Source organism: Tursiops truncatus, chromosome 15, assembly GCF_011762595.2.
Source record: "Tursiops truncatus isolate mTurTru1 chromosome 15, mTurTru1.mat.Y, whole genome shotgun sequence".
NCBI lineage: Eukaryota > Metazoa > Chordata > Mammalia > Artiodactyla > Delphinidae > Tursiops > Tursiops truncatus.
This window is the reverse complement of record NC_047048.1, coordinates 5,551,587-6,101,427: the sequence shown is the minus strand read 5'-3', so window position 1 is coordinate 6,101,427 and position 549,841 is coordinate 5,551,587. Positions and strand designations below refer to the sequence as shown.

Genomic DNA, 549,841 nt, shown 5'->3' with positions numbered 1-549,841 from the left:
TATAACTTATTTCTAGGTCTTTTCACAGGGAACCAAGAGGCATTTGACATGCTTTTTTGTAAAAGCCCCAAACTGGAAACATCCTGAAAACTGATCAGCCAAAGAGTTTCATAAATTGTGCTATATTCCTGCAGTGGGATACTCAGTGTCAGTGAATATGACTGAACCACAGCTATACAGAGATGCATGATTCTCAACACACATGTAGTGAAAGAACAAGAGTATGATTCCATGTACACTAAGTTCCAGAAAAAGCAAAACTAGGTAATATATTGTCCAGACAGAGATAAGTGGTATATCTACATAACGCAAGAGAATGATTAACCTTTATTGAAGAGGAAGGGAGATGAGACTGGAGAGAATATAAGGGACTTTTGTGATTCTGAAGGTGATTTATTCCTTAACTAGGATGAGGAGGCATGGGTGTTACTGTTTACTGTCATATATATTCATATACTTTTGAACTGTGATATCTCACAAAAAACATGAAAAGTTTATTGTGAAGTATTGCTAACATACACATGAGTGTAGACTAGAGAGAACAATTTTAAAGAACATTCACATATGCACCACACCGATTAACCAATTCTTAATATGTCATATTTGTTTCATATCATTTTTTTTTTGGCTGTGCCACACAGCTTGTGGGATCTTAGTTCCCTGACCAGAAATCAAACCTGGGCCCCCTGTAGTGAAAGCGTGGAGTCCTAACCACTGGACCACCAGGGAATTCCCTTCATATCATTTTTAAGGAAATAAAACAATATAGGACTTCCCTGGTGACGCAATGGTTAAGAATCCACCTGCCAATGCAGGGGACACAGGTTCGAGCCCTGGTCCGGGAAGATCCCAGAAGCCACAGAGCAACTAAGCCCGTGCAACACAACTACTGAGCCCGCGCTCTACAGCCCGTGAGCCACAACTACTGAGCCCACACACCACAACTACTGAAGCCTCCACACTTAGAGCCCGTGCTCCACAACAAGAGAAGCCACTGCAATGAGAAGCCCGCGGAGCGCAATGAAGAGTAGCCCCCGCTCGCCGCAACTCGAGAAAGCCCGCGCACAGCAATGAAGACCCAACGCAGCCAAAAATAAAATATAAATACATTAATTTAAAAAACAACAACAATGTATACTGTAAGGCAGTGGTGCCCAACCTTTCCAGCACCAAGGACCAGTTTCGTGGAAGACAATTTTTCCATGGATGGGGGTTGGTGGGGTGGGGAGATGGTTCAGGCAGTAAGGCACGCGACAGGGAGCAGCATATGAAGCTTCACTCGCTCGCTCGCCTGCCACTCACCTCCTGCTGTGTGGCCCAGTTCCGGTACTGGTCCTCAGCCCAGGGGTTGGGGACCCCACTGTAAGGGACACTCATGTGCCCTCCCTAATCCCATTCCCCTCACCTTCAAGCCAACTCATTACCCAAGGAGAGCACGCTTCTGTAGTTGTCCAGCATCACGTCTCTGTAGAGGTCCTTCTGAGCCCAGTCCAGTGTGTCCCACTCTTCCCTGGTGAAGTACAGAGCCACGTCCTCAAAGGACAGCAACCCCTGGAAACACAGCGACTAACTGCAGCTGCAATTCTTACAATAACTTTGTGAGCTACAGTTTTATTATTACAGATGGTCAATATTTAAGGATTCTCTGGCCGTTTGATCTCTGCTGCAGTCACTCATCTCTGCTCTGGTAGCACAGACACAGCACAGACAACAGGAGAGCAAACGGGTGTGACTGTGACCCAATAGAACTACTCCCGGCTCCAGGTGAGTTTGCCGACCCTGCTCTGTACAACCCTACCTTCCACATCCTGTATTTCTTCTGCCCGGATCTCTCAGGAAAGAGATGGCTCATTCCCATGAGGTCACAGAGGATGGGGCAGCGTGCGGGCCATTCACACAGGGATGGACAGGCTAATGGGACACAGGGACGGACAGACTAATGGGACAGGGACGGACAGACTAATGGGAAACAGGGACGGACAGGCTAATGGGACACAGGGATGGACAGGCTAATGGGACACAGGGATGGACAGGCTAATGGGAACCACCCAGGCGGGCTGGAGCTCGTGGGGCTGGCTGTCGTGGGCACCGCTACCCACTAGGTGTGAAGGGGGAGGACGGGAGGGGACACTGGGATCCAGAAAGCTGCTGGAGAAGCAAGACCGGAGCGGGGGGCAGCCCAGCAGGGAGGGACTGAGGGATAAACCCCCAACAGCGATCCCCTCCAGGCCTCTGGTCCCCACCCCATCCCCCTGCCAGAAGCCAACCCGAAGCAAGAGCAAGGGAGCCCGTGGATGGAGAATATAAAGGCCAGCCTCCCAGGGCGCAGACAAAGTGGGGAACGGTGGAGAGTGTCTCCACGGGCCAAACACAGACCGCTGAGCACCGTGCCCACGGCAGAAGTTTCCATCTGCAACTGTGTATCCAGCTCCCGGGGGCCGAGAGGCCTGGTCTGCCCCCCACACTCGCCGTGGTTCAGGGGGTGTTCATGCGGAAGGGCTTCAGCAATAGGAACACCAGCCCCACCCGAGATGCTTCACGCTGCTCCCCTCTGCAGACAGACCCTGAGTCTCGCAAACGACAGGCCTTTCTTTCCTCCTGCCCACACCTGGCCCAATGCTTCATCTTACTTGACTTAGCAGCAGCATTTAACACAGCTGATTACCCCCTGCTCCTTGAAACTCTTTCTTCAACTGGTTACCAGGATGCCAGACTTTTGGCTTCCCCTTGCCTCACTGGCCACATCATCTCAGTCTCCTTTGCTGGTTCCACTTCCCCTGACCTGGAAGTGTTGGAAGCTATAGGCCTCAGTAATAAGATCTCACCTCTTTTCCATCCATACTTATTCCCTTAGTGATCACAGTTTCATAGTTTAAAATACCATTCACACAGATTACTCCCAAATTTAAAGTTCCAACTGGAGTTCTTCCCAGAGCTTTGAGTTTCCAAGGAAAATTCACTTTCATTCAGTCCTCCAGATGGGATTTCCATGAACCTCTGAAGCAAGATGAAAGAAAGAAATGAGGACACACTATGAACACCAAGCTGAGATTTCACGGGAGGGAGATTAAACTCAAACTTGCCTGGAACTCAACAGGAAGGGGCTCTACGGTAGGCTCCACTTCTTCTGTGCTCTGTTTTTGGGGCAGAGAAGCATCCTCAGTAGTCATAGCTGGAAGGAGTTGCAAAAAAACCATGAAGGAGATAAACTATACCTTCCCACTTCCAAATTCACTAGGACAAAAGCTATCACAAGACAGATGAATTATATACATAAGGCCTACTCCACTTCACTCAAAAAGCTCAGATAAAGACAATAACATGAAAGTGCTTTGACCAAAAAGTTAAACTCATGGACCCATAATATCTCAACCTTTTGGAATAATCTAATGGGGGTGGAAGAGTATGACCTGTTCTTTGTCACAAAAGCAAGCACTGTGGAATATTCTCCCTTCCACGGATTCAGAGGGAAGGGAATGTGGATGAGAACAGAAATGTGGAAAGAGGAAGATGAGACAGGGGGATGCTATACAAGGAGCCTACTTATGGATTTCCAAACATGGTACCTTACTGAGTTTCTCTACTTTGGGGCCTTCTCCTGACATGTGTCTGCTTCCCTTTTCTTTCATGCAGAGGCAACTAACCTTTTCATTCTCATCAAGGGTATTTCCTCCACTTGTCCCCACCTTCAACTCCACGTTTATTTCTGTAATTCTTAACTTTTTCTTCAACTCCAATGGTCAGATAATCCATGATCAACTTCTCTTTGTTGGCCTGTTATTGCTATGACTCCCTCCTTATTCACTGTTTTAGATGAGATAAACATAGACTTTCCAGCAATATATAGTCTGCTTCTTTGTATATCATTCAGCTCTACTCGAAAGCTCTGGAGAGAGATTTTGGGGTAGGCCTTCCCCTCTCTGGAATTGATTCCTACTCCCTGGGGCATCTCCCTCTACCTCTACTCCTAGGAGGCTTATTATTTTGCTTAGAACCCTTATAATTTAGCCTAAATCAACCTTCACAGCTGGAAGACCCTCCTCTGGAGTACTAAGGTCAGTCACTGGATTCCACACGGAAGCAAAATCAGGAGAGCACCGGGGCAGTGAACTGTGAGCTTCAGTCACACACCTGGTTCCAGACGGTGCACAAACTCTCATGAGACCCTCAAGCACAGAAGTGGCCATTAGCTGGCCTGTGAATAATGTAGCAGTAACTGCAAGCAGGGCTCCCACAGTTGCCTTATCTTTTCCTATTCATAAACACCAGGCAATTGATAGATGGGGCCCTTCCTTACGCATTAAGATCCTGAAAATATACAGGCCGGGATTCCCTTCCACGTTGAGTCGAACCCCAAATACAGGCAGGCCCCAAAACTCTGATAGAGCAAAGCACAGAAGGGGAATGAGTAAGACACGGACCCCATTCTTTTCTTTCTGTCCCCAAAGTTCAGAACCTTAAGAATCTAGGTGGAGCGACAAGAGCTAAAGCTAATACCAACGAGAAGCACTCGCGCTCTCCACACCTCGGAAGCCGAGCCCTCGGTCCTCCGCACTCCCCTTCCCAGAATCCCTCGGTGTGCCACGCCCCCTTCAGGCTACCGGACTCCATTTCCCAGAGCGCTTAGCGGCAACCTCGCTTCCGGGACTCCCCTTCGCTCAGAGCAAGGCTCCCGAAGCCGGCTAGCTACCCAGCCGGAAATACTCCAAAGAAGTTCGCGGAGCTCCCGCGGTTGGGACGGGGACGCGGGCAGGGACTAGCCCTGACCCTGCCGAGGCCTGGACCTGAGAGCCCGGCCCGCGCTGTGGTGGGAGGCATTAGAGCCGCGCGCCCAACGGGCGGGTCGCGGAGGTCCGCGCCTCTAACCCGGTCTTCTCTTACCGCCGGACGCGCTGCGGACCCGGCTCCCGCCCCAGGGCTAGACTCCCGGCCGGGCTGCGCTCTGGGAGGGGCGGGAGGGGCGGACACAGTCGCCTTCCGGACCCACGGAGCTGCGGGCAGACAAAAGGCTCGAGCCCGAGGCTCCGTCTGGAGTCGCATCTGCGCACTTGGAGGCCACCGCGCCGGGTCGGGGGTCCCGGCGGAAGGACTCCACTTCCCAGAGGACTCGGGGACACCGGTGCCTGTCCTGAGAGCGCCTGCAGAGCGAGGGGAGGGAACTGCGGGCCTTTCCTGTCGGCCTCGAAATGGAGATCATTCCCCACCTGATAGGTCTCTTTTCTGAATAAACTGAGAAGCTGTTGTTTAAAAGCTCAGAGTGATTTGAGTGTCTGATTATTCGTTGGGAGTGGGCGATGGGGACCTGTGACACATAGTCTTTTTCCTAGTATTTCTCATTCTTTCTTATAATAAAGCCTCAAATCTGGACACCGAGCGCTAGTACTGATTTTGTTGAAAGCATTTTGGCTGATTTAGAAAGCATCGTCACGGGTGAGCAGCCGTTGTCCTAATAGGAGAGATATAAAAGAAGAAGCATGGTTAGGAATGAGTTCACAAGGAAAGTTAGATGTGAGAAAGAAGCAAGTAGGGAGGTTGGCTCTGAAGTGAAGGATTGTGCGGACCTAGGAACGTTAGTACTATACTGGGAGGGCCACTCCCTGGAGCCAAAGATCAACCAAGATAAAAGATACTTCTCCCCACAGTGTCAGAAACAGTCGGGGCTTTAGCTTCTAGTTCTTCACAGAAATCCAGGGAAACCCGTCTCATTTCTTTCTTTTTTTAAAAAAATAAATTTATTTTTATTTTTGGCTGCGTTGGGTCTTTGTTGCTGCGCGCGGGCTAAGCAGCAAGCGGGAGCTACTCCTTGCGGTGCCCGGGCTTCTCGTTGGGTGGCTTCTCTTGTTGCAGAGCACGGGCTCTAGGCGCGGGCTTCAGTAGTTGTGGCGCACGGGCTTAGTTGCTCTGTGGCATGTGGGATCTTACCGGACCAGGGCTGGAACCCGTGTCCCCTGCATTGGCAGGCGGATTCGTAACCACTGCACCACCAGGGGAGCCTAAACCCATTGTATTTCAATTGCCGTTCCAGTCCAAATTACCATAGTCACCTGAACAGTCTCCACATCTAATCTCCCTTTTCTTCAATCTGTGCTATTCAAAGCAGCCTAGATGAAGATTTAAAAATTAAATCTGTTTATGTCACTCTTCCTAGAACGCTTCAGTGGCTCCCTCTGCCCTGGAGTAAGGTGTAAACCCCTTAACACAGTTTACAAAACCCTGCATAATCTGGCTCTGCCAATCCTGAATTATCTGTGGCTACTTTCCTACCTTTCTCTATACTCAGATCACGTGGGCTTTTTAGTATCTCACATCCCAAACTTTTGCTCTCCCTTAGTCTGCACATTCTGTTTAGAACATCTTCCTCTAGTTACGCTTCAGATTTCAGTTCAAGTGTCACTTCTTCAGAGAAGCCTTCCCTTCCCCTTCCTTCCCTTTAATTCAAATTAATTCTCTTGCAGAACTCTGTTCTTTCTCTCCACAGAATTGCCACAATTTATAATCATACATTTTTCTTCTATTATTTAATGTACACAGACACACCAGAATGGGTGTCAACAGCTTGGAAGAAAATCCCAGAGACAATAGTGGAACATACTTAAGAATTGCTTTATTACAATATTCTTGGTGACAAGGAAAGTGATACTGGGTGAAAAAAACATGGGCGCAGACAACACTGAGCGGAAAAATGATTCAGAATAGGATTCAGAGTGTGAAGAGTTTAGCAAGGCCTTAACCATTTTATTTTCCTCTTTATGTGAGTACAAGAGTCATATCATTTTAAATGTTTGATTAAAACTATGTCTAAGTAAGTCTAAAAGGGATCTATTAATAACATGAAATAAAAGGTCAGAGTGATAATAAAATATTATGTCATAATTTAGTTGGCAGTGTTTTTTCTTTATTGGTGGCACAAAAAATAATGGTGCATCTTATAATTCCACGGTGTCTTAGAATCCATGGAATACTCCAGGTTCTTTACTACTGACTTTGTGAACTGTAAAATGAAAAATTCTGAAATAAATCATCTCTAGGACCTCTTCTTGTTCTGTTGTTCGGTGCTTCTCTGTGTTAAGGCCTGGATCTCAATGCTGATGGTGGGCAGACTCAGGGGACTTGGCTCTGCTTGTTAAATGCCATTATTCCTTTTTTTAAAAAAAATTGTGATCTTTTAAAAATTGAAGTATAGTTAATTTACAATGTTGTGTTAGTTTCAGGTGTACAGCAAAGTGATTCAGTTATATATATATATATATTTAACACTTAAGTAAATTTTAATGGCATGGTAAATTGGCAAAGATAATTTTTATACCAGTTGGATGAAATACAGTGTAACCATTAATAATATGCAGTATCCACTCCTAGGTATTTTTCCCAGAGAAATAAAAAATATGCCCACATAACATCTTATAGTATGTGAATGTCCATAGCAGCATTGTTCACAGTAGCCAAAAACTGGAAACAACCCAAATGTCCATCAACTGATGAATATATGTATATAAAATGAGGTCCAAAAAATAAATAAATAATAAAAAAATAAAATGCGGTCCATCCATACAATGGAATATTATTAAGCAATGAGAAGGAATGAAGTAGTGACACAGGGTACAACATGGGTGAACCTTGAAAACATTAAGTGAAAACATCTAAGTAAGAGAAACCAGACCCAGAAGGTCACATATTGTGTAACTTCATTTATAGAAACATCCAGAATAGGCATATCTATGGAGACAGAAAGTAGATACATGAATGATTGCATAGGGCTGGACGGGACAGTGGGTGAGAGGAAATGGGTGGTGACTGCTAAAGGGTAAAGGGTTGCTCTTGGTGGTTATAAAAATGTTCTAAAATCGATTGTGGTGATGATCGTACAAGTCCGTGAATATACCCAAAGCTGTTAATTGTACACTTTAAAAAGGTGAATTATATTGTATGTGAATTAGATCTCAATAGAGATGTTTCAAAAGACACATTAAATTTATAGGTAATATCTGTTAGTGTAGTATCACAGGAGAAATTGTTTTATATGAAGATTTTTACAAGAGAATGATGTGTAAGGACATATAGACAGAAAAATCCCAGTGAAGTTACACATTATGGCAAGAGTCTTGGTTTTCTCTGAGATGTTTGAATTTGGGTCATTTTAAGTTTTCTCATCACCATGTCCTGTATCGACAAATTTTCTATTAAAGAGCATATTTTACTGTTTAAAAGAAAAATATAGTAATTGCCTTCTTTTCAAAATAGGGCAAAATAAAACACTCTTCCTCATAGGTGTGACTCAAGTACATTCTTGTGGGAAGGGCTGGAGGAAGAGGGTCCCCACATCGTCTCTTCAGTCTCTGCTTTGTGTTTTGCTGGTCACGTGTCAGAATCTCTTCAGATAAATTATGAGACTGGGGCCTCCCTGAGAACCTGATCTATTTTATCCTCTGACCCGTCCCCAGCTCCTAGAAGGGTGCTTGGACATCCTAGAACATCATGTGTGTGTTATCCTGTCATGATTATGCAAATGTTTGGGAAATAAATTATTATGACCGCTCTTAGGGTCACTCTACAGAGGAGAAAACCTTCAGAGGAGAAGCATCCCGCACAGACAGCGGATTCCCCAAGCAGCGCCCCTGTTTCTGTTTACAGAAGACCCGCACGGCCATTGCTGCAGGTCAGTAAGTTTCAGACATTTGGACGTACGGAAGGGAGGGAGAGAGGGTCAAGCACGACCGTCGCCAGGCAGGTGACATGGGGAGAGTCGGTCCTGCAGGTCACATCCAGGAATGTGAAGGAGGAGAGAGCACAGGTCTGGTCCCCAGGCCACTTTTGTGTCCTCGCAGTAGGACCAGCTCCAGCTATGGATCCAGGACGTTCCCAAAAGCGCACTCACCCCAAGTGAAGACGATTGACCTCAGCGTTGCCTTCCATGCGCTCCCCTCCCGCTTTCCCTGGGTAGGTAGAACTTCCCCCTGGCACCTACTGATCCTTAGGGAGCTCCTGTGACAAAGGGAACTCTCGCGGTCCCACCTCACGTTCCTCTGGCTTAGTGGCTGCAGGAACCTCGGTCTCGGAGAAGGCGCTGGACCACCAGCGCAGTTTGGAGGATGGCCAGAGCCTTAAAATCGCCAGGGATCGCGAGCTGCTTAAACAGGCGAAGGCAAGTGTTCTCCGAGCCCCTTCCCCTAACCCTGTCTACCTTTACTTTTTCCACCTTTCCACCTTGCTTTCTGCACGCCCATGATGTAAAGACAAGAAGTGCAGAGAGAACCCCAAACCCTCTGGACGCATGGAGAGCAAACATTGAATTCTGCAAGGGAGAAGTGAGGAAGTTAGCATGTGATAAATATCTGAAACAGACCAGCATTTGTGGCTTCGTGGCACAAAGGTAGCGCATGTGTCTCTAGATCAGAAGGTTGAGGGTTCAAATCACTTTGGTATCCAAGTAGATATTACCCCTCAATTCTGAGATTTCACCAATCATCAATCTTTTAAAAAGGAGGCTTTTTTTTTTTTTTTTGTCTCGCTTCTTGTGGGATTTTAGCTCCCCGACCAGGGATTGAACCCAGGCCCTCCACAGTGAGAGCGCGGAGTCCTCACCACTGGACCTCCAGGGAACTCCCTAAAAGAGAATTATTTACCTATCTATTTATTTATTGAACTCAGCAAAGGACAGACTTTTAAATGGAAGGGGGTTGAGGCTGGCTTAATTAATTAAGTGAAAGCTTAATCCTGATAAGTCTGCAATCGTCCCCATTTCTGCCAGCCTGGGTTTTTCCTTTTTGAGGTCGTGACCACTGGTTTGTATGTGGAACTTGATTGTTTCATATCCCTCTAGGAGAGATGCATTTAAATGAATCCTAAGTGACAACGTGGTAAATGCCAGGGTAGCTTTCCACTCCCATAGAATTCAGGAACTCGGTCATCAACATAATAAACTTAGAATCAACTTCTTTAACCACAAAGCTCAGGGGCTTTTAACAGAGGAAGCTCAAATCATGAAGTCTGTTTGGTGGTGGCAGTTGAGGTGGGGAGGGGGACAGGGAAACTGACTTCATCTAGATGACTCAAATATCAACCCAGAGAGACTGTGCCATACCCTTCTGGGGACCCAGTAAAACTACGTCCACATCAGAGTGAATTCGTTAACAAAGTCTCCTCATGACGTTTTAATGTCTTATCTGAAGTCGTCTGATGTCCTACCTGAAGCTTAGTTCTGATAAGGAAAAGGATGGAACGACCTACATTTCGGCTCACCTGGGGTTTTCTTCCCTTTCAGATCATCCTTATCTTTCTGTTAAGTGCCTGTCCATTGCTGAGTTGTTCACAAGAAGTTTCTCTGGACTAAAGAAAAGGAGAAAATCCACGCCTGGGAGCCCGCAGACAGACGCTTGTTTACTTTTGTTCACTACTGAATCTACCCCTTGGGGCAAGAGGAAAAGACACAACCTTGACCCCGACGTGATTTGAACACGCAACCTTCTGATCTGGAGTCAGACGCGCTACCGTTGCGCCACGAGGTCTTGGGAATGGCCCTATTTTTTATGCCTTAGAGGGACAATTTCTGTGGTTGTCAGGTGCAGCGTCCAGTATTTTTTTCTTTTACTGCTCTCACTACGGCTTGGGATTGACTGTGAGTTCTTTGTCCCTTTTATAACGAGGCTATTCAAAGCGAGACGTAAATGTAAATGAAGCAGGTGGGAAGCTGAGGGCTCAGGAGATACTCGCTCTGGTAATTCGGGAACCCCACTTCCCCTACGGAGGTTTAAAGGAACGATGCCGGGGAGGCAGGGTGAGGTGATCAGCTCTCCGGGTTCTCTTGTCCCAGGGCTTCTGCATGTGGAGCGCGGGGAGGATTTGCACGTGGATCACACCTGCGGAGGAACACTATTTCCCTTTACCAAAAGGGCGCTTAGGAGGTTTTTTTTTTTTTTTTTTTTTTTTTTTTAAATAACATATTCAGGGGAGAGGGATAAATTAGGAGTTTGAGATTAACATATCCACACTACTATACATAAAATAAACAAGTACCTACTGTATAGCACAGGAAGCTATACTCAATATCTTGTCATAACCTATAATGGAAAAGAATCTAAAAAAGAATATATGTATTTATATATTTGTGTATATATATATATTATATAACTGAATCACTTTGCTGTACACCTGAAACTAACACATTGTAAAACAACTGTATTTCCATAAAAATTTTAAAAAAACAAAAAAATTTTAAAGTAACATATTCATTGTAGAAATCTCATCAGACACAAAACAAAACAAAAACCACTACAATAAGGAGTGCTGAGCGCCTGCAGGCACCCGGCTCTGTACATCTTGCCGCCCCACGTGATCTTTCAGGTTAAAAAACAGAGGGGTGGGGGAGGGGAGATCAATGCTTTGTGGTTGCGCTGTTGAGGTGCCCAGGGATAACAGATTTCGCGCTTTGTTCGCTGGGCAGAGTAGAGTGGGGAGGAGCCGGCATCCGGGAGGTTCTGGACACAGGGAGTCGTGTGACAGCCAGAGTCCCCGACCTGGGCATCACAAAGGCCTCCTGGATGAAGTAGAAGGCTGATCTCTCCATTTCCTTGCTGGCGTAACCTGGAACCTTCCATTTCCGAGTTTTCAGAACAGAATGATGACTTTGAGTTGGGAACAAAGAATAGTTTAGATATTCCCTCGTTTGTGTGTCACATCCTTAGGCAGTCAGACTAGCCTGGTTGAGGATGCTTTACACTGAAGACTCGAGGGCCTCTGGTTCTATACTGGGCTCCAGAAGGGCATCACTCTCCCCTCTCCACCCCCCCCCCCCATATCCAGGCCTCCTCGAAGACGTTTAGAAGGGCCCATGTCATTTATAAAAGAACACCCACGGCAAGGCTTGCACTGTACGCCCCGCAGTGAATTTGCTGCAGTGGCTGAAGAACAGGCCGTCAGACTCCTCGGTATTTCTCAGAGGTTGGACGGACCCAGTTAAAGTTGCAACACGAAGAAAAATACTTGTTGTTTCAAGAATGTATTTTTTTTCAAATTATAGCAAGTGGTACTGGTGTCCCCTTATATTAGAGATATAGAGTTACTGGTTGTAAAGGATCTCTAGATATATCTCCTACTAAGATATATAGAAAGGTAATATATATTATACATATATGTATTTTTTCTTTTTAATGAGGATCGATTTAAAGATAACAGAACAGGGAATTCCCTGGTGTTCAGTGGTTGAGACTCCGGGCTTCTACTGCAGGGGCCCCGGGTTCGATCCCTGGTCGGGGAACTAAGATCCCGTAAAGCCTCACGGTGCGGCCAGAAATAAAAATAAAATAAAACGTCCACCCTGCCCCCAAATTTCGCTGAAGCCGAAACTTCCAGATACATAGCCTAATCCTTGCCCACCCCAACTGGTTAATGGGATAGTCCAGGGGAGAAAGAAGGTTAAAGCTACTAGGGTAGCAGTAAAACTTAAAGAAATGCACTGTTTGGAGTTTTATTTTGGAGGAACAATGCACAAGACTTATATTGGATTGTTCATGATGCAAGGAGATGAATGGTGAGGAAATGCCTCTGGAGTTTGGAATAGAGTAACTAGGTGAACAGTGGTACAATTTATTTAAAATTATGGGAAATCTTAGAATAAAGATAGAATGAGAGGAAAGAACAAGATTTTAATGTTGGATTTTTTTTTTTTTTTTTTTTTTTTGCCGTACGCGGACCTCTCACTGCAGAGAGGTGGCTCCGGACGCACAGGCCCAGCGGCCATGGCTCACGGGCCCAGCCGCCCCGCGGCACGCGGGATCCTCCCGGACCGGGGCACGAACCCGCGTCCCCCGCATCGGCAGGCGGACTCTCAACCATTGCGCCACCAGGGAAGCCCTTGGATTATTTTTTAATATGCGATGTCTAGGAGGCATCCAAGTCAGAAAGTCAACTAGGCAGTTGTATACCTAATTCTGGCAGGAGGTAGAAATTTGAGGCTTATTACCAGAGTTGATATGCAAAGCCTTAGAAAAAGATGAGGTGACTCAATGTAAAGAAAAGACCCAGGATTGAACTATGACACACTTCAAACTTTAAAATTCAGGTAGGGGAATATTTGCTGGTGAAAATTTCTGCGAAGGAACATTAAGAGAGAGAGGAGGGACTTCCCTGGTGACGCAGTGGTTAAGAATCCACCTGCCAATGCAGGGGACACGGGCTCAAGCCCTGGTCCATGAAGATCCCATATGCTGTGGAGCAACTAAGCTCGTGTGCCACAACTACTGAGCCTGTTCTCTAGAGCCCGCGAGCCACAACTACTGAAGCCCACGCGCCTACAGCCCGTGCTCCGCAACAAGAGGTACCACCACAATGAGAAGCCCGCGCACCACAACAAAGAGTAGCCCCCGCTTGCCGCAACTAGAGAAAGCCTGTGCACAGCAACAAAGACCCGATGCAGCCAAAATATATATATATTTTTTTTAAATAAAATTACTTAAAAAAAAAGAGAGAAAGGCTTCCCTGGTGGCGCAGTGGTTGAGAGTCCGCCTGCCGATGCAGGGGACACGGGTTCGTGCCCCGGTCCGGGAAGATCCCACGTGCCGCGGAGCAGCTGGGCCCACGAGCCATGGCCGCTGAGCCTGCGCGTCCGGAGCCTGTGCTCCGCAACGGGAGAGGCCACAGCACTGAGAGGCCCGCGTACCGCAAAAAAAAAAAAAAAAAAAGAGAGAAGTAGGAATAAAAGGAGCTCAGCCAGGCATATTCTAAGGAGCCAAGAGGAGCATTTACTTGGACAGCTGCTAGAACGTCCAGTAAGATGGTAACTAGACTGTCCAGTGGATTTTCACTCTGGACGTCAATGGTGACCATGGCAAGACCAATGTTTTGGAGTGATTTCGTGGGAGAAGTAAAAGTGTAGTGGAATAAAAAGTGACTGTTAGGTGAGAATTCTGAGTGTATGTTGACTAGCACTTTTTGAAATTTAGTTCCATTTGGAGTTTGGAATTAACAGATACAGACTACTATACATAAAACAGATAAACAACAAGGAACCGCTGTATAGCACAGGGAACCATATTCAATATCTTGTAATACCCTATAATGGAAAAGAATCTGAAAACGAATAGATGTATGTTTGTATAACTGAATCACTTGCTGCACACCTGAAACATTGTAAATCAACTATACTTCGATTTAAAAAATTAGAAGTTTAACTCCAAAGTAACCCAGAGAAATAGGAGTCTTGAAGAGGGCAATGTGGCAAAATAGAACGTTTAAGATAGAAAAGCCTATGTTAGCATGCTGAAGAGAGGCTTAATTGAAAAGGTAGAATTTGAAGAGGCCGAAAAAAAGATGTAATTAACAGAGCAAATCCCTTTCACAGTGAGACTGGATGCAATCTAAATCTTTTATTTCGGGTTTGGCTTTTCTAGCGAGAGAGGGGGACAGATGTCCTTCTATAATGCAGCAAAGAAGGAAACCTATGCATATTATTTTATCGGGTGACGGGAGGACGATCCCTCTCTCGCCTAATGAGATCTATTTCTCAATGAATTATTAGGCAAGAGTATCAGGTGAAAGGAGGAATAGAAGCTAGAAGAACATAGAGGAGGTTGGTTATAGATGTCGGGGTTTTAGGGAAAATAAGTTTATTAGAGAAACATTCATTTATTGATTTTCAGTACCCAAGTATCCACTCCGGCTCTCATCCCAGCCGCCGGCGCCGGAAGTCGGGGGGGGGGGTGTCCCTCCCGCTGCCCTCTTTCCTATCCCCATCCCGGGGCGCCTGGTGGGGCGGGGAGGAGACTGTCCCCTGTGGGCCCGAGTGGCCGGTGTTGAGAGTAGGGAGTAGGTTTGGTGGCGATGTGTCCTCCGCACCTGGCTGGGCTTGAAACGTTGACAGGTGCACAAAAGCCGCGCAGGGGCCGCCAAGGTGAAGGGCAGAGCGCTGGCGGGCGGAGGTGGGATCCCGGCCTCCCCGCCCTAATCCAGGCTGTCCAGGGCGCGCCGCTGCAGCATCGCCCACCACGCCCTGGAGGTGGAGAAGCGCCTGGTGTTAGGACCAGAAAGGTGATCAATCAATTCCGTGGAGGTCACGAGCGCCCCTGAAGTGCAAATCGGCGGTCATGCCTTGATGCAGGGCCTAGGGAGTGATAGAACCGTCTAGCAACTGTCTCTCTAGCAGGAAATACGCGGGTGACTCCGATAAAGTGAATGATCAGAGGTCTCGGGGCCCAAAGGATCTCAACTAAGTCTCAGACTTCAAATGGGTAAAAAGCCCGGAGGATGCGAGTGAGGTGGGGGCCACTTTGACCAAGCCAGAACTGCGCTGGGGAGTGAACCCCAGGCAGGGTGAATGCACGAGATGCCGATGACTTCAGTCTCCAGAAACCGTGTTTGTGTACACCCATCACAGTGACCCTAGAAGTCAAATCGCTAAGGGGGTGGGTGAGTAAGGAGTTCTGCAAATGGATGGTGCGAGACCCTCGGTCTAATATGCTGCCCGTGGTTGCCCGAGAGAGACCGGAGTGGGCGGGGGAGTCACCGGGCGGGGCCTCTAGACACCAGCGCCGCCCAGGTGGCTTCTCAGCTGCAGTGCAGGGGAAACCACGGTGTGCGGCCAAACCACAGCCAATGCATAGGGCAGAATCAGTGAGAAAGATGACCGAATTGAGCTTGACTCTGGCCTAGCCAGGTGAAGAGACGTGAGGTGTCCCCTATGGCTGTCCTTTGTTTACTGACTCAGTTAAGAGCAGGCGAGGCTGGAGGGACTTTCCCTTCTGCCCATCACCCTGGCTGCGGTGGTCCGGCTCCACCCGCTGGGGACAGAGTGCCAGGCGTGGAGTTCGGATGTGGAGGGACACCTGTCAAGGGGCACCGCAGGTTCCCAAGACCTCTCAGGGAGGATGGAAACTTCCCCTGAAGCAGAAAGGGACCAGCTTGCTTGACCTTGATTTTCAGACTGAATAACGATGGTGAACTCCCAGCCTCATGATCCTTCTGACTGTAGGGTTTTAAGCAGGGCTTGGAAAAGTTACCAGGGGGATGATTGGCTGGTCACCACTTTTGTGATCCTGGACCATAACTCGCCCTGTCATCATGAGGCACAATTCACCAACCCTTGCATCATTCACCCAGTAGGAATAGAAAACTTCAATCCAGAGACATAAAGTCCAAGTTCACGGGTGATGGCAGAATGGACAACTGGAGTCCAGCTCTCCTGGCCCGCAGTACAGCCCCATCTATTAATAATCCCAGGACAGCATTCCCAGTTTTTCAAAATGAAGTGAACTTTGCAGTCAGCAAACAACTGTGGAATCAAAGACTCCGCCTGGTGTTAGCAACTCCGAAAATTTAGGACTGTGGTTATCAGCTTCCAGTGAATCCTTGAACTTTCCTCAGAGACAATCAGCTCAAGTGCAAAGACCTATTAGTAGCCGTGGATGGGAAGGCATAAATCTCATTCCCCAATAACCACTAGGACCAATGTGCCTGAAATGCCAACTGAATTTCAGTCCAGAAAAGTCTTCAGCTTTTGACAGGTCTTTTTTTAAAAAATGATTTTTAATGGGTCTTTATAAGCACATTCAGGGTGGAGGCCCCTGTGCTTTACCACTTAGTAGGAGTGAATGAGCCCCTCTCATCCCCCTCCCAGCGATGAGATGGAGCTGGAGGCTGGTGTCCACATCTACCCACGCCCACCCAGTAAAAGGAACCCACATGTGGAGGTAGGTGCAGCTGTAGCCATTCAATGGATGTCGTGGGATTAGCAAGTTGTATGTGATATTCTGTAGGAAGCTTTGAGCCAGGATGGAAGGTTGTCAGGCGGTTTAGTGTGGGTTCCTAGAATATCCCTGTTCTGATAGTTTTCTGTGGATGTTTTATGGTGGCCTAGGGGCTGTCTCTGGCTTAGTGTCACTTGACCTCATTTAGCTTGTGTTCCCAAATCCACTAGTTGACTTTAATCACTTAATTCAAATGCAGAAATTCTGAAAGCTGGAAGCTCTGATATAACCTCAGCCTTCTCTCCATCAAAGGACTTTCTTCAACTACCCCACCCCTCAGCTGTAAGTTTAACACGGCAGTTTCTGAGAAAAGTCTGCCAGTCTGGGGCCAATCCAGTCCCTGACTTTTCCTAACACAGAAAACATTTCTAAGTGGAAACAATTTGGGAATCATTGATGTGGAGGCAGACATTTTACTTGGGGGGGGCAGTGTGTGCTAAACAGATTATTCTGGTATCTTAGAGTTCATAGTTCAAACACTGGGGTGGAAAGGTAAGGGCCAAGGCCTAGTAGGGAATGTTTTTGACCCCATCAAATTCTGAATTAAGGGCCCTGAAGACCACTAGTACACTGCTGTACCATACATGCAGATTTTTATAGTAAGTCTTCATGTTAAATGAGGCACTCACTCTCCCAGCTGTTTCCCATTGGGATGCTCAACATAGGATCACACACCTTATGACATCTTATGATCAAATGATTTCATCACCACTCATCACCACTAAGAAGGGAACAAACGTGAAGGAACACTGCAAGTGGCACCTCTGAATTAAGAAACGTGGCACTGCCTTTACATCTGGGAGGGGAAGAAGCTGGGTGTGTCTTAGATGGGTTGGCTTTGAGGAGGGGCTTGCAGAAATAAAAAGGTAAACATTTTTGTTAACACTTTTCAATTGACTCGACCTCTTGCCTACCCACGCAGATTTCTTGATGGAGAGCCCTTTGGGAACGAAGAGAGGGTTCAGAGGTCCAGGGTAAAACCTGGCTTTCAATTCTCATGAACTTATTAATCATTCACTCCACGGGGGCTGTATGATTGCAGTGGTCGCTAACGTTAGTCATTTTCAAGAGCAAACCCCACAACATTCCGTACTATCTCAGGGAGTAAGAGTCAATCCCTGAGTTTTCATGCTTCATTTCCTGCTGTCTTAGATCTCCTTCTTAGCAGTTATTCCTAAATCAGATCATCCCCAACATCATGGGCAATAAACATTCAAGGGCATTTTTCAAGGAAATGTTCTCCCCATCAATCTTTATTCTTGACACAGCACACCCAGCTGAAACTTCTGTCGCCTTCTATTTTTCGTTACCAAACACCACTCCAAGCTTAACTAAATAACTGTATTGCCTGTTGCCAAAAATAGAAGTCAAATACAAAGTACAGAAACACCAACAAACCAGAAAAAAGAAAAAAGTTGTGTAATGAAGGCCGACGAATGACAAACGGGGAAAAATATACACTTATGAAAACAAAGCCTAATGAACAAGTTAAGAAACTAAGAAGGGGCTTGTTGAGGCTTGTTTACCGTCACCGGAGATACCACGCGCGCGGGGCGGGGCTTTCCGGGGGCGGGGCGTCCGGGGGTCCCGCCCAACGACTACCAGAACCTAAGCAGCCTTCCTGCTGGGTTTGTACGACCCCCGCTGCCGCCTGCCCCCTGGTGCTGGGGGATCCTGGGTTCGATGCGCTGTCCGCTTCCAGCTAGGGGTGTGATCCCGGAAAAAGCCACCGTCTCTGAGCTCCAATAAATTCACCAATAAACTCTGGGATGTATCCTGACTCTCCTGGGCAGAGAATAGGTAGGATGAAGGAGGGGAAGGACCCTCCGCCGCAGGGGTCCTGGAGGCACTGCTCCGGGATGACTTCCCCAAGGGAGTCAGGTGGGAGTGGGGACACCACGTCCCATTGCGACGCGCCCCGAGCTTCAGTGGGGATTGGCCGGGCGGACGTGGGGTGGACATAAAAGCCTGGTTGCCAGGGCCACAGACAGAGTCTTGGAGCCCAGAGGAGGCTCCCTCGCTCCCACCGCTTCCTTACAGCAGCTCTTTAAAGATGACTCTACCGAGGTGACCACTCAGACCCGCAGGTCTTCTTCTGAGTCTCAGGCATAGACTCTGGTCTCCCATTTCTCACCCATGGCTACCTTCTCTCCCCTTGAGGAAACTGAAGAAAAAAGCAGAGAAACTCGGAGCTGAGCCCCGCTGGGTTCGGAAAGAAATACCCATATTTCAGTGCTTGTGGAGTTGTGGCAACAGTAAGCCACCACCAGAGTGAACACCGTGAGTTCAGTGATTCTCGCGTGACGGGAAATCTTCGAAAGCTTCAGCAACTCAGGCTGACAAGAGAAAGAGAAGTGAGTGTGGGAAGGTGCCGTGGGCAGTAAAATCTGTTTACAGAACACCAGAGGGCAAAAGAGAACCTCAGAAGGGAAGGATGCCAGGTATTTCTCAGAGCAGGTAGTTTTCAGTGTTGAAAAAGCTGCAGACCTCTTTCCAACCCAGAGGAGATGAGAGAGGTCAGGATGAACCTGGAGGAGGCTGAATCACGACAGGTGCTCACTGAATGGGGCACCAGCCAGAGAGGAAGATGTAGGTAGAACCTTGCAACAAACCAGAGCCCGAGCGAGCACTGTCATCGGGTTCTGGGTCTGCAGGAGGAGAAAAAGAACAGCTGCTGTGCAGTTAGCCTTGTTTGGTGCTGTTTTCTTCTCCATCAGAGCAGACAAACGAACACGTGAGTCCCCTCTAATGACTTCTCCACGGGGGAGTTGCCAGCACAAAGCTTGTCCCACCTGTGACATTAACACGTACCCCAGCCAGACGCTCAGGGAGCAGTGTGTCTTCCATGGGGTGAGATCCACACTCCTTGTGCTCCGTGGCTCCCCTCTGAGCTGTGGGAGGCATCCTTCCATCTGTCCAGGTCCTGAGGGTGACAGGTTTCTGGCAATCTCTCAAATAATCTGGGTAATGGTTCATTACAGTCTTCTTGCTTTGAATAGACGCCTCCCCCCATTGCCTTGGCATCCCACCAGATCCAGCTACCCTGAAACTTCACATCTCGTTGCATGGGGACCTCCACAAAACATGAAAGGAGGAAGGACCTCATAAAGTTTTCCCCAGTGTTTATTTATTTATTTTTAAAAATAAATTTATTTATTTATTTTTAGCTGCATTGGGTCTTTGCTGCGCGCGGGCTTTCTCTACTTGCGGTGAGCTGGGGCTACTCTTCGTTGCAGCAGGCAGGCTTTTCATTGCGGTGGCTTCTCTTGTTGCACAGCACGGGCTCTAGGAGCGCGGGCTTTGGTAGTTGTGGCACGTGGGCTCAGTAGTTGTGGCTCGCGGGCTCTAGACCGTAGGCTCAGTAGTTGTGGTGCATGGGCTTAGTTGCTCTGCGGCATGTGGGATCTTCCTGAACCAGGGCTCGAACCCATCTCCTCTGCATTGGCAGGCGGATTCTTAGCCACTGCGCCACCCGGGAAGTCCCTCCCCAGTGTTTAATAATGAAGATTTTGAAATCTAATGGATGGCTGAAAGAATTTTACAGTTGATACCTGTATCCCCCGAACATTCTATCATTAATATTTTAAGGTACTTTATCACATATCTATCTATCCATCCCCCATCCATCAACCCATCTTATTTTTATCGACTTCAAAGAAAATTGCAGACATCAGTAAACTGGTACATCAGTATGCCGGTACCTGTGTCTGCTTAGACCCAGGGAGTCCCTTCCGTCCTGGCTGCCTCCACCCTGTTCCTGACCTGCGTGGAGAAGCTGCAGGAAGCTCCCAGGTGAGGGAGACCCAGAGCAGCCAACGGCAGGCAGGTCGTGTTGCTGGACAGCAAGAAAAAAATTCTTTTAACTTTTTCCCACAGGAATGGGATCAGAGAGCTGGGGACAGATTGAGCTAACCAATTAGCCACTCGTCAGGGCTTGCTTTAGACCCTCATCTCTCCTATCCCCTCCCAGGACTTCACTTCCAATTACAAAACCCAATGAGTTTTTTCCCCCAATTTTTAAAATTGAAGTATAGTTGATTTCTAATATTGTGTTAGTTTCAGGTGTACTATATATATTCTTTTTCAGATTCTTTTCCATTATTGGTTATTACAACTATTGAATATAGTTCTCTGTGCTATACAGTAGGTCACTGTTGTTGATTTCATATATAGAGTGTGTATCTGTTAATCCCAAACTCCTAATTTATCCCTCTTCCCTGCTTTCTCCTTTGGTAACCATAAGATGATTTTCTATGTCTGTACAAAACTCAGTGGTTTTGAGAGAGGATCTACAGAGACCAGTGTGAACTGTTTGCAACTTTCTAGTAATCAATCACTTGATGAGACTGCTTTGGGGGGCGGGGATGGGGGTTAGAGTGGCTTGAGAACACGACAATGACATGTTTCTGCCCAGAGCCATTTCTCAGCGTCTCAGTCCTTGAAAACAAAAGCTGCCCTCCTGAGTGGATTAGTCTCTGAACTGCTCCTCTAAGGCTGAGATGCTTTGGCTGTGAATGATGCCCCTGGCACCTTCCTCAGCTCTGCCCTATGGGGCCACAGGTACATCTAGGCTCCGTCTGCACTTCTCCTTGGACACTGATTCCTGCTTCTCCCAGGAGCTGCTGCCCATTCCTGGTGTCTGCAGTCCCTCCCAGCAGAGCCTCAGGTCTCTGTGCCCACAACCCCAGGCCACCCATCCAAGGGCCTTGCCCCCACGTGGGCTTCCTTTCTTGAGGCTCCAGTGTCTCTGTCCATTTGAGCATCTACGTTGTCATTCTGGGTCACCTCATTTGCGCAGGTGAAGGTAGGGGGACAGGGCTGCGCTGAGGCTTGTTTACTGTCACCATGGAAACTGCCTGTGGAGTTGGGAAGGGGTGGGGTCAGGGTCCTAGGAAGAGGAGGTCTCCCAGACTCGAAGGGTAATGCCAGGTAGTGCTTCTGCTGGCTTCCCTACTCAGGCTCGACCATGCGCCCTGGCCTCTCTGGAAATCTTCCAGCCCCAGGAGGAAGCGTGGCCCCGGGGAACACTGGATCTTCTCCCTTCCTCCGGACATCGTGATCACTGCTAGTCGCTGTCACTGAGCTGCTGCAATTTCTCTGGGAAATGAGGGATACCTCCCAGTTCTGCACAGGGGAGAGAGCAGGCAGGACCAGGAGACTAAGGCAGAAGCTGCAAGGGGCAGGATGTGGCGGGATAGGGCGCTGAGGGGCAGGGACAAGGACGGGGCAGTTCTAGAGGGCTTTCAACCGATGGAGTCAAGATGGGAGGCGGGGAACAGAGGGTCCCATGGTGATATGGCGGAAGGCTTGACCTCCGATTGGTCAGGTTTGGGAAGGGCAGCGATAAAAGCACAGGTGTAGGCCAGATGATACTGGACAGAGAGGGTCTGGGCGCAGAGAGACTGCTCTCTGGCTCTGGGCCTTCTGCTGATCCCTTCCTTCCAGAAGCTCTGTAAAGCTGACCCTGCTAAGGAATCTGTTCTTACCTCAATCCCATATCCCGTTTTACAGGCCCAGACTCAGCTCTTGGCTTTCCTGCGCCCACTGTCCCCTCCTTCGCCTTGTCCCCCATTTCTGTCCAGGGCTGGGGCTGCTGCATCCCGCACTCGCATCTCCAGGGTCCAGCCTGACTCAGAAACAGGCTTTCTGTCGGGGTAACACCTGCAGCTCCCGGCCTCCTGTGCATATCCGTCTGGGGCCACCAGGGGGAGCTGCTGCGTCCTGGAAACGGGGCTGGGAATGGGGCGTTCAGGGAGATGATCCATTGTAGGGTTGAGACACTGGGTGTGTCGGTGCCTTGATGTGAAGCCCCGCAAGAAAGGGACAATCCCCTCTTCAGGAGAGGAAGGTGTCCCAATGGTGACTTCTGAGTCGCTGGAGAATACTTAATGTTTGAGATTAAATGAACAAAAAACAGCTCAAAAGTCACCCAGTCTGTGACAGTCATTCTCTTTGCTTTTATAGAATTTGCAAATGTGTATTGTTTCATGCAATCATTTTATATTAAGTGATATTGTAACACGTTAAAAAAAATCCAGTATTGTAGATAACTGTAAGTGAAGGAAATGAGGGTCACAGAGAGAGAGTAGAATAGAGAATGAGAAACTAGGTCTTAGAATAGTTTTGACAGGTGCAGAGAGGAAGCCTCTTGGATCCAGTGTTGGCTAAGAATCATCAGAACGTCAGGGCATGGCTTAGAAGAGAGTCCCAGGCATCAGAGGTGTGGAAAGTGCAGACATTTCTGTTAAGGAAACCTGGTAAGATGGACTCAAGCTAATGGCTATGCTAGGGTGAGGGATGACTCCATCCTGTGCCAGAATTTCTTCAAGTTTTCCAGGAGTCTATTTTATTCTTAGGGACTTTACTCTCCTTAAAAAGAAGATATCAACTGGCTGAACGTTGGAACCGCAGTTTGTTCAAAATACCTCCATAAAGGTAAGAAGTTTTTACAACATTGTCAGAATATTAACGGAAGTCAAAGAAGAAAAAATCTTTTGGGGAAAAAAACATGCAAAAGGCTCTCCAAAGGAAGTCATTCCATATAATGAAGAATGGGACGAAAATGAGTAAAGACAAGGAGGTGAAGTTATATAAAGAAATAATTCAAGAACCAGGAAAAAATACAGAGAACAGAGCCTTCCTACAAAACCCAGGCAGGTAACTCAGTAAGAAAACCATGGCTTCTATGTTGCAGCTCAACTTCTAGAGAGATGATACCGGCTACAGCCTGTGGCTGGTACTTGATGCATCTTTTTAAAGCCATTTTTAGAGCAGTTTTAGGTTTACAACAAAATTGAGAGGGAAGTACAGAGATTTGCAGTATAACTCCTCCCTCCACACGCATAGCCTCCCCCGTTATCAACATCACTCACCAGAATGGTACAGTTTTTACGAAGAATGAACCTACACTGAAACATCATAAGCACCTAAAGTACATAGTTTATCTTCGAGTTCACTCGGTGTATATTCTATGGGTTGGGACAAATGTATAATGACATATATCCATCATTATAATATCATACAGAATACTTTCACTGCCCCTAAAATCCTCTGTGCTCTGCCTATTCATCTCTCCCCTCTCCCACCCATGGCAACCACTGATCTTTTTGTCTCCATAGTTTTGCCTTTTCCAGAATGCCATATGGTTGGAGTCACAGTATGTAGCCTTTTCAGATTGGCTTCTTTCCAATCTGCAAGAATATGCATTTAAGTTTCAGCCACGCACTTAAGTGTCTGCCATGTCTTTTCATAAGTCGTATACATTTAATATGCATTTAAGTTTCCTCCATGTCTTTTTTTTTAACATCTTTATTAGAGTATAAGTCCTTCATGTCTCTTCATAGCTTGATAGGTCATTTCTTCTTTTTTTAAAGTTGAAGTATAGTTGATTTACAATGTTGTGTTAGTTTCTGGTATACAGCAAAATGATGCAGTTATACGTATATACACATATTCTTTTTCACATTCTTTTCCATTATGGTTAATTACAGGATATTGAATATAGCTCCCTGTGCTATACGTAGGACCTTGTTGTTTATCTATTTTATATATAGTCGTTTGTATCTACTAATCCAAAACTCCTAATTTATCCCTCCCCTACCCCTTTTGCCCTTTGGTAACCATAAGTTTATTTTCTATGTCTGTGTGTCTGTTTCTGTTTTGTAAATAAGTTCATTTATGGGAATTCCGTGGTGGTCCAGTGGTTAGGACTCTGCACTTTCACTGCCAAGGGCCTGGGTTCCATCCCTGGTCAGGGAACCAAGATTCCAGAAGCCCCTTGGCATGGCCAAAAAAAAAAAGTTCATTTGTGTCATATTTTAGATTCCACATATAAGTGATATCATATGGTATTTGTCTTTCTCTTTCTGACTTACTTCACTTAGTATGATAATCTCTAGGTCCATCCATGTTGCTGCAAAAGGCATTTCATTCTTTCTTATGCTTGAGTAGTATTGCATTGTGTATACATATACCACATCTTCTTTATCCATTCACCTGTCAGTGGACATTTACATTGCTTCTATGTCTTGGATATTGTAAATTGTGTTGCAGTGAACATTGGGGTGCATGTATCTTTTTCTTTTTTAAAAAATATTTATTTATTTGGCTTCGTCGGGTCTTAGCTGCGGCACACAGGATCCTCCTTGCGGCATGTGGGATCCTCTGTTGTGGCACACAGGCTTAGTTGCCCCGTTGCATGTGGGATCTTAGCTCCCCAACCAGGGATGGAACCTGTGTCCCCCACACTGGAAGGCAGATTCTCAACCACTGAACCACCAGGGAAGTCCCTGCATGTATCTTTTTCATGAGCTGTCTTTTCAATGGCAATCATCCCCTGATCATACCTGAATAATAATAAAACCTACATTTTAAAACATGGTCTAGCTTAATAGGTAGTCACTGGCCACATTAATAATTGAAATTAAATAACTTGGACTCAAAAGCCAGATGTTGCTGGTGGGTATTCAATTGTACACTGCAGACACAGACCATTTCCACCACCACAGAACGCTGTATGGACAACGCTGGTCTAGTTGCTCCCATCTCAGAGATGGTCCTACCCTACCCACCCATCTTCTCCCAGGCCAGAAAACTGAGTGTCCTTGACCCCTTCCCACGACCACCTATCAAAACCGGTCCGTGCCCAAGCCCCAAGGATCCGCCTCCTGAATGCGTTTGTCCACTGCTCTCCACCACTTCCCTTCTGTAAACAAGCCTATCTGCTCCCTCTGCCTGCCACCTCACCCACACCCACGGGGCTCACTCCACACCCCCACCAGCCTTTGCCACCCTATTTACAACCACTGCCTTTCTTCCGCTGGCTCTCCCTATCCTTCTCAGCTTTCTTTTTCTCCACTCATCACCATCAGACCTAACGGAGAGGTCACGGCCATTTCCCAAATAGCTCTCACTTTCTCTTCTTTGGAGCCCTAGGTGGATTTTTACTTCCGAGCTCCTTGGGCGGGTGAGCCACATGACAATTCCGGCCTATGAGTGTGCACGGAAGTACCGGTGAGCCCCCAGGCCTGGGTGTTGACAGGTCGGCTGAGTCTCTACCCTTGAGCCAGGTGATTGAGATGGGGGCTGCTCACCAGCCTGAATCCCTGAGTGAGTACAACGAATAGAGTCCCTTGACTACCTGTGATGGGCAGTTAGGGTAAAAAATAACCTGCAAAACAATTTTTTTTAAGTCCCTGGGATTTGGAGGGACTATTCTAAACCTGGCAGCCTGCTTATCATTCTAGTAAATGTAAAGCTGATCATGCCACTGTCTTTCGTAAACCCTCACTGCCTCCTTGTTTCCCTCAGTAAAAACTCCACTCTTCACATAGCATGCACAGCATTTTGTGTTCTGACCCTTGCTTGCCTCTCCATTTCTCATCTCAACCATCACTTTGTATTATTTTTATTTATTTTATTGTGATACAATATACCTACCCCTCATTAAGGAGTCCATGGCCCCCTGCTGTGCATACATCGATCTACTGCTGTGCTCTCACCTGTCTACACACCTGTCTCCTGCACAATACCAGGGATCCTAGAATGCAGAGACCATGTCTGATTGATTTCTGTGTCTCTAGTGCCCAGTACACAGCAATGTGTATTTAGTGAATAAGTAAGTGACTGATAAAAAGTGAGTTTGATAATTAACTCCCCACCAAGTCACTTTCCTGAGGAAGCCATCAGTTCACTGGTCCAATTCCTACTATCCACTCAGATCTTATTTATTTATTTATTTATCTTTGGCTACGTTGGGTCTTCGTTGCTGTGTGGGGGCTTTCTCTAGTTGCAGAGATCGGGGGCTACTCTTCGTTGTGGTGCCTGGGCTTCTCATCACGGTGGGTCGGAGCATGGGCTCTAGGCACATGGGCTTCATTAGTTGTGGCACACAGGCTCAGTAGTTGTGGCTCGCGGGCTTAGTTGCTCCATGGCATGTGGGATCTTCCCGAACCAGGGATTGAACCCGTGTCCCCTGCATCGGCAGGTGGACTCTCAACCACTGCGCAACCAGGGAAGTCCCCTCTCCTCAGTTCTTATTCCTTTATTTTGACATACATTGTTTCATTTAACTCCTACAGCAAGGTAAGCATTACATTCCTATTTTACAGAGGAGAAAACTGAGATTCAGGGTATCAAAGCATCTTGCCCAACTCAGAATTGCTTAACCAAGAATGTTTATTGTGGCCTTTCCAGAAAAAACACAAAATGGTGTTGAGGCATCATTGTGCCCGGAAAAGAAGTGGCAGAAAGAAGAGCTGGAGCTATGTACCCTAGGGTCTTGCTTATTTCTGTCCTTAAAGCGTAGCGCCAGAGCCTGGACACGTTAGATACTCCTGAATCAAACCTATTTGGAGCCTAAGCCTGGACACCGGCTTTTCCTGCTGATTGGGGATTCCTTTAATCTCCCATCAAGCACAGTTGGGAGGAAGGGTCTTAAGATGCTCCTGTCCTCTTTCACAACAAATTTAACACGACAAAATAAGAAAGCTAGGATGCTCTTTCCTCACCTCCCTTTTATTATTATTTTTTGGGGGGGGTGTCCTTTCCAGTCTCTTTCCTCCCAGAACTGGGAGCCCAGGTTGAGTCCTACCACTTCCACTCCCACTCCTTCACCACCCCCAGGTTCCCAACTGCGGAGTCGCGGCGCTTTGCCCTCCAGTTTCTTCGCCCTTCACCCCACGGCGCACCTGAAGTCCCAGCCTCGTACCAGTCGCGACCTGCTTCCCGTGAGCCTCTGCTCCCGGCCCCCAGGGCGCATGCTCCCTACCCAGCAGTCCTCGCGCGGCCCGGAGGACCGGACAGCCAGGACTTCAAGATGGCGTCAATCGGTAAGTTTCCGGATCGGTTTAGGGCTACCAGGTTAAAGGCAGGAGTCGGGGTTCGGGGTTCAGTGCTCAGAGCCGCACTTGGAGGGGAGGGACCGAGTGCCGGAGCCGCCTGCCCTTCGCTCAGGACCTTCGCCGCGCCGGGCCCTTTGCCCAGGGCCCCACGCCGTCCAACCCTTCTTAGCTCGCCCCGCCGCGCCTCCCGCCTGCCCAGGGTCCGCGCCACTCGGCTGTGGCGGGGAGGGCGACGGCAGCTCGGCGAGGCGCCTCGGGTCTTGAGAATGCGCTGTCTCGGGCCACCCCTCCTCTCCCCGCTGAGGAATAGCTGCTCAGCCCTGCCGCAACCTAGGCGCTTGTTTTGCACCTGAGCCCTCCGCTCAAATTCGAAGCTCAGATTAAGTTCCAAGAGGAGCTAATGCCTAGGATGGTGCCTGACACCACGTCGAGTTTGACGCATGTATATATATGTTGAATAGCGTTAGAGAGGTGAAGTGACCTATTCAAGGTCACTAGTAGTGAGTGGGCTGAGCTGGGATTCAAACCTAGGTTTCTGGGGCCTCGTGGTAACCTGAGCTTTAATCACAAGGGTGACCTTATGACCAGCAAGCTTTACGATGACATGCATGTATAAATCGGACCGTCCACACTGGTTTTTTTTTTTTTAAATACGGAAGCCACCATGTTTTAGCCCTGCATCCTCACCGTAGCCTTGTCAGGATCAGTGCTGGGAACGTTGATCCCATTTTAAAGATGAGGAAAATAACGGTTAGAGATGTGGTGTGGCTTGCCTGCTGTCACACAGCGTGACAGTGGCAGAATTTTGACTAATCTATGTGTGTCTTACCCCAGTTTCTATATTCTTATTTTCAGCCCGGAGAAATGAAAAGGGGATCAAAAAATATGAGAGTGATGCTTTTTTCCCATCTGTTAAAACGGGCATGAGAATATTTATCCAGGGTGGTTATGTTGTTTAAACAGAAAACATGTGAAAAGGAAGCATTGAGACTTGGTATCTTATTTAAGCAGAGGGTTGTAGTGGAGATGGAGAGTGCTATGAACTAAGGGTTAAACAACTTAGTATATGTAAGGTGCTTGTAACACTGCCTGACCCACAGTTGAATGCTAGTCGTCCAGCTTTCCCTGCGTGACCTTTGGGTAAGGTCATGTCACACCTGGCCCATTCAGCATCACGCAGGTGAAGGAACTGGAGTCCAAGTACTGATGATCTTTCAGATGGTGTCTGTTGCCAGAGCATAACGCCACTAGTCCATTAGCAAATAAAGCGATGGAAATACCAATTAACAGTGATAGATGAGATCAGGGTTGACAAAGTATGGCCAATGGGCTGGATTTCATGTGGCCTGTTTTTGTATGCTGTGAGCTAAGAATAGTTTCTGTTTTTTAAAAAATTGTTAAGGGACTTCCTTGGCGGTCCAGTGGTTAAGACTCCACCGCAGAGGGCACGGGTTCGATCCCTGGTCGGGGAACTAAGATCCCGTATGCTGCACGGCGCAGCCCAAAAACATAAAAATAAAAAAAATAAAAAATAAAAATTTGTTAAAAAAAGACTATGTTAGAGACCTTGTGTGGCCTGCAAAACCTAAAACTCTTTGCTCTGGCCAACCCCAGAGTTGGATTTAGCACCCAGAAGACACTTGGCATTTCCATGTCTCTCCATATAGGTGGACAGTATGCTTCTTGAAGTCATAAAATCAAGCCAAGTAGTCACTTGCCCTCCCAAGAACCTGTGGTCCTTTCTCAGCCTTCACTGAAAATCTGTCATAAACAGGAACTGTGTGTGGGGAACTCCCTCCCACCTTTAGATAGCTCATAAGCAGAAAGACAGATAATAATTCCTATTTACATAGTACCTAGAGCTAAGGTGGGTACTATTCTTACCCTTATTTTACAAAGGAGGAAACAGAGCAGTATCTTGCCCAAGGGCACACAGCTTCAAAGTGGCAGTAAATCCAGAATACTCCATGGTAGAGTCTGCTCTGTTCATCAGCATCCTCTACTGGTGTGAACCAGCCGCTGCAGAGGAGTGTTGGGGGAGGGTTTCAGTATGGCTGCCAAGGACTAAGGCCTTTGCCTTCCACTAAAAGAGAAACTTCGGAATAAGTGTAGATGCATCTCTGATGAATCTGATGGTCTCTTGGAATTTTGTGATGGTGCTGTACTTGGCTCTCCTTAAGGCTAATGTGATTTTTTTTTCTGTGCTTATAAATTTCTTAGTTTTGGTTATGGAAATGCTGTTTTCTTCATAGTACAGAGATATAAATATGAAGAAAAATAAATTGTTGGCTTTTTTCTCCTGTGATGTGCCAAGGCACTGTGTCAGCCCCTGAATATGAGAATGAGAATATGTTTTCATAGTTTGTGTGAATGTGAAAAAATAGCTTCACTGGGCCTAGCAGTGACCTAAATACTTTTTTTTTTGAGTCACCAGCCTTATACCAGTTGAAAATATTTTTAAAATTCTATGTTTCTCTTGCACATTTCCCCAACATAGTTCTATTTTCAAAATTATTTATTTATTTTTGGCTGCATTGGGTCTTTGTTGCTGCTTGCGGGCTTTCTCTAGTTGTGGCGAGCGGGGGCTACTCTTCGTTGTGGTGCGCGGGCTTCTCATTACGGTGGCCTCTCCCATTGTGGAGCACGGGCTCTAGGCATGCGGGCTTCAGCGGTTGTGGCACATGGGCTTCAGCAGTTGTGGCTCGTGGGTTCCAGCAGTTGTGGCACGCAGGCTCAGTAGTTGTGGCTCACGGGCTTTGTTGCTGCACGGCATGTGGGATCTTCCCTGACCAGGGCTTGAACCCGTGTCCCCTGCATTGGCAGGCGGATTCTCAACCACTGGGCCACCAGGGAAGTCCCAACATAGTTCTATTTTTAAAAGCATTTTCAACCTTTTTATTATGGAAGACTTCAAATACAAAGAAAACAGAATAATGTAATGAATGCTTTGTATTCGTTACAGAGCATCAACAGTTAGCAGCATTCTGCCATTCTAGTTCCATCTGTCCCTTCATCGTCCCCTCCCTACCACATTGCCATATTTAAAGCCAGTTGGTATTAGAATGACATGTTTGTACTCCTCCCTGCATGCAAGAAGACTTTGAGAGTGTAGCAAAGGTAGCCACCATGTTCTTACTCAAGAGACGTGGTATAGTAATTCTTGGACTAAAAGCCTACTAATGCAAGTGATGACAAAACTGGGATGTAAGATGTGTACTTGTTAAACTTTTCTTGAAATAACACAGGCAAGGTGACAGAGTAGGGTATAGGTCATTCTCAGATGACATTATTGTTTGATGTTGAGCTCAATATCATTGACACTCAATATTCCTGATTTGGAACATTCCTGAAATTCATTTGAGACTATTTCACATTTCAAAAGTATTACCAAACTAATCACAGTTTCTGTTCATAAAAGAACTAAAGGGTGCAGTTAATCCCTGAAGCCCTATAAATGTCCTAAAGTTCAGTTATTTGCCATTTCTTTCTCTGCCACCTCCCTTTTTTTTTCTTGGATGTTTCACATGGACCTTAAAGAGATTTCAACAGTAATAATAATAGCTTACAGTTCTGAGCATGTTCCAAATGCTTTTACATAGATTCTCCTTCAAACCTTGGAATAAGCCATTTCACAGAGGAGGAAACTGGAGCTCAGAGGTTACATAGGAAGGAAGTGCTGGTGCTTGAGATAAGGCGGGCAAGGCAGGAGGCCTTCTAGGAGATGACGGTTAAGTTGAGATAGCCCTGTGATGATCCAGGGGCACTGCAGATACAAAGGCCCTCAGGTGAAAATAATCCTGTTGCATCTGAGAAACAGAAAAGGGTTTGGCTGAAGTGTGGTGAACCCAGGAGGATGAGTGGATTTGAGATGGCTGCCTTTCTCGATGGAATGCTGGCTTCTGAGCACAAGGCTGTCATCTGCAGTCAGTGCTGTACCCACAGTGCTTAGCAGGCTGCCTAGCACACAGTAGGTGCTCCATGTGTTTGGATAAGTCTAGATGGAAGGTTGGGACCAGTTTGTTGGGGACAGGCCACCTGAACCATGACCCTAAAACCAGGTGTGCCTCCACCTGTCACTTGTGACCTCTTGACAAGCAGTCATTCTGGTCCATCAAGGCCATGTGTCTCATTCTCCAGACAGCCTGTAGCAGAGTAGAAGCTGCCATTAAGCCTGAAGGCCCTTGTCCTTGATAAGGGTTGGGAGACGTCAAGAGACCTGTGGGATTCCCCTCAGTGGACTCTTGAGGATGGTCCTTAAGGAGCCTGAGTCCCAGCATGCGGGATCTTAGTTGCAGCATACGGGATCTAGTTGCCTGACCAGGGATTGAACCTGGGCCCCCTGCATTTGGAGCACAGAGTCTTAGCCACTGGACCACCAGGGAAGTCCCCAAACAGCTTTTTAAAGTTGATCTTTTGGAAGAGGACAGGGGAAGAAAGATTCTCTCCTTAAGAGCATCTGGATATTCACAGGGCCAACCCCTCCCTGGCCCCCTTCCTATGTTACTCTTAAGCCCAGAGATGAATACAGTATGGCCTCAACCAGGAGCCGTTCCTGTCCCAGATTCTCATTGGAAAATGATCTGGGGCCTGTTGGGTCTTTAGAGTGGTTTTTACTAAGTCATTTGACATCTGTGGTCTGAGGTAGGATGCTTGAGGTAGAAATCAGATTGGCTTCAGGAGCATGAGAGCCAGACCTAAGGTGGAACCCTGCCTCCGTGGCCTGCATGCTGTGTGCCTTTGGCCAAGATGTGCCCAGCTTCTCTGTCTCCCCCACTCCTACTTATAAAGGCATCTGTCCTCTGCTTTACCTCTTCCTCATGGCCCTTAGTTCTCTTTTTACATAGTTATTCCCAGCAAGCTTTTATTCAAAAGCCTGTTCTGCCATTATATAGACTCTGGCTTAAAATAGTATATCTGGTGTGACATGTTTATTTATAATATTGCTCATATGCAGCCTCTATTTAGTAATGTTACTGAATGCACCTTTATTGAATGGTTGAAATAAGTGACACAGAAGGTTGCTGTTTGTGTTATTGGGAGACCTTCCAGTGTGTGTTTTTTTGCACTTCCTTTTCAGTACCGCTGAAGGACAAGAAGCTCCTGGAAGTCAAACTAGGGGAGCTGCCAAGCTGGATACTGATGCGGGATTTCACCCCTAAAGGCATTGCTGGAGCGTTTCAAAGAGGTCAGAGCCTTAAGGGCATGTGTAAATAAAAGCACATCTCTGCGTCTTCAGGGCAAACAGGTCTTTCTTTGCCCTGAATTACTTTGGCCAGTACAAGCCTTGTCTCAGACCAGTAAGTTATGTAGAGAAGGACAGAGCGAGATTGTTAGCCCTCGAATTTCCATGTTTGATCGGTCCTATCAAAGGCTGGCTCTGAGATATTTCAGACAAGGAAATGTTTTCTATTGCTTGGAATCGGTACCAGTACCTCTGTCTTAAAGAAATGTCATAAGACTTAAGAGGAAAATGAGTTGGAAGCACAGGGGACATGAGTCTATAATGCTCATCTCCCTGCCAGGCAGAACTTTCAAGATGAGTATTTGAAATGGTCTATCCTTCAGGTCTGTGCATTTTAAAGTGCAGAGCAGTCCTGTGTCATCATGTCATCATCCTTTGGGAGCCTGTGTGGTTGCCAGCCTCCTCAGGGGCCCCCGTCTTGATGTTTTTCTCTATATAATTCTGGCTACCCTGTGGCTGTCTTTTGTGTACTGTTTCTTCCTGCCCCCAGGCCTTTCCTCAGCTTTGCCCTCTCCTATTAGAACGTGTAGAATGTGCCCTCAGAGGAGTGGCCTCCTCTCCGCTTTGCAGGTTACTACCGGTATTACAACAAGTACATCAACGTGAAGAAAGGGAGCATCGCTGGGCTTTCTATGGTGCTTGCAGCTTACGTGCTTTTCAACTACTGCCGTTCTTACAAGGAACTCAGTGAGTCTCTTCTGGGTTGGTTTGCCTTCAGTGGGGTTTCCCATGACAGGGTGGTATTGGTTCACTTTCAACCTTATTAAGTCCATCACCCTGCAGACAAGCTGATGACTTGGAGGGACTTTTCAGAATATAGCATATTTTAAATGCAAAAATTGTGGCAAAGAGAAAGACAGGAAAAATAAGATGAAGCTGGGGTAAAGGTAATACTTAGGCAGCATTCTATCAGCCACTGCAGGCTCTGCCAAAGGTTGGTGGAAAACTTGGCTTTATCTTCCTAGCAGCCAGTGTGAAGAGGGAAATAGGTTGAGTGCTACAGTCCAGTGTCTGTGTGGTGCTCTGGAAAAGCGTGGCTGTTTCTGGTGCTGAGACATGAGAGGAGTTGGTCTGGTGGGAGATGTCTGGTGGCCGCTGAGTGGGCTTCATGGGCTGTTTCTGCCAGTGTCGAGCCATCTGCCACTCTGTGGCATCCAGAGCAGTGCTGGCCCTGAAGGGTGGGCGCTTGGGTGCTGTTTTTCTGAGTGGGTGTTCCCTCAGGGAAGGAAGAGGCTGGCCAGGTGGCAGATTAGCTGTAAATTCCACAAGTAGGTTCTGGGTCATCTCCTGAAAGGAATTCTCAGGATGGCTTCACCCCCACCTGTGAAGAAACTTACCATTTTGCCTTTCTAACTTCAGAACACGAGCGGCTACGCAAGTACCACTGAAGAGGGCGCACTCTGCATTCCTGACCATGACCTTTGCCTGGCACCCCTGAATCCTTTTATATCCTAGTGGAGAATTAACACCCAATAAAAGATGACTGGTACGCGGACTGCCTCACTGGTTCAGCCATTTCCCTGCCCTATAGGAGCTCCTGTTGCACAAGGTGGGGTGGGGTCATTCTGCAGCTCCTAGACAGCCCAGGGCTTTGAACCGTGGAGCTTCAAGATCTCGTCCCAGTGTGCTGGGGGGTCACCTAGAGCCTCCGCCAACAGTGCCGAGGTGTTTTCCTGCTCTGTGCCTCATTTTTGGCCTTTTGTCAGCTGACACTTTCACAATATAAAGCAGAAACCCTCGTTTCTAAAAATGCCCTCCCCTTCCCCATCTTTCTGCACCATCCTGGGGTATTGAGGTATCAGGGAATTGGGATGTGTGGGACCCCCTGGTCCTGGTAAGTAAGCTTCACTTGCAGGAAGCTCAATGGGATGATGGAGGCGGGAAGGGAAAGCACAGGCCCTGATAGGAGCTCTCAACTGCTGTATCCAGCACCCTCTTTATCCTTCACGAAGGCCTTCAGCAATGTGATAATTAAGGTCAGAATCAGTTTCTTATTAGGGGGTGTGCGATAAGCATATATACTTCATGGAGTATAGGGTGAGATGCTGTGGCTAATTACCTCCTGCAAGATGTGAATTTGAAGGAACAAGTATTCAACATCAGAAATAAAGGACATCTGCCAGGTGGCTGGCCCAAAGGCCAGGCTTCCAGACTGTACAGGCTGCCAGTACAAAGGCCTTTTCTTCCTCTGACAGCATCACTTCCGGTCGTGAGACACATTCACCAAAAGCGGAAAAGCGAGCACCAATGTCAAAGCTTCGTGCCAGGCAGCTAATGCAGCCATTAGCAAGAATCCTCTCAGCATGGAGTCCCCGAAGTAATGAGACAGAGCTTAAAAAACAAGCTTTAATCAACTTCATAAAAATTGTTCTTGTAATTGAACTTGAATAGGCCCACTTGTCCAGCAGGTTGCAGGTGCCAGTTTCATATTTCCAGGCTCAGAGGCAGGGTCCTCTCCTCTAGGCCAAAGGTGTCTGACGGTGCAGATGCTTGATGGGGCAGGAGGTAGGTGCACAGATGGACTGCATCGTCTATTTCAAGGGTGTCTGCAGCCCCAGCTTAAGGTATACCTTAAACACTGTTGAGCAAGTGCCCCGAGAAAATAAACCCAGAGGAAAAAGGCCATCACACTCAAGAGCCCTACATGGTCCTCTCAACTGCTGCCACCCTGGAGCGGGACCGGCAGAGGCAACTCCACACTTGCTTGCTCTGAAGGGCTGTCTCGTTCAAATCACATGGATAGGCACGGCCTCTGATCAGCAGGACAGGGCGGAAGCAGGTGTGACTTGGCCACAGCTTTAAATGATCCAGCAGCCCCTGGTGTTTAAGGAGGCCCTGAGGGGAAGGGCCACCTTCCTCACAGAACTGCTGCGCACAAGCCCTTCCCCACAACGTCCTCCCTCCCCAGAGGGTGGTGTGCAGAGTCCCAGATGGGAGGCCTTGATGCCTAGACAAACATGATCCCAACTTGAGGGACCGAACTGGAGCACATGTCCCCCTTAAAAAAAAAAAAGATTACAGCAAAATGATAGGGAAACTGACAGATGTAGCCCCTCAGAATAAAACCCAGTATGCCTGCCTGCCAGCTCCAGCCAGAGTTGTACCAGCATCAAACAGTTGAATGCACACTCCCAAAGATGGCCCAGAGTGGTCCCCAATAACGGGGCCCCTCGGGCTGCTCTGAGCTGGCTCCAGCTGCTGTCACTGTCCACTGAGAAAGGCCAAGTGCCCTTTGGTGCATCTGTTGGCGTAGTGTCCTTTTTCACCACACTGCAAACAGCAGGAAGGGAAGGAGGAAACAAAAAAAACACATTGTTTCAAATGCAATTTTCAACTAAGGCAGCACCCGCTAAATTCCAGGTTGGGAGCAGGGAGCAGGGACTCTGAAATTCTCAGCGGCACAGATTTTCATTCAAACATGAGGGAAAGGGAGCTCCAGAGGTAGAGTGGCACAGAAACCGCAGCCAGCAGCTCAGCAGGTGGAAGGGAGCACGCAGGCCACGGCGGACTCTTGTGGTGGGGGGCGGGGTGAAGAGAAGCCCGTGGCACCACAGCTCTCCCGCCTCTCCAGGGACCAAGCCCCTCTGCATGGCTGGCCAGTCACTTACCTCTAAGGCACAGTTCTGGGACTCCCCTGAGACAGGGGAGGCGGCAACACAACAGAAGCCACCAGGCTCCTCCCCCAACTCAGGGATTCACTGCGTGGACAGAGGGTGGGCTGCACCCAAAGATCTTTCCCTCCTGGCTCGTGCATACTTTTGCCTATGCTACCCCTGGGCCAGGTTTGGGTCACAGGATCAGAGAGACGGGACAATGATTAGACTTGGGGGAAGAGACCCGGTAGAATCACTTCAAAAAATCTAGCAGGACCCTGACTTGTCCCGGCTGATTATCCATACCCTTCCTTAGCTTGTCCTCATTCGTTCTTGTTACTCCTCAGAAAGCAGAAGGGAATTATAAGGAAGTGGCAGCCTCGAGCACTGAACAAGGGGTCGGGAGACACGTCGGGGCACCCGGGGCACCCAACCCGCGCTAACCCACGCAGGGCCCTCCCAGTCCTTGCTTCCTTGGTCTGGAACTCGGGGCTTTGGCCTGTTCTATTCCCCCGACTGCACAGTCCCCATGTTTTCAAGTCTTTCTGCTCTGTAGGTGTAACTCGTGTGGACAAGTGGCCTGTGTAGCTGCCAGCTGGACCTTTGGCAGGTGTGACAACCAGAGGGAGGGACTCCGCGGCCCTGCGTGCTGCCCTTGGCCTGTCCACTGGCCTCTGCGGCTGGTCCTGGGGAATCAGGGTTCCCCTGAGATGGCTTTAATATCAATTGTGCCCGTGGTAGGAAGAGGTGGTTAGGTTCGTCCCCTACCCCCAGCCCCATCTTTCTAAGGTTCCAGGACTCAGGAGAGCTTGCTTCAGAGGCCCTGCCGACAAGTCCTGGAGGAGGCAGGACAGCTCAGCTGACTCAGGACACCCAAGTCTCCTCACTGTACTTGAGAACTGTCTGGTCTCCCCTCACCTTCTTCCACAGCCCCCCCTTCCATACTCTCCTCACCTGTGAGGGCTCAGGCTCAGCCATCTCTGGGAGGCCTTCCCTACATGCGTGGGCACTTTTAACTTTGGTGTCTGGGCACCTGCCTTCCACTCCCTCAGAACACAGACCCCTCCCGGGAAGGAGTGACAGCAGTGGGTTTCTGTGCAGAGCCGACAGAGCAGGTGCTCAATGAGTGTCTGATGGCTGTGGGAAGTGACCAGTGGCTCAGCTCTTCCCAAAGGCAAGTTCTAGGAACAATACAGGCATATGCTTTTTGACTTTGCCCTTCTACTTGTAGGCATGGATGCTCCAGGCACCAGACAAGAGCTCACAAATGTCTGTCAGATTCAGCACTATTTTTAGCAGCAAAAACTATAACTTAATAGTTTACCGGCGGAGAACTGTTTACCAACAGAGAACTGGTAAAATTATGTAGCCACTGAAATACATTAGAGTTACTTATACCAACACAGAGAGATCCAGAATATGTTATAAGGAAAAAGGAATTACAGAACACTGTACATACTAGGGCCCTATTTATATTAAAATATATATTGTCCTTGTGCTTGTGTGAATAAAAGTTTAGAAGAGCACTCCTGAGTGGAGTCCCCTGTAGGAGTTGTGGAGTGCAAAGGGGTATTGAAAACAAAACATGAGAACAGAACAGCTGAGTAAAAGTGGCTCTTTTAGGAAAGTGGTGGGAATAAAGGGCAACACTCTGTACGCTAAACACTTCTGTATCATCTAAAAGTTTTTACAGAAAGCATGTACTGATTCTGTATTTCATCTAATAATCTCCACATCTGAAATCTTTGTGAGTCTAGTTCTGTTGGTGGTTTCTGCTGACGGTGGTGCTTGTTTCCTTCTACCATTTTTATTATGAGCTCATTCTGGGGAACCTTAGTTGTGGGAATTCTGTGTGGCCTGGGTTGAGAATAAATTTCTCAAAGTCGGGTGCCAGGGGCTCACCCATCCGGGGCTGTTTTAGATTAGAAAACTCAGTCTGTGGCTATTTGGCCCTCACCAAGGCTGTGAACACAGGCCCAGACTCAAGGAAGGGCCTGCCAGTGACGACAAACTCAGAAGGGCTTTTCTCCCCACCCCCCTTTGCATCCTGAGCCGAGCGTGAGATGGACAAGTTTTCCAGTAAGTTTTTAAAAAGTTTACCCTTTCCCTGAACGTCCCGTTTTGTGAGTGGGTGGGGGTGGAGGTTCTACTCCATTTCCTCCCCACGCGGGCCTAAAGCTTCTGTCCCTTTCCTTTGGGTGTGCCCACCTGGGATATGAGGACACCCAGAGGCTTCAGGGCTCACTCTGTTCCTTGGATTTGTGCTCCCACTTCGTTCCCGGCCTCTGGAAGGTTCCCATCCCTTTCTTGCAAGCACAATCCTTTCATTCAACAGCGTGTGTTTAATTGTTCACCTGGCCTTAGTGTGTCGTGGATGGAAGTAGCATGGTCTCTAGCTCACTGGAGTGGCCCAGTTTTACTCTTTCAATCAGCAAAAACAAAGATGTCTTCATTTTTCAAAATCAGCTAACTCTCTGGGGAATGAGGGAATAGCCACTGACTGTGAAGACCCCCGGCCACACCCCCGGCCCCAGGACTCACCTTGTAACAGGTGACCTGCTCCAGCGGCCGGGGTCCCCGGTTGCCTGCGCTGCTGTTTTGACTCTGCATGACCCCGATGACCTGCGGGGCTCTCTGCTGGTTGGGAGAAGAGTTCTGACTCGTTAACTGGATCAAGGAGGACGACCTTTGTAATGGCGGATTGTTACTTTGCTGGAAAGAGTTATACAACACGGTTTTACTGCGGAAAACACGTGCACGCAGACTACCAATGGGGACAGGAAAAAAGAGGGCGGGACTTCTCCCGCATGACCGTGACCAGCAGGAAGAAGGGCTTCCACGGTGGCCCGGCTCAGGAGAGTAGGTGGAAAAGAAACGTCTGGTGACGGTGGCAGGAGCCGCTGCCCGAAAAACACCATGCAGACACACAAAAACGAAAAATAAAAGAAAACAAAACACCAAAGAGACGAGGCAGTCTCTGGGGCGGCAGGGCGAGGGCATGAGCAGGCCTTACTTTTGTTTGTGAGGTTCTAGCTTCAGGTCAGGATGAACGCTTGGTTCAGCCAGGTGTTTAGAGCCTACACGGCGGGCAACAGTCACAGAAAACAGTCGGCGGCTGACACGCTGACCTGCGGTCTAGGGGCTGAGAGGGCCCTCCGCTAGGGAGCCGCATGAGCAAGGTGGACGGGGGCGCCTGGGGTGGGGCCTGGACAGCAAGGCCACCGCCGACTGACTGAGTGGGTCCCTGGCTGTGGCCCCGTCATTGCAGGAGCCCTAAGCTGGAAACCCCAGGTTGTCATGGCCGCATCCACACGAGGGAATGCCCGGCTCTGACAGGAGTTCTCTTTGGTTCATCCCACATCCTCCTGAAGGTGGCAGGCAGTGCTGCGAGGGTGGCCACATCTCCTGGCTGCTCGGCCTCTGGCATGGAGGAGGGCCAGGCAGGCTCTGGCAAAGGGCTCAGAGTCCAACCAGGTAAGAGGTGAGGCTTCACGATTGCTGGGCAGTTTGCTCCGCCCGCTGAGACCCTGCCTAGGACACCTGGCCAGCCTGCCTCTGGGCCCCCGCCCGCATCTTGTGACCAAACCCAAGGCGCCTTTGGTTGGGGGTCACTGCTGCAGATTCCCATTCGTTTATGGCATTTCCCTCTCCTCATGCTGGAGGGGAGCAGCCCGCTGCTGGGGTGTGGGATCCCCTTGCTTAGGAGACTGGAGCCAGCTGATGCCTCGACCATCTGTTCCCAGCATCCCCCCTGCAGTTGGGCACCGGCCAGAGAACCAGTCAGCCACACTTCCTCTCCCGCCCCACTGGGAGTCCCGTTTGTAGAGAGAAGGGTCTGAACCGCAAGCAAGAATGGCAGACGTGTGGCGCCCACGCCGCCCTGCACTCGCCAGGCAAGAAGGGAAGAGAAGCCCGGTGGGCATCTGGCTCCAGCAGATAGCCCTCCAGCCCAGAGAAGGTGCAGACTGCTCCATTCCCTGAAGTTTCAGCAGGAACCAGGGTGACTCCCCTCCTCTCCCGCCTCCTCCCACAATCTCCAGCCGGGTCTCCGGCAGGCCCCACACTGAGGCGGGGGCACTGAGCGTTCTGCGGCCAGGGCGCGGCCAGGCCCGGCAGCACCGCGGGCCCGGGGCACGGTACCTTTGCGGGAGGCTGCGTCTGCTGCGGCAGTGGGGGCTGCTCAGTGGTTCCCATCGGCAGTTCAAATCTAGGGCTGGTCACCCAGCGGCAGAAGGGGACAGGAAAAAGGAGAAGAGGAGGTGAGAGAGGAGCTAGGCTGGTAGGGTTCTCGAGTTCTGGCCCCGGGAAAATCACAAGCAGCCTCTAGCTAAGCACAGAGCCGCACGAGCCACCTGGACGTAGGGCGGGTGCTGGTGCTCGGGATGGTGCGGAAGACAGGTCTGACGTGCCTGGACTCAGACCCACTTTGCCTACACCTAGCTGCGAGCCTGGGCAAGTGTGCTGCTCAGAGAAAGGAGGGAAACACAGCTGGTACTGTCAGAGCCTCTCCAGAGGCTCTTTGTACACAGAAGGCCTTCCCAACAAACACCCTTCCCTGCAGGGGCACCTCAAGTGTTAGACCTCTGACAGCAGAGGTCTGGGGGACACGCCCTCCACCACCACCCCACACGGAGGAATCCTGGGCCACCTGTAGGCTCCTAGGCTCTCATCTAGGGAGTGGGACCAAGTCAGGAGCACCAGCCACCTGCCAACCACGTGGCAGCGACCAGGACACTCTGCTTCCATGCAAGTGTCAGCAGCATGGAGGCAGCACAGGGTGTCGGGGGGACACTACTCTACGGTCCCAGTGCCACCCCACAACCACCGAAAGTGACAGAGGTGCACCAAGACCCAGGAGAGGAGCGCTGAGCCCTCCCACGCAAGGACTGGGCTCCAGAGGTCACAGATCTGCCTTTGACCGGGAGCTACCACCTGCCCCCTGCCAGCGGCTGAGCTCCGAGCCCCAGTGTCCCCATGTGTGAAATGGGGACATCCTTTCACGTGTGAGGGTTCTATGAACCTCCATATAGGAGGCCCCGAAACTGAAGCTCCCTTCCTTCAGGGCACAGGCTCTTAATCTGAGGTCACATGTACATGAGCTTTTCTGGAGCACAGGGCCCAGAGCTTTCATCTGAGTCCTAGACGGTCTGGGACACAGTAAAGGTTACCCTGAGCTTCCCGCTCAGGAAGCAGTGGTGGTCCCTCCCCATCTCCCACCCCTGTCCCAGACCCTGTGCTGACACCACCCAGTGACCAAGGCCCCGATGGACTCAGGGGAGATACCGGGGGCAGCAGGGCCTGGGCAGGGGCTGGCTACTCACTGCATGAATTTACACGAGGGCCCCTCCGGGCAGAATCCCACGAGGTAATTCACACAGATGACTCTCCGCGTGTGCCGATGCCTGCACAGGGGGCCTGTGGAGCCAAGCACCAGGGTCACTCAGATCGTCCCCTCTTCAGGGGATACCCTCATGCCCTTCTGCCAGTCAGAGCTCTGCCCACACTGCTGCCTGGGGGCAGAAAGCAAGAACAGGGCTTCAAGTGCTGGCTCTGCCTCTTATTCAGTAGGCCAGCGGGCAGGGTACACACCCTCTCAAACACTAGTTTCCTCATCAGAAATACGGGTGAGAATGCGGTCCAGTGGGAACCTGGGGAGGCTCAAGTGACTTGGTGTGAAAAAGACTCACTGGCCCCCCAATGCCTAACACCACGTTTTGCAGGAAGAGGCAGGACAAGCAGAGGGGCATGTGGGCAGGGGGAGGGAGGACTGGCTTCTGACCAGGCAGCCCAGCCACCCGGACACCTACCATGCTTGCAGAAGCCACGGTCGTACCAAGGACAGTCCTTGATCTTGGACTCGGGGTCGATGTGCAGGAAGGGGCACTCCTTGTTGCTGCACTCCCCTGCAGGGAAGACCAGACATGCGTCCACCTGGGAGAGCTGGACCCAGACCTACCCGTGCTTCTCCTGTGGCCGGGGCCACGGTACAGCAAAGAGGGCCAGGTGGGTCTGGTGTCCAGTCCTGGCCCGGCGAGCCCTGAGACCCAGGGCAGGGTGTCTCAGAGCCTCAGTAACCTGACTCGTACGTGGGCTGTAACGGTCCTTCCCTCACAGATGTCCGTGCTGCCTTGAGGGTCAATGACACTGACAGAGGCAGGCACAGGGTACACACTCATCAAACAACTCACGGCTCCACCCCTCACCCAAAAGAGGTGTTGGCAATGTAGGGGGCCCAGATGTGAAAACGCATCAGTTGAGACCAGTAGCAAATTACCGTTCCACTCTGATGAGCTCTGATGGGACAGGGGAAAGGCCTGAGGACTCTACCTTTTACGATAAAAGTGGGGAAGATTTGGGAACTCACAGCTGGGTCCCTACGGTAGAATGTGATAAAGCCTTTATGACAGCTCCTCTCAGGAGCAACGGGCCCAGCTGGCCACCAGCATCTTTCAGCCAAGTACAGGCACTGCCGACCTGGGCAGCTGCACTGCCTTCAGTCCATTTACACACAAAAGGCCAGTCTGATCACTGCTGTTCAGAGCACACTCCTTTCCAGACCCACAAGCCCCTATGGGGTCTAGACCAGTCCCTTCCCAGCCACACTGGCCTCCCAGGGGTTCTTCTTAGCCTTTGGCCCCCAGCCCAGGTCTCCCCTCCTCAGGGAGGCTGTCCCTGCCCACACTGCCTCAAGATCTCCTCAGGTGGCCCCATTACTGTTTGTCTCTTTTAGAGCACGTATGGTGAATTCTCCTCTTTGTCCTACTGGTGAATCAGCTGCTTCATCCCCTGGGCCACTGGAGTAAAAGCACCACAGGGCAAGGACGGCGTCTGTCCTCTTTACCACTGTCCCTCCGGTGCCTAGAAGGGGGACCCTCACCTGTGGAATAGTGCCAGGAGCTGCAGACAGTGAGTCTGCACCAGGACAGACTCTGCAGGGGAAGTGCAGGCAGCCGATTGTCACAGAGGCCTGGAGGGCAGCGGGGCCCAGGGCCATCAGCAGGGAAGGTGGTAACCCAAGCCAGCTTGCAGAGGCGCCCCCGGGAGTCCACTCAGGAGGGCTGGCTCCTGCCTTTGGGGCCAGATGGGAGATGGCTCCCATGGAGAAGCTGCTGCCCCTTCTGCTACTGGTTCCCATGCTGCTGTGGGCAGGACGGAGAGGGTGGGGAGCTGGGAAGCTGAGTCCTGTTTCCTATCTGTCTGTGCTTTGACTTCTCAGCTTATGTTGCCTCTACAAAAAAAGCCACAACTATCATTAATAAGCCAGCAGGCCAAGCCTGTTGGGCTGCTGAAATAATTAACGTCTCCTCTGACAACAGTGCTCTGAAAGCGTGCCGTACGCCCAGCGTTCCTTGGCCCGTCACAAAGAGTGCAGCAGGCTTCCAGCCTCCTGCCGGCTCCTGCCCGGGGCCTGAGGCCGGCAGTCCTGGGGCCAGCGCCCACCCTCATCCTGACCAACAGGGCTTCTTCCTGGGCAACCTCGCCCAGGGCACAGGCAGGGGAGTCTAGTTCCATCACGGAGCACATCAGCTCCACCGGGCCCTGTGCCAGCCCCACCACCCTGGCTTCTCCACACAGTTCACTCAGTTCAGCTAAGGCCACGTGTCCTCTAAGCAGAAACAAAGGCAATCTCACTTTCAAGGTTAAGAGGACAGTTCTTTGCCACCAGAAGACAGCCCCGGAGCAGCTATTCTTAAGGGGTATTTAGGAAAGACAAGCTACTACCCAGGATCACACTTCCAGAGAGAAGGAACTGACTCAAGCCTGGGGGGCAACCAGCTGCCACTCTGGAAGAAGCAGCTGATTTAAGGGAGAATGTCCACTGGAGCAGAAACAAGGCCTCCAGCCAGCTGCCCTGTTCCCGCACCCACCGTGAGACCCACCATGAGACCCGTGAGACCGGGTTAGCCTCGACTTCCCAAAGTACCTGCCAGCACTCAAAACACAGAAGCACTAGGAAGACACAGGGGTTACGAGAGAATAACCCTAACTGCCCATAACTGAAGGGCCAGCTGAGGTCGGCAGGCATCACAGGCGCCTGAGTAGCTGCTTATCCCCCAGGTCTTGGTGCTCGGTGGAGCCTCCCGGGGCTCCCTACCCAGGGGGTCTGGGTGCTGGGAGCCTGCCACACGCCTCACCGAACTTCGAGTAGAAGTAGCACTCGGGCATCTTGGTCATGTCGTACTCGTGCAGGAACTCGCACTGGTCCCCCTTCTTGCACAGCCCCCGCAGCCAGTGTTTGCACACAACCGTCTTCTCGCCGCTGATGTGGCGGAACGGGCACATGCCCCCTGCCGAGGAAGATGGGTCAGGGTGGGTGGGTGTGGTGTGAGGACCCAGGCGGCCCCTGAAAGCAGCGTGTCCTGGAGGGTGGCCAACTGCCCTGGCAGAAGGCAGTGTGATTTTCGGCAGCATGTGAGCACACATTTTAAGTTTCAATAGTTATGGATTTATTTTAATGTGTCTTAGGAAAATCTAAAACATCAAATCATGATCCCACAGATATTCCATAAGATGGAAACTTAAGAAGCCTAAGGGAGGTGGGGGGGAAGGGAGGAGTGTTTTTCTTAATTCAGTTAAAGAAGAGTTCCGGTGATACACAGTCGTGGCAAAATTTGTAGGGGTCGTAAAAGACTGGGGTTTGAGAAACACTGCCCTAAAAGACAGAAGGCAAAGAGGACCACCAGCAGAAGCCTGGGCTCCGCGTGGGCTCTACCCCTAGTTAGAAGTGCCCACTCACTCAGCCCAAAAAGGACCGAAATTGGGTCACTTGTAGAGACGTGGATAGACCTACAGACTGTCATACAGAGTGAAGCAAGTCAGAAAGAGAAAAACAAATACTGTATATTAACGCATATATGGGGAATTTAGAAAAATGGTACAGATGAACCTGTTTGCAAGGCAGAAATAGAGACACAGACGTAGAGAATAAACTTACGGTCACCAAGGGGGGAAAGGGGATGTGGGATGAATTGGGAAATTGGGATTGACATATATATACTACTATGTATCAGACGGATAACTAATGAGAACCTACTGTATAGCACAGGGAACTCTACTCAGTGTTCTGTGGTGACCTAAGTGGGAAGAAAATCCAAAAAAGAGGGAATAAATATATACATATAGCTGATTCACTTCGCCATACAGCAGAAACTAACACAGCATTGTAGAGCAACTATACCCCCCAAAAAACCCCCCAAACCCCAAAAAGTGCCCACTTAGCTTCCAACAAGTAAGAAAGAAATCAACTTCAAAACTGAAGAAATGCATCGTATACAAACTGGGGGAGGTCTGCCTTCTGTAGAACCTGAGCAATCAATCACCCAAATAGGACAGAGCCATACCCTGGGAAAGTCACATTTCTAACTGGTGACCTGGAGGGACTACTGGGAAGGCCTGACCAGAATGAGGTTGTGTCTGGGAAAGATCCAGACCAGCCCCACTGAACAGAACCTTCTCCAATGATAGGAATGTTCTCTATCTATGCCGTCCAACGTGTCGGCCACCAGCCACACATGGCTACTAAGTAACTGAAATACGACTAGTGTGATTGAGGAACTGCATTTTTTATTTAATTAAATTTGAACAGGCACACGGAGCTAGTGGCTACTGTATTAGTTAACACAGAAACAGTCGTAGTGCCCTGTGTTAAGGATGGCTGTACTAACAGAAAGTGGTGGGTCAGAAAGGCAGAAGACAAGGGAATGAGACCAGGAGCCCAGCAGAGGAATGATGTTCCGACCAGAGAGCCTGAGGTCAACCTGGCTGATCTACCTGGCAGAGTAAATGACTTGAGTTATAGAACCACAACTTGCCCAAATCATCCATTAAAACCATCCCCGTGCTGTAATTCTGTGCGCCCTATTCAAGCTTCTAATTAAAATTTAGTTTCCAAATAAATTTGGCTACAGGAAGAAAAATGCCCAGACCTGTACATGGCATGTAGGGTCCCACCCAGTGGTACGTCTTATGGATCAGCAGAGAGTCTGGCTCACGCTGCCTGTGTTGGGACCTGGTTAGTATGAACAAGAACCCCACGAGACACACTATCGTGGAGTTTTTTGGTGAGAGTACACAGAGGACGTGAGCTTGTGTACACTGTAGAATCAGAAAAGGCCTGGGCTCAGCCACTCACTGACTCTGTGACCTTGAGAAAGTTCCTGAACACCTCAGGGCTAGGGGCCTCTGTCCATGTCACAGGTCAGCTCGTGGCTGCAGAGAAGGTGAGGTGAGAAGGCAGACTCAGAGCCAGATTCAGGCCTGTGTTCCAGGTTTCAGGCAGAACACCCCACCACGTTCCTAGCTTATCTGGACCACAGTTGCATCTAGGGACACCGCGAGTCACAGAAAGCAGGGTGAGCCAGGGACCTGAGAGCCTGTGAGTCTGCCGGGGACAGGGCAGCGGAGGGCGCCTCAGGGGGAACGTCGGGAGCCAGGGGTCTCTTACCTTTGCCACAGGCAGCTTTCAAAAAGAATTCACAGACAGCAGCCCCCGACTCTGCAGAGAGGAGAAGAGGTGTCAAACAAAGCGATGTGTAACTGCTATTGGTGACATGTGAAGATGGGGAGGGAACCCTTCTGGCCTTTAACCCACGGAGGGGTCAAGGCACAGGAAACAGAGTGGCAAAAAAATGCTAAGCCTGACCAAGCAAGGAAAAAGCTCAGTTCAGTCATTCCCTGCAAAATGAGACATCCACACTGAGACCAGTAATTATTCAGGGCTTTCTGAGAATCTCCTATAAGCAAGATGCTTTCAAGGAGTTCGGAGTGGATGGGGGAAGGAAGGATGGAATGCAAGATCACAGAAATTCATTACTCCCAACTCAGACGTCCCAGAGGGCTAATTCAGGGGCACTTTCACCTGAGGCAGAGGGAGGGAATGATCTCACAGGAAGCACAAAGAAGCGGATGGGGGCTCTGAGGAGGAACTGGCTCCAGAGTAGAGGCAGGTGCCTCAGAGAAGCTATTCCAGAGGGAAGAGCGTAACTGAAGACACAGGAGCAGGACTGCTCTTAACATGCAATACCAACACACAGTAACTAAAGGAGTACAGTCTTCTGCTTCCACAGATGGAGCTGGTCCTGGTGAGGGGAACAGGAGAATGAAAGCTGAGCGCAGTGGAAGTCAGTGGGGTCCAGGGCTGTCCCAAGGAGCCCAGGGACTCACCTGCCATGGCCACCAGAATAAATAGCCCGTGCCTTCCCACACAGTTTTCTCTATCAACAGGCATTTTAGCATCATGGGAAATCCACCGACACCATCTCTGAAGCCCACTTACGTGCCTCTCCTTGCTAACTTGCAAGAGATTCGTTGGCTTCTTGGAAGCAGGCAGCTTTTGCTAGGACAGATTTAAGGTTCCAGTGATGGGAGTCACAGGGGTGTCACTCGTTTGCATTTCAAAAAGTCCGAGAAGTCTTACATTAAAAAAAGTATCATTTAAGAGTATTTCTGGGCCTTCATTCTTTTCAGAGGTTAAGGTCGTTTCATTCCCTAAAGCCAGAAGTCCAGAGTCCTGGGGATCGGGTTTTAGGCAGACAGGATAAAGAAGTATGCCTTCAGGGCATAACTAAGATGGGACTTATTAAGATGGGACTGAAGTGCAGGGAAGGGGGAAGAAGAGCTGTGGCCTCCCTGGCCTCTAACACACTGACCGTGATCTCAGGCAGGCAGTGAATGTTGACGGCGCTTACCAAGTCTGAGGCAGTACCTGTGGCCAGGTATGTCCTGGACCCTCCCTAAGAACAGGTTTGTGGGCTCCCCACCTCTGTGCCTGCCCTCACAGGCTCAAGCATCTGTGCTTCCAGGCTGGAGCGGGGAGGGAGAGAAAGAGCCGCCCTGCGCGGGGGGTTCCATGCCATCAGGCTAGTGCCATCAACACAGGAAAAGCCCACGCGTGAGTGGACATACACGTAAAAGCACAAAGTGACCACGCATATCAACGAGTAGGTTTAAGAGTGCATATCTGAATGCGAGCAGTGGCTTATGAGCCGTGTACAGTGGAGACAGTGCTGAGTGTGTATAAAGTAAGGCTGTTTGAATTATATCTCTTGAGCGTAAGCATTCTCACACAGAAGTGTCAGCGTGAGAGGGACACCTCAGAGGTCACATGTGCATCAGAAGTGTGGCCACTTGGGGGGAATGAGGCTGCAGGGAGACTTGACCAGCCCTGGGACACGTGGGAGAATGTGGGGCTATGGCCCATGTCCTCTGGCAGTTACAGGAGATGGCGTGGGGAACTGCAGGTGGAAGGGTCAAGAACCCTGGCGAGCTGAGCCACCAGGCGCTGAGCCATCTTTGGCAAGTCCCCTCCCCCACCCAGGCCTGAGCTGCCCCACCTGTGGCTTGAACCCAATGACCTCTAAGAGCCCTCTGAGGTTTAATGCTATAGCGTTAGATTTCAAGTATGTCTGGAAAAGAGAGAAATTAAGGAAACTGTTGGTTTCTTTTAAAGTGCTAGACGTTCCAAGTAACTCCCTGGCGGTCCAGTGATTAGGGCTCGGCGCTTTCACTGCCCTAGCCCGGGTTCAATCCCTGGTCGCGGTCAAAAGAAATAAAAATAAAGTGTTACCCGTCCCACCTGAGTTGGGGTGGGGGGGAAGCCAGGAGCCACCACGCGAAGCGGGACAGTGAAGGGAACTCATGCAGCTGCCTGAGTGTGATGAATGACCCAGAGGTGGGGTCCAGAGAAACAGTGAGGGATGGGCTCCCAGGAGTGCGAGTCCTAGGAAAACAATGGAGCTTGAGAGTCTCACTGGGGTGTTCTACAGAGAGGGATAGATGGGTCCTTCCCTCAGCAAGACTCCTCCAACGGCCCAGTTTTGATGAAAGCAGGAAGAGGGCGCTCAAAGTGGGGGGCCTGGAGGTAGGGAAAGGGGATATCTTAGTACTTTCCTGTAGTTGGGGAGTGTGTGCGAGTGAGGGCAGGATTTCCAACCCAGGACACCTGCCTTCATTCAAGAGTTATTTGAACTGCCGGACGTGGTCCTGCCCTTCTGAAAACTGCCTTAACATAGCCCCCGGGGCAGAGGGGAGCTCCCTAGTCCAAATGAGGGAAAAGGGGGGTTCCCTGGATTGGGGGAAAGGAGTCCCGGGACCGAGGGGGAGGAGCTCCCGAACTGAGGGGGAGGGCGTCCCGAAACCAGAGAATGGGGGTCCTGGGGCCGAGTCGGTCGCGCCCTTCGCCCGCCTGCCCCGACCCCGCGCTCACTGTCCATGCCGGGGAAGGGCAGCGGCTGCGCCCCAAGCTGCTGCTCCACCGCGATCTCCAAGTCGAACTTGATGTGGTCCACGCTGGCGATGATTTCCTGCATGGTGGCGGTGGCGGCGGCGGCCACACCGGCCCGGCTCCCGATCAGATCCCCTGCCGCCCTCACACCTCTAACCGCTGTCGGCCCCGCAGCACAAGGTCCTCCACCACCCCGCCTCGCAGCCGCCGCCGCCACTGCCGCCCGAGGGATGCTGGGAGCTCCCGGAGCCCGCGCCGGCCCTTTCGCCTGCCCAGGCTCGGCCAATCAAGCGCAGAGGATGGGCCGCTCCGCTAGGCCCGGCTAGCAGCTCGCCGAACGCCCACCTGAAACCATGCGCGCCGGGAGTTAGCGACGCGGACTGCGCCTGCGCAAGGTCGTCCGGACCGCGGAGACGGGTTCGCGGCGCCGCGGCGACGAGACTAGGGGTGACGCGGGGTCGGGACTGGGGGTGACGCGAGGCGGGGCGGGGGTGCCGTGGGCTTGGCGGCCGAGGTGGGGCCGCGTTCACTGGGTCGGACCCTTGGAGTGAGTTCCTGTTTGACCCTCACAGGGGCCCGGGCTCCGGACGAAGACTGACCAGAGGGGCAGCGAGGGTGACAGCCAGAGTCGGAGCCGGGGGCGTCCGCTGAGGAGACCGAGGCTCTAAAGGGAGGTGTGGAGAGGGGGCGGGTCGGCCTGAGGGTCCCGGGGAGCGTCTGGGGAGAGTCTGGTCCCCCAAGGGAGGACGGCGGCCCCGTGTCTCTAATTCAGGGGTTAGTAACTCGGGCGGGTTGACGAACTTGAGGAGGAAGGAATTACTCCTTTATTGTCTCAGTGTAAAATTTAGCAAGTCCTTCGGTGACTGACCGAGTGGCGTTCGCTCTGTCCAAAACGAAGTCGCGATTGCAAATGGGGATGAGTGTAAATGATGGTTGGAGACAGAGTATCTGCAACAAACTCCTCTCCAGTTGTCGCTGCTTGGACATGACGATAGGACTTGTTATTTAATGCTGGAAAAAGAAGCATCTATACTAATAGAGCATAAGTTTGTTTTAAAGACATTTTGGTACCTATATCAATATCAGTAATTAAAGTTCTCTGTATTTTGATTAACATGTGTAACCCCTTTATTTAATGTGGTCACTTGAACATTTAAAATTACATACGGGCTCGCATTACGTTTCTCTTGGAGCTTCACCAGGTGCAGAATGGTAAAGGCCCTCTGCACTGGTGTCACTAGGGTGCTGGTCAAGAGAAGCTGTTTGATACTATTCATGGACTTGGGTTCAAAGCCAGCCAGTTCCAGAGCTAGTGGATCTCGCCCACCACACTGCTGCAGGGCCCCCAGCAAGTCAGTCCCCTCCCTGGGCCACAGATATTAATTTGTCCAACCTGCTCTCCCCTCTGAGGTCTTTCCACCTTCTAATATAACCAGACCTTAAAACGTGTTCATGCTCGTTATTCTGATCTTTTTTTTATTTGGGGAGCTTTCTTCTCCTTTGAATGAGTTTAAGTATTCATCTGTTTGGGGGGAAAACTTTTTGTCAACTGACAGAGTCCTTGAATTGGGCCAAAAGTTCTCAGAGTAGATAAAAACTTCCCCAAATTGTTTCTTAAGTAACTAAAACTATTCATATTCTCCCATCAAAATAAGTGCATGGCTCTGTTCATAGGGGGTATTCTGATATTTTTTTATTAAAGAGTTTCAAATATGTAGACCAGGATCTCTAGCCTAACTGTGCAATAGAAGTATAGTGTGAGCACGTACGTAATTTAGAATTTTTAAGTAGCCGCATTAAAGTTTAAAGATTGTGAAATCAGTCTCAAATTTTCTTTAGCCCAGTATATCGAAAATATTATCATTTCAACATGTAAAAAAATGTGTAGTTTACCTTCTTTTTTTGTACAAAGTCTTTGAAATCTGGTGTATAATTTACCTTTAAAGCATATCTGCATTTAGTCTAGCCACATTTCAAGTGTCAATAATCACATTGGACAGCACAGCTGAAGCCCATTTGCCCATGAATTTTGCAGAAGAGAAATGTTTAAGTTAACTTCCCTGTGCAGAGGCCCAGAAAGCCAGTGTTTTTTCCTAATAAATGATAATGCTATAATTTTTTGAACACCTATTAAACCCCAGGCATTATGATAAAAACATCTCATTTAATCCTTATGGCCTTGTGGTAAGGTGAGTGTGTCTTGCAGCTGAAGGAATTGAGGTCCAAGAAGGTCAAGTAATGGGCCCAGTTACTCAGCTCTGGCCAGGGCTCAAAGTGAGCTCTGACTTGAGTGCCCAGTCACTTAGGTCGTGGCTCAGTGATACAGATCAATAGTTTAGGTGTATCGAGTGCTCACCATGCTGCACCTGAACGCTGGTATCTGAGATTGAATCATTGCTACGGTGCTGTGTGGGTGATGTTATAGTTAACCCCAGTTTATAGCCGAGGAGACAGGCCAGAGCAGTGAGTGCCCAGGGACTCAAGGATAGTTGTTTGGTGGAGCTGAAATCTGAACCTAACCCTAACGCTAGGCCTACTTTCTAACCTCAGGGCTTGTGCTTGTGCCCACCTTCTTGGTCTTCTTTCTGCCTTTTGTGACTATGAACTCGCGTTGACTTTCACTATTTTGCTGACCTATGCCAGGCCCTGGAGGGGAACACCAGAGATGGACCTCGTGAGACTCTCGCGGCTCTTCTACGGCCCCTGCCCCATGGGATTGGCCATCCTGCACCACCTTGACCCCTTCAGAGCCAGGTGGGCCGGAGGCAGGGAGGGGCCCATGTGGCCGAGGGCCGCAGGGCTGATTCGGCTAGCGCCAGCAGCCTTCAACAGCTCCCTCTCTCGGCTGTCCCTCGGCCCGCGGAGCCAGAAGAACACAGGCAGCCTGAGCTCTGACCCAGGCCAGCCCAGCCCCACGGCCACGCAGGAGGAAGGGGAGGAGGAGAGCTTTGGGACCCTTTCCGACAAATACTCCTCCCGGAGAATGTTCCACAAATCGACGGCCCAGTTGTATAACCTGCGGCTCAAGGAACAGAGTGGTGAAGAAGATGAGGAAGGGGGGCTGCAGCCAGAATCACGGCAGGGCCCAAGAAACACCCCTTGCTGGTACTTCTTTCAGTGCAAACGCCTGATCAAGGAAGGAAAGGTAGGGAACCTTTGGATTCTGCTGCTCCTGGCTCCTGCTTCCACTGTGCTGTGGTATTTTGTGATGGGCCGCCCAACCTTCCAGTCATCTCTAAAGGGTGGGATGCTGAGAGCTCCTCTCTCCTCTTTGTCTTCACTCCCCCCTCGGTGCTGCACCAGGCGACCCGCCAGCCTCCTGGCTTTCAGTGCCCCCTCCTTCATGCTGCTCCCATCTTCCTGTTACCAGCTCGGCCATCCCATGGACTCCCCATCTGTGTATTCAGCTGCCTCCTCACCATCTCCCTTATACTTACCCTCAGTGGCTGCAATTTTTGTTCCCAACTTTGATTTCCCTACGCTTTCTTCATCTCACTCAATGGTAACCCCATTATTCCATCCGCCCAGGCCACATGCCTTCAGGTCATCTCTGAGTCTTCTCTTTCTCTCACCAGCTCTAGCTTCAAAATTTCTCCCGTCCTAACTTCTCACAAGCCTACCCCGGAATGCCCAGGCCAAGCCTTCTCCTTGCCCCCCTCAGCTATAACGACACTTGTCTCTGGGCTCCCCGAGGCTCTCTCCACCTCTTTCCAGGATGTGGGCTTGCAGCATGGAGCCATCCCGTTAAAGCAGAGAGCAGATGGCCTGACTTCTCTCTCCAGCTCTCCCAGTGTATTAAGTGACACTGGGGATGTTCATTTCCTTAGGTATTGATAACGACATTCCATTTATATTTAAAAATCTCTTGGAGGTATATGTCGAAGCTTTGGTGAATGAAGTGACAGGATGTCTGAAATTTGCTTTCAAAAATTCAGTTTGGGGGCTTCCCTGGTGGCGCGGTGGTTGGGAGTCCGCCTGCCGATGCAGGGGACACGGGTTCGCGCTCCCGTCTGGGAGGATCCCACATGCTGCGGAGCGGCTGGGCCCGTGAGCCATGGCCGCTGAGCCTGCGCGTCCGGCGCCTGTGCTCTGCAACGGGAGAAGCCACAACAGAGAGAGGCCCGCGTACCGCTAAAAAAAAAAAAAAAATTCAGTTTGCAGGAGAAGTGCAGGGTATAGATGAAACAAGATTGGCCAGACGTTAATAGGCATTGTAGTTACGCTATTCTCTTTACTTTTGTGTATATTTGAGATTTCCCATAATGAAAAGTTGAGAAATGAAGAGAAGCCGGAGTCCTCACAGTAGCTTATGAAGCCTGCAAGAATTGCCACCTGCCCTCCACCCCCCTTACCTCTCCGCCCGCATCTCCCCTCCTTCACTTACTCTGCTGCAGCCTCCTCTCTGCTCCCACAGCTCCCAAGCACACTCTGGCCTCAGGGCCTTTGCACTGGCTGTTCCCTCAGAGAGCCACATGGCTCCTTCCCTCACCATCCTCAGATCTTTGTTCACCTGGGCATCTCCCCTGCCTCTCAGGGAGTTCCCCCATGGCAGTGGGGCCAGGAGCTCTCACAGGTGGTGGGAGACTGGTAGGCTTCCTTCTTGGCCACCGCGAAGGCCCGTGGCTGCAGACCATGGGCACCAAGAGGCTGGTGGCAGAGGCCCAGGGTGAGTGTTTGTCTCCTGGGCAGGCCTGAGCTTGGGCTCAGCTAGGGTCCCCCAGCCTCAGTCTCCCTCCCTCTGCTGAGGGTCTCTGAGGTCCTCCCCGTTGTGTCCTCCCCCCACCCCTCTTCCCCAGCTGGCCGAGGCCCTGGACCTGTTTGAGAGACAGATGCTGAAGGAGGAGCGACTCCAGCCCCTTGAGTGCAACTACACCGTGCTGATCGGGGGCTGCGGGCGGGCTGGCTACCTGAGGAAGGCCTTCCAGCTCTACAATGACGTGAGCATGAGCCTGGGGGCAGCAGGGGCCAGGCTCCATAGAACATGGGCTTTGGGCCCCAAAAGAGCTGGGTACAGACCCTGGATGTGTCACCTGCTAGTGCATTACCCCCTCCAGCCTCAGTTTCATCGTTCATAAAATGGAGGTGATCTCAGATAACTACGTGATGACATGGAAGGTCCTCCAGTGCCTGTCCGGGCCATGGCAGGGCCCACCGGTCCCCTTCCTTTTCCAGCTACTCCCAGTTAATTTAGTTTGTGTTCCTTTTGTCTCACTCCCATCCTCACGCTACACACAGGTGCACACATGCACCTTTTTTCCAAAGCTGATCCTTTGAAAAAGGGCTTTTATTTCTCTTGGAAGATGGTTTTACTTTATATTCGCCCACCTCTGGGGTGTGTTTGTCATTCTTAGAGCCAGGAAGCTGCTTCCCTCATGAGTCAGGAAAGAGCTGTGCCTGAGAGGACCATAGACTCTAGCAGAAGTATTCCCATCTTCTCCAGGAGCTGAGAACATCCTTTATTCCAGCAAGAATTCTTGGGAGCCCTAGTCTCGTCATTTGGGCCTGGCCCTTAGTAAGTCCTTAGGACACGCTGTGGAATATGTGAACACATACAGAGCATCTGCCCTTCCTTGAAGTTGGGATCACCGTCTTCCTTTTTCAGATGAGGAAACTGAGGCCTGGAGGGATGAAGTGCCATGTCTAAGGTTACCTCTCTCTCTCTCGAGTGCTGGATTTGGGAGTGGAGCCCAAAATGGCCTGAGAACAGGGTTCTGTACACTCTGCAAAAGCTGGTCACCTACCCTCGGTCAGGTTGCCCTTCTCTGGGAAATAGCGAGTGCTTGGCTTTACCAGGAGTTTCTCAAACTCCGTCACCTGGAGGGCTTAATAAGCCCAGTGTCAGTCTGGGGTTTGTGACTCAGCGGGGGTGGGGTGGGGGACTATGACATGTGCTGCAGAGACGAGCTCCTGGCTGCTGCTGCTCCCAGGGCCTCTCTCCCATGATGCTCTCCCTCATAACAGCCTTTCGAGGTGACCGTATCACCCCCATTTTTCCATTGACGAGCTAACTTATGACCCCCTCAGGTAGTAAACGTTGGAGCTGGGGTTTGATTACCACCCTCCTCCACCCTTTCCCAGACCAGATCCACCCCATGGATCTTAACAGTCAGGGTGGCCTGGTCGGCCACAGAGCGGGAGCGTTGGGGAGACCCTGCTGCAAAAGCACCCCAGGCCCAGGGTGGACTGCTGAGCACCATGGGGAGGATGGTTTCTTGTTTGGAGCATCTGCGGTGCGGGGTCAGTTCCCAGAGCCCCTCGGGCTGAGTCGAGTTCAGAGAGCCCAGCTCTGCGTGTCACTTGGCTCTGCGTTGTCACAGGCCCGGCTCCGAGGCCTGTTCAGTGTGGTAGCACAGTCTTCTCTAGCTTCCTTTCAGGGTGGCCATCGTCTGTGCGTCGGGCTGATCCCAGAGCCACTTCCAAGTTTCTCCCTGTCTCCACAGATGAAGAAGCGAGACCTGGAGCCTTCAGATGCCACCTACACAGCCCTGTTCAACGTCTGCGCTGAGTCCCCCTGGAAGGACTCTGCTCTGCAGAGTGCCTTGAAGTTACGGCAGCAGCTTCAGGCCAGAAACTTCCAGCTCAACTTGAAAACGTACCACTCCCTGCTGAAGATGGCCGCCATGTGCGCAGACCTCAGGATGTGCCTCGATGTGTTTAAGGTGGGACATCCCTTCCTTCCTGCTCCCCATTCGGGGCCAGTCCCACATGGCAGGGTGTGAGGCTGTGTTGTCTGTGTTCCTCATGAAGGAAGGTTCAGGGGCCAATGAGACAAGCCCCGTACTGGGCTCTGGGGTTCACAGGTGAATCCCATGAGACCCTGTTATCAGAGGCCTGGGTCTGGCAGACAGAGGAGCCCCCAGCCCTGTGAAGGCGGTGGTTCGTGTGCTTTGCCGTGTGCAGTCCCGCTGGATGGGACTCCGTGGTGCCGTACCAGAGGGTGGGCTTCATGGTGCTGAAGATGAGCCAGTGCTCACTGAGGGGTCGTTCCAAAGGTCCTATAAGGCAAGTCCTGTGCCCTCACTTCATAGATGAGGAAACTGAGACCAGGGAGCATAATGCCTTGCCCACACTCCCACAGCGAGCCAGTGGTGAAGCTGGGATTTGAAACCAGCTCTGTGCAATGCCAAAGCCTCATGTACAGGGGTTAAAAGTGGCTGCTGGGGTGGCCTTTGCAGAGAGGCTGCAGAGAAGTGACCGGAGCAGAGCCAGGAAGAGAGGCCTGGGAAGGAGAGGAGGAGGGGGTGCAGGCAGCAGTTAGCTCTGCCCAGCAGCTGGTACTGAGCTGGCCCAGAGCCAGAGTCAGGCCCCACCTCTTCCGGAGGCACAGCCCTGAGCCTGACCTGGGGTGTCTGCCCTTAGCCAGCCCCATCGGGCCTGGGCCTTGGCCTTGGCTCTTCTGCAGATTCTCATCTGGCCCTCTTTGTTCCCTCCCCCAGGAAATCATCCAGAAAGGACATGCGGTCACAGAGGAGACCTTCAGTTACCTGCTCATGGGCTGCATCCAGGACAAGAAAACGGGTTTCCGATATGCCCTGCAGGTCTGTCCCGCCTGGCTCTGCGTCCTTTCTCTCCTGTTGCCCTGCTCGCTCCCCCTCCGTGTGCCTGTGTTGGGTGCAAGTGATGATCCTGTGGGCGTTACTTGAGCACTTGCTCCTGCCCTGTGCTGGGTGTTTTTATATTTGTGATCTTTTGGCCTTCCCAGAGCACGCTGCTCCCTGCGTTTTACAGATGGCAGGGAGGGAGGGCACGCGGAGGAGGCGTGGCTGCTGCTCCAGTCGGGACACAGCCAGCCCACACTCTCCCACTCCGCTTGGTGGCTCTCTGTGCAGCCGGCCCAGACCCGCTGAGCTTACGGTCCCTGAAGGTTGTCCGACCCATCCCCAACTCAGCGTCTCTGCGTGTGGGACCCAGGAGTCAGCATTCAGTCCTGAGAGAGCCTCACGGACATTAAAGTTGAGACACGCTGCTCTAATCCCATCGCAGCGCCCCCCTTATCAAGTGCGGAGGCAGCATTAGCACTGGTACCACAGCTGCCTCCTCAGCTCCTCAGGGGTGGGAAGGACCTGGAGTTCACCAAAAGCTCTAACTTCAGGTGTGGCCCACAGACCAGCAGCCTCAGGCTCACCTGGGGCTTGTCAGAAATGGGGGGTCTCAGCCCCACACAGGCCTCATGCAGCCAGATCGGCATTTCAGCAAGATCCCCAGGGGGATGGTCTGCACAGAGTTTGAGCCCCAGTGATCTGGGGCAGCCCTGGACCACGTGCCTCCCCTCTGCAAACCCCCTGGAAACAGTGGCTGCCGGCCATCCCCTGGCTGCTTTATAGACAGGATCTGGTTCCTCCCTCTCTTTGGCCTTGATCTGTTCTAGTGAGAAATAGTCTATCACGCTAGCAGCTGGTTTGTGTCATGCACTTGTTAAACTGCTCAAGCTGGGTACCATAGCCCCGTTTTAGAGACGACGAGGCTGAGGCTCCCGGAGGTTGAGTAACTTGCCCAAGGTCTCACAGCCACTAAGAAGCAGAGCTGTGATTTGAATCAAGAATCCCTCCTGCCACGGGATAGCATCTGCGTCCCTGATAAACCTCAGTTCTGTCAGTGTTCCCCATGGAGGTGGCTTCCCAGACCCTTGCCCTCCTCAGGACCCTGTCTGGTGGGCAGTAGCCATTTTGCATGTGGCACCCACCTGGGCCTGGCCGGCCCTGACTCGTAGGCACACTTGATGTGAGCTCCTGGCCGCTGCACGTGGCCTCCCAGTGAGCCTGCGGACAGGAGCCAGCAAGACCATGAGCCTCGTGGGGCATCTCGTGGCATCTTGGTTGGTGTCAGAGTGACCGCACGTGGTCAGACTGCCCCCTTGAGAACTCACAAGTGTGCTAGACTCCTCGCTGAGGGGTGAAAATGACCTCAGCTTGAAGGGAGACAGGCCTGCCCGGGCCCACAGCTTGTGAGGTGCTCTTCCTGGCTGAGGCCCCCCTCCGCCCGCGCCCGCTCCGTGCTCTTGAGGCAGCTGAGGACGCCGCGTGGGGCAGGGCACACGGCAGGCGCTCAGGAAGGGCAGCTGCGTCCAGTCCTTCAGTCAGCCTGGACTCCTCCAGCACCGAACCTCTCCAGCTGTCCCTCCCCAGGGGAGTGGGAGGAGGGCCTGGGAGAGCTGGAGAGATGGACGTGCGACACGGTTTTGGGGTGAGCCAGAGGAGAGGAGAAGCGGCGCCCCGTGGAAGCTCCCAGGCTCTGGGGTTCTCAGTGGCCCAGAGCCTGGCGTCTTTCCCGTGTCCCCCCTGCCCCCACGTTTGCAGACTGGTTGCTGCCTTGCGCTGCCTGCTCTGCTGGGGGCTCTTCGGAGCGGGAGCTGGGGGTGAGGCCTGTCTCTCCTTGGCAGGTGTGGAGGCAGATGCTGAGCCTGGGGCTCCAGCCGAGCCGGCACGGCTACAACCTGCTGTTGGGGGCAGCTCGGGACTGCGGCCTGGGGGACCCGGAGGTGGCCTCAGCGGTGCTTCTGAGGCCCAGGGAGGAGATGGTCCTGCTCCAGCCCCCGGCAGGTGGGCGGCAGGCAAGGAGGAGAGACGGGGTCGGGGCGGACGATAGCCTGTCAGCCAGGCTGCACGTGGAGGCCCTGGAGAGGCAGCTGTTTCTAGAACCTTCTCAGGCACTTGAGGGGCCTCTGGAGCCTCAGGAGGCTGGAGCCCGCGGCAAGGCCCAGCCTGGGGTGGAAACCAAGGTGGAGCCTGACCACGCTGTGGCCCCTGCGGCCCCGGTGCCGCCTCCCTGGGGGCTGGAGACCAACCTCCTGACCCCCGGGGCGGTCTCCTCGGCTGTGGTCTCCTTTGGGACCGTGACCACTCCAGCCGACAGGCTGGCCTTGATGGGGGGCCTTGAGGGCTTCCTGGGAAAGATGGCGGAGCATGGGCTTCGGCCCGACATCAAAACCCTCACGCTGTTGGCGGAGGTGGTGGAGCCCGGCACTTCCGCAGAGTCCTCGCTACTCACTATCTTGGACGCGCAGCAAGTGGAGGCCGACCTGACCTTCTTCAACACGCTGATGAGGAGGAAGAGCAAGCTGGGCGACCTGGAGGGGGCGAAGGTGAGGGGCGCAGGGGAGGCACAGGGCTCCCGGCTGGGCCCCTCTCCTTCCCCCTCAGACCCTCCCCTGCCAGGTGTGTCAGCAGTTCCTGTGAGAGGGACGCAGACTGTCCGGAGCTCCTGGGAATCAGGTGGTGAACCAGCCATACTCCCCGCCCTCCCAGAGGGGCCACCCTTCAGCCCCGCCCCAGCCTCATGGACTTCCTCACACTTACTGTGCTTCATTCTGTTCTGAGAGCTTCACATCCACTCGTTTCTTTACTGACCACAGCAGGAGGCTCCACTGGCCTGTGGCTTTCCTCGTCTCACAGATGGCGACGTTGGGGCCCTCACGGGATTTTTGTCCATTCGTACAACGTATTTCTGTGTGATGCCCCTTTTGCCAGAAGCTCTGACCTGGGCTCTCCTGAGAGCTGACAGAGGCAGCCTCTGCCTTCAGGCCCTCAGAGCAGAGCACAGCTTTCTCTAGAGCCCCTCCCTGGGCCCCGCCCTGACCCAGCCATGTTGAGCGGGCACCCTCTTCCTCATCTCCTGCCCGGGGGCTCCCTCGGCCCTCACTTCCCATGCTGTTGTCGGCTTTGTCTCCTGCCCTGGACCACAGGACCGCCATCCCCTGAGGCCCCTGGTGCTCGATGGACATCGAAGGCAGGGATGGATGGTGGCCGGGAGAGGAGCAGAGGGGGCAGGAACATGAAGGGCATTCGAAGAAGGGATGACCTGCTACAGACAGGCGGGCTGGAAGGCAGGGAGGACTCGCAGAGCAGCTGAATCCTGGGGAGCTGGGCCAAGGCCGGTGCCCAGTGTGGTCAGCAGAGGGAGCCACGAGGCCTCAGAGCAGAGCCGTGCCCTGGCGCCTCCAGCAGAGAAGGCTCTTGCCAGGGCTGCTGGGCTACAGCTTACGGTGATGCCACATCTGTCCCCACAGGCACTGCTGCCAGTCCTGGCAAAGAGGGGAATCGTCCCTAACCTGCAGACATTCTGCAGCCTGGCCATCGGGTGCCACAGGCCAGGGGATGGCCTGCAGCTGCTTGCAGACATGAGGGTGAGCGGGCCCGGGCCCAGGCAGGCCCCGTGGTGCTGAAGAAGAAAGCTGGGGTGTGGGGGGGGTGAGGGGGCCCTCCCGAACCGTCCAGGCCTCTGCCCTCAGGGTAAGCTGTTGGGGGCGGGGCAGGGAGAGTGGGGTCTCTCTAGCTGCAGTGTGGAACGGTCAGTGGCCCAATTTGGGAGACAGGAAACCCTGGTGAGGCGCTGCAGGAATGGGCGTTGAGGGCCAGGGGTGTTATGATTGCCAAGGTGGTGGCCGCGGGGTGAGATTGAGGGGTGGGGCAGGTCTTGGCCCCAACCCTCTAGAGGGATGGAGGCCATGATGGGAGCAGGGAGCGTACCAGAATTCTCAAGGGACAGGGGTGCAGTGAACCACGGGAGGTGGTCTCCTGCCCTGATGTGGTTTACTGCCTGAGCCTGTTGATCTCTGAGAACAACCCTCTACTTGCGTCTAGGTTCTTCAGGGCTGAGAGGGCGGGGTCCTGAGTCACCTGGGATGGACCCACAGAGCGGGGGACGTGGAGCGGGGCATACAGCCCGTTGTTGCCGTGAGGTCCTGCCCTTCTCGTCCCTGGTGGCTGGTCTGCAGAGCAGGCCTGACTGGCAGGGTAGCTCCCCAAGCCTGACGTGCCACCAGTGGCCTCTCTGTCCCAGCCACCACCATCATCTTGCTGATGGTGTGTCTGTGATGTTCCAGAAATCCCAGATGACCCCCAGCGCCCACATCTACAGCACTCTCATCAACGCAGCCGTCAAGAAGCTGGACTACGCCTATCTCATCGACATCTTGAAGGACATGAGGCGGAACAGGGTCCCGGTGAATGAAGTGGTCATCCGCCAGCTGGAGTTCGCAGCCCAGTACCCACCCACCTTCGACCGGGTAAGTGCACCAAGCTCTAACATGCCCGTCGTCTCCCTAACCAGCGCCACCCACACCCCGCCTGGTTCTGACCTGCTGGGATTGGCATCCTTTTGCTTTAAACTGTCGGTGGCTTCCCTTGGGGAAAATGCCAAACTCCTCAGACTGCGGCCTGCGAGCCTCTGTTCACGTGGCTCATTTCATCTTAGGCCACTCCTCCCTCGGTTCACCGTCAGTCCCACGGCCTCTTCCCTGCCTCGGGGGTTTTTGTATTCCATCTTGAGTAGGCTGCCCTGCTTTTCACATGGCTGTGGTTCCTTCTCATCTGGTAGGTGTCGGCTCAGATGGCTCTTTCTCAGAGGTGCCCTGCTGGCGGCCCCCATACGAGCACTATTCCTTTTCACCATGTTTCACAGTTGGTAATTACATGCACACGTGTGTGACTCTTCCCTTGAAGAGATTGTAAAAGCCCCTAGAGGTGGAGACTGTCTGCTTTGCTCACCTGGGTCCCTGGTGCCTGCCTGTCATCTGGCGCCCAGCATAGATTGTTGTTTGTCGAGTGAATGGGGACGGCAGGAGGGCAGCGATAGAATCTGATTTGTAATGGCCACTTCTCTCCTTGCTGTTCTGAGGATATCAGGCTCCGGGGCTTTGGTTTTTAGGTCCGCTGAGTCAGACCCTATGCTGAGCACCTCCAGAGCAGCTGTGGCCTGACTGGGAGGGAGACAAGTCGGCCAGGACACACCAAGCCAGGGGACGTGGGGTCAGGGACGGCTGTGCAGGGGGGATGCTTGAAGGCTTAATAAGAGCTAGTGAGACAGCAGTGGAGAGTATGCTGGAGGGCATAGCTGGGCATCTTTGAACAGCTGATTGTTAGTCTTATCTTACGGATGCCTCAGAGTTCTTTAAATATTCTGGACACTAGTCTTTTGTTGGTTTCGTGTTGCAAGAATCTTCCGGTTGGGGGGTTGTCTCTTCACTGTGTAGGGCCCACTAGGGGTCTTCTCAGGTTCAATCAACAGTCACCAAACTACCAGAAGCCTAAAGCTTATTGTATTCAGTCATACATTCATGCTCCCTTATGGTGGACTTATTTCTATTTGTGATCATCAGGTTTTTGCTTCACGTACTTTCAGGCTCTATTAGGTACAAGTTTAGAATTGTTAAACCTTTTGAATCAACCCTTTTATCATCATGTAGTAACGGTTTTTATCTCATACGTTTTGTCTGTTTTTCCTCTGGTCTCCTCTGTGTTCCTCTACCAGCTTTCTCTTGGTGTCTGCCTGGCATGTCTTGTTTCCTTTCCTTCTTCCCTCCTCTCCTGAGACCTCTGCAGCAGTGCTGAGATGACAGTCAGAGGGAGGCAATGCCTGTGCCGAGCGGGAGGCGCTCAGCAGGCTGTGGAGGCACAGCTGGTGGCGCCCAGCGGTTCTAGCTGTGCAGGGCTGGGGTGCCATGCCTGGGTATATAGGAGCACAGCAGCAAAGACTCAGGAAGGATTGTTAGCAGATGAGAGAGAATCTGGGTCTGCCCCATGGTACAACTTTGTTTCTTTACTGTACACTACTCGGTGCTGAGCAGCTTTTCTGCCCTCTCCCTTCGACCAACTGGAAGCAAGAACAGCTTCCCTGAGCCCTGAGCCAGCTGCCATGGTTTGGGGTCAGCAGTAGGTAGTATGCAGTGAGTCTAATTGTGGCCCCTCTGAGCCTTGGAACCCCACGCTTTTCCAATTACAGTACAAAGGGAGAAACACCTACTTGGAGAAGATTGATGGTTTCCGAGCTTATTATAAGCAGTGGCTGAAAGTGATGCCAGCAGAGGAAACCCCCCACCCGTGGCAGAAGTTCCGGACCAAACCAAAGGGAGACCAGGACACCGTCACTGTGGCCGATGTGGACAGAGGCCCTGGGGGCAGGTGATGGGGAGACCCTGGGGGACCTCCAGCAGAGCTGGAACAAAGTGCATGGCCTTCACACGGCTCTGCGGGAGCCCCAAGAGTCCCTTTCATATTCAAGACACGTGAATGTGCCGTGTAGCTGCAAGCTTGAGGGAAAGGTCTGGGCCACAGTAAGAGCTGCAGCTTTTTGCAGGCATTGGTCTGAGGTGCCCAAGAAGTTCATGGCAAGTCCAAGAGCAGCTTGGGCCACCTTGGTATGTCATCTTAGGCCCTCCTCGTCTGAGAGGTTGCCACCCCCATCACTAATGAGGAAAGTAAGTGCTCAGGGTCACACAGCACCTGTGAGGTGGAGTTAGGATCACGCCTTAAGGGAGACTGGTCTCCAGGGCTTGGCGCTGTCCCACTGGGTTCCACAGACTGCTGGCTCTGAAAGAAGGCAGGCAGGACCCAAAAGGTTTACTAGTTTTATTTCTACAAATCACAGCTGATGAACACCAAAGCCTTCACATGTAGAGACCATGCTCCTACTCGGGCCTGGGGAACTGCTCTGAGGAAGAGCTGCTCCCAGGAAAGGGTGGCGTGACAGGCAGAAACCTGCGCAGTCCAGAGTCCAGGGCGGAGAGGGGTCGGGGCCGATGGCCTCAGCCAGAGCAGCCCCGGCAGCCGCAGTGCGTGCACTCGATGATCCGGCCCTGCAAACAGAAGACAGCTGAGACCCCATGCCCCTGCCACGGGCCACACGCCCACACGCAGGAATCCTCCTGTGGGAAGGGTGGCCACGGGACATCCACTCCCCATAGGACACTCCTCAGAAACCCTCTGCGACAGTGCTGGATGGGGAAAATTCGGTTCCCTCGTGAACATGGAAACAGCTGCTGTTGACACTGCAGTTACTTCTCTATGTGGATTTAATTTATGCAAATTCAGTGTACACACTTGCTCCCAAAAAAGGAAAAAAAAAAATCTGTGTAAATGATTCTTGTTATTATGCGAAGCACGCAGGACACACCCTACAGTGAGCTGGGGGTGGGTCTGCTACCGCTCAGGGGGCTCAGCGCCAGAGGCCTCAGGGCCGCCTCTGGGCTGGGGAACTTTCCACTGTGGGCTCGGGAAGAAGAAGAGTGTGTACTTGAATCTGTGTGGCAGCGGAACAGTCTTGTCCCCCAGGCCAGATGTGGCCTAGTGTCTGGCCGGCAGGGGAGCCCGCCCAGCAGACAGAAGGCCCCAGGGCAATGGTGTTTATTTTCCTTTTTCTTCTTTTTTGGAGGAGCAAGACTCTGGTCTAAGGAAACAAGATCTGATGGTGAAACCCAACTAAATCTGAAGCAGGCTCTGTTCTGGCCTCAGGTCTGGGGCAGGAGCCCCAGCTAGACATCACCGTGGAACCCTGGGGCTCTTGGAGGAGCAGGGCTTCTGCTGCTCTGCCCCCCTTCCTGCCCCCGCCAGAGACCAGCAGCAGAGCTGCCCCTCAGGAGGCAGCCCGTGCTCGCTCTCCACTGCTCCACATGCCCGTCCTTGAGCTTCCAGATGGTTCAGGGGGACAGAGCTGCCTGCTGAGCCGAAGCCCTACAAGCTGTAACTAGTGCTGCAGTGTGAAGGGACCTTGTGACGAGGGACGGTGTGAAAGAAGACATCTGGCCTGACATCCCAGCGGGGCCCATGGCGGTCAGCCGAGGGGCCACGCTCAAAGGGCGCTAACGGCCAACAGCCCAGCAACCCTTCTCTGCTTCCTGCGGCTCCACTTCAGAGGCGTATGTGTGTGGAGCCGAGCTACTGCACACCCAGCCGTGTTCCCCAGCCGCCCAGGAAGTTCTGGCAGGAGACATGGTGATGCTAACATTGAAGTGTCCCTGGGAGGAAAAGGAGGCCTGGAAAAAAGGGCGGCTGAAGGGCAAGCACTGGAGGGAAAGGGACAAGCTCCTGCCGACTGGCCGGTGGGTATCATCACCCCCATTTGGTTAAGTGAGGAAAGGAACCCAATAACTTGCCCAAAGGAGGAGGTGAGACTGGCCCCCAGATGTAAGATAATTACTGCCAAACTCCCTGGCATGGATTCCTGACCAGAGGGTCTCACTGCTGGGGGGATGGCCAACCACAAAACAGAACAACATAAAACCCCTTGTGGTCAACTAGGGCAGAATCCTGACAGTAATATCCCACCCAGTCGTCAGACATGACAGGGGTGGGGACATTACCACTTCCAACTTGCTTTTGGGGACCCGGCAAATGCAGTTCGTCCCAAAATTGGTGTCCCGTGTCTGAATGCACCGCAGGCAGCATAGGTTCTCATATCCCTGCTTTTTCCATTTTGCGATTAGGTTTTTATCTGCATAGCCTTCTTTAATACAGTATTCATACAGTTCTGTCAAAAAGATGGGGAAAGGGCATCAGACCATAGTATAACAGAGCTCCCGGGCTTCCCTGGTAGCGCAGTGGTTGAGAATCTGCCTGCTAATGCGGGGGACATGGGTTTGAGCCCTGGTCTGGGAGGATCCCACATGCTGCGGAGCAACTAGGCCCGTGAGCCACAACTACTGAGCCTGCGCATCTGGAGCCTGTGCTCCGCAACAAGAGAGGCCGCGATAGTGAGAGGCCCACGCACCACGATGAGGAGTGGCCCCCGCTTGCCACAACTAGAGATAGCCCTCACACAGAAACTAAGATCCAACACAGCAAAAATAAATTAATTAATAAACTCCTACCCCCAACATCTTAAAAAAAAAAGCCTTCTCAGATTAAAAAAAAAAACAAAGTTGCCCCCACCCCTGGCCCATTACTACCCACCCTTAAAAAGAGTATTTAGCCAGGGGCTTCCCTGGTGGCACAGTAGTTAAGAATCTGCCTGCCAGTGCAGGGGACACAGGTTCGAGCCCTGGTCCGGGAAGATCCCACATGCCGCGGAACAACTAAGCCCATGTGCCAGAACTACTGAGTCTGTGCTCTAGAGCCCGCGAGCCACAACTGCTGAAGCCCGCGCACCTAGAGCCCATTCTCCGTAACAAGAGAAACCACTGCAATGAGAAGCCCATGCACAGCAACAAAGAGTAGCCCCCGCTCGCTACAACTAGAGAAGGCCCGCGCACAGCAACGAACACCAAACGCAGCCAAAAATTAAAAAAAAAAAGTATTTAACCAATATTGGCCTGGCCCCTCTCCTTTTTTTGGTGGTAAGAAACATCATGACACTTGCTGAGGTTTCAAGAATTAAATAAATATGAAAGCTACTCAAGTTGGGAAGCGTCAAGAGAGAATTTGGCCAATTACCTCTGCTTATGGCTTTCCGCTTGTAGAAGAGGTCAAAAATATAGCGGGTTTTCTGGTGATGGATCCTAAAGATGGGCCACAGAGATTCCACTTTCCTCTTTCCCTCGTGAGGTTCTGTTTCAGCTGGAGAGAAAACACATGTGTTTGTTTTTTGGGGGATAGGGTAGTCTGCATAGGATATAGTGTTATTTTTTTAATAAGTAGGGATAAAGAATAAATCCTTTGTACCCACTAGGATGGCTATAATCAAAATGACAAGACAGTAATAAATATTGGTGAGGATGTGGAGAAATCAGAATCCTCACACACTGCTGGTGGGAATGTAACATGATGCAGCTGCTATGGAAAACAGTCTGGCAATTCCTCAGGAAGTTAAACAGAGTAACCACATGACCCAGCAATTCCACTCCTAGGTATATACCCAAGAGAACTGAAAATGCGCTTGCACACAAAAACCTGTACATGAATGTTTGTGGTAGCCAAAATGTAGAAATCACCCCAGTGTCCATCAACTGATGAATGGTTAAAATGTAATCTATCCACATGCTGGAATATTTTTCAGTTATAAAAAGTAAGAAGTACTCACACATGCCACAACATGGATGACTCTTGAACACATTATGCTCAGTGAAAGAAACCAGTCCTCACAGACCACCTATTGTATGACTTTGTCTATACAGACAGGAAGTAGATTAGTGGTTGCCTAGATCAGGGAGACACGGGGAAATGGAGAGGGAGACCCCCGCTAAAGGGGATGGGGTTTCTCTGCAGGGTGATAAATACTGTAAAACTGACTGTGGTGATGGTTGCCTAACTCTGTGAACACACTAAATGCTGCTTAACTGAATACTTTAAAAGGCTGAATTTTACAGCATATGATTTATGGCTCATTAGGGCTGTTTTTTTTTTTAAAGATGAAGCAAAAGGTAAGCCCCATGACTTAAACATTAATTGCTTTAAATTAAAAATGCCTTTTAAATTAGATAAATTAGAAAGCAAAGGTTTTAAAAAATCAAAGACAACCTCTGTTAATACCCGGGTCTCTATCCTTCCAGACCTATTTCTCCAGCATAATAATTTCTCAAGATAATTCCGGACCTTCAGATGGGCATTCTAATAATCTTTTAAGGCACCTCTAATTTCATTTCCCAACCAAAATCGTTTAGGGAAAAAAGAAAAAGACAAGCCTGAAAGTTCTTAGCATGGCGAGCCTGCAGGAAATAATGGCTCCATCAAGTCATGTAGGATCAGGTAGCAGCTTGCACCTGCCAAAAGGCAAGTCTTTCTCTTAGCGTTACAAGCTGATCTTTGTCACCTCTTCTTGGTTTTTAGGGCAGAGGAGAAAGGTGAGAAGGGTTAAGAAACCTATACCTCCATTTCTCTGACACCGAGGCTGTTCTATTACCTAGAATTTGTAATTCAGCTCAACAAACAGGATTCTGTGATCCAAGTCAAAGGCAGGTGTTGAGGACTCAGCAACACTGCGTGTCTGCTATGGGCGAGGCCATGCTCCAGGTGCCCAAGATATGGCAGTGGGCAAGACACAGAAACCACAAAGCCATGATCTGAGAGGGAAGCAGATCAGCCCCTGGTGGTTAAGTGGTAACGGCCACAGAAAAGAAGGGAACAAGGAAGGGGATGGCGAGCAGGGAAAGAGGGGGACTGCCACTTCATACTAGTCATCAAAGGAGACATCCGCTCAGAGACCTTAAGAAACAAGACGTGCAAGGTGGGCTGGGGGGGTGGGCAAAACGGGTGAAGGTGGTCAAAGGGTACAAACTTCCAGTTATAAATAAGTCCTGGGGAATCTATAGCATGGTGACTATAAAGTTAATGATACTGTATTGTATATTTGAAAGTTGCTATGAAAGTAGATCTTAAAAGTTCTTATAAGAAAACTATGTGAGGTGATGAGTGTTCACGAAACTTGTAATAATTTCACAATATAGTCATATATAAAATCATGTTGTACACCTAAAACAATACATTGTATGTCAATTATATCTCAATTTTTAAAAAAAGAGAAGAGGGGCAAACGTGTACAAGGCAGAGCCAACACCAATGTAAAGGCCCTGAGGTGGGACTGTAACTGGGAGTCAAGGGACAGCAGTGTGGCTGGGGGCTTGGTGGGCTGGGGGAGGTGGGGGGTGAGGGACGGAGTTCAAGGGGTGTGGAGAGAGTGTGCTTGACCTGGAAGGCCACAGAAGGACTTGATTTTGCTCTGGTGGGGGAATGAACCACCGCAGGGTCCTGAGCAGATGATGATGTGATCTGATGTACAACCTAAAGCCCTCACCCTGGCGGCCCCGTGGAGAAGACTGCAGGGCAAGCAGAAGCAGGAGGCTGCTGCAGGCACCCAGGTGACAGGTGAGGGTAGCCTGGACCAGGTGGTGGGGTGGAGGGGCTAAAAGGAGACAGATTTTAGATTCGTGAATTCTCTAAGGTTTCAATAAGGATAACTTCAAACATACACAAAAGAAAACAGTATACTGAACTCCCAAGTACCTTCCACCCAGCTTCAACAATTAACATTCAGCTATTTGTATTTTATCTGGTTCTCCCTACTTTTAGGAGTTGGGGGAACTGGAGTATTTTAAAATGAAACTTCTAGTGTTGAGTCAAGGCTGGAGAAGACATTTGTTCACCGGAGTCGAGAGTGTTTCGGAAAGCCACGTGACTAGATGGGATGACTGAGGGAAGGGGGGGTGGGGGCCATGGAGCTCCTCAGGCTGCCATCCTGGACGTGGAACCTTCCTGTGCTTTTGAGTCATCTCTCAACATTTTAATTGTAGCATCACCCACATTTTAAAAATTTCTTTTTGGACCCATTTTCACAAGCTCATGTGAACATTCTTGGATATCATTTTGTACAGGTTCGCACACACAGTAGAAGGCAGCTTTCAGTGGGCGATGTGGAGTCCTGCCACTAGGAGGGTATGAAAAGAGGCTAGGGGTAGGAGACACTGTGGCACAGACGAGACTTAGGTTTCTGCCTCTTTGCTAATGCCCCAAACTGTCTATTAACTTCAAATTTCAATTAGTTTAAAGTACTTGTAAAAGCAAAGTTATTTATAAGTCCTGGTTACAGTCCATGGAGATAGCGCCTTTATTTCTCAGTCACCCATAAAAACCCCTGCCACACATAACTTCCCCCATCTCTGCCCCATAGTCCCTATAATCAGGCTCTTTTTGTTTGGGGACTTACAGGGCAACAGTGGCTATACAAAAACTTGAGTAGCAAGCTAAGAAACATACAAAGAGCTGGGCAGTTGTGCTGGCTAGGAAATAACAGGGACAAACTAGGAGAAAACAGGAATTTTCCTTCCTAAGGTAAGAGGACCAACTGCTTCAATAAGTGTGAGTTGTCCTGTAAATGGCCCTCAGATCAGAAGGACAGGCCTGGCAATGCCACTGGCTTTGGGCCTTTGTGGGCCCAAGGCTCCTCCATGGCCTAGGAGTGCGGCCGCAGATCCCACAGGCAAAACTTGTGCGGAAGGCTACAAACTGGAGGCTGGCAGCCTCCACCAGCCTGAAGGCTGGCTTTGTTTGGCTCCTCCCACAGACACTTTTTTTTTTAAGTTTGAATTTTAAATTAGAAGACTTCACACAGAAAAGCTGAATTTCTGCTTATCTTGGAAAAAGAAAAACACTCAGCAAATCTGGCAAAGCTGAGGCTGCATCCCACATGGTAAATGGCCCTGGGTGAGTAGCAGTTTCTCCCCATCCCCAGAGCTCCCTATTGTTCCCAACACTAAAGCCAGCTCTGGTACCACCTGCCATCCACTCTGTTTTCTTTATAGTGGAAGCGAGAGCAACATGAAACTAGGTCTTAAAATCTGTGTATCAAAAATGGGAAAGCAGAGAAGAACTATATGCTTAAATAAAAACAAGAGAAGGAATACTTCTTTTGACGGTAAAGAATATCACATACATCTAAATGCTCTCCCTCCAAAAAGTCACCCCTTAAAAAGAGGAAGTAGGTTTATTTGCAAGGACTCACAAAAATCTCTTCTATTACAGCAATCTCTAAGTTCCTTTATGTTGAATAAAGATCTGTTTGGGGAAGAAATCTCTCAGCCCAAAATGACCTGATTACTGCAAGTTCTGGGTATTTAATAGAAGTTACCTGATACAGTCAGCTTCGAAGGAAGCAAAGTAACTTAACACTCACTTACTACTTATTGCTAGAGGTATGGCTTCATAATAACAAAGGTTAGATTAATTAGCAAAAACCTTAAAAAAAAAAAAAAAAGATTGCTTTAAAAAGCAATTCAGGGACTTCCCTGGTGGCGCAGTGGTTGAGAGTCTGCCTGCCGATGCGGGGGACCGGGTTTGTGCCCTGGTCCGGGAGGATCCCACATGCCGCGGAGCGGCTGGGCCTGTGGGCCATGGCCGCTGAGCCTGCGCGTCCGGAAGCCTGTGTTCCGCAACGGGAGAGGCCACAGCAGTGAGAGGCCCGCGTACCACAAAAAAAAAAAAAAAGCAATTCAGTAAGTGGTTATACTGTGATAGGGCCAACAGATGCTTGTGGCTTCAGATAAAATTTCCCAAAACTGCACACTACACTGACTCACAAAGTGCAGGATCACACAACATTTAGAGGGAAGTGAAGATGGTGCATTCTGGAAAACTGGTAGATGATGCAAAAACAAAGTGATGATGAAAACAGAGACTCATAAGAAAAATCCAAATAAAAATGTTTCAGAAAATTTGGAAGTGAAAAAGAACAGGATTTCCCAAGTAAATATATTTTGTATGATTTTAAATATACCTCTAACCAACACAGCAAATAATTATAGGTAGACTACTTGATCTATACTCCCTAAAGCTCTTATATTCAAAAACATTTTTGAGGACCTTTTCATTTGTATCATCTTACTTTCTGGCATTTATAGTATTCCTATCAGTTAATAAGCAAACAAAACATGTCAGTGTCAGGAGGCCACAGTGGTACAGCCTGTCTCTTCTCATTTATCCTTGCATTTATTTATGCCTGGCCCCTTGAAGCATGTAAGCCTGTGACCCTTGGACACAGCCTACTCAGACAGGAACTCCTAGACTCACCTTCTCTCATCTTTTGATCTAATTCATCCAATGTTGGCTCGATCAACTCCCAGCCATCTGGGGGAGCTTTCCGGCTTCTTTTGACTTTAGGCATTTTTTCCCCAGAAGATAATCTGCAAGGATCTGTGGGGAAAAAAATTAAAAGAATTGGTTGCTGAGCCTCAGATCCCCAAAAGACTTCACAAGCCACAACTCTGGTGCACACTCATGTCCCTAAATCTGTTTCCTCATCTGTAAAGGGGGGATAATAGAATCTACTTATGGGGCCATTGTGAAGATTAATTATAATTATATGTAACATGCCTGGCATTTAATGTGTGCTTACTAGATTTTTGCTGTTATCATTAACTGACATCAGCTATGAGCCTGTCCCTGTACTGAGAACATAGAACAAAGAATAGGACACACACTGTCCCTGAGAAGGTGATATTCTAGCAAGGAAATACAAAGTGAAAAGGGAATTACAACACAGTGTGAGGAAGACTATGGTTGGGAAAGCAAAGAAGATGAGTGTTTAAAAAGGATAAAGACAGTGTGAAACCAAAGTACCTTAGGGTCTGTTTCCCAAGAGTGTATGTAGCAGAAAGAAAGATCTCTGGTCTCTTCAGTTACAGGCTTAGGTTCTTGGCCAGCTGTGACTTTGGAGAGGTCACCTTCTCTCTCTGGTCCTCAATCTTGTCTATAAGACGAGGACAGTGTATTAGCCGGATGGCCAAAGTCTCTTAAACCCAACAAACATACTACATAAAGGAAAGTCATGTAAAGCCCAACGACAGACCAGTGCAAATCTACATAGCAAGTCATTTTTCAAACCGCATAGCATTTCCTAGGTGGCAAACAGAACTCAGGTTAATGATCTCATCTTTAAGCATAGCAGACTCCTCTCTTCCAAGTTCATTGAGTTCCTCCCCGCTGTAGGGGGCCTGACAAGTTGATGAAGCCCCGCCCCTCCCTTTCATGAATTCTCCGTAACAACCTTACAGATGAAGATCAAACTACAGGAGGTAAACTCAGGGTCGCACACAGCTGGGAACTGGAAGAGTCCGACTCTAATCGGGGGCTCCTGACTCCCAAATCAGCGGTCTTTGCACTTGTCTACCCTGCTATGAAGCTAGAGACGGATGGAATCTGGTCCCTGTCCCAACGCGCAAGGGCTGGGAGGACAAAGACACGGGAATGACCACTCTACTAAGACCCAGGGAGATTCGAGGGCCTGGCCCAGCCGGGGAGTCACAGGAGGCGTCCCAGGGGAGGTTAACAGCTAAGAAGTAACCAGATCAAGGAGAAGAGGTGCGGGGACGTATAAGAGAGGTGGTAGCGCTCGGAAGAGGCGGCGAGCGGAAAGGCGTTCGGAGGGAGGGAAGACGTTACAGCCTGGGTTGTAGGAAAGGCTCAGAGAGACGGCTGCATCTGAACGGGGCTTACGAGAACACGCAATATTTAGACAAAAAAAGTTCCAGGCGGAGAAAAAAAAGCATGGAAAATAAAGGGGGAGAAAAGCCTAGAAGCAAGGGAACCCCCCAAATCTCTCATCCCTTCGGCCGAACGAGCAAAGCGCCGCCTCCTCTCTGGAACTCACTTCGACCTCCCGGTCCAGAGGCCCGAACCCGTCCCAGTTCAGCTGTTCAGATCGCCCTTCTGAGCCAATGCAGACCTCCGATCTCTGGCCCCAGCAGTCACCAAGTTACTCGAAAACAGACGAGAAACACTCACCACGTCCTCAGTAGCCGTCGGACGCCCCTTCTCTATCGCCTGCCTCCGCTTCCCAAGTTATCCCTTCAGCATGAGGTCCTCGCGGAGCCCCGCCCCACCTAGCGCAGACATTGCGTTATCTTAGGTGTCCGCAGCTCTGCCTGTACAGAATTCCAGAGCCACTGTCGCCTTTTGCCCTCACTTCCCGGGGGGTGACTGGCAGGCTTACGCGCTTCCCCCGGAGCGGGGCTGGGGGCTCTGTTGCCCAGCAGCGCGCGTGCGAGCCTAGGCTCAGGCGGTGCGTGGGACAGTCCTGCCTCACTGAGGTACCCGGTCCTAGCGGCGCTGACGTCGGCGGCGTCGGCTGGCTGAGTGGGGACGGGGTCGGAGGGGAACTGGCCGGGCGGAAGAAGTCGAGCCCGAAGTATTTCCGGTTCCGGTGTCAGTTAGAGGCGCCGCCGCTGCAGCCGCCGGAGCCGCGATGCCTAAAGGAGGTGAGGGGCGGGCGCGTGTGGCCCGCGGGCCTCGAGGAGCAGCCCGAGTCCAGCTCCTGTTGTCCACTCAGCCCGCGGGCGCCTCGGAGGGCGGCACAGAGGGAGGACGTCTGCTCGGGCTGAGGGCCAGGCCTGGGCCTCGAAGCCCAATTGTCCCGCTGGGGAAACTGAAGAGCGTGGTGGCCTCGAGCCACTCCCTCGGGGGTCTGAGGAGACTCGGAGGCTCTGGGTCCTTGGCGATCCGGAAGGCCTATCTAGGGCGCTCTTCTCCCGGCCTGGGGGCTCTGAAGTTTCCTCCCACTTTCAGGCTCGCCGGGGACTGAGTCACCGCATTCGCGCGCCAGTGCCGGACCCGCCTGCCTCGCGCGTAAAACGTGCGTCCTCCTGGGTTCTGGGCGAGCCAGGCCTGCCTCTTGCGACCTAACTTGATGCTCTTCAGCCTGGCCGACCTAGTTTTGACTGCCCTATTCGAGCGGCTCGATGTGTGCCTTTCAGCCAGTCGCTTAACCTCCCCGAGTCTTAATTTTCTCACTTGCAGGTGGGGTTGTGATTGTACCTGCCTCACAATACTGACGCGAGGTTTTAACTAGGTAACCCATGTGGAGAGTGCATCGCGGTGCTGGATAGTCGCTAAGTGCCCAGTAATAATTAATTACTGTTAGTCGTTAGACTTTGCCAGTTCCTTGGCCAGGAGCGTAAAGGATCCATGGCTTCCCAGTACGTTGTAGACCATTCTCTATCTGCTTCCCCCTTAAGGTCAATAGTGCTCGACCCGAAGCCCAGCTGTGTCACTGTCTAACCTTATGGCCTTGAACAAGTTCTTTAACTTCTTCCAGCCTGTTTTCCCCATCTGGAAATAACCCTTAGCTTGGAGAGTTCGGTCGGGATCGTAAAACTAGAGCACTCGCCGTGCCTGGCTGGCTCCTGGCGCAGAACAGATGTTCCGTTGATATTGGTTGCTCGTGTGTTACGTTGGTTAAGATGCGTCAGCCCACAGGGTTTACAGAGCTGAATCTCTTTAAACTTAGGTCTCTATTGGTTTATTCTGTGGTAGGAAAAGCTTTGTCTTCTCTGTGTTCCCCAGTCTCCTGTTCTGCAGAAGGAAGGATACTAAGGGTACCTTCTGGCTCCAGAATTCTGGTTCTAAGAGTCCTACTTAATAGATGCTTTGAGCCAAGGTTGGAGGTTACAATTAGAAAATCCTAAATATGGATTCTTGTTTAAACGACTTGGGTTTTTGGCTTGTGAGAGCTTTATGGGCAGATAAGGTTTACATTTCTTGCTTGTGTTAATTTGCTTGAAAAGTAAAAGAGAACATGAAGGGACTTCCCTGGGTCCAGTGGCTGAGACTCTGCCCTCCCAATGCAGGGGGTCGGTTCAATCCCTGGTCAGGGAACTAGATCCCACATGCCGAAACTAAAGGCCCAGCGCGGCCAAATAAATAAATATTTTAAAAAGGGAGAGAGAGAGAGAGAGAACATGAAGATGTAAGTAACAGTATAAAATTCTCCAAGAGCCAAGGACCAACTCTTGTTTCTGTTATGAAACCTGTGAAGCTTTTTTTAAAATTTATTTTTGGCTCTGTTGGGTCTTCGTTGCTGCGCGCGGGCTTTCTCTAGTCTCAGCGAGCGGGGGCTACTCTTCGTTGCGGTGCACGGGCTTCTCATTGCAGTGGCTTCTCTTGTTGCGGAGCACGGGCTCTAGGCACGCGGGCTTCAGTAGTTGTAGCACACAGGCTCAGTAATTGTGGTGCACGGGCTTAATTGCTCCGCAGAATGTGAGATCTTCCTGGACCAGGGCTCGAACCCGTGTGCCCTGCATTGGCAGGCGGATTCTTAACCACTGCGCCACCAGGGAAGCCCCCTGTGAAGCATTTTTAAAGGCATGGAAAGCTTCTGATAAGAGTTACTGTAGACCAAGCTAAGATCATTATCGCATAGCCAAGCGTGGGGGATGAGAACCTATAGTAGTCAATTTTGAGTTGTTCCTGTTACTTAGAGTGTTAAGAGGGCAAGAAAAGATGTTGACTTTTTGGATGGCAAACTTGATCTCTCACAGTAGGACTTTGATGAACATAGACTGAGACACCCCTGGGAACCCTGGGTAGTCGTTAAAAATGAGTGGTGTGGTCTGCAGCAGCACAGTTATGGCTCTGCAGCTGCTGTTTAGGAAATCATGGGACGCCAGTATCTCTGCTACTGGCTCTGGAGTCCAGAGCAGCTCTGGCTGCCTAATTACAGATTCTCTGCTCTCAGTGAGAGAGTCACGAGATACCTGGTGGGCTGCAGCTTCCAGGAGAGGTGGAAATGGATCCAGGCCACAGCCACCCCAGCGTTCTCCAGGACCAGCTGAGGGGGTGCCACCCTTCTGTAAAACTGGCTGATGGCTTTAGCAGGGGTCAGTCTAGTGTCTTGGCTCAAGAGGGTCAGACTGTAAAACTGATTATCTGTGATGAACTTTAATTGCTAGTCACATTTTTTACTCTTAGAAGGTAGTCAGTTTTATTTTCAACTTTAGATAACTTTGTTTGCCAGTTGTGTTTCTTAGTCCAAGCACGAGAAATTTTTCCTTTCTAGGTTTTAAGTTTTCTCTTTCTACCATACATATGACTTAGGTGAACGTGAAGTATCTTATTATATTCCCTGACACCTGTAGTAAATCGCCGATGTGACCAGTGGCTTTGTTTTTTTTCCACACCAGGTGCTATATTAGAAGAGTACCAGTCATAGCAGACATTTTTGTGGTGCTTGTCCAGTGCCGGGCACTGTGCCAACATCTTTACATATGTTAACAAATCCATCTTCACAACAACCCTATGTGGTAGGGACACAGACGAAGAAGCTGAGACTCTGAGAGGTTAAGTACCTGCCCGAAGTCACAGAGCTATTAAGTGGTAGAGCTGAGATTTGAACTCAAGGATTGGACCCCAACATTTGTGCTCTTCCCCACTCTGCTTTACTCTCAAGTCTCCTTTGTCTATAAAGTGGGACCAGCCGTGATTGTGTGCCATAGGTTTAATCTGGGGATGAAATGAGCCCATAGCTACGACAGAACATTGCAAGTAAAGAGCACTGTTGTGACAGCAGGGGCGAGTGTTACATGTTCTTCATGATTGCATCTGAGTCCACTGTGTTTGGATAAAGGGACCAGGGGATTTAGCCAGTCACTCCATGTGGTGCACCCTCCCCCAGATCCTCCCCTCAGGTCTTATTTGTGGGAGCCTACATCCAGTACATGGTTTGGTACTGCATCAGGTGATTGTGTGTTTCCTTTTTTGTCCCTTTGAACACATAAGGGTACAGGTTTGGGTGGTGCTTGGTGAGGGGTACCTGAGGTTTGCAGCCTCTGCTGAGAGCACCTCAAGCAGCACACAGCCTGGGGCCCAGGGCAATCAAGGAAGCTGCTTCCCTCCCACCTTCTTAAACTGCCAATCCTTGTGCAGGGAGAAAGGGAGGCCACAAAGGCCGGGCAAGGCAGTACACAAGCCCCGAGGAGATCGACGCACAGCTCCAGGCTGAAAAGCAGAAGGCCAGGGTGAGTACGTGCCTGTCCGGGCCACTCCAGTAGCCCAGGGCGGCACCCAGCGCTTTTGGCACCCGGAGAGGCCAGGCAAGGACCACCCATTCTCAAGAAGCAGCTAACACCTGAGGTTCGATTGGAGGGGACAGGCAGCAGGTAGCAGATGGGAGTCCCAGAGCAACCGCTGAGAGTCAGGAGGAGAGCCAGCCTCTGACTGGATCAGTTAGAACTTTGTCCACTCAGCAGCGAGTGCCTTGGTGGGTCTCTGTTTGTGGTCCTGTGTTCCTGCTCCTGTTCCTCTCTCCCTCGCCCAGCTCTGCCCGTCTGCAGCTCGGGCTCTCGGCACCCCTACTTGTGTGCTCCAGCCATGCAGGACTGCTGCCAGCCCTGCTGTGACATGATGCCCCTGCCTTCCCACACCCCCAGCAGGCAGAGTGCCATTCGTTCCTTCAGACCTTGCTCAGCATCCCCTCCTCCGTGACTCCCACCCTTCCCCCTTCGGTCGAAGCTTAGGCGGTCCCTCTATTCTGTTCCCCCAGTCCTTTTTCCAGCCCACTGTCAGGAAACAGAACGTGTTTCCATTGTTGGTGTCCATGTCCCTACCACACCATTAGATCCTCACCTGGCTAAGGGCCAAAGGGAGCACAGTCAGGCTGGATGAGGGGTACGGCTGTGAAGTGTCAGGGAGACTGACACTTCATGCCCATCAGAGGGGCGTGGGGTGGCGTGGGGTGGTGGGGAGGGCCTGGTGGAGGAACCAGAGGCTGACCAGGACCTTGGAGAGTGTGCGGGCAGGTGCTAAGGGGCAAAGGTCATATGGTTTTTGTAAGGGATGTTTTTGGCTGGGAGGCAAGAAAGGTAGAGGGAAGCGTCCTGTCGGCGTGTTGTCATGGGAAGCTGGCACAGCCGGGCCTCTGTGTGGGCAGGTTGGAGTGGCTGGCCCGCCACTGACGGAGAGTGGAAAGCAGGGGGCCTTGCCCAGGACAGCAAGGACAGTTTGGCAGCTCCACGTGGCAGCAGGGAGAGCGGGAGGGAAGCTGAGCAGGCCTGTGCTTTCCAGCCCCACAGCCACGTCCTTTGGACCCTAGGAGACGAGCTGCTCACCCTGGTTGTCTGAGGTACCTGGGCTGAGAAGAGGAGCAGGGCCTTTTATGGCTGTACGAGGTGGTGGTTGGACTGGAATTGGCTTCCAGGCTGTGGAGCCTAGTGGAGAGGCTGCCTCCGACACAGGTCCCCCACTGGAGGCCAGCATGGCAGAGTGGGGCTCTAATCATACTTGGCCGCAGCCTTCTGGGGGCCTGATTTCTCAAGGTCCACAGTCTGGGGGTGGTGGCGGCTGGATCACAGTCTTGGGGGTTTGTTTTGCATTTTTGATACCTCACGTTGTCCATTTCTGAAACAGGAAGAAGAGGAACAAGGAGAAGAAGGTGGAGATGGGGCTGCAGGTGACCCCAAAAAGGAGAAAAAATCCCTAGACTCAGATGAGAGCGAGGATGAAGAAGATGATTACCAGGTACTGAGTCTGAGGGGGGCCTGGGACCTAGACTCATCCATTCAGCAAACATTACCCGTCCCAGTAGTACAGGCAGAGTCCTTGCTCTTAAGGGTTTACATTGTAATAGGGAGGTACAGACGATAAGGAATGAATGAACAGTATGATTTCAAGCAGCCAGAAGTATTATGAATAAGACAGACCGTGATCGAGGGTACTTGGAGTAGTGTGTGCTGAGGTGACTTTTAAACTGAGATCTGAAAAGCAAGGTGGAGCCAGCTGTGTGAAAACTGTTGTTCAGAGTAGTCGAGGCAGCCAGGTTAGCAAGGGCAAAGGCCCTGGGAACAACCTGGGCAAGTTCAAGGAACAGAGAGGCTAGCGGGGCTGTGACTTGGTTGGTACAAAGTGGAGTGGTGAGGAATGAAGGAGGAAAGGTTGGCAAGGGCAGCTCCTGTGCAGCTGTTGAAGGGTTTTGGTTTCATTGTGGTAGGTAGTGGGCAGCTGGCAGAGGCCTTGAAGTAGGAGACAGAGATGACCAGATTTGCTTTTTTTTTTTTTTCCGGTACGCGGGCCTCTCACTGTTGTGGCATCTCCTGTTGCGGAGCACAGGCTCCGGATGCGCAGGCTCAGCGGCCATGGCTCACGGGCCCAGCCGCTCCGCAGCATGTGGGATCTTCCCGGACCGGGGCACGAGCCCGTGTCCCCTGCATCGGCAGGCGGACTCTCAACCACTGCGCCACCAGGGAAGCCCGCTTTTTTCTTTTTTTAATAGATTTTATTTATTTATTTATTTTTGGCCATGTTGGGTCTTCGTTGCTACATGTGGGCTTCTCTAGTTGCGGCGAGCGGGGGCTACTGTTCGTTGCGGTGTGCGGGCTTTTCATTGCGGTGGCTTCTCTTGTTGTGGAGCATGGGCTCTAGGTGCACGGGCTCCAGTAGTTGCAGCACGCAGGCTCAGTAGTTGTGGCTCACAGGCTCTAGAGCACAGGCTCAGTAGTTGTGGCGCATGGGCTTAGTTGCTCTGCGGCATGTGGGATCTTCCCAGACCAGGGCTCGAACCCCTGTCCCCTGCATTGGCAGGCGGATGCTTAACCACTGCGCCACCAGGGAAGCCCCCAGATTTGCTTTTAAAAGATTGTTTTGGCTCCTCTGCCGAGAGTGAGTTGTAAGGTGTTGAGGGTGGAAGCCGGGAGACGGCAGCAGGTATCCAGATGAGAAATTGTGGCTGCGTTAGGCTGGTGGCAATGGCAGTGGAGAGGAGTGGGCAGATTCAAGCCATGTCTTAGAGGTAGACTCATTGGGGTTTGCTGAGGGAAAGAAAAACGAGGTTGTCCTTAGGATTGGGAGGAACGGGGTGGGTGAGGGCTGAGTCTCCAGTTCTGTTTCAGACAAGTTAAATTTGTGATGTCAGGTATCTGGGTGGAGGTGTAAACGTGTAGCCGATTGGGTAGAGGTGCCTGGAGCCCCGTGCAGTGCTCAGATTAACTGGCGTTTGGAAGCTGTCTCCCTGGTCTTTTAAAGAGAAAAGCTGGGTTGACAGGGCCTGAAACTTTGATCGAACCTGTTACGCCTAGCACTTGTGCTCTCACTTCTTTCTGAACTTCCCCAGGGCAGGTGGGAGGTGCGAGCTCCAGGTTCTTGTGCCGCCTCCCCAAACCTGTAGACTGTGTGACTCGTTCCCAAGTCCCATTTCCCCGCCGTCACCCGGATGGCTAGGGATTGGCCCACCCTGCTGTGGGGATCCAGCATGGCTTGTTGCAGTCAGGCATGGCGTTCCATGGAAAACTGCTTTCAGAGGCTGAGCTCGAAGTGAGGGAGTAACTCTCTGTGCTGAGAGCTTGTGAGTTGGCCTCTGCCGCCTGTGAAACTAGGATAACGATCCCTGGTGGCTGGGACTAGGCACAGGATGGGCTCTGGTCACCCGTACTCGCTCTCCCTGCATCTCCCCAGGTGGTGAAGACACCCAAGCACTGTTCCCACCGTGAGGCTGGGCCAGGAGTCACGTGGCCTGGGGGTGGAGCGGGAGTTTGTCCTAGTCCAGGAGGATGTGGAGATGGGGAGTGGCCTTCAGGGGCTCTGCAGGCCAAACTTCTCTGACAGCCGGCTTCTTGTCCTATCTTAGCAAAAGCGCAAAGGTGTAGAAGGGCTCATTGACATTGAGAACCCCAACCGGGTGGCACAGACAACCAAAAAGGTCACACAGCTGGACCTGGATGGGCCCAAGGAACTTTCAAGGAGAGAAAGGTAACCTCTGCTTCTGAGCCTTGTGACTTGGGCCCGGGGCTGAGGCCCCCAGCTCCTCTGCCCTTGCTTCCTGGGCTCTTGAGGTCCCCAGTGGCTGGTGGGCGCTCTGGCTCCGGTATTTATTTCTCTGTCATCTCATTCTCCCAAAGGCCCTATAGAAGCTTCTCCCCCACAAAACAAAGCAGAAAACAGAATTTTTTCCCCCAGTGGAAGCATAGCAGGAAAAACAGAAATTATGCTGTAGCCCCTTCCTCCAGGGCACCCCACTCCAGGGATACCTCCCTTATCCAGCCTGATCTGACCCTTCTCGGCCTGCATCCATCCCTGATGTTGTGGCCATAGGGATTGGGAGGGGACTGGGGACCGGTGCCGTCCAGCACTGTGCAGGGAGGTCCACCAGCTGCCCCAGTCCTCTCTGAGTCCCGGGTGAAAATGGAGCTGCAGAGAGCTCGCTCACAGGCTGTGCAAGGATCACACCAAGTGCTACAGTGCCCTGCACACAGCTGGTCTTTAACAAGTTGTTCCCTGACTTTTCACGGCCACCAGGTGACCAAGGGCCTTATAGGAGGTTGAAAGCTACTAGGAAAAGCCACCCTGATTTCTGTCCTGACTGGGTTGCTTGATTTAAATCCACCTTGCTGTGCTGACTCTGTGACAGCTGAGGGGGGTCTCTGAAAACCCCGTGGGGAAGGCCCACAAGCTTGGGGTGTGATTGGAGGCTGCTGAAGAGTCTCCCCTTCCAGCAGCTTCTTTCTCACCAGTGAAACCCCCTCTGAGGTTGCAGAGTGACAGCCACTGCTGGCTTGTTTGCTGAGTGTCATCAAGGAGGGGGCACATGGAGCTAGGGCCCAGGCCTGAGTGCTTGGGCTTTATTCTGGCTCCCGCATCCAGCTCAGCTGCTAATGGTGGGGAAGATGGCCCCTGTGACACCATTTTACCCAAACAGAGAAGAAATCGAGAAGCAGAAAGCAAAAGAGCGTTACATGAAAATGCATTTAGCGGGGAAGACGGAGCAAGCCAAGGCTGACCTTGCCCGGCTGGCGATCATCCGGAAACAGCGGGAGGAGGCTGCCAGGAAGAAAGAAGAAGAGAGGAAAGGTAAGTCTTGAGCCGCTGGTGTGGCAGCCTGACTGGTTCTGGACAGGCCACCAAGCCCTGCACTTCAGTGTCCTTGTCATGAAGTGGTATGAGGTCAGACTGTTCGGTAGAGGCCTACCGTGTGTGGGGGGAGGGCGGTGTGGGTGTATGTGCACGTGCGTGCCTGTCTGCCTGCCTTTCTCACTGTCAGATGGAGGTGGGTGTTCCTGCCCGCCACCTCCCAGGATGCTAGGAGAGTCCAGCAGCAGCGGAGTCAGATGTGAGTTTGAATCTCAGCAGAGCACTGTCCACAGCATCTGAGGGAGGCCTCAGGATGCACCTACCTTAGAGGCTAGAAGGTTCCCCTAAGGTCTCTGGTGTCTTGTGTAGCCTGGAGAGCTGCCTGGGGTAGCTCTTCATATGTCAGCATTTCATATTTCAGCTGGATGTCACAGATGATATCTGGCCCAGGTGTCCCTCTTCCTCCCTGCCTTCCTTCCAGTGGGGCCAAAGGTGGTAGGGATTCTTCCAGGCCAGGTTGGCTGTGGGGAACCGGTCTGCTTTAAAGGAGCATTTGACTCATGACCTTCTGGCTTCATGCACTCCTCTCTCCATCTGTGGGGGGCCATGAGTGTGTTGGGATCTTGCTGTCCTGCTTTCTAGGCCTAGAGATGGGAAATCAGTTGCCCTAGGGCATTGTCACCACGTTGGAGATACCCAGTAATCTCAACTTCCCACTAGTAGCTCCTTTCACAGACCTCAAGCAGCAAAGGACCTCATGTGTAACTATTTGAATGTTGCTGATTGCAGGCTTCAGAATCCACGGGGAGAGGTTGGAATTACAGGGCTCTGCCTGGGGGGTGGGCTAAGAAGAGTTTCCATTTGCTCAGTAGATTGTGTGTTGGTGGGCTTTTGTGGAGGGGGCAGCCACCCAGACTCCACGAGAATGTCTGGACACGTGGGTCCGGTGGCTTCCAGGGGAGGGCGTCAGTCCGGGCCCTTCTCTTTGGGTCGCTTCCTCATCTGCCAGCTGAACCAGTTGCACAAAATGTTGTCTGAGGCCTTTCAGACCTACAGTTGTATTATGGTTCGGGGGTGTGCGGGCTGTGTATGTGGAGGGGTGGTGTTGTCTTGTAACTCCTTCCCTTCCTGCTCCTCAGCAAAAGATGATGCAGCTTTGTCAGGAAAACGAATGCAGTCGCTCTCCCTGAATAAGTAGCACGGCCTGTGGGAGGAGATAGCAGGGAACTGGGCCGTGCTGCCAGGACCTCTGCCGTGTCTCACCCACCCTGTGCCCCGGCGCCACTGCAGCAGCCCCTCGCGGCGAGGAGCCCCCCACGGCTCCTCTTCATCTTGGCACAGAAATCGTTTGGGGGGATGGTGGGTGGGGGGAGGGGCAGCTGCTATCTTTGAGACAGAAAGATGCAGGACAGCATTTCATATGTAACCATTTGAATGTTTTGGCTGTTTTTAGAATTCAGAACCCTTGTGGGGGGGGGGTGCCTGGGAGGTGGGGTAAGAAGAGCTTCCGTTTGTCTGGTCGATTGCGGGTCAGGGGGCGGTTGAGCCGCAGCAGCTGCTGACAGGTTTGTGATGGACGACCCCTGTCTGTGTTGCCCCGGCGCCCAACTGGGGGGCTGTCGCCTGGGAGCCAGGGCCCTGGGTCTCTGAGGGTCATGGCTCATCCCCAGCCAGTCCCCTCTGACTGAGGCTTCACTCCTGACCTTCCCACCCTACTCCCTACCCCCGACTGACTCTGGCCAGGGCCCGGGCCCATTCTTAACCCTGCCCATGGATCATTTCAAGAAACCTGTTTACTGTGTAGCCCCCAGGCAAAACATGCTCCACAAGTCCAACTTGTATATTTGGCAAATTAAACTTGACATTATCGTAATTCTGGTTCTGTGATCTGTCTCTGGGCCCCCATGCCTGGGCTGTTTTCACCCAGCAGGACAAGGTGTCACTCTCAGGCAGGCCCACCCCAGGGTTCGGGTGGCACCAATCCGGGTACAGGGACTGGACCCCGGGCATCCGAGCTGGGAGAGACTTCAGGATACAGGAGCCAGCCCCCTCCCCTCCTTTAATCAAGCGGGGACCTTAGGCCGGAGGGGCCAGGGACCTGTGCACAGTACATAGCGTCCTGTCCTCCTGGTGCCCCCTGGTGGTGACAGCCTCAGGATTTCAGGGCTGGGAGTAAGGGACCCAACACCCAGCATGACTGCTAGGCATTACCTTGTTCGTGGTGGGATGGCAGTGGGGAAGCCGAGGCTTAGCACAGTCACGTGGGCGCCTGTTCTGCTTCTGCACCCCTCCAGGAGGGGCACCGCCTCCTAAACAGCAGTCCCCTCTGCGCGGTCCTGAGAGGCGAATGGGCGCCAGGCAGGGAGGGACTCGGTGAAGACTAAGGGGAGCTGTGTAGCCTGAGCTGTCTCTGGGGACTGAGAATTTTTATCTCCTGATTTAAAAAAGAATCAGTGGGTCTCCTCTCACCGAGGAGACTATCCTGAGGGACAGGCCCTAGAACAGTGGGGGGGGGAGGCTTCCTTAAGTATCATTTGTCCTGAAGATGTGGACAGTTCACAATTAGATCTACTGATATAATTCATTACCTAGTTGGACTAAAAGAAAAACCATGGTTACGTAAACAGGTAACTAAAAAGCATGTGAGGGCTTCCCTGGTGGCGCAGTGGTTGAAAGTCCGCCTGTCGATGCAGGGGACATGGGTTTGTGCCCTGGTCCAGGAAGATCCCACATGCCGCTGAGCGGCTGGGCCCGTGGGCCGTGGCTGCTGGGCCTGTGCGTCCGGAGCCTGTTGCTCCGCAATGGGAGAGGCCGTGGCGGTGAGAGGCTCACGTACCGCAAAAAAAAAAAAAAAAAAAGCACGTGATTAAACAAAAACACCTGAGTAAAACAGGAATGGAAAAAAAAGTCCTAAAAAATGATGAGCAGTTAGTAGAAACCAACCGCAAACATCAAATAGAGAAATAATAAGTTTCCACTAAAGCCCAGAACCAGCCCACAATGTGCAACCACTTGTCTAGGAATCTGACTGCTGAATGAGTGACAGAAAAGACACCTGGTCCTGGCAGCTCCCAGGCTGGACTGCAGCAGGGAAGGAACCATTTGGGGGCAGCCTCTTGGGTTTAAGGATCAGCTGTGCTGGCAAACAAAAATAAGCTACCAGTGCTCTGCCCAAACTAACCTCTCCTTCTAGACACACAGGCCGGCGTGTCTACGGTTGCATTTTTATTACCTCCACATTTTGAAGCAGTTCATGACCAGCAGAGTGCTTTGGGGACATTTTTTACAATAAATGGAAGCATTTCTTTAAGAAAAAGGCAATTGTTCCTTCAGTAGGTAAGCCTCCCGCCCCTCCCCTCCCCTCCCCTCCCCACCTGAGGGAGCAGCCTGTGGGGACCCGAACTGGTACCCTAGAATCATTCAGCAAAGCGATCCTTCGCCTCCCTGACCCCCTTCCCTCAGCAGCTGGGATGAGGGCAACAGACTCCTCACAGGTCATTTGATCTTGAGATCCTTCAAGGCTGACTCCAAGCTCTGGAAGGAGACAAATAAGATGGGCTGGTTCTCAGCTGTCCTGCAGACACCCCACCCACAGGGACCTGGCCTGGGACAGAGAACCTGGTCTTTGGGGTCAGGCAGACCTGGGTTTGAATCCCAGCCCTAAAGGAAGGTGCTGCAGAGGGTGCCAAGGCCCAGATGCCAAGGAGCCCTCACCCCACTGAAGTGCCCTGCGGGAAAGAAGGAGGAGGACTGGGGCATCCAGGTGGCTGCCAGGGAGAAATGGGCGGCCTGCGGGGAAGCGAGGCGGTGGGGGGAGGGCAGGCCTCACCTTCACGTCCCAGATGCTCATGCCGCCGTCCATGCCTGTAGTGCAGAACTGCGAGCACTTGGCCTTCCCCCCACTGAGCACCGAGATTTGGCTGCAAAGAGGATGAGGGCTTTACAGATCCCAGCCTGTGCCTGGGCCGTGCTCCGGCCCACTCTGCCCTCCAGGAGCTCCCCAACTTTTGGGGGAGCCCACCCCAGTGAGTGTGAGTGTGTGTGCCCAGCAGGGACAGCCCAGGAGGCCGGGCTGTGAAGGATCACAGAGGACAACAGGACGGGGCTCCTGAGTCTGCTTTAGGGACGAGCAGTAGTCCCTGTGCAAGGAGCACAGGGCAGCCGGGCAGCTGGAACAGGACGCACAAAGGCCTGGGCAGGGGGTGAAGGCACACATGCTGGGGGAATCAGAGTGATGGAGCATAGTAGGGTGGGGAGAAGAAGCAGAAGATGGCACTGAGTGGATGCAGGGCTAGTTCTGAAGAGCCTTGAAGGCCGGGCAGAGGAGTTTAGTTTGAAGACGTTGGGCCAGGCAGCCACAGGAGGGTTTAACTAGCCTAGGGGCAAGGTCAAAGTCTCCCCACGCTTCCTCTGATTTGTCCTGGGGTGGACGCCTGTGGCTGGCAGGATCCGGGAGTCTCTGGCTCTGGTTCCACTCTAGTTCCTCAGGGAGGCTGCTGCCAGACCCTTCATTCCGCCCCCCCCCCCCTCCAGTCACTGCCCGGCCACCCCCCAGAACGGTCCCACAGTGCGTCCTGAAAACTGAAAACGCAGAGCAAGGCTGACTGCTCTGCCCCACCTGATGCAAAATCTCAAGAGACTGACCAGCTTCCTAAGTGGGCCTGCACCTCGATGCTGCCTGGGTGGGTGTGGAGCTCGCCCTTCGGCCCCGCTCTCACCTGACACTGTTCTTGTGCAGTGAGTCCAGGCCCCCGCTTGCTGCCGTGCTGCCCTCCGAGCTCGCCTTCTTGTCGAGGTTCTGGAAGCGCTCGCGGGCCGTCAAGCCGCGCTGCGAGCTTTGCTTGGGCACGTCCAGCCGCCCACCGAAGCTCAGTGTCCCCGCGGCGCCGTCGTAAGTGAACAGCACCGGGAAGCAGTCGTGGCCCTGCAGCGGGGAGGGGCGGGGTGACATTGGAGCGCCCCCACTTTCCTCCCGGGGAAACCCAGGCCGAAGGGCAGGTGCAACGCCGAGGGGCGCCCGGCCACAAATCGGGGGGGTCCCAGAGTCTGGATGCAGGGCTTGGGTGTAGCACAGGGAAGCCGATGCCAGCTCGGGGACACAGTCGGCGACCCCAGGTGTAGTAACAGGGACTGGATGTCGGGGCTGAGCACCTAGGAGCAGCCCCCTCAGCCAGCAGGGCCAGTGTTCAGTTGAGAAAGCTGGTCTGGGACTTTCCTGGGAGCCCAGGGGGCCTTGTCCTGCCTAGACAGTTACACCTGCTCTGGGAGAGACCCCACAGCTGGACGTTTGTCTAGGCAGAGCAGGCCTGATCCCCCTCTGGGACCCCATTAGGTTTCCTGAGGCCTGAAAAGAGCCTTGACGGATAGGTGGGCAGGAGGAGGGAGGGAGAGTAGTGTCCTTCTGGACACACAGGACTGCACTCCCCCACAAGCACTCATTCTCTGAGTGAGGAGGTGTGGTCCTGTCATTTTCATTGGGCAATAAAATGTAAGCAGAAAGGTTAGGATCCAGGGCCCAGTTCTCCACTTCCCCTCCTCACTCCACGGGAGACAAAGCTCCCATCTGCACCGAGCAGAGCCCCCCTCACAGCGCCCACGCTGGACAGTCAAAGGGAGCAAGAAACAAACCTTTACTGTGTTAGGCCACTGCAGTTGGGGATTTTTTTGTTGTTGTTACCACAGCATAACCCAACCTATTTTGGCCAACAGAGATATGGATGGATGGGTGGGTGGATGGGAGGAAGGAAAGGAGGAAGGGGGGACAAGTAGAGGGCTGCCTGGGCATCTCGGGGCTCGCTGGGAGACCTGCTGTCACCGGCCCCTGCTCCCCCGCCCCCGCGCCCCCTTACCGCTGCCACCAGACTGTTTTCTGTGATGAAGGTCAGGGCCAGCAACGGCAGCGTTTCAGAGGCCAGAGTCGCAACGCTGAGTGAGAGAGAGACGTCAGCCACACCGGCCCCTCGTGCTCGGTGCCTGGGTTGCCCCCCATTCGGGTGACCTGTACTCACGCCATCTTCTTGTCGGCATCAGCCAGGCACACGGTGCTGTCATGGCTGACCCAGGCCACACGGCTGCCGCTGGCGGAAAAGCAGACCCCGTGCACCCAGCCGCAGCTGCTGCTGGACTCAAACATCAGCTCCCCGAAGGGCATCTTGGAGCCCCATGGGGTGGGTGCTGGCCGCTCCTCCACCTCCTTGATGTAGGCTGAGAAGATCCTGCCGGGAGAGGCAAAAGAGGGGATGACCGGGGGTCTGGGAGGGGCCTGACAAGGGACTCCCTCTCCCAAACTGGCCTGCTGAGGCCAGAGCACCCGGCTGAGTCCAAGGGTACTGTAGCCGGCTTTCCGTGACCTGCATCTTCACGCTCAGACAGGTCTGGGCCTTGGTGCCCACTTTGGGCAATGGTGTGGGGTCAGGAGGTCTCCCAGCTCAAGGTCCCGGGAGCTCCCAGGACCCTTGGGGCCCTCACCTGAGGACTGACCATCCACGGCCGACGTGGCTCCCAGGGCATCTCCTGTCCCCCCTCACGCTGACCACTACACTCCAGGGCTAGCCCCTAGGATGTGCCCCCCCTCCTGCTCTGCACCGTGAACCAATCCTGCCCCCCTTCCTGCCAGCTCCACCAGTTCCACTCGCCATCCCAGGGCCAGCCCGGACTCATCTGACAGGTCAGGGTGCCAACAAGAGCCTCATCAGGACCTCCTCCTCTCTGTGCCTGGGGCCTCTGGTGCCTGCTGTAGCGTCATTTCCCAGGGCAGATGCAGAAACCCAGGCCATCTGCCTGGAGCTGGGAGCCGGAGGCCTTGGGAGACTCGGGGGGCGGGGGGGTAATGGGCCCAGAAGTGACAGCCAGCCAGTGGCAGGTGGAGACTCTTTGTTCCAGGCCTTACGATAACGAGGCAGGGTTTGTTCCAGCCTATCAGTCATTATACCTTAATGTGAAAAAGTACACCCACTCATTTTCCCTCAGATAGAAGCCAAGAAGCTGAAGGAGTGGGAGGTTCTCATGAGTACAAGAGGGCCTAGAAAAGAAATCTTGCTGACATTAAGTGGTGGCAAGGGGCACATCCTTTTAAGACTCCACAGAGGCTGGAGAGAGGACCCAGGGATGACCCTTCAAAGAGCAAAACCTCACAGAAGCTCGACTGAGGCCCCCAGGTCACCTGCTGACAGCAGAGCTGGTCTGGAAGGTGGGTCGTGGGGCTCCCAGGACGGAGCTCCCCTCCACCCTCCGATCCCTGTCCCTGTGTCGATGGCAGGGCCCCCCTCACCGGCACTTGAAGTCGCAGGAGCCGGCGGCCAGGAGCACGTTGTTGGGATGCCAGTCCAGGCTGAGGATGGTGGAGCGAATGGGCTTCTTGATGTGCTTGCAAACCCACCTGGACACGGCAGGCAGACAGGTAGGGAGGAGACAGGGACACACAGGTGGGCACCCGCCAACCCGGAGGCTCCAGGCTCCCACTGGGCCCTGTAGACCACAGAGATCCCAGGAGGAAGGGGCCTGGGTCCAGGCTAGCAACGTGCCAGGTCCCATCCAGGGTGGGGACGCCATCCCTGGTCTTGCGACAAGCCTGGGGCAGCTCAGTGAGAAGTCACGAGGCCGCTAACTGGTCAGGGTTGGATTTGAACTCGACTCTTGGACTCCAGCCTGACCTCCCACCTGGCCTCTGCCCTCAGGGACCCCGGGGAGAAGATCATGACGTGCCTGGGAGCTTGTGAGTGGGCCCTGGAGTGTGATGGGCCGGGAGCCTTGGGCGAGTGATCTGCCTCAGGGCCTTTGCTCATCTGTAATGGGACTGCAGCAGACGCCCAGTCCAGGGGGCTGATGGGAGTGGGTGGGTCAGTGCCAATACGTGTGCAGGGCTTAGCGTGATGCCTGCAGAGGCGGCCCGGGTGCTGCCTGGGCCCTTATTACTGAGACAGAGCTGTGGGAGGGCAGGGGGCTGTGCAGAGAGCCTTTCGCCTCGCCTCCAAGGGCCAGAGAGGACACACTTCCCCAGGGTCATGTGAACAGGGGTCCTGACTCCCCGTCCCGTGCTTTCTGGGACCCTCTTGTCCCACCACCTGTTGGTCTGCAGCCCCAGGTCCCTCCCAGCCCACTCTGGCCCCACCCAGGCACCCACCAGTCGTTTTCCTGCTCAAAATAGCAGATGGAGATGACACGGGAGCCACTGCCCACAGCAAACTTGTTCTCCTGGGGAGCCCAGCGCACACAGCGAGCGGCGCGGTTGATGCGCAGGATGACGAGCGTGGGCTTCCATGTGCGGCCTTTCAGCGTCCACACGTAGGCATTGCGGTCTGTGCCGCAGGTCACGATGCGGTTACTCTCGGGGGCCCAGTCGATGCCTGTGGGGTGGGAGGAGGCACTAGGCTGAAGCCATCCAAGCAGAGGTGGCTCTACAGTGTACGCATGGGGGGCCTTAGAGGCCACAATCGGGATGAAAGCTGCTCCAGGGGGTACTACTGGAGTTCACTGGGGGTGTTACAGCTCCCCCAGCTATCAGCAAACATGCTGGAAGGCCAAGCCAAGAGACTGAAAAGAAATGGGTCCTTGGTAATGCTGAGCTGCTGGATCACACCTTTCCTGAAGCCCTTAAACTTCTGAGTTTTTCAGTAACATAAACCAATCAATGTAATCCCTTTATAACTTAAGCCACTTTGAATCAGCGTTCTGTTACTTGCAACCCAAACTATCCTACCTAACATAGTGAGTAGGTGGATGGCCCAGCCCTGCCCTGTCCCCTGCCTTCTTTCAGGAAGATGACCCCAGCCAGCCCAACCCACCTGTCACCTGCCCGTTGTGCTCCTTGAGCTCGTGCACCTGGACCCACTTGTTCCCACTCTTCTCATAGATGTGCACCTCGTGGTTGTTGGGGCAGATGGCGATCTCTGCAGGAGAGACGGGTGGGCGTGGGGAGGAGGCATGCGTGCCCAGGCTCCCCCATGACTCCCCACCTTCTCAGGCCACCTGAGCAACACTTTGTCCTCTGCTAATGCACTCTCCTCCTCTGCCTCAGGTCCTGCTGGGCCCCCCTTGGGATTCCTCCCCAGGGGCTGGCCACCCCTCATCTGCATCCCCCAGCCTCAGTGTCCCCAAGGCAGTCTCGCAAACCTGCGGGAGCTCTCCCTGCCCCCTGCTCCGCCCCTGCTCCAGCCACGGTCTCCTTGCTGCTCCTGATGACACCAGGCTCTGCCACCGCGGGGCCGTTACACCCACCCTGGCCTTCGCACGCTGGCTCCGTCACCTCCTTTGGGTCTCCATGCAAACGTCACCCCCCTGAAAGCCCTTCCCTGGCCCCCTTTTCTAAACTAGTGCCTTGGCTCCATCGCTTTCCCCTCACCCTTCATGTTTCCTCAGAGCTCATTTCACTGCAGGTTACATTTCCCATCCCCAAACCCTCCCGTAGCCGTGAGCAGAGGGCAGACCCACTGTTGTGCCCACCCAGTCCTGGCACCCAGAGCAGTGCCTGGTGCAGGCAGGGCCGTGCTCTCGCCTCCAACCCTCGATGCCCGCTCGCCTGGCTGCCCTGCTTGGGTCCCTTCCCTCCTAACACTCAGGATCTCAGGATCGGGGGTCAAGCAGGGGGACAGCTTCCCACGGCATCCGATGGTGGGGGGGGGTACTCACGGGTGCGGTCCTTGTTCCAGGCATGGCAGCTGATGGGCTCCACCAGGAAGCTGTGATAGGCCATGGCTGCTCGGCTCCTGTGCCCAAGACAGAGAGGGAAGCCAGGTCAGCCCCGCCCTGCCCAGCCAGCCTCGCGGGAGGGCAGCCAGGGGGCCACCCTGGCCTCCCGACTCTGGCCTAGCGCTTTGCTTCCCTCCTGGGGCCTCAGTTTCCCTCATGAAACAGCAGCTCTCATGGGATGTGTCCGAGGCTCCAGGGTACAAACACAAAGGATGGGGTGGGGAGTGGAGGCGGGGAATGGGGGTGTGCGCGAAGCCACTACCATGAGTGGGGTGTGCTGGGACCCTGCCCCAGACAGGCCATCACTCATCATCTGTGCCTCAGTTTCCCCAAAGGTGGAAACTCTCGCTCCCCAGGAGTGAACCAGGTCTCCTGGCCTTTGCACATGCTGTTCCTTCCCTCTGCAGGGAAGGCCAAGCTTGATGTGCCTTGGAGGCCAGTTCTGTCCACATTTCACACCAGCGTGCTAGTCTCTCTACACCACCAAATGTCCACCCCTGTTCTATGTGGCAAAGTCCTGCTCAACTGGAAAGACCCAAAGAGAGCATCACTTCCTCAAACCCATTCTCTCCCCACCTCAGCTTCCCACTCATGGGTAGAGCCCAGCAGCACTGCCTACCAGCTGTGTGACCCCAGCATATCACTCGCCCTCTCTGAACCTCAATTTCCACATCTGCCAAATGGGAACAGGAATCCGGTCCCCCGCCCGCCAAGGTGTTAAGAGGGTGAAATAAGACGACACACCACGCCTGGCACATAGTAGGTGATCATGAAATGGCAGAGCTTTGTCTAGAATGGATGTGCCGGCACCCGGCGTGCTTCACCTGTTTAGGGGTGGGCCTCCCGGCCGGACCAGGGGCCAATCCAGGGGCCCACGAGCCTCAGGTCTTCTCACTGGCTGTTCCCTCGGCCTTCGAAGCTCTTCCCCCAGATGCCTGCACAGCTCCCACCCTCGCTGCTGCCATTCAAGTCTGTGTCCAAGGCCACCTTCTGAGCAAGGCTGCCTCCCACACCACCTCCACACTCCCTAGGCCCTAGTTTTCTCCAGGGGATAATCTTACTGAACGCGAGTTACTTTGTGCTCATTCATCCTGCCCGTTTGTCTTTCTCCCCCTGCTGGAAAGTAACGAGCTTGATGGAGACACACATTTCTGACCATCTTGTTTACATTTCTATCCCCGGCGCCTAAATGCGTGGCACATAGTAAGCACTCGATAAATATTTGATGAACACAATTGTTTACTGCCATCAGTGTCCAGCAGAGTAAGTTATTTTTTTAAATGTAAAAAAAAAAAAAAAGCCACACCACATTCCCTGAATGCTGCACTCACCAGCTCTAAGCCCTCCTGTATTCTCGACTTGAGCCCCAGATGACGGATGTGAGGGCTACGGTTGGAGGGGAAGCCACCTGCTAGAGTCACGTGGCCCTGACGTGGGTGTTCCCAGGCCCTCGGTCACCTCCCCCACCTGACTGGCAGGTTTGTGGCCCGGAGCTGGGCCCCAGGAAGGCCGCTCCTCAGCCTGGATCTGAGCCCTGACCTCCCCGGAACCCTGGGGTCTCTCTCTGCCCCCAGCGGGGGTCTCGACCAACACTCCTCTGGGAGGAACAGCACTGAGTTGCGGCCCAGGCACGAGGGTCAGGCTGCAGTGCCGTCCATCATACTGCTGGGGACTCCGGGGCTCAGCGACCACAAATCCTGCTTTAATTTATAGCAGGAAGTCCTGGAAAGTTCCTAAAGCGGCACAGACCACCGCGCACACGTGCACAGAGAGGGCAGGGACCACCACGCCTGTTCCCGCAGGCCTAGAGCATGGCCCCGAGTGGGTCCCTGGGCAACATTTGCTGAGAAAGAAGGTGGACACACACAGCCAGGCTGAGGCCACACACACGCGCGATCAGCCTTGCACGTGCGCATGCGCGCGCACGCACGCACACACCGCTCCCATACACACACGCATGTCAGCCTTGCATGCACACACGAGCACACCGCTCCCACAGTGGCCGCCTCCCCAGCCTCTGTCTCCTTATAAGGCCTCTTTGTGTAAAGCAAAGGCCCCGGAAGTGGCCTCGGAGCCCAGGTCAGCAGGCCTGACGGGGTTTCCCCAGGCACTTCCGCTGCATCCGGGCTGGGTGGGCGGGGGTCATCCACGTCTCCACCGCAGGGAGGGAGCACCTAGGCCTGTCCACTAAGCTGTGCTGCTCTGCCTGCCCCCATTCCCCAAGGTCACAAACGGGGCAGGGGGCGGGGCGGGGTGGTGGTGGTTAAAGTAAGAAACTCACTTCCAAACGCCAGCTAGGTTCTTCTTGGCCCCTGACTCCACAGGAGGCCAACCACTCCCTCCCCTTCACCCCAGGCGGCCCAGCAAAAGCCCAGGGGGTCCCTGGACCCTAGACTCAGACGGAGCAGAACCCAACTTCCCAGCTCCAACTGTCCCAGGCACACTGGCCGGGCATCTCTGCCCCTTGTCGGCTCTTGGTGAGTGTCCAGACCTATGGGCCGGGCTCTAACAGCCTGTCTAGGGACTTTTCAGAGTTCCAGGCTGTGAAGATGGAGACACTGGCAATACAGAGGACAGCGGCCCCCACACTTGCCAATATCGTAGCTGAGAGGGCTTGGGGACCCTGCCCATTGTTTCCTGGGACCCAAAGGTTCTCAAGGGGGAGAGGGAGGGGCTGATAAAGATGACCACAGCACAGTGGGACAGGCAGGTTCAGAGCACACCTATCAGCCGATCACACTTTAGCATAAATTCAGACAGAAATACTCCCTAGTCTACTGACCCACACTGTAAAGGGGGGAGGGGGTACGGGTGGAAGGGGTGGGAGAGAGGAAGACGTGTTTCCCCCTTTTCATAACTTTTTCATAACTTCTGCAAAGCGGTTGAAAGCAGCAGGGCCTCCCGAGGACTCCCTACCCCCACAGGTTACAAATGCGGAAGTGGCAGCCCAGGGAGGGGAGTGGCTTCTCCAGCCACTGCAGGCTTCAGGATCATGGGATCATTCCGTGTGGTCAGATCCAGGAAAACAGCCTTCACACCAGGCCACCCCGCCACGGGAACTATGTCTTAATCATTCCCAGGGAAACCTCTACCCTACCGAGGGGCGGGCACTGCCTGAGTGTGGACAACGCAACAGCTCAGCGGTGTCTCCTGGTGGAGACAAAGGCAGGCTGAGGCCATGGCCCCGGGAAACCCACCCACTCATCGCTGTGACCCTGTGAGTCAGCACTGTGTACCCATTTGATTGTCAAGGACAAAGAGAGAGGAAGGGGCCCTGAGGATGGCGTTGGGACTGGGAGTCCACGTCTAGTGCTCTGTGCCCCCATCACCCTGGAAAGAGAGTGAGGCTGGGGGAGCACGGGCCAAACCCTGACAAACTCCCCCAGCTGGCTCTAACTGTCCCCCACCAGCCTGGAGCCGGGATCTCTCTGTGCTCCAGGTAGCTCTTCCCCCGTGTCTGGCACACAGTAGGTGCTCAGGATGAATGGATGGGGGATCACGCAGGGCTGGGAGAGCAGCATGATGGCTGGGAAGAGCTTTGGGTCTCCAAGGTGGGGCGTGGGTCTCCAGGCAGGGGGTGCCAAGGACCATGTACCGGGGTGTGGACATAAGCTGCACGGGGACAGGTATATTTGTTTTGTTCACAGATGAATCCCCAGTACCAATTAGAGTGCCTGGCACATAGTAGGTGCTCAATAAATATTTCTTGAATGTGGTTGCATGAATGAATCACATCCGTCTTATGGTATACTTCTTATAGACCAGCCCTATTATTTCACTGGTACATGTATGCAATCTGTAAATATTTACTGGGGAGTATGCGCTCAAGATTTTTTCCTGATAGCGTCAATGATCCAAAAAACTTGGAAATCGTCAATCTAAAGGGTCCTCTGAGGATTCGGGGAGAAAACAGCTCCCTTCCAAAGCAAGGCAAGCCAGGCGAAGCCCCCAGCTGCCCAGCCAACGGTCTCAGGCCTCCCATCTCTTTCTTACATGCTGGGTGCAAATTCTGACTCTCTCCATACTGACTGGGTGCCCTCCGCCCATGTTTCCCCCACATCTCTATCCAGAAAAGTCTGGGGTTGGACGAGGCACCAGCTGTAGGTTCTTTCTTGCTTTCAGAGAAGCTTCGCCGGCCCAACCTTCTCTGAACCCAGAGGTTTGACTGCATTGGAGGCTAAACCAGGCAGGAGCTGCGTGGAGCAAGGATCTCTGCTCTGCAGGCACTCAGGGAAGTCCCCACCCAGCTCAGCCACTCCAGGGAGCTGCCAGCAAGCCATTTTGCACACGTGCTGAGCTGTTACTCAACTTCCTGTTGTATGTGGAACAGCCCTCCTCACCCCAACAGACCAGCCAATCCTGGACCAGCTCCACTCTTGAGGTCTTACAAACCAGGCAAAATCAAGTCAAGAAACACAAATGAAAATAATCATAAGGCACCATAAAGCATCAGCTAAAATAATCCAAACCAAACAAAACCTCAAACACATAAAACTCAATGCTGGCCAGACTGTGGAGAAATTCTCATTTGTTGCTAATTTGTTCAGCCTTCCTGAAGGGCGATGTGGTAACATTCAATCCAACCAACTGGGTGGGAACAAACAGAAGAGAAGAACACAAACAGGAACTTAAAAATTGTTAACATTTTTGGTGGCATAAATTCATTTTGGTGCTAAAAAATAGCCGACTTTTTTTTAAAGCAAACATGTTCATAATAACCCTCTTTAAAATGGTGACAGGATAGAAAACTCCAGATGACTACAAATATGGAAAGAGAAATAGTGATATGAACATGTTGTTATAAGACCTATGTGGATAATATACAAACACTTATGTAATTAGCTATGTAATTAACTAACTTACTTGGCTTTTTTTTTTTTTGCCACTTGGCTTGGGGGATCTTAGTTCCCCCACAGGGGATCCAACCAGTGCCCCCTGTAGTGGAAGCACGGAGTCCTAACCACTGGACCAACTTGGCATCTTTAAATGCCCAGAATTTACCCAGGATTTTGACATACATTCTCTCTTTTACACCCTAAAACAAGCCCAAGAAGTTTTCCAGTGTTTGTTTTAACCTTCATCTCGTACAGGAGGAAACAGACTCAGACAAAAGCAAAACTTTGCTCAAAGTCACCCCACTCCTAAATGGCACAGTTTGGGATTCTGACCCCAATCTCAGAGTTTAGGTTCACCTGGACACTTTGATAAATGTAGGCAAGCCTTATAAATAACAGCAAGGACAGTAACAGGGCATGTTTAGTCCCTGTGTGTGCCTTACACTCATGATCGTATTTAAGCCTCACAACTTGAAAGTTCCCCATTTTCCAGATAAGCAAAGTTGAGGCCCAGGGAGGTTAGGTGGCTTGCAAGGTCGGTGGCCAGTGATGGAAGAAGCTGGCGCTCTTACCAGTTTCTGGTCCCGGAGACCTCGCTGGCGGGGGTGCTCTTAACCACCGGGCAACACTGCCCGCCAGGCGGGAGGGGCCGGGGGACAGCCCGGAATAACCTGAGAGCCTCGGTGTCCGCACCAGGCTAGCTCCTGCGGCTTCACGCCAGTCACTACTGTGTCACTGTCACCGCCCGAGGTCCCGGCCCTGGCCGCGGTCCCCACGCCGCCGGCAACGGGGGGCGCCGCTCAGAACGCTCCGGTCTAGCGCCCGGGAGCTCAGGAGGGAGCGTTCCAGACCCGGCCCGCCCCTCCCTGGACCGGACCCCTAGGACCTGGCCCAGCTGGCGGGAGGCGGGCTGAGGAAGGGGGCGGTGGCCGGCAGGGAGGGAGGGAGGGGAGGGGAGGGGCGAGGCGAGGCGAGGCGAGGCGGGCGGGGGCGCCAGCTCATTTCCCGGCTGGAGCAACCCGGAAGGCTGGAGGACGGAGGGGAAGTGACTGGGCGTGGGGCCCTCGGGCCCGAAATAACGGGGCACACCGACGGCGGGGCAGAGTCTGGGGGGGAGGGGGAGGCTAGGGGGGGGCGGGGAGGCGGACGCGCGGGCCGGGGCGCCCCGAGGGCGCAGACTACGGGGGGTGGGGTGGGGAGCGCTGCGGTTCCCTCGCCCGGAGGAGGCCGCCCGCCCGCAGCCCGTGCCCCGCGTGTCCCCTCACCTCCAGGCGGGCCCCGTGTGGCCCTTCTCATCCCCGATCTTCCGGCGGCCCCTCGTTGCGTCCTCCCCACCTGCATGAGGTCGCTACCCGCTCTCCCCACGCCCACCCCCCCCCCCCCCCCGCTCCGGGCAGCTCCCGCGCCCCCTCACCTCGGAGCGCCGCGGCCGCGGACTCTGGGCAGTCGACGCGCCGAACCGGCCCTGGGCCCCGCGCAGCTCTGCCACTTCCTCGTGGGCGGGGGGCGGGGCCTCCCGGCTCAGCCCCGCGGGGACCGGGCGGGACCCGGGCGGGCGGCTAGCGGTTGGAGAGCCCTGGTCCCGCCCACCCCCCGGGGCTGGGGCCGAGCTGACCCGGGGCGCCCTGAAGGCGTCCGCCCCTCGCCCCCTGGCGGGCGGGGAGACTGAGGCTCGGCAAGGGGGACACCGCCCGGGTGGGAACCCGAGCCCTGCAGGGCGCACAGCCCCCATCCCCGCGAGCGGCCGTGGGGAGCGCCGGTGACCGAGCAGCTTAGCTGCCTCTCCCGGCCTCGGGCCCTGGCCGCGCGGGGACTACCCCTCCATTCGCGATCGGATGCCCGCTGGGCGCCGAATGTGCGGGGTGTGGGCAGTCAGGGGAGCCGAGGCAGCCCGCCCGCCGCCGGGGTCCTCGCTTCAAAACGGGGCCGCCAACCCCCGGCTGGTCCAGTTCCTTCTCAGTGCCGACTTCCTGCCCCTCTTTCCACCGCAGACCGCTTCCGACCCTTAAGTTACCCAGCGGCCTGGCAGCCGCCTGTATGTGGGTCTTGGGCCAGGTAGGCCCGTAGGTCTCTCCATCCCTGCCCTCTGCCTCATCAATGGAGATGTGGCCAGGTGGTCCCTCCCGCTACGATTCAGCTCAGCTGGTCAGCCAGGCACTAAGCAGCATCACGGATGGGCGTGGGGTCTTCGTGGGTCTCAGGAGGTCCGGGGCCAGGCACCCATCCTGTCAGGTCTCCCCGCTTTGAGCCATGCTGTTTTTCTGTCTGGAACACTTGTCCCACCCTGTCCCCACCTGGCCCACTTCCCTTTATCCTGCAGGACATGAGTGAGTGTCTCTGTCCCTGACCCCCTCCTCAACAGGATCCTGTGCTCACCAGTCATGGCTCCCATTACACAATTCCACACTTGCGGGCAGCCGGGAGAATGAAAGGTGTCCAAAGGTGAGGAGCACTTTGAGGTGAGCACACAGGGTGCTTGGGAAACTTCAGCTTCAATTAGTAGGACCCTGGCCTTCCTGGCTCTGAGGGGACACTGAGTGGCTGTCAGCAGGGCCCCCCATCCAGCCTTGGCAAATCCAAGTGATGGCTTTAATCAGAAAAAAGTTTCAGATGGTCTGTACTGGCCACCCCCATCCCGTAAGGACAAGTGCAGTTTAATGCTGAGGTGACATTTGTGTCCCTGCCTTCCATTTACCCCTCCACAGCTTTGCAGATGCCCAGGGAACCATTCCAGGTGGGACTGAGCCCCATCTCTGATGGCGGCCCCTGAGTGCTGTCACCCAATCAGCGTGTGGTCTCCCCGCCCCACCTCCTGGACTTGTGACCTGAGACGGTGGGTCAAAGCAAAGCCCAGGATCTTGGATGAAGATAGAGGGGAAAGCAGCGCCTTCTGGAATTTGAACACGAAACTGGAAGAGCCACAGGGAAGCCCGACAACCCGGGGTGGGGGGGGAGCGTGATGGAGAGAATCCCAGGAAATGACGAGAGCCCTGGTCAACCTCTGACTGGCAACCTGAGCCCAACCTGCCTCCAGGGGTTTCTTCAGGTACATGAGCCAAGGAATCTACTTTTTAAGTTGGTTTGAGTTGCTTTTCTGTTACTCATTCCTAAAAGCATCCTAACAAATATGCACACCTGAGGACTCCCTCTTCCTCACGAAACTGAGCTAATTTGGTAAGACTCAAGCTTAGTGTGAGCGGGAACCATATTTGTATTATTCACTCTGCTCTTCCCGGCGCCGAGATCAGTGCCTGGCAGCCAGGAGCACTCAGTATGTATTTGCTGAATGAATCAATGAATGAACAAACCAGTGGGGTTAGAAACTTGAACCCACTTCCGGCTCTGCCACTTAACCTGTAGTGTAACTTGAATCTTCTTGCAGTGCCTGGGTTTCTGTATCTGTAAAGTGAGGCTAATTCCTAACAAGCACTGCCCGGCCACCTCACAGGCCTGCGGTCACTGTGGGAAGACCCAGTAGATGGGAAACACACCTCAAGCTGGGAAGCGACAGGGGTGTTATTTGAAATGGCTCCCTTGGGGAACAGTCTTCTAAGCCTTAAGTGGAGCAAGTCCTTGGGTGAGGAGAACCTGGTGGTGGAAGAATTTCATCTGGAGCTCAAAGAACAGCTCAGAGAGCTTTCTGTTTCTGCCCGGAATCTGCCTCCCCTGGTGCCCTGGGATGGAGGTCCTTCACTCTACCTTCTTCCCTGCCTTCCCAGGATTCCCAGGAGGCAGACACACACCCAGGCTGACTCCTCAGTGCTGGCTGACTTGAGCAGGGCCATCAGCTGGGGTCTGGGGCAGCGTTTCAGGGACATCAAGGTCCTCCCTGGCTCTCTGCTCCTTCCTTCTTGCTGCACTGGCCTTACTGCCTCCTGGTCACAAGATGGCAGCCTAGCTTCAGGCTTCTGGACTCAGGAGGTGGGGGGCTGGCCAAGGCAGCGGGAAACCAGGGAGGAAAACCTTCCAGAAGCACACAGTGCTATCTCCTTCTGTCTCAGCCCCTGCCCACCCCCGAATGGGGACCATAGGTCTCCCCCTGAGATCAAAGAATTGACACCCGGTACCAGGAGGGAAGAGGGGAGACCCTGGGCCTCCTTCCAAGGCCACGCACACATGGAGGTCTGGAGCACACACAGCACTCCTCAGCCGGGGCCTGCTCACACCCCTTCCAAGCCACAAGGCTCAACTGAGAAACCGAGGTCTACCAGGAGACCCCACAGGTATCGCCGGGGGTCCCCTCCTGGTTCCAATGACATCACCCTGCTTCTGAGTGTGGTGACAGAACTGGGCTGGGTCGCTAGGCATTTCCCCTGCCTGTCACCACCCAGCAGGGAGCGTGCTTGGCGGTTACCCCTGGGGCTCTGGAAAGGCTACCTTGATACAGGCTGCCCTCCCTCTCTGAACTTGAGTTTTATCATCTCTAAGACGTGGCAGTCACAGTTCTAACCCTGCAGGGCTGCTGTGAGGAGTTCCTGCATATCAGCTGCTTTCCTTGGTGCCCGGCACAGTGACCTTGTGTGCATGACACACATTCTTGCTGTGTTGGATCCGCCCATCCTTCCTCATCAAGCCCCACTCATCAAGCTCCTCTACCTTAGCAGCTTTCAAACTTTTTTTGACCATGACCCCCACAGACATATGTTGCGGCCTAGTCCACAGCCCCCTGTGTATCTGAAACAGAAGTACCATGAAGCAGAACTTACTACACACAATGCAGGATGTTGTTTTCTCCTCTAAGTACCAGCCATGATTTTACAACCTACAAATGGGCTCTGACCCTGTTTGAAAAACTCAGCTCCAGACCATATTTCCTTTTTTTTTTTTCCTGCCGTGCCAAGTGGCTTGTGGGAGCCTAGTTCCCTGACCAGGGATCGAACCCGTGCCCCTGCAATGGAAGCACAGAGTCCTAACTGGACTGCCAGGGAAGTCCCTCCTCCCCTTTTCTGAATGGACCTAGTGGATTCATTTCCTGTTACTGCTGGAGCAACTCACCACAGAGTGGGTGGCTTGAGACAACGCAAGTGTCTTCTCTTACAGCGCTGGAGGTCAGATCTTCACAGCCCACATCAGTGGCTGGAGGGTGCTGGCGGGGTGCTGTTTCTTCTGGAGGCTCCAGGGGAGAACCAGGTTCCTTCCTGCAGCTTTTAGAGGCCTTGGCCTTCTCCCACCCCAATCTGTTCTTCTACCTTCTCATTTGCTCACTCTCCCCTGCCTGCCTCCCTCCTTTAAGGATTCTTGTGATTACACTGGGCTCACCTGATAATCTAGGCTCAGCTTCCCCAGCTCAAGATCTTTAACTTAATCCCATCTGCAAAGCTCACAGGTTCTGGGGATTAGGGCAGGGACATCTTTGGGGGGCCAGTAGTCTACCTACCACACCCAATATTTGAATTAGACACATACATAACTCACATAATTTTATAATGTATAGACCATCTGTACTATTCCACGTGGGGTAGCTTAATGGCCTCACCGACATCGCAGGTACCTGAGGGAACCCTAGGCCTTCACATCATTGCCTCACTGGGCACACATGAGAACTAAACCACTTGCGTGATTGCTGGGTCAAACTGAAGGGGCCATGCCTAAGCAATTAATCTGGGTTCTGAGGCCAACCCCAGTTTTCTCAGCATATTCTAGAAAAAACTTTTTTTGGTTAGCAGAATCCTTCATACACCACTTCCCACCCTACCCCACTCTGCTATTAAGGGTCTCCGGGGCCTAGTATAGGGCCAATGCCAAGCCTGAAGGCAAACCTCGGCTTTACTGAATAACAGGAACTGCTAACCCTTTACTACTCCCATTTTACAGGTGAAGATAGTGAGGCTCAGAGATGTTAACTATGTTGCTCAAGGCTACGCAGCTTGGCAGAACTATGACCTGACACCAAAGCCTCCAAAGGGCTTTGGCCACTGTCCCTCCAAATCGGTAGCGATTGTGGACCGAGGACTGCTCGGAGTCTCACAAGCAGGGCGAGATGAGAAGGGACCTTCCACCATCTCAGACTCCAGCACTGCGGGTTTCTGGCTGCCACGACAGGGATGGGCCTTCTTCCATGGACATGAGATGGCCCAAGTTAAAAGAAGAAAAAAGATGACTCTGGGCTTAAGTTCTTAGAGGCCAAGATAGTAAATTTGTTTCTTTCACAGAATACATCGTTTCTCTAAAAACCTCTGGAATGGCTCCCAAACCATGTGATTTAATGAAACTAAAAAGAAATTGGTAGCTAATTCCTGTTTCTTGGCCTGCTTTTGTCTATCCTTGTTCTGTCACGACAGCCTTGCCGATGTACTGGTACAAACACATGTACACAAAGGAGCTCCTGCCATCGGTGGGGGGGTGGGCAGGGAGGATGCCACAGCAAACGGAAGAGGCAGGTGCCCAGGTGCTGGGATTCTCTCCTGGAGGGAAGTAATGCTTCCCATGGGTTAGCAAAAGGGCAAATTTATTCTTTTAAGAATATCACGATGTCCTTTGAGAAGTGCTATTACCAGCGTTGTCCTAACTACTAGAGTTGTGTTGGAATCACTGCTCCGCTTCTGGGCACACAGCCATGCTCTAGGCTACGCTGTATTCATTTATTTGCGCCTCTCAAGAGTCTCAGCCTTGAAATGTCAAACTCTGTGTCTAATTATGATGAAGATGACTTAGTCTGGGCACAATAATCTCTAAACCAAAATGACAACTTGTGCTTTTTCTCTCCCACTGCACACTCCCCTGCACACGCCTGCCATGGGCACTGGGCAGGGGCTCCCTGGCTGCTCATTGGAGGCGGGTTTCTCTGCTGCCTGTATGCAAGCAGGCCTCCTCTGCCGAAGTCCTGCACGGCTAAAACACGGCATTCGAGAACCGGTTCTTTTGGGTAAAGGTTGTACAAGATGGCTCAATATAAGAAACTAAGAATCTAAGGTTCTACCCTAAAAACTAACTAGTATAACAAAGAATTTACCCATCTTTTCCTACTAAAAATGCAAACGGTATAAGGAGACAAAACCAAGAACACATTCAGTATTTTTATTTAATTTTGTAGCGAACAATTTACATACCTCCCCCACCCCTTCCTTTAAGTTAGTGTGACAATTTTCCATAATAAACTACTTAAAGAGAAGCTTTGGTCAAGAATGGAATGAAATAGCAAAACAAAAAACCAAAAAACAAAACCCAAATCACTGCTGCTTTTAAAAAACCAACACTTTCACCAATTATCCTCAAACAAAACACACAACAAGGTTTGCGCCATATGTGTCTTCAGTGTTTCCTGGCGGCCGGCTCTCCTGCCCATCATGCGAATGGCGGAGCTGCCCGGCGCAGCCTGTCTGTCCTCATGCTGGATCTGGGCGGCTCACTCAGCTTCACATTATCCGAAGGCCCTGGATAGAAGACTCTAAGGTCTGGAGAGCGGCAGGAAGAACACCGATGGTCAGTGGGGACCGGCCATCCTGGCGTTTTCCCCAAGGCACTACCCCACACCCCCTCCTTCCTGGCTGTGACCCGCTCCCTCTGAGACGGGCTCCGGGACTATGGCCTGCAGAGACTCTCCCAGGCAGGACTCTCCCTGCTGGCCCTTCCTGGCCCTGCGCCGCCTTGTCCCCACGGCCCCAGCCCACAGGCTCTGGGCACACGCCTGCTCCCAGGGCACGTATGTGCTTATCATCTGTGTCACTGGCCCTCACTCCAGGTGCCCTGATGGCAGGCACTCCCGTGTTTCTGTGGCCCCCATGCAGTCAGCCTGGTGCACAACGCCTAGCGGTGCTCAAAGGCAGATGGACCATAGAGGAAAATGCGCTGGAACTTCCCAGCTCACTCGCACAGGAAAGGACTTGGCCGCAGGGATCAAAGGATGAAGGGCGGAGCTACCTGCCCAGGTGGAGCTAACTGCACAGGTGCACGATGCCCCAAAGCAGGTGAAGGTAACAAGGGTGAGGAGAGACTTGTAGAGGCAGCAACATCAATCATGGAACCGCACAGGCAGTGGCAGAATTCTGTAAACGTTTAACTTCTGGGGGTTAAGTCCGCAGAGTTGCACACCTGAGCTGCTCTCTTAGCCCCCGCCCCTCCTCCCCACCTCCTTATCCCAACCCCGAAGCTGGAGGGTGCAGAGGCCTCCGGGGTTTGTCCCTCATGGTCAGAATACCCCTCCACGCGGCCTCCTAAATCCCTCTAGCCCAGAACCTCCTGGCCACCCCCTGCCCCCCAGCACGGCTGGAGGCACATCCCTGCCACCCGTTCACTCCAGCAGCCTCTGTCCAGACTCCAGGCCACCTGCACGTCACAGCAGGTGCCTTTCCACGTCGGTTCCAGAGCAGCCCCCAGCTGCCCACAGGCAGGGCCCGCTCTGCTCTGCTTCCGCAGGCCCCACAGCAGGGCCTGAGTGCAGCCCACGCCCCCTGAGCCGCTCAGCTGCTCTGCACGTGCTGCCCCTGCAGCTCAGACCGCTCGCCCGGACAGGCAACTCAGGCAGTTCGTACAGCCCCCCAATTCCTCAAAGTGTAAACATAGGCGCTGGCTCCTCTCCCGGTGCTCCACCTGACCCCCACCCTCCTCTCTCTCCCACGACGAGCTCCCCGAGGGCTCCTTCACGTCCACGTCCTCAATGCCAGCACCTGGCCCGGCACCCGGCAGGCAGGCAGTGAGTGCTGATCTGATTAGTTGGTGTCAACCATAAACACATGTCTACAGAGTTCAGCTAGTCCGGGCCCAACCTGGGGCCCGCCACAAAAGCAGCCCCCAGCCCCCCTCAGTGACTCCGAGGACATCCAGAAGTGTGGACTCCACCTCAGTGAGCAAGTGCGGCTCTCTCCTGCTAACAACTCCCAGGGTTTCAAGAGAACCACAGCCAGTGCACTGCACTCCTGACGTGCACTGCGCTCCTGACGTGCACTGCAGTTGACGGCTGGGTCCAAGAAATGAGGACCAGTCTTCTCATGGGAAGACTTTTAACACAAACGAGATCTGTTCTGAAAGATAGACGATACCTTGAAATCCCAAATGGTCATGGCTCCATCGATGCCAGTAGTGCAAAATTTGCGACAATCTTGCTTGTCCACCTCATAAATAGACACTTGACTGAAAAAAGGCAAAGACAAGAGAGAGACTGTAAGGCACATGGTGAAAGTGAGCTCCAACCTTCCTAGAAGGGTAACAGCGTCTTCAGGAAACGAATTGTCTACCAATTCCTTTAAAGCGTCCATAGGTATTAGTCTGTAGCCATCTGACTCAGAAAATATTAAAATGTATTTTATTACCAGATGTTCAGAAAAGAAAAAGACTGGAAAGAGAGAAAAGTTAAGAACGTGCATTAATTAGAGGGACATGGAGAAGCAGGACAATTCAGGCCACACAGCGTGTACCCTGCGGAGCCAGGAGAGGCCACGACCACAGCTGTGACTGAAATGGACACACTGCTTAAAAAAATACTAGAGGCATCGTGAAGCACGACTGAAATCCAACTGGCTCCAAACCAAAACTCCCAAATTACCCTCTAGGACAATGAGGGCATATGAGTCAAAAGCTCTCCTTACATTTGAAATTAATCATTATTAATATTAGCAACATTCAGACACACCACAAAATTCCAACCAAGCTCAGCCGAGGAGATTGATGAAACAACCTGGCTTAGCCCGATTATCTGAAAAACTTTCAAGAAAACCAATTCCACAGCTCAGACAATATTTGTCTTTCTCCCCGAAATGCCTAGAACATTCCCTCTGGGGAAGGGGATGGCACACACCACCTGTTTCTGCACAGCCTATGGGCTAGAGAATAGCCTTTACAATTTTAAGTGCTTAGAAAAAAATTAAAAGGCTATTATTTCATGATATGAAAATTATGTGAAATTCACATTTCAGTGTCTATAAAGTTTTATTTTTAAATAAAATTTTAAATTAATTAATTTATTTTTGGCTGCGTTGGGTCTTTGTTGCTGCTCGCGTGGGCTTTCTCTAGTTCTGGCGAGCGGGGGCTACTCTTCGTTGCAGTGCGTGGGTTTCTCACTGCGGTGGCTTCTCTTGTTGCAGAGCACGGGCTCTAGGCACGCAGGCTTCAGTAGTTGTGGCTGGTGAGCTCTAGAGCGCAGGCTCAGTAGTTGTGGCGCACGGGCTTAACTGCACTGCAGTATGTGGGATCTTCCTGGATCAGGGCTTGAATCCGTGTCCCTTGCATTGATTGGCAGGCGGATTCTTAACCACTGTGGTACCAAGGAAGTCCCTATAAAGTTTTACTGAAATACATCCATGCATATTTATCTCTGTACTGTCCATGGCAGCCTGCAGGCCACATGGCAGGGCTGTAGTAGTTGTCATGGAGACCACGTAGTCCTCGGAGCCTAAAATTTACTCGCTGGTTCCTTATACAAAAAGTGTGCTGACCCTGCTCTAGGGTAAAGAGGACTTAATATCTGCAAATAAAAGCAGTCATGCCAATCTGCAAAGGTCTTTTTATTCCTAACCTCAAAGTCTCAAAAAGGTAATGAGAGCTGTCTCTTTACAGATACACAGTCTGCAGAGAAGCTTAAGAGAACCTCACAGAAAATAATTTTGAAAATCTTTCAAGACAGAGAAACTTGAAAAGTGTGGAGAAAAGTTCTGCTATGCCTTCAAATGACTACTTTTCAATAGAGCACAGATTATTTCCAGCCTATTTTAAGTCCAGTGGCCCTTTCCGCTGAACATAACAACCTGCAGTTAGAAATTCTCTTGAAGAGGGACTTCCCTGGTGGTCCAGGGGCTAAGACTGAGCTCCCAATGCAGGGGGCCCAGGTTTGACCCCTAGTCAGGGAACTAGATCCCACATACTGCAACTAAGAGTTCGCATGCCACAACTAAGACCCAGTGCAGCCAAGTAAACAATAAAAAAAAGAAAGTAATACGAATCTTATAAAAAAAAAAAAAGAAGAAATTCTCTCGAAGAGAAAGTCTAGAGGTTTCCATTATTCTTCCCATGATCATCTCCCACATTAAAGTCTCTCAACACAAAAGGTCTAGTCAAAGAATACAGTGCAGGGCTTCCCTGGTGGTGCAGTGGTTAAGAATCTGCCTGCCAATGCAGGGGGCATGGGTTTGAGCCCTGGTCCGGGAAGATCCCACATGCCGCGGAGCAACTAAGCCTGTGTGCCACAACTACTGAGCCTGCGCTCTAGAGCCCGTGAGACACAATACTGAGCCTGTGCGCCTAGAGCCCGTGCTCCACAGGAGAAGCCACCGCAATGAGAAGCCAGCACACCCCGATGAAGAGTAGCCCCTGCTTACCACATCTAGAGAGTGCCTGCACACAGCAACGAAGACCCAACACAGTCAAAAATAAATTAAAAAAAAAAGAACACAGTGCATTTCTCCTCTAGATTAAAAAAAAAACCACCAAACTTTCTAGACACGACACAATTCTACTGTCTTATTTAATCACAGACGCCTAATGAAAAATAAGGAGTTTTTTGGCTTTGTCATAATGATGCTGAAAAATCTGTCTCTCTAGTTAAACTATCTTCTTACTTGTACACCTTACTTGAAACCCATGGCTGAAGTGACAGCTACCTTTCAAACAGGATATGACTGTCAGGTGCTCAGTATTAGAGGAACACGACATTCAGGAAGGTCTCCTTTTGTCCTCAGTCAAGTTTCTGAGAAAGCAAGACCCAGAAGAGGCTCCATGACAGGCCGCGCCAGCTCATGGGCCCGCAGCAGGGCCTGTGTTCCGCACGCGGGACGCCCAGACCGTCTATGCCCTGAAGGACGTAATGACTACGTGGGGGCGGCTCGCTCTCTGTGACGAGTTGGAAGTAAGAGCCTGCAGCCGGGAAGTTATAGACCCCTCACTGCCCCCGTTCCTGAATGGATGTCTGGGCCTGCAGGACAGAGAACATCACAGGGACCCGTCAGGAAACGAAGAGGGGAGAAGGGCAGCCCGGTCACCTAACACTTCTGCACAGCCGTCGGGCCAGGGGCCGGGTGGCACCTACGTGATGCTGTTCTGGTGCAGCGTCTCCAGGGCCGTGTTGCGGTCCTCGGTCGTGGCCCGCTTGTCCATGTTGCGGAAGCGCTCCATGGCCGACATGTTGCGCTGGATGCTCTGTTTCGGGATGTCTAGCTTCGAGACGAAGGTCAAGCAGCCACGGTCGTCGCAGCTAAAGAGCATGGGGCAGCAGTCATGGCCCTGAAACGAGGGATCAGTCAGGCCCTGCGGGGTGTGCGCCCAGCGAGTGCCCTAGCAGAGCGGCCCCACCATGGGAGCCTCTGGAGCTGCTTCCCCTACAAGGCTGCTGCTCCGTGCTTGTGCGCACAGCCACAGGGCACGCCCTGCTCCCGTTCTGGAGAGTAAGCACAGGCTCCGGGGCAAGAGAGATGCTTACAGCGGCCACGACGCTGTTCTCCGAGACGAAGCGCACACTCAGGAGGGGCAGGAACTCTGTCTTCAGAGTTGAGACCCTGAACACAAGAACAGTGTTAACCCGAGATGGAGCGGACCACGCAGCCTCTTCAGACACAGACGACAAAGAACCCGTTCTCATGGGGGCTTGGCAGGATGAACGAACACTTACGTTAAGAGGAGTCCCATGACCCAAGCCTCCAGGAATCTCCAGCATGAGCCAGCCCTGAGGTGACCCGCAGACGCGCAGGCCTCTGCCCCCTTTGGCTGTGCCCACCCCTCCTGCACCCACCCCTCCTGCACCCCTGCTCACCACCAACTGCCCTACACTGCGGTCCCAGGAGCGCTGGTTCTCTGCCGCCTCGGCCTTGGCTCCCCCTGCCCCGTTACCCACACGCCCTTTCTGCTCCTTCTGCTTTTCCAAAGTCCACCCCAGTCTCTGAAACTCGGCTTGAGTTTCATCACCCCCACAAACAGCCTTCCTGGACCACTTCAGCCTGCAGTGGCTGCTCTTCTCTCTGGCCTCCTAGAGTTGACCATCAACGGCACGCAGGACTGAAGGCCTTTCTCTGCTCCCTTCTCCTCGCCTGTGCTCACATGGGCTCCTAGAGGGCTGGGACCACAGACATTTATGGGAGTCTATTCTGTGCCCTGCCAGGCACTGGGGCAGGAGCTACGGCCACCGATGAACATGACACAGTATTGGCCAGGCAGGAGCTCACATGCGAATGGGCCGTGTGTGTGTGTGTGTGTGTGTGTGTGTGTGTGTGTGTACACATGTATGCTTCATGATCATCTGGCCGAGAGATTACACAGATACGGCAGCAAACATGCTGGCTGATGAAGTAGGATCATATGGCTCCATGTAAAAGATGATGCGTTTTGAAACTGTGTCTCAGGAGACACCCCTGCCCTATCCCCTTCAGTACGAATGGTATTGGATTAAAGTACTAACACCTCATCTTAGGCTCTCCTGTGGCATACCTGGCTCTTACTACATGAAATACCCTGATATGGAGAAGGGTAGCGGATGTAATCTGACTTGCAGGACCGGAGAAGCCAAATAATAAATCAATATGAAGGTAGACAAGAGCTTCTAATATAAGCATGTGCTAAGAGCTTATTATGCATTACAATAAACTGTACAGAAATCAAACAGCCATGACAAAACATTACTGAATGACAAACAGCAAATTACTATACAAAATGTATACCATAATCCCAGTGGAGTTAAAAATGAAAAGATATATGTGTCTACATATGTAAAGAAATCTTCTGGAAGGCTTCATAATTTAGACTGGGGGTGTGTTTAAAAATTAAAAAGAAAAATTCACCCCAATCAGTAAAATATATATTCTTTCTGAAATGTCACTTTGTTGTCAGTGTGGGGCAGTGGGAGTCAGATGTGACTGGTTCCCTGCACAGGGGACAAGTCAGGAAACCCTTACAGGTGGGTTACCTTTTTTTTTGTTTGTTTGCTTTTTTTGCGATACGCGGGCCTCTCACTGTTGTGGCCTCTCACGGTGCGGAGCACAGGCTCCGGACACGCAGGCTCATTGGCCATGGCTCACAGGCCCAGCCGCTCCGCAGCATGTGGGATCTTCCCGGACTGGAGCACGAACCCGTGTCCCCTGCATCGGCAGGCGGACTCTCAACCACTGCGCCACCAGGGAAGCCCCAGGTGGGTTACCTTCAGCTGCCAACGGAAAGGATTCACCGGGACAGAACCAAGATTCACAAGCGGAAAGGACTGCGGTCACCCTCTCTCTCCCTCTAGACATGATAAGCAGACACAAACTGAAGTCTGATGAGACACACACGGCTCTCCTCAGGGCTGAGCAGGCACCTCTTCACAGCGAGTCTCTGCGATTTGGGCTCCCCCAGTGCACACACCAGGGGGACTGGCTCCCAGGGTGTCAAGTGTCACTGCATGAAGGCCCACATGAATGGAGCACTGTCCACTGACTACACAGAGTAAGAACACATCTCCCACTTCATCTAAGGCTGCTGGATGCCATTTACGTGTTGTGAGGAATTCACAGGAACAGACTAAACTGCCACCTGAAGGAACTCTTACCAGGAGCAAACCAGGAGACTCCTTTGGAGGAATCACAATCAGCACTTCCATTAAGAAGTGTTTCTGGAAGTGAGACCTAAGTCTTCAAAATTTCCCCAAATGGACAATCTAAACGTGTGAAGGTAACTTTAAAGGCTGCCTTGCAACCGGGTTCGGAATTTTATGCTGGTGCCCTGCACTTATACCCAGGGAAGGGCAGCCTCAGGCCAGCTGCTGAGATCCCACCCCACTCCTCTCTAAGTCCAGACAAAGGCAGATACTCACTGCACACTTTTTGAGGCATCGGCAACGGACACGGTGCTGTCGTGGCTGACCCAGGCCAGGCGGCTCCCGCTGGCGGAGAAGCTGACGCCGTGCACCCAGCCGCCAGTGCCACTGCCACCAAACTCTGACATCAGCTGACCAAAAGGCATCTTGCTGCCCCAGGGTGTACTGGCTGGCTTCTCATCCACTTCTTTAATGTAGGCAGAAAACACTCTGTGGTTTAAGGGCAGGAAGAGAAAGAAAGAGTAAATGAAAATATGTGTATATAGAAACAGGCCACAGGCAGCTGCTGTAAGGTGTCCCAAAATGAAAAGATACTGACTCATCAAAAGCAAAACCTGATGGGCTTCCCTGGTGGCGCAGTGGTTGAGAGTCCGCCTGCCGATGCAGGGGACACGGGTTCGTGCCCCGGTCCGGGAAGATCCCACATGCAGCAGAGCGGCTGGGCCCGTGAGCCATGGCCGCTGAGCCTGTGCGTCCGGAGCCTGTGGCCCGCAACGGGAGAGGCCACAGCAGTGAGAGGCCCGCGTACCGCAAAAAAAAAAAAAAAGCAAAACCTGATGACAGACAAGTTCAGATACATAAACCTCTTAAGACACAGAAGGGTTCTAAGGGCTGCCTACAGGTCAATTCAAGTTTGGCCTACGTCGTGTCAGGCACTACTCTCGGGGCATAGCTCTAGAAGTGATGGACACAAAAGCCCTTCCCTCCTGGAGTGCATCCAGGGGAGGACCTTGCTGTCCTGCCCCTCTCCGCTCCCTGGCCCATGGCAGACTCTGCTAAATGAGCACAGCATACTTTCGTGTCTGCTTCACCACCATTCTTAACACAGCAGTCCAGAGCCCACACAGTCAAATGGTAGGAGAGAGGAAACTATTTGCTACTCTGCAATAAACCACTAGCATTAACTCATTTAAAGAAAGAAAGGGAGGGACTTCCCTGTTGTCTAGTGGTTAAGACTCCATGCTCCCAAAGCAGGGGGCCCGGGTTTGATCCCTGGTCAGGGAACTAGATCCCACATGCTGCAACTAAGGAGCCCGCCTGCTGCAACTAAGACCTGGCAAAACAAAAGAAAGAAAGAAGAAAAGAAGGAAAGGAAGAAGAAAAGAAGGAAAGAAAGATAGGAAAGAAGGAAGGGAGGAAGGAAAGGAATGAAAGGAAGGAAAGAAAGGAAGAAAGAGACATCCAAAGAGAAAGTCAAGGGAGGCCAGTGAGAGTGGGTAGGCTCTCCCTAGTGTCACCCTCAGGTCCACTGTCCAGCCTTTGTGGCAGGTCTAGTCTGGGATGACGGCGGGTCCATTACAGCCTGGGATCATCAGTCTCTTTCTCTAATTCCATGAAGCTGTGCGTAAGGATGTTTTGACCAGAGTTGGGAAGCAGAAGGGCTAGAGAACAGCTGGGGATCTGCCCTCCAATGCTATTTCTTTATACAGCTTCTCTTCAAAAACTTCTGAAACTTAAAGACTCCCGAAGCGATCTGGGATGTTTTCCCCCTAAAACAATAATGATGGCAGCAGCTCTGGAAGAGGCAGGACAGTGGAGAGGCAAAGGAAGCCTCGAATTATCTGTAAGTTAGATGATGTGACCTCAGAATCTCTGTGCTTTAAATCTGCATCACGATGGCTACTGCTTTAGTCATCAGAAGCCAGGAAAGAACTGTGCTGCCAAATTGACAGTTCGAACAGAAAAGACCCTTACCCACAGGACCACAGGTCAAAGCCAAGTTTATTTCTGGAAATTAATATTAACAAAAGAATTGTAAGCTATTTGTACAAGGAGATTTTTAGACACAGCCTGACAACCCAGGTGGTATGGTTAAATTGCATCTTCTAAGGGAGCTGTAATGACTCTGCGTAACACATCATAAACAACAAAACTCCTGAATATGAAAAAATCTTTACTGTTAACACTGGTTCTCAAGCAGAAGAGCCAATATTTTTCCAAAAAGTACCTTGACACTATTGTACTCCCATCCCACAGCCAAATTCCCATACAAGTCCTTTAAAAAAAAATCCCAAACCAAAAACCCCGTGAGGATTCTTGGATATAAATCACTGGCCAGGTTTTCTGGAATTTCTCCACATAGCTTACCAAAGAATGCTGCACCCCACCTCCCAACCCACCATAGAGTCAACATGAAGCAACATTTGCTTTTCTTCTGGCTAAGGCCGGGGTGGGGAGGGGGGAGACTTCTTGATAAAGAACAGCTTTAAAAAGCAATTACACTGTATGACCCTTAAAGCTCTCAGCAAAGTGGCTGTGTTTCTTCTAGTCTCATGCTAATGACAAATAAAGAGCTTTAACTGAAAAGGAACCGCACAATAACAGCTCAGCAGTGCTCTGTTCAGCTCTGTTTTGTTGATCTTAGTTTCACTCTGGAATTTGCCCAGTCTGCTGCCTGGGTTATGAAATGAGAAGTAACACCGTGAGAGCGGGGGACCCTGTACCTGGATGTTCTGCCTGAGGAAACTTCCTGGCTCTGCCCTTGCATCCCTCCGCCTGCCCCTCCTGGTCCACTGCTTTCTATTGATATCTCCTGATTTCCGCACTTGTTGTAGCTCCTTTTCTAGATCACAAGCTCCTTTCATCTCTGGGACCCTCGTGGGGCCTAGCACAGTACCTTACAAAGAAAAGGAACCTCAAAAATACTTGCTGAAAGATGAAAAACGAAGAGCTCAAGGCCGTCTACCAATCCTCACTCGTTCCCACCTGCATTTGAAATCACAGGATCCTGCTGCCAGCAAGACGTTGTTGGGATGCCAATCCAAGCTGAGGACCGTGGAGCGAATGGGTTTTTTAATGTGCTTGCTTACCCACCTACAAAAGGAGAAAACCCATTTTAGTTTATCCACGCATCAAGCAACCGTCCCCAAATGACCTACAAATGTGTGTCAGGCAAAAACACCTACACGTGGTTCTCAAGTGGCCACCGAGTGTTCTACCAGAGAGAAGGTGCATTTCTAGAGGAAGAGAGGAAGGGGAACCATATGTGGCCCCTTTGCTCTCCTGTCTTTCAGGCTTTGACGTTTTCATCAGAGCAGCCAGTTTGGAACTTTCCTGGCTACCAGGGGATCCTCATCATTAAGTATATTTATGGATTAACTCTCATACCGTCCCCCATGGACTTTCACATTATGTGTAACTCTAACCTTTGAAATAAAAATTGAGGTTTGAAATCACTTGAATTTTTTTAAAAAATAAATTTATTTATTTTTGGCTGCATTGGGTCTTCGTTGCTGTGCGTGGGCTTTCTCTAGTTCTGGCGAGCGGGAGCTACTCTTTGTTGCGGTGCGCGGGCTTCTCATTGCGGTGGCTTCTCTTATTGCGGAGTACGGGCTCTAGATGCGCGGGCTTCAGTAGTTGCAGCATGTAGGCTCAGTAGTCGTGGTGCACAGGTTTAGTTTCTCCGCAGCATGTGGAATCTTCCCGGACCAGGGCTCCAACCCGTGTCCCCTGCACTGGCAGGTGGATTCTTAACCACTGCGCCACCAGGGAAGTCTGCTGAATTTTTATTACAAATATTCAGTGATTTGTTCCTTTGTTTTGGGTTAAGTTTGGGTTGTAAAATAGTTTAATTTCCTTTCTAAGTCTCTGAGAAGGTGCAAATTCTTTATTTTTTCACAGAGAAATCAAGAAATTAGCAGAACCTCTTGCTGGTGATGGGCCTCTGACTAACTCTCTAGCTCCACTAAAATGTTTATTTATGTCTAAGATCAGTCATTATTCTGGCCTGATTCAATTTCTGTCCCTAAACTGCTGCTTAAAGACCAATGCTGTTCTGCTGCTTAGAAGCTGAGAGACTTACTCTCGAGCAGAGCACCCTTCCTTGGATGTTAAATCACTTTTCTATAGAATCTTTTTCGTAGGGTCTTTTCTGAAAAGCAGACAACATTCTGACTTGTTTTAAAACAGTTGTTTTACCTTAAAGGCGTTTAGAGGTTGTTTTAAAGTACTCGCATCCTACAAATGAATTATAGTGCCATAGCTGAGACACTCCCCTGAACATAATGGTTTGATCAAGGGACAATACCTCGTACTACAGTAAAGCCCAATTTGCCTGAATCTGAGACTATTTTTCAATGAATAAGAATGCAAAGTCACTGAGGTTGAAAGCTACCCAGGAAAAAAGCTGTTTCTAATCTATTTGTTACAGTGAGCCTTCTAAACAATTTCTTGCAGGCAACATTTTGTTAGCCTTATTTTTACACATGCTTGCAAGCTTGCAAGCAAGAAAAACCGCAGGTCTTCAACTCAAAATTCAAACTTGGTGCAAATTCACAGACTTGTTTCAAAGAATCAAAATTTCTGAGGTTTTACTAAATTACAAACTGTAATGTGATAATCCCTTCCTTTCCTTGTTTCAGACAGTGACACATGAAGAGTAATGTGTACCCGGCTATTTTTAGTACAAACACTGCCAGTTTCGCACTAAATGACAATTCCATGTTGAAGCATATCTACCACCCTTTCTGAACACATGCCAGGTAGAGCAGAGTGGTTTCCTTATCAAAGTAAGCAGGAAGGAGTAGTTAAAATAACTTACTTAGCCATTAAATAAATCCCCGTATTTTGACTGGCTCAGCTCCAAGTGGTTTACAGTATAAAGTAAGTACAACAGGCTGATTATATTTCTGAGATTCTGGTCAAATTTTAAAGTTTAACAGTTTAAACAAGTAAAATATTATGCCAGGACATAGATTTGGTATAAAACTTTAAAGAAAGGAGAATATTGTTATCTGTAAGACTCCTAGATATTTTAAGTCAATAGAGATAGGGAAAAAAAACTTCCTTAGGGCACTGAGCATCTTTCAAGTTTATAATTTATGTATCAGAGTAAGAAAACAGCAATTTAGACAGCACAGAGTGAGAAGAGTTGTAGCATCTTAAAGAACAAACAAGTCAGGAGATCAGAACATGGAAACCACAGTTCGATATTAATATGAGAAAGATGTGAGATTGGACTCACTGCACACAGAAGAAGGAAAAATGTTCAGAGAGAATGGAGAATTTCAAAGGAAAAAAAAAATATCCAGATGAGGAAAAGATGAAGTTACAGTTAAGCCTCCACCCAGTGCCTCAAGAAGTCACCGAGGACACAGCAGTCCAAATGTATGATTCTACAGAGAAATAAAAATACTCATGTTGCTCACCAGTCATTTTCGGACTCGAAGTAACAAACAGAAATGAGTCGTGCTCCGCTGCCCACAGCAAATTTGTTCTCTAGCGGGGACCACTTGACAAAAGTGGCTGCACGGTTAATTCTCAGGATCACCAGGGTCGGCTTCCAGACACCATCTTTCTGACTCCACACGTAGGCATTGCGGTCAGCCCCACAAGTGACGATGCGGTCACTCTTGGGAGCCCAGTCGATACCTGCAAGTTGAGATGTGGTGGCATCTGCTCTGCCTGGCCATTGACAACTGACACGGCACCAGCAGGAGGGCACCGGCGTAGCAGGGCTGGATGCGGGCTTGGGATCTTCCTCCCCAGCCCATCCTTCCCCACCTATGGTCCTGGTCACCACTTCACACACAAAGGCAAGGATGTTTCTCTGCAAAGTTCCGTAACTCAGGATCCTCTGGAGGCCAGGCAGAACAGAGCTGTTATAATTGCAGAGGTTACAAACCAAGCAGGGGCATTCTTAACACCCAGCCACATATCTTTAGAATATGTGATCTGAAGACCCTTTTCTTCCTTCTTTACTGGATTTTTTTTTTTTCTCTGAAAGTACCTTTACTCATTCAGTAACAGACCTTGGTCCATGATATTAACTGAAAGACTGCTATATGACCTACAAATAAAACAACATATAGGGTAAACAATCATCAGTATAGAGGGGAAAATATAAATTGTGATTCTTCTGAAGCTCACTGTTTTTTAAACTAACCGAAATACCTTTTTTACATGATACAGGTTCTATGAAAGAGTCTTTGAGTATCTTTGCATCTAAACAAGGAAAAGACCTAAATATGTGTCTGAATGTAAGATTTATTTTTCTTATTTGATCAGACTTTTACTTACTTGGTGCCTCTATGAAGGATCCCAAAGTCAAGGTCAGTTTGTTATATACCAAGAGTAAAAATCTGCTATGATTCAGTCATTTTATAGTTACTGATGAGGTATTTTCTATAAGTATAACTTAACACTGAAGGTATAGAAATACTACAAATAATTTTTTATTATAGATATCTCTTTAAAAATAATTAACATTCTTAACATTTACATGAAAAAAGTAAGAATCAAAGTCTCCATTAGCCATAAATTACAGTGACTTTAGTAGTGTGAACAGTTTATGTTCATTCACCTACAGGAATAGTCAGCTCAATTATTCATACCAGTGAAGGGAAAAATATGGGGAAGTGTATTCTCGGTGATATGTATTTTTATTTTAAATCTATTCATTATAGGACAGCTTTGCAGTTCTCTTTATTACATTTTAAATTTTATTTTATTTTATTTATTTTTTGCGGTACGTGGGCCTCTCACTGTTGTGGCCTCTCCCGTTGCGGAGCACAGGCTCCAGACGCACAGGCTCAGCGGCCATGGATCACGGGCCCAGCCGCTCCACGGCACGCGGGATCTTCCCAGACCGGGGCACGAACCCGTGTCCCCTGCATCAGCAGGCGGACTCTCAACCACTGCGCCACCAGGGAAGCCCTAAATTTTATTTTTAACTACAAAAGCAAACCCACATATTATCATGAGACAAACATCACGATGGGACACATGCGAAGTCAAAAAAGCCCTGCTTCCGTTCTTCACACACATTCTTCCCGCAAAGGATACTAATATGGCAAACATTTTCTCCTGTTTTTTATAAATCAGCAGTGGTTGTACATTATTTTAGAACACTGATCTTATCATAATAATTTCCCAAAACATCCCATTGTTGTACTTTTTATTCCCAGTCACTTATTAGAATAGATAAAACTGGAATAAACATTCAGACACACACCTTCTTGCTCTGGTTAAAATGATCTCTATGATAAATTCCCAGAAGTGTGATGCAAAATAGTTATTTTTATGACTGTCTTGTTCTCCTAACTTGATTACCAGCTTCCTGACAATATGAAGCGAGTCTCTGAAACTACTGTGGTGGGCAGACCCTGGAGTGGTCTCCGAGATTCCACCTCCTGTTGTTCACGACTCTGTGGGACCCCCCTCCCTGTGGGTGTGGGCAGGACCCCTGACTCACTTCTAACCAGTGGAATGCTGGGAAGGTGAGATGGATGTGACTAGTGCACAAGATTACCTAAGAGCACGGCACCCCTCTTGCTAGAGACTCTCAAGGTCTTTCTCTGTTACTCTCTGTTGAAGAAGCAAGCTGCCATGAATCTCTCAGCTGCATGGAAATGAATTCTACCACCATCAACCTGAAGGCGCTTGGAAGTAGATCCTTCCCTGGTGGAGCCTCTGATGAGAACAGCCCTTCCGTGGCTGACACCTTGATTACAGCTTATGTGAGACCCTGAGCAGAGGTCCCAGAGAAGCCAAGCCCAGACTCTTGACACACAAAAAACTGTGAGATAATAAGTGTGTTTTGGTTTAAGTGGCTAAGTGTGTAGTATTTGTGACATAGCGATAGAAGACTAATACATCCTTATCCAGAATATTGCCTTGTAATGAGAAAACTCAGTGATTCTGTAATGATTTTGACAATCTCAAATTTCACCCCATTCCAATATCACCACCACTTTAATTACACACGTATGTATTTTATAAGAATTCCTGAGGTGCTTTAAAAAAAATCAATAGATCCTTATTCTCTAAGAAAAATACAAGGAACTGCCTTCTGCTTCGTTTTATAGTTCTAAGTCTACTTCTGTGACTACATCTTTCATTTGAATATAGGAGTTGTAAAACCAGAGTCGTAGCCTCAACCTGTTTTTAGATAACATTAGCTTTTAACTCTTTTAAAACACACACTTGTTAAAAAGAGAGTGGGAAGGGCCAATATTCAGTAAAGGCAAGTTCTCATCTCTTGCTAATTTAGCGTTGCATCTTTTTTTGTTTTCCTGCCATTAGAAGACTTCGAAGGAAAAGAAAAGGAATCTAACATCTATCCTGTCTTTCCTATACTGACTGTATTTCAGGATAACCAAATAGTAGATGAAGGTAAGCATCTCTTTTATGAATGTATTCCAGCTAACAGAGAAGAAATGATAGATTTAGAATATTATCATGTTGCAGCCACTATTAAATTAATGGCTATAGGCACTAATCATCAACAACTGCTAACATCACAGAAAGAAAGACAACCGGACATTATGTGCCTCCGTCATGAAAGAACCTGCTACCACCTAACTTCAACTAGCAATTCACAGGAAACACAGAGGACGGAGAAATATGTGAAACACCATGGGCTTGCAATCCATAAAACCCAGGCTCTGGAAAACAGTACAGGACAAACAACCTGATTTCTCAATTTTCTTAACAAATAATTTGCAAAGGAAAAGAAAGAAGGGAACCTATAAACTTAATAGATAGATCAACTGATCACAACCATGTGTGTACCTTATTAGGATGCCAATTAAAACAGACTATTGTATTGGTTATTGTTGAAGAGTCCTTACCTTTTAGAGACGCAAACTGAAATATGAAGTGATGCAATGTCTGGGATGTGCTTGAAAATAGTACAGGAAAAAGAATTGAGAGTGAGCTGAGAACAAGATTAGCTGTGAATTGATAATTGCTGAATCTGAGTCATGGGTATATAGGGGCTCATTACATTACTCTGCTTTTATATGCTTTCTATTTAAAAGTGTCCACAATAAAATGTTTTTTTTTTTTAAAGGAGATGGTGATCAAGCATTTAACACAAAAGAATAAAGTCAGAGAAAAACACCAGAACTCTGATATCCCTTTGATGCATGCCATACTCTTTTTCTCTGTAGTACTGAGCAGACTTTTCTTCTAAAAAGCTTCAGAGAGTAATTTTCTTTTTCCGTAGTTACTATCTCTCTGAGAAATTATGTTTGATCCTTGGTCTCCTGCCAGAGTTATATTTAGACTTTTCCAACAACAGCTTTTTCAGATCTAAAAAAAAAATGTCATTTGAGCATTTGGACAGAAAACAGGCCCAAGTTCAAAGGATTCCAGAAGAGAAGCAGGGGGAGAAAAAGGACATAACTATTTCACTTTTTTGGCTATTTCTTTGGTCTTTCATCTTGGCCCTTTCTCATTTATAAGTATTTCCTAATGTTAAAATTCCAATTTAAAATATGAGTGTTCTTATTTTTAGGCTGTAAGGCCACTGGCAAAGGGACTTAAAGAAAATAGGCCAAACCTCATAAAAATAAGGTCATGGGAAAGCAACAGCAACAAAAATAGAAATTATGTCTTTGGTGCTGGTTTGGTAATATAGTTAGTCGGTTCCTGACTGATATCACATACAAAGCACTGGTAAAAACAAGAAGGGATGGTCATAAGTTTTTGCTGGGGATACAATGTAAGGGGTGCAGAGGGTCAAAACATGCTGTTTTTCTCTGATTGCGGGGAAGGATATATTTAAGCTAATCAGTATATTAGGGGATGAGAGGCAAAACTCAAGGGTCCCAATTAAAAAAAAAAAGAAAATTATCATCAGTCCCTGTGCTGCCCACTTAAGTGCAAAAAATCATTGTGAGAAGGGAAACCCAAGACTGTGGTGAGAAATTTATAATTGAAAAGTTAAGGAGAATAAGTTTTGATGTGCTTGGCCAATTGTTTAAAGCAGTTGAATCACTTAGAAAATAGGATAAAAAAGAAACTATGGTAGTAAGGGTCAAAGACTAAGAGTTCTCCCTGAACGCAGCAGTAAGTTAGTATGTTTTTTTAAAAAGTAGCCAGACAGGGCTTCCCTGGCGGTGCAGTGGTTGAGACTCCGCCTGCGGAGGAAGGGGACATGGGTTCGTGCCCCCGTCTAGGAGGATCCCACATGCCGCGGAGCAGCTAGGCCTGTGAGCCATGGCCGCTGAGCCTGCGCGTCTGGAGCCTGTGCTCCGCAACGGGAGAGGCCACAACAGGGAGAGGCCCACGTACCGCAAAAAAAAAAAAAAGAAAAAAAAAAAAGTAGCCAGACATGATTTAACAACAAAGCAATACACTCTCTTGAAATCTGGTATCAAGATATGGTTTACTAAATTCTGAAAACATTGTAAAAATTCTCCATTTTTTCTTCCTTCTCCTTTATTTCACACTTGCTTAATAAAACTCGACACTGCTCTGCTTGCTACCTTTACCCAACTATTCATTGATAGTTTTTGTCAAAGATGAAAGTTACTGTACACTCAGGAATCTGCCTCAGAGCTAATGCTTTAAGATCCAGTCTTCTACAAATTGACAAGAACAAGTTAAAAACTCAATGGAAAAATGGTTAGGAGTTATGAACAGTAAAGTCATGAAAATTAAAACCCAGGTGGCTAATAAACATCTGCTCAACCTTTCTATTAATCAGGGAAATGCAGCTTATAGAGTGACCAAAGATCACTCATCAGTCAGTCTGCTTCTATCAAGCATGTGTGGAGTGTGGGAAGAAAAGCACTCCTATCAGGGCTGCAGGAATGCAGGCGATCTGACAATGCCTGGCAAGGCTGAAGATGCTTGCACCCCTGTGGTACAGCAAGTCTCCCAGAGACATTCACACCTGAATGGAGATCTGCCCAGGGACGCTCAATTTAGCACTAAAATGTCACAGGGAAAAAGTGGAAGCAACTTAAATATCCTTCAATGGAGGAAAGAGTAAATAGATGAGGTATGAAATGCTACCCAGCGGGTAAAAGGAATCAATTTGATCTAGATACACCTACATACACAGAACTCAGAAACAATGTGGAATGCAAAAGTAAGCCACAGGAGATGCATGCTATGATACCATTTATGCAGTATTTAAAAATTCTAGCCAATAGTACTAAAGACTGCTTACACACACTGACACACACACACACACACACACACATACATGTATGTGAAAGTATAAAAAATGGACTGGGACAATGTCATACCAATTACAGTGTCTTCTGGGGGAGAGGAATAGGACTGGTGGTGACAGGAGACTTTACCATTATCTGGAATAATATTTCTTATAATAATATACTTCTTATAATCAAATCTTTGTGTCCCAAGTTTTCTGGCACAGGAAAAAAGATAAATAGCTGCTAATTCTGGGTGGCAGGAATATGGGTGTTTGTTATATTACTCTATGTCCTTTTCAATATTTTGGAATGTCTTCCTTGCCCTAAAAACAACATACAGGAAAATTTTGGAAGACACAGCGTTCCCTTAGGACTTGGGAACACAGCTTGGCTTGCGGTTGCACACAGCTGACGTGCTGTCTGGTTTTCGCTTTCATGTCTCATCTAATCTAAGCTCTCTAGTCCCCAGAGTAGGTTGTGTTTTCTGTAACATTAGCAGAACAATGCATACCAGCTGGGCTCAGAGACGCACTTAAAAACTGAGGTCACTATTATATATTTTCTCAAGAAAAATCAGTAAATGCTGCACTAAGTACCATGGCAGACTTCCTTTACTAGGCTATCTGTTTACACAGAAGCGTGCTAGACTTGGAAATGCCGTACTAAGCTCATGTGATCTCCTTTTTTTACCTGTGATGTGTCCGTTGTGCTCTTTGAGTTCATGAGCTTTCACCCACTGGCTCCCGTTCTTCTTGTAGATGTGGACTTCATGGTTATTGGGGCTAAGGGCAATCTCTGGAGAAAAAAGTCAATAGTTAACACCTGAACTCGAAATTGTCACCAAAAAAAGTGATGTTACAGTTGGCATTTTAAAAACAGACTGAAAAAAATAAAAAATAAAAAAAATAAAAACAGACTAAAGGAGGGAACAGGAAAGCGGTTTCAGAAAATGGTTCCCAATATTCGTCCTGAAGAATTCCTTTATTATTTTTACCTCTACTTGTACTCCATATTTTAAAATGTTTTCTAGAAAGACTGAATTAAAAAATTCATTTTATTATAAACATATACAACTGTCAATTAAAGTTCTAACCAGTAACAAATAAACAATATTACTATACTTAACTGATATAATTTATTTTATTTTGTTTTGGCCCAGCCGCTAGGCTTGAGGGTGAAAAGTGCTGAGTCCTAATCACTGAACCGCCAGGGAATTCCCTTAACTGACATAATTTTAGTCCACAGTAAATATATTTGACATTTTAGTTTGCCTGTACAACACTATTAAGGACAAATATTTTATTTCTGTTAGACTTTCTGAAATACTAAAAATAGTTCATAGGCTTTCATTACTGCTATCATAGACCCAGGCTGGAACCACTAGTTTATAAAAACAAAGAAACAAACAAACAAAACCTCCAACAACCCTTGATACTACTGATAAAATATATTGAAGTTTTTCTTTACAATAAAGCCAATATAAATCACAAAATAGAATTCTCAAGAGAACTCTCTTAGACCAATCTAAAATGTTAAGAATATACATATATGATGGATTTTTTTGAACTTATACTGGTATTTTTTCCTTTCTAGTTCATCCATTTTTTAAAAATAAATATCGATTTCTTAAAATTAAAGTCTATGACCCAAACTTTAGGTCAATCATTTAATAGTTCCCCCATCTATACATAATATCCAGAACAGGCAAATCCATGGAGACAGAAAGCAGATTAGTAGTTGCCTAGGGCTGGAAGTTTTGAGGAAAATTGGAAGTGAATGCTAATGGGCATACAGTTTCTTTTTGGAGTGATGAAAATATTCTGAAACTAGACAGTGGTGATTGTTGCATAATTCTGTTTAATATACTAAACACCACTGAATTGTATACTTCAAAAGGGTAAATTTTATGAAATGTGAATTATATTTCAATAAGGCTATTATTTTAGACAGTGAATAAATACCTAACTTTTAAAAATAACTCATGGGCATAATACTACACTTCTGTCTGTTTTTTTTTTTTTTTTTTTTTTTTTTTGCGGTACGCGGGCCTCTCACTGTTGTGGCCTCTCCCATCGCGAAGCACAGGCTCCGGACGCACAGGCTCAGCGGCCATGGCTCACGGGCCCAGCCGCTCCGTTGCATGTGGGATCCTCCCGGACCGAGGCACGAACCCGTGTCCCCTGCATTGGCAGGTGGACTCTCAACCACTGCGCCACCAGGGAAGCCCCTGTCTGTTTTAAGATTTTTTTTTGCCTTCTCCTTGTCATATTACCTGCACTTTGCTTGCTGTACTACACCTACTTCTAAAAGTCTTCTCCATCCCTTTCTAGTTTGCTAGAGCTATAAAACTGGAAACTCAAGCTTATTACGAATAGCATAGTAAACACTAGATTAAATACTGCTCTCAGTATGGTTTACTTTGTAAACCATATGTGTCTTATATCTAGGTCCTAGTATTCTGACTAAATGCTGGGTGGTCAGTGTTACTGTACAACCATCCCAGACATTGGGTTATTAGGGCAATGAAAGATGTCTCTGATATAAACTGTCCTCCAGGTGGTACTGTAGAAAAAGAAGTGGACAAGGAGCCAGAAGGCCTGAGTGCTAATTACGGCTCTGACATTAACTTGGGTGTAACCACTGGAAAGTCCTTCCAACCCTCTCAGCCTCGATTTCTCTACCTGTAAACCAAAGGACTGACCTAGTTCTCTCTGAAGCTATATCTATGTCCTGTTCACATGATATTGAAATATGTGATCCCTAAAAGTACCTACATCTAAAAGAATCAAAGGTACCAAAATAAAGGAGCAAAGTTAATAGCATACTTACGGGTACGATCCCTGTTCCAGGCATGACAGGTGATTGGCTCTAGTAAAAACTGATGCAGGGACATTATTCTTAGTGTGTTCAAAGGACAGAAAGCTGCAACAAGCAACAGAAAAAGCATTTAAAATGGCAGGCAACCCATATTTAAGTTGTCTGGGGATCCTGAAATGTTTGGGGAAAAATAAAACCATTCTCCCATTGAAAAAGACCAATCTCAATGTCAAAACTTAATCATTTAAATACAATTAGCACTGTAACCACATCAAGGGACTCTAAAACCATGAGTTAAGGACTGTTGGGGTACAAGACATTCACACAGTCTCAAATGATCATCCCATAGATTATTTATTAATTACAAACAGAAAAACATGCGTTTACAATAAAAAAATCTGGCAGTCACCACCTTAACCAAGCAATCAATCTTAGTATCATAAGTAGTGGAACAATATAATCTGATAGGCCTCCTGACAGGAGACAAACTGAAGGGCACACCATCACTTATAAATAGTGACCACTTAATTTATTATCCAGACCAGAATACATTCAAGAGAGCATAAAGGGGCACTATTAATAATTATGCTGCAAAAACAGGCCACAGGACTATGCTGGAGAAACCTGGTAATATGGCCAACCTACCTATGAAGTATTTATGCCAAACATATTGTATTTATGCTAAATCCAATCAACATCTAGACCTAATTTCCGGTTTACAGGAAATAAAGGGGAGTGGAATTAGTTAAGTAACACCAAGGGAAAACAAACAGTTAAAACCAGAATGTGTGCCATCCTATAAAACAATTGGCCTGGACAATTCAAAAGAGGTTGGGGTGGGGGAGGGTGGCTGTTCTAGATTAAAAGAGCTATGAAAACCAAATCTGATAAATGAAACTTGATTGTAAACCTACATTTTTAAAACAGCTGTAAAAGATGTATTTCGTAAAATAGGAAAAATTTGTATTTGAACTGCCTATCACACAACAATATGGAATTATTTTCAACTTCTTAACTATGATAATGGTTGGCTGTTAGGTAGGAGAATGTCCTAACTCTTAGGAGATAAAGATAATGAAGTATTTAGGGATGAAATGTCATGACATCTTCTGTAACTTATTTTCAATCATTCAGGACAACAAGTAGATGTATAAAGAGCAAATGTGGCAATACGTCAACAACTGGCGAATCAAGGCAAAGAGTAGGCAGGTATTTGTTATGTTAGTTACTGTTTAAACCTTTTATTGTAACTAAATGAAAAGCAGGAATCTGTGAAACATCATTAAATTAAAAATCAAATCACACTCTCCATTCTATAGGCACCCAAATCTAGATACACTGATGAAGCAACTTTTACCTGAAATAGGAGAAATTTTTTCAAAAAAGCAGTCAGCGGCCCCACCCCCATCCCTTTTTTTATCATTTCTAAGAGGCACTCCCACAGCACTCAGACGTTTCAATACTTAAGTACAAGTCAACCTAGGGTGGAGACTGAAATGTGAGATAGGAATTCTGATGCAAGAAGGAAATGAGTGGAAAGGCCATTAGAAGGTTGTAAAGTGAACAATGAAAGTTCAGACAAAGCAGAAATCAATCTTAGTAGAAATCAAAGGAAATGTCTCTGCTAATTGTTGTAAGGGAACCTAAAGGTCAAAAAGAGATAAGTGTACCCTTAAATAAAACATCTGATATCTTGAACTGGCAGAGAAATATCAGTGTTTCACATTCTATTCTAAGAGTGAGGATATTTAAGTCATTAATTTTTTTTACGGGTACATGTTCTAGAAAGCAAATTGCAACTCACAAATAAAATCTCTAACTCGAAATAAAAAAAACTTTTAAATGAATTCAAATAACACTGCTTAATTTGTCTATTTTTTTTAAGTAAACCTCCAGAAGCTCAGTGCATGATTCTTTTTCTGATACGATACGCTTACCCATTACAAAAGGTTTTACTCAGTTACTCAAAATAACATGTTGTGCCATAAACATCTGCTTAATTAAAAGCAATTTAGTTTATATGCCACATTTTAAAGGCTTACTTGTTAACTGAAACAAAATTGGTCTGCAAATTAATAATTTAATGTAAATATCTACATGCAATAAAAGCACACATTTCATATACAGTTAAAAAAGAAAAGGTGGACTATTCTGGTGGCGCAGTGGTTAAGAATCCGTCTGCCAATGCAGAGGACAAAGGTTCCAGCCCTGGTCCGGGAAGATCCCACATGCCTCGGAGCAACTAAGCCCGTGCGCCACAACTACTGAGCCTGTGCTCTAGAGCCCGTGAGCCACAACTACTGAGCCCGCACACCACAACTACTGAAGCCCGCATGCCTAGAGCCTGTGCTCCACAACAAAGAGAAGCCACAGCAATGAGAACCCCGCGCACCGTGACGAACAGTAGCCCCCGCTCACCGCAACTAGAGAAAGCCCGCGCACAGCAACAAAGACCCAACGCAGCCAACATTTTTTAATGTAATTTTTTAACATTTTTAAAAAATGTTCTCGGGCTTCCCTGGTGGCGCAGTGGTTGAGAGTCCGCCTGCCGATGCAGGGGACACGGGTTCGTGCCCCGGTCCGGGAAGATCCCACATGCCGCGGAGCGGCTGGGCCCGTGGGCCATGGCCGCTGAGCCTGCGCGTCCAGAAGCCTGTGCTCCGCAATGGGAAAGGCCACAACAGCGAGAGGACCGCGTACCACAAAAAAAAAGGAATGTTCTCAATTTATATTAAAAAAAAGGTGCAGACAAAGGCTTTCTCATTCTAAACCTCACGGTTATAAGCAATGCAGCAAAGCCTTCAAAAGAGGTAAACATTTACTCAATGGCATAATTATTTCTAAAATTGTGTTTCTAATTTCGTTATAGCATTCAAGTTCCGTATTTGGACATACACTTAGACCTGTACTTCCTTCTATAATCATGTGGCTATTTTAAGTCTGTAGGCCAAGACAACACTCATGTTTGTCAGATTCATACGACACCAGTAAACACTGCCTGTGTTCATTAAACTCAGTGTGAAAGCAGAATAATGACAACTTGAATTTTGTACAAAGAAAAAGAAACCTCTGTCGTAGGGTGATAATTATAATTTCTAAACTGTGATTCATATTTAAGTGAAATCTGAAAAACTTTGTCTTAACGAGGGTAGAGAGAAGAAAAAGGGAGAGACAAAAAGGTGCTGCATTAAATTTAACAAACTTCTACTGATGAACTTTTAATGTCCAGCACAGAGAGAGAGAACAATTTATAGGACATTATGATTCCAGGGACCCCCTCCACCCCCCAACTCCTTTCTTTATCTATCACTTGAGTCATCCTGGTATTTGGTTAGCCATGGGCTGTGGAGCCAAGAGGACCTGGGTTTGAATCCTGGCTTTGACACACAGTAGCTAGGAAACCCTGGGCAGGTCACTCAATATCTCTAAAACTCATTTTTCTTCATCTGTAAAATGGACACAGAACTGACATCCCAAGGCCAGTGGTAGCAGGATTAAATAATACGTGAAAGCATGTAGCTCAAAGCCTAGCCTAAAACAGATGCTCGGTAAGTTAAGTTAGTTAGTTCCCTTTCTTCCTCTGACCCAAGGCTTTTGAACCAGTCCTAGAAATACACACCAGTAAGTACCCTCTGAACTTGGAAACAGCTACCTAGGCTTTAAATTCTCGGTCCTGGAGCTTTAAAGTATTTGTACAGTGGGGATTTCAGTTCCCTGCTTGGGGTCAGTTTTCGAGACTGTGATTCATCCAGTTTCTAATTGCTCTCAATACCCAACCCAGCAATAGCAGGTGCTCTGACAAGGTCACCACACCCTCCCCAGCGTTCAGAGACAGGTTCCAACTCCAGGCACCAGTCTCACCAGCAGACCAAACTTCCTTAGGCAGAACCTGTTTCAGCACAGGATTAGTTACCTAGATCTGATACTCTCCCCCAGCAGGAGATTTAATTTTCCAAGAATGATCGCCTCCTTTAACTGTGGTAAGTAGATAAATTAACCTCGGAAGGCCTCCGAATAGGTTGTGTAGGAAGCAGCCACTCACACCTACTCCCTCACAGGGCAAAAAATAGCCTCCTGAATGATACCTTCTCCTTTTCTTTCTTTTTTTCTTTTTTCTTTTTTTTTAAGATACCTGAAAAACCCAGGGCCTCCGGGAAACCAAAAGGTTAGATTTAAAAACTGATAAAAGAGGGCAGAACTAGGATAACTTAGGTAATTTCAGCAATGAGTTGAAATAGATAAAAATAGGTCAGCATTTCCTTCCGGTTCCAAAGTCCCAGTATGAGAACAGATGGCTTTATAATTGAAGATTCTAAACTACAATTTATTAAGTGCCTGCCATGTGCCCAGCAGTGTAGTAAGTACCAGGTTGGGGCCAGAAACATAAATAAATCTGACACTTTCCTGGTCCTCAAATCTGGGGGGAGAAGCGTAGAAGAGGAAGGGGAGATAGATGCACAGACAGAGAATGCCGAGAAGCAGGGATAACTGCTAACATTTATTGAGCACCTACTCTGGGCCAGGAACTATCCTAAACAATTTATGCAAATAAACTCACTGGAGCCTCAGAAACCCCCTGAGGATCCTATTACTACAGATGAGAAAACGGGGACTCTGAGAAGCAATCTTCCCAGGGTCATCCAAGCAGTGGTGGCGCCGGGATGGCAATCTGGGCAGCCCAGCCGAAGGGGTGTGGTGGGAAAGGCGCTACAAAAGGGTTCCACGGAGCGACCAGGAGCGAAGAGGTACAACTGTGACTTAGGGGAAGGCGGCACCCAAGCGGGGGGGATTCTTAAAGAACTCGGGGGAAGGTTCTTCTCGAGCTCGGTAAGGTCCCCCAACATCTGAAGGATGGAAGGCGGCCCTAGACAGGAACCAAACATTCCAGGGGCGCCTATGGCGCGCAGGGACCCTATTCTAGACGCTGAAGAAAGGAATGAACGGTGCCTCGTGACGCTCGACTGGGGGGAGATGATTCCATTCACCACAATATTAGAGACTGGGATAAATGCCCACAATGGAAGCGCAGGAGAAGCAACCTTTAATTCTGGCATCGGAGAAGGCTTGGCGCTCGAAAATCGTGAAAATGGTATCTGGACGTGTGGGGACCCCAGGGCTCGGCAGGCCCCTCTGAGAACGCGGCTTCCCCGCCCCCTCCCCCCGGCCCGCCCCTCAGCCTCAGGGCCCCACGGCCTAAGCCCCCGCCTCGCCGCCCCCGCGGGTTCAGATCCGAGACGAGGCCGGCCCAGGGGAGGCCGGCAAGGCCAGAAACTCGCCCCTGCTGCTCCTTACCTGGGGGTCGGAGCCGTCCGAACGGGCTCGGAGCGTTGAATTCGCGGACTCTGGTCAGTCGACGCGAACAGGCTCCGGCGGGCGCGGGCGGACGACCGAGGCCCTGAGGGAGCGGCTGACAGATCCCGGAAGTGGCCACGGCGCCTGCGCAGCGCGGCTGGGGCGGTCGGCGCACGCGCACAGCCGGGCGCGCGGCCGGGGTCCCGAGCGCGGCCGGCGGGGGAGGGTCGGGCCTCAGGGGAAGCTGCTGCCTCTGCGAAGTCGGCTTCAGAAAACCGCTGGAAGGTGGTGGCGGGGCAGCGTGGACATCTTACTGATTCCCTCGAAAAATGTCCTCAGACTCACGGACCGAAGTGTGTGGAGCCTTGGCGCTTTCACAAGTGCATTGGTCACGAAATGAGGTACTGAGAATTGGGGCCTTTTGAGCCACACGGACCGACAAATCCCTATGTTTTTCTCCCTTCATAGAGGTCCCGTCAGAGCCCGTCTCCCTCTGTGGGAGTCTCTCCAAGGAACCTTCTCGACCCTTCCCCGGTCAGAATCGCTTGTTCCCTGTTCCCGAGATGGCGCCACAGCACCGGGGAGTTGGGAGAGTTCAACTGCCCCCCAAACACAGGAAGACAATGCCCTGAACCCCTCTTCCCGCTAGACTGGTTGCTCTTGAACCCACAGAAATTCTGAACCGGCTCTCCTGGCCCTGGGGTGGTTTACAAGTTTGACCCCCAATGCTTGGCTGTCAGGTGATGTTCACCAAAGTGAACTCGTCAAATTCCCTACTTCAGAGTCACACTGTGTTCTCTGGGGCTGTTCATGGAGCAGTAATGCCCTGGAAGTAATTGTTGTATTTGGTCCCATGGCTACAACGCCTTTGGTCTTAAGGGCGATCGAGGACAGATTGAGAGCTGAAAGATCATTTTCAGTTAATCACGCCCTCCTGAAGACAACATCCTGGTAAAGAAAGGACAGCACGCGTGGAAGCAAGGATTCCTCGTGTGTCTGCAAGTTAGGTGAACTAATCTAGAAGTACGTAGAGTTGGTACCCAGAGTCAAAATACCTACCGTGTTTTATAAAGATCCCACCTCTTTACAAAGGACAGTTCCTTTGAAGGAGTTTATAATCCGGGCAGATGAGAGTGACACATGCAAATCACTAATACCAGGTTCTTTATGATAAATGACAAGGTAAGAAATAATTTAGCCTCAGAAAAGTAACAGTGAGACATTTAATGTTAGTCACTGGTTCTATCGTTTGAGTTAATATTTTGCTTTTCAGCCTAAGCAAAGCTTACTGTTTGATGCATTTCCTTTCATGTTTTATGAGCCATTCCAGATGATAGACTCTTAGTTCCACAGGGGCTCGAAGTGAAACCATCTTGTTCTGTACTGAAGAAACAGGACCAGAGGATTTTGAGAGTTGAGGAAGGTTTTGATGTAAGCCAGTGGCAGGGCTGACCTGATGCCTAGTCCAGAACATAGCTGCTAATCCCATCATGTTCTGGTGTAAGAGCCAGTTTGAGTTACAAGGAGGGCAAGTTATTTTTAGTGTTTGTTTTTTAGACTAGTGTAATGACCTTGATCTAGTATCCAATATGAGGACTCTGCCTTTTAAAAAATTAATTCCAGGGAAGGTGTACTTAGAAATGGGAAACAGGAGGAAGAGAGTGGTTGGACACTGCCATGGGATAATTTTATTTGCTTAATAGATTCACTTGGAATTGATGATATTGCAAGAGCGCGCCTCCTGCCATCTTGTTGTGGTTTCTTGTTTGTGTCTTTGGGTGTAGAAGATCTTTTTTGGTAGGTTCTGGTCTTTATTATGGATGGTTCTTCAGCAGTTGTGATTTTGGTGAGCTCGTGAGAGGAGGTGAGCTCAAGGTCCTTCTGCTTAGCCATCTTGTCCCAGCCCCTCTCAGTTGGAATTGGAATAGGATTGAATTGAAGCTTTGATCAAGCTTCAAGTCATCAAATAATGAGTATTCACGAAGTGCCAAGTATTGTGTCAAGCATTTTGTGCAGTGTACAGAAGAGTTGGGTAAAATTCCACTGTCCTCAAGGAACTTAGAGACTAGGATGAAACCAGTTCACACATATTTTAAATACAAGGAAATGCATGGTGCTTCGAACCTGGAAGTTCCTAGTTAATGTTTGTTGAATGAAACTATGAATAAATGAAACAGTCTGGGGTTTCGACTGGTTACCCCCAGTTGTGAATGGGAAGGGGGTTTGTATAGACACATCAGGAACATAACCAATCATAGGTTGGAAAGGTTATGTGTTTGCAAACATCTAAGGATTTCCTTCTGTTCAGGGGACCTTTGATTTAGTATCTGGAATGTTGATTTGGAGAGTAAGAAGATTGGTTCTTGCTTGTACCACCAGCTGAATGACAGTGAACACTTACTGCCAATTTGCCTCCATTTCCCTTACATGGGTTAAGGCCTGCCACCTATTCACCACAAGACTCTTGGAAATGTTACTGAATCAATGCGTATAAAAGCTATAAGTTAACAGAAGGACAAAAACCTAAATGCATACTCTGTGTTAATACTTAATAATCCTTATGATTTAGATATTGCCCCAATTGCTGGGTGTGGCCCCAAAGGGGGAAGGTTTCCTATAGAAAGGATTTTATACAATTAGTGCATAGGGATTGAAAAATGCATGCAGGTTTTTCCACTCTAGGCTGCTCACCCAGTTCATTTCCATAGTGCAGGGATGGGACCAGTTTATGGGATGTCTAGGGACGTAAGATAGTCTCAGGTGGTATATAAATAGCATACAATCACTAATAACCATACTTACAAGAACAAGCAGATAAGCATACTTACGAATACTAAGTATCGTTTTCCAAATTTGATAAGTGAAATCTGTAGTCTGCAAGCCTGTAAATCTCCTGGAGGCCAGGGCCACTTCTTACACATTTTGTTTCTAACACATTTTTTCATGTTTTTATGGAATCTTCTATTATTTTAATAAAAAGGTAGTATGATGGACAGCTTAAGAGAGTTCATTGACTGGAAATAAATTGAACTGGGTTCAAATTCTTACTCTGCAGCTTACCAGCTACAGTACATATATGACTTTGGGCAAGTCAATCAACTTCTATAAGTTTCTGTCAAATGAGGATAATAGTTCCCACCTCTTAGGGTGGTTCTAAGGGTTAAAATAGATGACATATATACAGTACTTGAGTGCGTGACACATTAAAAGCAGCCAATAAATTGTGGCAATTACTGTTTGAGAATACTGTACCAAATTGATTGTCATAATTTATTATTTCCCAATTGTTTTTTCCCCAGTCTGTGGCTTCTCTTGGTTCATTCTCTTAATGTCTTTCAAAGAGCAGAAGATCTTAATTTTGAGGAAGTCCATTTATCAAGTGTCCTGTTTAAGAAATTTTTGCTTAATTCAAGGTTATATAGATTTTTTTCCCTGTATTTTTCTATAAGTTTTATAGTTTTTACACTGATTGATTTCAGGGTGTTAAACTAAACTTGCATTGTTGGGAAAAGTCCTACTTGGTCTTGATGTATTATTCTTTTTATACAATATTCTATTCGGTTGTTAAAATTTTGTTAAGAATTTGACAATTTAAAATATAATTTAAAATCTTTGCTTATGGGGTATTGTTTTGTAATTTACTTTTCTTGTAATTTCTAGTTTTGGTATCCGAGTAATTCTGGCCTCGTAAAATGCGTTCAGAAGTATTCCTTTCTCTTCAGTTTTCTGGAGGCGTTTGTGTAGAATTAGCATTTTAAAATTTCTAAACATGGGAGTTTTTTTTTTTTAATAAATTTATTTATTTATTTTTGGCTGCGCTGGGTCTTCGTTGTGGCACACGGGCTTTCTCTAGTTGCGGCGAGCAGGGGCTACCCTTCGTTGCAGTGCGTGGGCTTCTCATTGTGATAGCTTCTCTTGTTGCGGAGCACAGCCTCTAGGCACGCGGGCTTCAGTAGTTGCAGCACACAGGCTCAGTAGTTGTGGCTCGCGGGCTCTATCATAAGGCTCTATCATTACCTCATTTGGCAGAAACTTATAGAAGTAGTTGTGGCACATGGGCTTAGTTGCTCCGCGGCATGTGGGATCTTCCAGGACCAGGGCTTGAACCTGTGTCCCCTGCATTGGCAGTTGGATTCTTAACCACTGCACCACCAGGGAAGCCCAACATGGAAGTTTTAAGTTATATTTTTGTTAAAGATTTCTGCCGTAACTGCATAATTTCTAGCTTAACTACTGATTTGGTTTTGCTTGTTTATTCTTTCAGTTGCTAAGAAAGGTGTGTTAATACATCCCAAATGATTGTAGATTTGTCTATCTATAATTCTGTCATTTTTTTCCTTTATGTATTTTGAGGCTATATTATAGGTGCCTCTATTTTATATAATACATTAGCTTTTTGATAAAGTGAATGTTTTACCATTATGAAATGTTCCTTTCTGATAGTGCTTTTTGTCTTAACGTTTGCTTCTCTCATATTAATATAGCAACCCCAGCTTTCTTTTGGTTAGTGTTTGCCCGGTATATCTTTTTCTCTCTTTTTACTTTAAACTTTTCTATTACCTTATGTTATTAGATGAGCTGCTCATAAACAACATGTAGTTGCATTTTATTTTTATAGCATGTTTATCTTTTAACTTGAAACATCCTGTCCATTTACATTTAAATTACTGATATATTGGAGTTGAACCCTACCATCTTATCATTTACTTTATTTTTGCCCTATTCTGTTTCTCTTCTTTCTTGCCTTCTTTTGGATTGATTTTTTATTTTTTAATTTTATTTTTTGGCCGCGCCGTGCATCATATGGGATCTTAGTTCCCTGACCAGGGATTGAACCTGCGTCCCCTGCATTAGAAGCTTGGAGTCTTTTTTTTTTTTTTTTTGCGATACGCGGGCCTCTCGCTGTTGTGGCCTCTCCCGCTGCAGAGCACAGGCTCCGGACGCGCAGGCTCAGCGGCCATGGGTCACGGGCCCAGCTGCTCCGCGGCATGTGGGATCCTCCCGGACCGGGGCACAAACCCGTGTCCCCTGTATCGGCAGGTGGACTCTCAACCACTGCGCCACCAGGGAAGCCCAGAAGCTTGGAGTCTTAACCACTGGACTGCCAGGGAAGTCCCGCGAATTGATTTTTTTTTTTTTTTTTTTTTTTTTTTTGCGGTACGTGGGCCTCTCACTGTTGTGGCCTCTCCCGCTGCGGAGCACAGGCTCCGGACGCACAGGCTCAGCGGCCATGGCTCACGGGCCCAGCCGCTCCACAGCATGTGAGATCTTCCTGCACCGGGGCACAAACCCGTGTCCCCTGCATCGGCAGGCGGACTCTCAACCACTGCGCCACCAGGGAAGCCCGGACTGATTATTTTTTATATTCCATTTTCAAGGACTAATTCAGAGCTGTGCTGGAGCCAGCTCAGACTGGCTCAGGAGAGCCAAGAATGCCCATCTCCTCCCAACTCCATGTTCAGTAACCTCTTGGTGGCTTGACATCAGCTATGGTAGAGCATTTATACGATAGAAAGTAACAAAGGCTTCAGATCATGGCTTTTATCCTACAGAGAGCTGGTTGCTAAATGTTTACCAGCAACCAATGATTAGTACTTTCTCTTCCTGGATAATGCAAGGATCTTAGAATACCTTAGCTCCTTTGTTATCCTTCTCCATAGTTATATGCTATTCTTGTCATGCATTTTAATTCTGTAGTAAGTATCATGTGTTTGCCATTTTCTGAAGTTCCTGTGGGATTGTTGCTATTACTAACATGTTGTTTTGACTGGTTCTTGTCCTTTCATATGCTTGGTTACCAATGTTGTGTCTCACATTTTATTTTTAAAATTGTGTAGGAATAATTTGAGACCTAAAATGATTTTATCTTTGCCCAGATAAGGTTTTCATTTTCATCTTGCCATGTACCCAAAGATGTCAACAGTCTGGAATCACTTTTATCTAATTTTAGGATTTGAGATTTTCTGGACCACCCAGATGACTCAAAGCTGGGCTCCAGTCCTTGGGAAGAATGTTCATCTTCTAATTCACCCTTATTCCTCGAATCCCAACCCAAAACACAGGTGTGGTGGTTAATTTTATTTGTCAACTTGACTGAGCCCTAAGATGCCCAGATATTTGGTCAAACATTATTCTGGATGTTTCTGTGAGGGAGTTTTTTGGATGAGATTGACATTTAAATTGGTAGACTGAAAACAGATTGCCCTCCATAATGTGGATGTTGCTCACCCAATCAGTTGAAGACCTGAATAGAACAAAAGGCTGACCTCCCGCAAGTAAAAGATAATTCCTCCTGCGTGACAGGAGGAATTGAACTGGAACATTGGATCTTTCTGGTTCTACAGCAGCTTCTGGCCTTCCGCCTTGAACCAGGACATTGGCTCTGCAGATTTTTTACTTGCTGGCCTTCATAATCATGTGAGTCAGTTCCTTATGATAAATCTCTTTACATCTATCTACCTATATATCTTTCTGACTCTGTATCTATCTTTCTCTCTGTCTGTCTGTCTGTCTGTCTCTCTCGCTCTCTGTCTCACTCTCTCTCTCCTGTTGGTTCCATTTCTCTGGAGAACTCTAAGTAATACAACAGACATTTACCAGGACCCTCATCCTTGGAGGGCCCTGGACTCTGACTTTTGTCTTTGTGGTCATGATAGGCTGTCAAAAGTACTGCTCAGACTCTCAACCACTTGTACTGGAATTAGCAAACAGCCCTCTGTATTTTCATAATACAGGTTCCCCCTTGGTCAAAATATCTGGTTACTGTTTTGCTGTCTTTATTTAAAAGTTGGTTTTTTAAATGTCTGTAGAAAAAAGTGTTAACGGAATCACTGCTCCAAAGTCTCAGGATACACTTTTCATTAGCCTAAGCCAGGGTTCAGGGTTCAGAGGAGAGAACAGTCCCTTATAACAGTCCCTTATAGCCAGCAAGTTCCCTTCCAGTCTTGTGGTTTTACCATAACTCAGGGTTGGCCTTTTCACAACAGATCTCCAGCCTCAGTTCCTGGTAGCTTGTGGGTGGAAGGGCCCGGGGTCTTTGTGACTTCTGGAAACACCCAAAGTTGTGCTCCATGGGGATGACCCAGAACCTGCTGGGTTCCCTACAAGGACCCAGTAGTGGTTCACATGTGAAAGGAGGAGGAAGATAATTGGTGTATGTACCTTAAAATGTACCTGGGGTTTGCTTTAATCAGGTGTGGGAAGATACACAGACATAGAAATGATTGTCATGAAGGAAGAAGTTTATACACTCATAGACCTAGAAGTAGGAAGCATGGCATGACATGCCACTTAGGGCCATGTGGGGAAGCACCAGGGTTGGTCAGGAGTAGAAGGAGCAAGGGGGAAAGCATGGGCACGAGCTTTCATTGCGGTTTCCATGGGAAGGAATGGGCGATGCAGGGTGAGCAGGGTTAGGATTGGTTAATTTCAGCAGGCTGTGGGACAGAGGGGCAGTCCCTCGTCTGCTACCTGGTCCTGGGATAATTAGGGCAGGGGAATATTGCCTCGCAGAGTATAAGAACTGGATAGAGGAGGTGGTTCAGAGTTTGGGCTCCAGATTGGTTAGTCTGTGTATGAGAGCTGTTTGCTATCCCTAAGAATTGGCAGCCCTGGGAGAGGCAGTGTCTCCTCAGATGCCAGACCTTCAAGAATATAGAAAATAAGAAAATATACTTAATACAATCAGTGATACAAAATTTAGCAGCCTTGAAAGCTATCCCAAAACATTTAGCAAAACCATCTAAATAGTCTTTGCTCCATTTACTCTACAGAACATGGTGCCAGTGCCCTGATTTCAATCATCGTGGATGCCAATTATATATTAGTATTTTGTAAGGCCATATAGATTATACCATTTTAGGCCTTTAAGCCATTCTGAAATTTCATGTCCTTAGGCAAAAAACAGCATATGTGGCGAGGTGAAGTCCGTTTTCTTATAAACACTGGGTCAGAAACCTCACCTCATCTCCTGCCACAAAGCATTATTTCTGTCTCTGCATTAACTGAATGGTCTTGGGCAAGTCACTGAGCCTGTCTACTTCTGGGCCCCCACCCTCCCTGGCAAAGTCAGGAGCTGCTCTGAAATTCTCTGAGTGTGAGGGGACCAAAAGCGGACTGTCCTCCAGGAAACAATGATGAGGTCTTTCAACCTCATGGAATGCTCCTGGCATCTCTCCAGGAAGAGGCTCGCTGCCATCAGCTACTAGACTGACAGCCCAGCAGAGCCTCCCCCAGGAGGTCAAGTGTCGGAGTCCTACGGAATGCTAGAAGAAACTTGGCGAGTGTCTCAGTGCCATGCATAATGGGCTCCGTGCCAAGTTATCTTGTTTAAACTTCACATTCCTACGAGGCAGATGCTCTTATTATTCCTCATTTAATAGTTGAGGAAACAGGAGATAAGATAGGTTAAGTTGCCCAAGGTCACACTGCTGGCAAAGTGGAACCCATATCTGACTTCAGAGCAAAAGAATTAGACTTATTTTATGTAATTACTGAGGTGAAGACTAGATTGAAGTAAGGGCAAAATAGAGGAGACATATTTCGACTCAATACTGGGTGGGACTTTTGAACCATGATTGTCAGCCAAAACTGCAATGAGCTGCCTTTTTTTCACTGGAAGAGTTCAAGTTGGATTACCAGTTTTTTCAGGGATGCTGTGGAAGGGAATCCCAAACTGGCTGAAAGTTGGACTAGACACTCTCCAGATGTCCTTTTGAGCCCTAAAATTCTAATATAATTCTAAGATTGTGTGATTTGGTGTCTCCCAGGAAATTCACATACAGCAGTTGGAGACCCCACCACCGGAGGGCAGCGTCTTCACATTTGGTGCATTTGCACAGAAGGACGCAAACCCCGTTCCCTCCGAGGTGCCTAGAGAGTGGGAAGATTAGAACCATCATGGGGGTGATGTGGGCCCGTGTGAAGACGGAGAGGGATCCACCACCAGCATATTAATAACCCTTCTTCTACCAGCCTGTACAATGATTTCTGTCTGCCAGTGCATTGGAGAGGTCAGGGTGCTGAAATTCAAAGGGAAGACCCCATTTCGATGAAGCTGGGGAGGAGGGGCGTTCTGAGGGCTGCTCCCTCTGCCCCTGCACCCCAAAGACTAGGACAGTGAGGAGAGAAACAGGGTCGAGGAGTGTCAGAAGGTGACAAAGAAATCCTGTCACACTTGGGAAGATGAAAGGACCCAGGAAGGGAAGAGCAACTTGGAGGGACCGTGAGACCTGCCTTCCATTCAGGTGGTTCTGTAGGGTCCTGGGTGTCAAAACCAGGGTTGACAAGTGGATTCCACCAGGGGGCAGGGCTCAGCCTGATTTAAGGAAGCTCTCTGTGCAATGTCAGGAAGCACTGCCTTGGGAGGCATTCACTCCAAAAGTATTTACCGTATTTACTGTGTTCTCCCTTCAGGCTGGGCGCTATCTTATTGCTGAGAAACAGCAGTGAATAAAACACACAAGATACACTTTGCCTGCCCTCACAGAGCTGGCCTACCTGTGTCTGAGCATCCAGGGAGATGCTGAGGCGTGGCGTGGGGGGCCTTTGGGTCGTTAGCCTGGATGGATCCTAACATCCTTTTAGGGGGTCCTGTAACTATCTCAGCTTTACGAAACCTAGTTTGTCTTCATATCTCTGATATGATATCTCTCTTCGTATCTCTGATATGATACACCCTTTCACAATTTGCAAAGAACCTCACCATGACTACATAGGTTTCATGGTTTCCAATAGACACAAGCCTGTGAATGAGGTCACGGACACAACAGAACTCTGATATACTATAAAAATTGCCTTTGGATTAGGAAGTCACAGAAAAAATTCTTCACTTAAAAACAATCTCGGTCTATTTTTCAAGTTTCTTTTATTTAAGATGCATGGGGACAAGGTATTAAAATTGTCCACACGAGGAATTACTTCTAGAGAACAGCCAAGTCCCACAGACATTACATATTCCGTCCTTGACATGAACATGTAGAATCTCAACTAAATCAGACCCACTCTTACTGTTATCCAAGTGCTTGACAGGTTGATGCCATCTCGGAGAAGCCACGCTAATTTAAATTCCTCTAATGGCTGGGTATTTACATCCCCAAGCCCATCTCCCCCACAGCTATCTTTATTCTTTTGCACCTATCTCTTTCTGGCTTGCACTTTCCTTTGCATAGTAAACATTCTCAGGATAGACCCAGTTTTCCATTTTCATATATTTTTCCTCTCAGTGGTCTGCTGTTGTGATCTGTGTCACCCTGGAAGAAAAAAGAGAGAGAGGGTGAGAAGACCCTTGTGGGCCAGAGCTGGGAATTCTGACATCTTTGACCCCTTCTTGCTAGAAAGACAGTGCCCTCAGGTTCCTGGGCTGCTTCTGCACAGGTTTCCTTCCTTGTAATGGACACCACTGGGTCATACCTGGCTCATGCTCTGCTAGGTTGTGAGGGTTTAGGGACACCTTCTTTGGGCCTGGCATGCCCAGGTAGGTCTGAACTCTAGTCGGGCCATTGAGAGGGCCAGAGTGCGATGCCCTGGGATGCAATGCTCACCATGCACTTGTCTGCAATGTCTCATGAGGGGCCAAGAGGCTTCTTTTGCCAACTTGATGTGTCTTCCCAAGAAAGAAAAGCTACTACTCCTCACATCCCACAAATGGATTTTAAAAATTAGCAAGATTTCCTTATGGAGATTATGGAACACTTGCTCCCAGCAGGGCCCTTCACACCCACCCCCCACACCTGTCCCACCAGCTTTGTCTCCCACCCTGTCCAGCACTCTGACCTCATCCTGAGCCCCTCTTCTCCAGTCATGCTGTACCCTTGTGCGCATCCCACCTCTGCACTTTTGCATGTGTTGGGCCTTCTATCTGGAATTGCCTTCTTTCCCTCTCTACCTGGTGAGGGATCCATTTTATTTATTCTTTTTAATTTCGATTCTGTTATTTTTACTTTTCATTTTTGTTTATTTTAATTACTATCTGAGATGAATACTTTTATGAAATACACTGACCATGCACTTGGATGTCATGGCAGCATCCAATTGCTCTCGAAATTTCTAAACGCTTCCTCTCAGTTTCTGCAGTGGGGACCACCCACTGAGTGGCGCTGCTCTAGACTCTCATACGGGTCATGTCCTCCATGGAGCTGTTCCCTAGCCACCTCAGGTCGAACCAGTCGTTCCTCCCCTGGAATCCCCTCCTGTGAGAAGCAAACACTGCAGAACAGTCGCTCACAGCCTTGTGGTGATTGCTGTGTGTGTCTGCCTCTCCACTGGATTCTGAGCTCCACGAGGCGGGATGTCGTTTCTTATTCATCTCTGTATCCCAGAGTACAGGCCTAGTCCATATTCAGAGCTTGGTCAGTATTTGTGATTGAAGATAATGCCACTTTGGAAAACTAAATTCCTGTGGGATTTTGGCTTAGCGCTAACCCATGTACTCGTTTGCTTGCAATATCTCATGGCCACAATGGCATATCTGTGACTGATAAGGGGAAAATGGGGTAAAAGAGTGAGGATGGACCAGGACACAGAGAGCAGACCCCAGGGGCTCTGCCTCTGGGCACTGTTGGCAGGACTGTAACCCAATGACACGAAGACAGAGCAGTTGGACCAGGGCCAGCAGACCCCAGGAATAAACAGTCACCAAGCTGGGGCAGGGGATCTGCTTTACAAGGTGCCTAATCCTGGAGGCTAAGACTTAGCAGGCAGAAGGAGCTGAAATGCCTCCTGAGTCTGGGTGGTGCAGGAGGCCTCAGGAGTAACCCCCACCAAGGCGGGAGCTCAAAAGAAGGGACCCCTTTGAGGGTTTTGCCCTGAAGGGAGGGGGTTACATGTTAATTGTAGGACTCATCCAGAGGCAAGCCTCTGGTTTCCTTAACTTCCTGAGCTAACCATTATTTAAGAATTAGAGAATTAAAAAGAAGATTCTGTGTCCTATTTTTTGCTCCCTCCCTAAGCAAATGGTGAGAAAAGTCTCAGCTTGAATTCAAAGGTCAACGGGGTTATCACTTCTGGCTAAAACCCAAACTGACCCGGTCCTGAGAGATAGAGAGCTGTGAGTGGGGGACCTTACCCTCACCAAGGGCTGACTCAACCGGATGCTCGAACATGAGGCCAGAAAAAAATTCCCAGAATCCGTGGAGGTTGAACATCAGCATGTGGCACTGAGACTCCAAACCCCTGCCGCTCCCAACCTAAACCAAGTCCTTGATCATGAATTGTCCCGGTTCATCCTAATCAGACGGTAACCTTATCAATCTCCACAGCAATTAAAATAAAGGACAGCCTGCCTTTCCATAACACAGGGCTTGCGTGACCATGGGCGTCACTGAACTTCCCTGAGCTCATTTTCCTCACCTGGCAAACGCAGATATTTATACCTACCTCAACGGTATAAATTAGAGTGAAAAACATTTACCACATGTCTGGCTCTTGTGAAAGTAGAAGAAACCTGCATTCCCTGGCTCCTGTTTCTGTCAGGGGAGATTTCTGCTACAGCACTGGTTCTCAAACTTGCCCATATGTCAGAATCACCTGGAGGGCTGGTTAAACCTCAAATGCAGGGCCCACCCCCAGAGCTTCTGCTTCAGTAGGTCTGGCGTGGAGCCCAAGAATTCGCATTTCTAACAACTTCCCAGGTGATGCTGAGGTGACTGCTGGTCCAAAGACCACATTTTGGGAACCACTGCTCTAGAATAATGTTCTTTGCTTCTCACCTTTCCCTTGCTCCTCTCATGGGAAGAGGAGTGGTTTATCCTGTACTTGGAAGAAGGAACCAGGAAGGCGGGGATGAACCCCATCTGGTCTCCTTTTGGATCTACCTGCAGGGTCGATGAGCTCTGGTCATTCCTGCCCTTGGAGTAGGGGCTGCTCCCCAGGGAGCAGGGCTGTGGTTGTTCAGTTCTGCAGGTACTTTTAATTCTGGGGTGAAGTACAAGGATGCTCATGGTAGACACCCATGAATTCTCAATCTAGAATTGTATCATAATAAAACTAGCATTGTGACTTTTATGTATTTGTCTCCTGTATTTCTTCTCAATTGGTTCTGGGTTAAGGAAAATAATAAAAGACTATTAAAAAAATTGCCCCTAAAATCCCACTGGCACTCAGTGCTCAAGAAATGGTAGCTGTGATGATGATGATTTCCTTGATGTTAGAAACCTAAATTCAGCCAGCATTGATGAAATCCTCAGGGATGATACTGTGGGGGATATGAAAGATGAATGCACACCACCTATAAGCTTGCAGATGTCCCTAGAGTTCTCCAGTGAAAACAAGCATGTACTGAGCACCTATCTGCCAGGCCTAGTGTGAAGGGGCAGCAGACGCGGAACCTGCCTCCCAAGAGCTTCCACTCAGATGGGGGGAGCATCACGACCACCAGCACCTGTGACACAAGTGGACGGCATCACACCTGAGAGTGCTGAGGGAGTGTTGCGGCTGAAGGGACAGGGGAGGCTTTGGGATCCCCGTTGCATAAGGTCGGGGCATGGCAGACAGGAAGCAGAGAAGTTGGAAAGAGCAAAGCAAGAGCAGGGGAGGTGAACTTGGAGCATAGAGTACACACCTACCGGCTGTGAGCTGGGACACGTGGCACCTCACTCCTCAGAAAGGGTTTTGGAGGTGCCTGTCTTGGACACCTGGATGATCTCCACAGAGGTGATGCCTTTGCCAGCCACGCGGTGTCTGGTGCGCAGCTTGTTCAGGGCGGTCTCCGCCATGCCGGCCCGCTCCTCGGCGTCATCCAGCTCATGTACCGTCTTCCTGTAGCGAGCCAAGGTCTGGTTGGCCTGCTCCTCCTGTGACAAAGGCACAGTGGAAAATGGGGCATAAACCTGGCTTGTTCTGGCTAAACGTGCATTGTTTTCAGTTCTACATGGACATCTTAAAGAGTCCAGTCTTTCTGTAAGGCTTATTAGGAAACACAGCAGTCCTGGGTCGGGGCATCCTCCAGGTCACCACGGACACCTACCTTCAACGCTTTTAGCTTTGACGTCCATATTTCTAAATAAAATGTGCTCTGTTGCGGCTTCTGTAATGTGTGGTTTTAGGCATTAGCTATTGGTACCCCACCATGGAAGATGTGGATCTGGTGCTTTCTTGAGCCCCTGTCACACATTTCCCACCCCCTCATCTTCCCAAGAGAGTAATAGTGTCATTTTGGTTAGAACCGTATTTCCTGTAAACCTGGCCTTTATTGAGCCTTTTGGGAACAGTGTTAGGTGCGTGGGTGGATGATGGAGTCAACGTGGTGGTCCCAGAACTGGCAGCAAATGACAGCAGAGTCAAATATCTACATCCTGGGTGGGGGATGATGGTGGCGGCAGGTGGGCGTGCGGTCTAGGGTTGAGACTTGAAGCTGCCATTTGCTAACCATGTGAGTTTGACTGAAATAACATAAGTACCCTACTCTGGGCTGTTTCCTCACCTGTGAAATAGATTAAGAGTATCAGCCTTCCTGCCTTGTGTCAAGGGGATCAAAAAAGGGAAGGTCCTGGTGTTTAACCTTCTGACCAGGAGGGAGAGGCCACAAGGGGCAGTGGAAGCAGGACGGAGGCACCCGAGACCTTCCCTGGCTTTAGATCCCACCAAAGTAGGTGTTTTAGTTAGCATGGGTGTTCTCGGGATATTTTCATTTTTTACACGTTCTTATCTCCAGTGTGTCATGTCTAGTCCACTGCCCATGTGACAGCGAGGATGAAGTGCTGTGGACAGGAAGCCATCTTTTGGCCAAGACTTGAGTCCTCTCCTGTGGTTCATTCTAACCAAGGCTGGAAACCTGGGCTGGGAAGGGGGGAGAATTGGGGCCACGTGGTGGGCACCCACCGCCTCCTCGATCTGCCGCTTGTAGACCTTCAGCTTGTTCTGCAGCTTCTCCACCAGCTCCTGCATGCGCTGGTTGGTCTTGTGGTCCTCCTCCGTCTGGAAGACCAGCTCTTTGAGGCGCCGCTCATTCTTCCGCAGCGTCTTGACCGTTTCCACGTGCTGTTTCTGCTCCCCGTCCAGCTCCGTCTCCAGTTCTTTGATCTGGGGGAGGAGGAGAGGAATGCGGCTGGGGGAACGCAGGTTTTTGAACTTCAGAGCTCAGTGGCCTTGGGCAGGGGTGTTGCGGTGTCCACTTCCTGCCCAGAAGTGAGCCCTGCCCAGGAGGGTTGGGTGGGCTCAGCCTTTCACCAGCAGGTGGTCAGATGCCTTGAGCCTCAAGTTTCCTCCTCTGGAAAATGGGGGAGGCAGGGGTGGGACAAGGTGACCGACCCCCTGGGCCCTTCCAGCTCTGACATTCCATGAGGTGAAGACGGAGGCTCGTTTTAAGTAAGTAAGAAGAGAGGAATAATGTTGGAAACAGAGACTGGGAACAGAGACAGAGGAAGAATGTGGGGAACCACTCTGCTTGGGGGCTAAGGACACTCTGTGGGGAAGGTGACAGGGAGAGGAGGAGGAGAGGAGACCGTTGTAGAAATAGATTAGAGGCCCAGCTCCTCATCAGATGCTTGGCACTTTTGGGCGGAAAAGACCCCCTTCCCATCTCCTTTTTCCCTCTGGTTCAGTGCCGCCCTCACCCTGGCTTCCAGCTTCATGATTGTGCGTTTCCCTCCCTTGAGAGCCAGCTGCTCAGCCTCCTCCATCTTGGCCTGCAAGTCCTTGATGGTGACCTCGTAGTTCTTCTTGATTTTCTCCAGGTGCATGCAGTGGTCCTGCTCTTGCCGGAGTTCCTCGGCCATGCGGGCAGCCTGGGGTGGGGGGGCGGGTGGAAGCACTGGAGCTGGAGCTGGGCTCCCATCCAGGCTCCTAGTGCCTTTGAGAGACGAGGGACCTTGTCTCCCCGCCTCTGGGACACCAAGCGGTGGACAAGAGGACCCTGGCTGACATGCTGCTGGGGTGTGGTAGAGGGGGTGCCCCATGCTCCCACATCCCTCCGAGTGACGGGAGGAGGCAGGCGCCTGTGCTCAGACCCAGGCTGCCCAATCCCATGGACCTGCCAGCCGGCGCTCTCCAGCCAGACTCTGCTGTCTCCTCCATGAGGGGCACAGGACAGAGAGCGGGAAAAACACAGGCCTGAGTAGAAAGTCCAAGGTCTGCACCCAGCGCCAGTCATTTAACCCACTTGTTCTTGTGTAAAATATTCATGGAGGGCTTACAGCGTGCCGGGTACCAGTCTATGATCTCAGAACACAGCACCAAATAAGACCAACAATGTTCCTGAGCTCCTGGCATTTCAGTCAAGCCTAAGGAGCTTGACGATAAAATCTGTATTTCCTCATCTTTAAAGTGGGGCACGTAGCATCCACCACTGAGCACCCAAAGGGATACTAGGGTGAAAACACTTGAAGGCCTCCCTTGCTGACCTCCAGCCCTGAACCCCTGGGCATGGCACCCATCTTCCTTTCACTAACCCTCCCCTTAAGGCTGGTTCAAGGCTCCTCTCCTTGCCAAAATACCTGCCCAGATGAGCCCACTTCAACAGCTCCTTTGGTCTGTGTCCCCAGGCCTCATGCTCTAATCTCTTGGCTTTTCAGAAACCAAAGGAGGCGGCCTTCCCTGCCTAGGGTGGCCTGGTCGCCGGCAGGGGGTCTGGCTGGGGTGGGGGTAGGGTGCCCAGGCCCCTCCCAGCTGCAGCAGGCCGTGCACGCACTTACGTCTGTCATGGCTTTCTTGGCCCTCTCATCGACCGAGCGGAACTCACTGATGAGCTCCTCATGCTCGTTGGAGATGCGCTGGACATCAGACTCCAGCTTACGCTTGACCACAAGGAGGCTTTGGTTCTGGAGGAGGAAACGAAGACATTGCCATGAGCCCAGAGTCTGCACAGCCCTTCCTGTGTCCAGGAAAAGCCACCCTCTCCCAGACCCCCAATCCTGGGCCCCCTGCTTGGGGTGAAGGTCTCTATCCTGCATTCTTCTCTGAGTTTTAGATTAGAATTTGCATCACACGGAGCCTGGGAAGAACATCATTTAGGCCTGGGGTGGGTGGTATCTCTAGTACAATCCTGAACTTGGAGCTGGGAAGACCAGGTTCAAGCCCTAGTGCTTCTGCCTGTGTGTCTCCTTTTTACCCCTGGGATTGGTCTTTTTATCTCTAAAGTGGGGTTGTAATCCCTATAGGTCCCATGTACATTTTTTTCTTTCGGTGAATTCGCATGAGATGGTGAGTAAGGATGAAGCCGTGCTGGTAAAGGACTGCATTGTGAGCGGCAGGAAGCACCTGCATCACCGCTGGGGTCCCTGGTGTTGACCATGGGTGAGCCACTCAACTCTCGGCCACAGTTTTTCATGTGTACCACGAATGTCGGACTTTGGAATATTCTAGATCCCTTCCAGTTCTGAAGTTCTATCTTCAGTACACTGGGCGGGGTGGGGGGATGGGGGGTGGTAACGGTTGTCCTTAAAATTGGCTAAATCATCAGAATTTCATGAGGAGTTTCTAAAAGTTAAATTCCCGTGGGTCCCACTACAGACTCACTGGATCAGAATCTCCAGGGGGGAGTCGTGGGAGTCTGTCTTGAAAAGCTCTGCACTGAAAAATGGTTAAGATGGTACGTTTTATGTTATGGGTTTTTTTGTTTGTTTTCTAACCACAACAGAAAGAAAGCTCTGCAGGTGCATTCTGAGGATCTGCCGAGTGGGCCTTTGAGGGGAGCCCATGAGGTTTGGGCGCCGCCCTGGCCTCACCCCAGCACCCCGAGTGGGAGTCCACATGGCCAGTAGCTGCCCCCACCTGGACGTTGAGCTCGTTGTGCCGCTCGGTGACCTCCACCACCTCCTGCTCCAGCAGCTTGCGGGAGCGCTCGCTGCCCTCCAGGGCCGAGCGCACCTCGTCCATCTCAGTCTGCAGCAGGCTCAGGCGCCGTTCCTGCAGGTTGTACTGTTCCCGCAGCTCCTCATGCTGCCGGGCGTCTTCGTCCATCTGTATCTGCAGGTCCTGGCGGATGAGAGACCCTGGCCTGAGCCCTTCTCCCACGGCCAGGGGTTGCCCAGGCCTGAGGGTGCTATGACCTTCCTGGACCAGGCTCAGCGGGGAGCTGGGGTGAAGGTGGGGAGGTGCAGGCCACAGGGGAAGAGAGTGCAAAGTGCAGCCCTGCCCTGGGGAGTTCAGGGTCTGGTTGATGCAGGGCCCAGGTGTCTGGAGGATCTGTCCAGCCTGGTCAGCATGAGGTCAAGGATTTCCTGATGACGAGGACCTGGTGTTTCCAGCAGGGTCTTCTCAAGGAGGCCTTCCTCAGTGACCTTTGACAATTACCCCCTGCCCTGGCTAATTCCCGTCTCCCTTCTCCTGTCTTTCTTGTTCTTTCTCCATAGCACTTCTCACAATTTTTTTTTTTTTTTTTTTTTTTTGCTGTACGCGGGCCTCTCACTGTTGTGGCCTCTCCCATTGCGGAGCACAGGCTCTGGACGCGCAGGCTTAGCGGCCATGGCTCATGGGCCTAGCTGCTCCGCGGCATGTGGGATCTTCCCGGACCGGGGCACGAACCCGTGTCCCCTGCATCGGCAGGCGGACTCTCAACCACTGTGCCACCAGGGAAGCCCTCTCACCATTTTTAATACTACAGTTTTATTTATTTGTTGCTTATTATTTGTCTGCAGGGAAGTTTGTTTGTTTTATCCATTCTTGTACCCCTAGCACCTAATACAGTGCCTGGCCAGGGCAGGGCTCCAGTAAACACATGTTGAATGCGTGGGTCCAGCTATGCATGTGCTACAGACCAGGCTGATGACAGCAAGTGATAAAGCAGGCCTTCAACTCTATTTAAGGTGAGTGGTCGGTATATGGGTGTTTGTTATGTTCTTTATTTTTCTGTGTCTGTAATCATTTCTAATAAGTCAAAAATGATTTTAAAAAGCAAGACAGGCCCAAATTCCTGATTCCCTCCTTCCCTCTTTCCAGTGGTCCAGGATACGGATCTTGGTAGTTGGGGTCTCTCATTTATACAGTCCCCAAGTCTCCTGCTCCCTAGACTGCCAGCCACCCCACGTTCTCGCTCTCGTGCCTTTATCCTGGCTGGACAGGCATGTCATTAGCTCCCAGTGAGCCTGCAGGCTCGGGGATGGCTGGCTTTGTGATTAGTTCTTCCTGCTTCCAGATTGCTACCTTGATTTGCTGTTGCAGCCTTTTCAACGTCTTCACAAGTTCGCTGTTGTTCTTGTTGGCGTGGTCCAGCTGGATTTCCATCTCATTCAGGTCTGTCTCCATCTTCTTCTTGAGCCGAAGTGCCTCTGCCCGGCCCTTGGCCTCCGCCTCCAGGCTGGCCTGCAAGGATTCGATGGCCCTCTGGTGGTTCTTCCTGCAAGTCCAAGCAGAGAAGGCCTTGGCGTACTGGGCCCACTGTTCAGGATGTGCTAAACCTCTCTAGATAAGAAATCTCAGCAATAATGTGGTTATGGCCAGCATGCTGTGAGATTAAACTGTATCTCCTCTTAAAGTCTTTAAGTGGGGGAGCATCATGCTTTGGGAAAAGGAATGGAAGGTCGATGTTAACTATGTGTCTTTGTGACCTCAATTCATTTAATATGCAAAACAGCCTGGCAAGGAAACTGAGGCTCCAACATGATGAAAAACACGCCAAAGATCACTCTTTAGTCCACAATGGAGTCAATTCAAGGCCAGATGCTAAGGTCTCCGCTGTTTGTTTTCATTATAAAATGTGAGCTTTGGCTATACAGGTCAGAATCTCTCTTTTCAAAGGAACAGTTAAGTGACCAAAGAAAAAATAGATAAATTGGACTTCATCAAAATTTAAGACTTTTGTGCTTCAAAGGATATTATCAATAAAGTGAAAAGACAACCCACAGAATGGGAGAAAATATTTGCAAATCATATATCTGATAAGAGTCTAGTGTCCAGAATAAATAAAGAACTCTTAAAATCAACAATAAAAAGATAAATAACCCAGTTTTTGGGAAAGAACTTGAATGGGCATTTCTCCAAATCAGACATATAGCTGGTCAATAAGCACATAAAAGATGCTCAGCATCATTAGCCATCGTGGAAATGCAATTCACATCCACCAGGATGGCTATAATCAAATGGCTACTCTAAGTACTTCATATAAATGGAATCATACAGAATTTGTCTTCTTGTGACTGGCTTATTTCACTTAGCATAATGTCCTCAAGTTTCATTCATGTTATAGCATGTGTCAGAATCTCCTTCCTTTTTAAGGCTGAATAATATTCCACTGTATGGATGGACCACATTTTCTGTATTCATTCATCACTGGGCATTTTGGTTGCTTCCCCATTTTTGCTATTATGAATAATGCTGCAATGAACTTGGGTTCACAGATATCTCTTTGAGACCCTGATTTTAATTCTTCTGGGTATATACTCAGAAGTGGAATTGCTGGATCATATGGTAATTCTATTTAAAAAAATTTGAGGAATCTCCATACTGTTTTCCACAGCAGCTGTATCATTATATTACATTCCCACCAACAGTGTACAAGGGTTCCAGTTTCTCCACATCCTTGCCAACACTTGTTATTTTCTGTGTTTTGGATAGTAGCTATCCTAATGGAAGAGAGGTGGTATCTTGTAGTTTTGATTTGTATTTCCCTAATGACTAACGATACTGAGCATCTTTCCATGTACTTGTTGGCCATTTGTATATCTTCTTTGGAGAAATGTCTATTTGAGTCCTTTACCCATTTTTTAAAAAAAAAATATTTTATTGAAGTACAGTTGATTTACAGTGTTGTGTTAATTCTGCTGTACAGCAAAGTGATTCAGTAATACATATATATACATTCTTTTTCATATTCTTTTCCATTATGGTTTATTACAGGATATTGACTATAGTTCCCTGTGCTATACAGTAGGACCTTGTTTATCCCTTCTATATGTTTGCATCTGCTAATATCAAACTCTCAATCCATCTCTCCCCCACCTCCCCTCCCCCTTGGCAACCACAAGTCTGTTATCTATGTCTCTGAGTCTATTTCTGTTTTGTAAATAAGTTCATTTGTATATTTCAGATTCCACATGTAAGTGATATCATGCGGTATTTGTCTTTCGCCTTCTGATTTACTTCACTACCCATTTTTGAATTGGGTTATTATCTCATGGGGTTTTGTGATGAATCACTAAAGTACTATATTTCTTTTTTTTTTGCGGTACACGGGGCTCTCACTGTTGTGGCCCCTCCCGTTGCGGAGCACAGGCTCCGGACGCGCAGGCTCAGCGGCCATGGCTCACGGGCCCAGCCGCTCCGCGGCATGTGGGATCTTCCCGGACCGGGGCACGAACCCGCGTCCCCTGCATCGGCAGGCGGACTCTCAACCACTGCGCCACCAGGGAAGCCCCAAAGTACTATATTTCTAAGTGCACACCAGAGAGTGCCATATTAGTATGAGGTACCATCATTATTCCCATTTCACAGATGAGGAAACAGGTTCAGAGAGGCTCACCTAAATTGCCCAAGCTCTCACATGACTGGTATGTGGCAGAGACCCAGGTTTCTGGACTCTGCTCCATCATGCTACCTAGACTCAGTCTCCTGTCCCATCAGCCTCATACCTCGTAGCTTCAAATTCCTCTTCTTTCTCGTGGATTCTCCGGTCAATATCAGCTTTCACCTGAGCCAGTTCCAGCTGAATTCGAATCACCTTGCTCTCTTCAACCTGCCAGGAATATAAACATCAGTCTTCCTGGCCCAGCAGGTGTGTGGTCCCTGGCCAAGGTCCAGCCCCCAGTGTGATGACCACATGGTTACCTCCAGGGAAGACTCAGCTTCCTCCAGGGCCACCTGGAGTTCTTCCTTCTCAATCTCCAATTTTTTCTTCATTTTCTGCAGCTCATGTATACTCCGTCCTCCCTCACCCAGCTGATCAATCAGTTCCTTTATCTCCTCTGAGAAAGGAATATTCTTGTTAACAAGAAGAATATTTTGTTAACAAGAAGCATGAGGACTATCGGCTTCCCGGGGTAATGGCATGTGACACAATTATTCCTCTATCTTTTCTCACCTGCACCAGGAGCTGATAGGGGGTGGTAGGCAGGGACCCTCAGCAGCACCTGATCATAACCCCCCCTCCTCTTTTCCTTCCTCTCCTAGTCCAGTCAACCTATATCTGGTTCAGCTCTTCCTCCCCAATCTTTAACTTGTATTTACTTTATGCCCAAGTCCTTCAGTACTTACACTTCTGAAATTAAGAAAGCAGAGGCCTCAAACAGTTGACTCTCAAGATTATCTCCTGTAAGCAGAGAGCTCCTCTGGGAGTGACTCATAGGACCTTGGGCAGCTTTGGGGACAATCAAGGACCATCTTTTTCTACCCTCCATTGCAGTGATGCTACATCAACCCCCCCGCCCCCACCAGGACTCAAATACAACCCTGGGGAGGAAGCAGGGTGGGGCAGCCCAGATTGAGGAAACCCTGCATTGGCTGAGTTTTCATTTCTGCTGCTCAGCAGAACAGGGACCCCAAAAACAGTTCTTCAAAAATGGAAAAAAGTGACATCTCTTGAACACTGAGTTTGTGTTTAGGAAAACCACAAAAACAAACAATACAAATTTCATGTGGCAAGATTAGATAACCAACACTTTTCAAGCAATATCCAACAGAATGAAATTCCAGCCTGAGACTCCTATATGTAAGAAACACATATGCATACACATATTATTTACATATGGTAGATGGAAGGGCTCAATATCTAAAATCTCCTGAGCCCTTATTTGACTAGCTACTCTACCGAGCGAAGACTTAAAGACATTTTTATCTTATTTTATTATCGCAACAGCCTTACACGGAAGGCAATATTATTTCCCCATTTTACAGATGAGGCACAGAAGAACTAGGTAACTCACCTGCCTGAAGTTATACTGCTGAATGCCCACATGCTTTGACCAAGTGCTCGCCAGCCATTCAGCAAACACTGATTGTGCACCTACTATGCGCTGGGTGCTCAGACCCATGACGGGGGGGGGGGGGTCCGGCTGTGTCCTCGTCCCTGCAGGCCCGTCCACCTGCCCCCAGACTCACCCTGCAGGGTCTTGTTCTCCTTCTTCACCGACTCCAGGTGCTCCAGGCACTCCTCGTAGACGGTCTTGATCTTGAAGCTCTCGGTCATGTACATGCGGCACTCCTTCTGGGAGGTGTCCACCTCCACCTGCAGCTCCTCGCACTTCTGCTGCCACTCAGCCAGCATCTTGTCAAAGACCCGCTGCTTCTTGTCCAGGGCTGCGGCCGCGGCGTTGGCCTGGGGTGAGGAGGGGATGGTGTCAGGGGTCTGCCTTTCCTGTGCCTTTCCCCTCCTTCTGCCCCCTCCCTTCCTTCCCTCTACCTCTCCAGTAACTCTGGTGACCCCAGACTTCTTCGAATGGGGATAGAATTCAACATTTGTGGCACAAGCACAGAATAGGGAGTCCAGAAATAATTATGTTTCGGTTCCAAAACATCTACTACTAGACGTGTGATCTTGGGCCGCCCACCTTATCTTCCCAGGTGAGGGTTTTCTCAGGTGTAAAAGGAGGGATCTGGGCCACAACAGCCTTCCCAGATTTATGACGTTCACCTAACTCCCCATAACGTATTTCTCTATAACATACTAATATATATCATTGCCCAACTCAGAGATGGGTGGGTATTGTTTTTCTTGTGCATCAAAGCTCATTATTCTTAGATATTATTCTCACAGCCCTTCCATCTTTTTCATAACTCCCTGCAACTGTGTATTTGCTGCTGCACAATATTAGACGTTGTAAATTTCTGCTTAATTTCTTCTTCTTTTTTTTTTTCTGCTTAACTTCTTAATTTGGAGGGAGCAAAAACCTTGGGGTTTTAGGACTTTTTCCCCCCAAAGCCTCTCACATGGCTATGACCTTATCTGGACCAAGACTGGGTTGGTGTGTGCCAGTGGAAATCTTATTTAATTTTGCTAAAGACTGGCGAATCAGTCTGAACTAGGGATGCAAACGGGAATATTTAGCCACACAAAGTGTGTGGAACATGGTTTGCAGAAGAGGAAGGGGAACAGGGGCAATAGGTTCCTGGACTTCCCGGGACTGAGTTTTATCCTTGTCACGGACCTATTTAAATAGTGGCTGGTTGAGTTAAGATCTCAGAATCATGAGCATGTTGACACATGTTCAAGCAGTGAACAGTGGGCCTGACTGCAAACCCTGTTCTCCACCCTCTTGGGCCACCTGTTCCTCCTTGCTAACCCAACATGTGACAGTCTCATCCAGCTTCCCGTGGGCTGTTGGACCCAGCAAATGGTCAGCCTTGGAGCATTTGGCCCTCTGACCTTCTCCAAGTCGATGGTGAGGTCCTCAACTTCTGCCTGGAGTCTCTGTTTGTTTTTCTCGAGGGAGGCAGCTCGGGCCTGGGCAGCTTCAGCCGTCTCTTCTGCCTCCTGGAGCCTGGCGGCCAGTTTTCTCCTGTGGATGAGAGCAAGAGAGGCCATCAAGGAAACATAGGCACCCACGGGCAGGGGAGCCCAGCATGGCGCTGAGCTCTGGTGTCACAATGGAAAAGATGCAGATAAAAACGGGGGTGTTTGGCACAGAGCAACCAGTGTCCAGTCATCCATTCCACAAATATTCATTGTTTCTACTCAGTGCCAAGTCCTATTCTAGGCATTAGGGAAACAGCAGTGAATAAAACAGACTAAGATCCCTGCCCTCAAAACTTCTGTTCTAGAGAGGGGACAGAAAACACAACAAAGTGACATAAGCACTATGGGAAAATAAAGCAGGGAGGGGTTGAAATTGAGGTTTAGCTCGGAGTGAGAGCCTGGGGTGGGACCAGGCAGCCTCCGTAGCTCTCAATAGAAAATATTAGAAAAGGGCTGGAGGGCAGGAGGTGGAGCTGCAGGAAGGCAGGTGTAGGCTCAGCGAATAAAGAGTGCCAGATAAAGATTGATGTCAGCTGGAAGGCACTGCGCTGATGCTGTCACCACAAATTCCAGTGGATGGAAGGCACCAGTGGCAGGCTGGGGTTCCCTCCCCGCCTGGCACCAGGGGCTCACACGCAGGCCTTCCCTGGGTGCCCTGGCCCACGGGCATCCACGCCAGCCTCTTGTGCAAGAGGGCAGCTCTGAGCCACGTTTATGTGTCCACTCTTGTTTCCTCAGGCCCGTCAAGCAGAGCGTTTGTGTCTCTAGTTTGTGAAGGAAGAAAGCTCAAAGGACTTGAGGGCATTCGCCACAGAGCTGGGGAACTGGCCGAGGGGATACCTCTGCCACGGAGCGTGGCCCGTGTCCTCTCAGCATCACTGAGGGGCCTCACCCCAGTCCCACCAGGCCCATGGAAGCTTCCTGAGCACTTCAGAGGCAGAGAAGCCCTGCCTGGAGGCAGATCCCGCCCCCCAACCATCCTGACTTCCCTGCAGGGAGCCTGAGCATTTCTGGGCAGAAGATGTAGGTAAGGAAGCCCTTGAAGAGGGAAGCTGAAAGCAGTGGGGCATGCAGTGCGTGACCTGGTGAGGGCACGAAGTAGGCTCCCTGTCCTGACACTCGTCCCCCCTTTAAGAGGGGCCCCTGAACTGCCCTCTCCTGGGTGTGGCCCTGGCGTCAGCTGTGGCTGTGGTGCTCAGGCCCCCACCTCGCACCCACCCGCCAACCCGCTGGCCTTCCCGGCCCTTCTGGCGCAGGGTGACGCTCACTTGGTCTCCTCCAGCTCCTCGGTCCTCTGGATGGCGTCCGTCTCATACTTGGTCCTCCAGGTGGTCACCTCGGTGTTGAGTTTGGACACAAGGCGCTGCAGCTCCGACTTGCCTCCCTGCTCCTCCTCCAGCTGCTCCTTCAGCAGGTCCAGGTCGTGCTTGGTGTTGGCAAGACTCACCACGGCCGTGCTGCGGGACTGCGGTGACCAGACCAGCCTGTCAGGGCCCCCCAGCTCTGTGGCACCCAGGGCCATCACTTAGAGATACACGACGTTGGATCAACAGTACAGCGGGGTAAAGGCAGGGCAGGGGGCGGTGGGGGGAGACACAGGAATCTACAACCCAAACCACCAGGGTTTAACTTTCCTTGATTTCTTCCAATTACTATCCACAAGGATACGTAATTCCGTTAATTTCATTTAGTCGCACATATAGCGTACTCTGGTTTTGTTGTTAACTCTTTTACTTGCAGTGGAATCAAATATTTTTCATGTTCCTTCTACATCTTCATAACATATGACTTTCTTCAAGGAGGCAGCTCTGTCACCCCCTACCTCACCCCCAAACCAACCTTGGACTCTTCATCCAGCTGCCTCTTGTAATCGTCCACCTGTGATGTCAGGGATGTCTTTATCCTCAGGATCTGATTAAGCCGGCTCTGGGATTCTTCATATTCCCGGCTCAGTTCACTGTTTTCAGCTGGGCGAGAAGGGAACGGAAGAAGCGTTGGGTGGAGAACTAGCTCCCCCGCCAGATCCTAAGCCTTGCTCCCAAAGTGCCCATCAGTATAGTGGCTCGGCCAGCTGAGCTGGAATGGGGAGCAGGGCGACCACCGCATCAGCTGCCCAAATCTAGTGGGCCCAGGAGGGGAGCAAGTGCCCAAGGGTCGCCACCATCCAGGTGATTTGCATGGGATAAGCGGCTTCAGATAGCGAAGCCCCTGGCAGGAGATACAGCAAAGAAGTTTGGAGAAAACAGTCGTTTACTTTGAAAAAAAATGCATTTGTCACGGTCCCAGAACCTACACTCCTGTCATTTGTAGACTGCTCTCCGGAGCCAGAGGCCAGGAGAAGGTGCATGAGCCAGAGAACCAGCAAGGGTTCCCAGTTCTGCCCTGTATCTTCAGTTTTGTGACCATGGGCACGTCACTTCACCTCACTGAGTTTCACTCTTCTTATCCATCAAATGGGGATACTGATTTTAAAAAGTATTCAGAATGTGGAAAGTAAGTCCAAAGGAGGTTGTCTGGTGTCAAACGAGAGTGTTGTCTAACTGGTGCGCCTCAGGAGCGTTAACTTCTCGAAGGAAATGCACCTTTGCTTGACTTAACTGTTGACCCCTCTTTAGAGCCCAGACTTTGCGAAGTCAGACGTTAACTTGCATATTGATGAGTTGCAAATTAGTTTTGACCTAGAGATGCAGAGAATTTCTTCTGGTAGAAAAAACCCCAAATCAAACCTAGAGGTTGCGGTATTATTGCCGCATAGGACATGAACCAGTTTTGCATCTAACTCAGCAGAGTTACTGAAACATTCCTTTCCCGACTGGCTGTGTAAATCTCGGCCCCCTCAGGTGCTTTTCAAAGGCAGTTTTCCCATTTTTCTGGTTCCCTCATTAGTGACACGTGTTCGCTTTACGTTAGTAGGCAGGTCATGTTTGAAAATGTTTGAAAATTGTGTTTTGTCGGTATTACTGCTCCTCCTGCTGATCTCACGGGGTGGCTGAGAGAACTGATAGGAAAATGTTTTGGACAGTGTTCCCTGTTTTACACTGTAAAGACGTTACTCGGAGCACTCAGTGGGAGGAAGAAAATCTTCTCGTCTCGTCACAGGGGATGTGGATTTTCCAAGGTCAAGGAAGCTCTGGGAGGGCACCCAGGTACTCTTTCAGTTTCCTTGAGGATCCCCACTCCTTTCCATGCACTGTTCCTTAGGAAGCTGTGGGGAGGGGAGAGCTCACCTTGGAGGCGGGTCCTGATGGCGTTGATTTCCGCCTGGTTCCGCTCCAGCTCAGCCACCTTGGCATTGGCCTCTGATAAGTTATCTTCCAGCTTTCGAACGTGGGCCTCGGCATTCATCTGCTCAGGGAGAATGAACCCAGTGGGGAAATGGGGAGGGCCAGGCCAGGCCCTCCCTGCTTCCCAGCTGCGCTGCCCTAGTGCAGCCTCCCAGGCCACCTACCTCATCCTTCTAGAACATCCCTGTCTCAGAAACCTCCAGTGGCTCACCATTTTCTATCAACGTAAGCCCAGAGCCTTTGGGTTGGCACACAGCCCCTCACTCCCGGGCCCCTGCTGACCTCACTCGATAGGAAAATGCCGGGAGCCAGTTAATTTAAGGAAAAATACCAGCATTAGAGCAGGCGTCTGCAGATAAAACAGGAACTACGAAGATGCCTCGTGAGTGTCTGAAGTTTGGAGACACTAGTTGGCTGGGACCTGGACCCCCAAAGCATCATCCCTGCTCACCTCTGGAGCACCACCCGCCACTTCCCTTGTGTCACAAGAAGACTCTTCCTGTGGCAGGGGCTGGATAAATGCATGTTGAGTGGCTTAATTTTACTTTAATTGTACTTAATTTTCTTTCTTGCCACATATCACTTTTTCATTGCGGCGATGATTGTTTCTCCTACTAAGTCTCCAGCTCCTGGAGGATATAGTCATACTAATGTCATGATGATCCTAATAGCTCACATTTATTGAGCTTTTCTTACGTGCCAGGGACTGTCGTAGCCCTAACAACAGCACTATGAGGTGGGGATTATCATTATTCTCCATTTTACAGATGGGGAAACCGAGGCACGGTTAGGTTGTGCACCTTGGCCGAGGTTATACACACAGCCAGTGGGGTCTGTGACGGGTCCATCTTGGTTCCCTTCACAGCATCTAGAATGGACCTCGGGCCCGTCGGGGGACTCGGGGGATATTATTCGTGAAGGCTCTGCGGGGTGTCCCCCCTCACCTTGGACTTCTGTATGGTCTCCACGCTGGCGTTGAGGTCGTCGATCTCAGCCTTCATGACCTGCTTGTCCTTCTCCAGCTTGGACTTGACCCTCTGCAGGTTCTCCACGTGCTCGGTCAGCTCGGCCATGGAGTCCGTGTGCTTCTTGCGCAGTGTGGAGGCCGCTGCCTCGCTCTGCAGGGCCACCTCCTCCAGCTCCCGCCGCAGCTTCAGCAGCTCGGCCTCCCGCTTGCGGTTCTGCTCGATCTGGGGCGGAGCAGAAGAAGGGCTTGCGGGCTGGCCGGTGCTGGCCTCCCTGGGGCATTCAGTCCAAATCCCAGCTGCGTCCACTGAACCGAGGAGCCCCAGAAGAAAGTGGACTGAACCAGCCCCCTCTTGCCTATTCTTTATCATTGATTGGTTTCTCCTCAAGGGAGCCCCGGGAATTCAGCAGGAACTAACTGGTCCTTATCCCCCTGCTCATCGTCCAGCATTTGTTTCTCCACGCAGGCAGGCAGGCAGGAATCGGGGTTCCTGGACACCCCGAGGATGGTACCTGAGCAGATGTGGCTCCCCCAGCCTCTTCCAGCCTGTCACTGAGGTCTTCGAGGTCTCGGGACAGGTCACTGCGTTGTTTCTCCACCTGGGGGGAGATGGGGTGACACTGACCTTGGCCGTCCAAGAACCCCTGTTTCTCTGGTAAGGATTGTGATCACCATGTGGCATCTGTGAGGCCAGGGGCCTGCGCTTGGGGAGCTCTGCACTCTGCCCGTCACCCCCCCCCCCCCCCCACTCAGCAGAGGATGCTGTCTGTCCTCTTCCCTGCACTGGGGGGGCCTTAGTGCCCATCCTGCCACCCAGCCCAGCTGGGCTGAAGCTGGAGTTAGGTGTGTTACGATCCATCTCCCTACAGGATCCCTGCCCTCAAGCCTTCCTCCACTCCTGGCTCTTCCTTTCACACCTTCGTACCTGTGCACATAAGTGCTATTTGATTCCCTTTGCCTAGAAACTCCTCCCCACCTCAGCCTGTTGAATGCAGTCTTCCAGTCCCCAGGCTAACATTGCCCACTCTCCTTGGACCGCACAACAAAGAGCATCTGTGCCTCTTACGTCGTCATTAATGGGCACGTGTAGCACAGGGCCTGGCACACAGTAGGTGCTCAAGAAACAACAAGTCCTTTCCAACCGGAACCCCATCCTCCCCCCTACTGGTTTCTCAACAGGAGTTTCTGCTCGTTGTTGGATTGTAGCTTCACTGGGTCCTTTGCCTCAGGAAAGGAGGGAGGAAGCGTAGACGCATCTCACTTACCTTGGCTCTCATTGCCCTCTCAGCCTCCAGCTCTTCCTCCAGCTCCTCGATTCGGGCCTAGCAGGCAAAAAGGCAGACAGAGCGGGGCATTTATCTCTCCTGGGTGAAGTTAGAGACCCACCCACTGGCCTTTTAGAATGAAAATGATGGAAGGCAGCTAAGTGTATGTGGGACGCTGTCAAAAGCAGAGGGAAGCGGGCCACAGAGAGTGTGTGCAATGGTCCTGAGGCAGGAGGGAGGCTGGGGTGTGTGAGACCCCGCAAGGGGCCAGAGGGGCTGAACGGAATGGTGGGGGAACGGTGGGTGACAAGCCAGGGAGGGAGCAGGGGCTATTGTGGAGGGTCCTGTGGCCACTGTGGGGACTTGGAATTTATCCCAGCATGAGGTGGACATCAGTCAGTCTCTGAGGACTCTGTGGCAGCAGCAGATCCGCTGATGTGAGCAAAGGTGCAGGCCAGTGCCTTTCAAAAGAGGATCTGGGTCTCCTCCATCCCGCACAGACAGACCTGGTGTTCCTTTAGTTTCCGCTGCAGCGTGGAATTCAGAGACTTCTCATCCTCATATTTAGAGTTGACAGAATTGATTTCCATATCTCTCCTGCAAGAGAAGGTTTGACCTCCTGAGGAAAAGCTCTGAGGCTAGACCAGCAAGCTGGCACGGGAATGGAGCTGGGGCTGCCGGGGGAGACCTTGACCCTGCTGAGACCCACTCAGCCCTGACCCCTGGCCTTCTCACCCTACAGATGAGTCGCCCTACAGAGCCCCAGGATTTGCTCCACTGGTTTTTCACTCACTCATTCATTCACTTGTGCATTTATTAATTTGCCTTCAATTTATTGAGTCCCTCCTGGTGCCAGACATTGTCTGGGGTTCCAGGGACACATCAGTGAACAAAACGGACAGAAGTCACTGCTCTGGTGCAGCTTACAGTCTAGGGGCTCCAGCATCACACAGATGCTTGGCCTTTTTAGGGAAAACGTTCCTCCAAAAAAAGGCTGTCTCCTGATGTGAGTTCCACGTGTCAAGAGCCACGTGTGAGAGGTAAGATGCCAGAGACCAAGCAGGTGGGGAGGATGGGCAGGGCCACCCGCACCTTCTGGGTGTGCCTCCCAAGAAATGTGCTGAGATGCAGATTTAGCGGCACACGCCCTCTTGGCAGCCTGTGGTGCTTTAGAATTGCCCTAGCAAAATGTGCTTCAAAGATGCATTGTCCAGGGGACTTCCCTGGTGGCACAGTAGCTGAGACTCTGTGCTTCTAATGCAGGCGGCCTGGGTTTGATCCCTGCTGGGGCAACTAGATCCCACATGCATGCTGCAACTAAGAGTTTGCATACCACAACTAAGGAGACCATGTGCCACAACTAAGGAGCCCGCCTGTCACAACTAAGACCTGGCGCAACCATATAATTAAATAAATATTTTTTAAAAAGATGCATTGTCCAAATTCTGCCCCCTAAAAGCTTTCCTTACCTGCCTCCTTATCTCCATCCCTTCAGCCTCTTACTCAGTTCCGGTTTATGCTTGGACTATTGCAGTAGTTGTCTTCCTGCTTTCTCCACTCCACATGTGCTCCATGTTATTACCAGGGTGATATTGCTAACATATCCCCTCAACTCCTTGTGATCTTTGAGAGCCCAATTTTCAGGTTTCTGCAAAGACTCCCTGACCTCTGGGGTGGGTGCATTGCTTAGTACCTGTGTCCTTTCCAGCGCCCAGCAGGCCCTGTGTGAGGCTGGGAACTCCCTGAGAACAGGGAAGCACCTGCCCCTCCCTCCCTAATCCTCCGAGCTGAGCACAGTGCCTGGTACAGAGCAGGTTCAGGGGACATGCACTGATACACATGAAGCCCTCAGCAGAGTGCCTGGCGCCGGGTGCCATCCAGGAAGTGCTAGATATCGCTAACACTGCTACGGGCAAAATGAAAGACTGCGTACTTTTTCACCACCTCCTCGAGATCTAGCTTGGACCGCTCCATCTCATTGAGATTGTCAATGGTCATCTTCAAGTCACTCTCAGCTTTCCGGCGAGCTTTTTCCACTTCCGCCCGGATTTTCTTTTCCTGTTCCCAGTTATCCTCCAGCTGCGGAGACAAAAAATACAAAAGAAAGTAGGGTGTGTGTGTGTGGGGAGGGTTGTCTGAGGCCAGAATGCAACAAAGAACCAGACTGGGTCTGGTTCCTTAGCTGTGGCATCAGAAAGGGCCTCACTTCCCAGTTTCCCAAAATGTATCTGAGATCCCTGTGACCTGGGACAGACCTGACTGTCGAGCTATAGAATCAGACCCAACGACGGGGCATTACCTCATGGATCTGGGTGCTAAGCTTGCTGTTGTTCTTGGTCAGATGGTTCACCTTGTCCTCCTCGGCTTGCAGGTCATCAAGCGTTTTCTGGAAGGAAAGATACACGTGTGTGTCCTGTGAGGCAGGCGGGAGCAGCTGAACAGATCTGGTTCTCTGCCATCACTTCCGAGCTGAGTTGATGATGTCAGTGATCAGTTACAGAGCACCTGCTCCTGGGTGGTGGGTGAGGCCACGGCACACTGATCACCCGTCAGCCACAGGTGGGCCCCTAGGGGTCTGTTGGGGGCTCTGGTTCTCCACGGGGCATATAGGAAATTTGGGGGGTGTGGTGCTTTTGGTTGTCACAATGATTGGGGGCCTCACTGGTACTTTATGGGTGCTTCCAGGGACACTGGACATCTGGCCTTGCTCTGGATAATGGGTGCCATGAAGAATAATTCTGCATTTCACACATTTGCTGTCGCATTCAGCCATTCACGTAAGTAAACAACTATTTATACTTTTCTGAACCTAGAAGCTAGTACCTCTTCGCACATAACACAACATTTTTTTCATTTAGTATACACTACAATTTTAAAGAATGATCTACCATGGAAACTAAGAGAAGATTTACTTCTTGTTGTTAAAATCTCCCTGAGAATTATTGACTGTTTTGTAAAATTGCATCACTGGTAGCAACCGCACTTGGCTACCTGAGTCACCAACACACCCTCGGGTGCCCGTCTACAGCCTTCAAAGACGGGCTTGGGCAGGCAGCCCTCCTAGATCTGCCTGAGCTTTTACACTTTGACAGCCCCATTATTTATTATAAATTACGTTCATTCATTTCTCCTTTTATATGGAAGGGCACTCTATTGATTTTTCTGAAGTTATATATTAGTTACATTATTATAATTTTCAATTCAGGATAGTAAGAGGGCGTTCCAAAATACAGTTGATCCTCATTATCCATGAATTATCTATTTGCCGGTTTACCTACTCGCTAAAATTTATTTGTAATCCCCAAATCAATACTCATGGTGCTTTCGTGGTCATTCGTGGACATGCAAAGCGGGGCATGTTCCCAGCTGAGGTCAGATAAATGATGCTCTGTCTCCTTGGTTCGTCTCAGACTGCAAACATGTGTGCTTTTCCCAGTCTATGTAGTGCCACGTTTTCTACATGTCAGTGCTCTTTGTTGGTGATTTCACTGCTTACAGTGGCGCGAAGCACGGTTCTGCAGTGCTGTCTGGCATTCCTGACGCAAGAAGGCTGTGATGTGCCTTGCAGAGAAAATCTATGTGTTGGATGAGCATCATTCAGGCCTGAGATACAGGGGCTGTTGACCATGAGTTCAATGTATCAACAATATGTACTGGGGCTTCCCTGGTGGTGCAGTGGTTGAGAGTCCGCCTGCCGATACAGGGGACACAGGTTCGTACCCCGGTCCGGGAAGATCCCACATGCCGCGGAGTGGCTGGGCCTGTGAGCCATGGCCGCTGAGCCTGCGCCTCCGAAGCTTGTGCTCCAGAACGGGAGAGGCCACAGCAGTGAGAGGCCCGCGTACCGCCAAAAAAAAACACAAAAAAACCCCAAAACCCAAAAAACAATATGTACTAAATAAGGTGTTTTTCAACAGAAATACACATAAAACAAGATAATGTATCGATCACCATCATATGTATGATGTATTGAGGGGTTGACAAAAACACTGTGACTAGAGGCTTGCAGGAAGATAACCCTGTATTTCCCCGAGAGCAAAGGTTCAGTATTTGCTAATTCAATGACTCTATAGAACATCGCTACCCCGAATAATGAGAACTGAGCATATTTGCTATAACAGGGGGTTCTGGGTTTGATACGATGGAGAGTCACAGTCTAAGGGGAGGTGTTTCCAGAGGCGACAGAGAAATGTGCTCGGGGGACATATTGTAGATTCATGATGTCAGCAAACACAGGGATGAGGGTCCACTGTCTAGTTCTGGGCTTCAATTTGCTCCTGGCACCTGTGTCTAGGTTAGGAGGTGCTCCACGCCATGGTCAGCACTGGTGGGTGGTCAGAGTTGGCTCCACACTCAGGAGCAACTGAAACAGTCGGGTGGGCTCCCCATGACCTCAGGAACTCAGGCCTGTTGTTGCTGCAACGAATCAGGGTTCCCTGGTGCTTTAGAGCTCACGGCGCACTTCCATACGCCCACTTCATCCTTATGACTCTGGGAGCATCCCTCCCACTGTGCCTGGACCATTCTGACGCATGCCTGCTGACCCCTTTCACTCTGAAACCTGTACTAGTTTGGGTGATAAATGATATGTTCACCCCACTTAACAACAAACCTGGAAGGAAGGTAGCAAGTGACTGTGTCCACTTCACTGATGAAGGCATTGTGTTGTAGGGAGACACTGTGACTTCCCCAAGGGCCCCAGCTGATGGGCGGCAAAGCCGGGATTCGAATGAGGGTCTCCCGTCTCCGAGCTCCATTTGCTCCGCCAAGAGGAGAAGTGGCCGGTGCCTACCTGCTGCAGCTCCTCCAGGGCCCTCTTCTCCTTCTGGAGCTTGGCCATAGAGTCTTCTCGAAGCGAGAGGTCCCCAGTCAGGGTGCGGACCTTATGATCCAGGGCCTGGAGATGGGGCGGCAGGGGAGAGCCTGGACTTTAAGGCTGGGAACACCCTCAGGGGGAGAAGGGGAGGAGAGTACTTGCCCCGAGAGAGGGTTCTCAGCTTGGCTGTTCCCCAGAGCCACCTGGGAGCCTAAGAGACACCAATGCCCAGGGCACAGCCCAGCCAACCAAGTCAGAATCTTGGGGGTGAGGGGACAGAGAGAACACCGTCAGGCCTTGGCTACTCAGAGCCTGGTCCTTGGACGGCAGCCGTGCCTTCGCCGGGGACTGTGTTGGAAATATAGCCCCTGGGCCCCGCAGGACCTGCTGGCCCAGAGCCTGCGTCTTATTGAGGTCCCTGTGGTTCGAGTGCACATCAAAGCTGCAGACGCCCCGGCTTAGGCAGCATCCACCTCCCCCTGCTCGGGGACCCCACCCACTGTGAGATAGGAAGGGGGCCTGGGACCAAGGTCGAGCCAGACGGTACCAGGAGTCAGGGAGCCACTTGGAAGGGCAGCAGCTGCTTGTTTGGGCAGAAATCCAGCAGCTAAAGGTGACCCCACCTTACAATATGGTTGCTTCCTCTGGGAAGGGGGAGGGGTGGACATGGTGCTGCAGAAGGATGTTCTGTGAGGGGCCCCAGGGATGCTGAGGCTGAGTGGGCAGAAGGCCAGGCAGACGCCCAGGAATCCCAGGCACGAGGAGAACCAGCCAGGCCTGGGCGTCCCCACGAGGGGAACAGCTCTCAGCCCCCTGAGTAAGCTGCTCTGTCCAAACAATGGACGTGTGCTCTGTCTGCTCTATCCGACATCGTAGCACTTGCTGCGAGCGGCTACTGAGCCCTCCATACGCGGCCAGGTTGACCGAGGAACGACATTTGAAATTGTAATGAATTAAGTTAAAATAGCTGCATGTGGCTGGTGGCTCGGGTCCCGGGCAGCATTGCTATATGGGCTCTGGGTGTGGCCCCTGCAGGGCAGCGGGCTGGGGGTTCCCTGGCCCTGGGAGGAGCAGGGTCTGGCCCAGGGGCCTCCCCACCTGCTTCTCCTTCTCCGTCTTGGCCAGCGTGGTCTCCAGGCCCTCGAGGTCCCGCTTGAGGTCACTGAGCTCCCCCTCCAGCTTGCGCTTGGTGGCGCTCAGCGAGGCCGATGTCCCCTCCTCCTCCTCCAGCCTCTCCCGCATGTCAGAGATCTGGCTCTCCAGCTCCATCTTGGTCTTCATCATCTGGGTCAGGCGCTCCTCCGCATCTATCAGGTTCTCTTGCTCCTGGTGGAAGAAAGAGAGTACTGGTCAAGGGCAGGGGCCGGGCACCTGCAGGGGAACGTGCTGACGGATAGGCCTCGGGCTGATGGGCCCCCAACAAACGTGTCCTGGGGGCTGGACAGGGGCTGGCTATCTCTGAGCTTCTTGGTGACGAAGCCTCGTCCAGGAGTGTGGTTCCCAGACCCGCAGCAGCAGCATCACCTGTGAGCCGGTTAGAATGCAAAATCTCAGTCCCCACCTGTGACCTGTTCATCTGAATCTGCTTTTTAATGAGACCCCAGGTGATCAGATTCACCTTAAGGCATTAGCAGTGGCCTAGGAGAAGCCCGGGCCACTCAGGCAGGACGCCTCTGTCCATTCAGGCTCTGCCGTCTCATCCACTGATCCCATGTGGGCCTGTGCTTGCATCTGCCAACGTGGAGGGGCACGTCCACCCAAATAACTCCCAGCATTGATTTAGCACTTCCGTGTTAACAAACCATTTCCCGTCCCTGGTTTCTCCTTATAACAACACTGAGAAGCAAGCCAGACAGGTATCATCTATAAGCTAGGGTTCAGAGATGAGGGAACCGATTTGCAGAGGGGATGGAGTTGTCAAAAGTCACACAGGCAGTAAATGTCAGAGGAGGGGCAAGCGGAGTGTCCACTGGGGTCTCCCTGAGATGGGGTCAGTGGTGTAAGACAACAACTGCCCATGGAGTCAGAAGACCAGACCAGCTAGATGACTTTTGGTTCATGGCATAAATTTACTGAAATTCATTCTCTGCAAAATAAGGGAAATGATCATCGTGAGGCATAAAGGGATGGAGCACATCGTGGCGCTTCTGTAAACGGAAGATTCTTTGATCCTTGTATTCACGCTCGGCCTCAGCCTCCCCAAACATAAAATGAGGGTCCTAGCCTGAGCAACTTCTCAGGGGGGTGGAAAGGATGGGAGAAAAGATGTCAGATACAGCTTGGGGAAAATGGATAGCTAATGCAAGTGCTGACACGCTCTCGGCGAGGAGACGTGGCTGTGACAGAGCAGGAATGACCAAGATGGGACTGGACCCCTCCCAGTTGTGGGTCTTCTACTGACCGGCTTGCGACCTTGATCAAATCTCTAAAGGTCGGTCAAGTGGAGTTTCCTACCCTGAAGGTACACATGAAAATCGGGCGTCTTATGAGGTGGTTGTGAAGCTCGAATCAGAGAAGGAAGGACCCTTGTAAACCAGAAGGGTCACGGCAGTGAACCTGCTCATCGTATTGGGAGTCAGGCTCCCTACAGAAACTAGGTCATATGTTCTCCCCTCTGTGTTTGCACTTGATGGGCGAGGAAGAGGAAGCAGAGAAAAGAGGGCAAGTTCCCTAGGTCCCCAGGGAGCCAGGCTCACCCCAGAGGTGCTCCTCCCACCGTCTCGTGGCCCCCCTGTCTGGACGATGCCCCAGGCCCAGCATGTACTGTATGTGTGTGCGCTCAGCCTGCTGCTGTGGGCGAACAGGAATTTGATGGAGACTTTTTGGTAGTTGGGTCCAGGATGACATGGCAATGAGAGAAAGAGAAGGCTGGGAATTCCCCAGCGTCTGGAAGGACACAGCTTCTTAGAAGGCCACTCTCCCTCCTTCTGTGGGTCTGACTCTTGCCAAGGCCCCCAGCTCCTGCCGCTGCCCCCAGGGCCCCACATACTGCCTGCAGCTGGATGGTGAGGTCATTCTTCTCCTGGCTGAGCGTGGCCATCTTCTCCTCCAGATCCTTGATCTTGTCTAGCAGCTCCTGCGTCTTGGCCGCGGCGTTCCTCAGCTCCTCCTCCTTGGCCTTCATCTCCTCCTCTTGCCGAGCCACATTCAGGAGTGGCTTGACCTGGGTGGCAAACAACACTGCAGAGTGTCAGGGAGATGGGCTTTGCCAGGGGACTAGGTGTGGGCTGCTTTGCCTTCAGCCAGGAATTGTCGCTCCTCTTCTGCACCCACAGTACCTGTCTGGACCTCTCTGTGCATTTGGCACTTCTCATCCTACAAGAGTGCCTGGGTCCATTGGGTCCTCTGCCCTGCTAGACCACGAGCCCTGCCCTCTGCCCCTCCCCATCTCCCTCCTGCCCTCAGTGTCTCTACAGCACCAAGCAGAGCAGGCAGGACAGGCCCTCGGGATATTTCCTGATCTATGGATACATTATTCGGGAGTGCAAACACCATGGATTTGGGAGAAGGAATGGCCTCTCTTTGAAGATGACAGATAAACCTGTCATTGCCAGCCTGGTCTATGGGGATCTGGGATATTGCAATGCAAAATTTGCATAAAAAGGTGATAGTGGGCTTCCCTGGTGGCGCAGTGGTTGAGAGTCCGCCTGCCGATGCAGGGGACACGGGTTCGTGCCCCTGTCCGGGAGGATCCCGCATGCCGTGGAGTGGCTGGGCCCGTGAGCCATGGCCGCTGAGCCTGCGCGTCCGGAGCCTGTGCTCCGCAATGGGAGAGGCCACAACAGTGAGAGGCCCGTGAACCGCAAAAAAAAAAAAAAAAATGTGATAGTAAGTATCACTTGCAACTGTGTTACACTTTTTATCCAGTGAAAGCCTCCCCCAAGGTGTTGTTTTTTTCCATTGATTCAGCTTATCTGACTTAGTTAAATAAGGTTAGAGCTCACTTAACACGCTAAGAGTAAAGGATTTTAACTTAATTTTATGTTTTCACTTATTGGAACAGGATCTTGCTCCGCTACGTTTAATTGGTGAAGTTTTACTTTCTGGTAAAGAGCAGAGAAGTTTCTAGGCTCTGTCTCCTTGTCATCTGTGGTCACTTATATCTGGCTTGGAAGGAATCTTAAAGGCTGTTGGTCTGGGGCTTCCCAAAGGGTAATACATACACTGAGGGGGCAGGTGAGATGGATTCAACCTTTGCACGGAAACCTTTTGATTTTCATTGTTACATGGTTACTTTAAAAATAATTTTGAAAAGTAATAGTTTAATACATGATTTTGAAAAATAATAATTTTTAAAAATGAAAAGAACTCGTGAAATCCACAGTTTTATGCATAACGTTTGCTTAGGATGAGACAGGTAAGGATGTGAAGTTTCCTTTTAAAATAAAAATTTCGAAATAAAACAGTGAGTTGATGTAAAGAAAGAAGGTCAGTCATAGAACAGGTGGGGAAAATGTCATACTGACTAAATTTGAGAAATTTTTGTTTAGATCCCTCTGCCGCCTCAGGCCCTCCAGTGGGCCAGCCTGTGCATGGGCACCGCTGGGGATGCAGAACTTACTGTCCCTCCCTTTCAATTTGTGGTCAGCATGGATTGTTAGAAAGTTCTTCCCTATGGGGAGGGGAGAGAAGCTTCTGCTTGAGTTGTCGGGGGCTCAGGGCCCCCTAAGATGACCTGGAGCCTGGGCCAACCCTCCACGTAGCTGCCCTGAACACCCCGCCCCTCAAGACAACACTGCCCTCCGGCCCCCTGAATGCGGCAGCCCTGCCCCCGGGTCCAGTGCCGTGCTTCCTTGTAACAGGGACCCCAGGTGGGACGCCATGCCCCAGCGCCACTGGAGCCTCATGCAGTAGGTTGGTTCGTGGCCGCCTGCATTTGCTGAGGGTGGACTGCTTACTTGGGTGCCTGCAGCCTCCCCTCCTGGCTGACTCACTCACCCCCACTGCTGCCTCAGAACAGCCTGGGAAAGGAGAGGTCGGATCCCATGATTTCCTAAAGTCCAGGACTTCACTGAAGGAGCTGAGATGCTTCGACATGCCCAAGGGTGAGGCACTGCGCACCAAGCCCACTTTTGTGGGGAGGGGGCTCTCTGCATCCTAAGTGGGTTTTATTTTGAGGGATGAGTTGAAAGGTGGGAAGACACACTATCGTTTTTCTCAGGGAGGATTCAGCCCCCTCCTGGAAGGAGGCTACACTCTTCCTCCAAGGTGCCCTCATTTTCAGACTGTCCCTGCAGCATCCCACGGCCTCCCATCCCCAGGAGGCCCCTCCGCCCAGGACTGCGGCCCCTCAGTCCTCACCTTGTTGTAGAGCTTCCACCAGCCCCAGAAACGCAGCTCCAGGAACTTGCGTGTGTTCCGCTGGATGACCTTCAGGCCAACTCTGCAAAAAAAAAAAAAAAAGGGAAGAATCCAGCATTGCATGGGTTAAAATGAAGGCATGGGGGGCAGGGGAGGGGACGGGGGACTGGCCTCCCCGATGGAACCAGCTCCTCCCGGACAGCTCAGGGTTGAGCTCATTTCTTCCTGCATTTCCCTCCTTCTACTCCCTCACCGGAAATCATCCGTTAGTCTCCAAATCCCATCAGTCTGCGGTCTCTGGAATCAGCCCTCCTTGTCCCTGACAGCTTCCTTCAACTGTCATTTACTGAGGATCTTCTGTGCACTGAGTCCCACCACTCAGCCCCTAACTGGTGTCCCTGCCTTTGGCCGGGGTCACAGGGGCCCTGCTGGTGGATATCAGGACTTCATTACTGTTATTATTTATTCATTACTGTTACTATTACTAATACTATGACCACAAGAGCCAGAGTCAACCACAGGGCAGCCAGGGTAGCCAGAGCTATTTTCTAATTACCATTTTAGGGAGATGGCTGAGAAACACAATTCTGAGGGCAGCGATTTGGGACAAGGATTTCTGGCTTCTAATCCTGACTCTTTCTGCATGGACCTGGCCCAGTACCTTAACCCCTCTGATCTCAGTTTCCAATCTGTAAAATGGGGGTGCTGATCCTACCACATCCCTCTCACAGCATCATCATATGGATCAAGTAAGGGGAAGGCTGTGAAAGTGACTGTAAAGAGAAGGGTTTATATTAGGTGGTCCCTGTTAGGAGTTGAATTGTGTCCCCTCCCAAAAGATACGCTGAAGTCCTAACCCCCAGAACCTGTGAATGTGATCTTATTTGGAAATAAGAGTCTTTGCAGATGGAATTAACTTAGTTTAAGATGAGGTCATATTGGAGTAGTGGGGGGCCCCTAACCCAAGATGACTGGTGTCCTTATAAAAAAAAGGAAGACCGTGTGAAGACAGACACAGAAGAACACCTTGTGAGGACAGAGGCAGAGATTGGAGAGATGCAGCCACAAGCCAAGGAGTGCCTGGGGCTACCAGGACTGGAAGAGGCAAGACAGGCTTCCCCTCTCGAGGCTTTGGAGGGAGCTTGCCTGCCAGCACCTTAATTTCAGACTCCTGGCCTCCAGAATCATGGGAAAATAAATTTCTATTGTTTTAAGGCACCTGGTTTGTGGTACTTTGCTAATGGCAGCCCCAGGAAACCAACACAGGCCCCAAAGAGGGTTCTTTGGGACAACAAAGACATTGGCACCCTCCCTATCTCACTGCCCAGTGTCACTGGTGGAGCTGAGCACTGTGTGTGTGGAGGGGTCCCTGGTCATTCCATGTGGATGGCGTGGCTTCAGTAGGCCTGCCCCACTGGCGTTACCTTCGTTCCAGCATCTTCTTGAACTCAACCCTCATGAGGAAACCCCGGAGCCGACACTGAAGCATCGTCAGGATCTTGGCCAGACGCTCGTCCCGCATGTCCTCGAGCTTGGCCAGGACGCCTGCTCGGAAGAACACCTGGGGGAAAGACACATGGATCTGAGAATAGCCCCTCTGTCACCAGAGCAGCTGCTTAGCGGGGAGTTCACAATGAAAGAACAAGAAGTTCTGACGGGTCCTTCAGACTTCAGAGACCCTGGGAAACAGCTGGCCCTGGCCTGGACATCTGCACGGCAGGGCGTGCCAGCCTCAACATCTATTTCCTCTCGCTCTTGGACACTCCCGTGGGCTCTAGTCCTGGCCTTGCAGTTACTAGCTGGGTCACCTTGGACATGCCTCCTCACATCTTAGGGCCTCAGTGCCTCATCTGTGAAATGGGGTTGTTGATCCCTCCCTTAGAGGGTTGCTATAAAAATTAAATGAGATAACAGGGAAAGTACTTCTGCAAACTGTGAAGTTCTGAGTAAAATGTGATAAATCGTTTGGATCTTCACTGTTACCTATGGTGACTGCCTGGCAGCAGGGTGCCAACGGGCCTTCCTTTTTACCACTATGCAAAGCAGCCTTGGGACAGTCATGGTCCCACGGGATATGGGAGTGGGAAGAGGGGATAGTGGTTCAGCAGGGGGAGTTGACTTTCTAGAAGGGGGACAGAGTTTTCCCAGTGGTGCACAATTTCAGGCATCCGGCTCTGTTCTATGAGTGGGACTCGTCCCCAGGAAAAGAAGAACAGCTTTGCAATGCATGTTAGAAAGGGCCAGAAACACCCAACCTCAGGGCAATGCGAATTAAGGTCACAAGATACCACTCCCCCTCCCCCGCAATCTGCAACACTGAAGACTTCTGATAAAACAAGTGTTGGCAAGTATGTGAATCAACGAGGGGGTGGGTGGTGAGTAAGTACAGTTTTGGAAATTGGTTGTCACTCCCTCAGTGTGTATCTCAACCCTGGCTGCACATCGCCCCCACCTGGAGGGCTTTGGAAAGATGCCGTTGCCTGGACACAGGTGACTTCAAACAGTTTCTGGGGTGGGGAGCTCAGGCATCGGTGTTCCAACCTCTCTGCCCCCACCCTCAGTCTGGATGATTCTCATGTACAGCCAAAGTTGAAAACTTTGTTCTAGAGAAATTCTTGCATAGGGCCATGTGTGAGGATGTTGATAGCAGCATTGTTGGTAACTGAGAAAAGAAGGAGCAATCCAATTTCCAAGGACAGGAGACGGGACAGGTGTGGCATGGCCATCAGAAGTCCTATGATATGGCTGTGACCATGAACAAACGTCACATACCAGCCAACAAGGATGAATCTTAGAAACATGATTAAGTGACAAAAGCATGTCAGATAAGATACCAAGTATGATAACTTTCATGAAGCTCAAAACCAGGCAAACCTTGGGCCATGTGCATATGTGATAAAACTGTTTTTGAAAAGGCAAGGGTACAGTTAACATTCAGGACAAAGGTTACTCCTTGGGGTGGGGAGGAAGGAGAGGAAAGAGACGTAAAGATGAAGTTCTGGGTTTTTAAGTGGGCTTATGGGTGATCGCTTTATCAGTGTGTTTTATAATGCACCATATTTTTATAGGCTTCTAATAGGACGTGATAGAAACTTCTGGAAGTATAGAAGGAACCAGGAGACCCACACCTGTCCTCAACCTGCTTTGGATGTGCTAGGGCACCTTGGTTAAGTCACTCTCCTTTGGGGGAACGTGGTCTCGTCTCCTGTCCAGTGGGAGGGCAGGACCCCAAGTCCTTTCAGCGCTGGGAATCTCTGATTCTACACGTGGGGGCAGGGATTAGAGCCCCCAGATGAATATAAAGATGTGGATGCTTGGATACTGACAGGGAAAGGATGGAAAGGGATGCTTCTTCCCTCTGCCCGCTCCCCACCAATCGTAGGGTAGAGACATTGGGCTTGATATTTCCAGATTAATTGTGGTTGAGGTTTGGTCTTTGAGGAGCAGTGAGGCAAGCATGTGGCTGGTGGGGAAGGCCCACGTGAGCCAAAGCCAGGGATGGGGACACAGTGTACAGGCGGAGTCATTCTGTTCTCTTTTCTGCCCCTGCCACCAGAGCCTGCCTGGCACCGGGGAGCAAAGCAATCCGCAGCAGCCCCAGGCCTTTACCTGGACCTGAGGTGCCCCATGCAACCCTTGAACAACAGCAAGATCAGTCTGTCTGCCCAGGGGTAGCTGTGTCAGATACAAGTCACGTGACTTCCCTGATCCCATGACGAGGGGCCTGAGGCCTGCCCTGTCCTGCCTAGTTCTGTGAAATTGGGCATGTCACCTCTATGTCTTCTCCAGGCTTTCTTAAGTTTCCCACCCATCAAAGGTGGGGTGGGGGAAGGAGCTGGTCTCCAAGGTTCTCTCCAGCTCAGGTATTCAGTGATTCTGTGACAAAGCCTGAGAGTTCCCATAAGTCAATTTATCTCCACACAGCACGTCTCAGTGGTGCAGGAGGCCAAAGCTAATGGTTCTGGCAGGTTTGAAGGCAGTATTACAATCCTGCTAACACCAATGGCTACAAAGCAAGCTGTAGGGAGCTAGGGACTCTTTCTGTTCTGTCCACCTGCGTATCCCTAAGCCTAGAACTGTGCCTGGCACGCAGGAGGCACTCCGTACGTGTTGGATGTACATGCAGCTGGGAGCTTCCCTGGGCATTGTGCCACACCAGGCCCACAGAGAAGCTGGGCCTGCCTGTGTCCCCCACGAGACCAGGACGGTCAAGTGACCCACTCCAGGCTGCACGGCAGCAGGCTCCGAGCCTGAGGCAAAGCCAGGGCCCCTCTTGCATCACCCTGACTGTCATGTTGGGGTGAGTCTGGTTGGGCAGGTGTCGATGGGCACCTCCCACCATCAGCCTGGCCCTTACAATCCTGACAGGACTCTGCGGGGCCAGGAAGTGGGACAGACATGGGCCCCATGAGTCAGGATCAGGCGACCGCTCTGTCTGAGTCAACCCTGACTCGCCTGCCAACTCAGGGCTGGGACTCGTGGTGTGGGTGGGCTGGGATTAGGGTGCTTCACCCCCGGACCTCGCCCACACACGTACCGTGGTGCCCCGGTCCAGTCCAGGACCTTGATTCCGATCGGCTGCTTTTATTCTGAGAAATCTGTGGCCCATGCAGTCCTAATATTCTCCTGTTTATTGAGTACCTCTCTGTCTGAGCTGGGTTCTCACGCACGCTACTCCCAATCCTGTGAGATTGGCTTTACCAGCCCTGATTTTTCAGAAGGGGGCACAGAGGCTCTCAGCAGCTGAGGGGCTTGACCACCTGGTCTACGGCTGAGCTGGAATTCACACCCTGACACCCACCTTCTTGGGACAAGCCTGAGTGGGAAGACCCTACCTTGGTGTGTCCGATTTTGTATTCATTCACATCCAAGTCGATGCTCCCAAGCAGCAGCTCTGAGGCCTTCTTGTTGTCCACGAACCCCTGAGAAATCACGCTGGGGTTCAGCACTTGGTACCTGTCGGGAGAGGCGATGGCAGTCCCCATCATCCCCAAGTTGTCAGCCCAGGAAGTCTACCCTCACAGTTATCATCGACCTGTGAGATGGCCTTCAAATCAGGGATTAGACTTGTTTCGCAGAGGCCCATGGCAGGCAGAGGGAGGGGACTGACAGGAGACGCTGGGGAGTAGATGTCGGTGTGGGTTGGAAGTTCAGCGGGGAGATGGTCTTAGAAATGAAGGCACCAAAATCTTTCCTTCTTCATCTTTTCCTCCAGACATGAGAGAACTGCTTATTTTCCTGACCTGCCAGTAGCTCCCTTAGTCCTTCCCCAGCTAGGGACTTCAGAGGGCTTGGACAAGATGACATCTAGTGACCCTTCTTGCTCCATCAATCTGCGGTCCTATGTTCTAGCAATTAGGGAAGGGGTCGAAGTAAATTAACCTCTCAGGTGGAGGTCTCAGTTTGGGTTCCCCCAGAATCAGACCTTGAGACCAGGAATCGAGTGCAGGTAGTTTATCTGAGAGGTGGCAGAGTTGGGGAGTGGGTCAGGGAGGCCAGCAAAAGGCATGTTATCAAGCCAGTTATCAGAACAGGTAACTGGGGCTTCAGGCTGCTGGGGGACCCTTGTGTGCTGGGAACAGCTCCCCCTGGCTCACAAGCGCCTGTGTGCATCTCTCCCCAACCCTGCATTCAGTGATGTCATATTGGTAGCTTGAAGTCAGCCGTGGTGGGAGTATTTATACCATGGAAATCGGAAGATATTACAAATCAGGGCTTCTTTTTTTTAAAAAAAAATTTAACTTGGAGGACCCATTGTTAAGCATTTACCAACACACAGCTGTCTGAGAGCCAGTATAGAACATGCCTCAGAGTTAGCCCATCATCAGGGTGAGGGAGCTGAAGCATTTATATGCCAAGTGTCCTTAGTCATTGGTCGAGGGCTGCTCCTGGGGAGGCATTAATTCCTGATACTTTCAGCCTGCCAAGTAGCAAAGCAGGCTCTAGCAGCCAGAGAGAGCCCTCGGGCAAAGAAATGCAGGTGCTGGCTATTCAAAGTTGGGCCATTGTGTACTGAAGTAGACAGTGAGATAGTGTCCATCACTGTACCCATAGTGTCTGCTCCAATGGGACTACATTTATCAAGAGTCAACCCCTGGAGACCGAGAACTGTACTCAAGCTATCGGGAAGACACCACTCACCTCTGTTTGAACTCTGGATACTGCAGCCTGTTTGGGAAGCCCTTCCTGCAAATACGGATGCCTTCCAGGACTCCATTGCAAGCCAGCTGGTGCATGATCAGGTGGGCGTCCACCACACCTGCCAAGAGGGAGGGCACAGGGTGGGGAGTCACTGCCCTAGGGTACCCTAGGCCACTCCTTGCCACTCAAGGAGGCTGAACTCAATATCCAGGTCTTCAACCCTAATCTCCAGTCACTGCCCAGGGTGTCCCAGGTCCCCCACAATTCAGCCAAGGCCCAAAGGCTCTCCTGAGTGTGACTTCTGCCTAGGTGGGCACCACTCTGCTTTACAAAGTAGCTAGAACGTGCTGTTTAGATGATCCACTGTTGGAGGTTCTTTCAATGCCCCGTTTTACCCCAGTCATTCCTGGTGATTAAAAAGTGGACTTAATTTGGAGTGACCCCCAACTTCACACATCCCGAGGACTTCCAGCTGGGAGACGTGTCCCCATGATGTACCTGATTGCTTGAACTCATTGGGGACAATACAGCGGACAAAATGGGGGGAGGTGCTGTGGAGGGTGGCCATCAGCTTGTTCAACTGCTCCTGGGGGTAGAGGGAAAGAAAGAGCGAAGCTCGGCGTTGGTGTTGCAGGACACCCGTGCTCAGGAGAGGTATTTGTTTAGAGTTTAATTAATTTAATTACAATTACAATTCAGTGCTTTGGTCACACCAGCCACTTTTCAGGTACTTGCTAGCCACGTGTGGCTAGTGGCTATCGTACTGGACAGCATATTGGACGGTGGCTGCCATATTGAACAGAAGAGAACATTTCCATCATCGCAGAAAGTTCTGTCAGATAGTGATGCTCTCAAAGGTCCAGTAACTTGCCCAAAGTGACATGTTTTACAGAAAGAGGGACCCTCTGAGTTCAGTGCTGGCTCATCGTAGAATCTCGCTACTAGAAGGAACCGTAGTACCTGTGTGGACAAATCCCTCACCATTTTTAACTTCCCTACTAGAGGATCCCTCCTCTTACACTTGGATACATCCAATGGGGTGGCTCACTCTGCCTCAGGACAGCCAGATCCTTGGGAAACATTGAAATCGTTCTTTGTGCAACATCTCACCATTGGCTACATTTCTGCCTTTGGAATATGTTTCCAGTAGTGCCCAAACTTTGTGGAAGTTGTGCCCAGCCCAGAAGACCTGCCAGCACAAGATCTTAGGCACTATATTTCCACTTGTTATGTTGGGCACGTCCCATCATCCTCTGGGTTTCAATCTGAAAAAACGCAGTTAGACTGGACCATCTTTAAGGGTTTTTTCTGCCCTATGGTCCTGTGGTTCTGCGCCCTCTTCAGAAGGAAACGGACCCCTGAAATGAAAGAGGCAACCATAGGCATAGAAATGAAATCATCTTGTCCTGGGCCATGAGGTGGCAGCCAGACCACTACACCATTGGAAGGGATGGTTGGGGGCAGTGGTCACAAGGTGGCCTCTGGAGCAGCCCCTACTTACCCTGTAGAAGTTGGAGACGGTCATGAAGGAGGACCCTCGTTTCTGCTTCTTGCTTCCAGCTGAGGAAGAGAGATAAGCATGTTTCACATCAGTACCCAGCACAGGGGCAGGCAGCCCCATTCAGTGCTCTGTGTCAAGGACGTGTGTTCTCTGGTTTTGAAAAGACTTGTCTGGGGACTAGATGAGGTGGGACCCCCACACCAGGAAAACGAGATCTACCAGGGAGAGGGTGAACGGGCTGACTGTGGCATAACAGTCACAAGGCGTGCTGTGCTTCCTGGAGGGTCTGTAGGCCTTTGTGATTTAGGGCTGGCCCAAGGCAACACACTGCTGCCATTGCCTGGGGAGGAGGAAGAACCCACACGATCTGGAGGAATTGCATGCTGGTGGTGCACACATCTCTGAGCCCAAGGAGATTTGCAGTTCTTGTCCCTCTAAGTGGCGGCCCTGTTGGGTGTTCCCCTATGGGTCACATGACCTCTACTGGGTAGGAGGCACAACTGAGCTTGACATTTAAATCAGACAGGAGAGTAGGGAGCAGAAAATAAGCACAGAGCTTTTGGGCATCAACTTTTCCAAAGCAATATCGCTCCACCTAGACGTGATATGGGCCCAGTGATCAATTCGGTTGATGGAGGAAGCTCCCAGGATGCATCTGTACCTCTTTATTGCAGTAGCATCCATAGCCGATCTCATGCAACTTGTCATTCATTCATTCATTCGTTCGTTCATTCATTCATTCATTCAACAAGAGTCAAATATGAGAGTTTTTGTTTTCTTTTTTTTCTACTTCTGGCCGCTAAAGGGTATTGGCACAGAGAGACTGGACACACGAAGGGTCAGCCATACTTGGAGCCTCCTCTTCTTTGAAGAGAAGGGCTAGGAGCCCCAGGTTTGATTTCTGGAACAAGCCCACCACTGTTTCATTCAGGGGGTCTTTGTTCTTCTCCAGCCAGCCCGTGATGTTGTAACCCACCTGGAAGGGGGCAAATGCCAGTGGTTACATTTCAGGCCCAGGTTCCACCTTTCAGGTCCCACAGCCAGAACCTCAACCTACATCTTTGTCTACTCTGGATTCCCAGGACCAACCTTCAGCCCCATCTCCTGGGACTTCAGTTCCTGTCCTGATGACTTGCCTGGAGTCCCGGGATGTCCATGAACCCCCATCTCTTGGGCATTTGCAGTTTGCCTGTCTAGGGCACCCTGTCTCTGAGCTTACCCACACACCAGGACTCCCCAGCTACTCTTTGCCAGGTGTGACCTTCTTTTATATGTCTTGCTTTGCTGACCACACTGAGCCTCCCTGACCCCTGGGTCTTCTTCTACCCAGGTTGGCTGACCTTATTCCTAGCTCAGTGATTGACCTTGACCAGTGGCATCCCAAACAACATGAAGAACTCCCTACAAGGGCATCTGTTCTCTCCTTGCTGAGAAGCACACATCCCCCCGCCATTGCTTGGTGGGAGTTGGGCTCCATCCATCCAAACTAGGGGCTTCCTGTGTCCAAGTAATTGGACATCCACTAATTTCTGGTTCCCATTTTGCCATGTAGCCCCAGCTGGAGAGGCAAAGAGGAAGGTGCCTTTCAGATCCTTCCGTTGAGCACGGAGAGCCTAGGGACGCAGATGAGAAGACAAAACCTTTGGGCTTTCCTTCTCCTGCGTGGTGTATGACATTCATAACCTCTGGGCCTCATCTTAGAGCCTTCTTGGAAGTGCATAGGCCCCATTTGACTTTGGATGTCCCGTTGCTACAAACACCAAGCCCTTCTCATTTCATCGTGGAGGGTGGGGTGGAACACTGCAATTCGGCCCCAAGCCCGTTTGCTCTGGGTAGCGGCACAGTCCATTTGGCCAGTAGTTGGCATTATCATGGTTGTTGAGATCATAAAAGCCCCGATGCCCAGTCCAACAGCAGCTTTCCTGACAGCTCTGTCCTAAGCCTGCCATTTCCCCGCAGCAAAACCCAGAGAGGCTCAACAAACTCCTTGGTAACAGGAGGCGTTGGCATTGATGGCAACACTGATTGTTTCCCCCATCAATTATTCAAATAAACCTGAGTCCTAGCTGCACTTAATTTCCCTCTTCCCCAAGGACTAGGTTTGTCATGAGTGAAAAAGCCACTCCGTAAATGTCACCTTGTTAGTTTGGTGGCCGCATGCTGTCAGAGGGATGAATGAGTCAACTGGGGAATAATTGATGGACTCATGGACTTTTTTTCCTTCTTTTTGCAAGTTTTGTCTGGTTTTTTTTTTTGGCCTTGCTGCGTGGCATGTGGGATCTTAGGTCCCCCAACCAGGGATTGAACCCGTGCACCCTGCAGTAGAAGCACGGAGTCCTAACCACTGGACCGCCAGGGAATTCCCTGCAAACATCACCATTTCTGACCAAGATCGAAGTTCAGCCGTCAAACGAAGGGCCATAGACAATGGCATGGCCCTGGCGGGTCTGAGGGCATGAACTGCTGGGCATCCTTGGCTAGATTGCTTTGGAACTCCCAGAGGGAGAAGTGAGGAGGAAGTACAAGCCAGAGGTCTTTTCAATCAACTGATCACCCTGTTTGATGGTGGCTGCGTTAGGGGGAGGGAGGAGGCCTCAGCGAGGGTGTGGCAGGACAGACCTACATTTGTGGGAGATGGAGGCAACAGGCAGGTGGACACAGAGGGTGCCGAGGAGGTACTCACGGTGCCTGCATAGTGGACAAGCTCGAAGTGGGCCTCGGGCCCCTTGCCCTTGCTCCCCTTGGGCTTGAGGAAGTTGCTGGACTTGCCCAGGTGGTTGTCGTACAGGGCTGCCTTGAATGTGGCGTCGGTGGCCTTGGGGAAGACACACTGTTCCTCCAAGATGGAGAAGATGCCCATGGGCTAGAAGGGAAGAGGAGTGGATGGCATTGGAGGGGGCCAATGGGGTGACTCTGGTGCTGGCCTGGGGCTGGTGGGAGGGGTGCCCCAGACCCCACGTGGCCGGCCAGTATGCAGAACTCTGGGCAGTGACCTCTGGGAATGGTCTAGTCTTCCATGGCCTTCGAATGCCATGACCTTTTAGACTTGAAAGAGGCTAGAATTCATCAGGTCCAAGAGAAGGGAAGACTGACGTCTCTGAGGGGGCTACATAGCTCCCCAAATGCCAATCCCACCCAAATAGTGGTGCCAGGCAGGCTTGGCTCTCAGAAAAATGGTGACATCATCAATGACACCCGTCTTCTCTTCTAAAGCAGACTCCTGGAAGAAAGCAACGCTTGATCCCAAAGCTCCAGCATGAGGGCGTTTCAGGCTCTGTGACAGCTGGACGGGCAGGTATTTGTAGGTATTGCGGGACAGGCAGTCCACTGCCTGTTTTGGAGACTTTTCCAGGGAGGTAAGGCTGGCCCCTATTGAAGACCCCTGGCTGCCTGGATGATAGCTTCTCTATGACGGGCCTGAGGGTGAACCTTGGAGACAAGGTATGTTCTTTCTTTATTTTTTAACTTTTTACTTGGAAATAATTTCAGGCTTGCAAAAATGGTGCAAAGCATTCCTGTATATCCTTCATCCAACTTCTCCAAATGTTACCATAACCTCTGTACATAATGATGAAAACTACGAAATCAAACTAAGAAATCAAAGTCTGTTCGGACTTTGTTCAAATTTTGTCATCTGTCTTGTTAATGTCCTTTTTCTATCCCTTTTCTGCATTTAATCAAACAGTATATATTATTTTTTCTTTTCTTTTAAATTTTTTTAAAAGATTTATTTCATTGAAGTGTAGTTGATTTACAATTTTGTGTTGATTTCTGCTGTACAGCAAAGTGATTCAGTTATACATATATATATATATATATATATATATATATATATATACATTCTTTTTCATATTCTTTTCCATTATGGTTTATCACAAGATATTGAAGATAGTTCTCTGTGTTATACAGTAGGACCTTGTTGTTTATCCATTATATATATAATAATTTGCATTTGCTAATCCTATATATTCCTGAATGAGGCCATTTGTTAAAACATTCCCTATGGTGTGATTACAGGGGAGGCTATTAGATGGCCTTGGTTAAAACCCAACTCTGCCACTCATAGGATGGATGACCTTGGATAGGTGACTTCCTTTTTCTGTGCCTCAATGTGAAATGTTTATAATAAATTCTGTGAAATGGTTATAATAAATTCCTCCCCACCATTGGTAGCTTGTGATGATCCAATGAGTGAAGGCATAAAACAGCCGAACCAACAGTGGCCATTGCAGTGACTGTTGTACCCATTTTGCAGAGAGGAAGCTTGAGGTCAGATAAACTGAGGTCATCTGCCATGTTGCTGACTCCCCCGAAACCACAGGCCCCAGTGAAATCCCTTCCTGAGATGTGCCCCAGGGTCCTGACCTCTCTCCAAGCCCCTCCTTTGAGAAGTGTGGTACCTTTTCCAGGAGGTCGATGCAGGCCTGCAGGTCAAGGCCAAAGTCAATGAAGACCCAGTCGATGCCCTCCTTCTTATACTCCTCCTGCTCCAGCACGAACATGTGGTGGTTGAAGAACTGCTGCAACTTCTCGTTGGTGAAATTAATGCACAGCTGTTCGAAGCTGTTGAACTGTGGCAGGAAGACAGAAAGAGGCGCATTAGCCCAGACGCAGACACAGCCTCTCCCCGGATTGAGAGCTGGTCCACAAGCAGAGCTAAAGCTTGCTGAGGGCCGACCAGTGTCTGGCATTTCCCCGGATGCACCCATCACCCGGTCAGTGCTCCCATCGGCCCTGCAAGAAGCCCTTCTCAGCTACCCTCCCCTGCAAAGGCACAGAGCCTGGGCCACCCAATGCTGCTGCCAGCACCCAAAACTCAGACTCTGGCCCCGTGTGGTTAATGAACATCATTTTATTTCTAGAGATGGATCATTTGAGATGCTTTATGGGTTTGACCTCCTGTGTGCCTTTAGACAGTTCTCTCTCTCTCTGGTTTTTCTCATCCTCATCTGGAGGATGAAGCTGTTTGAGGGGTTTATAAGCCTTTTTATTTTTTTTAAACCAGAGACTGCTTTCTCTGAATGAAACCCCCTGCTGAAGCCTCGTATGAAAAACAGGTCAAAGGAGAGGTGCCATTGTCATCACAGAGCAACCTGCATGGAGCAAGTACGTGTGTCAGACCCTGGCTAAGCTGCATCTGCTCAAAACCCTTACAAGGCAAGAATGATGAGTGTCCTCATCAAAGATGGGGACACAGAGGCACACAGCTTGGAAGTGGAGGAGCTGGGATCCCAGCCCCATTTGTCTATTGCACCTGCCCTGCTGTTGACACAGGTGTCATCCTCACTCCCTGGCCTCACCCTGCTGGCCATCAGCGGCTGCCCAGAAGTCCAGGCGGCGTGGTTTGGAAACTCTCTCTAAGGTTCTTTCCACCTATGGAATTAAATGATTCTACTATAGACAGCAGCCACATTAGCCTTTTAGAGCCTGAGAGAAATTGGGCTAAACTATTTTTTTTTAACCCATCTGTGGCTAGTAGAAATCTTAGAATAATAGGACAGTGGAGCTGAAATGGACCTTAGAGGTCATCTCTTCCAGACTGCTCATTTTAGAGTTGAGACAACTGAGGCTCAGAGAGGGCCACTGTCCGAAGGCCACACAGCTAGTTGGTGGCCAACCCGAGTCCAGAACTAGGTCTCCCGACTCCTAATCATGCTGCCTCCAATTACAAAGGTAAAATCTTCCTGACCCATGGCACTCATCTTATGATGAGACCTGAGCCTCATTTTTGTGGGCAAGAGGTGGGAGCCACCAGTAGTGTGCTGATCAGCTCTCTCTCTCTCAAAAAAAAAGCCTGATTTGTAGTGTGGGCTGATCTCCATGGTGTAAATACACCTCGGACATGTGTCAACAGGATGGCAACTGGTCACAGAGTTCTTGAAAATTCACCAGTCAGTTCTGGTAAGCCAGTACAGGCTGGATCCAGCCAGCACGGCGCTCATTCTATCTGTTATGTTCTCCCTGTTCTTTGTGACTTGGCACCGTACAAATGAAGATGGAACTTTCCGAAAGCCAGAAGCCAGAGAGCCAGGAGCAGACTGAGATCGGCAGGCCCCAGGTCCGAGGAAACAAGAGAACCTTGGTGAAAAGTCACTTATCAAAGGAGGGTGGCCACCCCAAAGCAGAGACAGAATGCGAGGCCAGACACACCTCAAAGATCTCGAAGCCGGCAATGTCCAGCACCCCGATGAAGAACTGCCTTTGCATCTTGGTGTCCAAGGTCTTGTTGATCCTGACCACCAGCCACTTGAACATCTTGTCATAGATGGCCTTGCCCAGGGCCCCGATGGAGTTCTGGCACTGTTCCATGTTCTGGCCCTTCTGCACAAACTCGTTGCCTACTTTGACCCGGGGCCTGGTGATGCCCTTCTGGAGCTCCCCAGAATTGAGACCCATGAGATGGGCGACTTTGTCGGCCACTGAGTAGGGATGGAAGAAGCAGTTGAGTGAAACAAAGATGGTGCCCTGCCCCAGAGAACTCCAGCACTGTCTATCGTGTTTAGAGAAGGGGTTGGGGGGAGGGGGAGGAGACCCCCATGTTGCCAACAAGAAAACAGAGGTCTGAAGCTGTGCCGTAGATATACCGTGGAATACTCTGCAGCCATAAAAAGAACAAAATTTTGGCATCTGCAGCAACATGGCTGGACTTGGTGATCATTATGGTAGGTACAATAAGTCAGACAGATAAGGACACGTACTGTATGATATCACTTATATGTGGAATCTAAAAAATACAACAAACTAGTGAATATCACCAAAAAGAAGCAGACTCACAGATATAGAGAACAAACTGGTGGCTACCAGTGGAAAGAGGGAAGCGGGGGAGGGGAAAGATGGGCTGGGGAGTAAGAGGTACAAACTATTAGGTATAAAATAAGCTACAAGGGTATATTGTACAACACAGGGAGTATAGCCAATATCTTATAATAACTATAAATGGAGTATAACCTGTAAAAATTGTGAAGCACTATATTGTACACCTGTCACTTATATAATATTATACATCAACTATACTTCAATTAAAACAATTTAAGAATGAGGGGAAAAAAAAAGAAAACAGAGGTCTGATACGGTTTCCACGCTTGCTCAAGGTGAAGGGGCAAAGCAATATAGAAGCCAAAATTATGTCTCCGACTCTGTCATGCCTTCCCAAGGATCTTGATGTCTGGATATCAAAGGAACATTCTCGGTTTACATCGTGTCTCTGAAATGTGCAGGAAGCCCTAGAGAGCCCCGAGCCCCTACCCCCGCCGGCTGCTTCCTCCCTGCATGGCCCCCGCCCCACACCTACCCTCCGTGGTGTCCACTTCAGCCTGCTCCTCTCTGGGCTTCTGCTTGAACTTCATGTTGCCAAAGTGCATGATGCCCCCAGTCAGCTTATACACGCCGATCTTCTCCTCGGAGCTGAAGCCCAGCACGCCAAAGGCTACCTGCAAGGCCACAGGGAGAAGAAAGCCAAGAGACTCCTGGCTCCCTGTTCCACAGAGTGGAGGCCACCATGGGGTGGCACCTATGGGCTGCTGCGGCACGCTGTGGACTCTGGAGGTCAGACACACCCTGACCAGAGAGAGAGAGGACTGTTTTCCTCCAAGGAGTCCAGACCAGATGCTCCATGAGATAGTCGTTGTATTTATTTAACCTCTCTGGCCTCAGTTTAGTCTTCTGCAAAATGGGTGGTGGTAGGTGATCATTAGGATAAACCAAAGTGATGTGTAAATGTTTAGTCCTGTGCTTGACACATAATAATAACCAGGAAGTAGTGTTATTCTTCCCATCATTATTACTGTTTCGGCTCCTAGCTAGGTACCAGGAGAAGGGGAAGGCAAAGGTGCATCAGGAATCAATTCGGCTGTCAGGGAGGAGAGAGTACACAATATCCCTAACAGAATTCTCAGGTGCTCCATGTCACAAAGAAGGAGAGAGAAGGTGCCGTGGGAACTGGTGGGACTAGAGGGTCACATCTAGCTGGGCTGGGGAGGAGGAAAAGTCACTTGGAGTAGTTGGCCCCCTTAAGTCCCTATCACATTCCAGTTCAACTCTGCAAAGAGAAACTGCTTGCTACGACAGCCTTGGGAAAAATGCCAGCTGCAAACCCCAGAAATCTCCATGGGAGAATCCAGGCTGCTGCCTGGTGGCTCTGAGTGTCCCCCCCCCGATCCCCGACCCACCCAGTACTGGTGGCAGTGCCTGCAGGGCCCCAAAGTTTCCCTGTCTTTCCCCAGCCATGCTGAGTACTCACGTCTGTGACCTGCAGCTCCTCCCCGTCGTCCATGTTATCCACGGTGGTGACACCCTGGCTCACCCAGAAGTACTCCTTAGGGTTGGGGACCAGCAGAAGACTCTCTGCCAAGAGCAGGAAAGCAGGTTAGCAGCTTGGTGACACGTGGTTTTCTTCTTCTTCATTTTTAACCCATATCTCTACATGCCTCCCACGTGCGAGGCATGGTGGTGTCATCATGGGGGTTACAGGGCTGAATACAACGTGGTCCCTGCCCTCTGGGATCACCCAGAGTCATGGAGGGACTTGAACAGGGCATATGAAGAACTTTAGAGTGGCAAGAGGGTCTCTGGAACTTGGTTGTGCCCTTTGTCACTTGGCCCAGTACCTGGCACCTAGTAGGCAACCAGTAGATATTTTTGGAATAAACGAGTGCATATCTTTCTCCTTTCTCTGTCCTGTAAAGAGCAGGTCGCACTCAAAGGCAGAAGGTAACAGGACAATTGCAGCAGGCAATAATAATCACTTGCATATAATATGCATGGGATGTTGTCACTTTTACAAAGAAATATGCTCACTTCTATTTTTCTTCAAATACGTGCCTCTCTTGGTCTATGTTTGTTTTTTCACTCTTGGAAGAGACATGGATGCAAGAAATGGGTGGGGGATGATACTCAATGCCTTAGTCTCTGGCTAGGTTAGGAGGTGTATATGTGGAAGATTGAGTCTTCATCCCTCTCTGGACCTTAGATCCTGAGCAGGTCTGCCATGGACAGTTGAACAGGTTGTTGCTTGCACAAGGGCATCAAGCTGAGGGGGTGAGTGCAGTGTGCTTTCCAAGCTGTGTACTCAGTGGGCTACGTCCACTCAGAGGGGAGCCTGTTACATGCAGTCGTCCTGGGCTGACATCTCTGCTGCTGTCCGAGCAAGACGTGGGGGGTCTAAAGCCCTATATCCCAGGTCCATGTCTCAGCCATGAGTTGCAGGCATCTCAAGGCCCCATCTGTGAAATGGGCCAACAATAGTGTGAAGCCTCATAGTCTGTTGTGAAGATGGATGTGAGTAGAACTTTGAGAAACTTCCCTATAACCTCTTCACATAACTCTAAACTAAAGGGATTCATGTAGAACTGCAGGTATGACACCAAACCCTCCATACATGGGAATTCTTTCGTTATTGAAAATAGAGGAAAAGCGAGTTAAGGGACAGTCAGACAGACATAAAGATCTTTACCGACAAGCTCAGGCTTCTTGTTAGAGAGAATCTGGTAGAAAATGTGGTAGCCCCTCTCAGCTGCTTGCTGTGAGATGACGCGAGATTTCTCTAAGAGATCTGGAAAAGAATAAGACATGCCCATGAGTTCAGCCCATTCTCCTGGAGTTCAGGGCTCCATGAAAAGCAGGGCTCCCCTCCCCATAAAGCCCAGTGCCATGGCCAGTCATGGGTCCACTCTTCTTCTGCCCCAGACCCACGGCCTGGGCGGGGGGGCTGGCTCCTGATGGGGGGGAACCCGGGGGGCAGGGCCGGCCTCCTGGGTGTGGCAGGCTGTGTTCAGAAGGACCCCACACTGAGTCCCTCTGCTGCTGTTTTGAAATTCTTAACACTTTTTGAACAAGGAGCCCCGCGCTTTCATTGTGTGCTGTACCCCACGCATTGTGTAGCTGGTCCCAGCCCCAAGAACCCTCCAAAAGCAGCCTGACTCACAGCTCTCGATGTCAGCTCCGGCCAGCTTGCCTGTAGTTCCGAAGTGGATCCGGATGAACTTTCCCTGAGCAGGGAGGAGAGGGGAGGGTCGTGAGGGAGCTCTAGACCAACCTGCGACCCGGGTTTGGCCGCCCCGCCCCCCGAATTCTAAGGGCACTGCAGGAAGGTAACTGGGCCAGAGGCGGCTGTATGTGGAGTTGTGGGTTTCCCACTTGGATGGGCAGAGAAGGAGGGTGTTGGAGCTAAATCTAGGGTCTGGGGGTAGCCTGCGGCTTTGGGACCTTGTGGGGCAGACGAGTGCCCCACAGGAGGGGCTGGGGCCCTTTGGAATTCGGCTTTGAGGCAGGACTGGTGGGAATTTGACCAGCCACATATAGGGGGCGCTGTACCACGTCTCCTTATGGAGAGACACCACATCCCTCTCCCTGACCTTTGGCAGAACCAAGGACAAACTCTCCTGGAAATAGGACTCTCTGTATCTCCATCACCTTTTGCCCTCACCTCTACTCACCTGCCCCCACCTCCTCCCTGCCCAGCCCTGTTTCCCCAGGCAGTGAGAGGCCCCAGCCGGAGATGGGGGTTCAGCAGGGAAAGGCAGGGCACTACAGAGCTCCTTCTATGACCCCAGCTCCCACCAGACCAGCTTCAGAATCCACCAGGGCCCCGGGGACAGCGCCTCTCCTACATCCTGCCAGCCATGGTCCCCCTGGTCGGGGGCGGGACGTTGTCAGCTTCCAGCCACTGCAAATCTCTGGCTCTCCTGTTTTAATTTCTCAGCCCCTCCATCACTGTGTACCCACATCTCTGCATTCAAGCACCTGGATTTCAATACTGAACTGGACTCTAGTTGATATAGACCCTGACGGATAAAAATCTCTGGGAAGGAGATGCCATGACTTGACTCATCCCATTGGTGAGTTTCAATCAGCCCTGATTTCCTTCCTTGGAATGGGGTGATAATGCCTGTCCTGCCACTCCCAGGGCCACCACTGCCACTGTCACACTTACGAAACGGGAGGAGTTGTTGTTCCTGGTGGTCTTGGCGTTCCCAAATGCCTCCAGAACAGGGTTTGCCTGGATGATTTGATCCTCCAGGGACCCCTGAGCCAGAGAGAAACACAAGGTGGGGTGGCCTGTCGGCTGCTGCCTGGGGACCCAGGGCTTTCACATGACAGTGGTATATGTGCCAGGAACCCAGGAGGGGCACAGCCTTGGGGAGGCAGGGAGAGCGGGACTAGAGGGGATCTGGGAGGAGGGCCACCGCCTAAGTAAGGACTGTCCCCCTGCAGACCCTGACATTGGAGGGCCCCTGCCAGATGAGAGGCTTTGACTCTTAGCTGCTATTTCTTCCTTTTGCTCTTGGTGGAGAGATTCCTATGTGAACCTGAAAACCCTTCCTTGGGCATCCCTGGTCTTCCACCGAAGTCTTCCTTTCCTCTTTGTCAGCTTTTTTTTTTTTTTTTTTTTTTGCGGTATGAGGGCCTCTCCCGTTGTGGATCACAGGCTCTGGACGCGCAGGCTCAGCGGCCGTGGCTCATGGGCCCAGCCGCTCCGCGGCATGTGGGATCCTCCCGGACCGGGACACGAACCCGTGTCCCCTGCATTGGCAGGCGAACTCGCAACCACTGCGCCACCAGGGAAACCCCTTTTGTCAGCTTTTTACAGCTGCTGCTGTCCCAGCTAGTGCTCCCTGTGCTCTGGGGCTGCCAGGGCCTGCAGAAGCAGCTTAACCAGGAGCTGGCATTCCCCTTTCTACCCCGCTAAGCACAAGGAGCTCTAGCATTGACACTTCTGGGGGCAGATGTGGCCTGGGGTATCAGAGTCCATCCAGTGGGTCAGATCTGGGACTGCAGCCATCTTCTCCCTATGGGTCCCCACCCAAGTTGCTTCCCTCTAAGCCTTCGTCTCCTCATCTGTAAAGCGGCCCTAACCCAGAGAGCAGCTGTGCCCAGTCGGCCCTACCTTCCCATCCGAGGACTGTTTGCCAGTTCCTCCGATGTTGGCAAAGTACTGGATGACCTTCTTCGTGTTCTCAGTCTTGCCTGCACCAGATTCTCCACTGCAGGTGGAAAACGAGAGCAGATGAGTGAAGGACAAAGAGGAGATTGCCCGCAGGGAAGCAACACGATGAAAGGTATGGGCTGGGCATCATCACATCTTACCCATCAGGGACAGACAGGGTAGAGCAGAAGGGGACTTGGGGACATGGAGGCCCCCACCCCCGCCACACTCGCTTTAGCAGATGCAGCCTTAGTCGTCCCCGCTAAGCCCACTCGCTCTCTGCCTGCAGATTTCCATACAAAGTCCCGCCAATTAATTCTAAGAAGGCTTAATGACATGTGTAAGACACAAACCTAATTATTTGTCTATAGACTGAGAGGCAGGAGGGACACTTACGTGATTAGCATAGACTGATTTTCACGCTCTGTAGGGAGGGAACCGTCAACAGGACGATGTCATTAGAAAACACTTAGAAACTCGACATTTGGCATCACCCTAACCACACCGTCTGCATCTCCCTGCATCCCACCCGGCTTGGAGAATGGCTGCAGTGGCCCACAGACACTGAAGACCTAGGATCCCATGGGGTCTGAGACTACACGCCTGCCTCTGCAGCCCACATCCTTGTAGAAGGGGCCAAAAATTTACCAGCCACTCTGTTTCTATAAGCACCGTCCCATGAAGCTGCCTAGTCGTAAGCAACATAAAGAGAAATAGTAATAAAAATCACGTTGTACTGTATGGTGAAGATTGCACAGGGAATGGTTAAGGGTTGACTTGAGTTCTGGACGTTATTTATCTTGGCATCCCATGTTTTTGTGATGCTTAAATGAGATGGGGTGTGAGGTAGGGCAGGTACTTAGCAAGTGCATTCACCGAGCAATATTTAAAAAATCTTCAACGGGTGATGAGGGGTCAGGGTTGGGATTGGGTAGCACATGGGTCTAAGACACCTGGAGCCCCAATGGCAAAGGGACTTTTCTTGCCCTGCCATGACAGCCCCAGCGGACCCCATTGCACGCACCCATGAGCATGTCGTGGTAGGCGACGTCTGAAATGGAGAAGAGGTGGGGCGGCATCTCCGTACGCTTCTTGCCTCTGTACATGTTGGCCACGCGGGCCCCGTAGATGGGCAGCCACCGGTAGGGGTTGACTGTCACGCAGAACAAGCCTGAGTAGGTCTGGCGGGAGAGAGGGAAGATGGTTAGCTGGCCCTCCCTCCTGATGCCCTCTTCCCTCCGTATCCTGGCCCATCACAGAGCATCCTGGCTGGATCATCCTGTCAACCTAGAGAAGTACAGTGATGTTCTCTCTGGGGGCAAAATCTATGTCTGAGTCTTTATTCAGTAAACAAAACCAGCCTTCTCTTTAATATATACCTCTTTCATTTTCTTTTGGCTTAATTAACTGAGTCCATAATATAGTCATTTGTATGGATAAATACGCAGCAAAAAGTCCCCCAGCTGCTCAGTGACCACCCCCTCCTACCACAGGGAAGCTCTGTGTTGGTTTCTAATACCCCTTTCCACGGTTTTTGATGCACATATACAAACAAATCCAGAGACACGTTCGTATCCCCTCACCTTGTTTTTAAAACAAGCAATAGTATTCTATGATGCTGATTTATTTTTTTAATTAAAAAGTTTTTTGAAGTATAGTTAATTTACAATGTTGTGTTAATTTATGCTGTACAGCAAAGTGATTCAGTTATACATACATATATATATATATATATATATATATATATATATTCTTTTCCATTATGGTTTACCACAGGATATTGAATATAGTTCCCTGTGCTATACAGTAGGACCTTGTTGTTTATCCATCCTATGTATATTAATTTGCATCTGCTCATCCCAAACTCCCAATCCTTCCCTCCCCTCCCCCTCTCCCCCTTGGCAACCACAAGTCTGTTCTGTTTGTGAATCTGTTTCTGTTCCATAGGTATGTTCATTTGTGTCGTATTTTAGGTTCCACATATAAGTGATATATGATACTGTTTTATATCTTGCTTTTTCCACTTACTATATGGGGGAGATTCTCCATGAGAGTTCATGGAGTCCTTACTATGTGGACACAATCCAACTGGTGGACAACTGGGTTTGATCTACTCTTAAGAAGAGACACCACCTTCTCTTTTCACCCCATGGCAATTTTTAAAGGAAATCATCCCAGTTTTTAAAAATCAGAGAAACCAATGAGGTAGTGAAAGAAATTATTTGAGGGCAGGAAATGGCCAAATCCATGGGTCCCAAACTTCTTCTGCTGGACACTCACATTGACCTCTGGTGCCCCCTCTTTTCACGTAAACTTTAAAACTTTCCATTTTGGTCCAAGTGGGGATACCCGCCCCCAGTTTCTCCTTAGCAGAGCTGCAATATATTGCGTTTTTAAAAGGAACCTTATTAAATACAAAGTGATCCAAAGAAAGCGGAGCAAAGAGAAGAAGAAGAGAACCCACGTAAAGACTTGAGAGGATGATGCACTGTGTCTCATCCTGGGACCCAGCCACTGAGTCACTCTTTCCCTCCAGCCCTGTCTGCAGGGTGGGGTGGGGCAGATAGTGGACCAGAAGCTAGTTCTGTCCCTGTTTGGGTCGGAATGTAAAAGAGAGGTCCCCCGCCACCCTTGCAGGAGGGACACGAGAGGGCAGCAGTCGGGACCTTGGAGCTGTCCTGCCTGCCCCAGTTTTTCAATCAGTGGTTCCACTGAGGTGTTTGGATTTAAGAGGAGACTCCTGCCCTTGTCCCTCAGGCCACACTCCACAGAGCCTGCAGCCCCTTAGCCCAAAGACATGATGTGGCCACCCACAGGAGCAAGGGCTCAGCTGCACGGGGGCCCTGAGTAAGCACCAGCCCTGAGCTTGGCCATTGAGCCCACACGGACATTCTCAGCCAAAGCTCCAGGCTCAGCCAGGGGCAGATGTGGCTCTTCCCAGGCTGAGGTTCAGTGACGCCCCACTAGCCTCCAGTCCTCCAGTGCAGTCCTTTAGCACTGCATGGGGCTATGGTGCTGCTGAGGGTCTGAATCTGGAACTAAAGTAGTATTGAGGAGGACAAGGGGGGGAAGCATGTGGCAGTCCTCTTGGCTGTCACCAAAACCCAGAAGAGGAAATCCCCAGCGGCCTCTAACCTTGAAGTCAGACCCCAGCTCACCTAGTCCTACCGGATAGCCTCTTTCCTTTTTAGTAAAGACATCTAGAGAGGCAAACACCAAAACTTCCTTATATCCCATTTTGAGTTTAGCCACCAGCACCTTCGGGAAGTCTTAGGATTTCCAAGATGGTCAGGGAGACTGATGGTAACCCGCTTTGCTTATCCTAGCCCAGGGCTCAGTGTTCGTTGAATGAATGAATGGTTGGATGGAATTGGCTAGAAGGAAAGGAGAAAGGAGGGATGGAGGAAGGAAGGAAAGGAGAGATGAGTGGATGGACGGAGGGTGGATGGACAGACAGGGAAGGACCTCTACTGAGGCCACATGAAGTCACTAGGGGGAAAATGATGTTTTGATTGGAGAGTTTGCAGGGGTGGAGTCAGGAGGAAGACTTCTGGATGACAGCCTCAGCAAAGGGTGTGTCAGCTGCCCATGGGGATCGTACCATCACTGAGATGCCAAAGCCTTGGGGGTGGAAATTCTAACACGTCAAAAGCGTGGTCACTCTGCCCTTGTCCCAGACATAATGTGTATGGGTTGCTGGGAAGGGTAGAGTAGCTGCCCCCTCCCCATCAGGAGAGGGGCAGGAGATCTGCAGCCTCCCCTTCCTCCCCACGCCCAGCCCTGGCACTCACATAGATCCTCATGCTGACGTAGCGTTGACGTAGGTTGTCCAGGACGCTGGCCTCGTTCAGGAAGGTCATGTTGGCCATGTCGCTGGCTTGGTAGAATTTGGGTGGGTTCATCTGCTGGATATCATCCTTCTTCATGGTGAGCGTCTGGGGGGTCAAGACACAGCAGCACATGCATTAAGACATAGTACTGTCACAGCCACAGTGGCATCGGGCACAGGGTACTACCCACTCTCTGGTGTCCTGCAAAAAGCTGGAATCAGTGAGTCCACCTCCTGGTCCAGCTATGTCTCATTGACTTGGGATGGGGAAGAACTTCCAAGGCCATATGAGCCCTAACTGCCTCCCCTCTGAAGTAGGGATGACAGTGGCTTCCTTGGCTGGTTGCTGGGAGGACTATATGAAATTAAGTGGCATCAAGTAAAAAGACCTTGAAGTTCCTCCCCTACATTCAGAGCCCCTCCAACCTGTGTTTCTCTTCCAGCCAAGTCCATTCTGGTAGCTGATCAGAACTTGCTCACTGATCCCAGGGACCCTTTGCAGAGATGTGACTCTTGGCTCTCTGCCTTGAGAATTAGTAGTGGTTTCTAAATAGCAATGAACTTTCCCATTAAAAATAAAAAGACACTCCCCTGCTCCCCCCAAACCACCTTGAAGTATAAAATTGAAAGCAAGCAAGCAAGCAAACAAGACCAAAAAAAAAAGACAACAATAATGAGCAGTAGATGTTTTAAGGTGAAAATAATATAGCATTAAGAGTCTGGAGCTCCTGTGCACAAGCAGGCAAATCCCATCCCCTCTCTGCACCCCAATTTTTCCTCTGTAAATGAAAACTCATGCCAGCTCTTAAATGGCAGTGTCTGGGTCCGAAGCTCAAGACATGTGTTCCAGAAAACAAATATCTTTCAGCTGCCTGAAGCCTGAGGTGTGAGGCTTAAACACCTACTGGGATTTCTGGGACTTTTAATAATTTATGAGTCCAACAGGCAGATAATTTGAAATCTTGACAGTTCTGGAAAATCCACCCAGTAATGGTCACCACACCCCTAGTAAGTCAGGCTAGGTTTCATTCAGAGTCCATTTCTGGTAGTTGCTGATCTCTGGTCCTCGCCACAGGCAAACTCTTCTCTTACAGCCCCAGCAGAGAAATGGAAGCCTGTGCCTTTATTGCAGGAGCCAGACGAGCTGGTCTTTTCTGTCCCAAACCCGGATGGATGGCCTGTCTACCGCAGATGCTCACAAAAGTTGTGTTGTCCTTAAATTGCACCCAAACTGGGGCCTCTGGGGCTCCACTCTCATCATGCATCATTCCTGGCAACACTGCAGTGTCCTGCCTTTCTGAAAAGGATGTTTCTCCTGAGAGTTAAGCTTCACTTTCATGTTCAAACCCACTTTACCACAGCTATAGCCTCATCTTTCTGTGGCCACTCCCCTCAAAGGGAGGGGAGGCACGCAGTAAAGCTTAGACAGTTGCAAGTTCTGATCATGGAATGTCTCTGTTCTCTTATTTGTGAAATTAACCAAGGATTGACTTCACACTCCCCGGATGCAGCCCAACCATGGAAGATGAGGTGGTGCAGTAGAGGGGTCATGGGCATTGGAGCCAGGTACAGCAAGCTTTGAATCTGAGTTCATCACTTCCTGTCTTTGTGACTGTAGGCAAATTACCTAAAATCTCTTTGATCCTCTGCAAAATAGGGTCCATACATCCTACTATATCAAGTTATTGAAAGGGTTAAGCAAAAGGTCTAGCGCCTCCCCAGGAGTCTGCCCCAGGGGAGGGGTTTCATGAACCAAAATTTCTATCCACTCTCTCAAGTCACGCCTTGTAGCTGAACACTGTGGACCAGCAGAGAGTGGTGTGCTAGTAAACCAGCTGCATGGGAAAAAAAAAAAAAAAATCCCTGATTTGTACCATTTGTCAATTCCACCACGGCTGACATCAGGCCGCCAAAGGTTTAACAACCAGTTGCAAAGCCCCCGAATGTTTAGCGTTAGATCCTTACAAGCCAGGGCAAGCCAGCCCCAGCACACCACCTCCATACAGCAAAGGGCTTGGTGCCACCACCTGTAGCTCATGACGCTGGAGAGCTCACTCAGGTTGGCCAGGGTGTCCCGGGGCCCTGTCTCGCATTCCTCATGCCATCACGGGCACATAGCGCCACTCCTGATGGGTGGGATGTTCCTTCTCATTCTTAGAAGACAGATTCCCCATGAAAGGGGAATTAAAGATAAGATAATTTGGGGCTTTAAAGATAAGTAACTCTCCTGATAATCTGTCTCACACATGCACTGTTTTAGAGCATACAAAGTACTTTCATGTCCTATCATGTTGGACTCTCTGTTGTAAGAGAGCCAAAGCTCAGAGAGGGAAAGTGTCCTGCTTAGGGCCCCACAGCTTGAGTGTCATTGAGTCTGAACTTGAACCCAGCACAGGGGACTCGGAGGCAGCTGCTCTTTTTGCCACCTTGCCTCTTGAGCCCGGGTGTCCACCGCTCCTAAAGCTCAATTTCATCCTGGGGATTATTCCCCTCCCACCTGGTTGGTGATCGTCTTCACGGTGACCTGGTCGCCCTGTTCGGACTGGATCTCCCCAGAAATGAAGCCCTCCTTCTCATCCTTGACCCAGCAAGACCTCTTGATGTCATAGGGCTTGCTCATGGCTTCCATTCTCTCCTTTTCGGAAGGTGTCAGGAAGGGCATTGGGTCCACATCATCCCCGCATTCGCCTCTGGATGCACTGGGCATTGTGGCTGGGCTGAGGGAGGAGCAAGAAGGAACCACGGGCGGGAACCAGGACTTCCCTGGGTGCTGGAGGGGAAAGAGAGGATAGTTTGCCAAGACTGTTGTATGGCCTGGGGCAAATGCCTGGGAGAGACATGGGGCTGCTTCTCTCATGTCACTTTGAATGTCTTGCTGCTATTAGATCTTAGTAACCAAGAATAAGAAAGAAGCTGATAACTCCTCAGAGTTGTGTACCCCTAGCCACCACAAAACACTTCTGCATCTGTGCTCCCATATGCCCGTCACACTAAGGCTGTGAGGTAGGGATCAGGGAGTCCATGTTATGGAGGAGAAGACGAAGGCCAAGAGAGGTTAAAGCATGCACTTTTAACCATGAACTGGGACGAGAAAAGGATTACCACTTGGTTTTCACTTTCCCTTAAGGTCTGAGCAGAGGCCACAAGCCACCGTAGTACCAGCACTGCTGTGGCTTGTCTCCAACAGAAATCACAGCTATTCTCCTTTCATTGTAGCAGGCATCTCCAAATATGACTTACCCGTGTCTCAACTTTGAAGTGATGGTCTTATGAGACCCTCGGTTAGAAGTTGTTATTTAAATCTACTAACAAAAAAGTACACTTTTAATTGCTATATCACAAACTGATTTTGTAATATTTTGATAACTGGATTTTAATACCATTGGTTTCCTTTGTGACCCTACGTAGTTTATTTTATGCATTTAAAAACTCTAATCTGAGCAGAGGTCCACAGGCTTTACCAGATGCTAAGCGAGTCCCTGGTACAGAATAATTGCCCCCGGTTCAATGGTTACCTCTCTTAAGATGAGGCCAGCCTGGGGTCAAGGCTGGACCTCTTGCTTTCCAAATGCAGACAAACTAGGAAGGAGGAGGACTGGGGACTTTCAGTAGCAAAGAGAGAAGTCAGGGGCGTCGCAGTTTGTCTTGGGGGTGAAGAAACTTCTTGGGGGTGAAGAAACTTCTTGGAGGTTTGGGGAGGTTGTGGTTCTGAGCCCCATTGTCAGCAGTGCTGTTCTCAAGCCAAGGGTACAGCCTCCACCTTTAAGTAACCCAGCTGGGGATGGAGCGTCTCACGACCTAGACCTAGACCTAGACCTATACCAAGGTATCCTCTGGGGAGCTCCAGCGTTTCCTGCCAGGGGTCCTGGTGTTTCCAAAAGAGGCTGAGCCAGGACAGGCAAGCGATGGAGGCAAAGCCAGACACTTTCTCCTCTTCTCATCTCGCTGTGGGGTCCAGCTTAGAGTTCTGATTGGAGCCTGGGTTCCCCACCCCCAAAGCTGGTCCATTTTGCAGAAAATAAGAATGAGAGAAGGGGTATGGGGGGGATGGGGGGTAGGGGTCCTGTGCCTTCATGGGCCACTGACCTTTTTGTCCATCTGGTGATGTCTGTGGTCTCACTGGACAAAATTTTAAATTCAGGTAATAAACTGTATATGATCACCAAGGAAACAAATGACATTGAAATGTAATTAACACAATATTAAACATGCATGATACAGCACTAGGTGTGCTTCCTAACGGCAGGTCTAATAACCACTTTAGTTTTGAAGCAACTGTGAGAATTAACAATCTTTTGACCTCTCTACAACAATTGTAATATGATATGAAAATATCGGTGACTTCTGTTGCTGACAGTCACAGGTATTGCTAATACGACTGTGTTAAAAAGGGGAGGAAATGATACATTTCAGTTAAGGGTAGTGAACATCACGATGCAATTGTTTTACCACTGGAGACCCCCCAGCCCAGGGTAGGAACCCTGCCTGATCCCTCCTGAGTCCCGTCTCTGGGGAGCACGGGGCTGGGAGTCCTTCGTTTCTGCTGGTAGCTTTGGACAGTATTTGTCCAGCATCCAGGGGACCAGGCTCTCACTCAGCTCTGCCACAAGTCACCGTGGGCAGCTCAGTGGTCTCGTTGTCCCCCACCCCCTTTCTGGAAGATATGACTGTGTGACATAGACTTCCTCTTGCCATTTGTTGTCCCTGATGACACCAAAACATTGCCTTTTTGTGGTCTCATTTTTGTGGTTCTGTTTGACATAGATGGAAGTCACCAGGGACATGAGACCAAAATCCACATGAAAAGAAAATGTGAGTATCAGCAAGGTCAGATTTTTAAAAATGCATTAGGCTTGTCATTAAAACAGAACAACTGCTCCTGTCTCAACGCTGGGTTCCTTTTTAATTGTCCTAGTGGGGGAGGAAGGGCCAGAAATTCTCCTTTGTTTATTCCAATTAGGCTGCTTGCTTTTTTTTCTTTTTTTTAATGGTGGTTTTGCCTGAACCACAGGCTAAGGTGTGATGGCTGTTGCCCTGGCCTGGTGGCCTGGGGCACAGACCCCTGGGACCAGGCACTGCCTGAGGGCTGTGCAGGCCACTGACACTAGGTCCCACCCCTCTCAGTGGCCACCAGCTCCCTGCTCAATTGTGACCCCACCTTCCAGGGCCCCCTGTATCCAAACCACTCCTGCCCCCTACCCCCGCCCCCAGACAACTGCTTTTCCAGGCATCTTTGATAACCAAGACCCATTTTTCAAAATCATGAACCAGAAAACATAGAAAAAATTCAGCTTGTGGAATGCAAAAGCTAAAAGGGTCCTCAGGGGGGAGAGATGCATTACAGAGTGTGGGAAGGGGGTGGTGGGGATTGAACCCAGCGTGACTCTAGCATCCCTTCAATCCCCTGGGGGGAGGTGGGTGGTGCAGTGAATGGGGTTGATCTGGGTTCAAATCCTGTCTCTCCGTGGAACGAGGCAGCTCTCTCCTGCCCCGTAGATCCAGATCCCTTGGAGCACTGAATGATGTGCCCACTCTGCAGCCCCTCAAGAAATGCCCGCCCCCTAGGCCGCTTTGCAAATCTCTCATCATTACATCTCTTTTCCTCTGGAGGCTTCTCCACAGCACCCCCTCCCCGTTTCCCATCTCCCCCAGCATCCTCTATGGTACCTACCTGAGACCACACTGGAAGAGACTGGGTGCCCAGCAGAGGCTGGCCATTCCCTTTTATACCTGCCCAACAGGTCTGAGCCAGCAAAACTTAAAAAAGAAAAGAACCTCCCAGGTCTCCAGTGGCTCAGCTGGCCTCACCTTCCAGGGCTTGACTGAACACTCCCGGGTCCCTTAGGGGGGATCAGTGAATGCCTTGATTCTAGGACATTTGCTTTCCTCCCATTGCCCTCGTGGGGAAACTGATGACCTCAGCCCAGGGATGCAGGCTCTGGGCAGAAATAGAACAGCTGGCTAATGAGTTTTCCTCTTAAAGCTGTAACTGCACCGTGGAGGGGGCTGATGATCAAGGAGTAAGGCCCTGGGTGGGCTCATCCGAAGCCTTGGGCATGGATGAGCCTGGATAACAATTGGTTGATGACTTTGTCCCGTTCACAAACTCAGGACAGAAATACGAACTTGGACTTCCCTCCCTTGATGATGGCTGTGGGCCCCCTCCAGCCCACCATGGCACCTTGGTGTGGTGGCAGCTTTGAGTTCTAAAGCCTTACCTCTAATTCTTGCGTGGTTTTCCATGCATTTCATGGCCTTGAGCAAGTCCCTGTCCTCTCTGGGCTTGTCTTTCCCATCTATAAAATGGGATGGATGGATTCTAAGAGTCCTTTGTGCCCTTCTCAAGCTTGGAGATGGCCTCTGGGTCTGGAGGGAGAAACTGCCTGGGGGACTTTCTTCCTGGCATCTGCCATCACCCCATCTCCACCCCCAGGTCCCTAATTCACTATTTTTTTAATTGATAAAAAAGTAACATAAAATTAACCATTTTAAGTGAATAACTCAGTGGCATTTAGTATATTCACAATGTCATGCGACTGCCTACCACCTCTATCTAGTTGCAAAACATTTTCATCAGCTCAAAAGGAAACCTACAACCCATGAAACAGTTTCTCCCCCAGCCCTTGGCAATCACCAATCTGCTCTTTGTCTTTATAGTTTTACCTCTTCTAGGGATTTCATATGAATAGAATCATACAATATATGACCTTTTGTGCCTAACTTCTTTCATTTAGCATGGTTTCAAAGTTCATCCACATTGTAACATGTATCAGCACTTCATTCCTTTTTATGGCCAAATGATCGTCCTTTGAATGGATGGACCATAATTTCTTTATCCATTCATCCATTGATGGACATTTGGGTTGTTCCCACCTTTTGACTATTGTGAATTGTGCTTCTGTCAACATATATGTGCATATATTTGTTTTCAATTCTTTTGGGTATTTACCTAGGAATGGAATTGCTGGGCCATTTGGTAATTCTCTGTTTAGTTCTTTGAGGAATCACCAAACTGTTTCCACAGCGGCTGAATCATTTCACATTCTCACCAGCAATTCACAAGTGTTCAAATTTCTCCATATCATCACCAACACTTGTTATTTTCCTTTTTTAAAAAAACTATAGGTGGGGCTTCGCTGGTGGCGCAGTGGTTGAGAGTCCGCCTGCTGATGCAGGGGACGCGGGTTCGTGCCCCGGTCCGGGAAGATCCCACTTGCCGCGGAGTGGCTGGGCCCGTGAGCCATGGCCGCTGAGCCTGCACGTCTGGAGCCTGTGCTCTGCAACGGGAGAGGCCACAACAGTGAGAGGCCCGCGTACTGCAAAAAAAAAAAAACCAACAACTATGGGCGTCCTAGTGGGTGGGAAGTGGTATCTCATTATGGTTTTTATTTAGATTCCCCTGATGACTGATGATGTTGACCATCTTTTCATGTGCTTGTTGGTGATTTGCATATCTTTGGAAAAATGTCAAGTCCTTTGCCCATTTTTAAATTGGGTTGTTTGTCTTTCTGTCCTTGAGCTGTAAGAGTTCTTTATATATTTTACATACTGGGCCCTTATCAAATATGTGATTTGCAAATATTTTCTCCCATTCTGTGGGCTTTTTGAATTTCTTGCTAAGTCCTTTAATGTACAAAAGTTAATTATTTTTTTTAGTTTTATTTTTTAAATTTATTTTTAAAATTTTATTGAAGTATATTTGATTTACAATGTTGTGTTAATTTCTGCTGTCCAGCAAAGTGACTCAGTTATACATATATATATATTCTTTTTCATATTCTTTTGCATTATGGTTTATCACAGGTTATTGAATATAGTTCACTGTGCTATAGAATAGGACCTTGTTGTTTATCCATCCTGTATATACAAGTTTGCATCTGTTAATCCCAAACTCCCAATCCTTCCCTCCCCACATCCCCAAAAGTTAATTTTAATGAAGTCCAATTTATTTTTTATTTTGCCACCTGTGCTTTTGGTGTCATATGTAAGAAACCACTGCCAAATTCAAAGTCATGAAGGTTTGCCCCTGTGTTTTCTTCTAAGAGTTGTATGGTTTTAGCTTTTATATTTAGGTTTGATGCCTCAATTCACTCTTAAAGGAAAAAGGAACCCATCTGAGTACAGAGCTGATTTCCCTTTTTGTCTCTCTGGGTTGGGACCCGGGAAGCAGCTACTTTAAACCCAAAGAATCTTTTATTTAGTACATAGTAATGTTCTGCAGATGTCTTCTATTATCATCTGATCCCTACAGCATGTTACTGTATTCTGAAAACCGGAATCTGGCAATGAAGAATCATATTGATAAGCAGTGATGACATTGACCTTTAGCAGCACCAGCTTCACGCCTGAGGATGAACCTCACTTCTCCCATGTGGGAGCTCAGTTTCCCCAAAGGTAAAATCAGATTTTGACTGAGATGCCTTCATTCAAGCATGGCTGTCCACGATGCTGCCGAGGCACCATTCCCGCCCACTTGCTGCGCTCCAGCGTCTGATCACGTGACGGGGTTGTTTTTCATCTCTTCAGCAGCAGGACTTTTTTTTTTTTTTTTAACATCTTTATTGGAGTATAATTGCTTTACAATGGTGTGTTAGTTTCTGCTTTATAACAAAGTGAATCAGTTATACATATACATATGTTCCCTTATCTCTTCCCTCTTGCGTCTCCCTGCCTCCCATCCTCCCTATCCCACCCCTCTAGGTGGTGACAGAGCACCGAGCTGATCTGCCTGTGCTACGCGGCTGCTTCCCACTAGCTATCTATTTTACGTTTGGTAGTGTATATATGTCCATGCCACTCTCTCGTTTTGTCACAGCTCACCCTTCCCCCTCCCCACATCCTCAAGTCCATGCTGTAGTAGATCTGTGTCTTTATTCCCGTCTTACCCCTAGGTTCTTCATGACCTTTTTTTCCCCTTAGATTCCATATATATGTGTTTGCATACGATATTTGTTTTTCTCTTTCTGACTTACTTCACTCTGTATGACAGACTCTAGGTCCATCCACCTCACTACAAATAACTCAATTTTGTTCCTTTTTATGGCTGAGTAATATTCCATTGTATATATGTGCCACATCTTCTTTATCCATTCATCTGTTGATGGACACTTAGGTTGCTTCCATGTCCTGGCTATTGTAAATAGAGCTGCATACGACCCAGCAATCCCACCACTGGGCATATACCCTGAGAAAACCATAATTCAAAAAGAGTCATGTACCAAAATGTTCATTGCAGCAGCAGGACTCTTAAAGGGCAGACCTTTGTGCAGAAGTCTGGTTTGTGCAGGATAAAAGTGGAGCTTTTCTGGGTAGAGCAGGGGAGGAGGCCTCCCCACCTCCACCCTCCCTGGGGCCTTTGAGGACAGCACCCAGCCAGCCAGGAGAGGCAATGGGGGGAGCCCTCCCCTGGCAGTGGTGGCCTAGAGTCCATCCTTGGAATGCAGTGTCCCACCCAAAGCCCAGGGTCCTTCTTCCCGTGATGATCTTGACGACCGTCATCGTCTGGCTAACGAGCAGTGGGAGTGGCAGTGAGAACTGGGACCCGGCCCTGCCGTGATTCTGGGAGGGCATGTTCCCCAACAGGAGGTTTTCAGCCCGGGCCCCAGCGGGAAAGAGCCCATTCCAGTGGGGTCACTGTGTAGTGTGATGAAGAGACTCGAGTAATTGGGGCAACCTTAGGGGAAACCAATGGAGGGTGGTGAGGTACCCTCCCTACCCCTAGAGAGGTGACCGCAAAGCCGCCACACCCCAGATATGGCTGTAGGAAAGGCATGACCCTTAGGAGCTGCCACAGCTACTGCCCAGCCAGACCCAGCAGCAGAGTGGGGACCTGGGGAGGCAGCGGGGAGCAGAGGGGAAGGCCAGCCTCCTGGGACACGGAACAGGGTGGTGAAGGATTGCAAATAGATCTGGAACAAATGTTGGACATCCAGCACCTGTCTCTTGGTTTGAGCTTCTCACGGGGGAGTTTTTAATGGTCAGCATTCCAGAAAGTTCCATCTCAGTAGTGTGCTTGGGGAAGGCCCTTGAAGTAACTGCCAGGTGACTGCTACCTCCCAAGAGTAGGTGAGCGCATGCATTGTTCTCTGCCTTTAAAAATACACTAAGAGGGACTTCCCTGGTGGTGCAGTGGTTACAACTCCATGCTCCCAATGCTAGGGGCCCAGGTTCGATCCCTGGTGAACTAGATCCCACATGCATGCCACAACTAAGGGAGCCCACGTGCCACAACTAAGGAGCCCACGTGCCACAACTAAGGAGCCCACCTGCTGCAACTAAGACCCAGTGCAACCAAATAAATAATTTTTTTTTGCGGTACGTGGGCCTCTCACTGTTGTGGCCTCTCCTGTTGCGGAGCACAGGCTCCGGACGCGCAGGCTCAGCAGCCATGGCTCACGGGCCTAGCAGCTCCGCGGCATGTGGGATCTTCCCGGACCAGGACACAAACCTGTGTCCCCTGCATCGGCAGGCGGACTCTCAACCACTGTGCCACCAGGGAAGCCCTAAATAAATATTTTTTAAAAGATACACTGAGAATCGCATTGGACTTGGAGTCATCTAGCCCCTAAAGATACCAGCGGGAAGTCTAGTGATGTCTTTCTATAGAAGGCAAGCTGACCTGAATCCCCTCGGGTGAAAAATTCCCTGGAGTCAAGGGCTGGTGTTGGTTCAACCATGAAAACAAGGGCCTCCCTTGTCCATGAGCTCATTTTGATCCTTCCAACAACCCAGGCAGGTGCATAGGACAGATGAGTAATGACCTACTTTTAGCAGATGAGAAAACAGAGGCTCAGAGTGGTGAAGCAATTTGCCAGAAGACACACAGCAAATCAGTGTCTGAGAAATGACTTTGTTTTTCTTCCTAGCACTTAAATCACTCTCCAAACAATGCATTATAGATCTACTGGATGATTTTGGGGGTCTTGCCTCATAGAACATAAGTGTGGTGAGGGCAGGGGCTTGGTCTCTTTACCGGGAGGCACTAGAGTGTGGTGGTCAAGAACTTGGACTCAGAAACGAGAGTCTCTGGGTTTGCCCCTTATGAGCTCTCTGTGCCTCAATTTTCTCATCTTGAAAATGGGGATAACAGTGGTAACTACCAAATAGGCTTGTTATGAGAATTAAATGAGCTCATACAAGTGCCTGACATCTATTAGACGGTCGATAAGTATTCGCTGAATGGATGAAAGCCTGAGCCGTGTATGGGAAACAATGACACCAAGTGCAGTACTCTGTTCGGGGGGTTGTCTAGATGGAAGTTGTTCTTGTCATCTACATCCAGAAACCCCTGGACTTAGCATACACAGAGGGTTGAGCCCTTCCCCCAAGCAGCCGGTTTAGGAAATAGGCCTGATAGTCCTTATGTGTCAATCTCTCCCCCCAACCCCCTTCTTTCCTTTCCCCAGTCCCTTGAGGTCTGTGCCAGGTTCTTTGCTACCCCAGCAAAGACATACAGTTAACTAGACTCTCTCTGCCTCCGAGCAGTTTGCTCTGTTGACTCTGTGCCTCTGGTGGGGAAACACTGTGCTGAGTGCTATAGCGGGAGAAGGACTGGGGAGGGCAGATGAGATTGGGAGATAAAGGCGGGGAAGTAGCGCCATGTTCAATCCTTCTGTTCTTTTACAGCCTGAGGACCACACCCCCAGCCCTGGCAGTGCCCCTGGAGGGCCCCCTAGTGCCAGGACCAGGGCCCAGCACCTCGGATGGAACAGAGTTCTCACTCAAGGTAAGTCAAAGTAAATGGGACCCCCGTTCAGATCCGCAGTCAGGAAGCCAAAGCTGTAGATTCCCTGCCGTGTGCCAGGCCCTGGACGGGAGCCAGCTGCTCCTGGGACAGCGCCCCGCCTTCCTGTGAAGCAAAGCGCCAGCTCTGGAAGGTCCACAGGCGGGCTTTCCCAGCCTACGCGTGCCACTGCTGTTGGACATTCAGTGGTCACCCCCTGCACACATTTACTGTACACTCCTAAGGGCCTCCTGCTTGTGAAGCTGGTCTGTCCATCCATGATGGTGGGGGTTTGTGGGTGGGTGTGGTCTTCTCTCCTTGTTTAAAAAGAGAAGTGTGCCCTTGTCCAATTGGATACAAAGTGTTGGCTTCTAGAACATTCTTAGAATGCAGAGACCTCCCAAGTGGAAAGAGTTCCATGACTTTGAGTCTCAGTTTTGACCTTGAGTAAGTCTTTTAACCTCCATGAGCCTCCCAGTTCTTCACTATTAAATGGGAAAAATAATAATAACAACAGGACTTCCCTGGTGGCGCAGTGGTTAAGAATCCGCCTGCCAATGCAGGGGACACGGGTTCGAGCCCTGGTCCTGGAAGATCCCACATACCGCAGAGCAACTAAGCCCGTGCGCCACAACTACTGAGCCTGCGCTCTAGAGCCCGTGAGCCACAACTACTGAAGCCCACGTGCCTGGAGCCCGTGCTCTGCAACAAGAGAAGCCACCACAATGAGAAGCCCATGCACTGCAACGAAGAGTAGGCCCCGCTTGCAGCAACTAGAGAAAGCCAGTATGCAGCTACGAAGACCCAATGCAGCCAAAAAATAAATAAAAAAATTTAAAATTAAAAAAATATTATTATTATTATTAATATAATAGTAATAACAACAACTACTAACTTCACAGAACTGATGAAATGATCAAATGGATTGTGGACTCGAAAATGCTTTTTTAAAATTTGTAACTAATCATCATTAATGAATTATATTGAGCATCTTTTCACATACTTATCTTCCACCTACGTATCTTCTTTGGTGAAGTGTCTGTTCAGATCTTTTGCTCATTTTTTAAAAAAATCAGGTAGTTTGTTTTCTTATTATTGAATTTTGAGAGCTCTTTATATATTCTAGACACAAGGCCATTGTTGGATATGTGCTATGAAATTATTTTCTCCTGTGGCTCGTCTTTAAATTGTGTTTAAGTGGTGATACGCTGCCTACATGTTAAGGATCTCCCCACGTGACTCAGAATGGAGACCCCAAGAAGTTCCCCCTTCAACCACCTCTGCTTATCTCTGGGCAGCTTCCCTGCAGCATGTTGGGCTCCTCTGAGCAAGGTCAGGTGTTGGAGCCATGAGCTCTGAGAACTTGGCTCAGGGCTGGAGCTGGGGGGGTGGCGTGAGGACAGAGTTGGAATATATTTATCATGCCTGGTAATCGTCAGCTGGTTTCTGCAGGTGTCGGCAGAGTCGTCGGCAGCCCGATCCCCACTCCCTCATGGGAGCATCTCATTGCCGCCTCTCTGATCGTCCCAGCTCCACATTCCACACAGTTTGGATGTATAGGCTGGACACATGCCTCTAGGGTATCCAGGTTCTGGAACCCTCCGATCTGAGGAAGGGCAGCTGAGTCAAGCCTGAGGCTTCTGGCCCCAACTTCCCACCTTGGGCCTGGAGCAGCCCCTCACCAGGCACTGCCCACCCAGGCTCCCGTCTCAGCTCCTCAGGGGAACCTCTTTAGAAGCCCAAATGCTGTTATTCTGTCCTCTCCTCCTCCTTTTTTCTCTTCTCTCTCTCCTTCCCTCCTTCAGGCATCTCTGAGTTAGCTTTGCATAGAAGGGAGCAGAAGGGGAAATTCTGCAGGGGATTGCTATTGGGATGGTCAAACTGTGAGGATGAAAAGTTGGAAACAACCTAAATGTCCATCCATAGGGGATTAATTCATAATCTAACTAATTATGAACTATAAATAAAGTGAAATAAAGGCACAGTGGATATTTTTTAAACTGATGATGTAAATTCATATTTATTGGCATGGAACAAGGCTCACAGCAGACTGTTGGGTTTTTTTGTTTTGTTTTTTAAGAAAGGTTATAGAACAGCTTGGCCCTTTTTTGCAAAATGGCACCTGTGTAAACAGAGGCACCAAGAGCTTACCTGAAAGGATCCTCAGCCAGGTGGTCAGACCCATTAGCTCTGGGCGGCAGAATTTCAGGTGATTTTTGTTAAATCTTCTTTAAATTTATCAGTGTTGCCTAAAGTTTCTCTCAATGAGAAGGACTGTTTTTAGGATCTGAAATTATTTTTTAGCATCAAAAAGGTAACAAATGCCTGTCAGAGATATCTCAAGATCTTCCCTTTGGTTTTTTGCCCCAGGGTGGTGGTTGGAGGGTACTTCCTGGCAGCTCCTGGAGCTGCATTCCCAGCTGCTGTTTGATTCCTTGGAGGAAGGGGGTGGAAATCAGTGCCCTCCCAGGAGGGTTGTGGGTTGAAACCTTGGCAGGTGCAGGAAAGTTCACAGTGTGCTCCTTGAAGGCCAAACATGGACACGGAGCCTGGGCCCAGAAATAGCCCATCGCCCCAGAGACCCTTGGAATTCTGCAGGGTCATCTCAGGGAGGGGAGAGCCTGAGCAAGCCACTGCTGGAAACTTCCTTGCAGACTCTGAAATGGAAGATGAGGCCTAAGACAGGCTCCTCTAAGACAAGCTGGACCTGGGCAAGGAGTTCTCCAAAGTCAGCCCAGCTTGACAAGTCTCTGATTCCAAGTCAACTGGAGATCTCCTAATTAATCGTGAATTCTGTGGAATCCCAGAAATATGGTGGTCAAGCTTGCTGCAGATAGATTTCTCCAGCTGTGTTTCTTTCTTTTTCATACTGCATTTAGACCTATATCTCAATTTGATTTTATTTGGCACTATTGTGCCATTTTCATTTCATTATCTCAAAATAGCTAAAAATTGTTTTCACTTTTTATCCCCCCCGGCATCTTTCCTCTTTGTCAAGAAGTATTTATTCTTATTTTTCTGAAGGAGAGAATCTCTGCTTTCTGTGGATCCCCCAAGGTCAAATAACTGGTGAATTCAAACCTCAGCTCAGCTGAATAATCTCTCATCCATCCATCCATCAATCCACTCATTCATCTATCCAGCATCCATCCAACCATCCATCCATCATCCATCCATCCATTTGTTCATTTATCATTATCATCCATCCATCCATCCATTCATCCATCCATCCATTCAACACGTATTTATGTCACAACTCCCTTTGGGGCCCCAGACTGGGGTGGCGTGAACCTTGGCCTTATTCTCCTGTACTCTGCGAGGACAGCATGTCCCCCACAGAGCCATCACAGGGAGTGGGAGTACCGTGCTGGACACACAGTGCTGTCTTTGAATATCTCCCTCCCTCCTTTATCTGGGATGATGATAATATCCATCTCACCCAGTTGTCACATGGTGAGGTGATGATGGTGGACCAAAGACCCTATGTGATTGTGAGAGCCTCGGTGCTCGAGCGATGACAACTGTGATTCTTAGTTTCTCGGCAGCAGGGACCCTGTCAGGTTCACTCCTGCACCTCGCAGAGGCCAGCACAGAGTAGGCACCCAGGAGCTGCTCCCAAAGGAGCCGTGTCCACAGCCCAGCTCCTGAGGTCACGTGGTGTCGGGGAAAGCCACACACAACCCTGGACCCTGGGTGCGACTTGTGCCTCTGCTATTCAGCGGCCCCAACGAGGAGAAAATTCACCCCCAGAAAACCAAATGCTTAGGACAATCAGGTGGATGAGAAACTTGGGAGGGATGGTACCGAACAGCCCAGAAAATACAAATGCTTTGAGGAAATAACTGCTGTGTGGAAGGATTCAGACCTGATTTTACTGGGGAGCCTCAGACTTGATAAATAATCAATGTGGGTTCCTTTTTCTGTCTTCCATAACATCCCCTTTCCTCCTCTTCTCCTGGTTCTGGGCCAAATAGCATTTCCCAAGAATCTGAAATGAACTCCTTAAGTGTCAGCATCCTGGCAAGTTAGAGTTCCCCCAGGATCTGGGGACATTCTGACACATGTGTGCACACACACAGATACACAGGGACACACACAGACAGACACATGGACACAGAGACACACTCAAATACACACAGATACACAGACGCAACACAGACACACTCACAGACATATACAGATGCACACATACACACAGACACAGAGACACACACTGGCATACCCACACAGAAACACACACAGACGTATACACACATACACACAGGCTCGCATGTGCAGAGGCCAAGGACAGTGACAGCTGCATTTGTCAGGAGCCATGCATTCCCACGGAGCTGTGGATTCTCAAAGACTGACCTCAAGGACAAAACCTTCCCTGGATCCCCTGAGGAATTGTGACATCAACTCTCCAATTCTGGGGTTCTTTTTTTAATCCCTTTTACATTATTAATATAAATGAACGGGCATTTATAAATAACCAGCGATGCACGGAGTTGGGGGGATGATGGAGCAGGTGGCCGGGGACGTGGGTAACAAGGAGGAGTCCTGACTGCAGAGGATTTAAAGACAATGAAAACCGAGTAGAAATCAGTCTGCGTTTACTAGAGCCCTGCGCTGGCCGGTGTAAACTGTGTCAACGGTAAATACTCCTCCCCCTCCCCCACCACTTGGGAGTCCACTGTAAATAACAGTATTAATGATGCTACGTGAACATGAAAAACATGTTCTTGTTTTAAAGAAAGAAATCAGAAGGAAGGAAATTCTGAGCCCTGCTACAACATGATGGACCTTGAGGACGTCACACTGAGTGAAGTAAGACAGTCCCAGGAGGACAAATACTGTGTGATTCCACTTATATGAGGTCCCTAGAGTCATGACATTCACACAGACAGAAAGTAGAAGGGTGGGTGCCAGGGGCTGGGGAGTCAGTGTTTAATGGGGACAGAGTTTCAGTTTGGAAAGATGAAAAGAGTTCCAGAGATGGATGGTGGTGATGGCTGCACAACAGTGTCAAGGTACTTGATGCCACTCTGTATACTCAAAAATGGTTAAAATAGTCAATTTTATGTTATGGTTTTTTGTTTGTTTTTTTTATTTTTTTTCGGTACGCAGGCCTCTCACTGTTCTGGCCTCTCCCGTTGCGGAGCACAGGCCCTGGACGTGCAGGCCCAGCGGCCATGGCTCACGGGCCCAGCTGCTCCGCGGCATGTGGAATCTTCCCAGACCGGGGCACGAACCCGTGTCCCCTGCATCGGCAGGCGGACTTTCAACCACTGCGCCACCAGGGAAGCCCTATGTTAAGGTATTTTACTACCATAAAAAAAGAAAGAGAGAGAGAGACAGAGAAAGAGAGAGAGAAGGGAGGGGGGAAAGGAGGGAGGGAGGGAAGGAGGGAGGGAGGAAGGAAGGGAAACAGCTGCGACCCTAGCACAGGCAGTACCACACACTGAGGCAAAGATGGGGCCACACAGACCTGGTCTTCCCATCATGTAACCTCAGGCAATTCACATCGAGGTCGGCAGCCTCAGTTTCCCACTCTGTGAAATGCGATTGGTAATTCCTACTGCATCAAAGGAGTCAAGGCAGGTTAAACAAACCAGGTAAACAAACCCATCCAGGTAATTCAATCTCGAGAATTTAACGTAAGAGTTTGTTGGAAAGGTGTAGGAACCTGCCGTCAGACCAGTGGGCAAGTGGTCCCCAGGGCTCAGCCCCGAGCAGAGGTCGGGAGGGTCAAGGAAAGGGGCTCAGTGGAGGGTGGGGCTGATGGAGGAAGGAGATGGAAGCGGGGAGCTGAGGTCATGCTCCCAGCCTGGGTGGACGGTGTGGCCCTTGCCAGTGATCGGGGCTTAGGAGTCGGAGAGGATGAAGTGACCTCCACTTGAGGACTCGGATTCCATCTGAAGTGATCTTCCTGCTGCTTTTCTGAGTCCTCTGGATGGCGACTGTGGGCTCTGTGTGGTGAGCTGATTCGATTTACTCAAAGGACGCCAGCTCAATGCTTGGCTCGGGAAGGGTATTGAGCGTGCCCACCGTACACCCTGGGTACTTCCTGGGTGATGGAGGGGGGAATGCCTGGAACACAGTGGGGGCAGGGGGAGAGCCTGGCTCTGGGGCCAGCAGGCCCACTTATGCATTCCACAAATATAATGAGCAATGACTCTTCCTGGCCGTGGGGATAAAGTGTCGAGTCAAACAGACAATGCCCCTACCCTCGTAGAGCTTATGCTCTATTTCAGGGGTGGGGATGGGAAATAAACAAACAAGTGAATGCATTGCATTTCAGTTGTTAGCAAGTGCTGCCTGGGAGAACATCAGAATGAAGTGAGTCAGGTGGGGATGCAAGGATGGGGTGAGGTTTGATTTTACACAGGGTGACCAGGAATGGTCTCTCAAAACTGACACCTGAAGGAAGTGAGGGAGGCACAGGGAACAGCAGGTGCAAAGGCCCTGAGGCCAGCGTGGTCCTGATGTGTTTGCAGGACCGAGAGGAGGCCAGGGTGGCTGGAGCCAGAGTGGAGGGAGTAAGGTCAGAGGACGAGGATGGGAGGCAAGGCAGAGCATGAAGGGCCTCACAGGTGATTGTAGGGATGTTGGGAGCACTGGAGCGTTTGAGCAGCAAAGTGGTGTAACTTGACTTAAATGTTTAAAGGATCTGTGCATGTGTGTGTGTGTGTTTAAAAGCCCGAAGGGGCACAGGCCAAAGCAGTGACAGCTGTGATGAGGTGAGAGGGTCGCCGTCGGGCCTGGGTCCCAAGTGGAGGTGGAGAGAGGTGGGTTGTCTCAAATGCCTTGGGCAGAACAGGGAGGCCTAGGGCAATCTCTCTGCTGGCCTTGGATCCTGTGGGAATCAGGCCTCCCGTAAGTCATCCTGAATCCCCCTTTTCTGACACCATCCCTTACCAGCCACCTCAGCTTGAAACCACAGCTTTAACTTATATCTCTGTGTCATTATCACCCACCACTGCCTCGAGCGGCTCACCGGGTCCCACCCCAGTTCTGAGCCGACTGGCCTTTGCTGTATCCCCACCTCGATGTTCTCCAGGCACCTGGATGTGCGGGTCCAACCCTGAACCCCATGCTTCACCAACTCAGAACCCCAACTTCTCCGCCCCCATCTCCTGCTGTAACCAGGGTGTCCTGGGGTCAGACACCTCCTCTTTCTAGCCCCACCTGGGAAAGAATCCTCCTCTTACCCCTTCCCTCCAGGTTAGCCTAAATATTCTAAAATGACCCACTAAGAATGTTGCTTTTGGTAGGTGTGATCATGGTATTTTGGTTTAGTTTTTAAGTCTATCTGTTAGAGATTCATTCTGAAACTTTATGGATGAAATGATATGCCTGCGATTTCCTTTATAACACACCAACCAAAATCAATAAATACATAATAAAAAAGATGGGGGGAGAAGAAAGAAAGGTGGAGTTGGTAACTGTTGGACCTCGGTGTCCTCAAGGATTCGTTTGTACTCTTCTCTCCCCTTTTACAAATTTGGAACTTTCCATAATAAAAAAAAGAAAGTAAAAATAAGGCAAATAGGAACACAACCCTGCTGGGACCTTCGGGGGCTGCCTGCTGCTCTCCGGACAAAGTCCAGACACCTTCAAAGAGTGAGTAACAGGTGGGTGCAGCCCCCTGACACTCTTCGGAATTCCTGGCTCAAAGAGCAAACAGACGTAATTGGTTTTATCATTGATTTAAAATCCCCTACAGGGCTTCCCTGGTGGCTCAGTGGTTAAGAATCCACCTGCCAATGCAGGGGACACGGGTTTGAGCCCTGGTCCAGGAAGATCCCATGTGCTGCAGAGCAGCTGAGCCCGTGTGCCACAGCTACTGAGCCTGTGCTCTAGAGCCCATGAGCCATAACTACTGAGCCCACGAGCCACAACTACTGAGCCCGCAATCCACAACTACTGAAGCCCGTGCACCTAGAGCCCGTGCTTCGCAACAAGAGAAGCCACCACAATGAGAAGCCTGCGCCCTGCAACAAACAGTAGCCCCCGCTTGCTACAACTAGGGAAAGCCCATGCACAGCAACAAAGACCCAACAGCCAAAAATAAATAAATGAAATAAATATATTTTTAAAAATTTAATTAAAAAAAAAATCCCCTACAGACAGTGCAACTCCCTACTGCCTGGACCAGAGTGGATGGCTCCCTCTGCCCCTCCCCTGTACACCAGGCCATCTTTGACCTGGCACCTGACCCCATCGTCCCTCTAATAATCCTGAACAGCCTCTGTTCCCAAGTGAACCATGGCTGGGTTTTCTTGCCTTGGTGCCTTTTCCTATGCTGTTCCCTCTGCCTGGAGCATTTTTCTCACAATTTTTCACCTGCTGACTCCTTTTCCTACAGATGTGGCTCTAGCATCACCTCTTCCGGGAAGCCCTCCCTGACCTGCCCTGCCCTGCCCTGTGTTGTTGCAATTACTCTCCTGTTCCCACTCTAGGCCCATCTCTGCTCCTGATGGGAGGGCAGGAACCAGGTCATCTTGTTCATGCACACCAGGGCCTGAAACACAGTGGGGACAATAAATATTTGTTGAAGAAATACATGAAATTTTGTTCCTATTTCCATTTTGATACGAGGCAGACCCATTCTCGCCACCACCCAATCTTTTGCCTGCCTTGGGAAGAATCATTTGTTAACTGTTCGACAGCAGCTTTAAGCCTAATCCTTCAATTTTAGGAAGAGGCCACTCAATCCAGCTGAATCCCGGAAGCCTTAAAACACCCAGAATACAAACCCTTCCCTGGAGGTAGATGCCGCCGCCCCTCGCCTCTTGATCATCCATCTGAGGGTCTCCAAGGCTGCAGCTGCAGAGCCCGAAGGTCCGCGGTGCCTCTGAGGCTCCCATCTGTACCTTGTCGGTGCATGAGAGTCACCTGGAGACCTAGGCCTCCCTCCGCACCCCACAGGCCAGCTCAATCAGTCTCTGGGGTGGGGCCCTGGCGGCAGGGTGGGCGGAGCTCCCCACGTGATTCCAAGAACAGTTGACATTGGTCAGAAACCAGCCCCGTGGGGATGGGCCAAATGCCCCTAAAGACATGCCACCTGCTGAGAGCATTTAAGGCCAACCAGGGGGCTGGAGACTGCGGCTCCCTGTCAGGTGAGTGATGGGTGGGTGGAGGGTGCCGCGGACCTTAGAAGCTGTTTGGGGGCCCCAGAGAGGTTGCTGCGGTCATGCCCTCCCCCAAAGCTGGTGGCCTGCCTGGAGCAGTGGCTCCCAGGAGGCCCAGGCTGGGCCTTGCCCTGTTGAACTTCAGTCTTGGTCGACAGAAGCTGTGCTAAGGGGCGCTTGGCTTGTTTTCAGTATGGGTGAGGAGCGGGTGGTAGGTGGTGGGGAGCCTTCACCCTCCAGAGCCCAGGCGGGGTTGGGGGGTTGGCAGGGGGCCTGAGGCTGCGTCACCCGCACGGCAGCCAGCAGCCTGTAGATCCGTGTGTCCTGCGTCTTTGCTGGTGTCCTACTCCCTGAAATATCCCTCAGGATGTTCTCACCTGGGGAACAAAGCCTTTCCAAGCCTTGGAGGTGGATCACGGGAAGAAGGCCTGGTTGCTTGCTTCCTTCTTGCTTTGACACGTGCCTCTTATCTTGGCCAGCGTGGGCCGGGGAGGGAGGCATGGCTGTGTGTCTCCCAGCCTCCAAGGTGGTGTCAGGACACCTCTATTTGGTAAAACCGTGCAGGGAGCGGAAAAATGCTGGTGGAGGGGGCGGGGGCCCTGGAAGTGGAGACCACCCCCCTTCCCCGGGGGCCCACTCCAGCCCCCGCGGTGTCTGCTTGCTGACCTTGGAGCTGAGGTCAGCTCAGTCCTTCTGAATAAGCCTCACTCACTCCAACCCAATGCGTGGTTTTAGCTTAAAACAAATCCCACTTTGTTTGAACAAGGGGCTGTTAGTGATGTAGATCTGAACACACATCGAAAGCTGTCCCCGGTCCAGGCGGAGTGAAGAAGCATGCTGCCAAAGCCTGCCTGTGATCGGCTCCCCTCCTGCAATCAGCACCTCGGGGCACGTGCAGAGCGACTGGGGCGTGTAGAGGGTGGTGTGCGTTTTCAGAGGTTAACGAGGAGGAGGAGGAGGGTTATGGGGAGTTAATGCTCAGTACGCTTCTGAAGTATTTCATTTTCTTAAGCTGTGAGCATGTATTAAAATCAGAAAAATCCTGCTTTTTAGAAGCCAGCTCTGGGGTGATGAGACGTATCTTAATTTAAAGCCGGTTTGGGTTCATGAAAGATGCTCACAGTGAAAGTTTGGCTAGACCTAGGGAAGGACAGAAGAAACCAAATGGCCTGTAATGCTCCCACCAGAGAAAATGACCCCATGCCATTACTAAGGCGTGGCCAGGGAGGGTCCCTTGGGTGGGCTTCTGCCACCTGACACCCAGGGCAGGGGGTCTCATAGTGTGGGGAGCAGCAGAGCTGTCCTGAGGCTGCGGGGGTGGTGTCAGCCCCTACGTTGATGGTGTTCGCCTACGTAACTAGTCTGGCTTTCTCTGGATCTCAGATTTAGAGAATCAATGAAGAAAGGTACTGACTTTGAGTTTGTTGCATAACTCAAAGCCTCCAAATTAGCGTTCTCATTATACTACTGGTAAAGGATGACGGGGTAGCCAGCTCTCCTGGTGCTAGAAATAGCCATGTGAGGGGAAGGAATCACGTTTGAGCTGTGAGTAGAGAAGCCTGTGAAAGCCAGAAGGATCTGCTTTGCAGCTGGCTTTGCAGGATGTCCCCAGATGAAGTGGTGTGGCCAAATCTGTGACTTTCAAACTGCTTTCAGGGACAAGGGAGGACTCTGATCTGAAGTCAGGCTTTCCTGATAAAGGCCTTCCCCTTGATTTTCGGTTTTTGGTTTTTGGTTTTGGGCTGCACCGCACAGCTTGTGGGATCCTCGTTCCCCGACCGGTGATTGAACCCCGGGCCCATGGCAGTGAAAGCACCGAGTTCTAACCACTGGACCTCCAGGGAATTCCCATTCATATTTGATTTGAAGGAAAGTGGCGGCCCTCTGAACCCCTGGATCCACTTCCCAGGTTCCTTATGGCCATACCATCTGAGATGTGGCAGAAGCAGGCATGGTTCCCATGGCAACAGTCCTAGAACTAGGCCCTGCCTTGGGTCTCTCAAGGAGCAAAAGCATTTCATCCCCGTGTACCAAACCGGCCTCTGTGCACATTCAGACAGTCTCATGAGCTGAGTTGGTCAGACCCCTAACAGTGAGTGAGACGCAGCAATGAGGTGGCAACAGAGTGTTTCCAAAGTGGCCTCTGTTGTTTCCATTGCCTAAAACGGTGAGCTTTCCTGTTTTCCAACATCTCACCCATGTGTTAAGTGCCACCCACGGTGGAGACTTGGTGTTTCCTAATCTGACCTTGTTACAGATTACGGCTGCGAAGTTTAGTGATCCAAGGCATGACGCAGGAGTCAGACAGAGGCTGATTCCTGGCTCTGAGGCTTAACAGCTGTGGGAACTTTGGCAAATGGCATCTGCATAGGTTTCCTCACTTGCAAAATGGGGCTCTCTCTCCCTTACTGTTAATGTTGCTTCATGTTTTTTGAGTTTTTTATTAATTTATTTTAAAAAATTTTATCGGAGTGTAATTGATTTACAGTGTTGTGTTAGTTTCAGGTGTACAGCAAAGTGATTCAGTTATACATATACATATATTCATTCTTTTTCAGATTCTTTTCTCATATCCTTTATCACAGAATATTGAGTAGAGTTCCCTGTGCTATACAGTAGGTCCCTGTTGGTTATCTATCTTATATATAGTAATGTGTGTATGTTAATCCCAAGCTCCTGATTTATCCCTCCCCTCCACGTTTCTCCTTTGTTAACCATAAGTTTGTCTTTGATATCTGTAAGTCTGTTTCTGTTTTGTAAGTAAGTTCATTTGTATCTTTTTTTTTTTTTTTTTGCGGTACGCGGGCCTCTCACTGTTGTGACCTCTCCCATTGTGGAGCACAGGCTCCGGACGCGCAGGCTCAGCGACCATGGCTCACGGGCCCAGCCGCTCCGCGGCATGTGGGATCTTCCCGGACCGGGGCACGAACCTGTGTCCCCTGCATTGGCAGGCGGACTCTCAACCACTGCGCCACCAGGGAAGCCCTGTATCATTTTTTTAAAATTAGATTCCACATATGAGTGATATCGTATGATATTTGTCTTGCTCTGCCTGACTTCACTTAGTAGGAAGTGAATTTCTAGGTCCATCCATGTTGCTGCAAATGGTATTATTTCATGTTTTTTTTAATGACTGAGTAATATTCCATTGTATATATATACCACATCTTCTTTATCCATTCCTCTGTGGATGGACATTTAGGTTGCTTCCATGTCTTGGCTATCATAAATAGTGTTGCAATGAACTTTGGGGTGCATGTAGCTTTTTGAATTAGTTTTGTCTAGGTATATGCCCAGGAGTGGGATTGCTGGTTCATATGGTAGTTCTATTTTTAGTTCTTTAAGGAACATCCATACTGTTCTCCATAGTGGCTGTATCAATTTACATTCCCACCAACAGCACAGTAGGGTTCCCTTTTCTCCACACCCTCTCTAGCATTTGTTGTTTGTAGACTTTTGATGATGGCCATTCCGACTGGTGTGGGGTGATACCTCATAACGTTGCTTCATTTAATCCTAAGTGTCCAATATTCCTGGTATGTAATAAACACATTTTGGCCATTGCTGTCTGAAATAGGCCCATAATACTATCCTGCTCCTAATTTATATTGCCATATGTCTTACCTCTCGGAGATGTAGCATATAGCTCCTTATTTAAACCCAAATCTCGGGTTGCAACTGATCATCCTTTTGACCTTGGCTATTACAGCAACTGGAAAACTCTTTTGCGATGGTGTTTTCAAGGGTGTCATGATGAATAACAATGATTTACCTGTGGGTCCCTGGGTAAAAAGCAACTCTTTCTTTCCTGATGGGGCAGGATTGGAGATGACTTTAAAGTAGATGAAGGGATGGGACATGGTTACTCTCTGGCCTGAGCCTCCAGGACTGAGATTGTCCTGCAGCATCATTCTTTCCTCTTCCTGATGTGCTGGCTTCTGGTGTATTGTTGGAGGTCAGTCTACCTCCAGCTTGAACTTTTAACTGAATTAATCTAAAGCCTGAGATTGTCTCAAGCCAACTTATACGTGGTGCTTCTCCTGGTAAATACACAGCAATGGAAGGGCTATGGATGTCACTGAGGCTCCTTGACTCTCTGGGGGTCGGGGTGGTGGAGGTGACCAGTGTGACTTTGTTAACGGAATGTTTAGAGCTTCGCGAATGTTCCTGTGACCCATTGTGTGACCCATTGTGTCACTCTCCACCTCTCCAGATGAGATATGCTGTGGGGAGGGAGCAACTGGTCAATTCTGGGAAGTAATTTGCATTTCCCACTCTCAGATTTGCACACATTGTCAGCTATTCTTGCCCAAGCTCCTAAAGAGACTAATGCCTTAGAACAAGCAAAGTCACAGCAGTGAAGCCTCAGCTCTGAGGCTCAGCTCACTTGCTCTCCTATCTGTCTGGGGCTGGTGGTGCTTCTTTTTATGGATTTGTCCCTGGCATGGTAGCCGCTGTTAACCGGTAGTGCCTCTGAGGCTGTGCTTCTGTTGTTCTGTCTCAAATTCCCTCCTTTCCCTGGGCCCTTGCTGGCTCTTTGTTTTCTTGGACCCTAATACATAGGTCACCAAGACTCAATTCTTGTTCTGTTCTCAGATAGAGTTCCTCTTCTCTCTCCTTGGCTCTCTCCTCACAGAATTCTCCAAGTTGTCTACACCGTCCCATCCAAATTGATATGTCTAAATTAGTCTTTCCTACCAAAATTATTCCCAGCTGCTCTACTCGCAAGAATAGAGTCTGTTGGTCATCTTTATCCAGTTTTCTCTTTGGTAGAATGTAGTCTGGCCCATCCTGTATACTTAGAAACAGATGAATATTCATTGCATGCTTGTATGGAAGGTTATTCCCTGCTGCCCTGTAGGAAGTCCAAACTTGCCCTGATCTGAATAACCTCCTCTAATGGAGGGCTAACTCCCTTTGTGAGCTTATCGCTCACCACCCTCTTCTAACAAATATTTGAGTACCTACTTACTACATGCCATACATTGTGAAGGGGCTGAGGAATCATAACTAAGACACGCATGGTCCCCTTGTCCTCGGGAGTATGGAGGGGAAGATGCACTAACAAGAAAATATTGAGTTGTGGTAAAAGCTATGGAGAAAATGAAACAGACAGATTGGGAAGATGCTTAGCTTCTTAGATAGGAAAGAATCGTTGGGTAAAAGTGGGCTGAGGCCAGCTCACGTAGGGTGGGCATCATGGTGAACTTGAGTTTTCTTCTAAGATCAACCAGCCACTAGAGGGTGGGAAAAAAGTGGGGGACACTACATGGTCAGTTTCTTTTTAAAAGATCACATGGCTTTGTGTAGAGAACAGATTGGGATAAGGCAATGGTAGAAGCAAGGAGTAGAGTTTGGAGGCAGTTGCCATAGTGTGGGTGAAAGGTGATGGTGGGCTGGACCAGGGTGGAGGAAGTCCTCTAAAAAATTAGGAGTGGGACATACTTGAGACAGTCCTGTACTAATGTGCTGGTGGATTGGATGTAGGAGAAGAGGACCATCTTCCTGTCATAGCCTGGTTGGGCTCCTCAGCATCCTGTACATATGCTCTGTACAGAACTCCTTGGACCCAGCCACATGGAAGGGTTCTGTGCTTTCCTTCCAGCCTACCCTAGCCATCAAAAGCCCAGCTCAAGCCAAACTGCCCCTGAAAAGGTATCCCTTACTCCTGTAGCCCAGGGCTGGTCCCCTCTGAGTTCCCATGATGCTCATTGCCTGTTGAACTGGCATGTGATGCCTGTGGATGCTGCTCTCTGTTCCACCGTGGGTCCTTTAAGGGCTTATAGCCCGGATGGCTTTTACATAGTAACCACATACTGGGCACTGAAAATCTCTTTGGAACTGTCCTACCTACAGGTGCTTTACTTCTTCTAGTCAATATGCCGACTTTAGAAGCTCCGGAAGAGAGGCTGAGAAAATTTAAGTATCGTGGCAAAGATGCATCTGTGAGTATGAAGCAATACCTTACTCTATCAAGGATGGGCGCAGTAAAAAGCACATGGTTGAAATGCATTAAAAATAGTGGAGGGCTTCCCTGGTGGTGCAGTGGTTGAGAGTCCACCTGCCGATGCAGGGGACGCGGGTTCGTGCCCTGGTCCGGGAAGATCCCACATGCCGCGGAGCGGCTGGGCCCATGAGCCATGGCCGCTGGACCTGCACATCCGGAGCCTGTGCTCAGCAACGGGAGAGGCCACAACAGTGAGAGGCCCGCGTACTTCAAAAAAAAAAAAAAAAAAAAAAAAAAAAAGAAAAAGAATTGTGGAGAGTGGGCTAGATGGGGTGAACAAGCAAGTATAGCAGAATGTTCATTGTGGGTAAGTGCATGGATGTTCATTGAATAATCCTTTTAACTTTTCTGTATATCTGAAAATCTCATACTAAAATATTGAAGGTGGGGAGGATCAAACCTCATGGACTTGGTCGGACAACTGTAGACTCAGATCAAGGTCTCCATGTGATCTTGAAACTATTGAACTTCAGAGCCTCAGTTTCTTCATCTATAAAACAGGGCTGATACCTACCTCTTAGGACCTGGGTAGCATCATCAAGTACCTGGTATATAGATGCTTACCTGCAGCTCTGCATGTCAAGGGGGCTTACCAAGGAGCTAAGATGTTGGGAATACAGGTACCAACCGGCATGCCTTGAAGAGAAATAGGACTCAGAGGTGAAAAGTCCAGACTGCTCTCTCTACTGGGATGAGCACGAGGGCTGGGCCAGGGAGGCTGTGCTGTGTGTGAATCTCTCATTCAGCTTCTCTGGTCTCCAAGTTTTCTGTCTAGCTCTGTGTCCTATATCTGTGTATCTTGACTGACATATCAAGTTGGCTACGCCTTGGGAATCTGAAAGGCAGCCGAGGATAAGGAGAGCACAAGGGCATAGCCACCCAGTTGAACACCGTCCAAAGCCAAATCCCTCTTACTTACACCCTTTCCAACAAGCTTGGCTGTCTGGCTTCCAAGACCACCGCAGATTAAAGGAAACCAATTAGAACAAAGAAATCAAACCCTCTATGGGGACAGCAGCAGGAAGGGCCAGGAAATGAGAAGGTAGAAGCCAAAGGTACCAAATTCTCTATGGGGAAGGGCCGCTTAGTGATGGGAGCAACATGACAACTGGCTCCATAGGCCCCCAGTGTGTCCCCACCTTTCCGGATAACACCACAATGACCCTATTTTCTTTTCTTTTTTTTTTTTTTGGCTGTGCCGCATGGCTTGCAGGATCTTAGTTCCACGACCAGGGATTGAACCCCGGTCCCCAGCAGTGAAAGCACCAAGTCCTAACCACTGGACAACCAGGGAATTCCCATTGACCCTAGTTTCAAGCAAGGCTCAAATAGCTCCTTTAAGGAACCAGAAGTATCTAATATACACTGACTTCCTTATAATTAATATTTTAAAGTCTTCAACCCAAAACTCATCTATCCATAAAGATTAGGTCATTTCCCCAGGATTCTCAATACTGTAAGGTCTGAGTTTTGCCTGATAAAAGAAGAAAAGGGGGGTTTGTTTTTAGAATTTCCATCTTCCTCAGTCTGGTGTACAAGTAAAACTCTTGGGATTGGATCAAGGTTTGAATGACTTATAGGCTGATTCCCAACAGTGGAAATGGTCAAGGACACCTGGAGCTGGGGTGCTCCCTTCAGTTCCCTGCCCTACCTGGGTGCCCACAGCTAGAAGGCACAGGCCTGCTTCTCTGGAAGTAATCAGCACCAATGAAGATGTGCTCAGATTCAGGGCAATGGGATGCTTTGCTCAGAGGTCTCTACACCTGAGAATCCTGGCTGGCCAATGGGTGTAAATGGTCTTCCTTCACTTTGAGAGGAAGATTGATGATCTCTCTAGAGGTGGTAGAGGAGGAGAAAGAAGCAGAGGAGGCTAACTGAGCTGACTATTGACTAGCTGTGTGATCTGAACTCTTCCAGCCTGTTGCATCTGTAAAAGTGAAATTGGATGCTTTGAAGTGTGCTCTAAAGGCTAAACAGGGTGACAACCTGACTTCCCAGCTCTAAGGGCTCCCTTTCTTTTCCTCATTAGATGAGGCGGCAGCAGAGGATAGCAGTCAGCCTGGAGCTCCGGAAAGCCAAGAAGGATGAGCAGTCCTTGAAGAGGAGAAACATCACGGATGTCTCCCCTGACGCTTCTGAGCAACAGACCAAACGGGTACGTTGGGAACATGGCATTTAGAGCAGTTGGGTATAAAATACATCCTTAGTAAGTTTCTCTGCGTTGAAAATGTTTGAGTCAGAACTTGCAAGCTCTAATGGAGTTCCTTTAAGGAAAGGGGTGGAGAGATGGTGATTAGAACTAAACTGGTGTTTTCAGAAAGCTAAGTGTCATTAGCTTTGTGGCCGTGAGTCTGGGATCTATGTTCTAACAGGGGGTGGAGAAGATGCTGCCTCTCATTGAAAATTCACTTGCTGCCATTCAGCTGGAAACAGGAAATGAGGGGTCATGGAGGTTCTCCCTCACTGGAGGCACATAGTCACTCGACGTGTCTCGTCTTACCTAGGACTTGAATGCTGTCATCTAGCTTCCATTCTCCATCCGCCCCAACCTCACTCAAGGCAAATCCTGGGGTACTTCCAGGCCAATATTGTTGTGGTGAATCTTTTGCTGAATGCCCTGACTTAGGAGGGTTAGAACTCTGATGGTGTTGTGTCTTCATGTCTTTTATGATCTGTTATGTTAGCTATCCATGTGCATCCTTGCATCCTGCTAGGATTAAGCCTCTTAGAGGGCAGAGATTGGTTCAATCTGGGCAAGTGGATCCCATGATGTTCTACTGTCCACCAAATGGGATGGCTGTGATCATTCTTTGAATTGCCGTAGGACTCTGAACCCTACTCTACCCAGCTGCATTCATCTAGAGGAGTCCCTAGGATTCCTGCCACCCAAGGAAGATGAAACTGTGAAACACAACTATGAAAGAGTTTTCTTTTTTATCCTATATTAGCATGTTCCTTTTAAAATTCTAATTCACATACCACAGAATTCACCCTTTTAAAGAATATAATCAGTGGTTTCTAGTATGCTCACACGGTGGTGAGACCATCACCGCTTACTAATTTCAGAACATACTCATCACCTCAGTAGAAACCCCACACCCACGAAGCAGTCACTCCTCACTCCTCCTTCCCCCAGCCTCTGGTGACCATGAATCTACTTTGTCTCTGTGGATTTACCTATTCTGGATATTTCATATAAAGGGAATCATATAATACGTAGCTTTTTGTGCCTGGCTTCTTTCCATCAGCAGAATGTTTGCAAGGTTCATTGATGTTGTAGCATGTGTGTCAGTACTTTCCTTTTTGTGGGTGAATAATATTACATTGTGTACCACATTTTGTTTATTCATTCATTAGTTGATGGACATTTGGATTGTTTCCATTTTGGGGGTGTTATAAGTCATGCCACTATGAACTTTTTTTTTTTCTCAAAAAAATTTATTTTTATTTTTTTTTTAAATTTTCGGCTGCATCGGGTCCTAGTTGTGGCATGCAGGACCTTCCTTGAGGCATGCGGGATCTTTCATTGTGACACGCTGGCTCTTTGTTGCGGTGCACAAGCTTCTCTTTAGTTGTGGCGTGTGGGTTTTCTCTCTCTAGTTGTGGCGTGCAGGCTCCAGGGCGCGTGGGCTCTGTAGTTTGCGGCACGCAGACTCTCTTGTTGAGGTGCGCCAGCTTAGTAGTTGTGGCGCATGGGCTTAGTTGCCCCGTGGCATGTTGGATCTTAGTTCCCTGACCAGGGATCGAAGCCTCGCCCGCTGCCTTGGAAGGTGGATTCTTTACCACTGGACCACCAGGTCCCCGCTATGAACGTTTTATGCACATGTTTTTGTCTGGACATATTTTCAGTTCTGTCAGGTATATGTAGCCGTTGAATTGCTGGGTCGTATGATAATTCTAAGTGTAACTCTTTGAGGCAGTGCTTGTGGTGAGCTGAATAATGTCCCCGCACCCCCAATATCTCCCTATCCTAATCCCCAGAACCTGTGAATGTTACCTTATATGACAAAAGGGATTTTGTAGATGTGGTTAGATTAAGGATTTTTCTTTCTTTCTTTTTTTTTTTTTTGGCTGTGTTGGGTCTTTGTTGCTGTGCACAGGCTTTCTCTAGTTGTGGCAAGTGGGGGCTACTCTTTGTTGTGGTGCGCGGTCTTCTTATGGCGGTGGCTTCTCTTGTTGTGGAGCATGGGCTCTAGGTGCGCGGGCTTCAGTAGTTGTGGCACACGGGCTCAGAAGTTTTGGCACACGGGCTTAGTTGCTCCACAACATGTGGGATCTTCCCAGACTAGGGCTCGAACCCATGTCCCCTGTATTGGCAGGCGGATTCTTAACCACTGCGCCACCAGGGAAGTCCCCAGATTAAGGATTTTGAGATGTGGAAATTATCCTGGATTATCTGGATGGACCCAATGTAGTCCCATCTGTCCTTATAATAATAAGAAGGATGAAGGACAAGGCAGAGCAAAAGCAGACATGAGCGTGTAGTGCCTTGAAGATGGGAGGGGTCAAAGGCCAAGCAACACAAGAAGCCCCACTAGAGGCTGAAAAAGGCAAGAAAATAGACTCTCCTCTCAGAGCCTCCAGGAGGAAACAGCTCTGCCAACATCTTGACTTTAGTCCAATGAAACTGATCATGAACTTCTGACCCCTAGAACCGTAACTTTGTTTTAAGCCACTAAATTTCTGGTAATTTTTTACAGTACAAATAGGAAACAGATAGGCTGCCAAACCTGTTTCCAAAGCAGCTGCATCCCTGTACATTCTTACATCCTTACCGACACTTGTTATTATTCATTTTTGGATTAGAGCCATTTTATGGGTGTGAAAGGTTGTATTGTTGTAATTTTGATGTTTTCCTAATGACTAATGATGATGAGCAGTTTTTCATGTGCTTACTGGCTATTTGTATATCTCCTTTCGAGAAATGTCTATTCAAACCCTTTGACAATTTTTAAAATCAAGTAATTTGTCTTTTTTTTTTTTTATTTTTTGCGGTATGCGGGTCTCTCACTGTTGTGGCCTCTCCCATTGCGGAGCACAGGCTCCGGATGCGCAGGCTCAGCGGCCATGGCTCACAGGCCCAGCCGCTACGCAGCATGTGGGATCTTCCCAGACTGGGGCACGAACCCGTGTCCCCTGCATCGGCAGGTGGACTCTCAACCACTGCGCCACCAGGGAAGCCCAATTTGTCTTTTTATTGAGTTGAAAGGGCTCTTTATATATTCTGAACATTAGACCCTTAGCAGTTATGTGATTTGCAAATCTTTTCTCCCATTCTGTGGGCTCTCGTTTTACTTTCTTGATAGACTCTTTGAAACACAAATGTTTTAAATTTTGAAACAGTCCAATTTATCTATATTTTGTCTTTGGTTTGCTTGTGCTTTAGGTATCATATCTAAAAATCCATTGCCTAATCCAAAGTCACCAAGATTTATGCCTATGTTTCCTTCTAAGAGTTTTATAGTTTTAGCTCTTATGTTTAGGTCTTTCATCCATTTTGAGTTAATCTTTGTAAGTGGTATGAGTAGGGGTCCAACTTCATTGTTTTACATATAGATGTCCTGTTGTCCCAGCACCATAAAGGCTATTCTTTCTCCATTGAATGGTCTTAACACTCTTGTCAAACATCAGTTGACCATAAATGTGAGAGTTTATTTGTGGACTATGAAATTTCTACCATTGATCTATATGTTTATCCTTATGCCAGCACAACAGACTTGATTACTGTAACTTTGTAGTAGGTTTTGAAATTGGAAACTGTGGGTCCTCCAATTTTGTTCTTTTTTTCCCCAAAGATTATTTTGGCTCTTTGGGATCCCTTGCATTTCTATATGAATTTTAGAATTGGCTTGTCAATTTTTTCACTAAAGGAAGCTCAGATTTTGATGGAGATTGCATTGATCAGTTTGTGGAGTATTGCTATCTTAACAATGTTAAGTCTTCCAGTTTATGAACATAGGATATTTTTCAATGTACTTAAGTCTTCTTTAATTTTTAAAAATAGTTTTCAGCATATAAGCGTTGTGCTTCTTTAGTTCAATTTACTCCTAAGTATTTTATTCTTTTTGATGCTACTGTAAATAAACTTATTTTCTTAATTTCAATTTTGTATTGTTCATTGCTAGTGTACAGAAATACAACTGATCTTTGTATGTTATCCTGAAACCTAGCTGAACCTTGTCTATTAGCTCTAAATTTTGGTGTGTGGGTTCCTTCAGATTTTCTATATTCAAGATCATGTCATCTGCACACAGAGAGAGTTTTACTACTTTCTTTCTAATCTAGATGCCTTTAATTTCTTTTTCTTGCTTAATTAACCTGTCTTGAACTTCAATACTGTGTTGAATAAAAGTGGCAAGAGTGGATATCCTGTGCTGTTCCTGATCTTAGGGGGGAAGTTTTCATTCATTTACCATTGAGTATGACGCTAGCTGTGAGTTTTTTGTAGATGCCTTTGTTAGATTGAGGAAGTTCCCTTTTATTTCTAGTTTGTGTTGAATGCTTTTCCTTTTTATTAATCATGAAAGGGTGCTGGATCTTGTCAAATGCTTTTCCTGCAGTTGTGGAGACGATCGTGTTTTTTTTTCCCGTATATTCTATTGATATGGTATGCTACATTGATTTTCATAGGTTGAACCACCCTTGCATTCCTGGGTTAAATCCCAGTTGATTATGATGTATAATCCTGTTCATGTGTTGATGCATTTTGTTTTCTAGAATTTGTTGGGGATTTTAAGATATATTCATGAGGGATACTGATCTGTACTTCTTGTAATATCTTTGTCCAGTTGATATTGGGGTAATACTGGACTCATAGAATGAGCTAGAAAGTTCCCTCTTCTATTTTTTGGAAGCATTCATGAGGGAGTGCTGTTATTTCTTCTTTAAATGTTTGTAAAAATTTACCAGTGGAACCTTTTGTATCTGGGCTTCTCTTTGTGGAATTTAAAAAAAATTAATAATTCAATCTCTTGTTTATTCAGATTTTCTATTTTTTTAACCACTTTTGGTTTGTGTTTCTAGGAATTTGTCCCTTTCATCTAGATTATTTAATTTGTTTGTATACTTTTTTCATAGTGTCTCTAACCTTATTTATTTCTGTTAATTCAGTAGTAATGTTCCCAATTTTATTCCTGGTTTTAGTAACTTGAGTCTCACCTATTCTTCTCTTGGTCAGTGTAGCTAAAGATTTGTCATTTACATTGCTCTTTTGAGCCAACTTTTGGTTTCATTGATTATTTTTTTCCTCTCTATTTTTTTCATTCTGTTTCATTTATTTCCACTCTAGTATTTAATATTTCCTTTCTTCTAATATTTTTGGGTTTGATTTTCTTTCATTTCTAATATTTTAAAGTAGGAAGTTAGGTTATAGATTTGAGAGCTTTCTACTTTTTCAATACTTGCGTTTATGGCTACATATTTCCCTCTGTGCTCTGCTTTATTTACATCTCATTGGTTTTGGTATAGTGTATGTTTTTTTTTTCCATTCATCTCAAAGTATTTTCTAAGTTCCCTGGAATTTTCTTCTTTTTATCCATTGGTTATTTAGTTTGGAGTAATACCATTTTAATTTCAATAGTATATAAAACAATACTCCTATATAACTTTATTCCCTCCCTGCTTTTGCTCTCATTATCATCCAAGTTACCTCTTTACACATCATGTGCCCATTAATATAGGTTTATAATTATTGCTTTATGCAGTTGTCTTTTAAGTCAGAAGAAAGACAATAAAAAATACATTTATACTGTCTTATTTATTTATTTTTATTTTATTTAATTTTTTTTTGGCTCCAAGCTGTGTGTTGGATCAGGTCTGTTCTATGCATTTCCTCATTTTTCTTTTTTTTTGAATTTTATTTTATTTATTTTTTTATACAGCAGGCTCTTATTCATCATCCATTTTATCCACATCAGTGTATACATGTCAATCCCCCAATTCATCACACCACCACTGCCCCATCCCCTGCCGCTTTCCCCTCTTGGTGTCCATACATTTGTTCTCTACATCTGTGTCTCAATTTCTGCCCTGCAAACCGGTACATCTGTACCATTTTTCTAGGTTCCACATATATGCGTTAGTATACGATATTTGTTTTTCTCTTTCTGACTTAATTCACGCTGTATGACACTCTCTAGATCCATCCACATCTCAACAAATGACCCAATTTCATTCCTTTTTATGGCTGAGTAATATTCCATTGTATATATGTACCATATCTTCTTTATCCATTCATCTGCCGATGGTCATTTAGGTTGCTTCCATGACCTGACTATTGCAAATAGTGCTTCAATGAACATTGGGGTGTATGTGTCTTTTTGAATTATGGTTTTCTCTGGGTATATGGCCAGTAGTGGGATTGCTGGGTCATATGGTAATTCTATGTTTAGTTTTTTAAGGAACCTCCATACTGTTCTCCATAGTGGCTGTATCAATTTACATTCCCACCAACAGTGCAAGAGGGTTCCCTTTTCTCCACACCCTCTCCAGCATTTGTTGTTTGTAGATTTTCTGATGATGGCCATTCTGACTGGTGTGAGGTGATAACCTCATTGTAGTTTTGATTTGCATTTCTCTAATGATTAGTGATGTTGAGCATTCTTTCATGTGTTTGTTGGCAATCTGTATATCTTCTTTGGAGAAATGTCTATTAGGTCTTCTGCCCATTTTTGGATTGGGTTGTTTGTTTTTCTGATATTGAGCTACACGAGCTGCTGGTAAATTTTGGAGATTAATCCTTTGTCAGTTGCTTCACTTGCAAATATTTTCTCCAATACTGAGAGTTGTCTTTTTGTCTTGTTTATGGTTTCCTTTGCTGTGCAAAAGCTTTTAAGTTTCATTAGGTCCCATTTGTTTATTTTTGGTTTTACTTCCATTTCTCTAGGAGGTGAGTCAAAAAGGATCTTGCTCTGATTTATGTCATAGAGTGTTCTGCCTATGTTTTCCTCTAATAGTTTTTATAGTGTCTGGCCTTACATATAGGTCTTTAATCCATTTTGAGTTTATTTTTGTGTATGGTGTTAGGGATTGTTCTAATTTCATTCTTTTACATGTAGCTGTCCAATTTTCCCAGCACCACTTATTGAAGAAACTGTCTTTTCTCCATTGTATATCATTTCCTCCTTTGTCATAGATTAGTTGACCGTAGGTGCATGGGTTTATCTCTGGGCCCTCTATCTTGTTCCATTAATCTATATTTCTGTTTCTGTGCCAGTACCATATTGTCTTGATTACTGTAGCTTTGTAGTATAGTCTGAAGTCAGGGAGTCTGATTCCTCCAGCTCTGCTTTTTTTCCTCAAGACTGCTTTGGCTATTCAGGGTCTTTTGTGTCTCCATACAAATTTTAAGATTTTTTGTTCTAGTTCTGTTAGAAATGCCATTGGTAATTTGATAGGGAGTGCATTGAATCTGTAGATTGCTTTTGGTAGTATAGTCATTTTCACAATATTGATTCTTCCAATCCAAGAACATGGTATATCTCTCCATCTGTTGGTATCATCTTTAATTTCTTTCATCAGTGTCTTATAGTTTTCTGCATACAGGTCTTTTGTCTCCCTAGGTAGGTTTATTCCTGGGTATTTTATTCTTTTTGTTGCAATGGTAAATGGGAGTGTTTCCTTAATTTCTCTTTCAGATTTTTCATTATTAGTATACAGGAATGCAAGAGATTTCTGTGCATTAATTTTCTATCCTGCAACTTTACCAAATTCATTGATTAGCTCTAGTAGTTTTCTGGTGGCATCTTTAGGATTCTCTATGTATAGTATCATGTCACCTGCAAACAGTGACAGTTTTACTTCTTTTCCAATTTGTATTCCTTTTATTTCTTTTTATTCTATGATTGCTGTGGCTAGGACTTCCAAAACTATGTTGAATAATAGTGGTGAGAGGGAACATACTTGTCTTGTTCCTGATCTTAGCGGAAATGCTTTCCGTTTTTCACCATTGAGAATGATGTTTGCTGTTGGTTTGTCATATATGGCCTTTATTATGTTGAGGTAGGTTCCCTCTATGCCAACTTTCTGGAGAGTTTTTATCATAAATGGGTGTTGAATTTTGTCAAAAGCTTTTTCTGCATCTATTGAGATGATCATATGGTTTTTAGTCTTCAATTTGTTAGTATGGTGTATCACATTGATTGATTTGCATATATTGAAGAATCTTTGAATCCCTGGATAAATCCCACTTGATCATGGTGTATGATCCTTTTAATGTGTTGTTGGATTCTGTTTGCTAGTATTTTGTTGAGGATTTTTGCATCTATATTTGCATCTATATTCATCGGTGATATTGGTCTGTAATTTTCTTTTTTTGTAGTATCTTTGTCTGGTTTTGGTATCAGGGTGATGGTGGCCTCATAGAATGAGTTTGGGAGTGTTCCTTCCTCCGTAATTTTTTGGAAGAGTTTGAGAAGGATAGGTGTTAGCTCTTCTCTAAATGTTTGATAGAATTCACCTGTGAAGCCATCTGGTCCTGGACTTTTGTTTGTTGGAAGATTTTTAACTACAGTTTCAATCTCATTACTTGTGATTGGTCTGTTCATATTTTCTATTTCTTCCTGGTTCAGTCTTGGAAGGTTATACCTTTCTAAGAATTTGTCCATTTTTCCAGGTTGTCCATTTTATTGGCATAGAGTTGCTTGTAGTAGTCTCTTAGGATGCTCTGTATTTCTGCGGTGTCTGTTGTAACTTCTCCTTTTTCATTTCTAATTTTATTGATTTGAGTCCTCTCTCTCTTTTACTTGATGAGTCTGGCTAATTGTTTATCAATTTTGTTTATCTTCTCAAAGAACCAGCTTTTAGTTTTATTGATCTTTGCTATTGTTTTCTTTGTTTCTATTTAATTTATTTCTGCTCTGATCTTTATGATTTCTTTTCCTCTGCTAACTTTGAGTTTTGTTTGTTCTTCTTTCTCTAGTTCTTCAGTTGTAAGGTTAGATCGTTTATTTGCGATTTTTCTTGTTTCTTGAGGTAGACTTGTATAGCTATAAACTTCCCTCTTAGAGCTGCTTTTGCTGCATCCCATAGGTTTTGGATCGTCGTGTTTTCATTGTCATTTGTCTCTAGGTATTTTTTGATTTCCTCTTTGATTTCTTCAGTGATCTCTTGGTTATTTAGTAATGTATTGTTTAACCTCCATGTGTTTGTGTTTTATACATTTTTTTCCTTGTAATTCACTTCTAATCTCATAGTGTTGTGGTCAGAAAAGATGCTTGATATGATTTCAATTTTCTTAAATTTACTGAGGCTTGATTTGTGACCCAAGATGTGATCTATCCTGGAGAATGTTCCATGTGCACTTGAGAAGAAAGTGTAATCTGCTTTTTTTGGATGGAATGTCCTATAAATATCAGTTAAATCTATGTGGTCTATTGTGTCATTTAAAGCTTGTGTTTCCTTATTACTTTTCTGTTTGGATGATCTGTCCATTGGTGTAAGTGAGGTATTAAAGTCCCCCACTATTATTGTGTTACTGTCGATTTCCTCTTTTATAGCTCTTAGCAGTTGCCTTATGTATTGAGGTGCTCCTATGTTGGGTGCATATATATTTATAATTGTTATATCTTCTTCTTGGATTGATCCCTTGATCATTATGTAGTGTCCTTCCTTGTCTCTTGCAACATTCTTTATTTTAAAGTCTATTTTATCTGATATGCGTATTGCTACTCCAGCTTTCTTTTGATTTCCATTTGCATGGAATATCTTTTTCCATCCCCTCACTTTCAGTCTGTATGTGTCCCTAGGTCTGAAGTGGGTCTCTTGTAGTCAGCATATATATGGGTCTTGTTTTTGTATCCATTCAGCAAGCCTGTGTCTTTTGGTTGGAGCATTTAATCCATTTATGTTTAAGGTAATTATCAATATGTTTGTTCCTATTACCATTTTCTTAATTGTTTTGGGGGTTTTTTTGTAGGTCCTTTTCTTCTCTTGTTTTTCCCACTTAGAGAAGTTCCTTTAGCATTTGTTGTAGAGCTGGTTTGGTGGTGCTGAATTCTCTTAGCTTTTGCTTGTCTGTAAAGCTTTTGATGTCTCCATCGAATCTGAATGAGATCCTTGCCGGGTAGAGTAGTCTTGGTTGTAGGTTCTTCCCTTTCATCACTTTAAATATGTCTTACCACTCCCTTCTGGCTTGTAGAGTTTCTGCTGAGAAATCAGCTGTTAACCTTATGGGAGTTCCCTTGTATGTTATTTGTCGTTTTTCCCTTGCTGCTTTCAATAGTTTTTCTTTGTCTTTAATTTTTGCCAATTTGATTACTATGTGTCTCGGCATGTTTCTCCTTGGGTTTATCCTGTATGGGTCTCTCTGCGCTTTCCTGGACCTGGGTGGCTATTTCCTTTCCTATGTTAGGGAAGTTTTCAACTATAATCTCTTCAGATATTTTCTTGTGTCCTTTCTCTCTCTCTTCTCCTTCTGGGACCCCTATACTGCGAATGTTGTTGCATTTAGTGTTGTTCCAGAGGTCTCTGAGGCTGTCTTCCTTTCTTTTCATTCTTTTTTCTTTATTCTGTTCCACAGCAGTGAATTCCACCATTCTGTCTTCAGGTCACTTATCCGTTCTTCTGCCTCAGTTATTCTGCTATTGATTCCTTCTAGTGTAGTTTTCATTTCAGTTATTGTATTGTTCATTCTGTTTGTTTGTTCTTTAATTCTTCTAGGTCTTTGTTAAATATTTCATGCATCTTCTCAATCTTTGCCTCCATTCTTTTTCCAAGGTCCTGGATCATCTTCACTATCATTATTCTGAATTCTTTTTCTGGAAAGTTGCCTATCTCCACTTCATTTAGTTGTTTTTCTCGGGTTTTATCTTGTTCCTTCATCTGGTACATAGCCCTCTGCCTTTTCATCTTGTCTGTCTTTCTGTGAATGTGGTTTTTGTTCCACAGGCTGCAGGATTGTAGTTCTTCTTGCTTCTGCTGTTTGCCTGCTGTTGGATGAGGCTATCTACTATACTGTCTTTTTTTTTTTCCGTACACGGGCCTCTCACTGTTGTGGCCTCTCCCATTGCCGGAGCACAGGCTCTGGATGTGCAGGCTCAGCAGTCATGGCTCACGGGCCCAGCCGCTCCATGGCATGTGGGATCTTCCCGGACCAGGGCACGAACCCGTGTTCCCTGCATCAGCAGGTGGACTCTCAACCACTGCGCCACCAGGGAAGCCCTATACTGTCTTTTATATTTACCATTATATTTTCCTTTCTGGTGTTGCTGTTTTCTTCATGTCTTTGGTTATTATCTAGTTTCCAGTACCCGAAGAACTCTCTTCTTGTAGAGTGAGTTTGCTGACAATGAATTCTCTCAGGTTTATCTGAGAATGTCTTAATTTCTCCATTTTATTATAATTTGCCATGTATAGAATTCTAGCTTGACAAACTTGCTCTCAGCATTTTAAATATGTCATTTATGCTTTCTGGGGATAAATCAGCTCTTGATCTTGTTGAGGACTTGTGTATGGTGAGTTGCTTCTCTTTTCCTGATTTCAAAATTCTCTTTTTGTTTTTGGCTTCCAACATTTTATGATGTGTCTGAGTGTGGATCTCTTGGAGTTTTTCCTGTTTGAAGTTCATTAAGCTTCTCAGAGGTGTAGATTAATCTCTTCATCAAATTTGCAATGTTTTTGGAAATCATTTCTTCAAATATACTTTCTGCCCCTTTCTCTCTCTTTTCCATTCTATTATGCATATGCTGTTGATCTGTAAGGCTGTGTTAAGTTTAATCTTCATTTGTTTTTTAATAAAAAACACAGTCTTTATTTCCCTCAAAGGGGGTGCACTATTCCTGGAAGTACAGTAATACCTGGGTCAATGCATGGAGTGGATGGAGCAAAGTTCTATTCCATCTCCTAGTTCCAAAATCCATTTAATATATTGTCCTTGGATAGAGGGTGTGTCAGAAATTAAACTGATAGGAATAGCTACTATTCTTGCTTCTTGGCCTTTTGGCTAAGATCAATTCATTCTTTTTTTCCCTCATGCTGCTTAATCTCAATGGACCCATCTTTAAGTTCACTGATGATTTGTTCTGTGTCTAAGACATCATTCTTATGTCTCTAGGACATCATTCTTAGACTTTCCTTTAGTTCTTTAGACATGCTTTCATTTAGTTCTTTGAACATATTTAAAGTCTTTGTCTAGTAAGTCCAATGTCTGGGCTCCTCAGGGACAGTTTCTATTAATTGCCTTGTTTTTTGCTTGTATACGTGTATACTTTGAATGTCTTGTAATTTCTTTAACAACTAGTCATTTAAAATAATGTGGCAACTTTGGATATAAAATCTGCCCCCCCACCCCTTGCCCAGGGTTTGTTGTTGTTGCTCATTGTTTGTTCGTCCAGTGACTTTTGAGTTGATTTTGTAAAGTTTGTATTCTTTGTCATGTGTAGGCACTGAATTCTCTGCTCAGTTAGCTTAGTGGTCAGCTAATGATTGGACAGAGATTTCCTTACACACTTGGAAGCAAAAATTCACCCAGTCTTTGCCAAGGCATTCTGTGTGCATGTTGGGGCATGCCTTCAACATTCAACGAGGAAGTTGACAATGCTGCCTTAAACCTTCACTTCCTGCTTGCACAGAGCCTCAAAGTCAGCCAGAGGTGAGACCTCAGGGTCTTCTCCATTTTATATGAGCATGTGCAACGGTTCTATAGAGGCATGTGAGCTTCTAGATTTTCAGGAACATGTTGGAGTTCTCAAAGCCCCAATGAACATCTCATTCCCAGCTTTGCCTTTTAAGTTTTTTGGTTAGTCTATTGTTTGCCCCCAACTGTTATCTGACCCCCCCACCCCCCACCCCAAGCAGCTGTGAAGTTGAACCACTTCCTCTAACTGTTTTTAACAAATACCTACAGGGAAAAGACTTTTTGCATTGTGTGAGCTCTGAGTCAAATAAAATAGAATCTTACAAATGGGATCTCCCAGGAAACCACGAGAAGCATCAAATAATAATAATTCTCTGGGAATGAGGCTTTAAGGGAGCGCCAACCTGTTCTGCCTCCTCCAGTGGCTGCTGGGCTGTTGGTTTTGAAAGCTACCACAGAGCTGGGGGAGGAGTGGGAATAAGGCAAGGCAAAATGCCATAAGCCTTGCTGTTCTTACTGAGATTTAGACATTTTTCTTGAATAAACCCTTTTCAGCTTGAATAAAACAAATTGCTGCAAACCTTTGGTCAGTTTCCAGAGTTCTAAAAAAGTTGATTCTATTTTTCAGGTTTCTTGTTGCTTTTCTGGAGGAGAGAATTTTGAGGTCCTTGTTCTCCCATTTTTGCTGCCACCCACTAGCATGTTCTTACTGCATGGGATAAAAAGGTGCTGGGGATCCAAGTGATGATAGGAATTACCTATCCCCCAGAGCATGGGGAGTGTCCCACAAATCAGTGAGACCACCAAATGTTCTTCCTTCCCCTAATACAGACCAGCATACACATTGAGACACAGTGTTCAAGCCAGCTTCTTCTAATCAGATAGATGGCTAGACTAGATGACCTGTGGTTCCTTTTGGCAGAGACTCTGACTTGAATGTATGTCTCCTCGCAGGTCAGCCTCACCCTGCAAGAAATAATCAATGGTGTCAATGCCTCAGATCCAGAACTATGTTTCCAGGCCACCCAGGCAGCCAGGTATCACCAAACAGACTTGTATTATTGACAGATGCATAGCTAGAAATGGGTTCCAGCAGCCTATTTGGTTTCTTGGCAGAGGCAAAATGCCCACACAATATAAGAAAAGGCCGGTCCATCCAAAAGTGAGATGAAATTGCTCCTCTACCCTGTCCTTGAGAATAACTTAAGATATGCAAGTGTGGTCAGAGATGAATGGCTTAATTTAAATTGGCCTCAACAGGAATGGCGGCTCACAGATAATAACTAAAGGGAAAAATATTGCTTCATCACTGCAGAGTGCTACCGGCTGAACTCTAGGATATGAAGGAGCTCTGGCCCAGGGGTTTGTTTCATTTGATAGTTAGGAATGCCAAGAACATCCATAAAGGAGGTTCTTCTTACCTGCCTCACAGGACATGTTCTTGTCTTTTCTCTTACACTACGAAGGAAAATGCTGTCCCGGGAAAAGAACCCTCCTCTGAAGCTGATTGTTGATGCAGGGCTCATTCCCAGGCTGGTGGAGTTCCTGAAGTCATCCCTTCATCCCCGCTTGCAGCTTGAGGCAGCCTGGGCTCTGACCAATATTGCCTCCGGTACTTCGGAGCTGACTCGTGCTGTCGTGGACGGAGGGGCCATCCAGCCCTTGGTTGAGCTCCTGTCTTCCCCTCATATGACTGTGTGTGAACAGGCAGTGTGGGCCCTTGGTAATATAGCAGGTGAGCCTCTCCCCTTGGTGGGGGGCAGGGGGCAAAGAAAATGGTGGGCCTTGTGAGTGGCATGCGATGGGAATTCTTTGGGTAGTATTGTAGATCAGACATTTTAAGTATAAATACCTAGCAATGCTGGGAAGAGTACGGGCCTTTCCGAAATTCAGAGTCAAGTTCAGAGACCAAAAATTGAAGCTGAAGCTAGAAGGCATGGTATGTTCTGAAGCTCCAGGCTGCCTAGGGACACCTGCCAAGACTGGGGTCCTACAGCCTCAGGGCTTAGTGGCTTCAGGAACAAAAGACAAGTCTTTGGCTCATGCAATGTGGGGATTTTATGACAGACCCTTACATCACCCAGTACCCTAAAAGAATTCTACCTTCAGTGAAAGTTGCCCAGGGAATACACACGAAAATGTCTGCTTAGTTTAGGCTAAAAGTCTCCCCTGAAAACGCAATCCTAAGACTGGCCTCATGGATTTGGGACTGGATACTGTATTCCCTGCATGGTCTGTGAAAACACAAGCTGGGGAGTGAGTGCTGTCAGGTTAGGAACTCCAGGATCCCTGGCTGAATATAAATGTGACGCTCTCTGGGGGAAACAAACTCAGTCGGGCCCCTCAGGATTTTGACAAATTAAGATCAGCCAAATATTAGCAATTTCAAGTTCAGAAAGTCAACAATCCACTATGACTGAGTCAGCAGAAGCAAACAATGTGATTAGACCTCCAAGGACTTCAGAGGATGGAATTAGCAAACACAGAATATAAAATAAGTCTACTTTTTAAAAGCTTGCAGAAATAAAGCAACTATTACAGAGATTTCGTCTCTCATTTTGCTTAGTGCAGTAAGGAACAGGCAAAATTGGGTGGTGTAGTATAACTTATACCTTGCCTGATGATTGAAGAATTACAGGCTGAGACGTCTAGGGTCTAAAATTGGTATTCTAGCCAAAGTAGCAGAAAACTGATGGCTAGAATCTGTCCATCTCCCAGACTTTGTTCTGAGTTGCATTTGGAAGTTACTGTCCCATGTCAAAGCCTTCTGGGAAGACAATTTGGTCCATAGTGGCCTTTGTCCCCTGAGAACCATGCTGTGAGATGCCACCAGCATTTAGAGCGCGCTGCCTGGGCCCAGTTGGCTGGCTCCTTGATGGGTCCAGAGACTCTGCTTATAGCAATCCCTGCTGTGTGGTGCCTGATTTCCACATCAGGCCATCTATTCAACCAACATGTCAGAGACCCAGGGTCTAGTTCATGGCTATACTATCTACTTGCCCAACCCAGGAATGAGTTTTGGCCTCTCCCCCTTTGCAGAGACTTGTGAAGAATTACTCACCCACCCCAGGACTCTCTCTGTTCCCTCTTTGAGTGTCATGTTCTTGTCTATTTGTAGGTGATGGACCAAAATTCAGAGACGACGTTATCTTGAGTGATGCCATTCCACATCTGCTGACCCTGGTTTCATCAAGTATACCAGTGAATGTCTTTTTTTAATTAATTTTATTTATTCATTTATTTATTTGGCTGCGTCGGGTCTTAGTTGCGGCATGCGGGCTCTTTGTTGCGGTGTGCAGGCTTCTCTCTAGTTGTGGTGCATGGTCAGTAGGTGCAGCGTGCAGCTCAGTTGCCCCGTGACATGTGGGATCTTAGTTCACTGACCAGGGATTGAACCCGCGTCCCCTGCATTGGAAGGCAGATTCTTAACCACTGGACCACCAGGGAGGTCCCCAGTGAGTGTCTTTTTAATGAGGTAACCTAGTTAGGTAACAGGTTCCCAAAGTTGGGAAATCGCGTATGTAATTCCAAATCAATGCTAGGCCATGTTGTTGCTGCCCGGCCCCCTAACAATAGTAATGATGAACAAGGCCTAGGACTGAATATTACTTTGGGTAGAAGTTGATCCAAATTTGACCTCAAGGGCAGTAGTGCTGATCTTTCTTTGCGGGGGGCGTTGGGGATTAGAAGAGACCCATTCAAGTTTTTCTAAGCTTACAATCCTGCAAAAGTAGATGACTGAGCTCTCTGTTCCAGGGGTACAGACAGAATTAGCGGCTCACCAGTTCTGTTCCTGGGTAATAAATAGGGTCTAGGTTGGAAGCTTAGGGTCCAAGTTGATTGCTGTGGCAACACTAGAGGACTCCCTGGGTTAGGAATGGAATTTGGGTTCTAGTTTTGCCTCAAACAAAAATGAAGAGAAGGCAGCTTCCAAAAGTCAAGGGAATAGATGCCCTGCCTTCAAGGTGAGAGAGAACCTGATATGGTTGAACCGGAAAAAGGCTGGCATGACCAAGGGAGCTTGCAAGGAGAGAGCGATATAAGATGACAAGTAGGGCAAGGGACTTAGACATCATCTTGGTGGCAAAAGGAAGGCTTTGGAGGGTTTCAAGGCAGGAAGTAAAGTGGCCTGATTTTCCAGAAAGACCATTCTGGCTGCTTGCTATAGGATTATAGCAGAGGGAGATGGAGAAGCAGATGGACCTGGGTTGCTGCTGTGATGGGCATAGAAGGGGGAGACAGAAAGAAGTGAGGATGCCCTCGGGTTTCAGGTTAGTTTGTTTAGAGCACTGTCCTCCTAGAGATGTGGGGAGGATAGAGGGAAGAAGGAATTGGAGCCTTAGTTGTACCTATTAAGTTGAAGCCAGTGAGAGGCATCATTGCAGCAACAACAGATAGATAGATATGCAGGTCTATCTAGATGATTGTGCATGTATGTGTCATCCAGCTGGGCAAGGTCAGCCAGAGCAGGGATCAGCCAATCTAACCTGGCCAACTGCTTGTTTTTTTAAATAAAGTTTTATTTATTTGAAATAAACAGCCACACCCATTCATTTACATACATATTGTCTGTGGCTTTTGCAGTGTTAGAGGGCAGAATGGATAAGTTGCAACAGAGACCACGTGGCCTGCAAAGTTGAAAAACTTTATTATCTGGCCTTTTACAGAAAAAGTTGGCTGACCTCTGCTCTAGAGTGTGAGGAAAACCAAGACCAAGTCCTGAGGGCTCTGAAATTCAGAACTCAGTAGGACCTGCTAAGAAGAATGAGAAGAAACAGCCCATTTGACAGTACAACACCAGGCTTGGTGTCACAGATGGCAAAAAGAGCTTTTTCAAAAAGCTTGGATTTGGTGACTTGGAAGGAGCTGATTTCATCACTAACTCCAAAGAAGTAGGGGAAGAAACCAGACTAGAAGGGGGTAGAAGAAGGAGATAGACAGTGAATACGGATGCCTCCTTGAGGATGGATTCTGAAAAATAGAAGTGGGGTGATGGCTGGAGAGGCACCAAGGGTAGGGGTTGAATGTCGCATAGTGTGTTTTTATACTGGTGGGACTGATCCAGAGGAGAGAGGTGATCCTGGGGACGGATGGGAAGACTGATCTTCAAATAGAAGGTCAAAAACGTGGTTAGGACATGTTGGTAGAGTTCATAGGCTGGTGGGAAGACCAAGTAACTCCTGCTTGATCTTTGTTTCATCAATGAGAAATGAAATTAGGTCATCAATCGAGTCAAGTGGGGAAGGACATTTTGAAGAATATAAGGAAACCTCCATCTGACGTTTGCATATAAAACAAAGCTCATTCTCTGTGTTCCTCCTATACTTATTACCTAGAATAAATTCCTGTTTGAAGTTCAAAGGCTTGGGTTCATGTGGGTCGATCCTATTGATCAAAGATGGTCAGGACACATTGCCATTGGTGTTTTCCTTCTTTGCACCCCTTGCTGGAGACAGTCTCCTCGTTACAGGTCACATTCCTGCGGAACATCACATGGACCTTGTCCAACCTGTGCCGGAACAAGAACCCATACCCTTCTGATCACGCAGTGAAGCAGATGTTGCCCACCCTCTTCCACCTCCTGTGGCACCCAGATGAAGAGGTTCTCTCGGACACCTGCTGGGCTCTGTCCTACCTCACCGACGGCTGTGATACACGCATCGGCCAAGTGGTGGACACGGGGGTCCTGCCCAGGCTGGTTGAGCTCATGAGCAGCTCAGAACTCAATGTCTTGGTAAGTGTCCCGGATCATGTCGGTCTCTGTAGGGGCCTTCAGATTAGAGTCTGTGGGTCATCGTCACTTGAGCAGGTTCTGTTCTCTCCTACCCCCAAGCCTTCCCCAGCTGACATTCATCCTTTACCTGGAACAAAGCTGTTCATCTGCATTTCCCTGGTCTCTGCTACTCTGTAGCCAAAGACTTGAATCGACTTTGATCCAAAATCCTAGTGGGTATTCAGTGACTTACTTTTTCTTGGTCTGATAACTAGAAAAGATAGAAGAGCACCAATTAAAATTGCTTATAATCCCTCCACCCAATGAACTATTCTTTTGTGGCCTTTCATTCTACTGGTCTATGCATGTAGACGTTAACAAGTTGGTGTGCATGTTTGTGTGTCTGTGTGTGTGTTTTAACGTGAAGCTCGTAACATTTGAATTTCTTACTCAAGTATAAAAGATAATTCCCCCTTATCCTCTCCCCAGCTGGTTCTCTTAGACTACTTCAGATATAGGTGAAAAGTAAGTAAAACCAAGGTCAAATACTTGACTCTGAGACATATGTCACTTACATAATATACTTCTTGAAAATGTAGTTTGAAGCATGGGTACCCCTTTTGATCTCTATGCCTAATATTGTATATTATGCAGTCTTAGCCATCATCTGTTCTGAGATGAGGGTAGCATTCCTCAGAAGTCAAGGTTAGTTTGGGGATAGTGCCGGGATCATGGAAGGTGTGAAGACAACATCTTCAAGAAGTTGTTCATCGTGGGGGCTTGGGGCCCAGCTGCGGCAGTCCTGGCAAGGCTGTGATTGGCCTATGGCACTTCTAACATCTCTCACTCGAGCAGCAGATACCTAGCATGATAGGCTAGGAAAACTCTAGAACTGTTGATGGGCTGTGCTGGGGCTGCCACTACCATGCAGAGAAACCAAAATAAATCCACAGTCAGCCCTCCTAGGACAGTTGTCTTAAGCCCAATCATAGACCCGTCCTGGGGACCTTCAAAGTTATTGAGAGAAGGGGCTTCCCTGGTGGCGCAGTGGTTGAGAGTCCGCCTGCCGATGCAGGGGACACGGGTTGGTGCCCTGGTCCGGGAAGATCCCACATGCCACGGAGTGGCTGGGCCCGTGAGCCATGGCCGCTGAGCCTGCGCGTGTCCGGAGCCTGTGCTCTGCAACAGGAGAGGCCACAACGGTGAGAGGCCTGCATACCGCAAAAAAAAAAAAAAAAAAAAGTTATGGAGAGAAGCTTTATGAATACACCAAAACGAAAAGTCCACTGAGATTTCACTAGCTCTAATAACATATACAACAGAAACTTTTTTTTTAAATGAGGTTAATTATAGGGACCAGCCTCATTCCCAAAGTGGTTTGTGGTGGTTGACTAGTTATTTATTTATTTATTTATATTTTATTTTTGCCTGCATTAGGTCTTTGTTGCTTCGCGCGAGTTCTCTCTAGTTGCGGCGAGGGGGGGCTACTCTTGGTTGCAGTGCGTGAGCTTCTCATTGCGGTGGCTTCTCTTGTTGTGGAGCACAGGCTCTAGGCGCGCGGGCTTCAGTAGTTGTGGCTCGCGGGCTCAGTAGCTGTGGCTCGCGGGCTCTAGAGCGCAGGCTCAGTAGTTGTGGCACACTGGTTTAGTTGCTCCGCAGCATATGGGATCTTCCCACCCTAGGGCTGGAACCCGTGTCCCCTGCATTGGCAGGTGGATTCTTAACCACTGTGCCACCAGGGAAGTCCCTACAACAGAAACTTGATACTCGTGCTAAATACAAATTCAGTAGAAATTATTACATTGTAAAGGCAACCATCAATTTACCAATTTTCCCAATGTAAGGATATGAAAAGGACAGCATCATTTGATAGTATATCTCTTGACCTCTATACCACTTGAGCTGGAACTACTGGGGGGCTAGCGAGTACCTTTAAACTATGTAAACAGCCATGGATGCACAGAATTAATAAGGATCGTGGATATAATCATTGTTCACAGGCTTCCAGAAAACCATCAGCACAGCACGATGGATGTTTGGGAGGGCACGGAGCTTGGTGCAATGGTCACCTTCCACGGTGATGAATTCGTGGTACTTGGTGACACTTTCTCACCTTGTTCTTCCAGACCCCCTCTCTGCGCACTGTGGGGAACATTGTCACAGGGACGGACCACCAGACCCAGCTGGCCCTGGACGCAGGCATCCTAGCTGTGCTGCCCCAGCTCCTCACACACCCCCGCTCCTCCATCCAGAAGGAGGCAGCCTGGGCCCTAAGCAACGTGGCCGCGGGGCCCCGCCAGCACATCCAGCAGCTGATCGCTTGCGGTGTGCTGCCTCCCTTGGTGGCTGTTCTAGAAAGCGTAAGTGGCCCACGTGACAAAAGGTTACTCTCCAGCGGGCCCTGTGTTGAACTTCTTTAGCTCTTCAGAGGCAGGCTGAGAAGCAAAACTAATTGAGATCACGACGAACCTATGAAACATTAAGTTTCCTAACTCTCCCTGAAAAAAAGAAAGGGGCATCCCATTTTGAACAATCCATTAAAAATTTAGAAGACTCAGCAAGAATTGGCCAGTGAAAAGGTGATCCCACAGCTCAAATACCCAGAGGAATCTTGAGCTGGTAAATACTGGCTCATCTCTAGCGTTAAAAGAATGTGCCATCTACTCTCCTTGGCAAAAAGGGATGAGGTTTGGCTTGGTTTTGTTTTAGGAGGAAAAACGTATCGGGTTACAGTGATATTATGCACTGAAGACTTTGCAGTGTAAAAATCACATTGATGAAAGGGGTAATATATATTGAAAATCCAGATATAACAGTAGAAATACAATAAAGCTTCCTTCTTCCTCCTGATTCCTACTTCCTTTCCCCAGGACAATTAAGAGGGTCAGCATTTCTTTTTGTCACCTTTTAGTGGATGAGCTATGTTTAAACCATCGACTTGTGAAACAAGTCAGGAGTGGTGACCTGGGGTTGCGGACAGAGGTTACTGAGTAGGATGGGGAAAAGGAGGCACTGGCCGTGTCCTGCTCTCAGGTTGGCTGGTGGGTTCCCAGGTGTGCATTAGGTACAAAAAGGTAGCCCAGGTTTGCTACCCAAATCATGGCATCTTCCAGTCTATCGGACACTTCCTATCCTGCTGTGAGTCTGTACGTATTCTAATCAGAAACATCTAGTCAGGATCAAGGAGTAATCTTTTTTCAAACTGTACCTTTTGAACTATAGCTTGCTTGGAGCCATACGTTTTTTGTTTTGGTTTGGTTTTTTTGGTGTTTTTTTTTTTTTTAACTTTGTTTTAAACTGAGTCAGTTTTCCCCAGCCATAAAATGGGAATAACTCCTCCTTCAAAGGGATAGAAGGATCTGTGATAAATGACTCCCTTCTCTCTGGGCCAAGTGCTTTTTATAAATGTAAGTGATGCATTGAGTGATATTTCAGTGGCTTTCCTCTGTCCCCTCCAGACTGTGTGCTCAACTTTGTAGCTCTGGAGCTTCTTGTCCAAAGTTTTACTGGAGCAGAAAGACTAGAAATGTAGCCATGGGTCACTATAACCTAAAATCCCTAATTTGTATTGATTGGGTGATGTTGGTTCTCTTTTTCCGATAACCTGACTTAAGAAAGTGAGTCTGTTTGAATTTAGAACCTCCCTCTAAGACCCCACATGAGTCTGCCTTTCCTCCTCCTTGGCTTCTCAAAGATGCTGTCTTCTGCTCAAAAACTAAAGGCAGGTTGCCAAGGGATTCTGTGTAAATTGCACATATAGTCCTGGGAATTAGGTAGTCCAGCCTACCTAGAAATTGAACCATGTTTGCATCAGTATATTTAAATTCTTCAGGATCTGTCAAGAATGGAAATGTTCTCTCTCTGCAGGGAGACTTTAAAGTCCAGAAAGAGGCTGTCTGGACAGTGGCTAACTTCACAACTGGGGGCACCGTGGACCAGTTGATCCAGCTTGTCCAGGCTGGAGTCCTGGAGCCACTAATAAATCTTCTCACCATCCCAGACACCAAAATTGTTCTCATCATTCTCGACATCCTCTTTTTTATCCTCCAGGTGAGCTGTTCTGAACAGGTGGGTTTCTAAATAGCAGTCTCTAAATTAAGATGTTTAATTTGGTCCTTAAAACCTAACTAGGGGCTTCCCTGGTGGCGCAGTGGTTGAGAGTCCGCCTGCCGATGCAGGGGACACGGGTTCGTGCCCCGGTCTGGGAAGATCCCACATGCCACGGAGCGGCTGGGCCCATGAGCCATGGCTGCTCAGCCTGCGCATCTGGATCCTGTGCTCCGCAATGGGAGAGGCCACAGCGGTGAGAGGCCCGCATACCACACACAAAAAAAACAAACAAAAACAAAAAACCTAACTAGGATTCTCTTTTCCTCTCTACTTCCTCACCCCCTCCCTTTGTCCACACATCCTGTGGATGACAAGACAAGAGGCCTTTCAAAGAAGGTCCATCATCTTCATTTTCTCAGATAAGTGTTTGTGTGCCCAGCACTGTTTTAGATGTTCAGGAAATGACAAAGCAAAGTCCTTGTTCTATAGAACTTTTGTATTAGTGGGGAGGGGAACAGACATCAGATAGAGAGTTACGGGTAAAATATATCTGATAGAGGGGTAGTTACTGATGGCCCAGAGTGGAGAGGGGATGGTGATCTCTTATATGTAGTAGTTAGGAGAAACTTCACTGAGGAAGGACATTTGAGCAAAGACCTGAAAGAAGTAAGTGAGTCCTGTGGATACCTGGGAAAGAGCACTCTAGGTGAAGGAAATCTTAAAAAGCAAGGAGGGGGGTGTGGCCAGAGCAGAACAAAGGGATGAAAGGTGGTGGGAAACAGGCTCAAGGGACCCAGGGGCCAGATCACGGAAGGTCTGTGAGAACGTGGACTTGCTCTGAGTGAGAAGGAGAAACCAATCAAAGGTCTGAAGCAAGGAAAAAAATAGTCAATGAGCCACGTGGCTGGCTCTTTTGGAAGACTGAAACATAGAATATACTTGAAGGAAGCAGCAGGACGTTAGCAATGATAGATCTCGAGGGACCATACTAGAGTTCCTTTTCCATTCAGCTATGTGGCTGGGAAAATGGACTACAAAGCCTTGAATTAGAATTCTAGAAAAGTCTTATTTCTGAAATGTAAGTTAAGCCAATATTTACATACTATTTGTGTTGGTTGTATACTGAACAACAAATTACTCCTTGGTGGCTTAAAACAAACATTTATTATCTAACATGGTTTCTGGGGTTAGGAATCTGGAGGCAGCATAGTTGGATGGTTCTGGCTCAGGGTCTTTCATGAAGTTCAAGATGGAAACTGGGGCTGCAGTTTCATCTGAAGGCTTGGTGGAGGCTGGAGGATCAGCTTCCAAGATGACTCACTCACATGCCTAGAAAGTTATTCTTACCACATGGATTCCCTGGGACTGCTTGAGTGCCCTCGCATCATGGCAACTGGCTTCCCCTGAAGCAAGTGACCTTAGAAAGCAAAGTGGAAGCCCCAATGTCTTTTATGACCTGTGAAGGAGGTTATTTCAACAACATCCTATTGGTTACACAGATCAGACCATTTCAACATGGGAGGGGGCTACACAGGGGCATAAATACCCAGAGGCTGGGATCATCTCAGGCCATCGTGGGGGCTGGCAATATTCATTTGGTTAAGGTCTTTTTATATGTGACTAAGCCATTTGAAAAGTTTCAAAGTAACACCAGAGGACTCCTTTTATTTATTTTTATTTATTTATTTTTGGCTGTGCTGGATCTTCATTGCTGCGCACAGGCTTTCTCTAGTTGCGGCTACTCTTCGTTGTGGTGCATGGGCTTCTCATCGCGGTGGCTTCTCTTGTTGCAGAGCACAGGCTCTAGGCGTAGTATATGTACAAATGTTGAGTGAGTGAATACCCATGGATGAGAAATCCAATGATCAGCATTGGATGAAATCAAATCACATCATTTGTTTCCAGGGACCTCATTAGTTGCCATGGTGTGGCTTCTGTCACCCAGGGTCTCCTGCCCGACCCCTCAAGGCTTTCCAGGGAGTGCAGGGCCAGAACATCTGCATTTACATAGTATCACTTGAACATTCTTTTCTCTGTTTTTAAAGCAATCTCTATTAATTAGAAGGGAGATACCTACCAAATAGTGTTTAGTGATGGATATATAGATGATGGCATATTCAGAAAAAAAAAATACTGTATTTTGTGCAATGAAGATAAACCTCAATAGACAGATGACAAATATCCAAAATGAGAGGAAGACAATGCAATTTTAAGTCAGTCTGGGAAAATAACACTACAACTGCCCATTCTGGAGTGGGTGGCTTTCATCCGATTCTGCTGAGGTGAAGCCCCACGTCCTAAGCGCTTTGGTGCAGAGTCTCACTCTTCTACGGCCCACAGGCAGCAGAGAAGATTTCTCAGAAGGAAAGCATGTGTCTGCTGATAGAAGGGCTCGGTGGGATTGATAGAATTGAGGCTTTGCAACTTCACGAGAACCGTCAGATTGCCCTGACTGCGCTGAACATTACTGAGAGACACTTCTCTGAGGTAAGTGCCCAAACCTCCTGGGCAGGTGATCACCTGGCAGGTACCTGAGCTGTTCCTGGGATGTGGGTGATGGACAGGCGGGCTTCTCTCATGACTTGGCCCTGAGCTTCTCCCCATCCATGTTATGCAGGCCACCTTTGAGTGGCAGCTTCCTGGCTCCTGGAAGCTGTTCTAGACCCATTAATCTCATAGAAGTTTGTCCTGCTGCCTCTGGTGTAGAATTTCACTCGTTTTTGTTTTTGTTTTCCCCTACTCGCCTCTCTTAGGGGAGGGAGAGGGGGAAGAAAGGAGTCTGATGCTAAAGTGACTTTGTACTGAGAAATACAAACAATGAAGGCAGGCCTAGCTTTTGAACAAACTTTTTTGCTACTTACTGCATTTTGTCTCTTTCCAGAATATGTTGATTGGGAATGAACTCAACAAAAGGCTCCCAGAATTCCTGCAGGAGCAGGGAATAATGATCAGAGAGCATTAGATACTTTTTAAAAGCTTTTTATTATAGTAAAACATATGTAACATAAAATTTACCTTGTAAATCTTTTTTTTTTTTTTTAATTTTTGGCCACACCCCACAGCATGTGGGATCTTAGTTCCCTGACCAGGGATCACACCGCAGCCCCCGCACTGGAAGGCAGAGTCTTAATCACTAGACCGCTGGGCAAGTCCCTACCATGTAAATCATTTGTAAGTGTACAGTTCACTGGCATTAGGTACATTTCACACTGTTGTGCAACCATCACCACGTTCCATCTCCAGAACTTTTCCAAATGAAAACTCTGTCCCCATTAAACAATAAATGCCCCGTTTCCCACCCCCCCACTCCCCACCAGGCCCTGGTAACCACCATCTTACTTTCTGTCTCTGTGAATTTGACTACTAAGTGCCTCATAAGAGGAATTGTATGGTAATTGTCCTTTTGTGACAGGCTTTTTTCACTTAGCATAATGTCTTCAAGTTTCATCTGTGCTGTAGCATTTGTCCAAATTTCCCCCCTTAAGCCTAAATAATACTCTATTGTATGGATATACTACATTTTGTTCATCTGTTCACTGATGGACACTTGGGTTGTCCTTTTGGCTATTATGAATAATGCTGCTATGAATATGGGAGTACAGATATGTCTGAATTCCTCCTTTTATCTCTTTGGGGTAGATACCCAGAAGTGGAATTGTTGGATCATATGGTAATTTTGTTTTTCATTTTTGAGGAACCACCATATTGTTACCCATAGTGTATATACCATTTTACATCAACACACAAAGGTTCCCATTTTTCAACATCTTCACCAATGCTTGTTTTCTGTTTCTTTTTGTTGTTGTTTTGTTTGTTTGTTTTCTTGTGTTTTGCTTTTTGATCATAGCCATTTTAATGGGTATGAAGTGGTATCCCATTGTGGTTTTTCTCTTCCAGTTTTATTGAGATATAATTGACATAAAGCACTGTATAAGTTTAAGGTGTACAGCGTAATGATTTGATGTACATACATCATGAAATGATTAGCACAATTAGTTTAGTGAACATCCATCATATCATAGGTATAAAATAAAAGAAATAAAAGGAAAAAATTTTTTTCCTTGTGATGAGAACTCTTAAGATTTACTCTAACAACTTTCATATATAACATACAGCAGTGTCTTTTTAATTAATTAATTAATTTATTTATGTATTTTTGGCTGCGTTGGGTCTTGTTGCCGCGCACAGGCTTTCTCTAGTTGTGGCGAGTGGGGGCTACTCTTTGTTGTGGTGCATGGTCTTCTCATTGTGGTGGCTTCTCTTGCTGCGGACCACGGGCTGTAGGTGCGCGGGCTTCAGTAGTTGTGGCTTGTGAGCTCTAGAGCGCAGGCTCAGTAGTTGTGCACACAGGTTTAGTTGCTCTGCGGCATGTGGGATCTTCCTGGACCAGGGATCAAACCCGTGTCCCTCGCATTGGCAGGCAGATTCCCTTGCATTGGCAGGCAGATTCTTAACCACTGCACCACCAGGGAAGTCCCAGCAGTGTTAATTATATTACTTATGTTGCACATTACATCCCTAATAACCATTTATCTTATAACTAGAAGTTTTTACCCTTTGACTGCCTTCATCCAATTTCCTTCCCCGCCCCCACCTCTGGTTACCACAAATCTGATCTCTTTTTCTATGAGTCTGCTTGTTTTTGAAGTATAATTAACCTATAATACTACGTTAGTTCCTGATACACAGTATAGTGATCTGATATTTCTATACCTTTTTAAATGTATAGGAAATGATCAAGGTAAGTCTAGTTACCATATGTTGCCATACAAAGATATTACATATTACTATATTCCCCATACTGTATATTTCATACCCATGACTCATTTATAACTAGAAGTTTGTACTTCTTAATCTCCCTCACCTATTTCTTTCATCCCCCTTCCCTCTGGCAACCATCTGTTTGTTCTCTCTACCTATGACTCTATTTCTGTTGTGTTTGTTTTGCTTTTTAGATTCCATATATAAGTGAAATCATACAGTATTTGTGTTTGTCTGACTTACTTCACTTAGCACAGTGCCCTGTAGGTCCATCCATGTTGTTGCAAATGGCAAGATTTCATTCTTTTTATGGCTGAGTAATGTTCCATTGTGTGTATATATATATAATATCATATCATTTATCCGTTCATCTATCAGTGGGCACTTAGGTTGCTTCCATATTTTGGCTATTGTAAATAATGCTGCTATAAACATTGGGATGCATGTATCTTTTCATACTAGTGTCTTCATTTTCTTTGGGTATATACCCAGGAGTGGAATTACCGTATCATATGGTAGCTCTGTTTTTAATTTTTTTGAGGAACCTCCATACTCTTTTCCACAGTGGCTGCACCATGTTACATTCCCACCAGCAGTGCACGAGGATTCCCTTTTCTCCACACCCTCGCCAGCACTTTTTTTTTTTTTTTTTTTTTTTTTTTGTGGTACGCGGGCCTCTCACTGTTGTGGCCTCTCCCGTTGCGGAGCAACAGGCTCCGGACGCGCAGGCTCAGCGGCCATGGCTCACGGGCACCGCCGCTCCGCGGTATGTGGGATCTTCCTGGACCAGGGCACGAACCCGTGTCCCCTGCATCGGCAGGCGGACTCTCAACCACTGCGCCACCAGGGAAGCCCTGTTGTATTTTTAATAATAGTCATTGTGACAGGTGTGAGGTGATATCTCATTGTGGTTTTGATTTGCAATTTCCTTGATGATTGGTGATGCCGAGCATCTTTTCATGTGCCTGTTGGCCATCTGTATGTCTTCTTTGGGAAAATATCTATTCAGTTCCTCTGCCCACTTTTTTTTTTTTTTGTGGTATGCGGGCCTCTCACTGTTGTGGCCTCTCCCATTGCGGAGCAACAGGCTCCGGACACGCAGTCTCAGCGGCCATGGCTCACGGGCACAGCCGCTCCGCGGCATGTGGGATCTTCCCGGACCGGGGCACAAACCCGTGTCCCCTGCATCGGCAGGCGGACTCTCAACCACTGCGCCACCAGGGAAGCCCCCTCTGCCCATTTTTAATCAGGGTTTGTTTTTTTTTTTTTTTTGGATGCTGAGTTATATGAGTTGTATATTTTGGATATTAACCCCATATCAGATATATCATTTGCAAATATCTTTGTCCATCCAGTAGGCAGCCCTTTTCATTTTGTTGGTAGTTTTCTTTGCTATGCAGAAAGCTTTTTCATTTTCTATAGTACCATTGTTTATTTTTGTTTGCCTTACCTGAGGAGACCTATCCAAAAAAAATATTACTAAGACTGGTGTCTGTGTTTTCTTCCAGAAGTTTTATGGTTTCAGGTTTTATATTTAAGTCTTTAATCCATTTTGAGTTTATTTTTGTATATGGTTTGAGAAAGTAGTACAGTTTGATTCTTTTGTATGTAAACTGTCCAGTTTTCCCAACACCATATTTTGAAGAGGCTGTCTTTTCCCCATTGTATAGTCTCGCCTCCTTTGTCGTAGATTCATTGACTCTTTGTAGTCTTCCATTAGATATTTTTCATATGAGGAAGGTGAGATCAAAGTTCCTAAGTGGCCAGGTAAACATGGGACTAGGGGTTTACACTCTGTTAGGTGTCAAACTTGAATCATTAGCAAAATCCAGAGCCATACAGTAAATATGACCAGATTGGTAGCTCTTCCTAATGAGTGGCAGCTAATCTTAGTTTGGGACCAAGAGGATGCTCTCAAAGCAGAGAAGACCCAGAACAGTGATTAGCATCTTCTGGGTTAAAGCCTCCTAAGAAAACCTTGTAATTAGGAAACTCATCCCTTAAAGGGGAGACGGCTCCTGAGGACTCCTCCAAGGGCTCCAAGTTAAAGACTTCTGACCTAGAAGCAATTGCTACACCTATCATACCCTTAATTCAATGTAAGGTTAATGTTCTTTATAGCAAAACTGCTTTTAAAAATAAGCCAGACACAGGGGACTTCCCTGGAGGTCCAGTGGTTAAGACTCTGCCTTTCCAATGCAGGGGGTGCAGGTCTGATCCCTGGTTGGGGGAACTGGATCCCACATGCCACACGGTGCGGCCAAAAAAAAAAAAAGCCAGACACAAAAGGACAAATACTGTATGATTCCACATACATGAGGGACCTGGAGTGGTCAAATTCATAGAGACAGGAAGTAAAAGGGTGGTTGCCAGAGGCTGGGAGGGAGATGGGAATGGGGAGTTGTTTAATGGGTACAGAAGTTTGGTTTGAAATGATGATAAAGCTCTGGAGACAGATGGTGGTGGTGGCGAAGTAATGCCACTGAATTGTCTACTTCGTGGTGAAAAAGGGTAAATTTTACGGGATGTATGTTTCACCACATGCACAAACTGCATTTAAGGTCCATCCTGAGCAATAGTTCAATGCTTCTCTCCTTTGATCTCTCCTCTGAGGGAGCCTCAAGTCTGACAGAGCAAATTCTAATCCACAGAAGATGTGAAGGAGTCAATTGTGCAGGAATAATGTGCTGAGAGCCTGGAGGTATAACAGTGTCTCTTCTCCCCTGAAGGAAGAAGAAACTGGCACAACCTTACCAGCCCGGGACCAAGGTCACGAATTCTTAAAGCACTTAACAAACACATACCAAAGCTCCACAACTCCTAAATCAGGGACCAGACCCAAAGAGTCACCTCTTTAAGAACCCCTTCCCCTTGGTGTACTACAGGTATAAAGCTTTTAAAATTTGAATGATAATAAAAATTTCCACACTTTCACCTCCATCTGTCAAAAATGCAGTTAAACCACTCGTACCTTAAAGCCATGTGGAATCCATCTCTTAAGAACATGTGGTTTAGTGGTTACCTTTCAGGATCTTCAAGGAAGATCTTCAGAGTGGGATGGTCTATAGCTATCTAGACAAACTTTGAGTTGCAGTTTAACCAGTATTTCTTATATTTATTTGACGGTGGGCCCCCTTCCCTTTTCCTTGTCATGTAATGCCTGTTAATATAGAACATTCTTCAAGGAGAACTGGGTGGGCAGTGGTCAAAGGGAGAGAGTGACTGGGATGGGAAAGACCTAGAAACACAGTACTAGGTGGCGTGGGAATGGATGTGGGGTATGCTTAAAGGAGGATTGGACTCGATTTGTATGATGTGAGTGTAGAGATTAAATCAAGTTATATTTTGCTCTAAAGCGTCACACGGAAATGTCATGCCCAAAGCACGGTCTTTGCTGGTCCTTGACAGGTAAGGAGGAAAGATGTGTGGGTGTCCATCCAAAATATGGCTGGAAGGCAGTTCGTGGTCTCACGAGCTTCTCATCCAGTTGTGAGAACAAATCTATGATTCAGTGGACACTGGGCTTTCCAGTCAGTATCTCATCTCCTTTTGGGGTGACTCCGCCAGCTGCTGAGGGCTGTGTTGGGGGGATGGGATCCTCTAAGGGTTCTGGTCTCCCACATGGAAATGGAGGGGACCTGGGAGATTCCTCTCAACTCCCTCTTTTGTTCATCAGCTCAGAACCTCCTAGTTGGGCACATCTTTGGCTAAGCAGAATCTCATTCTCTGAGGACCTTGAATCTGAGACCCAGGCATTGAGCCCAGAAGAAACAGAGAACTGGGAAGTGTTTGCTTCAGCGGCAAGGCTTTACACTCAGTGGAATGGATGTCCTCAGTGGTTGTCTGCTTCCTGCTTCTCCAAGGCTGCCCTTTGGTCCTATACATTCTCCCATATTCCTCCCATAGACTGTCTTATATATAGAGAGATATATATCTTGGCTGCGCCACGCGGCTTTCAGGATCTTAGTTCCCTGACCAGGGATTGAACCCCGGCCACGGCAGTGAAAACGCTGAGTCCTAACCACTGGATCACCAGGGAATTCCCTAGATTGTCTTTTTTAAAGTAGCTATAGTTAGTTTCTGTTGCTTGCAGCTGGAAGAATCTTAACTGACACACATAAAGAGTGAAAAACTAAACCATAACTAGTTATTATTTAAATCCAAAAGCTCTATTACGTCTCATTCTGTCAAGTTCGTGTATAAAATTTGAATTTTTAAGTTAAAAATATGCAAAAAATATATAAATTATATATCAAATATATTACTAGTGTATATATAATATCTTATCTATTATATATAAATATACTTTAAAAAAATGAAAGACAAAACAAAGAATGGGAAAAAAGGTAATCCTTCCACTCCAGCACAACTTTTTTTTTTTTTGCCACACCACGAGCCATGTGAGATCTTAGTTCCCCGACCAGGGTCCCCAGCACAACTAGTTTTATGTTTGCTGTTTCCCTTCCAGTTTGAGTCAACATACCCCTCCCTTTTTTTTTTAACCTGATTCGGATCAGATTTTTTCAACATTTTAAAACATCACTTTTCCCCCCTATCAGAGGGGAAGGCAGAAGGTGAGTTGGCTTACAAAACTACTTCTTTGAGAGAAAAACATTTTAATTAAAAAAAGTTTGGGGCTTCCCTGGTGGCGCAGTGGTTGAGAGTCCGCCTGCCGATGCAGGGGACACGGGTTTGTGCCCCGGTCCGGGAAGATCCCACATGCCGCGGAGCAGCTGGGCCCGTGAGCCATGGCCGCTGAGCCTGCGCGTCCGGAGCCTGTGCTCCGCAACGGGAGACGCCACAACAGTGAGAGGCCCGCGTACCGCAAAAAAAAAAAAAAAAAGTTTGAAGCCCTGTCAGGGTTAGTCACGGTTGCCCAAATGGTCTGGCCTTGCTGGCTCTTAACTGTTAGCCTCTTTTCTCTCAGCTATTCTTTACTAAAATTGCACAGCAAAGGAGTATTTATAGTTTAAAGATACTGATACCAACTTGTCTAGCAGGGTTTTAAATACAGGAGTTATTTGCCTATTGTATATGGTTTGGGTGCAAAGAGATGGTGTTAGTCACCTTCTGGCTGGATGCCCGCGAGCTTGGACTAGGGATGTTGCAGTGACTGGCAGAGAAACAGACAGGAAGGAAGGAATAACTGGCTCTGTCAATTTCACGATGTAAAAGCTACACGGAAAAACTCTGACCCTCATGCATTTACCCCCAATTTGTTATATACCGTAGAAGAAATGTCAGTCTCTTGGTTAACCACGTACGATTCATAATTCATCTGCTGTTTTTCTGAAACGTGGAGTGACTGTTTAACCATAATAGCACGTGACCCTTTAGGCATAGCAGAGAAGATAACTGGACTTGAACTCGCAAGCTCTGGACTCCAGACCTGGCTCCTTTTCTAAATCCTCTGCTCTCTTTGTGCCTCACCCGTCAATTCTTCTCGTTCCTTTGGTCTTCAGGTTTTCATCTGTGAAATAAGGATTAGATAAGTTAATAGTCATATAATGTTTGCATGTATTTTATTTTACATGAGACTCATGACCTGAGAAGTAGGTGAGGCAAAAATGATCAATTTCCAAGTAAAGAAGCTGGAGCTCACAAGGTTATCTAACTTGTCTTGCATCTTTTAGTAAGGGACAGAGCAGGGCCTCAGGTACCACCTGACCGCAGGGCAGCTTGCTTCTTCCGGAACAAGTGATCTGAGGGTGTGTGCATGGGAGAGAAAAAGAGAGAGTGCCCAAGACAAAAGTCACAGACCTTTATAACCTAACCTCAGAAGGGATATAGCATCCCTCTTGCCATCTGCTATTGGTCGTACAAACGAACCCTCATAGAAAGTGGGAGGGGCTACACAGGTGTGTGCGACCAGGAGACAGGGATCACTGGATGCCACCTTGGAGGCTGGCTACCACGCCTTGCCACGCTACCATGTGTTCGCATTTGAAAAGACCTCATTTAGGTGATAGCCTAGAGCCCGTGAAGTCTCAGCAAAGAAATAGATGAAGAAGAACCAAATGGAAATTTTAGAACTGAAAAATATGGTAACTGAAACTAAAACTTTACTGGATGGGCTCAACAGCAGAATGGAGGAGACAGAGGAAAGAACCGGGCTACCTGAAGAGAGAACATTAGAAAGAAGCACCTAGATCCAACTACCAGTTTACAGGAAATCCAGAGGACAGAGGAAAATGTGAAGCTGCACTTCAGATATGCCCTCGGCAAAATCCAGACTGGCAGAAACTCTGCAGGACAGACAGCTGTTTCCTCATTTAATAAATTTCAAATAAAAAATTGCACATTGAGGGAACCTATAAAAGACATATTGACCAGCTGGAATGTGTATTTGTATTATTTGTATTCTGATTACAACAAATGTAAAAATAAAACACATTGGACATTTGAGACATTGGAAACTTGAACATCGAATTGAGGTTTGATATTAAATAATTGTTAATTTTTTTAGATTTAATACTAGGGTTATGTTAATTTAAAATGTCATTTTAAAGAGATATGTACTGAATGATTACAGATGCAATGATGTTTGGAATTTGTTTCAAAGTAATATGGGATAAGGAAGTAGAAAAGAAATATATTTTGTGCATCTGACAATGTGGTGATGGCTGGTGATGGGTCCATGGTAGGGGTAGTTATTATACTATTCTGGGTTTTTTTTGCCCTGTGTGGATATTTGAAGTTCTCCATAATTAAAAGTTAAAAAGAAACCCTTATGTCCTCTTACTCCAGGGGGCTGATCATCTGACCCTTCCCCTGGCAGTAAATTGGAAGTTTTCTCAATTGGGTAAAAAAGGTCTTTGTACTAGAATACCTTGGGCAATGTTGAAAGCAGATTTATCGTGCTGAATGCAGGGGAATTAAATAAATTACATAGGAAACAGTGAGCACCCCCTCAGCCCCACACCCCACTGGGTAAATGGAATGCTCTCAGCCAGGTGTAGATCCTCCAAGTAGGAGACTAGAAGATCCTTCTCTGGGAAATCTGACCACCCCAAGAGAAAAGAACTAAAGACACTGGTGGTGTGGGCTCCACAAGGAAACAACCAGTCAGATTATCCCAGGGTCTCAGAGCTTCCGATCAGCTTTTTAGCACCTCACTCTTAAATGAACAGGCCAAGGGCCACCAGGAATCATCAAACATTTGAGGAGGGTCTTTGACATAATAGAGGCAAAACAAATAGCACTGGTGGGAGATTTGGAAGAAAAGTCATACAAAGAAAAAATATTAAACAATCCTGGTATCATTAGTATACTCAAGAGATTAGCTATTGCTTCCAAGAAGCAAAAATAGGATGCTGTTTTAAAAAAACCCAAGAACAAAAAGTACTCTTAGAAATTAAAAATACGTAGTAGAAATGAAAAACTCAACAGTAGGGTTGGAAGATGAAGTTGAGGAAATCTCTCATAAAGTAGGGCAAAATGATGAAGATAAAATAAAAAAGGTTATATAAATCTTGGAATCCAGGAGGTCCAAAATCTGAATAGAGCTATTCCAGAAGTAGAGAATGAAAAAATAGAGAAAAGAAAATTATGACAGAAATAATTCGAGTATTTCCCAAAGCAGAAGGAAACATTTCCAAACTGAAAGGATCCAGCAAGGGGTCCAGAAAAATGCATGAAAATTAACCTATGCCTAAAGCACATCACTGTGAAATTTCAAAACTCTGGTAAAAGAAAAGATCCTACAAATTTCCAGAGAGTAAAAATAAATCATGTATAAAAGATCAAGAATCAGAATGACTTTCTTCTTACTCAGCTGCTGGTCATGAAACCTTTTATCAGACCCAGTCAGCTAATCTATTCATGGGAGAATCCTAATGGGAACGCATAGATGTATATATATAAGAAATCTGAACCAACTGTTCAGAAAAATTAACCCAGGCTCCTGTTGTTAAATTTGCATGATCAAGCACAAGAAGAAAATCAGCATGATGAAACAGAAAGGCCAAGGTGAATGAAACAACAACTTTCGCTCGAAGACATATAATTCAGAGAAGGTAGGGGGAATTAAATCTCTAATTTATATTCTCAACAGATTTGAGAAGCTAGATATTGCAGCCATAAAACAAGAAGATTGTATGAACCAGGAGCAATCTGAGAAATTGAATGATTGCCAGGAAAAAAAATCCAAGAGAGTGGTTTGAAGATAAGGATAAGGAAATCTTTCAGACTACTGACCAGAAAGTTACAGAGAGATGAAAAAGTTGGGAGAAAAATAAGAGACAGGATTGATTCAGGAGGCCCATCATCTGAGTACATGGAGTTCCAAAAAAAAAAAAAAAAAGACAAAGGAGAAAACACAGGGAAAGACATTACCAGAGATATCATGAAAGAAAACTTATCAGAATTGAAGGAATCTCTAGGGTGAAGGGCTCACTGGATGCCAAGCAGAATAAATAAGAAAAAGACCAATACCTACATTCAATGCTGTGAAATTTCAGAACGCCAAGAATAAACAGAAGATCTTTGTGTGTGGTGGGGGGAGGGGGCAGAGAACCATAACATTTAACAATTATTAAAAATTAGGGGAATTTTTATTGTTTATAAAGTCCTGGTCATTACCTGCACATTCAGTTAAATAAATACACTTAGGAAACCAAAATCCCTCTCTGGAAGCTTGCAGGTTTAGACACAAATGCCCCTAGATTAAGAACAATCACAGGACACCTTAACAGAGTATTTTTATAGACATGTTCCATACCAGTAATGCTGATAATAACAGTATGTTATTGGTATTATATCTATTTTATAGATGAAGAAGTTGAAGTTCAGAGATTTAAGGGAATCACCCAGGATCCCACAGCCAGCAAACAGGGGAATATTTAAACCCACTCTGCTGATACCAAGTCTAATCCAGCTCATCTGCCTAACGTGGTGATTGCCAGGGACTTAATTGCTCTGGGGTTTATCCTGGTTCTTACATGCCTTGGGTTTTTAGTTCTCCACGCATTTTGAGGGAAGGAAACTCTGATGATTGTTAAACAATTCATGGCAAGTCTCTAGTTTTGAGGAAAGGTGGGGAAAGAAATGTTGGGATGATCAAGAAATTAGAATCCAAAGGAGGCTAGAAAGTGATTTTCATGGGACTTCTCTAGAAGGATTTCTGAGGAGCATAGCCACCCTAATAACCCTGGTAGACTGTAGACATGGGCTTTCTCTTTGACCATGGCCATAAATCTGGCTTCTGAACTAAAAATACTCTTCTATCTAAATCCGAGGAGTGGGAATTCCCTGGCGATCCAGTGGTTAAAACTTGGCTTTTTCACTGCTGAGGACCCGGGTTCAATACCTGGTCAGGGAACTAAGATCCTGCAAGCTGTGTGCGGCAAAACGAACAAACAAAAAACCAAAACAGCAACAACAACAACAAAAAACGCAGGAGTTTTCTCATCTGAGTGATCAGGGGCCAAAGCAGCAACTCTTTCTTTGAACTTCCAGACCAGGTCTTCCCAGTAGAAGAGAAATAGCTCTTTGGCAAAACAATCTAGTGCTACCCAAATACCATATTCCAGGCCAATGGCAGGTTCATAGCTTTCCTAAGTCATTCACTGTTGGCGCCGATCCCCTCTCACCCTCTTATCCCACCCACTTAGATACGAAGTGTTCTGCAAAAGATTGCATTCAGGGGATGGAAACTCCTTCAGGGAAAGGATGTGTCAGCCAGATGAGTTCCATGAAACATCTCTAATGATACTTAGCCTCACCCTTTTTCCAACACAAGCTTCTCCTAAGACCAGCCCATTAGTATCAAAATATTCCATCCGGATGCAATGTGGTTTATTTAGGATAACATTCAAGTCTCTTAATTTTCATCCATGAGTTGAGAATCTAACCGGAATCCATAAATTCAACTGCAGTAAGGGCAGTCTGTTTTCTTTGCAGCGAGTACTTTCCAGAGCGAACATCGAACTGTTTTCGCACTTGATTCCAAGGACTCTCACTTTTAAAAGAGAAGTATGACAGCCTTGTCCTGTGCTCAGTTAAGACATCACGGACTTTGCCCTCTGAGCAAATTGCAACGTCTACATTGATTATACCTCTAAGTGACAACCTGAGATGAAAATTCACGGCAGAAATAGACGTGGCTTGTTGAGAAAGCTGCTCAAGCCTTTTAAAAAGAAGCAAATGTTGGGGGGCTGCCTTATGAGAAATAAAGTTACCAGCCATACCTCCCAAGTATATTTATTTATTTTTTTAGCGGTACGTGGGCCTCTCACTGTTGTGGCGTCTCCGGTTGCGGAGCACAGGCTGTGGACGCGCAGGCTCAGCGGCCATGGCTCACGGGCCCAGCCGCTCCGCGGCATGTGGGATCTTCCCGGACCGGGGCATGAACCCGTGTTCCCTGCATCGGCAGGCGGACTCTCAACCACTGCGCCACCAGGGAAGCCCTCCAGTTTGTTTTAAATCACGGACTTCCTTTCTTCTTGTTAGGCTGTCTCCATCTTCCCATGAGTCAGTGTGTGCTTGGGGAATCAAAAAGCGAGCTCTAAATTATTGGTATCCGTTTAATCAAATAAGAGAGAATGTTAATCTGTGGCTCTCCTTCCCCCTTGTGTTCCTGAGGCAGACATTAGGCTTTTGGGGGCTGTTCAGTTCTCTTCCTATGAGGGAGAAAGAACCTACTGTGTATAGTTTGGGCAGGAGGCAGCACTCCAGTTCCCACGATGCAGGTAAAAGGGGCTTCGTTTTTCCTTCTCACTGTCCCCAGACAGCCAGGCTTTAAACTCAACCAGCTGGGAACTCCTTCTAGAGCTTATAATCTTTTAAAAAAAATTTTTATTGGAGTATGGTTGATTTACAATGTTATGTTAGTTTCAGGTGTGCAGCAAAGTGAATCAATTATACACATACATATATCTACTCGTTTTAAGATTCTTTTCCCATATAGGCCATTATGGAGTATTGAGTAGAGTTCCCTGTGCTATACAGTAGGTCCTTATTAGTTATCTATTTTACATATAGTAGTGTGTATATTTCAATCCTAATCTCCCAATTTATCCCTCCCCCCTGGTAACCATACGTTTGTTTTCTGCATGTTACTCTCTTAGAGCTTATATTCTTGAGAGATAAGGACAGATGGCATTAATTCCTAGGGGATCAGGGGTGGCATCCTGGCCACACTGTTTCTGATAAAAGAATCTGCTTCTTGGCTGTTCAGATGTGTTGATCATGGCCCATTGTTTAATCACATTGTTTATAGAGCTACTCTATAAACAAAATTACCTTTTAAAATGAATAATAGCAGTTCAATTATTTTCTCATTTCCACTCATGACCTTACCTGTTTCTGAACACGGACTGTGGGGTTCAGCTATGATCTTTAAAGAAAGACTTTGGAATTATTTTTCCGCAGTTGCCCCTAATTACTTGGCTCCATCTATTTGAAGAAATAATCTGTATCTCAAATAATTCCACAGCCATAAAACAACTACACACCTATCAGGATGGCTAAAAGGAAAAATAACACCACCAAATGCTGGCAAGAATGCAGAGGAGCATTGCTGGTAGGTACGTGAAATGCTACAGCCACTCTGGAAAAGAGTTTGGTAGTTTCTTATAAAACTGAACATGTAATTTCTTTATCACTCAGCAATTATACTCTAGGATAGCTATCCCAGAGAAATGAAAACTTCTGTTCACATAAATACCTGTACACAAATGTCCATAGTAGTTTATCTGTAACAGCCAAAAATTGGAGTTAGCTCAGGTGTCCTTCAAAGGATGATTGGTTAAACAAACGGTGATACATCCATACTGTAGAACACTACATAGTAATAAAAAGGAGGGAACTATTGATACATGTAACTACCTGGATGACCCTCCAGGGAATTATGCTGCATGAGAAAAAACTATCCCTGAAGATTACATTCTATATGATTCCATTTAGGTAACGTTCTAAAATTGACAACATTTAAAAATGGAGGACAGGGGCTTCCCTGGTGGTGCAGTGGTTAGGAGTCCGCCTGCTGATGCGGGGGACGCGGGTTCGTGCCCCGGTCCGGGAGGATCCCACGTGCCGCGGAGCGGCTGGGCCTGAGAGCCATGGCCGCTGGGCCTGCGCGTCCGGAGCCTGTGCTCCGCAACGGGAGAGGCCACAGCAGTGAGAGGCCCGCGTACCGCAAAAAAAAAAAAAAAAAAAAAAAAAAAAATGGAGGACAGATTACTGGTTACCAGGTGTTGAGAGTGGGACAAAAGGTGTGGGTACAAAAGGGCAACATGAGGGATCCATGTGGCATTGGAACTGTTCAGTATTTTGACCATGGTGGTGGATACTTGAACCTACACATGTTAAAACTGTATAAAATTTAATACACACACACACACACATCAGTATAAGTAAAACTGGGAAAATCTAAATATCACTGGATTTTATCAATGTCAGTACCCTGGTTGTGATATTATATTGAATACTACGAGTTTGCAAAATGTTACCATCAGGGGAAACTGGCAAAGTGTCCAAAGGATCTCTCTGTATTATTTCTTACAACTGCATGTGAATCTACAATTATCTCAATAAAAATTTCAATTAGAAAAAACAAGTAAAAAACCTTACCAATGATAATAATGTACTAAGACTTGCATCAAGTTTAGGTTGTAATTTAGAGAAAGATCCTAAAGGCTTCTGGGCGTAAAAGAATAAATAGATGTGCTAATTAAACATGATTTTATACACCCTGTTGTTTTAAAAATCTGATGTTTAGGTGAAAAGTAAAAGAATACTAGATGCCAGATCTACGAAAGACCTTAAAGTCCAGTCTGATCTAGCCACTGGCCTCAGAGGCAACAGCTCAGGTCCAGACGTGTCCTCAAGAGGCTTTTTTTTTTTTTTTTTTTGCGGTACGCGGGCCTCTCACTGTTGTGGCCTCTCCCGCTGCGGAGCACAGGCTCCGGACGTGCAGGCTCAGCGGCCATGGCTCACGGGTCCAGCCGCTCCGCGGCATGTGGGATCTTTCCGGACCGCGGCATGAACCCGTGTCCCCTGCATCGGCAGGCGGACTCTCAACCACTGCGCCACCAAGGAAGCCCCAAGAGGCATTTTTTATAGCTGTCTGTACTCCCACAAGGGATCCTCTGCACAGTATTCCAAACAGATTTCCCTAGGGTAATAGAACTTGCAGGTTTTGGAGCAAAGACTAGCACATGCATTTTACATGTACTAATAAGAACTACCATTTACCGAGTGCCTGCTGTATTAGACTGCTAAATCTACACCCAAGATTTAATTTAAGTCTCATGATAACTTTGAGTGAGAGGTATTTTTATCTCCATTTTACAGATGAGCAAAGTGAGACTTGGAGATTTAATTAACTTGCTCTGGCACCAGCTGGTAATAGGATGAAGCTAGGGTAAATTGTAGGTCTGTGTGGATTATAGCTGCCCTCTTTTCAGCATACCCACTGCCTTCAAAAGGAGCTACTGCTCTGCAGAACACATACATATTGGATATTCCCAATGCTATTTGCTTGGTCGTTGCCTTTAGGTTAGGAGTTCTTAATCTAGGGGCGATGGGAACGTACAGAATATACAAATTGGCTTCAGGAGATCATGAACCCACTGAAATGCGATGCAAAATTTGGTGTGTATTTGCCCATATGAAATTTTCTGGAGAAAGGTTCCATTGCTGCCGTCAGATTCCCAAGAGGTTTGGGACTCAAAAAGAGGTTAAGAACTGCTGCAGCTAGATCCAAAGAGATTTTTTCCCCGGCTGGAAAACCTTTCAAATGCCCAATAACACTGACTCAGGGAAGTGATACATCTGGGGCAATAAAATCAGCTACTAAATCCTACACAGAAAAGCAGGGTCAAAACTACATTTTGTAAAGTCATTGCAAAGAGGATACTTGCAGAGACACTGAATTCCATCTCTGCCTCAGCAGAATTGTTTGACATTTCCCATCTATTTGTTCCAGATATCTTTAGTATAGTCATCCCTCCCTATCTGTGGATGATTGGTTCCAGGACCTCCTGCAGATACCAAAATTTTCAGATGCTCAAGGCCCTTATACAAAATGACGTAGTATTTGCATATAACCTACGCATATCCTCCGGTATACTTTATTTATTTATTTTTTTTGCGGTACGCTGGCCTCTCACTGTTGTGGCCTCTCCCATTGCGGAGCACAGGCTCCGGACGCGCAGGCTCAGCAGCCATGGCTCACGGGCCCAGCCGCTCCGCGGCATGTGGGATCCTCCCGGACTGGGGCACGAACCCGCGTCCCCTGCATCGGCAGGTGGACTCCCAACCACTGCGCCACCAGGGAAGCCCTTTATTTATTTTTTAACATGTTTATTGGAGTATAATTGCTTTACAATGGTGTGTTAGTTTCTGCTTTATAACAAAGTGAATCAGCTATACATATACATATATCCCCATATCTCCTCCCTCTTGCGTCTCCCTCCCACCCTCCCTATCCCACCCCTCTGAGTGGTCACAAAGCACCGAGCTGATCTCCCTGGGCTATGTGGCTGCTTCCCACTAGCTATCTGTTTTACATTTGGTAGTGTATATATGTCCATGCCACTCTCTCACTTCGTCCCAGCTTCCCCTTCCCCTTCCCTATGTCCTCAAGTCCATTCTCTATGTCTGTGTCTTTATTCCTGTCCTGCCCCTTGGTTCTTCAGAACTAATTTTTTTTTTTTTTTTTTTTTTTAGATTCCATATATATGTGTTAGCTTACGGTATTTGTTTTTCCCTTTCTGACTTACTTCACTCTGTATGACAGACTCTAGGTCCATCCACCTCACTACAAATAACTCAATTTCGTTTCTTTTTATGGCTCAGTAATATTCCATTGTATATATGTACCACATCTTCTTTATCCATTCATCTGTCGATGGACACTTAGGTTGCTTCCATGTCCTGGCTATTGTAAATAGAGCTGCAGTGAACATTGTGGTACATGACTCTTTTTGAATTATGGTTTTCTCAGGGTATATGCCCAGTAGTGGGATTGCTGGGTCATACAGTAGTTCTATTTTTAGTTTTTTAAGGAACCTCCATACTGTTCTCCGTAGTGGCTGTATCAATTTACATTCCCACCAACAGTGCAAGAGGGTTCCCTTCTCTCCACACCCTCTCCAGCATTTATTGTTAGTAGATTTTTTGATGATGGCCATTCTGACTGGTGTGAGGTGATACCTCATTGTACTCCTGTATATTTTAAATCATCTCTAGATTACTTATAACACCAAATACAATGTAAATGCTATGTAAATAGTTGCTGGTGCAGAGGAGTTTTGGTTTGGGGAACTTTCTGGAATTTTTCTTTCCAAGTATTTTCGATCAGAGATTGGTTGAATCCACAGATGCAGAACCCGTGGATACAGAGGGCTGACAGAATTTTTGACACATCTGATACAGAATGAAAGGGTATCAAGGTACATCTTAAATTCAGTATAAGGGCTTGCCTACAGCCTTAACACAAAATTGTGGGTGATAATTTTTTTTTTTGTGGTACGCGGGCCTCTCACTGTTGTGGCCTCTCCCCCTGCGGAGCACAGGCTCTGGACGCGCAGCGTCCATGGTTCACGGGACCAGCCGCTCCGCGGCATGTGGGATCTTCCCGGACCGGGGCACGAACCCGTGTCCCCTGCATTAGCAGGCGGACTCTCAACCACTGTGCCACCAGGGAAGCCCGGGTGATGATTTTTAAGTGGGCAAATATCTTTTATCATCTCTATCAACTTTTAATGGAGTAGGGTGTAAGGAGAGAAGATCCAGCAGCTACATGGCTGCACTTACGCTGAAAACTGCGCTGGGAAATGCATTCACTTTCTTGCCTTTGCGCATGCTGTTCCCTCTGTCTATAATGCCCTTCCCCACCTCTTTGCCCAACAAACTTGAGCTTAAACTTGCCTCTAAAGCCCTAGATCAAGATCTTCTGTGACTCTTCTAAGCTATTCCCATCTCTCTCCTGCCAAGTAGAATGGTCCTATTCCTAGCCTCTGTGCACATCTCTATCACTGTATCATTATCAGTTCTTGTCTGCTTCATCCAACCAACAGAGCCTCGGAAGTGCTGGAGCTCTGACTTATTTATGTTCCTTGTCCCTAGCCATGTATTACTTGTTAATGATAAATGAAATGCAATCCAGTAACCTCCAGAAGTGGTCTGACTCAGCTGTTGAGGAAACAAGAAAAGGCCCAGACATCTAGGAAGGTAAGAAAACAATGAGGTTAAGAAATGAAAGGTTTTCAGGTAAGAAACAGCTGAGGTAAGAACAGGGGCCCACACTCAGGTAAGCAGAGAAAAAAAGACGTTTAGTCTGGTTTACAGAGAAGAGACTTCTTGAATATGCGAACAAAGCAGAGGGAAAAATACTGACCGGACTGAAAGAAGAATGGGGATTACTCCAGGCATTGCAGGCTCTAAATGGATTGATTCAGATCCAGGAACTCAGTGACAATCACCTCAAAGAGAAACAGAGCTGGATTCTGGATCTACTGCTCTGTTGACTCAACATAGTTTGTATTCTTGGATATTTCACTAGAATCAAAGTCTGAGCTGCAAGGGGCCATAGAAACGATCTAGGCCTGTCCTTTTATGTCACTGACTGAGGCTGGGAGAGGCAGCCTTGAATCCAGCCCAGGAGAGAGTCCTGAGCTCAGCCTGAGCAGGTGGACATGTCAAGGGTCTCCAGGAAGAGGGATCTATTCTGAAGACTGTGACCCCAAGACAGGTCTCTGGCTGCAAGGGATGGCTGCAAGGGCTCAGAGCCTGGTTTCCTTAGGACACAAACCAAAAACGGCATTCAAAGAATCAGGTAGTTGGTCAAAAACAAGACTGATAAACAAACCCAGCTTTTCCTCTCTATCAACACAGTATTTCCTCTCTGTAACGGGTTAACAAACAGAGGAGTTTGTTTGCTGGAGAAAGCATAATGGGCTTTTAGTTCTACCCTGCGACTGTGGGAGAAGTGTTAACAGAAGGCAGGGAAACACAGGCCGTAAAGCTGCCTTTTTGCTTGGCTAAACTGTATGCAGATTGGATAATGACAAACATCTACCTCTTTATCCATCTCTCGCATCTTGTTTACCTTGTCCATATATGGCACTTTCTGCGATTCTGGCAACTTTGTTATGGGTCAATAGAGCGCACTAGTTGCCCAGAACACACCTAGGGGACTTTGTCTCTTTGAGAAGTCCCTCCCTTGAAATTGCGTTGTCTAGACGCTCTTTACTAAAAGTAAATAAACTGGGATTGCATGCCTATTCGTGCAAAGTGCTTGGCGTAGTAACAGGCCACGGCTTCCTGTAAGCCCCCCTTCAACAGCTCTCAGGAGCTCGGAGCCTTGAGTGAGAGACCTGGAAAATCGATTCCGTTCTCTGAACCTCAACGTCCGCATCGGCAAACCGGTTCCCTTCGAGAATGTGGCGAAGACCAAAGGCGACCACGCGCTGGCCCAGCCGTCCCGCCCGCCTAGGTGTGTGCCCGGCGCTCGCTCCCGGCCCCGCGGCTCTGCACACCGCGCCGGGTTCCGCGGGCCTCCGAAGCGCTCGGCCCCAGCACCCGATCTCCTCCTCCCGCCTCCCGGTCTGACGGGTGCCGGGAACCCGGCCACCGGCTCCGGACCCTTGGCGCCCTGGGCTGAGCGGGCGACGCAGCCGCGCGGCGCGCCCCGCCCAGACATCCCCGCGGGCGCGCGCACGCACGCAGGCGTGGGGGCTGCACGACCCGGGCGCGCGCAGGGCCGGGCCGGCACGACGGCGGGAGCGCGCGCGGCTCCGGGAGGCGGTGGCGGCGGCGGAAGCGGCGAGGGCGGCTGGCGTCCGGCTCTGAGGTGGTGGTGGTGGCGGCGGCGGCGGCGGCGGCGGCGGCGGCGGCTCCGGACTGGGCTCGGCTGGGAGCGAGCGAGGGTCGGGGGCGCCGGGTCGAGAGCCGATCCCCCGGCTCGACCATCCGCCAGCCGCCCGGACGCCTGGGCCGCGGAGTTCGTGTCCCGGCTCGGACCCCGGCGCCCAGCCCGGAGCCGTAACCTTGAGGCGGCGGCGGCGGGGCCGGGCCGGGCCGGGCCGGGGGGCGGCAGCGCTGGATCCGCGGCTGCCTGATCGTTGGCGGGAGATGTCGAACCCCGGGACGCGCAGGAACGGCTCCAGCATCAAGATCCGTCTGACAGGTACGGCCGGCGGGAGGCCCCCGCCGACACCCGGCGCCCACTCGCACCCCGCACGGCCCCTCATCAGCCCCGGAATTTCCCGCAGGGCGCCCTGGGGAAGTGGCCCTCCCCCACGCCGGCCGTTGTCCCAGGACCTGGTCGCCCCCCTCGGCGAGTGCCCCTCGCTGCTCCCTCCGGCCCCGCCCCCTCGCTTCTCCCCGGCCCCGCCCCCTCGCTTCTCACCCCCCCCCACCCGCCCTCTCGCTTCCCTTCTTTCCCCCCCACCTGCCCTCTCCTCTCGCTTACCCCCTCCTGGCCCCGCCCCCTCACTTCTCCCCTCTTGGACCCCCTCCGTCTCCCTCCCCTCCATTCCTCTCGCTCCCTTCCTTCTCCTTCTAGCCCCTCGCTTCTCCTCTCCTGGCCCCGCCCCCCGCTTCTCAACCCCTTCCTCCCTCAGGATTTCTTCCCTCTCCCCTCACCTGCCCCCTCTCTTTTCCCTCTCAGTCCCTCCCCTCGCTTCTCGCCACCTTCCCATTCTCTGGCTCTTCCCTATCTCTCCCCCCACCTGACCCCTCGCTTCTCCCCTCCGGGCCTTGCCTCTCGCTTCTCCCTCCAGGTCTCTCCCCCAACCACCCACTGACTTCTCACCCCATCCCTCATCCGTTCTCTTGCTTTCCCCACCCCCCACTTGCCCCCTAGCTTCTCCCCTCCGGGCCCCGCCCCTTTTTCCTCTTCAGCCCCGCCCCCTCACTTTCCCCTAAACTCCGCCCCTCATTTTCTACCTAGTCCCGCCCCCGCTTATCTCCCAGCCCCGCCCCCTTGCTTCTGTCTGGCGGCCTCCACCCTTTCCTTCAGCCTCGAATTCCTGAATCCTATCTCGTAGCTTCTCCCAGTCCTGTTCTCACTTCCCCTCTGGTCCAGACCTCTTCAGTCTAGTCCACTTCCTTTCTCTCTCAGGCCAGGCCACTACCTACTCTTGACTGTGCTTCTTCAGTTCTTTCCTTTACCGTCACCCCTCTCCCACCCGCCAGCATCCTTGAAAAACCTCCCCCCCACCCCGCCGCCCGCACCCCACGCACACTCTGGAGGCTTTGGCAGCTGCACTAACGCAGACTCCTTGATTCACTCTCATTGAGTCTTCAATGAAATGCCCGTGTCTCCTAGGTGGCTCATAGTGCAACCTTCAAGGGTGAGCGCGAAGCTCTGCTCTGGGCATGCGACGTGGTGGTTCGGGTGTGTGTAGCTGCCAGCGGTGTCTGTCGGCTTGACCCTCGCTAGCGGGCTCCAGAGATCCTGGACCAGTCTGCACCCTCATCTGCTCTTTCTCGCTCTCCCCATTCCTGCGGGTCTGCTGCCCCGTCTTCCGGTTTAAATTCACACCTGAGGCCAGATTGTAGTGTTACAAATACGGTTCTGCTGGGGGACTTTCCAAACGTGAATATTTCCCGCTCTGGAAAGGAAATAAGAAGTTCAGGCTAATCCCTGTTGGGGATTTTCCCCTGGATTTTTCTGTTCAGTGACTGGTCTGATGATGACTTAAAAGTCAGTCTGGTCAGATTCTTTGAAAAAGAGAGTGATCATTTTGGACACTTTATGGCAAATGCATGGCCCTCAATTATTGGTGAAATCCCTGAAAACAGCAATGGGTGATTTTTTTTTTCAAATGAAAATTTCTTCTGAGAGTTCTTAGTTGTTGCATGATCCATTTTTTGTTTCAAGGAAGGGGAAATAGTTTTTTTTGTATAAAGATGTCAGATCAGGTTATGACCAGATAATAAAATCAGATCAATGATTTGGATCCAAACCCAGACTCTGGTTTTGTAAGTGACAAGTATATCCCAGGGATCTTTGTTTCTGGAGAAACATAATTCTTTATTCCAGGGCTGGTAGGAAACTCTCACTCACTATAGATACAGTATATACATTCTTATTTTTATGGTTACATAAAAGCCACGTTTTTGACTTTGTAATGCTTGTAAAACTTTAATTACTGACAACTTTCATTTGGTTCTCATTTACAGTGTAATCTATAATTGACATCAGATTAGTTTCAGTTTTCTTGTTAAAAGCAGAAGTAACTGATTTTGTGAGTTGGGGTAGAAATGTGATTAATGTTTTAGAAGGACTAGGTTTTAATTACAACGTTTGTGTCAGGTGTATTTATATATTAATCAAGCCTAGTTGGCAGGTCTGGATGTAAGCCTTTTCCTCCTGTAGTGGAGGTTTTGTCCTTCCTCCCAAATTATTTTTGGACTCAGAAGTTTAGATGTCATAGATGCAGAAATGCTTTAAAGAGTTTTTGGATGGTGTTTGCTATCGCAGGATCAGGTGATGAGTGTTCTTTCCAAAACTCCTTTTCCCTTTCCCCCAGCTGACCTTACTCATGATCTAATGGGCTTTGTGAGTGTGGTCCTCCCTGCAGCAAGGTTGAGAATTTAGCGTTGATTGCAGACACACTTGATGCCAGTTGTCTGATGAACGTTAATTACGTGGAAACGTCAGAACTAGATATTTTGTTGGCGGTAGAATAGGTTTTGGCCTCATCTTTGAGCTTGTCGGGGGGAGTTTGAAATCTCTGCACTTCTGGCGTCTTGGGAAGCCATCTTTCAAGAGGTGTGTACTTTTGTTACAGGTTTCAGAGTTTATTTCTCTGTGCGATATTTGAAAAAATGATTTTTTAAAACGAGGGCTCTTCTAACCAGTCAGCGAATACCACACAGGGCACAGTTCAATGGAAAGTATGAAGATGTTGGATTATGAAAGAGTATTTAGAACTTTGGTGTCCACAGTTGTATTAGGCGGTTGGTGGGCTTAGAATTAGGAGACTTGATTCTGGTAAGATCAGCCATTAACTGCATGATATAGAACAAATTATTTAACCTTTCTGGGTTCTCAGTTTCCTAATATATAAAATGAGATTTCAACTCCATTATAACGTTCTTTCCTTCTCAAGGATATGTCAGTTTGTCTGCCGATTTATTCCAAATTACCGTTTGCTTATGCTTGCTTTTGTTAAGTCTCAGTCCTGATATTCAGAATTTGTGTTAAAACACAGCCCTCCTGTTTGATTTATGTCAAGCATTACTTTTGTGTATTGGTTACATTTATGATTTCTTTTTTTCCCCTTCCTCTGGAGCCCTTTCTGTTTTTGAAAACTATTGGGTCGTATGTTGCACTGCTTTGGAAAGCTGGCCTAAACTAGTAGAAGAATGTGTGAGTCTTTATATTGAAATGACTATGATTTTAATGAGTGTCTTTGTGGTATTTTAACAGGAAAATCATTTTAAAATGGTTTCAGTAGGTTTGGAGCATAATATGTACAAAATCAAGTGATCTTGGTTGAAGAGCATTATCTTGCAGACATTGTAGAGTCCCCTGGCAAATCAAACACTTTGGAAACATATTTTATTTTAAATTCAAGCAGGATTTGCAAAAACTTTGTTCTTACATGGTGCACATATGAATCCCAGATACATTATTTAGGTCACTTTGGTAAAAATGGAATTTTGAGCTCAGGGTTCCACAGTGCTCTTCAAACAAATCAAATTTTATTCTAATGTTAACCAGTTAGTTGAAATACCAAATGCCTAAACTTTTTCTTTGGTGCTTTTATGCCTTGAAATACTCTCATATTTCCTTGTGTTTTTATATTTTTTGGAGTGTTGACTGTATATTGGGAAGGGAGAAAAATTCTAATTCCAAGTAGAGAAGGGGAAACCTTCTTGATAGCCTATGGAAATAGAAACTATTTTTAGAGTTATAGCACATGTAATGTAAGGCTGACTTGTTTTTGGCATCCAGATGATCCAGCTTGGAGAGAAGTAGTTTGTAGTCATAACTGTTTATAACATTAATTGATCAATCACAGGTGACCTAATTGATTTGAAATAGGTTTTTCTTAAGAAAGATTAAGAAATCTGTGAAGATGTTGCCTGTGTCAATTTGTACCTGACTTTTGTAAGGTGGGCAGAACTCTTGTTTTAACAACTGGAACTGTGATAAGAAGGAACAAGTCGTCACTAGTTACCCAACATTCACCCTCCACCTGAGTTTGCCTAACATTTTCCTTAGCATCGGCCTCAAGTTCATGCAGGTGCAGCCAAGGTACTTCTTTGAGCCGAATCATCTAAGGATGTGGGATGGGCTAGATCAAATGCTACTGCAAAACTTATACTGCAGTTGTACTTTAAAAGCAATAACCCTCTGCCAAGTACACGTTCTGGTATTGATTTTTGGGGGAAAATGTTTATTTGGCTGCTTGGGGTCTTAGTGGCAGCACACGCGGCATCGAGCACGGAGTCTTAACCACTGGACCACCAGGGAAGTCCCTCTCGTGTTGATTTTGTGATTTGGTCACATCTGTGCTGTCTTAAGAAAAACCTTTTTTTCCCCCCCTCAAATCCATTAAAAAAGAATCTTCTTGACCCACCTAACTGGCTTGAGAAATGAACTATTTCATATGCTCTATCTCTCTGTATTTTTCTAGTAGTTGTGATTTATCAAACTAGCATTTTTTATTTCAATCCTATTTCTTTGTCAGTTCAAAAACTCCTATTTTTGCAAACATGAAAGTTGTGTCTGAACTTCAGGTTTTTTCTTCTCTTCTGCAGATTTTCCTTTTCTGTTTGGTCACATTGGCCGGTTCTAATGTGGAACATTGGGTGACGGGGAGGGTCCTGGGGCCTGAGTCACTTGTGAAGAAGTATTTCCTCCTGAATTAAAAAAGAAAGACTGACCCATAATATTTCAACATCAGCTCACTGATCCAGTTCACTAGCCTGGCTGTTCTGTAACATGTTTGTGGGCACTGGTTAAAAGTTAAAATAGCTGAATCGTGCATTTTATTGAGTACTCAGAGCAAAAAGGAAGTTCAAAAAACCTTCTAAAATGGATGAAATAATTTGGTGCCTGTGCCATGCTCTGATTTTCTGGGTGAGAAACCCTAACATTTAGGATTCTCGAATCAATTTTTTGTTATTTCAAAACCATTTCAGTGACTAAATGTTTTTAAACAAAGAGTTAGTAAAAAATACGTGGGTTTGTTATGTTTGTTTTTTTGTCACCGAACAACTCAAATGACTAGTTTGCTTGTTTTGTAAGTGACTTTTATTGAGAGAAAGCCCCTCACTTAAATTGGCTTGTTGTCGCCGCATCTAGCTGCCCAAAGTCCCTAAGGCCATTCTAGTTGAGAGCTGTCGAGCTCTCTCGAAAAAAACCAAAAGCTCATAACCCTGTGAATCAGACATATCTTCTTTTTAAAATGTTAGAATTCCTGTTGTGTCTACAGATGAAATCGAATCCATTTAGATACTTAAACTAAGTGAAATGGTGTTTCCATATTTCTAGATTAAAGGGAAAAAAATCCTCTTATTGTCTTAAAACAAGGCTTAAATAATGTACAATCAGTGCGTCTGGTGATGGCCCTACTCTGTAATTCCAACTGTGTTCACCTCCATTGCAGCTGAAAGGAATTCTAATTGGCTGAGGAATGTCGGCAGCATCATGTATCACGGAGAACGGACCTATTATGCTGGCTGCTGGGTGATGCATTTCAGATGTTTTAGGCTCCTGAGTCCAACTTGGAGGTTGCTTACAGGGAGTCTGGAAGAGAATGTTGTGAAGCTGTAGCGGGGGTGAGGGGGTTGTAGAAGGCAGCCTGCTTTCTTCTTTGTACATTGGGCATCTGCTCAATTCTCTAAAGGCCTTGGTGCTTTCTTGTGGCTTAACCACCGGATTGGGACTCAGAAGGTCTGATTTTATTTCTAACTCCCAAAAGTGCCACAGTGAAGAAAGGGGGTGGGTGGAGTTATAATCTATTTGTGACTCAGTCTTCCTATCTGTAATGGGAAGTACCTGCCTTTTTATATCAGGCGAGGACTTGATATGGATTAAATATTTTGATGAGTAGTTTTGAATTATTTCTAGAGTAGACAGTGTAAATCCAAAGTCATAGATTCCTGTTATTTCTTATTCCTAAATAATCACGTAAGTGCTAAAGCTAGTGATGTATTTGACACTGAAGAAAATCAATGGAATCTATTGATAAACATGGAAAAATAATACTCAAGAATGAACTGTTAAATTCTCTATGCATTCAGAAAGTTCCTTAGAGAAGTCACGAGCCAAAGCCAGCATCATTTTTTTTTTTTTTTTTGCGGTATGCGGGCCTCTCACTGTTGTGGCCTCTCCCGTTGCGGAGCACAGGCTCCGGACGCGCAGGCTCAGCGGCCATGGCTCACGGGCCCAGCTGCTCCGCGGCATGTGGGATCTTCCCGGACCGGGGCACGAACCCGTGTTCCCTGCATCGGCAGGCGGACTCTCAACCACTGCGCCACCAGGGAAGCCCGAGCATCATTTTTAATTGTGAAACCTTGGAAGCATTCCCATTAAAATCAGGAGTAACAGGGATGTACACTGTTACAATTGTTATGAACCAGAGAAAGACATCAGAAAGCAAAATTCCTATTATTTGCAGGCAGTATGATTTTATATCTTTTAAAATCCAAAAGAAGCAGCTGAAAAAGTTATAAACCATAAAAAAACTTTAGTAGTTGGATAGAAAATTTCTCCATGGAAAAATAAAATGGATAAAAATCGATAGCCAAAGACAAACTAGGAAAAACAATTTGTAATCTATATATTATGAAAGTCAAGCTTGTTTAATATATAAAGAGCTTTCACAATCAATTAGAAAAAGGCCAATAACCTATTTGGCAAAGGATGCGGACAAGTCACAGAAAAGAATGAAAATGGATTTCAAGCATGTGAAGACACTCAGCCGTATTCATTCCAAACAAAATACCAATTAAAACTAAGGGTGAGGAACTTCCCTGGTGGCTCAGTGGTTAAGAATCCACCTGCCAGTGCAGGGGACACAGGTTCGAGCCCTGGTCGGGGAATATCCCACATGCTGCGGAGCAACTAAGCCCGTGCACCACAACTACTGAGTCTACGCTCTAGAGCCCGCGAGCCACAACTACTGAGCCCGTGCACCACAACTACCAAAGCCCGCGCACCTAGAGTCCGTGCTTCAAAACAAGAGAAGCTACCGCAATGAGAAGCCCGTGCACCGCAACTAGAGAAAAGCCCGTGCGCAGCAGCGAAGACCGAACACAGCCAAAACAAACAAACAAAAAACAAAAAAACTAAGAGTGAAACAGTTTGTCATCTAGCAGATTGGCAGAGACTAGAGTTTGAAAATATGTCATGATGACAAAGGTGTGGAAAAGCAGAAACTTTTACACTGTTGGTTGAGAATATAAATTGGTACAATGTAGTAAGAAGGGCAGTCTGGTATCAGATAATAAATGTATACATCCTTTGATCTGACAATTTTGCCCTTAGGAATTTTTCTTACAGATATATTCACACACTTATGTAAAGGCTTATGTGCAAAGTCATTGTAGCACTGTTTGAAACTGTAAAAGACTGAAAACAAATATGCATTAATAGAGAACTAGTTAAATCAATTATGGTATATCCCCAGGGAGGTGTAGCTGTTTAAAAGAATAAGACAGTGCTTTGTGTTCTGATATGGAATATTCTCCAAGGTGTGTTATTGAGTGGGGGAAAAGCATGATTCAGAAGAGTGGAAATTGTACATACTATTTGAGTAATAAAACAAAATAAAGATAAAAGGGAAACTTATAGATCTATCTGCATAGATATCCCTGGAAGGATTCTGTCGAAATATTGATTGTGATTTCCTCTGGGGAGGAAAACTGGGGTTGAGGGTCCAGATGAGAGAGAGAGACTTGGTTTTATTGTATTCCTTTTACTATTTCATCTCCCCTCCTGCCCCCTTTCTCCCCCCCACCCCTTGAGCGTGTATTGCTTTTCAACAATTAAAAATGTTAAAAACAAACAAAAAAAGAATCTACAACTCTTAAGAAGAAAAGAGTTTCTTAGAGCAACTAGTATATTAATTGCTAATTGTAATTGTTTTCAAATGTAGGTGTTCTGAAAATGCAAATTGTGCCAAATGTATTTTAAAGGGCTAAAATAGCATCTAAGGGTATATATCCATGTTTGTATGTATTTCCTCACTAAAGAGTAAAATGCATTGCATTGCAGGTCTGAACAGACATTTTTCCAGAGAATATGTTCATTCTGATACTGAGAATACTCCCCCAAAACAAATGCCCTTGTTCTAGCATATTAAAAACTTATTCCAGCCTGAATGATTCTTTCCAGATTCAGGAATCTAATCCTACTTAGACCTACTTTTTATAGAGAGCCTTTTGAAAGACTGGGGTCTTGATTCTGAATAATAGTGCTGGTTTATATCATTTATTTGGAATGTCACTTGGGGTTATCTCTGACCTGTTTTTGTAAAATGACCTCCTCCCTAAAGTGGGATAAAAATGTTGACTTGCATAAGCCAGCAATAATAATTTGGTATATTTCCCAAGTATTTATAATCAATAGGTTTATTTTGAACTTTTAAAAAGACCTGTTTGTTAATTTTAGTGATGCCTAAAAAAGAAATATTGATATCTGACTCTGTAGAAGTAGACAAAGTTATAGCCACATGTAATTTGTTGCCTTTTTATTCTCTTAGATCTTTGGGATCAAAATCTTAGTTTTACTGTATTGTATTTCTACATACATTACCTACAAATCATAGGTCTGATGATTGCTTGATTGGTGTTCGTACGTATGAGTAGTAGTAATGCCTTATTGTACGGTGTTTCATAGTTTCCAGAGTTCTCATAAACATTTCCTCACCTGAGGCAAGATACAAGCCAGCCTCAAAAAGTTTTTTTGGTTTGTTGTTTTTTTAAATGTGTTTTTGTTTCTAGGTTAAAAAAATAGCATGCAATTTGTTTTAGTCTTTAAAAACACATTTTACAGGAGAGAGAGGATAGTTTCTCTCATCCTAAATGGATAATCATTTCACGGGCCGATACAAAAATTCTCAGAAGCACGCTTAATCCAACTCTAATAAATTCGTATGCTTTACAATAATCAATACTCATGTGCAGAAGGCCTGCATGTACTCATGGGTTGTGGATTTAACTCTTCTTAGTCTTTACTGAGGATAATCCACACTCACAAAATTAGGCAAGTTTTCTTTGGGGGTGCGGTAAGGTAGCATTTTTTTCTCCACAGTTATTTGAGGTTGGAAACATGACATTCTTCTTCTCCCCCAAACATGCCTAGTAGACTAAGCTTAACGTGTCCAAAACAGTCTTCTTGATCCCCTCTCCCCAGAAACCTTTCTCTCTAACAGTCATCCCCACTTCATTAAATCTACCTAGTTGCCCAAACCAAAAAACGAGCCTCATTGTCATTCTTCGTATCTAATTTATCCTCAAGTCCTCTCATTTCTGTTACCACAGTTTATCTGGAATGTGTCTCCCCTTCATGTCCGTTGCCCTCATCCTAGTTCCAGCTGCCACCATCATCAACTCTTGCTTGGACAGCTGCTGCTTGCCCTTTTTTATTCTAGTGTTACTTGTAACCAAAACCCTCCGGCTGCAGTATTAGTTATTTCTCTATTTCAACGATGTTAAATAATTTATGATAAAAGTCCTTGCTTGGGGAAATCCTCAAGTGGAGACGGAAAGAGACTGGCTGACATTGCCCTTCCTCCCGGCCAGTGTGGCTCCTTCACTCCTGCTTCTATGTTCACTGCCTCCGGCTTCAGCTCCAGGTGCCTTGGTGAGGATGTCCAGTTGTCTTTGTCAGGGTTACATGGAGCTTCTCTTGGTCTGATGATTGAGGGATGGCCAGTGACAAGTTGAATTGTGTACTATGGTGGAGCTGGATCAGGAAACCCAGTTGAAGACTATGATTTGAAAGAGTGAAGAATGGGAAACATATAGTCTCTATGGTCCAGAGCACATGTTATGTTCTCCTGTACAAGAAAAGCACATTGGCTTCCTCTGGATAACTCACAATTTGATCATCCCCTGCAGTCATTCCCAAGATGCTCTGACCCTAGTCTGGCCCATCTTTGTGATGTCTTCAACCATTCGGCTGTTCAGACCAAAAACTTCGGTGCCTTCCTTGGTTTTCTTCTCTCTCGTCCTCTAGAAGTTGTCAGCTCTGCCTCATGTACCATCTCCTGCATCTTTCTACTACTCTCCATCTTCACTTTTACCGCCCTAGTCCCAGGCATCGTCACCTCTCGTTGGATGCTTGCAATAGTCTTCCAAACGGTCTCCCTGCTTCTGTATATTAAAATATCATATACATACAGAAAAAGGCAGTGTACGGTTTGTTGATATCTTATAAGCCGAACACACTTGTGTAACTATATCTTAGATCAGCGGTTCTCAACTGGGGAGTAATTTGGCCCACCAAGGGACTTTTGGCAATGTCTAGAGACATTTTTGCTCATTACTACTTTGTGGGTGTTACTAGCACGTAGTGGATAAAGGCCAGGAATGCTGCCAAACATCCTACAATGCACCAAACAGACCCCCACAGCAAAGAATTATCCAGTCCAAAATGTCAGTAGTGCTGGAGAAACTCTGATCTAGATGAAGAAGTAGAATATTACCAGTGTCTGGAATACCCACAAGCTACCTTCCCAGTTTCTACCCCCCACCCCCAAAGATAGTCACTGTCCTGTTGTAACAGCCTGCTTTTGAACTTCACGTTAATGGCTCCATACAGTAGGCATTCTTTTGTGACTGACCTCTTCAACATTGCATTTGTGAAATTCACCCATATTGTTGTGTGGTTGTACATTATTCATCCTTTTCGCGGTAGAGTATTATGTCAAACTAAATATAATTGATCCCTTTACCAGTTGACGGGCAATTGGGTAATTTCTAGTTTTGGCTGTTACGAATAGGGCTGCTATAAACATCTGAGTGTGCGTCTTCTGGTGAGAATATATATGCATTTCTGTTAGGTATACTTAGGAACGGATTTGCTGGGTCATATGGAGTAGGCATATGTTCAACTTTAACAAAACTGCCAAACAGTTTTCCAAAGTGGTTGCACCAGTTTACATTCCCACGGGCAGTGTGAGAGTTCCAGTTGCTCCGTATTGTTGCCAATCTTGGTCTTTTCTTTTTTCTTTTAAGCCTTTTGGTGAGTGCAGCATAATATCACATTTTGATTCTGCTTCTGCTTCTGCTTTCGCTTTTCTCCAATCCATATCTTAAATGGAAGCCTAAGACATCTTTTCTTTTTAACTTTTTTTTTCTTTCTTTTTTTTTTTTAGGTAAGGTAGAGCTTTGGTGTAAGCATCATAAGCTAAGGTTTTTTTCCTCTCCCAAGAAACAATTTTCACACCCTTCTAGGCAATATTATCCTGTTGAGAATGAATGACCTACCCTAGTGTGTGTCAGAATCACCTGTGAGTTGTTAAATTTCAGATTGCTAGGGCCACCCTCAGCCACTGGCAAATATATGTTTATATTAAAAAATCTAGGTCTGTATTTGGATGTAATGTGAAAAAGGTAAATTTTTTAGTCAGAAACCTTAAAATCTTGTTTCTATGAATAATTTCTAATTTATACGTAGGTAATATTTTGTCTACATACCAGGTTTCCTTCCTGAGATCTCCTGTGTAGGTTCAGACTTGTTTTCTTTGCAAATAACTAGTACTGTATTAACATAATATTAACAGAGAATCGTATAGACTAATATATTGCAGACCTAAATTCAATATTTTTGGTCCAAAAAGAAATAGATGCACACGCTTCACACAATTGCCACGTGAGTTCTATTTAATCTTTTATTATCATAAACACATTTGTTCTCCCTAAAGCCCCAAATAAAGTGACTTGCATTTTGTGAGTCAAATATTATGAGTTTTATCTTAGGATTTGTTTAAATGTGATTTAGTCATGCTTTTAGCTTTCTTATTTATTTACTTACCTAAATTGAGGTATAATTGGCATATAAGACTGTATCAATTTCAGGCGTACAATATAATGATTTGATATTTGTAGACACTGTGAAATGATCACCACAGTAAGTCTAGTTAACATCCATCACCTTACACAGTTACAAAAAAAATGTTTTGATGAGAACTTTTAAGATCTCCTCTCTTAGCAACTTTCAAATTTGCAAAATATTTTTAAACTTTTAATTGAAGTAACTGTAGATTCATAGGAAGTTGCAAAGAAATGTACAGGGAGGTCTGTGTACCCTTTACTATGCCTCCCCCATTTTTAACATCATGCATACCTATGGTATGATATCAAAACAAACTGACAGTCAGCATTGGTACAATCCCCAGGTCAGATTTCACCAATTGTATGTGCAGATTTGTATAACCAGCACCACAATCGAGATGCAGACCTGTGCTGTGTTGTCCTTGGTGCTCTCCCTTTAAAGGCACATCCACCCCTCCCTCATCCCCGGGACCCCTGGCAATCACTACTCTGTCTGCCATCTCAAACTCTTTTCAAAGCAGAAATTAGATCATGTCATTCCCTTCTTTAAAGTCCTCCAGTGGCTTCCTACTCAGAATAAAATCAAACTCCCTGTGTGATCCTGCCCCAGCTGCCTCTCTGGCCTCGTCTGTGTCATTTTCTCCCTTTGTTCTCGAGGCTGCAGACACCCAGCCGTAAAACATGGCAAGCTTGTTCCTGCTTTAGGGATTTTGCATGAATTATTCCTTTATTTTTCTCTTTTCTTCCTCTTCTTCTGCATCTTCGTTGTTGTCTTCTTTCTTAATGAAATGCTCGAATGCTCTTCCCTTGATTGTTTTTTTTCCATGGTTGGTCCTTCTTGTCATTCAATTCCCAGTCCAAGTGTCACCTCCTCAGGAAGGCCTTTCCTGACCACCCCATTGAAGTAGCTCCCTCACTGTCACAGCAGCCTTACTTCCTAACCAGCAATCATCACTTCATGATATTTTTGTTGGGTGTTGGTACAACAGCTAGCTGTCTAGTCGACCGGATTTTCTCTCTGCTCCTAGTATGTAAGTTCCATGAAGCCCGCGGCCTTGCTTACAGAGGTCTTGTTTATGTCTGTGTTCCCACTGAATGTTGCTTGGTACACAGCGGTGTTCACAAACAACTCGCTGGTTTGAATTAATGACCTTCTTGTAGATTGGGTTCCATGGCCACATCTGAGTTGGACACTGGAGGAGACCCCTCTTGGGGGCAGAGTTTGTGGGCTGCTTCTTTTTGGCCGCAGAGTGAGATAGTGGCTGGGAACTGGGCAATCAGAGCCTGCTGTCAGCTCAGCTTGGGAGGTCTGTGACCATACGACACCCCAAAACCTAGTCTGCTCCTGGACTTTGGGCAATTCCAGGGGTTTGAACCAAGGCCTGAAATGTTCCCAAGTCTAGAATTTGGCCCATCTTCATAACGTTTGGTTTCCTCATTTTCTCCTTTGCTTTTCCCTCAGGGCTGTTGGAAATAAGTGGTTGGATGGAGGGACATCATGAATTTGTCCCTTGCCCATGGGATGTTTTGCAGTAACATCTCGAATGATGTTTCCCATTTTCAGGCTGAGAATACCTCACAAGGGTGTTTGGGGGATGCCTGGGGGTCAGGATTCTTTTGCCCACCCTACCCCACAGTCTTATCTCTTGCCAAGGCTACCACTTCTCTCCCTCTCTTTATCCTGTTTTCTCTCTTCAAATCTCTCGGTCCCCTTGGATTGCGATTTGAAGCAGAAAGGCCCTCTTTTAGCAAAGGCATATTTTCCCCCCTTTTCGTTTTGTCTCCTCAAAGATCCTTACTAAATGCTGTGAGTAGTTGGAACCTTGCATCTTTCCTATTGAGTGCCTTAATGTTCCTTGTAGTCTTGGTGGGCACAACAGGCCGCAGCCTGATGGTTTCTTTTCTCAAAAATAGTTAAATGCTCAGGCTGGGTTCATGAGGTGTTCATTGAATTTTACCCTGTCTCCTTTCTTCAGCCAATTTCACATTTTTACTTCTGTCTTGTATTTACAATACCACACTTCCTGATACTGATTTTTTATTAGTTTTAAAAAACAGAATGCTTTCAGATGTAAGTAGCAGACAACCTAGCTTAAATTGTCTCAATAGAAAGAATTTCCTTCAGTAAATTAACAGCAAAGTGCAAAAGTAGTTCCAGTGGCATGGCAAGGACCTGGTTTTCCCATTTCTCAGTGCTGTGACCTCAGACCGTTCTTGGCTGTCCCTTCCCCTTGTGTTCCAAAGGTAGGACGTGGCTACCAGCAGCTCCCATGGCTATTTGCTTCTGGCTTTAACTAGCAGAGATGTTAAGAGAACACTTCCCCAGTAACTCATGCCTAGAGTAGAAGTTCTGGAGTTGAATCTTCTTGTCTGATTGGCCTAATTTGGGTCATGTGTCCATCTCTGAGCCAACCACTGGCTAGGATGATGGGAATTAGGGTCCATCTTGGAATCCAGTAATGGCGTTAGTCTCACCCAACATATAGGACTAGGACATTTGAGGGAACAGGAAAAGAAATGCTAGGAAGGCAACCAACAAATAAGTAGACAATACCATTTAATGAACTTCTGAAAAAAAGAATGCCCTCTTTGTAGTAGTGTGAATTAAAAGATGTATTTTTGTAGAAGTGCCACACATTTTTGCCAGGTGTTAGGAATGGTAGCTTTATATGTGAACTTACCCCAACAAATTTCATTGTCAATTTGTATTATAGAATGTTTCTGGTTTGTTGTATAGTGTTGTTTTATCTGGGACTATTTCAATACTGATTTAAATAAAATTTAGGTACAGAACATAGGAATACATTCTTTTTTTTTTTTTTTTTTTTTGCGGTACGCGGGCCTCTCACTGTTGTGGCCTCTCCCGTTGCGGAGCACAGCCTCCGGATGCGCAGGCTCAGCGGCCATGGCTCACGGGCCCAGCTGCTCCGCGGCATGTGGGATCTTCCCGGACCGGGGCACGAACCCGTGTCCCCTGCATCGGCAGGTGGACTCTCAACCGCTGCGCCACCAGGGAAGCCCAGGAATACATTCTTATATCATTTCTCTAGAGTTAATAGAATATTTTTAAGGAAGAAAAATACATGTTAATTATAAATTGAATTCAGGATGTATAAAAAGAGAAAAAATTGGTTTTTATGCAAGAGTATAATTTTTCTCAGAAAGGTGATTACCAACCCTTATAATAAAGGCTTTGTATTAATAATTAATATCTGTTCTTGATATCTGGAGCTCTGTATTTTTACTCCTATATTCCTTAAAAAAAAAAGTGCTTAGAAGATGCTTGGCTGGGCTTCGAACCCATGCTCCAAGGAATGGTTGGGTCTCTCAGACCCTCAAGCTCTTCCCTCTGTGGAGTCAGTGAGGCCGGGTGGTTAAGAGCTGGACTGGAGCCAACCTGTGCCTTTAGACAAGTGACCTCATCTCTTAGTTTCTCCAGCTATAAAAATGGGGAAAATAATTGAAGCCACATCAGAGTATTGTGAATATTAAATAAAATAATCCACATGCAGTGTCTGGTACACAGTCAGTGTTCAATATATGTTAGCTAATATTAACATTGTCGTATTTTGGTGACTCTAAGATGACTTTGATTGAAAGTCACACCATTGTTTTATATACCACTAAAAAAGAAACACCAGTATTTACACTACAATATGATTCATTTGAAGATTTCAGAGATGTTAAAATATGAAGAAATGTGTCTTAGAATCAATGATATATGGTATCATGGCTGCCTCTGACTTGAAAGTCCTAGAAATTGTTTGTATACCCACAAATTAATGCCATCTGTCTTCAGTTTAAACATAACACAGTGGGATCTAAAGTTTCCTGTCCTTTTTGTTTTTGTCCTAAACATATATTGTATTTGGTCTCACATGTTGCAATATTGGCAATTTCATAATTACTAATTCATTACGTAGGTTGAATAGCGGATGCTACAAGACCCACCATAGGCTTTGCAAACTTGGGTTATTTGCTTTTCATCAGTGATTTAGAAAGAAATTTGAGATACATTTTTGGAATCATTAATATTGGTTGAATAAACCTATTTGGAAGCTCAAGGCAGGCTAAGTGATAGTGCACATTACCTTCTAGAAAAGCACAAGTTGTAGGCAGAAAGCCAACTTAGGAAAGCGCCTCTGGTACACCCAAACACATTCAGTTTAGAAAGAGTAATATTGCTGTTTGAAAGAAATGTGTGGTAGTTGATTTTCCACTAAAATATAAATGCGGACAGTATATTGTAGAACTTGAGAGACAGTCACAGACTATTTAAGCACCAACTTGGTGTAGTAAAAAGTAGCTATGTACTATGCTTAGCATAAATTTAGAAGTAAAACCCGTAAGGATATCACATAACTCGATAGAGTGCTATTTCTCTTGGAAATTCTCTGGTATTTAGAGTGTTGTGAATGGGGTAGTATAAGCCTATTTTTTTTTTAAGGCCTGTTTTTGATATTAAAATTGAAATGAATGATAGAAGTCTTTTTGGAGACTCAACCTGTTTACTTATTGCATTATTTATGGCTTCATCAGCTGAATGTCAGCAGGATTCTACTCTTGTTGATGACAACTGAGTGAGTGGAGCAGATGTGCTGTTGGGTTACCTTGTCACAGCCCTAGAGGCAGTCCCCTGGCACATCTGGCACATGAAGTATTTAAATGTTATTTGAGGGTGTTGATCATGACTGGCAAAGACTGTATCTCAGTGCAGTCCATATTTTAATGCATTCTGAAACAGCAGTGTTGTTCTCTTTCAGGGAACCCAGGAGCCTTTGTTTGCTGTATTTTGTATAGAATTCAGCGTAACAGTATCAAAAATAACACTTTTATTTTAGAAAAGGAGGTTTACTTTAGAAAATAAAGGTACCTAAATTGAAATAACAGGAAAATTATTTCCAAAAGCAGACATTTGATCGGCTTCAGTACTTTTCTCATCACCTACATAGTAGTGATGTTTATATTTAGAATAGAGAGAAGCCAGTGCAAGATCTCTCAGCAAGGCTTTCCTAAAGGATGTGATTATGTCAGTGTTACTCCAGGTGTTCAATTTCAGGCAGTGTGAGTCAAGGATCTGGTGTTTCTTATGTTAGAATAGATTGGACTTGATTCAGAAAGAAAAAATCCCCAAACAACCCATTAATTTGAAGTGTATAAATCACAGCCTAAAAATGATTTTAGTTAGAGTTTTAAAATAGATGACCCATGCATGTAATAGAAGAGGGTACCCATTAAAAATGCCTTTTCCTCCTCCCTGCCCCTTGCCAACCATCTTGCCTCCAGAGAGGCAGCAATTATTACCATGGTATTATTAATTTCTCTAGTAGCATTCTTCCAGAGGTTTTCTGTTCCCTTTTCTCCATCTCTTCCTCTCTCTTTCTTGTTAACACAGGTGACAGCGTACTATATGCACTGTTGTGCACCTTGCTTCTTTCACGTCATCAGGGACTGCTCTACCTTTGGAGCTCCAGAGCTGCCTCTGTGGCAGAAACAGCGCTGCTCAGTGACTGTCCTTGTGCCCTTCAACTTTTCCCAGCTGCCTGGAGGTTATGTGGCACCACGTGATTGATTCTGGCTAGTGAACCGTGAGAAGCAGTGATCTGTCTCACTCGGGGGCTGAGGCCATAAGCACCTCCAGCTCTACCGTGGAGTACCCTGAACCGTGTGTGTATCATATGGGGGGGGGGTGCTCCATCAGCCTGGGTCCCTGAATGATTATGTGGAGCAGAGGGTCCTCTTCTGCCCTGGCCTGAGCCCCAGAGCCAGGCTATGTTGGATAAAATAGTGATAGCAGGGGCTTCCCTGGTGGCGCAGTGGTTGAGAGTCCGCCTGCCGGTGCAGGGGACACGGGTTCGTGCCCCGGTCCGGGAAGATCCCACATGCCGCGGAGCGGCTGGGCCCGTGAGCCATGGCCGCTGAGCCTGCGCGTCCGGAGCCTGTGCTCCGCAACGGGAGAGGCCGCAGCAGTGAGAGGCCCGTGTACCGCAAAAAAAAAAAAAAAAAAAAAAAAAAAAAAAAAAATATATATATATATATATATATATATATAAAATAAAATAAAATAGTGATAGCAAGGAATAAACCTCTGTTTCTACATCATATCAGCCTCTCCTGATGGATGTAGCCTGGTTCTTAACAGCTCTGAAATGCATAACACTTGAAGGAACCCAGTTCAGGGTATCTGATAGTTTGTTAAAGAATAAAAGGGCTTCTAATTAAAGAATCATCTTTTTAAATAACCAAATACCAGAGAAAAACATTTTACCCCAGTGTATTACTACAAAATGCAGCATATCTATCTCTGTAGTATTTTTTTTTTGAGGAATATATAACTATTGAAATATATGAAGAAGAAATGTGCATTTTATTATTTTAATGAGGCTTGATTATTTAACATTGAAGCCCATAATTTTCACATTCGAATTTGATGTTGATTTTCTAGTCAGATTACTTCTAAAGGAAGATAAGCCTCAAGCCATCTATACTAGCTTTACTCATTGTTAAGCATGATGCTTAAGGATGAGAGAGGCATTGCAGAAATATAGTCATCTCTGCCAGGAACCTAACAGTACCTAGGGAAGTGAGACGTTCTCTAGAAACAGTTAAGCTCTGTAGGAAAAGTGCCAGATTGAACAGGAAGCTCCTTGTGGGCCAGAGAAGTGCAGCTGCTGGGGAGGCCCAATTTGAAGTGGCTCTGGAAAGATCTGGATGGGGAGAGGGACCATGCGGTAATAGCACATGCAGAAACAGGTGGAATGGAGCAAGAGAGTGGCCTTTTTGAAGGTCAGACTGAAGTAAGAGATGCCGGACGGGTGGGCCTGGAGGACTCAGGCTGCAGTGGCAGCCTGGATGCAGGTGGGGTCTGGGTAGCAGTGGTCAGATGTCAAGAGAGGTTTGATCAGGAAGTGAGTTGATAAATTCTAATTTCTGAGGCCTGCTGTGTACAAGGGACTCTTGTGCACAGAGGGCAGCACGGGATCCAGTGAATGGACTAGGTGGTGGCTGAGAGCCTAGGTGAGGGAGGCCTGGGTTCCAGTCCTGGCTTTGCCACTTTCTTGCTGTGGAAAGTGCTGGGAAGGGTGTTCAGGGTAAGTGCTTAGAGAATATTAGTTGTGATGCCAACTGCCGCTGCAGCTTAGGAAGGAACTTGGTAACAGTGAGAACTGTCTAATGAGGGAATAATTAGAGGGGCCTCATTCTTTGGAGGCCCCTTCACAAAGTAGTGAGTGCTGAGTTACAGTGTTTATGCAAGTGCTGGATGATAGTCTTTCTAGGGTGCTTGATGAAGGATCCTTCGTTGGGGCCAGGTTTAGACTACATGGTCTTCAGAGTTTCTTTTAACCAATGTTTATTGAATAACTACTATGTGCTAGGTTGTCTGGCAAGTAGCATAGTGGACGTTCCAAAGGATTAGAGGCCAGAGGAAGGAAATACATACTGTTTATGCAGTCTCTGCATTGTTCCAAAGCTGACATCAGATTCCCTACTTAGCCCTAGAAAAACCTTCCCAGCCAGAGGAGATACGAAGGGGCTGTGAAGGGAGTGGAGTGTTGTAAGTTCTAAATGATGTTGGATTCCCTGGCGGTCCAGTGGTTAGGACTCGGCAGTGGGCGCTTTCACTGCCGGGGCTGGGGTTCAAACCCCGGTTCCCCCAAGCCTCGCGGCGCGGCCAAACAAACAAAAATACACTAAATGAGGTTGGGCATCCTGATAAAATGCTGTGGGCATTCAGGTGTTTGTGTGGTGGGTTTTTAAAAAAATTTGTTTGTTTTTTGGACACTGGGCCTCCTTCCATTTACAGTCAGGTACTGTTTAAAATCTTTTTGCAGGCAAAGGAGGTCAAACGTAAAGCACACAGGAGGGAATTGCACCTTGGTAGGGGTCAGACCCCGTGGAAGGTCCTGTCCTGTTTCCCTTCTCATAGCTCTGCCCTGGATCACATAGGCTGGGGCTGGGCAACCTTCACTGCCAAAGTTTGGAATCTGTCCCCAAATATTCTAGAATGCGTGTCTGCCAAGCGCTGGCTTTAAAGCGTCAGTGTTGGGATGTCATTCTTTGGAATGCCCCTTCTGTCCTGTGGCCTTTCTTATAGAAGTGAGGTCAGGCATGCAAACTGCGTGCCGTGGAACTAGGGAGATCCCCGTGCGCAGAGTATGGCTTTTGGAGCACAGCTGACCTGGGTTTCAGTTCCAGCTTTGCTGCTCAGGAGCTGGGTGACCCTAGGGAATAATAATCAAGCTATCTGTCCATTACTGGCTTTTTACTACTTGCCAGGCGGACACTATGCTAAGCAGTTTTCATGAGGTCTGTTTCCTCCTCTCAATAAACTTACCGGGGAGGTACGAGTCTTGTCCCCATTTTGGAGATGGTGGAGTGCAGAGAAGTCAGCCAAGCCAGTTCGACTACATACCAGTGGCCTTGGGCAAATCACACCTTTCATCTTTTAGCTGCAGACTGTACCCACCTCCTAAGGTTGTTGCCAAGAGGAAATGAAGTAACCAGGTGCCCAGTGTGTGGTAGGGGCTACCTCCCTAAGGCTTCACTGAGGATCTAGTAACCGCACTAAAGTCTAATTGCTCTGTTACTTTGCATCTTACTTTACAAGTTGGTGTCAACGTTGTTTCTGAATCCGGTTCTTTTCCTTTTTGTTTCCAAATTAAGGCCTTCGTTAAACATCACTCCGTGAGGAACTCCCACCTTCCACTGACCTTCCCGGAAGGCGATCACTTCAGGGGTTGTTATATGGAGGGGGAGATGGCCCTGGCGTTATTGTGGCACAGATGAGTAACAATGTAAAAAGCAAAGAGTATATTTGTTCTCCCCAAATTTCCACCACCTCTTACCAACCTAAGATTTCTTTTTTATTAGCCGTTTCCTCCTTGGCCTATACCCCTATTGATTATTCACTAAACAGCAGCATCAACTGTGCCTTATTATTAGTTATCACATATATATTACTGAAATGTTACTCTGTTATTACGATTCCACGGAAAAAATAAGTTTCTGGTGACTTCCAGAAGCTTGCACATTCTTGGTTTAGGCTAACCCGGTGCTGTTTTTCTAATTGGTTTTGCCCCCAGGTCTCCCCACCACCCTCTCTCTGTAAAAGAACTTGGCATTCTGTTCAGTGTCATGAAGCTGGTGTCGCTCTGAGATCGAGCGTTCTGTGGTTTCACGTAATCTGTCTATGAACTCACGAACCAAGTGTAGGAGAGAATTTGCCAGTACGGATAACTGTTGGGTCTTGGAGACATTTTGAACAGCACCCAAACACAACACCAGAGGTGGTCCAAAAGACACAAGAGAAATGATGTGAAATGCTGATTCTGTAAAAAAGATGTATGGTGAATGTCAGTGTGACCGAGTCAGCCTTTTTAGTAGTGCAGGGACCAGGACATTAACATTTCAAAAACACTAAAAAAACGGGTCATTCTAGTTGTTTTCATTGTGTCCTAACAGTATCAAGCCTCTACTGAGGTGACACCGTAAAAGAAACATGCCCAGTGGCACAGAGAGTGGGGATTTCTTCCCCTCCCCTCCCTCCTTCCCGCAGGGAGTAGGTACTGTTGGGAGCTCTTTTGAACAGTAATTTCCCCCTGAAGTTCGAGGAGCTTTCCTTGGGTGTGGTGCTTCCCTCCACCATTTGTATAGTTTCCAGCCTGCTATGATTTTATCTCTCAGCAATGTTCCAGGAGGTTTTAGTGAAAATATAAAATTGCCAAACCGCCTATCAAATGGAGTTTGAAAAGAGACCTCTTGGGAAAGGACAGACTGAGTATTCTAAGTGGTCTACGATCCAAAGCATTTCCTGGGTTGAGTGTTTATCAAGGCTGAGCTTTACTTCCAAACTAAGCTTGAGAAGAATCTGGGACTGCTTCCCAGCTGATTGGGGGCGGGGAGAAGAGGAGGATGCAAATCTGAAGGAACGAAGGAAATCTCACTCTCTGTTTGTCTCTTACACAGTTATCTGCCGAAATCTGTCTAGAGATATGGCTTGCAGAATAGAACCAGTTTTGGAGCATGAAGTAGGATGAGGCTGTTAAATGTTAATTTTAAAATTATATATAATATTTTAATTTTATTTTGGGAATGGAACATTGGAGAAGATTAGCTTTTAAATGGCTCAGCCTTACTCTTCAAGGTTAAAAAAAATGCATAGAAAAGAGCATTATCTCCCTGTTAATTGTTAATCTCAAATCATACCAGTTTTGTTTTCTTTCTTTTTTTTTTTTGTTTTCGTTTTTTGCTGTGTCTCTTATCATCTTAGAGTTCAAGGTCTAAATTGACACATCTGGGAAGAGTAAGGTGTTGGGAAAGTAGTACTGGTAAGTAAGTAGATGGTTTTTCCTTCCTGTCTGACTCAGTGTTAGAGAACTTGTTTTCAGACAATATATTGATTTCAATACCTCGATGCCAGATTATATCATGACAGACATCCTGATATATAGAGTAGTTTCTTGCTCTCTTAGTAGAAATCTTATAAAGAAAACCTGTCTCCCTTGTTTCACTGTTTCTTTCCCTACAGAAGTTTTTGTAGTCACTACTCCTTTATCGAGAATTAAGATGTTGGTGGTACCAGAAGAAAACTTCTTTGGGCTGATTAGTTCCAGCTTCACTTCCCTCAATGGTGACACATTTTTCTGTATTTTAAAGTTGTGTAACCCCCCACCCCCACCCCCCGCTATGCTGCTGGGCATGTGGGTTCCCTAGCTGAAGAGGCTGGCATTCTTGGTGAAAGACTTCAATCTAAATTTAGCTTCTTTTCAGAGGTTTCATAGAATACTTCCTTAAATGAAGTCACAGACTACAAAAGCTGCTGCTACGTGGGGCTTCCAGGTTTGTTATTTTTTTCTGCTCTAGAAATAAAGAAGCAGGGCAGGAAGGACCAGCTCTCACTCCCAGCTGCTCCAGGAGGTTCTGCCGTTGTAGCCAGAATCACTAGCAGCCTCTGTAATGAACTTAAAGATGAGAAGATTTGGTGGTAATCTCACAGAAATGGGGAACAGTCATGAGTCTCAGGGAGTCTGGGTGAAACAAGCCCTTTGTTTGGGTTGTATTGTAGGTTGTAGGTGGTAGTGGACACCGATAGGACTTCTTTTTGTCTGACACCTGTCAATGTACCTGGAGACTCTTTAGCCGTGAATTAAAGCAGTATATTTACTTCGGGGGGTTAGGTGATACAACTGGAAGATCTTCAGAATCAAGAGTAAGAGTTGAAAATAGGCCTTTGGACTGTAATTGTAATCATGGGTGTTTTATACAATCTGTCTTTCTTCTGGAATTACAGAAAAGGTCTTTTCAGGAAGGTTCCTTTCGGTATGGAGAGCTCCCTTACCTGTCAGTGCCTGAGGAGCCCAGGTTGAGATCTTAAGTGGGAGGAAAAAGGAGCCCAGGTTTCCTGCCCCGAGGGAGTCAGGGGTCCTAAGGACGGCTTGTTGTCACAGACTCAAACAGCCTTTCAACTTCTTATGTAAGCATCACGCTGTTTATATAATCTTCCATTTGGGAAATGTGTAATTACACTCTAAAAAAGTATTCCGATATCTGTCATTGTTAGATAACCACTTGTAGAATCTCATTCCCAGTTGTTTTCCACCCCCAGCATGGATCAACAACCTTTCCATAAGCATATTTTCATTACATAAGCACCCCTTTATTTAAATTTGTATTCTTTTAAAAAGGTTAATTTGTTTTCTTGGGGGAAAGGTAATATATAATGTGCACTTTTAAATTGCACAAGAGGGCTTACTTTGAAAAGGAAGGTCCTCCACACCTACCCCTGCCCTCAAATTCTCTTCCCCAGGGACAGTTCACCAGTAACAAGTTCGTGTGAATGTTTGCAAAGACATGTTAGGTAAAAATGCTTATATGTGTATTCTTCCTCTACCCTGCCCCTACCCACCTTTTTCAAAGGGAGACCATATTGTTCACAGTCTTGCTTTTTTCACTAAATACCACATCTTGGAGAGCTTCCCATATCAGTATAGAGAGAGTTGCCTCATTCTTTTTTTTTTTTAATTGAAGTAAAATTCACTGTGTGTGATTCAGTGGCTTTTAGTACATTACCAGTGATGTCCAAGCATCACCCCAAAAAGAAACCCAGTACCCATTAAGCAGTCATTCTCCATTCCCCCAACCCTAGCCCTGACAACAACTAATCTGCTTTTTGGCTAAGACTTTGCCTATTCTGGGCATTTTATGGAATCATACAATATGTGGCCTTTTGTGTGTGGCTTCTTTCACTTGGCATAATGTTTTTCGGGTTTATTCATGTTGTAGTGTATGTCAACACTTCATTCATTTTTATGGCAGAATAATATTTCATTGTATGGATGTAGTACATTTTGTTTATCTATTCATTGGTTGATGGACATTTGGATTGTTTCCGTTTTTTGGCTATTATGAATAATGCTTCTGTGAACATTCGTGTCCAAGTTTCTGTGTGACCACGTGTTTCAGTGCTTTTCGGTATATACTTAGGAGTAGAAATGCTGGGTCATATGCAATTCTATGTTTAAATTTTAAGGAACTGGTAAACTGTTTTCCACAGTGATTGCATAATTTTACCATCCCACCAGCAGTGTGTGAGCGTTCCAATTTCTCCATATCCTAGCCAACATATGAATTTTAGGATGAGCTTGTCCATTTCTGTAAAAAAGGCAGCTGAGGTTTTGATAGGAATGCCTTTGAATCTGTAGATGCATTTTGGGGATTGTTGCCGTCTTAACATTATTAAATATTACAGTCCATAAACATGGGATTTTTTCTATTTATTTAGTTCTCTTAAAAATTTTTATAACAATGTATTGTAGTTTTCAGTGTATGGGTCTTGCACTTCTTTGGTTAAATTTATTGCTAACTATTCTTTCTAATGCTAATGTGAATGGAATTGTCTTCTTAATTTTATTTTTGGATGTCCATTGCTGGTGTATAGAAGTACAACTGATACTAGAATGCTGATCTTATCTTCTGCAATTTTGCAGAGCTCATTTATTAGCTCTAATAGTTTTTATGTGGATTCTTTAGAGTTTTCTGTATATAAGGTTATGCCATTTCTAAAGAGAGTTTTACTTCTTCCTTTCCAATCCGATGCCCTTTATCTGGCAAGAGCAGCCATTCTAGTCTTATTCCTGTTATTAGGGGGAAACCATTCAGTCTTTGACCACTAAGTATGATGTTAGCTGTGGGTTTTTCATAGATGCCCTTTATCTAGTTGAGCAAGTTCCCTTCTGTTCCTAGTTTATTGAGTATTTTTGTTTGTTTGTTTTATCATGAAAGGGTATTGGAATTTGTCGAATGCTTTTTTTCTGCATCAATTCAGATGATGTTGCTTTTTTCATTTTATTCTTTTAATATATTACATGGATTGATTTTTTTTTTAAATTTATTTTATTTATTTATTGGCTGTGTCAGGTCTTCGTTGCTGCGCGCGGGCTTCAGTAGTTGTGGCTCTTGGGCTCTAGAGCGCAGGCTCAGCAGCTGTGGTGCACGGGCTTAGCTGCTCTGCGGCACGTGGGATCCTCCCGGTCCAGGGCTCGAACCCATGACCCCTGCATTGGCAGGCGGATTCTTAACCACTGCGCCACCAGGGAAGCCGTGGATTGATTGTTGAACCATCTTTGCATTTCTGTGATAAAACTCACTTGGATATGGTTATAATCCCTTTAATACACTGCTGTATTTAATTTGCTCGAATTTCATTGAGGATTATTTGCAGCTATATTCACAAGGGATATTAGTCTGTGATGTCTTTGTCTGACTTTGGTATCAGGGTGATACTGGCCTCACGGAATGAATAAATACCATAAATTCTTCTATTTTTGGAAGAATTTATAAAGGTTGCTGTTAATTTTTCTTGAAATGTTTGGTAGAGTTTACCAGTGAAGCCATCAGGTCCTGGGGCTTTCCTTTTTTGGAAGTTTTTTGATTACTGAATCAATCTCTTGACTAGTTTTAGTTCTATTCAGACTTACTGTTTCTTCTTGGGCAGTTTTTTTTTTTTTTTTTTTTGCGGTACGCGGGCCTCTCACTGCTGTGGCCTCTCCCGTTGCGGAGCACAGGCTCCGGACGCGCAGGCTCAGCGGCCATGGCTCACGGGCCCAGCCGCTCCGCGGCATGTGGGATCTTCCCGGACCGGGTCACGAACCCGCGTCCCCTACATCAGCAGGCGGACTCTCAACCACTGCGCCACCAGGGAAGCCCCTTGGGCAGTTTTGATGGTTTATGTGTTTTTAAGGATTTGTTCATTTCCTTAGGTTGTCTAATTTGTTGGCATACGATTGTTCATACTATTCTCTTATAATCCTTTTTATTTCTGTAAGATTGGTAGGAATGACCCCAGTTTCATTCCTCATTTTAGTGATTTGAGTCATCTCTCTTTTTTCCATGGTCAGTCTAGATAAAGGTTTGTTGCTCTTGTTGATCTTTTCAAAGAACAAACGTTTGGTCTTATTGATTCTCTCTACTGTTTTATACTCTATTTTGCTTATCTCTGCTCTAATCTTTATTATTTCCTTCTGCCTGCTTTGGGTTTAATTTGCTCTTTTTCTACTTCCTTTAGATGGAAGATTAGGTTATTAATTTGAGATCCTCCTTTTTCAATGTAGGCATTCAAACTATAAGTTTCCCTCTGCAGTGCTTTTGCTGCATCTCATACATTTTGATGTGTTGTATTTTCATTCATCTCAAAGTATTTTCTAATTTACCTGGTGATTTTTTTCTTGACACACTTTTTTTTTTTAAGTGTGTTGTTTAATTTCAACGTATTTGTGAATTCCAGATTTCCTTCCTTTATTGATTTCCAGTTTCATTCCACTGTGGTTGTAGAAGATACTTGGAATTGTTCCAGTCTTTTAAAATTTATTGAGATTTGTTTCGTGGCCTAATATATGGACTGTCCAGGAGAATGCTCCACATGCACTTGAGAAGAATGCGTTTTCTGCCATTCTTGGATGGAATATTCTATATATGTCTGTTAGGTCTAGTTGGTTTACAGTGTTAAGTCTCCTGTTTTCTTGTTGACCTTCTGTCTAGTTGTTCTGTCCATTACTGAAAGTGGGGTATTGATGCCTCCAACTATTGTTGTAGAACTTTCTATTTCTCCCTTCAGCTCCGTCAGTTTTTCCTTCATATATGTGGGGCTCCATTGTTAGGTGCATATATATTTATAATTGTTACACCTTGATGAATTGACTCTTTTATCACTATATAAGGTCTTTCTTTGTCCCTTGTAACAATTTTTTCTCTTAATGTCTGTATTGTCTGATACTAACATAGCTGATACTACAGCTGTCTTTGGTTACTGTTAGCATGGAATGTCTTTTTCTGTCCTTTCACTTTCAGCTTATTCATGTATTTGGATCTAAAATGATTCTCTTGTATGGGAATTCCCTGGTGGTCCAGTGGTTGGGACTCGGTGCTTTCACTGCCCTGGCCTGGGTTCAATCACTGGTTGGGGAACTAAGATCCCAAAAGTCATGTGGGGCAGCAAAAAAAAAAAAGAGAAGGAAAAAAAAGAGTCTCTTGTGGACAACATATAGTTGGATCATGTTTTGGTGACCACTCTGTTCATCTTTGCCTTTTAATTGAAGAATTTTTTTAAATTAATTAATTTATTTTTGGCTGGTTTGGTTCTTTGTTGGTGTGTGTGGCTTTCTCTAGTTGCGGCGAGCGGGGGCTACTCTTTGTTGCAGTGCACGGGCTTCTCACTGCGGTGGCTTCTCTTGTTGCAGAGCACGGGCTCTAGGCATGTGGGCTTCAGTAGTTGTGGCACATGGGCTCAGTAGTTGTGGCTCGCGGCCTCTAGAGCGCAGGCTCAGTAGTTGTGGTGCATGGGCTTAGTTGCTCCACGGCATGTGGGATCTTCCCGGACCAGGGCTCGAACCCGTGTCCCCTGCATGGGGATTCTTAACAACTGAGCCACCAGGGAAGCCCCTGAAGAGTTTAACACATTTACATGTATCTACTTGCTGATAAAGAAAGCTTTCTACCATTTTGATATTTGTTTTCTGTATGTCTTATGTAGTTTTTTGCTTTGTGTTAAATCAGTTGGATCTCTCTGATGGACATGTAAGATGTCTCTAGTCTTATGCTTTTACACATGATTCTGCACTGAATGTCCTTGAATATGTGTCATCTTACACATCTGCAGGCATATCTGTGGGTAAATGTCTGCAACTGGAAATCCAGTTGCTGTTGGAGTGATGCTGACAGAAATAGGAAAACAGGAAGGAAGCGCTTTTTTCTTCCTTTTATCTTTTAGCCTCGCTCTAGGATTTCCCTTTGGCAGAAATGAACAGGGAGCCAGCCAGCATGGGGTCCTGGAAATGTAGATTACAGAGCTCCAGCCCCAGCTTCACAGAGTAGAGTATAGCAGAACAGGCTCAGAGAGGATAGAAGATGGGTAAACAGTTGCACATAAGAAATCATCCTGTTCCCTTAACATCTTATTTCCCAATGTACAGACTGATTTCTAACTTCTTAAAATTCAATTAATTTAATATCATGTTAGGATAAATCAATCTCATAAATTACAGATCACATCACAGATTTGTTAATCTTGTTATTCTGAATCCTATCCCTTGTTCTTACTAACCTTCTCTCTTGATTCAAGGTGTGAATATTACTTTAGACTTGGAGTTTTGTCTTTTGTGACTGAATTGAAAAAATGACTCTGGAAAGTGTTATGCATCTAATGCTACTGTGCCCCTTTTCAAATCAGGGATGAGGAAGAATGCTGTCAGTTCCTGCATTAGTTTATGGCCGAGCAATATATTTCAAGTCTCAGCCATATTTTACTTTCCTTTTCCCCCTGTTCCTATTATTCTGCCATTATCAAATACAGGCATACCTCAGAGACATTGTGGGTTTGGTTCTAGACCACTGCAATAAAAGTGGATATCGAATAAAGTGAGTCACGTGAACTTTTTGGTTTCCCAGTGCATATAAAAGTTATGTTTATACTGTACTGTAGTCTATTAACTGCAATAGCATTATGTCTAAATAAACAATGTCATACCTTAATTAAAAATACTTTATTGCTAAAAAATGTTAACCATCATCTGAGCCTTCAGTGAGTCACAGTAACATCAAAGATCACTGATTACAGATCACCATAACATATATGATAATAATGAAAAAGTTTGAAATATTGTGAGAATTACCAAAATGTGACACAGAGACACAAAGTGAGCAAATGCTGTAGGAAAAATGGCGCCGATAGACTTGCTTGACACAGGGCTACCGTAAACCTTCACTCTGTAAAAACAGGCAGAATCTGTGAAGTGCCGTAAGGCAAAGCACAATAAAACAAGGTATGTCTGTAGCTTGCCTGAGGAGGTGACTTACTGCACGTTTTGGCGTCTAGAGCACAGCAGAAATAATCTCTTAGACCTGGAAAAAAGTTTCATCTGGTGGGAGTATTCTAGAGTAACCATGCTTTCTGCTTCTGCCTGGAGCAATTCTGCTTAACCTTTTGTTTAAACCTATTGTCCTAGCATAGTTAGATACATAATAGTACCTTTTCTTTTTCTAAAATGGGCTCCCATTTGGTTGATAGGGTCACTTGATATAAAACTTACCTGACTGGTGATCAAGCCAATTTCTCTGGTATTGTTCTATTCTTAGAAATTCTGAAACTTAACTCCTCAGATGTTTAGCTTCGTCATAGATCACCATGCGAAGAAGTCGTACAGAGGGAGGCTCAAGTCTGGGGTCGGGATTAGCATAGGGCCTGAGGCTAAAGGTGTATGTAGGTACATAGGCATAACATATACAAGATCTTCAACATATGTGCTTTGGCAGGATGTACATCCAAATACATGCACATCTCTATAAAGAGATTTTCCTGTCTTCAGTGTATTAATCCTTTAAAAATTGAAAGTCTTGGGCTTCCCTGGTGGCTCAGTGGCTGAGAGTCTGCCTGCCAATGTAGGGGACACGGGTTCGTGCCCCTGTTCGGGAAGATCCCACATGCCGCGGAGCGGCTGGGCCCGTGAGCCATGGCCGCTGAGCCTGCGCGTCCGGAGCCTGTGCTCTGCAACAGGAGAGGCCACAGCAGTGAGAGGCCCGTGTACCCCCCCCCCCCAAAAAAAAAAAGAAAGTCTTGAGTGCAGGGGCATATCAGGGAATACCTGGTATGGGCCAGTTGTGAAGACTCCACGCAGCAACAGTGGCCCGTGTTGTTTAGGTTGTGAGCAGGGTGTGAGTTCCATTATGGTTTGACCAGGTCTGCTTTCCTGGTGCCTTTCACATATTTTCAAGGGATTTTCTTAAACTTTTCAGTGAGTTTGGAGATGTCTGTTATGAATGATTTTTTAAAAATTAATTTATTAATTCATTTTTGGCTGCATTGGTCTTCGTTGCTGCGCGCGGGCTTCCTCTAGTTGCAGCGAGCGGGGTCTCCTCTTCGTTGCGGTGCGCGGGCTTCTCAGTGCGGTGGCTTCTCTTGTTGCGGAGCGTGCGCTCTAGGTGTGTGAGCTTCAGTAGTTGTGGCACTTGGGCTTCCGTAGTCGTGGCTCTCAGGCTGTAGAGCTCAGGCTCAGTAGCTGTGGTGCACGAGCTTAGTTGCTCTGCGGCATGTGGGATCCTCCTGGACCAGGGCTCGAACCCGTGTCCCCTGCATGGGCAGGCAGATTCTTAACCACTGTGCCACAAGGGAAGTTCCCTGAATCAGTTTTTTAAAAGAGAGGAATGACTTTCATTTTTTTAATTGAAGCATGGTTAATTTACAATGTTGTGTTAGTTTCAAGTGTACAGCAAAGTGATTCATATGTATGTGTGTGTGTGTGTGTGTGTATATATATTCTTTTTCAGATTCTTTTCCATTATAGGTTATTACAAGATATAGAGTATAATTCCCTGTGCTATATGGTAGGTCCTTGTTTCCTTGTTATTTACTATTTTATATGTAGTAGTGTGTATATGTTAATCCCCAACTCCTAATTTACCTCCCCCCCAAAGAAAAATGACTTTTGAAAGTGTTCTCATATAGGCAAATCAGGTTAACAACCTCATTCTTCATCCTTTTCACAGTTTGGGGATATTTGTCACGTATTTTCTGGGTCAGCTATGGATAAATGCAAATGAGCTTGCTGTTGAGGTGTAATAAAATGTCTCACTCCCCTGATGTGGTTCCTAATACTCAAGAGAGCAAGTGAGATTTTGTTAAGGGTACTTTTTTCTCTGGGAAGACCATTTGATGCTGCTTTGGAATTGGCTTTGGGAAGGCTGGGACCAGCTTAACATTGCTTCCTTCCTATAACTGCCCTGTATTGCACAGGGCAGCCCTGCAGCCAGGACAGAATGATCCTTTCCAGCCGGGACTGTTAGAGGCCATTATCCACCTTCCTCTGTGTCTGAGAACAGTTGTCTTCCTGTTGTTGTGTTCGGTGCGAGGGATTTCCAGGAACTCCTTATGAGTCTGGATCATGAGGAATCAACCAAGCCCAATCAGGAAGATCACAATGTAGGTTTCATATTTTTTAAAGTAAGGCTTTCGTTTCCAGGAAAGAATGCATGCTTTGAGATGCTCCCACCGAGGGTTCCTCGTGGCAGGGGAGTTAATGGGTCACCCAGTGAGGGTGGGGAGAGCCCTTTCTGTGTTTGATGTGCAGGTGATGTGGGCAGTGGGTTGTCTTTGTTAAATCCTGTTCCTTTTGGTGACACAGGACTGCACCTTTACCATAAACCGATCACAGAATCTAAGTATATTATTTCCATGTGGTTAATAACTATAACTACATTTGGATTTCTCCCTACCATTTCCCACAATTACTTATCCAATCTGGGAAAAATACAAAGGGAATAATATGTCATCTTCACTGCAGTGATGAGCAGGTAACAAAAAACATGCCAAGAGCTTCTTAGCTTTGATTTAATCCACAAATCACTTGAGGAAAACCATCTGAAGGAAGAAAAGAGATCTCAGAAGGCAATGGATTCATCACTCGGGGGCTGGCCACCAGCCTGCTTTGCCTAAAGTGAAGACCCTCTGCTGGCTGGCTCTGGCGGCAGCCAGAGTGTAGGCTTTTTCCTTGTGGTTCGTGTGACCTTGTGTTCCCAATATTTACCAAATATTTGGAATAGTTTTCCAAAAAGTTTCCTCCTTGATTTCCCACGGTGTGCACGTTCAGACCATAGAAGCACCTACTGAGATAAAATTTCACAAATGAGAGTCTCCTAATGATAGGTTTTTAGATTTAGATTTACAGGGGCTTAGAGTAGTGTAACGATAGCCTAAGTTTTTCTAAGTCTTCGATAGTTTCCATTTGCTTCCTTAGATAATCCGTCTTGACGGAGAAGTCTTCACAACCTTGATTTATTTCCTTAACTTCAGTAGTCATGAATCGAGCATCTACTTCTTGCAATAACTTTTTTCTATACAGTGGAGGATACCAAACAATAGAAGGGAGTTGATCAGATGTAGTCTCTGCTTTCTAGACTCTTACATGGGGAGGGGAGGGAAGGGGAGGAAAACTAGCAGACTGTAATACATGTTCCACTGGAGGTAAACAGAATCACAAGTATATAGGGGGCCAGCAAATTCATTCCATCTGGATGGGCTTGAGGAAGCTTTGTGGAGGATGTGGCATTCAAACTTGGCATTGCGTTACTGGATGGAAATAGGTAGAAGGGTGAGGGGGTGGGAGGGCATTTAAAGTAATGGAAATAGCTTGAGTGAAGGCTTAGAAGCGGAACAGCACTTGGCATTTGTTTGTGGGGAGGGGGATGATGAATTCTGTGTGTGGGATCCTAGTCTTGGCCAGAGAAGCTACAGTAGAAGATGGGGTATTTATTGGAGTCCATATGTGTGGTAAGTATCCTCTTGCTGTTTAAGTACCAACGATGACACATAATAATAAAAATGTAGGGGCTTCCCTGGTGGCGCAGTGGTTGAGAGTCCGCCTGCTGAAGCAGGGGACGTGGGTTCGTGCTTGCGTACGGGAAGATATCACGTGCCGCGGAGCGGCTGGGCCCGTGGGCCATGGCCGCTGAGCCTGCGCGTCTGGAGCCTGGACTCCGCAACGGGAGAGGCCACAACAGTGAGAGGCCCGCGTACTGCAAATAAATAAATAATAATAAAAATGCAATATTTGAGCAGAACTCAAACATCTGTCATTCTAAGACAGAAATCAAGATGCAGTAAATATGGTGGTTAAGGACACAAGATTATTTATTTATTTATTTATTTATTCATTTATTTATTTATTTATGGCTGCGTTGGGTCTTCGTTGCTGCACATGGGCTTTCTCTAGTTGCAGCAAGTGGGGGCTACTGTCCGTTGGGGTGCGAGGGCTTCTCATTGCAGTGGCTTCTCTCGTTGCGGAGCATGGGCTTTAGGCGCGCGGGCTCAGTAGTTGTGGCTCGCGGGCTCTAGAGCGCAGGCTCAGTAGTGGTGGCGCACAGGCTTACTTGTTCTGCGGCATATGGGATCTTCCCGGACCAGGGCTCGAACCCGTGTCCCCTGCATTGGCAGGCGGATTCTTAACCACTGCGCCACCAGAGAAGTCGCAAGGACACAAGATTTTGAAGCTGGATTGCCTGAGTTTGAATCCTGAATAGCTGTGTGACCTTGGGCAAGTTACTCAATCTTTCTGATGCCTCAGTTTCCTCACACATTACATGGGGATAATAGTACTTACTTACAGATTTATTGCAAGGATTAAATGGCTAATATGTAAAGTATTTACGACAGTGCCTGGCATACAGTAGAGTGGTATATAAATATTAGCGACTAGTGGTAGTAATAGTAGTAGTACTATGATGATAACATTAGTATCTTTTTAAAATTATTTTTGGCTGCGTTGGGTCTTCATTACTGCACGCAGGCGAGCGGGGGCTACTCTTTGTTGTGGTGCGTGGGCTTCTCATTGCGGTGGCTTCTCTTGTTGCAGAGCATGGGGTCTCGGCGCGTGGGCTTCAGTAGCTGTGGCTTGCGGGCTCAGTAGCTGTGGCACACGGGCTTAGTTGCTCCACGGCATGTGGGGTCTTCCCGGACCAGGGACCGAACCTGCATCCCATGAATTGGCAGGCAGATACTTAACCACTGTGCCACCAGGGAGGTCCCTGATAGCATTAGTATTTGGGTATAATGTGCAATTTGAGCTTTTTCCTCTGAGAAAGATTAGATTAGCCTTTCTGTAGGTGATATATTCTGTGTAATTTTGCATTAGTGAAGTTGTAGCATCCTAGGCCTGTAAGTGCACGAAGACTCTTGTGAAGTCTTTATTTACTGGAATAAAAATGTGTGTCTGAGAACCTGGGTGCTTCGCATTGCAGCTGTCTAGTTACCGACTGCTTCCTGGGACGTAGCCTCTTGTGAAGGTTGGTTGGTTGTGTAGCTTATTGTTTGTGTGTGTGCAATGGAATAATAAGGAAGAGAATGATGTTGTGTGTATATGTAAAGTGTTTTGGTTACAAGCAACAGAAACTGAGTTGGGCTAATTTAAGCATCAGATAATTTATTAGAAGGCTGCTGAGAACTCCTAGAATGGCTAGAAGGCTAAGCACCCAACTTGAGAAAAGGCAAGAACTGAGTAGCCTGGGTGTTCAGGAAGCACGACAGCCATTTCATAGGCAGATAGCCTGGTCTGTGTGCAGCCCTCGTCAGTGTCACTGAGATTTAAGATATCCACCTTCCACTCCTTCCATCTCCTCATGTAAGTGCCCCCTTATAATAGCAAAAAATTGGAAACAGTTTAAATATCTGGAGATAGGGATCAGAATACATTATAGAACAGCCATGTAATGGAATGCATTGTGACCCTTAAACATTTTATAGAAGAATAGTTACTGACATGGAAACTGTCATACATTCTATTAAGTGAAAATGGCAGGTAGCAAAACTGTATGGGTAGGATAATTATATTTAAAAATTCAGTGAAGTAGCTGCTATTATTATTCCTATTTGTCAGACGGGCACAGGGATAGTAAGTGGAAGAGGCAGGATTTAAACCTGGGAGCTCAGAACTAAGTGGCACTTAGCCACTTCATTGCATGCTCTCTGACAAGGACACACTCCAATTGAAAACAGTCATAAGGGTTGTGGCTAGGTGGTGAGGTTATAGGTGCTTTTATTATTTACTCTGACTTCTGTGATGAGCATACGTTACTTCTGTAGTGACCAAACTGACTCTTAAGTTATTGTAAAAATTCTAAAGTTTTAGAAGACTTTTCTTCCAGTTATGTGTCCAGAGATGTCCACTGTAAATATGTTACAGATATGTTACAAGAAATCTCAAAAGTTATCTCCAGCAATTTGTGAATTCCCTCTTTGAACTTGTATGTGTTATACAGTGTGTGTTTACCATTAATAGAACAAGTGATTGCCATCATCAAAACCAGAAAACGTTATTGGGATTTTAAACTCAGCATTGCTGCATTTTCAGGATTATATCAAAGCATCGATAACATAGTTTGTGTTTTAAATGGAAGATTTAAATCTGTGAAGCTTTTTAAGGTTTGTGTTTGTCACGTCTTGGCACGAGTTTCTCGTTTGTAGTCTGGTTATGAAAAGACTCCAGTTTCCATATGTATATTTAAAATACTCTGAGTCATGGATTCAGTTGAGTATTAGACATTATATCCGTATCAGATTTCTGCTTTGTCATACCTTAACATGAAGGCCATGCATTTATTTTAGTACTTGGAATAGCAAACATTGAATTGGCAAACTGGGATTAGTTTTAAATACTCTTCCCCATGTTTTTTTAATTACTTTCCAAAAATTACTTTGTTGGAATGAAAATTGATATTCAATTTCACAGGAAGTCAGGGAAAGGGCCCATGTGTACATGCACACAGGCATATATATATGGTGCTGGGTGGTGTGGGCATAGTTGTTAGAAAATTAAAAGCAAATGTCTCCCATTTCCTCATCCTTTTTAATAAGTCTCAACTCAAATCTCAAACCAGATTGATTGTGAGATGTCATTATATGCACCACTAAAAGAGAAAAAATGCTGTGAATTAAATGACAGTGCTTTCTTATTATCTATAATTTTTATTTATACTATTGAAGGAGAGACTTGTTTAAGTATAGATTTTTTATCATGTTGTATTCTGCATTATAATTAAAAAGTATAAGTAAAGTAGATTAAAGAATTCCTAAAATATCATCACATTCAGTGTTTACCTCTTCTGAGTGAACTGTTTGACCCAGAGTCAACAATATTTGTGTATTTCTCCATGCTAGCCATAAGGAGTGTTGGCAATGGAACTTTTTTGGAAGAGTGGTCCATTCTTTTTTGTTTTCCTCCCTCCCTCCCTCCCTCATTTATTTATTTATTTATTTGGGGTATAGTTGATTTACAATGTTGTGCCAGTATCTGCTATACAGCAAAGTGACTCAGTTTTACACGTATGTACATTCTTTTTTTTAAAAATTTTATTTATTTATTTTTGGCTGTGTTGGGTCTTCGTTTCTGTGCGAGGGCTTTCTCTAGCTGCGGAGAGCCGGGGCCACTCTTCATCGCGGTGCACGGGCCTCTCACTGTCGCGGCCTCTCTTGTTGTAGAGCACAAGCTCCAGACGCAGGCTCAGTAGTGTGGCTCACGGGCCTAGTTGCTCCACGGCATGTGGGACCTTCCCAGACCAGGGCTCGAACCCGTGTCCTCTGCATTGGCAGGCAGATTCTCAACCACTGCGCCTCCAGGGAAGCCCTATACATTCTTTTTAAAATATTCTTTTCCATTACTCCTCCTGGTTTATCCCAGGAGGTTGGATATAGTTCCCTGTGCTATACAGTAGGACCTTGTTTATCCATTCTAAATGTAATAGTTTGCATCTACCAACTGCAAATTTCCAGTGCATATCTCTCCTTCTCCCCTCCCCCTTGGCAACCACAAGAAGAGTGGTCCATTCTTATGTCTAAGTTTTTAAAAACCACATTATTGAGATAAAATTCACATACCATACAATTCTCCCATTTAAGTGTGAAATTCAGTGCATTTTAGTATATTATTAATTAAAAACTGTGGTAAAATGTATATAACAAAAGTTAAGTATACAGTTCAGTGGCAACCATCACCACTGTCACCACTATCTCTTTCCAAAACTTTTTTTAATCACCTCAAACCATTAAGTAATACCATTTCATTTCCCCCTCTCCCAACCCCCCCCGGGAACCTCTAATTTACTTTCTGTCTCTATGAATTTGCCCAGTCTAAATATTTCTTAAAAGTGGAACCATATATTATTTGTCATCTTGTATGTGGCTTCTTTCACTTAGCATAATATTTTCAAGGTTCGTTCATGTTGTAGCATGTGTCAGAATTCCCTTTTATTTTATGACTGAATAATATTTCATTGTATGAATATAGTGTAATTTGTTTATCCATTAGTCAGTTGATGGAAACTTGGGCTATTTCCACATTTTAGCTGTTGTGACTAGTACTACCATGAACATGGGAGTGCAAGTATGATTTGAGTCCCCGCTTTCCATTCCTTTGGGTATATATACCCAGGAGTAGAATTGCTGGGTCATATGGTAATTCTATGTTTAGCTTTCTGTTATCTCTCTAAGTATTAATGCTGTTACTTTTGATCTCCACACACACACAGGTAATGACAACTACATCCTAGTTGTCACTGGCTGATCGTAAGTGCATCTCAACTTCAGAGACATTAAAATGCAGGTCTTAGAATTGATATAAATATTGTATTTTGATATTCTGTAAAGCTGAGTGCCTTTAAGGATATGGTGGGTCAACTTGCCTGTATTAGAAGATTTTCATCTGAATATATTCTTAAAAATCATTAAAAACAATACGAGTTTCCCATTATAAAGGAATATATCCTCTTTGTACAATATTTGGGAAAAAACAGAAAAATATGAAGAAAAAGTAACCTGCCCATTCTTCTCTCTCTCACCCAGAAATACTATTATTAACCTTTTACTGATTTTGTTTCAATTTTTTTTGCCGAGCATATATGTTTTAGTTAATATTCTTTATCGTTAGAATCCCTGACAAAAGTAATATACACTCAATTTTTAAATTATAGAATTATTTGCTATAGAAAGTGAAAGCTGCCTGCCTATCCTACCCCTGCCCCACACCGTCCCGCTATTAACCCATGACTATTGATTACAGAGTGAGGAATGTGAGCCTACAGATTTTGTTCTAGGCCTAGATCAACATTTATTGCTGTCATTTTGTCGTCACCATATTCTACTGTCATGGGATCATACTAATGTTTTCTAATTTGTTTTTCATATTAGAAACAGATCTATATGTAGGGAAATCTAGCAACTTCACTTTACTTTATTCTCAAAATTTCTATTTAAAAAAAGTTAATACCTTGCATGTGGTAATAAATAAAATAATAAAGAAGCACAAAAGAGATTAGGCTGAAAAATGGACAATATCGTGCTTCCCTGGTGGCGTAGTGGCTGAGAGTCCGCCTGCCGATGCAGGGGACGCGGATTCGTGCCCTGGTCCGGGAAGATCCCACATGCCGCGGAGCGGCTGGGCCCGTGAGCCGTGGCCGCTGAGCCTGTGCGATTGACAATATCTTTCCCTTCCTTTCTCCTCTTTGAGTTTTCTATTTTTAGTTCCTTTGGTTTCTCCACATAATACAGTATACTTCTCAATGTCTACTTATTTTTGCAGAACAGTGTAGCTACGCTGTGAGAACTTCCAGGTTTGCATAGACTTGGTTTAAAGGTAGCAGGTGTCTGTAGTTTTAGCTTTTGTATGATTGTCCTCCATCCACTTTTGTTTGTAAGTATCACATCTGCACATTAGACCAGGGTATAGTCCCTGCTCCATTATTGAATTTCTACCAGATCTTTTCCTCCCTAGTCCTAGGTTTCTTTAACCAGTGACTCCAGGAAGATAACACCCTTCCCGTCATATGGCATGCCTTTGTTGTAATAGTCACATGACTATTGAGTAGACATTTTCTCTTTCAAAACTCTTTAGAGACAGATGTATAGATGTTAGTAATATATACAAAGAACAGAAAAATATTGAGATGATTCCATTAAAACATCAGCGAGATTTTAGAATTAGATATAGACATTTCAAGTTACTGTTTATAGAAGATCATATTTTGCCTAAATTTTGTGTAGATTATAGATTTAAATGGGATCAGAATCCTAGTATGTGCCTGTAAAAGGCAACTTGTGATGCCGTATTACAAATTTTCAAATGTACACCATAATATCATATTTTATTTACCCCCCATAATAGCATATTAAAAGTCTTTGAACTTGCCTAGATATGGAAATGCAAAATGAGATAAACTAAATTATTCTGTGTTTTTGTATATATCATTTTTTTCCCCTTTAGTGTGAGATTAACATCTCTGGACCTTCAGATGTGGAATTGCTACCCCCATTTACAGAAATTGATTGTACCTCATACAATAGATTAAATATATGTATTGTGTTTCAGTTTGAAATTTAATTGTGCCTGTCTCCTGTAGTGTATTTATTTGTATGTCTGAACTTCCCATCCAAATGTGAGCCGGGAACATGGTACCTTAGTTTTTAAATCAGTGGAAACTGCCTGTCACGTTGATGCGACATTCTTATCACTATCCCCCACCCTGGACCCCAGATTTCTTCAGGACATAACAATAGCATTGCTCCTCAACAAGAATCAAGTTCACTGGTAACTTTTCAGAAGATCGAACTGAATTCTAAAATGGAAACAAATGGCTGAAAATTTTATTGAGTGAGATTAAAAACTTCTTCCTCTAATTACTAAAAAAAAAAGTCTCAAAATCACTTTACTAAGTAAAGAGTTCTTTTTCCTACCAGGTTTCTCTCTGGCCATTGTTTCTTGGATCTGGATTTAAAATTTGATGCGGATTGTTTTATATCTCTCTCTGACTTTGAAAATTCTTGTTGCTTCACAGGGTGTGGCTGAATTTCATCTCTTCCTCATCCCATATCAGGAAATCTTCTGTTTAAGCCTCAGTTTGATCATTGATAGAATGTTTCTAATATTAACTTCTAAACTATGGCTATGAGTTAATGATTGTTGTTCTAACAAAGATATAAAACATATTCAAATAAATGTGCTCCTTTATACACATCACCTGGGAAGGCTGGATATATATTTCTATAATGTTGGGCTCAGAACTTGCAATTTGCATTTTTATATTGAGGCTCTTGTTGCTCTCTTCCTTTTTTACTGAAGTGCAACATCTTTCCAGGACTAAATTCACAGATTTCCTGCCATCTGGCCTGTTGCTAACCTCAGTATATTTAAGTGACTATTTGATATTTATAAGCCTCAGTTATTAATAATGATCCTGGACCAATTGTTTAAAATAAAAGGCAAATAAAACTCTTTGAGATTTAAGCATAATTTGCTTCAAACCCTCTGAACACAGGAAATAAACGGCTGTACTTCCATTCTGTCCCAACTGATTAAGTTGTTACAGCCCATGTCTTTACCACGTACTTTTCTCCCCCTTTGTTGTTATTTAGCCCACATGCCTGAATAGCTCTGGACTTTGTAAAAACAGGGACTGTTGATCAAACTGAAGAGCTTAGCTTGGCAGTTTTAAAATAGATTTTATCCTATATATTTAGAAAGAGTATAACATGTTGGCATTATTTAAGGTTAAAAATCTTTCCTAGAGTCATATCTCTGTGCTGTTCACCTCACCTTTGTGATGATTTTTTGGTTTTGTATTCTTCCAAATAAATCTTAAATTGATTGTTTATAGAAGAGAAAATAACCCATCAACACAGGTGCCAATTTAGTTCAAAAACAATAGGTGGGTACCATCAGATATATATAAAACAGCTTTACTGAGATATAATTCAGTACCATAAAATCCACCTTTTAAAAGTAAAAAGCATGCAATTCAGTGGCCTTTGGTATATTCATGGCGTTGTACAACCATCACCACTATCTTATTTTTGAACATTTTCATCACTCTAAAAAGAAACCCTGTACCTGTTAGCAATCACTCCCTATATCCCTTCCCCCCAGCCCCTGAAATCTATTTTTACCTTTTCTGGGCATTTCATATCGAGGGAATCATACAACGTGTGGTCTTTTTTTTTTTTTCTCATTTAGCATAATGTTTTCAAGGTTCATCCATGTCGCAGTATGTATCAGCAGTCCATTCCTTTTTTTTTTGCCGAATGATAGAATAATATTTCTTGTATGGATATGCCATATTTTGTTAGTTCATTCATCATTTGAATTGTTTTTACTTTGGGGCTATTATAAATCATGCTGCTAATGAAAATTCATGCACAAGTTTTTATGTTGACATACATTTTCAATTCTCTTGGGTATACACCTAAGTGTGGAATTGCTGGGTCATATGCAACTCAATGTTCAACATTCTGATGAACCGCCAAACCCTTTTCCAAAGTGGCCGAACCATTCTACAATCCCACCAGTGATGTTAAAGGGTTCCGATTTCTCCATTTTCTCACCAGTACTTGTTAATGTCATATTTATTGTAACCATCCTAATGGTTATGAAGTAGTATCTAAATGTGGTTTTGATCTGCATTTCTCTGATGAACATCTTTTCCTGTACTTATTGACCATTTGTATATTTTCTTTTGAGAAATGGCTCTTCAGATCCTTTGCCCATTTTTAAATTGGTTGTCTTTTTATTGTTGATTTGTAAGAGTTCTTTATATATTCTGTATACAGGTCTCATATATATTTTCAAATAGTTTTGAAGTATTCTGTGGATTAACTTTTTACTTATAGTGTCCTCATACACAGAAGTTTCAAATTTTGATCAAGTACAATTTATATATTATTTCTTTTGTCACTTTTGGCATCTAAAAATTTATATCTAAATAACCACTGGCAAAACCTAAGGTACCTCATAAATATTCAGTCCTGTTTTTCTTCTAAGAGTTTTATATAGTTTAACTCTTGCATTGAAGTCCATGATCCAACCATTTTGAGTTAATTTTTGTGTATGGTATGAGGGAAAGCTCCAACTTCATTGTTTTGTGTGTGGATATTCAGGTATCCCAGCACAATTTGTTGAAAGGACTATGGTCTCCCCATTGAATTATGTTGGCGCTCTTGTCCTAAATCAATTGACATAAATGTAAAGGTTTATTTGTGGGCTCCCAATTCTAGTCCACTGATCTATATATATGTCTACCTTATGCCAGTACCACACCGTCCTGATTACCATGGCTTAGTCATAAGTTTTGAAATTGATGTGAGTCTCCAGTTTTGTTCTGTTTTTCAAGATTGTTTTGGCTTCTAGGTCCATTGAATTCCCATATAAATTTTAGGCTCAGCTTGTCAATTTATGCAAAAAAAAAAAAAAGCTGGAATTTTGATAGCAATTACAATCAATAGTAGATTGCATTCAATTTCTGGAACAGGTCTTAGTTATTGGGAATATGCATAGGAGATTTGTATCTTGGTGCAAGTCCAAGTTTTTTGAAGAAACACTGAACTGGCATTATCTATGTATTAAACCCTTTCCTTGGTTTCATTATTAAAAATATAGATGTGGCATCCTCTGGTCAGGTTATTTGCTTTGCAGGTTTTTTAACTCTTCCCACCAATATTTTGAGACAGTGAAAATGTGATAAAACAAAGGCGGAAAATTTGTGAGAAGCAGCGTTCTTCAAGGTCTTAGCTATGTATTAGAATGGTGTGAAAGGCATTGTCAGAGTGTACACCATGTGGCTTCTTCTTTTTTTTTTCCCTTATCTTGAGAAAGGATTTTATGCCTTAGAAAGCAGGAAAGCACTTCGTAAGAAATTTAGGTCTTTTTCTCTTAGAGTCAGTTTAGTTCAACATCATCTTCTCTTACTATACCCAAGGCACTGTGCTAGCTGCCGCAGGGGGAGGGAAAAGTAGAATAAGACCTCCTTAGACTTTTCAAACAAACTCCATATAGGTCAGTCTTCCTGCCTCCTGCCTCTCCCCTTTCCTTCTCATTTTCTATTCCAGTACCAGAGTTTATAGCTTCCTAACAAAGTCTGGCTCCTGGTTGCCCAGGTTCTAAAGTCTAAATTCCTGAGCCTTGCAGATAAGACCTTTTTCAGTCTGGCTGTAGCCTTTCCTCTTGCTCCTGAACCAAGCATCCCATAGAAGCACACACTTTGCCCTGAATGCACCGTGGCTCCCAAATATGTCTTCATGTATGTTCCTTCTCTATAGAGTCCCCTCCCCCTGCCCCTCCTGCTCTGCAGAGGCCAGTCCCCCTTCTCATCTTCCTATAGCAGTGTCTTCAGAACCTTATTTGTATTACCCATTTTCTTGTCTTTGCTGCTGCTAAAGAGGCAGAGACTCAATCATCTCTACTTCTCCAGTGGCACAGGGTTTGGCCATTGACATCTTATTTAAGGTAATTGCTGATTCATTAACATTTAACTCATGGCCAACCCCTGTGTAAGTCATCCTGGATGAAGCTCATCTAACACACGTGATTTTTCTGTAAGGCACATCACCTTCTTGAGTTTAGGAACACTAGATAGCACTTCAACACTATACCTCGGAGCTATTTTAAATAGCAAAATCACCAACAAAAGCACAAAAGTATGAAAATGTGGCACTAAATAGACCACAGAAAGGACACTTGTATATATTGATAGTATGACACTTGAAACAAGAAGGCAAAATATCACCTGTTCAACCTCAGCTGGGAATGTGCACACTGGGTGACAAGTTACTGCTCATGTCACTCTGCGTGTGTCTATGAATGACAAGAAAAGGGCCACAAGTATTGATTTTGGGGTCACAAGCATATTTTAACAAGTAGGCGCATTCGCAAATACCGAATTCACGAATAATGAGGATTAGCTGTACTTGAAAGATTAGGATTGGAGTCTTGACCCCACCACTTAATAGATGTATTATCTTTTTAAACAAATTTCTTTTATTGAAGTATAGTTGATTTACAATGTTGCGTTAATTCCTACTGTACAGCAAAGTAATTCAGTTATACATATATATATTCTTTTCTGTTATGGTTTATCACAGGATATTGAAAATAGTTCCCTGTGCTGTACAGTAGGACCTTGTTTATCCATCCTATAGATAATAGTTTGCATCTGCTAATCCCAAACTCCCACTCCATCCCTCCTCCCCCTTGGCAACCACAAGTCTGTTCTCTGTGAGTCTGTTTCCATTTCATAGATAAGTTCATTTGTGTCTTTTAGATTCCACATATAAGTGATATCATATGGTATGTGTCTTTCTCTTTCTGACTCACTTCACTCAGTATGATAATCTCTAGGTCCATCCATGTTGCTGCAAATGGCATTATTTCATTCTTTTTTTATGGCTGAGTAATATTCCATTGTATGTATGTACCACATCTTCTTTATCCATTCCTCTGTCAGTGGACATTTAGGTTGTTTCCATGTCTTGGCTATTGTGAATAGTTCTGCTATGAACATAGGGCTGCATGTATCTTTTTAAGTTATAGTTTTGTCTAGTTATGTGCCCAGAAGTGGGATTGCTGGATCATATGGTAGCCCTAGTTTTAGTTTTTTGAGGAACCTCCATACTGTTCTCCATAATGGCTGTACCAATTTACATTCCCACCGACAGTGTAGGAGGGTTCCCTTTTCTCCACACCTTCTCCAGCATTTGTCATTTGAAGACTTTTTAATGATGGCCATTCTGACCGGTGTGAGGTGGTATGTACCGCATTGTAGTTTTGATTTGCATTTCTCTAATAATTAGTGATGCTGAACATCTTTTCATGTGCCCGCTGGCCATCTGTATTAGACGTATTATCTTAAGCAAGTTACTTAACCTCCCTATTTCTCTTTCCATGTTTGTAAAATGGATAAATATAACCTACATCAGAAGTGTGTGAACTTCAGTGAGTAAGGTCACTGTCACATTGGGAGACATAGAGTAAGTCCTTGATAAGTGCTAGTGGTGTTAGTAATAGTTATTAAGATAGGTTAATAATAATAGCAGCTGTCTTTATTGAGTACATCCAGGTGAGACTGGAAGGTGGTTAGGCAAAGAATAGTGCACTTGAGGGAGGAAGGTTATACCTGTTGTCCAGAGGTGGAGAAATCAAGGGCAGAGATAGAGCCCAGAGTGATCCAAGTGATCATACCTTAGATTGGGGTAGAAGTCAAGGGCGGCTAGAAAGAGTAGGCCTTAGCTAGGGTTCAGCTGGAATGGGGATCTGGGCAAGGAACATTTTGGTTTTGAGGAAGGTGGTGAATTTGAGACTCTTTGCTATCAGGTGCTTGTGTCGGTCATCTTCCTGGCCGTCCAAAACTGAACTTGTAAAGAACGGCACTTAAATTTGCTTTCCTGTATGTATTTCTGACCTTCTTAGGTCCTAACGTCTATAGGAAAGTTAGCATTTTGTGAGTGCTCTCTGTTTCTAAAGTTCTCCAAATGACTGGCTTGAGAGTGTTCTTTGCCTCAAAGTCTTACTTATTCCAGACAGGGGTCCTTTTTCCCGGTGATTTTAGGGAAGGGCTTCTCATACTCACACAGTGTTTTGTAGGTGAAATGAACTGGGAGCCATCCCGGCTCTTGGAGAGCCCTAACTGGCCCTTTGGTAAGTGGAGGTCTCCCAGCGGCACTTTCTGCTCCCCGCTCCCAACAGCGGCAGAGGGGTTTTTCTGAGCCAAAACTCAGCAGAGTGCTTTGAATGCCCAGAAGCTCAGAGACACACATGGAAGTTTTCTATCATTTTCTACTTGTAACCTGCAAACATTTTTCAGTAGACTACAACACAGATTGCTATGAAGATCGAAAGGAAGGCTTCTTGGTGTTCTTGGGGGACGATTATTTCTTACATCTGGTTCAGGTTTGGTGGGTATGTGCTGCATGAGTTTCACTGAATTTTGTTTGTATTTAACATCCATAGAAATAAATGAATAAGTAGAAGCCAGGGTAGTGTTTTGGGGCTATGTTTTTCTGACTCCATGAATCCCCAAGAAGTTTGTCCACTGAGGTTATTATGTATGTACAGTCAGTACTACTGTGCATTTGGAGCAGGTGCTGGCAACCTTCTGAAAGGCCCAGACAGTAAATATTTGATGCTTTGCTGGCCAAGAGTTGGTCTCTGTTGCAACTCTTCAGTTCTACCATTGTAGCCACAGACACTGAGTAAACATACGGGCGTGGCTGTGTTCCAATAAAACTTTATTTACAGAAACAGGCAGTAGGCCTGTTCACAAAATTTGGCCTCCAGACCATAGTTTGCCAGTTTCTGATCTAGAGCATAGCTGTTATTTAAGACCTTCATAACATCTTTATAGGATTAAAGCCTAGTAGATTTTTGTGAATGTGGCATTTTAAAGTTGGCATTATAACCTTGGGCAGTGAAAATAATGTTATATAGAAAACCTATCATCTCTTACGAATTCTACTTTAAGAAAAAGATTCTAATACCAGGGTATTAAGTTCATTGAACCGTTTTTGGTGAGTGGTGAAATTAAATACCAGGAACTCTGACAGCTTGCACATGTCATATTAGTTTTTCTTCTAGTACAAGTTGTGCATTTAATGAAAAATTTGGGGGGTATTTAATATATTAGGACAGAAGGTGGAGAATGCTAATTTATTTCCCTCCTAAAATGTAGTGCAGTCTCTCTCCCCCTCTTCCCCTTTCCTTTTTTCCCTCTCCCCATCACCCCTATGTGCTGGGTTAGAGGGGTTGCCTGTAAGGGGGTGTGGATTTATGTGGGAGGAAGAGACAAGGGGTCCTGACAGCAAGACGTCCCCACCTCCAACCCTGAGAGAGCTTTAGGCTGTAGGCGAAGAAAGGGGCAGGTTTCCAGCTCTCAACCTGTGATAAGTTGTTTCATCTCCACGGTGGTTTAATCATGATCACTTAGTAGAAGATCCATTTCTGAAGAGCTGTGTTTTCATGCCCCCTGCTCAAAACACTTGAGATTACACCCAGAGCTCAGGCCACCTGGTCTAGACCACAGAGAAGGCAGGGTGTGTGTTCAGCTGCTGCTGGGAAAAATGGCGCAGGGTCAAGGAGCATCAGCAGTTATCCCCCGGTTTCCCACCAACGCTTTCCAAACTGACTTTTACTAATTCATGTCCATGAACATGTGTGTGTGTGTGGTTTTTTTTTTTGTTTTTTAGTTGCCAGGCTTCATAAATTCATGGTTTGGTTTTTTTTTTTTTATTGAAGTATAGTTGACTTACAACGTTGTGTTAATTTCTGCTGTACAGCAAAGTGATTGAGTTCTACGTATATACATTCTTTTTCATATTCTTTTCTATTACGGTTTATCACAGGATATTGAATATAGTTCTCAGTGCTTTGTTTTTTTTTCTTCAGGGTGTAAGTCCTTTTGTATGCTATCATGTGAAGGCCACACATCCTTTAAGCATTTGGGATAATATTATAATAGGAAGAATGAGCCTCTTTCTGCTGCACACATACTCTCCTGTTGGAGATTTAAGTTGAGTGAGCAGAGAATAGTAGTGTGATAAAAAGGTCCATGCAGGTAGGTTTGCAGAAAAGTTAACCCCAAATCCTATCACAGGTGAGTAACAGACTGAAAACAGACTTTTGATGGTGTCTGTGCAAACCTCGAGTTAAGTGGATCAATGCTAGTTTACTTTCCAACATTCTTTTTTATTTTTGAAATAAATTTATTTTTGGCTGCGTTGGGTGTTCATTGCTGCGCGTGGGCTTTCTCTAGTTGCGGTGAGCGGGGGCTACTCTTTATTGCCGTGCGCGGGCTTCTCATTGCGGTGGTTTCTCTTGTTGCGGAGCACGGGCTCTAGGTGTGCGGGCTTCAATAGTTGTGGTTCGTGGGCTCTAGAGCGCAGCCTCAGTAGTTGTGGCGCACGGGCTTAGTTGCTCCGCGGCATGTGGGATCCTCCCGGACCAGGGCTCGAACCCGTGTCCCCTGCATTGGCAGGCGGATTCTTAACCATTGAGCCACCACGGAAGCCCTTTCCAACATTATTTTGAAGAATAGTGTAAAAATCTGAACGGCTTCTGAAGACAAAAAAACTAATCAATTGCATTTTAAAGATTCAATCTGTATCTGTGTCTAGGTCCTCGCAGCGAAATGCAAGCAATTGACACATGGATCCCGGGTATGCCTCCTTGCCCCTGCCAGCCCGCTCTGATCTGACAATATTTCCTCTCCATAAATCCAAAACCTACCCATCCTTTGAAACCCACTTGTCTCACTTACACAAACAAAAACCACCTTTCTTAGCATTCCCACAATAATATTGTGTTTCTCTGAATTCTTGTGATCTGTCTGTACAGCTCATTTTGAAATCTGATTCCATGTGGTGGAGTTTATTGAGCGAGATGTTAATCTTAGATTCATTTCTGTCGTGGATCCTGCTTTCAGTTTAAAATCTGTTTGGAGAGGTATATAAGTAACTAATAAAAAATGTAAGTAACTCAACAGGGCAGTAAACGATAGGGGACAGATGATAGGAGATGGGAGACTTGAACTGGAAGCAGAGATGTGGACGGATGAAGAGGAGGAGGAGGGCAGTGGGAGGGTCTCAAGCAAAGCAGAGCGTTAAAAAATCACAAGGGGGAGGGGCAGTGGGGGAGGGGTGGATGGGGAGTGTGGGATTAACAGATGCAAACTATTATATAGAGAACGGATAAACAAGTTCCTACTGTATTACACAGGAAACTATTTTCAGTATCCTGTGATAAACCATAATGGAAAAGAATATGAAAAAGAATATATATATATGTATAACTGAATCACTTTGCTGGACAGCAGAAATTAACACAGCATTGTAAATCAATTATACTTCAATAAAATAATTTTTTTAAAAAAGCTTGAGAGAGGGGTTCCCTGGTGGCGCAGTGGTTGAGAGTCTGCCTGCCGATGCAGGGGACACGGGTTCGTGCCCCGGTCCGGGAGGATCCCACGTGCCGCGGAGCGCCTGGGCCTGTGAGCCATGGCCGCTGAGCCTGCGCGTCCGGAGCCTGTGCTCCGCAACGGGAGAGGCACAGCAGTAGTCTGACCGAAGGGGAAGAGCTTTATGGGCCGGACGGGTGATAAGACCAGAAAATGGGTAGGACAGGATTATGGTAAGCTTTACATGCTAGATGCTAGGCGTTTATACTTTCTTTCTCTCTCTCTCACTCTCTCTTTCTTTTTGCGGGGGTAGGGTGGACGGGGAGGACTTTATATTGTATTTTGTAAGCAGTGCTGAGCTCAGAGGTTTATGTGTGTGTGGGGTAATAGTGTTTCATTCATTTAGCCAACAAATAATTATTTCATGATTAAAATGAATTCTAGAAAAGAGATGCCAGAGCCTATTGTCATAACCCAGACAGGAGACAAGAGTGGCTTGGAATTAGCAGCAGCAGCGGGACTGGAAAGAACAGATTTCAAAGATATGACAAAGGATGAATTGATATGACTTGATGAGTAATGAACAAAAGGGATCTGCTTTGCGCTATTGTTTGTTTTTCTTGTTGATTTATTGTGTCTGTTGAGCTAGTTTAAAGAATTTATTGACACTTGTTATTCCACACAATGTGGCATTTTAAAACAGTGTCCTATAACTCTCTAATAAGATAAAGCTAAGACTGCAGGGTATGTCTTATGAGGAACAAATACCACTTCCATTAGTCCTCAAATCACTATTGCATTTAATTTTTTAATTGATATATAGTTATCATACCATCAATTTTACCCTTTCAAGTGTATGGTTCAGTGTTTTCAGTATGTCATGGAGTTGTATAACCAATTACCATCTAATTTTAGGATATTTTCATCACCCCCAAAAGGAACCCCACATACTTTAGCAGTCACCCCTATTCCTCTCTTTATCCCCAGCCTCTGGAAACCACTAATCTACTTTCTGTCTCTATAGGTGTCCGTTCAGGCTGCTATAACAAAATGCCATAAAATTGGATGGCTTATAAACAACAGAAATCTATTTCTCATAATTCTGGAGTCTCGGAAGTGGCACCAGCAGACTTGGTGTCTGGTGAAGGCCCAATTCCTGGTTCATAGATGGCCATCTTCTCACTATGTCCTTCTGTGGCTGAAGGGGCAAAGGAGCTCTCTTTTATTAGGGCACTAATCCCATTCACGAGGGCTCCACCCATGACCTAATCACCTCCCAAAGGCCTCACCTCCAAATACCATCACACTGGGTGTTAAGATTTAACGTGTGAATTTTGAGGGGACACAAACATTCAGTCTGTAGCAATGGATTTGCTTATTCTGGACACTTCATATAAATGGGATCATGCAATATGCGGTACTTTATGTCTGGCTTCTTTCACTTATAAAATGTTCAGGGTGTATCTGTGCTGTAGCATAGATTATATATCAGTGCTTCTTTTTATGGATGAATAATATTCCATTGTATGGCTGTACCACATTTTATTTATCTATTCATCAGATTATGGACATTTGGGTTGTTTCTACTTGTTGGCTATTAAGAATAGCACTGCCATGAACATTCGTGTACAAGATTCTGTGTGGCCATATGTTTTCAAGTCTCTTTAGCATACCTAGTAGTGGAATTGTTTGTTCACATGGCAACTCTATGCTTAACATTTTGAGGAACTTCCAAACTGTATTCCACAGTGACTGTACCATTTTACATTCCCACCATCAATGTATGAGTGTTTTAGTTTCTCTACATCCTTGCCAACCCTTGCATTTGTCTTATCTTTTTTATTTTAGCCATCTTAGTGGGTGTGAAGTGGTATCTCATTGTAGTTTTTATATGTATCACCCTGATGGTTACTGGTGTTGAGCATCTTTTATGGGCTTATTAGCCATTTGTATATTTTCTTTGGAGAAATGTCAGTTCAGATCCTTTGCCTATATTTTAATTGGGTTGTCTTTTTATTGTTGGTTTGTAGGAGTTCTTTATATATTCTGAATACAGGTCCCTTACCAGATTTTATAAATACTTGATTTATATATATCTTCTCCCATCCTGTAGTTTGTCTTTTCACTTTCTTTTTTTTTCTTTTTTTATTTTTTTTGCGGTACGTGGGCCTCTCCCTGTTGTGGCCTCTCCCATTGCGGAGCACAGGCTCCGGACGCGCAGGCTCAGCGGCCATGGCTCACGGGCCCAGCCACTCCGTGGCATGTGGGACCTTCCTGGACCGGGGCACGAACCCGTGTCCCCTGCATCAGCAGGCGGACTCTCAACCACTGCGCCTCACTTTCTTGATAGTATCTTTTGAAGCAGAGAAGTTTTTAATTTCAGTGAAGTCCAACTTACCTATTTTTTCTTTTGTTGCTTGTGGGTTTGATGCTACATCTAAGCAACCACTGCTTTGTCCCAGATGTGAAGATTTATTTAATCAGGGCTATGATTTCTTCTAACTTTTATATATAATGTGAGGTAGGGGTCAAACTTCATTCCCTTGCATGTGGCTACTCAGTTGTCCCAGCACCATTTGTTGAAAAGACTGCTGTCTTCCCATTGTAGTGGCTTGGCACCACTGTTAAATCTGAATTTTCATAACTTTGACAATACATTCATGAAATAAGGTGCAGACGTCAATTGTTTTACCATATTGACTTTAAGTAAAAATTATTATTTATTGGGTTTGAATTTTACAGAGCTTGCTTCAGTTAGTGGTTATTGCGGATTTGGAGAGTACTGGGACTTTTTCAAGCAACAGCACGAGAACTGCTGTTAGTGTCATGAAACTTGTGTTCCTTTCCAAAGCCACAGGATTGTAGTCAGGAGATGTTATGGCACGAATCTCCCTGTGTTTATGGGTTGGCTTGGCGTTACCCCTGATTTCTTCTGATCTTTCTGATAATTTTATGGATTGCTTCAATGAGGATAACTTGAGAGAATTTAGTTTTGGAATTTTCACCAGTGTAGTAAGAGTTCAGGACTCGTAGGGTGCTAGTGGTGTCCAGTTCTGGCTCCATGTAAACTGCAGGTGGGTGGCACCGTGATGGCTAGGTTTGCTGTGGGTTGCACACTTAGGAACTGGGCACTTGCATCCACTACAGTAGACACAAATCCAATAAATGACATAACCTGGACCAGCCTCGAACCCAGGTTGCATGCTTTATGGCACAAGGTTGGGGTTAGAGAGCTTGGGATACATGAGCCTCTTTCTCCTCCGTAGCTCCCAGTACACTGCGAATCACCCATCTGGCTTAACTGATGGCTGCCACTAAACAGAAAGGCCACCCATTGTCTTCTAAATGGATGATAAGAATTTTCATTAAAGTTACTTTAAACATTAGGTAGTATTACTTCCCAAGGAAAGCAGTATGGCTGCTCAAAATAACTTTGAGTATATTTAAGCCCAATTTGTAAGACATAAAAATGTGAAAAAGTAAAAAAACAATGCAAGGGCCACAGACAGGGAGAAGATGTTTGCAAGGGATATGTCTGATTGATAAAAGGACTGATAATCCAAAATAATAAAACTCTTTTTTCTTTTTCTTTTTTTAAAATTGAGTTATAGTTGATTTATAATATTAGTTTCAGGTGTACATAGAACGCTTAAAACTCAACAGTAAGAAAACAACCCACTCACCCACCCAATTAAGAAATAGGCAGAAGACCCGAACAGACATCTCACCAAAGAGGATATACAGGTGGCAAATAGGTGTATGAAAAGATGCACCACATCACAGGCATCAGGACAATGCAAATTAAAACAGCGATGAGATACCACGACACACCTATTAGAACGGCCAAAATCCAAAAACACTGACAACAGCAAATGCTGGCGAGGACGTGGAAGGATAGGAACTCTCATTCATTGCTAGTGGGAATGCAAAATGGTACAGTCACTTTAGACTATAGTTTGACAGTTTTTTTGCAACACTAAACATACTCTTGCCCCATAATTCAGGAGTTGTGCTCCTTGGTATTTAACCAAAGGAGTTGAAAACTTATGTCCACAACAAAAACCTGCACGTGGATGTGATGAAATAAAATTATTTTTAAGGCAGGACAAGAAAAATTTTAAACATAAAATTCTCTCTCTGCCCTTTTGAGCCACTGCCCCCTCCCCTTTAGTGAGCATTGTGCATCTGCATTACACATTAACTAGATCCCCTTAGAAGACACAGGAATGCCTACTCGCCAAAGCAAAAAGCAATTTCCCCTGGCGCCAGCAAGGTAACTCCTTAGGAGATAACAGTCCTTTCTCAATCCTGTAAGGCAGGGGTCCCCAACCTCTGCGCCGCACAGCAGGAGGTGCGTGGAGGGCGAGCGTGTGAAGCTTCATCTGCCGCTCCCCATCATGGCTCGCATCACCGCCTGAACCATCTGCCCACCGCCGTCCATGGAAAAATTGTCTTCCATGAAACCGGGCCCTGGTGCCAAAAAGGTTGGGGACCGCTGCTGTAAGGGGTCACAGTAACCCACGACTGGCCTTGTTGGACTATGAAACTGTCAATATGTTATTCTGATGTATAACCCTTCATCTCAAAAACTTATATAACTGTGCCTTGACCTCTAAAAGGTGGAACAGTCCTCATAGCTTTCTGAAAGTCTGTCTCTTGGGTTATAATTCTTAGGTTGGCTCAAACCAAATTGTCTGTTTCTTTCTTAGATTGACTATTGATTAATTCTTTTGTTGACAGATGTTTATTACAGTTTTATTCATAATTGCCAGAACTTGAAAGCAACCGTGGTCCATCCAGACAATGGAATATTATTCAGTACTAAAAGGAAATGAATTATCAAGTCATGAAAAGACAAGGAGGAACCTTAAATGCATATTACTAAGTGAAAGAAACCAATCTGAATAGGCTACGTACTGTATGATTCCAACCATATGATATTCTGAAAGAGACAGCTCTATAGAGGTAGTTAAAAACATCAGTGATTGCCAGGAATTAGCGGGGAGGAAAAGATGAATAAGCGAAACAGAATTTTTCGGGCAGTGAAACTGTTCTGTGTGATACTATGATGGTGTGTATGTCCAACTCCGCAGGATGTACAGCACTGACAGTGAACTCTAAGGTAAACTATGGACTTGGGGTGATAATGATGTGTCTGTGTGGGTTCATCCATTGTAATAAAGATGGCACTCTGGTGAGGGATGTTGATGGTGGGGAAGGCTGAGTCAGGGAGAATATGGGAAGTCTCTCTACCTCCCACTCAATTTGGCTGTGAACCCAAAACTGCTCTAAAGACTAAAGTCTACTTTAAAAATACAGTTCAGGGTGGTACAGATATGTGTCAAAGGCAGGAAGTCCTTTAGAAGTTCAGAGAAAGGAGAAATCACTGATGGCCTAACAGGGAAAAAATAAGATTTGAGCTGTAACCCAAAGAATGAGTAGAATTCAGTGACCAGACAGTGGTTCGTTGTGTGCAGTCTTGGGTAGGTTACTTCTTAGACCCTTAGTTTCTTCCTGGGGCTTGTGGAAGGATTACAGGAGGTTGCATAGGTGACGTGCTTAGGACAGAGTCTAGCATGAAATAAGAAGTAGAGCTCTCAGCGGGTATTGACTGGACACCTACTCTGGGCCATGCACTATTTTTTTATTTGTTTTTTTGTTTTTGAATTTTTATTTTTTTATTGAAGTATAGTTGATTTACAATGTTTCAGTTGTACAGCAAAGTGATTATATATATGTAATATATATATTCTCGTTCAGATTCTTTTCCATTATAGGTTATTTTAAGATACTGAATATCATTCCCAACGTTTGTCTATTTTATATATAGTAGTGTGTATCTGTTAATTCCAAATTCCAGATTTATCCTTCCCCCCACCTTCCCCTTTGGTAACCGTAAGTTCGTTTTCTATGTCTGGTGAGTCTGTTTCTATTTTGTAAGTAAGTTCATTTGTGTCATTTTTAAAAAAAAATTCCACATATAAGTGATATCATGTGATATTTGTCTTTGACTTACTTCTCTTAGTATGATAATCTCTAGTTCCATCTGTGTTGTTGCAGATGGCATTATTTCATTCTTTTTTATGGCTGAGTAGTACTCCATCGTGTGTGTGTGTGTGTGTGTGTGTGTGTGTGTGTGTGTGTGTGTGTGTCACATCTTCTTTATCCATTCATCTGTCGATGGACATTTAGGTTGCTTCCATGTCTTGACTATTGTAAATCATGCACTATTGTTGAACCCACATTCTGGCTCCGAAAAATACTGCTTAGATGTCACAGAAAGAGGACAGCATGCAACAGGAAGAAAGGCCCAGAGGCAAAAATTGCTACGTGGTGGTCTGGGTCAGGTTCAGTAAAACCATACTTGGGTGATAAATTCGGTAAAGTAGCTCAAGAGAAATTTTATTTTGTGTTTTGAACTCCAAAGAAAGCAGTCTGCAGTGGAGACCCTTGAGATATTATCAAAAAGGATTTTGATAATGTTTTAAGAATAATTTGAGTTTGAGTCAACATAGGAAGCAGGGATTCCAGTTGAGACTATTCCAGTAATTTTGAAATCATTGTAGCAGTCTTTAGTTGGTTTGTTTAATGGGCAGGTTTTTTGTCGATCTAAAATGTACTTGATCAACATTATAAAAGTAAACAGAGGTGTTTCTTGTTGTTGCTGTTGTTTTTTTCTTTCCCTAGTTTAATATTATGGCAATCAGACTTTGTTTCAGACTAAGTTAATGGGAGTTAAGATTTCCAAGTGAATCATCAGTCTTAAGCACTGTCTTTTTGACATTGGCCTAGAGAAATGGACCCTCTTTCCTATTGGGATAAATGAAAAAGTACAAAATGCAAAGAATTTATCTACTCAATAGGGTTCTCTCTGTCTCTCTCTCTGAGTAACGTCTTTAGTGAGATAGAATTCACATATCATAAAATCCATCCATTTTAGTGTATCATTCAGTGGTTTTTAGTATATTCACAGACTTGTGTAACCACCACCACAGTCAATTGTAGAACTTTTTATGACCCCAAAAAGAAACCCTGTACCCCTTAGCTGTCACCCCCAAATCCCCTCATTTCAACCCCCTTTGCAACCACTAATCTACTGAAAAAGAAATTTAAAAACAATTCCTTTTAAAATAGCATCAAAAACAGTAAAATATTTAGGAATAAATTCAACAATAGAGGGGCAAGACTTACACCCTGAAAACTATAAAACATAGTTGAAAGAAAATGAAGACCTAAAAAATGGAAAGACATCCATGTTTATGAATTGGAAGACTTAATGTTGTTAAGTGCCCAGACTCATCTGCAGATGCAGCATAGAACCTATCAAAATCTCAGGAGGCTTTATTTGGGGAATTTACAGAATTTGATCTTAAAATTCATATGGAAATGCAAAGGATCTAGAGTAACCAAAACAGTCTTGAAAAAACAAGAACAAAATTGGAGACTCACATTTCCCGATTTCAAAACTTACTACTAAGCTATGGTAATTATTACTACAGAGTGTTACTGACAGTAAGGATAGAAGTATAAAGATCAGTGGAATAGAACTGAGAGTCCAGAATAAACCCTCACATTTACATTCAACTGATTTTCAACAGTGATGTCAAGACAACTAGATGGGGGAAAGAAAGGTCCTTGCAACGAATGGTGCTGGGACAGATAAAAATAATTGGTGGCAGGGATGCAGAGAAATTGGAACCTTTATAGGTTGCTGGTGGGGATGTAAAATTGGGCAGCCACTTTGGAGGACAATTGGGCAGTTCCTCAAACATGGAGTTACCATATGACCCAGTAATTCTACTCCTAGGTGGATACCCAAGAGAATTGAAAACATATGTCTACGTAAATCCTTGTTATGTGAATGTTTATGCATCATTCACAGTAGCCCAAATGTGGTAACAACTGAAATGTCTATTATCTGATGAATGGATAAATGAAATGGGATATATCCAAATAACTGAGTATTATTTGGCAACAGAAAGGAATGAAGTACTGATACTTGCTGCTACAACATGAATGAACCTTGAAATCACCATGCTAAATGAAAGAAACCAGTCATAAAAAGCCACATATTCTATGACTGTCACCGAGTCCAAGCTCGCTCTGCTCGCGCCGCACGACAGGCCAATGAATCTGAGACGAGGTGCTGAGGCAAGGAACACGACTTTATTCGGAAAGCCGGCAAACCGAGAAGATGGCAGACTAGTGCCTCTGAAAAACCATCTTAACGGGGTTTGGATGCCAATTTCTTTTATAGCACAGAGAGGGGGAGGAGATGAGGAAGTAAAGTTAAAAGGCTGTAAGTTTTGCAGGTATCTCCTGGAATGACCAGCCTCCCTGAGGGGATGTGTTAGTTTCTTTTTTCTTGCAGCCATTCACAGGTGGGCAGGGTTCCCTGAGGCAGGACATTATGTATGATTATAATAACAAAAGCAACAAAAAGCAAAGGTTAAAGTCAAAGAAACGGATCCAAAGTGGAGTCGATTTAGCTCTTCCCTGTTACATGACCCTGTATATGAAATGTCCAGGGTGGGCAAACACATGGAGACAGAAAGTAGATTAGTGGTTGCTAGGGGTTGGGGAAGCCGGTAATGAGGGGAGTGACCACTAATGGGTACAAGGCTTCTTTGGGGGATTATGAAAATGTCGTGAAATTAAATGGTGGTGATGGTTGTGCAACTCTGAATATACTAAAAATCATTGAATTCATACTTTAAAAGCATGAGCTTTATAGTTGTAAATTATAATTTAGCAAGTTGTTGTATTTTAAAATGTATCCTTAACGAGATACCACTGCTTTGTAATTATTTTTTTCATTCTCTAGTTAGAAGTAGGATCTAGCAGAGTTAGTTCCCTTTTTACTTTTTTAAGTCATATTTGTTTGCTTTTTAAACAAAAATATGTTTCTCTAGAGTAGTCTGGCTTCCTTATGTTGTATGTCAACTTGTCACCATAATTATACCTTTTTGAAACATACTGTATCAGAGTACATGCAGTAGAGAATCTGGGCTCTGGAGTCAGACTCAAGGAGGAAATTTACAGGCTCTCTGGTCTTGGGCAAGTAATTTAATCTCACCTAATCTTGGTTTCCTTATCTGTTGTGAGTACTAAATAAGACATAATCTGAAAAGTTCTATTAATAATGTTTGGCACAGAATAAGCTCAATAAATATTAGCTATTGTTACTGTTAGTTTTACAGTTAATCATTATTAAATCTCTCTCTAGATGTCTAGATGTATCTGTTCATATTAGGGACATGGCTTCCTACAGAATAAAACCTAGAAACTTTTTTGAAAAACAGATCTTATTGTATTTATTTTTCCCCTGGTTTAAAAAGAAGATAAACAGAAAAAAAAAAAAGCACCAGTAAATAGTTTAGATAGCCTCATATCTGTTTAAAAGGGTGGTCTCAAGAGCTCTTCCAATCCAACATTCTACGAATACTGAGATTCTTCTCCTGATGTTAAATTTTAAATTTCCTCCCCTTTCCCCTCAACTTTTCTTTCCCCTTTCAAGTTTTCCTTCTTCCACTCCTCTGTCCATTTCTTTCTTTGTCTTTTTTTTCTTGGACCTATGAGATTTATTTTTAATTAAGAAACAATATATAAATGCACTCTCCGTAAGGAAGAACAAAAACCTTAGGCTACAGACCCCCTTGCCCACCAGTTCCAGCCCTGGTGTTCTCCTGCACCCTCTCTTATACCCACCCCCATTCCCCAGGTAACCGTTATTGAATTCTTGCACGTGATCATGGTGCGCCAGTGGAGGCTGTTTTCCACACGGTTGTTAGGATATCAGAGCTGAGAGAGGCTCTACCTTTCCACCGTACGGTGGCTTCAGGCTTCACCGAGGCACGAGATCTCTTACTAGTTATTCTAGACTTTGACCCGGAAGTGAGGACGCACACCGCTTCTGCTAGAAGTACTGCAGTCATGTGGTCCAAGCCAACTCGAACCTATACTTCTTCTTCTTTTTTTTTCCTTTTCCTGTAGTTTCTTGTTTTAGTATGAGCCTCATAAACTCAGTTGGAGTGGCTTCTCCCCCCATTTTTTTTTTTTTAATAAGGTGGGAATAGTTTTTATGAGGTGGGAATTATCTGTACCTTGAAATCTTGATAGAATTCTCCAGTAAAACTATCTGGGCTTGATGCCTTGTTTTTGTGGGTAGATTTTGAATTACCATTTCAATTTCTATGGTTATTGGTCAGGGTTTTACTATTTGGGGGGGATCAATTTTGACAATTTATATATTTCTGAAAAAAATGTTAGTTTTAGCCATTGTTTTAAAGTTGTGCCTTTGGTGCATAGAGTTATCAGACTTTTTGACTTTAGCTATTCTAGCGGGCATGTGGTGGTACCTCATTTGTGGTTTTCATTTGCATTTCACTGATGATTAGTGATGTTGAGCATGTTTTCATGTGTTTATTGACCATTCATTCTTTGATAAAGTGACTATGTTTTTTGCCCATTTTTAACTTGGGTTGTTTTTCTTATGATTATTGAGTTGTGAAGAGTTCTTTATAAATTCTGCATACAAGTCTTTTGCCAGGTACACGCACTGTGAAGATTTTCTCCTGACTGGGAGAATTTTCTCTTGCCTTTGCATTCTCTTTTTCTTTTTAAAATTTATTTATTTATTGGCTGCGTTGGGTGTTCGTTGCTGCGCGCAGGCTTTCTCTAGTTACCGGGAGTGGGGGCTACTCTTGGTTGGCGGCGCGCGGGCTTCTCATTGCGGTGCCTTCTCTTTGTTGCAGAGCATGGGCTCTAGGCATGCGGGCTGCGGTAGTTGCGGTGCGAGGGCTCAGTAGTTGTGGCTTGCGGGCCCTAGCATGCAAGCTCAGTAGTTGTGGCACACGGGCCTAGTTGCTCCGTGGCATGTGGGATCTTCCCGGTCCAGGGCTCAAACCCGTGTCCCCTGCATTGGCAGGCGGATTCTTAACCACTGCGCCACCAGGGAAGTCCCACCTTTGCATTTTCTTTTTTTTGCATTTTCTTAATGGTACCTCGTGTTTTTGTTTAAGTCTATGCTCCATTTCAAGTCAATTTTTGTGTATGATGTATGGTAAGGGTTGTTTATTTGTACCCCCCCCCCCCAAGGGTATCCCATTTATTTCAACTGGATGACCCATTTTCCAGTCTGGAAAAGACTATCAGTTTTTTGCTTTTTCCTCATTGGATTATCTTGGCACCTTTGATGAATATCAATTGATCTCATACCTATGGGTTTATATTTGGGCTTTGTATTCTGTTCTATTGATTTTTATGATTGATTTAGAAATATTTAAGTGTAAAGCTCACTGAATTCTCACAAACTGAACACACATGTGTAATCAGTGCCCAGATCAAGAAGCAGAGCCTGGCTAGTTCCCCACATACATTATTCATGATCACTTCTAGTTATTACTTTTCCTGCTAAAGGATAATCACATCTGACTTCAACAGTGTACATTAGTCTGACTGTTTTTGTGTTTTGTATAAATTACATCATACAATATATTTTATGTTTTTCATTGAATATTGTGTTTGTGAGACTCATTCATAATTCTGTGTGTAGTTTGCTTTCCTCATTGCTGTATAATATTCTACTTTATGAATGCCACAACTTCTTTATTCATTGTACTATTGACGATCATCTGAACGGTACATGATGAACATATGTCTGTGTGTTTTTCTGTTAATTACATACCTAAGTAGGCATTGCTGGGTCAAGATCTTTTTTTTTTTTTTTAATTTAAATGATCTTATGAATCCGATACTGACCATGTAGACTTAAAATTTTTAATGTTGTAACAAATTGTTTAAGTCTTAACACTCAGTCATCTTAAGGAGCATAATTCAGTGAGGTACGTGCATTTCATTCATGGATGGATCAAGTTCTTGTCTCCATCACTAACTTTTCAAGGTCACCTTGAGCAAGTTGTTCAATCTCCTCCTCTTCTATTTTTCTTGACTAAACTGAGCATACTAACTTTACCCTGACTTGTGTCGTGATGTGAATAATGATTTGCCTTGTAATTATAGAAGATTTTATGATAAAGCCATGCCCAATGGTACCTTGAAATACTTCAGTGCTTTAGAAACTAGCACTATAAAATGATAATGAGCAAGCAATGATAAGGGACTTTGAGGCGATTGCGTATTGTGGGTTTTTCATAGCCATGTGTGGGGATATTTGCATGTGTTGCTTTGCTAAACTCTGTCCTCCCCTTTCGGTTTTCTGTTGACCTTTCTATGCATCAAATTAACAAAGCCTCATTTGTCAGCTCAGTAACTGAAAGGAAATGTGGACAGAACTTTCTCTGGCTACGATTTATTATTACTTTTTCCTTGCCTATTTGTTTTAGGTCGGGACTGATTATTAGGTTGTAGATGAGTTTGCTTAACTCTAGCTTTCTTCCCAGGAAATCCCTCCATTTCCCCTTTACCCTCAGCAGTTATCACCTTGTTTAAAATGACTTAGTTAGAAGAGCACAGCTTCATTGTATATTAACAGGTCTTTAGAATTCAGGTGGGTGAGGATGTTTGGGGTTATGCGAGGTTCTCCTCCCTGTTAACCCTGGATTATCTCCTGTTAATGGAAATCGTTCAGTTTCCTTTTAGGGTGACAATCAAATATAATTCACTTCATGACAAGCTTTTTGGGGTTAAAATTCATCTCCTTCCTGACAAAGTTGAGTTTTATTTTACAGTGTATAGCCTTAGGAAGATAGTTCAAGTTTGAGAAGTCAATTTTAAGCAGTTGTTTAAAAGGGAAAAAAAAAAGAAAAGAAAAGGTGATCTTAGTTTACTTTCCTTAAAAGTCAAACCTTCAGGCATGAGAAGTATCCCAGGACAAGCACCTTTTTGTTTTGCTCTTCATGGAATTCTCAGAGCTTGAAACAGGGCTTGGCCAATGGTGGGTCATCAGCGGGTGTTTGTTAAATGGATAAACGGATGCACTACGCAGAAGCAGCAGCTTTTACTAACTGACTTTTGTTGGCCAAGTTATGTGATCTTGTAAAGCCCCAGTTTTCTCATCAGGAAAATGAATATAATAGTAACTATCTCATGGAATTGTGCTGTTGAAAAAACGGGATCATGCTTGTCAGACACTTAGGGTTGTGCCTAATTACCTTGTAAGCATCTGATACATTTTAGCTGCTGTTATTAGGTCTAGGAAGGGGAATTAGATTGTATTTTGAAAGTTTGGCAAAACAATGACAAAGTTTCCAAACCTTCCAAACCTCCCACTGCGATTCCATTGATAGATTTCATCCAGTGTTTTTGGCAGATGAATTGGTCAGATGGTTGCCTGGGAGACAGTCTGCTTTCCAGGGTGGCTTTGGAAGCTCAAGTTGCAAATTGCTCCTTAGTTTCTGGTTGTAAAATCACCATGAGCTTTTCAGGAAATGAGATACTAGACATCCGGGCTGAAGTCTTGGAGTTTTATTTTTTAAGTTTGGAGTTAATAAACGTGGTCATCACATATGGCTTTTGAATAAGGACACTTGAAAGAAAAGTGTCCTTATTCAAAAGAAAAACAAATTTAGGGAGACAACATTGATAATTAACTGATCAAAGGAACTGATTAATTTTGGAATATAACTTTAATTATTTAGATAAAACTTTCTCTAATGAAAACCTGAATTTTCCTATATTCTTAGCAGGGGAATATGCTTCTACCTAGAAAATCCCCCTAATTCTTCTTGAAGTCTTTGTTCCACTCTGATGTGGTTGAAAAACATCCCATTTGGTTTATTTAAGACAGAAACAGGATCTGGAGATAGAAATTAAATGAGCTATTTTTCTTATCTTCCAAGGCAAAGGTGCTTAGCCTGTAATACTTGGGAAAAGAAAAATCAAACAAAAGCCAACAGTAGCTTTGGAAATTGCTTCCTCGGAGGGCTGTCGTCTTCCTTCACCCAGGAAGAAGTCATCCTCCTGTAGATTTTGTGGGGCAAATCCAGGATGTCAAGAAAAGCAACATTTTAAGATTAAACTTTAAATTTTTTTAAAATTTAAGTTTAAAAAAATTTAAAAAATGTCCCTCAGTTATAGATTTTCTTGGAATGTAATATCCTCATCAGTCCTTGAAAATCATCCCTTAAGTTGTAAAAATGACTTCGTTCATTAATGAGGGCTTTGTGCAAATAAAAAGTTCCAAACGCCCTCTGGACTTCATTACTTGTTTTTAACATGTACTGCATTTCTCCCTCACTGTCATATAACCTTTGGCTTGGAACTGCAGGGGGACATTTTTATCCTTAGTGCCAACCAAATGTCACTAATGATACCTTATGAAATAGCATAAACTCATTCTGAAGAACACGATCTATCAGGTGGCCGAGTGTGTGAGCAATCTGCCAGGCCCTGGACCCCTGGTGGAGTATGGGGTGGCAGTCAGACACCACAGTGGAGGCTCCAGCAAAACTATCTCATTCATTCATTCATTCATTCACTCATTCACTCATTCACTCACTCATTTATTTCAGCAAACGTTTATTGAGCATTTAATTTATGCCAGGTCCCGCGCTCCGTGCTAGGAATGTAATGGTTCAAAAAAATAGTTTCTTCCTTCTTAGTGCTTATGTCCTAGTCAGTAGTTAGACAGTAAAGGAAAGGGGCGGGGGGAAAGGTTATTACCTAATAAACCTAATGTTTACTCAGCAAATATTGTAAAAGTTAACCTTTCTGTGCCAGGCACCATACCAAGCTCTGGACACAGTAGTGCCTACGAAAGACACAGTCTTTGTTTCTGTTGACATTTTTGTGGGGGAGAGGCAGACATGAAACGGCATAAAAATAATAGAGGATTTAGTTTCAAGCTCTCATAACAGTGACGATGCTGCTGTGATAGTGTAATATGGAATGGGGTAGAAGTGGGGCTGGCTGCTTAATCCTTCTGAGTCTTAATAATTTAGCCAATGAAAGTGGAGAAAGTGACAGCTTCCCTTCATGTCCACTTGCCTCATCCTGTAAAGGTTAGGTGGAAAACAAAGTAGGTAAAAGCCCCAGGGGCACAGGCATAGGAGCGGGCACAGCCCCTGGTCTTTGGAGCTGAGCACTGCCCCATGAGAAGAGGCAGAGTCTCTGCCACAGCAGCCCTGCCTCACCCGCCCCCCCGCCCCCAGCAGGGTTTGGGAGTATGGGCTGAACTCTGCCACACTTCTGAGCTCAAATAATTCACGGTATTTTGTCACTTATCTTTTACTTGAATACACGTATAGAAGATGAAGCTACAACACGTTTGGAAGCCCATCTAAGGGCTGTCAGTTTCCCAGAGTAACCCTCACCTCCAAAGCCGACAGGGACAGCTTGTGGTTGCTAAAGTGTGTTTTGTTAACTTAGACCATTTTCCCTGCAGAGAAGAAATCATTTTATTTATTTAAAAAAATTATTTTATTGAAGTATAGTTGATTTACAATGTGTTAATTTCTACTGTACAGTAGAGTGGTTCAGTTATACATATATACACACATTCTTTTTCATATTCTTGTCCATTCTGGTTTATCACAGGGTATTGGGCATAGTTCCCTGTGCTCTACAGTAGGACCTTGTTTTTTAAGAAATCATTTTATCATCGAATGGTATCTGAAGAGTGGAAACGTGTATGTGTCTTGTGTGTGTGTCTAAACTTACTGAGAAGGATTTATTGGTAAGAAAGAGTTGTTTATTTCATTAAGCAAATAATGGAACAGAGTTCAGCTCTGTATGGATTGACGATTTTGGCATTTTGAGTCTGTTGATATAACTGAAATGTGATTTTTTTCCCCCCACTTAATGTAAATTTGAGGATTTCCTGAAGTATGAGAATTGATAGATGAGTGACTCTGGCCTAGAAAATGGCATGTTAGTGAAAACACACTAGGTGTGGGAAATTATCCTAGGTGGGAAATTATATTTCCTAATGAATGAAAATTTCACTTAGATGTTTAAAGTTATCGAGATACGTTAGTTTTCTATATTTTTATCACTGTTTCTCTCTTTGGCTTTTTGTTTCTGGTTCATCATAGTCTGTGTTACGTGCCTGTTGGGTGGCCAGCACCACGTGAAGCCCATGTCTAAAGGGGTGGAAGACAGGGTTGGGGCAGGGGTTCCTTCTTCAGAAGAACTTAGCTGGGGGCACAAAGCCACCTGAATGCAGAGACCTTGAGCGCTCAGCTCTGTGGCCCTTCAAGTAAATGGGAGCAAAAAGAAGGAAGAGATTGCTGGTGGTTAGAGAAGGGATTCCCAGATCAGTCAAAACATTTATGTAGGGCTTCCCTGGTGGTGCAGTGGTTGAGAGTCTGCCTACCGATGCAGGGGACAAGGGTTCGTGCCCCGGGCCGGGAAGATCCCACATGCTGCAGAGCGGCTAGGCCGTGAGCCATGGCCGCTGAGCCTGCGTGTCTGGAGCCTGTGCTCCGCAATGGGAGAGGCCACAACAGTGAGATGCCCGCGTACAGGAAAAAAAAAAAAAATTATGTAATTGTGGCTATCAACCTAAAATTGCCAACTTTTTGTCATGCCAAGTCATTGTTGAAATTATCACCATTTTTTGTTACCTCATTTCATTAAGGGGAAGCTATTTTAACATGAAAAAAAGAGAAAAGACATTACACTAGAACAAAGGGCGGGCATTTAAAATAAATTAGTTCAGTTTTATGAAAACCCCCACGATAGCGTCCTTATCTTTTTAATTTTGGCACTAGTGAAAGTGTTATCACAGAGTGATATTAGGGGAACACTGGCCTGAATGAGACGTCACTGAGAAAGCGGGCTTTGCCCAGACCAAGCACAGGGAAGAGAGAGGGATTGTCAAGTGCATCAAGGAGCGAGAAGAATCACCTAGAGGTGGGAATGGCTGGGGCCCACAGGAGGGGCAATGAAGGACAGCGGAAATGTAAGTGATACGAGGGAATGGGGCACTTGAAAACCCAGGGAGAAAGTCAGATTTGCCGTAGAATACAGTGCAGAGCCATTGGAGCGTTTTGAGCCTCAGAACATGAAAATGGCATTTCAGAAGATCGACCTGGTGGCTTAATGTCGTGTGAATTTGGGAGGCTTGAGTGGGGGCTGGGGGCCCTGCTGCTCTTAGATTAAGTTGCGAGTGGGTGGAGCCCAGAATAGGAGAGTGGGTGCACAGGTAGGGGAAGGGTCAAGTTCAAGAAATTTCAGAAGAAAGAAAAGATAGGACTTGGTGACACACATAAACATAGGAGGAGGGAGGACTGAAAATTACAGCCAAAGTTTCTAGCCTTGGAGAACTGAAAAATAGTGGAAACATTGACACAAATTAGAAAATATGTGTCATTTTATTTATTTATTTATTGAAGTATAGGTAATTTACAATGTCATGTTAGTCTCAGGTGTACAGCACAGTGATTCATTTATATATATATAGTTATGTATATGTACATATATATGTTCTTTTTCAGATTCTTTTCTCTCACAGGTTATTACAAAATATTGAGTAGAGTTCCCTGTGCTCTACAGTAGATCCTTGTTGGTTATCTATTTTATATATAGTAGTGTGTATTTGTTAATCCCAACCTCCTAATTTGTCTCTCTCCCCGACAATTTCTTAGTTGATGTAATAAAGTACTAAATTTGCGTTGTTGTAGCTTATCCTGGGAGTGGGTGAAACCACAAATAGTATTTTTTGGGACCCTATGCTTCTGTCAGGGGCCTGGTAAAGAAGCTTGATTTACTAATTGAATGTTAGCAAAACATTTCCTTCCCATGTGTTTTCAGAAGCTAAGTGAACATTATGTACTTTGTTCTTTCTTTATCCCCCCAAATTAGGAAACTATGGTATGTGATTAGGAAATTACGGGATTTAGACATGATTTGTCCAAAGTAGAGGGGCACTTCAGAGTTGGAGCTGAAGAAACCATGCGGTAGTATACTCTGAAAAAATAAGCTTCATTTTCTCTAAGAGTAAATGTCTCTTTTGCTCACTGTTGTATCCCCAGAATCTCACTCATAATTGGTGCATAACATATTTCTTTAAAAATGAGTGGTAGATCTAGATAGAGTGGGATTTTATGCTGTGTAATAAATTATCTTTTCTCATATCTGGTAGAGAGGACAGAGAATTCTATCTCAAGATCACAAAATTTTTCTACTAGGAGAAATCATATGCCATGAACTAAACTCAGTGTGACCCTAAATGATCTTTGCACAAAATCGAGGCAAAGTTCTCTTTGTGCTGACTCTATTGAAACCCTCTCCACTTTTCGATATAACCAGATTCCACTGGAATGACCCTTAAATTAAGACACTGCTAATCTTGTACATATGAACAAGACATTGCTAGTCTTATACATATGAACATATGTACATAATCTTTTTGAGACGTTACCAGAATTCTTCCAGTCAGAAGCAATCCAGCATCAGCACCTTGGAAAAACAAGAGCCCCGAGCTGGTTGGATAATGTTTGAAGCTGGAGGTGAGGGAAGTTGGGCTCAGAGCCTGACAGGTCTGGAGTTTTGCAATGCGAAGCCACTGGGGAATTTCTAAAAAGGAAAGAGACATGAGATTTAAATTTTGAAGAGATGACTTTGTGATAGCTGATGTTGGGAGCTTGAACAAGGGTGGAGATGGTGAGAAGTCAGCACCCCTGAGAGAGGCTTGGGAAGTCAAAGCGCGGCGCACAGATTCTGGCCTGTGCAGCTGATGGTGTTGCTGATGATCTGAAGTCGTGAACCCTGGGCGAGGACCAGGTTTCTAGGCAGATTGCGAAGATTTCAACTTAAGTTTTGGAAGCAGCTGTGTAAAAGCAAAGGGAAGTGGAAGGAAACAAGACATCACAGGCCTATTTGAGGAGAGCTGAAAAGGTGGCAGATTTAGAATTATCGTAAGAAAATCACTTTCCTATAACCAAATAACAATTGAAAAGTGCAATGAAAAAAAAGAAAACAGGTATCTTGACGATTTAAAAAAGGAAAAAGAAAGTGCAATGAAAGGAACTCTTCCATTTACAATAGTAACAAAAACCAAAACACTTAAGAGTAAACCCAATTAGAAATGTGGAACACGTTTATGAAATATGTTATGAAAACATCACTTAAAGGCATTAAAGAAGAATTTAATAAATGGATAAACATGCTACATTCAAGAATGGGAATACTTAATATTGTAAAGAGGTAAATTCCCCTCAAATTTATTTATGAAGTCATTTCTTTTAAACTTGCTGAAAATAATTCTAAAGTTAAATGGGAAAAAATAAGCGTGTGAGACTAGCCAGGAAGATGCTAAACAAAGAGTAACGATGAGGTTTTAGAGGCATGCAGTTTCTATTCACACATTTGTGAGTTTTCATATTTTCATAAGTACATATTACCTTTGTAATTAGAGAAACAAGAAATAAAACACTAACAGGAGCTGTAATAAATTATGATCTAGCCACAAAAAAGATGGAAGAGTTTGTATGTGTGTGTGTGTTTCCACTGGAAAGCAATGGTATAAGGATTACACTGAGGAGGAAATATTAATACTGACTATATAGAAATAAAAAGGATTATCAGAAGATACTGTAAACAACTGTGTGCCAACAAATTGATAGGTGAAATCGACAAGTTTCTAGAAAGCCATAATCCTACCAAAACTGATTCGAGAAGAAATGGAAAATCTGAATAGACCTATAAAGAGTAAATAAATTATAGATTAGTAATTGAAAACACTTTCTACAAAGAAAAGCCCAGGCACGGTAAAAGGATCAGTTATGCACCATAATCAGGTGGACTTTATTGGGTTGGCCAAAAAGTTCGTTTGGGTTTTTTCCATGAGACGTTACAGAAAAACCCGAACGAACTTTTTGGCCAACCCAATATCTCAGACTGTTAGGTTGGTTTAACATTGAAAATCAGTTAATGTACTACATATATCAATAGGTAAAGGACAGACACCAGATGATCATCTCAAGAGATGTAGAAAAAGCATCTGACAAACGCTAACACCTCTTCATGATAAAAGCACTCAATACGCTAGGAACAGAAGGAAATTTCCCCAACCTAATAAAGGGCATCTATGAAAAACCCACAGCTCCCGCCATACTCAATGGTTGAGAAATTGAATGCTTTCCTTCGAAGATCAGGAACAAGACAAGGATGTCCACCCCTTCTATTCAATATTGTATTGAAGGTACTGGGCAGTTAGACAAGGAAAAGAAAGAAAAGGCATCCAGATTTTGAAGGAAGAAGTAAAATTATCTTTATTTGCAGATGATGTGATCTTATATATGAAAATTCAAAAGTATTAGAGATAATAAAGGAGTTCAACAAAGTCAAAAGATACAAGTTGAATATACAAAAGTCAGGTGTATTTCTGTACACTAGAAATGAACAATCTGAAAATGAAATAAGAAAACAGTTCCAGTCGCTGGCTCGCAACTTTGGGGAGTTTCAAGCAGCCGCAGCGACGGCAGCAACCCTGGACGCAGGAAACGTCTGGTCCAGCTCTGGTAGTGAGAGGCCCTGAGATCCCAGAGGTACCATATGAGAAGTCTGGAATGTGTTGGGGACTTGGCTTCCTGCAAACATTGGTTAAGAATCCGCCTGCCAATGCAGGGGACACGGGTTCTATCCTTGGTCCGGGAAGATCCCACATGCCGCAGAACAACTAAGCCCATATGTCACAACTACTGAGCCTGCGCTCTAGAGCCCGTGAGCCACAACTACTGAGCTCACATGCTGCAACTACTGAAGCACACGCGCCTAGAGCCCGTGCTCCGCAATGAGAGGCCACCGCAATGAGAAGCCTGTGCACCACAACAAAGAGTAGCTCCCGCTCGCCGCAACTAGAGAAAGCCTGCGCGCAGCAACGAAGACCCAACGCAACCAGAAATAAATAAATAAAATTGATTCTTTAAAAAAAAAAACTGTAACTTTGTTTGAATTACTCCAAAGTTGATATCTTCTTCAAAAATAATAAAGAAGAAATATTGCAAAATTAAAAAAAGGAAAACAATTCCATTTATAATAGCATAAAAATAATAAAATATTTAGGAATAGATTGAATAAAAGAAGTATAAAATGTATACTCTGAAAATTACAAAACAGTTAAAATTAAAGAAGACATAAATAAGTGGAAGAACATCTTTTGTTCATGGATTTGAAGATTTAATCTTGCTAAGATGACAATACTCCCTCAATTCACCTACAGCTTCAGTGAAATCCCTATCAAAATCCAGGCTGGCTTTTTTTTTTTTTTTTTGTGGTATGCGGGCCTCTCACTGTTGTGGCCTCTCCCGTTGCGGAGCACAGGCTCGGGACGCGCAGGCTCAGCGGCCACGGCTCACGGGCCCAGCCGCTCCGCAGCATGTGGGATCTTCCCAGACCGGGGCACGAACCCGTGTCCCCTGCGTCGGCAGGCGGACTCTCAACCACTGCGCCACCAGGGAAGCCCCAGGCTGGCTTTTTTGTAGAAATTGACAAGCTGATCCTAAAATTCATATGACAGTTGAACAGATCCAGAATAGCCAAAACAGTCTTGAAAAAGAACAAAGTTTGAGCACTCATACCTCCCAGTTTCAAAACTTACCACAAAGCTATGGTAATTACTGTGGTCTGAATGTTTGTGTCCCCCTCAAATTCATAGGTTGAAACCCTAACCCCCTAAAGTGATAGTATTAGTAGGTGGGGCCTTTGGGGCAGGTATTTAAGTCATGAGGGTAGAATCCTAATGAGTAGGATTAATGCCTTATAACAGAGATGCCAGAGAGATTCCTAGCCCCTTCTGCTCTGTATAAATAAAACGAGAAGTCTGCAAACTGGAGGAAAGCCTTCACCCAACCATGCAGGTACCCTGATCTTGGACTTCCAGCCTCCAGAACAGTAAGAAATAAATGTTTGTTGTTTATAAGCTACCCAGTCCCATAGTATTTTGTTATAGCAGACCAAATGGACTAAGACAGTAATCAAGACAGAGTGGTCATGGCATGAGGAGAGACCTGTAGATCGATGGAATAGAATTGAGTGACCACAGATAAGCTCTCACATTTACAGTGAATTGATTTCCAACAAGGGTGTCAAGATAATTCAATGGGGAAAGAATAGGCTCTTTTTTTTTTTTTTTTAAGAATAGGCTTTTTAACAAATGTTGCTGATACAGCTGGATATCCACTTGCAAAGGAATGAAGTCGGACCCCTTCTTCACATCAAATACAAGAACGAACTCAAAATAGATCATAGACCTAAATGTCTATTTAAGAGCTAAAATTATAAAAGAAAGCTAAAAGTATAAAACCCTTAGAAGAAAATATAGGAGTAAATCTTTGAGACTTTTGGTTAGGCAAAGTCTTACTAGACATGACACCAAAAGCACAAACAACCAAAGAAAATAGATGCATTGGACTTGATCAAAATTAAAAACTTTGGTGTTTCTAACAAAGTATAAAGCCAGCCCGCAGAGTAGGAGAATATTTGCAAATCACATATCTGATAAGGATATTTTATCTATAGATACGTAGATATTTATATACAGTTGTCTCTTGGTATCTGCTGGGGATTGGTTCCAGGACCACCACCCCCACCCCGACGGATACTGAAATCCACGGATGCTCAAGTGCCTTATATAAAATGGCATAGTATTTGCATATAATCTATGCATATCCTCCCATATACTTTAAATCATCTCTAGATTACTTATAATACCTGATACAATGTAAATACTATATAAATAGTTGCCCGGGGTACAGCAAATTCAGTTTGCTTTTTTGGGACTTTCTGGAATTAAAAAAATATATTTTTTCATTTCATGGTTGGTTGAATCCATGGATGTGGAACGTGTGACATGGAGTGGTGGCGGGGTGCAACTGAATATAGATATCTATAGATAAGGGTATTTAGAATATACAAAGAATTCTCACAACTCAATAATAAAAAGGCAAATAGCCCAATTTAAAAATGGGCCAAAAAAAAAATCTAAATAGAAATTTCTCCAAAGAAGATATATCAATAGCTAATAAAGCACGCAAAAGGATGCTCAAAGTCATTAGTCATCAGAGAGATGAAAATTAGAACCACAGAGATATAAAACCACGGAGACCGACAATAACAAGTATTGGTGAAGATGGGGAGAAACTGGAACCCTCATACACTGCTGGTGGGAATTTAAAATGGTGCAGATGCTGTGGGAAACATTCTGCCAGTTCCTAAAAATGTTAAACGTATAACTCAGCAACTTCATTCATAGGTTTACAAGAGAAATAAAAATATAAGTCTACGCAACAACCTGGACAGCGTTATTCACAATAGCCAGAAAGTAGGAACAAGCCAAATGCCCATCACCTGAGAAGTCGATATAGAAAATATGGTATATCTATACAATAGAATATCACTCAGTCATGAGAAGGATTGAAGAACTGATTCATGCTACAACATGGATGAACTTTAAAAACATGTTAAGTGAAAGAAGCCAGTCACAAAATACCACATATTCTATGATTCCATTTATGTGAAATGTCCAGGAGAATCCAGAGACATAAAGTAGATTAGTGGTTGCTAGGACTGGTGGGGTTTGAGGTTAAATAGAGAGTGATTGCTGATGGGTACAGGATTTCTTTCTTGGGGATGATGAAAATGTTCTAAGTTGATTGTGCTGATGGTTGTACAACCCAGTGAGTATGTTACAAACCAATGAATTATACACTTCAAATGGATGAATTGTATAGTGTATGAATTATATCTTGATAAAAATTGTTATATAAAAAATACTAAGTGAAAAGTTTGCAGAACAACATATAATATGAATATATTTTTGTGAAACAGTATAAGTTCATAATAAAACACTATATTCTTAAAAATCAGCAAAATTTGTGAAGTTTGCTTAAGTGTAAGAGACATTAGTGATATAGTAGCTTTAATCATGTAACAAATCTGGTGACAAGATTTCTTACCAGTAATCGATCCCCCCTCATTAATAAAATACTAACAACACTTAGTATTTATTGCATTCTTTCTGTATGCCAACACTGTGCGAAATTCTTATCATGCATTTTGTCTTTGTTTTTCACAACACTTGATGATGGCCCCGTATTTTCTGTAACTCTCCCCTTTCTTTCTCCAACATACCAAAGTTTACATTTACAAAATTGTATTATTTATCAGAATATCAAAAATGGACAGTTCCTTTTATTGTTAGCAGTAGCTATGAAGGTAAATACTGTAGGTCTTAACTGGAATTGGTATTAATGTGATCCTGTGAGTTTTAAGAGCACATTGATAAATCCATCTGCATGTGTTTAAAGATTTTAAGTTTAAACTAAAACATTTTGCATTTGTTATAGTTGATGCCCAATGGAAGGAGAAAAGACTTTTTGTTACTTGTCAGCTTTTTGTTTAATGTAATGCTAAATTTGAAAGACAGTCTATGGCAAAGATAATTTTGAGGGTTTTTTTCCCCATTGCAAATATAGGCTAGTGCCTCAGTCAGTTTGGGCCGCTATAACAAAATTCCATGGACTGGTGGCTTAAACAACAAACATTTATTCCTTGTAGTTCTGGAGGCTGGAAAAGCCGCAGATCAAGGTGCTGACAGATTAGATTCTTGGGGAGGGCCCTCTTCCTGCATTCTTTCTTGCTGTGAGAACAAGCTCTGTGGTCTCTTTTTTATAGGGGCACTAATCCCATCATGAAAGCCCCATCCCCATGACCTCATCTAAACCTAAGCACTTCTCAAAGACCCCACCTTTAAAAACATCACATTGCAGGCTAGAGCTTCATCATATGAATTTTGGGTGGGGATACGATTCCGTCCATAGCAACTAACTATGATGGAAATCTTGTCCATAAGTGCTAACCCTAGCATTTTTTTGTTTGTGTTTAGTATTATGTGCCAAGAACCTTGCAAAGAAAGACTTCTTCAGTAAGTAAAACACCCATTTTTGCTCTCTTACAATATTAATGTTCTTCACATATTTCTGAAATTTAAAACTTAAAAAAAAAAAAGCAACCCTGGGAGTATTCTCCTAAAAGTCCTGCCCTTTGCTGACTAGAAATCCACAGTTTGACAAGCTTCCTTTCCCAGTTGACTACCACATAGAGACTCCATAGCTCCAAGGCACAGAATTTATAACTCATACGAGAACAACTCTCTCATTCCCTATTCCAGCCACCACCCTGTTTTCCGTCTTTCCATCCATTAATGTATTGCTTTCTGCTGGGTGACGTATCCTCAGCTCCAATACAGACATTTTTCTATAAAACGTCTGGGTTTGAGTAAAATTGTTGGTCAAATTTGATCAATTAAATCACACTTTAAAAGCCTTGTAATTAAAGGAATTGTAATAAAAATATAAATGGAGGATCCTTTTCTAAAGGAAGGAATCACCTCATAAGAAGTTCACCTGCTATAAAGTAGGCCCCTGCAGCATGATATTTTTCACACTCTTTCTGATCCTCACAAGAATGCTGCTCCGTTCCTAAGTGGTTCATCTCATGCTTTAAAGGTAAAGAGACTTAGGTTCGCAGGCTCTATTCAAGTAGCTAAGAAGCTCCAGAGTGATGGCTCACGTCCAGGTCTATCTCTAAAACCCTTACCTGGCCGCCTCTCTGATCTTATAAACCTGTCTGAGTCATACTCCAGCATTTAGCAACTTACCTAAGTAAAACCCGGTGAATACTTGCTTCCAGAGATAAAACAGATGAAGACCAGTAAACAAGATTTCTAGGTATTATTATTTTTTAAAAAGTATAAATATAAATAATTGTAGACACCTTTCCCTCCATTTAGCTAGCCCCACTGAGCGATCATCAGAAATGGAAATTTGAATTTAAGCCTATATTTAGAGTTTTCATTTCTAGCCTCTAAAAATCTGAGGAGGATGTCATTCTGGGTTGTCTTTCTTAGAAAGCTTAATGGAAAGAATTTATTTTGCTGATTGAAACTAACCTTAAACTTGAGGAAAAAATATACCAGGGTAGTCTTCTTAATCAAATAGATGACCTTGAAGCTCACTTTACTTGCAGGACTGGGTTCTGTCTTCTCATCCAGTGTGGCTGTCCCCTCTCCTCTAGGACTCCCTGACCCTTTTGCAAAGATCGTTGTGGATGGATCTGGGCAGTGCCACTCAACGGACACTGTGAAGAACACGTTGGACCCAAAGTGGAACCAGCACTACGATCTGTGAGTTGATTATCCTATAAGCCACTTGGGGAGCGGCAGGAAAGTTGGTATCTAACTTGTAAGAGAAGCATTTAATTTTTTTTTTTAAAGGGATTATTAAACTTCTTACTGATAACAAACGTGGATGGCCAAACAAATACATACTGCCTACTTTTAGAATTCATATACTTGGAAGTTCTTGTGTTTGACATTTTCATATATTTTAATGGTTTGCTTCTGTAACTGTGGTCTTCAAACTTTCAATCTCCTGGCCATACTAACAGGAAAAAAGGGCCATAGTTCAGGTCCTCTATATGCTACTGTTTTTTTCAGCAAAACCCAGAACATGGTTGTAAAATGCATTATTTGAAATACATTATTATTATTATTTTTTTAGATGTTGGGGGTAGGAGTTTATTAATTAATTTATTTTTGCTGTGTTGGGTCTTCGTTTCTGTGCGAGGGCTTTCTCTAGTTGTGGCAAGCGGGGGCCACTCTTCATCGCAGTGCGCGGGCCTCTCACTATCGCGGCCTCTCTTGTTGCGGAGCACAGGCTCCAGATGCTCAGGCTCAGTAGTTGTGGCTCACGGGCCTAGTTGCTCCGCGGCATGTGGGATCCTCCCAGACCAGGGCTCGAACCCGTGTCCCCTGCATTAGCAGGCAGATTCTCAACCACTGCGCTACCAGGGAAGCCCCCATTATTATTATTTTACATATTTATGATACAAATATATAATATATATATATTTCTGTTGATTTTTTAAAAATTTTGCTTTTTAGTACAAATATATTTTCTGCAAGAGAAAATAAAGTTTGGTATGACTGGAGGTATGTAAGCCCACACACCATCAGACGATTTCTTATATTCATTTGTTAAGTGGATCGCACTTTGAAAATCTATTTTTTAGGCACCTATGTTTTCATGTCCCTGCTAAGAAATTTTTGTCCAAGTAATGCTGAGTGATTATTATTGGCTTTTTACTAACACAAATTGAACTGGGTTTGAGTGGGATTTTTAGTAGTTGGATCCTGAGGCTCATTTGCAGTTACACTGTGGCACTGGTAGTAGCCTGGAAAGTAGTTGTCAGTCCATGTCCCGAAAGCTCCCTTCTGTGGTTGACCTACACTGAGAGAAAGCGGCAGGTTTCCTGTCTGAGTTAGTGCCCTTTTGTGTACTTTGGATGGATGTAAGTAGTCCTTTGTTGCAAATTAGTATTCTCTATTAAGCCTAATTGCTGGGGTTTTGTTTTTGTTTTTGTTTTGTTTTTGGCCACACCATGCGGTATGCAGGATCTTAGTTCTCCGACCAGGGATCGAACCGGTGCCCCTGCAGTGGAAGTGCAGAGTCTTAACCACTGGACCGCCAGGGAAGTCCTGGTGGGAACTTTTGAATCCTGCCATTATCCTCTGGAACTATAAAAATATAGTAAATCTCTGTTATAAGATTATTATCATTATGTGGTTGTCTGCATGTGTTTCTTACATAACCAGTTGTAGTCCTTTCCCAGCCCATTGAGTTAGTAGATATATACTTATTAAGTGCCTGTTAGCTGTGGATATAGAGCCAAAATTATTTTAAAAGGATTCTTCTGGACTAACAAGTCAATCAGATAAAATCTCAATGGGCTTTCGCAATTGAGAAATACAATTAAAAATGAGTTTGCATGTTGGTTTCAGATACGTTGGGAAAACGGATTCTATAACCATCAGCGTGTGGAACCACAAGAAAATTCACAAGAAGCAGGGAGCTGGCTTCCTGGGGTGCGTGCGGCTGCTCTCCAATGCCATCAGCAGATTAAAAGATACTGGATGTAAGAACCCAACGTTTTTCTGCCTCTTAATGCAACTGAAGAAGGCTTATGGGGCATCATTCTTTATTTTATTTCTTTGAATACTGAATACAGAATTCCTGCCTTCCTCTCTAGCTAACATTTCCCTGGGTTAAGTTTTGAATTGTTTGTTTGCAGACCAGCGTTTGGATCTATGCAAACTAAACCCCTCAGATACTGATGCAGTTCGTGGCCAAATAGTGGGTAAGAACTTTCTCATCTGTATAAAGAGATAATTTTTACAGACTTAACCTTCAGCTCTTCATCACTGAGAAAACACATAAAGGCACTGACCGATGGTGACATACTTCGAAGGACAGGCCCCATACAGGGGCCATCTCTCCAGGACTAAACAATTTCATCTTATGTGGTTTTTATTATTTTATCTAATTCCCTTCATTCTGTCATTCAAGGTGGAGTTAAAATGACTAAGGTACAAAAAGATGTAGGGTTATAATTTGTAATGTAATTTTAATCATCACATGAGTTGACAATTTGTCATGTTATCCAAATGCAGATGATAAAAATGGTGGCCACATATGCAAGAGTTAAGAAATAGTTTCTTCAGGAGGACCCATCATATATGTAAAAGGCAAAGAGAATTTCTGAAGACTTCCATGTAATATGATTTTACAGAGGACTGACTTATTTAGAATGAAGAAATAAAATGTGCTCATGTCATAAAGCGTTGACTGGAGGTATTCCATTGGAAGTAATTTATCTGTTAAGTAGCTCATCCTGTTATCCATCCCATTTTTATTAGCATTTCAGGGTAACCCAAATATTGACTGTATGCATTGCAAGCAATCAAAGAAAACAGTATTGCAGCAGCACACCAGAGTGACTTATGGCCCCAAATCTTTTAGGTATTGTCTTATGTAGACCTGAGCCAAGATAAATGGACAGTGGATATCCATCTGAAAACTCCTGTCACGACAGAGTTCCCACTTACTGCCTTTCTATTTGTGATTTCTTCTTTTCTTTGTGGAGGGATGTGCCGGGGAAAAATGAATAACTGGAAGCAGCTTCATAAGTGTCTTTGTTGTTCATAGTAGGGACAGAGAATCGACACGTAGGTGCATCCAGACCTTGCACATACTGACAGTGCTCTCTGTGTCCTTATTAAACATAAGTCAAAATCTTCTTAAAATATAAGGTACCTTGGAGGAAGTGAAATTGTGTTCTGTTATTTTGATGAAGAGCACAGACAACACAGCATCTCTTTCTGCTCCACGTTTACAAGGAGTGTTCCAAGTGGTATGCGTTCTGTGCAGCCAATGAGTGAGATGCTTCATACTTGAAAGCATAGGAATGTATATGTGTGTGTATAGACATATGCCTCACTTTTTAAAATAATATCATACATAAATTACACATTTGCAATGGCTCACTGTGTTACAGTTGTATAAAATACCACTGGATTTTAATGCAGGATGTTCTTTTCTTTTTAGTCAGTTTACAGACACGAGACAGAATAGGCACTGGAGGGTCCGTGGTAGACTGCAGAGGGCTGTTAGAAAATGAAGGGTACGTATCACTGCAGCGATGCCCACTGAGTTCTCTGCTGCCCAGGCTCTCGCACTGCATGAAAGTTTCCTTCACACCTTTTCAATGCGTTGAATACTTGAGGTGCAGTCTTGGGATAACACTGGGATCCAGTTTCCTCGTTTGTAAAGGAAGCTGTCAAAACTAGTGGGGTAGTGCCCCAAAGGCTCAGGATCCAATTTACAGAGGTTCCCGCTGGCCAAAGAGCATCAGGAAAGAATTATAACTGCAGTGGATTAAAGCAATCCATTGAGTTCATAATGATACAGGGAGAAATAAATTCTAAAAAACCCCAAAACCGAAAAACACCCTCAAAAATTCTCATTGGTCACTATCACAATTTTTCAATTCCCCAATGAGTTAACTATTAATGTCATCAATACTTGCTGACAACATCATGAAAGAGGGATAATCTGACATGAACTTACATCTTGGAGGTCCAGGGGACGGGAATGGGTTGCACAGCCCCGGGGAGAAGCTCCATCCAGAGGGGGGCACCCTGTAGAGTGTAGCAGACAACCTGGTGTCTTCAACAAATACACTGCAAGAAAAATAACTAAAAAGGAAGGAAGAGAACCTATAAGTTAATAAAAGAGATTTAAGGGACACACCTATTAAATGCGGTGTATGGACCTCGTTTGGATCCTGAATAATGAGACAGTTGACTGGATAAATTTGAACACTGACTGGTATTTGATGATATCAAAAAAATTAACGTACATTTTTGGGGTCATGATAATGGTAAAAGGCCTATCTTCCAGAGGTCTGTGCTGAAATATTTAAGGAAGAAATGGTAAAATGTTGGGATTGGTTTCAGAATAATCCAGCTCAGGGGGGAGAAGTTGGGCGCGTGGCCACGAGACAATCACTGGAGCTGGGTGGTGAGCCCAGGGCATTCACTGAACTAGTCTCTCAATTTGTGTGTCTCTCTGTACTTTTTCAATGTAGAACGTTTTTCAGAAGTACTTGCTTATAAGGGAAGATAGCCTATTAAGGTAAATTGTCTCCACAATTGTTCAGGGGATCAAGATTTATGTTAAAAGTCACTTTTAAAGTCATTGTGGTATTTTATGTAACCAGGAGTTCTATTATAGAATAAAATGACAAGGAAAATGGAATGTTCGGATATGATTCTGAGTCAAGAAAACTGAAATCTCACTTTCTGAGCTCCTTATAGAACAAGGTTGGTGTTTTCCAACCGTTTGCCTCTGCCTGAGGATGAAATCCTACGAGTGGCCTCAGTGGCACTTTACACATGGCTCCCTTTGGTCACGGGCTCCGCATGAAAAAGTCTGGCTTTCCAATTAAACAGGACAGGACGGATTATATGAAACTAAGCACTGGGGACATTCTATCATATTGCTCAAGAAAAGCAAAACAAATGGAAGTGAGAGCGTGGCATGGAACTTACGGGTGCTTCTCAGTCTTCAGCCGGCATTGTGATGTGGGCTGTGGTCTTCCCCTTCTAGAACTGCGTACGAAGACTCAGGGCCGGGAAGGCCACTCAGCTGCTTCATGGAGGAACCAGCCCCTTACACGGATGGCACTGGGGCTGCTGCTGGCGGGGGTGGCTGCAGGTCTGTGGAATCCCCGAGTCAAGATCAAAGACTTCAGGCCCAGCGACTGCGAAGTCCTGAGGTCCGAGGGTCACTCCAGACGCCGCAGAACCGACCTCACGGCCACCAGTCCCCGGAACTGCCCGAAGGCTACGGTGAGAGCATCCACCCCGCTGTCCCGAGTGCGATCGGTGATGTTTCAGACAGCTTTAATGTTTTCAGCTTTTTTTAGTGACTCGTACCTGCCAGAAGTGCTGATGTTTGCAGAGGTGTGCCCCACGATGGTTGTGTCAGTGTAAAGAAGAGTAACCCGAGATGGTTGACAAATCTTTCTTGTCATGAATTTGTCCGCAATGGCTCCAATCTCCCAGTGTAGCAGTTGTGTGAAGATTTTAGGCAAATGAATGTCAAAGAAAACCGAGAGGAGTGGGGCAGGGGCCTGGATGGGGGTATTTGTAGTGCCCTGGGATTTGAATGTGGGGAGGACGGCCTTGGGTATGAGTGAAAGGATGGGATCTTTTGACAACCACAGAGGGAGCACCTAAATGCAGGAGGAATCCAAGTAGATGTGGCAGATCAGACCGGAAGTAAGAGCTAATGCAGGGGCAGAGGTCAAGGTAGGGTCAGTCCCGAGGTGGCAGGTCCAGGGGTGTGGCCACCCCTCCAAGTGGGAACAGGAGAAGTAAGGTCCACCAGGGCTTGTGACTCGCAGATGCCAGGCAGAAGTTAACTGCTGTTCTTCAAACCCTTCTCTCGGTGCTTTTAAAGACTGTTGGAAAGAAGCTGGGACGCTGTGCTTACAGGATTGGTTGAAAACTCTCTTTGGAATTGAATGTAACTACCGTATCCCCCACTTTCTCATGCAGAACAGAGAACAACGGTGCAGGGGCAGGTTTACTTCCTGCACACACAGACTGGAGTTAGCACGTGGCACGACCCCAGGATACCCAGGTAAGTTTCCTAAAATTCTCACCATCAAGGCCCTTTTCCAGCAGTTGCCTGGACCCCCCACCCCGGACTGTGGGTGATAGAGCCCCTGTGGTGTGAAGATGTGAACTTGGAAGAGCAGCAGCACAAACAGAGGGACCTGTAACAGGGGTGCTGGACTCAGACTCTCTGGGCGACCGTCCCAGCTCTGATGCCCGCACCCCCCCCCCCCCGCCCCGCCCCTGACTCTCCAGCTGGTAGATCAGCAGCTGCTGTAATGCAAGGGGGCCCTTTAGAAAGCAATCCTGGATCTTGAAATTAGATCATGTAACTGCAAAAGACCCTCAGCCCTAGATTAAATCAAATGCACTTACTTAAAAAAACCGATAAACCCTTAAAGATGTGTTGCTCTCATTCTAAACTAAAAATATTGCTGAGCGAAATGATATGATGTCTGATGTGATGCTTTAAATAATCGGGGTGGGGAAGCCAATAGGGGAGCATTGGAAACAGGCTGGTGATAAGCTGGTAATTGTTAGAGTTGGTTATTCACTATGGTCTCTCTCTATTTTTTTTATATCCTTAAAATTTTCCATAATGAAAAGCTAAAAAGGAAATATAAAGACTCTATTACCCTCTCTTCTACTTTACTCTTCCTATTGCCTCAGTCCCTTGGGGACTATTCCCAGGGGAGATGAAGCTTTTCTATACCAATTCCTTCTACAAGGCCATACATCTGAGCCCAGGTCAAAGAGACCCCTGCCCCACCCCCACCCCATAATGGAGTTAAGTTTCTTTTTTTCTCTTTGCTTTGCTTTCCTTTTTTCTTTAAACAAATTTTTCTTTTGTTTCAGAATAGCGTTACTTCCTAATACCATTTTTAGTAATGCTCATTACCTTTTTATTCATGATTTGTTTCATCTGAGAACAAGCTTCCTGTCTTTGATTTTCCAAATCTATGTTGAATTTACAATTCAGTATCTGTAATTAGAATGGAAATATTACCTGCAAATGAATGAGGTGTCTCTTTAGTACTCACTGGAAGGAATGTCAGGCTTTGGTCCTGATTAGAAAAGCATCTTGGTCAGTAATGCTGTGCTCCCAGATGACTGTGGAGTATACTGAAATAATGAATCAAGAGGTTAGAATTAGAAAGTCTTGCTTATTAACAAAGCCAACTCAAAAAGGAGTTGGCCTCTTCCCGGTGCAGATGTCTAGAATTGGAAGATTTCGAATGCATGTTCACACGTCCCCATCAGCTTGAAAAAACGTATACTGTTTGGGAGCTTTTCCATGCAGAAACCTTTCTGACCTTGAGCATTTAATTGTGAATCCAGAGAGTTTTCCAGCAGCCTTCAGATACTTCCTACTATTCTGGCCCTCTTTCGTGGAAGGAATGGTGCTCCCCGGGCAGACCGCATTCCCTATCATGGCCACAGGCTCTGAGGGGTGCGGCTTATCTGCGGGACTGTGCTGCTACTTGCGGCACAGAGGCCTGGGCTCAGTGCAAGTCTGGCGTAAGTAGCGCCGCGACTGTCCCTCTTAGCAGGACCGGGACACGGCCCCTGGATAAGGGGATGCCCCGGGTTCTCTCACGGAAGTTTTGGTCTTAGGCCTCCACACACAGATGGACAAACCTCTCTGTATCTTCCATTTTGGTAGAGACCTTAACAGCGTGAACTGTGATGAACTTGGACCACTGCCACCCGGTTGGGAAGTCCGAAGTACAGTTTCCGGGAGAATATATTTTGTAGATCATAATAACCGAACAACCCAGTTTACAGACCCAAGGTTACACCACATCATGAAGTAAGACTTTTACCAAATCTTTGTTGACCTCGTTAAAATTTCATGTTTTCTACTAACTTTTTTCTTCATTTCTTGATTGCATTGTTGGTTAGCAGAGAATAAGCGTAAGCAAAATATGATAAATACTTGGTGGACAATTGCGTTTTAAACCCTCAAGCCGCTGTGAGCGGTCCTGAAGTCCTATGTTGTTGTCACCCTGTTCTAGCTTGCAGCCTAAATAAAATCCCCTGAGCTGGCAGTGTGGGGCGGCTTCACTCACGAAGCTTCCGTGGGCAGCACTCTGATGGGATACATGGCCTTAGAGAAGCAGTGAAGTGAGGCTTTCCTTGGTGCCCGCCCGCTCACCGCTGTCCGGGAGGGCTGGTCCAGAGCACTGCCTGCTGGAACCTCTTCCCGGGCCATCATTCCCGGGGGCTGTGGACCTGGGTATGACCTTGGCTCCCACACTCCGCGTTCCAGGTTTGCTGTGTCCTCAGAACATGAGAGCCCACAGGGCACTTGTCATTGACAGCTGATAGAACCGGCAAAACTTGAACAGGACAGATGCTACTGTGTCCAGAAGGTCTGGACTTCTGCCTTTGATGAGTGGGCTTGGAGACCTCTCGGTTATGAGTAGGAGTAGTTACCACTGCATCTCACTTGTTTGCTCCTGTGCATTTTGCCCCCCTCCACGGTCATCTGCTTTGAAAGCTCTCTCGTCAACTCCATTTAACTCTCACCCCCAAGGCACATCTAATGGCGCGTTGGTCAGGCTCACAGATACGCACTAGATGCGCGATGAATGCTAGCAGTTTCTGTTTTTACTTATGGCAACGATAATGTATGAGATGCGGAGATGGAGGGTCTCCTTGACTGAATCCTAGACATCTATTTAGCCTGAGGGTGGCCACCAGCAGTTTTTCCATAAGAAATATTGACTAGCAGTTTGGTGAAATGACTTCCCCTCTCAGTCCCTTTTGTGTGGGTGCACTGCTGGCAGCAACCTTGGCCGCCGCTCTTGGGGTGACCTCGATGCTTCTGTTCTTCTGCAGTCACCAGTGCCAACTAAAGGAGCCCAGCCAGCCGCTGCCACTGCCCAGTGAGGGCTCCGTGGAAGACGAGGAGCTTCCCGCCCAGAGATACGAGAGAGATTTAGTCCAGAAACTGAAGGTCCTCAGACACGAGCTCTCGCTTCAGCAACCCCAAGCTGGTCACTGCCGCATCGAAGTATCCAGAGAGGAAATATTTGAGGTACGGGGTTCGGGCACAGAATCTTCCTCCCTGTCAGTAGACAGTGAGTTCTGCTTTCTGTCTGGTGTTTCGGAGATTGATTTTATCGCTCAGTGAAATGCAGTTCCCTCTCTCTGAAATGAAATGCAGAGAGAGGGAACTGTATTTCCTCTTGTGGTAAAGGTTTAAAAATCGATGACTTCTGAGTGAAAAGGTAGAGATCTGTACAGAAACTAGTACTAAATAATATTGTAAATCCCTGTGCGCGCGTTGTACAGATTCTACTTCCTGCCATCCGCACGGTTTCCTAGAATCAAGCATTCCTTCTGCTGCAGCCTTGCATGCGATTTCCCCTCGTGGCGTTGCCTCCTCAGAGAAGCTAAGTGGCCTCCCTGTTGTCCCTTCTGGAAGGAGGAAGAACTGATGGTTCCGGGCAGGGTTCTGGCCTTTGTCCAGCTCCCCTGCGGGATCAGGGTCCCTAAACAGGCAGGGCCTTTGGTAGGCAGGGCCCGTTTCTCGGGCCCACGATCATGAGTAGAATCTCAGCTGTTTGGGCCTTTGTGGAATCCTTGGCAGAAATGATCAAACGAGACACAGATTCTCACTGGGCCACAGCAGCTGAGGGGGCCGCGCAGGGACGGAGGCTTGGGCACAGCTCGATGAGTGGATCAGCTGAAGTGCCTGATTTTGCCCACTGGGCATCGTAAATGTTTGCCGGGGACAGAGAAGAGCCGAATTCTTGAGGTGCTGCCGCCAGATCGTTTCCACTCAGCATCCTCTTGCCTCTTGGGACCCAGCTTTTGAATTACATTAAATTTGAAGCAAGAAAAGATCCTTAAGTGCCTTTCCACTGAAAATACCTACAGACATTTAGCTGGTTCCACTCCAGATGCTGAATCTGAGGGACTATTAGGCTGACCGCATGTTTTCTGTGTCTGGTAAGCTGCTTTATGTCTTACTTAAACTCTCCTTGTTTTTTCTTGACTCCGTGGGAAAGTGTGATTTTTGACTTCAGTTGTAAAATCAGGCTCAGAATTCTTTCAGTATTCAGACTCTCTTGTGATGTCTTCATTTTGGTTAAAATATATCAATTATTTATAGGACACATTGGAATTAATTTGTGCAGAGAAAATCAACCCTAGCGAGGATGTTCAACTCTTAAGTCATGATTGTGCTGAGAATAAATGTGTGTTTCCTTTAGGTACAGTATCACCTGCCATGCGCTTTGCTGTTTCCGAGGGAGAAAAAGTGAAGGAAGCAGCAATGTCCTAGATGCCAACTAGACATTCTCAATAGGAACCAGACAAAAATCAGATTCAAAGGCTTACAAATAAGCTCAGATGCTTATTTGTAATTGAGCTCCATTATAAATAACCTTTCATCATTTTATAACTTTAAAAATAAGATGAGCTCTTCTCCCTGAAACTGTAATTTTGATGTGCAGGAGTCTTATCGCCAGATAATGAAGATGCGACCAAAAGACTTGAAAAAGCGACTGATGGTGAAATTCCGAGGAGAAGAAGGTTTGGACTATGGCGGGGTGGCGAGGTGAGAGTCTTGTGTACCCCCCTCCCTGCTGCGTGGATTTGAGCGCACCTGTGAGCAAATATTTGCAGAGAAGTCGTTTGCCCCTTTCTGGTGCTGGTCTTGGAGCAGTCAGGACTTCAGGTGTTGTCATCAGAGAGCGTTCTTAGAAAAAGAATTCCTAAGAGCGTGTGCCACGCTAGCATCTTGCCATGACCCATAAGAACGCGCGTGCGCTTCACCATCACTTTCCTTCTTAGAAAGAATGAATTATTAAACTTCTACCCTTACTCCCTTCTCCATGTGGCCCGACTGAACCCGAAGTTAATACGGAGGCAGCCTTGCTTCTCTCACTAGAGGACTTTCAGGGGTGGGAGGAAGGCATATACGTTGCATTTGTGTCAAACAAGTTTTGTAAAATGAGATTTTGGTCAAAATAGTTTATGCAAATGATTTTAAAGATAGTAGCTTTTCATGATTATATTCTGTTTCCTGTCTTACCTCTTTTCACCTTTGAGACAACTGTTCTTCTGCTCTTTTAACTGTTTCTTCTAATATAACCAACCATCTAGATCACCAACTCGATCAAGTTCTGATGTTATCTACTGATTTCATGATGTATGGTCATAGGCACAGATAGACCAGGTAATGGTTGTGGTGAGGATCTAATTTAATACTCCTCAGTTTTGTAATATCAGTATTTTTAGTTCTATCATTGTCTTTGTAACTTTATATAATGTTTTTTCACCATTATTTTTTCATGGTCAGCTAGAGACATTATCTCTTGACCTCTCTTTTTCATGCGAAAAGGATATTAATACTCCTGACTTTCCCTTCAGCATTCCAGCATTCCTTCCACCTCTTACCTCTTACATTCTGTCATCTGTAGTATCACTTGTATATTATCAAGGTTGAAGATTTACATTTTGTTCTGTCACCAAAATTAAGTTAGTCGCCTGTGCTTGTCTACCTATTATTTACAGGAGTTGAAAAATCAGTACATTGTTTTATATTATTATGACAATGTAAATATTGTTCATTGAGGGATTAAGTGGTATTCTATCATTTAGTTTATCCTTTTGAACAAATTTTAATTTTCCCAAGAATTTCTTCTTTTTCTTTCTTCTTAAAGCCAGGTCTTGTCTCTGTTGCCCCATTAAACTTCACCTTGGGCCATCCTCACCCGCCCCCTTTGCTCCATGCATCTCTCTTGTGGAGACTCTGTCCAGACTGACTGTTGATTCTCTGGACCCGCTGCCGTTGTCTTCAGGGACTTCACTGCTTTCTTGGCTTAGAGCCATTGTTGTACGGGTCCTATGGCTTCCTCTTCTTGGCTTCCTCCATTATGTTACTGGAATATATCCTCAAGTAGCTTTCTTAGAAGGGGTGTGTGTGGGGGGGAGGGGGATTTTCTAAGATCTTGAGTCTGAAAATGTCTTATAATCTACAGTTTGACTGGTAGTTTAGCCCTTTATAGGCTTCTAGAAGGAAAACAGTTCTCATTCAGAGCTCTGAAGACACTGCTCCACTGCTTCTCAGCACCCAGGGTCACTGTCAGAGAAGAGTGTGGCTTTGGGCACGTCTAATTCATTTGACCCCATCCATGGCCACCCATCATCCACAGGTTCCACCACCTTTTTTCTGTTTTTCACGCCCCTCCTGTCTTCACTTCCTCCTTACCCGTAATCCACCATCATAATCGCTCCCTCATGCCCCCTCATAACTTCCTTGCCTCTCTTTCCGTTTGCTGTGCTTACCTGGCAAAACCCCAGCTCTGAAGATCCCCTCCTTAGGCTGCTCTGAGCATTGCCTGAGCAGCTGAATGTGGCTGGAGGCGAACACACTTCCATGCTGCTGGTCTTTCTCTGCATCGACAGCCACCGGCCGCAAGGAGGGTTCAGCACCTACTTTAGCTCCCCCGTGGTTCTCTTTCTCAGATCTCTGGCGTCACTTCCGCCCATCCTCACTCTTAGCTGCTGACTTTGCTTCCTATTTAACTGAGGAAACAGAAGCAATCTGAAGGGTCTTTCCTCACCGTCACCACCAGATATCGAGTCTGCCGTTGTCTGTACTTGTACGGTCAGACTTCCCCACCGTGGCCCTGCGTGGCGCATGCATGTCCCTGTATAAGAGCAATCCTGCCCCTGGCACAGTGCATCCCAGGCCCTTGTGCTTTTCCTGTTATTTCACATCTATTTCTTTTCATCAAAATGTCCCTTAAAGTCTCTTGGGTCATACAAATGTGCTACGGCAACTCCCCTTCTTAAAAGAAACAAACATGCCCCCACCCGCCGCCAAACCTTTCCTAGATACTATATCCCCTTCCTGTTGAAGCTACAATAAAGGAGGCAATAAAGGCAAAGAAAGCACAGGAAAAAGAAAAACAATTAGAAACTCCAGGAAAGACAGAGATGCGTTCAAGAATGCATAGCTCAGTCATCGCCCTGTTCCTCTGTTCTCTTCGTAGCAAAACCCCTCAAAAGAGTTGTGTGATCCCAATTCCCGCTTCCACATCCTCGCTTTCTCTTGAACACATTCTGAGCAGATCTCTCTGCCCTCTGAGCCCTTTGTGTCGAGGCCCCCGCCTGACCTGCGTCTCACCAAACCCAGTGATGACGACTCAGTCTTGGTCTGTCAGCAGGACTCGTCGTAGTTGGTGGCCCCCTGCTTCTCGAAACACCTTTGCCACTTGGTTTCCAGGGCACCTGGTTTCCCTCTATTCTCCCTCTCAGGCTCCTCTGCTGTGCGTCCCCCTCCTCCTTCCCACTGGACATTGTGGGCATCCGAGCGTAGCCCTGGAGCCTCCTGGCCGCCCCTCCTCGCCCCTCCTTCAGCTCCAGACTTGTTTACCAGTTGCCTCTCATCTGTGCTTGGGTATTTAGCCCCTTAAACCTAACAGTTCAACATTTCGGGTTGCCCCTCCCCCCAACTGCTCCCTGTTCTTTCCCGCCTCACTGAACCGCCCACCCAGTCCCTGTGGCTCAGAGGCGGGTGGTCCTCACAGCCTCCCTCTGTGCTGCATGCCCCCCCTCCCCGCCGGAGCCAGTGCACCCTCGGGCCCTCAGAGGGAGTGTTTTCTGTATTTATTCATTAACCGGTAAGCATTGAGACTCCACCGCAGACTGGGTACTTGGGATACAATGTGGGCAAAGCAACGTGTCCCCTGCCCCCTTCACCCCCGCTCCCCCCCATGCAAAGGAGTCCTCAGCCTGACGAGGTCCAGACATTAATCGTAACTGCACAAGTGACCACACTGCTGGTAGATGCTGCCAAGGGCCCTCGTTCCTGTGCGGACGTGTGATAGTGGCCCGGCCTTGGGGGCCAGGGGACAGGAGAGCCTCGTACCCTCACAATTTAGAAAACACAAGTGGATTCTCCACGCTGCAGCAGTCAGCACCAGCAAAATTAGGTTCTGAGAAGCATTCTAGGGGGTCTCGTCAGGTTTCTGGGTGGAATTGGGATTTTTTTCAGCAGCCAAAAGTAAATAATTACAAAAGCCACGATGCGCCCTTGGGCCCCAGAACAGAATCATTCCTCCAGCCTCTTCCCATCGCTGTGCTCCTCAGGTGATCTCGACTCCGTCTGGGATGAGGGATGCAGAAAATCCCGGCCTTCCTGATAGCGCGCTTGCACTGGTACTGCCTCTCCATGGGAAATGCTTTTCCTTTCCAGGTTGTTCCAAGTTCCTTCCTTGATCTTCTCAATATTGATTCTAGGAACCATCTTTCTTCTGGCGAATGTCACTTCTGTTTGCCCTTGAAAACACGAATTCCGTTTCCTGACTAGGGGTTTAGGCTTTCCGTCCCCCTTTTCAGGGAGACTCTTCCTACTTCCTCATTCATATTTGTCGTAAATTCAAATCAAACTACTTCCATTTTCTCTTCTCTACCTTTTCCTTTTTAGTCTCGCGATATCTCAAGAGTCAGTATCCTGAACTGTTTTACTTTATGGTTGCTCCCGTGCACAGCTGGGGTTATAGGTTCCTAGGCACGCACGTGAATAGCTGGGTTAGGTTTGGTCTGGTTAGGAGTTCGCTGTCCTCTGCATTTCCCGTGGTTATCAAGTCTTTGTGTAGCTCCTTTGATTAACATGATGCTACAGAGGGAAGAGCTGAGAAGCCCTGCTTTTCTGCCTCCAGTCTGATCTCACATTGTTTCAGCTGAGTCTTTCTCGTGTCTGAGTGGCTCACACCTGTCGTGTAGGGCTGAGGAGAGATGTCAGTTACATGTGTGTTACACATACGTGTGTGTCTGTGTCCCTTATGTTGGTCGATGGGAATCAGTCTGTGCTCATCTCCTCAGTGTTTGGCTCTGAACCTTTTCCTTCCTCTCCCTCTTCTGCCTGTGTAGTTAGCTCTTCCCTGACCACTTCCAGAACATACCTCGTGCTCTGTACCTTGTCCACAGCTCGGTCAGGATGTTTGCTTGTATTTTAATCACTTCCTGTCTAGACAGTGGCAGGTCCTTGGCATTTATGAAAACAATTCTTCGTAAATCCAAACTCCAAAACTTGGGGATAAATCAAAGCACCAGAGTTGGGAAATTCTGCCTTCCTAGTAAAGAGGCTTCGTAAGATTTGGTGTCTGTCTCATCTCTTCTGGTAGTTCCTTCCTGTTCTTTTGAGTTGGATACACAGCTTTGTGTTGGTGTAATCATTTTGTGTGTATTTTCACAATTTTCTCGGACAGATGATTTGCATTTGTGCTTATTATCCTTTTCGTATTTTCTCAATTCTGTCTTTTCTGTTTGAAGGAGTAAGAAATTCCAGAGTAAAACTTGGGGCAGCTATCTTAATAAGATTCGTCCATTTAAAGGAGTTTTGAGTAGGAAGAATAAAAGGCTACACCGTGTTGTACAGACCCCCACACCCGGGCTTATCCCAGTCTGGCCGCAGCAGCTGAGCCATACGGGGTCTGCTAAGTGCTTTTTTTGTTTGATTGGTTTTGATTTGGGGCTTTTTTATAATGAAATAATTCAAACATAAAGGAATTCAGAAAAGAATCCATTTTATGTACCCTATCCAGATTTTTAAACTCTTAGAATTAACATTTTAAGATTTTAAACTAGTCCTTTAAATTATAAAAGTGATAACGCTTATGGCAAAAAATAAGAATTCAACAGGACAGAAAATTATGAGGGCAAAAGTCGTTCTTAAATAATCCCTGTCTCCCTAGACTGGGAAATGTTTTCTCCTTATTTAAACATTAATAACATGATACCATCAGAAATCTAAAAACTAGAAAGAAGTGAAAAAAAATTAAAATGCCCAGAATGCGAATTCTCCAGTTAGCTACTGTCAACATGTTAGTATAAATTCTTCCCATCTTCCTTTATGCTCTGCATATATATTTTTTCTGTTTTGTGTATGTGCACACGCATTTTTGACAGCTTTCTGTTGCACTTTTGTTGGTTTTTACCACATTGTTAACATCGTCACCTGAGATCTTGATCTCTGCAAAGTAGCAGAGAAAACCTTAGTTGGGGTGCAAGAAAGCTGACGGACTGCGGAGCACACTGTGCCTCTGAGCTGGTACTGATTCCAGGCAACCCCAGTTCTTTCTCAGCTTCAGAGTTACTGGACTTTTGGCCAGAAAATCCATTTCTGACACCACCAGAAGCAATTTTTTTTACTTCATTAAGCTTATTTGCCCAATCGGCACAAATCGCATCCTCTCAGAGCCAGGCAGCCTTACCAGTTTGGGTTTCTAGGACACGGTGAATCAGTCCTTTCGTGAAGATCGGAAATTAGGAAGTTTTAAAATGTCTTGTTGTTGTTTCTAGGGAGTGGCTTTACTTATTGTGCCATGAGATGTTGAATCCGTATTATGGACTCTTCCAGTATTCCACGGACAACATTTACATGTTGCAAATCAATCCCGATTCTTCCATCAACCCTGTAAGTATTAATGACTAAAGAGGTCGGAGACTTAGTTGGAGAATTTCTTAAATGGATTTCCAGTTTCAATCTCAATTCTTGGTTGACTCATTGTAGACTTACTCAAAGTCTATGGTAAATAAACATTGCAAGGTAGAGTGAGAACTGGATTAGGATGGATGGTTTCAATCCCGTATCTTCGGTGGCTGGTATCAGTGAGTATGTCGTTTCAGGGGAACTCTGGCTTGACGGCTGTATTTGTTGATGGTGTCATTCTGAGAAGTGGGTGACGAGGTACATCCTCCTCCCAGTCGAAATGGGAATATTCCCATAATTGGCCTTTTTGGCCACCGGTGCTGATGCTCTTAGCTGCTTGTCAGAGAGATGAGGAAACAGGCGGTGTGTGTGTGTAACTGGTCCGAGGGTGGCCAGCGGGTAAGAGGAGGGCTCTGACGTGGGGCCGCGTCCTGCACGTGGTTCCTGACGAGCAGTCGATGTGACAGGACCTTTTACCAACATGGGAGCTAACTCTCTGAGTATAATTCCAACCTAAAAGTAGAAACAGGAGGTTCCCTGGTTACAAACCAGAATAGCGCTGGTTTTAAGATGGTTCTCTTACTTGGGTTGCTCACAGTTATTTTCCTCTGTGTCCCTGCCTCAACTCCCTTGGGATTTTTTCTCTGCTCCTTTTTTGTGGGATGGGGGAGGGATGGCAGAGGAAGAAGGGGGATTACCTTTTGCCCTTTATTTCCTCGTGGTGCAGTGGGAGGGAGGGGCCGGCGGCAACCTGTGCCAGCACCGGGCGCTGTGTTGAGAAGGGACCAGGGTTGGTTGATTCTCTGCCGTCACCATGTTGATATTCTCAACTTTTGAATAAGGGGTTCTGCATTTTCATTTTGCACTGGGTCCCACAAATTAGGTAGCAATTCTGAGAAGGTGTTTGAACCAAGGGCATAATCTAAGGTATCCTTCAGATGACCTCTCCAAAAGTCATGCGCTAAGTTTGACCTCCTATGTAGCCGTCTTTCATCTGGTCATGAGTGCAGCCCGTGAGTAACTGATTCAAGAAACCTGGAGAAAGTACAAGATACCCATCTGCCTTGGCCGGTCATTTTTCTCACGAATTCATGTTCTCTGGTGCCCCCTACAGGACCACTTGTCTTATTTCCATTTTGTGGGTCGGATCATGGGTCTGGCTGTGTTCCATGGACACTACATAAACGGGGGTTTCACAGTTCCCTTCTACAAGCAGCTGCTGGGGAAACCCATCCAGCTTTCTGACTTGGAGTCGGTGGACCCGGAACTTCATAAGAGCCTAGTGTGGATTCTGTAAGTACTGACTCAGTTAACTGAAAATGCATCGATCGTCACCCGTCTTAGCGTGCCCCAAATCCATCTGTGTTGTGTAGCGTGCACGTGGGTGTGTATTTGGGGGATGGGTGTGAAATCGGAGAATAGAAAAACTATCAGAAACATAAAAGTAGGTTCAACAACAATACTTAACTGACATTTTCCGCGTAACGTCTGCCCAGTTTCTCATCACATGGACTCGTTTCTTTTGCTGTTTCCTTGACTTAAGTTATGACTGTGAATGTTAATCCCCAGGCCTGGTGGTTGGTTGGTTTGTGACACTCTGGGGTGTCTCCAGCCAAGGAGGTATCCAAAATCACCCTAATATTTAGGTGCCTTTGTTTTAGGATTACCCTAAAACTCTCTTAAAAGCAACAGGTACAGTTACATGGTCACCGTAGGTGTCGGGGGTCCTCGTGAGGACCGATTTCACGGCAATGAGAGGTCCAAGCTCTGGGACCGGGGGACAAGCCGAGGACTCGATCGTGTCCTGTGTTCTGTCCACCTCCTTCCACGTGTCCCAGCTTGAAAGGCAGGTCTGCAGGGGGCCAGGGCCTTCATCCTATAGAGAACCTCCCAGTCTGTGTTTCCAGAAACATGGCAGGTGAAGGAGCCAGTTCTGACTTTCAAGTGCTTCCTTGGACTGATGCCCTTGGAAGGCTGCCTGGAGAAGGCGGCGCCGTGTTTTCTTGGCGAGGCTTCCCTTTGACTCAGTTGCCCCTTCATGCTTCCCTCCTGTCCGCTCAGAGACTCAGGGGACAAAGCAGCCGGCTGGCTCTGTCCCAGGAAGTCACAGGGCGGTGTCACTACTGTCACCCCTCTTCTGCAAAGGAGGAGCCGGTCCCTCTTCCTACCGATTGTTGATTCAATGTTCCATGTGCTCCCGTGCGGTGGCCGAGGCCTAAGTGACATTCATCTTCTGTCCTAACTTCCCAGAGAGAACGACATCACCCCCGTGCTGGACCACACGTTCTGTGTGGAGCACAACGCTTTCGGGAGGATTCTTCAGCATGAACTGAAACCCAACGGCAGGAATGTCCCTGTCACAGAGGAGAACAAGAAAGAATATGTCCGGTAGGTAATGCTCTGGGGCCCCTGGGGGTTACCGCTGGGACTGGCGGGGCCTGGGACTGTCCTGGGCACGGGGGGGCCATGTTTATGTCGTCAGAGCGCTTGGACCAGAGTCATGGTAGCGGCAGAGACTTCCAGAAACCGGCAGGGTCAGCGGTGGGCTCCAGGGTTGACCCGTTAAAGGGGGATTCATGACCCAGAGCCCGAGGGGTAGCTTTCCAGTGACCGCCTGATTGTGGGTGTGAAGGTGGTATAGCCACAGGAGGGAGGAGTAGGCCTCCCTCAAGTTTGGGGCAAGCTTCCTTGAGCTTGGTGTGATGGAAGTCCACCTCTTTATAGTCTGTTTTCCCACCTCTTGAGGCAAATAAATGACTAGTGACTTCCATGGGAAATTTAGACACATGGGCATGTCTGTGCTCAGGCTGTCAGACTGGTGTGTAGTTCTCACTGTGCCCTGTATTTTCTTTTCAAACATATTTTTAAATTATGGCACCTGTAACAGGCCAGGTTACATCCTACTGCTATTTCAAGCGAAGAATCAGAACATCTGATTTATTTTTTATTTTTTATTTTTTTTTTTTGCGGTATGCGGGCCTCTCACTGTTGTGGCCTCTCCCATTGCGGAGCACAGGCTCCGGACGCGCAGGCTCAGCGGCCATGACTCACGGGCCCAGCCGCTCCACGGCATGTGGGATCTTCGCGGACTGGGGCACGAACCCGTGTCCCCTGCATCGGCAGGCGGACTCACAACCATTGCGCCACCAGGGAAGCCCCTGATTTAGTTTTAACCTGACTCTTAGGCTGGGTACTGCCCGCCAGTGGGGTTTTCCTCCCCATTAGGGGAGGATGGTGGGCAGGGTTCAGCGGATATCAGAACCAACTAATGGAGAAAAAAACGACGTTCACGAGCCATTTGATACTGCTTCCGACGTGTGAATTTTTCTTTCAGGTTATATGTAAATTGGAGGTTTATGAGGGGGATCGAGGCCCAGTTCCTGGCTCTTCAGAAGGGGTTTAATGAACTCATCCCTCAACACTTACTGAAGCCTTTTGACCAGAAGGAGCTGGAGGTGCGTGAGCGCCGGGGGAACCGGGGCGCGTGACGGGCGCTCCTCGGCTGCTCGATCCCCGCAGGCCCAGGGGCCGCCGGGGCTGCAGGAGAGCAGAGGCAGGGCTGGGGGCGGAGCGGGGGGTCGGGGAGGCCTGAGCAGTTGATGCCAAGGCCTGGTGCCCGCCTGGCGGCAGGGATTCCGGGTAACTCTTGCGACATCCTGCCGGCGTTGTGCGGCTTGTCCTGTTGGGTGGGCAAGCTCCCCGCAGCACAGCTTCCTAAGCCCCTCCTGGGGGTCACCTCAGATGGAGGAAGTTCTCATGACCAGCTGCTTTGTTTGATTCTGGCTGTTACTAGGCCCAGAACCAAGTATTACTGTCGCTTCTGGTCCCTCTTCATGGGCGTGAACAAAGCCATTCCTGTGCACCCCATCCGCTTCTGGTGCCAAGTAGCCCTTGCCTTTCAGGCTGTTCCCGGCCTTTCTGGCCCCAGGGCGGTGCCAGAGCTGTGGGCCCCGAGGTGCCTCCCTGGGGGGAGCGATGGCTCCGGAGCAGGTCACAGCAACAAGCACGTCCCTAACCTGTTCCCTCCTCCTCAGACTTCAAGCCCCACGCGTCCCCGGGAGGCGGCCCCACTTTACGGGTGGCTCCATGCAGCTGTTGTGGCTGGTCCTTCGGTCCTCCATCCTCCCCAGTGCAGTGCACACACACGCACACGCACACACGCACGCGCTGCTAAGGAAACGTCACATGAGTAGCCACACCAGCGTCCTCGGGGTGGCAGCCGGCCCGGAGGTGCAGACACAGAGCGTGGGCCTCAGGCCCGCTGTGTACGTGGCTGTCGACTTGTCTGAATGCGTGTCCGGTTTGTCGGGACGTGGTTTGTAACGCTCTCCGTGTCCTGGGAGCTGGGCACCCGTCGGTTTGTACGTCGGGGAGGTGACCTGCTTTCACGCCCTCACAGCTGATCATCGGCGGCCTGGACAAGATCGACCTGGACGACTGGAAGTCCAACACGCGGCTGAAGCACTGCGGGGCCGACAGCAACGTGGTCCGGTGGTTTTGGCAGGCGGTGGAGACCTTCGACGAGGAGAGGAGGGCCCGGCTGCTGCAGTTTGTGACGGGCTCCACGCGGGTCCCCCTCCAGGGCTTCAAGGCGCTGCAAGGTGACTGACGTGGTGGTGGGGCTGGTGCTGGGCTGGGGCGCGGGCGGCGGCGGGCAGTCGTCCTGGGGTGTCGCCAGGAGACGACATGGCCTCGGGTCCTTCATGACAGACACTCGGTGCTGCAGGGGTGTTGCCTGGCCAAGGGGCTGGAGAGACCCTCTTCCCTCCACACGAGCCATGGCCTTCCGGTTGCCCTTCTCTCTGCTGCCCCCAGGGCTTGAGGCTCTACTATCCTTTGCCCAAGGTGAAAGAAAACATCTGGAAAGATGTAGGAGGGCATGTCCATCACACAGAGCCCCGCCCACCTCAGACCACCTTTCCCAGGGCCTCTGAGCCACGTGACACAGCAGTGGTGGGTGCCGGCCGGCTGCTGTCCACACAGGGCTGGGTCTGGAAAGACCTGAGCCAGGAAGGCCCAGGGGAGCCGGGGCCTCCGCTTCCCTCCCTCAACAGAATTGGTGACAGAGAGGGGGTACAAAGAGCAAGGCTGTGGGGAAAGAAAGCCATTTAAAAATGCACCATGGGTTAATTTTTGAACTTTCTGACAGCAGCTCTCTAACTGCAGTCCTGAGTCTCTAAGAGCACACTGCTGCCGTGTGGGTCACAGCTCCAGGGGTCCTCCCGGGCACTTGGTTTCCTCATCTGTACAAGGGGCCTGCCTGAGAGGCTCCCCTGTCCAGTTAGGTCCCTGTCCTCTCATGCATCCCTTCCGGCTCTGGCTGGGTCTCTGGCTCACCTGGGTCTGGAGCTGGGGGCTGGAGGAGGAGGGGGTGGGAGGCTGTCCACAACGAGGCTTCTGAGCCTCTGGAGGGGCTCGTGGTCAGCACAGCCAACTGGGAAAGTCCTTGAAGGCCTCTTTAGGGCTCTGTGATTTGTAAAATTAGGGGGTTTTGTCACTTGATAACCCTGACAACCGGCAGGAGTAAGGTGAAGAATCTTAATATTTTAAAACTTAGTGGGAGCAGATAGATTTCACGTGTACGTTCCCTGTAGACGACTCCTCCCTCTTGGAGTGAGAGAAGTTACTTCTCGTCCTAGGGCTTTGGTCCCAGCCTTTGTGTCTTTCTTTTGCCACTGGGCCTCTGCCTGGGGAGGTTTCCTGACTCCATATCCTGCTTGCTAGACATTTCTGTTAAAAAAAAAAAAAATCACTGGCGATTGAAAGATTTTGCTTTCAGATAAGCGCCCTGGAGCAGGCTCGTGGTCGGGTGAGAGGAGAGCGGTCCCCGCCTTTGCTCTGCCTTGCTCCTGTGATTTTCTAAAATGTCTGGTGTTAGTCACTTAATGGTCACGGTAGGTGCATCCTGAAAGCAGGCAGAGGCTCGTGTGGCCGTGTGAGCCCCGTGACCTTCTGGCAGGACGGCCGCCTGGCACCAGGGCCTCGGGGTGGCGACAAGGGCCCAGCCTCAGCCTCTGAAGCGTGTTAACTAGAATGCTGTCTTGTAAGGCTCTACAGGCGCCGCAGGGCCGCGGCTGTTCACCATCCACCTGATCGACGCGAACACAGACAACCTGCCCAAGGCCCACACCTGGTAAGGACCAGCGCCCTGGGAGCCTGTCTCCGTGCGTGACTTTTCTGAGCTGTTTTCTTACTTGGACTCTGCAGTGGACAGCACGCATGTGAGGGTCAGCACGAGGCTCTTTCGTGAACCCAGTTTTGTCTGGAGACGTGACTGACATTGGAGCCGCTCCCCGGCCCCAGTCGTCACCTCGCTGGGTCCTGCCGCACATGTGCGCGCGCGCGCGCGTGCGTGCGTGCGTGTGTGTGCGCGCGCGCGCGCACACATGTGCAGTGTCAGGAGGGAACACTGCAGTTTTAAGTTTGGAGCTATTGGTCTCCTCTCAGAACTCTGCGTATGACAGATGCACCTTGTGTATTGAAAAATGTTTCCTCTCTTGATTTTCACTTAAACAATACCCGTAGTGGGTTATTTCCTTTGTGGTTTAAAATCAAATCACTTACATGCACTTTGGGAGCCATTTCTTGAGACGAGAGCCACCTCTGGTTCACGAGAGTCAGTTCCAAATGTTGCCGGGATGCATGGTGATGTGATGGGAGGTTCTTGGTTGGGAACCAAGGCTGTGGGTTCCCACGCCGTCCATGACATCAAACTGGGTTTCCATGTCCTTGAGATAGAGGACGCGCCCTCCCCGGGCCCAGGGTCTGCGCCCAGGATGGCCGTCCCGGGGTGGCGCATGCTAACGCACAGGGCTGCTCCCGCGCCAGCAGGCTGTGTTCTCTAATGGTTTAGTGCTTTGAGTAAAACGGACGTGAAGAACGTCCAGTGCTAAGCCCCCTGAGAAGCCTCCACACCGTTTAGCCCGACTCCTTCTTGACAAAAGCCATCCTCAACCACTTAACCTCTAGCAATTCAGGAGGCACTCTGTCCTCTCAGTCAGAATCTTGCAGCTTTTGATTTGTTATGAGGTAATATCGTCTACAAAGGTGTCTTCTGGGCACAGCTTTGGGAATGAACTTCCCTGAGGAAATGCTAACCCGGTCGTTTAATCCTCTATCAGGGATTTGACGTTTTATTATTTTTGAGATACAGTTTCTGTTTTTGCAGGAAATACTCCAGACTGCCCCGTTTTGCTCTCAGATCTAAGTCACAGGGGATTAGATCCACAGGCAGTGAATTGTTAGTGGTGATTTGACTGCAGCCAGCCTGGGCTGCAGTGCTCTGCAAATGTGGTGTTCCTGGGTCTGAGAAATAACTTCTCCCCAAAACAACAGTAAAAACAAGTTGAGAGCTTTGTCCTAATCTAAGCAGTACATACTCACTTGGAAGATCTTATAAGATTTGTTTTGCTGTGTGTTGACTGACTGAAAATCGTTGCCTGAGAAGCAGAAAAGCACCAGAGGAGAGGGGAAAACTCTCCCCCATCTCCCAGAACCAGGTGGATGAGATGCTTTCCCGTCCTCTCTGCCCTGTCCCCACCATGTGTGTGCTTGTGGCCGCAAAGGCTCTGCTGTGGCCTGGCCCTGACCCTGTCCTGGGAGCAGGTCCTCAGGCCAGGCGGCACCAGCAGTGAGTCTCTCACCTTTCTGTCCCGTTCCAGCTTTAACCGGATCGACATTCCACCCTACGAGTCATATGAGAAGCTCTATGAGAAGCTGCTGACAGCAGTGGAGGAGACCTGTGGGTTTGCTGTGGAGTGAAGTGCAGCCCAAGGCAGCAGATGCTAGCTCACGGCCACCAGACCCCAAGCGATGCTCTCTGTGTGCCTCCGCGAAGCCGGCTGAGGCCCTGGAATCCTAGAACACCCGAGGGAAAGGCTTGTCTCCCCTGCTTCTCGTTGGGGGAGCAAAGGGGGCGGGGGGACTTCAGTTGGTGGCTCTCACCCATATTTTCCTCCTGACAGAACCCCCCCACCCCTTCCATCACCCATCCAATAAAACGCAGCCAGGTTTAGCACTGCTTCGGTCACACAGGATATTCTGCTACGGTTGTAACGCTTCTGGTGACAGGCTCACTGCCCTGGGGGCTTTAGAGGAGTCTTGACTCACAGTTATGGAGCTGAGCGGGGCTGCCTGAGGGTTCGGCCCTGGTAGCTGGACTAGCTCTTCTGTCTCCAAGCAGACCTGAGGTTTTCAAGTTCAGCAGCTCAAATTCCAAATTTCACATCCTAGCAGCCTGCTCTGGGTAGCAGATTAATTTCTACCTGAACAGTAACCGTATAATATATGCTTATTGGAATTCTGCCACTGCAGGAAGCTGGCATCAAAACTGTGCCTCCCTTTTGGAAAGGTAAGGGACTCGGGGCAGCTTGTGCTGGAGGCCTGGGTATTTATTTCTTTTCAGGGTTTCCTGGTTGAAAAATCTGTTTTGCATAAAGAAAAATGATCTTTCCTTTTAAGAGTCCCTTTAGCCACGTTATCTATCCAGTTTGAAATATTTTCCCAGCGAAAACACCACATAACAGAGCTTATAAACAAGCAGCCCAAACCCAGCTTCAGATGCTCGCAGCCAGGCGCAGGCTGTACTTGGAAGGGCGTCGACTGGGCCACGTGCATGCTAACAAACCGTTCTGTGGCAAGCGCTAAACTAACAGAACGGAGTTCCATCACTGTAGCTGCTGGCTTGGTGCCAACTAGCCTGAAAGGGAGCGAGAACGGATAACCTCCATGGCCTAAATCCACCCCAGGTTACTCGTTTACAAGAAGTAGGTCGTGGATGGAAACCTGAAGGCAGAGAGGGGCCACTCCACCGTGACACGTTCAGCCCACTTCCCCAGCGTCTGATGGTGACACTAACAACTGCTGCTCCATTCACTTGTCCCGATATGAGCAAGGCCAAAGCAAGCCTTGACCCTAGGTTTCTACCAGCATTTTCCAATTTGCACAGAAGATCAAAAAGTATTTTAACAAAGTGGTTTGATTTCAGATAAAGTTCAGCAGAAAAACAGCAGTGGCAGCAAGTTCTCCCGTATGGTGGTGGTTTTTGTTTGGGGGGCGAGTGCAGGGTAATTCATTAGCAAGACCTTTCACTGCTGAAGTTTTGTTGTAAGGTTCCGAGTTCAGTGCTGGGATCCAGCTGCGGGTCTGAGGTGGGTTTGGAAGGAGCTTTCTGGCCGACTGTCCCGTCTGTTCTTTCTGTTCCTAACGCCTGTGGACGGTGCTAGGTTTGGAGGCGCACTTACTTACCCCCTGCACCTTGCTGTGGTTCTTCGGCTCGACCGGGAAGCAGCCAGTGGTCTGACGTTTGGCAGGCCAGAGTTCGCTGGCTGGAGGTTCCAGGAGCGAGAGAAAGCCGTGCTTCTGGGTGACTTGCTGAGGTTCTAGAATAGGAAGGATGCCTTGGCTGCAGAAGGAGAATGTAATCCGTTCAGAACGTCCAGGATGGACTGCGGGCTGAGTCTCTCCGAAGTCCCGCCTTGCCCGTTGGGCTTCTCCTGTGTCTCGTTCACCATGACACCTTCTGGCGTCCTGGAAGCTGGCTGCCGTGGGTCCTCCTCTGGAGGAATGAGGAAATGAATGATACAGACAGACCCCCACCACCACCACTCTCACCCGCCAGACAGGTCTCCTCTGTAACACGGACCTAAACCGCAAGGAGGAGACTGCCATCCGGGAACTGAGGCCCTCGAGACTGAGGGGGGAAGGCCCACCCAGTTATCCTGTGGTGTCGGCCAAAATCCGCAGGAAGTTAGGAAGGAAACAAGGGTCTAGTGGTTGGAAAGACTTGGAAGCAGGAGTGTGCCATTTGCCTCCTTTAAAGCTGCCTTCCTGCTGATGGCAGGCGCTGGGGGTGGGATGGGTAGTGCCCCTGCCGGCCCCAGGCCACCCTCACGTGTCAGGTGTCACCTCGGCAAGCTCCAGAGGCTCACGTCCTGGCTCCTCCACGGGCTGCTGGGGAAAGTCGACTCACCTGCCCGCAAGGCCTGGGTCTCCGCTTTCGTACCGGGACGCGGGCACCTCGCCAGCTGCGTGGTTGTCGTGGAGCCTGGCACCGCAGAACCTTCCGGAGCCCCGGGTCACTCCTGCCAAACAGGGCTGTCGGTGGCACTGCTCCTAGAACCGTAACTGTCCACAGTGGGTTGGGCCTTTGGAACACTCCCCACCCCCCGACCACCCCCACCAAAGAATAGTGTGGCAAGCCGTGGGTTTTGGGGTCTGCGGGAGCCTCCCCATCTGTCGCCCTTCTCGGGAACCCCAGCGACCCACCTGGTCCCCTCAGCTCTCTGCCCAGATGCTTCAGGGCCCGACTTCCAGGCTTGCCTCACCAGCGGTCATCAGCCGACCCTCAGGGATGTAGCAAACCACCGCTCTGCCAGTGCTGTGGGGAGAACGGAGGGGCCCCGGGGTGACAGTGGGCGGAGCTCTCCTGACTCCCGCAGGGAGAAGCGCCTGGAACCGCGGCCCCAGAGCTTGCCGGGCCGCGTGGTCCAAATGCAGGTCAGGTGGTCCTCCGATCGGAGCTGTCCGAGAAAACGCCCCTCCGCCCCCGTCCGCAGCCAGGTGTGTGCTGCACGGCAGCCTTCCCAAAACATAGTATGAATTTTAAAAATTTGTTTATTTTTGTTTCTCAACCACTTTATAATGTATTTTTTAATTTATTTTGTAATGTCTTGTTTTTAAGTATTGCTGCTATCCTTGTTATCCTTCCCACTGTTTTTATTGCTGATTTATTTTGTGAAAGTTGTACACTAAATGTTCTGTTTTATGTCAAAATCAAAAGTATTTAAAGAAATACTAGTTCTATTTAATGTGGTTATAGAACCAGCTGGAAACACAAAACAAACAGTGATTGTACAGCAGGCTGGACCCCGGCGGTCAGGTTCATTTTGTTACATATGCAATAAACTCACAACTTTACGTTTCTGGCGCCTGTTATTTGGTGTGGAACAGCTGTTTTTGTTTTTTTTTTTTTTTTTTACATCCCATAAGACAGGAAGTCAGCGGTCTGGCAAGGGTCTTCTAAAGAAAAGGGGCAAACTTACAGTCAGAATTGTAGGAGAGATTGATAACACTTTGGAAAACAGTGGAGGGTCCTCAAAAAACTAAAAATAGAGCAATCCCACTCCTGGGCATATACCTGAAGAAAAGCAAAAACACCAATTTGAAAAGATACATGCACCCCCATGTTCATAGCAGCATTATTTACAATAGCCAAGATATGGAAGCGACCTAACTGTCCACCAGCAGACGAATGGATAAAGAAGATGTGGTACATATATATATAAAATATACATATATATAATGGAATACTGCTCAGCCATAAAAAACCAAACTCTTGTGCCACAACTGCCGAGCCTGTGCCCCACAACTACTGAAGCCCTCATGCCTAGAGCCCGTGCTCCGCAACAAGAGAAGCCACCGCAATGAGACGCCCGCGCACTGCAACGAAGAGGAGACCCCACTCGCCACAACTAGAGAAAGCCTGCACACAGCAACGAAGACCCAATGCAGCCAAAAATAAAATTAAAAAATAAAAAAGAATGCATAGTCTAGTGCAAAAGTAATAATGATGTATTGTGGAGTTAATATCATATGTAGAAATAAAACATGTAACAACAGCACCAAGGATGAGGGGTAGAAATGGAAGTCTACAGTTGTAAGATTCTTACATTATAGGTGAAATAGAATATTTGAAGGTAGACAGGTAGGTTCAAGATGAATACAGTAACTAGATAATTCACTAAAAAGAATACATGTTATGCAAAAACATAAAAAAGAATAACATAACTAGGTTGTGTTGCACACAACTGTTTTATCATATTACAATTATGAGGCATAGGGGTAAAAACAGTCCTGAATTTTATTTGGTGGTGTTTTATTTAAGCTTTTTTATCTATACATATACATGATATAGGCCCACACTTTTTTTGGGGGGGACTCTTCATTAGATTTTGGAATTAAATATAAGCTACAGGTGAAAAATATCTTACACTATTTTAGTGATAAGGAATCTCTTATAGCCATGAGATGTTTAGACTAGTATTTCCCAAACTTTTCTGTTTTATAGACCAGTAAAATATACTTACCAGATAAAAATCATCTGTATGACCAACATTTCATTTTAAAAGGACATTTAACATCAAAACTTTTCACAATGAAAGACTATTGTTTTGGTTGTCTTTTATGAAGACCTCACTTTGGTGCACTGATTTTTCTAATGATGGGTGAAAACTTCAGCACCAGCTCACAGTGGCTCATAATCCAGTGTTCGTTACCCGTGGTTCTGACCTTCTCCTCTCCCCTCCATCCCAGTTAGCTGGTTCATTAGCCAGAGGTGGCCCAGGTGCCCATCGAAATACTCCCTGGTCCCTCCTGAAGTATCCACCACCTGTGCAGACTGTCTCCTGGTTCGCTCCTGTCTTTTTCCATGTTTCTCAAGTCCCACCTTTTCCTCAAGACCCAACTTACATCTTTTATTCTGTCCCCCCCCGTCATGATCCTCTTTTTAAGTGAAGCATTTCAGGGAGCTCTTACTTGGTTCTTATCATTCCTTCAAGAAACTAGACCGGGGCTTCCCTGGTGGCGCAGGGTTGAGAGTCTGCCTGCCGATGCAGGGGTTCGTGCCCCGGTCCGGGAAGATCCCACATGCCACGGAGCGGCTAGGCCCGTGAGCCATGGCCGCTGAGCCTGCGCGTCCGGAGCCTGTGCTCCGCAACGGGCGAGGCCACAACAGTGAGAGGCCCGCGTACCGCAAAAAAAAAAAAAAAAAAAAAAAGAAACTAGACTGAAGCTTATCTTTTCATACTTTTTACCACGTTCATCCAACAACTAAAATGGTTTTTTTCCAAAGAAAATTTTTGCCAACACTATTTTAAAATAAATGGTTTTCTTCCTGATTAAAAACAAACCAAAAAACTGCTAACACTAAAAAATGAATTTAGCAAAGTTGCAAGATAGAAAATCAACAAACAAAAACCAACTGTTTCTGTAATGCTAACAATGAACAATCTGAAAAAGAAATTAAGAAAACAATTCCATTTATAGTAGCATCAAAAAGAATAAAATAGGAATAAACTTAACCAAGGAAATAAAAGACTTGTACACTGAAACTATAAAACTATAGGGGCTTCCGTGGTGGCACAGTGGTTGAGAATCTGCCTGCTAATGCAGGGGACACGGGTTCGAGCCCTGGTGTGGGAGAATCCCACATGCTGCGAAGCAACTAGGCCCGTGAGCCACAACTACTGAGCCTGTGCGTCTGCAGCCTGTGCTCTGCAATAGGAGAGGCCGTGATAGTGAGAGGCCTGCGCACCATGATGAAGAGTGGACCCCGCTTGCCACAACTAGAGAAAACCCTCGCACAGAAACAAAGACCCAACACAGCAAAAATTAAATAAATAAATAATAATAAAAAAATTTTTTTTTTTAGAAAACCTATAAAGTGAAAGAAAGGAGACACAAATAAATGGAAAGACACTCTGGGATCATGAATAAGAAGACTTACTAATGTTAAGACATCATTACCACCCAAAATGATCTACAGATTCAAACACAAACCTATATAAAAATCCCAACAACGCTTTTGCAGAAAGAGAAAAATCCACCCTAAAACTCACATGGAATGACAGCGGTCCCCAACTGGCCAAGACAATCTTAAAAAGAACAATTTGGTGGGTGGTCTCACACTTCCTGATTTCAAAATTTACTGCAAAGCTACAGTAATAAACATGGTATGATGCTGCCAAAAAGGCAGACATACAGACCAATGGAATAGAATAGATAACCCAGAAATAAACCCTCTTATGTGGCCAAATGACTTTTGACAAGGGTGCCGAGATTACTCAATGGGAAAGGACAGTCTTTCAACAAATGTTGCTTGGAAAACCAGACATCCACATGCGAAAGAATGAAGCTTACCTCACACCATGTATAAAAATTAACTCAAAATGGATCAAAGACATAAATGTAAGAACTAAAACTATAAAACTCTTAGCAGAAACACTTTGTAAAGCTTCATGACATTGGATTTGGCAATGATTCCTTGGATATGAAAAGAGAAAGCACAGGCAACAAAAGAAAAACTAGATAAATTGAACTTAAGAAACATTTAAAACTTGGGCAAGAAAGGACCCTACCAACAGAATGAAAGGGCAACCCAAAGAGTGGGAGAAAATATCTGTTAAGTCATGTATCTGATAAGAGCTTAATATCCAGAATATATAAAGAACTCCTACAATTTAAAAAAAACAATGAACAATGGATATGAATTTCTCCAAATAAGATACAAATGGTCAACAAGCTCATGAAAATATGCTCAACACCACTAATAATGAGGGAAATGCAAACCAGTCCCACAATGAGACAGATACTGCTTCACACCCATTAGGATGGTTCTTTAAAAAAAAAAAAAGGGTTTTTTTTTGTTTTTTTTTTTAAATCAGAAAACAAGTGTTGGCAAGGATGTGGAGAAATTGGAACGCTTGTGCACTGCTGGTGGGGATGTAAAATGGTGCAGTCACTCTGGAAATCTATATGGAGGTTCTTCAAAAAATTAAAAATACAACTACCTTATGAAATCCAGAAATTCCACTTCTGTATATATTCCCCAAAGAATTGAAAGTTGGGAGCTGAACAGGTATTTCGACTCCCCCCAAAACAGCCACGTTCATTCCAGCATTATTCACAATAGCCGAACGATGAAAGCAATCCAAGTGCCCATCAATGGATGAATGGGTAAAGAAAATGTGATATATATATACACAATGCAACATTATTCAGCCTTAAAGAGGAAGGAAATTCTGTCACACGCTACAACATTATGCCAAGTGAAATAAGCCTGTCACCAAAGAACAAATATCCTGTGATTCTTATGTAAGATTACCAGAGTAGTCAAATTCATAGAGACAGAAAGGAGAGGGGTGTTTGCCTGCGGCTGCGGGGAGGAGGGGGAGACAGTGTTTAGTGGGAACAGAGTTTTTGTTTGGGATGATAAAAAAAAGTTCTGGAGAGAGATGGAAGGTGGTGATGGTTGCACGATGATGTGAATGTACTCAATGGCACTGCACCGTACACATAAAAATGGTTAAAGTGGTAAATTCTGTTATGTAATATTTTACAGTTAAAAAAAGTCTAATAATCGTACTAACTTCGAAACAGTGATTGGAGAATCAGAGGCACCCATGTGTGGTTCCCCACACCACCTCTTTCTCTGACCTTCCTTGGCTCCTGAGGACCCAGGTCCCAGCAGTGCCACATTTGGGGAAGAATGCAGAGGCTCCTGGTCACTGAAGCACTGGCTCAGGACTCCCAACTCCGACTCACAGGCAGCACTCAGGAGATGCTGGGTCTCCAGTGGGGAACTCTCTCCTGCCCTGGCTCTTCAGAGGCTGGTTTTCCTAGGAACCAGGGTCAGTGCCTGGGACAGTGTGGGCGAGCCTGGCATGGGACCCAGGCCCTTCTCACCAGGATACCGACTCCAGACTCCCAACTATCGAGGCTAAGAAACAAATGTTCCCTTCACCCAACTGCCATCCACACATCTACACAACCACCAGGCTCCACGCCAACTCTCCAAGCGCACAAGGGCAACTCAGTGGCTTGTTTCAAATGAGTCCTGACCCCAGCTTGCGAGACCCTGTTACACAGTGAGGACTGTCAGACAGACGGGCGTCTTCCCCGTCCAGCCTGACGGCACGATGACACCTGTCATTTTAGATACAGGCTCCTGTCATTCTGCAATCCAAGATGCTTTCTCACAAAAACAGCCAAGTATTTGTAAAATAACTCATAATTAGCTCCAAAGAAAGAATGGGAGAGGGACTTCCCTGGTGGCGCAGCACTTAAGAATCCGCCTGCCAATGCAGGGGACACGGGTTCGAGCCCTGGTCTGGGAGGATCCCACATGCTGCGGAGCAACTAAGCCCGTGCGCCACAACTACTGAGCTTGCGCTCTAGAGCCTGCGAGCCACAACTACTGAGCCTGCGCTCTAGAGTCCGCGAGCCACAACTACTGAGCCTGTGTGCCGCAACTACTGAAGCCCATGCACCTAGAGCCCGTGCTCCACAACAAGAGAAGCCACCGCAGTGAGAAGCCCGCGCACCTCAACAAAGAGTAGCCCCCACTCGCTGCAACTAGAGAAAGCCCGCGCGTGGCAACGAAGACCCGACACAGACAAAAAAATAAATTTATGAAGAAAAAAAAAAGAAAGAATGGGAGAGTCCAGTCAATTGGGCAAAACCTGGCCCCTCAGCCTCCATCCATGCTCTAGGGTGTAGCCTCGGGGGCCAGAGTCAAGCTGGATGAGGTTTAGGCCGTTCCTCCACGACTGGCTCTGGGACTCCGGACCGTGGAGGAGCTGCTCACCCTGAGCTGCACCTCTCTGTGCAGTGGAGGGGCTGTGGGCCCACCTGTTTCCCAGGACTGGAGACCAGCACGGTGACCTCAAGTTGTAGCCATCGGTCCCACCCACCCCAAATGCGCTGGCACCCCAGTCCTAACCCAGCGCCACCACAGTCTCAAGCTTTCGCTGCTTCTGGCACGTTTGTTTACGCCCCCTGGACTGGACTTGTGGTGAGGTTTGGGTGAACTCAGCTGCAGGCTTCACCCTGTGCTAGCCTGGGACACTGGGGTACAGGGCAGGCCTCGGGGTCGAGGGCCCCGACCCCGAGGGGGCCTTGCTGTCTGGGCCCTGAGCTGTTCAGAGGCTGTCCTCCTCACTGCACATGTGGTACACTTCCCAAAGGGGCGAGTCCTTCTAAATTCAGAATCGTAATTTTAAAGTCACAACCCCTTCCTCCGTCCTGCCTCAGTTTCTCGTCCTGCTGACAGCACGGCCTGTGCTGGGGAACCGTCCCTCCAGTGTTTTCCAGGGCAGGGCTCTGCTGCTTGGTTCACTCCGTACCTGAGGTGCCGGTGGAGGGGCTGAAGGCCAACGAGCTGGTGGAGCTGAGGCGAGGCGTGGGGCTCCAGGCACCGGGAACAGCCCCGCCGGGGACGCAGGTCCAGGATGAGGCCTCTGGGCGTCTCCCCTTCGCACACAGGTTACACAGCAGCAGCCCTGAAACACGTGAACACAGCTGAAGGGACCAGATCCCTGGGCATCTCTGACGCCATCAGTCGGGACCAGCACTTCTGGTCAGCATCACAGCACACGCCGAGTGGTTCAGACCCAAGTCCCAGCCGAGACCCTGCCTGGACGCACGTGACCGTCACCGTGGAGCCACACTGGGGCACAGGCCGCGCTGGCCTGGGGCCCTGAGGGGCAGAGGGAACACCTCACGGAAACAACTCATCCTTTTATAAAATATTTATTCTAAAAAAAATCACACTGTACAAATTCATATAGAACATTCTCAAGGCTCATATTTATAAAAATGTGAACATAACAGACTGGAGTTAACGAACAAAACTTCGTTGCTTCTTCCTAAATTAAGAAGGAAAAAGTGTTCCTTTTTTCCAAGTACAGTGACAGCAAATGTCTAGAAGACATCCAGAGAGCCAGCCTGTAGAGCAAGGTTCTCCGCCAGCCCTGCAGTTCTGTCTCCCCAGAGGAATCCGACTCTGAACGCAGGGGAAGTGGGCGGCCCTTGGGGCCCCGGGCCTCGTCCATCCAGTCGGCTGCTCAGTGAGGCTCCCGAGGCTGGTTACGTACAGCGTAAAAGTTTGTGCTCCGAGAAAATCCAACACAGTTCGTTCGTAATTTCCTGTTCTCCAACTAAGTGGGTTTTCTGTACACTTGTTACGAAGTTCTGTACAAAAGCACGAAGCTCCTGGGAGGTGTAACTTCTGAAAGTTAAAAATGACGACACAGAAGCGTTTTCTACAGTTCAATCTGTACATTCACACGGAGGGAGGAACTCAGTAAAAAAGAATTCATAAATTCTGCACGAGGGAACCCTGGCGTCTTTACTTGAAAAGCTGGGGGTAAGTCTCAGCTCCCCCCTCGAACGGCCTCACCTTCCTGATGCTCGTCCCCCTCCAACTGTCAGGCGAGCAACCGCCCTCCCGGCCAGCCGCGGCCGCGCTCACAGCCAGGGGTGCCAGGCGGGGTCCATGCGGCACAGGTTGTCCAGGCTGTTGGCGGCGGCCACCAGGGTGTTCACTTTGCTCTCCCCGCCCTCGAACTGGGCAAGGTTGTGCAGGCGGGTCATGATGGCCGTGACGGCCTTCTGGACGAGGGAAACCAGCTGCTGGCTGTCCATGTTCTCGGGCTGCCCGGCAGCTGACAGAGGAGATGACGTGTCCTCCTGCGTCTTTTTGTGCCAAGCGATGATCTCGTCCCGAAGCACGGTTTTCAGGATGCCGTCCACCTGGGTGGGGAGAGAACAGAACGGTCCGCGCTTAACCAACAACAGCCCCGAGGGCGGCTCCCCAAGTGAGGGGCTCAGCCATAGCGGCCGATGGGCCATCAGCCTCAGCAACCGGGGCCAGGTGCCACAGGCACGCTGGTGGGGCCACCGCAGTCAGACACGCGTTATGGCACCCCGTGGATTCTAAGCTGAAGAAAGAGGGAGGGAGGGGGAGGGAGGGAGGGGCCAGCGGCTGCCGCTCCCCCTGGGGTCAGGGAACTGTGGGAACTGGGTCCACAGGGTGGGGAGGTGGTGGCTGCAGCAGGAAGGTGAGAAGCACCCGGGGGAGGGGACTAGAGAAGGGCCGGGGACCCAGAGGCCAGCGGTGGCACTGACATCACCGACAAGATGGCGTTCCCACGACGGGCACACCGTGCACAGGTCCTCCTGAACCACAACATGGGACCTCAGCCCATTGTCACCATCAAAGGACGCGGGAGCTTCGTGAGGCACCAGGGCTGCTTTAAAGTAACTTCGACTGACATGCTGAGGGTTTTATTCTGTGTTACTTGGCCCCAACAGAATGTGTTTTTAAAGGAGCTTCCCACACAGCATGGTCTCTATATTAGCCTAACGTAAAGGCAGTCACTACATTTGGGCCCAGAGTTTGGAGAAGGCCCAGTTCCCTCCCATCTACACCAGCTCAGACTGTGCAGAGTAACTCCCAGTGTTTTTCCAAGTCGTAACAGGTCTTTAATATATGGAGGGCCTTCTTCACTCTTCCTAAAGTTTTCAATTAAATGCCACTCTAAGAATTACCTGATTGCATAGAAACAATTGTTCTGGAAACAAACGAGAAGCTCATATTTCAAGCCATAAGCCAAAGTGGATAGAAGTGCACTGCTGTTCCCTGCATCAGAGCAGACTCCTTTCTCAAGAAGGAACCGTGGGCTCTTTGTTCTCACTCATGTTCATAACAGCTCATCACTATATCCCACACTGATGGGCATGTGCAACCGAAGATTAAAAAGAACACAAAGTTCTGGTTCACAGTTAAGAGATTATTCCATAATGTAAAACCTGTTCTATGTAAGGGTTTTGCAAAAGCAACTGGTGTCTGCAGCCTTCTCTAGACACAAACTGCTTATCTGGGAAAACAACAAACAAACCAATAGAAATACAGCTGGTCTCAGAAATTAAAAGAAAAAATAAATTGTGTTCCGTCCCCAACTGTGGAGAGACAGGATCAGGGTGAGAATGAACTGGATTTGAATCCCTGTCTGTCCTCCCCGAGCACAGTGCCAGGCGCAGAGTGTCACAGCCCTGGCATGGCCAAGGGCATCTGCCACGTGGCATCTCATGGGGGTTCACTATTTGCCTCACATGTCATGTCTGTTTAGGGCCCGTCACCGTAGCCCCAGTAAGACAGGAGCCATCCAACACGGACACACCTGCCCTCTTAAGCAGAAAGGTTTGCAAAATGAGAAACTGAAGGTAGCTATAAAATGGAGTAAACAAAACTGACACACAGAGGTAGTAGCTGGGGAAATTATCCAATAGAGGCTTCTAGATTGCTCTTTGTAAACTGGGTTCAGCATCCTAAACACTCATGGATAGCGAACATTTTAAACCCCTTTTCCCCAGTGAATGTGCTGTGAATGCTCTTCCCTCCTCCTGCCTTGTCTGCAGATCAGGGGCTCCTGTGAGCCCACCACGTGCAGAGTTACCCAGTCTGTGCTCCTCACAAGACGACCCCTTACCTACCTTGAAGTTGGGCTGGGCAAAGCACCGGGCGACGGCGATCATGGATGCGGTCAACGGGCCAGAGACACCGATGGTGGTCAGAAACTCAGATATGTTGGGTGTGAGGCGAAAAGGGACAGGACGGTTGGCATCTAAGTCTCCAGTTGCATCGTTTATATCAAATCGAAAGTAGGCCACGTTCAGTTTGCCGGTGTCCTAAAGTTCAGAAGGAGACGCTTCAGAAACTTAAAACAGTAGGACGCAGATTCTACAGGAGGGCTGGCCGCTCACATCAGGTTACCTGAGCGATCTGCAGCATCTCGGGGTTGAGTCTATTGAGATGCAAGACGAACTCCGCAAAGCCGATGAGTGCAAGCTGGATGGTGAACATCTTCCGGAAGGTCCAGTAGTCGGTGGCGTTGGGGAAGGTGTGCAGAGCCCACTCCTTAAGCATGCTGCGTGGCACCATGTTGCTCTGAACTTCCTTGAGGATGTCTCGAAGGACCTGAAATGACACATCACTCCATGACTCTTCCATCAAATTCACTTATTTTTTTCCTTCAAAAAGAAAACTCTCATATTGTAATTTCTTTCTTGCTTAGCACCACTTGAGTGAACTTTGCTGACAAATGCATACGCAGTGTCATTTGACCAATCATGAGGATGCACAAAATTGGTCAATTTCCCTCCAAGGTTCCACGTCTTATGCCCGAAGCAACAATGGAGCTCTGCGAATAAAAGCCTCAGCTGCATGGTGTGTAATGATCTGTTTCACCAAGAGTTTAGGTAATTAGCTGAATACTATAACTCACCAACCACAGAATATACCAGGCCGATGAACAGAAGATCAAAAGAATAGCTGGATACTTCGTAACCAAGAATATTAAAGACAAAAGTTTTATAAACTGAAGGAGCTAGTCTTAAAATGAGATTAGATGTTACACAACACTTTAAACTGAATTCTACACTGGAAGACTCACGATACTGTTTCAAACATCACATACTTAGAGATGGTCTCAAAAAAGAGTTTGTTGAGTTAAGCTGGCTCCTGTTAGACCAACTGGTAAAGGATACAGGTCTCTTCTGGGCTAAGCCACACCCATGTGCTCTGGAAAACCACTAGTATGCAGGCCGTGAGCAACCAAGAACCACGCAGACTTCCAATCACGCGTTGTTTCTGTTCACTTCATCAGCAAAATGGAAAGAAGCCCTTCTGAGATAGCAGAGTGAGGACTTCCAAAATCTACTGCTCCGTAAATGCAATGAGAACACTGCCAAAACCCATCAAAACAAACTTTTCCACAACTCTGGAAATTAAAGGCTTGCGACAATCTGAGCAACTTTTATTCAAGAAAGAGAAGGCTGAATCTTGGTGAGAACAGTGAGCTTTGTGGCAGTTTAATTGTCCTATTCCCATCCCTTCCTCCCCAGCTCCACAGTGGCCCTGAAAACCAACAGCCTTGTATCCTCGGCAGCTGTAAAAACAAGCAGGCTAACAGCCACTGGAGTGGGCAGAATCGGTGTGGTGACCCCAGAAAGGCCTGATCCCCAGAGGACGGTCACTGGTGACCTGTCGGCAGCCTCTGGAAAAAAAACTCCCATTTACTGGGCTTGTCTGTTTGAACTCAGAGCACACAAGAGGGCGGCCAGACCAGGGACAAGCTGGGGAGTGAGACAACGTGGGGGCTTTGAAAAGCTCCACCACATTCCTGGGAACCCTGAAGGCCAGCCTCATGCTCATGAGAAACCTCAGAAGGCCCACGCTCTCACTTCTGGTTGACGGCGAGATTCTGCACAAGCAGGCGGTGAAGGCTACAGCGGGGTTGTGAGCTACCCCCCATACACACACACAGACACACACACACACAGGGGCCCTCAAAAAAGGCCCAAAACTTATTGATTCAAGGCATTTAAGAAAATCTCTGTATGTGATTGGTTCAAGATGGCAGAGTAGAAGGACGTGCTCTCACTCCCTCTTGTGAGAGCACCAGAATCACAACTAACTGCTGAACGATCACCGACAGGAAGACACTGGAACTCACCAGAAAAGATACCCCACGTCCAAAGACAAAGGAGAAGCCACAATGAGACGGTAGGAGGGGCGCAATCACAGTAAAATCAAATCTCATAACTGCTGGGTGGGTGACTCACAGACTGGAGAACACTTATACCACAGAAGTCCACCCACTGGACTGAAGGTTCTGAGCCCCACGGCAGGCTTCCCAACCTGGGGGTCTGACAACGGGAGGAAGAATTCCTAGAGAATCAGACTTTGAAGGCTAGCAGGATTTGATTGCAGGACTTCGACACGTCTGGGGGAAACAGAGACTCCACTCTTGGAGGGCACACACAAAGCAATGTGTGCACTGGGACCCAGGGAAGGAGCAGTGACCCCATAGGAGACTGAACCAGACCTACCTGCTAGTGTTGGAGGGTCTCCTGCAGAGGTGGGGGGGTGACTGTGTCTCACCTTGAGGACAAGGACACTGGCAGCAGAAGTTTTGGGAAGTACTCCTTGGCGTGAGCCCTCCCAGAGTCTGTCATTAGCCCCACGAAAGAGTCCAGGTAGGCTCCAGTACTGGGTCGCCTCAGGCCAAACAACCAACAGGGAGGGAACACAGCCCCACCCATCAGCAGACAAGGGGATTAAAGTTTTATTGAGCTCTGCCCACCAGAGCAACAGCCAGCTCTACCCACCACCAGTCCCTCCCATCAGGAAACTTGCACAAGTCTCTTAGATAGCCTCATCCACCAGAGGTCAGACAGCAGAAGCAAGAACTACAGTCCTGCAGCCTGTGGAACAAAAACCACATTCACAGAAAGATAAAAAAGATGAAAAGGCAGAGGGCTATGTACCAGATGAAGGAACAAGATAAAACCCCAGAAAAACAACTAAATGAAGTGGAGATAGGCAGTCTTCCAGAAAAAGAATTCAGAATAACGATAGTGAAGATGATCCAGGACCTCGGAAAAAGAATGGAGGCAAAGATCGAGAAGATGCAAGAAATGTATAACAAAGACGTAGAAGAATTTAGAACAAACAGAGATGAACAATACAGTAACTGAAATGAAAACTACACTAGAAGGAATCAATAGCAGAATAACTGAGGCAGAAGAACGGATAAGTGACCTGGAAGACAGAATGGTGGAATTCACTGCTGTGGAACAGAATAAAGAAAAAAGAATGAAGACAGCCTAAGAGACCTCTGGGACAACATTAAACCCAACAATATTCGCATTACAGGGGTCCCAGAAGGAGAAGAGAGAGATAAAGGACCCGAGAAAATATTTGAAGAGATTATAGTCGAAAACTTCCCTAGGATGGGAAAGGAAAGAGCCACCCAAGTCCAGGAAGGGCAGAGATCCCATACAGGATAAACCCAAGGAGAAACACGCCAAGACACATAGTAATCAAATTGGCAAAAATTAAAGACAATGAATAACTATTGAAAGCAGCAAGGGAAAAACGACAAATAACATACAGGGGAACTCCCATAAGGTTAACAGCTGATTTCTCAGCAGAAACTCTACAAGCCAGAAGGGAGTGGTAAGACATATTTAAAGTGATGAAAGGGAAGAACCTACAACCAAGACTACTCTACCCGGCAAGGATCTCATTCAGATTCGATGGAGACATCAAAAGCTTTACAGACAAGCAAAAGCTAAGAGAATTCAGCACCACCAAACCAGCTCTGCAACAAATGCTAAAGGAACTTCTCTAAGTGGGAAACACAAGAGAAGAAAAGGACCTACAAAAGTAACCCAAAACAATTAAGAAAATGGTAACAGGAACATACATATTGATAATTACCTTAAACGTGAATGGATTAAATGCTCCAACCAAAAGACACAGGCTTGCTGAAAGGATACAAAAACAAGACCCATATATGCTGTCTACAAGAGACCCACTTCAGACCTAGGGACACATTCAGACTGAAAGTGAGGGGATGGAAAAAGATATTCCATGCAAATGGAAATCAAAAGAAAGCTGGAGTAGCAATACGCATATCAGATAAAATAGACTTTAAAATAAAGAATGTGACAAGAGACAAGGAAGGACACTACATAATGATCAAGGGATCAATCCAAGAAGAAGATATAACAATTATAAATATATATGCACCCAACATAGGAACACCTCAATACATAAGGCAACTGCTAACAGCTATAAAAGAGGAAATCGACAGTAACACAATAATAGTGGGGGACTTTAATACCTCACTTACACCAATGGACAGATCATCCAAACAGAAAATAAATAAGGAAACACAAGCTTCAAATGACACAATAAACCAGACAGATTTAATTGATATTTATAGGACATTCCATCCAAAAACAGATTACACTTTCTTCTCAAGTGCACATGGAACATTCTCCAGGATAGATCACATCTTAGGTCACAAATCAAGACTCAGTAAATTTAAGAAAACTGAAATCATATCAAGCATCTTTTCTGACCACAACACTATGAGATTAGAAATGAATTACAAGGAAAAAAACGTAAAAAACACAAACACATGGAGGCTAAACAATACGTTACTAAATAACCAAGAGATCACTGAAGAAATCAAAAAATACCTACAGACAAATGACAATGAAAACACGATGATCCAACACCTATGGGATGCAGCAAAAGCAGCTCTAAGAGCAAAGTTTATAGCTATACAAGCCTACCTCAAGTAACAAGAAAAATCCCAAATAAACAATCTAACCTTACACCTGAAGAACTAGAGAAAGAAGAACAAACAAAACTCAAAGTTAGCAGAAGAAAAGAAATCATAAAGATCAGAGCAGAAATAAATGAAATAGAAACAAAGAAAACATTAGCAAAGATCAATAAAACTAAAAGCTGGTTCTTTGAGAAGATAAACAAAACAAAATTGATAAACCATTAGCCAGACTCATCAAGAAAAAGAAGGAGAGGACTCAAATCAATAAAATTAGAAATGAAAAGGAGAAGTTACAACAGACACCACAGAAATACAAAGCATCCTAAGAGACTACTACAAGCAACTCTATGCCAATAAAATGGACAACCTGGAAGAAATGGACAAATTCTTAGAAAGGTACAACCTTCCAAGACTGAACCAGGAAGAAACAGAAAATAGGAACAGACCAATCACAAGTAATGAAATTGAAACTGTGATTAAAAATCTTCCAACAAACAAAAGTCCAGGACCAGATGGCTTCACAGGTGAATTCTATCAAACATTTAGAGAAGAGCTAACACCCATCCTTCTGAAACTCTTCCAAAAAATTGCAGAGGAAGGAACACTCCCAAACTCAGTCTACGAGGCCACCATCCCCCTGATACCAAAACCAGACAAAGACACTACAAAAAAAGAAAATTGCAGACCAATATCACTGATGAATATAGATGCAAAAATCCTCAATAAAATACTAGCAAACAGAATCCAACAACACATTAAAAGGATCACACACCATGATCAAGTGGGATTTATCCCAGGGATGCAAGGATTCTTCAATTTACGCAAATCAATCAACGTGATACAAACCATATGATCATCTCAATAGATGCAGAAAAAGCTTTTGACAAAATTCAATACCCATTTATGATAAAAACTCTCTAGAAAGTGGGCATAGAGGGAACCTACCTCAACATAATAAAGGCCATATATGACAAACCCACAGCAAACATCATTCTCAATGGTGAAAAACGGAAAGCATTTCCGCTAAGATCAGGAACAAGACAAAGATGTCCACTCTCACCACTATTATTCAACATAGTTTTGGAGGTCCTAGCCACAGCAATCAGAGAAGAAAAAGAAATAAAAGGAATACAAATTGGAAAAGAAGTAAAACTGTCACCGTTTGCAGGTGACATGATACTATACGTAGAGAATCCTAAAGATGCCACCAAAAAACTACTAGAGCTAATCAATGAAGTTGGTAAAGTTGCAGGATAGAAAATTAATGCACAGAAATCTCTTGCATTCCTGTATACTAATGATGAAAAATCTGAAAGAGAAATTAAGGAAACACTCCTATTTACCATTGCAACAAAAAGAATAAAATACCCACGAATAAACCTACCTAGGGAGACAAAAGACCTATATGCAGAAAACTATAAGACACTGATGAAAGAAATTAAAGATGATACCAACAGATGGAGAGATATACCATGTTCTTGGATTGGAAGAATCAATATTACAAAAATGACTATACTACCCAAAGCAATCTACAGGTTCAAAGCACTCCCTATCAAATTACCAATGGCAGTTTTTACAGAACTAGGACAAAAAATCTTAAAATTTGTATGGAGACACAAAAGACCCTGAATAGCCAAAGCAGTCTTGAGGGAAAAAAGTGGAGCTGGAGGAATTAAGACTCCCTGACTTCAGACTATACTACAAAGCTACAGTAATCAAGACAATATGGAACTGGCACAAAAACAGAAATATAGATCAATGGAACAAGATAGAAAGCCCACGCACCTACGGTCAACTAATCTATGAGAAAGGAGGCAACGATATACAATGGAGAAAAGACAGCCTCTTCAATAAGTGGTGCTGGGAAAATTGGACAGCTACATGTAAAAGAATGAAATGAGGACACTCCCTAACGTCACACACAAAAATAAACTCAGAATGGATTACAGACCTAAATGTAATACTGGACACTATAAAACTCTTAGAGGAAAACATAGGACAAACACTCTTTGACATAAATCACAGCAAGATCTTTTTTGATCCACCTCCTAGAGTAATGGAAATAAAACCAAAAATAAACAAATGGGACCTAATGAAACTTAAAAGCTTTTGCACAGCAAAGGAAACCACAAACAAGACGAAAAGACAACCCTCAGAATGAGAGAGAATAGTTGCAAACAAATCAATGGACAAAGGATTAATCTCCAAAGTATATAAACAGCTCATGCAGCTCAATATTAGAAAAAAACAAACAACTCAATCCAAAAATGGGCAGAAGACCTAAATAGACATTTCTCCAAAGAAGACATACAGATGGCCAAGAAGCACATGAAAAGCTGCTCAACATCACTAATTATTAGAGAAATGTAAATCAAAACTACAAAAAGTTATCACCTCACACCAGTTAGAATGGCCATCATCAGAAAATCTACAAACAACAAATGTTGGAGAGGGTGTGGAGAAAAGGGAACCCTCTTGCACTGCTGGTGGGAATGTAAATTGATACAGCCACTACGGAGAACAGTATGGACGTTCCTTAAAAAACTAAACATAGAATTACCATATGACCCAGCAATCCCACTACTGGGCATATACCCAGAGAAAACCATAATTCAAAAAGACACATGCACCCCAATGTTCACTGCAGCACTATTTACAATAGCCAGGCCATGGAAGCAACCTAAATGACCATCGACAGATGAATGGATAAAGAAGATGTGGTACATACATACAATGGAATATTAGCCATAAAAAGGAACGAAATTGGGTCATTTGTAGAGATGTGGATGAATCTAGAGACTGTCATCCAGAGTGAAGAAAGTCAGAAAGAGAAAAACAAATATCGTATATTAACACATATATGTGGAACCTAGAAAAATGGTACAGATGAACCGGTTTGCAGGGCAGAAACAGAGACACAGATGTCGAGAACAAATGTATGGACACCGAGGGTGGAAAATGGTGGGGGTGGGGGTGTGATGAATTGGGAGATTGGGATTGACATATATACACTAATATATATATATAATGGATAACTAATAAGAACCTGCTGTATAAAAAAATAAATAAAATTCAAAAATTCAAAAAAAAAAAGAATATCTCTGTAAATCACTGGCTGGCCGCTGGGCTAACTGAGAAGACACCTCAGTGGCTGCACTTGTGTGAGGAGTGGTCACGTCCTCTAGGGAGAGTTGGTGAGTTTGGTTTTGGATATTCCTCAATGGCATCCTGGAGAGAATCAGCCCAGGAAAGTCACTAAAACAAACAGCAACAACAACGAACCTTGGGGGGAAGGATGTGATTTCTAGAGTTGCCACATTATATTATCCAAAACATCAGTTTTCAATAGAAAGTTATGAGGCATGAAAAGAAGCAGGACAACATGGCCGATACACAGCCAAGAAGGTGATGTCACCTGTACCAAGTCACTTACACCCAGAACATATGAAGAATTCTTAAGAATCAACAATAAAAAGACAAATCACCCAATTTAAAAACAAGCAAAGGACCTGAACAGACTTTTCTCCAAAGAAAATATGCAAACAGCCAATTAGCAAATGAAAAAATACTCAGCATCACTGGTTATCAAACCAAAATGAGCTAGCACTTCACACCCACTAGGATGGCTATAATCAAAAAGACAAAAAGACAGACAATACTAAGCACTGTTAAGAATGTGGAGAAATTAGAACCCTCATATATTGCGGTCACTTTGGAAAACAGTTTGGCAGTTCATCAGAATGTTAAACATAAGAGTTACCATATAACCCAGCAATTCTACTCCTAGGTATATATCCAAGAGAAATGAAAACACAGGCCCGCACAAAAACAGGTACACAAATGTTCACAGCAGCATTAATCATAACAGTATAAACAAGCTAAAGTCTATCAACTCATGAACAGATAAATTAAATGTGTTATATTTATACAAGGGAATAATCAGCAATAAAAGAAACAAACTACTGACACATGCTACAACACAGATAACCTTGAGAACACGCTCAATGAAAGAAGCCAGACACTGAAGACCACATGTTGTATGATTCTGATCCCATGATGCACCCAGAATAAGCAAATTCACAGAGAGAGAAAGATCTGTGGTCACCAGGGGTGGGGACAGAGAAGAATAGGGAGTGACTAGGAACAGGTATGAAGTTTTTTTCGGGTGATGAAATGTTTTAAAGATAGATAGTGGTGATGACTAACTCTGTGAATACTGAAAACATTAAATTGTACACCTTTTTTTTTTTTTTTTGCGGTACGCCGGCCTCTCACTGTTGTGGCCTCTCCCGTTGCGGAGCACAGGCTCCAGACACGCAGGCCCAGCGGCCATGGCTCATGGGCCCAGCCGCTCCGCGGCATGTGGGATCTTCCTGGACCGGGGCACAAACCCGTGTCCCCTGCATCAGCAGGCAGACTCTCAACCACTGCGCCACCAGGGAAGCCCCTAAATCGTACATCTTAAAGGGGAAATTTTATGGCATGTGAATAATATCCCAATTATAATACCCAAAGGTGTTATAAAAAACTGCAATGGATGAAGCAGCAGAGTTAATAACAAAACAAACTAGGGGACAAAGACTAAGAAGAGGGAACCAAGCTGGGATTATTTGTATTGTCAGCATCTCCAGCTGGCCCAGCAGGACCCTAGCACTGTTTCTACGCTGGACCAGTCATCAGCTCCATCTTTACAAAGCGATAGGGCATTCTGAGGTAGCCATGTATTTGCAGACAGGACTTGATGGCTTCCACACTGTGAAAGGTACATGCAGCCTGAAGAATCCAATCCATTCATCTCCCACAAACACCCCAAAACTGCCCATGCTCCACAGAGGCCAACCAGAACAGAGGAATCCCACCTGCTTTACCGGCAAGAAGGTGGAGGCTTACACAAGACCCTGTGCCCTGAGCACTGCCGCAGTGGGTGAAACGAGCACCTGTGGGCTCCATCCTCCTAAACCAAGTCCTCTGGGACCCAGATTAATGTAGACCAGTCCCCGGGAGAACAGAGGCAAGTCACAGCTTCCAGCTCTAGGGTGTCTCTCCTAGAAACCATGAGGCCCTCTCGGGAAACACAGGAAGGACGCCAGAGGCATCCAGAGAATGGCCCGAAGAGATGCCTTTTGGTGACGCAGACAATTCTGGATAAAACTTTCTCATCCAGGGGCCACCCCTGTCCTGCTATCCATCAAGGGCAGGAACCTGCAGATGGAGACGGACCTTCGTCAACCTGACGGGTGCAGCCGAGAGCCGTCCAGGACTCGGTGGGGGGCACTGTGCTGCCACCCTAGGCGACAAAAACAGCCGGCCCGACGTGTTTCAGGGTTCCCCACTTTCTGTATTTTAGAATGTACATGTGGTACAGAGACTGTGTAGCACCTTAAGGCCCTGCAGCAAACCAGACAAACGTGAACACTACATGGGGAGACAGCCTCCCATCACCTACATCTGGTTTGTTGGCCAAATGAACCTGCCATGAAGTTACTCTTAAAATTCTGACATCTGGGCCTCTCTGCAAGTGCAGGTAAAGGACTATGAGGCTCTGCAAGGTTGAAACGTACCTCTCTGTCCTGTTACAACAAATGGTTTGCGGCAAAGGCCCCTTCACCAAGGCCCACGGCCACTTCACCAGTCCAACTGGACCCCCTGCCCGGCCCCGGCCCCGGTGCCCCCGCACCTGGTGGCTGGCCTGCGTCCCGCGCGCCTGCACGGTGGCCAGGCGGTCATAGTAGCGGGAGATGGGGTTGTCGTGCTCGATGCCCTTCTTGGCACAGCGCTGCTTGTAGATCTCCACCAGGGAGAGTGAGGATGGGTTGTCCTCCACCAGGCGCATCTGCGGGGACACGGCCACCACGCGCGGGACTGAGGAGAGAGGGGAGAGACGGGCAGATGAGAGTGGGGCTCACAGGCCAGCGCTGGGGCAGAGGCGCGGGTGAAGCCGGGAGAGCGCGGTCACATGGCGCGGTGGCCTCAGCCCACGGCCTGAGGCTCCGTCTAGCAGGGCCGGAGCCCAAGCCGCCCGTGACCTGCGTTTAAGGCACAGGTGACCAGGAAGGCCTCACTAGGCAACCTCACGAGAAGAACAAGGAGGCTGTGCCGCCAAGTGCTCTGGAGCTGAGCGGCACAGCTCTGAGCCAAGTCTGCCAGCCTGCGGGGGGGCGGTGGGCACACGACGCCTCTGACTTCTAATCGAGAGTTGATTCAGTCTAACGCCAGTTAAAGCTTGGCTACTGGCCCGTTGCCATGGCTTCAACCCATGAAGAAATTCCTACAGGACTCCAGGGGACGTACACGGACCACCACCTGGAGCTAACCAGGAGCTTGTTTCTTTGGAAGCAGCAAAGAACAACCAACTAGCACAGCTGGGACCAACACGGTAGATCACGTTACATTCATGTGAAAATGCACACAGCTTTCTATAGACCTGTTTTTTTTTTTTTAAATGTACTTCTTATTTTGGGGATGTTGAACTTAAGGGCAAGAGATTTTAGGTCAGAATAGGCTGGATCACAACTTAGCTGGCAGAAGAAAGTTCCGTACAGGACCAGATAATACGCGTTGCAATGGGCTCCTAAACTGGGGATTCATGCTGAAGTGTAACAACAGCTCCCGCCTCTGGGTGGGATTACAGGCAGCTCAGCTACACCTCTTACTACAGACTCACAATTCACCCACGACAACTTGGTTCTGGGAAGACCTCACTCAAGGTTGCTGGTTGCTGCCTGCCTGAGATTTCTGTGGCCTGCCCGGGGCTCCTTGACTCCCAGGCAGCACCTCAGGCGGTGCCCACACACTGCAGGCTGTGTCCCGGAGCAGATCCGAGACTGCACTTAAAAACTGCCACGTGCCGTGAGCACACGCCCAACAAGCCCTCTACTCGGCCGGGCATCGCCAGAGCCTGGGAAGATTCCTGGGGAAGTGAGGAGGGCCGTGTGCACGGGCCCAGGGCCTCCTTCTCCAGACAAGTCCTCATTGGGCGCCCGTCCTGCGGGGAGGAGCCTCAGGCCCCAGGGGTGGAGGTGTCCCCTCCCTCCAGGAGCAGGGCCCCTGCAGGCACCAGCCCTCAGCCTACCGCCTGCCCCCACCTGGCGGGGCTCAGAGACTCGCAGCTGCTGACACAGACGGCACAGGCTGCCGGGTGTCGGGTGTCGCTGTGCAGCCCCTGGGCCGTGCTGGTACCTGTGAAGAATAAGTGCCTCTTGGTGGTTTCCTTCCTCTTTTCCAAGCAGGGGTTGAGCAGGCGGAGCAGCTGCAGCACGCGCTCCTCCCGCCGCGACTCCGTCAGGCAGGCGTCGTTCATGACCAGGTATGGGTAGATCTTTCCGTTGTGCCCGCGGATGTACAGCCTCCTGGCTGCCGTGTTGTGCTTCTGCACAATCTCCACCCGGGGCATAAACCTGCCGGGAGGAGTGGACAATCAGACACCAACACCCCGAGCCGCAACTTCCAAGCCTTTCCTTGGAGAAGAAAATGGAGCTCTACAGAAGCGGCTGTCAGAACCGTCCTGGAAAACAGACCGTACGACAGCGGCGGTTTGTCATTTACACCCCACCTCACTGCGACAAGGTAGTCGTGCCACAGTATCGGAGGGAAAACGAGAGGAGGAAGAGAAGGCGAAGCTGGAAGTTTCAAACAGGCACGCCGAGGGTCCAGCCTCAGCAGCCAGAGACGGGCGCTAACCGGCCCAGAGGAGTCCAGCAGCCACGACGGCACGGGCCCCACTGGCTGGCGCTGGGGCAGAGGACCAGGTGCCCGAGGAGCGAGCGTGGGCCGTGGGCCTGAGCACGCTGACGGCAGGAGGGGGAGGGGGCGGCCAGGACGGGTCAGGTTTGGAGGAAACACCTGACCATTAAGGGTCGCCCCTTCACAGCTCACTTTACATTTTAAATGAGATGCAACTTGCTTCGCTCTCGTAAATTTGACCATTGTCTGATTCTTTTGAATCCTGTGCTTTGAGTTTACAGAAGACTGCGAAACTATACTTTGTCAAGTTCCATGGGGATTCAGAAAGGGTTCTTTTGAGAGCAAACAAAAGCTTGACTCAAACAAGACACTGAACCCAGTAGTTAGACCAGACCCTTTAAAGGTACTCATATCCTAGAGCAACACTATGTCCTCTCCCGTTTTGGGGGAAGGAGTGCAGAGGGGAGGGAATTACAGTGTGACCCGCTGGCCAGCTCTGCCTGGGGGGTCTGCTGGGGAAGGTTTTGGTGATCCCGGGCCAGGTCGGGCTCACTCACCGAGCGATCTTGATGTAGTAATGTGTCGGCTTTGGCATCAGAAATTCCCCAGGAATTTCTACCTCAGCTGTCTGTGCTGAGAAATTGCTCAAAAACCGGCACTTTTCTTCTATGAGGAAGAATTTTGGAAGTTGCTTGGTTTTAGCCTCCAGAATTTTGATCCACTTTTTCAGTTTAGAAATAAGATTATGAAGCTTCATGGAACCTGGAACACTGAAGTCAAAATCTGTAAAATAAAATATGATTAGAAACATTTTTAGTCATTTGGGCTATTTCTAATTCACTACAAAAACCACAGCTCAAGCACCTCCCAGGTAGGAAACAGACACATCTCACGTCTAGTCTGCAGCAAAGCACTGTAAGTCACAGGACAGATATAAATAGCATGGACCCTCAAGGATTAAGTTAAACAAGGTAGCACGCATTAAGGCCCTCAGCACAGCACCCCGCTACTCCAGCAGTTCTAATCATCACGCCCACGCGTGACCTCAATTGTGTACAGGGTCATCAGTTTTACGAAAGTCAATGTACTTTTAAAAAAAATTACATTATTTATTTATTTTTGGCTGCGTTGGGTCTTCGTTGCTGCATACAGGCTTTCTCTAGTTGCGGCAAGCGGGGGCTACTCTTCGTCGCAGTGCACGGGTTTCTCATAGTGGTGGCTTCTCTTGTGGTGGAGCATAGGCTCCAGACGCACGGGCTTCAGTACTTGTGGCACACAGGCTCAGTAGTTGTGGCGCATGGGCTTAGTTGCTCCGCAGCATGTGGGATCTTCTTGGACCAGGGCTCGAACCCGTGTCCCCTGTATTGGCAGGTGGATTCTTAACCACTGTGCCACCAGGGAAGCCCCTGAAAGTCAATGCACTTTTACTGTGTGGGGTTTTTTTCACAGCATTTCTCTGGTATCCCTTTAACTCTAGCATGACTTCACACAAGCGGGTGGCTGGAGAGGTCCCCATGCACCAACACGAGGAGGCAGGTTTCCACCCAGGCTCCCCGGCAGAGCTACGGCAGAGGCCACCCAGCCAGGACGCAGGCAGCTGCACACAGGGGCTGCTCCTTCTCAGCTCTGGATCAGGAAGGTGTTACCAAGCTCAGGCCTGACATTCATGTAATGGATTTTTGTTCGTTACTTTTCGTTAACTTTTATTTTGAAATGAATATAGATTCACAGGAGTGCAAAGAAATGTACAGGGAGGGCCACACACCCCTTTCCGAAACCAAGGCATTGGCATAACCCCCAGGGCTGATTCAAATACGTGTCCTGTGTGTGCGCGCGTGCACGTGTGTCTCCGTGAGATGCCATGTAGGGAGCGCCAAACCAGCACCGTGACCAAGATGCTCACCGTCCATCACCAAGGACGCCCGAAGCCTCTCAGAGCCACAGCCACCTCCCCCCCCCGCATCCCTGACGCCTGGCTCCCACTACTCTGGCCTCCATCTTGATTATTACGCTATCTCACAAGTGTCTCATACTTAAGCAGCGTGCAGCAGGAATCCTTTTGAGGCTGGCTTTCTGCATCCAGCATAATTTCTTCGAAGTCCACCTAAGCTGCTGTTAACTCCTCTTTATTTGCTTTACATGAGTATGGAAATACCACACGTTGTGTATCCATTCTCCTTAGAGGGGCATTTGGGTGGACTTCAGTTTGGAGCTATTACAAATAAAGCGGCTATCAACACTTGGGTATAAGTTTTTCCTTGTAAATAAGTCTTCTCTGAGATAAATTTAATGTACTGTTTTGAACTCCCTTCTACCTCCTTAAAGACTTGGAGCTAGTACCCAATGCATGCAATGTTGCTGGAGATGGAGGAACAACTCTCCTCCGCTTTCTAGACCAGAACACAGTGCTAAAACCCAGAGACGGTCCTCCCTGGGGCACATGACAAGAGGCGTTGGACAGCTCTTGATTTAAGTATCTGAAACTCGCTACATGTTGTGGTTGGTCAGAGCCTCATAGCTGTCCTTCTTTCAAGTTTCAGTGTTTGTCATTTTTTTCACATCAGAATCCGGATGATTTGTTCCACTTCCAATTCTCTATTTCAGACCACATTTGATTTAATGATCTGGACATTTTAAAATAAAGATACACTAAATATCACTTCTTTTAAGTAATATATGATGGTTTCCATGAAACTTTCATCTCAGACTCTTCCTTTTTCAGAGGATGACAGACCACACAAGCACGAGCTCCAGGGGATGCAGCTGTGCCTGTGTGTACACTGGGGGGACGAGGGTCCCTACGACAGATGAGGGTTTGGGCTGAGGGAGACTGGACCGTTCACCTCAGATCACGCAGAAAGAGGTGGGGCTCCTGTGGGTCTAGGGAAATGCATGAACCTGAACTGGGGACAGGATCAGAAACACAACCTCCTTATCATCTTGCCACCAGAATCCACTACAGGTCTGAACCTTACCTGTCACCTCGGGCCCTGCACCGTTGGGTCTTACTGCCTCACCTTACCCTGTTGCGTTTTCCCATGAAAACCAAGCAGAAGGAGAGACGGGGGAGCAGAAGCAGGTCTGTCCTAAAACCCTGTGTCTAACCTGACAGGGAGCCCGGTGCTCTGGCCCTGAAACCTTGACCTTTCACAGGAGGGAAGGACGTGCAGTCCCAGGCGGGGAATGTCAGTTTCCTTGTGATCCAGTCTGTATTTTAAACACAGTCTAACCAGCTCGCCCGGTACTGTGCTCATGAAAACGAACGGATGTGGTTAACTTAGATGCTAAGACGGAGGAAAAACGTTGAGTGGGAGCTCCCTTGGATCAGGACTCACCGGTTGTGAACTGGCCCTTCAGCTTCTGGAAGACAGGGTCCTGTGCGGTGGCCTGTGCGCGCCGGGCCAAGGACTCGGAGGCCGCGCTGGAGAACATGGTCGAGACGTTGGACACGTTCTCCAGACCCACCCCGAACGTGCTCACCAGCTTCTTGACGAAGTTGAGAGTATGGGGCGTAATCTTGGCATCTGACACTGCTCCGCTTTTCTCAAATGCGACAGAGTAGCACTTCGCCAGGCCCTGCTGGAGCTGCCTGAGAACCTGGGGGAAAGAGACCCGAGGCAGCTTGCACAACAGAGCTCTCCATTCAAGCAACCCACCCACCAACCAAAAAGGACCTGCCCCGCCCACCCGGCCCCACCACTGACAAAGCTCTTCTCGGCACCTGGCGCACAGCAGGCGTCAGCACCAGACTGTGCGGAACCAGGGGGCCGCCTGGACACTCATGCCATGAGCTGTGTTCTTAACAATGAGAAGCAACTATCCTGAACATTTTAAGAAAAAAAAAAAAAAGACCCAAGACCCCACTTTTTGCATCATACACATACCTTTCTGTTGAGCAATCAAGGAAAAAAACCTATTTTCAGATCACTTCAGTGTACTCTGCACACACACAAAATAACACAGTACTAACGAGGGGGCTTGTGGCCAACCAGACAAATATCTGGGCAACAAAGCCTGATTATTCTATCACCGCCACTAAGGTTGTGGCCTGAGAACCAGCTCCCAGCTCCTGGAGACGAGCGGCCAGTGAGTGAGCCCTGCCCACACCATCGCTGCTCCCTGGTCAGTGGTGGCATTTCAGTGATTAAGCTCATACACGCGAACAAAGTAAGCATTTTAAGGCCAGAAATGGCTTTCTCAATCTCATCTCCTTTTGAAGTCTTCTGCTTCCAATATTAAGGCAGCGCTAGCGTGCAGACCTGAAGTATTTGCTGTTCCACCGTTCAATCCAACAACAAACATACACGCAACCAGGCAGGTAGTCTCAAGAGAACACGGCCATGAAAGCATTCCAAACGATCCATCCCCTCCGCAGGATGCCAGCACCCCTGAGACCACATCACATACCTCCTCGTGCCAGTTTTCCCGGAACCAGACCATCTGATCGACGATGCCTTCCAGGGAAGACAGCAGGGTCGGGTGCAGCTCCCGCTGCATGTGCATGATTCGGCTGCAGCGCCACATGGGGGCCGTGGCTCTTATGGGCCCTGGATCTGATGCAGAATGGGACTGGTTACCCACTGAACTTGGCTGCTGCTGTCCAGAATCTGAGAGCAACACACACAACGCCAATGTCAGCGCCAAACTGACCGATGGGAGAGTCGGTGCTCTAAGGACCCACCGGCCAAAGGAACGCTGGTTCCTGCCGGCGTGGGACACATCCCGGGGCGCTTCCCAGGGGCTGTGTGGGAGGCGCCCTGGCTCTAAGGAGAGGGCGCTGCGGAGAGCGCAGCCCCTACAACTGGGCTTCCAGTGGTTCCAGAAGGCGTATGTGTTGAGAGAGAAAGCAGGTATGGCAGCACGTAACTGGTGGGTCTGGGTGAGGGTGTGCAGGCTTCACTGGACTCTCTAACTTCAGTGGAAGTTTGAGTATTTTTTTAAATGTCTGGCAGAACATTTCAAAATTCATTCCTTGTATTAGAGCTCAGAGAATCTAGAAGTAGTTAACAAGTCAGCCTACATGTTCTCATCTAGGTAAACCAAACCACATGTATAAAATGCCATCTTTGAAAAATACAGTCACTCGGGCTTCCCTGGTGGCGCAGTGGTTGAGAGTCCGCCTGCGGATGCAGGGGACACGGGTTCGTGCCCCGGTCTGGGAAGATCCCACATGCCACGGAGCGGCTGGGCCCGTGAGCCATGGCCGCTGAGCCTGCGGTCCGGAGCCTGTGCTCCGCAACGGGAGAGGCCACAACAGTGAGAGGCCCGCGTACCGCAAAAAAAAAAAAAAAAAAAAAAAATACAGTCACTCACTATATAAGAAATATGTTGTAGGGACTTCCCTGGTGGTGCAGTGGTTGAGAATCCACCTGCCAATGCAGAGGACATGCGTTTGAGCCCTGGTCCGGCAAGATCCCACATGCCGCGGGAAGATCCCACATGCCGCGGGAAGATCCCACAAGCCACGGAGCCCGTGCGCCACAACTACTGAGCCTGTGCTCTAGAGACCGTGAGCCACAACTACTGAGCCTGTGTGTGCCACAACTACTGAAGCCCACATGCCTAGAGCCCGTGTTCCTCAACAAGAGAAGCACTGCAATGAGAAGACTGCATACTGCAAAGAAGAGTAGCTCCCACTCGCCGCAACTAGAAAAGGCCCGCACGTAGCAATGAAGACCCAAGGCAGCCAAAAATAAATAAATAAATATTTTAAAAAAGGGAAAAAGAAATATGTTGTAGAACCTCCTTTGCTCATTCTTTTAGCTTCAGCTCTCTTAGAATAAAAAAATCTTAACTTTCAAATGACCAAAACACGCATCTACCCAGGTACCCAGGAGGTTGGAGCTAGCACGCTGTGCAGTCCTCACCCACCCGGCGCAGGACCAGAAGATGCTGCCACTGTCCGGTGGATGGAGTCACCTTCCTAGCCAGACTCTGGCCTCGCAGCATAAATGTGTACATATTAAAAACGTGGTAAAGCAAGTAAACGTGGTGTTTACAAAGCACCACGCTTAGTGGGTAACTGAAACCATTAAATTATTTCTTTACGCACCAGAACTATTCAATATAGATTATAAACCTCTATTTCGAGTACGTTTTTACATTTGGTGAGATTGATTTCTATGCTGATCCCCTGACAGCTGAAGATATTCCTTATAACACCGTAACTGACATTTATAATGTTTACCAGGATGCATTTATAACTAATGAGGCAAGTTCAACTTTATAATTATCTATACCTAAAAATTTCATATATTTTTTTCTACTTAGGGATCGAATCACTCAGGTAGATGAACACCCTATTACGCTGTGGTGAAGGAGAACCAGAAACTTCACTGGGAGATCAGGTTTTATCTTCTAGACCCACTGTCCTCTCAGGGACTAAACACAAGACCAGCCCACATGCTGGAAAGGAGCTGCAAGCGAGCATGTGTCCGCGGCAGTGGGGACCTGGCCACTGCACCCCCCAGAGACGTACCGCTCTTGTAGCGCTCCCGCTGCTCTATCTTCAGGGTCAGGTACAGGGTCCGGATGGGAAAGTAGACGGCTTGGGGATACACTCGTCCAACCTGCTCTGAGACAGTCAATCATGAGTGGGATGCTGGCCTGCACTTGGCCACACCACCGACCTAATACACACGAGGCCGGATTAAACAGCAAGTCAAACATCTAGTTTAGCTTTAAAATATCCAAGAAAGAGCAACATGGTGTACTTCATCAGTTCTGCCCCAGGACTACTGATGACAGAGGGAAACCACACTTTCATTTGATTCAGTTAATATGAGGATGACAAACACTCAAGTCCCTGGATCTCACTCGGGCAAATGACAGGAAAACACAAAATGACACCAGTCTTTATTCACCAGGAACTGTGAGCTGATTCTAACTGACAAGAAGGCTCACTAGCGAGTAACTTTACTCTGCGTAACTGCAGGAAGGAGGAGACTGAACTTTTTCTCTTTAAGGTAAGACATGCCGGTTTTACCAAATTGGGGTTATATGGCTCCTTCAAAAGGGCTGAGCAGACATTACCCAGCTCTGCCACAGGGAGGCTGGCTAACGTACAGTAAGAGATATTCAATGAGTGACAACACCAAGTAAAGGGAGTCTGCACCTTGACAGATCAGCTCCAAGCGAAACAACAGTCAGTACCCAGGAACACAGCTGCAAGCGCTCAAGGGAAAAAGAAAACCACTTCTGGGTACCGTGTGGATGATGCACCACATGTGAAGAACAGACAGAACGATGAACAAGTAGCATGTCCCCAAATGCTTGTTATGACGCTGTTCACATGTGAAAATTACATATATGACTGTAATTTTATAAGCAGCAGCACAGTCAAAGGCACTCGATCCCAGACCGACTGTATCCAAATCTCTATTGTTCAGGCCCCTCCCCTCTCGGTCTTTTTGCAGGAGAGGGACAATCTGGAGCCACTCTCAAAATAAGGGTAATGAGAGCCCTTCTACAGGACCCCGGGCCCCAGTCTGTCCGACTCCCCAAGCCCACCCAGCGCACACAACTTGCAGCCTCGACAGCTGCGGCTGAACAACTAACTGTACAAAGGGCAATAAATACCACAACTGGGCTGAGTTTTCTTCCGGAGGGAAGCTCTGAAGAGCAACTAGCACACGATGGGATTTCAGCCATAAAGTATCAACCAGATACACACTCACTGTGAGTAACTCTGAGTACTCACTAGTGACCTTACATTTTAAGAGGATGTTTATTTTACGTGTATCTTATGTGGCAACACATTCAAGGAAAGAAATGACCATTTTAATACTGTAACTCTAGCAGATTACTCCACGCCAACCCTGATATATTCTTCAGTCACTTTCAAGTGTGCGCTTTATATCAAGTGATATCTAATTGTGTACGTCTTCCCATCTCTCTTTGAGCATGCGCATTTCCTTTCTGGAAAAAAAAAGGATGTGAAATGAAGACAATTTTTTTGTGATCAAAGATGCCTTGCTATTCCCACCTGGCTAATCAGGTTCAAAAGCAGCTTTCCCTCGGAGCCAACCAGACAGGTGAGCAGCTGTGGGATCCAGGCCAGCCACTGGATGGGTGGCACACCGATGCAGTACTTGTCGACGGCATCTGCCAAAGTATTCTTGTCATCATCAAAACTCAAGAGCCACAGCACCTAAGACAGAAGGGAAAATTCTAGAGTTGAATGAAAATTCTAAGGCTCTGATCAAGTGACCTTTCCTCCCACCTTAAAATACCATATAGAGTAACTTCACTGGCATTGTGGGAAAATATCTATAAAAGGCCCAACAATATTTCTAAACCTAAACGTAAATCTTATGAATAAAACTGAAAATTTAAATATAGCTTTCATCCAGATTTAGCTTTAATGCCCACTAGTAACTGACCCAGTCGGCTGGCTAGTGGTGGCCAGTGTGACCCCAAGGGGTTTCAGCCTGCTACTCCACACTGCAATCTCCCCAGAACAAAATGGGCTTCTGCTAAAGATCTCAGGTGACAACCACCCTAGTATCAGGTAGGCCCCGTGTTGGCAGCCTGGTGTCCAGGGACGTCTAAAACAATTACATCTAAAAATAAGCAAACCTGGAGTCAAGACAGTGAGGTGGTTTCCTGGTGTGACTACAGTCAGTCTGTTTCTATAGTCGGCTTTAACTACTAGGTGCTGATGTTCAATCCAAATTTTGATGTTAAACCAAGGAATTCTAAAAACTCCTAACCTTTAATGGATAAAACATAAAAGCAGAACTTATTCTTAAGTTTCTGCAAGAATGGAGTCTGGGTTGTATTGATGTGTTTCCCGGGAGGGCTGAGAAGGCTCAATACTGGGGAGGACACTTGGGCTCAAGCGGCCCCCCACTGGGCCCAGGTCAATACCGGCCTTGTGCCCGGCACTGTACTGGGGGCCCCGCGGATGACAATGCAGGTGACTGAGACCTCACCCTGCAGTGTGTGCAGAAACCAGGGGATTCAACGTCACCTGTGACTAGAGCTGACCAGCTCTGTGACTGTGTGCATGGTCCCTGCAGGTGAGAGATCAGAATCTAACAGGTGTCTAGCAGGTAAGCTCTCTGGGCAGACCCCTCAGCAGTCTGCAGGAATCTCTGTCCAATGTGAGGTCCCACAGCAAACACTGGACTTGAGTCCTAAGACCCAGACTCTAGGTTCAGTTTTGCTGCTTAGAAGACCTTTGACTCCAAGTATGTCCAGGCCTCCATTTTTCAGCTTGAAGTAGAACTGTGGACTATACTTCAAAAGGTGAAGGGAAATGAGAGGTAAGGCATGAAGAAATGCCTCATGCCCAGCACAGATCAGTAAGTTGCTGAATTTTCATCTAAACTTAAAGGCTACCGGGTGGTCTTTGGTCAAAGCTAATTCTTTCAGTCTCACCTTGGCTAAGTATTTTCTTGACTTGCTCTCATTCTGATGCCGGCACGCATGCAGGTAACAGGTAATGGCAGACACTCCAAGATGCAGCTGCCGCTCCTTCACGAAGATGTTTTCCAGGTAATCGCCCCACATGGCCCAAGCTTTCACCAGCACATCGTGCATCTGCACAGCTGCAGAAAAGGCTTTGTTTGCTTCCTCAGACCTGTGAAGACACAAAATCAAAACAAATTTTTTTAGGTGAACATCATTTAGCATAAAATCAACCATTTTAAAGTGAAGAGTTCCATGGCATTTGGTACCTTTAAAATGTTGTGCAACCGCCACCTCTGTGTGGCCACAAACATTTTCATCACCCCAGAAACCCCGACCCATGAGGCAGTCACTCTCCATTCCCCCACCTCCAGCCCTGCTGACCACTGACCTGCTTTCTGTCTCTATGGATTTATCTACTCTGCACATTTTTTATTAATGGAGTCACATTGTGATTTTTTTGTCTGGATTCTTTCAATCGGCATTGTGTTTCTGAGGTTCATCCACGCTACAGTACACGTTAACACTTCCTTCCTCTTTATGCTGAATAATATTCCAGTGTTTGTATACACCACATCTTGTTTATCCATTCACTTGAGTCGTTTCGATATTCTGACTATAGTAAACAGTGCTGCTGTGAACCTTCACGAACAACTACCCGCTTGAGTTCCTGTTTTCAACACTTTTGGGTAAATACCTAGGAGTGGAATTGCTGGGCCATATGATAATTTTTTGTTTAGTTTTCTGAGGACCTGCCATACTGTTTTCCAGTTGACTGACCCCTGCTCTAAAGCAAGAATCATCTCCATAAAAGCAATCAACTCTGGGGGCTTCCCTCGTGGCACAGTGGTTAGGAATCCGCCTGCCCATGCAGGCGACACGGGTTCGAGCCCTGATCTAGGAGGATCCCACACGCCTGTGCACCTAGAGCCTGTGCTGCGCAACAAGAGGCCACCACAATGAGAAGCCTACGCACCACAATGAAGAGTAGCCCCTGCTTGTCGCAAATAGAGAAAAACCCACACACAGCAACCCAATGCAGACCAAAATAAATGAAATAAAATAAATTTATTAAAAAAAAAAAAAAAGGAATCAACTCTGTTCCAAAATGGCATGCTGAGAAACTGGGGCAACGAATCCATGTAATCAGCAGTTCTCTGTTCAAGCAATTCATGTTTAAAAAGTTTTTTAAGTACTATACTCAAGCTGGCCCGTCAATTTGCTGCAAGTTATTACCTTCCTAGAGGTACAATATTTGAAATATCATCCCTGACAACTGTCACTAAGTCATATCAATTTCTAGCTTGATCTTCACACTGGCTTCAAGTTATAAATAACTATTTAAATAATCTGATGAGTCTTTCTCTTATCCTCCATCTATATAACATACATACTTGTTGATCTGAGCCAAGAACATTCCCTTCAGTGCATAAAATTCAGCCGTCATCTCTTTTGTGAAGTATTTTAAGTTTGTAGATTCAATAACTTCAAGGCCCTGTTTATTAAAAACAGAAAAAAAGTTCTTGAATTTTCTAGACAATAATATAAAAACCTCATTAAAATATTGATCTATGTAGCAACTCCGAAAGGTCATTGACAAATATACTTTAAATTGACAACAGGCTTGCCCACCGTGAATATTTGCTGACTAACAAGTAGTATTTAAACTCAATCACTAAATGCAAATTCAGTTCTAGACACCGTAATGGTATTATTTTCTCCAAAGCTTTACCATATCTAGTCAGCCCAAATCTACCATATACCCTCATAGTTCTGCAGTTTTTAATTTTCTTTCCTTAACTACATTAACCAAGTAGAATAGAGACCATCACATATAATTCATTCAAATACTCAAGCGGCTTCCTGTCCCTTTCTTGTTTTGGCAGGACTGTTCCCCAAGACCAGAGCTGTGTTTGTAAAGTTCTAGCCTCTTTCCCTGTTGTCTGAACCAGGCGTTTCCACATGGACCCTTCATTCCTCCCCAGACCTCCTGGGCGTGGGCGGGCAGGCACGGGGTCCGGCTGGCACTCTACCTGCATACACTCGTTCTTCCCCATGACGCCTGCCAGTTGCAGGTAGCATTTGACTTGCTGCCGAATCTTCTGGAAGCAATCCACGATAGGGACGGTTGGAATAGTATGAATACGACTTAATATATCCAGAGCTACATTGACCAGTCCCTGTTTTCGGGCAATTTTTCCATACTGGATGATTGCTGAAGCCGATGCGTGAACCCCAAGCATAGCATTGTTTGAACTTGGATCATGCTGAGAACTATTCTCATAGGCAGTTACAATAGCTAGAGAGCAAAGAAATGAGTTTTCAGTCCATGTCAAACATTTTTCAAAGTGTTCCACAATAAGGCTTAAATAAAAAATGAAAAACAAACACACATGGCTTATGCAATGGGAAGCTCTGTGATAAACCCTCATTACTTTTCCTCGTATTCTGTATCAAAAGGAAGATCTAAGAAGCACTAACTCTTGAGTTGGGTGTTACCGTCTTGGCTAACTAAACCATGAAGGTCGCTCTGAACAAATAGATGTCTGGCAGGTTGAGGGGAAGAGCAGAGGGGACCAGGGCAGGTGAAAGAGGCTACACGCTGCCACCTGAGCGCAGCTCTTCCTCAGGGGGCTTCAAAACACAGAGGGCCACAACCCAGGCTGTGATCCCACTGGCCTGTGCCCCTGCTGCAACAGTGTCCAGCAGCACGTCTGTTTTAGCTGGAAAAAGGGAAGAGGTAGGGGGAAATTCTTCCCATCTTTCACCACCTTCATCTTTACCCTGTCATAACAACCACCATCTACCATGCCAAAAAAGAGAAAATCCGGTAAAAGAAAAAAAAACAAAACAACAAAACATAACCAAGACATGAAACCAGAACAGTGGGGTGTCTGGAAAATTACATGATGAATGCATGCCGGACCAGGTAGGTTTACCCTGGTAATGATGCTGCCGCCACATGAAGACGCTGCTCCAGTGGGACAAATCGTCAGACACGATGGGCAGCCGGTTCCTCCAGGTCTTCACCACTGTCTTCATGTCATGCAGGCTGTTGTTCCTTCCCAGGTTGGTGGGCTGTAAGCCTGCGTTAATTTGAGCGGCTTCCTGAAGTTCAATGATTTGCTGGGCTGCCTAAAAGGGACCAGCGTAAGAGATTCCACGGTTAGCATTAAGATTGAAGGAGGATAACAAACCAGAGTCAGTCAGGAATCCTCACTGTGAAGAGCTCACGATTCAATTACCAAAGGAAGCGCTGTGCCTCAGATGCCACATTTAACTTACTCCATACCTCAAACGCTACTCTCATGGTCCCTGTCCCCATCCCCCATTTTAACGCCTCTGCTCTGTGGCTGCTGTGACACTGGGGCCTGGAGAACACCGACTCCCCCCGCCCCCCCCATAACTATCCTTTTTCTGTTCCCTTTGCCACCAGCTAAGTGTGGCTCTTTGTCTACCGACGCCCAAGACCAGAACAGCCTGGTCCCCCTGCCCTCAAGCTTTACTTCCATGGACATTTGAAGCCCGGAGCCACGTCAAGCATCTCAGAACACGGTTCTAACGATCTCTTTGGGCTGATACATGCATTTTCATCACATCCCTATAAATCTGTCATTTAAACCCCAGATGTGTTGCTGGCTCCAAATTTATGGTGCCCTCTCCTTACGGGGAGGCCTTGGCCACAATTCCGAGCCTACTCAAACTCTACCTGTCAAGCTTCACCTGCTCTCCCACAGGGACTTTTCCCTTCTCTAAATCCTTGTATCTATTTTCTGCCCTACCACATGGCACTGAATCATAGACTCTCTCTTAAAATTTTGCTTCTTATGGATATGTCACCTCCCTCCAGCCTAATTCTCTTTTGAGGCAGAAAGTTTTAAATTGTTTGAATCCCCAAACACAGCACCAAGTTCAGTACTCAGTATCCTTCTGTTTCATCTTAATTTTAAAAATTTAGGAATTTATGCTTTCCATCTATACTTCATTACATTTAAGTTAAATTCATTACATTCCGGTTTCTGAAACCTTTATCTCATCCTTCCACCAAAAGCTTACCGAAAATAGAACAATGGGATATTTGTTTTATAAGAGCTTTACTGAGGTATAATTGAAACATCATCGAAATCACCTTTTAAAGTGTACAGTTCAGTAGTTTTTAGGACAGATCTTCCTCAACTTACCATGGTGTTATGTTCCAATAAACTCATCCTAAGTGGAAAATACCTGAAGTTGAGAATGCATTTAACACACCCAACCTACCAGACATCCTAGCTTAGCCCAGCCAACTTGAATGTGCTTTAAAACATTCACACTATCTAACCCAAAGTCTATTTAATAATAAAGTGTTGACTTTCTCTTATAATTTAGTAACAACTGTACTGAAAGTGAAAAACAGAATGGTTGTATGGGTTCAGAATAGCTGTAAGCATGTGCTTGTTGACCCTCGTGACTGCATGGCCAACCAGGAGCTGAAGCTTGGTACCACTACCCAGCACCACGTGAGTATCATACCACATACACTGGTCTGGTCAAAATTCAGTGTTCAAAGTATGGTTTCTACTGAATATAGATTGTATATATATATTGTTTCACACCATCATAAAGTCAAAAAATTGTAACTCAGCGACCATGTATAGTTTTCCTAGAGCTATATGACCATCAACCCTATCCAGTTATAGAAAGAAGCCCACAGGTAGCCTCTCTCCACTCTTCCTCCCCTAGAAGGTGACAACCACTAATCTACTGTTTATCTCTATGGATTTGTCTATTCTAGACATTTCATATAAATGGAATCATACAATATGTGGCCTTCTGTGTCTTGCTTCTTCACTTAGCATACTTTCAAGGTTTACCCATGCTGTAACACATACTGGTACTTCATTCCTTTCTACTGCTGAGTAATACTCCATTGTATGAATATACCATTTTAATTTATTCATTCATCAGCTGATGGTCATTTGGAGTATTTCCACATTTTGACTATTATGACTATTAACACTATAGACATTTGTGTGCAGGTTTTTGTGGACATAAGTTTTAATTTCTCTTAGATTTACACCTATGGGTGAAATTGTTGAGCCAGCCTATGGTAATTCCATGTTTAATATTTTGAGAAACTGTCAGACTGTTTCCAAAGAGCAAGCACTATTTACCATCCTACAAGCAACATATGAGGATTCCATTTTTCTCCACATCCTCACCAATACTTGCTATTACCTTTTTCATTCTAGCTATGCTAATGTGTATAAAGTGGTATCTCATTGTGGTTATGATTTGCATTTGCCTAATGACTAATGATGTTGAGCATTTTTTTCATGTGCTTATAGGTCAGATAAAACTTTTTCAAATATTCCTGAACTGGGCTTCCCTGGTGGTGCAGTGGTTGGGAGTCCGCCTGCCGATGCAGGGGACGCAGGTTCATGCCCCGGTCTGGGAAGATCCCATATGCCGCGGAGCAGCTGGGCCCGTGAGCCACGGCCGCTGAGCCTGCACGTCCGCAGCCTGTGCTCCGCAACAGGAGAGGCCACAACGGTGAGAGGCCCGCGTACCGCAAAAAAAAAAAAAAAAAAAAATTCCTGAACTACTTCTATAAAGTCTGTGGTCTTTGTAGAATGTAACCACTAGAGTCTCTGCTCAGTTAGCTTACTGGTCAGCAAATGATTAGACAGAGATTTCCGTAAAGACCTGAAATGATAAGGCTCTGTGTGCCTTTTGCAGCATGCCCTCATCCCTCAGCCAGGCAACCTTCAATTCTGCCTCAGCCTTTACTTCCCACTTATACAGAGCCCCAAGGTCAGCCAGAGGTGAAAGCTTAGGATCTTCTCAAGTCTCTCCTGAGCATGTGTGCACAGGATGTATGTGTATGTGGTCTTCTAGATTCCCAGGAATATGTTAAAGCTTTTCACAATGTATATAGACATCTCATTCTCTAATCTTCGCTTTCCTGGGACTGGTGTTGCTACCTCAGGCAGCTGTGATATTAAACAATTGCCAGGGACTATTTCTGACAAACGCTCTCACATATGACTTTCTCTACTGAGCGAGCTCTGAGTCAGGTCAAATAGAGACAAACCCTGTGAATAGGGTTTTTCTAGGAGCTGTAGTGCTGTTTAAACAGTGCCAGCATTCTGGGGCTGGGTTTTTTTTGGGGGGTCTCTAAATCTGTACTGTCTTCCACTGGTGGCTGCTAGGCTGGTTTTCACAGCTACTATGGTTGGAAGCCGTTGGCTTTCAAGGCAGACCTGGGGAGAGGGGTAATGGGGATAGGACAATTAAATGCCACAAACCTTGCTATTCTTACTGAAATACAGCTGTTTTTCCTTAAATGCTCTCTGGATTACTGCAAATCTTTAAATTTCAGAGTTGTGAAAGGTTGGTTTTAACAATTTCCCCCGTTGTGCCCATTGATGCTATTTAGAAGTAAAACTTCAGAGGCCCTTATGCTGCTCTTCTGGACAACATGACAGCAGAGTCACTCCCTCCGCAACAGCGCTCAGACTCTGTGTTTCTTCCTGACTAGTGGCTGATCCAGGAGCCCAGTACTGATGTTTTCAGTAGGCCAAAGGGGTAGACGCACCATCTAAAATCCCTATCATAAGTCTGGGGTCCTAGAGTCAGTTAGACAGGAATGTTGCTGTGCAAAAGCACCAAAACTTTTCCCCTCAGTGATTTTTTTGAGGGGTGGTAGTTGAGGAGGAGGGGGGACAGACACAAGCTGTAGTTCAAAATACATTATAACTTATTAAAACATGATAAATATTTCAAAAAATTAGGCATTGTTTTAACGTTTATAGGTTTCGAAAAAAGGTACTTATATTTAACTTTTTTAAAATAAACACTTCTCTGAGCTCATCCTTTCTACCTCCTCAAACTCCTCAGACTCTAAAATTAATAGTTACTGAATGATCAAACTGAATCGTTTCCATAAAATCATTCTTGTCTTTGTTTTCTATAAGATTTCTCAGCTATGCTGGTTGATAGTGCTACTTGGGGGAGGAAGTCATCTCTCTAAATGCAGTCAGCTTTGTAACCAAACTAATCAACAAATAACTGAGTATCAACTGTGACCACAGCAGTGGAAGAGAAACTGCCTTTAATTTCACTTCCAAAATTCCTGAATCAGGATTGTCTGAAATACTGCATTTTATACTCTGTACTTTGAATATATAACCACACAATAATTTCTATTTATTCACAACTGTGTTATTCATAGCAATACTTAGTCATTCATCCATAATAATACTCAGTCATTCTCAATATTTCTTGCATTGACAACTTTTTCCTATGTTCATGCAATAACTTTTTTCCTAACAGCTACGACATGCAACCCATCTTTGCCCTTTTAGAGGATGTGGAAGAAAAAGTCCACTTTAAATAAAGGCTTTAGAATATCTTAATAACCTAGATTAGAGATGTTATATACCTGCAAAATAACACTACCTTAGTGCACACCTTGAGAAAAAGCCAAAAATAATAGATACAAAAAGGAAAAATATCAAAACAAAGCGATTAATTGCTTCAATGAACTTCTGGTTCACTATGACAATGACAAAATAATCTAAGTATATTAATAAATAACTATATCATTTAAAAAATCTATAAAAAACTACACTATAAAAATCAATATAGCAGTTTAAGTCTCAAAATTACTCTTTCAAGAGGAAAAAAGTATGACCATTCTGCCTATAGTTTTACTCATTCAATAACACTGGGAGCTGCTCCATGCCAGGTGGCAGATAAAAGAGGATAAGAGCTGACACAGCCCTGTGTGTGTGTGTGTGTGTGTGTGTGTGTGTGTGTGTGTGTGTGTGTGTGTGTGTGTGTGTGTGTGTACACGCATTGGGGCTGGGAGGATGGGAAGAAGCATGTTCCATGGAGAAGGGCAGTGTGCACAAGGCGCTGTGGGGAGAGACCCTTTAGATCTGAGCCACTGAATGGTGGCTAGTGTGGCTGAACAAATTGTCAGAAATACTGAAGACGATACACAAAGGAAGAAGCCAAGGCACAGCCTATTTAACTGCAGTCTTAAGAGTCTCAAGAGGAGGGGAGACCTTTTCAGACTGAACAGTGGCATCACACTGATGGTGGTAAAGTGGGCGTTAAAGAATATTCCTAAAGCAAAAATGAAAATCATCAAGATCACTCCTGTGGGACGGCTTCTGTCACTTAAATCCCTTGGAAGCACCAAAAATGAGACGCAACATTTTAGTCCTCTCTGTTTTGACTCTGGCCTTCCTTTCACCGAGGATGAGTTTAAATGGGAAACAACAAGTGGAAGGAGTTTCCTCTCCCATCCAGCTCAGCTTATGGACCTAAGCCTGGACAGGAGGAGCTCTGCTATGAGGGACTCACCTGGAGAAGAGGTGTGTGCACGTGGGACACCACATGGGGCAGCCGCCGCCACTCGCGGATGGCCAAGCTGCTGGCCATTTCCACCAGGCGCTCGATGAAGCTGAGCTGCTGCTCCTCAGGGTGGCAGATAGCCAGGTATCCACGGTACATGTTGACCTTCCACGCCATCTCCTTTGGACAACTTACTTCTACCTGGTTATGGAAGAATATCACATAGGAAACAATGGGTATACTTCCTCTCAGTGGAAAGAGTCAAAAAGTAAAGTCAATTTTTTGGTAGCCAGTTTGCAAAGCAATAAACAGAAATTAAGCTATAAATAGATACTCATTTTCTTTAGAGACGTCATCATGCTTTAGATTTTTTCTGGACACTCTCCTCTGCCGAATACCAATGAGTGGCCAATCTCTCTATCTATGGAGGTGCCACAGGCTCCTTGCTTTAAGGTCACTAGTGGTTCCAGAAAGGGGAAACTGATCAACACCATTATGACGGACCAGATGAATAACGTACAAAGTCAGCCAGTGAATTTTCAAAGGATTAAATATGTGCTCATCTCCTCTCTGATAAATATCAGTAAAATTGTGAATTGTTTCCAATTCACACTGTTATCCTGGGAAATTCATCTAACTTGTTCCACATTATATAAGGAAGCTGAAGGCGGCGATTCAGGTTTATAAGAATATGAGTGAACATTCATAAATTTTACTGTCATTTAAAAGCTGCACTTTATTATCTACTATAAAGTTTCCCCCAGATTTCTCATATCTTGGTTATCAGTTCTGATGAAGTGGACAGAGCCCAGAGCCATCACGTTTCCTCCCACTGGCCCTAAGCCCAGGTAGAGGCTCCAGGTGTGCCCGGGAAAGCACCTGTGTTTGCCCACCACTTTCTAAAGAAGGCATTAGAACTCATTGCATTTTATCAGCCTTTTACAGAGCATTTTTAAAAATGTAAATTAAAAAATTAAACTCTTTTCAAAAATAATCTCTGTGTATAAAAAAATGAAAGAACATAGAGATATTCTTAAAAGAATTTTATAGGACTTGCTGTAACAAGATCAATGAGACATTCATTGTGAAGCACCTTTGGGAAATAACAATAGAAATTACACACATCTTAGTCCCATGCTGCTCTCTGCACAAATGATGTAAGAGCAGCGATGGTAATAATAATGCGCTGACATAACACCTGGCCTTGCTTTCTGACATCTGACTTTTTCACAGCAGAGTCACATCGATGGCCCCTCTTAGTTCTCAGTAATCCAGTGATGAAGAAATTCAGGCAGACAACCTTATAAACACATCTGCTTCCTACATGATCCTCTAAAATTACACCTAAAATCTTACATTTTCTGGACTTAAACACTATTTAAGACAGACTTCTGTCAATCACAGCTGCCCTCTGTAACATTAAGAACAAAGGCCTGTCTTCTAATTTCTCCTCCACTGAAAAAAATTACCCCATTTATTAAGAACTACTACAAGCAGCCCCATCATCGCAAGACCCAGGAGGAAAAAGAAAGGTAATTTGATTTTTTTTCTTTTAAATACTGGTAAATGAGTAAATAAGTTAGTACTATCAAGACCATTTGAAATTAATTTACTGCAGATTACCCAGAGTGCTTATTAATATACTTTGAGCTTTTTCTAACCAGTAAGTGCTTTAAAATTTTGGGAAAGTAATCAAGAATTTGTGAAAGAAGAAGATCATTTGTCAGACCTATGGACAGTATGATACTGCACATATCCTGCTAAGTGAAATCTTGGAAAGGAGAAAAAGAAACCATTAGAGTGAGCTATAAATACTTATTTATAATATAAATATTTTTACACTGAGATAAAATAAAGGAGAATGTTTATCAGAATAAAGAACAATCAACTGTAAATGCAACCTGTCAGCAAGCTATTTATTTCTGTTTACCTACATAAGTGATTGGTTATTTCTCAGAGTAACACCAGCTCCCTGCATCAGGTGAGCCATCTCCCGGGTCCCACCCTGAAAGCCCAGACCCTGGGCTCTGTGACCACTCTGTAGTTAACAGCTTGTGACTACTTCAGTTCTTCGATCTTTTGCATTTTGTTTAAAAGCAGCAGAAGTAACAAAATAAGCATGGTATCCACAATACAAGTTAAAATTTTAGGTTAATCCTTTCAAACAAAGTGGCCTACAATCTCAATGTGCTTTTGAATCTCCATATTAAGGAAGGAGAATCATTGGTGTGACTGTAAATAAACCCTTACTAGGTAAAGGGGGAAGGTGAGAACAGGACAGTAGTGTAAACCCCTAAACCCCATAACACTGACACCACATAGAAAAGGTCAAAAACTGAGCAGCAGCAGCAAAGAAAAGGGGTCAAGGGAGAAAATCACAGAAGGGTACAGATGCAGGAAAAAATAAAGAGCAACAAGAATAGCTGCTTTCACAGACCACCCAAGGCTTTGATGATGGTGATGATGGTGGTGACAGTGATGATGATGATGATGATGATGACGACGACGATGACGACGACGACGTGGGGTTCAGACAACACAGCTGCACTGTCTGACACCATAACTTCTGATGCCCTGACACAGGCTTCCCAGTGTGAGAAAGAAAACTGCACCTCTGTGCCTGCTCTCCCATCATGCACTGAATTCCTCTGGATGGAGTTTAATTTTTGAAAATGTAGCGCTCAACCACGTTAATGGCTCAAGTTCACTTACACTGCACAATTACCACTTCTGTAATGCAAGACATGCTTTGAATGTGATACTGTTTTCATGTAACAAACTTACTAACAGCAGCTACTGTGCCAGGCCCTGGGCTTGTACAATTCACCTTTGCTATACTCACTGCTGCAGAGCTTCCGCCAACCAAGTCCACCAGTACAATTGCCTGTTTTTCCAAATTTCTCCAGACATTACTGTTTTCTCAGAGAATCCAAGGTCTCCACCTGATACTTTTTACTGTAACTCAATAATGAACTAATACTTAAGTTATAATTTAAGTCAAGCTCAGGAAAGATGTTAGTGATAACCCAAAATAACTCTTGCTTTCCAAGCGCTCTCTTTCATCTGTCAAAATGCCCAGCTTGCTGTGAGTGAAGGGAAATCTCCAGAGACTCACAGCTTTGGCAACAGGGCCCCACTCAGCTGTGGAGACTGTGACCTGAGCATGGATGAGTCACGGGATGGGCAGGGAGGGGTGGGGTCTCACCTGCACCAGCGCCTCCTTCATGGCGGTCCAGTTGGACACCCGCCAAGCACACTCCAGGACCAGGTAAGGGTTAATGTGACCTTTGGACTGGCCGTACTCCGTCAAGGCTTCCCACTGGTTCAGCTCCTTGGAGCACCTAGAGACCGGGGATCCAGGGCCAAAGCTCAGTGACCACACCCACAGATGGGATTTTAAGTCATTTCCATTCCACCGAAAGGAAAAAGTATTTCCCCCCCACAGAGAAGGGTGGGCTTCTGCGGGATGCTGAGGTGCCCCAGGGCAGTAAACTATGCGCGCCCCTGGAGCAGCAAGAACTGCAGCCCATGCAGCAGAGAGCTCAGAGCTCCGGAGCCTGTGGAGAGCAGGAATCATTCACTGTTTCTCCAACACACTCTCAATTACCCAAGACTTTAAAAGCTGTTTATAGGTTTTTGTTTGTTCTTTTCTTCACGGGGCCATAAAGAAAGCAGCAAAGTTCCCTCTTAAAAACACTCATTATGAGAAAATTTCAGAGATTCTCACTGGTTTCCTTAACTGATTCTTGAACACGTCACTGTTCAGCTTACCGAATCCAGTGGTCCTCCCAAAGCTGGTATTCTGGGAAAATAGCAGGGGATGCATTACTCCTCTCATGTTCTTTCTTGGCTTTATCCATTGCCTTTTCATATGATTCTTGTGCCTAAAAAAGTTAAACTGCTTTCAAACTGCGGTTTAACTAGAAACTTTTACATGACCATTGCTCAATTATTTAGGGCAAGTTGCATCACAGACCCAGGGGTGTCTCGTTGCTCTTCTCTAAGGTCACCCAACACCCAGAATTCTCCATTCAGAGAATAGAAGAGAGTGGAGGAGAAGGTGCATAATTCCCCACATGCAACGGAAGGAGCGGGAGGGAGACTGCCCAGACCCCGGGTTCATTTTTCCATCCGTCAGAGATGAGAGCAGGGGCCACAGCCCGTGCCTCTGCCTCTGGAGTTTCTGTGGCTCAGTGTCCTACACGCGGCTGCGACCATACCTGCGACTGTGACCCACACTACAGTGAAAGGACGGGCACGAGGATTAAAATCTCACACTGATCACAATCTACCTACTACTTCCAACAGGATCAATGACTGTAGATACGAAGCATCCACATTAGCAACTAACAGTAAATGAGGCAGGACTGAGCTTTAAAAGTGTTCACGTCCCATACGTATGTTTCTCTGAAATTGAGACTTAATCTAAGAGTCTTTATGTGGATAAATAAATGCTTCAAAGAAAAACAGTAAATTTCTTATTTAGACACGAACTGACTGGAGGACACACTAAAGAACCACTATAAACGCCTTTCACCACCCATGTGACCTGGACGTCCCACCCGACGGCACTACCTGCTCGAAGAACCCGTGCTGCTCATAGGCGATGGCCGTCGCTGTCTCCGAGTACTTGCAACGCTTCTGCCACAAGCCCGCCCACATGTCTTCCTCTTGTAACAGAGAGTAAAGCTCAGCGAGGGAATCCAGAATCTCCTGAAACACAGGTCGCAGTTTCTGAGTGCTCATGACAACTGCCTTCCCCCTGCCCCAACAAAGCAACTTCACGGTACCTAATTTAAAATCACTGGGGAGATGTTTGCTGGGACCACGAAGTCACCAGCAAGGAAGACGTGACCAGCAAAGCAAGGCGGGGCCTCACCTGCTGAGGCGGAGTGATGCTCTCCTGCTCATAAAACTCGGCTGTTTGCTTGGGCTTAATCTGCAGGCTCAGCCCTTTCTCAAAGGCCTGGTGCTCGAGCATCAAGGTGGAGCGGAACCAGAGGTTGTGGGTCTTCCCCAGGTACTTGAGCACGCAGGGCCGGATGGGGATGGGAGGGACACACTGGGACATGGCCTCCACAAAGCAGTTGAGAGCGCTGGGCTGGCAGTCCCGCTGCACCTGGTGGCTGCCGCTGCACAGGAATGGGCTGATCTCGCCCGCCAGAGCCTGAAACCCAAGAGCAGGTTGACCTGGGTCTCGTGCAAAAATCAGCCCGTCTTTACCCTCTCCCTCAGCATCTGGGATATTTTTGATAATTCACTCTTGGATAATACTAGTTTCCTCAGCCATTGAAACTTAATCAAATACTTATCAAAAGCTAAAACTATATTTTTCAAAAGAGGACTTAAAAAACAGACTCACATGCTGCTGTCTGTCAGACAGGATTTTCCACAACCTGGGGAAAAGCTGGACCCACGTCTTTTCGGCCAGCGTGGTGGAGATGTGGCACAGCTGGACGAAAGCGCTGAGCAGGGCTCCAGTCTGCAGAGAGGAAAGACCGGTGTAGCGGGCAAGGGCTGGTGCTGAAACCCCTGCCATGCGGCTGCCCCACGCGTCCCTCCCTGGTCAGGAAACGTTACTGCCCCACCTTACCACACGCTCCTCCACTTCCAAACTTTCAAAGACCTGAACAAACGTCATGCCACAGTGAAACACAGATTCTGAGCACCACAGACCCCCGGTGTGCTTAGCAGCTGAGCCAGGACCTGGGTAAGGGGCTCACCAGTGACACACCTACATTTTTAACTTTCAAGGGCATTTCGTATTACTGATTCCACCAGGCCCGAGAAGTACGAACTCAATGCTGATGCTGAAAGTGCAAACGAGAGGCACACAGGCACCATCAAAGCAGAGGCTACTGAAGACATGAAGAGGAAACAGGAGAAGCATACACATACTAGCTAAGCTATTTGCCAACAGGTGTAATTCTGAAGAACAAATCAAGAACCATGAAAGTTCAGAGTCTCTGCAATTGACAGCGGGCAAGAGTTGGAGAGGTGCCTGGAATGCACAGGGCTGAACCAGAACACCCCACAAATGGGGTCGGAGTTGGAAACCAGGGGCCCGGAGTGTATATCAAATCCACAGATGCATTTGATTTTGTCCACAGCTCTGTGGTTTTTGAAGTACGAATTTCTTATAAACAGCCACGTTTCTGGCTGCTTGAAGCCCAGCTCCCCACGTGGCATCAAGAAGCCGGCGCTGAGGGGCTCAGGCACACACTTGCCGTCCCTCCATGGGCCCTGCTGCCCAAGACGGAGACACACACGTCATATCATGTTGTCCTTTTTACCCAACAACAGGGAATTCACTCTCATACCCACATCTCTATTAAAAATGCAAAACCCAAGGATACAAATATTCCAAGGAAAATGGAAGAAAACATTTAAGTGGAAAATACTCCTACTTGCTACTCAGGCTGCCCAGTGAGGAAGGCCATGAGGAAACGAGCCTGGCTGACCTCATGTGGCTGCTCCCCTCACCCCGGTCAGGGCGTCAGGGGCCTCCTTGCTCCAAGTCAGTGGCAGAGGCCAAAGTACTCAATGGCCACGAGTATCCACAGACCTGGCTACAGAAACGCTCACCTCGAGCAGTGAATGGGGGAGTCCATGGGTTCATGGACTGTTCAAAATGTTCAGGGGCAGGGGGAGAACCACAACTATCCCCCCAAATTTGCACAGACCTTCACTTCCCGGAGCGTATCAAGAAATTTGTCGTGTCTGTTGGTTAACATATGCAGCTGGTTTCCAATGTCCTTTTCCGAAAGTTCTTTGGTTTTGGGCGTGCTGGTCTGATCTCCAGGAGCTAGTTCAATATCTATCTCCACATCCTAAAAAACAGAAACAAACATGTAAAACCAAAAGGTCAATTGAAGAAAATCAACAATCACAACTCCTGTAAACTTCTTGTTACACTTTTCGTAAATAAAATTTTAGTTTCTTGGAAGTTTATGATTAAATAATCTTGAATTCTAAAATAAAAAACAAGCAGATTAAACTAGACCTGACCTAGCTCTCTTTCTTACATGACACTATAAAAATGTCACCATTTTGCTTTCATATGTGGATTATGGAAAGCAAAGTTAAAAAGAAATTACAACTTTAGGGATTTCCCTGGTGGCGCAGTGGTTAAGAATCCATCTGCCAATTCAGGGGACATGGGTTCGAGCCCTGGTCCGGGAAGATCCCACATGCCGCGGAGCAACTAAGCCCGTGCACCACAACTACTGAGCCTGCGCTCTAGAGCCCACGAGCCGCAACTACTGAAGCCCACACACCTAGAGCCTGTGCTCCACAGCAAGAGAAGCCACCGCAGTGAGAAGCCTGCGCCCCGCAACAAAGAGTAGCCCCCACTCGCTGCAACTAGAGAAAGCCTGCGCGCAGCAACGAAGACCCAATGCAGCCAAAAATAAATAAATAAAATAAATAAAATGCAACATAGCTGCCTGGCTGTCTTGCTCATTCAGATTAATAATACTGTCAGGCCAATGCACAGAACCTTGCTGGCATGGTGTTTTACACAACTCATCCCCCAAAAAGAATGAACCTTATTTCTCTCTGAATTTTCTGGGAAGTCACAGTCAAAATCCAATCATCGGACTAGGCTCTAAGTCACGCTAGTGGCCATTTGGTGTGCGCCCTGAAAATGCAGAAGAATCACTTCAAAGCTGGTAATTTATTTCACACGGGAGGACGACAGAAAGAGAAAAAGATTCTATCACCAAATGACCTAGTGCTTAGCAACTAAGTGAAGAAAATTTTTATTTGTAAATAAAATAAGTGGATGTCTCACATACAGAAGAGGGTACCAACTACCCCTTTTAAAGCAAAGAGGGTACCCTCCTCCTTCAACACTGATTGGCTGTCTTCTAACACCCAACACTCCAGGCAGACTGAGCTTCCAAGGGCCAACACCCTAAAGGAAACAGCTTACAGACCAACACCCTGCGTGGTGTCAGCCACTCCACACGGGGTACTGACAGTCAGCAGCACCAAGGCTCTGCCCTGCCGGTCGGGTCTGGGCGCCACAGCCGCCCCTGCCAGGACTGGGTAGAGACACAGGAGGTTCACAGTAGGTGGACCGCGGAGCCAGCTAGAGCCACAGTTCCTTCATGATAGCGTCACTTCCTGGAGCAGTGCTTTGTAATACAACATGGGCTACCCCTGACTTGGGGAGAACAATCACCAAAGAGTAAAATACCCTTTGCTCAGCAGCACAGCCCATGACAAAGTGATCTCTTTCAAAATTTAACGATGAGACAAGGTGCTTATCGATTCTGCCTTTAAAAACATCTAACTGAATGGAAATAACCCAGTGTCCATCAACAGATGAATGGATATTATTCAGTCATAAAAATGAATGAAACCTTGCCATTTGCGACAACATGGATAGGCCTTGAGGGCATTATGCTAACTGAAATCAATCGTATGATTTCAATTTTATGTGTAGAATCTAAATACACACACACAAGCTCCTAAATACAGAGAACAGACTGGAGGCTGCCAAAGGCAGAGGGTGGCAGGCAGGTGGAATGGGTCAAGGAGTCAAAAGGTACGAACTTCCAGTTATAACCTGGGGATGTAACGTACAGCATGGGGACTGCAGTTAACAACGCTGTACTGCGTATTTGAAAGTTGCCCAGAGAGTAGGTCTTAAAATTCTCCTCACAAGGAAACACTTCTGTAACTACGTGTGGCGATGGATGTTGACCAGACTCACTGTGATGATCGTTTCGCAGTATATACAGATACCAAATCACTACACTGTACACCTGAGACTAACAGGATGTACGTCAATTATACCTCCACATTAAAGAAAGGAAAATATAAGTATTGAACACAGTACCACGTTCAGAGCTTTCAGGCAGAGACAGGTCTTAACACATTGCTCTTGCCCTAAAAATATTCTAAGGCTGATACAAAATTCTCCAACAGGGATGGGAGCCCTGCGGTGGAACGGTGGCACTGTGCGCTGGGCGTTACCTCCTCCTTGGACTCGCTGTTCTCCCGCTCCCGGGGCTCCTGCTTGACGTGTGTGACCATGGCGAAGGCCGCGCGGTCGTGGCTATCGGCCAGGTTGATGACGTTGGTGATGGATGGGAGCATGGCGCCCTGGCAGCTGGTCCCGATGGGCGTGCTCTTCTCACACACGGCCAAGAGGAGCTGGAGGGGGTTTGCGGGAGAGAAGACAAACCTGGGATGCACGCCTGGTGCTCCGGTGTGTGGACCCCATTAACCCCGAGTTGCCTTGACCAGCACGTGCTGATGACCCCAGTCCCCAGCTCGCTCTACACCCTCCAGCTTCGAGAGGAGTCTGGCCCTCTCTCCCAGCGGCCCCACTCGGGTACCCCTGACTCCGTGTCGAGGCGTAAACTGGGCATCTCTCTCCCTACCAGACAGGACTCCTCCCCTGTCCTCTCAGAGGCGTCTCCCAGGCAGGAGTGCAGCTGCTGTTGCTCCATCCGCCCATTTTCCCGTCTCTCTCGTCTCCCACTCACCTCACCGGGTCCTGCCGGTATCACCTCCTGAACAGCCAGGCAGCCGTCACCTCCTGCCCAGACACAGCTTCCTAACTCATCTCGACTTACTCTTCTCAAACTCATCTTATTCCACAAGCTGACGTCGGCACCCCCTCCCGACACCCCCAGGGGCTTCGCACAGTCCGCAGGGGATGGTGTGAGCTCCCTAGCGGGGCACCCATGAGGTAACAGTCCCCACGTGCACGCGACACCCCCGAGACTATTCCCCGAAGCCCCGACCCGGCTCACACCACCCCCGACCCAGCCACTCTTGCATTCTTACTGAACACCCACTATGTACTGTGTGAGGCCCTGGAGATTCGTTTGTCAACTTCACAGAGACAGTGCCCCCGCCCGGTGAGGCTGGAGTGTCAGAGGGAAGGACAAGACCAACATCAACACATAACACACACACGCTCATCGTGATGATGCAGCCCAGGGAATGGGCAGGCGACAGAGGATACAAGGGCGCCTGCTTCAGTTCAGCGTGGGTGTCAGGAACGTGGCATGTGTGAGAACCCGGGAGGCCAGTGAGGCTGGAGACTAACGAGCGGGGGCAGAGGGGCAGCACAGGGCTGGAGAGGGGCCAGCGAGTCGGTATCCTGGAGGTGGGGTCTTGTGCTGGGTACAAAGGCAAGGAGCGACACAGTCTGCTTTACTCTATCAGAACAAGTTTGCAACAGTAAGAACTGTGGCGGGCAGGAGAGAAGGTGGGTGAACACTAAGGACACCATTCCTGTCATCTTCGTGAGCCAGAGAGGGGAGGGAGAAAAGCGAGTGGCCTTGAACTGGTAACACCTGGCGATGGACCAGACACACAGGACGAAGGAGGCAGGACAGCAGGTTCCTAGCTGCGCCCTTCAGCCTGCCCTGTCCTCTACATGGTCCAATGTCTTTTTCGTCTTTGTCACTTCCTACCCCAGGGCTTGGCACCTAATGGCAATCGGTAAGTCTCATGAAAGAATGAAGAATAAATCAGGGAACTCTGCCCACTGTGTTGCCATTTGTGAAGTTCCAGATACTGCTATTTACAACACTAAGAAAACGTATACTCAGCACCAAAGGAAACATGCCAACAAGCTCTCACTGAAACCCAGTGCCACAATTCCCTTCTTTTCCCTCAAAGAGAATTTCACAACCTTGTCTCACTAGACAAAGTGGTCTGGTAACCTATTTGCACAGCATCGGTAACCTGCTTTGGAAAACCTAGGTGGCCTGATGCAGTATGTTTGTTGGTGATTAATCCAAAGAATGAAGCCAGAAGTTTGACTACAATCCCGTGAACAACATCAGAGACCATCTGAACTGCTGTCCCCTGAAACAGCCTGACCGTTCACACAGGGCCTCATCTCCAGCACCCTGGCCTCTTGCACTAAGGGGTCAGAGCCCATAGCGTTGTCAGGCTGGTCTGGCCTGGCTGCTCTACCCTTCCTGCTTTAAGTCTTTTCCCTTCCTACTAGAGATTAAAGCGGTCTTGTGGTAGAGATGTCTGATCTGTCTTTGCGTGTGTAGACACCCGGCCCCAGGCCCCCCACACGGACCATGAGCTGGGTCCGTCCTACCTCAATGCACTGCTTGATCCAGAAGTGGCTCCCCATGGCCTCCCAGTTCTGGGAGCAGGTCACGTAGAGCAGGCGCTCGTACACGCGACGCTTCATAGAGTTGTCAAAAACCTCGAAAAACTTGGCCCTGATGAGCGGCTGGGCGCAGCGCAGCCCAGAGAGAAAGGCAGGCTCAAGTTTCGCAGTCAGCTCGCTGCCAGAAAGCGTCTCATCCCTGCAATCCAAGGAATGACACCGAGATAGCAGAGCTACGCAGGACGGGGGACCCTCAGGCCGTAAGCAAACGAGCAGTGAACAAGTGGACACCAGCTTTCCGAAAAGCCTCCATGAAGGCCAAGAGTGTGTTCCAAATCGTCCTGGGCTGATGCAGCATTTGAGCAAAAAGGCTCATTAATGATGCCAAAGTATGTTATGTGATTTAAATGAACATTTAAAATTTAGATATAATGAGAAGATTAAAAAGTCACATTACTGGCTAGTCAGAGAGCACGCCAGGGACTGACACGAGCAACATTTGATTAATTGCCGTGATTACCTGTAGACGTAGTTAACAAGGTCTAAAAACTGTGCATTTAGTTCAAGGTCTTCTGGAAAACGCTTTTCGATGTAGGTCATCATTTTCACAAGCAAAATGGACTTCTCCCGGAGTGTAGGTGTCTGTACAAATTTGTTTTTTAAAAGAAAAGGTCAATTATTTCTGTTTGAAAAAAGACATGCTCCCAAGTATTTCAGCCATATGCTCTATCAATTTTTAAGCTCTTACGATCTTGTCAGGTAAAATAAGACAAGGCTGTTTCTAAATGGTTCTTCGGATGCTCAAGATCAAGACAGGTGCCAACATAAAAGCAACTAAACTAAAAAGCAAATCAGAAGTTTGAAAGCATCTTACTAAATCAAATAATAACCCCTCATCATTATTATTTTTGGCTTAACTTCACCACCATAGAAGACTAACAAGTAAGGTTCATTTAACGTTTTAACAGAAGTAAAACCTTATAAGATAAGTGACCAGTTATTCCAAATTTCTGTTTAAAATCTGTTAAGCACAGTGAGAAAAATCCACCGTAAGGGAAGATTCGGTGAACGCAAACACTGGAGAAAAAAATGTTTTGTTTGAGAACTTGCAGAAGAGCTTAGAATGCGACGCCTGAATTTCCTTTTACACACACAGGAAGATCACCTGGCCAGAGCACAGCCCCTCTTCGCAGCTCACCTGATTGGCTGCCATCGGGGAATTATTTTTAACCCATTCTTCCACAATTTTAACCACGGCCCGGAGCATTTTGGCATCGGGGGATTTCTCAATGAGGGAGGTCAGGATGGCCTGGATGAAGTTCTTCCTCATCTCCATGCTCATCACAGCTAGGCGCGTCTTCACCAGCTCCAGACTCAGCATCACCAGCTCACTGGTTCCTGCTCAAGCGGAGAAAGAGCCCAACGATCTCTACCAACTTGCCTGAGCAGGCAACCAACCACCCACACTGCATGGCACTCTGGATTCTGCCCATTGCCTCCCCAAAATATCTTCTCCTGCAACTAGAGCTCTGGGATTTGAAGTGCCTCACGGCTTTCTGACTACTCCGCCTTGCCAGGGGGGCCCTATAAGAGCCTCCTCACAGGGGAAGGGATGATGGAGCTGGTGGGACCACTGCAGGAAACCCCGCATACAGCCAAGCCCTGAAGTCACATGCATGGCACTGGTGCTCCGAGGGGCAACTGGAAGAGTGACAACCGCAGCTCCCTGCCACACACCAACATATCACCGATTCCTGAAGCTCACAGCTCAGGTCTGGAACCAGTGACTTAATTCTTCTTCAGAAATAATAGTTCTGATAATAGCAACCTCTGTTTTGTAGCAAAATTGTTAGATAACTCTCATCTAGTGATGAATGTTGCTCAAATTTCTTCATTCTTACATTCACAATCTTTAAATCAGTTCATTTTAAAAGTGAGTCTTTTTATGGTTGTAAATGAAATGCTCAGAACCTCTTTGTGAAGAGCAAATGATACTGAACTGCATAAAAACAACAGACATTCGTGTTGGCTTTAGAATCTAATCACAGCCGGCACGTTTAGGTGTTGAAGCCTCAGGGAAGAACACGGGGCCGAGCCTGTCACCTGAGGTTGCTTCCGTGCTGCCCGAGGTGGCCTGCGGGCTCAGGTGCTCTCGGACCATCTTCTGCAGGGAGCGCATGAAGACCGAGATCAGCCTGTCGATGTAGCTTGGGTTGTTGCTGCAGGCAGACTTGAGGATCATCAGGGTCCCTGAAAGGTAGAGAGTGACAGGTGCTTTTTGAGAAAGGTCTTAAAAAATTGAGTAATTCACAAAAACGTACTACTTAAAACATTAAAAAATGTGCTAGACAAAAATGTGCCATTTCTGACAGAAGTACAGGTTAATCCCAAATGTCAGCATTACAGGTGACCCTCAAACAACACAGGTGTGAACTGCATGAGTCCACTTACGCAGAGCTTTTTTTCACTAGTAAATACTACAGTGCTACACGATCCGGGGTCAGCTGAATCTGTGTACAAGGGGCTGCGGACACGAAGGAACCATGTAAAATATACAGAGAGCCGACTGTAACTCATAAGAAGATTTTCGCCTGCAAGGGGCCAGCGCCCCTCGACCCCAGAAGGAAAAGCTTATCCAGTGCACAGCTGGACCACGCTGGGAAAACCACGATGGACACACGCTCACCAAAGAGCTGGGAGGGGTTGGCGCTGGTGGCCTTCTCGTAGTTGGTGAGTCCCTCATAGATGACTTTGCCCACCGCCGCGTAGAGGCACTCCAGCTCCTCGTACTTGGAGGCCACGCTCGAAGTGCCTGAAACAGTAGTGGGAACCTGGGCTCTGGGGTCCGGCTCGCGGGCCCGGCCAGGCTCTGGGACGCTAACTCTCCTCAGGCTAGCATTGAGCTTGGCTGTCTGGGACCTGCTGTGACTGACACAGGCACCTCTCACCGCAGGACGCGTGGTTCCCAGTTTACAGAGCTCAGTAACCACCTTTCATGCCACCAAGCCTCGCCTGAATACCCTAAATACACTTACATATGAGACGCCAAAATTCTACCTTGTAAGATGTTCAGCAACTGACAACATATTTTAACCTAGCTTCCTTTAAATACCATATGGAAATGGTATGTTCAGCTGATGGAGAAAACTATTTCCAAAGCAGACACAAAACTGCTAATGCAGACTGCTACCATGAAGTTTTTACGTCAACTTCTTTTTTTTTTTTTTTTTTTTGTGGTATGTGGGCCTCTCACTGTTGCGGCCTCTCCCGCCGCAGAGCACAGGCTCCGGACGCGCAGGCTCAGCAGCCATGGCTCACGGGCCCATCCGCTCCGCGGCATGTGGGATCCTCCCGGACCGGGGCACGAACCCGCGTCCCCTGCATCAGCAGGCAGACTCCCAACCACTGCGCCACCAGGGAAGCCCTCAACTTCTTTTAAAGAAAGTTTAAAGGTACAAAGAAAAGCAGAATAATAAAATGCTCACTATAGTAACAGGAGGATGAGCATTCTCAGCTAACAAGCTCTGTGCCCACCCATCCACTCGGAAAGAAAGAAAGGCGCCAACAGCAAAGGTCACATACTTGGCTCCGTTGGGAAAATACTCATGAGGCGTGAAAGAAGGCTGTGGACGGCTCGTAACACTTTGGTGTTTCCGCACGTCATACAGGCTGCGATTCCACGCTGCAGGGGTTTGAAGCTGCTCAGGATGGCTGGGGACTGCAGCACTGTCAGCAAGAAGCTCAGCACTTCCAATCCTGTGCATATGTTTCCATAGTTCACTTGACTGGGCTGCTCCTGGAACGGAGAACACAGGCCACACACAGATGAGATAAACAGTACAGCAAATTACAAACAGAAACCAAGCGAAATTAAAACTACACGTGTCAATAAGTACTTGGAAATGAAATAAACAACCACTGAAGAATAAACACATTAGATACATAAACGACCACCATATTTTATTAACACAGTAGGATTTCGTAATCTTCCTTTTAATAAATTTGCTTTAAATATTTAGTCAAATTCCCTTAAGCTCATGAAAGATATTAATATTCAATATTTAGTACTAAAATTTTGAAAATCACTGAAATCTGGTTTAAAAAGGCAACTGTTGCAATGAATTTTGCTTTTTTCTCACGTTTTTAGTTAAAATACACATATCCTTCCAAAAGGAAGTATCTTTGAAACTGTGTATCATGAAATCAATCGAAGAGATTGTCAGCATTAAAAAAGAAAGAAAGAAAAAAAAACCAAGAGAATAAAATAGAAAATAGAGTACAAGTTTTACAGTAAGGACTTAAGTTTGGCCTCACAACACGTGTCTGTGGCTGACGCACACACATGCCCTGCAGGTGCACCGTGTGTGTGCACTGCTGTGAGGCAGATCATGGGGAAAGGCAGGAAGTCAGTGTGAACAGACCCATCGCCCTCAGAAAACGTCAGCCTGTGAAGGGGCTGAACTTGATTCAATGGTGACTACATTTGATAGGAAAATAATTTGACCTTTCAAAGAGAAAAAGAGGAAAGAAATCTGCAAATAAGTTAAGCAGCAAGCATGTGCCGCAGACTCAGGGGGCCTATTACTCTGTTTCCATAACACAGGTTAACCTGTGTAGCCTTTCAAAAAACTTGAGCAATGATACTAATCTTTGCAGCACAAAATAACAAATGCTTACAGTAGGTATGATCATCCTGAGACCAAAAGCTTTCAAATTTCACCACAGAACTAGATAAACTGAACTGTATCCTGGTAATGAAATGGATAAGGCAAGAGAACAGCTTCTGCAACCTCCAGAAAATTACAGAATCGTGGTTTTTACAGAAACAAAAACAACCAAAAAATCCAACAAATAATCAGCCATCTGGGGCTATCTCTAGTTACCTGACTATACAGTGCTATGTCCATCATTCAATCTATTTTAAAAATTCAACTTTACTTTAAAGGTGGTTGCATAAGTCAACTAAAAATGTTTATTCCATGCCAGCGGGTAGGTGGGTTTAAGAAATTAATCTGTGAAAGGCAAGAGAACTATTCTGTTTTCAAAACTCCCAACTCTCCCTGGGGTGGAGGTGAGAGCTGAAGATTTAGAGCCATTTTCAGCGAATGACACTCCCTCCTCATTAGCCAGCGGCCACAGGAAGAGGCGAAAGGGGCCATGACCAGCCGCGGGCAAGGAGATTGGGGTTGGTGGCCCGCCCGTGCCTGGGCCCTCGCACCTACCACGCTCATTAGCAGCTTGTCGAACCACTGGAGTTTGAGCTCCGACTTGGACCACATGTCTGGTCGCAAGGCTGTCTTCAGGAGAGTGACACACCGGCGGGACAGCACCTCCCCAGGAGACCCCGCAGTGCTGGTGTTGTCGTTAACCTGGAAGTTCACTCACGTTCAAGCCCGAGTTTCCCAGCACACGTGTTCACAGGCCTCTCACCAGCTGCTGCCCCGCGCCCTCCCACCCCAGCGCTCCACCTCCTCTCCTGTCTGACTCAACCTTGCCTCAACCCAGCTGTCTCTGCTCCCCCTGGGGACACTCCCTCCTCCCTCACAGTGGGTCAGTGGTGATCTGCACTCATTTGTGTGATTAATCCATCAGCTGGGCCTCCCAGGCCGTGCCCAGCACGCTGCAGCACACAGGAAAGGATCGGTTGAAGAGTTTAGAAGACTGTTTTCAGTACTTGGAGATCCTCAATAGTGTTGCAAGATATACTATTTTTTAATAATTATAAAAACTACTTTGTAAGGGAAATTTCAGTTACAAGCTTTTTTGAAATATAAAAATGAAGTTTCAGGAATTGATTCCCAACAACTCCATGAAAATATATTACTGATTTGAATGATAAATGCAAGTTATAAAGCAGCTGAACTACTAATGTTGTCCATAACTTATGTAGGTAGGGTCATCCCAACACCGTTATGACACAGATAACTCGAAAGTCAAGTGATCTGCCCAAGATCACTGAACTGCCATGTTTCCCCAACACCAAGATGCTACTATAAGCTATACCATTACTTCATCACCACTGAAAAAAAAAATGTTTTTTTAAATCGTATTATAAAACACAGGCAGATTTCAGATATTAGCAAGTCACAAAATAAACGGAATTTGGTATGAAAGGGACAAAACTAGCTCTCAGACCCTGGTTTGTCTATTTCTTTTTCGACCAAACCATCACAGACAATCAAACTCACTGGAGCCTATCAAGCAGCCTTTGTTCAGAAGGATCCCTAACCTGAGACACACAGATACCACACCTGACAGGCCACGCGGATGAGGAAGTTCACCACGGTGTCCGTGTGCTGCTTGTCAATGGGCTTGGCAAGGAGGGAGTCCGCACCTGGCAGAGACTGGCTCCGCCCAAACACCTGGAGACAGAGGGAAGAGAGTTCTCAACAGCGCAGCCCACTAACTGCACGCGGCCCTCCTCCCCGGGGCAGACCCCATCCTGGACGTCAGGGACACCACTGGCGGGCATGGTCTCCGCAGAAGGACAAGAAAAGTAGCCGTGGAGAAAGTATGGGGTAGCCATGGAGAAAGTATGGGGAGAAAGTATGGTGACCAAGGTCCAGGAAGCCAGCAATGTGGGACATCGTGGGGTTTCTAGCTGTGGGCGCAGCCTTTCCCAGCTGTCCTGCTGGCATGGCGCCGGGCACTCGGCCCACATTCAAAGTTTGTTGGATAAATGAACCATAAAAGGCGGCACTCGCAGCCTGTGCACGTGCTCTTACTGCGCTGATGGCTCCCGTCGCCGTCCTGAAGCGCTTCACTTCCTGTGCAGAGTCCACCGACAGGCCTCTTTTAATGGAAGATGAGACAGAGTTGACTCCTTCTCCACTTGTATTTGGGTCCATGTCTGCATCCGGCTTAAAGAAACACACACACACTTGACCTTCCTGATTGTTGTCCAGGGAGAGGCATAAAGAACAGTCAGGGAAGACTCGAGGGGCTGACGCCCTACCTGCTGGTCCTTGATCCTCTGCAGCTCCCACTTGATGACGACTTCGGACAGGTCCACGGCCAGCCGCCTCTGCTCGATGGTGACGCTGGGTGTGAAGCCCAGCCTTTGCATGGCGCTGACCATGTGCTGCACCAGGTGGTGCCGCACCGGGTAGTACACCTGCGGGCGCGGGCCAGGTCACGCCAGGGACACTGTGTGCCGCCCCGCACGCACGCCCACGTAACCCACCTCGGCCCCAACACACACAGCCCAACCTCCTGCCCAAGAATTCTGAACCATAACTTTAGCAAAGAAATTCTCATCACCTTTTGTATGTGTGTTTACCACTCCCCCTCCCCCCTACTGAGTCCCAACATAAGAGCGTGTTTCAGCCTTTTAGGACCATCTTTAAAAAATGCTGAACACCGAATTATCTTTAGGTAGGCAAGTCTAGTCACGTGTGTTAAACTTCAGACTTGATGTCATACAAATTAGCCATGCCAAGAGGCAAATTCCCAACTCTAAAAGAGCTGGCTGTAAAAGAATTAGCTTTTAACTCAATCCTTTCTCCTTTACCCAAACATCTACAAGGAATATCTACATATAAATAAATCCAACAAAGGGGGTGATCTGGTTATAGAGAAGGAGGTGCCAGCGACACCTTCAAGCCAAGTTACCAAAATCTAGAGTTAATGACAACTACCTCCCACCTTAGAGCAACAACTCATCTGTATTCGTGGACAACTGAGTACAGCTGACCCTTGAACAACACAGGGGTCAGTGGTGCCCACCCCTGACAGAGTCACAAACGCAAGCATAAACTTTACAGTCGGCCCTCTCCATCCGTAGTCCCACATCTACAGATTCAAGCAAGCACAGAACATGTAATACCGTAGTACGTTTATTGAAAAATATCTGCATGTAAGTAGACCCACACAGTTCAAACCCTTGTTGTTCAAAGGTCAACTGTACTTACAAGAAAAATGCCATCTTAGCAAAAAGCTTGTACCAGGGACACATTCTCTAAACTACAGCAATTTCCATGTTGATAAGGCCATACACATACCCATACTAACCAATGGATCAGAATTACCTTTACTGAAAGATGTATGACCACCTTATTATTGCAGAAAACGAAGACAGGTGAAACTTCAAAGCAAATGCCTGACAGGGTATTTGCTCTGAAGCAATCGACATCAATCTACAGTATTTCCTACACACCTTGAAGTGCTGCACTATCAAATGCAAAATATGAACCAGCTGGGGGACAGTGTGCCCCTCCTCCACGATGATCTTCCTCGTCCAGTGGGTCAGCATCTGGTGCCCGTCCTCCATTCGGGCAGGCACCGCTGGAGTCAAAATAGCCATCGCCTGCCTGACAATTGCTCGGGCTTCCATTGCATGGGCCTTGAGAAGACTGTGAAAAACCTAAGACAGGACAGAAATACTGATAGAATGAAGGTTTTAAAAAACAAGATAAAAACAATCACTTAGAACTAAGGCATGATATTTCTGCAAAACACTTTAAAGAAATTCCTTAGGGCTCTCTTATTAGGAAAGACCGCAGTAGTTACGTTCTCTTTTCATTCGGTTTTGATGAACATGCTTGCTCTAACATTTTCTGAGCACCTACTATGTGCCCGTGCTGAACTAGGGTGGAGCATACAAAGACGAGCAGGACCCAGCTCCTCTGGCGTAACCAGTGGGAAGTCGGTTGAGGGATACAGATCATTTTACTCCAGCCCCAGGGTAGAAAATGGAGTGAAAGGGGCCACTCTCAGAGACAGTGCTGAATTAGTTCACGTGAAGGTCTGACGGAAGTGAGGTCATGGGAACACAGACCAGCCGACTGGCACTGTGGGTGGAGGGGACAGGATGGGGGCTGGAAACAACAGAACTTGCTGAGCCTGCATGCCTGGGAGAATGACAGGGTGTCACAGATGCCCCTGGGGTCTCTGGTCCAGAGAAGTTCCCAAGAGGGAGTGGTCAGAGGAAACAATCAAGAGTGACTCACAGGACAGGACGAGAGCCAGCACTTACCAGGTGCTTAATGGGACAGACAGGCTGAGTGCTCAAGTGCATGATTACATTTAACCCTTACACAGGGACAGTGACGAACTCAGTCAGAGTCATGGAACTCAGGAGTGGAAGAAACAAAACTCAAACTCAGCCTGCCTGACATCAAAGCCTAACCCACTGAGCAATGTAAGGAACAAGTGTTTCAGGTCGTCAACCCGAAGAGGGGTTAGGAGACAAGGGTTCAAGAGTGCCTACTGTCTGTCTTTAGCTAAGGCGTGGGCCGGGGCCCTTGACTGACACATTTTCACGGAACAGGTAGAGAAGCATGAGGCGGACAAGGCAGACACTGTCTTATTTCAAAAGCAAGGCTGCAGAGGAAGGAGCGGGCAGAGCAAGAACAGGGAGGAAGGGTGAGAATGAATCGTCGTGGACGTTTCACAGTCACAAAAAGACGGCAGAGAGGAGCATTTTTTTTTTTTTTTTTTTTTTTGCGGTACGCGGGCCTCTCACTGCTGTGGCCTCTCCCGTTGCGGAGCACAGGCTCCGGACGCGCAGGCTCAGCGGCCATGGCTCACGGGCCCAGCCGCTCCGCGGCATGTGGGATCTTCCCGGACCGGGGCACGAACCCGCGTCCCCTGCATCGGCAGGCGGACTCTCAACCACTGTGCCACCAGGGAAGCCCAGAGAGGAGCATTTTTAAATGTACTGGGAAGGACAATAAATAGGGAAGCAGGCTGCGCTTGCGCTCGTCCGCGGAAGCAGCATGTGCGCGTGGTGTCGGGTGGACGGCAGGGAGCCCGCTGAGTACCTGCAGGACTATCTTCTTGTGTATCGCAAACTTGGCGATAATGTGGGCCAGCAGCAAGTGGCCGCTGTACTTGCAGGCGGGGTCCACGCAGGCCTTGGAGAGCAGGCAGGGCCACGCGAAGGTCATGAGGCGGCGCAGCTTGCTGTTGCGGTTCTTGTTGTTGTCGTGGACGTGGTGGGGTGCGTGCTCCACCAGCAGCGTGGCAAACTGCAGCAGGTAGATGCGCAGCGAGTCCAGCATGTCCGCCTGCTTCTCCGGGTCCAGGACCTGCGAGAGCACGAGCACAGGATGCACTTCTGGTCTGCTACCTCTGAAAGGTCACTCGACAAGTCTAAGCCTTGAAACACACAAACTCTCTCTCTCTCTCTCTCTCCCCCCGCACAAAATATTAAGCTCCACCGTGATGGACTCAACGACGTCACATCAATTTTCCTTTATTACATACAGATGACAAACTCGATACATTTATTTTAATGATGAAAAAAGGGGCAGGCTTAGAAGTCAGAATGCAGTGGGCAAAGGGGCTTGAGGTAGAAAAGGAATACTAGCTCTTCAATGTAAGGTGATTCAGGACTGAGTTTCTTAATTTCCAAGTAATTGAGAATCTTTTTCGAGTCAACCATTAATTACCTTGTCCTTACTTTTTAGTATTATCAGAAAATGTTACCTACCAAAAAATCTGTTTTTTAAAAAACTGTTATGCTTTCCTATGCAATCAAGTATGTGACAGATTTTTCCATGTGTTTCATGAATATAAGAAGAAAATGCGCACTCTGAGGAACATGTTACACGTCCCTAGTGAGTCAAGCATACTGACTGCACCATCCAGTAAGTACCCTAACCACCTTCTGCCTCTCAGAGGACCCGCCAGAATAAAGTCTCCCACAATAACTGTGTTTTCACCAGGGCGCCCTCTCCCCTGGATGTGCTGCCTCACGGCGGCCCCTCCCAGGGCGCCAGCCTGCCCCGCACCATTTATCCCCATCGACGCTTGAGATCCCAGCTCCTCACTTGTGCCGAGTCGGCAGCGTCTGGCCCCAAGGACACAGCCTAGAGAAGGCAGTAAACAGGAGGGGCCGAGTCCGGGTCACCATCTCCCCACAGCTGCCCAGAACAAGGCAAATATCAGTATGTGGACCAAAGATAATTCCTTGGGCTCAGCTCTCACTTCCACAGGAGGGTGGGCGTGGGGTCAAAACTGCAGGAAGGAGGGCCGTCCTAAGGGACAAAGACTACAGGAGGCCCAGCGACCTGTCCATGTGAACAGCACTCCCTCTGCCTGGACCCCAGGACGGAGCAGTGAGGAAACCACTGTGTCCTCTCCGAGGGCAGTGACTCACCGGTGGCACACTACAGGCGGGAATGCCCACGGCTCACAGCGCTCCACCACCAACCGTGCACAAACACTCAGTGCAACAACCTCAAGGCACACTCGGCATCTGCCGGTGAAGTTCAATAGCCTAATGGCAGAGGATAGCCGAGGCACCATGGGAAACACAGCACAGGCATTCCTCAAGCAGACACTTGATTCCAAAAGCCTCACTAGTGCAAACTGGAAACACTATTGTAAAAGTGCTGAGACCCAAGCTAACTTCAGACACCCTAGTGCCACAACGACGTTCATGAACTTGGCAGCAAAGGGGTACAGCGGCAACTGGATCCAGTCTAATATTCTCACTGGCTTCTAGGGGATTCTTTTGCAAAGCTAAAGATGTAAACAGATCTTGAAAACTCTACTGACCAGCAATAGAGGTTTCTACAAAACAAATGTGACATCTGAATTTTTCACTGAGATATATGCTGTTTCTCACTGCAATCTATTAATGCGGAAAAGATAATTCATTCCAAATGGAGGCTGCCTTAATAAATTCACTAGTAAGAATTATAATGTTCTGCTATAAATTAACGCAATCATGAAAAATAAAAGCCTTAGGGAAATAAGCTTATTTCCTTGAACCTGTCACATCTCCCAAGTTACTTTTCAGGCCAATGCATGGTTAGTGATGTCACCTTGGTTATAAACACACTGGTGATGCTCTCCGGGTTATCGCCTTCTGGATTGGGAGGTCCTAAGAGCTGCTCTCCTTCCCCCTTCTCAAAGCTGTATAAGAAAGCAGGATTCAAGATATGCTGCAGAACCTACAAAAAAATTTTACAATGAAGGAGAAGGAAAACAAAGCCATGCTCTCTATCTCTTTCACTAGGTGAAAGAGACCACCAGCTTGGTTATGCTGCACCATCAAGTTAGACTTCAATCAAGGGTGCAGCTAATAATCCTGTCTTTTATTACAATGGCAACTGTAAAGGTAGGTTAAAAACTTGAGGGAAAGAGACATTGGCCTGGTTCACTCTTCTCACCTCAAACAAGTTGTTTTATAAAAACAAGGGAACTAACAAACTACTCGTCAACACTGGTTCACGGGTGGACCTGCCTTATGTTTCCCAACAACGAAATTTTCCTCATAAACGGCCCAGACGAGGAAAGGCACAGCAGAACACAAGTAGTGCCCTTGGCTCCCTAGAAAACGAGCTCAAACGCCGTGGCTTCTCCCGCAGTAACAGTGGGACCCACCTTGGCTTTCAGTTCATCTCCGAAGTTGGGGTCGTTGAAGTCCACAAAGCGAAAAAACAGGGCACGTTTTTGAGCAATGCTGTAATTTTTGGGAATCTCCTCCTCCGTATACTCTTTTAAGAACGTCATGTTGCAGAGGAAACGACCAGTGAAGGCCCGGAGCAGCTGGAACAGCAATTCTATGTCTCCGTAATTCCTTCTGAAGGGTCAAAATAAGAAGGCAGGTTAAATTATGGCAAATTTCGTAACTATGTTTGATGCCCGACTTGCTTTTGAGCAGCTCAAAGTTACAGCCCGTCCTCTACAACAAATGCGATGACACACATGCAGTGAGCCAGCTATGCAGAGCTCAGGGAGGAGCAGCTCAGGGAGGAGGCTTATCGGGGAGAGCAGGCCACTTGGTGCAGAGCGCCCAGGTGCACCCACTTGCAGTAATTCAGTAGACAGTAGGCCAGCAGCTTGGGCTCCTTCCAGTTGGTGGCAGCCATGTTCTCCTTCCGGTGTCTTTCTTGGAAGGTTTCGCTGACCCACACACGTCTCAGCTGGCTCACCAGAGAGTGCTGATTGGCCAGCCAGGAGTCATCGTTTTTAACTATAATACTAATGATCTGTCAAAGAAAAGACAATGAGGATGCTGACAGGGTTCTCCCTGAGTCTTGACTAAACGTCTAAGACGTCGGGTGCCTGAGAGAGAGCCGTGCTACCTTGATGGCCTGGAACTGCAGGTCCAGGCGCAGGGTGCTGGTACTGGGTGAGCCAGGGCGCACGGCAGTCTGGGTGCCGCCGGGCAGCAGCAGCGTGATGAACCGGTTGGGGTTAGCTGCCAGCACGTCTCGAAGAGGTCTGGCATCTTTGTGCTTTAAAAAACTCTGAAAACAAAGCAAAATAAATAGCTGTTTTAAGTTAATCAAAACCCACAAAATGTTGAAATGATATAAACTCTAAGGTTCTTCCTAAATCTCTCAAGGCAGGCAAAAAAAAATAAAATCACTGTAAGCACCCTCTTTAAAAAGTGCTTTTTAGACAATAATCACACCCTGAGTTTCATAATCCTAGCAGCTCATTCGTTCATTACCACCACCAAAATCCTACAGAGAGGGATTCCTGGACTTGAGCTTTTCACATACACAACAATGTTTCTAATACTCAAATACATTAGAGAAAAATAAAGCCAGGACACTGAACAGCGATATATAAATTCCAGACTGTCGAGCATGGTGGCAGGGACCCCGACCCCAGCCCCGGGCTCCCACCATGAACATCCTGCTCCACTGGGGGTCGTTCAGCGTGGCTTCCATCATGAACAGCTCCACCGTCTGCGAGGGATGGCGGGTCAGGAACTTGATCAGAGGCTCTCTGAACGGACTGCCGGCCTAGAAAACATGTGGTGAAAACTGGACCTTCTGGGGGTTTGAGGCTCTTCTGTTCTAGCAACCTCACACGGTTCCAATGTGCATTTCTCCCCCTTGTAACTGGAGTGCACCCACCGTAAGCAAATATTAACACCCAGTATCTTTATACTGTTAGATTAACCCATCTAAAATATGACAGTGAAAACATTACAAGCAATAGATGGAGGAAGAATTAGAATTAGTCCGCGTTTGACCATTACCTCGATCAACATAGCACGTTCTGTTTTCATTACGACCTCTAACAAAGGCTTGACCAGAGTTTGAGGTGCAGCTGGGATCAGATGAAAAAGGTTTATGATTGCCGAACAAATTTTCATTTCCTGATGAAGAAGACCAGAAATTATAAAATAGGCCAATTAATTTTGCCAGCGAGAGATACCAACATCACTACAGACCCTGCTAGGCTCTAGCTACATTTGCAAGGTTAGCCAACAGAAGCAGAGTTAACATGTATCAATAGAAAGCCACAACTCACCAATCTCAGATTACAGCTGTGGCCTAAGGAAACTACCTGCCCTTGGCCTTCAGATTTCATCTGTCAGTGGAGGGGAGAGGGAGCTGACTGTGCACCTCAGTGATGGTGCTGTCTTTGCTTTCACGCACACTGACAAGTGTTGAAGTGACCTTTCGGGCTGCCGAGGTGAGCCCAGCAGGGGCGGGGGGTCATGCCCATGGCCATGAGCATTAGGATTCCCTCACGTTGCCGTGACATCACGGGGTCTTCCCAATGCACTAAGTTCTGAGGGCACAGACTTCTTTTACCCTCAAAACTTAGCACAAAGTCCTCAAAAAAAATACTTGAAGTATTTACCCTGGAAATTAATTATCAGCGTAAATAAATGACTGACTGTGGTTCTAAAAATTTATCAACCAGGCCTGAAAATAAAGCTGACAAACTGCTTTACGGAATCATATGCAAAACGTGGAATGCCAAGAATTTTGCATTTTTTAACGTGCTAACAACTCAGCGGCCAATTACTGAGTGTCATTCCGACTTTCCATTCACAGTGTCAGTTCCCACGGTTTTGTGTCCGCCATTCAGGCCACGGGGAAGGGAAGACTCCCTGATGTCCCATCCTGGGTGGCGGGTAATAGGATACCCGTGACTCTAAACCAGTAAAATGGGGATGATAAACGCCAGTCAGGAGGGACCACGTCCCGGCAGCACTGGAGATACTTCTCAAAATGTCTCTTTAAGCCAAAAGGCAAAACAGTGCGACGGGTAAGAAATGAGAAAAATCAGCTCAGTGTTGCTCCCATGCCTCCTCTAGAGTTCTCTTCTACAGTGTTTCCAAGTTTTCAGGCAGATTAAGTTCTACACTGAAATTAGAATAACCTTCTAACAATGGTACTTTCATCTTAAGGGTTTTCATTTTCAAAGCACTGTCATGAAATCACTTCTGGCCTTCACGTCACCACCGGAAGGCAGGAATGACAGGTATTACCATCCCCATTTTACAGAAGAGGGAACGCTCAGGGCTAGGCTGTTCAAAGTCAGTGTCGTGACCACCACAGTGTGGTATGCGTGAGAGACATACACAGGGGCCTGGGTGCAGGGGGAGCAAGGAGGTTTCAGTTTGAGGCAGCTGGCCAGTCAGAGGAAATAGAACTCCTCCCTATTTCTAGCAGGTCTAATGTATTCTTTGTGGCATTTCCTCTCAAGAGGTTGTTAGATGCATGAGCTCATACCAACATTATGAGAGCAAAACCCGGCTGGATCAGAAATATTGGGATATTGCAATTCTAGCACGTAGAAAACCAGAGAACTTAGAATCTTGCTTAAAGACGTCCTAATAGAAAACATGCGTGGCACCCGGACAGTTCACGGCAATGGTACTAATACAACTCTGCCACAGACAGACAGTACAGCTCACTGCACTCAAAGGCACGACACACTCTGTCCACCACAGAACCACAAGTCACAGCAAAACCAAGTACAACAACGACCCCTCCTGCACTTCCACTGAGATTCTCACCTCTACCCCTTCCACGGCAGGCTGAACCAAAACAAAAATTACAGCATGAAAAAAGGCAACGGAAAGGTAAAAAGAAAAGAAAACAAAAGAAAAGAAAATATAAACTGTTCTTCACATTGCAAGTCATAAACTGACTTTTAATAGGTTGTTCTCACCTCAAACTGACAGAATGGAGACAAGGAACATCTCCCGCACTCTGAAATGCTTTCCTGAGGATGGGGAGGAAAATCATCTTTTTTTCTATTTATGTTATTTACACAGAACTTCCCATATACTCAATACACAGTAAGGATTATTGGGGTAAACAAGACAGTAAAGACACAATTATCAGAAAGCACATAATAATTAACAAATGCTCAACAGCAAAAAATACACCTTCCACCCTTCAGATGTCAAAACAGCCCTTCTGATGGTGTCACATGGAGTGTATTCTTCCCTAAATCAAATTTTTAAAAAAGGAGTTTTGGAATTCTTGTCTAGGGGGAGAAACTGTAAGACCCTGTTGTATGCAAATACATTAAAAAAAAACTGTTTTGTTTAGAGTGAGTAATTCAAGATTATACGTGAAGTGCTGATATTTAAAAAAACCTCTTTCCCAGCTGGAGTTGGAAGAGGACCGGGGGTTTAATCCCCATCAATTAGGCATGTTTGAGGCCAGAAGAACCCAGAGGCCGTGATGCCACTCACTGGATACTTAGGCTATCCTGAGAAGGGTGTGTGTGTGTGTGTCTGTACACATAGTGTAACAGGTGGTCATGAGTTTTCCCCTGTAAGTTCAATGCCAAACAGGTAAACCTTCCTAAACGTGATGACAATGCAAAACCCTGATCATCAGGGGTACCCGATGTTATGGGGAGCTTTTATTTATTTTTATTCAACTTTTAACATGTCATTGGTTATAGTTTCTCAACTGGGCAATGTTATTTGGGGATCTGACCAAATAAACTACTTTCCAAGACCCATTCCTAATCTGTGGAGCATTCATAAAAACTATCAGAGCTCAAGGGCAGAAAGGAGGCTTGGCCCTGAGCTGAGGTCATGAAGCTGTGGCCACACTGCCTTGGACCCCAAACACCATAGCCCCTGAGCTGAGAGCCGCGGCCTTCCTCAGCAGTGGGACGTTCCCAGGCTCTCGGGGTCATGCTCATATGTTGATCGACAGGCTTCAGCAGGAAGGGGCTCAGGGACCTCCCAGTGCCCACGGCCCCACCCCCTATGCAACTGACCCCCCATCCCACATGAGCTGCAGTAAAAGTTTATCTTTTTGATCGAATGGAAGTCATTCATCTACCCACTAGGGTTTAAATGTTTATTCTAGAACTGGCTATATGTTTCAGAGAATTAACAACTAACTGTAAAAACAAATAATAAATTTAGAGCAAAAATACCTAACAGATGAGAGATGGGGAGGGAAAGTACAGAGGCACTTGCACCTACGCCCAGGAGCTCAGGCTTTTAAAATACACTCTGCTGTCCCCCATGAAGATTTCCTGATTTTTTTCCCTATATATATAAAAATAACAAACCTTCAGAGAGGTCATGGATGGTTTAACACGCCTAAAAAAAGTTCAAGATCCTGTTTTAGTTTTGCTTGTTGGCTGTTTAGAAGCAGCAGGAAACAAGACTCACATAAACAAAACACCTTGACATAGAATGGTCAAAACAAAGCATAATAAAGCCAAAATAAATAAATAAAATACAAGACGGGATGAAACACAGCATCCAACAAATAGGCACAGGAGGACAAAAAGCCACATTAATTATGCCTCTGAAGAGCTCAAGGAATCCCCTCATTAGGTACTGCTGTACAATTCACTGGGCGTAACAGGAGCTTGTGCAAAACACAATCCCACTGAGAGGACAGTCATCAAGTTTAAAAACATCTTAAAAGAATATTAACATATACAAATAAGATTAAAAACAGCAAGAACCATTCATTTTTAAGAGACAAAGTCTTTAGTGACCAACATCAGATACTTAAAAAGATTTAACTAAAGCGGTTTTCCCTCAAAACCATAAAAAAAATGTGTTTTGAAGTACTGGCCATTTGGACTTTCAGCAAACAACTGGGGTGGGGGATTTGGACCCAGAAAACATACATGCCAATATTTATGCGATGCTTTATTACATCCTCCTTAATGCTTTTATGAAGTCCTAAAACCTCTACTTGGTTTATGAGGCAATGATGACGGAAAGCAATGGAAAACAGCAGCTGAGGACTGTAGCCTGTGCAAACAAGAGCTGCCAGAACAGTCTAGAAAGTACACTTTACTCACTTTCAAGAAAAACTAATAAAACTGAAATACATTTCAAGCTTCCCAGAATTCTCATCAACAAAAACATCATGTTAAAGTGAACAAAAGGGCGATTTTAAAGAAACATAAAAAGGAATGTTCAACAATTAAGAGAAATAAAAGCAAAATGTAAGCTAACAAAATATGTTTAACAATTTACATGGACCATAGTCACATAAAACTAGATTTCTGACCGGAATTTTAATTAAAAGCACCGCTCCGACATTAGCATTGGTAATGGCAGTGCACAGTGGGGCTGCCCTCCCAGAAACACACAAGTCACTCACGTTTCCGTCGCTCCTCTGGCCCCCTTTGTGGGTGAGGACCACCACCTCCATCCACTTTCGCAGATGTTGCTGTGAAAAAATACATCCTTAGCCATTTTTTCTTGACAACAGGAGCATCTCAACTTCAAAATGCAGCTCTTAGGTGAAAACTCATATGTAATCATTACTTTCCATGCTATTTAACGTGAGAATGGCAGTGATTCTATTACTGAAATAGCGCAGCCACCGAACCAGTGATGCGAGTAGCTGGCATTTGTTTATGTTCTATAAATAGAAATTTACCCTGAATTTACCTGAATTTACCCTGATACAACAACAGAAAATGTCCTGCAACCCGGCCATTCCAATACCAGGACTTTTACTCCTGTTACTCTGTGCTGCAGCTGTTCCGGGAGTGCTGCCCTGAGCCAGCATCAAGCTAGCTGTCGGGGCAGAGACGTGAACAAGCAGACATCATCCCTGTCCCTGTGGTGCTCCAGTGACAGCGGGGGAACAAGGTAAAACACAGGTGCCTTCTGTGTAACAGAAGAGCAGGAACCAGCTACAGATGAGGGCCGAGGAGTCCGGGAGGGCCCTGCAGAGGCAGACAGGCCAGAAGCACAAGGAAGGGCACTCCAGGCAGAGAAAAGGAGGGAGGCCAGAAACGGAAAGGGTGGCCACTGTGGCCGAGGGTGAGTGGGCACAGGGGGAACCCTGGGGGAGGGACTGGTGAGATGAGCACGGACCCCACAGTGCATGCGGGTAGCAATTCCCTTCCACGTGAATGAGGGCGCTCGTTCTGTGAAAAGACTGTGCTGCTGCAGGAGCAGAAGAGCGACCCCCAGGCCACAGCAACTCAGGCTGACCCAGCCTGTGGCAGCCAGGCTCCCGCCCTCAACGGGGTCCAGCAAAACCCAGCAACAAGTGCTCAGAGCCCAAGCTAAACCACACAGGGGCATCCAAACAACAGCTTCATGATTCTACACTGTCCAAACCTGTTCTTCAAAACACTGCCCTGCAGGAAGTTAACAAGCTACTTTAAATCGGACTCCTCAGTCACAAACAGGCTCGGGGACAGATGGTTCAAATACATCCACTTTTCTCTGAGCCTTTAATGTCCACAGACCTTGTAAAACTTCAAGAGGGGAACACAGTTAAGTGGTGCTTCCCAAACTTACTTAGTTACTTACTGTTTTTCACAGAAACCCTATATCTTCTAAAGCCAGTGTTCCAAGGAACACACATTGAGAAACATTAAAATAATATACATTTCTTCAAAGAAACTAAATACACTCACAAGATTTTACCAGTAAAATTCCTTGAAGGATACCATCAGAATATATATTCATAAAACCTCTATTTTACTAGAACAGCTATTTATGCCAAAGATACGAGGGTAACAAAATTAAAGGTACAGAAAACGGCCAGCTGCTTTCGGATTTCCCAAAGGAAAAAACAACACTGATTGGTATACAAAGCTCACTTTTAGTTCAATAAGGAGATTTCCAAAACAACTAACCATATAAGAAACCTCAAGATCAAATGTCAAGCAGTTGAAATTATAAGAAAGGAAAACGTTCAGGGGTGTCTTTACGAATGCCCACCCTAGACAGTAAGGTGTCCTATCTCTTAAACTTATGCTGAAGGCTTGAGCTGTTCACCCCAAAAGTGTATCAAATGAGGGAAAACAGAGGTTGATGACTGAGCCCAGTTCTGAAGAACACGGCTCAGTAAGGACGAACGTGGCAGACCACAGGGTCCATGCGCAAGGCCAGCACCACAAACGCAGAAGCACCATAGCACAGGACCTGGCTGGACTTGGGCGAGATGGCTGGACAAACAGAAGCCTCAGTTATTCTGTATCCAAGTACATCAGCACTCTCTGCTTTCAGAGGCATTCAACCACTCAGAACGTGGCTAGAATGTCAGAGAAGGAAAAAAAAAATCCCCTCAACAAACCAGAAACAAAAAACCCATGTACTTTAAGGAAGAAGACTCTTGGCCTTAGTCAGAAACTACAGATGTGATACAGTTCTGTTCTTTTTTTTTTTTTTGGCCGTGCTGCACGTCTTGCAGGATCTTAGTTCCCCGACCAGGGATTGAATCCGCACCCCCGGCAGTGAAAGTTCAGAGTCCTAACCACTGGACCACCAGGGAATTCCCTGTTTACTCTGTTCTAAAAAAATCTGGAGAACAATGTTTACTGAATGAATTCCCAGCTCACAGATCTAACGGGTTAGACTGGAGTGAAAAAAAAAAAAAAAACACACAAAAAGAAAGTTGTTTCAGGCAGGCATGCAAAGGCAGCAAGAAATGACAGCCAACAGAGGGTAGAGAGAGACCAGTTTTAAAGGGAGACAAACATAAAAACACTAGGAGATTAGAACACATGCACAGATCTCATACATGAAAGAACCAAAGGTCATAAGATGAGGTAAGATGTGTGTATTTGATGTGCTCTGACTGGGAAGTGATATAATTTCATTTATAACCATGATTATGAATGTTTGTATGCATGTAAATTGATAGGTATGTATGTGTATTACACATGGAAGCTTAAAGGGAAAGAGCCTTTCAATTTGGAAAATTACACTCTACTACTAGGGCATCACTTAAAAGTTTTAGGACCAATCATAATACTATCAATTCCCACTTAGGTATTTGGGCCATTGTTCATTTCTTAGGCGTCTGTAGATACGAAGAAACCAGCATGTGAGGTTAAAAAGCTGCATAAAAAACACATGCATGTTTGTAGTAACGTACCATGAAATTAAGTTAATAAATTACTTACAAATGTTTATTTACAGAATGCAAAATAAAGTTAATACTTGAAACCCTCTTTCATCTGTTTACACCTCTCGTTTAAACACTGTCAGATCTTTTTTTGCGTAATTATTTCCTTGATAACTGTAAAAACTCAAAGGACTTCTAATGCTCTTACAAGTTTTTCACTGCATCACTGTCTATAAAGGCCAAAGACTGGGAAAAAGCTAGATGTTCACCAAGTGGGGAATGATTCAGTACATTCTGGCATGTTCCCATCATGAAATATCATGTAGTCATAAGACAGAATGAAGAAACGCTTTATGTACTGATATGAAATGATGGGATGGTAAATGGAAAAAGTAAGATGTATGTATATATTATACTTCCCTTTGTGGGAACTAAGAGGCATATGTCCCAGTACAAATGGGAAACATCTCTAGAAGGACACACAGGAAACTTAACACTGGTGGTCCCCCAGAAGAGGAACTGGGTGGCTGGAGGATGGGGGTGGGAGGGAGGCTTTTCACAGACACCCTTTTACACCTTCTGAGTTTTAAATCATGTAAATGCATTACTCATTTTAAAAAAATAATTTAATTTTTCAGGTTTATCATAGAATTTGTATGCATTTGGCTTACCATCATCTGATCACAAAATTTATCATTGAAAGAGTTTGGGAAGAGCCTGGTCACCGAGGTCAGACGATTCACGACGTTCAGTGTCAAGCTCCGATAATCTCCCAGCATCATCAACAAAGGTCTCATATGAGTATGGATTTGATCTACTTCTATGGTAGCACCTTCTAAAAACTATTTTAAAAAAAGGTTACAAAGGAAAACAGATATCAGAGTATACTTCATAACAGAATGGAACTCATATTCAACTCTAGCAGCAAGTTTTTGCTTTGCTTGGGAAAATGGAGTATTAAACCGTATATATTCCAGAAGTTTATGATGAAATGAGGAAGACCAGTCATTACTGTTTACTTTTTAAAGGGCTCAGGATGACTATGAAACAGATAGAGACACTATTACAATCTGGTATGTTATTAACCACAGGTCGACTCCCAGGATACAGACAAGGTCAACAGGAAGAACTCAATGCAGAACTCACACCCGCCCAGCCCTCGCTCACCTTTCTCATGCAGGCTTCCCCAGCCTCCTGGAGCTCACTGTTGGTTGAATTAAGGGCTTTGAAGAGGGCAGCAATGATCTTCTCTCTGGACTGAGGAAGGTAATTGCAGGCAGCAAGCGCATCTTTAGGGAGAGAAATCAATATAATTTTCATCATTAGCCTGAAAAACATACAATTTCCTAGTCTAAAGGCTCTTACCAACCAACAAATACATGAGTCACTAAACTTCTTTCCTAGTATCTGGCCTCTTGAAAGACAAAAGAATGCACGGCCTTCTACTCACACGCTCACTATTATCTAAGAGTGAACATTATTACCTAAGAAGGCAACAGCCTGCCAGAAAGTCCATGATAAATCTTACTGCCCAGATAAGATGAAGAAGGGCTGAAGGAGAGAAACAATGGGAAAACAAGGGTGGAAGGCAGTCCCCAATGCACCCATGCCCCCAAGACATCCTCACAGGTGAGAGCACGGCTGAGCTGTGGGTGGACGCATGCTGAATTAGCCGAGGGTAGAGCCTCAGACTCTGGTGATGAAGGAAATAGACACACACAGCCCAGCGTCTCTCCACTATCCAAGTCTAATCAGGTGGTCTCCTCCCAACTTGGGGGGTTAAAGGCTTTGAAAATGCAAATATCCTTAGGCAACACGACATGCCTCCAGCCTCTATGTTAAAGGTTAGTTAAGGGGTAACACTGTAGCAAGAGCAATGCCCATCCCGGCTGACAGGAACGCCTGAGAGGCACCCACCAGGAAACGTGAGAAGCTCCCAACGCCACACCCACCCCAACTCTGGCTAGCTTGTCTTGAGCCCCATCCTCAAGCCCAAGTACTATGGTCTGCCTCTCAGCTCCTCTACCTCTAATTCAAGCAGGATTCTGGTAATATTTTATTAAGTGTATAAAAGTCAACAAGAGACAAAGTCAACTAAGCAACTCGTGTTGGGTATTTATCAAGAAAGGGGGAAATGACTGTTTCTAAGCATGAGGGTGAGTACTGATCTAGTATACGTTCCTAAACTACGTACAATTCCTGTGCTAAACAACGATACCACATTCTTAATGAAAGCCTAGAGACAGCAGGAGTCTCAAATGCTTCTGAATCATTAAAAAGTTTAAAAAGGTCTAAATACTCCGATTCAGATGAAAATGGCAAGATAGGAATGGTATGACAACTCTCTTAAACCAGAATATTAGAGAGATACATACTTTAGAGAGATATATAGTTCCCATAAGACAGCTATAAAGAGCTTACTATAGAGTAAAATCCAGTTTATTAGAGTAAAAACAATTATTTAAATTCTAGCAATCTATATAATCCATTGACATCTCACTATGTAGTTTGATAAATATACAAACATAATTTTTTTTTCCACCTTAAAAAGACCACAAAAAGTCAGAAAAATTAGACAACAAAAAAACGCCACTGTCTCCCTTCACTTTTTTTTTTTTTTTTTTTTGCAGTACGCGGCCTCTCACTGTCGTGGCCTCTCCCGTTGCGGAGCACAGGCTCCGGACGCGCAGGCTCAGTGGCCATGGCTCACGGGCCCAGCCGCTCCGCGGCATGTGGGATCCTCCCGGACCGGGGCACGAACCCACGTCCCCTGCATCGGCAGGGGGACTCTCAACCACTGCCCCACCAGGGAAGCCCTCCCTTCACTTCTGTATCCCGTAACTTGTCTCATATTTACATGAACTTACTTAAGGCTGCAATTCGTAGAGGTACGAGTGACGGAAGGCTTTTATAACAGGGCAGTTTTGTTAAAGCTGAATCTTCAGCCTCGCACAAATTCAAGAGCTGCAAAAGATAGAACTTAATTTAGCCTGCTCTCACTGTGAAGACACAATAACCTTGCAAGTAACAGAACACAGCGATCTGCCACACACAACATGATTAACAAACTAAACCCAAATCCCAAACCATTTAAGTATAGAAATGTGCTTGAGCTTCCTTATTCTAAAGCAAAACTCAGTCAACCTCTGTGACACTTTCTGACCCACTCTGATACCATAATGCTTTTTCTTTACATAGAGGATCACTTCATCTAAATGCAAATTCCAAGATGGCGGGTACAACTCCTCCTCGTTCAGAGCTGCTTCCCAATGCCTTGGGCCAGTGCCCAAGAAACATACATGTTATAATTCCAGAGTTTGAGCAGTAATCCTTTTTTTTTTTCTTTCTTTTCAAGTACAGAGTGGCATAAGCAGGAAGTGTTTCGCTGGAAATACCATAACGCAGATACTCCAGTGGCTAGCCTTCCAGACACTCTAACAGACCAGTACACATTTATATATCTAATATCTAAAATACTACATATGGTGTTCTATTACTACTTTCCCCTTCTGTTGACATCCTGGAAAATCGTACCGTTTTTTCCCTTAAAGATTCCTACCTAGTAAAATATTTAAAACAGTAGAGGAGGATGTATAGAGAAAAGCATTTCAACCACCCACCCTATTTCACTCCCCGGAGGAAACCTCCAGTAACACTCTCCTCATATATAACATATTTGTATACACACACATATATAGATCCCTCTATCTATATCTAGAGAGAGAGAGCATCAGAAACTAAATTAGAAAGCCAGACTTCCAAACGTGGCCACGCCAGAATCACCTGGGAAGTTTTTAGGCAGTAGATTCCCAGGTCTGACCCCAAATCTACTGAACCTAAATCTTCAGGAAGAGGACTCAAGAGTTTCTATTTTCCGAAAGATCCTCACATGTTTTGATGCAGCTGGTATCCTGATAAACACTTTCAAAACCAGTTTAGATTCCCGAAATTTAAACACTCACTACCAGTTTCTGGTCTCCAGCTCCATGAGGAATTTTCCCCATAGGTTACAACACATCTGCCTCTGAAGCCCCCGAAGGAAGCTCCCCTCCCATTCTCCAGGGGCTCTCCTGGACCCTCCATCAAATCTTATGAGTGATGTTATACAAGGGATATAACAAGGTATAAATGATTTCAGCTAGAACACATGACCAATGACCTTATGTCCAAGCAAAAACATAGGACTTTAAGAATCAAGAGGTAAATTTTTCATAATTGGAAATTCAGACTTAGCGTGGATAAGGAAGAATTTGCTTCCTTACGACTTTTGCCTCAGTTCTCTGACAATGCCTCCAGAAGTATGATTCATGTCTCATAAAAATTTCAGATTGGGACTAATCAACAGCCCATTACAGAGTCTAAGAATTAATGCCTATAATTTGACTGTATTTATAGTTTAATTTCTATTTATCACTGTCTAATTTCATCCCACACTGTAATATTTACGGTGACAAACACTTATAAAGTGCCACCCACCACCGCCTGTTACCTTGGGTCAAGGGGCAAGTCAAGTCCACTAAACAACAGCCCAGCAGGACAGCGGAATGATTAGAAACCAGGCTCTAAAACAACTGTGGTGGTTCCACCCTAAGCTCTCCAGCTCACCTGCTCTGTAGTTCTAGGTGTCTAACAAACCCTAAGGCTCAGATTCTGCATCTTCAAAATGAGAATCATCAGTATCTGTACTTCACGGGGTGCTGCCAGAACTAGGTAAGGGCACTCACGTGAAGTGAGTTCTCAACTGCAAACGGCACATTCAAGTGATTGATAAATTCAGTAACCTGGGCACCTATTGATACGAGAGTGATTAAGGTAGATGCTACAGTCTTATCTCTAGAATACAAGTTCAAGGTCCTGAAGAGCAAGGCTCCCTGTGGAGGGCTAAGAGAGCTCGACAGACTCAGAAACCCCCCACATTCTACCGGACATCTCTAGTCACCATGCCTACCTCCTCGCCAATCCCGGACGTAACATACCTGTGCCAGGGCCTGAGCCAGGCGATGGCCGGTTACTATGGTCACCACCCATGCCTTCTGAGTGCTGCCTGACCAGTCTTCGTGCACAAAGACAGGTTACCAGACACACGTCATCATCATCCACACCACGCCGTACCACCACCCCCCTACCTCTGTGTAGAACACCTTATGCTCCACCACGTTAAGGTCCATTGTGAAGAGCCTGGGCTGCAACGTGGTACAGAACGTGTTCCCCTCCATCAGGCCAATCTGCGCGTTGGCAGGCTGGTGTCGGAGCAAATGCTTCTTAGGTGGGACCATATCCTGGAGAACCTGGGAGAGGCAGGGAGGAAGCATCACTGACCAGCCGCTCCTCAGAAAGCAAACACCTCTCATCACAATGTTCTAAGCCAATTAGCAATTTGAAAACCATAAATGAGATCAAAAGTTATCACAGACGTCCTTTAGTTAGGAAAGGGAGGCTCTGTTTCATATGCTGACACTGGGTCATGAAAAGATGCACGTCAGATACGTTTAACTCCTACGGGTCCAGAGTAACCTCTCTCACAACCACCACCACCAAAACAAGAACAGGACCATCAGGTTGTGCTCTACAGGCCCAGGAAACCAGCACTCTACTCCCTTCACACTCACAATTACTGATACAGACATAAACATAAGCACGTTGCTGTCTGCATGCTCTCAAAAAGAGCATATGTAATAGCACTCTGTACTGGACACAAAACTACAAATTCCATATCATCTACAAGTCAAATTTGAAGGAAAAAAAAAAAGTCTTCAAAGGTTTCAAACTACGTTTCAAACTTCAAACTAGGTTCCAATAACACTAGTTTGGTGACAGACGTCTCACCTCCTTATGGGGTTCCATTATCACGGTCACGCTTTTCCCGGTGACCTGGGCCAGCACCTGCAGGGAGTGCATAGCCTGCTTCCTCACGGTTGAGTTTGGAGACGTGACTTCCCGAACCAGGTCATGGGTCACGTGGTGGAAGGACTTCTCCTGGGCCGCCATGATCTCCTCAGCCCTCTCCTCGTCCTTCAGGGGCGTCGCACACCTCATCAGAAGCTGCTCCAGGGTGGTCTTGGCCATGGCGACTGCCCCATTGGAAACCTGCAGGCCAGGGACTCCTTAGCACGAAAGGGGGCGATGCTGCCCACAGCACCCACGTCTCCTGCACACACTACCCCCAACAAACGCTGTCACTGGGGGCGCACGGCCCTCACGCCAGCTAATGTATCAAGTCTGCTTCATTAACGTCTGCAAGGTATTCCGGTAGCTAACTCTCCTGCTCATAGGTAATTTCTGTCTGTCATTCAGAAAAGAAAATGCGGCTCTAGACTTGATCCTTGTGTTTACCGAATGGATTTAAGCAGGCAATGCCCACCATCTTCTATTTGTTTGTATCTGCACAGGGGTTCATAAAGAACGCGACTCCTATAGAAACTTCTGGCCAGTTAAGTACTCTGGCCAGGGGCTGTTCATCAAGACAGACAAGTATTTAGATCCTCAAAGAAAGAGAACCTGAGGGCTCTGATCTGTCCTTTCATTAAAGATGCTGTAATGTTTTCTAAGCTTCTAGGAGAGCATATTTGCAGAACTGTCTGAAACCAACTGTGCTCCAGGCAAAGCAGCATCTTGAACCAGGATGGTTAGGTCTGGGGTCACCCATCACCTACCTCTCCAGTCAAGTCCATCATGACAAAGAGAAGAGCTTTGAGGAAGGTTTGCTGGTTCTGCAGAACCCAAGTGAGAGGCAGCCGCTCCATGAGGAACTTAATGGACACCACACCCCCCAGCTTTGCGTACCAGGCCTGCTCGTAGCAGCACGCGCACAAGCGTTCCACGATATAAGAGAAGAGGGGCAGCTGGCACGCCTGGAGAAAAACGCACACAACCCGTACGGTGTTACTCAGTTCTTACACTGTGAGTGATTTCCAGAACGACCACCCTCAAGCACAAACACGCCCACACAGACCTCAGTCCTTCCTTACCCTCTCCTTTGAGCCCAGGATGATACTCGCAACATCAAATATCACAGCAAGGGCCACCTCCCCGATCTTGCAAAGTTCCTTTTCTTCATACGCCATACAAATAGCTATCGCATCAATGAGGACCAAGGGGTCCATTCCTTTCGACCCGTTCTCTTCACTGTGAAACATGGCGGTGCTGGGCTGGCTGCCCACCTGGTAGCAGGGGAGCAAGAAGGGACCTGAAAGGAGATGCAGAGGGCACGAAGGAAAGCCGGGTTTAGCTCCACATTCTCGTCCCTCAAATTGCAAAACTACCTCGTGTTTTTCCTTGAGGTTAGGAATTTAATAAAAGCCCAACCCTGGTACTCCAGGCCAACTGCTGGTAAACTGCAGTTATTTATAAACTAAGTGATCTGACTTGCACTAAGGCTATTTTTCTGAATGCTTTCCATTACACACTGATATCTTCACCCTTTCTCAATCCCAATTCAAAGATGTATTAGTTTAAAATGAGAACCACAATCGGGTATCTTTAGAAAAATCATTAGCGAGGCCAAGAGGTACAATATGGGAATGACCATGGGTTATGCTCTGGACACTCCTGACATACAAGTAACAGTAAACAGCAACAACATCCACCTGCAAAACCTAACCACACAGAGAACAGTCTGCCAGCAACCGTTCATTCATACCTGGCAGGCACCCAGCATGAGGCAAGATGGGAGTTACTGAGAAGCGTACAGGTCTGCTGGAAACACTGAGAAACAACCTAAGTGTTAAACTGTACAGCACTGACTGTCCAGGCAGGAAGAGTTAAAAAAAAGGAGGGGAAGTTCCGTGTTCTGCAGTGTCTGGAGAAAACTACTTGTCGATCGAGGGTGAGGGGCTCCAAGGACCCAAAGTGCTACTCAAGTGTGCGTGCCCACTGACCAGCACTGAGATTAAGTGAGATCAAGTGTTCAGAAACTTAGCAATTGGCGGTGTGGTGACATTTTTACTGTCTTTTCCAAAATCACCAGTCTGCAGAGACAAACAAAATGGGTCCTTCACCACCCAGAGCCTGAGAACCCGGAGCAGAGGTGAGGCGTGCCCAGGCAGGACGACGCCAGGGGCCCCAGGAGCAGAGCCTGGAGACCGAGGAGCGGCCAGCGGGTGATGCGGCAGAGCGGAGGTTGAGCCTTGGAAACACCGCCAAGGACGGGGACCAGCAAGGGGTGCGATCACGAACTGTCCCTGTTCTATACACAGAGGGTCCAAAAGTACTCAGCCCCCAGGATGAAAAACAAAGGGCCAAAATGTTAAACTCGGTGTATTTTATAGGTAAAACTTGGTGACAATTTTCAAGTGAATACAGCACCCACCGCTGATATACCAACTATCTGTCAATAGAATGAGTGGAAAACTGTGAAACAAAAGCCAAAAACCAATCAGCCAAACTCAGCTTCTCTGAAACACAGCGTCTGACCGAGTTTTTGAAGCTCCCCGAAGGCCTCAACCCACCACTTCTCTGTCCCACTCACCGCACTGCTGGGCAACTGCCACCATTGTGTAGTGGCGAATCAAGCTGGCTACAAAGGGCAGGGCACTGGGCCGGAGGTCTTTAATGACAGCGGACATGAACGCCCCGGTCAGAGCCTGCTCAAACGTCTTCCGAGCTGGAGTGTCTTGAGCTTTGTAGCGATGTGATATGATGACATTGGGTATGGTCTTTTCTGTAAAGCTGCAAGACAACAATTAAATCCATCATCACGACACTCAAGTCCTGAGCCAATGATTCCACTACAACTTTCTTATTTTCAACCTGCCCACTTTCCTCTTGTGCAGATAGGCCTGAGTGAATTAATTTCTCTGCTTTAATTTCAGCAACACTTTGGAATCAAACATGATGAATTTCATGATGAATGTTTATAGCCAATGGTTCAAGAGACACCAAATACGTTCTACCTAATATGAGCACAGGTAATGAATCAGAGGTAAATTACAAAAAGACAGCACAGTCAATATTTTTGTAATTATTTTCTATTTTAAGAAATTTGATGTTTGATGTTAATCTTTTACAATTAAATAAGCCAAATTGTAAGAAGTATCAATGATCAAAGAGAGATGGAAAAAAGCTATTACTTAAAGGCAATTATATACCTTTTATATGTTGAAAAGTCACACCACTAGGTACAGAATCAAATGGGGCTATGGGTCTAAATGGATAAAGGATTTACTGCCAATTATATGAGATTAACTAAAACCCAAGAAAGCAGAGTCAGGGAAGCACACATTAAACACAAGGATAAGAAATGGTCATCAATATTTTAAAAATTTTTAGTTTCTTCCAACCATGAACTGGTCCAAGTAACAGATTTCTTTCTGTGACCAGAGTCTGCCTCTAATATTTGCCCACTCACTCTCTGGTTCTTCCCCCAAAACTAATAAAATCCACAGGCCCTTCATTTCCACGTGCAACATCTTCAAACAGAGGGAAGAGTGGTGGTCACACTCCCCACCCCACACCTGAACATCTCCTCAGCTCTTTTCCAGATTGTAATCATGCTCTTTAAAAGGCCACTGGGTCCAACTAACCCAAACAGACATCTGAGTCCCACCATCCCCCCGGCCTGCTCTTCCACACTGTTCCTGACACCCCAGTACATGCTCCTCTGGCTTAAGCCAAGACAACCTGCGGTCAGCCAGAGTAAGTCATAGCCTTTCATCCACTTCCTGTGAAACATAGGGCGAAATCTAATGTCTTCTTGGTGTTCCCCTGAGGCCCTAACTCAGCCCCATCCCACCCCACACTCCCTCCCACCCAGCGCACTACTTAGCCTGCGATGCATAGTAGCACTTATCACTAGCTGAAATACTATGCATTTGTTTCTTTCTGCTGTTGTCCGTCTACCCCACTAGAATATAAATTCCTTGAAGGCAAGAATGCAGTCTTACACACAAACCTTGAACAGAGCCTGGTTCTAGAAGGTACTCAATCTGTGAATGCGGAGATGGAGAACAAAGAGTCTTTATAAATAAGTGGGTCCTGAATATCTAAAGGGCAAAATATAAACATGGACCCCTACTCCACTCCATTCACAAAAGTTAATTCTAGAGGATAAAGATCAAACTGCAAAGGACAGAACTACAGAGCTTTTAGAAGATAATACAAGAGTATCTTCACGATGAGGATGCAGAAAGTGATTTCTTACAAACAATATAATAAAAAGCATAAAACAAAAGGAAAAATTTATCACCTTGACCACAGTAATATCATAAACTTCTGCTTATCAAAAAATTAGGCGGAAAGGCTTAGAAACAATGAGCACACCTAGCAGAGAGACCTTGGTCTGTGTCCATTTCTTCAGGAGCCCTCATTCCTTTGAAAGGGAATGGTGACTCCAGGGCTGGGGGAGAGAGGGCACGAGGTGAGCCAGAAACAACCTGCTGAGCTACAAAGGATGCTCAGAAACTGATGGGGACACGACACAGGAATACAGAAGCCAGCCAGCAGGGGCTCTCAGTGACTCAATCTAGACAATCTGGTCACCAAATTAATGGACTGTCACCCTTTAAATAAATTAAGAATCCATGAGTCCATACTACTATAAACAAATATGAAAGGAGACAGAAAAAGCTCTTCCTTTGTAAAAAAAGAGCACATGGAGGTAGAAAATCACCATTTTATATCCATACAAGAGAATATGATTCAGCAATGAAAAGGAGCAAACTACAAATTTTGCATCATGGATGAGTTTCAAAAGCATTATGCTGGGACTTCCCTGGTGGCGCAGTGGTTAAGAATCCACAGGGGACACAGGTTCAATCCCTGGGCCGGGAATATTCCACATGCCGCAGAGAAACTAAGCCCATGTGCCACAACTACTGAGCCTGTGCTCTAGAGCCCATGAGCCTCGACTACTGAGCCTGCGTGCTGCAACTACTGAAGCCTGTGCGCCTAGAGCCGGTGCTCTGCAACAAGAGAAGCCACTTCAACGAGAAGCCCGCACACCGCAATGAAGAGTAGCCCCTGCTCACCGCAACTAGAGAGAAAAGCCCGCACGCAGCAACAAAGACCCAACGCAGCCAAAAAATAAAAAAATTTTTTTCAAAATTATATTAAAAAAAAGGAACCGTACAATATGCAGCCCTGGGTTTGGCTTCTTTCCCTTAGCCTGGTGTTGGAAATGATCTATTCATCTTGGAACACGAGTCAGTAGTTAATTCCTTGTTACTGCTGAGATTTCGTTGTATCCACGCACCACGGATGACAGACATCTGGACTGTTTCCAGTCTATTATGATTCTTAAAGCTACAAGTTTCCCTCAAAATATAGCCTTAGCTGTACCCCAATTACATCTGACCACATATTGCCCTTTTCTTTGCTGTTCATTCCTGTGGGACTTCAAGCAACTATGCCACTTCACACTATTCTACATGTCTCTTAAATCTTTTTAAAATTTTTCATCTTTTTCTCTCTCTGCACACATTCTGGATAATTTCTTTTGACTTATCTCTTATCTAAAGATTCTCTTTCTCCTTTCTTTTCTTTAATCTGCTTGGGCAATTTTTACAAGGTTTGTATTTCTTGGAATGTTTTCAAGTTTGTCTTTCATTTATTTTAAACACAGCAGAAGCATAGTTATAACCTAGCTGTGGAGATCCTCATATCTTCAGTCTGAGCAGATCTCTTTCTGCTGATTCTGTGGGCTCTTATTCATGCTGCCTTATTTCCTTGTGCACTTGGCTATTGCTCACTGCTCTCTCTCCAATGCTCTTTCGACAACTGAGCACCTACTATATATCTGGCACTATCTTTGACGCCGTGAGAAACGTAAAAATACAAAGGAAAAACCTCTTCCCTGAAACCTATAACACAGAAAGATGACAAACATACATCACCACAAAAGATCATTATATAAAGGTCACAGCCTTAAGTGATATGAGCGAAATAAAAATGTCACACAAAAGGATCACTCTGGATTGGAACACCAAAAGATCCCCTGAACACCTATCATGTGCAGGTGCTGCAAATGTAACGGTGAGCCGAAGGGAGAGAGGACTGACCCTTGATTCCTGAAGCTTGCGCCCTAGTGGAGGAGGCAATACTAAAGGAGGATTACGACTGAGAGAAATTCTAACTCCCAAGTGCCCAAGGTTCTTCCCATTTTCTCTAAAAAGCAAGAGAAGCATTGCTGAGCAAACAACATGGCATTTTCCTGAACTGAAGGAACATACTTAAAACACTAAGAGACCTGGGAGGTCCTTCCATCCCTAAGTTTCTGAAACAAATTATGTCCCAGCACAGAGAATTAAATCATCAGCATACTTAGGGTGTGCCAGGAGCTGGTAGAGTGCGTGTTTATTGTCCTCCAGACTCATCATTGCCACCAGGAAGCACCTGATCACTTCCCACGCCTGTCTCCGGTAGTAGGGCTCCGTGTTGGCGCTCTTCAGGCAGTCCAGAGCCGTTTCAATGGCCTACAGCAAAGAAACGCAAAAACTGTAGTCTGTGCTGAAATGACGTGACTCTGAAAAGCTTGCACGGAAAGCACGTGCACCACGCAGAAGAACCTGAATGCATGCTTGCTCCTGAAGAGAGCACAGGGGGCCTGCAGACAGGCCAGCAGGTGTTCTCCAAATGAAACCTCCAGAGAAGGTGACAGAAGTATTATGACATCAAGAGCTGCCATGGTTCAAACTGAAATGGGACGTGGAGTTCACTAATTTCATGCTTAAGTAGCCAATGGGAGATTCCAGAAATTAAGTGAGCTCAGAAGGCCTCTTGTGGTAGATTTGCTGGATTAAACTACCATCTGAGTCGTCTCAGTTCAAAACTAAAAGATGGCTTTCCTAAGCTTTTACTAAATTCTCTCTTTAAAAGAGGGTTTACTTCATTTTTGCAGAAAACCTACATAGCTACATACACATTTTAGCCTTTTCATTAGGTTGACCAGGAAGGCAGGGAAGGAACGATCACACACAAAAAAACACTTGGAGTCTTTAACAGCTAAGATATTAATGCTAAAGATACTTATATACCTAGAAATCAAAGCCCCAATCTGTGTTGAAGTTTAAAGATTTATCCTGGCCACGTGTGAGGAACCAGAGCTGACACGGACAGGGGCCCCACCCTCCAGACGCAGCCAGGCGACACAGCACAGAGGGTGACAAGGGCCCCTCACTGCATCACTCCCAGCTTGCGTGTCCGAGCTCTTCTGGGGCACCACAGAAGTGCCCTTTCTACTGCTGCCTCTGACCTGCTCAGGGTTATGTAATAAATCATGCAAGGACAGTCTGAGAAGTGTTATTTTTAAGAATCAACATAAACTACGAGCCAATTACCTGTCCCTTCCCTGCCAAAAAAGAGATTGTAAAGTATGCCAAAAGCAGAACTTCTGTCATGTAAATGCACTGGCACTTGCCCTGCTGGTCATCCCCTTTCCTGCTGGTTCCTTCAGCCCTGCAGGGTGTGCCACGGCCCTCAGGATGCTACCTGCTGGGAAAAGGGCTCCGAGAGCACCACAGAGTCCCTGGGAGGGTCCAGGAGGGCCATGGAAGCTTGTCTTCAAAACCTGGTTTCTTCCATGCTTTAGATGCTTTGGGGAAGAACTACTTCTACAGGGATTTTCTTGCTCTGCTTAATCTATGCAGAGATCAAGTAAAAGTCAGATGTCTTAGTTTTCATTCTAATACCAACCCTGCCACTGATGGGGCTAAAGCAAATAGAATCCTAACTTAAGGAAACGACCTAAAATGTGGCAACGGGCTAGATTCACAGTATGTTCACTGTGGTAATCTTCAAGGTAAAGACAGAATTTTAGTTGTATTTTCTTACAGGGAAACTAGTGTTTATTTTGGCAAGTATTTAGATAAAGGTTTGGATGAGAAGCTAAGACTGGAAAGCGACACCGTTCTATGGGGTGGGGCTGGGAGAGGGGTGGACACAATTTGTGTGCTTGAGAAACTTGGGGGGAAAAGGTGTGTGTGTGTAGGGGGGGCAGGTGGACTGAGAGACGACGACAGGAAACGACTCCAGACTGACATTACCCATGATGGGTACCCTTCCTCACAAATGTTCAGTAAAGTCTGGCTTAAAAAAAAGAATTACAGAAATCACTACTGTGTGTAAACTCCTTATACAGAAAGGTAAACAAGCTGAGTTCTACAATACAATGCATCAGGACAGAATAGAGTGCGCCTGAGCAAAAGGAGGGCTTTGAGTGGTTCCAGGCCACAGGATGCTGTTTAAGACCAGGCCTGCAAGGAGTTCAAGAATCCCAGCCAGCATCTGGCTCACTGAAATGGCTGAGTCACTCAGATACACGTGAAAGGCTTCTATAAAACCCTTTCCAAAAATGCACATTATATTAACGGCTAGATAAGTGTTCTGAAAAGACATGGTAACAAAAGCTGTAATGCAGGCGGGAAGGCTGGTCATATGATAAAAAGGGGAAAGTCGAATGTGACAACGTAGATTGTAATAAATACAACCTTAGCTGTGTGACAAAGGACCAGGAGGGGTCAGTAAGGTGAAGGGGCGGTGTTCAGTAAGGATCATGCAGAAGCGGCTGAGTGCTCTACAACACGCTGGGGACAGTCTGCTGATTTTTATACAAGGGCAGAGGCGTTCTAAAGGACACACAGAGAGAAACCAAAGAGCTGTCCGTGGTGGGCTAAGGAGCCATGTCTGGATAGAGACTGGGAGAGAAGCAGGTACTCAGGAGTGACGGGAATGAGACAGGAACGGGACTAACCTAGGTTCTAAATGACACAATGTAAAACCTATTGGACATCAAAACAGACTAAGTGCAAGGGTGGGGTGGGCTGGGCGACACCTCCTGGTCCATCAAGAAGGACAGTCCTGCCCAAGGGTCCAACGTCCTCAGGGGCAACACCACCCACTGGCCTCCTGGAATGATGGAAGCTCCAACCGACCAAGCTGGGCCCCAATAAATCTTCATCTCCTTTGAGTTAGAAATTCCCACCCCAAAAGTATATGTTCTATTTCCGTGTTTTCAAATAGAAATTAAACGTCTTAAAATGAAACTTACAGTATCTTTAAGAAACTCCCAGAGACTCCAAAATTTACCTTCTCCATCGGGAGCTGAAGAGATGCTTTACAGTCAGAAAACTCCACTGTGATACTGGGGCCTTGAACTTCAGTCACGACGTAGTGCAGCTTCTGGGACTCCTTCAACATCTTCCTGTTACTGCCACCAAATTTACCAAGGACACGATAGGCCACGTGCGAAATGCTGTCTGCAGGGTTGCGTAAAGTGCGCCACAAAGCCTGAAAGTCAGTACGCTTTCATTAACCCTCCGAGGCGATGCAGTCCCACGGTCCCCCAATCCCAACTCAAAAGTTATGAAAGACTACATGGCAAAAACTCCTCCTCCCACCTCCGTCCCCCAAACACACAGTTCCCTTCTGGAAACCAACGATGTTAGTCAGGTGTGTCCTTCCAGAGAAATCGTATGACTTTACAGAAAATGCACATATAAATATAAATGTTCTTCCATGCTCCTACAGTACAAATGGTAGCATGTCATAAACAGTGCAGAGCTCAAAGGCAAGAAAACTGAACAACATATTGTTTGGGCAGATATACAAAATGGGATAGGGGAGCAGAGAGGAAAACACAACTTGCTGCCACAGTTCTTGACCTTGGGTTAGATGGTGCCTTCTCAGGTTTTTACTTCTATTATTAGGCTTTATAACTTACAAACATGATATATAAACTACCTTTTACATTTCAAATCTGATATTACAAAGGACAGCGAAGAGGGAAAACAGTGATCATAAAGGGACCTGCATTACGGGAAAAATGAGTTACTGTGTACCTTGTACTCACAATTAGTATAAGGAACAGAGACGTACTCAATTGTTCCCAAACACTCTGTCAGTTTTCCCATACCTTTTCACCTAAATTATCATAAGCCCTGAAAATCACCATAGCTCACTATTTAAACCTATTTTCTTAGACCACCTTCTGTAACAATGCCAGGTATTAGTGTCCAACGACAGTCAACATAAAATCTTGGAACTCTTCTTAAAAGCAAAATTCGAATTTCTCTTACATTCCTGTAGGTCCAAAGAGGCTTCCCTTCATGACTGTCGAGAGATGTAGTCTAAGACTCCTTACCCTCCACCTGGCCCACCCAAAGCTCAGGTATCCTCAGGAGAGGGGTCTTCTGCTTACCTCCCCAGGAGGGGGTGGCACTGGGAACGGGAGGGTTCAATCTCCCAGCACTCGCACAGGTTCGTAGCGGGTTGACGGTACTCTGCCAGTTGTCCAGCAGGTAGGGTAACTGTGCCTCCGAAAGCAAGAAGCCCTTACCCAATTCTCCCAAGAACCCATCCTTGCCTCCTCTTCCCACAGGAAGCTCACCCAGGCTTGGGTCGGGCCCACGGTCTGCCTTCCAGAACCAACGGTCCTGTTCTCCGCTCAGGCTCGAGAGTCAGTCAAGCCTCCAAATGACTGGACTTGGACCTGGAGGCTCCAACCCAACCTCTAGGCCATGCTCTCCTGCCTAGATGGAGCCCAAGATCTAAATTTCAGGACTGACAGGCGAGTCCTGGTTGCACCTCCAACCTACTGTCCAGAGACTCCTGTACTTGAGTTACTGCCCATCACAGAAAGCTGGCATTTGGACTACCTACTTGGGGCCAAATACTCTACACCAAAGGGGCAGGTGAGTAAGCAACAGGCAGCCTGAATCTCGAACAATTACCAACCACATTACAAATCATTACCATCAGCAAAACATGAAGGAATAACCTGATATCTGACACTGAGCTCTAATGACCAAAAATATAAAATGCCTTCAAAACTGCCTCCTTTCTTATCTGCTGTTTCCTTTGGGGGTGGCCAGACAGCTCTACTTCCTTTACAAGTTTGCGTCTCTACTGTGTAACTCAACATCTCTCCTGGATAAAGAGAGGATCTCCCTGGAAGAAACAGCAGCCATTTAACACCTGCCTTCCCAAGTCATCAACTTCACAAGAACATGACACTGTGAAAGCCCTCTGAAAGGGGAGCAATACTGCAAAACAAATATTCACTCAATACCTGCAATATTTCTTGACATTGTTTCGTAAGCCAGAAGACTCACACAGCAAGTTGACGCCTACACCAGTAGCCCACCAGAGAGCAGGGAGCCCACCACTCCACACGGCGACCTCAACAGTGGCCAGTCACTTCTGAAACTGACAGCCTAAAATCCTCAGTGAGAACTAGATACGTAAGTCCTGGCGCCCTCTGCTGGCGGCACAGAAACGCAGACTTACCTGCATGAGCTCTGCGCGCACCGGCTGGATGTGGTCATAGAGGAAGTCGGGCTGCAGGTTGTCCACACACAACTCCAGAGTCCTCAGGCCTTGGCTGACCAACGTCTGCGACCCGTTGAGAGCCGACACCAAGGGGTCCATCAACATGGGCAGATAGGGCAGGAGCGAGCTCAGCCGCACGGGCACCGTGAGACACAACTCCACGAAGAGGTCCTTCATGTGCTGCTTGTGCAGGCCACTCTGCAGCATGTTCAGCCCTAAACACAGGGTGTGAGGCCGTTGGGGGAAGTTACTTCCCAGACACATGCCCAAGTTAACTGTACAGAGTAAGTGACCCGCCTTTTCACATAAACATCAACCCGATAATAGGAAGGCTTTTTACGCCTTATAATTTCTGTGTTAGCTAAATCTATTCTGTAACTGTACCCTGTGACCTCTTCCATCTACCTTATTCGTGGTGACAACAGCAGGCTGCACATAGTTTCAGTTACAATTAATACTATTTAATATTGATTAAGTTAATATTAAGGACTAATATTATACATCAAACTTTTAAAAATCATGTCATGCTATGAATAAGCCCAGTCTAAAGAAACAGACTCCAATATGACGTGTCCATATCAAGCTTGATGTTTATAACCTTACGTGTTTTTTCAGATTTCCAGTAAACCACAGTTGATGTCTATGCTCTAAAATAAACATTAAAAAAAAAAAATCCACTTTCGGTTTTTATAAATGGGAGGAGCTTCCTGCTCATAAACACAACCCCCCAACTTTTCACGAGGGTAACCAAGTATTTACTGAGCCCCTTCCTAAGACATGTCAGATCAGCACCTGCCCACAGAACCTTAAAGACAAGTGGAAAGAGAAAAGCAAGTAACAGTGGCCGCAAAGGCACGTCCCAGGCAGCTGAGGCTGAAGAAAGAGGAGCTATCAGGGAAGGCCAAGGCATCACACAGCAGCCACACCAGATTCAGAATCCAAAGGAGAAGGTGGGTGAGGAGAGGGCACAGCTAAGTTCCCAAGGAGGGGATGTACTTGAACAAAATCAGGTGGGGAGAAGTAAGGCTGGGAAGAGCGCAGGAGGGAAAATCAGACTGATCAGAGCAGAGGGCGCAGGCTGGGGAAGACTGGGGACGGGGTCAAACACGGATGACAGAGCCTGACTATGGGCCTCTTTAAGCACCTGGCCTGGGGGACATAGGGCCATGTTACATTCATCATTTTCAAGGATTTCCCAGTTGTGAAGATTCAATCCCTTGCCAAGCGCTCACCCTTACCAAAAAAAAAAAATTCCTAGGATAGTGTTTCTAGTCAGTTCATACCTGTAAACATTCACTGGACCCAATATCCCTTTTAGTTATATATACCTTGAAAGCATTCCTAACACACAGGAATAAAAGAATTCTGTCTATGCAAGTTAGCAACTAGATAAAAATATAAACATATTTTTATGTATTTTATATAAAGCTTATATCAGCTTTGTAACTTCTTTTTTTCCCTTCTTGTTCTGATTCTCTTGCAATCTAGGGATCCCTGATCTTACTAAACCACTTTCTAGAACTGCTTATCAAACGCTACAAAAATGTAACAAAGTCCTAACCGGGGTAACTAAGACCTTCCAACTCCCATTCAACTCTGAGCAGGGAGAAAAACCCATCCCTTTAAAGATGCACTGCCTTTAAAGAGAGGACACAGGGATGGACACACAAATACACACACTGCAGGGGACATGTACATACATCCCCTCACCATGACCTTCACCAGGTGCAGAGCAGGAACCCCAGCAAGCAAGGGAAGCAAGACCCACGCACGCGCACAAGACTAAAAGGCAACCAACATCACTGCGCTGACCTTGCAGTAGGTTTGGAAGGAGAGGCAAAAATTCCTGATACAGGAGATCATGGCTACCTCCCCCAATGGAGCGGAACAAGGCTCGAAGCAGCAGGAAATAGTTATAGGGTTCTTTGGCAGTCTGGGCGAGCTCCATTGAGCTGTTCACAATCTTGTGCAGGTGAGGCTGCAGGATGGAGAAAAGGCAGGTTAACAAGCTCTAAATGAGGAGGGTTCACTGCAAAAAGATAGGAACGGAAGGTAATTTTGATGAATTTATTCTAAAAGGAAAAACAAAATAAAAATTTTCCAACTTTTATTTGACTCAAATTAATTTCTTCTAAAACATATGTAGGCTTCCACCAGTTTGGCTGTGAAAGCAGCATTTACTAGGTTCCCATCTTACTATGTAGGTACATGATGCTGAGCAGACACTTTGCAACAGGAACTGGAGGGCCTGTGAGCTCTACTGTTCTTGTGAACAGTCCTTCGTGAGACCAAATAATCAAACAAGATGAGTGACTTCCCTGGTAGCACAGTAGTTAAGAATCCGCCTGCCAATGCAGGTGACACGGGTTCAATCCCTGGTCCGGGAAGATCCCACATGCTACAGAGCAACTAAGCCCGTGAGCCACAACTACTGAGCCTGAGCTCTAGAGCCCACGAGCCACAACTACTGAGCCCGTGTGCCACAACTGCTGAAGCCCGTGCACCTAGAGCTCACGCTCTGCAACAAGAGAAGCCACCGCAATGAGAAGCCCACACACCACAATGAAGACTAGCCCCTGCTCGCCGCAACTAGAGTAAGCCCGCACGTTGCAATGAAGACCTAATGCCGCCAAAAATAAATAAATAAATTTATAAAATAAAATAAACTTTAAAAAAAAATCAAACAAAATGAAAGAAGCCTGTTCCTTAACTATCAGAATGCAAAATGCAACCTAAAGGAACTGAAACTTCACTACCAAATACCATACATGCAAAGTTTGGAAGAACCTCAAAAGACATATGAGATGGTAACATTTTAGAAGACTTAATCGAAAAATGTGTTCATGAGCATTTTATTAGCTTATAGTAAGTTTAATCAACATTTTAAGACAGATTAGTTTTTTATCTTGTACTTCAAATCCTAGTTTTGACATGCGACAGGTTAAGTTTGATGTGAATTTTTTTGCAGGTGTATTTAAAGTGAACTGTGACCTGTAAACTACCTGTATAGTCAGTGATACAATTACAAGTCTGTTACTGTATATGGCAAGATATAGTTATTTTATGGATAAACCACATATATTAGTCTCATGACAAAATGTTCTATGAAATTATTCTTTGAACATCTTTCTTGAACAATATTCCAAAACCCCATCATTAGACTTGTCTAATCTATTAGGTTTTATTCTCTTTTTATTTTATTTTTTTTTTAATTCTCTTTTTTGTTGGTTTTTGTTCTACATATTGTCCCAGATATCGGCAAAAATGGAATTATTTGAAGATACCAAATTATGTGGACAAAGACTATTAAATATTTTATATCTTTCTAAAAATTTGAATATTTTCTTTTTATACTAACACAGAAGTAATGTCAAGGTTGTTGACAACTGATTACTATATAACTGAAAAAATGGAGGAAACTGTCACATAAAAGCACAAATTACTGGTGCTTTATATCACCACCTATATATTTACTTCAGAAAAAAATAGATCTTTTCCCCTATGGGAAAACATCTCTCTTCAGACAGAACTGATGATAATATTCAACCTTCTACAGAAATTAAGTGGAAGAGAATTTTGATAGGTTTTTGTTCCATCTGCTGCCTTTAGTGGATGATGTAACCATGCATTGGTTTCTGCCATTTGCTAGAGTCAAATAACTGATGAGATAAAATTACACGTATAGGATTAGTCATCTATAAAAATGTGTTATGAGACACATCCCTCCCAGATGGTCTTAATAAAGGACACAAATTGGCTAGAGCTCTTGATTCAGAGGGGAAAAATGAACAAATAGCCCTGAAATGGGATGTTTATGTGCTGCCACAGAAAATATGAACACAGAGATGTGCTGTGGAAGATGGGTATGTGATGAGAACTGTTACACAGCCAACCATTTCCCATTGGATCTGAGAGGTAAGATGTTTTTTCCTCTTATATTCTTCTGCGTCACTCAATTTAAAAAAAAAAAAAAAAAGCACAGTGTGCTCCTACACTACCTGTGTGGTCCACACAAGAAATGAGTTTAAAAAAGAAAATCAGGGTGCCAAGACTAATGACAACCCCTGCCTACCACGAGAGCTCTGAAGTGTTCATTTTGGATTAGGAGACAAATAGATTAAGCTCTGCTTTAGAAACACATGAAGTGTTTTCTACACTTGGCCCTGATTCGTTGTAAACATTTATTAATTCAATATTACAATATTTATAAATATAAAGAGCAAAGCCAGTTTCTGTTCAAAATGAAGAAAATTAAAAAGCAACAACAAAAAAACCCAAACACAATGCACAGCTTGGATCTGAGTTTACCTTCAGCATTTGTTCGTTTTCAGCTGCGAAGAGGGAGACGGAGCCAAAGACCAACTTGAACAGTTTGAGGTACAGGTTGGAGAGCTCCACATTGGAGCCCATTTCTGGCAGGCGGTCCAGGAGATATTCCACCAGAATTGTAGCAAACAGAGCAGAGGTAGTAGGATTTGCCAAGAAGGAATTGGCAACAATCTGTCAAAACAAGAAACACATGTGACAAAAATCATTACTTCCAAAAAAAAATCCCACAAGGACTCAGGGGCAAAAAATATACACATCAATTTTCACTGCAAAGTAAAGGAGCTGTTACAGTGGAGGATTCCTGGACTGAATGTCAATATTATGACATAGTGTGAGTGTGTTTCATGTTTGGTAACTGCAACATTGTTGCTTTTGTTGTGGTCATCCATTTACAATGCTTGGTGTCAGTTTATTTATCTCTTGTAAAATAGAATACAGTGTGTGTGTGTGAGTTGTGAAAAAAAAAAAAGAAAAGAAAACTACCATATGGCAATTGTATCAGTTACCTATTACTTTGTAACAAATTACCCTAAAGTGCAATGGCTTAAAACAACACACATTATTTCAGTTAAAAAATAAAAAAAATCATTACTTCCCCAAAGCGGATTCAAGAAAAAATAATGAACTTTCCAAAATTACAAAATCAAATCTGTATCAGACACTTCAAGAAATGAATTATCCACCAAAAGAAAAAAAACAAAACCGATTTGAGCACTGAGTGGAGTTCACTTAAGTACTTAATCTGTCATTTTATTGTCACCATCAAGGACCAAGAGCCTACATCTAACACGTATTTAATTTCTACTATGAAAGGAAGTGGTCCAAAGCATCTTAAACTTTTGAAATTTTTCTTTTACTACAGCCTAATAGTTCTCTAAATTTTGCTCTACAGCACTATCCTTAGGCACATCACTTACAAAATAAAAGGAACACCAAGTATTCGACACATGTTGAAAGAACATAAGAGTGTCATACCTGAAGAGCGTAATTTTTTGAGATTCTTTCCACCATATAAGGGACTGTAGTCTGAAAGATTTCTTTAAACGTTAATGGGTTCATCATCGTGAAGACGCCGGCAAAGTGCTCCAATACCTCCTTCTCTTCCTTCATTCTAACAGTTTGGCAGTTTGCTACTCGAATGTATGTCTGTCCATTTCCTGCTATCTGGACCTAGCACAGGAAAAAAAAAAACACACAGGAATTAAAACTGAATATCTCTGAATATATTCCAATACACAATCAGATCAACTGAATACTTAAAACAGAGTATTTGAATTAGATAACAAATCTCCGCCACCTCCCCCCTCCCAAATCTTTTAAATTCTCTATTTTCACCTTAAATTTGCGGGGCGGGGGGGAAGACCTCAGAAAACAAAAACCTTCATTAGGTGTTTAAAACAGTAAGAAATTTAGTAAAATTAAATATCGTTTCTATTGCATTCCCTTTACACCATCTGCCCCTCAAAATACACTGACACAGGAATTCTCACCATAAATGCAACCCTATGCTACAGAACAAAAGCAAACCTCGGTATATGAATACTCTAGACCATCCAAATAGTAACAGATTTCTGAGACCCCTTCCATCACTAGCACCTCTAATCCTAAGAGGCATTTTCCGCGCTCAGGAGCCTGGTTTGAGGGCACGCACTGCCTCACCTGATAAATATCTAAAGCCTGCATTGCATATTTCACAAGTTTTATGTAAATCTGAGTCTCTTTGGGCTGCAACTGCTTGTTGGGAATGAACTGAGCTTCTGGAAAAGAGAGCACAATAAGTTAATGTGAATAAAACCCACTCTATGAAAAACATCATTTGTCGAAATGATTCAAGAGCACAATTACCACCAGGCGCTTTGCACGACGTTATGCCCCACGTGATTGTCTTGACGCCACAGACCAAGGTTTTTACCAAACTCCGGCAATCCGTAACTTGGAATGTCTGCTTGTCTTCCTTGTCCTTTTCTCCTTGCTTCTCAAAGGGAGGCACGGGGGCTGGCGTCACAGGGGTGGCAGGGGTGGGGGGTGGGGGTGGGGCCGGGGCTGGGGCGGGAACGGGGGCTGGGGAAGGGGCAGGGCCGGGAGCTGCAGGGGCCGCAGGCACCCCCGGCAGAGCTGCTTCCACGGCTCCGAGTTCCGACTGAGGCTTGCACTTCTTAAAAATGGCAGAGAGCTGGTACCTCGCAATGGTGTGGAATTTGAGAACAAAAACCTGTCAGGAAGAGAAAGTGGAGGGGAGACAAAAATCATTCCTCTTCAATAGGCCAACAACCCTTCCAGAAGACAGAAAAGAACTCTCTCTGAAACCACCTGCTGAAGTTGGTGCTCTTCCCCCACAGGTACTACAGCAAGTGTCACCATCTCCACTTCATCCGTGGAGAAGCAGCTCAGGAGAGCTGGGTGACTGGCCTGATGAGCAGGGCCTGGATGCGACCGGGGACTGCTCCGGGATCCACACTATCTACCCCTGACCCAGGCACCCTGGGTATCTCTCCAGAGAAGTTCACAGATAAGGTAGCACTTGGCTAGGCGGTGTCCCAGAAAACACCTCTCCTGATTACTCGCCAGGAACTGTGCTAAGAGCTCACGCGCTGCCCTACTCATCTCAAACAATCCTAGGAAGCAGACACTGTGACTGTCCCAGGTTAGAAGACAGGCAGACCAGCATCTGGCAGGTCAAGCATCTCGCCCAAGGATCCTTGGCTAGTTGATGGGGTAGTGGGGGTTTGAACCCAGGTGGTCTAAACACCCAGGACCAAGCTGGCAACTGGGCGGCCCGTGAACTGCCAGCAAAGCGCTCATGTGAGTGGAGCGCCGTGCGGTGAAGACGCGGAGGGAACCGGTACCTCCAGCATCCGCATCAGCACGTCCCGCCCATTGCCGCTCTCCTGCTCGCTCTTGGAGCGGATGCAGTCCACCAGGTTGAGCAGGAGCTTGCAGGACATGGTCTGGATGCTGCTGGGCAGGGACTCATCATCAATATTCTTGGCGAAGAGCTGGACGGCGAGGGAGAGGTCACTGAGGGGCAGGTGCTGACGGACGTGGTGCACAAGGTCGGCCAGCGTGCTGTAGGCGAGGGGCCTGCGGGCAGAGACCTCTGCTAGTTTGCATCTCAGCAGCCCCACCCGCCTCGGCTGTGGGCCACCATCTCCACCACTACCTGCGCCCCAGGAACACCCCCAGTGGGATGGCTCATCTGGGGCACGCTTTACAGGGTCCCAGTATCCCCCCTGTTATTTCCTCCCAGCTACATGATTAGAAGGCTCAGGCCTTGTCTTTTTGCTTAAATCTTTACTTTCTAAATTAAAAAGGTTAACTTTGTGCGCATCATGTTTATACCAGCACATCTAGTTAATCTGAGCAGAAGTAACTACCAGCTTAATTGTGCACTAAATGGGTTCTGCTGCTCAAAGCTGAACAGCCTCTGTCAAATAACACCTTATATACCATATATTTTATTGAGCCGCAACAGTAGTGTTCAGGCCACCCAGCACTTTCACTCACTGAACGTCTGGACACCTGCCATGTGCCAGACACTGCGCCCAGCACCAGGGATGCCAGTGACCCCAGTAAATAGAGCTCCTGTCCTCAGGAAGCTTATTTCCGGGGCGGGGGGGAACACACGAGTAAAGAAATCAACTGTGCAAGTTGCTAAGTGCTGCAGGAGATGTGAAAAGGCACCAGGAGAAAAACTGGCCAGAGAAAGCCCCTCCGAGGTGACATCGGCTCTGTGACCTCAGCCAGGGACATTTCCATCTGGAGGAAACTGGCAGGTCAAGGCCCTGATTGGGAACTGCCTGGGGGAGTCGAGGAGCCGCAGAGGCCCGCGTGGCCGCAGCAGGTCAGGCAGAGAGAGCAGAGTCAAACCCCGCGGGGGCCACATGCCATGGTCAAGAGTATAGGTTTTGTCTAAGGGCGACCGACAGAAACCACTGGAGGGTTTCAATCTAACATCCATTCAGGCGGGTTCAACCCCAAGTTATAAAGAATGTCTTACTCGATATTTTACAACAGTGTTTTATATAGAAAACACAGTGAACCGTCTACACCATATTCAGAATATTCTGCATACTTTTCATACGATCAATCACACCTCCCTTGTTAGAACCAAAAAATGACTAATGTTGATCCCTTTTACATTGTGAAAGATGATTAAATGTTAATTCTTTCCTTTAGAAATAATAAGCATGATCACAACTATATTTATTTTATAAAATGCATGAGAAATAAAGACTAGGAGGAAACAGTTCAAAATATTACCCACGTTAGTTGATCTCCTTATGGAGAACCAAAGTTTTCTCTCCTTTCTTCTTAGTAGGTTATCAAATACTTTTTTTAATAAAAAGGTGCATTTACTACTTAGAAAGCAAAACAACTAACACTAGTCAGATAGTTCTACCTACAATTTAAATCAAGACAACTACTCTGATTAAGCCAAGGCACTAGAAGCAAACTAAGGCGTTTCCGAAACTTCCCGCAATTCTAAATCCAATGGGAGAGGAAAAGGCCCAACAGTCCACGCTCATTGAAATGCTAAGGAAGTGTCAGGATCCACGGTCCCTGGCACTGAATAGACCAGATATCACGGGTTCAACATCATACCTGAGAGTCTCTCGAGCAGTATATCCTGAGCCAATTAGTATGGATTCATCAAACAGCTTGTCCATGCAAGGAATGAACTCTGGAACACAAACATCCATTGCATACATCACCAACCAAACCAGGTGTGTGTAAGTCACTTAATAGTACTTTCACAGGAGCCAGCCTGTACCAACGAGCAATCCAGATGTGGGGCGGCGTGGGGAACATGAAGGCACACGAGCTACTTTAGTCTAAGACGCTGGCTGTGCTGGGCCACACCAGCCATGTGTCACAGAGACGCGGTCAGGATCACATTCAGTGTCAGAGAATAAACTAAGAAACCGTGAGCCTCGTATCGCTGGAGGGGAACTCGCCCCCAATGCTTCAAGGGAGGTGCTGTCCACTGTCCTTAAAAGCTGGCATGATCCACCCAAGGGGACAGTATTCCCTAAAGGCCCCTTTATTCACTGCCCTGAAGTCGTCCTTCTTCAAGACTGTAAGGTTAGTCATTATGGAGAAATAAGGATACTTCTCCATAGGAATTACAAAGGTCTAGGACATCCTAGTGTTCTCACAGGCATGGGTCCCAAGTTAGGGGTCCCAGGCAGAGCCACCACCAAACCTCCCCCCGCTCCTCTGCAGGCTGAGACCCTCTCGGGGTGGAACAGCTGGTCCCCACTCAGGGACAACTGGCGTTTCTGAGGTTGCGCACACAGGGTGGCAAACAGTAGAGCAAACAGTACATTCTTTGCCAGCAAATAGCTACTGAGGATCAAAGATACAAGACACATGCACACTGGAGAGATGCCTCCTACAGCCAGGCAGCACAGGAAGAAAAACGAGAGAAGCCACAAGTAGTCCCTGAGGTCGGAGGAGGGGACATGCCCCGCTACCCATGGCGAGGTGGCCAGGAGGAAGGAGGCACAAAGGAAAGATGCAAAGGGCTGAGACCCCACATGCCGGAGGGCCGGCTGCGGGGATGAGTGATGTGTGCAGAGAAGAAATTAAGTTGCACGGCACTGGCTTCCAGATCACATTCAAGACCCAGAATCAGGGGCTTCCTTGGTGGCGCAGTGGTTGAGGGTCCGCCTGCCGATGCAGGGGACGCGGGTTTGTGACCCGGTCCGGGGGGATCCCACATGCCGCGGAGCGGCTGGGCCCGTGAGCCATGGCCGCTGAGCCTGCACGTCCAGAGCCTGTGCTCCGCAACAGGAGAGGCCACAACAGTGAGGGGCCCGCGCAAAAAAAAAAAAAAAAAAAAGACCCAGAATCAGATTTTCTAGGGAAACAGATAAATCTGTTAACCAGTCAGGTTTTTCCAAACTACTGCTCCTCAGGATTAGCACAAATGGGTGACCGTCTGATATCATTTTGGATGCCAACCAAGGAATGTTTTCACTAACATTTGGTAGTGGATGTGTAAATTTTAAATATATGCATATGCATGTTTTGTATTTATAATATGGCTAACATTTAACATGATTCTTTATAGGTTTCTTTCAATGAAAATTTGAGATGTCATGATGTTACCTGTTTAAGTCTGGGAACCACTACGGGCTTCAAAATAAAGTATCTTGTTTAGAAAAAAAAAAAAAAGCAACAGCAGCCTTTAAAAGCTGAATTCAACCAGCCTAACACGATCTAACCTTGGAGAGTAGCATCCTGGATATCTGTCAATCTTTGTAGCGTTAACAAGACTGAAACCAAGCTTTATGGTCTCAAAAGAGGGCCTGGTCGTGTGTGACGGATCAGAGGTTATCTGATAACCATGAGAAGGGTTTTTAATCTGTCAGCACTTCAACAAGGAGAAACCTCCTGCTCCGTGGCTCCCCAATGCACCTCCAAAGTTCTTATTATTCCAATGGCAGGAATACCGAAAATTAATCTGACAATGGTGCTCCAGACACAACTCAGTCACTTCAGTAAATAGATTTTAAAACATCCCATTTAAAACTCTTCCATCATTTTCACAACATGGAGAAAGAAAACACTGTTTTCTTCTCACCTTTTAAAGATTGCTGGCTGTGAGTCAGAAAGCAAATGGCTATTTGCAATGTCAAAAGACAGGCAGTCAGAAGGCAGAGAAGTACTAAGAGATACCCAGACCATAAACTGTGCTAAGGAAATTATCACATTAATTATGAAACTGTTGAGAAGACAAAGGGAGAACCCTGGTGGCAGGCAAAAAAGATGGGCAGAGAGAAAGAGAGAGAGAGAAGGAAGGAGGGATGGGCAGGCAGAGAGAGGGGGAGGTAGAGAGGCAGATAAAGGAGAAAAAATACACCTAAAATAGCAATAAAGAAAGGACACACAGAGCCAAAATACTGAGCGAGCTGCAGGCTCAGCACACAATGGACCGCCAGCAGCAGGCCCACATTCACAGACAGGCGAGTGGCCAGAGGCAAGACAGACGTACGGTTTCGCAGCTCGGTAGTGAGGATGTGCTTCGCGGCAATCAGAAGCTCCTTTCTGAGGTGCGCAGTTTCTGCTGGACAATTTGAAAGTAGCTGTAACATTCCTTTTACCATTTGCTGAGAGTACTTAGTCACCAACTCCTGTAAAAAAAAAAAAAAAAAAGGAAAACAACACAGTTATACTGATAGGCAGTTGTTAAGAAAAACCCAAGTTTTATAAACTTTTAAAAAATTCAGTAAGAGTAAGCTTGGCTCAAAGGACCCTCAGAAAGTAATAGGCCTAACACACAAGTACTATCCGAAAAGTCTTAGCAGTTTGTGTGCACAATGCCACCCCGGAAGGAGGGGCAGCCACATGGAGCAGTTTCTTTTACATCATGGGATCATGGAGGCCTTCCTGTATTTTCTGTATTTTCCCAACTTTCAACAGTGAATATGTATTGCTTCCCTGTTAGAGGGAAGGAGGAAGAAATAAATATTGAAGTTAAAAAACAAAACTATTTACTGAGTCGTCCCATTGATGTAAGTTGTGAATGACACCAAAGACACCTTTAATCAGCTCAGAATGCGCCCCAGTCACAACTGCCTTTTGAGGTGTTTCAGGAAGCTATTCACAATAACTCAAGCTGACTAAAATATCAAGGGGTATCTAATCCAGATTTTTCTTTTTTTTTTTTTTACAAATGTTCCATTTTCTTAGTGTAAGTTATCATTATCGAGATAAACACATTAAAAAGGGAGGGGGGAGAAGGCTACAAATGTTTTCAAAGGTAGTTTAGAATAAAAACAATTTGACACACACATTTTCATTTTTACTTTCCTGAAATAAAATCTTTAAAAAAATGATCAATTATAATACAATTCCATTGCTCTAGAACAGATCAGGACTAAATTTATTCCATACTTTAGAATAACCACCTCTATACAAGAGTTTTATTCAAAAAAACTGTAAGACTAATGAGAGATAAGGTATCAATTTTTTCCTTCAAGTTCTTATGATTTAAGTAAGAAGAGACCACAGCTCCAAGTGGGAAAAACAAAAATAAAACTACTCTACAGGTTCCTCAAAAAAGCCTCCAAAACCTCTTTATCAGTTTTACTTGATAATGCCATTTTTTGAAGTTCCAATCTCTCCCACATAATTTGCTATAACACACAACTTCCAATAACAGCAAAAGTCAATAAACCTCATACATCCGCATAAAAATCTGTGTGCAAATATTTATATGGCTTTATTAAGCCAAAAATGAAACAGGCAAGTCTATAAAGACAGGAAATACTTTAGTGGTTGCCAGGGGCTGGTGGGTCAGAGAAGAATGGAAGTCACTGCTCATTGGTACGGATTTCTTTTTCGGGAGAAAAAATTGTTCTAAAATTGAATAGTGATTATGGTTGTACAAATCTGTGAATAAACTAAAAACCATTGAACTGTACACTTTAAAAGGGTGAATTTTATGGTATATGAATTATATCTTGATAAAATGCTTTAAAAAAATTGGAAATGATCCAAATGTTCATCATCAAAATGGATAAACACCATGATTACACCCATACAACAGAATACACCACTATGGCCTGAACTGTGTATCCCCCCCAAATTTCATATGTTGAAGCCCTAACCCCCATTGTGACTGTATCTGGAGATAAGAGTCTTTAGGAGGTAATTCAGGTTGAATGAGATCATAGGTGGGGCTCTCGTCCAGTAGGACTGTGGCCTTATAAAAGAAGAGAAGGAGATCTCTCTGTCCGCCTCACCACCATGGGAGGACACAGCAAGCAGGTGGCCACCTTCAACCCAGGAAGAAAGGCCTCCCCAGAAACCAAACCCTGCTGGAACCTTGATCTTGGATTTTCCAGGCTCCAGAACTGTGAGAAAATAAATTCTGGCTGTTTACACCTAGTCTATGGTATTTTGTTATGGCAGCCTGAGCAGACTAAGACAACTAACCACGAATAAAAAGTAACAAGTCACCAATAAAATAACAAGGATGAATCTCAGCATTACTGCTAAGTGAAAGAAGCCAGACTCAAAAGGTTACAAATACTGTCCACCAAGTGATTAATCTCTATGACATTCTGGAAAAGGCAAAACTATGGAGACAGAAAACAAACCAGTGCTTGCCAGGGACTGGAGGCGGGAGGAGGAAATTGACTACAAACATATAAAAGGAATTTTTTGGACGATGGAAATGTTCTGTATTTTGATGTACTGGTGGTTAGGTATGCATTTGTACTGTACACATTTGTCAATCAGCGAACTGTACACCTACAAAAGGTGAATTTTACTGCATGTAAATTATATCTCAGTAAACCTGACTTAAAACAAAAGTCAATGAACTTACCTGGTAAATTCTGATGATATAAGCTAAAAATGACAACGTTTTGATCTGAGCAGCAATGAAATCAGCATATAACTCCTTGTTGTAAAGCTTATGTTGCCTAATGAGATATGAACAAAATTAACAATATTAGCTCTCAACTCTTTCGGTCATGTTACTATTAATTAAAAGCCTATAGTAATTACTAACCCCAAAAGGTTGATTTCTACACAGCAGCAACAGTAAACACGCCTACACTTTTATGCAGTTCCGACTAACTTAAAGGCCTTAAAGGCATGAAGCAGGCAGATCTCCAGGCCGCTGGGCAGCAGCCACAATCTGAATCCCCACAGCAAAGGCGAGACTGACCTGCTTCCCCAGAAGACAGCACGAGGGCACCTGTCTGACCAGTGGAAGACCCCTGCTGTGGCCACAGAGGCTGTTAGGGCTGATTCACCCTCAGCTCTTGCTCTCAAGTGACTTAGAGCCAGATAGGCCGCAAGTCAAGAGAGCAAGTGACAAAGATCTTAGGAGGAATGCTGTGAGGCTGGAGAAAAAGCTTCACTGGGAGGCTTCAAGGATGAACGAGTCAGTGATTAAGGGTGATGGGTGAGGAAGAACGAAGCAGGTAAAGAGCTTCCTAGCCCTCGTGCTGAGAGGAACAGCAAGAACAAAGTCTTGAAGGTGAGAGAGCCTGGAATATCCCAAAGCTGTAATTGAGGACAGTAATGCCTAATGATAGTTCTAAATTTACAAGACACCAAAGACTGAGACATGTCACCCATCATCGAAATACAACTTCAGAAAGCCAAAAATACATATAAGTTTAACCAAAATTTTATCACTCAAAATTTTCTTGTCTTACAAATGATGACAGCAAGTACATTTTTACTTGGATTAAAGAACTATGGTAATCAGCTACATCACTGACCAAAGAAATCTCACCTGGCTTGTGCAGATACCTGAATTGCAATGGTATTCATGATCAAGGGCACAAATTCAGCAACAACATTGTGGATATTCAGTTTGTAGAGCTAAAAGCAAACATATCAGATTGTCATGCTTTGACACTCTGCTTATAGCAAAATAATTTGGCATACATACCAAAGAAACTGTGATGAGATTCATTAGTTAGCACATGTGTATCATACACATCTATTTGCCACAGAAAATTAGGTGTAAACTTTGTTGTAAAATAGGAAGCCCAAAACCCAAGAAGCTCCTAAGCAATATGCATACCTGATACATTAAAACAACAATAATGGGCAATTCTGCCAACACTTTCAAAGAAAGAGATCCTCTTGGAATGATGGAATGCTGCAAGAGAGGAACAGGAGGACTGAGGTTATCCCCGTGGCACTTAGAATAGCCCTAATCAGTGTGCCACTACTGCACATCACCCCACTGAAATAAAGGCAAGGGAAAATACTGACACGTCTTCGTAATTATCTGTGGTGAAATAAACTATTTTGAAAACAAAGTACATAGAACTGTTATTTAATATAAAGGTTTTCATATTTTACAATGTCACACCTGTAGTAAAAACCTCAGGAAAATTTGTCAAAACTTAAGAGATTCAAATCACAGGAGAAATTAAAAAAATTTTTTTAATCTATTATCTTGCTTACTTGCAAGAACAACAGCAAGAAGTACAAGTTTACCTAGTTTTATTCATAGGTATTTATAAACAGGAAAAATGCTTACAATAAATATAAGAAAAAAATAGTCTTAATATATAAAAACTCAAGTAAGGAAAATGTCAGACTCAAAATAAAAATGGGTGATAAATGGATAGGAACAGACAAGCAAAAAAAGAAACACAAAGACTGATAAACAGAAAACAAGTTTCTAATTCAGGAAGAACAAAGGAATGAAAGCTTCATTCAAATGTAATTTCCTGTTTATCCTAGCTCAAAGTGAAACATTCTGCAAAACCATTTCAGTAAAACAAATACAGATGATAGTCTTGATTCAATCATAAAAATACAGTCATGGTAAATGCTCATACATGTTCCCTACGTGGCAAATACTACAAATCTAATGCATCAGCTGCAGACAGTACCAGCGTTACCTTCACAAAACTCCACGAGACTGATTTTTCAGATGAGAGGGAAAATAAGGTCAGAACAACGGTTCGTGAACTTTCCTACAGTCAAAAAATGCAAGTGGTAGAGCTGTAACATCATCCCAGAACTTCTGTCCGCAGAGCCCACACCGTCAGGCACTGAACTACAAATTTATATGTAGCTTAAAGGGACTTCACTAATGTTGAAGCTAAGGACAGAACGGAGGCCCCCTTGCCGGGTCAGCTGCTCTTTCTGGTTCTGGATTCCACCACGATGTTATCTTTGTACATTTGGTGAGCAACAGCTCACATGCATACCTGCAGAGCACAATCAGCAACACTCTCTCGCACGCGCACACACGTTTGTTTGCTTATTCTAAATCCCTCCATGTGTTTAAGAAAAAAACAAAAAACTTAAGTGGTCTAAAAAGTCAATACCTCATTTTTCCTCTACCAAGGACAGGAGATGTGGATAAAAGCAAAGCAAAAAGCAAAACAACGGAAACGCTTACTGTTCTCGTCTCACTGTCCTCACGCTCAGGATTGACTTTCACAGCAATCGTTGTGATCATTCCAACCATTTCTGGGGGGGGGACTGTGTTCTCGGGGATCACCTGAGGGTTCTCAAAGTAGCGGTTCTACAGAAAAAAAAAAAACAGAAGTCATTTACAGCTGACGTGTGGTGAAGAAATCGAATGTCCTACCCTTTTATACTGCACCAACCCCACAGTACTTGGTGTTCTTTTTTTCCAGGACTATGAAGATAACATGACAGACACACCCGCCACCTCCAACAACAGAAAACAAACTTGCCTGCTGTATTTTCTATTTTTTCCTGGCTGATAAAAGATGAAATGTATGTCATGTTATATTACCACCTCAGTGAGGCGGGGAGGATGTAACCCATCTCTCCAGTAATAAGAAACTAGGAGCTGAACCCTACTGAATTAACTTTCCACACAGTCTCCTAAATAGAGGTCAAGTATGGAACAGAAACAAAGTACAGAAAACATTTTAAAAGGCCAGGACCTCACTGGCATCCTTAGTTCTCAATGAAATTTGGGCTTCATGTTAAAAAAGACAGCTTCGTATGAAAAGCAGCTCTTCTTTGATCAAAATGGTAGTTGACACGATGATAACTCGATAACTCAGAACGCAACTTAAGTTTTATACACTATTAGCAGGTTAAAATCCTTAAAAAACCAAAAAGTCAATTTTACCATGTGTGAATTTAAAAAAAAATTTAAGCTTAAAAAAAAACTGAAAATAGAAACTCTGAAACATAAACACATTTATGCACAATGATTTTTACCGAAGCATTATTTGTGACAGTAATGAATTGAAAATGGGGGAAACCAGCAATAGGGAGATGGTCAAGGTACATGCATATGACAGAAAATTATCGGTCGCTAAAAATTATGACTGCCACAGAAGAGTCTTGAAGGACGTTCCCTTCTGTAACAGTGATTCCTTCCAGTAAATGAGAGCATGGTAGGGAGGAGCCTTTCCTCCTCCACTCCACACACTTTTATATGGGTGGCACTGCTTGGAAACAGTTTTTTCAATACAGGAAAAAATTTTCAAGATACAGAAAAATGCTGAAAGTATACACCACTCCCCCAAAAAGCTTCAAGAATATGAGGGCAACCATCTCTACAAAGCACAAAGTTAAACTCGAAACAAAACTCCAACGTCAATGGTTGCTTATAAGTGAAAGAATAATTATGGATGATTTTCCTTTTTTGCAAAATTTCTACAATAAGAATATATTGCTTTTACGTCAAAAATACAGTATCTAAACAATGAAACGAAAAGAACTCTTTTTCTAAGGGCTAATTTATGAACCTAGATTTTAACCATCACTAAATATTCCCCATTGTAAAATTAGCATCCCTCCAATTATTCCTTCAACCGTTTGGAATGAGGAAGTAATAAATAAATATAAACAGTAAATTCAAATAATATTAAAAACAGCATACCACTACTTTTGGAAGCTCCTTGTAAATCTGTTTCACAAAATCCAAAAAATGATGAATCTAAAAAAGAAATAGACAGTATTAGGAAGATATTTATAAACAGAAAATGCTTACAATAAATAAGAAAAACATCAATAGTTTCCATATGTAAGAACTCACAAAACAGGTAAGAAAAATGTCAGACTCAAGATACCAATAGGCAATGAATGTGAACACACACACACAAAAAGACTGATAAACAGAAAACAAGTGTTCTAATTCAGGAAGAGCAATGGAATGAAAATGATAATAAATGTCACTTTTTGCCTTTCAAAAAGTAATAGCACACCATGCTGGAGGGAGTGCAAATAAGGAGACACCCCTCCCCAACCATACTATACTATACTACTAAGGGAAGCTTAAACTGCTGAAGCCTTTCTGGAAACCAATGTAACAATATGTATCAGAAGCATTAAACATTAACACCTTTGATCTGGTAATTCTACTTCTATAAACCCAGTCTACAAAATAATTTGAATTGTAAACAGATATTCAGTTTTAGTCATGAAATAAAAATTTTGAAATACCCTAAATATCCAAGAATATGAAAGAATATTATATATCCATTAAAAATTAACTTTACAAAACATTTTTTATCATTGGGAAAACGCTTACATATAATGTGAAGGGAAACAATCAGGATATAAAATGTCATCCACAGTAGTATTGTGATTATGTAAACATACAAATACATAAGGTGGGAAAGAGGAAAAGAAATCACCAAGACATTAAATATTGTTTTCCAGATGTAAGGAATTCTATTTCGTCTTTCAATTTCCAAATAATCTACAACAGGCATTTACCAAGGTTATCATCAGAAAAGATAGTATCTTAATTATGGCTAACAGACTGTTTAATGCTGACTCTGCAGATGCCAATCACTGTGCTAAGAACTTTTTTTTTTTCTTTTTTTTGCAGTACGCAGGCCTCTCACTGCTGTGGCCTCTCCCATTGCAGAGCACAGGCTCCGGACTTGCAGGCTCAGCGGCCATGGCTCACGGGCCCAGCTGCTCCGCGGCATGTGGGATCTTCCCGGACCAGGGCACGAACCCATGTCCCCTGCATCGGCAGGCGGACTCTCAACCACTGAGCCACCAGGGAAGCCCAAGAACTTTAACTTTTATATTTAATTATCTAAGCAATCTTTGAGGATATACTGTGATTGTCCCCATTTTACAGAAAAGGCTCCAAAAGGCTCAGAGCTTACCCACTGTCACACAGCTACTCAACTGCACACTGAGATTCAAACCCAGCTCTGACTTCAGAACCCACATCTGAACCCTTGTATAAAAGCCACTGGAGCCTTGGGGCATCTCAGACTTGTAAGTACCAGAACCACCCAAAGAGCCCTGCCAGTTTGGTTGGTTAACACATTTCAAATACTGAACAAATTCAGCAAAATATTCATGTACACATTCAGAAAAAAGTCACTGTTTAACCCACAAAGAATTTCCCCCAACTTAGGCGATATTTTTTATGACTGAAAGCAGCATATGTTCTGTCAACTCTAAAAGAGGGTAAAAAATTCACACAGAAGCAATTTGTCAGCACAGTTTATAAATGCTATCAAGATAAACACTTACTTCTTGGGTGATGGGTGGCCTGAACTGTTTGTGTAGTTCAATAATTATTCTTAGACAAATAAGAACATTCTCTTCATTTTCCGTCTTAAAAAAAAAGCATTTAAAAAGAGTTATACTTCTGAAAACTTATTTTAATCTAAAGACTATTTTCTAAGCATTTTCTGCATATACACCCTCCATCAACCAACTTAGATTTGGTTTGTAGAAAATTCATAAACCCACAGAACACAGCTGTCCCAGAGAGGAAGCTTTTGCAGTCTTTGGTGGACTGTCTGAAGTATAGCCCGCCAGTAGGTCCTGTGAGAATAACACTCAGACAAATGAGTAACTGGCAATTAAGGCAAGTCACACTACGAAGCAAGGTCTTAATGGCCCAGCAGACACGTTTCATTGTTTGAAAATATTGCCAAAAGAGCAATGAGTGAGCAGCCACCATGCACTGGGCCCTGTGCTAACACTTTACACTGTCTGCATGGGGGTGCCTTCCACATCTTACTACGAGGAAGCGAAGGCTTGGGGCAGGAAAGAATGGGGCTGACATGACAGAGCTAATACATGGCAGAGCCAGGATCTGAACTCAACTCAGTCCCCCTACAGAGCTCATCTTTCCAAGGGGCCCAGAAACATGACAGAATTCTAAACACACCAAGACTAAGGACAACAAGAAAACAATTTCAGAGGTTAGCTTAACAGGTACCAAATGGATTAACCCCAAGAATTTGAGGAACTCTTTGACTACTATGCATGTACTGCGCCTGACACACAAACAGAGGCACAAAGCCAATGACCCCTGTACTTGGAGTCTGTTGACCACCACCCACTTTCAGATTCCCACTATGTCTAGTCAATCCCTCAGTGACTCAAAAAAAAAGATTTTCATTTAATAATCTTTCTTAGTAACCTGGTTGGCAAAGTGGAAGAAAATGGACATTAAAAAAATTTCTACTCATGTGAATCAGAACTTTAGTGAATAAGTTGTACAATGCAGGATTTTACAGTAAGAAAATCATTAAAAGTTTTGAATGCGGCTAGATAAAAATTCTCAAAAGTTACCTCCAGAAAGCGAAACATAACAGACAAAACATTTTTTGTATGAGGACGAAGATGTTCATTGGTTGGTATTCTATGAATTATTTCAAGAACGAGCTTCCGCAGTTGCTGTTGAAGAGAAACAAAAATGTAAATATGAAATCCTTCCAAGAGTTCCAAGGTAATTATTTGGCATCCTAGAAGTGTCACACAGCTGTACCCAGCACTGGTAACCACCATACAATAAGATGGAGCCCATTTTAGAAATGGTTCTGTAAATTATTTAAATGTAATCCAAAGCATGTATTGCAAACCAGTATTTTCAGTATTTCTAAAATTGTGTACCAAATCAAGTAAGCCAAATTTTCCTTTTACACCTTATCAGTATTGCCAGGAGGAGGACACTAATGTGTGCATGTGGGGTGAATTTAAGATGAAAAGAGCAAAACACCAAGTGAACTTCATTTGCAGTCTCCCTTCATAAGCTCTGTTTAGCTCCTCTGACGTGCTCTCCAATTACCTTGGGCCTAAGGACTAATTACATCATAAGCTGTGCTAAGCTTTCATGATTTTGTCTATAGAACTGACAACTTAAAAAGTAGGTCAAATAGGTAGATCTTGAACTGGTACCACATAAAAGTGCTTTGTTTAGCAATTAACTTTCACTAGTACTATGGTAATTTTTAAAGTTATTTTTAAGGGATACATGCTGAAATATTTATGGAAAAAAAGTTATGATGGGACTGTTTTAAAATAATCAAGGCGAAGAGGGGGGGAGGCGAAGAGTGGGTAGGGGTATAGATAAAACAAAACTGGCCAGAGTTACAAGAACTGAAAATAGTAAGACCAGAGCTGGGCAACAGGTATGGGAAGGGTCATGAAACTGTTGCTCCCTCCTATATATACACATGAATTTGGCTATAATACATAGCATATGCACACGTCACTGGTCAGCAAATGTGAAGAATTTAAATTGTGAAAGAGATGGCTATGAGGAAATAAAACCAAGATATTTAGCTGAGGAGGCAATGGCCTTGGACAAAGTTATCCTTATATGACAAAATTTCTTTTGTTTTTAAGGGGAACCATAAGTTTTTTGAGTTGTTTTCATTCTTAAGTGCTTGCACTCCTACAGCAGGACATTTTTTTCTCATTATATTTTTGAACAGGTTACCTGGGCTGGTTTCTCCTGAAGGAACTGAACTTCTCCATCTTGAAGAAATGTAAGAAATCGAGGGATGATGTGCTCCAGGAACGTGGAATATTGAGGAGATGAAGTGACATTCTAATTATGCAAAAATAAAAGAAAACCCCATAAAGGTTTGTGTACATATTCAAATTCACATATTATAATAACCTCAAAAGGAAAAAATTGTAGCAGAGCTGATAGTAATTTTTAATACCTTCAGATGCTTTAGTGATAACATAGTTTTAAAGAAATTAAGATGATTGCTGCTTCTGATATCCAATTAGAGAGAACTAAACGCTAAAATTTACTGGTAAACCTAGAAATACTCGCACTGTGGAGAATGTTCACCTAACTAAGGGAACTGAACAATGGGGCATGACTGACTGGATGGAACCAATAGCAGAGACCACCTTCCCGAAGAAGTGATGCTGACACTAAAACCTAAAAGGCCAGCAGGAGTTAACCACGGGAGAAAGTGGGAAAGGTTCTAAGGAAAGCACATGCAAAGGCACAAAATGACGAGAAAGGCTGAGTGTAAAAGGTACATATTGAACTTTTTCTAGTTCAATATGAACTAGAAACTTTTTCTAGTTCAATATGGCAGGGATGGGAGTATAAGAGGAAGGAATTTAAACTTTTATTATCTTGAGTCTGAGAAGCTGGTGAGTCAAGGCATCTGGGCAGCTAAATGTGTCTGGAGCTCCAGACACTGATCTGGGAGGAAGATAAAGACATGGGGTTGTCTATTACCTGAGGAGTCTATAAAGAAGGAAATACAGGCAAAAACCAGAAAAGAGTGCGCTGCCACAGGGGCAAAGAAAGAACCGCCATTCTTGGGATGCGCACCTGAGCACTGGTCTCCCACGGCCGACCCGGAGCTCAATTCCAGGGGCCCCGTGCCCACAGCACGCTGTGTGTCAAGAGGCACCCCTAGGAGCCAGACAGCACCTCACCAGCCCCTCCCCAAGCCGACTGCGAATCCACTGGGGACAAGAACTGTATTTGTCACCTTTCAACCCCAAAGCGTAAGACTTTTTACGAAACACCCACATTCAAGGATTGAAGGAAAAGAGGGATAAGAGTCATGATGGAACATTATCAAGGTTATCAAGAAATCAAGCTCATCTGCACGTCAGCCCATACCATCCAGATTCCACAGACTTCAAACATCTAAGTTTCAAATTTCTCCCATAGGAAAGATTCAACAAGGTGCCCAGTTATTCTGCCAGTATTTCAACTTAGCCCCTGGCTTTTTGATCCATACGAATGCTTCCTGTGACTTCTAACTTCAACATTTCTTTATTTTCTGCCCTGGGAAATGGCCCATGTGACATTTACTTAGCCTGGAATCTTATCCCAAAGTGGTTAATGAAATGAATTTCTAAGATTCCTTAAACCACTGGGAATTCTTAATTTCACTTAAATATTTTGTTCTGGGATAACAGTGGTGGTAATTTAGAATTACCTACTGGTGGTCATTCTAGTATTTCATTCGACGAAGGACTCAGTCATCTGAATTTCATTTAAGGTAAATACCTATCAGATTTCAAAAGGCACTATTTGGAAAAGCCCCAAGTGTTATTACTTTGCTAACTTTTAATTCTGTTAATTTAATCAATGCATCTGAGACCAAAGCCAAGAACTAACTTGCTAACTGCCAGACCCTAAACAGGAGAGAAAGGGTTGAGACACTTAATTGAAAGAGCCCCACGCCCACACTCAGAGGATCACAGGCAGTGCCACAATTTCAGCCTCTCAAATAAACTTTAAGGGCTGTGGCTCTCTCCTAGCAGTTCTTCCAATAAAATGCAGAATGCAGGCCTTTCCTGTTCTACCGCCCACCTCTTTTTTTTAGCTTTATTTATTTATTTTTCAACAATTTGCACTAACAGCTTGGGTGGAAGAGAAAGCTCTTTAGCTCAATCTCTAAATATCTCAGGATTTTTTTCCACATCAGTTCAAGGCAACAAATCCTGGAAAACATCTATTTAAATCAAAACAAACAAACAAACAAAAAATTCCCTCAGCAAACAAAAATACCATCCATTACTATAGAGAGTAGGGTATCTAATTCGATCCCACGAACATTTATTTAATGTTTAGTGATTCAAATGACCATGACAGAGGCTAGGAAACATTTTATCTATTGTTCTTAATCATATTAACTCTAAGAAAGGTTTTATCATAGCCACATTAAAAGAAAAGCGAGTTTCTCTTCAGCCTTTGAGACTAACTGGCACCAGACTAACCATAAAGTAGGACAAAATATGAGAGAACAGTTTCAGGTGCTGGACCAGAGGCAGTGCAAGACCATGATCTCTAGAAGAAGGGGAACTCACCAACTGTGCCCCACCTCGGCTCTCTGCCTGGGAACGGTTTCCCAACCAGGCTCAGCAGGCTGGAGCCCAAGGAAAGCATGATGGTCCTGCTGAGCTGAGGCGCAAATACCAGAGTTTGCAACAGCTGAAGTGGCCGGAATCTGCAGGGCAAAGCCCCAGAGAAAAAGGAACTACAGAAGGGGGTGTGGATGGTCTCCTGTGAGTCCTTGACTGAGGACTGGGCTGTACTTATAGGTAAGGGAAGGTAAGACTACCTGAGGCTTACCAGGGAGTGGGCACTTGAGGACTGAGAAATGAAGAAAGACATCAGAGGTTTAGCAATGTCAGAGGATGTTGGGGGTCCAGCCTCGACACAGTGCAAAGGCCTTAACACCTTGATAGCACCTCATACATTCAGCTGAGGAAGGACCATGCCCCAGAGTAAGGCCTAGTTTAGCCCCATCCCAAAAAAATCTAAAATCAACCTCTGATGAGATCCACAGAAAGATGGGGTTTGGAGGTTGAATCCTACAAAGTCAGAGGGACTTGGGAAACCCCTTGGGATTCCCAGAGATCCTCTCTACCATGGCATAAAACCAAGCCTACACAAGTTCAGTGAGATCAGCCAGCACCTGAACTGCTGACTATAGTGAAAATATCAACACTCTTCCAAGGGAGATAACAGAATCTAGGGTCCTTACATTTCACACACAATGTCTGGTGTACAATCAAAAACTACCAGACATGCAAGGAAGCCAGATAACGTGACCTGTAGTCAATAAAAATCCACCTTTATAGAGGATTGTATTTAGCAAAGACTTCAAAGCAGTTATTATAAATACGTTCAAAGAATAAAAGGAAAACATGGTCTCAATAAATGAAGATGGGGAATCTCTACAGAAGTGGCATCTAAAGAAGAACCAAATGGAAATTCTAGAACTGAAAACAATAACCAAAATTTTAAAACAAAAATACAAATAAACTGAAATTTAAAAATAACATCCCAGCAGATGCGGAGATGACAGAAAAACAGTGAATCTGAAGGCAGATCAGAGAACAAAGAGAAAAAAGACTGAAGAAAAATGAACAGAATCTGAGGGACCTATGGGTCAATATAAAATCGTAGAATGTAAGAGCCAGAAGAGAGAAACTGTTTGATCAAAGTTGCAGAAGTTATAAACAGGAGAGCCAAAACTGCCACCCAGCTCTCATTCCCATACCATCCATTACCTAGCATAACAAATCCACAACAAAAGTTTGAGTGTATCCTGAAAGCATATGCCTAAAAGGGTTACCATAGTTGAAAATGAAAAAAACGTCAAGGGGATCCCCTGGTGGCGCAGTGGTTAAGGATCCACCTGCCAATGCAGGGGACATGGGTTCGAGCCCTGGTCCGGGAAGATCCCACATGTCACAGAGCAGCTAAGCCCACGCGTCACAACTCCTGAGCCTGCGCTCTAGAGCCCGCGAGCCACAGCTACTGAAGCCCACACACCTAGAGCCCATGCTCCGCAACGAGAAGCCACTGCAACGAGAAGCCTGCGCACCGCAATAAAGAGTAGCCCCTGCTCGCCACAACTAGAGAAAGCCCGCATGCAGCAACGAAGACCCAACGCAGCCAAAAATAAATAAATTAAAATAAATAAATTAAAAAAGAAAAGAAAAAAAGGTCAAATAACCAAAACAAAAGCAATATTCCTCAACACTGTTCAGGAGTCACTATCACCAGTGTGAAGAAACTGGACAACACTGTACAAATTTCAATTTTGAAATACAACAAATTACATTAACAAAGATAATTTTTAAGTTACTAGTAAAAAGACTGACAGGGAAGCTGTAGGAAAGCACATGTGAATACTTATCACAAAATGAAAAGCTCATACCTCAAAATTTAAAGCTTTATAAAATATAATATAAAATAAAATATAAAGCTCATACCTCAAAATTTTCACTAACTTCTTGCATCATTTTTAACTTTGTTTCATCAGCTGTAAATGGCAAAACAAACCATCAGATTAATTGAGAAATTATGTTAAGAATGTTCCTAAAATTACTGGATTTAATAATTTAAGAGAAGCAATCAGATCTTATCAGTTTGACTGTCATGGTCTAAAAGCAGGCACATAACTAGTTCCCTACAACCAGTCACACTCACTCGTACTCCCAAACATACACGTGCATCCACAGACAAGGACACAGATACACACATACGCGCACCCATACGCGTGCCTCTTTGGGGCTCCAGCCAGAAATGCTCATCACTTTGCTTCTCCACGAGGTAGAGAAAGGGGAAATTAAGATAAAAGTTAATGTGACTACTCATCTCAACGTGCACATCATTTGAACTGAGATGAAGGAGTCACATCAACACATTTCTTAATGACGAAAAGCATCGACTCACGTGTATTTACATCCGTGAGAGCTGCCACAAACTGAAGGTATTTTTTCATCAGAGTGGTTTGGTCAACCACCGTGGCCCCTTGTGTTGCAACAAACGCCATTTTTCTTTTGAGCTAGTTTGTTTCTCAAGAGAAAAGTATTATAACCATGAGTTTGCCCAGCCTACAAAAAGAAGCATATGATTAACCAACTTACTGAGGGCACAGGTTCATGATCGCTAGGAAAATCTTACCTAAATGCCTCTGTTAATCTAAATAGTTTTCCATTAATTCAGAAAACAACACTGCTCCCTCTGCTTTTTTGAAAATAAAAGTTACTTAAGTCCATACTGTCTATTAATTTCTAAACAAGATTTTTATACACAGATGCTTTTCTTTCCTATGGTATGTCCGTCTTTCCCTAGGCTAGGGGCCAGCAAACTCTCTGTAAAGAGCCAGAGAGTAAATATTTCAGGCTCTGTGGTCTGTCCCAACTCCTGAGCTCTGCTGGAGGCACAAAATAGCCACAGACAACTTGTAAGCGAACGACCATGGCTGTAATCCATAAATCTTTATTTACAGACACTGAAATTTGAATTTCATTTGAGTTGTATCATGAAACATGATTCCTCTTTTGATTTTTTTTCCCCCAACCGTTAAAAAAATGTAAAAACCATTCTCAGTTTTCGTGCTGTATAAAAACAGCCACCTGGCTGGATCTGGTCTGCTGACTGTAGTTGAACCACCTGTGCATTAGGTGAGGGGTTCTCAAACTTCACTGTGCACTAAAATCAGGTGCCAACGGTGGACTCCCAAGCACCATCCAGAGACCTCGGTTCAGGGAGGCGTCCAGGAAGCTGTAAATTTTGCTTGCATCTGACATACAATAGGCTAAATGCTTCAAAAAGCACCTCAGTGAGTTGGAAACAGGTGTGGATGACCACAATGTGAGAACTGCAGCTCCAGGCTGAAAAACAGGAGACTTGGTCTCTATTTTAAGAGCCCTCTTAAGAGAACCTAGTGAAATTGCTCTTACCCATCCTCCCCGCGAATGTAACAGTCACGTTTCACTCTACATTAAGGAGCAGTTTCATGACTTGCTTTTCTTCTTTCTTCAACAAACACACCATTAACTCTTCTGCAGGCCTTTCAACGGCCCTGCCTACCAGATACGCTCCCTTGCAGCTCACACTCCTGCCCCAAGCAATGGGGACACCCTGACGCCACAGATCCTCTTCCGCCCGCCCTCTCGAGACACCAAAAGCAGAGAGGGTGCCTGCCGCTGTTCCCGCGCAGCCCGCCGGCTCCGGGGGCAGGAAAAGTCACTAACGAAACCAACCGGAGGGATTCTGTCAGCCCCGCTGGATGACCCGACTTCTGCTTCCTCTTCACCTCCCATCACCGAGACCCAAGACTCAGGGTCACGGCCACTCCCTACCTAAGAAACTTCGGGTGGGTCGTGCCCAAACTTTTTAAAGGCTTGGATCCACTTCTTCACCGAAGGCGTCAACCCCCCATTTCCCGAGACCCCGAGAGGCCAGGCTCCGCTATCCGCTGGGCCGGGGGGTTGGGGGCCCCGAGGGAAGACGTCCCATCCAGCCTCCAAGCTGGAGAGAAGCTCCAAGACCCCAGAAGCCAAGGGCCCGGGCCTGGCTTCTGTCCCGCCCCCGCGTCCCGGCCCAGGTTGTGGGGGCCGGAGCCGGTGCCCCGCCCGCTCCCGGCAAACGGCGCCGCCGCGCCGCCCCGCCCCGCCGCGCCAGGCCTGAGGCGGCGGCGCCGGGCCAGAGGGGGCGCTGTCGACGCCGGTACCTTCGCTCTGCGCGCCGGGCCAGGCGAGCCAGGTGCCTGCGTGGAGGCCGAGAGGGGCCAGGGCAACAGGAGGGCCTCCGGGGGGACGAGGCCCCAACCCCACACTCTATCTCCCCGGCCTCAAACAGCCCTCGGCTTCCCTCCTTTTGTCACCCTCTGCGGACACCCAACGCCCGCCTCCTGCGCCGGGCTACGGCGGGCGCCGAGGGTCAATTCCCGCGCCACTAGCCTTCCGCCTCCCGGCGATCCCCGGCCAGCCCAGGCAGCAGCGGCGGCGGTTTGAGAGCCGCCGCCGGCCCCCGCCACCCGGACTGGGCCCCGATGGGGGACGGAGGGACCCCGGGTTGCTCGGAGCCTCTCTCCATCGCTATGCGCTTCCCTCCATCGCTCCGCTGACCGCGGCGCCGCAGAGGCCTCCCCACGCCCGGGCCCCGCCGCACCCGTTGGGGCCGCCGCGCGCACCTCCCGAGGCCGTTCCGCCGCCGTACCGCCGCCGTACCGCGCCTGCCCACACTTACCCCGACATCGGCGGCCGGCTTCCTGCAGCCCCAGCCCGCGACCCCACCTAAGCCCTCTCAGCCGCCGCCGCTGTCGCGCCGCAGCACGCAGTCCCGCCCCCGCTTAAAGCGGCCGCGCCCGCCGCCGGAGGAATAGGCCCCGGCGCACCGCCTCCAAGTGGGTGCGGCCTGGGCGGGCGGCGGGAGTGGGGAGAGGCGTCACGCCCGGGTGCGCCTGCCTGGCCCTTTAAACCTCTGTCCGCGTGGGCGGGGCCGCAGGCCGGGAGGGAGGGGCAGGCAGTGACAAGCGTCTTTGGTTCGGCTCTTTCTGCCCTAAGTATCCTCGCAGAAGCCAGGAGGCTGGAGAGGGACGCTTGGGGGCTGCTGCGGGGCGGTGGGCACCCGCGGGGCTTCCTTAGCAGACGGCGGACGGGCCCGGGAAGAGGCCACCCCTGAGCTGAACGTGGCATGCTGGGCGGGGTTTTCTCCCCAGCTTGAGCCCTGGGGTCCTTCTTAGCCCGGGGAGGGGGAGGAGGTAAGGAGGGTCTTTGGGAAGGCGAAGGCTGCAGACAGACGGAGACCCTGTAAGCAAAGGAGAGCTCAGGTGTTCTGCCTGGAAGAGGCCGGCCTGGTCATTTGTTGCAGCTGCATCACTCCGAGGCTAGACCTCAGCGGACCGCTTTTCAGTGCCTACGCGACGGGGCAGGTGCCTTGGCTCAGAGCAATGATGAGAGGGAGGGGAAAGTGGGGCCCGGATGCCCAAATGAGGCTTACCCAACAGAAATTTATTTCTCATAGTTCTGGAGACTGGGAAGTTCAAGATCAAGGTGCCACCAATGTAGGTTTCATTCTGAGGCCTCTCCTCTTGGCTTATAGGTGGCATCATCTCACTATGTGCTCACATGACCTCTCTGTGCTCTCTCAAGAGAGAGCTGGACCAGGAGGCCCTGTCAGGCCTCACCTGCAGACTCTATCTATGAGACTGGTTGAATGATGAGCTGTTCCTGGAAACACGTGGTAACCATGGTAAATGGACAGAGCATGAAAGTGATAACCTGACCTACCTCCAGCCCCTCCAGGACCTGGCTCCACCTCCTGCCCCTTCCTGACAGTACTTACCCATTGCTCGCCCCGCACCGCCCCACTGCCACACCATCATCACTAACTCACCAGAATCTTTGTTTTCCCTTCTCAGACAGATATATTTCACACCTGGTAATAAATAGAGCTTGCAATTCCTACAAGATACGTTCAGAGACATGCTCCTTGCTTTTGTTTAATGTTGCCATTCAAGAACAAGCCTCAGCTGAAGCGCTGAGATTGTAAGTGGATATATATAGTGCCACTTATTTCTGCCGCAGGAGAAATATAGTGGGTCAGAACACTCCTTCCCCCATGGAAGAAGTTGCCCACCTGCAAGCAAAATCCTCTTTGCTCCTACCACCGCCAACCCCAAAATTTAGGAGGTCCAAAATTGGGTAAAGTTGAAAAATCTAAGGGCTGGAACCAATGTGCCATCCGAGGTTATTTAATATTGTTGGGGGAGGGGTCGAGAAAAAAAAGCAGCAGTACACAAATCCTTTGATAAGTTTCCGTTTAATTGCATGTGATAAAGACCTACAGTTGGGGGGGCGGGGAGGTTAACATTGGTGAAATTCACATGCTTTCCCATGGCCTTAGCTTCTCCTACGAAAGTACCCATCATGCTGCTATGATTTTTGCCTGTTTTCTTGTCTATCTCCTGAATTAGATGTTGGGGACAGTGTCAACTTCATCTCTATCAGATAAATGAGATCATGCACCTCCTCTGCTTAAAACCCTCCAAAGACTTTTCAACTTATCCTCAATCCCTGGGCCTGTGCACCTCCCAGCCTCATTTTTCATGTTCCAGCCACAATGGCCTTGATGTGCCTCCTGCCCACCTAGGACCTTTGTAGCTAATTCTCCTGTCTGGAATGTTCTTCCCTGAGAGGTACAAAGCTGGCTCCTTGTCATCCTTGATGAGCTCAAATGTTACCTCCTCAGAGAGGCCTTTTTTAAGGCCCAATATAAGAAAACCATTTAAAAAAAAAAAAAAAAAGAAAAGAAAACCATTGCCTGCCACCCCCCCCCCACTAGCTCTCATAATACTGGAATTTTCCTTAGAATCAGAAATTATATTTACTCATTTATCATCTTTTTCCCTCCTAGACAGAAAGCTCCTTTTCTTTCTTTTTTTTTTTTAATATTTATTTATTTGGCTGTGCCGGGTCTTAGTTGCAGCACGCTGTATCTTCGTTGCCGCGTGCGGGATCTTTAGTTGCAGCATGCAGGATCTAGTTCCCTGACCAGGGATTGAACCCGGGCCCCCTGCATTGGGAATGCAGAGTCTTAACCACTGGACCACCAGGGCAGTCCCTCTGTCTTTCTTTACCAATGTATTCCTTTTGCCCATTGGGTGTTGTCTTAGTCTGCTCAGGCTGCCATTATAAAGTACCACAGCCTGGGTGGCTTACCCAACAGAAATTTATTTCTCATAGTTCTGGAGACTGGGAAGTTCAAGATCAAGGTGCCACCAAGGTAGGTTTCATTCTGAGGCCTCTCCTCTTGGCTTATAGGTGGCATCATCTCACTATGTGCTCACATGACCTCTCTGTGCTCTCTCAAGAGAGAGATCTCTGGTGTCTGTTCCTCTTCTTATAAGGACACCAGTCCTATTGGATTCGGGCCCCACCCTTATGACCTCATTTAGCCTTAATTACCCCTTTAGAGGTGCTGTCTCCAAATACAGTCACTTTGGGGATTATGCCTTAACATATGGATTTCTCAAGGGACACAATTCAGCCCATAAACAAATGTTTGGAATAATACTGCATGAACCCATAGGCTAGGAACAGCTGGAACACTAAAAAGAATACAGGGAGCCTCAAAATATTCACTCTGGTGGGCATGAGCAGTCTGCACAAGTGGTCTCTGCATGGAGTGGTTCAGGGCATGAGGCCTCAGTCTGACCTTCTGAGAGCCACCAAGAGGCCATCCTCCCTCCCCTGTCCCCTGGTGTGCTGGAGTCCCTGCTTACCTTTGCCTCACCTGTTGGGCTTCTTGGAGGCTGGCCCTAAGGGCTCCACCCCTATGAAGAACCTTTCCCCCGTGATGAATTAACAAATCCTCCCTAGGTCTCTTGTGGGTTTCAACAGGGTGACTGGGTGTCCTGTGGTTGAAAAATTCCAGCAGAAAATCCGGTAAAGCTGAGATCTAGGCCTGGAGCCATGGTAAATTCAACAAAGAGATCACCCTGAACTCCCTTTTGCCTACTTCAAACTACCATAGAATTTAACCCCCAAAGCCTCTCCAGAGCTGATCGGGGGTGACTGTTATCAGCTCAGTGGCCCCCACTTCCCACAGTTACACTTCCAATGCAAGATAATGAGGATTTGTGGTAGGAATATTAACACTAGGGCTGCTGCCCTTCTGTTACCAAAGGGAAATCAATTATACCATTTTGCCAGGGCCAACAGACCGACTAACCTGCTTTAGAAAGATTTTCAGTGACAAGAATGGACATCAAGACAGGTGCTGTGAGAGCCCAGAAGAAGGAAGGTTTCTGGGGGAGGTGATACCTGTGGGGAATTAGACAAAGAAGGGTCACATCAACATCGGCTTCAGGGTGGCCTTGCAGGTGGCTTCTGTGACATAGATGTGACCATCTATGGCTACTGTATAATAATGTAATAATGTAATAATGTTACACATGAAAAATTCAATGTAATAATGTTACACTGTAATATTCAATGTAATAATGTTATACATGAAAAAAACGTAATAAATGTTATTATTCTATTTATGCATTTAGTACATGACAAAAACCACTAACAACCAGACCTTTGAAAAATGTGAAATAGTCAAATATTTGAAACTCAATTTATAATCTTAATATACTATTTTCTTCTCAAGCACAATTTTCTTCTCAATTCCTGATGGACAAGTGAAACTCTCCCAAGTCCTTAAGCAGTTCTAAGGATGGCAGCCAACACTGACTGAGTACTTACTATGTCCAAGCACTCTTCTATGTGTCAAGTCGTTTTATCCTTACCACAGTCTCATGGGGCATTATTATTATTTTAAAGAAAAGTGAACTGAGGCACCAGGAGAGTTACGTGACTTTCTCAAGGTCACATAACTCTCAGAATCCAAAGTCCCCTGGTTCCTAGGCCTGGTATTTGTCCCCACAATGGTGACTGATGCCACCAGGGAGTGGCTAGCACTTTTAACTTTCCTAAGGGGACTCACTCAAATCTGTTCTCCCCTCCATCACAGTGAGATGGCAATGGGGCCAGTGGGGCCCGTTCTCAGGGGACCCCACAGCTGTCCCAGAAGTTCTTTCACTCCCATGCAGCCCATCCTGCAATTGTGGTCCCATCAGTGCCAGCCAGGTGAGACCAGCCATCCAACACCCCCTCTGGGTGGGCTCCCTTGCCAAGGATAGAGTAGAGGCAGAGCTGGGACCAGGATCCAGGCTGCCGGTGTCCAGTCTTTAAGATCAGCCAGGCCGGCCACCTTCTAGGAGAAAAGACATGCTCTGTTCCGTTATGGCAGATGGACGCGCCTGCTTAGGCCAGGGAGTGTCCAAGGAGCAGCCTGGTCACTCCTTATCTTGGTTGTCTGAGTGTCCCAAGGCCCTCAGTGACAGCGTTGTCACTGTGGGGCCAGGTATGACCACAAACCCCATTTTACAGCAGGTGCAGAGAGGGTAAACTGAGGAATGGCATCAGTCCCAGCGCCTGCACCTGGGCACGTGCACCCAAGCCCTTCCCTCCGGAGGGACACAAGACGTTCCTAGGCCCACCGCCCAGCGCCTTGCACACAGTAGGTGCTACACTCTGCTTGAATGAAGAGCCGCATCTCCAAGTCGTGTGCGTCATGAGGGGAGACGCCACCTGGAGAAAGAGCCCAAAGGGGCCTGCTCTGGGCTTCACACTGGTGCACGCTCCTCTAGGGACGCTGAGTCAGAGCCGGCGGACGCGGGCACAGACGCAGGGAGGGGAGGGGGCGCAGAGTGGAGGAACGGTGACCGGGGAGGGGAGGGGAAGGGAGGGGTCGAGGGGAGAGGAGGGGCGCGGCGAGGGAAGGGACGGAGGGGGAGCAGATTGGAGAAGCGGAGACCGGGGAGGAGAGGGGAGGATCGTGGGGAGAGGCGGCGTGCGGCGGAGTGAGGGAGGGTGCGGGGAGGGGGCGCGGCGCGGCTGACGTGGGTCGGGGTCGGCGCGGCGGGCTGTGGCCGGCGGCGGCGCGCAGAGACACAGCGATCCGAGGCGAGGACGAGCCGGCGCCGCGCCCGTACCTCCCCGCACAGCCCGTGCCGTGCGACCCACGAGCTGCAGCCGCCGCAGCCGAATCGAGCCGCGTGCCCTCCACGCTCCAGCAGCTCCCAGCGCCGCCATGGCCCCGGCCCTCTGGCCGCGCCTCGGCCGCATCCTCTGGCTGGCCTGCCTCCTGCCCTTGGCCCCGGCTAGGGTGGCTGCAGGTAAGGCGCTGCGCGAGCCAGCCGCTCGCCCTCCCCGAGTCGCAGCGCGCCCGGGGCCTCGGGGCGGTTCCGGGCGGGCGGCCTCGCCGGGAGCCGGGGCTGCGGAGGTGGCGCCGTGCGCCCTGCGCGCACCTCCCACCTCCCCGCAGGCCGCGAGCTGCGGAGCGGAGCACGGCCTGCCGGGCGCCGCGCAACCCTCTCCTCTGTCCCTTCTCCCCTCTCCCCTGAAGTCACCGGCACTTGAGGGGGCTCCCCGCGCCCTCGTTCCTGCTGCCATCTCCAGATCGGCCTTGCCCTAGGGACCGCGCGGTGGCCGGCGCATCCATCCCGATGTTTGGAAACCTCGCAGCCGCTGGAGGTGGGGGAGGACGCTGAAGGGAGTCTGGGAATGCTCGGGGTCGGTCTTCTCGCCACAGCCCCCAGGGAGCGCTGCCAGGTTGCCCGCGGAGCAGCGTTTTTGCCTTAAGATGTGGCCTTATCCAGAGAGGCTTTCTACCCTGCTTGTGTTGACTTCGGGGAGTATGCGATTTTAGCGCCCAGGAGGCCGGTCTGCCATTTCCTCTCTGGGAGTGATTTCCAAAATGGACCCGGAGCTGGTTCCGCTGGGTCCTACCCGGTGTCCCCCGGATCGTGCTTCTAACATCCCCACCTCCTCAACGCCCGAAGGCCAACACCCACTCTTCTGCCCCATTTTGGCGACAAGAAAGGACCCAGGGTGGAGAGTTTTAAGGGGACAGTTGGGATGTGGGCAGCTATTGGGTGGGTGTTAAATATTATCCAATATTTTCATGACCCCCCCTACACCTTAAAAGAATGGTAGACAGAAGCAGAGATCTAATGCAAACTAGTGAAATAAAGGCCACAAGGGAAAATAAAAAACCTGCATCTTAAGGATGAATTAAGGGAATTTTGTGGGAATGGGCTTGGTCAGGAGCATCTGCTTGCCCCTGGAAATGGGGTCTCTTGTCCATTAGGTTTACATGTGTCCAGAAATTATCAACGCGGCCTAAATTGCCAAAAAAAAAAACGGTGTGGAGGGTTAATTCTTTGGAAGTCATGTGTGGTTCCCAGCCTGGCCTATTGCACCCATGATACAGTCCAAATAGCTGGGAATGGGGTTGGGGAAAACTCACAGGAGAAAGAGAGATTCAGAAGCCCTTTCCACCCTTCCTGGGTCTGGGTCAGCCTGCACGACATGCTTCCTACACCAGGGGTTGAAGTCAGAAGTCCGTGTCCTGGACCGTTCATTAATTCCAGGTTGTGTTGTCCAGACTTCAGAGGTACCTTGGGAAGTGTTTTGGGCTGTGTACCTGTGCAGTGAGAAAAGGCTGATGTAGCCCTTTTCTAGACTGTTCTGGGGCCCTACAGGCTGTGTGGTCAGGGAGAATGTGCATGCTGCAGGTGGAAGCCCAGGGAGCCTGCTGGTGGACATTCTTCCACGGGTCAAACTTTGTGGCCGCTGTCACTTCACTTTTTGCTTTGGCCCTTTCAGCTCTGGGTCACTGGGGCACCTGTGTGGTCACTGGGGCACCTGTGGCGCCCCTAAGCCCCTGACTGGGCTGCTCTGTACTCCAAGGCCATGTCATCTGGGCTCCCAAACTTGGAAAGATGGATTTGCATGGGTAGGTAACCAAAGCTGGGCTTGGTTCCTTCAGCCACAGGTGGCAAAGCCTTCCCAGTCCATTTCAGCCTGGATGTTCTGGACGCTTTCTAGGCCCTGAGGACGAGGGGCAGCATCACCCGGGGGCTGTGAAATACCTGCTTTTTAAAAACAAGCCTGAGAAAAGTGCCCTTGGAGCCTCTGGCGTCTGGACAGGTCGGGATGGGGGGCGCTCCCAGGAGCTGGGCCAGTGTCTGCTGCAACATTGGCTGTAGCGACAGCCCCTCCCCACCCCCACCCCATCCCGCCTCCTGGCTGAGCTGGCTGCCCTCCTGATTCTGTTCCCCTGGCAACGGATCTGCGTCGTGCTGACATGCGCCTGTCTTGCTGCAGACGCTGGATGGCCATTAGCATGCAGCTGAATGTCCCTGCCACCTGCCAGCCTCACTGTGGCCCACGCTCCTCTCCTGGAGGGTGTGGGCAGGAGCAAGAGAGGGAAGGGAGGAGATGGCCTCTCCTCTAAGCACCTCTTTCTGCAGCAGCCTGGCCAAAGGCTGCCTCCCAGCCAGAGGGACTCAGCCTAGGGCAATGCAGATTGCTGTGTGGTCCCCGGCAGTAGCATTAGTCCCTGGGGACCTCTGGGGACTCAGGTCCTTCAGTGTAAAATACATACTGTGTTTTCTTGGAGAAACTTACGTGTCTGGAATTCTCTCTTTGGGATTAAGGTGTTGCAGGTCCCTTTTGCAATGCTAGCCCAAATGACTTTATAATCCAAAATACGGCCCCAAGGAAAGGGATTCACAACAGGGAACGTGTAACGTGGGTGAGCGGAAAGGCTGGAGCCAGAGTCCCCAGTGGGGGCGGGCAACATCGCCGCAAGGCAAATGGGGTGCAATTGAGGACACACTCGCTCACCTCCCGGTTTTGCTGAGTCCAGCAGGTCTCTCGTGAGCCCCCTAAGAGCAGGGAGCACATCCTGTACTTCTGGGTCCCCCCAGCAGCTGCGGGTTGGGGCTCAGTCCATAGCACTTGGGTGAAGAGTTTCCTGGGGCAGTGCCATGTGGCCTGGTCCCTCTGCCACATCCTTCTCTCCAGGTGCCTCTCCACAGCATAGTGTTGAAACCCTACTATGTGCCAAGCACCTGGCTAGGCTTGGGGGAGATGGGGATGACCCTTGCCCTGCCCTCAAGGAGCTTGCAGTGCAGTGGGGGAGATAAGGAAACCTTTATCCCAACCCAAGATTGTGACAACTGTGTGCTCAGGCTGTTGGGAGAGTGCCGAGGAGGTGAGGTGGGGGGGTGTCAGGGAGGGCTTCCTGGAAGAGGTTATATCCACAGACAGATAGGTGAAGAAGAGCAGTGGGGACAGTGTGTGCAAAGGCCCTGAGGCTAGGAAGGACAGAGCATGTTGGGGGGAACTGCAGGTGTTAAAGGGTTAAAGCGACAGCATGGATGTACTAAAATGTGAATGTGGTCTCCCTCCACCCCGAGGCCGGCCCATGATCAGATTAACTGTGCAGGAAGCTGCTTGTTGGGGTGGCTGAAATTAGGGCAGGACTGGAGGCCAAGGGTCACATTCAGGATGTATCGGTAATCCATCCGGATGGGGCCGAGTGCTACCTTAAGCAATGCTGGTAGTAATGGAGAGGGAGAATTAGTGGCAGAGGCCCGGGGGTTGATTCTTGGGACAGCTGGTCCTCTGACCCGGCAGAGAATGATAGGTGAAGAGAATGGTAGGTTTGGGAGGGGAGAAATCCAGGGGGTCTAGAGCATCAGTGGCCAACACAATTTTAGATGATGGAGGAGATGATCTATATCTGTGCTATCCGGGAGAGCTGTGGCTGTTGAGCGCTTGAATTGTGGCTCTAGTGCAATGGAGGGACTGGAATTTTAGTATTATACATTGAAGTGATTAACTTTGATTAATTTAAATTTAATTGCATGTGGTTAGTAGCCATTGTATTATTGCTCAGTAGAAATGAAGTCTGTGTTACTGGGTTCCATCAGCATTTAGGAGGTACTGGAAGCCAAGGGAGGGGGTGTATGTTGCCGGGAAGTGGGGTGGGAGGGAGTAAAATGAGCAGAGGGGGGCTTGGGGGCCCTCCTCCCTTCCTTCTGCATCACCTCTTCTGCCCAGGTGTGCACTGTTAGACATTCTCTAACCTCAGGCCCTTCAGAAGTCTCACCTGAAAAAGAAAATTACACATCACAGGAAAATAGTTACTAAGACGTGCAGTAGTGCTATTGACAAGACTGAAGGGTTCTGGGAATTAAGATGTGCCTGCTTGAGGGATTATCATGCAAATAGTGAAGTTCACATTAGTGCCACTGCAGACATCCTTTCTGATGTATTGTCAGGTAGAAATAAAGTAATTCAAAATTGTGTGCAGAGGCTGATTCTGACTACATTTAAAACTTCCGTGCATGAAAAAGAGCTGGAGGACAGCAATATGATAGCAGCTGTTGTCTCTGGGGGGTAGGGTAATAGGACACTTCTAATATTCTTTATGCATATGTATTACTTTTATGATGGAAACAAATCTGATTTTTAAAATCTTACCTTCTGAGTATGATGAAATCTGCAGCTATCTAAAGCAGGTGAAGAATGACTTAGGAAAATGCCTATGATACAGAATTGAAAAAACAGCAACAGCAATGGAATATATAATCTCAGAGTAGGCAGCATGTAAAAGAATAGTAGGAAATGACCCAATATAGTAAGTGGTTGTTACTATTTAAAAAAAATTTTTAAATTTTATACCTTTCTCTATTTTCAGATTACAATTAGTCTTACCTTCAATGTGTTGGTCAGATGGGGAGTGTTATTGAAAAGGCCTCTTATTTGGTCTCCATTCCATGTGCTCCAGGCCCTATTCTCTGCTTGCAACCTAGAAAACTAATTCCTGGGTTCCCTGTAAGAGCTGCATCCCCAGTATTTCAGTTCAGGTTCCCCAAGGAGTTGACCCAGCTGGAAACACAGAGCTCCAGCGTTGGCCCCTGCAGGAATCCTGGAGGTTCCCTAGAGCAGTGTAGTCCAGTGGAACTTTCCGTGATAATGAAGATCTGTATCCACAGTGTCCACTGTGGTGACCCTTGGCTACACGTGGCTGGCCCTTGAAATGCGCCAGCGCAACCGAGAAAGTGGGTTTTAAGTTTGTTTCACTTTAATTGACGCTTAAGGAGCCATACGTGGCTACCATATTGGACAGCTCAGCTCTAGAAACTCTCACCTTACAGATTTACAAACTGAGACCAAAGAGAAGGGGGCTTGGCTTGGATCACAGGGGCCCTTCCTCACAAGGCTGGCCTACCACCATCAAGGTATTAGGCCTTATCAGGGTCCAGACTCAGCTTTGTGCTTCCAGCTGGAATTTTGTTTCACATGTAAAGGTTAGTCCAAAAGAGTGGGCGATGGGGGGCATTTCTTGGCATCAGCTGCGGTGGCTCCTCCTGTGACATGCACTGGCCATCATTTTAACGGCTAAGAAGCCGGGCCAGGTCAGCATACACATGCTCTGTAAGCCCCTGCTTGGCTGGCATGAAAAAATAAAACAAACTGGAGACACGGGAAAGGGCGTGGGATTTGGAGTCAGTTGGGCCTGGGTTTGAATCCCAGCTGGGCAATGAACTAATCGTATGACCCTTGGGCGGGTCACTTGACCTGCCTGGGCCTCAATTTCTCCACCTGTAAAAGAGACTCACAGAAGCCGGCCCAGAGGGTGGCGGTGGGTTTCCTGGCCACGCCCCTTCGTGAAACGCGGTCTTCGTTTCTGGGTTCCTAGGCGTGTATGAACTTCACCTCACCCCCGATGGCCCTGCCACCACGGGGGCAGAGGTGACCATCACGGCCAGCCTGGTGGCCGATGACAACGGCAGCCTGGTCCTGCCCGCCAGCACCCGCCTTTACCGCTTCCGCTGGATTCACACCCCGTTGCTGCTCACGGGGAAGACAGATGAGGCTTTCAGCTCCACCATCCGCGTCGTGGGGAACGTGCCCGGGGACTTCCCGGTCTCCGTCTGGGTCACCGCCGCTGACTGCGGGATGTGCCAGCCTGTGGCCAGGAGCGTCCTCGTCCTCCCCATTACAGGTGAGGACCTTTCCTACTTCATTTGTCTTCAGACTCCTGGCTGGTAATCACATAAATGCAGATTAGACCCATGGTTCCTTCGCTGCTGTCAGTTAACAAAGGATCAGAAAACGGTAATACGCACTGCTGGCAGGGTTGTGCTGAAATGGACACTTAAAGTACATATTGCTACTCGGGTGTAAATTAATACCACCTTTTGGAGAGCAGCTGATACATATGTATCAATGGTTATAAATTATTTTAGTCTTTGGCCTCTTCTTTCTCCTTCTCTCTCGCTCTCTCTCCCTCTCTGCTCTCTTTCTCTCTCTCTCCCCCCCTTCTCCTCCCTTCCTTCCTCCCTCCCTCCCTCCCCTCCCTTCTCTCTGTTTCCAAGAAGTCCCTGCTTTCTTGGAGTTTACAGTCTATTAAAGAACTTATCTTCAGGAAATAAACCTCCATTTGGGTAATGGTTTATGCACGAAGATGTTCATCACAGTTTTTATAATAACAGAAGAAAATAGAAACAAGCTAAGTATGCAACCATAAGGGGACTGGCTAAGTATACTGACACAATTTGTATAATGAATAATAATGACCTTTACAAAGAGTTTGTTGTAGCCTGGGGGAGTACTCACGGTTGTAAAATTTAAAAAATCAAAACAAAATTCTATAACCAATTTGATCAACTGTGTTTAATACGTGTACACCTTAAATATGTACACACGTATACTTTGCAGTTCTTCAAAACATCAACAATGCTTGTGTTTGCGTGATAAGCAGTTTCTTTTCTTTTCATTCCACTTTTCAGCAATTTCCAAATGAGCTTTATTGAGCACACCTCACTTTCTGCTTAAAAAATCAGCTTTTAATTTTTTTTTTTTAGAGGAGGCAGCCTGGAATGGTGTTCCTCACCCAGCCCAGCACATGGGGTGTGGACCTGCGGTCAGTAGAACTGCTCATTTTTTCTAGGCTCATCTAATACTTTGAAATATTTCCCAAGAGTTGCTTTCAAAGCCTGTGCATTTCCTTCTTGTCCTGGGCATCTTTTGTGCCAGAAAGTTCAGGGTCTTGGTGAAAGGGGTTCAGGAGCAGAGCTATGCATGTAACACATGAAGTGAGTCTTCACCAGCGTCCACGGAGGGGGCATATGCCTCTGTGTTCGGTGACCTGCAGGGTCCCCTCTTGCCACCATCTGGCTGTGACAGCCAGGAGGTCGGGTGGGGGAGAGGCTGCCCTGCCAACTGGCATGTGGCTCTGCCCTCCTCCACTTCAGTGGACTCACCCTCCCGTGGTCTCTGTCCCAGAGTTCCTCGTGGGGAACCTCGTTGTCACCCAGAACACCTCCCTGCCCTGGCCCAGCTCCTACCTCACCAAGACAGTCCTTAAAGTTTCCTTCCTCCTCCACGACCCCAGCAACTTCTTCAAGACCGCCTCGTTTCTCTACAGCTGGGACTTCGGAGACGGGTATGTCCTTATCCCCCTTGATGCCCCAAAGTCTTGGCTCATGGCTGGTGGCCCTGTCGTCCCAGGCGGGGTGCTCTGTACTCTCCCATCTTCACCTTCTCACTCTCTCTCACTCCAAACATGCCTTGTACACCTGCTCTGTGCCAAGCTCGGGGTCCACAGGGACCAGTGTGAGCCAGTAATGGGACCTGCCTTCAAGGTGCCTGCAACCTAGTAGAGGGGTCATTGGTGCCCAAAACAGCCCTTTAAGGCTGGTCAAGGTAGGTATATTTTTCTCTGTTTGACTCTGGAGGGACCTGGCCAGCCAATGACACACGCTGTTATACTCACATGGTAGAATTCAGGTGTTCCAGCTTCATTCTCCTTACACCTCCTCTCCAGACAAGCCAGTTGCGGGAGGCAGGTCGGGAAGTAGGGGCCGGTCAGGCATATCTGGAAATGGGCAAGATCCTGCATGAAGAAAGCTACAGAGCTACTGAGAAGTAGCAAAGATTTGTTTTTTAAATTTGTTTCATTGAAGTATAGTTAATTTACAATGTTGTGTTAATTTCTGCTGTACAGCAAAGTGATTCAGCTATGTACGTATATACATATATATATTCTTTTTTTTTTTTTTTTTCGGTACGCGGGCCTCTCACTGCTGTGGCCTCTCCCGTTGTGGAGCACAGGCTCCGGATGCGCAGGCTCAGCGGCTATGGCTCACGGGCCTAGCCGCTCCGCGGCATGTGGGATCTTCCCGGACCGGGGCACGAACCCGTGTCCTCTGCATCGGCAGGCGGACTCTCAACCACTGTGCCACCAGGGAAGCCCTATATATTCTTCTTCATATTCTTTTCCATTATGGTTTATCACAGGATATTGAATATAGTTCCCTGTGCTATACAGTAGGACCTTGTTGTTTATCCATAATATATATAATAGTTTGCATCTGCTAATCCCAAACTCCCAATCCATCCCTCTCCCACCTGCAGAAGTAGAAAAGATTTGAGTAAATGGGTATGAACACCATGTCCGGGATGGTGAGTCTTAATATTGTAAAGATGTCCGTTTCCCCCCAGTAATTCTTTAAGTTTAATGCAAACCCAATAAAAATCCCAATAAGAATAATTTTTGGAACATGACAAAGATTTTACAGTTCATCTAAATTTTGTGTATAAATACACAGTTTTACACATATGTGCACATACATATATACATATATGTCACATATACACATAATGTATGTACATACATATATACATACATGTATACAAATACACATATACGCTTATATATATGTATATATATGGTTTTAAAACATAAAGAATATTTGTCTCAAACCAGGGCACAGCCTCCATATTTATTAGGGGCATTTATTTTCACGTTAAAGAAAGTTATATTCACTATTTCTTTCTCTTTTGTTTTTTTCTTTGGTTGCGCTGCAGCCTGCAGGATCTTAGTTCCCCGATCAGGGGTCGAACCCAGGCCCTTGGCAGTGAAAGTGCAGAGTCCCAACCACTGGACCACCAGGGAATTCCCTATTCACTATTTCTATTGCAATTGAACATTTTTGACTAGGCAATGAAATAAAATAAGAAAAGTAAATGAAATATAAATGTAAAGGAGGAGACAAAAGTCATTGTACACAGATGACTGTACTGTTTACCTGGAAAACACAAAAGACTCAACTGAAAAATCTTAGAACTAAAAAGATTTTAATAATGTGGCTGGTTACAAAACAAAGATTCTTAGCTTCTCCATATAATGGCAGTCGAAAAAATCTTTCATAATATTTATAAAAATGGACAGAATAAACTTAGCCTAAAATTGTAGGATTTATGTGAATAAAATCATAGATTGTACTGAGAACCTTAAAAAGACTTGAAAAATGATGAGAGAATTTCTCAATACTGTAAGAAGAAAGAGAAATGATCAGAAAAGCAGAATGATGATGAATGGTGATGGGGAAAGGGGCTAGAAATACATACATAAACGTATTTAGAAAGCTACAAATAATTTTCAGCAAGAAAAGGCAGCTCAATGGAACAGAATAGAAAAAGCAGAAAAAAACCCTAAGTTTATATACACATATAGTGTATGATAACAATGTTATTTCCAGCCAGTGAATAAGGATAGATTGTTTGATAAATGATACTAGGGTAGCTGGTTAACTGTTTGGGAGAAAAATAATCTAATCCCTAACAAAAGCTATTCCAGATAGATTTAAAATAGTAAACATAATGAACCAGGACTAGATTGGGATGTAGATCATCCCCTGAGATTGGATAGTTTGGCAGTGGGGAAGGCATTTCTGTAAATAAAAGGCAGAAACTAGAATGGAAAAAATGCTAAATTTGGCATCATCAGATTTAAAATTTGAAATGGAAGAAGTAAATCAAACCAAAGGATAAAGGTTAAACTGGGAGAAAATATTTGGAAGATAAGTAATAGGTAAAGGTTTGATAAACTTCATATATAAAGAGCATCAACAAATCAACAAAAATATTTTATTGTTACTAGAATTCCTTTTTTTTTTTTTGCGGTACGTGGGCCTCTCACCACCGTGGCCTCTCCCGCTGCGGAGCACAGGCTCCGGACGCGCAGGCCCAGCGGCCATGGCTCACGGGACCAGCCGCTCCGCGGCATGTTGGATCCTCCCAGACCGGGGCACGAACCCACGTCCCCTGCATCGGCAGGCGGACTCCCAACGGCTGTGCCACCAGGGAAGCCCTAGAATTCCTTTTGAAGTGATTCAGGTAATTGTAGGGAAAAAGCATGATGTTACACACTTAATATGTTATATCATAACCTGTGATGGAGGTATGACTCTTCCTGTTTTTCAGATGAGAAAAGTAAGGCTTAGAGTTATGTAAATAGGAAATCTGGAGCTGAGATTTAAAGCCAGATGTGTCTTAACTCCAGAGTTCATACTTCTCCCCTCCCCAGATTGTCCTTGTCTAACACACAGCCTTTCCCAGTTTCCTGGCTCGGGGTGCAGAGCACTTCCTGGCAGGTGACAGGCACCTGTTGCTAGGAGTTCTCCTACCTGTAACTTACAAATACAAAGACAACCAGCAGCCACTCTACCAGGTACAGCTGACCTCATGCCCTGGCTGGCTCTGGAGACTGATGCTGGGATGCTGTTTTTGCCTGCAAGGCGTTGGTCTGAATGTGTCACTGTACAACCACTCTAAGAGGGCACGTGAGTCACTTCTGTCATCTCCTCCCTGTCACCTTATAGCACCCAGATGGTGACCAAAGACGCTACAGTCTATTATAACTATTCCATCGTTGGATCCTTCACTGTGAAGGTCAAGGTTGTGGCGGAGTGGGAGCAGGTAACACCGGACGTCGGGAAGGGCGTTCTGCAGAAGACGGGCGACTTCTCTGCCTCGCTGAAGCTGCAGGGTGAGTCTCCGGGGGTTGGTGTGGGTTGAGCATTTGGCCCATCAGGGAGCCCTGGGTACCACTCCTTCCAGGGCTGGGTCACTTGCAGATCAGGGTGGCTCCAGCTGGGCACTGGGCTGAGCTCGGATGCACAGCCTCTCTTCTGTTCCCCTGGCAGCCCTCTGAGTGGGTCTGTCATTCCCCGCTTCCAAGAGGGCACTGCAGGCCATGGAGGAGGTCAGGTGGCCACCAGGTGGCAGAGCCCAAGACACTGCTGTGATACTCCTCGTTCCCGGCTACATCTGCCTCCCGTCAAGGACCGTCCTGTCGGGGCTGGGACAGCTTCAGTCGGCTGCACAGGGAGGGAACAGCCAGACCTGGCTTTGGCAAGAGGGGGTGCTGGGGCAGCTGCAGCAGGTTTCTTGGTCGTGCTAATGGGGTGCTGCTTCCCCCACCCCACACACGGAACAGATGATGCGGGGAGGCGGTGGTACCCTAAGTCAGCCCCAGGTCCTGCTCACCAGGGCCCTGCTTGCTTCCTCCGGCTCCCTCACTCTGAGCTGGCTCCAGCACCTGCTGCTGACAGGCAGGCGGGACCCGGGTATGCCCTGGATGTGACCTGTGACCTGCCCTTGGGGAGGGCCAGGAGGAGGACGGGGTGATGGTCACACAGCCTCGGGACTCCACGAGCCCTGATACAGCTGTCGTCAGCCACCAGATACAATGAGGTCTTCTCTGCCTTTCAGAAACCCTTCGAGGCATCCAGGTCTTGGGGCCTACCCTAATTCAGACCTTCCAAAAGATGATAGTGACCTTGAACTTCCTGGGGAGGTGAGTGAAGCCCAGAGCACACTGCACATGACCTGTGGTCCTGCCCGCACTCCCCTTCCGAGGCTCCTGACCTTCTGCTCCATCCCTGAGGGGACCCAAGTTAAGGAGCTCACGGAGGGATGATGCCACCCTTGACTGTGCCATGGGAGAGTCACAGGCATGGCTCCATTCTCAGGGTCCAGAGGAGGGAGCAGTGGCCTTTTGGGGCTGTCGGCAACATGGGCATCAAGGCAGAGGCAGGTGAGCGACCACTCCTGTGAAAAGACCCGTATGTGACTTGGGCCTGCTTTCCAGCCCCCTGGAAAGCAGGCCATCTTGGGTAGGACCTGGCTCAGCTCCTGCCACGAACACCATCAAGCTGAGTTTGTAGTAAGTGATGAGATGAGGAGATGCTGGGTGTGTTCTCCCCACAAGGGAGCCCCTCTCTGGGGCCACTGGGATGGATGGGGCTGCAGAAAAATAGTGGTCAGGGCCCAGCCCTCCAAGGACTCTAGTGGGGAAGACCAACCCCACCCAATCCCCCGACAAGGGGACACGTCAGGGGGAAATGAGGCTAGACTGGGAGTGGGCAAAGTAGCCAAGGAAGGAGGAAGACAAGCCAAGGGGCTGGAGGTGGCTCCTGACGCTTTCAGGGGGCTTTGGAGATAAGAGCTCAGTACTTAGAGAGCAGAGGGGGAAACTACTTGTGCTTGGTAGACCTGATCGTTGAAGTGGCATGAGTGTGTGTTTACTCTGGTCTAGGTCGTGTGAGATAGGAATGCTCACTTGGAATTCTTTTTATGGACCTGCATTTTCCAGATTCTGAGCCTGTGCTGTGGCAGGTGGATAGTTTGGAATGCCCTCACCCCTTCAAACCTGTCAAAAGCCGACTTATCCTTGTAATGCCTACTCAAATGCCACCTCCTCCAGGAAGCCTTCCCTGACTTCCTCATTAAGAACACGCTCCTCCGTCCCCTGTGCTTCCACAGTGCACCAAGTGCGTCACTGGGGCACTCATTCTGCCTCCTTCAGCAGTCTGTGTATGTCCCTGTTTGCCTCACTGACCCCCTCAGAGTCCCGAGCCATCTCTTATGTACCGTTTTGTTCCCTGGAGGCCAGGGAAGCTGGGTGTTCTGTCCTGGAAAGGACACTGAAGTTCATGACTGCCTGGGCTTTCTTGGACTTAGTGTATGCTCACACTACTTGCTGAGCCATTGCTAAAAAAATGCCCCCATTTCCCTGCAGCCCCCCTCTGAACGTGTGCTGGCGTCTTAAGCCCGAGTGCCTCCCGCTGGGGGAAGGGGAATGCCACCCTGTGTCAGTGGGCAGCACGGCTTACAACCTGACCCACATCTTCAGGGATCCTGGGGACTACTGCTTCAGCATCCAGGCCGAGAACATTATCAGCAAGACGCATCAGTACCACAAGATCCAGGTCTGGCCCTCCAGTAAGTGACACTTCGCCTCTGCTCTTACAGAGGCAGCAAAAACCAGTCAACCTGCCACCACCGCCAGTGTGCTGCCACCAGCCAGCTCCAGCAACAGCCATCAACATCAGTCCCAACAACACAAGCATCATCAATAACCCTACGGTCCCCAACCAGCGCCACTGACTGACCACCCACAGCACTAGAAACTCTGTAGTGCCACCAACAACTGCTCTAGCCCCCACCACCAGAACCCCTCAGTGCCACCGCCACCACCCTCCACACCAGCACCACTAGCAGGAACGACAGACAGCTCAGCTACTGCCGGCTAACTTGCCCAGCGCCACTGCCACCATCACCACATGCTACAGACAGTTCTTCTAGCATCTTCAATAGCCAGAGACGGCGCTGCCGTCGCGACCACCCTTACCACCATCAGCACTGCCGTTAACACCCCTGCCACCAGCCCCTGCACCGACCATTTGGACCAACACCATCCATCCCGTGCTACCCCAGCATCATCCCAACTTCAGCTCTCCTGTTGCCACCACCACTGACAGTGGTCAGTGTCTCTCCATACGTTAACCACTGCCACACTGGTCCCCAACACGAACCCTCCCTCCTTCACTGCTATCACCGCCACCCCATCACCTCCATCTCGGCACTGTTGCCGCCACTAAAACAGGCATCTCCAACGGTGACGGTGCTGGACTCACAGGGCTGTTGTGAGTCTCCCAGGGAGGGTAGGCAGCTCAGAAAGTGTGCAGTACGGTCTCTCTCGTTCATAAGGGTGCCCAACCATCGCCCCTGGAATACCCTTTCCCAAACACATCTTGAGGTTCCGCCACTGGCTTACAGCCACAGGATTGGCTGATGACAGCATCAGGTCCTACCCTTCATTTCCCGGGGTGGGGGGGGCCTGTTCTGTGACCCCAGAAAAGAACTTTCTTATGTAGAGGAGAAAGTAAGATCCCAGAACCCTAGGGATGGTCTTTCAGATGCCCAGCCAGGTTCCATGCCATACAGAACAAAAGGGGACACCCCGCCAGCTGCACTCATCCCCGAGGTTGGCCCTGTAAGTGCACCAGATGCTGTCACTGCCCCCTCCAGTCTTTCCCGTCCCTCTGAGACCCTGAGCAGACACCACTCTCCGCTCCTGGCCCCGGCTGATGTTGTGGGCCAGGCAGAACCTGTTAGCATCATCGGCGGCCTTGGGCCCCACCTCCCCCAACATCTCCTGGGCACTGGGTGTCTGGGATCCCTCTGAATTCTGCAGAGAACGACAGCACTACAGGTAATCAATGCCGCCTTTTCTTGGGAGACAGATCCTCATGGCGTATGGCGGTGGCTCTACCAGGAGGAGGGTGGGGGAGTAGAGAGAAGGAACCCACACTTGCTGATCGCCTGCCCTGCACCTGCCTCACCTGGTTGCATTCCCGTGGCAGCCTTGTGGGTCAGTATTGCCATCAGGTCACTGGTCAGAACCAGGATTCGAACCCAAGACCCCCTGGGCTCTTCCTGCTCTGCCATGCTGCTTCTTGGTAACAGGATAAGGGAGTGAGCCCAGAGCTGCCAGAGGTCTCAGGGCTGTTCGGGTGTCCTCACAGCTTGGCTTCCCTTCCCCAGTGCAAGTCACCCAAGAGAGACCAAGGAGGAAGCTGCTAGGTCTTTCATGGCATAGGCTCGGAAGTTGTACGTCATCACTCTGTCTCATGCTGCTCATTGGGAGCAGTCCACGCTCTGGTGGGAAATTTAGTTGCACCCCTTGAAAGTCACTCTCAAGTAAAACTTGAAAACCCTCACATACCCCAGCTTGGTTTTTGTGAAATCCTGGATTTGCCTGTTGGGGTTGCCTAGTTGGGATGCATGAACACAAGGAGGAGAAAAGCTCTGGTGGGCTGTGTTCTCTCCCCTGTGTCATCTCCTCCTGAAGGCTAGTATTCAGCACCAACTACCCAGGCTCGTGACTTTAGCCTGTCTCACTCCCAGGCATCCAGCCTGCTGTCTTCGCTTTCCCGTGTGCCACGCTCATCACCATGATGCTGGCCTTCATCATGTACATGACCCTGCGGAATGCCGCTCATCAGAAGGACATGGTGGAGGTGGGTGATTGGTGGGGTGGGGGCTGGACTCCTGGGTCCTGACAGGAGAGGATATGCGGAGAGGGCAGGGGGGGCTAGACCAGGGAGCCTGGAGGTGGTCTGGATGTCAGAGCAAGGCCCTGAGGCTGGGGGTAATGTGCCCAAGATGGGGCCCGATGGATGATTTAGCTGCTTGCCAATGTGACTTACCTCCTTCTATGCTAGCCCTTTGCTTGGCAGCCGTGCCCATGAGCTGGTAAGGGAGAGGGCAACCGAAAGCAGGAAAGACCCACAGAGCAGAAAAGCCAAAGGCACAGGGAAGCGCTGCGTGGCTCCAGAAAGGTGTTTCTGTGCACGCTGCCAGCAGGCAGCTGAGCTCCAGGCCACCTAGCCAGGCAGCTGAGCTCCTAAGGCCACCTAATGGGACTCCCAGCGGGCGGGCGGGTGATTGACCAGTGGGGTTTTGTTCACCATAGGTGGCTGATTTTGACTTTTCCCCCATGTCTGACAAGAACCCGGAGCCGCCCACTGGGGTCAGGTGCTGCTGCCAGATGTGCTGTGGGCCCTTCCTGCTGGAGACGCCATCCGAGTACCTGGAAGTTGTCCGCGAGAACCACGGGCTGCTGCCGCCCCTCTACAAGTCTGTCAAAACTTACACGGTGTGAGCGCCCCCCACCCCCGACCCGGTTTCAGCGTTAACTGACTGCTGACTGGGAGTTTCGGGCAGGGCGGGGCAGGGTGGTGCACGCTGCCCAGCAGGAGGGCTTCATGCGTGCAGGGCTGTCCACCCTGGATGGCCGTCCATTTTTACAGTCCAGCTGCCTCCACAAGCCCCCCTCCATCACACCCGCTAGCCATCCATCCATCCATCCACCTATACAGTTGTAAGCCCCTCTCAGTCAGTCCCACTCCTTGGCTTTGAAGAGGCCTCAAGTGGGGCTGCAACACCAGACGTGGTCCTTGTTCTCTCCTAAGTGTGCCTAGCTACTCCTCGTCCATTCCTCCCCTATTGGCACATTTGCTGTCTATCTTGGGTTCACAGTTCCCTCCCCCAGGCAGCCCTGCCCAGGTCAGAGAGCTGGAAGGAAGGTCACAAATGGATAATTTAAGGCTGCATCACAAAAGGTCATACATACAGAGACAAGCGTGCACACACGCCACACAGACATTTCAGATGATTTCCTCTGTATCAGTTAGGTGGTTGCTGGGATGTACCCTGAATCAGCACTAAAATGAAATCTGACCTTTCCCACATGGCCCTGACAGCTCCTGGGCCTGGCTCCTCCCTTTGTGTGCTGTCCCTGTGGCTACTGGGTCCCTTTCTAAGGACACCCTGTTCCCTCTCTGCTTGCTGGGGGTCGGGTGGGGGCAGGGCTAATGCTTTGTGAGTGCAAAGTGCTTTATAAATAGCACCTTCTTTTATTGAGTCCGTGTTAAACTTTCATTGAGGAAAAGGCTTTGCAGCCAAAAAAGAGTCAAGCCACGGGGACTTGGGTACCCGGAGGGGGAGGGGACAGTGTTCTTGCCCCCCCAGCTGCTCCTAGGGTGGCCTTGAGAAGGAAGAGGCAGGACTGGATGGAACCCGGGGCGGGGGACCAGCCCACTCCTCTTTCTTTGTTGGCCCAGCAGCCTGGGGGAGGCAGAGGATGTGCAGAGAGTGTGTTATGGGTGCAGAGGGAGACCACGATTAGGCCCCTATCGAACTGTGCAGGATTAGGGAGCAACCTGGGCCTGCCTGGGGAGGGGAGGCAGGGCCGTGGGGGCTGAGCTTCGTTGCTGTCATCGTTTGCTCTCAGACTTTGTGCTGAAAACAGCGTTCCCACTGTCGTGCAGCTCCTACTCATGAAATACTGCCATTATTGCCGAATAAAGCTTGTGTGCTCTGAGTATAGCCAAGCATATGCCAGGTGGCCCGAGCCTCTTTCTTTTCCGTGCGTGGATGTTTGGGCCTTGCAAGCAGCAAGAGCATTTCTTGGATGAAGCGGGACGTCCCGTCGTGTTCTCTGGCAAGGGCCCTGGATGGAGCCGCTGGCTACGACTTCAGATCTGGGTCAGTGGTTTGGGTCAGTGGTTCTCAAACTGCCTCTTAGGCTGCATCACAGACAATCTGGCTCCTGAGGGCGCCCCAGGTGACTCCAATGTGCAGCCAAGTCTGAGACTCTGGGGTGGACTCCTGATCAGAGGGGGATGTAGGGCACACCTGGGAACTTGGAAATGCAGATCCCTGGGCCCCATGCCACACGTGAATCAGCTCCCGGGGAGGGGGCAGCCCTGGTGCATCAAGTGTGAGAACCTCCCATCTCCAGCAGGGCTTCCTGAACTTGGATGTGATGAGAGTCACCGGAGGTCTTGTTAAATGACATACCTTCACGCAGGGTGTCTGGAATGGGCCCTGGGATTCTGCATTTCTAACAAGATTCCAGATGCTACTGCTGCTGCCGGTCCCAGGACCTCACTTCGACTTGCAAGGCTCTGAGTCTACACCCTTCCTGAGCTCTTTTTCTTCTATAAGTGGTTCAGGATTTTTTCTTAATTGCCTCTGCTCTCCTGTCGCCCCCACCACCCAGCACCCAGCGGGTGTGCCCCAAGATTTGAGGAGCTGGACATAGGTGTGAATAGACCCTGGCCCCACCCCTGCTGTGCCACCCTGGGGGCCCCACTTTCAATGAGCAAAGTCACTTAGGGAACTTTCTTGGACTTCAGCATCGCTGGCATGTGGGGTGGACACTGCCACACACACCTTTCCTCTGGCCTCCCACCCAGGGGTCAGCTATGTCATGGTTCAGGGCGGGAAGGAACCTGGGTATAGCAGGGCACCCTCATGCCCTGGATAACTGGTTAGAGGATCAAATGAAACCTTGAGTTACTTTAAAGTATTCTTAATAGACAAAGACAGAAAACATTTTAGAACCACTTCCTGCTGGCAGAAGACACAGCTCCCCATCTCCGCATGCCTTCAAGAGAACCAGGATAAAAAAATCTCAACTCACCCAGAAGAATTTAAAGTGGAGTTTCATGCTGTAAAGGCAGCTACATCTCTGCAAAAATGGGGGTAATCAGGTGTTTGTCTCACAGAAGTTAAAAAAAATTTAAAAAAACAACAACAAATTGTCAGCCACATTTAAGAGGTTGGGTAGAAAGAACCCTTGGGATAAAAAAACCCCCCAAAAACCTGAGAGCTGGAGAGGGAAGCTCACTTTGCCAAGCACAGATGCACCAGCTGCAATACAGTTCAGCAGAGTATTTGACTTGCAAAGTTTGGGAGCACGCAGGCTGTTGGGCAGTCGGCTGGGTCAGGCAGCAGAGTCAGGCTCTTCCAGGCTCCCTCCTAACCCCGGGCAAGGACACCTTCCAGGGCAGTGCTCACTGATTTGCTAGGCTGTCTGGAACGTTCCTCTAGAGGATTGCAGGAGGTTTCCAGAGCTGTAGCCCAGGCGAGGAGCCTGTAGGGAACTCACTGTATTTCCTTACCAGCCCCTGGTCACTGGCCCATTCCAGGCCTGTAGCAGCGAGTGTCCAGCTCTGTCCAGCACAGCTACATCTCACCTGAGCATGCTTATAAGCACTGTCATGATTCTCTATTAGCCTGCCCCACAACCACACCCCAGGTCCAGATGGCAGGAGGGCTGGGCCGCTATTCCCACCAGCCTACAGTTCCAGGAGGGACCAGATTGTTGCTGATGAGAGGCTGTGGGTTCCCATGACCACAGGGTGTCAGGAGCAGAATCAATTGAATGTATTTTTGCCGGTACCTGATACGAGCCATGTTTTCCTTTAAGAAGCCCATCACCCTGGACATACTCGGGTGTTTTGGAAGGGTTCTGAGGGTTTAAGCCTGATAGGATTAAAGTGGGTGTCCAAGGAAACGTACATGAACTCACCTATACTGGGTTGAATAGTGACTCCCCCTAAATTCATGTCCACCCAGAACATGTGAATGGGACCTTATGTGGAACTAGAGTCTTTACAGATGTGATCAAATTAAGATGAGGTCATACTGGAATAGGGTGGCCCCTAAGTCCGATGATTGGTGTCCTTATAAACAGAGAAGAGACACAGACAGGCCACGTGATGGACCCAGAGGTTAGAGAGATGCATCTACAAACTAAGGAATGCCAAGGATTGCTGGCCACCCCAGAAGCTGGAAGAGGCTCGGAGCAGATCGCTGTGTGTTAATATGCTCCTGCTGCCATCACAAAGTATCACAGTCTGGGTGGATTAAACAACAGAAATAAATTTTCTCACAGTTCCAGAGGCTGGAAGTCACAGATCAAGGTGTTGGCAGGGTTGGTTTGGTTCCTTCTGAGGCCTCCCTCCTTGGTGTGTAGACGGCCATCTTCTCCCTGTGTCCTCACCTGGTCATCCCTCTGTGTGTGTCTGTGTCCTAATTTCTCCTTCCTATAAGGACACCAGTCAGATTGGAGTAGGCCCACGCCAATGACCTCGTCTTAACTTAATTACCTCTTAAAAGGCCTTATCTCCGAAGTGCTGGGGGTTAGGACTTCAACTGATGAATTCTGGAAGGACAAAATTCAACCCATAACACCTTGATTTCAGACTTCTGGCCTCCAGAACCGGGAGGGAAGAGATTTCTGTTGTTTTAAGCCGCCCAGTTTGTGGTGTTGATTTCCGCCGCCCCAGGAAGCGAATACACTTTGCAATGTCTATCCTGGCAGCTCTCTCAGACTCTGCATCCATCCAACAGGAAGTCCTTCAAAACAGATCCAGAATCCAACCACTTCTCCCTGCTTCCGCTGCCACCCCCCTCCCTGGCGGGGCCATCCCCATCCTGTTGGCTTCCACTGCCCCTCATCTCCCCCCAGGTATGTTCTCAGACCCACACGAAGTCCATGTCCTCTACCCAAACCCTTCCATGTCTCCCAGCTCAGGGGCCTTCCAGGGGCCTTCAAGGCCCGCACGACCTGGCCCTCTGACCTCACTTGCCTCAGCTTGGTCCTCCTCAGGGCTTCCCTAGGGCCGTTCCCCCTGCCGGGAGCTTTTCCCTACACATGCCTGGGGCTCCCTCCTTGCCTCCTTCACATCTGCTCCAAGGTCACCTGCTCAGTGATACTGACCCTGACACCCCCCACCTCCCGTACCCTACGTCCCTTACCCCCAAGAGCACTGATCATTTGCTAACATACTATTAATTTTACTAACTTATTTATTTACTCTGCCTCCCTCCATAAAATAAAAACTCCAGGAATGAAGGGACTTTGCCTACTGTGTCCAATATTTCTATTTCCAGCACCTAGCATAATGTCTGGCACATAGTAGGTGTTCATTAAATATTATCGAGGAAAGGAGGAGAAATGCCACCTCCCCATTCAAATGCATGGCCTGGCAATGTCTAGGATTTAGGAGAGGAAAGAGAAAATGCTGAGGAAAGGACTCAGTGTCTCCCCAGATTGTCCAGAAGGACAAATGGCATGGAAGCCCTGGTTTGGGCCATGTGGTGATGTCCAGGTGACAGGATGCTGAGGCCTCTGCACCTGTATCCTGGAGAGAAGGACCACTGTCTGGGGGTGTCCTTCCCTGCCCGGAGGACCTGAAGCTGCCCCAAAGTGTGATGGCATTCCGGAAACCAGCTCTGGTGCTTGTTCATCATCAGAGTGGGAAGCCCCTGGCTGTCTTCTGAGGATGATGCCTCATTCCGTGTTGGGGGGGGGCGGTCAGAGGGTAGTGGGGAGCCAGGCTGTGGAGGGTACAGCAGGGGCCGAAGGAGCAAGCTGGGTTGGAACCTGGCTAAGGGGCTGAGGAGGGACTGGGGCCACCAGGCAGGATCCGGGCCAGGGGCTCTTAACCTGGGGTGCCCGACCCCCCAAGGGATCCATGGAGAGAATTCATGAACTTGGATGGGAGAAATGACATCTCTATTGTTACAAACCTTTAATCCAATCGAGGCATTTCCTTCCACCACAGTGGCCCCAAATGGCAGTGTTGTCAGCAGTTCCTGTGACTTTGCCATCAGTAACAATCAAAAACATGTTCACATCACCCTCCAGCTGTGCATCTCTCAAAATGTCATTTGTGCTGATCATGTGTTCAAAATTACCGTTGCTCTTAGACTTGCTTTCGGATCTTATTTCACTAAGCACATATATTACAATTGCTATTTTGATAACTGGTTTCCTTTGAAATCCTATTATTTAATATTATGCTTTTAAAACCATTATTCTGATGGCTTCATCTGACTGGAGGGGGGCTCATGGTACCAAGAAGGCTATCAGGCCCCTGTAGCTGTTCTCTGGGGAGATCCTCAGGGGCACAGGGGTGACAGGAGACTTTGTTTTCTTCGGGCCAGAGGGAAGGATCCTTCCCTGGGTATCTGACCCAGGAGACCAGGAGCCAGGTCCCCACAGGCCTGCAGTGCTCAGTGCAACCAGCAGGTGGCAGCCCCGCCCAGCCATGCTTCTGCAGTTTCCTCCTAGTGCTGGCTGCGGGCACCACAAGAATACAGGGGACACGGATAGCATGGGTCCTGGCAGCTGTGGCACCCACAGACGCACACACCTGTGCACACGCCACATGCCTATGCACGCTCACACTGACAGCTGGAGAAGCCTACCTGGGAATCAGCTTCCAGAACATCCTGGCCCTTCCAGGACAGAAGGCATTCCCAGGACTCTTGCCTTGGGAAGTCCTTTCAGAAGAGGGGACCCCCTTTGTTCTTCCTCACCTTTTCCTTCCCTGATATCTTTTCTGAGGCGTCCACAGGTCAGCACAAGCCAGTAACTCCAGCCACAAAAATAATCTAGTTGCAGCCAAGGTAGGGAGTGGGTGGAAGAAGTGGAGATCTGAGGTCTTGCCCAGACCCTGGGCAAGTGACTTAATGTGTCCAAGCTCTAGTTTCTTTGTGTTGCACAATTTGTATAAAGAGTGAACTCTTACAACTCAACAACTATATGACAAACCACTTAATGAAAAACGAGCAAAGGACTTGAATAGACATTTCTCCAAAGAAGACATACAAATGGCCAATAAACACATGAAAAGATGCTCAGTATCATTAGTCATCAGGGAAATGCAAATCAAAACCACCCTTAGATACCACTTCACGCCCAATAGGATGGCTATAACAGACAACACAAAACACAATCAAAGCGAAACAGAAAATAGTAAGTATTGGCAAGGATGTGGAGACAGAGGAACGTTCGTACACTGCTGGTGAGAATGTAAATGGAAGACAATTCGGCGGTTTCTCAAAAAGTTAAACACAGAATTACGATACGACCCAGCAATTCCACTCCTAGGTATACACCTAAAAGAACTGAACACAGATACTCGGGTACTTGTTCACGAATGTTCATAGCAGCACTATTCACAAGAGCCAGAAGATGGAAAGAGCCAACATATACATCAACAGAAGAATGAATGAACAAATTGTGGTAATACACACAATGGAGTATTATTCAGCCTTAACAAGGAATGAAGTACTAACCCTGCTACAACAGGGATGGACCTCGAAAGTATTATGCTCAGTGAAAGAAGCCAGCCACAGAAGGCTACACACGTTTATATTAAGTGTCCAGAATAGGAAAATTCATAGAGACAGAAAGCAGATTGGTGGCTGCCAGGGGGTTGGGTGGGGGAGGGAGGAAGGGGAAGGGATTGTTTAAAGAGTAGCGTGTGTTCTTGGGGACGGTGAAAAAAGTTTGGAAACTACGGAGAGGTGGTTGCACAACATTCTGAATGCATTGAATGCTACTGAATTGCTCACTTTAAAGTGAGCAATTGAATGTTATGTGAATTTCATCTATTTTTTTTCAACGTATTTTTTTTCCAACAAAATAAAAAGAACGAATGGGTGCATTTTCCAGGCAATCATTGAGAGAACGTTCAGGCAGCATCGACAAGCCCTGCACAGGGGCCCAGCAGACCCCGGACACACACCCTTCTTTCCCGGCACGCTGGGCACATTTCAAAGTCTGAGTCAGTGGTGAGCTAGGATTGTAGGGGCCGCTGGCAGCAAGCGGTCCCGGCGCACCTCGCAGGGGGACGCAGCCATTGCTTTCTTTTCATTTTCTTCCCCGAAGCCCCGGTGTGCTTCCAGGAATGGGCAGCAGGGGGTGCTAGAAGCCAGCTGCAGAGCAGGGAATGAACGGCCTGACCACCCCTCTAGACTCAACTGCTCCAGTTCAGGCTGTAGTTTCTGGCTGGTCACCACACCCCCAGACTCCCAACGAGTGTGGACCGGCACCGCAGGCTTCTGGCTCGAAACAGGTGGGATCAGCTCAAAAAGCTCAAGGGCTCCCTACAACCTTTAACACCAAGTCCAAACTCTCCGCCCTCAAGCTGCTCCCACTTCTCTCTCCAGCCTTATTCCCTATAGTATGGATTCACCCTTTCCCCACGACGCATGTGGTCTAAGCACGACCCCCCGCCCCCCCACCGCGGCTGTCAGGGCTCACCTTCATCCATCTGGCACGTGTGCACGATGACCGATGCTGGGATGCAGCCGCCAACCAAGCGAACCCGGCCTCTTGGGGCCTCCCTTCCTGTAGATGACCAGCATCCGGCCATAAACCACGGAAAGAGCCACCAGCTGTCAGGGGCTGGTGCCTCTTCTTCATGTCCTGCCTGGGGAACACGCCTGAAACCTGCCCAGTGGCCAGCATGAGGCCAAGTTTCCTGACTCCGGCCCAGACCAAAACCATGAGAGCTCTGGTGACCACGTGTGGCTCTTCCGGCAGAAAATCACAAGGCTTCCCCGGGAGATGCTCCAGGATGCTGAGCTCGAGGGGGTGAAGCAGCAACTAGCCCAGCAGTGCCTCATTAGAAGCATCAACATAAGCTCTACCCAGGACGACTGACACGCTTCTGCCTGAAAAGTTTTTAGGAAAACTGTTTTTTTAACAGTTATTAGGAAAAAGGTTATTTTCCGTGATCTATTTATTCTTGTTTCACCTTGGACACAATGAACATTCTTGCTACCTTCAGCTTCAACCCACAAACGACAATAGTGTCCTCACTCTTGACAATGTTGGATTTTACGGGAGCCTTGAGCTCCTGGGAAACGGCAGAGGTTAAAGGGACCCCACCCCTGCCCCACACTTTGCATTGGGGAAAATGGCTTATTGCAAAGACCCACCCTTCTCCGCCCTCCCCCCCGTTTGCCTGTGACAACACAAGGCTAGATGCAGATGCTCCAAAGCCCTTTTCTTTGCCTCATAATGATTACCTGAATTGCTTGTCTCCGCTGGCCGATCCTTTTGAACAGAATCTCTCTTCCTGTCTCCGGATTTATTTTTATTTGACGTGCTTGGGAGACAGCTGCTGATAACTCAATGGAAGTTTCAGGAGGTCTGAGCAGGTGATGTCAGAACCCTGCCCACCCACCTTAGGTTCTAAACAGGGGCTTACGTTGTTGGGGAGAAGTGCTTTTGTGTCGAAACGGGCAACGGTGCTTGATTCCTGGGAACACAGCACAGCTGAGCTGCATCCACCCTCTCCCAACCCCCATCTGCCCTGGTGGCCTGGCCCAGAACAATGCCCTCCCATTCAGCATTCGCCGTAAAAGCCAGGAAGCAGGGATTGTCTCATGCAAAGACCTGGAGGCAGAGGAACGCAGACGCCTGCTCTTTTCTGGGAACCCAGAAGAGGGAAATTAACAAAAAGAAAACATAAATGAATTACTCAGTGATTTCTCCTGCCTAAGTAGTTTGCACAAGTTTGCAGAGCCGGGCTGAGGCGGCGGGGCTGGGATTTGACTTCCTAGCTTGCTGGCTTCCACCCGCCCTGGTGGGCTCCCCAGCTGTTGGTCCTCAGGCTTTCAGAGGGGCCCACCTGTCCCAGGTGTGGCCAGGATGGAGGTGGAGTTGCAGGGACCGACCACCAGGGGACACCAGGGCTTCAAGGAGGGGAAAAGGAAGGCCCCTGCTGCTGGGCCGAAAGCAGAAGTGGAGGGTTCAAGGCCCCTCCCCCACATTCTCGCATCCTCCCAACAGCCCTGCAAGATAACCCAGGTGGGGCTGCCTGGCTTCAAACCCTTGCAAGTATGTGACCTTGGACAAGTCATTTTGCTCTTCTGAATCTTGCTTTCCTTGTCTCCTTTGGGGGAAACAAGGGTGCCTTCCTAGAGGACTCTGCCACGTGCTCCGTGGTTAGGACCCAGTAAATAGTAACTGCTGTGTGTATAACTGGATCACTTTGCTGTACCCCTGAAACCAACACAACATTGTAAATCAACTAGGCTCCAATATAAAATAAAAATTTAAAAATATATATATATAATAACTGCTACTACTACTACTGTTATCAACCCACTCTACAAGGAAACTGAGCCCCAGAGAGTCAGGGTTACAGGCACACAAAAGCTGGAATTAACCTTCCCCACCTGGATATGGCTCAATATCCCGTTGGCAGCACCTCCCAGGCACGACCTCACATGAAGTTCCAGAACCTTCCAGGTTCCCTGAACCAGAGATCTATGGAGGGTGATGGAGCTCCCTGCATTGTGTAAGGAAGGCTGGAACCACAGAGACAGAAGGAGCTCCAGGTTCTCCCCCCACTAGGGCACATGCAGCCGCTGACGTCTCTGAGCCTCAGTTTCCCCAGAGATAATGCCTGGGAAGTGGCTGGGAATTAGGTGCAGGGATGTGTATGAAATCCCTTTGTTCCCAGGAATGTTGACCCCACCTTGGAGCTCCAGGAGGGCAGGGACCAGGTCGGAGGTCTGGACAGGGCGTCTGATGTGTGTGTGGTGACCAGGTACCAGTATGTGCAGCCACGTCCAGGGGGGGCAGAGGTGGGGAGTGGATTGATAAAGAGTCATCTGTGTGGCCAGAGGTGGGAACCTGGAGGAGAAAGGAATGTGTGGAGACAGTGGAGGGGGTGGTGCAGTTACAGCATCTCCTCTTGGAGAGCGTGCAGCCTGGCGTGCTGCCGAGGTCAGCAGTGTCTCGGGTCACAAAGTACCTCGGCCCACAAAGTACCTCGGCCAAAGGGACAGGGCTGGGGACACTGCAGAGAACAGAGGGCCATGGCGGGATGGAGCTGTGTTCTAGGAGCTGCACCCAGGACCTCTGGCTTCTGATGGGTCCCAGCCTGTGGGGTCCAGGAGGTGCCCCACCAGCTCTGGCTTTTCCCCTAAGTGCTGGGTGACCTTCAGAAGATTCCTCTCTGTGATTTTCCTCACAGCCTTGCGTGCAGCTCCATCTTTAAAAATAGTTGCAGAAAAGCCCATTGCTTATTCAATGAGTTCTTTTGTTAAGAGACGAAACAAAACTCTGCATCTTTGGTTCGTCTAGCTCGTGAAAGGCCCGAGTATCAAAGTCCCTGCTCATTAAAGAAAAATAGGATGCGGGGAAGGAGTGGGAGAGGGCGAGGGTCGGGGAGCCGGGCTGGGCTGTGGCCACTCGGGCTCAAGCCTCGGTCCTCTCTGGAAACCTGGGGCAAACGTCCCACCTCTTGGAGGCTTAGTCTTCTCACGTGTATGTTGGGATGATGATAATAATGCCAAGTCCTGGGATTCAGAGCCGAAGAGGACACGATCCCTCCATCAACCACCCTCTCTCTGGCTCTGCCCCCGCCCCACCCTCCCACGCCCAGCCAAACTTCTGGCAAGAATTCTCTCCCCCATCCCCTCTGAAACTGCTCTTCCCAAGGTTATCAGTAATGTTCACATGGCTAAACCCATGTTATTCAACAAACACTTGTAGAGCATCCCTGAGAGTCAGGCTCTGTGCCCGCAGATTTCCCCCCTCATCCCGCCTGGCGCTCAGCAGCATTGGGTTCTCCTGGGCAGCAGCTGGTCCTCCCTGAAACCCGCAGACCCTACGCTCTCCTTGGTTCCCTCCCACCCGGTTGGCAGTGCCTCCTTTCCCCTCTTCCTTGGCTTTCTTAATGGAGGTGGCCGGCTGTCCATCCAGCCTCCGTTCTTTCCATTTTCCTTAGGGCGAGGGTCCCAGTTTTGTTTGGAACAGCCTTGAGCCCAACTAAGCGACTTTTCCAGTCCCCCGTACATTCTGGGGGTGGCTGATGAGATAAAAGCAGAAGTTTTGGCAAAAAGGAACCAGAGACTAAAGGGAAATAGTAAGATGGAATTTGCAGGTCAGCCTGGAAATTGGCAGAGGAAACTGGAGTCTGAATTAGTTTACCCCTTGCAAAGACCGAGTCTTCAGAGGATTCCGTGAAAGATGGGTTCCCTGGGAGACCTTGAAAATATGAATCCTGGGAAAATTGGGAATCATGCCTTTCCCTGTTGAAAATACGTCTGGATGGTAATAAATATCTTCAGGAAACATGAAAAAAAAAAGCAGAAGTTTTGGGTGAAATGTCTGCAAAACCCCCTTAAATGGGAGACAAGCAGTTTTTCTCCATCCCTGCAGCCACTATCCTGATCCAAGCTACGGTCATGTCTGATAAGCTTGATGACAATGGCTTCCAGTGGGTGTCCCGCTGCCCCCATTCCCCCCAAATCGACGGTCAGAGAGATCCTTGTGAGGCAACCATGTCTCATTGTGTCATTATTCTGCTCAAACACGTGCTGTGACTCCCCATTACCCAGGAAGATGTTCAAACTCTGTGTTGTTAACGAAAAATAAATCAATAGTCAACCCAAGAGAGAAATGGAAATTTTTATTCCAGCCAACTGGAGGATTATAACCCGGGAGACAGTCTTTCAGAAAACTCCAAGGACTGTTAGAGATCAAGGCACAGTTATCTAAGTTTTTGAGACAAAGTAACATAGTGACAGTTTACGTAGTGTAACAAGGTGAGTAGTGAGTTATTGTGACCCCTTACAGGATTGAGAAAGGACTGTTACCTCCTAAGGAGTTACCTTGCTGGTGCCAGGAAGAAATTTCTTTTTTTCTTTCTTTCTTTCTCTTCTTTAAAATTTTTTTTAATTTTTGGTGAGTAGGTATTCCTGTGTCTTCTAAGGGGATCTAGTTAATGTGTAACGCAGATGCACAGCGCTCACTAAAGGGGAGGGGGCAGTGGCTCAAATGGGCAGAGGGAGAATTTTATGTTTAAAATTTTTCTCGTCCTGCCTTAAAAATAATTTTATTTCATCAGTATTGAGCCAGCAAGACTTCCATACCTACTGCCGACCTCTCAGCTCACCACCTAGCTCCCTCCAAACCTTAGAAATACACTCAAGTCACATATGTTATTTTAAATGTTCTAATGTCCACACTAGAAAATGAAAAGAAATGGGCCAGATTATTTCAATTCTATCTTTTCTTTAGCACACTATACCCAAAATATTATCATCCCAGCATGTAATCAATGCAGAGTTTATTAATGAGGTCATTTAACCTTCATGGTTTTGTGCTGTGTCTTCACGGTCTGGTTGTGTACTTTCCTCGTATAGCATCTTGCAACTTGAACTGTATTTAGATTTCATAAAGTGTACAGTTGGAAAAGTAGATCCACATACCCGAGTTCTTCCAAATATAAGGAAGCGTCTTCCAATGACTGCATTAAAGATCCGTTTGAAAATGTTAACTAATTGAAATTTAATGAAATGAAAATTGAAATTCAGTCCCTCAGTGGCACATTTCAAGCGCTCAGCAGCCCCACCTTGTGGCTTGCGGTTGTCACAATGGACAGGGCAACGTGGGGTCTCGCTTTCTGCAAATGACAAAAATGTTCAATACAAGTGGCATGGGTTTTGAGCACTGAGGAACCGAACTTTTAACTCTGTTTAATTTTCATTGATTTAAGTTTAAAAAGCCACACGTGGGCAGTGGGTATCCTCTGGGGACACTGCTGTCATTTCTCAGTCTCTTAGCATCCCAGCCTTGGCTACCCCGCTGCTCCCTCTATCCGACCTCCCCTGGTCTTCCTCTCTGCTGAGTTTTAAACATTAATTTGTTATGAGATTACTGCCCCTCCTCTGTGGTCCTCCATACCCTATTTTGTTTCCCATCCCAATAATGACATTTTTATCACAATTAATTATTTAATTTTCCTTCCCAGGTAAAGAGTGAACTCCACAAGGGCATGGACCATATCTGTCTTGTTCATCACTCTCTGCCAGTGTCCTGGGACTAGTACAGGCTGACGTCAGAGATATTGTGGGTTTGGTTCCAGACCGCTGCAATAAAGTGAATATCGCAATAAAGCGAGTCACATGAACTTTTTGATTTCCCGGTACATATAAAAGCTATATTTACACTATACTATAGTCTATTGCATGTGCAAGAGCATTATGTCTAAAAAAACAATGCAATGCCTTAATTTAAAAATACTTTATTGCCCCAAAATACTAACCATCATCTGAGCCTTCAGCGAGTCATAATAGTAAAATCAAAGATCGCTGATCACAAATCACCATAACAAATATAAAAATGAAAAAGTTTGAAATATTGCAAGAATTACCAAAATGTGAGACAGACATGAAATGGGCAAATGCTGTTGGAAAAATGGAGCCGATAGATTTGTTTGACTCAGGGTTGCCGCAAATCTTCAATGTGTAAAAAATGCAGTATCTGCAAAATGCAATAAAATGACGTATATAGTGGGCATTCCATAATAGTCATTGAATGAATGAATGATGGGTGAATGAATATTCATGAATGAATGAAGTGCCGCAGTGGCTGGAATCCACTCCTAGAGAGTGATTTACTTCACAGCTAACCATTGCCTTTCTTTTCCTATGAAACCCACATGCTCCCTTTACAGGCCAACAAATTCCCAACACTATAATAATAGTTTCTATTTACTGAGCACTTACAATGTGTTAAGAGAATTGCTAGAAGCACTTTACATCCATTAATTCACTTAATCCTCACATCAGTCCTATGGTGGGGCAGTATTATCAGCTCTACTGAGGCACAGAAATGTTTAGCAACCTGCTCAAGGTCACACAGTCAGTAAGTGGCAGAACCAGAACCAAGGCAATCTGACTGTGGAGGCCACGGTCAAGTCAACTACAAGAAATGACTTTCCAGTTCTTCTGATCATGATCCACAGTAAGAAGTACATTTTACATTCAGAGCCAGGACACCACACACATACCCCTGAAAAAAATTTTCACTAAGTATTACATTATTATATGTGTTACATTCTGGTATGTTCTAGCCTGTTCTATTTTATTTTTATTTTATAAATAAATCTATTTATTTTATTTATTTATTTTTGGCTGTGTTGGGTCTTCATTGCCGCGTGCGGTCTTTCTCTAGTTGTGGCGAGCGGGGGCTACTCTGTTGTGGTGCCTGTGCTTCTCACTGCGGTGGCTTCCCTTGTTGCGGAGCACAGGCTCTAGGTGCACGGGCTTCAGTAGTTGTGGTGTGCAGGCTCAGTAGTTGTGGTGCATGGGCTTAGTTGCTCTGCGGCAAGTGGGATCTTCCCGGACCAGGGATCCAACCCGTGTCTCCTGCATTGGCAGGTGGATTCTTAACCACTGTGCCACCAGGGAAGTCCCTCTATCTTTTTTTAAAAAATGCTAGTTGTGACCCACTGCATTGATCTTATGACCCACTCCACTATACTATTTTTACATACATTATATTAGAGAATATTTCAAACACATAAAAGTAGAAAAAAGAAAATAATGACAACCACCTCCCCCACAAACCCATCGCCCAACTTCAACAATTATTAGCTGTAGCCAATTTTGTTTCATTTCTACCCCCTGCTCACTTTCTCTTCTGTGTTATTCTGAAGCAACTTTCAGAGTTTGTTTCATTTAATTTGTAAATATTTCCATTCTTGTCTTAGTCTGCTAGGACTGCCATAACAAAATACCTATGATTGAGTGGCTTAAGCAACAGACATTTATTTCTCACAGTTCTGGAGGCTAGAAGTCCAAGGTCAAGGTGCCAGCAGATTTGGTTTCTGGTGAGGACTCTCTTCCTGGTTTGCAGATGGCTGCCTTTTCTTCTCACTGTGGCCTCACATGGCCTTTCCTCTGTGCATGCATTTAGGGAGAGAGAGCTCTCTGGTGTCACTTCTTATAAGGGCACTAATGCTGCCAGATCAGGGCCCCACCCTCTGACCTCATTTACCTTAATTACTGCCTTAAAGGCCCTATCTCTCAATACAGTCATGTTGTGGGTCAGGGCTTCAGCATACGGATTTTAGGGGGACACAAACATTCAGTCTGTAACAATACAATAGTTTTAGCAAAGATGTCCTCCTTTGAGGGGGAGGAGGATGGGGCTGTGGAGTACTTTGGGGACTGGAGAGAAGAGCACACAACAGGACAGGAAGGTACTAAGCTCTATCCACCTCACGGTCCCCACCCCTGCTGAGAGGGGAGTGTGGGGGCAGAGGAGGCATCCAGGCAAGAAAAGCTGCTCACTAAGAGAGATGTTCTTAGAGGATTCTGGGTGTTTAAGGACCCCCATCCCCCTGCCACAGTCATGGCTCTGTGCCTGGGAGCACCTGCTGGCCCCACAGGCTGGGATGAAGCCCTCACGCTAAGTCAGGAGACCTGGGCTCCCCATTCCCTTGGGGAGACACTGACTCATGGCATGGCTTAGGCAAGCTTGTTCTCTCTCTGGCCCCCTCTGTAAGACGAAGGATTTCAGATCAGGTCGCCCGGCACACACATTCCTGGATTCCCACCACTGCAGCGCAAGTTTGGGGCAAACACCAGCAGGTGGCTCCAGGTTGTTTCTAGAAGGACCAAAGGAGGAGGTGCCTGCAAGAGGGCTGGGAGGGCCCCCAGAGCTGGTCTGGGAGGGCGGCACATTTCCGACCCAAGTGGTTCACCAAGCTTGTAGATCAGGCAGATTCCACTTAGGGTTGGGATGAGGGATGGGAGGGGCAAAGGGCTGGGGATGGGGGAGGGACCGTCTTTGTTTTCACAACGCCCTGGTGGGCCATTCTGATGGAAAGAGCAGCCTTGGTGAGTTCTGGATGGGAGGTGGGGGCCCCTGGCCAGGAAAACTCCTAGAGGAGGATTGGCCACGGCACTTCTGGGGCCAGGGTTGCTTTGTTTCAATTTAAAGATGTCGGAGGATGGGGGCTTCCCTGGTGGCGCAGTGATTGAGAGTCCGCCTGTCGATGCAGAGGACACGGGTTCGTGCCCCGGTCTGGGAAGATCCCACATGCTGCGGAGGGGCTGGGCCCGTGAGCCATGGCCGCTGAGCCTGTGCGTCCGGAGCCTGTGCTCCGCAATGGGAGAGGCCACAACAGTGAGTAGGCCCGCGTACCGCAAAAAAAAAAAAAAAAAAAAAAAGATGTCAGAGGATGAGATGGAGGCTGGAAAAAGCCCCCCACGGTAGTGACTCCCTGAAGCTGTGTGAATGTGACGCCTGGAGGAGAAGGGACGGCTGGCACAGGGCAGGTGGAGGATTCAGAGAAAGCCGGAACTCGGTGCCAGGTGGGACTGGAGCCATGTCAACCTGCAGAGGATCCCCAGGGAGCGGCCGGAGGCTGGCGTCTCTCCCAGACCCTGGACAGGGGCCAAGGCCAATTTTGTGGAGATGTAATAGGACAAGGTGACCACAGCTGGTCAATGGGCTTGGGGGTGATGGGAGAGGATGGCAGATGGGCAAACAGTAGAAAAAGCCTATGCTGTGCTCTCAGCTGGGCTCCCCACACTCGCCCACACGCTTCCACCTGTGCAGGTGTGCATACGGCGGGCACATCTGCAGACACGTGCAGACAGGCTCGGGGGCAGGCTCACCCCCACCCCAGCTACTGCTGACATTTCTGTTCCTAGAGGCGCGCTGTCCTAGAAATCCCTTTCCATTCGAGGATTTCTTGGATGCTGCAGCCAATTTTCATTCCTGCCGTGGAGTTCCTCTGCAGACCCTGCCAGGAATGTCTCTTTTTCATTTATTTTGGGTGCCGGAGAGTCAGAGAAAGGAAGAGCCTCCCTGGTATTTTCATGCACACGACAGCCTCCCAAGCACGTACACCCTGGAAGCCAAGGCTGCTGCAGAACCGGGTCTTTCTGCCTCTGGACCAGAGCCTCTACCTGGGAGGCAGGGAAGCAGGGTGGAGGTGGGTGTCCCAGTGCCCAATTCCATTCCCAACCTGATCCTCCCCACCTGCCCCATTCCCAAATCTTCTGTCCTGTAAGGCCAGGGGCCACATCTGCATGGTCCACATTTGTAGTTTCAGCACCTAGCATGGTGTCGGGCCCACAGAGGGTGTGTAAGTGCAGGTCCACTGGCAACCAGATGCCAAGGTCGGGTTATATTAGGAAATGTCTGGGTAGTGGGTTGAATAATGTCCCCTACCCCTAAAAAATTCATGTCCACCCAGACCTCAGAATGTGACATTTGGAAATAGGGTCTGTGCAGACATAATCAGTTAAGGTCCTCAAGGTGAAATCATCCCAAATCCAATGACTGGTGTCCTTAGAAGAAGAGAAGATGATACAGAGAAACACAGGGGAGAAGGTCATGTGACAATGGAGGAGGGATTGGAGTGACCTGTCTACAAGCCAAGGAGCACCAGGAATTGCTGGCAGTCACCAGAAGTGAGGAGTGAGGGATGGGATAGCTTCCCCCTCAGAGCCTCCAGAAGGAACCAACCCCATAGACACCCTGACCTTGGACTCTGGTCTCATGATCTGTGAGATAATAGGTTCCTGTAGGGACTCCCCTGGTGGTCCACTGGCTAAGACTCTGTGCTTCCAAAGCAGGGGTCCCGGGTTCAATTACTGATCTAGTCGGGGAACTAGACCCCACATGCCGCAACTAAGAGTTCGCATGCCACAACTAAAGATCCAGCATGCTGCAACTAAGACCTGGCACAGCCAAAAAAAAAAAAAAAAAAAAAAAATTCCTGTAGTTTTAAGCTATACAGTTTGTAATGATTCATTATGGCAGCCCCAGGAGACTAATGCGCCTCAGATGAGAGGAACTGGGGAGGGAGCTGGAAAGGCTGGGATTTGTGCAATCTGACCCCAAGGGAAGGGGAGAGGGAGGGAGGTTTGCAGGGAACTGTGCTCAACTGCTGTGCAGCCTCAGGAAGTTTCATTGAGGGTCTTAAGGAATCCTTGAGCCAAAGTTGGCTGTCAGCTTCAGGGTTGCCCCAGGAATTGGTCTGCTGCAGACAGTGGTGGCTGGAAGACGTCTGTGGGAAGGGAGGTCTGGGCAAATGCAGCTGTGGGGTTCAGAGCATTGCAGCTGTTAGGGGCTTCTGGGCACATTCTCATGGCCACCACGGTCATTGATCAAATGAAGGGGAGCTGCTGTTGGCCTGAGAAGGACTGAACCCTTTGGGGGCAGGGAGAGCGGCTATGGCAGAATGCACTAGAAGGGAGAGGCTTGTATTTGTTTCCTAGGGTGGCCATAAAATTACCACAAACTCCCAGCTGGTGAGCTGCAGAGCTGCTGGGGTCCTTGCTCTGAGATTCTGTTGGCTTAAAACAACAGACATATATTCTCTTCCAGTCCAGAAGACTCATGAGGGACCAGGTCACAAGTCCTCACCTCTGACCCCATGGCAGAGTCCAGGGGTCTCCAAGACCACTGTCATTTCTGACAACATTTGCAGATTTGAGGACCACAAGGCCACTCTCTGGTTTGATAATTTGCCAGAAGGACTCACAGAACTCACTGAGAGCTGCCGTGCTCACAGTTATGGTTTATTACATCAAAGGATAGAGCCAAGGGCAGAGATGTTCAGGGCTGAGTCCAGGAGGATGTGTGGATGTCCCATTCCAGTAGAGTCATAGACAGTGTGATATCTCCCGGCAGTGACAAGTGACCACACACATGGATACAGCCCACCAGGGACACTCACCCGAGCTTGATGTCCAGAGTCTTTACTGGCGCTTCATCACATAGCCACATGTGGTTGACCTCTTATGCGTCTGACCTTGTTTGCCAGCCCTTCTGGAGGTCAAGCTGATATTGCATGCCTCAGAGCCCCCACCCTAAATCATGTTAGACTTTCTGACATGGTCCAAGGCCCCCACGTAAACAAAGACACCCTTATCGGGCAGGACATTCTGAGGGTTTAGAGATCACCTTCTAGGAGCTGAGAGCAAAAGCCAGACGTCTCTTTGGATGAGGTTGATTCTTTACTAGACACCTGCCAAGGACCTCGGACGAGATACTAAACTTCATGGTACCTCAGTTTTCACAACTGCAGAATGGGCAGGCAGGAATCTTCCTTCCAGCGTTGCCAAGAGGATTATGTAAGGTGGCATCTATGAAAGCCCCCAGCCCAGCCCCCTTGCACCCGATTGGTCCCCAAGAAGGGGAGGGTGGGCTGGCTCAGCGCCATGTCTGACTCACAGGTGATTCATCCCCAGCCTCAGGATGACAAGATCTAAGTGTCCTCGGCCAGGGTGTGGGGTTCTTAAAAAGTGAGCTGGCAGCCCTGGCTGCGGAGTAAGCGCGGAGCTCATTATGTGTGGCCTTTTTGATAAATTATAAAGAGCCCGAGCCTCATGCTGAGAAAGGAGAGGGAGAGATGTGAGGCCACCGGCAGACGTATACATTTTACTTCTGAAGCGAGAGGAATTCTTGTTCTCTACCGGGAGAGCTGCACCTTCATGCAGAATGACCAAGCAGGCTCAGGGCTGAGAGGGGCTGAGTCAGGAGAGAGGGGTCCCCATCGAGAGGAAGGCGGGAGGCAGGACCAGGTGTCAACTGTTCCTTTTAGGGGACTCTTGCAGTGTCAGAAGTTCGGGCTGTGGTATCTGCTGGCAGTGAGAAGGAGTCACGGCGATCACCTCCCTGAAGGTGTTTTTCTCTCTCCCTTGAGAAATGTGCTGACAGGCACGGGCCTTTGCAGGAGTGGGTGGCCTTGGCCTTCTGGTGGGGGCTCCGCTGGGCAGCCCTTCCTGAAGACAAGTGCTTGGAAGACAGATGGGTGGTGGGCAGTGGGCATCGGGGTGTCCTTGGAACTCCCACTTCCCTGCCCTCCACCCTCCTTCCTGTCCTGAAATGGGCTCTCAACAGGATCAGGGTGAACCCCTGGCCACCTTTCAGCTTTGGTCCCCTGCGACCCGCTCCTCCCTGCCTTCCCATCCCAGTTGGTGGCAAGTCCATCTCTCCTTTGTCTCAAGCCAAACCTTCAGGTTGCCCTGGACCAATCTCTCTTTTTCAAACACTACATATATTTGTCAACAAATCCCAGTTGAGCATGGGGCTGGCTATGTGCCAGGCCTGTCGCTAAATGTTTTTTTTTTTAAATAAATTTTATGTATTTATTTATTTATTTTTGGCCGTGTTGGGTCTTCGTTGCTGTGCGCAGGCTTTCTCTAGTTGTGGTGAGCGGGGGCCACTCTTCATCGCGGTGCGTGGGCCTCTCACTATCGCGGCCTCTCTTGTTGCAGAGCACAGGCTCCAGACGCGCAGGCTCAGTAGTTGTGGCTCACGGGTCTAGTTGCTCCGCGGCATGTGGGATCTTCCCAGACCAGGGCTTGAACCCGTGTCCCCTGCATTGGCAGGCAGATTCTCAACCACTGCGCCACCAGGGAAGCCCGGGCGCTACTCTTTGTTGCGGTGCGCGGGCTTCTCATTGCGGTGGCTTCTCTTGTTGCAGAGCACGGGCTCTAGGCGCGCGGGCTTCAGTAGTTGTGGCTCATGGGCTCAGTAGTTGTGGCGCACGGGCTTAGTTGCCCCGCGGCATGCGGGATCTTCCCGGACCAGGGCTCGAACCCGTGTCCCCTGCATTGGCAGGCAGGTTCTTAACCACTGTGCCACCAGGGAAGTCCCTACATGCTTTTTGAGATCCGTCTGCCTTAATCCTGACAACGACCCAGCAGCATGGGGGCGTGAGCCCCATTTTACAGGTGAGGCGACTGAGGCTTGGAGAGGCTGAGTAATTTGCTCCATCGTCACTCGGCGGCAAAGCTGCAGAGCTGGCGCTGATTCCCACCTGCTCCCACTAGTCCTCACGGGGCTTTTTTTCAGAGGCAGAGAGACCTGCAAACTCATGGGTGTGCCAGGGATACCCCTCCCTTCTCCGCTGCGGGGTGCTGCACGCACTGGCATTCCACCCCTGACCTCTCAATCCGTCTAGTCCCTTCCCTTCCACATTTTTTACAACCTGCCAAGCCCTGTGCTCCCAGGACTGCCCGTCACAGTCTTTTAGCGGCCTGGCCACGCCTTATCCAGACTCTCCAGGCTCTACCCAGGGACCAGTTTCCAAGAATCACATTGGCTCCAGCGTGTGACTGAAGGGCGGGGCAGCTGGGAGTGGGGGGCGGGGTGGGTGTGGCACTGTATGAGAGTCAGCTGGCAGCTCTGGGATGGGACATTTTACCCAAACTCCCAGAGACACGGCAAGGACCCGCTCCAGACACCGAGGCCCATGTACGGGGATGGGTGGCTTGGACATCTTGTCTCCCAGGGTCTCGCCCGTAATCTCTGTGGGTCTCAGCAGCAGTGAGAGGGCTCTTGCCCATTGTAAAGGTGGATCTGTGTGCGGCACCATAAAATCTAATGTGTGAGCCACGGAGAAGACATTTGAATAAAAGCTACTACACACCCTTTTCAAGACAGGTTATTCTGATGAATAGCTCGGAGCAGCCTAATAAAGTTATAGGTGAATGGAAATTAGGCTTTTAATGGGTCCAGTAGCAGCTGAGGACGGTTCGCACTGCCTTTGTATGAGACTGGGATAGAATGCCCTTCCTTCTTTATTTCTTCAGTTCCAGCCTGCTGCAAATGTTCAAACAGACCTAGAATGTTCCATTAACCCTTCCCAATCCTCCAAGCTTCCATCTCCCTTTAGATCCAATGGGCCGAGGGGACGCTGTTTGTCCCAGTCTGCCTCTGACCTGCCCGTCCCGGCCGGAACAGCTACCGGGCTCAGCGCTCACAGCATCCTCTGCTGATGACCTAGCAAGAAGTGAGAGGAGCGTGGGCTGCCGGGTGCAAAGGAGCCGGTCTGCATCCACAAGAACTGATTCTGTTTGGCCAGCTTGCCCTGAGTCTCCACCACGTCCCGGGCTGGGCCACACGCTCCTTGGCAGGCACCTGGAGGAAACCGTCCTAGACAGGAACGTGAGGGCCTGATGGACACAGCAAGGCTGGAGGGTGAGGGCGTGGCTGGACTTCAGAGGCACGCAGTCAGCTCGGAGCCCGGTGGGAGGAGAATCCTTCCCCCCCTTACTCCATGCATGAATATGGAGGATGCTGTCCATCTTCACACCACTTTCAGGTGCGACCTGGATCCCCGCTGGGCTTTCCATATACAAGCCAGGCACCGAGGCCTCCTCTTCTCCTTCTTCAGCCGAAAGCAGGCCCGGGCACGGTGTTTGCAAATGTTCTGGCCAGTGGAGCCTCATGCACCATCATGGAGCCGCCTATAGCCCGCGGAGTCGTTGCACGTGGGCACAATCGCGCCCCTCCCGCCAAGCACCCCAGGCAGCCCCTGGAGGAGAGTGGACGTCTGTGTGCTGAGGCAGAGCCCAGGGCCGTAGAGGCAGGAAGTTGCACAACCAGAATCAAGACCTCAACCTTTCAGCTCTCCCTGCCCCACCGCACCGTTGCCTTCCCGGCAGCGAGTTTCCTTTGATCATCCGAAGTCTCTGCTATTTTATATTTCCATGGAGTACTTGACACAGAGCCTGTGGTTTTGGGGGAGGCATTGTGGTTGCTTGCTGTCTTTTGTAGGCCCATGATCTTGGCCCACTTGGGCTGCTGTAACAAACTACCAGAGACTGGGGGGCTTATAGACAATGGAAATTTATTTCTCATAGTTCCCAGGCTGGGAAGTCCGAGATCAAGGCAGATTCAGTGTCTGGTGAGGACCTGCTTCCTGGGTCACAGATGGCTGTCTTCTCGCTGTGTCCTCACGTGGCTGAAGGGGTGAGGGAGCTCCCTGAGGTCTCTTTTATAGGGGTGCAAATTCACTTGTGAGGGCTCCACCTGTATCACCTAATCACCTCCCAAAGGTCTCACTTTCAAATACCATCGCGTTGGGGGGTTAGGATTTCAACATCTGAATTTAGGGTGGGGACACAAACGCTCAGTCTACAGCACCGCTAAAGCACTTTGTGTAAATTAGGGTGAAGGAAACTGGGGACTCTTCTTAAAATGACCAAGAGTAGCTACACACAACTTTTCAGAGCACAGATGTTCATAGGGCTTCAGTTCCCCAAAGGATCAGAGGGTTTCAAAGCTCCTTCTTTTATGTGTGGGTAACTCAGCGAAGGTTGCCCAGAAAAAGGGAAGTTGAATGTTCTCCACTAGTTGAGAACTTCTGATCATTTAGATTTGACTCTGGAACTATCTATGAAGAGGCAGTCTGTCACGAGAGCGAATGGTGTAGACAAAATTGCAGGGAGAAGGTTCATAAGTTACTTTTTCTTTTTTCTTGTTTTTTTTTTTTTGGCCACACAGCGTGGCACGTGTGATCTTAGATCCTGACCAAGGATTGAACCTGCGCCCTCTGAATTGGAAGCGCGGAGCCTTAACCTCTGGACCGCCAGGGGAGTCCCAAGTGGCTTCTCCTAAGGCAGTGTTTTCAAGCACCGTCGAGAACTTTGCAGTCAATGGATAAGGCCAGTCGGGGAGCAGGCTGGAGACCGGCAGCAGCAGCGCGACACTGACTGCCCAGTGATATGATCTGACGGTTGACAAAATCCCAATGCTTCTGCCCCTAAGAGACTCCGATTTCATTGGCCTGGGGAAGGGCCTGGGTGTTGGGAGTTTTAACATCTCCCTAGATGATTTCGCTGGCAAAGTAGAACAAGGCTGGTGTGGAAATCAGGACAGCTGTGTTCTTCCCCCTCTACCCCTGCCTCGCTGGGTGACGCTGAGGACAGCTGGCATCCTTTCTGAGGCCCAGTTTCCCTAATTTTCCCTACGTGGAGGCAGAACTACATACACTGTGATCAGTTCCACATCACTGGAGACACTGATGGTCAGTCGCCCCCTGGCTACCAGAGACGGGCATTCGAAACCTCCCAGAGTGAAAAGCCCCGGGAGGCAAGGGTTTCTTTCCTCTTTCCTCCACCTGGAGATGCTCCCCGCTCAACAGCTCTGCGGAATCCCTTGCCTGCGCCCTGCTGCCATAGCCCGAGACTAGCATCCCTGCCACGTCATAGCTCACAGCCGTCTGGACACAGGGCCTGAGACCTCCTCAGGGCTCTGGGCTCTAAGAGCCTTCCCAGTGCCTGAGGAAGGGGGAGATGTGCTTTGGCCTACTTTCCACGGCTGCCCTGGGGCCGAGGGAGCTTGTGATCCAGTGCAGTGAGCCTTTGGTCTGCACCCTAGTTTCTCCAGCTTATGGGTTCCAGCTGCCCTCCCAGGGCCTGGAAAACCAAAGCCAGTGACCCCCTCTGAAGGGGTGGGTTTGGTTGCCACGGAGACGTTTTACCGCTCAGCCAGCTGATTCCTGAGCTCTGCCCCTTGCATCTTCCCAGGACAGGGTTGGCCCTGCTGCGCAGAATTCCACACTCAGATGTGGTCCCTGCCAGGGACACAGGGAGAAACATAGGACAGTAGGGAGTCCAGCTTTGCACCAACGGCAACAGTCACGGTAACTCAGATGGGCTGAGTGCTTAGCCCAGGCCTGGCTCTCTGTAAGCACCTCTGTGAACTACCCGACGTGCTTCCCCTACCATCCTGGGAGGCGGGTACCATCGGAGGACAAGGCTGCAGCCACAGACCCTGGCCAGTCTCCGCTGTGGACACCTGGGGGACACTGCCCCGAGCATATTCAATGACCCAGTAGCAATGCCCGGCCAGTGGTTTCCCAGGTGAGATGTGGTCCTGGCGATTGTTAGAACGGCTGTGTGGGTCAGTGGTGGGTGGCTTGTGCCTGCTCTGGGCCCTTTGTATATGTTCCTGTCCCTCTGGCCAGTGGGCAGGGGACCACATCTCATTCACAGTTCTTGTATCCTTGGCATGGGTAAGGGATGCAGGCTGGAGCTGAGTTACAATCTTCCCACAACATTGCCGCCACCTCCAGGGGAAGTCCCAGGCCCTCGGCAGCCTCGTCAGAGTGCCCAGAAAACCTCAGCTTCATGCCCCTTGTGGCCACCAGGCAACCAGCTCCCCTGCCCCACGGGCCTCAGTCTTTTGGAAAACTAGAAGTAGGATTTTTTTTTTTTTAAACTTCTGTTGACGACCCGAGAATCCTGTGATTTATATGATTAATATGAGAAGCAACATCATTACTCTGTTAATATATTATTCATTTCACTAGCAATCTATTCTCTCCACACCCAGCTCTGAGAGTCAATTTTCCCTCCCTGCTATTTTAATAGGCCCACATTTTAAATGGCGAGAAGAGTACATTAAACATGTAAAAGCTGTAATCTCATTTGGGATGCGCTCTTCCAGCGGATCTGCCTCAGGGGCATATAGACAACAATGCTGCCTGGTCTTGTTGCGGCCGAACGGGTGGCCAGCTGGGAACAAAGTAGGGTTCTAATTAAGGAATATGTTAAAACTTCTGATTTGGGCTTTAAGCTCATTGGCGGGCGCATCACCTCTATCCCCAGCTGCTGCGATTGCAGAGGTCCTGCCCACTCCCGATGTGGCCCCCACTCCTTGCCATCCGCGCCTCTGATGATGCGACGTTTTGGGGAAGAGGGAAGGAGGGGCTCCTCTTTAAGGGAGTTGGACCCTCATCTTTCGCTTAATTAAGAAGCAGTTGGGATGACTGCGGCCTTCCTGATGAGCTCTGTTCCCTCCCTTGTAAACCATAAATCAAATCATAAATCCAGCCCTGGGGCTGCATGGGAGCCCCGTTCATGCTCATCCAAACCAGCCTGTGTTGGTGGAGATGTGTTCTCCATGCAAGGTCAAAGGGGAGATGGATGGGAGCTTTGTTATGTTCCAGAAGTGCTGTTACATTGTTACTGCTGTGATGGGGGGATATGAAGAGCCCAGGTAATGGGTCTTGACCTCAAGGAGCTTCTGGTCCGACGCAGATGGGTGACTCACCCCAGTTTGGAGCTGGGCGGTGCCCTAGGGTCTGGCAATGGCGCTCTAGTGGCACAAAGATGAGAGCTGTGATCTTGAGGCCACCACTGAAGGCTTCCTGGAGGAGAGGGTGTTTGTATGGTACAGAATAGGACAGACAGAATTTTACCAGCTTGGGTTCACTGGGGAGGTCAGTAGGACAGCTGCAATGACATAAGTAACAGCATAGAAGTGGGGTGGAGCCAGTTTACAAAAGAGCCTCTCTCCGTGAGCCAAAGAGCTTGGACCTGGTGCAGGCAAAGGGGAGACGTTGCAGGTTGCAGAGCTAAGGAGTGACCAGTCAGAGCTGTACAGGTTCACATTTCAGAATCCCACAGCTGAGTGACGGGTGCCGGTGCCCAGGTACATTGTGCAAATAGTTCAGGGCTAAGATGGGGGAGGTGGTGCTGCAGGGCTTCCTTCTCCACAGACAAGACTATTTATCCTTCAAGACCTCGCTCGAGTGGTCCTCTGCTAAGCCTCCCCTAACTCCATTCCCTGTTGCCTGTCTGCAGATAGTGGCCAAAAATCAACCCTGGCTCTCAGAGTGTGATCCACAGAGCAACAGGTAACCACTGAGACCAACGGAGTCTCAGAGTGAGGCAGGATGGGAGCCTGAGTCTGAGTCACCCTAGAAGCAGACCTTGAGACAAGGAGTCGAATGCAAGTGGTTTACTTGGGAGGTGTCCCAGGAAACACCAGGAGAGGTGTTTGTGAGGCAGGGATTGGAAGGCTTCAATAAAAGGTGAAGTACCCAGTAAATGACCACTGCGGGCGTCTGAAGCTGAAAGCTGCTGGGAAGCCGTGGCAGATAGCATGGAGCGTGCACGTTCCCCCCACTGCAGGGCAGGAGAGCTGGGGTATTGATGCACCAACACTCTCAGGGCTCAATGGTGGACAGACAACTGCCCCTGGGGACTTCGGGCCACTTGGGTGTCCAAGAGAAAGCCCTCTGGCCACAAGACGCGGGGGCTGGCAGTTGGAAGCATGCTGGCCTGCGTGGCAGTGGTAAGACATGAGGGGACACAGGTGTGGTGCTGGCAGCACCTGCCATGGAACCTCGCCCGACAGCAGAAGGTACAAGTGTGCAGCCACCAAGCTGGGACTGCGGAGAGACACGAGCTGGGGGCACGTGTCTAGCTCTGTCCTGCCCTGCCTGTGGCTTGGTCACCACACAACTGTCCTCTGCTGGGAAACTGGCCCAGCACGCCGGCCAGGACAACTCACCTCTCCCCTTCCAATGCCAGGTCCCACGGTCTCCTGCCCCGGAAGTGCTCACAGTGGCAGCCGGGCAGTAGCCAGCAGCCTCCCGACATCAGACGTGAGAGGGCTGACCTGACATCATGCTTCCCACGGGTGGCTCAGCCACCGGGCCTGTGCTCAGTGGCACGGCGTCTAACCGCTGTGATGACTCTGTCATCACCAAGCCCTCGGTTCAAAGCGCGGTTCTCCCTTTTGCAAGCTCTGTGGCCTTTGGCAAATGGCCTCATTGGCCGTTATCAGTAAAGACGTGAGAGAATGGCTGCCCAGGGGGAGCAGGGACCCACTGTCCTCACCTGCAGTTCACCGGTAGGCTCCCTCCCTGGGGGGGGTCTGCCCTCTTTTCAGGAAGTGTGAGGCTCTGGACCAGGGGGTAGGGGGGAATACCACAGGGCGTGGTAGTGAGGTTTACGTGGGCTAGACTGGGACCCTGGCTGTCCATGTGCCATGATGCTGCCAGCTGACTTACCAATGCAGTGCGTGTGCCCCAGGCAGATCTGGGGGAGGGGATTTGTTCTCTGCTGGGCCCAGGCCGAGGCGGTGGGGGGGGGGTCCCAGTGTGGATCCGGCCTCCTCTGGAGCTGGCAGGCCTGCACCCACCTGCCCACTGGACAGTGGTGAGCTGGAAGAGGCTTCGGTGGGTGAGAAGCGCCCTCTTCCTCTTGCCTTCCTGGCGCCACCTGGACCCACCGCATGACCCCGGGACCCAAACTTCCCTGCTCCCCTGGGGAATGAGCTGTTGTGCTGAGTGCCCTCTCAGGTGGAGCCCCGTGCTCCAGAGGCCCCCCAGTTCCCCATCACTGCTGAAAGGCTGCATCTGTGGGTGCGGCCCTGTGCTCGGGACGTTTGGCCTCCTGGGTTCAGTAAGTGGCAGGTTTGGTTGTTTGGCAGGAGAGACCCTTCCGCCCTGTGATCTGGGTTTGGAAGCCCCCGAGCCGGTCCCAGGGCTGCGCTGTCCCTCTAACTTCCTCCTCTCTCCTCCTCTCCTTTTCTCCCCACCCCCGCTCCCTCCCCATCACCCCCCCTCCACCCCATTAAGGAGAGTCTAAGGAGATGCCGGGCCTCTCCTTTCCCACTGGCAGAGGCCCTGAGAGACAACACCGCCCCCCCCACCACGTGTTTGACTCTGCTAAAGTGCGGCCTTGACTCATGGTTTCCATGGCAACGGCACTCACATAACAGCGCTGCCTTGTTGCCCTGGCAGATGACAACCATGACAGCAAGTCAGACCTCGTCCAGCTGCGCTCACAGCCAGAGGGCACAGGATGCTGACTGGGGCGGCCCTCCTGCCCCTGTCTCTGCCCATCTAGGGTCCTGCCTGGAGTACCGTGCCCCAGGCGGCCACTCCTCTTGCCTGGACAACCTCAGCAGGGAAGTGAGGGTGCAGGAGGAGCCCTGGATGGGGACCAGGGCCTAGGAGCGGGCCAGACCGTGCCACTGCCTTACTGTGTGAGCTTGGGCAGGACCGTGTCCTCTCTGGGCCCCGCTTATGCTACAAAGCTGGGCTGGGCCACGGAGCTGCAGGGCCCTCAGGCTCCTGGGAGGGACCACCTCCCTCAGTGCAGATGTGAGCACTGTCTGTGCCTGCAGCCCTTTCTCCTCCGCCCAGCTCCAGGCTGGGCGTGGGCTGTGGCCCCTCCCTGTGGCCCGGGGAGGGCCTGGACCCGGGTCTTTGGGCTGAGGGGCCTCTCTGTGACACTGCTGGCTCCAGTGGGGGAGCTACACCTCTTGATTCTTCTGACACAGCCCAGTGTCCCTGCAGACCCTCATCAGAAGGGCCACCTATGGGGTCACGCCAGAGCCCCCAAGCTTGCAATCTCTGTGGGCCCTGCTGCTGACAAGTCCACAGTTCTTAGTTCCGAATATCAGAAGGGAGAGCGGAGCGGAGGTGGTTGGAAACGGTAGCCTCCTACACCCGTGGCTTGTTCCGGACCCTCACATGCTTCTTGAACTCATCTCCCGTTGACATTTCACAGGTGTTCTGGTAGAATTCAGCCCTGTGGGACGGAGAGCATAAATCACTGCTGGTTCACTTACCTGTGGCCACGGAACGGACCACCCCAAGCCGCATCCTTGTATCTCTCATGGTGCCGTGGGCTGGCCGGGCTCAGCATGGCAGTTCTTCCTCTGATCCCACTTCAAGCCTCTCATGTCGTTGTCAGACAGTGGCTGGGCTGGTGTCATCCGTAGGCTCGACTGGGCCCAGGCACGGCTGGGCTTCTCTCTGCTCCATGTAGTACCAGAGTCTCCCCTCTCCATGCTGCCTTCCTGGAAGGGGCCTGGACTTTTAGGTGGTGGCCCTGAGCACCCCAAAGTGCAGGACCCAAGAGGGAGGAAGCTGACGCTGGCAGGCCAGACGTGGAATTGGCGTACTTCTGCTGGTTTAGCGTGGGAAGGACCCGCATGAGGGTGTGAACTCTAGGAGGCATGGCTCACCCAGGCCGTCTTAGGAGACTGCCCACCTCCCCAACCCATGGATGAGAGAACTGGGTGCAGATGGGTTACATGATTTCACTCCTGACTCAGTGACTGGTGTCCCTGTGGGAGGGGAAGAGACCCAGATGCACGTGGGTGTGCATGCGTTCGTGCACATGCGCACAGGCGTGCACGCAGACACACACACACACACACACACACACACACACACACACACACACACAGAGTAAAACCGTGTGAAGGCAGAAGTCAAAGGTTAGGTGTCCAAAGTGAGTTGTTTGTGGAGTGTGGATTCCTATCCAGATTGCTCAGTCTCCCAACCCAGGACTCTGCCACATCTTCATGGAGAATTTCAGGGGACCCTGTGGCAGCTGTTCTCTGCAGCATTTTGAAGAAAGAAAGGGCAAACTTGGGGGTGACAGAGGAATAGGGACTGGGAAGGACACTGGACGTGCTGCCTTGGGTCCCTGCTGCCTCCTGGTCTCCTGGGACTGTGCTGTTTGCTTACAGAGAGCCCAGGCTGCTGCCTCTGCTGCCCTTGTAACCTCTTCCATCAGTACCACGGGCTGTCCTGACCCCCCCGTGGGTGAATGCATGGCCCGGGCTCCCCCCAACAGTCACCTAAAGGTAGCAGGCGATGCACATGGCAGCTGGGGCAGTTAAGTCCCACGCGGCCAACTTTGGCTGAAGGAGATGGGAGACGGGATGAAGCTGGCAGATAAATTCTTCTCCTTTCCTCCTTTGGAAATGTCGTTCTGAGGCTTGGCTGTCTTTCTGCAAGCCTGGCGGGAAACATCCCTGGGGCACCTCTTGCAGCGGGTGAAGCAGCGGCTGGCCTAGGAGCGTATCATTTTATGTCTCCACTATCCTCTGTTGTCTCACTCTCACCGCCCTGGGACTGCACCTTCCAGTAGCCCCTTAGCACTCAAGTCTTGCCTCAGGTTCTATTTTCTAGAAAACCTGGGCTAGGACAGCCCCGGTGCACTGATTACGCTGTCCTCCGTGTCCCCGAGAGAATGGGTATTTCTCCTGAGGCGTGATTGCAGAGAACCGCCCGAGCTTCGACGTTGAAGAGTCATCAGATCCTGACTCTTCATTTAGTGACGTGGGACCCGGACCACGTCTCTGAGCTTCAGTTTCCTCATCTGTAAAATGGGGATGTACGTATTCGTTTGCTGGGGCTGCTGTCACAAATTGCCACAACGTTAGGGGCTTAAACAATAGCAATTGATCCTCTCACAGTTCTGGAGGCCAGAAGTCCGAAATCAAGGTGTCGGCAGAGCCACACTCACTCTCAAGGCTCTAGGGGGGCATCCTTCTCCCCTCTTCTGCCTTCTGGGGGCTCCCGGTGACGTGGTGTTCCTTGGCTTGGAGTTACATCACTCCAATGTCTGCCTCTGTCTTTACGTGTGTGTGTGTGTGTGTGTGTGTGTGTGTCTTTGTGTCTCCTCCCTCTTTTTTTTTTTTATAAATTTATGCATGTATGTATTTATTTATTTATGGCTGCGTTGGGTCTTCGTTGCTGCGCACGGGCTTTCTCTCTAGTTGCGGCGAGCGGGGGCTACTCTTCATTGTAGTGCATGGGCTTCTCATTGCGGTGGCTTCTCTTGTTGCAGAGCACAGGCTCTAGGCATGCAGGCTTCAGTAGCTGTGGCTCGCAGGCTCAGTAGTTGTAGTGCACGGGCTTCGTTGCTCCACGGCATGTGGGATCATCCCAGACCAGGGCTCGAACCCGTGTCCCCTGCATTGGCAGGCGGATTCTTAACCACTGCGCCACCAGGGAAGCCCCTACTCTTTTTATAAAGACACCCAGTCAATGGACTTAGGAGCCTCCTTACTCCAGTAAGACCTCATCTTAACTAATTACACGTGCAACAACCCTATTGCCAAATAAGGTCACGTTCTGAGGTCCTGGGTGGACATGAATTTGGGGGAGGGGACACTATTCAACCCACCGCAGGTGTTAATGAGCCCAATCTCACAGAGTCCGTGGAGGATGGAATACGATCGTGAACACGTGTGCTGAGCACGGGACCTGCAGGAGATGGACGCTTAGTAATGGTCGCTGTTGTTACTCGAAATAGAGACATGAAAAGCTTTACCGCTCACCTTCCCAGGGAGCTCACGTTTGTGGAATCCACAAGGCCAAGCTCCAATTTGATTCAGATCCCTACTTTCAGGCTTAAAGAATTTATATTTCATAGAGTTGGGTAATAATCCCTAACATTTATCAAGCACGTGTCACATGGCAGAAACTATGCCACGTAACTTAGATGGGTTATTTCATTTTATCCTCACAATAGCCTCGTGAAGAAGGTACAGTTATTACACCCATTTAAAAAATGATGATGACAAAACAGGCCCAGAGACGTTGAGTGCTTGTCCAATAACACACAGCCAGTGAGAAGTGGAGCTGGGACTTGCCCAGTCTGAGTCCAGAGCCCTTGTCCTTCACCAAAACCAGGAGAGACTCCCCCTGCTCTGCCTGGCAAGAAGCATTTGTCTTCAGAAAGGATAAACACTTGGTCTTGGCTCTTTGACAACTAAAATGTCTTCCTTTTGAGGTAGTGAGTTCCCCATCACTAGGGGTGTGTAAGCAGTAGCAGGGGCTGAGTTGCCCAGAGCAGGGATAGATGTTTGGGTTACAGATCTAGGCAATGGACTGCCTTTTAAACTTTAAACATCTCTTTCCGTGATGTGCTGTCTCAGTGTATCCATGGCTCTCCCAGGAAGACATGTTATTTTGTGGCACCCAGTTTATCTGGGAGGGCTCTCTGTTCCTCCAACCTGGGCACGATCCCCCACTCTGCACCCCAGCCCCCAAAGCACCCCCTTTCTCCAGGCTCGGTCAGGGCTGAACATAGCAGTCAAGGCCGATGCTGGGTGAGGGAGGGGCTCTGGGCATGGAGGAGGTAAGAAGCTCGGTTCCCTGGCAGTGTCGGAAGACCCTCCCTTCCGACCCAAGGTGGGGCAGGGACACTGAGGGCGAAGATGGAGCCCGGGGGTGCTGGCCCACACGTGCTCTTGAAGACAAGAGCGTTTCTGAATCAGATGTGGTTTGGTCCAGCTGCCTCTAGCTGGCAGGACCCCTCCTCTGCCCTTGGCCCACCTGCCTACCTGTTTGGAGCAGTGGGGACTGAGGGCGGGTGTTCCAGCCTGCTTGCCACACATAGGGAAGGCTCTGGACCCACGATCCTTTGCAGGTCGCAGGGGTGCTGCCATGGGTCCCCTCCAGTCTTGTTTCCACAAGACGCCCCCTCCTGAACTGCTGTGCTGGACGCTGAAGTGTCCCAGCCCCACCTCTCTCTCAGCAGTGGCCTCCTCTGTGCAGGCCGCTGCCTCACTTGTCCTGTGGGACCCCACCGCTGCTGAGGCCTCCAGCAGGTCTGGGGTCCTCAGGTGCCCCCACAAGGAAGCACCTGCGTGTTCCTGCCTCTCCTTTGGCTGGAGCCGTGCTGCTTATGGAGCCATGGGAAGCCCTCAGGTCAGCTGCCTTCTCCAGGCCCCCCAAGAGGTACCAGGAAGCCAACAAACCAGTCCGCAGCTCAGGGCCTCCCCACAAGAAAGGCTACTTCTCACTCACGTCTCAGCTGGAAGTGGGCTTTGTGGATGCTCTGCTCCACGTGGGTAGGCAGGGACCCAGGCTCCTTCCATCAGATGACCCGTTTTCCCCTAGAGCCCTGGAATCCAAGGAAGGAGGGTGTGAAGGGCCAGGCCTGCGGGGGCGGGTAGGTACTTCACTTCCCCCGCATGAACCTGTCTGCAAGGGGGGCTGGGAAGCACCATCTAGCTGTGTGTCCAGGAGGCATACACTAGGCAGTGTCTATTCCAGGCACCTCTGACGTGTGGGGATTCCCGCCTCCAGCGCACAGACCTGGACAGACCTGGAGGGGAGAGCTGGGGGAGGGCCCCGGGGAGGGCTGGAGGGGAGGAGCCATCCCTGAAGGAGCAGCAGGAAGACCTTGCCTGCCTTCTCGCCCTGGGTCCTTGGCCCCATAGCCTGTGCCTCGTGCCCTGGGTCCTTGGCCCCATAGCCTGTGCCTCGTGCTCGGGGCAAGTCGACTTTCCACGCCCCTCGTCTGTTCAGGGGCTGGGACTCCGACTCTGGACCTGGGGCTGGGGGGAGGCAAAACTGGGCCGTGGCCCCCAGACTCCCTGCGGCCGTTTCCAAATCTCGGCCCTGGGCAAGCTCGCCTGCCTGCTCCCCTCTGAGTCCCCCGACACGCTCCCAGCAGCCCACCCTACGTGCCAGAGCCCCCAGGGTCCCCCAGCCAGGCCGGAGCATGACCCCTCTGCCCTCGCACAGGAATCAAATCAAATTCCCGCCCCCCTCCCCTTGGAATCAGTCGGCACCTGGCTCGGGACAGGAGCCCCAGTCTGCGTGCACAGCGTGGGGGCTGGAAATGAACATTTCTCTCCAAAACAATACCGTCAACAGCAACCTAATTCAGACCGAGCCTGGGCCCGCCGAGAGCCTTCCGAGCCTCCCTGAGATGTCTGGAAACTGGGCCAAGGCCTGTGGGCAGAACCGAGCAGCTCCGGGGAGGACGGACCCCAGCCTAGGGAAACGGGGAGCGGGGATGGACGGGGCCGCTGAGGGGAGACACCCACTGCGCAGGCCCTGGGTCTTGCTCCCCGCGGCTCCCCGTGAAAGGAAGTGCTCAGCCTGGGAGAGCTGGCGCCCTCGCTGGCCGCTGGCCGGTTGGCTGGACGGCGCAGCTCTGGATCCAAATGCTGGGGGGTGTGTTCCGCCGTGTGTTCCCTGCTTCTGGGGCAGGGGAGCTCCTGGGCTTTCCAACCAGCAGCGTTCGCTGAGCCTGGTGGCTGAGAAGCTGCCCACGGGGAGCCTGCCGCCACGATCGGGGGCTCCCCGGCTCCTGTCATCCATCCGCCACGCTCAGGGCACCACTTCAGTTCCGGACCTCGGGGCTGCATGATGTGGGAGGTTAACGCAGACTCAGATCCTGGCCCCACCGCCTCCCTGCTGTGTAACCCTGAGCCAGTCTCTCAGCTGCTCTGAGCCTCGATGTTCTCATCCATAAAGTGGGGACAGGAGCAAGTATCTTGAACGGCTGTCTTAAGGGATTAGAAACCACATGTAAAGCATCGGTGCCTGGAACACCTCCAGAGCTGGTGGCTAGTGCTGTCATGGCGGAGAAGATGCTACAGAGGACAGCGGTGGCTCCCAGACCGGGTCCCTGCTGTGCTCCCCTCCCCCACCTCCCACCTGGCCCTGCCCAGTTGGATTCTCAAGAAATGAAAGGAACAGGACCTGCCTCCCCCAGATTATTCATTCTCAGAAAACCTCTCCTGGCGCCCAGCTCATCCTTCTTGGGCCTCCTCTGGGAAGTGAGTGGCGGGGGCGACCCCGGGCACGGCAGCACCAGGAGGTAGGTGTCCCAACTGCCAAAGGGCCTCTGAGCAGAGCCAGGAGCAGGGCCCCCCACAAAGCCCCCAGAGCCGACTTGGTGGTGGGTGGGAGGGCGGCAGGGGCACTTCCCACGTGCCGAGCTCTCCAGGTCACTGGGCAGCGCCAGCCAGGTGACCACCCAGGTGTCTCCCACACTCCTAGAGCTCTGCTGTTCCACTACTCAGGACATGCTCATTTTTCACACAGAATTATAAACGTCCGCTGTCCTGGGACAGCCCTTAGCGACCATCCACCCTCATGTGACAGAGGAGGAAGCTGCCCCCCGGGGACTGGGACGGACAGGCCTGAGGTCACGCTGAGCCACAGCCCATGGCCCTAAAAAGGCCCCATGGACGCAGAGCTGCTCTGTAGCCCTCCTCACGGCCACGTCCGGTCCTCAGAGCCCTCCGCCCAGACCCAGTGTCCCCGCCCTGCCCACCTCTGTCCCCACATGCAGTGACTGGCCCGTACCACTCACGCCCTCCCCTGGCTTCTGTCACAGCTGGACACAAAGAACGGACACAGCCACTGGGCCTCCTTGTGTGACATCGGTCTCGACGCCTCCCTGGGGCCTTGATCTCTGAATTTAATCTCACATGACAGGGACCCAGAGCTCTCTCTGCCTGGGGGTTTATTGAGACAGAGTGGGGCTTCTTCCAGACCCCGGGTGGGTGGCCGCAGCCCCAGGACCCCTGGGCCAGCCCACTCCGGGTTTGCCCAGGCACAGAGAGGGTGCCCACCGGGCCATGCTGCCCATCCCAGGGAGAGCAAAACCCCTTAACCAATTCTGAGCTGCTTCATTTGTACTGTTAGTAAAATACACACAACATAAAATGCGCTGTTTTAACCATTCTTAGGTAAACAGTTCAGTTTAAGGCATTAAGAACACTGACATTGCTGTGCAGCCACCTACACCATCCACCTTTAGAACTTTCTCATCTTGTAAACTGACGCTCTGTCCTCATTACACACTAACCCCCCATCTCCCCCTAGCCCAGTCCCTGGCACCCACCCTTCTACTTCCTGTCTCTATGAATCTGGCTCCAGAGACCTCGTATAAGTGGAATCTTACAGGACCCGCCTTTCTGTGGCTGGCTTATTTCACTCAGCATCACGTCCTCAAGGTTCACCCATGCTGTGGCATGTGATACGCGATTTCCTTCCTTTTTAACGGTGAATAATACTCGCTTGTGTGGACAGACCACACTTTATCCATCTGCTGATGGCCATGTGAGCTGCTTCCATCTTTTGGCTACTGTGACTAATGCTGCTATGAACACGTGTGTACAAATAACTGTTCAAGCCTCTACTTTCGATTATTCGGGGCATGATCCAGAAGAGGAATTCCATTTCTCACTTTTGAGGCACTCATCCGCCTCTTACCTGCACTGCCACTTGCGAACCTGCAGGGAAGCGGGTACCAAGCAGGAAAGGTCCAGCGTTTCCTCCCAGAGGTACTGGCAGCGTGGCACGGGGGCGTGGAGGTGGGTTGGGCCTTTCCGCCTTCTCGCTTTCTTCAGGCAGTTGCTGGCAAAAGCTGACACTTTGATTTCCAAGAAAAAATAGAAAGGAGCATTAATGGGTAGCAACATGACACCGAGGCTCCTCGGGAGAAATCTCAGGACTGGGGAGGGAGAGAGTTGGAGGGGGAGCTTCTGCTCCATTCTGCACAGTTCAGGTCCTGAAGCTTCGCCCCCAGGGCGGGTCCTACAGCTACTGAGATCCAGCAGGCAGGACGGGAAAAGAATAATTCCATTATTCCACAGTATGGCTTAGTCGGGGCAAGAGCCCTGTCTGTGCACAGCGAACAAACGCGGGTGATGACACCACTACGTCAGGACACATGGGCAGCAGCCAGTAAAATGCATCAAACTGTCTCGACTCAAAACGCCTGCTCTCATTCACCCAGACTCCGGGGGGGCGTGTCTACTGCAATCCAACTTTGAAATGTTACCAGAAAAGCCTTGGTGGTGTTTTTGCTGCAGAAAATTATCACCAACTTGCTGATGGTTTTGGAGAAAATCTTCTGCTTGGTACAACATGTCAAGGTTCTAGGGAAAATAAGGGCAGAAGTATGTGGTGGGAAGAAGGGCCAGCCGATGCCAGGAAGCCCCCGCCTTTGACACGATCATCAAAGGCCTGTCCTGGGCTCAGACAGATTTTTAAACCCTGTGGGGAGAACAGGACATGACCAGAAAAATAGTCATGGAGGTGCTTTTAAGCCGCTTCTTGCCTTTCAATGAAGCCAGTTCACCAGAAACCCAACCCCTCTCTCTTCTGATCCCTCTTGGGCTGCGGGGAGCCCCTTTCCTGGGTCTGAATGGCATCCAGAGGGCCTATTTCTGGCCTTTGGGAAGGTGCCCCTTCCTGAGCAGACGGTCCTGAGCGCCTGTGGGGTGTCCAGATCAGAGAAAAATCTCCCAATAGCTTCAGGTCAGAAAAAGAAAAAAGTCAGAGAGGCAGAAATCCCTGTCTCATGACCCAATGGAATCAAACATGGGAAGGAGGTGTAATGAATTTCCTGCCCGGCATCATCCCTCCCCGTTTGATGATGTCAGCGGTGGGCAGCCCGGAAGGAAGGCAGTGACACCGGGACCCCTGACATGGGCTACAGGGCCCACTGACACTGCTAGACTGGCACCAGCTGTTGGCTGGAGGTGGGGAGGGGGGGAGTGGGCCTGGGATTCCTGTCTCAAGGCATGGTGAGCCCACCGTTGGAAGCTCTCAAGGGACCATAAGCTAGCTCAGCTGTGCCACGCCAGAAATGTAGGGTCGCGCAAGGCTGCGAAGTGAACTCCTTCCTCCCTGGAAGGATCAACAGCGGAAGACCAGGGTGGCTTCCCGGTGGAGAGAAAGGCTAAGATGCTGGAACTCGGCAGAGTTTTCAACACTCTGTCTCTGCTTGCCTTCTCAGCCCCCCTGAATCGCACTCGCCTCTGTCTATTAACCACCTTCACCGTGTCTGGCGTCTCTACACAGCATCTGATTTGTTATGGGCTGAATTATGCCCTCTTAAAATTTGCACATCGAAGTCCTAAGCCCCAGTACCCCAGAATGTGACTGTATTTGGAGATGGGAGGAGGTTAAGTTAAAAGGAGGTCACTGGGGCGGGCTCTGATCCAGTACGACTGGTGTCCTTATGAGAAGAGGAGACTAGGACACAGACACACACAGGGAGGGACACGTGAGGACACAGGGAGAAGACGGCCATCGACAAGCCAAGGAGAGAGGCCTCAGGGGAGACCAACCCTGCTGACACCTTGATCTCAGACTTCCAGCCTGTGTGAAAATAAATTTCTGTTGTGTAAGCCATTCAGTCTGAGTTAGTGTGTTATGGCAGCCCTGACAAAAGAATCCATCATTTAGTCCCCTAACAGCCCAGGGAGGTGGGTGACGTGAAGAATGGGGAGGACCAGCCTCGGTGAGGTCAGACCCTTGCCCGAGATGGCCTGGCAGTGCCAGCGGGAGCCAGTGGCTGCTGCCTTCTCCCTGCGGCCTCCAGCAGGGTCAGTTCCTTTCTCGGGATCGTTCCGGGCTGGCAAGGCTGCAGCTGGGTCAGCTGGGGTCTCCCTCCACGTTGACCTGTGGCTGAAGTTCGATTTCTTCTCCAGCTACACCCGAAAGCACTGCCTGTGTCCTCGGTTACCATTTGGGCTGGATCAATGTCTCTGCCTCCCAGTTCATCCATTGCAGGCAGTGAGAATGATGGCCGGGCAGCTGGGCCAGTGTCCGAGGCAACAGCACTGCTCAGGGCAGGGAAGCCCCAGCCAGAGGGTCCCTGAAGGGTCCAGGACACAGGATGGCAGCCAGTGGCTTGGCTCAAGGGCTAGGGGCCAGGGCCAGACCTGTTATGTTTCATCCCAGCGTGTGGGTTTGCATCGCGGGCGGTGACAGTATTTTGGCACAGAGAGGGCCCCTCTGCTGTCCAGGCCGAGCTCCTGCTGATGAATGCCAGACCTCTGGCTGCTGGCCGTTAAAACACCGAGTGCTTTTAAAGCCCTAGCTTAGGAGTTTTCTGTTCGTGTAAGTTACAGTTCACATCAGTCTTAGGACCCCCGGAAATCACCCCGGACCAGCATCCAGCATCTCCAGGCTGCATCAGCATCTCTGTGACATCCACCTCCCCAGGAGTCCCAAACATGTGTGACTCCTTTCCAGACACCTTAAACCCCCCTCCCAATAAGCAACACCTGACACATTGACGAGCAAGCAGGGAAGTCCCCTCCCTTCCTGGGTCGTGTTATTTACCGTGTGTTTTCCTAGTTGATCCCTGTCTGCTTTCTGGGGACAGTGTCACGATGGACACTTTCAATATGCGATTTCTTTTCCTGGGCTCTGCACGCTGGTGGTAAAGTCAGAGACGGGTGACCTCCCCTTAGAGAAGAGAAAGCACATCTCTCCAGCTGCCCCGAGGATCCGTCACAGCACATCACATCAGGGACTATTTCCTCGCTGGAGCTTCTGCAATGGAACAGAATTGCTTACACGTTTGTATTTCAGTCAAGTGCAGGCTGCTCCTTCGTCTGTAATATGATCTTCAGATAAAAAGGGGAGTGTCAAACCTCTCTCTCATTCTCTCTCTCACACACACGCACACACACACACCCCGCAGGCATCGAGACAGGAGAAAATGCAACGTGTTGGGCAGCCGATCTACCCATGTTTGAACCCTGGGTCCACCACCGACTTGGTGTAGGTATAAACTGACTTGAACAAAGCTGACCTGGCAATTAGCTTGAGCACAGAGGGGTTTATTGGAGGGACGGGTGACCAGAGGGGCCAGGCTGGAGATGGGCAGGAGGTGAGGAGTGGCTGGATCTCGGGGGTCTGCAAAAGCCCTGAAACTGCCCGCAACAGCGTCCGTGTGCCTGAGAAAAGCGATGCGTGCGGGCAGCCGTGTGCGTCTGTTGGAGGAGAGTGTCCGTGGCGCTCCTCAGCATCTCAGAGCATGTCTGTCGCCACCCTCCCCTCCAAGAAAGGCTCAGAATCACTGCTTGAATCACCCTCCCTGGCCACTGGAGGCCTAACCTGCCCGAGCCTCCGCAGCTTTGTCCCCATGTGGAGGCATCTCCCCGCCCCTCCTGCCCCATGCGCTCCACCCTCCACAGCAGGCAGAGGGGTCCTCGGGAAAGTTACAGCTCCTGTCACATCACGCATCTGCAGGAGACTCTCCAAAGCTTTTCCTGCCTCTTAGCTCTAAGACCTGCACCTTCTTCCCTGGGCTGCAAGGCCCCTGGCGATGCTGCCTCTTCTCAACTTTCCTCCCCACTTCGCCCTACTCTCCACTCCAGCCACAAACAATCCCCTTCGTGCCCTGTCCTGGGGGACCGACCCCCCAGGTTGCCTGGCACGATGGGCCTTCCCAGCACCCGGGGCTTTTAATGCTACAATCAGGACAGTCCCAGGCAAACGGGACAGCTGGTCACCCTAGCTCCATCCTCTCCTGCCTTTGGCAGCCCTGCTCCGTCCTCATTTCTGACCACCCACCCCACCCATAAGGAGTTAGGTGCCCCTCATCTGTGCTCCCACAGGGCGCCCTCCTACCTGTCACAATGCCTACCCCACTGTACTGAAATTGCTTACTTGATCATCTCCCTTCCCGCTGCCCTATTCACTGCACATCCCTTACACCAAACACACGATCTAGATGAGCTGAATAACGTGTGTGGTTGGGGCAAGAGGGAGCAGATGATGCCATCGTGAGCAAGCCCGCTGCGCAGGCAGGCCGGGAGCTTTCGTCCCCTCCCTGCCTGGAGACCTGCCTCACAAGGGGCAGCTCTTGGTTCTGGTGTCAATCAGGAACATCTGACTGACAACGAGACAAAAAAACCTTCTGAATTCAGTAAGCCCCCAGAAGTTCTCAGGAGGTTCTGGGGGTAGATCAGAGAGTTGAAGGGGGAGGCGGGAGAGAAGTTGCCCACAGGAGAATTACCCAGTCGGTGGAAAAGGGCAGGGCTCACTGATGGACATGGGAGTCACGTTTCAGGGAGGGGGCACCTGAGTAGCATCCTGGCGGGAGCAGGTGAGGGCGTCGGGATTGACACTCTCACTGTAGGAGTTTGCTAGGACTGCCATTAAAAACACTGCAAACCGGGCTTCCCTGGTGGCGCAGTGGTTGGGAGTCCGCCTGCCAATGCAGGGGACGTGGGTTTGTGCCCCGGTCTGGGAGGATCCCACGTGCCGCGGAGCGGCTGGGCCCGTGAGCCATGGCCGCTTGGCCTGCGCGTCTGGAGCCTGTGCTCCGCAACGGGAGAGGCCACAGCAGAGAGACGCCCAAGTACCAAAAAAAAAAAAAAAAAAAAAAAAAATACTGCAAACCGAGAGGCTTAAACACCAAAAATGTACTGTCTCTCAGCTCTGGAGGTCGGATGTCCAAGAGCAAGGTGTCAGCAGGGCTGTTCTCCCTCCCTGTAGGCATTAGGGAAGGACCCGTTCCAGGCTTCTCGCCGAGCTTCTGATAGTTTCTTGGCTTCTGGCAGCCTCATTCCAATCTTCGCATGGCATCCTCTCTGTGTATGTGTGTCTGTGTCCAAATTTCCCCTTTTTATAGGGACACCAGTCATATTGGATTGGGGCCCACCCTCCTCCAGTACGACCTCATCTTAACTAATGATGTCTGCCATG

The 549,841-nt window shown here is 47.4% G+C and overlaps 12 protein-coding genes, 2 long non-coding RNA genes and 3 other non-coding genes across 49 annotated transcripts; 6 read left to right on the top strand and 11 right to left on the bottom strand.

Moving 5' to 3' along the window:
• Positions 1 to 1,608: 1,608 nt before the first annotated feature.
• Positions 1,609 to 5,113, bottom strand: LOC141276453 (uncharacterized). The gene is made up of 3 exons (XR_012325975.1): positions 3,645 to 5,113; positions 3,084 to 3,172; positions 1,609 to 2,997 (listed from the first exon to the last, which is right to left on the bottom strand). It is a non-coding gene; the product is annotated as an uncharacterized lncRNA (long non-coding RNA).
• Positions 5,114 to 10,433: 5,320 nt separating this feature from the next.
• TRNAW-CCA (transfer RNA tryptophan (anticodon CCA)) lies at positions 10,434 to 10,505 on the bottom strand. Its single transcript has one exon. It is a non-coding gene; the product is annotated as a tRNA-Trp (tRNA).
• Positions 10,506 to 27,407: 16,902 nt separating this feature from the next.
• On the top strand, positions 27,408 to 34,314 carry ATP5MF (ATP synthase membrane subunit f). Of its 2 annotated transcripts, XM_004316731.4 has the most exons (4): positions 27,426 to 27,565; positions 32,655 to 32,762; positions 33,390 to 33,506; positions 34,179 to 34,314. In XM_004316731.4, the coding sequence occupies exons 1-4, from the start codon at positions 27,553 to 27,555 to the stop codon at positions 34,205 to 34,207; spliced, it is 267 nt and encodes an 88-aa protein (XP_004316779.1). In that variant the 5' UTR covers positions 27,426 to 27,552; the 3' UTR covers positions 34,208 to 34,314. The 2 variants fall into 2 exon arrangements, with proteins under 2 accessions (XP_004316781.1, XP_004316779.1); XM_004316733.4 differs by lacking the exon at positions 33,390 to 33,506 and having other exon boundaries at positions 27,408 to 27,565.
• An 837-nt stretch (positions 34,315 to 35,151) lies between these two features.
• On the bottom strand, positions 35,152 to 49,868 carry CPSF4 (cleavage and polyadenylation specific factor 4). 5 transcript variants are annotated; one of them, XM_004316729.4, is made up of 8 exons: positions 49,617 to 49,868; positions 46,857 to 46,907; positions 44,548 to 44,700; positions 42,220 to 42,315; positions 41,734 to 41,827; positions 40,553 to 40,625; positions 38,954 to 39,124; positions 35,886 to 36,089 (listed from the first exon to the last, which is right to left on the bottom strand). In XM_004316729.4, exons 1-8 carry the CDS (start codon positions 49,717 to 49,719, stop codon positions 36,021 to 36,023), a joined length of 810 nt encoding a protein of 269 aa, XP_004316777.1. In that variant the 5' UTR covers positions 49,720 to 49,868; the 3' UTR covers positions 35,886 to 36,020. The 5 variants fall into 5 exon arrangements, with proteins under 5 accessions (XP_019786215.2, XP_004316777.1, XP_004316778.1 ...); XM_004316730.4 differs by having other exon boundaries at positions 38,954 to 39,049; positions 49,617 to 49,867; XM_019930654.3 differs by having other exon boundaries at positions 38,954 to 39,046; positions 49,617 to 49,867.
• Positions 49,869 to 49,950: 82 nt separating this feature from the next.
• Positions 49,951 to 66,240, top strand: PTCD1 (pentatricopeptide repeat domain 1). 4 transcript variants are annotated; one of them, XM_019930646.3, is made up of 11 exons: positions 49,951 to 50,081; positions 50,207 to 50,308; positions 52,278 to 52,779; positions 54,431 to 54,571; positions 56,075 to 56,293; positions 57,071 to 57,172; positions 59,014 to 59,715; positions 60,640 to 60,756; positions 61,456 to 61,638; positions 63,354 to 63,528; positions 64,782 to 66,240. In XM_019930646.3, exons 3-11 carry the CDS (start codon positions 52,300 to 52,302, stop codon positions 64,883 to 64,885), a joined length of 2,223 nt encoding a protein of 740 aa, XP_019786205.1. In that variant the 5' UTR covers positions 49,951 to 50,081; positions 50,207 to 50,308; positions 52,278 to 52,299; the 3' UTR covers positions 64,886 to 66,240. The 4 variants fall into 4 exon arrangements, with proteins under 4 accessions (XP_019786205.1, XP_033696565.1, XP_019786207.1 ...); XM_033840674.2 differs by having other exon boundaries at positions 63,354 to 63,532; positions 64,789 to 66,240; XM_019930648.3 differs by having other exon boundaries at positions 63,354 to 63,532.
• On the bottom strand, positions 63,965 to 73,708 carry BUD31 (BUD31 homolog). The gene is made up of 6 exons (XM_019930661.3): positions 73,556 to 73,708; positions 72,392 to 72,521; positions 71,843 to 71,965; positions 66,779 to 66,901; positions 65,710 to 65,876; positions 63,965 to 64,206 (listed from the first exon to the last, which is right to left on the bottom strand). The coding sequence occupies exons 3-6, from the start codon at positions 71,934 to 71,936 to the stop codon at positions 64,156 to 64,158; spliced, it is 435 nt and encodes a 144-aa protein (XP_019786220.1). The 5' UTR covers positions 71,937 to 71,965; positions 72,392 to 72,521; positions 73,556 to 73,708; the 3' UTR covers positions 63,965 to 64,155.
• Positions 73,709 to 73,891: 183 nt separating this feature from the next.
• Positions 73,892 to 104,066, top strand: PDAP1 (PDGFA associated protein 1). 3 transcript variants are annotated; one of them, XM_033840678.2, is made up of 7 exons: positions 73,892 to 74,028; positions 77,471 to 77,562; positions 78,950 to 79,060; positions 81,162 to 81,283; positions 82,230 to 82,381; positions 82,572 to 82,640; positions 83,521 to 84,254. In XM_033840678.2, exons 1-7 carry the CDS (start codon positions 74,016 to 74,018, stop codon positions 83,577 to 83,579), a joined length of 618 nt encoding a protein of 205 aa, XP_033696569.1. In that variant the 5' UTR covers positions 73,892 to 74,015; the 3' UTR covers positions 83,580 to 84,254. The 3 variants fall into 3 exon arrangements, with proteins under 3 accessions (XP_033696569.1, XP_033696571.1, XP_033696570.1); XM_033840680.2 differs by lacking the exons at positions 82,572 to 82,640; positions 83,521 to 84,254 and adding an exon at positions 102,718 to 104,066 and having other exon boundaries at positions 73,894 to 74,028; XM_033840679.2 differs by lacking the exon at positions 82,572 to 82,640 and having other exon boundaries at positions 73,897 to 74,028.
• On the bottom strand, positions 85,594 to 98,450 carry ARPC1B (actin related protein 2/3 complex subunit 1B). Of its 5 annotated transcripts, none has more exons than XM_033840675.2 (10): positions 98,318 to 98,449; positions 92,009 to 92,085; positions 91,165 to 91,269; positions 90,504 to 90,726; positions 89,652 to 89,759; positions 88,390 to 88,596; positions 88,231 to 88,306; positions 87,100 to 87,305; positions 86,211 to 86,301; positions 85,594 to 85,915 (listed from the first exon to the last, which is right to left on the bottom strand). In XM_033840675.2, exons 2-10 carry the CDS (start codon positions 92,070 to 92,072, stop codon positions 85,877 to 85,879), a joined length of 1,119 nt encoding a protein of 372 aa, XP_033696566.1. In that variant the 5' UTR covers positions 92,073 to 92,085; positions 98,318 to 98,449; the 3' UTR covers positions 85,594 to 85,876. The 5 variants fall into 5 exon arrangements, with proteins under 5 accessions (XP_033696566.1, XP_073648003.1, XP_033696567.1 ...); XM_073791902.1 differs by lacking the exon at positions 98,318 to 98,449 and adding an exon at positions 98,169 to 98,224; XM_033840676.2 differs by lacking the exon at positions 98,318 to 98,449 and adding an exon at positions 97,476 to 97,726.
• Positions 103,900 to 130,741, bottom strand: ARPC1A (actin related protein 2/3 complex subunit 1A). The gene is made up of 10 exons (XM_033840677.2): positions 130,609 to 130,741; positions 125,329 to 125,421; positions 123,190 to 123,294; positions 116,758 to 116,980; positions 114,317 to 114,424; positions 111,608 to 111,820; positions 109,250 to 109,325; positions 108,860 to 109,053; positions 105,882 to 105,972; positions 103,900 to 104,297 (listed from the first exon to the last, which is right to left on the bottom strand). The coding sequence occupies exons 2-10, from the start codon at positions 125,390 to 125,392 to the stop codon at positions 104,259 to 104,261; spliced, it is 1,113 nt and encodes a 370-aa protein (XP_033696568.1). The 5' UTR covers positions 125,393 to 125,421; positions 130,609 to 130,741; the 3' UTR covers positions 103,900 to 104,258.
• Positions 130,742 to 140,361: 9,620 nt separating this feature from the next.
• Positions 140,362 to 196,661, bottom strand: MYH16 (myosin heavy chain 16). Its single transcript, XM_073793224.1, has 44 exons — positions 196,452 to 196,661; positions 193,917 to 194,060; positions 191,150 to 191,306; positions 190,522 to 190,549; positions 190,087 to 190,183; positions 189,133 to 189,225; positions 188,125 to 188,188; positions 187,654 to 187,752; positions 186,442 to 186,545; positions 185,494 to 185,632; positions 184,353 to 184,621; positions 182,603 to 182,773; positions 180,886 to 181,065; positions 179,052 to 179,178; positions 178,203 to 178,261; positions 177,200 to 177,287; positions 176,702 to 176,819; positions 175,396 to 175,516; positions 171,985 to 172,121; positions 170,561 to 170,642; positions 168,249 to 168,422; positions 166,358 to 166,585; positions 165,888 to 165,946; positions 165,236 to 165,371; positions 162,743 to 162,829; positions 162,377 to 162,522; positions 160,950 to 161,040; positions 160,444 to 160,500; positions 159,691 to 159,777; positions 159,156 to 159,401; positions 158,155 to 158,272; positions 156,767 to 156,894; positions 156,196 to 156,392; positions 154,838 to 154,970; positions 153,574 to 153,790; positions 152,305 to 152,441; positions 152,109 to 152,212; positions 149,686 to 149,878; positions 148,315 to 148,518; positions 147,237 to 147,362; positions 146,160 to 146,330; positions 145,426 to 145,626; positions 144,171 to 144,398; positions 140,362 to 140,858 (listed from the first exon to the last, which is right to left on the bottom strand). Exons 1-43 carry the CDS (start codon positions 196,659 to 196,661, stop codon positions 144,198 to 144,200), a joined length of 5,928 nt encoding a protein of 1,975 aa, XP_073649325.1. The 3' UTR covers positions 140,362 to 140,858; positions 144,171 to 144,197.
• KPNA7 (karyopherin subunit alpha 7) lies at positions 159,395 to 252,919 on the top strand. 3 transcript variants are annotated; one of them, XM_073791900.1, is made up of 20 exons: positions 159,395 to 161,483; positions 162,815 to 163,002; positions 163,129 to 163,220; positions 176,615 to 176,802; positions 181,419 to 181,643; positions 182,612 to 186,566; positions 188,902 to 189,037; positions 198,719 to 198,766; positions 201,080 to 202,539; positions 205,580 to 205,679; positions 220,649 to 220,737; positions 222,829 to 222,954; positions 236,326 to 236,408; positions 236,838 to 237,106; positions 238,490 to 238,572; positions 240,842 to 241,105; positions 243,211 to 243,444; positions 244,952 to 245,134; positions 247,475 to 247,621; positions 252,625 to 252,919. In XM_073791900.1, exons 9-20 carry the CDS (start codon positions 202,387 to 202,389, stop codon positions 252,751 to 252,753), a joined length of 1,860 nt encoding a protein of 619 aa, XP_073648001.1. In that variant the 5' UTR covers positions 159,395 to 161,483; positions 162,815 to 163,002; positions 163,129 to 163,220; positions 176,615 to 176,802; positions 181,419 to 181,643; positions 182,612 to 186,566; positions 188,902 to 189,037; positions 198,719 to 198,766; positions 201,080 to 202,386; the 3' UTR covers positions 252,754 to 252,919. The 3 variants fall into 3 exon arrangements, with proteins under 3 accessions (XP_073648001.1, XP_019786142.2, XP_073648002.1); XM_019930583.3 differs by lacking the exons at positions 159,395 to 161,483; positions 162,815 to 163,002; positions 163,129 to 163,220; ... (3 more) ...; positions 188,902 to 189,037; positions 198,719 to 198,766 and having other exon boundaries at positions 202,310 to 202,348; XM_073791901.1 differs by lacking the exons at positions 159,395 to 161,483; positions 162,815 to 163,002; positions 163,129 to 163,220; ... (6 more) ...; positions 205,580 to 205,679; positions 236,326 to 236,408 and having other exon boundaries at positions 220,650 to 220,737.
• Positions 234,559 to 234,749, bottom strand: LOC117308422 (U2 spliceosomal RNA). Its single transcript, XR_004522399.1, has one exon. It is a non-coding gene; the product is annotated as a U2 spliceosomal RNA (small nuclear RNA).
• A 14,970-nt stretch (positions 252,920 to 267,889) lies between the features above and the next one.
• On the top strand, positions 267,890 to 369,902 carry SMURF1 (SMAD specific E3 ubiquitin protein ligase 1). Of its 3 annotated transcripts, none has more exons than XM_033840984.2 (18): positions 267,890 to 268,028; positions 341,394 to 341,432; positions 342,584 to 342,692; positions 344,349 to 344,482; positions 344,639 to 344,704; positions 345,952 to 346,027; positions 347,515 to 347,756; positions 348,468 to 348,552; positions 350,191 to 350,337; positions 351,369 to 351,567; positions 352,991 to 353,094; positions 358,851 to 358,965; positions 360,095 to 360,273; positions 361,231 to 361,368; positions 362,315 to 362,435; positions 363,380 to 363,581; positions 365,038 to 365,113; positions 366,642 to 369,902. In XM_033840984.2, exons 1-18 carry the CDS (start codon positions 267,974 to 267,976, stop codon positions 366,739 to 366,741), a joined length of 2,187 nt encoding a protein of 728 aa, XP_033696875.1. In that variant the 5' UTR covers positions 267,890 to 267,973; the 3' UTR covers positions 366,742 to 369,902. The 3 variants fall into 3 exon arrangements, with proteins under 3 accessions (XP_033696875.1, XP_033696874.1, XP_033696876.1); XM_033840983.2 differs by having other exon boundaries at positions 365,029 to 365,113; XM_033840985.2 differs by lacking the exons at positions 267,890 to 268,028; positions 341,394 to 341,432; positions 342,584 to 342,692; positions 344,639 to 344,704 and adding an exon at positions 345,018 to 345,198 and having other exon boundaries at positions 365,029 to 365,113.
• A 6,369-nt stretch (positions 369,903 to 376,271) lies between these two features.
• Positions 376,272 to 487,142, bottom strand: TRRAP (transformation/transcription domain associated protein). 15 transcript variants are annotated; one of them, XR_012325973.1, is made up of 73 exons: positions 485,742 to 486,785; positions 484,729 to 484,889; positions 484,266 to 484,315; positions 479,995 to 480,105; positions 478,845 to 478,949; positions 477,792 to 477,875; positions 476,173 to 476,229; positions 474,706 to 474,831; positions 473,368 to 473,445; positions 473,074 to 473,162; positions 472,153 to 472,249; positions 469,813 to 469,951; positions 467,418 to 467,496; positions 465,662 to 465,896; positions 464,661 to 465,027; positions 464,475 to 464,572; positions 463,791 to 463,985; positions 462,795 to 462,986; positions 460,299 to 460,464; positions 458,445 to 458,701; positions 456,246 to 456,446; positions 453,483 to 453,634; positions 449,695 to 449,894; positions 448,196 to 448,413; positions 447,881 to 448,078; positions 447,054 to 447,314; positions 446,354 to 446,515; positions 444,095 to 444,191; positions 442,395 to 442,516; positions 441,899 to 442,069; positions 438,516 to 438,584; positions 436,090 to 436,143; positions 434,159 to 434,278; positions 433,800 to 433,919; positions 433,251 to 433,415; positions 432,973 to 433,154; positions 432,547 to 432,745; positions 431,985 to 432,113; positions 429,975 to 430,241; positions 428,369 to 428,575; positions 427,169 to 427,327; positions 426,939 to 427,073; positions 426,465 to 426,575; positions 425,436 to 425,582; positions 423,796 to 424,009; positions 422,900 to 423,025; positions 422,317 to 422,463; positions 421,412 to 421,611; positions 420,734 to 420,855; positions 420,199 to 420,412; positions 418,101 to 418,280; positions 415,802 to 415,948; positions 414,481 to 414,600; positions 413,998 to 414,285; positions 413,694 to 413,831; positions 412,890 to 413,002; positions 412,324 to 412,459; positions 409,128 to 409,319; positions 403,682 to 403,910; positions 402,809 to 403,074; positions 402,170 to 402,270; positions 400,746 to 400,947; positions 399,349 to 399,513; positions 397,843 to 397,933; positions 395,772 to 395,971; positions 394,700 to 394,961; positions 391,922 to 392,147; positions 390,861 to 391,078; positions 389,359 to 389,543; positions 379,313 to 379,516; positions 379,033 to 379,227; positions 376,937 to 377,289; positions 376,272 to 376,765 (listed from the first exon to the last, which is right to left on the bottom strand). XR_012325973.1 is itself a non-coding variant. In XM_033840507.2 (72 exons), exons 2-72 carry the CDS (start codon positions 484,826 to 484,828, stop codon positions 377,005 to 377,007), a joined length of 11,637 nt encoding a protein of 3,878 aa, XP_033696398.1. In that variant the 5' UTR covers positions 484,829 to 484,889; positions 487,033 to 487,142; the 3' UTR covers positions 376,272 to 377,004. The 15 variants fall into 15 exon arrangements, 14 of the variants coding, with proteins under 14 accessions (XP_033696398.1, XP_033696397.1, XP_033696404.1 ...); XM_033840507.2 differs by lacking the exon at positions 485,742 to 486,785 and adding an exon at positions 487,033 to 487,142 and having other exon boundaries at positions 376,272 to 377,289; XM_033840506.2 differs by having other exon boundaries at positions 376,272 to 377,289.
• On the bottom strand, positions 484,401 to 484,600 carry LOC141276626 (small nucleolar RNA ZL1). Its single transcript, XR_012326523.1, has one exon. It is a non-coding gene; the product is annotated as a small nucleolar RNA ZL1 (small nucleolar RNA).
• A 5,142-nt stretch (positions 487,143 to 492,284) lies between the features above and the next one.
• On the top strand, positions 492,285 to 508,010 carry TMEM130 (transmembrane protein 130). Its single transcript, XM_033840472.2, has 8 exons — positions 492,285 to 492,514; positions 497,896 to 498,201; positions 499,485 to 499,644; positions 502,865 to 503,031; positions 503,757 to 503,841; positions 505,066 to 505,268; positions 507,237 to 507,349; positions 507,841 to 508,010. The coding sequence occupies exons 1-8, from the start codon at positions 492,430 to 492,432 to the stop codon at positions 507,991 to 507,993; spliced, it is 1,272 nt and encodes a 423-aa protein (XP_033696363.1). The 5' UTR covers positions 492,285 to 492,429; the 3' UTR covers positions 507,994 to 508,010.
• On the bottom strand, positions 494,390 to 515,905 carry LOC109549226 (uncharacterized). The gene is made up of 3 exons (XR_002175453.3): positions 515,740 to 515,905; positions 499,975 to 500,076; positions 494,390 to 498,241 (listed from the first exon to the last, which is right to left on the bottom strand). It is a non-coding gene; the product is annotated as an uncharacterized lncRNA (long non-coding RNA).
• Between the last annotated feature and the right edge of the window lie 33,936 nt (positions 515,906 to 549,841).

Coding starts and splice junctions, on each gene's coding strand:
- ATP5MF (XM_004316731.4), top strand. Junction 32,763..33,389: donor TGCTGGAGCGTTTCAAAGAG/GTCAGAGCCTTA, acceptor TCCGCTTTGCAG/GTTACTACCGGTATTACAAC. Junction 33,507..34,178: donor CCGTTCTTACAAGGAACTCA/GTGAGTCTCTTC, acceptor TTCTAACTTCAG/AACACGAGCGGCTACGCAAG.
- CPSF4 (XM_019930656.3), bottom strand. CDS start 49,719: ATGCAGGAAATCATCGCCAGCGTGGACCACATCAAGTTCGACTTGGAG. Junction 42,316..44,547: donor CTACTTCTACTCGAAGTTCG/GTGAGGCGTGTG, acceptor TCTTCCCTGCAG/GGGAGTGCAGCAACAAGGAG. Junction 39,050..40,552: donor AGACGCAGCCTCCCGCAAAG/GTACCGTGCCCC, acceptor TCTCCCAACCAG/CAGAGAGCCCCGCAGGTCAT.
- PTCD1 (XM_019930646.3), top strand. CDS start 52,300: ATGGACCTCGTGAGACTCTCGCGGCTCTTCTACGGCCCCTGCCCCATG. Junction 61,639..63,353: donor ACCCACCCACCTTCGACCGG/GTAAGTGCACCA, acceptor TTCCAATTACAG/TACAAAGGGAGAAACACCTA. Junction 63,529..64,781: donor TGTGGACAGAGGCCCTGGGG/GCAGGTGATGGG, acceptor TCTTTTTTGGAG/GAGCAAGACTCTGGTCTAAG.
- BUD31 (XM_019930661.3), bottom strand. CDS start 71,936: ATGCCTAAAGTCAAAAGAAGCCGGAAAGCTCCCCCAGATGGCTGGGAG. Junction 65,877..66,778: donor GCGGAAAGCCATAAGCAGAG/GTAATTGGCCAA, acceptor TCTTTTTGACAG/AACTGTATGAATACTGTATT. Junction 64,207..65,709: donor CCAAAAGCAAGTTGGAAGTG/GTAATGTCCCCA, acceptor TTCTGTTTGCAG/GGCCGGATCATCGAGTGCAC.
- PDAP1 (XM_033840678.2), top strand. Junction 82,382..82,571: donor GAAAGAAGAAGAGAGGAAAG/GTAAGTCTTGAG, acceptor TCTCACTGTCAG/ATGGAGGTGGGTGTTCCTGC. Junction 82,641..83,520: donor CAGCAGCAGCGGAGTCAGAT/GTGAGTTTGAAT, acceptor CCTGCTCCTCAG/CAAAAGATGATGCAGCTTTG.
- ARPC1B (XM_033840675.2), bottom strand. CDS start 92,072: ATGGCCTATCACAGCTTCCTGGTGGAGCCCATCAGCTGCCATGCCTGG. Junction 90,727..91,164: donor GCACAACGGGCAGGTGACAG/GTGGGTTGGGCT, acceptor CCCACCCCACAG/GCATCGACTGGGCCCCCGAG. Junction 85,916..86,210: donor TGAGCATCTGGGACGTGAAG/GTGAGGCCTGCC, acceptor GTCTCCTTCCAG/AGCTTGGAGTCAGCCTTGAA.
- ARPC1A (XM_033840677.2), bottom strand. CDS start 125,392: ATGTCCCTGCATCAGTTTTTACTAGAGCCAATCACCTGTCATGCCTGG. Junction 109,326..111,607: donor GATGCCTCAAAAAGTGTGCA/GTGAGTATCTGC, acceptor TCTTGTGTTCAG/GGTCTCAACTCTGAAGACAG. Junction 109,054..109,249: donor AGAACAGCGTCGTGGCCGCT/GTAAGCATCTCT, acceptor CCCTCGTTTCAG/GGCCATGACTGCTGCCCCAT.
- MYH16 (XM_073793224.1), bottom strand. CDS start 196,661: ATGCCCAGTGCATCCAGAGGCGAATGCGGGGATGATGTGGACCCAATG. Junction 177,288..178,202: donor CCGTCTCCAACTTCTACAGG/GTAAGTAGGGGC, acceptor CTCTACCCCCAG/GAGCAGTTGAACAAGCTGAT. Junction 162,523..162,742: donor TTAGCACCCAGATCCATGAG/GTAATGCCCCGT, acceptor TTGTCTCCGCAG/CTGGAGGATAACTGGGAACA.
- KPNA7 (XM_073791900.1), top strand. CDS start 202,387: ATGGCTGTCCACGATGCTGCCGAGGCACCATTCCCGCCCACTTGCTGC. Junction 202,540..205,579: donor AGTATAATTGCTTTACAATG/GTGTGTTAGTTT, acceptor GTTCTTTTACAG/CCTGAGGACCACACCCCCAG. Junction 220,738..222,828: donor ATCGTGGCAAAGATGCATCT/GTGAGTATGAAG, acceptor TTTCCTCATTAG/ATGAGGCGGCAGCAGAGGAT.
- SMURF1 (XM_033840983.2), top strand. CDS start 267,974: ATGTCGAACCCCGGGACGCGCAGGAACGGCTCCAGCATCAAGATCCGT. Junction 348,553..350,190: donor CACGACCCCAGGATACCCAG/GTAAGTTTCCTA, acceptor CCATTTTGGTAG/AGACCTTAACAGCGTGAACT. Junction 351,568..352,990: donor CCAGAGAGGAAATATTTGAG/GTACGGGGTTCG, acceptor TTTGATGTGCAG/GAGTCTTATCGCCAGATAAT.
- TRRAP (XM_033840507.2), bottom strand. CDS start 484,828: ATGGCGTTTGTTGCAACACAAGGGGCCACGGTGGTTGACCAAACCACT. Junction 465,897..467,417: donor ACTGCTCGAGAGACTCTCAG/GTATGATGTTGA, acceptor CTCTGCCCGCAG/GCCCCTCGCCTACAGCACGC. Junction 433,920..434,158: donor AACGTGCTATGTTGATCGAG/GTAATGGTCAAA, acceptor CATGTTTTCTAG/GCCGGCAGTCCGTTCAGAGA.
- TMEM130 (XM_033840472.2), top strand. CDS start 492,430: ATGGCCCCGGCCCTCTGGCCGCGCCTCGGCCGCATCCTCTGGCTGGCC. Junction 503,032..503,756: donor TGCCTCGCTGAAGCTGCAGG/GTGAGTCTCCGG, acceptor TCTGCCTTTCAG/AAACCCTTCGAGGCATCCAG. Junction 503,842..505,065: donor ACCTTGAACTTCCTGGGGAG/GTGAGTGAAGCC, acceptor ATTTCCCTGCAG/CCCCCCTCTGAACGTGTGCT.